This window comes from Bos indicus x Bos taurus, chromosome 26, assembly GCF_003369695.1.
Source record: "Bos indicus x Bos taurus breed Angus x Brahman F1 hybrid chromosome 26, Bos_hybrid_MaternalHap_v2.0, whole genome shotgun sequence".
NCBI lineage: Eukaryota > Metazoa > Chordata > Mammalia > Artiodactyla > Bovidae > Bos > Bos indicus x Bos taurus.
In genome coordinates, this window is record NC_040101.1 from 37,428,509 (window position 1) to 38,005,224 (window position 576,716).

The 576,716-nt window shown below is 39.5% G+C and overlaps 5 protein-coding genes, 1 long non-coding RNA gene and 2 other non-coding genes across 18 annotated transcripts; 3 read left to right on the top strand and 5 right to left on the bottom strand.

Annotated features, from left to right (window-relative positions):
* Positions 1-40,011: 40,011 nt before the first annotated feature.
* Positions 40,012-93,267, bottom strand: MARCH5 (membrane associated ring-CH-type finger 5). Its single transcript, XM_027528972.1, has 6 exons — positions 92,910-93,267; positions 75,491-75,693; positions 48,031-48,161; positions 44,170-44,353; positions 43,881-44,047; positions 40,012-42,895 (listed from the first exon to the last, which is right to left on the bottom strand). The coding sequence occupies exons 1-6, from the start codon at positions 92,942-92,944 to the stop codon at positions 42,779-42,781; spliced, it is 837 nt and encodes a 278-aa protein (XP_027384773.1). The 5' UTR covers positions 92,945-93,267; the 3' UTR covers positions 40,012-42,778.
* Positions 93,268-93,348: 81 nt separating this feature from the next.
* On the top strand, positions 93,349-295,951 carry CPEB3 (cytoplasmic polyadenylation element binding protein 3). 9 transcript variants are annotated; one of them, XM_027528969.1, is made up of 11 exons: positions 93,349-93,509; positions 143,598-144,610; positions 178,613-178,772; positions 185,864-185,920; positions 204,096-204,119; positions 216,541-216,708; positions 218,434-218,523; positions 239,102-239,220; positions 253,090-253,204; positions 262,378-262,559; positions 290,237-295,951. In XM_027528969.1, exons 2-11 carry the CDS (start codon positions 143,609-143,611, stop codon positions 290,462-290,464), a joined length of 2,145 nt encoding a protein of 714 aa, XP_027384770.1. In that variant the 5' UTR covers positions 93,349-93,509; positions 143,598-143,608; the 3' UTR covers positions 290,465-295,951. The 9 variants fall into 9 exon arrangements, with proteins under 9 accessions (XP_027384770.1, XP_027384772.1, XP_027384768.1 ...); XM_027528967.1 differs by lacking the exon at positions 93,349-93,509 and adding an exon at positions 140,657-140,781; XM_027528968.1 differs by lacking the exon at positions 93,349-93,509 and adding an exon at positions 142,682-143,385.
* On the top strand, positions 216,272-216,344 carry TRNAG-CCC. Its single transcript has one exon. It is a non-coding gene; the product is annotated as a tRNA-Gly (tRNA).
* Positions 295,952-329,627: 33,676 nt separating the features above from the next.
* Positions 329,628-417,391, bottom strand: BTAF1 (B-TFIID TATA-box binding protein associated factor 1). The gene is made up of 38 exons (XM_027529333.1): positions 417,081-417,391; positions 403,608-403,731; positions 396,798-396,912; positions 394,937-395,083; positions 386,601-386,764; positions 383,804-383,940; positions 382,112-382,241; positions 381,784-381,852; positions 380,705-380,794; positions 379,704-379,799; positions 379,418-379,594; positions 378,580-378,720; positions 377,641-377,765; positions 375,011-375,131; positions 366,532-366,636; positions 364,807-364,956; positions 364,378-364,517; positions 363,584-363,758; positions 362,063-362,266; positions 356,160-356,586; positions 354,712-354,902; positions 352,712-352,865; positions 352,185-352,294; positions 350,630-350,831; positions 349,366-349,514; positions 345,501-345,653; positions 345,163-345,284; positions 344,905-345,072; positions 343,106-343,183; positions 342,842-342,971; positions 341,562-341,703; positions 341,285-341,415; positions 338,685-338,810; positions 337,129-337,281; positions 334,849-335,060; positions 333,478-333,637; positions 332,551-332,721; positions 329,628-331,165 (listed from the first exon to the last, which is right to left on the bottom strand). The coding sequence occupies exons 1-38, from the start codon at positions 417,092-417,094 to the stop codon at positions 331,022-331,024; spliced, it is 5,547 nt and encodes a 1,848-aa protein (XP_027385134.1). The 5' UTR covers positions 417,095-417,391; the 3' UTR covers positions 329,628-331,021.
* Positions 417,392-431,918: 14,527 nt separating this feature from the next.
* On the top strand, positions 431,919-433,346 carry FGFBP3 (fibroblast growth factor binding protein 3). The gene is made up of 2 exons (XM_027528872.1): positions 431,919-432,126; positions 432,456-433,346. Exon 2 carries the CDS (start codon positions 432,546-432,548, stop codon positions 433,317-433,319), a length of 774 nt encoding a protein of 257 aa, XP_027384673.1. The 5' UTR covers positions 431,919-432,126; positions 432,456-432,545; the 3' UTR covers positions 433,320-433,346.
* A 6,111-nt stretch (positions 433,347-439,457) lies between these two features.
* Positions 439,458-442,017, bottom strand: LOC113884616. Its single transcript, XR_003508933.1, has 2 exons — positions 441,297-442,017; positions 439,458-440,502 (listed from the first exon to the last, which is right to left on the bottom strand). It is a non-coding gene; the product is annotated as an uncharacterized LOC113884616 (long non-coding RNA).
* Positions 442,018-458,515: 16,498 nt separating this feature from the next.
* On the bottom strand, positions 458,516-523,943 carry TNKS2 (tankyrase 2). Of its 3 annotated transcripts, XM_027529486.1 has the most exons (27): positions 523,430-523,943; positions 506,009-506,233; positions 503,192-503,287; positions 501,302-501,338; positions 501,059-501,134; positions 500,592-500,686; positions 499,008-499,074; positions 497,536-497,722; positions 496,385-496,506; positions 493,868-493,959; positions 493,701-493,779; positions 490,664-490,835; positions 488,553-488,632; positions 485,378-485,523; positions 484,519-484,684; positions 483,775-483,994; positions 480,982-481,091; positions 480,110-480,298; positions 477,799-478,051; positions 476,842-476,924; positions 475,346-475,466; positions 471,769-471,866; positions 470,856-470,930; positions 468,597-468,702; positions 464,320-464,506; positions 461,676-461,832; positions 458,516-460,827 (listed from the first exon to the last, which is right to left on the bottom strand). In XM_027529486.1, exons 1-27 carry the CDS (start codon positions 523,626-523,628, stop codon positions 460,765-460,767), a joined length of 3,501 nt encoding a protein of 1,166 aa, XP_027385287.1. In that variant the 5' UTR covers positions 523,629-523,943; the 3' UTR covers positions 458,516-460,764. The 3 variants fall into 3 exon arrangements, with proteins under 3 accessions (XP_027385287.1, XP_027385288.1, XP_027385289.1); XM_027529488.1 differs by lacking the exon at positions 480,110-480,298 and having other exon boundaries at positions 458,986-460,827; XM_027529487.1 differs by lacking the exons at positions 493,701-493,779; positions 493,868-493,959.
* Positions 464,601-464,743, bottom strand: LOC113884736. The gene has a single exon (XR_003509003.1). It is a non-coding gene; the product is annotated as a small nucleolar RNA SNORA79 (small nucleolar RNA).
* Positions 523,944-576,716: the final 52,773 nt, after the last annotated feature.

The window sequence follows — 576,716 nt, forward strand, 5'->3', positions numbered from 1 at the left end:
TCATTATCCTAGCTGAGACTCTATCTTCCATGTAGTATCATACAGAGTACCTTTTTTATTTCAATGGAATAAAACTAGAAATAGAAGAAAAATCGAAAATTCACGAATATGTGGAAATCAAACAACATACACTTAAATAATCGATGGGTCAAGGAAGCAATCACAAGAGAAATGAGAATAGCATGAGAAAAATGGAAATAAAAATACAACGTATCAAAAAGTATGAGATACAGCCAAAGCAGTGCTAGGTGGGAAACTTATAGCTGTAAAGGCATACAATAATAATTCAGAAAGCTTTCAAATCAATCATTTACATTAAATAGTTAGAAAAAGAGAAAACTGAAGCCAAAGGTAATAGGAGAAAAGAAATAAAAAAGATTAGAGAAACAATAAAGAATAGAGAAAATGAGCAATATCTAAATTTGGTTCTTTAAAAAGATCAACAGAATTTGTGAGCATGTGTTAATAATACTCCTCTATTGTGGTTTTAATGTCTGTGGGATCAGTAGTGATGGCCCCTTTTTCATGTGTGATATTAACAATTTGTGTCTTCTCTTTCTTGGTTAGCCTGGCTAGAGGTTTATCAGTTTTACTGATCTTTCAAAAACCATTTTTGGTTTCCTTGATTTTCTCTATTGATTTCCTATATCCAGTTTCGTTGCTCTTTGCCCTCATTTTTATTCTTTCTTCTATTTAGTTTGATTTAGTCTTCTAGTTTACTAAGGTGGAGGTTTAGGTTTTCGATCTTTTCTTTTTTTTTTTTAGATCTTTTTTTTCTAATACATGCCTGCTGCTAAGTCGCTTCAGTCGTGTCCAACTCTGTGCGACCCCATAGACAGCAGCCCACTAGGCTCCTCTGTCCTTGGGATTATCCAGGCAAGAATACTGGAGTGGGTTGCCATTCCTCCTCCAATGCATGAAAGTGAAAACTGAAAGTGAAGTCTCTCAGTCGTGCCCGACTCTTAGCGACCCCATGGACTGCAGCCTACCAGGCTCCTCCGTCCATGGGATTTTCCAGGCAAGAGTACTGGAGTGGGGTGCCATTACCTTCTCAGAATACATGCCTTCAATGCTGTATATTTTCATATTGTTAGTATCGCTTTTACTGGTCCTACCAGTTTTTGTAAGTTGCATTCTCATTTAGTTAAAAATTTTTTAAAATTTCTCTTGAGAAATTTTTTTTTTACTCATGTATCAACTATATTATTTAATTTTCTGCTATTTGGAGGTTTACCAGCTATCCTTCTGTTTTGATTTCTAGTTTAATTCCACTGTGGTGCAGAGTATATTCTATATTTCTGTTGTTTTGAATTTGTTAAAGTCCATGTTCTGCCCCAGAATGTAGTCTATCTTAGTGAATGTTCCATGCGAGCCTGATAAAGATATATACTCTGCATTTGTTGGGATGAAGTAATCTATAGATGTCAACAGATACTATCGATGATGGTGCTCTTCATGTCAGCTACATCTTTACTGATTTTGTGCCTGCTGGATGTGTCCATTTCTTACAGAGGGGTGTTGGAATCATGATGGACGGGTTTATTTCTCCTTGTAATTCTATCCATCTTTGCCTCACAAATTTGACTCTGTTGTTAGGTCCATCCCTATTAAACACTGTTAAGGCTTCTTGGGGAATCAACCCTTTTGTCATTATGTATGTCCCTTCTTTATCCCTGATTATTTTCTTTGCCCGGTTCTGCAGCGGGAAGGCCCGAGCTCACCCTCGGGGATTCGCCTCTGAAAACTCTCCACCGCTTGTGAAGGGGACCTGCAGCCCCATTGTGACGTTGTTTTAGACGACCTGCTGTTACCTGCAGAGGAACAACCAGAAACTGTCCCGAAATGTCTCGAGTAGCTGTCAGCATCCTGGGCCTTCTCCGTGTCCACATCCTACCCCTCAATGGCTCTCGCCTTGGTGCACCATCTCCGGGGTGAAACCCTTCGCTCTTCCTCCGAGCTCCTCGCGTTCTGCAGTTTGGTCACAGAGTCGAAGTTCCCACCCTCAGTGGGCAACTTGTAAGTGAGTTTGTCGTGGTCACAGTCTCTCCTGGTGCTTCAGTGCCTCCCGAGCTCTGCCAGGCTCCGCGATCCGAGTCGGGGGAGCAGGGCCTCCAAGCGTGGCTGCGGGACCCGGGGTGAGGCCGGAGGGCGGTGGGCACTCGGCTGCTCTGCAGCCCCGCCGCTCGCGCCCGTCTGGGCCGTTAAGGATGTTGATTCGTTACCAAACCGCCGTCTGGGAAGCCAGTCATGATTCAAGCATCATCAGAGATCATTCAGGTATCGCAGGAGGAATGGTTCTTCCTTTGGTATCCACCTTACAATTCATTTAATGTTTGGTAGAGAGTAATTTTTTTTTTTTTTTTTAATGTATTCTCTTACCAAAAAGTGAGACTAATTTCTAGTGCTGCTGCTGCTGCTAAGTCGCTTCAGTCGTGTCTGACTGTGCGACCCCATAGACGGCAGCCCACCAGGCTCCGCCGTCCCTGGGATTCTCCAGGCAAGAACACTGGAATGGGTTGCCATTTCCTTCTCCAATGCATGAAAGTGAAAAGTGAAAGTGAAGTCGCTCAGTCGTGTTCAACTCTTCACGACCCCATGGACTGCGACTGCAGCCTACCAGGCTCCTCTGTCCATGGGATTTTCCAGCCAACAGAACTGGAGTGGGGTGCCATTGCCTTCTCTGAATTTCTAGTGATCGAGCTGCAAGTCAAGACTTGTGAGTGGCAACTCGATACAGAGGTCTCATGCGTGTGGGGGACCTCTGCTTAGACTTTGGGGCCCAGCAAATGGGTTTCAATTATGGTCAGATATTTATCAGTTGTTCGATCTTAACCCCAATTGCTTTCCAAAGGATTGTTGAGTTAAGCCTGCAAAGGACAGTTGGGTCTTGGTGAATAACAGTGGATTATCAACTTCATCAGAGGGTCACTCCTATTTAGCTGCTCTTCAAGATGTCATTTCTTTGTTGGAGCAAAGCAACACATTCTTTGGGTCTGGTATGTCTGTTGGAAGTAATTTACCTCCTGAATTTAGTTTACATACATAAATAATACATGTCATTGTAAAAAATTCAAAACATGTAATAATGAGCAGAAAGAAGGTAAAGGTAGCCTGAGAGCTGTACCCTAAATTAACTCCCAGTATTCAGGGATCCTAGTGGGCAAGAGGCTCACACTGTTGGTATATCAATTCTCACTTGTTCCCCTGCTTTCTGCACAGCTTTACCACCTCCAGGGGAGGCTGGGGCCCCCGAGTCCAGAGCTTTGCTGAATGAGCATCTCCAGGGAGTAAACCTCCAGTCTTCAGCCAGTGGCAAGGGGATATAGACTCCAGCCACTCTGTGTTCAGACTTGCCTTGACTCCCCCAGTTTTCCACCCACCTGATCACGACGGGGGCCTGACCAGGGATCGAACCCAGTCCACCTTCACTGGGAGGGCAGAGTCTTAGCCACTGGACCATCAGGGAAGTGCTGATGCTGTTGGTTGCTGCCGTACATCAACATGAATCAGCCGTAGGTATATGTATGTCCCCTCCCCCTTGAGGCTCCGTCCCACTGCAAAATCGCCAGTGGAAATTTGCTCTAGGAGCTCAAATCCAGTGCTCTGTGCTTCCAAACTCATTGCTGTGTCTCCCTGCCACTTTTATTTTTCTTTATGGTTGAACTTTTAATTGAATCTATTTACTCTTATTTCAGTGGGGTTATAAGAGGGAGTAGAGATAAGTCTTTTGTTCATTTTTTGATGATTACTGGGAGCTATCATAAAATTCTCATATACATTTTAGGTACTATTTAAATTTAATCTAGTGTCCTAGAACCTGTTGAGCTGAGTAACTGCTTTGCGTGTGTGTGTGTGTATTGAGAATAAGTGCTAGACAAATGTTTAATTGACCCTAGTTTTGTACTATTATCATAATTAATCACAAATGTAATCTTCTTTGCTCCTTTTCCGTCATATTTTATAAATAGTTGTTTTAAAATCTATTCTTTTGCACATTGGCCTTAAATCTATGTCAAAGTTTCTTCCTTTCCAAGAACAAGTAGAACCTGCCTTGCCTGGAATGTAAAAGGTTTTCAAAATACAATAGGACCTTGACCTTTTTTGTTAAATATGCCTTTGTCCCAGGTACACATATTAAGAAAAATTACACATTAAAAGCTAAGAAAAATTATAAAGAAACTGAAATTTAATAAAGCTTTTGCAGATGAAGGATTATAAAAATCTATGATCCTTTCTCCATTTATTTTCTATTTCTTTCTGTTATGAATTAAAAGTACTCACATAAGTCCATTTATGTTTATAGTCCAAACAGAATTAACAAATGTTAAGTGCCAATTTTATTCAAATATTTGTTTATTCTAGATTCTCTTGGGTGCAAATGACAGAAACTCATCTCAAACTAACTGGCTGAAAGGTAATTTATTTCTTTGAATACCTGGGAGTTTCAAGGATTTATTCAGCTCCAGTTATAACTGGATCAAATGGGGTGTCAAATGATGTTGTCCGGATTCAAGTGTTATATCTATCACAAACATTGTTTTATAAAAATTTTATCAGGCTGTTGACAATAATATTTAAACAAATATCCAAGCAAGTGTTTCATTTGAGGTGGTTCCCTCAGAAGAGTAATTTTTCTCTTGGGTTTTCCTTCTAGTCGTGTGGATTAGAGCCACAGGGTGAAATCAGTCTGGTAATTTTATAATCAGTTCGTTCACTGTTCCCCATCTGATCTACTTTCTCTGTGGACACTTGTGTATTGCAGCCTGCAGTCCCTTGAATGTCTGAGCTTCCCCAGCCTTATCAGCCACAGTGGGGTGGAGAGGTTGCTTCAGCCTGTGGGAGATGAAAATGCCAAACTCTTGCTTTCCGGATAAGACATAAGTCAGCCAATGTCAGTTCTCTGTGAAGACTCCCCCCAAAGCCTCCCCATTCTTCTCAGATTAAAAGTTATTTATAGAGAACTTAAGTTTTCCCCCTCAAAACATTCTCTTATTCCTAGGAGAAACTAAGTGCAGGAGGGGATGCTGGGAGAGGAGGGCCACTTGCTGGGATCTCCCAGTCCCCAGCCCAGTTGGGAACAAAGCGAGGCTTTCTTGGACCCCTCAGAGCAAAAGAGGGAGTGGAGGGAAGGGGAATGCTTGGTCTAGATAAGGGGTGTGATGCCAGCACCAGCCGGCACCCACAGCCTGCACCCTACACCAGCTGCAGGGTTAGCAGGAGGGGTCCACTCTGCCCAGTCTGTCCCCCAGTCCATGAACAGGCAATACTGCCAGGAAGGGATGGCTGGGAGACAGAGAGATGAGGCAGTGATTGGGGGGCTCCCTGTGAGGAACTAGCTGTGACCCAGATCGCGGTGGACCCAGGGACACGAAGGGGAAGAGGGTGGTGGATAGTGGTGCTTTCAGACAAAGGCTCTCCTGGATGGAGATGCTCAGTGTCCCTGTCCACTGGGGACCCCAGGGGGCCCCAAGGTCTCTGCAGCCCTCCACACTCCAGGCCCCAGAGCGGGGTGGGGAAGGCGATGGCACAGACCCGACAAGGGGGACAAACAGCCTTGCACAGCACCTTGTGGAGAAACATCTGCTCTGGGGAAGGAGGAGGGCTCCGGGCTCGGGGTGGAGGAGGCCAGAGCCCCTACCCCTTACCTCTGCAGCCCGAGGCCCAGGGTCAGTGGGTGGGTGGGGGCAGGTTGCACTGGTGGTTTGCTTGAAGGAGAAGTTGAGGGGAGCAAATAGATTAGAAGTGAGCCTGGGAAGGCTGGACAGAGAACTCTCCAACCCAGTCCAAGCCCCTCCCAGGAAACCCCACAATCAGTCTCCATGGTCCCAGTGGAGCAGAGAGGGGAGGCAGCCACTGGCCATCAGCCTCCAATCCACGCACTCCCAGCCTTCCCTTTCCACCTGGGAGCATGCCCCCGCCCTGCCGGCCTGGGCTCCCCGCCAAACCTGAGTGATAGTGATGACTCTGTCGACTGACCAGCTCTGAGTAAACAGCTGTGTGTTCTCACTGGAGTTGTCTGTGTTCATCTTACAGAGCTCTGCACTCGGTGGAAGAGAAGAGGGGATCATGGCAGGAGCAGGGCTCCAAGGAAACACTGGCTGAGGTTTGGTCCAGGCGTGTGAGCGTGGCCTCAGCTCAGAGCAGCCCTTTCTCTGGTCCCCGGGGGTGGATCTGGAAGCAATGCTCCAGGAGGCCATGGAGACGCTTCGACTGTACCAGCAACCACTCCCTTGGAGCAGCGCCTGGCCCGCATAATCTCCTGTATCTGCACTATTTCCTGTGTCCACGTTCTCTCCTGTGCCCGCACTGTCTTCTGTCCCCGCATCATCTCCTCTCTCTCGAAGCAGCTTGTGGTCTCCATCCTCCACCTGCTGTGTACTGGGCACAGCTCACCGTTTTATCACTGCCTCCGCTGCCCACCACGTGGCGGTGGAGTGTCTTCCTCTGTCTTTGCTTTCAGGTTCATTCGCGGTCCTCTGGCAAACCTCAATTTCTTCCCACAGATTTGATCTTGAACTTCCTGGAGAAGCTCCATGGGGAGAGACTGGGGTCTCACCTCACTGCACAAGCCTGGGGTTTGGCACCTGTGAGGCCATCCCTGTGGGCAGAGTTCCCTTTGGACAGACCCAGGGCTCCACTCCAGCTGCTGACCTTGCAGGGAGAGGGGTGAACATGGGGACCAGCTGGGGCTGTGCTGATTTGTACTGGTGGACAGGGTGCTGTTGGCAGGGGACAGGGTGGTCTTCTTCCCCGCAGGCTGTGCTGTGGTCCTCCGCCCTCCAGATCTGCCTTCCTCCTCTGAATGCTCTAAGTAGCAGCTTAGAGGTGAGGATGTGCTGCTTGCAGTTGCTGGGGACCCTATCCCCTCACGCAGTGGGTGGGGAAGGAAGGCTGCTGTTGGTTAGATTGACTGAGGGCTGAGGCTTCAGCGTGATCCGGCAGCCCTCCAGCTCAGATCTCTTATAACCCAGGGGGGATACTGGAACATTGCCTCCTGTTTCTGGCCTATCAGTGAGTCCTGGATCTCCATCTCCAGGTGTAACCATGGATGCCATGAAGTCAGTCTGCCCAGAGTCCTTATAGTCAGAGAGTGGCTCCATGTAGAGCTTTAGTTCCTCATATCCATGACCCACAATAATCCATGGATCCTTCACAATTTGCTCTTATTTCTTAGTGAGAATCAAGAAATTTCTTAAACAGCTTTTCATCCCATAACCATCCATCCAGAAATGAACCTAATGTATTCTGTTCTAGTACCCCTCTGGCAGCTCCTTGAAGTTCTGTCCATCAAAAGGCAGGAATCCATCGCACTGTGGCCAGGATAACTTCCTGTGGTTCTTACTTATGAGAGTTCCAGGGCAGCATGAGGGGGACCACTCCAGAAGGTGTCCAGCTTGTTGTGAAAGGTGAATTTGTTGAAGAAGTTAAAGTCTGATGTTCGTCTTCACATCCAAGAGCAGATTTTCTGCTTGTAAATGTCTGTGGACAGCACCCTCCTGGTGACCAGCCACACGGAGCACACTACTGGTGGACTCTGCCTTCACCCTCTCTGCTTTCCTACTGCCCTGAGCCACGGGTGCTCACACACCTCTCCTCCACTAGCATCCTCTGAGCAAGGCGGGGAGTTTCCTCAGCCTCTGTCACTTGAGAGGTTTCACTTTGTTGGGATGATCCAAGCCCTCATGATTCCTGCTTTGTGGACTGTCTCCGGAGGCTGGAAGAGTTCTGTCCAGTCTCATCAGCAGTCTTCATGGCTGTCGCTTTCCCAGCGGGGACATGCTGGAGCCCAGTCTCCCTTGCCAATGGTCTCGAGGGTCTGGAGGAGACCATGCGAATCCGAGTGTCTCCTCAGCACAGACGGCTCAGAGGCCCCTCAGCATGGAGGACTCACTGCTGCGCTTGGAGTCGAGGTGTCCTAACGCCAGCTCACGTTTGGGAAGAGCTGATGAGAAGCTTGGTCCAAATCAAAGCAGTTCAAAATTCACCCCATGAACTGGTCTTTATGGCGAATCAAAACACGATGCCAGAGAAGGATAAAATGGAACAAAAAGCAAATAGCAAGAAACTAGATTTAAAAAGAAAAACGGAGGGAAAGGAAAAAACGATAAAAGTAAAAATTGAATCTAAAGAAGTGAGAAAATAATATAGGGGGAAAAATAAAACCCCCAAACCAAAATAAACCAAAATGCTAAGGAGGAAACAAGCTGACTTTGGTCAAAGTCCCTGGGGTCACTGAAAAGCAGCTTATTGAGCCAGAAGGACTGATAAACTGGTCCTCACCAGGTGCTTATTTGAAATTCTTAGAATTCTGAAACAATAGCTCCTTATGAGGGCGTAGGAAGAAATAGACCTATCAATAGGTTTGGGGAAAGTCCACAGTGACTTTCTCATTTTTTGATCTCAGGTTGAGAGCTATTACTCTTTTTTTTTTTTTTTAAGTGAGGCCCCCACATGCCTTTTGTTTATATGAGTTACGCTTTTGTTTGTTTATATCTTGTTAGAAATGAAAACCTGTAGGATGTTTCAGTGCCTCTTTGTTTCTAGTTTGAAAAGTTGTAATTTTGGTTTTAAAATTGGTTTTAAAAAGAGCTCATGATGCCTACACTTAAAATATTCAATTTCTTTTTCTTTAAACTCAAAATGATAGCTCTCAAAACAATGCCATAACCTAACTAGCATCACGATGGTGTTTGAAACTGTTCTGTTGCATAATATGGAGTGTATGTGTGTGTGTGTGCTCAGTCGAGTCAGACTCTGTGAGTAAGGTACATTATTAACATCTATTAGGGAAGACAGTTCTTAGACTTTATTTACGGTCTTGCCCAGTTCTTAGATTCCCCCCTCCTATGAGCCGGAGAGCTCCCTGTGATGGTTTCAGCAGCTTTAAACATAGGGGTTGCATCTGTGAGTTGAGAAAGCATGTCTTCTTTTTTTAAGCCCAAAATGCACAGTGTTCTGCGTCCCTCTGATGCAGCATGAAACGGGTAGGGGTGGCTGGGTGTTTTCACTGCTAGTTCAGAGGAGGGAACTGAGACACTCCGGCATGATTTTTGTTTTTAATGTTTATTGACTCTAATACAGATACTGAAAAGTAAATTATACACATTATCAGTGGTGATGATCAATGGTGGCTGCTTACAAATTGAACTCTTCTACTTAGCCTGCATCCAGATCAAGAAACAGGTTGTCATCAGCTCCCCTCCCCTCCCATAAGCTCTTATCCAGTCACTTTCTCCAGTGGTAACCACTACTGCGTCTTCTAACGGCACAGATTAGGTTTGCTTGTTTCTGAACTTACATAACTGGAATCACATAGTGTTAGGCCCTTTGTGCCTGCTTCCTTTGCTCGCTGTTTTGATGAGATTCTTTCGTTTGTTGTTCTCAATACTCTAGACTAGCCCATTGTCCATTTTGCTATCACTGGGCATTTGGATAGTTTCCAGTTTGGGCTGTTAAGAAAGAGTGCTGCTCTGAACATACTTTCCAGCGTCTGGTGAATATTACATGGCTTTCTGTTGGAATGTATACCGGGAAATGGGATGGCTTAAGACGGCTGCCTGTTTTTAGTTTAGGTAGACACCACGTGTGCCAGTTTACATACCCACCAGCAGTGTGAGAGCTCTGTTTCCTCTCTAATACCTAGCATTGCCTGCCTTTGATGGGTATGTGAAAGTGTAGCATTGTGGTTTTAATTTGCATTTCCCTAATGCCTAATAAAATAGAACACCTTTTCCTCTGCTGATTGGCCATAACTTTCTCTGTAAAGTGCCAGCTCAAGTCTTTTGCCAGTTTTTCTATGAAGTTGACTGCACTATCCCTCAGTGTTTTGTGTGTATTCTTACATAATTTGGGTGTGAATTCCCTGTTGAATAGGGCTCTGTATGCATTTCCTCTCCTCCTCATCCATCTCTGAACTCTCTGATGTGACCCCCTACTATTTTACTCATTGATCACCCCTTTACAGCAGTTGGCTTTTTATGCTTTGAACATGCCATACCCGGCACTCTCCCACCTCAGGGCTCCCATTTCTGCTTGGAATGTTCTTTCCTAGAGAACCCCATAAATCTCTTCCCTGTCTCCTTCAAGTCTTTGCTCCACTGTAACCTTAGTGAGGTCTTCCTTGATTTGCTTTTTGGTCTTGCAATACCTCTTACACATCCTGTCTGTTAGCCCTATCCACTTAAAGAACAACCAACCAACCAAAAAAAAACGCAAAAAATCGTACTTTGTACTAACAAAGTGTTCAAATACACACTGAATTAGAACAATATAAAGGTCTTTCTTTGCATATCTTATCATCCAACATCAATAATTAGCAACATTTTATAATTTTATTTTATCCGTAAGTACTTTAGCCTGCATCTTTAATAGATAAGTACCTTTATTTTGGGAAAACATAGTTACTGTGCCATCATCGAATTAACAAAACTAACAGTATATAATAGCAGTCCACATTCAAAATTCACAATTGTTACAGTGAAGTTTGAATCAAATGCACACATACAAATTACATGCATCACTTTAAATCATTCAAAATATTTATTTTACACATTTAGTGCTTATTATCTACCTCTCCCATTGGAATATAAACTCTATAGGAGTGAGATTTTTGTTTGTCCTTTGCTGCATCTTCAACACCTAAAACTGTTATTGGCACATAGTTGGGCTTGGATAAATGTTTGTTGAATGAATGAATGAATGAATGAAGTTGGCAACAAGAATCTAAGGGCCCAAGGAGTTTGTCAGCATAGTCAGATCTGTTTGTTTTCCAGCTCTAAAACTTTAGGCAACTTTCTGGGCTTCAATTTTCTTATCAGTAAAAAAGGACCAAACATCAGCTTTGCAGGGTTGTTGTGAGAATCTGACAAAATATGTGTACAGTGTCTGGCACCTAGCACACACAGGCTATAGCTATTTTTTATTGCAACTCCCTTTTGTTGTTTTTCAGTCTCTGTCTTGTCCACCTCTTTGTGACCCCATGGACTGCAGCATGCCAGGCTTCCCTGTCCTTCACTGTCGCCTGGAGTTTGCTCAAACTCATGCCCATTGAGTCAGTGATGCCATCCAGCCATCTCATCCTCTATCGCCCCTTCTCCTCAAGCCCTCAATCTTTCCAAGCATCAGGGTCTTTTCCAGTCAAGTCAGCTCTTCACATCAGGTGGCCAAAATATTGGAGCTTTAGCTTCAACATCAGTCCTTCCAGTGAATATTCAGAGTTGATTTCCTTTACAATTGACTGGTTTGATCTCCTTGCTGCCCAAGGGACTCTCAAGAGTCTTCTCCAGCACCACAGTTCAAAAGCATCAATTCTTCCGTGCTCAGCCTTTTTTATGGCTCCCGATATGTCACAAATGTAACGTGTGTAGTGAAGATCTTGGCCTTACCCAAACTGGTCTGGCCTTTGTCCCTGGTTCCTGGGAGGAAACATTTAAACCCCTGAAATTTCCCAAGTGATGGGAGTGTCTTTGTTATTCTTGGTGGGCCCCTTAGCTCATACCTGATAGTTTATGCTAATGAGATGACTCAGGCCAAGTGATATCAGTCTGACTTCCAGGGAGTTGGGTGAGGCTGGAATCTAAGTTCAGTCCCATGGACAATAAATCAATGACTCATGCTTATGGGATGAAGCCCCAGTAAAACCTCAGAACACTGAAGCTTGACTGAGTTTCCCTGGTTGACCACACTCCATGCATATTCTGTACATTAATATCAACACCAGGAGTATCAGGCATTCTGAGGACAATAGAAGCTTCGCATTGGGAACCCTCCCATACTCTTATGTCTGTATCTATTCTTCTGGCTAATTTTGATCTTTGTCCTTTCCCAGAAATAAACTGTAACTGTGAGTATAACATCTTTCAGTGAGTTCTGTGATTCCTGGCAGCAATTACTCAACACAAGGGTGGTTTTGGAAACCTGGACTTGCAGTTGGTATCAAGGGAGGTAGGACCCCTGGGTTCTGGCCCAGGCTCAGTAGCTGGATGGCTGTGTGAACTGGCAAGGGACATAAGGAAACTTTTAGAGGTGCTGGCTATGTCTGTTACCTTAATTTTGGTGATGGTTTTGCAGGTATACACATATGTTCAAACTCATTAAATTGTATGCATTACATATGTGCGATTTTTATACATCTCAAATATACCTCAATAATTTTTTTTTTAAGTCAGTAGTTCCTGGTACTGCTGCTGCTGCTGCTAAGTCTCTTCAGTCGTGTCCGACTCTGTGTGACCCCAGAGACGGCAGCCCACCAGGCTCCCCCGTCCCTGGGATTCTCCAGGCAAGAACACTGGAGTGGGTTGCCATTTCCTCCTCCAATGCATGAAAGTGAAAAGTGAAAGTGAAGTCGCTCAGTCGTGCCCGACTCTTCGCGACCCCATGGACTGCAGCCCACCAGGCTCCTCCATCCATGGGATTTTCCAGGCAAGAGTACTGGAGTGGGATGCCATCGCCTTCTCCGAGTTCATGGTACAGGTGGAGTCAATCCTTTTCAGCACAGCAGTATGCTGTGGGCTTTGATTATATTGGCCTGTTGGTTCATAGGAAACCCGTGAAGCCAGTTTCAATTTCTGTAGCGTTTGGGGGACAAGGAAGGCTGCTGGAGAGGATCCTGGAGTTCAGGGAGCAGACACTTAGGAATGAAAGGAAGCCCCACTCTCACTCCAGTCTCTGAGCCTGTGCTCTGGTTCTACATTCTGCCTCTGGAGGTCTGCTAGAGGTAAGTGCTGCTCTGAGGGCCCTAAAAGTAGCTGGTGGCCTAGACTTCTGGAAACTCATTTCCCAAATGCACTTCCTCCCTGTACTTCCTGTCTCTCCCACCCTTCCTGGGTCAAGGAATCACCATTGCCTCAGGGTACATCCCTGACTCAGGCTCAAGAATTGCCAAACTGTTTTCTTGAGAGGGCATTGAGAAGGAGATGAAAGTATCTGGCATTTTAATAGGATCCCTCTGGTGGCTAGCCTGCCAGGGGGAAAAACAGAAGCAGTGACACCAGTCAAGAGGTGAAAAATGTTGGCAGTTTGGACTGGGGCTTGGGTCAGCCGGTGCCAGCAGTGTGGTGAGATGTGGTTGGATTCTGGATGGTATTTAAAAGGTAGAGACAGCAGGATTTGCTGATGGGTTAGATGTGGGGAGTAAAAGAAAAAGTCTTCCCCTAAGCATAACAACCTCCATGTTGTCTCAAATGGCAAAAAAAATTTATAGCTGAGTAATGTTCTATTGAATACACACACTTCATCTTTACGCATTCGTCTATTGCTGGGCACTAAGTTTGCAGTCCGTGGGGTCGCAGAGTCGGACATGGCTGAGCCACTGAACTGAAGTTTTCTTCCATATTGGGTATTGTACATAATGCTGCAACAAGTATTGGGATGTATGTATCTTTTCAAAATAGTGTTTTCATTTTCTTTGGGTAAATATCCAGGAGTGGAATTTTTTAAAAAAAGCAAACAAACTAATAGAACAGAAATAGATTCAGAGATACAGAGAACAAACTGGTGATCGATCACTGGAGGGGAAGGAATGGGGGACAGGAGTGAAACAGGTGAAAGGCATTAAGAGTTACAAACTTAGAGTTATAACATAAATAAGTCACAGGGATATAATGTACAGCACAGGATACTTACTCAATATTTTATAATAACTTTGGTGTTTAATCCATAAAAATATTGAATCACTATGACTCATTGGAAAAGACTCTGATGCTGGGAGGGGTTGGGGGCAGGAGGAGAAGGGGATGACAGAGGATGAGATGGCTGGATGGCATCACTGACCTGATGGACGTGAGTTTGAGTGAAGTCTGGGAGTTGGTGATGGACAGGGAGGCCTAGCGTGCTGCGATTCATGGGGTTGCAAAGAGTCAGACGCGACTGAGCGACTGAACTGAATTGAACTGATGTTGTACCACCTAAAACCAATATAATGTTGTACGTCAACTGTACTTTAGTTAAAAAGAAAGGCTTCAAGGGACTGTGGTTAAGTAGTTAAGATTCCTTGCTTCCACTACAGGAGGTGTGGCTTTGATCCATATTTTGGGAGCTAAGATCCCCGCTGCATGCCGAGAGATGTGGTGAAAAGATAAATAAAATTTAAAAACAGGGACTTCCTTGGCGGCCCAGTGGTTAAGACTCTGCCTTCCAATGCAGGGGGTGAGGGTTCAATCCCTGGGAACTAAGATCCCACATGCTGCAGGGTGCAGCCACAATAAATAAATAAATAAATTTGTTTAAAAAAAAAATTTTTTTTAAAACATATTTTTAAAATAGGCTTCAAGATTTTGGGGCTGAGCAACTGGAAGTGCAGAAATTAACAGAGATTGGGATGAGGGGAGAGGAAGGTAAAGAGCTCAGGATGCTGGATTGAAAACCCAGAAGTCCAAGTTGTGATACCAGTTCTGCTGCACTAATCACAGCTCTTACTGACCACTTGTGTAGATACCAGGCCCCGTTTGAAGCTCTTGACACACATCACCTCATTCCCCTCCCAGCAGCCTGTGAGGTAGATTTCATCACTCCTGTTTTGCAGATGACATGAAGTGGCTCTGAGGGGCTAAGTGATTTGCTGCCCAGGGGCACAGAGTAAAAAACCAGGACTCAAACCTAGCCTAACTCCAGAGCCCGCGCTTGCCAGCAGACACGAAGCTGCCTCCAGAATCCTGCTTCCCCTGGCTGGGCCTGATTCTGTAACTGTCCCTCTCCTTGTCTGACGGGACATTTAGTGCTGACACTCAGTGCCCTGGTTTTGAGATTTAGCTGCAAATGAAAGCCAGGACACAGGAAGTGCCAAGATGACCCACATCCTCAGCTTGAGAACATTGTGATGTATTATGAATGGGTCCTTCCGAAGTACGGTTTGAACACCTAGTTAAATAATAATTCATTCTCTGGTATGAGACATTTTGAATGATAGACTCTAATGGAATAATATTATTACTTGTGAATTGGAACATTCCATTAAATGTGACATAATATTCTTTTCATTGTCCCCAGCTTTCTCCTTCGGGGGAGCAGGAAGTGGTGGGGAAACCTTAGTTTCTATGGAAAGCAGAGTTTCCCAAGCCCCTCACATGAATTTTTTTTTTTTTTTTAATTAAAAGTCAACCCCTTTACTATTTTTTCCTGTATGTATTATGCCTTGCTTATTTACTGACTTCTTTTGTGTTAAACAAATACTGTATCATTCTAATTCTTTTGCTGATTTTTTTTTCTATTGATTTTAAGCTATATTTCTTTGGATTAATTTCTCAATGGTTTCTCTAGGATAGTGGTTCTTGACTAAGGTGATTTCCCACCTCCAGCAATCTGAATAGAATTTATTTAGAGACATTTTTATTTGCCACAAGTGAGAGGAGTATTTTGCTGGGATGAGGCACAGATGCTGCTAAACTCCTACAATGCAAAGGACAGCCCACCACAATTATCTGACCCAAAATGTCAGCAGTGCCAAGATTACAGTTCACATCTTAAAGTATCACAGGTATTCGAGATTAATACTGACTTGATTCAGGTAAAATACATAAACTTTGTTCCAATAAAGCAACATTTCCTTCCCCTCCTTTGTGCTAAGGTCATATTTATATGTTAGGAATCCAACAATACAGTATTAGAATTTTTATGCATTTTTGCATTTCTTGAATAGTTTTGAGATATAGTTTATGTCCCATAAAATCCGCATGTTCAAAGTACACAAGTCAATGGTTTCTATTATGCAATCACATTTTATAAGAAATTAACACAACTGCGAAGTATTCATATTTAAAAGAAAAGTGAAAGTGAAGTTGCTCAGTCGTGTCCAATTCTTTGCGACCCCGTGGACTTTGGCCCACCAGGCTCCTCCGTCCATGGGATTCTCCAGGCAAGAATACTGGAGTGGGTTGCCATTTCCTTCCCCAGGGAATCTTCTCTATTTAATTTGCCTGTATGTTTAACGTTTCCGGGCACTTCATTTAAACTTGTGAATTCAAATTTCTATCCGTGTCATTTTCTGTCCCCTTAACGGACTTTAGTCTTTCTTCCTTTACTGATATTTATTTATTTGGCTGCCTCCTGACTTGGTTGCAAGGCACAGCCTTCACTCCAGCACGTGGGATCTTTCGTGGTGGCGCCTCGGCTCTTTGTTGCGCATGCGGGCTTCGCACTAGTTGTGGCGCGCTTGCTCAGTAATTGTGCCCCACCCCCACCCCCGGGCTTTTGAGAGCGAGGTCTCAGTGCTTGCCTGCGGCTGGCTTAGCTTCCTCGTGGTTACGTTGAATCTTTAGTTCCCCGACTAGGGTTTGAACCTGCCTCCCTTGCACTGGAAGGTGGCTTCTTAACCGTTGGACCACCAGGGAAGTCCCTAATATTTCTTAAAAGGTTGGTCTGCTAGCAACAAGTTCTCTTAGATTTTGTCTATATGGAAACATCTTTTTTTCCTTCATTTTTAAAGGATGATGTTGCTGATTCTATAATTATTTTTTGACTTTTTTTTTTAGTTCTCTATGCCATTTCACTGCCTTTTGGACTTCTTTCTGACCGTGAATTATTAATATATTTTTGTATTGTGGTTCCTCTGTACACAGTAAATTTTCTGTTGCTATTTTCACCGTTTGCTCTTTGTTTGGGCTTTTAGGCATGTGCATAGGCATGATGTGTCTAGGCATGGATTCTTTGTGTCTGTTATTTGAGGTTTGTTGAGCTTTTCATGAAATCTGAAACGTTTTTGGCTATTTTTTCAAATATTTGCAATGTCTCTTTCTCCCCTCTACTTCTGGAACTCTCTTTCCATGTTAGTTGGCTTGCTTGATATCCTTCCACAGGTCTTTGGGGCGCCATTCATTTTTCTTCATTCTTTTTATTTTTCCCTCTTTATTCATCAGATTGGCTAATTTCTACTGAACTATCTGTCCTTCAGGCTGGCTGATTCTGCCTTCTGTCCTTTCAAATCCATTGTTGAGCCTATCCAGTGAAGGAAATTTTTCATTTTGATGGTTTTTCTCTTCTACTTTTCTACTCTAGAATCTCCACTTGTTGTAGTCTAGTTGATATTTTCTCTGAGATTCTTGATTTACTGAATTATTGTCATATTTTCCTTTAGTTCTTTAATGATTTCCATGAGTTATTTGGGCATATTTAAAGTGGTGCTGGAGAAGACTCTTGTGAGTCCCTTGGACTGCAAGGAGAGCCAACCAGTCCATCCTAAAGGAGACCAGTCCTGGGTGTTCATTGGAAGGACTGATGCTGAGGCTGAAACTCCAGTACTTTGGCCACCTCATGCGAAGAGCTGACTCATTGGAAAAGACTCTGATGCTGGGAGGGATTGGGGGCAGGAGGAGAAGGGGACGACAGAGGATGAGATGGCTGGATGGCATCACCGACTCGATGCACATGAGTTTGTGCGAACTCCAGGAGTTGGTGATGGACAGGGAGGCCTGGCGTGCTGCGATTCATGGGGCTGCAAACAGTTGGATACGACTGAGCGACTGAACTGAACTGAAAATACTTGCTTTAAGGGAGCACCCTTTAGAGCTTTCTGAAAGATTGTCTCCTGAGTTATAATCTTCAGGTTGGCTCAAATCAAAATATCCATTTCTTTCTTCCAAACAAAACAAAACAAAAAAACTCCCGAAACAGTTGCTTTGAAACCTTTATCTGCTAAAATCAGTGTCTGGGCTCATTCAGAGTCTGTTTCAATAGAGAGGTTTTTTTCCCTTTGTGTGGACCACGCTTTCCTGTGTCTTTGTGTGTGTCATAGATTTTTGTCGAAAGCTAAAGAAAATTCAGTATTATATATTCTGTAGCACCTAGAGATTCTGATTTCTTTTCCTGAGGGCTTCTTTTAGTTTGTTTGTTTGTTCTTTTTTGGTTTGACTTAACCTGCACAATCTGTCTTCCTCTCAGTGTATAGCAGTTGATGTCTCTGCTCAGTATTTTTATTCTTATTTTTATTTCTAGCCTGACTTCCTAAGGGAAACTCTGTGTCAACATAGCTAAGTAGTCAGCCAATGATTCTGGCAGAGATTGTGTTTAAATAGCTTGGGCCCAAAACATTTGTACCCTTCTCTGATGGCTCTGTGAGTGGGGTAAGGAGGGCATTCAAAGTTCAGGCAGTTCTCAAGTCGTCAGTAAATTGGCCCTGGCTTTTACATTTCCCTGGGCCCTCCTGTGTCTCCCTGAACATGTGTGTAGCTTTCCAGTCAGCCGGAGATATGTGGAGAGCTTATTTAGGCCTTCTATTGCCCCATCTCTTCCAGAGTCTTCCTGTTGAACCTCTGGCTGATCCACTGCTCACCCTACCTGGGACCACAGCCCCAGGCCAGCAAGCCACAGGCTTTGTGTGTTCCTTGATTCCCTGGAGAAGGAAATGGCAACCCACTCCAGTACTCTTGCCTTGAAAATCCCAGGGACGGAGGAGCTTGGTGCAGGCTACTATCCATGGGGTCGAAAAGAGTGGGGCACGACTGAGTGACTTCACTTCACTTTCCTACTGGGTGTGGTGCTTTCTGACAATGCTACCAAGCATGGATGTGTTTTTTTTTTTTTTTTGGCTACTCTGGGTCTTTGTTGTTTTGTGTGGGCTTTCTCTAATTGCAGCGAGTGGGGGCTACTCTGTTAAGGTGCACAGGTTTCTTGTTGCAATGGCTTCTCTCATGGAGCAGCGTGTAGGCTTGTGGCTTCGGTAGTTGCAGCGCTCAGGCTCAGTAGTTGGGGCTAGTGGGCTCAGTAGTTGGGCACGCAGACTTAGCTGCCCCACAGCTTATGGAATCTTCCCTGACCAAGGTCAAACCTGTGTCCTCTGCATTGGCAGGTGGATGCTTATCTACTGTGCCACCAGGGAAGTCCTCAAGCACAGACTTTTCACTCTCCATTCAAGTTTGCTCCTACTTGCAGCCAGCCTGTGGTTTCCCATTCCTGTCCTGCCCTCGTAAACCAACTGCGCCTAACCTACCAAGCTGGGTGTGGAATGGAAGCCGTCCTGGTCAAGGAGGCTGCAGGCTCCTATTGTTCTCACACAAAGTTGCAGCAAATTCCTTAGGAATAAACATCTCTCAGTTTGTTATTTGCATTCGGTTGACCTCCCTCCAGAGCCTTGAAATAGTGTGATTTTGATAATTTTCTGGTTTTTTTTTTTTCCTTGTGTTTTGTGGGAAAATATTTGCCTACCTCTTCATACTGTCATAACTGAAAGTCTCATTTCTGCACATTTTAAAGATTTTAATATCTGTGGTCAAACTTCTGTCCATGAGGCTTCTCTTGCACCATGGGTGCATGCTAAGTTGCTTCAGTCGTGTCCGACTCCTTGCAACCCCATGTACTATAGCCCGCCAGGCTCCTCTGTCCATGGGATTCTCTAAGCAAGAATACTGGAGTGAGTTGCCATGCCCTCCTCCAGGGGATCTTCCTGGCCCAGGGATTGAACCCACATCTCTTGTGTCTCCTACATTGAAAGGCAGGTTCTTTACTACTAGCGCCACCTGAGAAGCCCCACTTGTACCAGTTAGATTCAAAAGCTCAAGGAGACAGACTTGTATCTTTTATTTTGGTCCTAGTTATCCAGACATCGCCTAACACTAAAGAGCGCTCCTTTGCTGGTTTTAGTAATAAAACTCATGCTCCTTAATGGCAGAATTGTTAGGCATTTGGTGTGTTTCAAAGCATGGTACATAAGTAGAAATCAGGAGGTGTGACCTAAAGAGTTTCAAATAATCGTAAATAAGTGAATATCCTTTGTGTCTTTCTTTGCTTCTCTTTCTTGATCGGTTGCTCTTCAGTTTCCATGGGAATATGGGTTTGGGAAGAAAACTGATCAGGTTGGCTTATGCTGTTTAGCTTAGAGAGAAGTGGCAGGTGGAAGACGCGGGGTCTTAAAAATGGCATATCTGGCCCTAGTAAGCTTTGGTGAAATGAATTCAGATTTCACAAAACAAATAGATTTTGGTAGTTTAATGATATTTTAAAGATAAAACACACATTTTTTTTTTTAAATTCTCAAACAGTATAAAAAAGTCTTTCTCTCAACTCTGTCCAATTCCCAATTCCCCACAGTGGTGGCAATCACTATTAGCAGTTGTTAGCATTTTCTTCCGAAGAAGGCAAGGGCACTCCACTCCTGTACTCTTGCCTGGAAAATACCATGGATGGAGGAGCCTGGTAGGCTGCAGTCCATGGGGTTGCTAAGAGTCGGACACAACTAAGCAACTTCACTTTCACTTTTCACGCATTGGAGAAGGAAATGGCAAGCCACTCCAGTGTTCTTGCCTGGAGAATCCCAGGGACAGGGAAGCCTGGTGGGCTGCCGTCCATTGGGTTGCATAGAGTCCGACACGACTGAAGTGACTTAGCAGCAGCAGCAGCAGCAGCAGCAGCAGCATTTTCTTCAAGACGTATTCTATGTAGATTCAAAAGAGAGAGTATGTGAAAGAGAATCAGAGATCCCCTTTTACACAAAAGATAACTTTTTTTGCTCAGTAATATGTTTTGGAGATTATTCCATATCAAGTATTATTGAGCTCTCATTTTATTTTTTTAGGTTTGTTAATTTTGAATTATGAAACAATTTCAGATTTAAAAATAAAACTGTATATAGTACAAGAATTCCTACATAACCTTTCTACAGCTTCCCTGAATGTTAGCATAATCTCTAACTACAAGACAATTATCAAAACCAGGAAATGAGTGTTTTAATACTACTAGTAATCTCCTGACCTTATTCACATATCTCTGATTATCTCACTAATGATCTTTTCCTGGCCCAGGATCAAATCTAGGATACTGTATTTAGTTTCCATGTTCCCTTATATTTTTCTGGTCTTGGAGAGTTTCTCAGTTTTGTTTTCTGGTTTTGTCTTTCATGACCTTAACACCTTTGGAGAGCACTGTCCAATAATTTAGAGAATATTTCTCAGTTGGGGTTTATAAGATGTTTCGTTACGGCTAAATTCAGGTTCTGCATTTAACAAGCTGCCACGAAAGTGATGTGTTCTTGTCTTTGCACCGTATTGAGAGGCATATGATGCTGTATTACATTACCGGTGGTGCTGACTTTGAACAGTTAGTTGAGATGTCTGCCTTATTTCTCCACTGTAAAGTCTGTGTTTTCCCTTTTGCAGTTAATATGTATCTTAGGAGAGCTACTTTGAGACTGTAAACATGCTGTTTTTATCACACATTTGCCCATGATTTTGGCATTCATCAGTGATCCTTGTTTATAACAGTTACTATGTTATTTGCCAAGTGGTGATTTTCTATATTTCAGTCTTCCTTGTACTTTAATTTAATTGAAATTCTACTCTAAGGAAGAGTTTTCCCTTTTCCTATATTTTAAAGCTTATTCAACTATTTATATCATCAAGGGCTTATTCATTTTACTGTGGTCAATAATTCATCATTGTCATTATTTTGATACTCAAACTATAACAGACTGGGCCATTAGGAGCTCTTTCATGTTGCCTCCTGACTGATTCTTTGTTCTAAGTCCCCTAATAATTTTGAATAATAATTAGAATAACTTAAATTTACACTTCGTTCTTTCTAAAGCAATTTAATATTTATTGTCATATGATTTTTATGATGAGGCTTTTTATTATTTCTGCAAAAAAAGGAATTCATTGTTTGCCCAACCAAGCCTCATCAAGGACAGATCTGCATATACCTACCCCCAACCACAGTCCTAGACCAGGGGTGGATATCTTACTCAAACAGCCAACTCAAAGGCCAGCTAATAGCTTGTTACTTATTATATCCTTGCCCTGACAGATATGAAATGATCAACCCAATGTCTTCTCTTGGAGTTGATTTAAGAGATTGGAAAGTCACAGTCAGTTGTTGGGCATGCAAACAGGATAGAAGAGTGGAGGACACAGAGAGAACTTGCAGAAACCATCCAAGAGATACACCCACACTGCCCCTGAGAGAGACAGGCGGAAGTTCCCATGAAGCTCTACGGCACCTCTTGTCCTGGGCTTGGCTTCTGTGTCATCTCTCCCCCTTCCCGCTCAGTATCCGCACAGACACTTTTTACCTGAGTTGCCCTGAGTCAGCTTCGATATTTTGTACCCAGAAGACCATGGGTAGAATAATCCTCATTTCAAAGTGGAAAGCCAGGCTCAAGATGTGAAGCATCTTGCCCTGATTCTTGCAGCTGACTGGCTACAGAACTAGAAACTGAGTCCCTGCCTGCTGCTCCATTCTCAACAGATCTCCGAAACGACTTTCAAGGGAGGTATTTTAGAGGACACTTGTAAAGTTCTGGTTATGTTTCTCTAGCCCAGAATAGAATAAGTAAACAAGAAAGGGATGGTGGCCCACGCTCACCTGAGGAATTTCCCTCAACTAAATCTCAGTATAAATGTCCTTCTCTCCCAAAGGACAACCATGGGTCATATTGATTATCAAAGGTCAAAGAAAGAAATTTTGTTTTAGAGATTTGATAGGTCCAAAATAATTCAATACTGGTGATCTGGCCAGAGAAATGTTTTGACTTTTAGTATTTCCAAAGCTTGTCTCCCTAAATAGGATCAAAGTCAATGGAACCTGGTTCCTGCCAGCCAGTCCTGGAATCTGTCAGGCAGTTCTCCCTTCTTCGGTAATGCAGACATTAACCCACTTCAACATCCACTAATTAAACTTCTTTTCCTGCCCCAGCCGGATAGGAATACTCTCAAAGTCATGTGGAGGGGGTTCAGGCATCTTTGTCATGCTTCCCTACTCCCATATGTACCTCCTACTTGGAAAAATGAGGCTCTGGTCTGAAAACCGCTGGGTGTTCTCCCTTCCTGAAAACCTTTTGACCTTTCAGTGTATTTTGTTATGGCTTTAAAACTCCTGGGAGTGTAAGCATCATACATGTCCCCCACCCCTCAGTGCCATTAGACGGGGCAAAGACTGAGCCCAGTGTGCTGATAGAGGGGTTCCTACTGCCCCAGCTCCTCAGAGGGGACACGCATAGTAAATGTCAGAGAAAAAGCTGAGTGAGATAACTGCGAAAACCATAGAGCATAAACCAGAGATATGAGGGACAGGGTAAAAGTAACAAGGTTTTAGAGATAAGAAGTAAAAACAAAATCTGTGAACACTTTGGCGACACAACCTAGGATGTCTCTACTTGAGGTGTGCTGACCTTGGTCCCCTCTGGTCCCAAGTCCACCCAGGCTTCTGACTCTCCTGTAGCCAAGTGATCTTTAGCTATGGTTGTTTGAGGGTCTATCCTTAGTAACTGATTATTTGGAAACATTGTCCAAATCGGAGTCATTCTTATTCCTGGCAACTTTTCAGCATCTTTTCCTTATTGTCACTCTGGCCCCAGCTTTTCTCTCCCATACTGCCTCTTCTCTCATTTGGTTCAGAATTCATGGGAGAGAATTCTCTGGACAGGATGTTTAAGAGTCACCACCAGAGTTCTAAGAAATGTTAGATTTGGTAACAAGTGACAGGAGCCCAATCAAAACTGGCTTAAGTGATACCAGGAATATATTAGCCCTGAAAAGTCCGGGGGAATTTCAGAATCCAGGACCACTTGATTTAGAGGTTCCAACAAGATGATTTGGACAGTCTCTACCTCTCAGCCCTACCAGCCTTTGAGTTGGCTCCATTATAAGAACCAGGGTGCATTTCTAGAAGACTGGGGAATAAATCTTCATGGAGGGAGGGAAAAAAAGCCATAGGTGCCTGCTGCATAGGCTTAGGAGCAATAAGCGTATGCTAGCAGAGTGATTTCCAAACAGGATAATCTGACTATCAGATTCATCTGATCTCTGGTGTTTTTTTTTGTTTTTTGTTTTTTTTTTAGATGCAGAGACCCACTGAGTTAGAATATCTGGGTGTGGGGTTTATCTACCTTCCCCATTGACAGATTTGTAGCTAGGTTGAGAATTACTGCTGCAACACATAACTGTGCTTCAGGACCAAGGATAGCGGCCCATGTGTCTTTCTGTTACCAGGATCAGCGTGGGCTTGCTCTGCTCTTGCAAGAGACACCTGGGTAGAAAGAGGGGCAGGGCTCCAGAAAGGAGGGGTGGGGGAGTCTCCAAAGAGGCCTCTCCTGTATAAGTGCCTCATCAAGGCAATCCCAGATGAAGGAATGTGAAGCTGCCCTTTTTGCCATTCCAGTGCTTGCATCCTGCTTTTTCTGCCCCAGAGCCTTTGTGCTGGCAAAGCCAAGTGCTTCCTTGGCCTTTGATACCTGCATCCAAGGCCCTACAAAATTTAATCTTTATTATTCCTTTTATATAGCAGTAAATCTATAGCAGTTTCCCGTGAAAGAGGCACCACTGAGAAATAGGAATGCAGCTGCTGTCTGAACATTCCATCTTTGTCCATAAAGGTGTGTAAGAGGGGGAACAAGTTTTCTTTTTAACATTCATTGGCTTTAAAAGATCAATGATGTTACAGATGTCATCAGCTCCAAGAAATCTGTTCTAGAGTGAAAAATCGTGTCCTGCTGCCAACAGGACTGTCTGTCTGTCCACATGTCTCTTGAGGATGGATAGGAGGCAGACTGATGGAGAGCATCCTGAGCTGGAACTCTGGGGATGCCTTTTATGGCTCTCCTAAAGTCCATTCTTCTTCCTTCTCTGAGCAACACCCCGGATTTCCTTTGGAAGAATCACCTCTTCCCCAAGGGAAAGTTGATCAGAGATGAGGTGTTCTTTAGGTGGTCTGCCCACTGCTTCCCAGACGGTAGCATGCACAGATAACAGGGAATCTCTTGAAAAGCAGATCCAGATTTGAGAGGTCCAGAATGAGGCCTGAAATACTGCATTTCTTGCAAGTTCCCAGATGTTGAAGCTGCTGGCCCATGGGCCTATTCTCAAGCATTCAGCTGTCGAATCCATCCAGATGCCAGAACCAGAACCTGAGTATTGAAGAACTTGGACTTGCTTCCTGCCCCTGCCTCATGTTACCTGCAAAATCCTGCCTGTTTCTGGTCCAGGTTCTCCAGCCACCTCTCCCACCCTGATGTTGGATGAGCTCCCAACATCCCTGCCTCCAAATCCTCTTTACTTCTGGCAGCCTTGGTTTCTGAGAGATGCCAACCAGTAACCCATAACAATGTGGTCTTTGAGCCTCAGTTTTCTAAGCTATAGAAGAGGGACACTAATCTCTAGTGGGAAGGTATTCATGATAGTAAAGTGACCAAGATGCAGGCCCCACCCTGAGTGAGATGCTGCTAGTCCCCCAGAGCCCCTGAGCAGAAGCCCCGCCAGACACCCTCAGGGCTCTTCCCTCAGCCAGCCACTGCTTAGGTCCAGTGGCATTTAGGATGCAAGAACAAAGGAAGCTATTAAAACTTTCAGCTAAGAGATTGCTTTTTCTAATTACCAGTTAATGTCATCCCTTCTGGGCCTCAGAAGGCCTGTTTATTCTTATTTAAAATGCAAATTGTTCAGATTGTCTCATGTAACTAGCTTAATGTAAAAGGCTTCACACCCTAAAATACAGTTTAATTAACTGACTTGTCAGGTAGAGTAAGTATCATTAAGTGGTAATGATATAATTTTTCTTAACCACTAATTACTAACTAAATACTGTTTTCTCAATTTACTCTGTTTTTTGCTTTCTTGAGAATGATGATAATTAGAATGATAGTGACTATTTATTAATCTTATTGATGATAAAAATTAAGAACCAATATTTAATGAGTACTTAGGTGTGCCAAGCAATAAGCATTGTATGTGTGAACTCAGTCACTAAATCGTGTCTGACTCTTTGTGACCCCATGGACTGTAGCCCGCCAGGCTCCTCTGACCATGGGATTGTCCAGACAAGAATACTGGAACAGGCCCCTATGATATTACAGAATGTTATAATTCTCACTTTAGAGCTGAGGAAATTGAGGTACAAAGGAGTTTGGTAACTTGCTCAAGATACAGAGTGGTGGAATTGGAACTGGTATCAATCTAGGCAGAATCTATCCTGGTAACCACTGTGAAGTGAAGTGAAGTGAAGTCGCTCAGTCGTGTCCGACTCTTTGTGACCCCATGGACTGTAGCCCACCAGGCTCCTCCGTCCATGGGATTCTCCAGGCAAGAATACTGGAGTGGGTTGCCATTTCCTTCTCCAGGGGATCTTCCCAACCCAGGGATCAAACCCTGGTCTCCCGCATGGCAGGCAGATGCTTTATCCTCTGAGCCACCAGGGATTAATCGGTAACCACTGTACCAGACTTGAGAAATGCTTGCACAAATGTCTAAAAAGGAAACAACCAAAATGGATTGGGTACATAGGACTGGTACATCCAATACCATTGAACACTATGCAAGTATTAAATAGTCAAGACAGAGTTACATGAATAGACATGGGAAAAAGCCCAAGATATATTGTTTGTGAAAGATAGTATGTTACAGGATAGGTTTATTATCTTAAAAATCACATAGATGTCTTAATGTGTGCGTGCTCAGTCTCTCAGTCATGTCCAACTCTTTGTGACCCCATGAACTGTAGCTGTCCTGCCCATGGGACTTGCCATGTAAGAATACTGGAGTAAGTTGCCATTTCTTCCTCCAGGGGATCTTCCTGACCCAGGGACTGAAACTGCATCTCTTGCATTAGCAGGCAGATTCTTTACCACTGTGCCACCCGGGAAGCCTGATGTCTTAATATCTATGTAGAAAAAAAGGAAGATGTATAAAGTATATCTGTAAAGGAAGATATATACCAAACGAATTCTAAAAATTAGAATGTGGAAGGGAGAAAAATTTCACTTTAAATTTTGACATGCATTTTTATCAATTGAAGATTTTTACAGCAAGCACATAATATTTAGGACATTAAGAAAACTGCTCTATAGAAGAAAAAACCCTGTTAACATTTTTATCAAAGGAATGTATTAATTTTATAAGGTGAAAAACACACAAAAATGTACATTTTACAAAAGGATTTTCCCTTGGTAAGGAAATGGAGAAATCCATAGCATCTTGTCATTAGAATCTTAGTTGCAATTTTCCCCTGTAACACAATTCCTTACTCCAAGTATTAGTGTTATTCAGAAGGTGGTACTTCATTTCCTAAAAACCACCCTACAGTTGAGATGAACTGTGCTGGGTGTTTAGGCATTGGCTGCTTTTTCAATTGGAATCTTTCACTGGGGCCTGGACTTCAAAACAAAGAGAAACAAAATCCCCTAAGACTGAGATATGGTTTTTCCTGGTTTACACATAGTTGATGGTACCTGAGGAATGCTCAGCAAAACATAGTTATCAGTCTTAAAGACTTCTCTGAGTTATTTTTTAAAGCGATGATGGAAAGATAAAAAACGGAGAGATGCTAGTTACATGAGGGAAACGGGGTTGAGAATATGCTTTGTTGACCTAAAACAAATGGATCACAGGTTATTATTTCTCCAGCAAAAATGGGTTTATTTGAGATCAGGAAAGAATTGTAATTTGGGGTCAGCAACCGAGTGCAAGTGCCCCCACAACAGCAGAAAGAGAAGCTTTTACAGAGGAGTGAGTAGGAAGACTGTGTAAAGAGACCACGGCCTTTCACTGGCTGAATTGTTGCCGGGAAACAAGAGACGAGTCTTCCTTCTTCCTGTTGAGCCCCACTACCATCCAGACATGAGAGCTCACCATTCTGGTCTCCTTACTCTATTTCGTTTAAGGTTTCTGGTTATTAATTTGTATTTTGTTTTGTTTTGTTTTTTACAGATTCGATTGAAGTGTTTACAAAAAACACATGATATTTAGAAAATTAGGAAAGAATCGGGATAGGGCAGACTTTAACTTCTTATTTTGTCCTTTTATGTTTGACTTTTTGTAAATCATAACATACAATACTGTTATAATACTTTATTTTTATTTAAAAATGATATATTGTTCATGTGGTGTTTCTTGAATGTGTAGTATTGGGGGAATTTTCTTAGACCATTTCTAAGTTGACATTACGAAGTGTTTTCTGATTGAAAAAAATGGAATTTGGCCATTTCTACAATCCTTCACAGTTTTAGACAGTGATTACCTTCCACAGGATGTGTCAGATTTGGGAATTTCCAAAGACAGCCAAACACTGGTGGAGAGAGCAGAATGCGGAAGAATTCCCTCCTGGCACTTCTGTGTTCAGAGCTGAGCAAGCCTATACTAGTGCCTGGTAAATATGGCATGTTAAGGAGCACATTCTCCAAGCGACAGTTTTGGCGGAATTGTAACCACACTTTGAACTGGAGTCCCAGGAAGAGTCAGCTCCCTGAGAGCAGGGCCCCCTGTACTGATGTGTGTGAGTCACCTGGCCTGGAGCTTGTCCTTCACCAAGAATAAAGGGTAAACAGGGACCACGTAGAAAACCCACCCACCGCAGACTCGCAGACAGACTTGACTTGTCATCTTGATGCAACTGTTTTGTAAGTTTGTTGGTCTTGGCTGAGTCACTTCACTCCACTCAGCCCCCATTTCCTGCCCTATAAAATGGGCATAATCATAATTATACTTAGTTCTCAGGACTTTAGATTTAATGAGGTAATGTGTGTAAATTGCTTAGTGGAGTGCCTTACACATGGTTAGCAATCAATAAATGGTAGCTTTAAAATTGTTTTTCTCCGTTAGATTTCCAAGTTTTGTTTTATTAAAAAAAATTTTTTTTTGGCCACGCTGAATAGGTTTCAGGGTCTTAGTTCCATGACCAGAGATTGAGCCTGTATCTCCCCCCACAGTGGAAGCGCAGCAGCCTAACCACTGGACCACTAGGGAATTCCCTAGACTTCTAGTTTAAGGATGAGAATAGAAGACCTTTTGAGCCTTTCCAACTCTTGGAAATCACTCCAGAACCAAACAAAAGCAAACCAATGAGGGATAAAAACAAACTATATCTTGGATGAAATTGTAAATCCCAACTACTCCTGTCAAAAAGCAGATAATGGAGTGGGATACTAACCAAGTAGAGGCAAGGTAAAAACACAAGTCCCCAGAGAAGAGAACTACTGAGACTGGGAGTCATAACACCTCAGAAGGCGGGGTGAAAGCAAGTTAGTTTGAGTGTTGTCAAAGAGCATTTAGACAAAATCACCTCCAACAATCAAGCAAGACTCACTCCTTCACTCCCACAGGATACCAGAGGTGTATTCTTCAGAGAAATTGAACCTGAGAAGTTGAGAAATTAAGAGCAGTAAGCACGGGGAGGGCAGCAGTTGAGAGCTAGCCTGAAAACGAGAGTAGCAGAGGACCGACTGCTGTCACTGGTCAGGGACAGCCCTAGTCCCCCTGCCTGCTCTTACCTGCGGCTTGTCTATTCACCCCTGACAGTAGGTGGCAGGGCTGTTTGGGGAGAACACTGAGTGGCTTGAAAACGCTGCCTGGAATATTAGATTGGGTTATTTGTCTCTGGTGCCTCAGATGGTAAAGAATCCACCTGCAATGCACCTGGGTTCTATCCCTGGGTTGGGAAAATCCCCTGGAGGAGGGCATGGCAACCTACTCCAGTATTCTTGCCTGGAGAATCCTTGTGGACAGAGGTCATCCCCCCAGGAAAAGTTGGCTCTCTATCTTTTCACTACACAGTGAAGCGCACCAATTGACAAGCATTTCTCATCCCTCCAGAGCTCCCAGTCAGCTGTTTAGTGCAGTATTTTTAAATATGAAAGGATAACCAAGGATCACCAGGCTCTCAAAGAAAAGAGCTCAGAGGAAACAAGGCAATGCAAAGAGTAAAAGAAAACATTAAAAAAAATAAAACTACTAATATTCTGAGAAGATATTACATCCACAAGCCAAGGTCAAGGACAGGATGCTATTGCTAGATGGAAAATTTAGAGAATAATTAAGATCTCTTAGAAATTCAAAACAGGATAGTCAGAATGAAAATTGCAACAGAAGGGTTGAAAGTTAAAGTCAAGTAACTCTTGAAAAAGTGTTGGATCATCAAAGGGAGAACATAAGAAAATTAAAGTATTGATTCAGGAAATTAAATATCTGACTAATAGAAATAGCCAAAAAAAAAAAAAAAGGCAAGAAAAGAGATCAAATGAAGGGGAGAAAATTATCAAGAAAACAATTTAAGGAAATTCCCAATAAGCAAAGAGAAGGAATCTTATGATTGAAAGCACCCACTAAGTATTCATCACATGGTCACACAGTTTCAGAATACCAGAGATAAAGAGAAGTTCCTAAAAACATTTAGAGAAAATGCAGGTCATGGTTGAAGGATCAGGATTAAATGGCATTGGCCTTCTCAACGGCAGCATTAGAAGCAAAACACAATGAAGTAATGCTTTAAAATTCTGCAGGAAAATAATTTTTCTTTTTTTTTTTTTACCGTATCTGGATTTATTTTGAATAAGTTTTATGTTTTATCATTTATTCACATGGAGGAAAATCATTTCTGAGCCAGAATTCTTTCAGTCAAGTGTAAGAGCAGAATATATTTTAAAACATAAAAAGTTTTGAAACTTCCATAGTAGTCCAGGGGTTAAGAATTCACCTTCCAACGCAGGAGATGCAAGTTCCATCCCTGGTCAGGGGAGCTAAGATCCCACATGTTGCGGGGCTACTGAACCTGAGCCCCACAGCTACTAAGCCCGCACGCTCTGGAGCCCACATGCCACAGTGAAAGATCCCACGTACCTAAATAAGACCCGATGCAGCCACAAATAAGTAAATATTAAAAAAATAAAACCTACCAAGTTTCAAAAAAACTTTGTGCAAGAGTATGTATTCAGAGAGAGGGAGAGAAAGAAAGACCGAAACAAAAGATAAAAGAAGAAATAAGATCAGAAAAGGAAAAAGGAATCCAGTATCAGGACCACCTCAATGGAGATTTCATGTGAACTAGAGAACAATCCCCCTTTTGTAAGGATAAATTAGGAAAAAAATATCCCCTCTGGGCAGTTGCAGCTGCCAAAATACCCAGCTTGTTAAGCTAAGGGCAGACTAGACTTCTGCTTTGCCCCATCAGTTCAGTCGCTCAGTCGTGTCCGACTTTTCGTGACTCCATGGACTGCATCACGTCAGGCCGCCCCATCAGTTCAGTCGCTCAGTCGTGTCCGACTTTTCGTGACTCCATGGACTGCATCACGTCAGGCCTCCGTGTCCATCCCCAAGTCCCAGAGTTTACCCAAACTCATGTCCGTTGAGTTGGTGATGCCATCCAACCATCTTATCCATCCCCTTCTCTTGCCTTCAGTCTTCCCCAGCATCAAGGTCTTTTCAAATGAGTCAGTTCTTCACATCAGGTGGCCAGAGTATTGGAGTTTCAGCTTAAGCATCAGTCCTTCCAATGAATATTCAGGACTGATCTCCTTTAGGATGGACTGGTTGGATCTCCTTGCAGTCCAAGGGACTCTCGAGAGTCTTCTTCAACACCACAGTTCAAAAGCTTCAATTCTTCGGCGCTCAGCTTTCTTTATAGTCCAACTCTCACATCCATACATGATGACTGGAAAAACCATAGCTTTGACTAGACAGACCCTTGTTGGCAAAGTAATGTCTCTGCTTTTTCACATGCTGTCTGGGATGTTCATAGCTATTCTTCCAAGGAGTAAGCATCTTTCAGTTTCATGGCTGCAGTCACCATCTGCAGTGATTTTGGAGTCCAAGCAAATAAAGTGTGTCACTTTTTCCATTGTTTCCCCATGTATTTGCCATGAAGTGATGGGACTCGATGCCATGATCTTAATTGTCTGAATGTTGAGTGTTAAGCCAAATTTTTCACTATCCTCTTTCACTTTCATGAAGAGGCTCTCTAGTTCTTCGCTTTCTGCTGTAAGGGTGGTGTCATCTGCATATTTGAGGTTATTGATATTTCTCCCAGCAATCTTGATTCCAGCTTGTGCTTCTTCCAGTCCAGCATTTCTCATGATGTATTCTGCATATAAGTTAAATAAGCAGGGTGACAATATACAGCCTTGATGTACTTCTTTCCCGATCTGGAACTGGTTTCTCGATTTGCCCCATCAGCTAGGCACAAACTGAGGCAGCTCTGTCAACAAGGAAGAGAACTGAAGTCCTGTGATTTCGGTCATGACAAACCTAGTCAGCAAGTCCTACAGTTTGGAGCAGGAAGACAAAAGGCTTCAGGAGAAAAGTATCTAGAAAAAAATGGAACTAATATATTAGAATGCAAAATACTATTGATAGTTATGTGGTCGATAGTATTGGATTGGGGAAAATTTTTTAATAAAAACATACAGGGTTAATCAGATTTTTAAAAAAAGAAGCTAATTGTGACCTAGAGGGAAAAATGAAGAGATAATAGGAAAAAAGGTGTGGCTTCAACATTAAGCAGTTTCCTAATACTGTGACATAACTACATGTTGGAGAAATGGGGAGATGGGAAAATAAGTTTGCTGGCCTTTTGAGAGAGCTAATTCCTACACAGTAGAGTGAGAAAGCAATAGATAATGGTGGGGGAAGAAAAGGGTAAAACAAGAAATGACTGTGGAAATGTATTATTTGGAAATATATAGATAGATGCTCGGGGAAGTACCTGAAATTGTTGAGGCTATATCTCAGGGAGTGAAATTTGGAGATTTAGTGTTTACTTTTGGTGTCACTTTGATGAAAATGAAAATGAAATTTAATAGATCTTCATGGGAGTCCCTGGAGGTCCAGTGGTTAGGACTCGGTGCTTTCACTGCCATGGCCCGAGGTTGCTTTCTTGTTGGGGAGCTAACATCCTGCAAGGCTCACAGTGCTGCTAGAGAGGTAGGTAGGGAGATGGATTTTCAGGTATGAAAAAACTGCATATGACTAGAAGGACTTGAAAATTTTAATAAAGAATTATTTGGGTGCACAGGTCTTAATTGCGGTGTTGCTGCATGTGGATCTTTAGTTGCAGCAAGTGAACTCTTATTTGCAGGATTAGGATCTAGTTCCTAAGGATCACACCCACGCCCCCTGCATGGGGAGTGCAGTGTCCATTTAGCCACTGGACCACCAGGAAAGTCCTGGAAATTTTAATTTTTAATCAAAGGACCTAGAATTGTCAGGTCAAATTCAATGCAGTTGTTCTCACCAAGGCTTTAGGCAAATAAGATGTTAATAGAAGTTGGTCCTTGGCAGCAGCACTTCATGCCTTCTACTTTTTGACAGCTCAGTAATTCCTGGAACTGTACAGAAGACTCCTGTGGACCATGGGGTATCTAAATGTCCCCCTCCCCTAGAATTCCGTATCTGTAGAAGCTGCAAAAGAGATGCACTGACCAGGGTCTATTCCTATTTCTTTTATTAACCGTTGAGCCTTGCGGAAGCCCATAAGATCACTGGAGCTCATTATCTACTACTGCATGAAAAATCATCCTAGAGATTTCTCAGAGGAATTGTAAAATTGTTTAAATTGCGTTTGTTGAAAATGATAAACATAGCACTGGTGTGTAATGTATGAAAAGAGAAAAACTTTTATAAATATGAGTCAGCTTCGGCTATTAAGAACTCATTTTGAGGTTGAAGAAAGTGAGTCACTCAGTCATGTCCGACTCTTTGAGACCCCATGGACTGTAGCCCACCAGGCTCCTCTGTCCGTGGGATTTTCCAGGCAAGATTACTAATCGGTAGCCATCCCCTTCTCCAGCGGATCTTCCTGATCCAGGGATTAAAACCTGGTCTCCTAATTTGCAGGCAGATTCTTTACCCTCTGAGCCACCAGGGAGGCTAAGTTGTTTTATTTCTAACCACAATTTAAAAAAGCACTTTTTGGAGCTATAGAGAGTACTTTGGTGAGAAGCTTTGAAAAGAAATAACCATCATTAATACCTCAGAAAAAGAGGGATGTCAAACTGGTTAAAATTTTGCATGAAAGTTTACGGTCTTGATTAATTACTGTAAGAAGAAGAAAAATGAGATGGCTGGATGGCATCACTGACTCGATGGACATGAGTCTGAGTGAACTCCGGGAATTGGTGATGGACAGGGAGGCCTGGCGTGCTGCGATTCATGAGCTCGAAAAGAGTCGGACATGACTGAGCGACTGAACTGAACTGAACTGAAATGGAATTACACAGCCAAACAAATGATGACAAGCAGGTGCTGCTGAAGAACAGGGTACAGCGAAGCCTTCACAGCCTCTTAGAAATCGGGTAGATTAAATGAATGGCTGTATGAACTAGAAGTAAGAGCTTTCTTATACAAATAGACTGCGAGCTCCATGAGGGCAGGACTCCTGTTTTATTTCATCCATTGCTGTTGCATACAGGGTAGTCATACAGCAGTTATCTGGCGGAATAAATGAAATGCACTGTTGGCTATGAATGCTTATCTTTTCTGATTCAGTAATATAACTATAGGCCTTTAATTATATATATAGTAATACATTTCTATGTATATGTGAGGAAATAGAATTATGATTTGAATTATCACTATCCAAATAACTCAAAGTTGGGGTTGCTTGATTATTCAGCCCAAACCCTCAAATTCTTGCCAGTTACTAACACTCTTTTATAGCAGTCTGAGGGCTGAGGTAGCACATTTGGTTGAACCTCAACAACCTTTGTTAAGAACTACATCACAGTGATGAGATACTATTACTGTATACCCACCAGTATGGCTAAAATTAGAGACTATTGACAGATGTCAGAATATGTTTGTCTCTTGTGAGGGATGTCTTAAATGGGAAGAGGGCATTTTCTCAGGAGACAGAAATGTTCTGTATGGAGTTGATGTGGTCATACAGGAGAATACAGTTGATCCTTGAACAACATGGGCTTGAACTTTGTGGGTTGACTTACATGTAGATTTCTTTTCAATAAGTTATGTGTATAAAGGCCCACTGTGTTGTTACCTTTAAAATTGTTTATTTTACTATATAAAATTAAACCCAAAAAACCTCACATAAAATCACTGACATGTGGGAGATGTCACAGTCTTGAAGAATGAACAAATAGAGTAGGCAGAGAGAAGAGAGGAGACCATTTAGGGCACTTACCCTCCATGTTCTCATCTGCTAACTGGGTAGAATAAAGAGTGTAGATAAATAGAAAACAAGTACAACTGGAATCGGCTCACAGGTGAGTCATCTAAACAAAAAACAGTCGAGATTGTCCTCTTCTGCCCTGAAGACTCAAGCACTTGCTCTCCTCTGTCCTTGAAGACCAGTTAACTGAAAAGTTTTCACAAGTAGGCAGATAGTAGAATGCCCATTTCTTAAGTTATGGTGAGAATTACAGTTCTCATGCGGATAAACTAGAATACCTGTGCCCTCATAATCAGCACATTCTCACCTAGTGACTAAGCAGCAGGGAAAGATGAAGGGATCGTTTTATTAATTCACCATGGATGCCATCAAGGCCAGGATAGGACTCCAAAGATGCAGGGAGCATCTCCTTGAGTCTGGTCTCTGTGGGCAACAGAGAGTTGTCTGGTGGACACGGCATTAGGGCAAGAGGAGCTGAATAGCTCCAAAGTGTGTTGGCTTCAGGGTGAGGGACCTTTATGCCTCCTCACCGTAGGGATGTCCTTAACGGCTGAGCCAGGAATACTCGAGGTCCACCCTCTAAGATGGGGTTGGAGGATTCATTTTCAAGTTGGCTCCACTCACATGTCTTCCTCACCCTCCTCTCTCCGTGATACCATCTCAAATTATGTATATATTCATATATATTCTATACATGCGTACTCAGGCGCTTCAGTTGTGTAACTCTTTGCAATCCTATGGACTGTAGCCTGCCAGGCTCCTCTATCCATTGGATTCTCCAGGCAAGAATACTGGAGTCAGTTGCCATGTCCTCCTTCAGGGGATCTTCCTGGCCCAGGGATTGAACCTGCATCTCTTATGTCTCCTGCACTGTCACATGGGTTCTTTACCACTAGACATGGGAAGCCCTGTATGTTGTATATACATAATATATTCATATATATATTATATATATTCAGTGTCTCCATCTATTTGAAGATATTGAATAGGAAATACCTGTTGGAAATTTATGGGTGTAATTTGGGCTGGAGATACAAATTTGGGAATTATTACCATATTGCTATTGGTAGATCACGTGATGGATGGTCAGAAGTCTGGATGAGTTCACTTAGGGAATGTAAATGAAAAAAGTTCAAGACTGAGCCCTGGGGCTCTTCAAATGTTGGAGATAAATTAGATTTAATGAAAGAGACTGGAAATGAGCAGTCAGTGAGGTAGGAAGAGAATCAGGATTGTGGTACCCCAAAGCCAAATGGAAAAAAATTGTTTTTGCAACTTCCCTGACAGTCCAGTGGTTAAGACTCTGTGCTTACATTGCTGGAGGTGTGGGTCTGATCCCTGGTTGGGGGACTAAGATCCCACATGCTGTGAGATGTGGCCAAAAAAAAACCCCCAAAATTGTTTTAAGACTGAAGCTAAGACTGTCAAATACTTCATATAAATTAAATGAAGTGACCATTGGATTGATCACTGGATTTAGCAATGAGATAATTGGTGACCTTGATTAGAGTAGTTTTGGTGAAGTGTGGGATGTCATGGGTAAAAACACAATTGGAGTAGGTTCAAAAGAGAAAAGGCCCAAATGTCTATCAGTGGGAGAATGGATAAGCCATATGTGATTTTATCTGTACAATGGATTACTATTTAGCCATAAAAAGGAATGAAGTACTGAAACATACTATATCTTTTTTTTTAATTGAAGTATAGATGATTTACAATGTTTCAGGTGTATAGCAAAGTGATTCAGTTATACATCCATATATATATATATATTTACAGATTCTTTATAATAGATTATTACAAGATACTGAATATAGTTCCCTGTGCTTACAGTAGGTCCTTATTGTTATCTACCTAGTAATTTATATATTGTGCATCTGTTAATGCCAAATTGCTAATTCATCCTTCCCTGTCTTTCCTCTTTGATAACCATTAGTTTGTTTTCTGGTATATGTTCTGCTGAAACGAGCACAATGATAGCTGTTTGTTTTCTGTGTCTGTGAGCATATTTGTTTTGTAATTAAGTTCATTCGTGTTATTTTATAAGATTCTACATATAAATGGTATGTTTGTCTTTGACAACTTCACTTAGTATGATAACGTCTAGGCTCTACCACATCTTCTTAAACCAGTCATCTGTTTTTGGGCATTTGGATTTTTTCCATGTCATGGCTATTGTAAATAGTGCTGCTATGAACATTGGGGTGCAGTGTTTTTTTGAATTAGTTTTTATCTTTTTTTGGATATTTGCTCAGGAGTGGCATTGCTGGATTATATGGTAGCTCTAGTTTTAGTTTTTTAAGGAACCTCCATACTGTTTTCCACAGTGCCGGTACCAATTTACATTCCCACCAACAGTGTCGGAAGGTTCCCTTTTCTCTGCACCCTCTCCAGCATGTATTATTTGTAGACTTTCTGATGATAGCCATTCTGACCAGTGTGAGGTGATAACCTCATTGTGGTTTTGATTTATGTTTCTCTAATAATTAGCAATGCTGAGCATTTTTTCATCTGCCTGTTGATCATCTGTGTGTTGTCTTTTTTGAAGAAATATCTATTTAGGTCTTCTGTCCATGTTTTATTTGGTTGCTTGTTTTTTGATATTGAGTTGTATGAGCTGTTTGTATACACTGTACTTGTGTCATATGTAATGAGATATTAACCCTCATTATTGTTTTAATTTGGATACTTATTGCGTGTCTGTTAGTTGCTCAGTCATATCCGATTCTTTGCGACCCCACAGACTGTAGCCCACCAGGCTCCTCTGTTCATGGAATTCTCCAGGCAAGAAGACTAGAGTGGGTTGTTGCTATTCCCTTCGCAGGTGATCTTCCCAACCCAGGGATTGAACCCAGGTCTCCTGCATTTCAGGCAGATTTAGTCTGAGCCACCAAGGAAACAATACCATGAATCAAGCTGAATACCTTTTTATATATTTCAATATACTTTATATATATTTTATAATCTGATGATATATTGTGATTATTAAAAAAACTGAGTTTTGTTTATTGATTCAAGATTTTATATGTAAGTGAAATCAGTTCTATATGAGTTTGGGCTTTCAGGTGGTTCAGTGGTAAAGAATCCACCTGTCAATGCAGGAGATGAGGGTTTGATCCCTGGATAGGGAAGAATCCTCTGGAGAAGAAAGTCACAACCCACTCCAGTATTCTTGCTTGGAGAATCCCATGGACAGAGGAGCTTGGTGGGCTACAGTGCATGGGTCAGAGAGTCAGACATGGCTGAGCACAGCAGCCTGTGCGGAAGTCAGGTTGTGACTTTCAGGCCTCACCTGCCCCACCAACCAACTCCAGCCTGCCCTCTGGCAAGCTCCTCCACTGCTCCTGATACAGTTCCCCGCCCTCCCCACCAATGCCTTCTTCAAAGAGGCCTGAGTCTCAGCCGTGCAGGAATGGGGAGGGGTGCTTAGTTACCTTACTGTACATTCTTATTCAGCCTAGAGGCAGTGGCTCTTTTTTTCCCCCCCTGGGGTTTTTATTGCCCTGCCACTTTTAAGTCCTTTTTTCCTCTTTGAGTATTTTGTGACCACCAGGCTCCTCTGTCCATGGGATTTACCAGGCAAGAATACTACAGTAGGTTTCTATTACCTTTTCCAGGGGATCTTCCTGACCCAGGGATCAAACCCTGGTCTCCTGCATTGGCGGCAGATTCTTTACCATCTGAAATACAAGGGAAGCCATTTACTTCCCACTTGTTAACAGACAATTCACCCTGCTCAAATAACTGGTTTGATGTCTACTTCCTGACTGGACCCTGACTGATGTATATTTAAGGACAGTACATCTTCTAAGGTTTCAAAGTGGCTCATAAATGCTGTTAATTGTGGAATAAACAAAACTAAAAACAAACACCTCCCCCTTCCCCAAAATGGATCTCACATTCTTGTGGAGGTGGTATCATAAGACTAAGTAAGATCTGTAGTATAGACTCTTAAAACATCTCAAAGCAGGTTTATTTCTCATTTACCCCAAGATAGTGCCTAGTTCATACAGGTGCTCAACAAACATCCGGTGAAGCAGGATATGTTGTTGACATACAGTAAACTTGGGTAGGCTGTTAGCAGTAAGATAAATCCACATGGGGTTGACCAGAACAGTCAAGCCTCTGCCAGAGTCTTTTACATTCAGCTGCAAACACCTCTCTTCCCCTTGCTCTTTGTTCCAGGAAGGCAATTAAACAAGACATTTCATCACTCCACCATTTCTAATGGGTATGTGGGTGGCAGGTAGCAGAGAAGAGGCAACCTTGAGATCCCAGGGAACCAAAGAAAGGTTATAGGCAAAAAACCCTCTAAATTGGCACAATTGGCAAAGAGATCAAGCCAGTCAATCCTAAAGGAAATCAGTCCTAATATTCATTGGAAGGACTGATGCAGAAGTTGAAGATCCAACACTTTGGCCACCTGATGGGAAAAGCGGACTCACTGGAAAACACCCTGATGCTGGGAAAGATTGAAGGCAGGAGGAGGAGATGGCAGAGGATGAGATAGTTGGATGGCATCACTGACTCAATGAATATGAATCTGAGCAAACTCCAGGAGACAGTGAAGGACAGGGAAGCCTGGCCTGCTGCAGTCCATGGGGTCGCAGAGTCGGACACTACTGAGCGACTGAACAACAAATTGGCATAGATTTAGTTTCTCTGTGTATCAAAGTGTTCTCACTTAATTCTCACAATAACCTGGGAGATAGGTTTTATAATCTTCACCTTATTGATGAGATAATCTGAAAGGTAATTTACCCTACAATTCATTAATTATCAACTAGAATATGCATCCAGGACTGACTCTCTGAAGTTTCTTGGCTAGTCTGTCTCTCAGACGGTGGCAGTGAAGTGATTTAGACACAATTCCTATGGAGGGGAGTATCTGATGTACTCATTCTAGAAGATTCTAGTCTTCATGGCATAACACCACCCACAGATCTCATCTAATCATATATGGTCCAAGTGGCTCTGAGGGTGGGTGAGGGGGGTTTCATTTTAAAAATTAGAGCATACTTGGAATTTAGGCTGGCTTGTTTATAAAATTAAGATAAATTTCTTTATAGTTCTCAAAAAATACAGATTACTTGTATTAAGAGCAAATATCACTAGTATCTCAATTACTATGATTTAAAAAGAATTAAGTAGGTATGGAATAAACAAATTATGTTTTGGAAGTTGTTCAACAGACAAAGTACACCTAGAGAACATAAAAATTCTTTATTTAACCTAATCCAGCCAGTGTTGAGATAGTCTATGTTAAAAACAAGACATTTAAAAAAATTACAGCACAGTTAGCAAGGCAGTGACTAATTAAGTCACTCAGTTTAATTTTATATTCTTCACAGTCATTTGATAATCATGTAATGATGAACAATATTTTCTGCACTTTTGAGATAAGTTAATTTCTGCAAACAAGAGAATTCTACTAGTTGTCACTGAATTTTATAAAAGAGGTTTAAAACATTAACATTTATAGAAATAACACAGTAAAGCAATGTGAAAATAAATTGGAAAACACAAATATACCCACCCATCCCCAAAGTCTAGAGCATTCCTTTAGTCTGTCCCCTGGTGTTTCTCTTACCACCTCATTCCCTCTTCCTAGAGTTCAGCAACTGAGACACTGCTACTCTGCAGGGGCTATTCTGACCTTAGTTAAAGTGCCTCTGTTCCTTTAATTTCTCAGTTAATCCTAGAAACAGTCTCCTGAAATAAAGTATTACTCATATTTCAGAGATGAAGAACACCGTGGCTGAGAGGTAAGTTGCTTGATCCAAGTCATACCTATAATTATTAAAAGCAGAATTAGGATTTCAACCCAGGTCCACCCAACTTTAGTTAGCCTACAATTTTGTTGCTTCAGGGTGGTGTGGGCCACTTTCTGAAGAGGCTGGTACATGGTACTTCTTGAGCTAAGATTTCCAAATTTTCCATCCCGAGGCTGAGGCTCCTCCAGTCCCCAGGCACTTGCAATTCCCCCCAGAGCCCTAGAAACTTCTTCTCCCTACCCCCAAAGGATTAGAGTTGCTCCTCTGGCCTCACAAGCCCTGATGCCAAACAGACCCAAGCAGTTACTCCCCTATTTTGGGCATATAGTATTAAATGGAGAACTATGTGCTTGTATAACTTTAGTAAAGTCTGCTAAAAGCTGTTCTATATAACAAAATTATGCAGGAAATATCCAGTCTTTTCATATCAAAAATTAAAGAAAAGCCAATATATTTTATAATTATAGCTAATAATCTGCTATTTTTTACATTTAATCACAGATTTTTATATTTCCCCTTCAGAACTGTAGCAGGGTTCTTAATAAGGCTGTCATTCAAATATCCCCTTCCTAAGTAAATACAACTTTGAATGTTCAATAGTCATTCACATAAATTTCATGTTATTACTCAAAATTAAGACATTCATACTATAGAAAGGTACCAGTCTTAAATTACTAAATTAGCATACATCATTGCAATCTAACAAAGCTCAATCTATATTTGCTACAATCCTAAAGAAAAGTGGCCACTTAATCGGTAAGGGGGAACATTCATATTGTCATGCATTAGATACTGTGAATTAGAAAATAAATAGGGTTTTTGGAACTATCTTTAAAAAATTTAATATTAATTCCTGAAAATAACTCCAAGATCATTCAGATTGCTGAACATTAAAAGGGCTACTACCGAACAGCTTAAATAACTGCTTTTGAAAAATGAATATAAAACTAGTTATACAGTGATTATTAAGGTGCTAGCCTCCTCAATATGACAAGCAATTTAAATTTAAAAACATTAGTATTTTTTTTTCCTCATAATAATCTCACAAAAACAATGACCTTAATATTTGCTCAAGACTTCTTGTTTTCATAATTATTCCTCACTGGTATAAAAACAAAGAGCTCAAGGCCTCACCTTGGTTTACTCACTGCTGGTTTTCTGTCTGTTGAAATTAGACTGTAAACTACATAAAAGCAGGAACCAAGTCTGTTGTGTTCACCACTGTATCCCACATAGCACTTTGCATAATGCCTGGGCAAGCAGGAGGTGACCAACAAATACCTGAATAACTGAATCGATGAGAGAGGAGAGTAAAATAACTATTGATTTTCTGCAAATCGTTCTCTGTGCTCAAACTACTATAAACTGTCAGTTCTATTTTCTAGAAATATGAATTAAAAAACTTTCTCCAGTGATGGAAGGACCTGATGTCTGTGTCGCTGTGTCAGTTTGTCTGTCTCTCTCTCTCACACACACATACACACGCACGCACACAGTAATTAAGACTGCATGAGTCAAAATTACATCATGAACTATGAGATGTCAACATTATATAAATAAAATTTAATAGTGAAAAAGTGATCTGGAAGCCCTGTGAATTTTTACCCTACACATTTTGGAGGACATCACATGGGTTAAGAAAAACACAACAAAATTGCATTTGTTCAGATAATCATTTGAATGTTTACATACATTTTTGGTTTGTTAATTATTTATAACTAATTTACATTTCCTCATATTAACATATACTTCTGCTTAGCTTGTAATCAAATTATGCCAGTGAGAAAAATCCTCACAGTACCTTCATTGAGTTGCTAATTCTAAGAAAACACTGAACATGAACATGTACAAAAGAGGCATTTGAATAAAACAGCATGTGTATTTTTAAATATTTGCACAGTTTGATCTTTACATTTCTGTCTTGAGGAAAATATGAACAAAACTCAGGTTCACCATGCTAAGATAATGGTTCAGATGACCGCCATGAAAGAAGTACATACAAAACAAGGAAAACAAATCATATCCTTAGGTTCCGTGATTACTGAGAGGGTTTCCCCTGCCCTAAGTGCTTTATTATATTTCTTAAAAATATGAGAGCAGCAGCTTATTACAAGTCTCCATTACTGTGCATCAATGATGGAATCAGAACACAACAGACTCCTAAGAATGGGAGGACTGCAGAACAACAAGAAGTCGCAGTTTTATGCTTCTTCTTGCTCTGGGTAATTTAGGATTTTGCGGTGTGCCTGACGTAAATATTGCTGCTGTTTGAAGTAAACCTTGAATGCTCCTTTAATGGCAACAAAAGCAATTCCACCCTAAAATAAAAAGAAAAATTAGCTTTTTATAATGCAATTTATGTAAAATAAAAATCATTTTACTTATATCACAAACGACATTGTCATTGTTGCTAATTCAGATAGCTGCAAATGAAACAGTACTCTTTTTCTTTTTTTTAATCAGACAGTGAGCTAGGGAGACAGACACTGCAGGTAATATGTCAGTGAAAAAAGTGAGTGTCAGTTGCTCAGATATGTTCGACTCTTTGCGACCCCGTGGACCTCTGTCCATGGAATTCTCCAGACAAGAATACTGGAGTGGGTTGCCATTTTCTTCTCCAGGGGATCTTCCTGACCCAGGGATCAAACCCAGGTCTCTTGCACTGTGGAGATTCTAAAGGCAGATTCTTTACCATCTGAACCACCGGGAAGCCCAACAGGTCAGATATGCCTCTATCATCTCTGAGTAATCTTCCTTCTACTTAGTTCTAATGCTCAGGCATTATATGCAGGCTACCTCCAGAGAGAAGTGGGAATAATAATAATGACATCAAACAACATAAAGGCTTATTTATTACTCTGTGCTAACATTTCAAATGTATGATCTCATTTAACCCTCATAATAATTCTGAGGTAGCTACCACGACTATTTCCATTTTACAAGCACAGAGAAGTCAAGCAATTTTATTTAGGTTTCTCAGCAAGGCAATGTCTCTGATAGGAGTTGAACTGGGCAGTCTGACCCTAGAGCAGAAGCTCTTCACCAGTATCTTTTGGGAGTGATGATTTGTGCCTAACTGAGGAGAGAAATCACCCACAGCATAGTTCCAGAAGACCAGAGCTAATATAGTGGATCCTCTTTTTGTTGCTGTTGGATGACATTGGGGATCAAATAGAGGCTTAAGGCACAGAGCAAAATAGTATAAATATTTATATAGTCCCATTCTTTTTTTTTTTTAAACAAATATATAGTGCATTTTCTTTGTATAGTCACTTGAAAAAAGTAGTATTAAAACCATCTTACCAAGATTGTCCTTTGTAAATTAGAGTTAACACTACTGAACATTAGTTTACCAACTATTGTCGCAATAGTAGGAAAAACAAGGGCTCCACACAAAATTCGGGTGGCAGAGACATGATCTGCTAAAGGATTAGCCTCAGCTGGAATTCGAGGAACAGGACAACCAATCCCTAGAGAAAAAGATGGAGGGTATTAGTGCTAATAAATCAGAAGCTAAAATATCTTTGCATGGTAGGATTCGTCCACAAGATTAATTTGGTATGTTCAGTACCACCATAATTTAGGGCCTTACCTGGGAATATACTGTTCAAAATTTGTAGTTTATTTGAGTATTTGCGCCAGAGTCTAAGCACATAGTCCTCCCAGCGAATCATCTTGCCTAGTATCAGCATGACAGGAATAGTAGGAAGTCCAATTAAAAGGAATAAAGGATCAGCTCTCTCCATAACATCCAGACCTTCTTTATGGCCTACAACCTGAGAAATAGACAGCGTTTGCTCCAATCATTGCCTTGTCTAATGAAGGGTTACATTCTTGAGTGCAATTCATTTTAGAGAAAACTACTAAATTTAGAAACAAAAAGTTAAAAAAAATAAACCAAAGCTGTTTCATATTAAATTGGAATAAAAGATTTAAAACCCACATTGATTACATTTCAATGGAGGGAAGGGGATTTCTGCTTCTTGCTTATGTTCCTCTTGTTTAATTTGGTTAGCTCGGGTTATAATTTTAGGTTCTCATGTATCTTCCCAAGAACGTCTGTTTTCCTGCTCTTCCTACCAGGAGGTAAGCACAGCCAGCCAAGGGGTGGGACTAGTCTTCAGGAGATGGCCTGAAACCTCATTTCTCTTTGGCTTTCTCCCTGCTCATTGGGATTGAGTGTAATTTCTCTGGCTGGCTAAATGCCGGCTCTACATACCAAACTCAAAAATGCAATTCCAAGGTCTAGATTTGAGGGGATGCAATAGGAGGTCCAGTTTTGGCTATAGGTTCCAGTCACTTTTTCTAATCCAGGAACCCAAGGGTGCCTTTGTATCAGGTTGTAAAGCTAAAACAATCCTTTTCCTCTCATCTGGGTCTTGGGGTAATTTCTCAGTTGTTTTAAGATCTGAGAAGGCAAGAAGGACATGATTAATTCTCATCTGTGAATCTCCACACTTGCCGTCCTGGTAGAATTCTTTTTACTTGCTCCAGTCTTGACTTTACATGTCTCTCAACATGGCCATTCTGTTGGTGAGTGTTACTTTTAACTAGAATACGTCCCTGGATTCTCTTTCACGGGTCTCAAATGACCTTCCTTTAGCCAAAAGTCCCAACTGCTCACAAATTAAATATATTTCTCTGAGGGATTATTCTTGGCAGTTATGACAGGGGAGACTATTTCAGAATTTCAGGGTTTGAGGCCGTTCGGATGTCATAGGTTGATATGAGGACAGTATTATGAAGGATTCTATATAGTTTTTCTGTATACACTTGAGGATTAAACTGTGAAGAAAGAACTGTTGATACAGACAATCTATATCTTTATCTGTTTATATCTCTGAGAAAGATAAGGGAAAAGGAAGGAAACGCAAGGAGAGGAGGGAAGAAAGAAGGTAGGGAAGACTAAAAGCCCTACAGACAACATTTACTTGGGAAAACAAACTCATGAAAAAAAGTAAATGGGATCTTTTTTTTTTAAATGAGATGTCCTTTATGTCAGCTATTATAGCAGATTTGTTTTTAAGGTGGACTTCAAGATGTGAAATAAGGAAGCTGACAATGATCAGGGCAAACTGAAATTCTCAGCAACAGATCTGATTCAGGCAGAAATAGTTTATGAAACCACGTGGAGCGGACCAAAATGGGCATTATTAAAGCGTCAGCCCAGACTTTTGTACATGACTGATTTATTTAACCAAGATGTAACACTGAAGAGTAGGGACCAGCCTCTTCCACATGGTCAAAACCCATGGTGTCAGTATCTAATAATCTTCTGTGTCTCCAGGTAGAGCTGCCCTAAAGTGAATTAGTCTGGTTCACAATATTTCATAAACACATATCCCACACATTGAGGGCAAAGTGGATTAGCCCAGACTGTCCTTACCTATAATGCTTGCTCCATGACACCATTTTTTATATCATTTTATTATTTTCAACATTATGATCATTTTATAACTAAATGTGATTTAAATACTTCTGGAGTGTTAGCAAATAAATTCAGAAAACTAAAAAATTCCTTTGTTGGGTTAGGTTTTTTTTTTTAGAATTTAGGTTTTAAAAATATAAAGCAGAGTGTGTATTCAGGTATGGACTATATATAGTAAAGGAAAATTTATTACTCATGGGTATCAGTAAAAATCTTCTAAAGGTGTCTAAGGATGAGGAAATAAAAAAGGAAATAGGGCAAATAGTGAGAAAAGTCCATTTTCCCATGTGTGCTCAAGAGGCATGCTTTGTGCATTAAGTTGAGGCTGACCATTACATGCATACTCACATGCATTCATTCAACTGAATACTGATTATGTGCCAGACACAGAACTCGGTGCTGGGAAATAAAAAGTGAACTAAAGAGACATCTTTTGGAGGTGACAGACAATCAACTCAAACAAGTGTACAAACAAATGTTAAGGAACTAGGATAGTATAACATCTGCAGTGTCATACTACCTGCTATCACAGGTCAGAGTCAAGGGTAATAAATGAAAGCTGAATTAAGCAATGGGGCTGATTTAACTTTGGTCAAAACGAAACCAGCAAACCTTGTGTAGAATCATGTACATTCTGGTTTTATGCCCTAAGATGGAAAAAGAGATTATTTTCAAGACTTAAATTTTGAGGTTAGATTCAGGAATGATAGAATGCCTTTGCTAAGAATTTCTTATCCATATATAAAATCAAGGCCTATGGAATTGTAGGTTTAGAGAAACTGTAGGCTAGTATCCATAGTCAGCTAGGCCTACAGTTAATCAAAGCTTAAAAGCTAAGAGTTTTAATTACGGCTTGATCCTTTAAAGCACCTCCTATAGAACCCTACTTTTAAACAGTAGGATGGAACAGTGATGAACTAAAAGGTCTTCTTAGCATTAAAGATAATTAAATGTAACATAATTAAGAACAGTCAATCCTGTGGGGGTTCTACACTAGAGGCAGATTGGTTGGATTGACAGAATGAAGTTAAAGAAAACAAGAGGCTCCGCTAGCCATCCAGGTATGATGGGGGTGGGGTGGGAGGCATTAAAGACAGTGGAAAGGAAGCCACAGATGTTAAGACATATCAAAATAGAAACTGCTTGGACTTGGTCAGCAAGTCCAAACAGAAAGAGTTAAAAATAAAGGTAATCCTAAGAATGTAGGCTATTTATTGAGTAGATGGAAAAATAACTGTAGGGATCAAAGACATAGGATATTATAACAGGGAATAAATTTAGGCTTCAAACTGAGGAAAAGACAAGTTTGATTTCAATAATACTGAGTGGGAAGTCATAAGAAGTCATTTAAGGAGAAAGGCCATGCTGCTGTTACAGGACTGATTTTATGAAAATATTAAGATGAAAGACATAAATCTGAACACAAAACTCATGGGTCAGATAGGTAGAAATCTTTATGGAAAAGGTATAAAGAGAGAAGAGTCAAGGGTTTGGGACTAAATAAATCTTGATATTTAAGTCTCTAATTTCTATCAACAATGATTGTAGCATTATTTTGTAATAGCAAAAAACCAGAAGTAACTAAATGACTGATTAACAAGAGACTGGTTGTTGAACTGTTGAAATTCTATACAAACAATGCTATTCAGATTTCTCCATACTTTGTGAAAAGATCTGTAAAATTCACTGTTTTTGGAAAAAGAGGGATTCAGCTCTAATGTTTTCTTTTGCGAGGCAAAGAATAGTGTGTGTGGGAGAACATATTTTTTTCTTACATATGCACAAATAAAGTCTGGAAGAAGGTTTGGGTTAGGCAGTGGCTACCTGGGGAGAGGGGAACCTGGGTAAGTGAAGGACAGGAGTAAGAAAACTTTCCCCTAGAGAGCTTTTTATATATTTTCTTATTTTTAAGCCATGAGAATATTATTACTTGGTCAAAATAATAATTTTTAAAACTCCTAACAAAAATCTATTTAATAGATCTTCACATCAAAAGTAACATCATCTGACAGAATAAAAGTGAACCTGCATCACTGTCACCGCTCCGTAAGTCACAGCTGTCCAATAGATGGAGCCAACCATTATTCCTGCTGCAGCAAATGGACAGGCTTTTGAGATCAGTCTATCTGCAAGATCCAAGACGTAAACAACTGGACCTATAATATAAAGAAAACAAAGTTTCAACAAAAGACAGATTTTTAAAAAAGACCTGTTCAGTATCCACAGATACAAAATATTTTTATGAAGTTGAATGCACTGATGCTTTAGAAATAACTTTTATTATAAGTTATAAATGTTATAAATATAATGGGAACCTAGATTTAACAGATTTAGAATTTCTCAGTCATTTGCATGAATAGCTAAGTTTCACTTCCTAAACCCTAGCAAAGAGCCTTTTAAAATTTTTATCTTTAATAGTAAACCTGCTGCTGCTGCTGCTGCGTCGCTTCAGTCGTGTCCGACTCTGTGCGACCCCATAGACGGCAGCCCACCAGGCTCCCCCGTCCCTGGGATTCTCCAGGCAAGAACACTGGAGTGGGTTGCCATTTCCTTCTCCAATGCATGAAAGGGAAAAGTGAAAGTGAAGTCGCTCAGTCGTGTCCGACTCTTAGTGACCCCATGGACTGCAGCCTACCGGGCTCCTCCAATCCATGGGATTTTCCAGGCAAGAGTACTGGAGTGGGGTGCCATTGCCTTCTCCGAATAGGAAACCTAGTAAACCTAAAATGAAAGCCTCAAACACAGCTGTTTTTTATAAAGGAAAATAGTTCTCGTTTCTCTTAATGACACTGAAGACTATAGAATGACATAGCATTTCTACCTGTTCTCCATAAACAGTTCCTGGCCACAGTTAGATTCTATAGCACTTGGTAAGAGTGTCACTTTTTTGACTTCACGTACTATTTCCTTGATAGTGTGTGAAGGTAACCAAGGCTATTTTCCTGTAGTTACACAACTCTATTTTACTTTGATATACAATTTAGTTGAGCGTTATTCTCTAACAAACAACTTGTAATGATCATGCCACTTTTTGTGGCATTCTAACAGCTGGATGTGCCAATTATACTTCTATTATGTGTTTACTAAGTGAACTTTGGTTACTACCTCCTCTGGCAGTTGTCTGGAATAACTACACTTGGAGGAAGTATAATAACTGCCATTAAGCCTGATATAATTTAGCTCCAGAATCTCCTAGAATAGCAGAAAAGCCTCAGAACTGATTTAGAGCAAGGCCTAAAGAACTGAATATCTAAGTTTAACTAAGGTATCATAGAAATATTGACTTAGTAATCATATTTGTTGAATGCTGTCTATGTACAATGTACTTAAGACCTTTTCTCAGAAATGTTTAAGAGCTGTATCTACCCCTGAGGGCTTGCAATCTATAAGAGGACGCTGTATACAAAGCCAATATATTTTTCAGTGTACGAAGAAATCCACATAGCAATATGATGATAAAATCACTACAAGAACAAGTATCCATCTACGGAGCTCTAATTTATAGTTCTTGATTTTTGGAGCCAGTAATATCACTCATCACTGTATACAGAGGGACCATATTGTGAAGAAGAAAGGACACTAGGAGTGATGTCAAAGGGACCTATGATTTAAATTCAGCATATAAACTTACTATTGTCAAAGTCTAACTTACATAACATCTAAAATCATGACAAGTTATCTTTGGGGACCAAAGAGAAAAAAAAGTAAGCCTAGTGCAGTGCATACTGACTCTACATTCTACATGACAGCAGGCACAGTGTGACACATTACACGCATCATTAATCTCATAATGTAGGGTTTAACCCTTAAAACACACAAATTTGCTGGGTTAAGTTTGTAATTCCCTCAGAAGGCGCAATAAAAAAAAATTTTAGTGAGTCTTCAAAGATCCCTGAAATGCTAGTACCAAAAGTTAAAGCCAATGGGTATACATGAAACCTCAAAACTTCAGCTTTCATATTCTCTGATAATTCTTTAATCAGAAAATTGAAACCACAAGGGAACAACTACAGACTCTTTACAGCACATTTCCACCTACCAACATCACAACTACCCTATCTGAAGTCAGTCCCTTCACTCTAGATCCCATCCCCTCACCAACTCAAAGACATGGCTCCAGCAATTCACTCCTTCCCTCCGACAGCATTTCTCCCCTACCCTTTATTGGATTATTGTCATCAAACATGTCATTATTTCTTTTACTTAAAAAAACAAACCACCTCTTTTCTCGATCCTTTCTCCCACTGCTCCATTTATTTGCTCTGTTTACAGCAAAGTTACTCAAAAGACTTTCCAGTTTCCATTTTTTCTCCTTCAATCCTCTCTTGAACTCACTCCATCAAAATTGCTCCTCAAGGTCACTGACAAGTTACACACAGCTAAATCCAGTGGTCTAATCTCAGCCTTCCTCTTATTTGGCCTACCACCACCATCTGACAGATGTTCCCCTTTCCCAATACATGGTTCTTCATATCATCTCCAGGACTTCACCGTCTCTTTGTTTTCTTTCTATTTCACCAGTCACTAATTTTTCAGTCTCCTTTCCTGGTTCCTCTTTTTCTTGGCCTCAGTGAGGCCCATCCTGTGAACTTCTACTTCATCATACTCCGTATTTGATTACTCAGCTCTACTTTTCTTTTTCCCAAAGCATCTATCACTTAACATACTCTAATTTCCTTATTAATTGTTTCCACCTACTAGAATAGGGGCTGAGAAACTGTGACCCATGGGCTGAATCCACCTTGCTGTTTTTGTAAATAATGTTTTATTGCAACATGGTGACATGCAAAGCCTACAATACAGTTAGTTGACTCTTGAACAACACGAGTTTGAACTGCATGGATCCACTAAGATTTTTTTCAACAGCAAATACTACAGTTCTATATAACCCTCTATTGGTTGACTCTGGATTCGGAGGGATATGGAGGAGCTGTGGATAGATGACTATAAGTTTATATGTGGACTTTTGACCACACAGAGGGTTGGCAACCCTTCCCCGTACACTGTTTAAGGGTCAGATGTATTTACTGTTTTTTTTTTTTTTTTTTAACAGAAAAAGTGTTCTGGCTCCTGAACTAGAATACAAGATCCAAAGTGAAGGCAACCTTTTTATTTTGCTTATTGATGAATCCCAAATTCCTATGATTCTCAAAAATTTGCTTAACTTTCTACTGAGGTACTTATTTTAAACTATGATATGAAAATCTCTAGGTCTTCCTTTTCATTATTTTGTATGAAGCCCAAGTGATGAGACTTATTTTCTACACAGTCACAATCAGAATGTATTAGAAGAGAAGGTATTTTATCTGCTTCCAACTGACCTTCTCCCACGCCCTATCTTTTCAAAAAGGGTGCTTGGAAAGATCTACTGATGGAGCAAAGTAATAGGTCATTTAGATGAAAACACAGTTCCTAAAAAGTAATCCATCACTACCAATTTTATCTGTTATGGACATGGACAGTATAGAGATGTCTGAATTCTTTCCTTTAAATATCTCAGAAGGTTTCAACACAATAAGCTTGGTTTTCAATTTTCTTCTGAATCATTAGATATGAATTCTTTCTGTACAAACTAAACAAACAAATCCTCATACTTCCTTCTGGAAATTTTTTACTCATCCCTTGTGTCATATGCAACAGATACGCTGAATTAAATGAAGACACTAGCTGCATTTTATAATTCCTATTTCCAGTTTTTCTGACAAAATTCTGTCTAGGCTTTTGTCTTAAGTTTTTTTTGCCTAAATCTCTCAAGTCTCTTTCAGGCAGACTAGTCCAGGATTAGTTTAGTATTTTAAAGGAGAATAAACGCCTAGTGATAAACATTACCACAGAAATCTAAACTGCCAGGCATTTATTTCTGACAGCTAAAGATTATCTAGAAATATCTTATTTGATGAATAAGAATAATCACCAAAATCCTCCGGATGCAGTCCCTCAATACTACTTTTCCTATTAGGAAGCTTATCATGTGTTACTGTGCCATGACTTCAGGTCATAAAAGGAAAACTGTAACAGTCAATAGATGTTCTCATTGTTAAGATTACAGTGCAAACAGTTGCAGGAAATGAGGAAAGCCAGGACTCTTGTCCTTGAAAACCTCAATTCTAATGGAGAGGAAGAAGTATGACTAAATGTAAATCACAAGTTAAATATGTAAGGGCATAAAAAAGTTTTAGTATTTTAAGAAGGCATTAATGAATTTTTAATACCTCAGTTGGCTTCATCACTTATGTTTCCAACAGTACTGTATTTACCCAAGGAATGGCAATTGGAGAAGCTATATATAAATACAAGTTTTGAAAATTCAACAATTTAATTGTTGAATAAAAGGTCGCTAGGGAAACATGGAATTAAAAGAAAATCTATTGTGAATTCTTTTGTACAATAAAGCTGTAAAGCTTTTGTAAAGAAAATAACTATACCTAATGTTTTGGGTAAGTTCAGATTTTCACATTTCAGATTTGAGTGACATCCAACAGTGAGCTCAGAACTATTGGGGAAACTCTTAAGTCCATGTCTACTGAAAAGAAATAATCAGTTTTATCTGGCAGACACTGCAAAAGTAGATCTTTGTAATTGTTGTGTTGTGATTTAAATTCAAATCTATGTATGCATGGTTATTAAATTTATGAATTAATGACTGAAGGACAGGTAATAGTGTTCAAAATCTCCCAGCACTGTTTACAGTCATACCCAGAATTCCCAGGCCCTTTCTTGGGGAAGAAAGGTATCCTCAAAAACATCTCTGACCAATTCTTGAAAAATGATTTCTAAAAGCTGCCAGAGTGCTAAAGTTCCTAACACAAAACATAATTTAATGCTTCACAAGGTAACCTTTTATAAGCTCCTGAGAAGGGAACAGCTTCCATGAACTCCAAGGTTTCTATTAAGTAGCCAAATTTATAAGAGAGATTGCAGAGAATTAGCTTTGATCCAGATCCAACTCAAATGCCAATGCTAAGCCAAATTATCAACCCCACTCTCAGGTTCAGAAGTATCCAGAATTGCAGATTTTGGAGGCCACCAGGAGTCTTAACAATATAGTTCTAAACTTCTTTCCTTGCACACTATTTCCGGAATTACTGCCCCTGCTTTGATTAAATCTGTGTGAAAATCCAACTTCCCAATGAAAACTAAGCTCACCTGATAGAAGTGGACTGACTGCTCTACCCCGCCCTGGTCATGTTTCATGAAGCTGCCTTTACACACTACCCCACAAGTGCACTTACCCCTTTGCTTGTGCATAGTGTTAGTACTTTATGTTCTTGTTCAATGTTTGTTCAGTTGTCTCAGTATCCTTTATGTCTGTCCATGTCAGCATCATCTTAGACTGAAAACTCCCAGGGGGCAGGGGCCATGTCTGTTTAACTCGTTTTGTACAGTGCCTAGGATAGAACCATGTACAGGTAGGTGCTTAAAAAATGCTCTTTAATGATGACTGGTAGCACTCTCAGGGACTCCCTAAGCTCCAGCTATCTTCAGCACATGGTACTTGGCAGTACATCAGGGCACTTTGGCCTGTTCTACAGGGCATTAGAATGCAATGGCACAGGAGGCTAGCTGCAGCAGTCTGTGGCAAGTATTTGACTCTATCCATTGTTAAGAAACAACTTAATATCACAACCACCAATTCAACTAAGAGTTAAAATACGTGGGAATTTTGATGGAATAGTAAAGAGCTATAACTCTTTCTCTAGTGTTCATCTGTTTCCAACACTAACAGACCAGAGGCTAGGTCTAAGAGCCTCAGACAAGCTTATGTAAGTTTCATCTTTAATTGCTCTGCTTGTAGGGTGAGCTGTTACTATTTTTTTAATGTAAAAACAAACATCCTGCAAACTCAGGCTGTAAGTTACTTTGCCTAATAATAAGAAGTTAGTCATTAGATTGTAAACAGAAGGGTTATGTTTTGGACAATTATTTATTGAACCAAACTAATAATAATTGACCCCAAATCCCTCAAAATAAGCAACACTGAATAAAAGATTCAGAGTCAAAGGAGATGAGTACCATGTCTCAGTGTGTGTGTGTGTATAGGTGTGTGTGAATATATATAGTGTATGACCAAGAAAAGTAACTAAAGACCATCAAAGTAGTTCAAAGTACGTAGTTTGTGCCAAGGGAAAGCTTCAATTTTTCCTCATTAGAATAGAATAGCCCATAGAATATATGAGGGCTATAAAGTCAACTACTAAGTACTTATTAAGCACCTATTGTACACATAGAATTTTACTATGCATTAAAACGTAAACAAAATTTAATACACTAGCCTCTGCCTCCAAGGAGCTACAATCTAGTTAGGGACAAACAATAAATACACATTAAACAACTAGAAAACTTAATAGAAAACTGAAAAATTTAAGACAGTATCATACAAACTATACAGATACATGTCAACAAAATTTTAAGATTATAGAGAGGGTAAGGATACAAAGAGTTTTGTACGAATGTATGTATTTAGTAATCAACAGAAGTGAATCTTGACCTTGAAGTCTTTGATATGAAAAGTCTATGCTAAAAGACCTTCTAACTAGAGATAAAAGATTGTATTCAAAGGGTTTATATATTTTTTAAAAAGCTAGTATGCTATCAAGAGTTAACTGATAGAAAGTTGGCCAGATCTTTGAAAACATGACACAACAGGTAGGAAGCCTCTGGTGAGAGACATGCTAAAATGAATACAATCTTTTAGGAAAACTAAGAATATTTAAAGTCAGAATAAGCCAGAATAGAATCCACAAGATTTTGTATCCAAAGTAAGTATAAAAAAGAGAGAAAGCATCAGTCTTTATCTCTATATTAAAGCAGCTTAACATAAAAGAGAGATGAGTTAAAAATGATAAATATTAAACCTAATTAGAGAAAAAATGTTTGGTCTGCTTTCAGGAGAAACCATGCCTGAAGGATTATTCTTTGAATTTCAAACTTAAAAGTTGAAAAAGTTAAGTCATGATAAAAGAAAGACCACTACCAATTATCATTAATACATAAAAACAGATGGTAATATTAATTATGCACACACTGCATATGTGCCAAGGAACTATTACATATTCTTTTTTCTTCTTTAAACATACATATATTTTAAAAATTATCCATGATGGGAATATAGTTTTATTAATAAGAAAAACTACTTTCTAGAGAATAACAAAAGGTTATCATAAAATTCAGGTAATCATACCCCAAGGAAGGTCAACCTGACATTACTGTTTCATTTTCTTTTCCCCTTTATATGAGAAACTCACAGTAGGCTCCTTAGGAGGCAAAATAACAAGTTGGGTGTGGATTCAGTAGGGTCTACTGTGTGAAGTATGACAAAATGCTATCTCTGGACCTTAATTTCTACATATGTAATGATAATGAAAATAATATCTACTTCAGAGTTTTTCTGAAAAATTAATGCATATAAAACTCAATACAGGACATAATGTTACACTGTAATAATGTCAGGTATTAGTTCTTTCAAAAATGGCATACTAAGTATAACAGAACTCTGGAATAGAGGTATAATCCAAGACAGATGTTTGAGGAAAAATTTATGGAATAAGGCTCTGGTATAAAAATAGACTGTTTCAGGAAAATCTTAGGTAAGAAATAAAGGACAGATCTTTTTTGCCTAAAGGTCTAGGACAAGGAGGAAGAGGGAAATTAATTCATGGAGCCAAGAAATCTGGGAATGGAGAAAGAGAAGACACTAGACTATAATTAGTAATTATGTCAAAAAAATGTTAAGATTCTGTAATTGTGTTTTGGACCTATACTTAGCTACCTGTATTTATACAGAGGGTACATCCAAAAAGGTTTATCCTGTTGGAAGATACTTATTAAAACAAATTTATATTTAAATCTTAGGGAACAAGACTAGAAGTGGTCCAGCAATAAATACAAGAAATCCTTACTTTGAAGGTATACTAGTCATCTGCTTCATAAGAGGGTGTATGAATGAGGGCCAAAGAAGATGTAATGAGACAGCTAACTAAAAAACTTTAAAACTAGAAGGTACTCAAAGACTGAATCATTATGGAGTAGGATTTTGGTTTTTAAATTCTGTCATTTTGATCATCCATACGAGTTTAGATATAAAGCAAAGTAAAAATAAACACTTCTCTAATAGCCAAGTGTAAATATTACCAGAAACTCTTAATTATATTTATATGAAGAAAGTACTTGAATTCTTAAGTCTAAACTGGTTTTCAAGTAATGCAATAAGACAACAATATATTTTATGAGAGCAGTCAGGTGTAAATGGCTTGGATTTATTAATAGAGGGCTGTGTGGTTAGAGGAAACAGTACAGACTATTCTTAGAGAGTAACTGATAGCTTAGAAAAACATTAAAAATGTAAAATTCTCATTAAATTGAAGCCATGAAAAACTTCTTTAAATTTGGGGAAAATATATTTAATGTATATTTAGTACCCTGTTTCAAACAGCATTCTTTTTTGCTTTCCAATGGTTTAGCCACCTCATTCATAAAGAAATGTTAAGTTAAAACTGTGAAATAAAACTTTTCTTATCTAATAGATTATACTGACAAACTAAAACATTAGCCAATCTATTGGCAGAGCTCTAGGTGAACAGGTAGACTCACCCATTGCTGGTCCATGTAAAATGGTACCGTTCCTATTGAGGGGAATTGGGTAATATCCAGCAAAGTCTATGTGCGCTTCACACTCTGACTTAGCAATCCTTTCTCAGTTCATCTTTAATAAGTATTCTCAGCTAACAAACACACAAAAAACGAGAATTACAATATCATTCTTCTGTACCATCTAATGAAATAATAGATCTAGAGGCAGTGAATGAAAAAATTATCAGTCAATGCTAAAACCAGTAGGTGGAAGCTGACAGGGAACACTACTGGATGGATCAGGTGATAACACCTGTGTCCACTGATCAGTCTTATCAAAAAAAAAAAAGACAACTACACATTTTTTCCAGCTTTACTGAGATATTACTGACACATAACATATACAAGTTGAAGGTTTAGAATGCAACAGTTTGATAATATATGTTGAGAAATGATTACTACAATAAGGTTAGTTAAAACCTCAATCCTCTTGCATAATTAACATTTTTGTGGTGGTAACACTTATGATCTACTCTCTTAACCTTCATTTATATAATAAATGTCATATATAATAAATATATGACATATATAATAAATATATAACATATATAATAAATTATGTCACCATACCATACATTGATCCTTAGAACTGATTCAGCTTTTATTTTATTTTTTTTTCTGGGCTAAGTTCTTGGGTAAAATAGTCCAGATGACATTTTAATTTTAGTAACTAAATATGTTAAAAATAAATCAGGTGAGTTATGTATTCATTTAGGTTTCTCTACTGCCTCTTAGTTTTTAAATACTCATCTTAGAAAAATAAACCATTGGTTAGTTCTATTGGCATTTACTTTTGTTAGGTCACTAGCATATTCCGAGAAAGTATTCTCCTTAAAAATTTCAACCACAAATTAAAGTTATTAGCTACTCCAGTGCTTGCTCTAAGCCCTATGTCCAGGTCTCTTCTCAGTTCTAAGCACATAGCTGAAGTTCAATAGATGTTTATAGCTGGTCTAATATTTGTATCTGAGGGACTTCCCTGGCAGTCCAGCAGGGGTTTGATCCCTGGTCAGGGAACTAAGATCCCACATACAGCACAGCACAGCACAAAATAAGTATAATAATAATAATATTTAGATCTGAAAGGCTGACCGTGTGAAAAAGAGGTCATTAATAGGTTAAGAACTTATATATGCCATCTTATCAGTTGTTTCCTGGTTGTTCTGTAGTTGCTATGTTCCTTTCTTCTGCTCTTGCTGCCTTCCTTTGTAAATGAATGGTTTTCTGTATTGGTATGCTTTGATTGTCTTCTTCTTATCTTTTGTGAATCCAGTTTAGGTTTCTACTACATGGTTACCATGAGGCTTACATAAAATATAAATGTTACAGTCTATCTTATGCTGGTAACAGCTTAACTTTGATTGCATACAAAACTCTATCCTTTACTCCCCTTTTATGTTTTTGATGTTACAGTTTATCTTTTTAAATATTGTGTATTTATTTAGGAATTGTCTTTTACACTTTATACCAGGGACGGGGGAGCCTGGTGGGCTGCCGTCTATGGGGTCGCACAGAGTCAGACACGACTGAAGCAACTTAGCATAGCATAGCATAGAGTTAAGTATTTAACACTCTACCATGTTACAATATTAGAGTATTCTGAATTTGACTACATATTTACTTTAGCAATCTGTTGAAAATATATGGTCATATGTTTTCATGTTACTAATTATCATCCTTTCAGCATGAAGACTTCTCTTCAGCATTTCTTGTAAGGAAGGGCTGCTGCTGCTGCTGCTAAATCGCTTCAGTCATGTCCGACTCTGTGTGACCCCAGAGACGGCAGCCCACCAGGCTCCCCCGTCCCTGGGATTCTCCAGACAAGAACACTGGAGTGGGTTGCCATGATTCAGCTTTTAAATGGAAATTTGTACCCCTTGACCGTATCTCCCATTATTTCCCAACCACCAGTCCCAACAATTCTATCTGAATTTGGGTATTTTAGAGTCCACATCTGAGTGAGAACATATAGTATTTTCTTTCTCTGACTTATTTTGCTTAACACAATGACCTTAAGATCCAGCCATGTTGTTGCAAAAGCAGCATTTCCTTTTTTTTCTTAAATGGCTGAATATTCTACTGCATACACACACACACGTTTTCTTCACCATCTGTTGATGGACTTTTAGGCTGCTTCCATATCTTGGCTATTGTGAAGAATGCTGCAGTGAATGTGGGGGTGTAGGTTATCTCTTCCACACAGTGATTTAATTCCTTCAGATACATACTCAGAAGTGGGATTGCTGGATCACATGATAGTTAAAAGAATATATATTTTTTAGTAATCTCCATAGTTTTCCATAGTGGCTGTACCAATTTATATTCCCGCAAACAGTGCACACACTGTCCTTTTCTCCACAACCTTGTTAACATTTGTTGTCTTTTTGTTAAGTCATTCTCACAGGCATGAAGCAACACTCACATTTCATTTCCCTGATGATTAGTAATGCTGAGTATCTTTTCATACATCAGTTGACCATTTGTGTGTCTTATACGGAAAATTTTCAAGATCTTCATCCATTTTTAAATCAGATTGTATGTGGGTTTTGTTTTTGGATGTTGAGTTGTATGGGGGCTTCCCTGATGGCTCAGAGGGTAAAAAATCTGCCTGTAATGTATGAGATGCGGGTTCAATCCCTGGGTTGGGAATGTCCCCTGGAAGGGGAAGTAGCAATCCAATCCAGTATTCTTGCCTGAAAAACCTCATGGACAGAGGAACCTGGTGGACTACAGTCCAAAGGGTTGCAAAGAGTCAGACGTGACTAACCATGCACACATACATACATTGAGTTCTATGAATTTCTTATATATTTTGGATAGTAATCCCCTATCAGATAGATGCTTTAGGATGGTTTACAAATATTTTCTCATTCCATGGTTTATCTTTTTATTTTGCTGTTTCTTTTTGCTGTGGAGAAATCTGTTTGATATAGTCCAATTTGCTTTATTTTTGTTTGTTGCTTATGAAGAAAAAATCCAAAAAATAATTATCCAACAAATAATTATAATGATATAGTGGATATCCAATTATTCAAAAAAAAAAATTGCCAAGACCAATGTCAAGGAAACTTTCTGATGTTTTATTCTTGAACTTTCACACTTTCTGGTCTTAAATTTAAATCTCTAGGAACTTCCCTGGTGGTCCAGAGGTTAAGAATCCATCTTCCAATGCAGGGGACATGGGTTTGATCCCTGGTTGGGGAACTAAGATCCTACAATGCCATGGAGCAAGTAAGTCCACATGCTGCAGTGAAGAGCCAGTGAAGACAAAAAAAGAAATTGAATCTCTAATCCATTTTGAGTTACCATGCTGCTTTACAATAGCTTTGTAATAAAGTTTAAATCAGTAAATATGATGCCACCTGCTCTGTTCTTCTTTCTCAGGACTGCTTTGGCTATTTATGATCTTTTGAATTTCCATACAGTTTTAGGATTAATTTCTCTACTTCTGTGAAAAATGCCCTTGAACCTGAAGGGATTACATTGACAATACAGATGGCTTTGGGTAGTATGGACATTTTAACAGTATTAATTGTTCCAATCCACGAACAAGAGATAGCTTTCCACTCATTTGTGTCTTCTTTATTTTTTGAAATGGAGACTTAAAACAAAAATTTTAAATCATCTTTGGCTGTGCTGGGTCTTCACTGCTGTGTGGGCTTTTCTGCAGCTGCGGCGAGTGGGGCTACTCTCTAGTCGCAGTGCACAGGCTTCTCATTGCAGTGGCTTCTCCTGTGGTGCACGGGCTTCAGCAGCTGCAGCAAGTGGGCTTACTTCTTTCTTTTCAATTCAGATGTCTTTATTTCTTTTTCTTGACTAACTGTTCTGGGTAGGACTTCTAGTATTATGTTAAATAGGAGTGGTGAGCACAGACACCCCTGTCTTGATCCTGATATTAGTGGGTATGTTGCGTATGATATTAGCTGTGGGTTTGTCAAATACAGCTTTTATTATGTTGAGGTACACCCTTCTACTTCCCTGGTGGCTCAGATGGTAAAGCGTCTGCCTACAATGCAGGAGACCCGAGTTCAATCCCTGGGTCGGGAAGATCTCCTGGAGAAGGAAGTGGCAATCCACTCCAGTATTCTTGCCTGGAAAATCCCATGGACAGAGCAGCCTGGCAGGCTACAGTCCATGGGGCTCACAACGAGTCGGACACGACTGAGCGACTTCACTTTCACTTTCCACCCTTGTATACCCAATTTGTTGGGAGTTTTTATCATGAAAGGATGTTGGATTCTGTCAAATACTTTTCTGCATCCACTGAGATACAAAGATTTTATCTTTCATTCTATTAATGTGGTATACCACACTGATTGATATGCAGATACTGAAACATCCTTACACCTCAGGGATAAATCCCACTTGATCATGGTGTACGATCTTTCAAAATGCTGTTGAATTTGGTTTGTTAATATTTTGCTGTGAATTTTTACATCTGTATTGATCAAGGATATTGGCTTGTAGTTTTCTTAAAGTGTCTGTATCTGGCTTTGGTATCAGGGTAATGCTGGCTTCATAAAATGAGTTTGGGAATCCCTCCTCTTTAATTTTAAAGAGTTTGAGAAGGATTGGTACTAATTATTCTGTAAAGAATTCATCAGTGAAACCATCTAGTCCTGGTCTTTTCTTTGTTGGGAGCTTTATAATCTCCTTACTTTTTATTGGTCTGTTCACATTTTTTATTTTTCATGATTCATTTTTTGTACGTTTTGTGGTTCTAGGAATTTATCTTTACTTTTAGTTTATCCAATTTGTTGGCACACAGCTGCTCACAGTACTTTCTTAACACATTATTGACCAGAGATGTATTAATATGTCTTGTTACCTGAAGGTTATTGACCAGAGATGTTTCTATATTTACTTACATAACAAACCGTTGGTCACAGGCATTAGTTTCTGTAAAAATCCCCCGGTTAATAATGTGTTAAGATCCTTTGTATTTTGGAAGTATCAGTTATAAAGTTTCCTCTTTGAAAGACAACTACACATATGTACCTCATGTTGTGATGTAAAAGAAGTACACAGAAACATCTATGAAATATTCTTGGAAAAAAAAAAATCACAGCAACCCCATCAATGAGATCTAACCAGTATATAAGAAATGCAAGGAATAAAGCAATATATTACTGACATATTCTTGGTATGGGTAATAACAAAACCCCCAAATGGGAAATTCTTGATGACAGATGATCTTTTTATTCAATGAAAAAATTATAAGGAAAGGTAAAATACTCAGTTTTACAAGTCACACTATGTCTTGGGTCCATACAAAGCCAGAGTTTACCCTCAAACCCTCAAAAGGGTTATATAAACCCTGAAGAAAGGGTAATAAGCTAGAAAAAAAATCCACAGGACAATAAAATGAGCCAACAAAGAAAACTTTGTCTTATTTTCAAAAGATGGAAAGTACAATGAGGAGGAGAGTTTCTTCTAAGAATTTGTAAACATAGTCAATTAGAATGCTGATTTCAGGTTAGAAATCTGTCTGTGCAATGGGAGAAAACCCAAACTCATATTAAAGTGATCCCATATTAGCAACATCCCTTGGCATCTACCAACAGCAAATGCAAATCAGTCTAGAGTTTGTTCACCTTCAGGATATGCATAGCCTACAAATATACAGTTCCCTCTTAAGAGAAATAAAGCATCATGGGATCAGAGCCAGAAGAAAACAAATCAGGCTACCAAAGGCTAAATAATGGAACTATCAATCTGATCATAAAAAAATAATAAAATAACAAATAATTCTAAAGGAACAAGAAGTGAGAGACTATTAAAAAAATGATCAGGTACATTTAAGAAACAATTAGAACTTATAGTGGGAACCGCACCTCCCCCCGATCAGACACTGCTCAAGAAAGAATCTGAGAAAAGGGTAACTGTTACGAAGAAATTATAATGCTACAACAAAGACCAAAAGATGAAAAACACAGAAGAGACATGAAAAATAAAATGTCTAACAGAACTCTCATCAGAGTTCTAGAATATGAGAACAGAGAGAATGGGGGAGAAGCAATATTTGAAGAGACAAAGCTAAGACTTTTCAAAGACAGTCACTTATAAGGAAAGTAAGACATAAAACTTAATAACAGGTACAGGGGAAAATTTAGCATGAGAGGAAAAACCATTTCAATCCAGATGATGATCAACTAAAGGGGAAAAGAGAAAAAACGAGAAATAGAATGCATTAAATTTGGTAGTAAAAATCCAACTATATGAGTATCACAGTAAGTGTAAAAAAGAATTCAGAAGAGTTGAAAATAAAAGGATGAGAGAAGATAAGCAAATGCAACAACATAAAAAAAAAAAAAAAAAACCTGGCATGAGAGCGGGAAAAACAGTAACTTTTCAGTGAATAAACCTGACAAACACAACCTTACTGAGATGATCAAGGTCAGTATCACAGGTGATAGGTAACATTGATAGTAAGTGCCAGGTAACATGATGAAAATGGTACTTCATCTCTGTGGTCTTGTACCCTAAAACTCATATCATAACCCCAGTAGATGATGGAAAAACATGAGATAGATCCTGACTGGGATATTATATAAAAACATGTAATCAGTATTCCTCAAAACTATCAAGGTCACCAAAAACAAGGAAAGTCTGAGAAACGGTTACAGTCAAGAGGAGCATTAAGGAGACATGATTAAATGTAATGTAATTTCCTGAACAGGATCCTGGAACAGAATACAGACATTAGGGAAAAATTAAGAAAACCTGAATAAAGTATGGGCTTCAGTTAATAATAATAGCAGTACTGGTGCATTAATTAGGTTGGTGCAAAAGTAGCTGCAGTTTTGCACTGTTGAACTTTGCCATTTGATATTAGAATACATTCTTATATAAATGTGGTTATATTATACATCATTTTAATGTGCATATCTCACTTTGTTTTTCTTGCTAATGACTTATTACTTGCTGTGTATGTTTATTTTAGACTATGGAAATAATGTTAGACAAAAAGCAAATTCAAGCGATTTTCTTATTTGAGTTCAAAATGGGTTGTAAACCAGCAGAGACCACTCCCAACATCAACACATTTGGCCCAGGAACTGCTAAAGAATGTACAGTGCAGTGGTGGTTCAAAAAGAGAGATCGAGAGCCTTGAAGATGAAGAGTGTAGTGGCCAGCCATCAGAAGTTGACAATGACCAACTGAGAGCATCACTGAAGCTGAGCCTCTTAAAACTACACGAGAAGTTGCCGAAGAACTCAATGTTGACCACTCTACAGTCATTTGGTATTTGAAGCAAACTGGAAAGGAGAAAAAGCTCAGTAAGTGGGTGCCTCATGAGCTGACTGAAAATTAAAAAAAAAAAATTGTTCTGAAGAGTCATCTTCTCTTATTCTATGCAACAACAACAAGCCTTTTCTCAATTAGGTTGTAACATGTGATGAAAAATGGATTTTACAACAATGATAGCTGGTGACGACCAGCTCAGTGGTTGGACACTACAGAAATAAACGTTTCTTACTGGCAAAAATGTGTTGGCTCCTATTTTGATTAATAAAGATGTGTTTGAATCTAGTTATAATGATTTAAAATTCACAGTTTTAAACCACAATTACATTTGTACCAACCTAATAACAAAATCACTGCAGATGGTCATTGCAGCCATGAAATTAAAAGATGCTTACTCCTTGGAAGGAAAGTTATGACCAATTAGATAGCATATTAAAAAGCAGAGACATTACTTTGCCAACAAAGATCCGTCTAGTCAAGGCTATGGTTTTTCCAGTGGTCATGTATGGATGTGAGAGTTGGACTGTGAAGAAAGCTGAGCGCCGAAGAATTGATGCTTTTGAACTGTGATGTTGGAGAAGACTCTTGAGAGTCCCTTGGACTGCAAGGAGATCCAACCAGTCCATCCTAAAGGAGATCAATCCTGGGTGTTCTTTGGAAGGAATGATGCTAAAGCTGAAACTCCAGTACTTTGGCCACCTCATGTGAACAGCTGACTCATTGGAAAAGACTCTGATGCTGGGAGGGATTGGGGGCAGGAGGAGAAGGGGATGACAGAGGATGAGATGGCTGGATGGCATCACCGACTCTATGGAGATGAGTTTGAGTAGACTCTGGGAGTTGGTGATGGACAGGGAGGCCTGGCGTGCTGTGATTCATGGGGTCACAAAGAGTCGGACTGAGAGACTGAACTGAACAGAATAACAAATGTACCATAATACATAAAGTATTAATAACAGAGGAAAACTACATATGGTATATATGCAAGCTCTCCATACTATCTTTGCAACTTTTCTGTAAATCAAAAATTGTCCTAAAGTAACAACAAATCAATTTTAAAAAAGCTGGTGTAACTATATTTTCATTCTAGAGTTGGCCCTCCATATCCAAGGGTTCTGCATCTGTGTATTCAACCATCTGCACATGGAAAATATCTGGGGCAAAAAATTCCCCAAATCAAAACTCAAATTTGCTGCACAATGGCAACGATTTACTTACCATTTATTTTGTATTAGATATTTTGAGTAATCTAGAGATGATCTAAAGAATATAGTAGAATGTACATCAATTGTATATAAATACTATGCCATTTTTCCCCACTCCAGTGCTCTTGCCTGGAAAATCCATGGGCAGAGGAGCCTGGTAGGCTGCAGTCCATGGGGTCGCTAAGAGTCCGACGTGACTAAGTGACTTCACTTTCACTTTTCACTTTCATGCATTGGTGTAGGAAATGGCACCCACTCCAGTGTTCTTGCCTGGAGAATCCCAGGGACGGGGGAGCCTGGTGGGCTGCCGTCTATGGGGTCGCACAGAGTAGGACACGACTGAAGTGACTTAGCATAGCATAGCATGCAATTTTTTAAAAAGGGACTTGAGCACCCATGGATTTTGGTTTCTGCAGGGGTCCTGGAACCAACCTCCTATGGATACCAAGGGGCAACTATATTATCATATCTATATTATATATAAGACAAAAAAATTCTTATAGACAAAACAGTCCTTAATGATAAAAGGTTGAAATCACCAGGGTATTTTATTTCTAAACCTGAGGGATAGGTAAATGAATGACAGTTTATTAGTCATTATTCCTCATATGTATTTATGATATATTCTTTCTCAGCAAATGAAATTTCATCATTAAAAAAATACCCGAGTGAACATTCTGCTGAGTTTTGATAAATGCTAAGGCAGCAGATATAATTAATTCTGTATATTGATAGCAGCATGTTGGCAAAGGCAATGAAAAAGCAGGCATTCCAATATACTGTTGGGAAGATTAAATAGACATAATCTCGACAAAAGCCAGTTTGATGGTATCTATTAATGTTATAACTGCACATACTCTTTGACTTACAGCTATTCCACTCTAGTAAGTTATTTTACAGAAATATTTGCACATGTAAAATTATTTTACACAGCTGTTTATGACAGCACTTTTTGTCGTAGTAAAAGATTATACAACAAAGTCTGTATGTCCATCGTTAGGAGCCTGGTTATATAATCATACATCTATGTAACAATACTATACAACTACAAAGAGAAAGAAAGCTCTTTATATACTAATATAAAAGCTCTTTAAACACTAATATAAAAGCTCTTAATACACTAATATCTACCATATATTGCTAAGAAAAAAAAAGCAAGCATAGAACATGACGTATAGTATACTAGTCTAAAGCCTGTTGTGCTCCATGTAATCATGTGCTCCATATTCTGTTTGCCTCTCCAAGTTTACTCCTCCTCTTTCTCCACCCTGCTTTGTATATTGGGAAGCTGACCAAACAAACTGCATCCTTTAGGTAACCTTGCCCACTTCCTTCTCATGTGTTCAAACAATGAGTGGAATGGCTAGGAAATCAGAGTGTGGTGAAAGTGTTAAGGCAATTTCCCCACCCTGGCACCTTGGTTGTATGCAGCCTGCCTTTCTCTAAGAGCACAGGTCCTGTTGAGCAGCCAAAGCTCTTGTCAAGTTCTGTTAACAGATCCCCTGCCTTATACCTTCAGACCTAGGAATGTAAATGGTTTTCATAGTTGCCAGTCACTGAATATTTCTCTATCGCTTTTGTTTCTTTAATTCTACCCTAATGTTTATAGATTGTGTGCGTGTGTGTGTGTGTGTGTGTATGTTTAGGGAGGAAGGGGAAAAGAAGGCAGGCATGGGATGGTGAGAGAAAGAGAAAGACAAGGGAGAGAACGAGAAATGAGAAGGAAGGGGAAGAAAGGATAAGAAAGAAAAAGAGAAGCACTTTGGAATGGAACATCAGAGACCTATAACAGCGGTTGCCGCCAAGGAAGGAAATTTACGTGGCATTGTGGTTGGTGGACATGGTAAAAAGACTTTTCATTAAATATCCTACTTTGAATCTTGGTCCATGTAAAGGTATTATCTGGAAGGAAAATACATACTTTGATTCCAATAGCATCAAATCACAGAAAATCTTTGTTTACATATACAAAATGTAATTTATTAACATTATCTCAAATTAATGCAAATTCCCAGTCTGTCTATTGTTATGGTATATGAAACTACTACTTATCCATATAAGGCCTGATAACTGACTCACTGACTCCAAGTAACATAAAATTCAGCAATTTAAAATCCTGGCTCCTTACGTGCCAGAAACCCATGCACTTCCATTAAAAAAATATGCTAAGTCTGTTTCCTTAACTGTAGAATAAGGACAATATCTACTGTGAGAGCTAATACAATCAGCATAGTGCCTGGCAAATAGTCAGGGTCTGTTAGCAAGTGACAGCTACTGATATCACTGTTAATATTATTAAAAGAAAACATTATAAAATAAAATAGTAATAACTATTAATTTTATTTGCTAGATACTCTAGGAAAGTTTTCTCCCAGGAATCATTCCTATCATCCCTAGAGAATATCTTTTCCTTTTAAGCTTTACAGGCCACCTAACATTTGACAACCAGTTTTTGAGGGTATTGTTAGTTATCTTCAACTTTACACAGAAGTTTGAATTAATGCTTAGTTGAGAACAATAAAATACAGAAATAGAAAACAAAGCTGTAATAAAAATTAAATTGAAAGTAATCTAAGAATTTACATAAAAGAGTGGAAGTGGCCACACTGATATCAGTTGAAATCAACTTTAAGACAAAAATTGTTACTAGAAACAAAGGACATTTTATAAGTAAAAGGGAGAGTCCATCAGAAAAACATAACAAATTAGGAATATTTATGCACCTACCAATAGAGTGTAAAATAAAATAAAAATGGACAGAACTGGAGAAACAGACAATTCAACAATAGCTTAGACTTTAATAGCTCACTTTTAATGATGAATAGGTAAAAGATCAACAAGGAAACAGAAGATTTCAAAAATTTATGAGTCAACTAGATGTTTATATCACACTCTACCACAACCACCAACAGAATACACTTCTTCTTAAGTGTACATGGAATATTTGCCAGGATAAAGCTTGCTAGAACATAAAACAAGCCTTAATCATTTAAAAGAACAGATATCAAAGTATGTTCTTTGATCACAATGGAATTAAATTAGAATCAATAAAAGAACGGCATTTGGGAAATTTACAAATATGTTAAAATTAAACCACACACTCCTAAATAATCAGCAGGTCAAAGAAGAAATCCAAATATTGCTTAGAGAAATTTTTAGATGTAAATGACTACATTAAAAACAAGAAAGGTCAAGAGAATGAAAAGATACACTACAGACTGGGATAAAAATATTTGCAAAAGATATTCCTGATAAAGAACTGTTATCCAAAAGATAGAACATTTAGAACTCAACAATAGGGAAAAAATGATCAAAAGACATTACCAATTATGACATCTTAGCAAAGAAGATATGACTGCTAATAAGCATATGAAAAGACATTTAATATCTACATCATTAGGGAACTGCAAATTCAAACAATACGATATAAATGGCTAAAATCCCCAAAATGGAAAACAATAAGTGCCGACAAGGATATAGAGAAACAGGAACTTACTGCTGGTCAGAATGCAAAATGTACAGCCATTCTGAAATACAATTTGGTAGTTTCTCACAAAATTAAAAATACTCTTACCATATGATCCAGCAATTACGCTCCCTGTTATTTACCTAAATAAGCTGAAAATATATGTCCACATAAAAACTTGTACATAGCTGTGTACTACAGCTTTATCTGTAATTGCCAAAACCTGGAAGCAACAAAATGTCCTTCAGTAGGTGAATGGAAAAATAAGCTGTGATATGTCCAGATAGTGGGATATTATTCAGTGCTCACAAGAAATGAATTATCTGACTATAAAGGGAATACAGAAACTAAGGCTACATACCGTATGATTCCAACTACATGACATCCTGAAAAAGGCATATGAAAACAATGAAAAGATCAGTGGTTGTCACGGTTTAGGGAAGAGGATGGATGGGATGAATAATAGATGGATTTTCAGTGCAGTGAAAATACTATGTATTATACTATAATAGTGGACACACATCATTATATATTTGTCCACACCCATAGAGTGTACAATACCAAGAGTGAACCCTAATGTAAACTTTAGACTTTGGGTAGTAATGTGTCAGTATAGGTTTATCAGTTGTAGAAATGTTATCACCCTGGTGAAACACATTAATTAATGCAGGAGGCTAAAACCCATGGACAGAGAAGCCTGGTTACAGTCCATAGCGTCACAAAAGAATTGGGACATGAAGTGACTGAGCACACATGCATGTACGGAGGCAGGGAGTATATGGGGTGTTTTTGTACCTTCCTCTCAATTTTCCTGTGAACTGTTCTAAAATGCAATGTCTGTTTTAAAAAAGATCTCAAACCCTTAATCTATCCTTATACTTTAAGATACTAGAAAAAGAAAATCAAATTAAACCCAAACCAAGTAGAAAGAAATAATAAAGACTAAAGTGGAAATAAATGAAATAGAAAGAGAGGAAAAAAAAAAAAAACAAAACCTGTAAGTTCGTTCTTTGAAAAGATCAACAAAATTAACAAATCTTTAGCTAGACTGACCAAGAAAAACCCTAAAATAAAGTCATGAATGGAAGAGGGGACATTAATATTAACCTTACAGAAATTAAAAAATGAAAAGGTCAGGACCAGATGGATTCACTACCATCTAACATTTAAAGAATTAACACCAATCCTTCACAATCTCCTTCCCAAAAATATGAGAGAAAAGATCACTTCCCAACTCATTTTATGAGACCAGTATCACCTAGTTCTTGAACCACTGAGAAAAAAAAAAAAAATTACAGACCAGTATCTACAGACAGAAAAATTCTCAAAATACTAGCAAACCAAACCCAGCAATATCTAAAATGGATTATACATCAATACCAAGTAGAACTTATCCCGAAAGGCAACACTGGTTAATGCAATATACCATATACCAGTAGCATAAAGGACAAAAACTACATGATCACTTCTACGGAATCAGAAAAGACATCTGACAAAATGTAACACCCTATCATGGTAAAAAACATTCAACAAACTAGAAGGGAAAATCTTCAATTTGATAGAAATTATCTATGAAAAACCCAGAGATAACATACTTCATGGTAAAAGACTGTTTTTGCTCTAAGATCAAAAATAAGATAAAGATGTCCTTACCACTTCCATTTAACACTGTTCTGGAGTTTGCAGCCAGGGCAACCGTGCTGTGCTATGCTTAGCTGCTCAGTCATGTCCCACTCTTTGTGACCGCATGGACTATAGCCTGCCATGCTCCTCTGTCCATGGGGATTCAACAGGCAAGAATACTGGAGTGGGTTGCCATACCCTCCTCCAGGGACTCTTCCCAACCCAGGGATCAAACCCAGGTCTCCTGCATTGTAGGTGGATTCTTTACCGTCTGAGCCACCAGGGAAGCTCAGGGTAGCTAGGCAAGGGAATGAAATAAAAGCAGCTAGATTGGAAAAGATGAAGCAAAACTGTTTCTATTCACAGATGACATGATATTATATATAGGAAATCCTAAGCAATGCACTAAAATACTATTAGAACTATTAAATGAGAACAGCATGGTTACAGGATATGAGATAAAAATACAAAAATCAACTGTATACTACACACTTGCAATAAGCAATCTGAAAATAAAATTAACAACTGCATTGAAAATACCATCAAAAAGAATGATAGAAATAAATTTAACAAAACAAAATTTGGGGAGTAAGGTATAGACTACTAGGTATAAAATAACCTATAAGGATACAACATGGAATACAGCCAATATTTTATAACTATAAATAGAGAATAACCCTTAAAAGTCATGAATCACTATACTGTATATCTGTAACTTATACAATGTAGTGTAGCAACTATACGTCAATCATAAAAAAAAAACCACCAAAATCCTTTACTTAAAAAAAAAAAAAGGAATGAATGAAATACTTACAAATAAATTTAACAAATGAAGAGACCTGTACACCACAAACATATTGTCCCTGGATCCTTTTTGTTTAGCTAAACAAAATAACTATCTGGTCTTAAGCTGCATATAAATATTTTATTATTTTTTGAAATATTTTATTTTTAACAGAAGACAAAATTTTCTCAGCTGGTGTTCTTTTCCTGTTTTAATTCTATGCTTCTTAACTTTAACATGCACATAAACTAATGATTCCATGAAAACACAGATTATTAATTTTAACTAGGGGTGGAGCTAATGTTCTTCATTCTTTTAATTAACTCAGTTAGCTGCAACCAGCCTTAGTTGTGGCACATGGGATCTTTGATAAGGCATGTGAGATCTAGTTCCCTGACCAGGGATTGAACCCCGGCCCCCTGCATTGGGAGCATGGAGTCTTAGCCACTGTATCACCAGGAAATTCACCAGGTTTCTCATCCTTAACAGCTCTCAGATGATTTTAATGTTGCTGGTTCTGAGACCATATTTTGAGTAGTTTTTAAGTGCCTGTAGTTACACACAACTGTCCTAATTCACTAGAAAAAAGTGAATAATGAGAGGAGTGAAAGTCAGATGGACTGTCTCTAAGTTTTCCATAGCCAGGTACCATACATTCCCTATGGACAATTAAGAACCGACATTTGCCACCATCCTTCCATTCTGGTCACCACTAAGTACCAGAAAAGATGCAGACTTTGGCCAGCTAGTCAAATAGACTGCGGCTAAATCCATATGAAAACTCTTTTTTTTAATACCTGCTACACAAAGACCATCTCATAGAATGTTAACCATCAGCTCTTCCTCTCTGCATCTTTTCTCTTGTCTCTTATTCCTTCTTTTGGCCAGTGTCTCCTAAGTGTCTTTGGGGGATGAATGGTGGTCCCTGGCAATCATCTGGTTTACTACAGACAATTTGGTTTAAAAAAAAAGTGATAAAAGCTTTGATCACAAACATTTCATAAATTGAAAAGATTAATTATGACTTTCAAGGAAATTCTTTTAGGTTCTTAACTGTTATGTTCCAAGGGTTACATATGCTTTACAAGGTTAAGAAGAGACTGACTGTTTCAGCTAACAAACTTCGACATCATGAGTTGTTTACACTGGCTAAATATATTACTTTGTTGTTGTTCTTATCAGTGTGTTAAGTCTCTAATTTAAATAATAAATACCTCAAAAGCATTCACTGAAGAGTAGAAGTGACGAAAGCATATTTGACTCGAAATGATAAATAGTATGATCTTACAGAGTGAAAACAGTAGGATCTTAGAGTGGGCTGTGACCAGTGAATTACAAGTTATTAGTCTGTACTAGGGGACCTCCTTCGGAGAAGGCAATGGCACCCCACTCCAGTACTCTTGCCTGGAAAATCTCATGGGCGGAGAAGCCTGGTAGGCTGCAGTCCATGGGGTCGCTAAGAGTCGGACACAACTGAGTGACTTCACTTTCACTTTTCACTTTCATGCATTGGAGAAGGAAATGGCAACCCACTCCAGTGTTCTTGCCTGGAGAATCCCAGGGATGGGGGAGCCTGGTGGGCTGCCATCTCTGGGGTCGCACAGAGTCAGACACGACTGAAGCGACTTAGTAGCAGCAGCAGGGGACCTCCTTACTCCCATCACAGCACAATACATTTTGAAACAGGGTCTAAATCATTATAAAACAGTAATAAGAAGCCACTGAAGTCTTCAAATAATTTTCAACCACTCTAGTAAACCAACTGACACCTGCATTACAAATTTTGTCATTGACAGCAAAGATTAAAAACCGTAAAGGAACTTTACCTTATTTTAACAAAATCAAGTGTAACTACAGTCAGCTGCAAAATTAATGACAAATATGCTCAGAAAGAAAACAATCTACTGGTATATTTCTGTATCAGATGACACTGCTGCTGCTGCTGCTGAGTCGCTTCAGTTGTGTCCGACTCTGCTCGACCCCATAGATGGCAGCCCACCAGGCTCCTCCGTCCCTGGGATTCTCCAGGCAAGAACACTGGAGTGGGTTGCCATTTCCTTCTCCAGTGCATGAAAGTGAAAAGTGACAGTGAAGTTGCTCAGTCATGTCCGACTCAGCGACCCCATGAACTGCAGCCCACCAGGCTCCTCCGTCCATTGGATTTTCCAGGCAAGAGTACTGGAGTGGGTCGCCACTGCCTTCTCCTATCAGAGGACACTACTGGACGTTATATAATAGGTGTCATATTCAGTGAGTAAGAACAGTATCATAGGTGTATGCTCTTAAATATTTTGTTTTATGACTATAAGAAACCACTAGTATTCACAGTATGAACCAACCCTTGGCATATATATATAAACTGTAAATAATGAAATAAAACTTTAATTCTGATTATCAATGAAAATATGCTTTAGAGAAGGGATTTTCTTATAACCAACAATTATCTTTGAACCTTAACTTGAAAACATACACTAGGATCAACATAGCCAAAAGCACTAGTCGTGTGTACCCAGGAACATTATGGCACCTGAAAGTCAATTCATACAAGGCTTCATTCACAGGCAACAGCTGGAGTTTGACACTTAAATTTTCCATTGAGTCTGTTAAAGATTGCATAGAAAATTGTGAATATATATTCAACCGCAGCCCCTGAGCAGATATCCTTGGCATGTTATGTCAGGAAAAAAGAAGTAAGTACAACACTCTGATTTTTTATCTTGTCAGGAGGAAAGATGCTACCAAAAGCTATTCAAATGAAGGATATACATTTCCACCCCATGACACCAATAAGGTCAGTAAAAACTTTCTGTGATTATCTGTGGCTTACTCAAGTGGCAGATCTCTGTGAGACATATAGTATAGTGAATAGCTTGAACCCATCATAGCTGAAATTCTTCAGGATAAAATACAAAGACCAAATCATGATACACACAGCTTAACCATAGTTTGACTTTTCCAACATCTAGCCATGCTCTATCCTTGTTGTAGAATGAACGGGTGTCTTATTATTAGTATACTTAGAAAAATTTATTCAGTTACCACACTAGACCTAAAAAAATGTATTTCCTAGAACTGAAAAACACCAGAAGGACAGATTTACCCAGTGCCACTTTCCAAACTGAAATATTCAACTTCATTGCTGAGTGCCATACATTTGTCAACTCAGACATTGTAGGTAGTTTTCAGTGAGAATTCTTGCAATAATTTTGGTATTCATCCATCTGAATATCCAAAACATCTAGAAGAATCATCCTATACTTGCTGCTGAATCATCCTATACTTGGTTGTTGGAAATATTCAACAATCTATAGTTGAAAAGTGGGATTATCTGATTTAGCAGAACTAATAAGGAGGACAAGAAACTGTAGCTTTGACTTCAGTGAGCCAGGTATCAATGTGGTGAAAGATTGCAGCAGTAACTGCTTTTCATGATGTTTAAAAGACCCATCAATGAGATCCACAAATACTAAATGTCCAAAAAATGGTACTTTCTCTACTACACTATTTTTCTTTCATAGAAAACTATCACTTCTTCCTATGCATTATGTTAGAGAAATACAGACAACTATGGAAATTCTGATTGCCCTTATTATTAATCTTCTCACATTAGAAAAGCACTTCATCATCTGCATTTATATAGCTTCATTAAAAAAAAAAAAAAAGGTCTGATTTCAATATGTATAGCACCTAGAAAAAAATAACATATCTAATAATTTCCAATTTCTCCTTGAAGCATTCCTCCACAAAGTCATTTTTTCCTTCGGACCTTCCGAAAAACCAAACTGCTTTCAAACACTTCTTGATTGTAGTCAAGGATGATATTAAAAATGTTTAATAACATTCTTATTATATGGCACGGCATAACCACCAGAGAATGACACCAGTTCATAATCACATGGCTGTATTGAAACATGCTAACTAAATATCAGTGTTAGTTATAGCTTCCTTTAAACATTCTGCTACACTTATTTCAACTCTAGCCTCATTCTCAAAGACTATTGGTTATTTCTTGCCAGCCAATTCACAGAAAAAGGAAAAGTAGTTTTCACGAAAGACAGCCATATAAATTGGATTCCAAAGATGAATTTAACACTGCATTTTATTAAATATTTAATGTCCTTACTTTTATTCCTTAATATAAAAATTAAGAAGAATAAGTATTAGAACAACTATTGTTTTCTTTCTCCCACACCATTGGTTTCCAGAGAATGAGGCTCCTTAGCTTTTTATTATAGTTGTGTTACTTGATTTTATCTACATAATTAGATATCCAAGTTCTTTATCCGTCAACCAAATGAAAACATTTAATACACAAATGGATAGATTTGGGAATATATTAAGGATAAGGTAAACTGTTAGCAAAACAAATAAATATCTGACATTTAGATATAAAACAGAAATGGAATAGAGAAACTCACAAAAAAGCAAAGAGATGAATTACTTAAAGACAACCCTAGGATCTTAAAGAGTCACATACAATGTAAGAACACGATATATATATATCTGTGTTGGTTTTAGGGATCTTCTTACCCAACTTTGGAAAAACTATTAAGTATTCAGCATTGCACTGAGGACATGCCACTCTGGCTGTACTGTTTCCTCTTTGTTTTTCATCCACCCAGCGCTGTAAACAAGCCTGGTGAACCCATTTTGTAGATCCTCTGCATCTGCACGGTCTCACCCATTCAGCTGTTCTATCATCTTCATCAGTGGCAAAACACACCCAGCAACTTCTGTAAATTAAGAGAGAAAACAATGATATTATCATTAACACTCCAGCCTCCTCTTGACTGCAGCTCCACTTAATGGGATGAACCTACTATGTTATATTATAGAACCTTTAATTCTATATTAAAAGACTGAGGGGAAAAATAACCAACACATTTCCAGTAGAGTAGCTTCTCCTTTTTTCTGTTTTTCCTTGTGGGCTTCCCTGGTGGCTCAGAGGTTAAAGCGTCTGCCTGCAATGCGGGAGACCTGGGTTGGATCCCTGGGTCGGGAAGACTCCCCTGGAGAAGGAAATGGCAACCCACTCCAGTACTCTTGCCTGGAGAATCCCATGGATGGAGGAACCTGGGGGGCTACAGTCCACGGGGTCGCAAAGAGTTGGACACGACTGAGCGACTTCACTCTCTTATGTTCTGCAAAGTCTTGTATTTTCTGAATTTTGTTTTTACATTACTTCCTCAATCTTTCTAGAAAATTTTCACCTTCTCTAATGAGAATGCAGAGACAATCCTCAAGCTGCTTTTATAAGACCTAATAATTCTTGAGGAGTGGTAAGTACAGGAATATGTGAAATTCAGTGTATCTCCCATTTCAACAACATTAATCTCTTAACCTCTTGAACTTGGAGAACAAAAGTATTACACAAATGATTTCACATATGGTCTCATTCAATTTTCACCTGAGAGAAAGAAAAAACCCAGTCATTTCTCTTTCTGGTAAAGTATGACTATAAAAGAGTAAGATGATTAAATTTAAAAGCACAAAGGAAAGAATAGATGAAGACATCAGGATAAATTGTTTTTGGATAGTAAGATGATACATTTGGGCTTACATGTTTCCATTATAGGTATGAGTGGCTTTCCTTTTTTCTGGGAATTAAATTATATTTATTATATTTGAAACCTAGAAGTCTCAAGTCTGGGATGCCTATATTATAAAAAGAATCTTTATTGAGATGGTTAATATTTAAACTTTTTCACATTTTGCTCTTAAGGGTACTTCATGAACTCTAATTTGTTTTTGTGGAATTAGGCTGCAATTCCTTATTTTTTCCTCCCAATTAACACAAGTTTTGACATCTATTTCCATTAGGGCAAATATTACAATTTAACTCAATGACATCATTCACTCCCTTCTACTACCACTGCACAAGAGGAAAACAACTGCTAATTAAAGCTTGTCATCTACTGTGCACTTTTCACTTAATTAGATAAGTTGGCTTCTGTTACAACAACTAGCTTAACTATGCTCAGTGGGAAAGACTTATATAGTCAGGTACTGTAGATAAGTCTCCAGTCTTTGTAGATCAACATGAATTTTAATCACATGCATCAATTAAGACTTCTTAGAATAGGGGGAAAAAACTGAACTGAATACATGTTAACAATATCCAAAATTATGTTTTTACTTAGCTTTCAAAACCAGTCAGATTTCATATGACCTACCTAGGTAAAACTGGAGTGGGGTAGCATTTGTTTGAGCATGCTTGACCCTCTGACTCAACTCAGCCAAGCTGTCTGGGCCCTCGTGCTATCTTATGGTTAAACAGAAATGTCTCCTCCTTCACTTTATTTTTTTAAACTTTATTATGGTAAAATATACACAACATAAAACTGAATACTTTAACCATTTTTAAGACTACAATTCAGTAGCACTAAGTCATTCACACTGCTGTCCAACCATCACTACTACCTGTGGTTTGACTGGGTTTCAACCTAGTTTTTTTCATAAAATTTCAGTTGATAAGTATAGAGCAAATAGGCCAGCTATTTGTGGTATTAGGATATATATTTCCCCATAACCAAGGTAATTTTGTAAATACATTTGTATATCGCTGATGGAATGAAATGTATTATTTTGGTAACAAAATATAGGCAGAAATATCTAGAAACTAGACTTCTAGGTTCTTGTTAAGTTTTTCATATCAACGATGGAACACAAACGTAGCTAAATTAAACTGAATCTTAAATTAAGCCAATTTCCAGTCATCAGGAAAAAACAAAATGTAAAAGTATTAATTAGGTTGAACCAAATGAAACCGCCTATATTTATGTGTTTAACATTTATTTAAATGGAAGTTTCATACATCAATATAATGGGAATATTTGTATAGCTATGCTATGCTACGCTATGCTAAGTCACTTCAGTCGTGTCCGACTCTGTGCAACCCCATAGACGGCAGCCCACCAGGCTCCCCCGTCCCTGGGATTCTCCAGGCAAGAACACTGGAGTGGGTTGCCATTTCCTCCTCAAATGCATGAAAGTGATAAGTGAAAGTGAAGTCGCTCAGTCGTGTCCGACTCTTAGTGACCCCATGGACTGCAGCCTACCAGGCTCCTCTGTCCATGGGATTTTCCAGGCAAGAGTACTGGAGTGGGGTGCCATTGCCTTGTCCGTTGTATAGCTATAATCCCTACAAATTCTGAATAAGCTATAATCCCTACAAATTCTGAATAAGAATAAGCCTATTTCTGTACCACCACCCCCCTCAAGTAATATGAAAAATTTCAAACTTAAAAAAAAAAAATGAAAAACTGGTGAATACCCATATTCCTAACACCCAGATTCTATCATTTTGCTACATATTCTTTCACCAATCTTATTTTTTGATGCATTTCAAAGTTTCAGACATTAGTGCACTTCACCCCTAAACACATTTACAGTTTTACTTTTTAGAAGGTACTCAGGTGACATTTAAAAGAGGCACTTCTGGATTTTTTCTAATTTTACGGCTATGGTAGATAAGATGGTTGAACAATGATTTACAGTGAACTTATTAAGTACATTGTTTAATTCATAGTGATAGTATACAGCTTAAAATTTGGATTTTTAAGCTAATGCTCATTAGAGATTAGCTGAAATTATCCTATAGAGGGGATATTTAAAAAAAGAACCCTTATTGATAATAATACACCCAAAAGGTTTGCTGATTTTCAACATCTACCAACTTACCACACACATTTTCCATTTATTCTAATCGCTTAACATTACATCTGATGATGGTCATCTGAGATCAAACAGTATTGCCCACAATATGTAAATTTATAATACCAGCAAATTACTGCATCTAAAAATTATAATTTAGATGCAAATAAGTATGAAATGAAGACTTATAACTTAATAGTACAAAACAAGCAAGCAGCTGAAAACTAAAGAAAGTGCCAGTAACATACACTGTGCATTCACTGATTCCATGTAGTTTCACTGGTTCCATGAAGCTGCATAAACAAAATAAATCAAAGACTGTACCTATCTGGAAAACTCTGTAATTTAATTTGGGCTACATCTAGTAGATATAAGATACTTAAAGTTCCAGTGAAATTACCACAGGTATATCCTTCCCTATTTTAAGAAGAAGGAAGGATCAATCTGGATAGACCAGAGACGGCTTCAGGAAGGCGTGACAGTAGAAATTTGCAGGGGCAAGTGATTTTATCATAGGGATTCTCAAAACAAAGTTCTCTGAGACAGCAGTTCAGAACCACTAGGAAACCTGCGAATTCTCTGGCTCTACTCCAGACCTAGTAAATGAGAAACTCAAGAGGAAGAGGGCCTAGAAATCTGTGTTTTAACAAACCCTCAAGGTGATGTGATATTAAATAAAGTTTGGGAACCGCTAGTACAGAAAAATGGCAGGTTAAAAAAAAGTAGAGAGACTGCAGAAAGCAAACTGTGTGAAAGGGATAATTACTGGACTTAAGGTAGAAATAATAGATTCTAATGACTACATATTTTTAATATAAATAACAGTACAGAAAATGTTAAGTTCTAAAGAATTTATTAACTGATACACCACCTTAATAGGTTTATGAGTTTAACCTACATGATATGGAAAGAACATTAGTCTGTGAAATAAGGGCCAGGTATGTGGGAAATTAACTTAAAGAGTATAAAAATGGTCACATGGGCAGACAGCCTATAAGACAGTTATTAGTTTTTAGGGGTGGAAATGAAGGGAGGGAACAATGTGGTATAGACATCTTTTCTTCCTTCACTAAAAAAAAAACTTATAATAGTCTGACCAGGAATATCACCTAAGAAGGTTTTATAATTATGGTTTCACTCTTTGCTTCTCTATACCCTACTCCCTCCTTGATGCAATCTATTTCAGCTATTTATTCCCCAATTCCTTTCCTTCTTCCATTTAAGGAGAAAAGAGGTTGCTTGAAAATGATGGGTTTATAGTTCCCTCAAGATCTTAGGAAAGTAGAAATTTGTGGTTTAATGTACAGCATGATTTCTCTTTTTTAGGAGCAAAAAGTATCCCACACTTTTTAAGGAAAATCACTCTTCCCTCCAGCATCAGCCATGTGTGCGGTTTATTTAGGCAGTTAGTCCCACACCCCCAGCTCCAGGAAGAGTAATCCTTAGATTGGTTTAAGGGGAGTATCCCTCATCCTAGATTACAGTGACGAGTTTGGGCCCATAAAGCTGGTTTTATTAGAGTGAACTTCAGAATTTTTGCTGGGAAAGTTGGTACACAGACTTTCTTTTCCACTGGGCTTGAAGGCAGGAAAAATGAGGAGCTAAATGAGAGTGTGAGGCTTTGCTGCCAGGAAAGCCACAACGTGGAGCCTAAAGAACCCAGAGGAAGCTAAAAGATAGAAACTGATGACTTTGTCTGAGACATGGATCAAGCTGTGCTTAAAGCTAAATATACCCTTGTGCTGTTCACTTACATAAACCCATAGGTTTGTTTTTTTTCCCCCTGGTTTAACCTGTTTGGGGCAGATCTTTCAGGCGTAACCCAAACAATCTTGTTATAGAGTGTGAGAAATTGGAAATAAAGAGATAGCCCTGAACAATTATATGATGTGAATTCCTAAACAGCTTTTATAATAACACAAAGGTATTTTTGTCAATGGCTTTATTTCCTACTGACCAGACTTGAGCAGGAAAGACTTAAATAAATCTGATTTCCACTGCCAAGTACTCTTGAGTTGTGCAAATTTTTCTGTTTCTCACACAGAGCAAAAATTCGCTCCTGATTCTGGCTATTAGATCAGGTCATTTCTTAGATAGAAACAGCCAACAAAGATAAAACCAAACACTTTGAAATTAAAAATTCTTACTGACAGCGCTATAATATTTCCACTGCAGGATCAATTTAACTATAATTCTACTTTAAGTTATATTTTAATGTTATAATTTATGGGATGGCAATTTTAATACCCTTAAAAGTAAGAACAACTGCTCTGAGGCACACCTCCTCTCCTCCCTACCCCCCTCCCCCATTATTATCTTAATAAATTTGAGCATTGGATTTTAATGATTAAAAAAAAAGTGAGAACTGGCTATTTGCCATTTCAAAAGAAAAAGCCAAAAACCTTTCAAGTCCACACCCAAGGAGAGGTTGTAATTTCTGACAAAACTCTCATTAAGAGCTTCTCTTTGAGTCATTTCCTACCCTTGTTCTCTTCAATCCTCCATCTCTCAGAAAGCAGCGATCAGTGTGATGTACAAGCATCATCTGAGAACTTGCTAGAAACGCAGATTTTCAGGTCCCACCCCAGACCTGCAGAATCAAAAACTCTGATGGGACCCAACATTACATTTAAAAAATTGTTTTATTTTAAATTTCTTCAAAAATTATTTTTCTTTTTTGATTGTGGTAGAACATATAACATAAAATTTCCATCTTAACTACCTTTAAGTGCACAATTCAGTGGTATTAAACACATTTACAGGTTGTGCTACCATGACCACCACCCATCCCCATATAACTCTTTTCATCTGGTAAAACAAATTCTGTTCTTATTAAACTCCCCAAGCTCCTGACAGTTACCCTTATATTTTCTGTCTTTATAACTGACTAGTCTAAGAACCTCACACAAGTGGAATCATCCAGTATTTGTCTATGTCTTCTAGGTTCATCCACATTGTAGCAGATAATATTGCAGATTATCTTTCCTTTTTGAGGCTGAATACTATCCTATTGTATGTATACATACCACATTAGCTCATCTCAGTCATAGATACTAGGGCTGCTTCCAGGTTTAGTTATTGTGAATAATGCTGTTATGAACCTGGGTGTACAAGCATTTCTTTGTGATCCTGTTTTTAATTTTTTTGGATATATACCCAGAAGTGAAATTGCTAAATCATATAGTATTTCTATTTTTAACTTTTTGAGGAGTCATCAATGTTGTATTTTAACAAATCCTTCATGTGATTGATTGTGAGACCTAAAGTTTGAGAACCTCTGCTTTGGCCATTCTTCCTTTTTCCATATTTCTTCCCTTTGTCAATTTTCTCAACTCACCATAATACAAAAATTAAATCTGATTTTACATTCAATGTAAACACTTCTAAGCTATTTGGTTTTTAATTTAAATAGTAAACAAAATGCTTCAGATCTTTTTTTATTCTAAAGGAAAAAAGCTAGCTAAATTTGGGAAAAAGATTTTGTGAGTTCAGGATATTCTAACTGGTTAAAGAATTTGGGCTTTGGAGCCAGATTGTTTGAGTTCAAATTCCCTACTTACCGCTTATTTTAGGTTTAATGACAATCTCTTTCAGAACTTCTTTAAGTCAGGGGGTTCTTAATCTGGGGTCCACATAAAATTTATGGGGTTAGTAAATTTGGATGGAGAAAAAATTACATTTTTAACATTTTCACTAATCACTGAATGATATTCAATTTTCTTTCAATTATGAATCTAAGTAAATCATAGTAATATTAGCAGTACAGCAATTAGAAATTAGCATAGTGACTAGGAATTTTCATATTATAGCTGTCCAGATCCCCAAATAACATTTAACCCATCATTAATCTGAAATTAATTATCAGAGTCACCAATAATAGATCTTGCATTTGTGTTAAAGCTATTACTAGATCAGATTTTTAATATTTTTCAGGTGTGTTTCTACATAATTGGTTCATTTCTGACCTACCTATTTTGTTTTACTCTTTCAAAACATTCTGAGAAGGAACTCATATGCATAACTAAACTTCCAAAGTAGTTCTCAGGATAAAAAAAGGTTTTATGTTAAAATTCCCTATGGTAGAACCTCCCCTACTCTGTTGGTGGGAATTAAACTGGTGCAGCCACTATGGAAAACAGTATAGAGGGTCTGCAGAAAACTAAAAACAGAGTTGACGTATGATCCAGGAATCCCACTCCTGGGTATGTATCCTGACAAAACCATAATTCAAAAAAGATACATGTACCCTTATGTTCATAAGCAGCACTATTTACGATAGCCAAGACATGGAAATAACCTAAATGTCTACTGACAGATGAATGGATAAAGATGTGGTATGTGCACACATGTACATGGACACACACACACACACACACATCAACAGAATAGTTTCTCACTGGCACATAAATTCACTAGTATGGTTATCTAATGAATACTATTCAGCCATAAAAAATGAAATAATACCATTTGCAGCAACATGGATGGACCGAGATGATCATACTAAGTAAGTCAGAAAGAGAAAGACAGATACCATAATAACATCACTTACGTGTGGAATCTAAAATGACACAAATGAATTTACCTATAAAAAAAGTAGAAACAGACTCACAGACATAGAGAACAGACTTGTGGTTGCCAAGGGGGAGGGATGCATCAGGAGTCTGGGACTAGCAGATGCAAACTGATACATATTCAGAATGGATAAATAGTAAGATCCTACTGTATAGTATGGGGAACTATGTTCAGTACTCTGTGATAAGCCACAGCAGAGAAGAATAAGGAAACTGTATGTCGGTGTGTGGCTCAGTCACTCTGCTGAACATCAGAAATTAACACAACATTGTAAATTAACTATACTTCAATAAAGTAAATTAAAAAAAGATTCTCTATTGTAAAGGATTAAACAAGTGATCTTCAAACAGCTTATTTTTGGCATATATATAAGCACCAAATGAACAGTAGCAATAATGGCACGGACAGACAAGAAAGATGCTACCAACTTTATAACTATGCCTAGATTTTATGGATACATTTTCTTACCTAAATTAGCTCATAAAGTAGTTCTGCCTGGCACCCTGGTATTCAGTGGGAAAGTCCTGGATTCCTAATCATTCTTTAGTTTTTCAGTAGGCCAACACCATTGCATAAGACATTCATTCAAATCCATAATTCACTTTCTTCCATCCTTCTTTTTCTTCCACTAGGTTTTGTATATGCTACTTGCTTGCTGATATCAGCAATTTACACTCACAATTTATAATACTTCCACACCTTTCTGCCAGCCAAGCTGAGGCTCATTGGTTTACAGACTAAAAAGAGGTCTAGGAATTATCACAACTGGTTCAGAGATCAAAGAACAAATCACTATTATACTATGAAGACATGAGAAAGAACTAAAGTAGACAATCTAAAGTCTATTACTTATTCCTTAAAATAAATGTATGGTCTTATTGGTACTGGAAATATCACTGATCTGCATAATATGCCTCTCTTTATTAAAAAGAAAAAAAAGTTAATTCTACATGATTTTAAATTTAAATTCAAACATTTTCCAATTGTAAATCCTTCTTGATAGCAAAACTTATGAACAGTTTGAGAAATACGTATCTAGTTTGTCTTAAATCTAAGTGTATTCAAGATTTCTCCAAGATTAACTTGAATGTACTAAGTATGTTCACTATTTGATGTCAGAAGAAATACATTTAAGGAACTTACAGTCTAGTTAAGGAACAAATATATGCATAGAAGAATTACATAAAAACAACCACACAAAACATTAAGTGTCCAGCTAATACAGAAATGTGATGATGACCATAAGAAACACAGGATGAAATAGCTGAGAATGTTTCATGAAAAGGCAGAACTACAATTGAAATGACAATTAGGGAATGAAAAGAATAAGGCTATCTGAAGTAAGAATAACAGCATAAGTATGCTTAGAGACAGAAATGAGCATATGGCCATGGACCATGAGAAAACCAATGCAGTTGGAGCAGAAGAGTTTTGAAATAAAGCTAGATATTACAAACCAGTTGGGAAAGGATGGATGACAAAGGTAACCTACCTCATAGGGTTCATATGTGACTAAACCAGTTTATATGGTTAATTATTTTAAAAGTATATGGGGAAAAAAGGGGAGCAAACTTTATTTATCAATAGAATCCTTTTTCACTGGCACATAAATTAACTAGTATGGTTATCTAATAAAACAGCTGACAGTAAAGTCTATCTTTGCAGATTTAGACTGCAGGTATTTATCTTGGATTATCAGAAAGATTTGGAAAATCTGCCCTAGAGATTACTTTGATAGAAAATGGAGGGTAGCAGAACAGAAGAGTTCCAGAATACAGGAGTGAGAGCAATGAAACAGGCTTTAAATTGTTATTGTTGTATTATACATGGTGCCTTACCAATGTATTTGCATGAGTGTTTTAAGGAAAGAGAACATGTTCTTAATTTAAAACATGTTTAGTGAACCATGCTCTGGTTAATGCAAGGAATGCCTAAATTTAACAATGGAAAAAAGCTGCAAACTGCAGCTTTGTCTCAGGATTAAAAGTATCACATCCCATGTATTCTTAAACAAAAACTATACCATCAAGGCTAAAAACCCCTTTATATGTCTGTCCACCCAAGTGGAATGGAAGTTAAAAGTATCTGAATTTATCAAAGAGCTACCACAATTATTAATACATTATGAAAGAGGGGAAGAGAAATATACCACAGTGAAAGCAATCATTTATTGAGCATATACTCATGCCATGCTCTTTATCTCTGATCTTCATAAAGTCTGCAAACATAATTATTTCCCCCCTTAAATAAGGAAACAAAAGCCCAGAAAGGTTAAACAGTCTGCCCAAGGCTTCATGGTTAAATACAAAGGTATAAATGCAACCTAGGCCTCAACTCTAAAACATCAGATTTTTATAAATTATATGCCATAAAAAAAAAAAATCAGCTTTTTTCACTGCACCATGCTGCCTTACGGATAGTGTATTCTGAGAAAATTTTCCATTTCTCATTTTTAAGGAAATTATAGTTAGTGCAAGTCATTATGTGTTTCATTTTTGCTAGGGTACTTTTAAGCAGCCATAAGGAGCTTTCACTAGAAATCTAAACCTCTTCCAGTGTACCCTAATGTGCCATATAAATGTTACCACCTCACATCTTATAACTATGGCATATAAGGAGCATGTATGTATATATGGTATGTAAAGAACTGCTACAAGAGTCTGGAGAAGAGTGGGAAATATTTCTGGCTGAAATAGTCAGAAAAGCTTTATAAATGAGGCAGAAACTAAACTGGATCTTGAAGAGTGAGTAGAATTTTGAAAGACAAGATGCTGAAAAGAATACAGGACAGTGTGCATATCAAGCTGGCCTGGGCAAAAGATGTATACTCACGTACTCACTTTTAAACAGAAGCAGAGCTTTAAGAAGGTAGCTAGTGCCAGCAATGTACTCTGTGTCTTAAACATAATAGAGAGCATAGACTATGGAGGGTCTTGAAGGCCAAGTTAAAAAATTTTGAACTTAAGCTTAGTAAGCAATTAAAAAAATACAGGTTTTGAACAAATGAGATATTTTAAAAATGGTGCTTCAGCAAGATTATTCTAAGCACTGATATGTCATACATAGTGAAAAGACAGCGTGATTCAACAGTGTTGCCAATGTATATTCCCCTTCTCAAGAAATGGAAGAGTTTCTGTTCTCAGTGAACTCCCACTTGAATGTGCATGGTGGTAGTGATAAAGGCTCTTAGACACGGGATTGATGCATTAAAAAAATTACAATTCAGAGTGATGTACTATAATGAATTCTATTGAAATAGAGATTCTACAGAAATTTTGGAAGAAGTAACTCACTGCCTGAAGGAGATGTACAGTGCTTCAAAGTGATATTTGAGCTGAATTCTAAAGATGGTTCAGAGTCAGCCAGGTGTCAGAAGGGAGGAAGGACTCTAAAGCAAAAAATAAGATGTACAGCAGGATACATTCAGAGGACAATGAAGTGCAGAAGAGTATGGTTAAAGCAGGTTAGGGCTGGATTGGATTAATAGAGCTAAGTCTCTTCACAAAGTCTTAAAAGTTTAGAATTTATCCTATTGGTAATGTAGAGACTGGCATGTTTTAAAGCATGGGAATGACATGATTATAATTGTGCTCTGGCCAATTCTGGTACCACTCTGTAAGTCAAACTGGAAGAGAAAAACTGGAGTCAGATAAAAAAGAATCTATAGTATTTGATAAGCAGGTGGATTTAGGGGGGGAAAAAAGCAAAAAGCAAAAAAAAGATGTACGTTTAACGGCTGGTGGATTAGAAGAATGGGCCAGAAATTGGGAAGTCAAGCTAAGTAAAAAGCAGGGAAATAGCAGTTGTTTAGTTTTAGATAGGTGAAGACACTAGTAATACTGTGTATACACAAATGGAAATGTCTACTGGGCAGCTGGAAAGCAGACACTAAAATGTGGCAAAGAGGTCAAGAATAAAAACATACATTTGGGAGTCACTCAAAGCTGAAAGTGAGATAGTAAGTGATAAAACTATGTGTACTGTTCGAAGAATAAGTGCTGAGAATTGAACCATACTTAAGTGATTGAAGAGAGTAAGGATAAGGTGACGTGTAAGAGGGGGAAAAAGACAGACAGACAAATAATGTAGTAGACTACAACACACTTTCAAGTTAGGGAGTGGAGGTCACCAGTTTCAGCTTCATTACATACATGTCAAGGACATGAGGACAAAGAAAAAAAGTCATTAGGTTTACTGATTAAGAAATTATTAGTAACATTTAATATACTTTTAGTAGAGCTACGGATAAGAAAGGTGGATGAAAGTCAAATTATAACGAGGTATTAAGAATCTAAATGTTACTAGAGTAGTTCAGTTCAGTTGCTCAGTCATGTCTGACTCTCTGCGACCCAATGGACTGCAGCACGCCAGACCTCCCAACTCCTGGAGTTTACTCAAACTCATGTCCACCGAGTCGGTGATGCCATCCAACCATCTCATCCTCTGTCGTCCCCTTTTCCTCCCACCCTCAATCTTTCCCAGCATCAGGGTCTTTTCACATGAGTCAGTTCCTCGCATCAGGTGGCCAAAGTATTGGAGTTTCAGCTTCAACATGAGTCCTTCCAATGAACATTCAGGACTGATTTCCTTTAGGTTGGACTGGTTGGATCTCCTTGCAGTCCAAGGGACTCTCAAGAGTCTTCTCCAATACCACAGTTCAAAAGCATCAATTCTTCGGTGCTCAGCTTTCTTTATAGTCCAACTCTCACATCCATACATGACTACTGGAAAAACCATAGCTGTGACTAGACGGACCTTCGTTGGTAAAGCAATGTCTCTGCTTTTTAATATGCTGTCTAGGTTGGTCATAACTTTTCTTTCAAGGAGTAAGTGTCTTTTTATTTCATGGCTGCAGTCACCATCTGCAGTGATTTTGGAGCCCCCAAAAATAAAGTCTCTCACTGTTTCCCCATCTATTTGCCACGAAGTGATGGGAACGAATGCCATGATCTTAGTTTTCTGAATGTTGAGCTTTAAGCCCACTTTTTCACTCTCCTCTTTCACTTTCATCAAGAGGCTCTTTAGTTCCTCTTCACTTTCTGCCATAAGGGTGGTGTCATCTGCATATCTGACGTTATTGATATTTCTCCCAGCAATCTTGATTCCAGCTTGTGATTCTTCCAGCCCAGCATTTCTCATGATGTACTCTGCATATATGTTAAATAAGCAGGGTGACAATATACAGCCTTGACGTACTCCTTTTGCTATTTGGAACCAGTCTGTTGTTCTGTGTCCAGTTCTAACTGTTGCTTCCTGACTTGTATACAGGTTTCTTAGGAGGCAGGTCAGGTGATCTGGTATTCCTATCTCTTTCAGAATTTTCCAGTTTATTGTGATCCAGACAGTCAAAGGCTTTGGCATAGTCAATAAAGCAGAAATAGATGTTTTTCTGGAACTCTCTTACTTTTTCGATGATCCATACTACGAGTATCCATACTCATACTACAAGTAGTATGTTAATACAATAGATTCTATACGTACACTCTTTAATTGCTGAATATCACAAAACTCAGTATTTAAAAAAGTAAATTGTAGACTGATATATTTAAATTTTAGAAACAAAAACAGAACTGTGAATTACATATAGTATATATAAAAGCATTAAACAAAGACTGGAAGAACATAAACCCACTTATGATAGTGGACTGGGGATGGGAGAAGATATGGGACTGGGGGATAATGGCCAAAGGGGACTTTATCTGTAATGTTTCTGCTTTTTATATAGAGAGGGAAGCAAATACAACTAATTGCTAATGGTTCTTAACTCCAGGTATTGGTCTGTAAATGTCAAAATGGGATTGTAATATGATTGAGGAAAGATGCCAAAGAGAATGAGAAGCTGCTTTAGTGGAAGCTAGAGACGGTTTATAACTCAGAAGGAATATACAGCTCAGTCCTCTGAAGACATCTACAACCTCTAAAGGGATGTCCATGCGGTTGGTAACATCCTGTGAGAGGGGGTTCTAACTCACTTGCTACTGCAGGAGGCCTCTGGGGAGCGGATTATTCTTCCATTGTTCTTCCCATCTGACTGTTCTGGGGACACTGACTCCGTTCCTTGCCTACTCACCTTGTGCAATTAAGTGATGCAAAACAACCTCAACAAATTCCTAAGTGTTCAACATGAAAGGGGTACACAAAAGTCAAGTTTCCAGAAGCATCTCTCACCAGGCTTTAAACCTGAGGTCCATTCCTGCGGTTTGTTTATAGTATTCTTTGTATTCTCTATAGATTTAATCCTCATTTTGAGAAGTAAAAGAGAAAATGAGAAAGTATAATGGTGACAGAATAGGCATAACAGACTTCTTAAAAAAGTATGGCAACAAAGGGAAGGAAGAGAAAATAAGATTCAGAGAGCCTGATGTAAAGGGTTTGAATTTATGAATGGTTATAATTTCAGGGCAATGATTTGTGACCCCCAGTCATTCATGACATTAGAAAACCACCCCCTTTCCACCACTCTCAATTTAAAAGGTTCAAATGATAAATTTACATAAAACAGCTGCTTACTGTTTATAAAAATGAAAGGCAATCAAAATATATATCTATATATACTCTTTCCAGCTGCAAATATGGCAAGAATAAAAGTTATTAAGATAAACAATTGCTAAACTAGATTTACTTATTCACAAAGGACAAGCAATTGAACTTCAGCTCTTAGTAAGCTGCTATTAATTAAAAAACCGTGACAGACTAAATGTATAAACTGAACATACCATATTTGTAAATATAATCTTTATCTTATTTGACATTTGTGGAACACAAACCTCACTAGAATTAAAGCTCCACACGAGTATTTTTGCTTATGTTCACTACCACCATATACTGAGGGCTTAGAATGGTACTGGGCAAATGGATCAATATTTACCAAATCAATTCAATGAACACAAATTTAATAAACTATTAAAACATACCTAATCTTAACCCAGAAGCGAAACAATATATATTATATACATTTCCTTAATCTTCTCAAGGATAGAACTTGTACTGAAGAAATAAACATAAAGGCAAGTTTCTGAAGTAAATTCTGTCGCTCAAAAATTGCCACCCAAAGACCAAGCTAGGAGGGAGCCAAATTCAAGCAAGATTCTGGGTCCTAACAGGTTGACATATTTTAGTCTCTTGAACTTGTCAGTATTCCTCAAAAGAACCCATCAAGTATCTTTGTGTTCATCTTGCAGGGGGGATAGCCCAGATTAACATGATAGTAAATAGAAAGGAGATGGGCGAGGGGTGTGTGTGTGTAAATTGCTAATTGATTGGTTACATTAGAATTTTTTTTTTAATACTGATTTATTTGGCTGCATTGGGTCTTAGCCCAATGCACATAGGCTTCTCACTAGTTCCAGCACTCAGGCTTTGTTGCCCTGTGGCATGTGGGATCTTAAGTTTCCCCAACAGAGATCAAACATGCATCCCCTGCACTGGAAGGCACACTCCCAGTCACTGCACCGCCAGGGAAATCCCAGTTACACCAGAATCTTAAGTACCTTCTGTGTGCCTAACATACGATAGCATTTTATTGTTGTATAAGGTACTTATACATAGAGACTGTACAAGAACAACAACAAAGTACTTATATTTGTTCTCATTTATACAGTCCTGTAAGGTAGGACATTACAATTTTTTTAAGATGATGTAGAACCTCAGAATTTAAATCCAAAGTCATATAGCCAGTAAGTGGCAAAACGAGAATTTCAAGATTTCTGTCCAAGCTTACCTCACTAAAAGGTACTATCCCTTATGATGAAATAATCACTTAGGGTTTAGGGTTGTGGGAATTCCCTGGTGGTCCAGTGGTTAGGAATCTGCTTCCACCGCAGGAGGCCCAGATTCAATCCCTAGTTGGGGAACTAAGATCCCTCAAGCCATGAGGCATTACCAAAAAAAACCCAAAACCCTTTAAAAGTGATTTTCAACCACAACAAACATCTGAAAAGCTTTTGAAAATACCCATGCTCAGGCCCTATTCTCCAGAAATCTGTGAACTAATTGGTCGTGGGCAGAATCAGGCATCCATCCATATGTTAAAACACTCCTCAGGTGATTCCAACAAGGGGCCAGGTTGCAAAATGATCTTTGAATATCATCTTAAGAGATATGTCAAAAAGGTAGAGAAGATGAGGGAAGCCAGTATTATAGTCACCTGTTTCAGTATATGCAGCCAGAATTTCCAAGTTTCTGTTGAGACAATTGTAAATGTCTTGCTGGCACTCCTTGGGTTTTTTACTTTTATGGAAATCTCCAAAGAGTGTATGAAAGCCAGATCAGCTTTTGGACACAAAAGTCAACTACATAAAAGTGAAAGCAGCAGGCCCTCAGAGGGGGTAAAAATTAATTACAAAATACCCAGCACCAAAATAGGATCTCTGATTGGAATTGGCAGTGACAGAAAATGGTCTCCTCTGGGCATACTTCAGTTGTCCTATGTAATTTGCCAGTATGGTAAATTATTAGACCACTACACAACTGGGGAGAATGACAAAAAAGTTCATGCATTTGTTCATAAAAGTATTTACTGATGACTTACTTTGTACAGGGGGTTGTAGAATTTGAAATAATGACTTCTGCCTTCCAGGAGCTTGTAAACTACTTATTAAAAAAGGGAGTAGTCAATACAACTTGACCCGAATGCTCTCCTAGAACAAGGGCTGGATTAATCACTGGGCCACCCCAACTGAAAAAAGTCAGTACCATGATTTCTATCAACTTAGACGTCTCAAAATTCTAAGCTCCAAAGGAAATGTCTGTCACTCCGGAAGAAGAGGTACTCTTGAGTGATTTGTGTTCTGGGTGTGATCCAAGCATAATTTCATTGGGTATAATTTCATTTAAGGTAGCCTCTTCATTTAACACTTTCCAGTTGGATTTGTTCTCAGTATAGAGCTATACCACACGCTGAACTGGGTGGCGAGTGGTCTACTGAGAGTTGTAGGCAACGAAAACATACATTAGCCAATAGCACCGGCGTTGCCAGGAAGTTATGTCCTTAGTGGAAATTGTGGAGTAAGGGTCTCCAGAAACTCGTGGTAGAACCCAGAGACTAGAATTTCAACAGCAGAGGGCTCTGCAGCCGATTTCACAGAAAGTTTTACCGACCGGAGCCCCCACAGAATGAAACTTTCTCAGGGAACTCAACGCATGGTAAAATACGCGAAATTATATGTCTGTTTGCCATAACCTCTACTCTGGTCTGACCGTTGAAGTCCTTTGCTTATACTCTTGACCTTATAGTTTGGGGTTGGGGATGCGGAGGAAGGAAGTTTGCCTATGAAGCTTTCCAAAAGAATGCTTATTTTTCCTTGGCTTTTGGAAACAGTTAAAATTGGAGGAGGATCATTCCTCAGAAAATTAGTTTGGCTCTTCTTGCCAGTGACATCTCGGACAAACACGTTACAACACAGTTTGGGGGGAGGGGAGGAGGAGAGTGAGAAAAAGAAAACTAATTCTCTGGGTTCATACAAGCCCCTCTCACTTCGCAAAGGCGTCCCGACGAAACCAGACGCCACTCCTTAACTAAGTTTCCCTTTAAGTCTACGCACCCAGGCCGCCCGCTCCGTCCTCCCGCAAGTACGGACTCCAAACTTTCGGCCCCTCGCCCGGCCCCCAGGCCGTAGAACTCCTCCCGGCACGCCGGGCTCCGCTCCGAAGAGCCCCGAGGCCGGGCGCGGCAGGGCCGGAACGAGGATCAGCGGCTCGCGTCCTCCCCAAAGGCTGCCCGTACCTGTCCAGCATCTGCTGTAGGGCTTGGTCCGGCATCTTCGGCGGAGCCGGCGCACTCGCCTCTCCGGTGAGCCCGGTCAGGGCCGGGCCCAGGACAATAGCACTGAGAGGCGGCGGAGTAGGCCTCAGTCCGGCGGCAGCCGCGAACCCGCCACCCAGCCTCCCGGGGCGGCTCCACGAGCCCGGCGGTGGCGGTGCGCGGCCCGCGGGCGTCCGGAGGAGGCGGTGGGGAGCGAGGAGGAGGAGCCTAGGGCGGGGAGACGACGATCGCGGCCGGGGTTCCTGCCCGTCGGCCCGGGGTTCCGGTCCATGGACCGCGGGCGCCGAGTTGCTGCCGGCGGAGGAGCTACCTCTGTGAGGTAAGAGTCACCGCCTCCGTGCGCGCTGGGGTCACGACGCAAGGCGGCCCAGAGCAGCCTGGGAGATGTAGTCCTCGGACCGTCCCCACTAGAGGCTGCACAGCCCGCCCGGACCACCGCCGCAGCGCCCGCAGCCGCCCGGCCGGCGCCCTCCCGTTTCCTTCCTCCAGGGGGAAAAATGTCCTGCGGGCCGCTTTCCAGGAAGCAGCAGGATGTGCCGCTCCACTGTCAGTAGCATCAAGGTCAGCTCTCCCTGCCTGTTTTCTCTCAGCTCTGGTGCTCAGGTGGGACCGAGCCAGGTGAGGGGTGGGATCTAAAGGGCCATTTCTCGTCAGGGTCTCCAGTCCCGGCCACGGCGTCGGGGTGGGCCGTGGCGGGGGTGGGAGTGGCAGAAAGCGTCTTCGGAAGCCTTCAGCGCTGCGGCCAGCCTCTGCGGCGTCTGAGCCCATTTTGGGGAGTTACACAACCCCCGCAAGGGGTCGGATGCTCTAGTGCGTGAGGTTATTCCTGAGGGGTCGGGAGGGCAGGGGCTGCCTGGACCAGATGGTTCCCACCCAAACCAGTGTATGTTTCTCAGGGCGGGGGGAGAGGGGTGGGGTGTGTGTGCGTGTGTGTTGTGGGGAGATTATTCCCTCCCTCTCTAGGAACCTTCTAAAATGTGCCTGGGCTTTCAAGGGCTCGCCGATAGTCTCCAAATGGAACATGGTCGTGAATAAACAGCTCTTGCTTACTCAGCTGTGGGTTGTCAGGGGTGTTTGTTTCTCTGTCTGCTGCTGGTCAGTGTTAACCGTTTCTAGTCGCCTTGACACCTCCAAGCAGGTGGATGTGTGTGGGGAGAGATCAAAAGGAAAAAATCATAAATCGCTCATTGAGTTACTCTCTGACGCTCTAGGGGACAGCTTTGGCGGGAGGAAAAGAACTGTTGGCTAAAAGGAAGGCGTCTTTTGGACGACCTGTGGCGTTCTCTAGTGCTGTGATTGGTAGAACGTTTGGTAGTTTTCCCCTGATTATGCCTAATTTCTGCCGCAAGATGTTTGATTTTTCTTTACATTAAAATGTGTTTTTAAAGCTCTTTTAATTTTTACGCAGAATTTTGCAATCAGCTTTTAATTTCTTGCTTACAGTCTGCTTCCTGAATATATTTGAACTAGAGTGTACATCGCCAGGAAGAAAAATAAAAATAACATGTGACCAGAAGTTATTTGGCCTCTGATTTCTGAAAGATGCTTTTATGAAAGACTTTGGGAATTTACATGACTAATTATAATTAATGCTTTACCCTTTTCTCATTAAATGAGAAGCAGGCCCATGACAGGGGAGGGAAATAGGTAATTTATTAAGGCATTTGAGATTTCAAATTCCTATTTATTACTACTTCTACTAAGTAAATCTTCTTTTACTGTGTGTTTATCTGTTAAAGCAATTGTCAGCCAGAAGGAGATGGATACATACATTCTGCTCAAAAAACAGAATTTTATTCTAGCATATTGATTACATAGGTTAGAGCAGACTCCATTTAATTTTATGACTTACATTAAAAGGAATTTTCATCTCATCTTAGAATTTCTGTTTGAACTTCAAACTGGAAAGTAATGTGGTATAGTTCTATTGCTAGCAAAGTGGTGTGCAGATTATCCTTTTTTAAAAAATTATATTAGCATTTTCATCAAAATTCTGCTTCCTGGCTGTCTCAAAAATCCTTTGAAATAGGAAAAAAAACTTTGTTACTCACTTTAAGACTGATTAGGGAAAAATGAAGCAATTAGCACCTGACCTAGTAATCCCACTCCTTGGTATCTACCCAAGAGGAATAAAGATATATATCTACACCAAGACTTGTATGCCAACATTCATAGCAGCATTATTCCTAGTAGCCAAAAAGTGGAAACAACCCAAGTATCCATCAACTGATGAATGGATAAACCAGTAAATCCGCCTGTACAGTAAATCCGCCTGCAATGTAGGAGACACAGTTTTGATACCTGAGTCCGGACGATCCCCTGGAGAAGGAAATGGCAACCTACTTCATTATTCTTGCCTGGAGAATCCCATGGACAGAGGAACCTGGGGGGAGCTTCAATCTGTAGGGTTGCAAACAGCTGGACGTGACTGAAGTGACTGAGCATGTACACATGCACGCCCAAAATGTTATTAGCTGACAACAAGGAATGAAATTCTAATACGTGTTACAATATGGATAAATCTTGAAAACATGTTAAGTGAAAGGAGCTAGTCACGAAACACCACATATTGTATGATTCCATGTATATTAAATGTTAAGAATAAATTCATTGAGACAAAGTAGATTAGTGGTTGCCAAAAGCTGGAGGGGCTGGAGAGAAATGGAGAGAGATTGCTCAAGGGCATGATGTTTCTTTTGGGGCTGATGAAAATGTTCCAGGGTTAGAGTGGTGATGACTACACAGCTTTGTAAATTATATTGCAAAAATAATATAAAACAAATTTAGATTCTGGTGATGGTGACACAAATCTGTAAATAGACTTTAAAATTTTGATATGAGTTAATTTTATAGTATGTAAATTGTTGTTGTTTGCTTGCTAAGTTATGTCCAACTCTTTTACAATCCCATGGACTATGGCCCACCAGGCTCTTCTGTCCTTGGAATTTTCCAGGCAAGAATACTGGAGTGGGTTGCTATTTCCTACTCCAGGGTATCTTCCCATTGCACGGATCGAACCTCTGTCTCTTGGGTTTTGTGCATCTCCGGCATTGGCAGGCAGATTCTTTACCATTAGCCCCACTGTTTGTCAACTTTATTTTCCTTGGCTTTAGGATTTTTAAATTAGAATAACTGGAATCATAATACTCTGTAACCTGCAATGTGGATTCAACCTGCAGTTTATCAGCAAATTTGGCAATTGACAATTCTCCTCGGAGGACACCTGAATATTTTATATTATTTCTTTGGAATATCTCTAGGATCCCTTGGCAGACAGTTCAAAACAAGTGTCAGGTGAGAACATTAAAGTAATATACTGCTTTAAATTTCCTATAGTTCCATAGTCAGGTATTTCTAAATCCATTACAAAATTATTAATACATTTCATAACTCTTTAGGATAACTCTATTCTGATTTTGAAGAAAAAGTTCTTAATTGCTTAGATTTTGAAGAAAAAGTTCTTAATTGCTTAGATCTCAGTTTGTCCTCCTCCAAATAAAAAGTTGAAATGCACTTAACCTATTTTACATAGAGTTAAAGATTTATGGTAAATGATATTTAACCAAGAGATTAATAGCATGACAACAAAAATATTTTCCTCAGTGTTATATTTTAAAGTAGAAATTAATCTACTGAAAATATTTAAAGATTCTCCCAACCTTGGAGGATTAGGATCGATAATGTAGAGTTATCCTAAAGAGTTATGAAATGTATTAATAATTTTGTAATGGATTTAGAAATACCTGAGTATAGAACTATAGGAAATATAAAGCAGTATATTACTTTAATGTTCTCACCTGACACTTGTTTTGAACTGTCTGCCAAGGGATCCTAGAGATATTCCAAAGAAATAATATAAAATATTCAGGTGTCCTCCGAGGAGAATTGTCAATTGCCAAATTTGCTGATCAACTGCAGGTTGAATCCACATTGCAGGTTACAGAATATTATTCATTAATTTATTTAGCAGACATTTACAGAGTATTTATGATGTGCTTGGGTACTCTAGTCACGAATTAACCAATGACTCCCCTTTAAGAACAAAGGAAAGCTATGACAAACCTAGACAACGTGTTGAAAAGCAGAGACATTACTTTGCTGACAAAGGCCCATATAGTCAAGGCTGTGGTCTTCCAAGTGGTCATATGCAGTTGTGAGAGCTGGACCGTAAAGAAGGCAAAGCACCAAAGAATTGATGCCTTCAAACTGTGGTGCTGGAGAAGACTTCTGAGAGTCCCTTGGACAACAAGGAGACCAAACCAGTCAATATTATGGGAAGTCAACCCTGAATACTCATTGGAAGGACTGACGCTGAGGCTGAGGCTCCAGGATTTTGGCTACCTGATACAAAGAGCCCACTCATTGGGAAAGACCCTGATGCTGGGAAAGATTGAGGGCAGAAGGAAAAGAGGGCATCAGAGGATGAGATGGCTGGATGTCATCACTGATGCAAGGGACATGAATTTGGGCAAACTTCAGGAGATGGTGAGGGACAGGGAGGCCTGGTGTGCTTCAGTCCATAGGGTCACAAAGAGTCGGACACGACTAGATGACTGAACAACCACAGAGAACATACAAACTACCTAATGATACTTATATTTAAAAAAGTAACGAGACCACTTACATGTGAAATACTACATGAGGATACATGGCAGTGTATGATGAAGTGCCAAGTGAGTGGCCTAGAAATACAAAGTGAGGTAGCAGTTTAGAAGACACTGTTGTGGGTTGGTGAGTTAGAGAACTTTGTGAAACAAGGGAAATTTAGGCTCTACCTTGTAGCAAGAGGAGGAATTAGATAGGTAAAGAGGTGGAAAAGGATTTTGGGTTTAGATAAGGATGAAAAGATGTGGAGAGGAATTAACCTCTGTAAATGGCACTGTACATCTCTGTTGAGCAAGAGTGAAAAATATGGTTGGTTGGTTAAGTACAGAATAGTTAAAAGGCCTGCTGCTAAGTCACTTCAGTCATGTCTGACTCTGTGCGACCCCATAGATGGCAGCCCACCAGGCTCCCCAGTCCCTGGGATTCTCCAGGCAAGAACACTGGAGTGGGTTGCCATTTCCTTCTCCAATGCATGAAAGTGAAAAGTGAAAGTGAAGTCGCTCAGTCGTGTCCGACTCTTTGCAACCCCACGGACTGCAGCCCACCAGGCTCCTCCACCCATGGGATTTTCCAGGCGAGAGTACTGGAGTGGGGTGCCATTGCCTTCTCCAGTTAAAAGGCCTTGAAACCATTAATTCTTTTGATAAGTATTTATTGAACAAGCAATATTTATGTGACAGGCACTAATCCAGGTACTGAAGATACTACTGGACAAAGACATAGCAACCCACTCCAGTATTCTTGCCTGATCACCTGGACAGCGGTGCCTGGCGGACTCTAGTCCTTGGGGTCACAAAGAGTAAGACATGACTTAGCAACTAAACAACAACAACTAAGCCAGGCGCTGGAGGTACAATACTGAGAAAAACAAGCACAGTTCCTACCTTTGTAGAGTTTACTCTTTATCGAGGGAAAGAGAGAGAATCATGTAAAGACAGTTTTTAGTTTGCAAATGTAGTACGTGATGTTATTAGAGATAATAGCTAGGATTTTGACCTAAACAGGGTGATCAGAAATTTTTTTCTCAGAAAGTGCCCATCATGCTAAAGCCTGAGGAACAGCAAGAGTTAATCGAACAAAAGGAGGAAGGAAGAGCATCCCAGACCAAGGAACAGCTTGTGCAAATACCCTGAGAAGGAAGAGTCTTGTGATAAAGAATAGAAACGGAAACAAAAAGGGGGCTTGGGGCAAAATGGGACCAGAAAGGTCAGTCAAGTGACAGACTCTGAAGAGCTTTATAAGCCAATTTAAGGAATTTTGCCTTTATCCTAGAAGTCTCTGGGAAGAGGAGTTTAGACGTTCTGTAGGAAATGGAGAGTTAACTTGTAGTGGTTCCCAAACCTGCTGTGAATCAGAGAATTTACCCTGGAAATTCTGGTGCACGTGCCTTGTAGTTGTTCCCCTAAGTGATTACTAGACCAGTGGTGTTTCTGCAGAAATACCGTAGTGGTTGAGAGCCTCAGCTCAAACCTACATTTGAATCTTAGCATTGCCACTCAGGGGCTCAGCAGTTTTGGGTGGGTTACTGAATAAGCCACAGTTTCCTCATCTTCAGGAGAATTACAGAAACTACCTCACTGAGTTACGGGGAGGATTAAATGAGAAAATCCATTTAAATTGTTCAGGACAATGTTGGCACATAGTTAAGAACTCCATTGATATTAGCTTTTAATTATTACTAAAAATTCTCAAGTCAAGGTAACAGTGATTTAGGGGGATTAATTTTGCAGTGGTATGCAGAGTGGGTTGGGAACAAAGGCAAGTTAGGACTGGCCTAGGTTTCAGTAACTTAGCCATGGTCTGTAACTATTTTAGAAGTTTGCTTTAACACAGCTACAAGTTCTTGAAGAGCCTTATATAGGCTAAGTAGTTTTCAAATAGATAATGTTCTTGGGCCTCTTAAAGGACTTGTATAGGGACACCTTGATCTCCAGAATATATTTTACTGAGCATCTATAGGATTTGTTTGAATTGACCTTTTCTTAATTCTGGACAGAGGCTTCACTGGGCACTTAGGACAGTCTAAAACCTGTCTGTCTTCATTTGCTATGCAGAGAATAGAATTTTAACATCTTATATCAACTCTAGTGAAAAAGATATTTACAAAAGGTGATTGATTTTACAAAAAAATCATCATCCATTAATTAGTCTTCTCTTTCTCCTCATAAATACTGTGGAAGAACCATTACTCTTCACTGTCCTTGCTTATACTCCTCTCTCAGGGTCAGGTGTCCCTTGGATAAGTCAGTGGTGTGTCAAGGGTAGGTAAAAATCACAGGATGACACACCACATCTTCCTTCTTGTATCTTGTTCCAGGAGAATCAATTTTATGAGAAAATATATATATAAAGAATTATATTCTTCTGTTAAATAAACAGATGTCATAGAGCAGCAGTTCTGCTAATAGTTGTCTTAGAGAAAGACATGTTACATGATTGAGCTGCAAGGTGAACCAGCCACTCAGTTTTTACCTGAAAGACTATTTCTACCTGAAAGACTAACAATAAACATTTTAAACTTTTGTGCTGTTAAGAAAATGAAAAGATTTTCACTCATTTAAGAATGGCAAAAATTTTTTTGGAAATTATATATCTGAAAAATGACATATCTAGAACATATAAAGATTTCTTGTAACTCAACAATAGAAAGGCAAATAACTCAATTAGAAAATGGACAAAGGATCTGAGTAGATATTTCTTCAAGATATACAAATGACCAGTAAGCACCTGAAGGAGATGCTCACCAATATTGGTCATTAGGGAAATGGAAATCAAAACCACAATGAAATACTACATCACTCTCCCTAGGATGGCTATAATAAAAAAGATGAATAATAAATGATTAGTGGGAAGTGTTGGTGAGAAGTGAGGAAAGAAGCTCTACCACACTGCTGATTGGAAGGTAAAATGGTGTAGCCGTTTTGAAAAACAGTCTGGGACTTCTTCAAAAAGTTAAACATAATGTTTCCATTTAACCTAGCAGTTCTAGCCCCAGGTATATGCCTAAGAGAAATGAAAACCTATATCAACACTAAAAACTTGTACACACATGCTCATAGTAGCATTATTCATCATAGCCACAAAGTGTAGCAACATAAATGCTTATCATTTATGGATAGGGAAAATGTGTCCATACAGTGGAATATTATTCAACAGTAAGGGATGAACTACTGTTACATGCTAAGCATGGACAAACCTAGAAAATACTGTGCTAAGTGAAATAAGCCCGTCCAAAAGAAAACGTATTCTATGATCCCATTTAAACGAAGTGTTCAGATTGGTAAGTCTGTAGAGGCAGAGAGTAGATTAAATGGTTGCTGACAATTGAGGGAGCTGGAGTTTTGAGGAGTGACCATTCTGAAGCAGATCAGCCCTGGGATTTCTTTGGAAGGAATGATGCTAAAGCTGAAACTCCAGTACTTTGGCCACCTCATGTGAAGAGTTGACTCATTGGAAAAGACTCTGATGCTGGGAGGGATTGGGGGCAAGAGGAGAAGGGGACGACAGAGGATGAGATGGCTGGATGGCATCACTGACTCAATGGACGTGAGTCTCAGTGAACTCTGGGAGTTGGTGATGGACATGGAGGCCTGGCGTGCTGCGATTCGTGGGGTCGTAAAGAGTCAGACACGACTGAGCAACTGATCTGATCTGAACTAAAGTGTGCAGGGATGTGCACCTATTTTTGAGGTGATGAAGATATGCTAAAATTGATTGTAATGATGATTGCACAACTCTGAATATATTAAAAGTCACTTAAGTGTACACTTTAAATGGGTGAATTATTTGGTGTTTGACTTGTATTTCCCTAAAGCTGTTGTTTAACATTGGTGTTGTTCAGTAACCAAGTCGTATCTGACTCTTTGTGACCCCATGGGCTGCAGCACGCCAGGCTGCCCTGTCCTTCACTATCTCCCTTGAGGTTGCTCAGATTCATGTCCGTTGAGTCAATGATGTCATCTAACCATCTTATCCTCTGTCACCCCCTTCTCTTGCCCTCAATCTTTCCCAGCATCAGGGTCTTTTCAAATGAGTCAGCTCTTCGCATCAGGTGGCCAAAGTATTGGAGCTTCAGCTTCAACATCAGTCCTTACAATGAATTTTCAGGCTTGATATCCTTTAGGATTGACTGGTTTGATTTCCTTGCAGTCCAGGGGACTCTCAAGAGTCTTCTCCAACACCACGGTTTGAAAGCATTAATTCTTTGGTGCTCAGCCTTCTTTGTGGTCCAACTCTCATATCCGTACATGACTATTGGAAAAACCATAGCTTTAACCATATGGACCTTTGTTGGTAAGGTGATGTCTTTGCTTTTTAATGCACTACCTAGGTTTGTCATAGCTTTTCTTCCAAGAGCAAACATCTTTAATTTTATGGCTTTAATTTCAGTCACCATCTGCAGTGATTTTGGAGCCCAAGAAATAAAATCTGCCACTGTTTCCACTTTTTCCCCATGTATTTGCCATGAAGTGATGGGACCAGATGCCATGATCTTCATTTTTTAAATGTTGAGTTTTAAGCCAGTTTTTTCCCTCTCCTCTTTCACTTTCATCAAGAGGCTCTTCAGTTCCTCTTCACTTTCTGCCATAAGGGTGGTGTCATTTGCATATCTGAGGTTACTGATACTTCTCCTAGCAATCTTGATTCCAGCTTGTGCTCCATCCAGCCTGGCATTTCACGTGATGTGCTTTATACAGAAATTAAATAATCCGGGTGACAATATGCAGACTTGATGTACTCCTTTCCCAATTTGGAAGCAGTCTGTTGTTCCATATTCAGTTGGAACATTGTTGCAATGTTCTAACTGTTGCTTCCTGACCTGCATACAGTTTTCTCAGATCAGATCAGTTGCTCAGTCGTGTCCGACTCTTTGCGACCCCATGAATCGCAGCACGCCAGGCCTCCATGTCCGTCACCAACTCCCGGAGTTCACTGTGACTCACGTCCATCGAGTCAGTGATGCCATCCAGCCATCTCATCCTCTGTCGTCCCCTTCTCCTCCTGCCCCCAATCCCTCCCAGCATCAGAGTCTTTTCCAATGAGTCAACTCTTCGCATGAGGTGGCCAAAGTACTGGAGTTTCAGCTTCAGCATCATTCCTTCCAAAGAAATCCTAGGGCTCATCTCCTTCAGAATGGACTGGTTGGATCTCCTTGCAGTCCAAGGGACTCTCAAGAGTCTTCTCCAACACCACAGTTCAAAAGCATCAATTCTTCGGCGCTCAGCCTTCTTCACAGTCGAACTCTCACATCCATACATGACCACAGGAAAAACCATAGCCTTGACTAGACGAACCTTTGTTGGCAAAGTAATGTCTCTACTTTTGAACATGCTATCTACGTTGGTCATAACTTTCCCTCCAAGGAGTAAGCGTCTTTTAATTTCATGGCTGCAGTCACCATCTGTAGTGATTTTGGAGCCCAGAAAAATAAAGTCAGCCACTGTTTCCACTGTTTCCCCATCTATTTCCCATGAAGTGATGGGACTGGATGCCATGATCTTCATTTTCTGAATGTTGAGCTTGAAGCCAACTTTTTCACTCTCCACTTTCACTTTCATCAAGAGGCTTTTGAGTTCCTCTTCACTTTCTGCCATAAGGGTGGTGTCATCTGCATATCTGAGGTTATTGATATTTCTCCCGGCAATCTTGATTCCAGTTTGTGTTTCTTCCAGTCCAGCATTTCTCATGATGTACTCTGCATATAAGTTAAATAAGCAGGGTGACAATATACAGCCTTGACGTACTCCTTTTCCTATTTGGAACCAGTCTGTTGTTCCATGTCCAGTTCTAACTGTTGCTTCCTGACCTGCATACAGATTTCTCAAGAGGCAGGTCAGGTGGTCTGGTATTTTCATCTCTTTCAGAATTTTCCACAGTTCATTGTGATCCACACAGTCAAAGGCTTTGGCATAGTCAATAAAGCAGAAATAGATGTTTTTCTGGAACTCTCTTGCTTTTTCTATGATCCAGCGGATGTTGGCAATCCTCAGGAGGCAGGTAAAGTGGTCGAATTTAAGAATTTTCCTTAAGAACTTTTAAGAATTTTAAGATTCTTAAAGAATGTCTCTAAGACTTTTCTACATTCTGTTGTGATCCACATAGTCAAAGACTTTAGTGTAGTCAATGAAGCAGAAGTTGATTTTTTTGGAATTCCCTTGCTTTTTCTATGATACAGTGGATGTTGGCAGTTTGATCTCTGGTTCCTCTGCCTTTTCTAAATCCAGCTTGTGCATCTGGAAGTTCTTGGTTCATATACTGCTAAAGCCTAGTTTGAAGCATCTTGAGGATAATCTTGCTGGCATGGGAAATGAGTGCAATTGTGCGGTATTTGAACATTTTTTGGCATTGCCTTTCTTTGGGATTGGAATGAAAACAAACCTTTTGTAGTCCTGTGGCCATGGCTGTTTTCCAGATTTGCTGGCATATTCAGTGCAGCACTTTAACAGCATTATGTTTTAGGATTTGAAATAGTTCACCTGAATTCCATCACCTCCACTAGTTTTGTTCATAGTGATGCTTCCTAAGGCCCACTTAACTTCACAGGGACATGCCCTTTGGTTGCTCCACGTAGCTGGAGGACATGCCTGGCACCTTGTTTGTCTCACTGCTCGTCCTCCGGAGTGTGTAAACCTTCACTGGATGCTGGGTGTTGATCAATGTACCGCCCAGGGGCCTGGACAAAGGCCCTGTTGGAGTTGCTGACAAGGCGGGTCTGGGGAAGGCTGGAGCCAGTCGATGTTGGAGGATGCCCAGGAATGGAGAGCTCCCTGGTCTCACCTGGCTGCCCTGGGCCTGATCCGCCGCCCAGATGAATTATGATGGGCCACATGGCTCAGTGTGCAGCCACCAGGCTGTTTAACATAACAACAGGTGAACACTCTGAAATCCATTGTTAGTTGACTGATTTAATAACTTAGGACCTATCAATAGAACATAATATTATATAGCTGAGCTATTTCTATGTAGGCCATAATGAAAAGTTGGCAGAGATGTAGTATTTAGCAGTTAGGACTTTTTTGTTCCACAGAAATCACCTCTAGCTAATTCAGTCCCCCTTGGGGACATTTGTTAATGTCTGGAGACTTTTTTGATAGTTACACTAAGGATGCTGTTTGCATCCAACAAGTTGAGATCAGGGATTCTGCTGAACATACTGTAAGGTACAGAACAGCCCTTCACAGCAAAGATAATGTAGCTCAAGATGTTAACAGTGCTGAGGGTAAGAAGTGCTGAGCTAACTTAAGCAAAAGGCAATTTATTGGAAGGAATTGGGTGAGCTCACAGGACTGAAAGTAAGGCAGAAGAACCAGGCTGGAAGCAGTCAGTTAGCAGCCACCACAGACCACCTTCTTGCAGGAACATTCCATGCTCTCATATGGGTTCAGCTCCCTCCAACTGTTTGTATTCTGTTCACAGATCAAAATCTGAGGAGGGAACATCTAATCAGTCTTCCTTGCCACTTGGCTAAAGGCAGGCAGTGTACCTTGAGTGGCGGCAATTCCTCAAAAGGAAGTCCATGCATTAGCAAGCACTTATTGAACATACGGTTACGATTTCATGTACTGTCTAGGTGCTGGGAACAGAGGAGAACAAAAGAGACAAAAATGCTCTTATGGAGCTTATGTTCTTAGGATGCTAAATCAGGGAAAAATCTTTAAGTAATAGCTTAAAGAAGGTTGAGTATTTGCCAAACACTAAGGCCAATAAAAAGACACATAGGACTTTTTTTTTTTTAAGTATTACCTCTGGATAGTGAAACTGAATATCAGGAGAGGAACCTACTTTTCATTTTATTCCCTTTGGATGTTTTCATTTTTGCCAGGAGCCTGTATTTTATAGTTAAAATTTTTGAAATTAAATTGAAAAAATACTTGGTGCAGGTGAAGGATGAGTAAAGACTTTAAAAAAGTCATAATATGGGGGGTTCCCTGGTGATCTAGTGGTTAGGATTCTGGGCTTTCACTGTCATGGCCTGGGTTCAGTCCCCAGTCAAGAACTGAGATGCCTCAAGCTCTGTGGTCAGAAAATGTCACAGTATTCTGATGGTTCTGTTTATTATGGAAAAACAGAAAGAAAGAGAAAATCTGACAGGAAAGTGCAGCCTGTTATCACTCAACAAATACTTGTTGAACACATACCTGCTTTAGGTCCTTTTTGGATAAGGTATAGTGTAAGTAAATAAACCATCAAGCAGCAGCCACGTGTGAGCCACTCTGTGAGGTGCTGCATCTAGGAGGGTATTGAAATTTGAAAAAGATCTGAGAGCTGCTCTCGACGAGTGCTTGTTGGCATCTACTTACGGAACACCTAATATGTGGACCCTTTACACACATTATCCCAAATCCTAACAATGACCTTAACAGATAGATGGCTGTGTCTCTTGTATCACACAGAAGAGCGTGAACATTGGGAAGATGAAGTCATAGCAAAGAAATGGCATAGCTGACTTTTGAATCCAGAGACATCTGACTTCACTGGAGAACAGTGTATGAGTATCAGTTCAGTACAGTTCAGTCGCTCAGTTGTGTCCAACTCTTTGCAACACCATGAACCGCAGCACGCCAGGCCTCCCTAACCATCACCAACTCCCGGAGTCCAGCCAAACCCATGTCCATCAAGTCGATGATGCCATCCAACCATCTCATCCTCTGTCATCCCCTTCTCCTCCTGCCCTCAATCTTTCCCAGCATCAGGGTCTTTTCCAATGAGTCAGCTCTTCGCATCAGGTGGCCAAAGTATTGGAGTTTCAGCTTCAACATCAGTCCTTCCAATGAACACCCAGGACTGATCTCCTTTAGGATGGACTGGTTAGATTTCCTTGTAGTCCAAGAGACTCTCAATAGTCTTCTCCAACACCACAGTTCAAATAGCTGACTTTTGAATCCAGAGACTTCTGACTCCACTGGAGAACAGAGTATGAGTATACAAATAGTGAAATAACAAGTAAAGAAGAAAGTGACTGATTGCAAGAGCAATCACAGATCCACCTATGATTAATCTTTGAAAAATTTCACAGATAGGTATCGCAGAAGCTCAGAGAAGGGAAAAGAAGTAGCTGCATGTTGGACTGGTCTGGGCAGGCTTCCTAGTGGAGGAGTAAGAACTGGGTCTTGAAGGAGGAGTATATGGATGTGTAAAAAGGCAGTGTGTGAGTTTTTAGTAAATGCCTGCTTGAGTCTAGAAACATTTCACTTAATCCCCGTGGTTCCATTTGCGAGGTGAGGAAACAGAGGCCTCCTCTTAGCCTCACTCCCCTGCAAGCAATAGGCGATTCATAGGCATTAATTTTTGGCAGTTTGATGGGTGTGAAGTGAAATTTCATTGTTATAGTCAAATGTTTACTTCTATCTTATAGCTTCTGGGTTTTACCTCTTGGGTAAGATGAACTAATGATGGAAGAGAAAGTGTACGTAATATACTAAAAGACCAGGATATGCTCTTTGGGGAGAATAGATATTCAGCATAAGTAGTTTTCTTCTATTAAAGCTTTTGTGAATGTATTATAACTAATTTGATACCCTACAGCTGAAATCTCAACTTGATAAGTCTGAGAAAGTTCACCTATTCGTTTTATTCAGCATCATTTCTTGAGCTCCAACTGTGTACCAGGCACTGTAGAAAATATTGGAGACACAAAGATGTGAATGATATTTGTGTGTTCTTGTCATCAGGTTGTTTACAATTTAATGAAGAGACAGATTGTCATATGTTTACAATACATGGAAATCTGTGAAATCTAGGAGTCCTCCTCCAGTCATCCTTCTCCCTCACCTCATCCCCTACCCTTCAGTCAGTCATCAGGTATACTCCGTTTATCTCCTAAATGCTTCTCGAATCCATTTCTTTGTTTCCATTGTCCTTCCCTTCACCCCAGTCCAGTTGCCGGTCATCTCTTACTTGGACTACTTACTAGTCTTATTATCGGTCTCCCCACCTATGCTTTCATCCCGCTTCAACTGATTTGAAAATTGACCTCTCCAGTTACTTTTTCTTCCTTTGATTCCCGAGCAGAATGACTTGTTTAGAAATGTAGAACTGATCGTGTTACCTGCTTGAAATCCTTCCTTGGCCTGTTTAAATCCTGGAGAGAAGGAGCCAGTAGAAAGCATAAATTTAGCGATTTGGAGAAAAGGGGGGTAATCCATAAATTATGCCTTTTAAGCTTCGTGAGGGCAGGACAGGACCGTACCTGTTTTGTTCACTCTTGTACCCCCAGTTCCTTGCACAGAGCCTGGCCCTTGGCAGGTGTTCAGTAAATATTTAGTGAATTTTTAAAAGGGAGAGACACTTCTAAGGCTAGAATGAATACCGAGATGTTTGGAATCGGAAGTATCAGTACAAACTCTTGATTTTATAGATAGAGATACATAGATAAACACACATAGATGTGTGCATACATACTCTTTTGGCTGTATCTGCTGGTAGGGCCTAAGGCATTTACCTCCCCAAACCAATGAATGTATCTAATGTCTCTAATACAGGCAACAAGGGTTCTTTGAAGAAATTGCTAATTCTAGACTGGTAGGAAAAGTACATCAACCTGGAACATCCACAGTGCCAGAAAGTAGGGATGTGCTCAAAAGATGACGGGGCCATGTCAAAAGGGCCTAGGTGTCAACTTGATGGGGCCCCAGTGGCCAAATCAGGGACATTTTTAATAACCTTATAAATCACGATAATGAATTATAACCTATAAAATAAAATATGAATCGTGAGTCTATGCTGAAAAAATAAATGAATAAATCAGGGGAGAAGGAAAAATTCTTCCTTATAGTGGCATTCCAGCTAATTAAAAGGGTTGATGAAAATAGCAAATCACCACTTGCAAACACTACAGGAATAACAGATACAGGCAAGAATCATTGATGGATGCTAAAATCAATGGGTAAAAATATGTTGATAAACAGGATGTTTGCATAGTCAGAAAGTATCTTCCCAAAGATATTTAAGTAAAAAGGAAAAAACAGTAGCTTTATAGTGGAGAAATCTGGCAGGCAGTACCTTAACCAAGTGATCAAAGTTATCATTACCACCATGGGTCATGTCCACATAACCTTTCTTTTGAAAGGATGCATGTGATTTCTGTGATATTATTGCCAAAAATGCATGATATGAATTTGATCATGAAGAAACATCAGATACACCAAAGTTGAGGATCATTCTACCAAGTAACTGGCTAGTGCTTTTCAAAAGTGTCAAGGTCAGGGCTTTCCTGGCATTCCAGTGGTTAAGACTCCATGCTTCCGCTACAGGGGGCACAGGTTCAATCCCTGGTTGGGAAGCTAGGACCCCATATGCTGTGCCTTGTAGTTAAAAAAAAAGGGTCAGGGTTATGATAGACAAAGACTGAGGAACTGTCCCATATTTAAGGAGACGTGATAACTAAATGCAGTATGTGATTTTCAGTTGGATTCTGAAAAGGGGCATTAGTTGGCTAGCTGGTAAGATATGGATCGGAAATAATAATAATTATTATTATTATTTTTAGACTGCATTAACTTTATTTTTTTAGTTTAAAGCACAGGTTGTTTTCTTGCAAAACCAATTGAAGCTAGTGATAATATATATTATTTCTTGTCATTGGTTTGATGTCTAAAAGATATTTTTCCAAAAGTAAATAAACATAATAGGGGAAGTTTAGGCATTATGCTAAAAGGAAATCCAGTAGTTTATATCAATTAAGCAAAAAATGAATAGTTCTGGAAAAACATACATGAAATTTAAACAATTATTATTGATTAATATCTGACACAGTGACTTAAAAAATTAATTTTAATTGGAGAATAATTACTTTACAATATTGTGACAGTTTTTGGCAGATATCAACATGAATCGGCCACAGGTGTACATATGTCCCATGGCCCCCCATCCTCAACCCCCCTCCCTAGACTGTAAATTCGATAATAGTATCTAATTAACACTGAATCAGTGTTAGTTTTCTGATTTTGATAATTATACTGAGGTAATTTAAGATGTGAGCATTTGGAGAATGTGGGTGAAAAGTGTAGGGAATTTTTTTATGTAACATTTTTGTGATTCTGAAATTATTTTAAAATGAAACATTAAAAGTAAAAGAACACCCTGTTTCTAATGGTTTCATATTGCCCTTGCTTACTTTCTCTTGCTTAACTTTACTTCCCAACACCTTCCTCTGCTTCACAAATGAACCCTGAGCTCTAGCATACTGGCTACTGGCTTTCTTCTTTAGTTCCTTGAACATACCATGCTTCCTCTTCTTCAGATCCTGACGGTAAGAAGCATAGTATTCTCTTTGCATGAAGCATGCTTCTTGTGAACTTTATCCTTTAAGGTTCATCTTATTTACTCTAGAAAACCCATCTCTGACCCCCTAGTTCAGGTCCCAGCATTATGTAGTTTCATAACATCAGTTACTTTTTCATTGCATTTTTATCACAGCTGCCATGAAATTGTTTATCATGGAATTTACTATTTAAAGTCCTTCTCATTCACTAGAAATTCACATTCACGAGAGATGACGGAGTTGTCTTTTTTTGCTCAATGTTATTTTCCTGGTGCCTTACACAGTGGCTATTTTGAGTAATTAATGCAAGTCATGCAATGGAGCATCCCCCCTCCCCCACCCCCAAAAAACACAACTTGGATGAAATTGGGCATAGGAGATGTTTTAAGTTTGAGGAAATGAAGGTGGGGACCAGAATTGTTGGCAGTGACAAAAAAGTAGAGATGGAGGTGTCTTATCATGGAAGGTGCTATAGAACTTGATAAGGGAGGAGCAAGAGTCAAAAATGACTGGTTTAATCATCAACTTATAAAGGTACACAGTTGAAATGACACTTGAGTCACTTTTCCAGCAGTAGTTTTTGACAGTGTGTTCCTAAACACTTGAACATGAAGTCTCTGTATTTAATAAAAATACTTTATGTGGTAAAATATTGTTTTATGTGATAAATACCGATTGGCATGCTAAATAGTGTATTTGGTATACTAAAACTGCTAATAAAAGACTAGTCACTAGTCCAGATTAAGGGTAAACTACACATTGACTGTTAAAGCCATCGTATTTTAAAAAGCATGGAAAGAATTTCACTGATACTTTATTATGTTGGTTCTAAGTTGAAATATATTTGGGACATACTGGATTACATAAAATATACTATTAAAATTTATTTCACCTGTTTCTATTTTGTAAACTTATTTAATGTAGCTAGAAAACTTACAGAATTATATATGTGGCTGCAAAAAAAAAAAAAAAAAAGTACTGTATCACTTCAGTTTAGTCACTCAGTTGTGTCCGACTCTTTGTGACCCCATGAACCGCAGCACGCCAGGCCTCCCTAACTATCACCAACTGCCGGAGTACACCCAAACCCATGTCCATTGAGTCGATGATGCTATCCAACCATCTCATCTTCTGTCGTCCCTTTCTCCTCCTGCCCTCAATCTTTCCCAGCATCAGGGTCTTCTCAATGAGTCAGCTCTTCACATCAGGTGGCCAAAGTATTGGAGTTTCAGCTTTAGCATCAGTCCTTCCAATGAACACCCAGGACTGATCTCCTTTAGGATGGACTGGTTGGATCTCCTTGCAGTCCAAGGAGCTCTCAAGAGTCTTCTCCAACCCCACAGTTCAAAAGCATCAATTCTTCAGCGCTCAGCTTTCTTTATAGTCCAACTCTCACATCCATACATAGTCATGGTAAAATACTATGTGCCTTGATAAATATTAAATGATAGAAATGACCATATGAGAATACTGGAGTGTTCCTTTGCAATAGGTACTGTGGTGTTCCAACCCAGGGCCTCTCTTCATCCCTCAGCTGCTGGGAATTTTAGCTCCTGATGGTGAAAAGCTTTGTTTTTGCTGGGTGTTGCCTTAGGTTGCAGAGAACTGTCTCTCTTTAGGTTATCCTCTCAGAGGCCCACGGCCAGTGACCGGCTGATTTAAGATGCAAAGACCCAGCCTCCTTGCCTCGTTTGAAGACAAGTCTGAGGGACCCGTCCCAGCTACCACAGGTATTGGCTGAGTTACAACCACTTTGCAATCAGTGACTCTCTGACTCTCCTGATCATCCTCATTTCAATGCAGATGTATTTGCCAGTTGCATCCTGCCTCAGTAAATCACTTCCTTGAAAAACTTGGTCTCAGAATCTATCTCCAAGGAACCTAACCTATGACACTATCTAATTAGTCTTCTCCCCCAAATATACACCAAAAGTGCCCAAATTAAATGTACACTTTGAAGAATTTTCAAAAACTCAGCTTCATTTTTATCAGAGAAAGAATAAGAAAATGAGTTTGGATAGAGTGAGAACCACCTACATTTACAGCTTCCTCATGGAGAAGGTAATGGCACCCCACTCCAGTACTCTTCCTGGAAAATCCCATGGACGGAGGAGCCTGGAAGGCTGCAGTCCATGGGGTTGCTAGAAGTCAGACACGACTGAGCGACTTCACTTTCACTTTTCACTTTCATGCATTGGAGAAGGAAATGGCAACCCACTCCAGTGTTCTTGCCTGGAGAATCCCGGGGACGGGGGAGCCTGGTGGGCTGCCGTCTGTGGGGTCACATAGAGTCGGACACGACTGAAGCGACTTAGCAGTAGCAGCATGGTAAAGGGAAGTTGGAAGTTTCTTGGATCTTAGAAGAGCAAATAGTTTTGCTCTTTTGGTTGACTGCAGTGCACTCTGAAATGAGAGGAACATTCTCAGTATGCTTCATTTAAGTGAAACGAGGAAAATAATGAGTATCAGGGACCAGAGGAGAAATGGAATCATTTCACTAGAGGAAATGGTTCAGAGAGAGAGGGGAAATGATGATCTTCCTGAAAGTCAAGTATCTATAAATCAAACATGTCAAAATATTGCTAAAACTTTGAGTAACCAAGATTTTTCTGTTAATCAAGCTCTTTATAGTACTTTTGATTTTAAAGTAAAATTTCAAGAATTCTTCCATGTTTTTGTTTATCCATAATAAATAGAGCTTTCATCGAGAGTGTTTAGTTCCCCTTCTGTTCAGTTCTTTCTGTCTCTTCACATCACCACCTTTGTTCCCTCCTGCCTGAGTGATACAATAGCTGGCCTCCTAATCAACTCTCTCTCTGTTTCTACTCTTAGCCCCACCAGAGTGTTTTTCACACACAATGACGATGGCCTTTTAAAAGTATAAATCAGATTATGCCACTGCCCTGCTTAAACCTCTCCAGAGGATTCCCATCACACTTGGAAAAAACAAATCCAAAATCTTAATTTAGCCTAAAAGGCACTGCACCATATGGCTCCTGAATGCCTCTCAGACCTCATCTTGTACCACTTGCTCCTTGTTTACTTGTTCTCTGGCTACAATAGATTAGATGTTCCTCTAAAGTAGGGGTCAGAAAACTAAGAGGGGCCAAATTTTGTTGGAAGCCTATTTTTATACTGGCAGGGAACTAAGAAGGGGTTTTACATTTTTAAAGGATTGTAAAACAACTTACAACAACAGGAACAAAAACAAAGAAGAATATGTAACATGAGACCTTATGTGACTTGCAAAGCCTAAAATATTTGCTATGTGGCCCGGTTACAGAAAAGGTTTGCCAACTTCTGCTTTAAAGGCTTATTCCTCCTGCATTAAGATCTTCACATTAGCTGGTTTCTTTGTGTCCTCCACTACCAGAGTTCACGTGGCTGAAAGAGAAAGTGTTGCTCAGTTGTGTCCAACTCTTTGTGACCCCATGGACTGTAGCCTGCCAGGCTCTTCTGTCCATGGGATTGTGCAGGCAATACTGGAGTGGGTAGCCATTCTCTTCTCCAGGGGATCTTCCCGACCTAGGGATCGAATCCAGATCTTCCACATGCAGGCAGATTCTTGACTGAGCTACCAAGAAGTCCTTTTAATTCAGGTTTGAACTTAATTCAGGTGTCACCTCACATTTGAGACTTTTCAGTCAGTTCAGTCGCTCAGTTGTGTCTGACTCTTTGCGACCCTATGGGCTGCAGGACGCCAGGCTTCTTTATCCATCACCAACTCCCGGAGCTTGCTCAAACTCATGTCCATCGAGTCAGTGATGCCCTCCAACTATCTCATCCTCTGTCATACCCTTCTCCTCCTGCCTTCAATCTTTCCCAGCATCAGGGTCTTTTCTAATGAGTCAGCTCTTCACATCAGGTGGCTGAAGTATTGGAGTTTCAGCTTTAGCATCAGTCCTTCCAATGAATATTCAGGACTGATTTCCTTTAGGATGGATTGGTTGGATCTCATTGCAGTCCAAGGGACACTCAAGAATATTCTCCAACATCACAGTTCAAAAGCATCAATTCTTCGGCACTCAGCTTTCTTTATGGTCCAACTCTCACATCCATACATGACTACTGGAAAAACCATAGCTTTGACTAGATGGACTTTTGTCAGTAAAGTGATGTCTCTGCTTTTTAATATGCTGTCTAGGTTTGTTGTAGGTTTTCTTCCAAGGAGCAAGCAGTTTTAAATTTCATGGCTGCAGTCACCATCTGCAGTGATTTTGGAGCCCAAGAAAATACACTCTGTTACTGTTTCCATTGTTTCCCCATCTATTTGCCATGAAGTGATGGACTGGATGCCATGATCTCAGTTTTTGAATGTTGAGTTTTAAGACAGCTTTTTCACTCTCCTTTTTCAGGTTCATCAAGAGGCTTTTTAGTTCCTCTTTGCTTTCTGCCAAAAGGGTGGGTCATCTGCGTATCTAAGGTTATTGATATTTCTCTGGGCAATTTTGATTCCAACTTGAGCTTTATCCAGCCTGGCATTTTGCATGATGTATTCTGCATACAAGTTAAATAAGCAGGGTGCTAATATACAGTCTTGACGTACTTTTTTCCCAGTTTGGAACCAAATTCTCCAATTTGAGGCTTTTAATGACTACCTAATATAAATACTGTACCAGTCCCTTAATCACATCACCTGTTTTGTTCTTTAAGCACTTATCTGGTATTTCTTATTAATTTTTATTTTTTCAATAACCATTTCTCCCATGTAGAAATATCTTTTCTCTCTCATATATTACTTTTGAGTATTCTTGACCTTGCATTTTAGATGAAAGAGAGGGGTAGTAAATACTGGGAGCCTATTGCATAGCTGGTGCTTAGAAAATGTGCTGAATGAATGAACTTCCAGATTATTTCTGCATATGAAGTTTAGAGCTTGTGCTTTCTTTTTTGTCCTCTCTGGGAGGACCTACAAGTCAAATTGCAATGAAGAGCCACTTTAGAAAGGGGAGGCCAAACAGTGCCTCTCCCTTAAGAGAACAGATAAACTTCTCTTTTCCTTTTCCTTGCTTTGCCTAGGAGAGCCCATTGATAGAAGAGTGGGAGATTCTCCCCAAAGGGGTGTCTCAAGGACATCTTATTTTAAGAAGAAAAAAAAAGAGGAAAAAAGTTTCTTCTTTCGTTGTTTTAATTTTTGAGAAGAAATTTTTAGAATGGTAACACTAATCAAGGTCACATTCTGTAGGAACCTCTGAGGCCTTTGGGTGAAGGGTTTAGATAGGGCCCCTGCTTGAGAAATGAATTTAACACAAAGAGGAGCCAGGTCTGCGCTCAAAAGAGAAGCTGAGAACAACATGAATAGGGCTTGTTCTAAGTGATGAGGTACATTGCAGGAAGATAAAGGCCCAATAAGCACTGGTCCTGGATTTTTCTGGAGTTTAATTATTTCAGATGATCAGGTCACCTGTTTTGACTTTTGGTTGAAAAAATATGGTCACTAAAACAATCAGATCAGATCAGATCAGATCAGTCGCTCAGTAGTGTCCGACTCTTTGCGACCCCATATATCGCAGCACGCCAGGCCTCCCTGTCCATCACCAACTCCCGGAGTTCACTGAGACTCACGTCCATCGAGTCAGTGATGCCATCCAGCCATCTCATCCTCTGTCGTCCCCTTCTCCTCCTGCCCCCAATCCCTCCCAGCATCAGAGTCTTTTCCAGTGAGTCAACTCTTCGCATGAGGTTGCCAAAGTACTGGAGTTTCAGCTTCAGCATCATTCCTTCCAAAGAAATCCCAGGGCTGATCTCCTTCAGGATGGACTGGTTGGATCTCCTTGCAGACCAAGGGACTCTCAAGAGTCTTCTCCAACAGTTCAAAAGCATCAACTCTTCGGCGCTCAGCCTTCTTCATAGTCCAACTCTCACATCCATACATGACCACAGGAAAAACCATAGCCTTGACTAGACGAACTTTTGTTGGCAAAGTAATGTCTCTGCTTTTGAATATGCTATCTAGGTTGGTCATAACTTTCCTTCCAAGGAGCAAGCGTCTTTTAATTTCATGGCTGCAGTCACCATCTGCAGTGATTTTGGAGCCCAGAAAAATAAAGTCAGCCACTGTTTCCACTGTTTCCCCATCTATTTCCCATGAAGTGGTGGGACTGGATGCCATGATCTTCGTTTTCTGAATGTTGAGCTTGAAGCCAACTTTTTCACTCTCCTCTTTCACTTTCATCAAGAGGCTTTTGAGTTCCTCTTCACTTTCTGCCATAAGGGTGGTGTCATCTGCGTATCTCAGGTTATTGATATTTCTCCCAGCAATCTTGATTCCAGCTTGTGTTTCTTCCAGTCCAGCATTTCTCATGATGTACTCTGCATAGAAGTTAAATAAACAGGGTGACAATATACAGCCTTGACGAACTCCTTTTCCTATTTGGAACCAGTCTGTTGTTCCATGTCCAGTTCTAACTGTTGCTTCCTGACCTGCATACAGATTTCTTAAGAGGCAGATCAGGTGGTCTGATATTCCCATCTCTTTCAGAATTTTCCACAGTTTATTGTGATCCACACAGTCAAAGGCTTTGGCATAGTCAATAAAGCAGAAATAGATGTTTTTCTGGAACTCTCTTGCTTTTTCTATGATCCAGCGGATGTTGGCAATTTGATCTCTGGTTCCTCTGCCTTTTCTAAAACCAGCTTGAACATCAGGAAGTTCACAGTTCACATATTGCTGAAGCCTGGCTTGGAGAATTTTGAGCATTACTTTACTAGCGTGTGAGATGAACAATGGGAGGCAGTAATTGTAAAGAAAATGTGGGCATTGTCCTCTGGGCGTGTCAAGATGTGAGGGATAAGAGCTTAAGATGTGAGGGATAAGCTTAAGCTTTAGAACTTGAGGTCTGGAGTCAAAATAGACCTGAGCTTATTCATCCACTAGGCTTCCCAGTTTTAGTGGTAAATAATCTGCCTGCCAGTGCAGGAGACAGAGGAGATGCGGGTTCGATCCATGGGTTGGGAAGATCTGGAGAAGGAAAAGGCAATCCACTCCAGTATTCTTGCCTGGAGAATCCCATGGACAGAGGAAGCTGGCTGGCTACAGTTTGTGGGGTTGCAAAGAGTCAGACATGACTGAGTGACTAAGCACATCATGTAAATAAGTGATCAGATAGTATAAACATCATCATCACCAGATGGTGAAAAAATTCTCTGAAACTATAGGTGTTGAAACTAATAATAATTTAAAAAATCTGTACTCTCTAGCAGTTTAAGGATATATAACATTGATTTCTGCTTCCATAAGTAGGAACTCAAGATACAGAAAGAGGTAAGGTAAGAAATGTCTGGATAGCAAGATCATTGTTGTTAGAAGCAGCATGGGCTTAACACAACTTGTTTGACTCTCAGTATTAAGTGGAAAGGAGACAAGGAAATCTGTATGTGTGTAGATCTTCCAGATAAACCCATCTGCTTGTCAGTGTTAGCTTTGGATTTCATACATTGACCTCTATTACTTTACAGTTTATTAAAAATGCCCTTGTACTTGCTAATATAATTCTGATTAGTTAGGTTGGGCAGCTGTTATTATCTCTGTTTTATTCTAGAGGAATCAAAGACTGAGAAATTAAGAACATGTGTTTTAGAGTCATATTGCTAGGGTTTTATTCCTGGTTCTTCCACTTCCCAACAGTGTAACCTAGGGTGAGTTACCTGAATTTCCCCAGAGCCTCAGTATCTTTGCCTGTGAAGTGGAAGTAATGAAGTTATATACCTCTTAGGATTGTATGAAGTTAGTCATTATGTAAACAAAGTACAGGCAAATAGTATGTGCTCAGTGAATATTTGTAATTGTTATCTCCCAGGGCCAGGCAGCTAATAAATGGCAATGCTAGTCTCTAAATTTAGATAATTGGATTTCATACTGCATGACTTTTCTACACACCACCTCCCATAATATTAATAACGCTGACTCTCTGCCACTGTGATGATGTATGATGCATAACATTAGGACAGGTGGTCTAATTTGTTTTTCCAAAAGTGGTAGGAGATCCATCTAAAGTGTCCCTTTTGGTACAGTTGGCACACATATCTGTTTCTCGGCTTCCTCAATAACAGGGCAGCTGTGGCTTCAGGACAGAGATACACCAAAAAGCTTGGGACTTTGTTGGAGCAAAGTGCTAAGGATACCAGTCTGCCACATGAAAAGTCAGAGACAGCCTACATTAAACTGAAACAATGGGAGATTTGTAGTATAGTTGCAAATGCATGCTAACTAGTAAGTTGGAAGACTTGAATTCTAATCTTGGATCCACCACTTACAACTGTATCTTGTGACATCTTTGAGCCTGGGTTTCCACTTCTTTATTTATTATTTATTTTTCTAGCTTTATTGAGATATAATTGACACCCACATATTTAACATAGGGATCCCAGTAGTCACCTTTGGTGCTCTCACCTGTTCATACAGTTTCTTTGTGGAAATGAAGAAAAGGGGCCTTTTCCTCTAGGCAGATAAAGGTCTGTCACTGTGAGTCATGAGCCTGGTGAGCAGAGCCTGTGGGAGATTTCAGTCTCCACTAGCCTCCTTGGCCAGCTTTCTGGTGCACTGCAAAAGCAAACACGAGGGCCCTGTTAGTGCTATTTCCCCACAGCAAGTGAGATAATAAGTTGGAGTCTGGGAAAGTCTAATCCCCTCTGTGAATGTAAGGCATTGATATCACACAGTCTCAGATACCAGGATCTAGGGGTGACGCGGGTAGAAGCATTGACCATTGCCCTTCCCTTTGGTTCTGGTGATCCTGGTGACTCATTAACTCGTACAACACCTACTGCATACCTGTAGAGACCATGGCCAAGAGAGATTTTGTCCACGGTTTTCAGGCCTGGACTAGCCTTGTTCTCTAGATCTAAGACTGAAATCAGTTCTTTTGATGATTCATCCTCTTGGGAGCAATTATGTTGTTTTTAGAACACTCTGGAGGGGGACTGGGTCCTGCCCATAGATGGAATCTGCAATCTTTTGGTTAGAATTTATCTTTGGTCTTCAGGCAAAGGTCATTGAATAAAAGCTTTGAGTCAAGGGGAGAAAGGAAAGTTGTTCAGTTGCTCAGTTGTGTGCAACTCTTGGTGACCCCATGGACTGCAGGATGCCAGGCTTCCCTGTCCTTCACTATCTCCCAGAGCTTGCTTGAACTCATGCCCATTGAGTCAATAATGCCATCCAAGCACTCTCATCCTCTTTTTCCCCCTTCTCCTGCCCTCAATCTTTCCTATCATCAGGATCTTTTCCAATAAGTCAGCTCTTCGCATTAGGTGGCCCAAGTATGGGAGGTTCACCTTCAGCTTCAGTCCTTCCAATGAATACTCAGGATTGATTTCATTTAGGATTGACTGGTTTGATCTCACTGCAGTCCAAAGGACTCTCAAGAATCTTCTCCAACATCACAGTTCAAAAGCATCAATTTTTCAACATGCAGCCTTCTTTATAGTTAGTGCAAATCTCACATGACTACTGGAAAAACCATAGCTTTGACTATATGGACCTTTATCAGTAAAGGGATGTCTCTGCGCTTTAATACACTGTCTAAGTTTGTTGTAGCTTTTCTTCCAAGGAGCAAGCATTTTTAGATTTCATGGATGCAGACACCATCTGCAGTGATTTTGGAGCCCAGGAAAATACACTCTGTTACTGTTTTCATTGTTTCCCCATCGGTTTACCATGAAGTGATGGGACTGGATGCCATGATCTCAGTTTTTTGAATATTGAGTTTTAAGACAGCTTTTTCACCCTCCTCTTTCAACTTCATCAAGAGGCTTTTTAGTTCCTCTTTGCTTTCTGCCAAAAGGGTGGAGTCATCTGCGTATCCGAGGTTATTGATATTTCTCCTGGCAGTTTTGATTACAGCTTGAGCTTCATCTAGCCTGGCATTTCACATGATGTACTCTGCATACAAGTTAAATAAACAGGGTGACTATATACAGCTTTGACATACTCTTTTCCCAATTTTGAACCAGTCCATTGTTCCATGTCCGGTTCTAACTGTTGCTTCTTGACCTGCATACAGGTTGCTTAGGAGGCAAGTAACTTCGTCTGGTATTCCCATCTGTTTAAGAATTTTCCACAGTTATTGTGATCCACACAGTCAAAGGTTTTTATCGCACTCAATTAGGCAGGAATAGATGTTTTTCTGGAACTCCCTTGCTTTTTCCATGATCCAGCGGATGTTGGCAATTTGATCTCTGGTTCTTCTACCTTTTCTAAATCCGGCTTCTATGTCTAGAAGTTCTCAGTTCACATACTGGCTTGAAACCTTTTGAGCATTACCTTGTTCACATGTGAAATAAAATGCAATTGTGCGGTAGTTTGAACATTCTTTGGCATTGCCTTTCTTTGGGATTGGAATGAAAACTGACCTTTTCCAATCCTGTGGCCACTGATGAGTTTTCCAGATTTGCTGGCATAATGAGTGCAGCACTTTCACAGCATCATCTTCCAGGATTTGAAATAGCTCAGCTGGAATTCCATCACCTCCACTAGCTTTGTTTGTAGTGATGCTTCCTAAGGCCCACTTGACTTCACATGATAAGATGCTTGACTCTAGATGAGTGATCACACCATCGTGGTTATCTGGGTCATTAAGATCCTTTTTGTAGTTTTTCTGTGTAATCTTGCCAGTTCTTCTTAATATCTTCTGCTTCTGTTAGGTCTATACTGTTTCTGTCCTCTATTGTGCCCATCTCTGCATGAAATGTTCCCTTGGTATCTCTAGCTTTCTTGAGAAAATGTCTAGTCTTTCCCATTCTGTTGTTTTCCTCTATTTCTTTGCGTCGTTCACTTATGAAGGGTTTCTTATCTCTCCTTGCTATTCTTTGGAACTCTGCATTTAGATGGGGTATCCTTCCTGTTTTTCCTTTGCATTTTGCTTCTCTCCTTTTCTCAGTTATTTGTAAGGCCTTCTCAGACAACCATTTTGCCTTTTTGCATTTTTTTTTCCTTGGGGATGGTTTTGATCACTGCCTCCTGTACAATGTTATGAACCTCTGCCCATAGTTCTTCAGGTACTCTGTCCATTAGAGCTAATCCCTTGAATCTATTTGTCACTTCCACTGTATAGTCATAGGGAATTTGATTTAGGTCATATCTGAAAGGCCGAGTGGTTTTCCCTACTTGTTTCAGTTTAAGTCTGAATTTTGCAATGAGTTCATGATCTGACCCACAGTCAGCTCCATGTCTTATTTTTGCTGGACTATCTAGAGCTTCTCCATCTTTGGCTGCAAGAAATGTAATCAGTCTGATTTCAGTATTGTCCATCTGATGATGTCCACTTGTAGATTCATCTCTTGTGTTGTTGGAAGAGGGTCATTGAATAAAACTTTGTGTCAAAGGGAGAAAGGAAATTTGCTGAACCATAATTTACTTTCTCTTCACACCTCTGAAGCCCAAACTATCTGCTTGGCTGTTTATATCAAGTAGGACAAGAGACAAAATGTGGTCCGCTGGAGAAAGGAATGGCAAACCACTTTAGTATTCTTGCCTTGAGAACCCCATGAACAGTATGAAAAGGCAAAAAGATAGGACACTGAAAGATGAACTCCCCAGGTTGGTAGGTGCCCCATATGCTACTGGAGATCAGTGGAGAAATAACTACAGAAAGAATGAAGAGATGGAGCCAAAGTAACAATACCACCAAACTGTGGATGTGACTGGTGATGGAAGTAAGGTCTGATGCTGTAAAGAGCAGTATTGCATAGGAACCTGGAATGTTAGGTCCATGAATCAAGGCAACTTGGAAGTGGTCAAACAGGAGACGGCAAGAGTGAACGTTGACATTTTAGGAATCAGCAAACGAAAATGGACTGGAATGGATGAATTTAACTCAGGTAACCATTATATCCAGAGAAGGCAATGGCACCCCACTCCAGTACTCTTGCCTGGAAAATCCCATGGATGGAGGAGCCTGGTAGGCTGCAGTCCATGGGGTCGCTAAGAGTCGGACACAACTGAGTGACTTCACTTTCACTTTTCACTTTCATGCATTGGAGAAGGAAATGGCAACCCACTCCAGTGTTCTTGCCTGGAGAATCCCGGGGGCAGGGGAGCCTGGTGGGCTGCTGTCTCTGGGGTCGCACGGAGTTGGACACGACTGAAGCAACTTAGCAGCAGCAGCAACCATTATATCTACTACTGTGGGCAAGAATTCTGAAGAAGAAGTGGAGTAGCCATCGTAGTCAACAAAAGAGTCTGAAATGCAGTACTTGGATGCAATCTCAAAAACAACAGAATAATCTCTGATCGTTTCCAAGGCAAACTATTCAGTATCACAGTAATCCAAGTCTATGCCCCGACAAGTGATGCTGAAGAACTGAACAGTTCTATGAAGACCTACAAGACCTTCTAGAACTAACACCCAAAAAAGATGTCCTTTTTATTATAGGGGACTGGAATGCAAAAGTAAGAAGTCAAGAAATACCTGGAGTAACAGGCAAATTTGCCCTTGGAGTACAGAATGAAGCAGGGCAAAGGTTAGTAGAGTTCTGCCAAGAGAACGCACTGGTCATAGCAAACACCCTCTTGCAACAACATGAGAAGACTCTACACATGGACTTCACCAGATGGTCAATACCAAAATCAAACTGATTATATTCTTTGCAGCCAAAGATGGAGAACCTCTGTAAAGTGAGCACAAACAAGACCAGGAGCTGACTGTGGCTCAGATCATGAACTCCTTATTGCCAACTTCAGACAAATTGAAGAAAGTAGGGAAAACCACTAGACTATTCAGGTATGACCTAAATAAAATCCCTTATGATTACATAGTGGAAGTGACAAACAGATTCAAGGGATCAGATCTAACAGACAGAGTGCCTGAAGAACTATGGATGGAGATTCCTGACATTGTACAGGAGGCAGAGATTAAGACCATTTCCAGGAAAAGAAATGCAAAAAGGCAAATTGGTTGTCTGAGGAGGCCTTACAAATAGCTGTGAAAAGAAGTGAAAGGCAAAGGAGAAAAGGAAAGATATACCCATTTGAAAGCAGAGTTCCAAAAATAGTAAGGAGAGATAAGAAAGCCTTCCTCAGCGATTAATGCAAAGAAATAAAGAAAAACAATAGAATGGGAAAGACTAGAGATCATTCAAGAAAATTAGCGATACCAGGGGAACATTTCATGCAGAGATGGGCACAATAAAGGACAGAAATGGTATGGACATAACAGAAGCAGAAGATATTAAGAAGAGGTGGCAAGAATACACAGAAGAACTATACAAAAAAGATCTTCACGACCCAGATAATCACGATGGTGTGATCACTCACCTAGAGCCAGACATTCTGGAATGTGAAGTCAAGTAGGCCTTAGGAAGCCAGATAATCACGACAGTGTGATCACTCACCTAGAACCAGACATCCTGGAAGTCAAGTGGGCCTTAGGAAGCATCACTATGAACAAAGCTAGTGGAGACGATGGAATTCCAGTTCAAATCCTAAAAGATGATGCTGTGAAAGTGCTGCACTCAATATGCCAGCAAATTTGGAAAACTCAGCAGTGGCCGCAGGACTGGAAAAGTTCCGTTTTTACTCCAATCCCAAAGAAAGGCAATGCCAAAGTATGCTCAAACTACTGCAACAATTGTACCCATCTCACACGCTAGCACAGTAATGCTCAAAATTCTCCAAGCAAGCCTTCAACAGTACATGAACCATGAACTTCCAGATGTTGAAGCTGGATTTAGAAAAGGCAGAGCAACCAGAGATCAAATTGCCAACATCCATTGGATTATCAAAAAAGCAAGAGAGTTCCAGAAGAAATCTACTTCTGCTTTACTGACTATGCCAAAGCCTTTATGGTGTGGATCACAACAAACTGTGGAAAATTCTTAAAGAGATGGGAATATAGACTACCTGACTTGCCTCCTGAGAAATATGTATGGAGGTCAGAAAGCAGCAGTTAGAACTGGACATGATACAACAGACTGGTTCCAAGTAGGGAAAGGAGTACGTCAAGGCTGTATATTGTCACCCTGCTTATTTAACTTATATGCAGAGTACATCATGAGAAACTCTGGGCTGGATAAGCACAAGCTGGAATCAAGATTTCTGGGAGAAATGTCAATAACTTCAGATATGCAGGTAACACCACCCTTATGGTAGAAAGCAAAGAGGAACTGAAGAGCCTCTTGATGAAAGTGAAAGGAGAGTGAAAAAGCTGGCTTAAAACTCAACATTCAAAAAATGAAGATCATGGCATCTGGTCCCATCACTTCATGACAAATAGATGGGGAAGCAATGGAAACACTGAGAGACTTTATTTTGGGGGGCTTCAAAATCACTGCAGATGGTGACTGCAGCCATGAAATTAAAAGATGCTTGCTCCTTGGAAGAAAAGTGAAGATCAACCTAGATAGCATATTAAAAAGCAGAGATATTACTTTGCCAACAAAGGTCTGTCTAGTGAAAGCTATGGTTTTTCCAGTAGTCATGTATGGATGTGAGAGATGGACTATAAAGTAAGCTGAGCACAGAAGAATTGATGCTTTTGAACTGTGGTGTTGGAGAAGAGTCTTGAAATCAGTCCTGAATATTCATTGGAAGAACTGATGTTGAAGCTGAAACTCCAATACTTTGGTCACCTGTTGTGAAGAACTAACTCATTTGAAAAGACCCTGCTGCTGGGAAAGATTGAAGGCGGGAGGAGAAGGGGAGGACAGAGGATGAGATGGTTGGATGGCATCACAGACTCAATGGGCATGGGTTTAGGTGGACTCCGGGAGTTAGTGATGGACAGGGAGGCCTGGTGTCCTGCAGTCCACGGGGTCGCCAAGAGTTGGACTCGACTGAGCAACTGGAATGAACTGAATTGAGGACAAGAGACTCTGCTTGTATGAGTCACTAATCAGAAGACAATTTAGAGTCAGACAAACCTGAAATTAAGTCTTAGTTCAAACTAATTTTGTTACCTCGGACAGGTAAATCACCTTTCTAAGTTTCCATTTTCTTGTCTCAAATTAGGGACAATAACAGTACTTCCTGCATAGATTTATTACATGGGTAAATGAACTAATAAGTAGAAAGCATTTGACACACTATGTATGTGCCATAAATGTTACCTCTTATTCCACGGCTCCCTGCAATAGACTGTCTTTGAGGGAGAACAGAGGCATGAGTTCTAGTGCCTTCCCTTAAAAAACTTAAGAGTTCTGGTTGAGGAGTTAACATAATTATACCAGAAAAGGTAAATAGAAACTCACACACATGAAAAACGCACAGCTATAAATGTGTGGTACAGATAAATGCTCTTTTTAGGAACTGGTGTTTGAACTCGGCCCCAGAGAAAGGTAAAATTAGGATAAGTAGAGAGGGTGAGAAGGGTATACCATATGGGACCAGTAGCATCAGTAGGGTTCGGTAGACATATTTACCTGGAGAAGCTGGGATTAGAAGGGGAGAGGTCTAAATACTAAGGTAAATGTTTGCTCTTGCCCAGTAGATAACTACGAGTGATGTGGTGAAACTTGAACATGAAATTGCCTTTTGGCAACCTCCATGAATATTAGGTTTTAGATTTAGTACGGTTGAAGTCTAGAAACATAGGGAACATAGATGAGGTCTGCTCATCTTTTTTTCTCTAATGGAATACACATGCTGTTTCTAAGTCATCTCTGATTCTTGGTGACCCCATGGACTGTAGCCCACCAGGCTCCTCTGTCTATGGGATTTTCCAAGCAAGGATACTGGAGTGGGTTGCCATTTCCTCCTCCAAGGCATCTTGATGACCCAGGGATCGAACCCACGTCTCCTGCTTCTCCTGCATTGGCAGGCGGAGTCTTTACCACTGAGCCATCTGGAAACACACACGTACACATTTACATGTCATTCTTTGAAATGAAATCTCCAACAAACATAGGATGTAAGTACATAACCATGTCTTTACTATTTATCATCACATGAAATTACGATAAAGAAGAATGACAAAGTAGTAAACGTATTAGGATGCTGAAAGAGACTTAATCTTATTTGGTAAATCAAGAGTAGAGACATCTTTCTACATTAGGTTATTATCAGAACAGTAACTATATTGTTCTTTTTTGTATCAGTTCAGTTCAGTTCAGTTGCTCAGTCCTGTGTCGGACTCTTTGAAACCCCATGGACTGCATACACTATTCATACACTGTTTTCATATTAGAAGGTTAATTCTTTAGGAAATACAAACTGCTGAAGCTTAAAAATTTTGCTAATACATGTCAGATGCTTTAATGTTATGCCTTTCATCGAGTCCGGATTTCTTTAGAAATATAGCTTTAAGGAAACAAAAGTTTGGAAAATAATGAAAATTTAGAAACAAATGTCCTACAGCAGGAGAAAGGGTAAATTCTATCCACCAAATTTTAGTATGAAATATCTTCATTAAACATTAAATAGCGTGTCTTTAAACTAGTGTTTTTGAAATGCCTTTAATGACAAGAGAATTTGGCTTCATCTAAAGTTAAGGAAGTACTTTCAGTTTCTAAATTGTTAAGTACAATATATTTTCTCCTTTGATTTATCTCTACATTACAGGCCTAGAGCCTGAATTCCAAAGATGAAAATGGTCCTGATCCTGGAGCTTTTGGAGGAAAGACAGATGTGTAAACAGATAGTACTCAAATATGAAGAATATTATAATAGAGATATGTGTGTGGGATGGAGGTGTATATAAAGAAAGGAATGGGCAGTTTTGCTTACATGATCAGGGTCAGCTCTCTTGGGTGAGTAGGAGCAGGTTATCAAGAGGTACAAAGGTATTTCAGACAGAAGGAATATGTGCATAGGCATTATACTACATGGCACAATCCATCCAGGGACCTGTAGCAGTAGTTTGGTATGGCTGGGAAGAAGAGTAGAAGATTCAGGTTGTATTGTATCCTCTTGGCAAGGGAAAAATAATTAGAGTTTTAGAAAGGGGCATAAAATGGTAAAACTGTGAATGATTACTCAGGCTTTAGTGTGGAGGCCACATTTGAAAGAGTACTTATGAGAGACATTCCCTAGAGAAGAAAATGGCAACCCACTCCAGTATTCTTGCCTAGAAAATTCCACGGACAGAGGAGCCTGGCAGGCTACAGTCTGTGGGGTCACAAAGAGTTGGACAGGACTGAGTGGCTGAGCACAGCAATGAGAGACATTAGGATGTTACTGCCATAGTTTAGGTGAAACAAAGGGCTGCCTGTGAATGCAGAGGGGGGAATGGTAAGCAGAAATTTGAAAGTGAAAGTTGCTCAGTCGTGTCTGACTCTTTGCAACCCCGTGGACTATACAGTCCATGGAATTCTCCAGGCCACAATACTGGAGTGGGTAGCCTTTCCCTCCTCCAAGGGATCTTCCCAACCCAGGGATTGAACCCAAGTCTCCCACATTGCAGGCGGATTCTTTACCAGCTGAGCCACAAGGGAAGCAGAAATTTAGAAGGCAAAATTAACAAGTTTTAGTGACCAATCCCTAATAACTCAGTTGGCAATGCAGGAGACCCTGATTCGATTCCTGGGTTGGGAAGATCCCCTGGAGAAGGGATAGGCTACCCATTCCAGTATTCTTGGGCTTCCCTTGTGGAATCAGTCCTGAATATTCATTGGAAGGACTGATGCTAAAGCTGAAACTCCCATACTTTGGCCACCTCATGCACCTGATGCTGGGAAAGATTGAAGGCAGAAGGAGAAAGAGATGACGGAGGATGAGATGGTTGGATGACATCACTGACTCGATGGACCTGAGTTTGAGCAAGCTCTGGGAGTTGGTGATGGACAGGGAAGCCTGGTGTGCTGCAGTCCATGGGGTCCCAAAGAGTTGGATACGACTGAGTGACTGAACTGAATTGAACTGAATCCAGTCCAGTATTCTTGGACTTCCCTTGTAGCTCAGCTGGTGTAGAATCTACCTGCAATGTGGGAGACCTGGGTTTGATCCCTGGGTTGGAAAGATCCCCTGGAGAAGGGAAGGGCTACCCACTCCAGTATTCTGGCCTGGAGAATTTCATGGACTACACAGTCCATGGGGTCTCAAAGAGTTGGACAGAATTGCAGCCATGAAATTAAAAGATGCTTACTCCTTGGAAGGAAAGTTATGACCAACCTAGATAGCATATTAAAAAGCAGAGACATTACTTTGCCAACAAAGGTCCGTCTAGTCAAGGCTAGATGTTTTTTCAGTGGTTTTTCCAGTGGTCATGTATGGATGTGAGAGTTGGACTATGAAGAAAGCTGAGCACGAAGAATTGATGCTTTTGAACTGTAGTGTTGGAGAAGAAGACTCTTGAGAGCCCCTTGGACTGCAAGGAGATCCAACCAGTCCATTCTAAAGGAGATCGGTCCTGGGTGTTCATTGGAAGGACTGATGCTAAAGCTGAAACTCCAATACTTTGGCCACCTCATGCAAAGAGTTGACTCATTGGAAAAGACCCTGATGCTGGGAGGGATTGGGGGTAGGAGGAGAAGGGGACAACAGAGGATGAGATGGCTGGATGGCATCACCGACTCGATGGACGTGAGTTTGAGTGAACTCCGGGAGTTGGTGATGGACAGGGAGGCCTGGCATGCTGCGATTCATGGGGTCGAAAAGAGTCGGACACGACTGAGTGATTGAACTGAACTGAACTGAGTGACTTTCACTAGTGACCAGTTGGACTTGTCCATCAGTGAGGTGGAAGAAAAAGGACGAAATCATATCCAGATTCTTAACTTGATTGACTACATGGATGGTGGTACCATTTAACAGGATTTAGATAAGAGAAGTGCTATAGGATCCTATACAAGTTGTTGCTTAAATAGTGGTTTGGAGCTTCATAAAAAGATGAAGAAAACCTAGATACTGGTGAGCTCAGTTTTCCAGGTCATGAATGTAACACTTTATTTTGGAGAGAGCAGAATTAGGAGAACTCTCAGGGAAACTGTATTTAGAGGCCAAGAGAACTGAGAATAAACTTCAGAAGTGAAGAACCAGGAGAGCAGTATCTTCAAAGACAATGGAATATTGTATTAGTTTGCTACTTCTCTGTAACAAATTACCACAAGTTTAATCGCTTAAAGAAACTCTGTTCATTTATTAATTTATAGTTCTTTATGACTGGGGTTCTCTGTTTAGGGTGTCAGATTCACTTTCAGGTTCATTCTTCTTGTTGGCTGAATTGCCTTTGCAGGACTAGGGTTCCTATTTTCCTTCTAGCTTGGAATCCTTGGAGGGCCACCTTAGAATTCTGCCTACTACAAGAGTGTTATGAAGGATAAATGGCAAATAAAATAAAAATTGAAAAGTTGTCAGTTGGTCATTGATGAGTAAGATCAATAGCCAGAGCAATTTTTGTAGGATGGTAGGGCAGAAGCTAGATGCAGTAAATTTAGGGAGTCAACTGGAAGTCAAAGGAAGTAAAGCTTGGATTTAGAGGTTTCTTTTTAGTATCTTCTCTGGAATGGAAAGGAGAAGCCTGGACATAATTAACTAATGAAATGGATCTCAAGGAAACAAGATAGAATGAACTCTAGACTACAGATGGAGGGATTAATGTGGACTTGTAGGGGAACTCAGTTTCTTTTGAGGTAGGAGGAAAGCAAGTATGAGTGGGGATTTGGGTAAGTTTGTAAAGAGGGAGGGAGACAGCTGAGAAATTGGGGAAGTTACTGCATAATATCCTCAGTTTTTCCGTAGAGGTTAGAGACAGGGTTAATAAAAAGCAGGTGAAGTTTTGGAATTGCTACTTTGCAGCTAGGTTTTTCATAAAATTGTTGAATGAATGAGTGGACAAACTTAAACCTAATGGACAGAGAGGCAAGAAGCATAAAGAACCCCAGGTGCTCTTCAGAGTGCCCACCAAACCACACCAGAGTCACTTGGCTTCCTTTTGCTCCCTTTCTCTTGTTCCATTCTCAAACTTACTCTGATCTAGAATTGCTTAACAAGTCCTTCCTCAGATGCTCTGGACTTCCTGCATGTAAATTGCCTTAGTCTATAACAATATTAGAAGTTTTCTAGATGACTTAGGGGATATCTTATTTATCATAGTTGACCAGAATGATTTTTCCTTCCTTAGACTGTGAGGCCTTTGAAGTCAAGGGATTTGTGCTTGTGTGTGTGTATGTGTGTGTGTGTGCGCATGTGCCTCTAATACTGGTCTGGTACATAGGAATCCTCCCTCCCTCCACTGGCCCCCCAGTTTATTTCTCTAGCTTCAGTGACCCAGACTTAAGGCTCCCCTTCCTACTTGGCCAGATTTTGCTGTTTTCAATTCTCGCTTAGAGAAGATAGTTAACCTTTGCAAATACATGTATATGTTTTATACATTTAAAGAAAGTAGAACAAAAAATGGGCTTTCCTGGTGGGTCAGAACAGTAAAGAATCTGCCTGCAATGCAGGAGACCCAGGTTCGATCCTCAGTCAGGAAGATCCGCTGGAGAAGGGAATGGTTATCCACTCCAGTATTCTTGCCTAGAGAATCCTATGGACAGAGGAGCCTGATGGGCTACAGTCCATAGGGTTGCAAAGAATGGGACACAATTGAACAACTAACACTTTCACTTTCATAACAGAAAGACAGAATTTTCCAAATTTTTAAAGTAAATACACATGTGTAACAGAATGTATCACCAGTATCCCTGTGGCCCCCTTTTATATCCCCCATAAATCATTATTTTTCTGCAAAAGTTACCAGCACATTATCTTCTGGACCCATAAATTAGTTTTATTAGAACTTTATATAAGCAGAATCATATATATTCTTACATGGCAGACTTCTTTCACTCACATTGCATTCATGCAGTTCATCTAGGTTGTTCTGTAAAGTTGGAGTCTATTCATTATCTTTGCCTTATGATATTCCATTATATGATTCTATCATGATTTACTTATTCAGTCTGCTGTAAATGGATATTTGGGTTGTTTTGGGTTTGGGCTGTTATGAATAATGTTGTTTTGAGCATGTCTTTTGGAGACCATCTGTTGCCATGTTTATTATGTATATATCTAGATGCAGAATTGCTGGGTCATAAGGTGTGTGGAATGGGCAAATTTAATTCAGATGACCATTATATCTACTACTGTGGACAAGAATCCCTTAGAAGAAGTGGAGTAGCCCTCTGAGTCAGCAAATGAGTCTGAAATGTAGCTCTGGGTGGAATCTCAAAAACGACAGAATGATCTTGGTTCGTTTCCAAGGCAAGTCATTTAGTATCACAATAATCTAAGTCTATGTCCCAACCACTAATGCTGAAGAAGCTGAAGTTGAACACTTCTATGAAGACCTACAAGATTTCTAGAACTAACACCAAAGAAGGATGTCCTTTTCATCATAGGAGACTGGAATGCAGAAGTAGGAAGTCAAGAGATACCTGGAGTAACAGGGAAATTTGGCCTTAGAATACAAAAAGGAGCAGGACAAAGGCTAACAGTTTTGCCAAGAGAATGCACTAGTCATACCAAAGCACCCTCTTCCAACAAAAGAGACAATTCTACACATGGACATCACCAGATGGTCAATACCGAAATCAGACTGATTTTATTCTTTGTAGCCAAAGACGGAGAAGCTCTATAGTCAGCAAAAACAAGACAGGGAGCTGACTGTGGCTCAGATCATGAACTCCTTATTGCCAAATTCAGACTGAAATTGAAGAAAATAGGGAAAACCACTCAGCCATTCAGGTATGACCTAAATCAAATCCCTTACGATTACAGAGTGGAAGTGACAAACAGATTCAAGGCATTAGATCTGATAGAGTACCTGAAGGACTATGGAAGGAGGTTCATAACATTGTACAGGAAGTGGTGATCAAAACCATCCCCAAGAAAAAAAATGCAAAAAGGTTGTCTGAGGAGGCCTTACAAATAGCTGAGAAAAGAGTAGCAAAGGCAAAGGAGAAAAGGAAAGATATACCCATCTGAATTCAGTATTCCAAAGAATAGCAAGGAGATAAGAAAGCCTTTTTAAGTGAACAATGAAAAGAAATAGAGGAAAACAACAGAATGGGAAAGACTAGAGATCTCTTCAAGAAAATTAGAGATAACAAGGGAACATTTCATGCAGAGATGGGCACAATAAAGGACAGAAATGGTATGGATGTAACAGAAGCTGAAGATATTAAGAGGTGACAAGAATACACAGAACCATGATGGTGTGATCACTCACCTAGAGCCAGACATCCTGGAGTGTGAAGTCAAGGAGGTTGTAGGAAGCATCACTATGAACAAAGCTAGTGGAGGTGATGGAATTCCAGGTGAGCTATTTCAAATCCTAAAAGTTGGTGCTGTCAAAGTGCTGCATTCAATATGCCGGCAAATTTAGAAGACTCAGCAATGGCCACAGGACTGGAAAAGGTCAGTTTTCATTCCATTCCCTAAGAAGGACAATGCCAAAGAATGTTTAAACTGCCACACAATTACACTTATTTCACATACTAGCAAAGTAATGCTCAAAATCTTTCAAGCTATAAGCACTTCAACAGTATGTGAACCGAGAACTTCTAGATATAGAAGCTGGATTTAGAAAAGGCAGAGAAACCAGAGATCAAATTGCCAACATCCGTTGAATCATAGACTAGCAAGAGAATTCCAGAAAAACATCTATTCCTGCTTCTTTGACTGTGCTAAAGCCTTTGACTGTGTGGATCCCAACAAACTGGAAAATTCTTAAACAGATGGGAATATCAGATGGCCTTACTTGCCACCTGAGAAACCTGTATGCAGGTCAAGAAACAACAGTTAAAACCAGACATGGAACAATGGACTCATTCAAAATTGGGAAAGGAGTACGTCAAGGCTGTATACTGTCACCCTGCTTATTTAACTTGTATACAGAGTACACCATGTAAAACACCAGACTGGAGGAAGCACAAGCTAGAATCAAGATTGCCAGGAGAAATATCAATAACTTCAGGTATGCAGTTGACACCACCCTTATGGCAGAAAGCAAAGAGCAACTAAAGAGCCTCTTGATGAAGGTGAAAGAAGAAAGTGAAAAAACTGGCTTAAATCTCAACTTTCAAAAAACGAAGATCATGGCATCTGGTCCCTTCACTTCATTGCAAATAGATGGGGAAACAATGGAAACAGTAACAGAGTGTATTTTCTTGGGCTCCAAAATCACTGCGAACTGTGACTTCGGCCATGAAATTAAAAGATGCTTACTTCTTGGAAGAAAAGCTATGACAGACCTAGACATTAGGTTAAATTATTAAAAAGCAGAGACATTACTTTGCTGGCAATGGGCTGTATAGTGAAAGCTATGGTTTTTCCAGTAATCATATATGGATGTGAGGAGAACTGGACAATAAAAAAGCTGAAGACTGAAGAATTGATGCTTTCGAACTGTGGTGCTGGAGAAGACTCTTAAGAGTCCCTTAGATTGCAAGGAAACCAAACCAGTCAATCCCAAAAGAAATTAGTACTGAATATTCATTGAAAGGACTGATGCTGAAGCTGAAGCTCCAGTACTTTGGCCACCTGATGGGAAGAGCCGATTCATTGGAAAAGACTCTGATGCTGGGAAAGGTTGAAGGCAGGAAAAGAAGGGACGACAGAGCATGAGGTGGTTGGATGGCATCACTGACTCAATGGACTTGAGTTTGAGCAAGCTCCAGGAGATAGTGGAGGACAGGGAAGCCTGCTGTGCTGCAGTCCATGGGCTTGCAGAGTCAGACATGACTGAGTTGACTGAACAAGAACAAGAAAGTTGTGTGGACATTTGCTTTAATAGATCCTAGTAAGTAGTTTTGCAGTGTAGTTGTAAAGTTAAATTCAATTATACTTCCATCAGCAGTGTTTGAGAATGAGTTGCCTTACATCCTTGCAAATATATGGTGGTTGTGTCTTTTCCAGTTTTTGCCATTTTGGTTGTATTTTGTATTTCTTTGGTGGCAAGTGACGTAGAGCACATTTTCATATGCTTTTTGAACATTTGAGTATCTTTTGTTGAAGTCTCTTGCCCATTTTTCTTTGGGATGTTCACTGTTATTAATTTGTAAGAGTTCTTCATGTATTTGAATTATAATTATTTTGAATATTGCATATATTTCTCCCTTTCTTTGATTTTTCACTCTTGACTTTTGGTAAACAGATGTTCTTAATTAGTTTAGTTTATTAAATTTTTCCTTTATATTTATTGCTTTTGTGACCTGTTGAAGAAATTTTTGCCTACTCTAATGTCATGAAAATATTGTCATATGTACTTTTAAAGACTTTCTTGTTTACCTTTTACATTTAGACCTACAGTCCATCTGGAATTGATTTTTGTGTATGGTGTGGTAAGGATGAAGGTCTCTTTTTTGCCATATGGATATTCAGTTGACTCCAATATCCTTTATTGAAAAGACCATCCTTTCACCACTGCAGTGTTACTGTTTTCAGAAATCTGGTCACCATGTTACAGGAAGGGGGACCCCTTTCAGGGTCTTAGAGTGGGCTCTAGTGTAATACTCGGAAATGAATTGCCTGCGGAAATACGTGTGCTGACAAAGCAAGAGCCTTTATTGGTAAAGGGTGCCTGAGTGGAGAGCAGGAGGATAAGGGAACCCTGGAGAATTTACTCTGCCATGAGGCTTGTAGTCTTATGTTTTATGATTAGTTTCCAGGTTGTCTATGACCAGTCATCTCTGGTCTGTAGTCAGACTCAGGGTCCTTCCTGGCGGCACACTGATCTTTCAGCCAGGATGGGTTCCAGCACAAAGGATTCTGGGATATTGGTTGTCTCCTCACTCTTTTGGCCCCTCCTGAATTCTGGCTAGTTTCTGGAGGCAGGACCATGTTCCTTACTGGGACCTCTTGTTGTGGACATGATCTTCGTTTTCTGAATGTTGAGCTTTAAGCCAACTTTTTCACTCTCCACTTTCACTTTCATCAAGAGGCTTTTGAGTTCCTCTTCACTTTCTGCCATAAGGGTGGTGTCATCTGCATATCTGAGGTTATTGATATTTCTCCCAGCAATCTTGATTCTAGCTTGTGTTTCTTCCAGTCTAGCGTTTCTCATGATGTACTCTGCATATAAGTTAAATAAATAGGGTGACAATACACAGCCTTGACGTACTCCTTTTCCTATTTGGAACCAGTCTGTTGTTCCATGTCCAGTTCTAACTGTTGCTTCCTGACCTGCATACAAATTTCTCAAGAGGCAGGTCAGGTGGTCTGGTATTCCCATCTCTTGAAGAATTTTCCGCAGTTTATTGTGATCCACACAGTCAAAGGCTTTGGCATAGTCAATAAAGCAGAAATCGATGTTTTTCTGGAACTCTCTTGCTTTTTCCATGATCCAGCAGAAGTTGGCAATTTGATCTCTGGTTGCTCTGCCTTTTCTAAAACCAGCTTGAACGTCAGGAAGTTCACGGTTCACATATTGCTGAAGCCTGGCTTGGAGAATTTTGAGCATTACTTTACTAGCATGTGAGATGAGTGCAATTGTGTAGTAGTTTGAGCATTCTTTGGCATTGCCTTTCTTTGGGATTGGAATGAAAACTGACCTCTTCCAGTCCTGTGGCCACTGCTGAGTTTTCCAAATTTGCTGGCATATTGCGTGCAGCACTTTCACAGGATCATCTTTCAGGATTTGGAATAGCTCAACTGGAATTCCATCACCTCCACTAGCTTTGTTCGTAGTGATGCTTTCTAAGGCCCACTTGACTTCACATTCCAGGATGTCTGGCTCTAGGTCAGTGATCACACCATCGTGATTATCTGGGTTGTGAAGATCTTTTTTATATAGTTCTTCTGTGTATTCTTGCCATCTCTTCTTAATATCTTCTGCTTCTGTTAGGTCCATACCATTTCTGTCCTTTATTGAGCCCATCTTTGCATGAAATGTTCCCTTGGTATCTCTGATTTTCTTGAAGAGATCTCTAGTCTTTCCCATTCTGTTGTTTTCCTCTATTTCTTTGCATTGATCGCTGAAGAAGGCTTTCTTATCTCTTCTTGCTATTCTTTGGAACTCTGCATTCAGATGTTTATATCTTTCCTTTTCTCCTTTGCTTTTCACTTCTCTTCTTTTCACAGCTATTTGTAAGGCCTCCTCAGACAGCCATTTTGCTTTTTTGCATTTCTTTTCCATGGGGATGGTCTTGATCCCTGTCTCCTGTACAGTGTCACGAACCTCATTCCATAGTTCATCAGGCACTCTATCTATCAGATCTAGGCCCTTAAATCTATTTCTCACTTCCACAGTATAATCATAAGGGATTTGATTTAGGTCATACCTAAATCTAGTGGTTTTCCCTACTTTCTTCAATTTAAGTCTGAATTTGGCAATAAGGAGTTCATGGTCTGAGCCACAGTCAGCTCCTGGTCTTGTTTTTGCTGACTGTATAGAGCTTCTCCATCTTTGGCTGCAAAGAATATAATCAATCTGATTTTGGTGTTGACCATCTGGTGATGTCCATGTATAGAGTCTTCTCTTGTGTTGTTGGAAGAGGGAAATAGATGGGGAAACAGTGGAAACAGTATCAGACTTTATTTTTCTGGGCTCCAAAATCACTGCAGATGGTGACTGCAGCCATGAAATTAAAAGACGCTTAACTCCTTGGAAGGAAAGTTATGACCAACCTAGATAGCATGTTGAAAAGCAGAGACGTTACTTTGCCAACAAAAGTTCGTCTAGTCAAGGCTATGGTTTTTTCTGTGGTCATGTATGGATGTGAGAGTTCGACTGTGAAGAAGGCTGAGCGCCGAAGAATTGATGCTTTTGAACTGTGGTGTTGGAGAAGACTCTTGAGAGTCCCTTGGTCTGCAAGGAGATCCAGCCAGTCCATTCTGAAGGAGATCAGTCCTGGGTGTTCTTTGGAAGGACTGATGCTAAAGCTGAAACTCCAGTCCTTTGGCCACCTCATGTGAAGAGTTGACTCATTGGAAAAGACTCTGATTCTGGGAGGGATTGGGGGCAGAAGGAGAAGGGGAAGACAGAGGATGAGATGGCTGGATGGCATCACTGACTCGATGGACGTGAGTCTGTGTGAACTCCGGGAGTTGGTGATGGACAGGGAGGCGTGGCATGCTGCGATTCATGGGGTCGCTAAGAGTCGGACACGACTGAGCGACTGATCTGATCTCTGATCTGATATAAATATATGGACTTCCCTGGTGGCTCAGACGGCAAAGCATCTGCCTACAATGTGGGAGACCCACGTTCAATCCCTGGGTCAGGAAGATCTCCTGGAGCAGGGAATAGCAACCCACTCCAGTAGTCTTGCCGCCATCCCCCCCCACCCCAAAAAGCAGCTCTGTTCTTTAGGGCTGTGATTGGATAACCCACTAGGAAATTTGTTTTAGATGAGTGTTCAGTCCTGTTCTATCTATTCATAATAATTGTAGATGGGATCCTCTCACCTGGCCAATTAAAAATACCTACTCTGAGGCTGGCCATAGATTTAAGTTTTCTCTTATGGTCATTTAAACTCAATTGGAGTGATGAGCTAAGTCTCAATAAAAAATTAACTTCTCATCTATTAAAAGGAAAGCTCTTACAATTATGGGGAGGATCTACATGGTTAACACCAGGCTATGGTCATTAAGTTTAAAGGCTCCTCTATGTTGGGAATGGTTAAATCATACTAAAAATGATCAACCTGGTAATTATGAGACAAGGCTGGGTGCTTTATGAACTATTCCTGTTATTACCCTTAGAGATAGTGATTGGCATGGAACTCAGTGGATTTGTGGCACTAATTTATGGTCTTGACATCTACAGGGATGATACGAAGGTGTAGCCTGGGATTCCCATGAATTTAAGGTCATACATGTTAACAAATTACAGGTAACCCCAACCCATCTACCACTGGTATGATCCCAATGGGTCAAAGATCCGTATTCTACTGGTATGACCATTTAGCAGCTTGTGTGTGTGTGTGTGTGTGTGTGTGTGTGTACCTTCAATGGGGTTGGAGGATGTAATTGACCATATTTAAGCCTCGACAACTTTCATAAGCTTTAAATGATAGTAACTGGGCTATTAGCTTATTGAATTCTGAGATCTCTATGATGAGAAAGGCAGTGCTACGCAACTCCAAGACCCTTGACACCTTATAGCATCTCAGGGAGATATCTGTGCTATAATTCAAACTGAATGCTGTATTTTTGTACCTGATAAATCTTTTAATGTAACATTTGAACCACATGAAAAATCAGATTTCTGCTCTAAGTGACTGATTCCCTAGTCTTGATAATCTTTAAAAAAAAAAAACTGGTGTGGGAGGCTCAAGGCTAAAATATTTACTTTTAATTCCACTAATGTTATTAACTATACCATTTGTATTTTGCTTGTTTCGCAAGATTATTATTTCTTGTATTCCAAGTATATGACTGAGCCTTCAATGGAAATAATGACTAGACTTGAAGCAGTTGATCAAATGTATAGTTTGATATATGATCAATGATTGTAATAGTGTCACTCTAGAAGGCAATGGCAACCCACTCAAGTACTCTTGCCTGGAAAATCCCATGGACGGAAGAGCCTGGAAGGCTGCAGCCCATGGGGTTGTGAAGAGTTGGACACGACTGAGCATGTTCACTTTCACTTTTCACTTTCATGCATTGGGGAAAGAAATGGCATCCCACTCCAGTGTTCTTGTCTGGAGAATCCCAGGGACGGGGGAGCCTCGTGGGCTTCCGTGTATGGGGTCGCACAGAGTTGGACACGACTGAACCGACTTAGCAGTAGCAGCAGCAGCTTATAAATATGAGAGTCATTTTCTTTTTAAATTTGAGTGTTCATTTTAGGAATGGAAGAGCAGAGATAGTTCATTTTCAAATACAATAAAATTATGTTAAGTATTAAGTTCAGTCGCTCAGTCGTGTCCGACTCTTTATGACCCCATGAATCGCAGCACGCCACGCCTCCCTGTCCATCACCAACTCCTGGAGTTCATTCAGACTCACGTCCATCGAGTCAGTGATGCCATCCAGCCATCTCATCCTCTGTCGTCCCCTTCTCCTCCTGCCCCCAATCCCTCCCAGCATCAGAGTCTTTTCCAATGAGTCAACTCTTCGCATGAGGTGGCCAAAGTACTGGAGTTTCAACTTTAGGATCATTCCTTCCAAAGAACACCCAGGGCTGATCTCGTCTAGAATGGACTGGTTGGATCTCCTTGCAGTCCAAGAGACTCTCAAGAGTCTTCTCCAACACCACAGTTCAAAGGCATCAATTCTTCGGCGTTCAGCTTTCTTCACAGTCCAACTCTCACATCCATACGTGTTAAGTATAGGCAGTGTTAATTTAATTTTGTCATTTATCAAAGGGTCAGAGACCAAAGTTTAGTTTTTTTCACTGTGTATATTATTAGTAGACCTGTACTTGGGGTCAAGTGAATTGCTAAATGCCCAATTTAAACCATTTTCAAGTACACCTGAATAATAAGATTTTCTACCTTACCAATAAAAATTTGGCATATTAATTTTAAATAATCTTTAAAAATCTATTTCTTAAAACAAGTCTTTATATGACCTTTATGAGCGAACTTTTGTTTTTTTAAATATTCAAGTACTTGAAAATGTAGAAGTTTGGTAGATTAGGGAAGTCTTCAGGAGTAAGATTAACTGAGTTCATCCTTAGACTCGGGAATGAATATTGTAAGTATAACACGTTGGCAGAGGAAAAATTTTCTTTAGAAAGATAGAGGAAGGAAAAAAAATGGGGAATATACAGTAAGTTCATAGTAGGAATAAGAGGACCATTTATTTAGTTCTTTTAAAAAGAGCTTGTAGTAGATTGATTCAAAATGATTTTTTTGTCTTAAATTGTTTTGTTTTTTCCCTTGGAAATAAGTAGAAATAAAGACTACTGACTGCTGCAAATTGGTAGTCTCTGATAATACTACTTTAGTTCTAATTGGTGAAGAGGGGAAATAGAGAATTAAGATAGTTTTAAATGATGTCTGACATTTTTAATTCTTAGTTCAATCAGCACAGTCATGAAGTGACTTTATTCTGAACCCCTTGCATGAATGGCATTGAACCAAACCCCACAAGAGATAATACCTTCTGCCTATGTGAGCAAACTGGTAGTTGAAGTATTGCTCTCAGAAGCTATAGGTAATACCAGTTGATGTTAAGATGTTGTGAGATTCCAGCCTTGGGGTAATAAGGTTAAGATAGGAAAAATGTACATCAGGGGGAAAAAAGTTTTAAAAGAAACTGTAGCTACTTTCTGCCTTGAATAAAGATGTCACTGTCCTATGCAGTGAAACAATAAACATGTCAAATTATTTTTTTAATATTTAACTAAAACACTGTTTTAGTTTTAAAGAGCTGAATTTTATTTGATTGATCATTGTATGAATAATGCAAAGTAAACTTTCATTTTGACAAGTAAAATAAGGAGGTGTATGATTTAGAGCATATCAAGTAGAATCTTGAAATAAGTGATTTGTACCTTCATTGAAAATCAAATAGAAATCTTGGTGGATAGATAATGTCCAAAATTTATGACTGAAACCTATCTTTAACCTGACCTTCAAGAGTTAATATCATATTTCATATTAAGATTCTTTTCATTTTATAATATTACACGTATTTAAGTATGGTCAGATTTTAATTATCTTTCCTTAGTAGTCCACCTCCTCCCTTCTTTATTCTTCCCCACCCCACCTCTTTTGGTGTGGCTGGGTTCCTTCTGCTGGCTACCCAGTCATTACCATTCTAATACCATTTAAGGTAGCTCCTCTGGGTTTATTTATTTGAGTCCTGTAATCCAGTTTCTCTTTTAACCTGGCTTCCTAAATCAGTTGACAAACCGGTTTATTTTTCTCGTAACAACTCGTGATTTAGATTGGTTAGGAAGATAAAATGTAATCCGGCACAACGTCTTTCCCTTGGAATCGGTATTTGAAAGGCTTCCTCCTTTCGTGGCTGAGCGTGCTTAAATCGGGCAGAGTACCTAGTGAAGGACTTCAGCCCCCACAGTTCCCTGTGTGCGCATGCCCTCTTTTCTTACAGTTGTCAAAGTGCTTTTGCCAGAGCGGTCACATAATCAACCTGAAAGAAGAAAATAAATACTGTACACTTTTTAATTTTATCGATCCTTAAACACTGGACCCTCAAAGGTAACTGCTGCTAAGAATTTGTTACTTGAGATTGGGTGATTGCATGTAAAGGAAGATCTATTGTGTGTGTGGTGGGGGGAGGGGAAGGAGGTAGCTATTTCCCGGACTTTGCTGTAAATAAGAAAAAAGAAAAAAAAACTAACAAAAACCCACCCAAACGAATAGACTGTACAAACAGTTACTGACATTGCATGTTAATTTTGTAAATGTTATTTTAATCTATTGCTTATCTTTTGTTGAAAAGGGTCTTATTTATTAAAGATGGGTCTTGACCTTGACAGAGTGAATTTATGCAGAAAGTGAAATTAATGTCTTTAAGAAATGTTAAGAAGAGAAATGAGTGTTCCTAGTATGATAAAAAATTTTAAATTTAATATATTAATATTACTTATAGCCTTAAAATAGTCTGAGTCTAGCTTAGTTTGTGGCTTTTTTTTGCTATAGGACAGCATTAATTTTTCCACTATAAACATATAGTTTAAACTGAAGGCATTAACAGAAAGCATTGATACTAGCATCAGAAAAGCTGAGTGATATTAAAATTACAATCAAATGCATATTTCAGCCATGATGATATGGCTATTGTAAAGACAATTCTAGCCCACTGGGAGAGACTCAAATCCCATATTATAATGGTTTACTGCAGCACTGCTTAAACCAAGTATAAAAATGTCTCTTTCTATGTCCATTTTCTTTGGCAACAATAGAACTTTGTGTTGCTGTGAATCCAAGCTCTCCTTGCCTCTTTGTCATATTTACAGTACTGATCAAAGTCATTATTTTAGACCAAGGAAATTAAGGAACACAAAACCAATCTTAAATAGGTTTTATTGGTAGTAGTTGGCCATTTGTGATGTGTATTATACTGGGTTGGGTTCTTTTGGAGGGGTGGGTTGGGGAGGGAGGAGTTAAGGTGGCTGTGAAGCTTTTCCTTGAGCCCACTATTTTGTCTATGTATGAAACTTTAGAATGAGATATTAATCATTTTGAAGATATTCTTCAATAAAATAGTAGAACTACTTTTAATCCCATTTCTTAGTCTGACATATTTTGTTTAATAGTTAAGAGCAGTAGCAAATCCATTTCCCAACACATTTATTTTACAGCAGTTATTATTGTGAGAATATCCAAAGGCAGAACTTCTGTGTGTATCTGAATGCCATTTTAGGAGTGTCCTGAGAAAGATGCTTCTCCGAGTATCTGAGTTAATTAACTGTATTAAATATATTAATAACTTTGTTGCAAGTATACTGAATCACCATCTAAAAATAATTATGTATTTGGTCATATGCACCTTGAACATTTTAAAATACTTGTTTTCAGGGTCTCAGCACTGTAATATTCATATATTTAAAGCAATTAATGTGTTCTAAAGGACAAACGAACTCAGTGATAACTATGGGTATGGAAATCTCCTGGTTTTGAGCGATTACTATTTTCATCCTTGAATGATTAAACAGGCTGTATGGCAGAGGTGAATATAGCCCTTCTATGCGAAATGGAAAATACCATACACTCCTTATATGGCTAAATGAAGCAGTGATGGCAATGCACTATAATTACAATGTATGAGAATTTGCGACTTTGTACTGTGCTATTTTTAACACGTTAGCTAGCATATGGTAATTCAGGGTCTTCAAACCATAATCTTTCACTGTTAATACTAGTGATAAGAGAATAGGTTCTAAATTTGCCAAAGTCTTGTGACCAAGGCAGCAGCAGGAGGATTCAAAAAATGAAAAATCTGGCAACCCCAATATTATCTTGACTTCATACTTAAATCTGAGGGATTTTTTTTAAAGCCCCACCCCCACCTCATCTCATAGACAGTCCCCCGTCCCCCTCCCTCCTTTCTCTCTCCTTCTTCCTCCCTCCCTCCCTCCGCGTGTCTCTCTCCCTGACCTCAAATCCAACGAGAACATTTCTTCACTCTGCAGAGAAATTCTCAGGCTCCTGTTGAGACCTGAACTACTGAGATGCCAAGAAATCTCTTGTGAGGCAGAATTGGAAACGAGAACATTGGAGAATAAGAAAAAAAAAAAACAACAAAAAACACCCATCTAATCCTTAGAGTAACAAGAAGCAAGGACTTGCAAATGTTGCAGTAGATTTTTACCTCTTTTAAAAGGATGTTGGTTTTTTTTTTTTTTTTTAATGTCTCCTAACAAAATGGAGTAGCTGCAGCTACTGGGAGGCCAGAGAATGGTTGTGCAGATGAGTCCTCCTAACAAATGCCAAGGATTTCCTCCCTCGTGGTTCGCTGCGGCTAAATGAAACAATTATCGAGGCAAAAAGGCAGTTTGCTAATCAAGGGGGATAAGACTACTGTTTCTTTAAAGTGCCCGAGCGGGGAAGGGGGAAGAAAGGGTCGTGTGTGGTGTCTTTTTAACCTTGCTGAAGGACGCAGCTGTATTTATTGACGTATGCAAATAGCTGGGGGAGGGTGGTGCTTGGGAAAAAACAGGAACCAGAATCAGTTTCTCATTGCAGGGTGAACGCTCTGAGTTCCGGTGAAGGGGAAAGAGACGTGGCGAAATTGCTGTCTTTCTGTCTTATAAGCACCTCTCTTACTAATACAGAAAAGGAACCTAGACATCAGAAAGGGTGAAGACGCTCTCACAGTATTTTAAGAGACCTTGCACGAGCTCCCCCACCCCAGCCCGACCTGTTCTTCTAAATGGGAGATTATGGATTTGCATTGCAATTGGCTAGTAGCGGTGGCACTGGATTTTCGCAACTAAAACACCCGCCCGCTCCAGCAAGCAGCATTAACGAACACACTGGCAATAACGCGTTTCTCTTTTTTCCCATTTCAGCTGCGCAAACCATGCAGGATGATTTACTGATGGACAAAAGCAAAACCCAGCCCCAGCCCCAGCAGCAGCGGCAGCAGCAGCAGCAGCCCCAGCCCGAGCCCAGCACCGCCGAAGCCCCGTCCACGCCCCTGTCCTCAGAGACCCCCAAGCCGGAGGACAGCAGCGCAGTGCCGGCCCTCAGCCCCGCCGCGGCTCCGCCGGCCCCTAACGGCCCCGACAAGATGCAGATGGAATCGCCGCTCCTGCCGGGCTTGGGTTTCCACCAGCCCCCTCAGCAGCCGCCGCCACCGCCGCAGGAGCCCGCGGCGCCGGGCGCGTCTCTGTCGCCGTCCTTCGGCAGCACCTGGTCCACGGGCACCACGAACGCGGTAGAGGACAGCTTCTTCCAGGGGATCACCCCAGTCAACGGGACCATGCTCTTCCAGAACTTCCCGCACCACGTCAACCCAGTCTTCGGAGGCACCTTCTCCCCGCAGATCGGCCTGGCGCAGACCCAGCACCACCAGCAGCCGCCGCCGCCCGCGCCGCAGCCAGCGCAACCGGCGCAGCCCCCGCAGGCGCAGCCCTCGCAGCAGCGCCGCTCGCCTGCCAGCCCCAGCCAGGCTCCCTACGCGCAGAGGGGCGCCACGGCGGCGTACGGTCACCAGCCCATCATGACTAGCAAGCCGTCCTCGTCCTCGGCCGCCGCAGCCGTAGCCGCCGCCGCCGCTGCCTCGTCCGCGTCGTCCAGCTGGAACACGCACCAGAGCGTGAACGCCGCCTGGAGCGCGCCGTCCAACCCGTGGGGCGGCCTGCAGGCGGGCAGGGACCCTCGCCGGGCGGTCGGCGTGGGCGTGGGCGTGGGCGTCGGGGTGCCCTCGCCCCTCAACCCCATCTCGCCGCTCAAAAAGCCCTTCTCCAGCAACGTGATCGCGCCGCCCAAGTTCCCCCGCGCGGCCCCGCTCACCTCCAAGTCCTGGATGGAGGATAACGCTTTCCGGACCGATAATGGTAACAATCTGTTGCCATTTCAGGTAATGCTCAGGTGCACCTGTATACGCTTTCTTTCCACTCCGCTCCCTTTCCCCTGTCTTCCCTGCCATTTAATCGGCCATTGATTGTGGTTCTTTAAAAAAGGCAGCGTTTGCCAACTCCCCTGCCGTTTTCCGAAGCCTTTAGTTCACTGAGGGTGTTCTACTACGGGGACAAGGGTGGGGGAAGCGTTGTGACTGCTCGAGGAATCTTATTTATGCACCCTGACGAGACAGAAAGGGGCCTTTTTCTTTTAGCCTATTTTTTCTCTCCGTCGTGCTTGTGCCTCTTCTTTTGACCTTCTTTGACAGGAAAAGCTGCAAGTGTATGGCAAGGTGCCGGCATAGTCCCAGGCTGAGTAGGCTGAGTGAGATTCCTGTCGTTTTCAGTGGCTGCACATTTCACGTTATGCAATCCCGGGCTCAGGGTGTCTCCGGAAAGCCGTCCACTCCCAAACCACCCTGGCCCTACTCTTCAAGGGGTTAACAGCCCTGGAGTGGTGCTATTTCAGACAGTTGCATATGCTCAATTAAACTAATGTGAACACATGTGTTTATGTCTCGCTAAGGTGCTGGCATCATTAATAGCAATCAGCATATTGCCCCTGCCGGGAAAATTAGAGTGTGAGATTCCAATAAACACTGGAACTGTATCAGGAACCAAGATGGAAGAGTGGAAATTCTAGGGGTAACCCTTCCCATGTTATCTAGGACTTAGAAATTGTTTTGTTTTGTTTTTAATCCAGAGGATAGAGACAATAGGACGCGACCTTCAGAGCCATATTGCAATGGAGTCTATTTGCTAGCTAGCACTGAAATATTTAAAGCTGCAGTGTCCTTCAGTTGGGTTATTTAAGAAGACAGTGCAGATCAATTACACTATTTGAAACTGGGCAAAGTGAAAGTCTTGCAACTTTAATGAAAAATGAGCCTTGTGTCTTGGTGTTAAATGCCAGTGAAAAACTCAGGAAGTGCCCCAGACAAAAAGGTTGAATGGAGTGTCCTTATTCTGTACTTGCTTTCTGATCCAGTGCATGGCCACATCAGTTGGCAGTGTGCTGGACATCTTGAGTTGGAAAGGGTGGTGAGGGTGAGGATTCACTGGAGGCCTTTGTTCTCAGGAAAACATTCATCCTTCACTTACAAACTGATTTGTCCATAGGCTTCCAGGCTCGGTTAAAAAAGAAAGAAGGAGCGAGGGCGGCTCTGGGTAAGACCCAGCTTGGATCTTTGGATCCAAGGAAATGAAACAGAAATCCTTTGAGCATTGCTGAAAAATGGCAGAATCGACATTTGACAGAGTTAGTTTAAAGCATCAGGTGCAGTTGGAGCCTTATTTTATTGCTCTTTACATTTCAGATGTGATGTTTGGCGTGGCTCCCATCCGTGAAGGAGGAGGTAGGGATATTAAGAAGCACATGATGCTGTAAGCTAGAGCAAGAATTTTTAACCTCCTCAGTTCAAGGGGGTCTCTGACACCCATAAATTATGTGTATGAGAATTTTTAATGAGACAATCTTACCAGATTTTTACAGGATTGCTTCAGGGATGGAAGAGTCCAATTTCTCTATGTGCTTATTTGTGTGTGTGTGTGTTGGAGGGCTAGACAGGCAGGCTGCTTTTGATAGGAGAGCCCCTCTTTTTCTAACAGTCTCTCTCTTTATTCTGATGCGCTCTACCCAAATCTAGTTTTAGAAGATAACCTAAAATCTAACAGAGAGATTTCGGGCCTGGAAGCTGATAGTGTAGACATTAGCCATCTTTTTCTAAGAGTAGAATCTGAATACAACTAGGTTTTGATTAATTATTTCCAGAAATGGGGACTAGGGAGAGATTAAATCCATAAAATTTCCCCCAAACTGATATTGACAAGTAATGTGTGGATTGCCAGTTGTTTCTCAGCAAAGCATTTACCAGCCATGCTAATAAGAGCCAGATGGACTGGATTGAGTTTGGATTCTTGTTTTTTCATCACTGGTAGTGCTATTGAGTAGGGAAAGATGGCCAAAAGATTTGTAGGAGGAGAGATTTGATTGAAAATTGAGCTTTATAAATTTGGCCTTAGGAAGAATTACATGGGCTTTATGTCTCTTTCTCTCTTTTTAAAAACTATTTAAAATGGAGCCTTTGGGTTTTGAAGCAATATTGGAATCAGAGTAGGAGTAACCTGGCTGTGTTTTGGCTTGAAATAGTATCATATTAGGTTTCTATTGATAAATATATCAAGTTTAAAAAGACAAAAATACCTTGAGTCTTGAGTGAAGAAATTTACATGTTTGTGTATGTATTTGAATCATTTTTCTACAAAAAGAAAATGCCTTAAGTAGTTCTTAATGACTTATTAAAAAATTATTTTGATAAATAGGACTTTTTTCTTTAAATCTAGGAGTTTATTTCATAGAATACCAACTTAATTTGTTTTTATTCCACAGACTGTTTGAGCTAAAAGGGGCTTTCAATAGTGATCTACGTATCTTAATATTAAAAAAAAAAAAATCCATATCTCCTGCCCATTCCCAACAGTGCTGGTTCACTCTTTCGCCAACTAATAAAATAGTTTTTGGAACTTTTCTTCTGTGGTTTATATTGTGAAAGCAGTCACTGTATTTGAATGTGATTTTTCAAACTACACATGCTTTCTATGCCCTTCCCTTAATTCTAACAAAGTTGATTGGTTTCTCTGTGTTAGGGTGGCTCCTTCCTTAGGGATTACTTGTATCTAGAAGCCACCTCGTTTCTGTAAATAAGGAAACTGAGGTCCTGAGAGGTAGCATGGCATAACTAAGGTACTGGTGCTTTGGCTAATTTTGTCGATGTGTGTTCTTAACTTCCCTGCAGCACTAGTCTTGTCAGGTACAATTCATTTTAGCATCAGGCTCTCTTTAGGCTCCATTCAAAGGGACTTTCTTATGGAACTATCTCATGAGGTTCTCTGGCTGGCTCTTAGTGCTGTTCCACACACCATAAGAGCTCAAGAGCAGTGAGTTACCCCGCGTGGAGTATTATACTATGCTTCATTCTCTTATTTATGTAAGAAAGAGAAGCCTAGGTTTGTAAAAGGACTAGAAGCAGAGGTATTTTCTATATGTAATGAATTTGGGCTTAGATAACCGTTGTTGTCCAGAGACATTTAGAAGCAACTTTTGAGAGCACCTGTTCCACTACTCAGCTCATTTTCCAGAAGAGGAAATGAAAGTTCAAATGGCTTCCTCAAGTTCAGGTGGGTAGTTTCTATCAGAAGCAGATTTTGGAGGCAGATTGCTAGGTTCACATCTTAACTCTGCCAGTTCCTAGCCTTGTAATCTTGAGTAAATTGTGTGTACATGTTGATCCTCAAGTTCATCATCTGTAAAATGGGAATAATGATAATTACTTGCTTCATAGGAATTCAGTGAGAAGCTACATATAAAGTGCTTAGCACAATTTTTGGCTCATAGTAAAGTACCTTATAAATGTTGAATTATGATTATTGCTAATCATAATGGTGACCAGAGGCTTTGTATGATCTTATCATAGTGTGGATTACTGCTTTTTCATCCTGTGCAATCTGAAAAACCCCAAACTTCTGTGAAATGTTAGTCTTTTTTTCATCTGTCTGAAGGTACTTTCTGGTTACTGTAACAATGAGGTGATCGCCCACTTACCTATGAGCGAGGCCCTTTGCTAAGCACTTCATATGTAGTTTCTTTTTGGAACTCCTTTAAAGTAGAGGATTATGATTAGCCTCATTATCCTGACAAAGAAATTGAGGGTTAGTGCGTTTACATTATTTCCTCACAGTCACATAGCCAGTAACTGGCAGAGTTGGGATTTGAACCCAGGAGATATGCCTGCAGAGCCTGTGGAGGTGTATAACCTCCAGGACATCAGGTAACCATGCAGGAGACTGAGCGGCATCTGTATTTGACATTATGATATAGTCTGGAAATCATGTTGGTAAAATATTTTTGTATAGTGAGAAGCAGAGGAAGAAAAATACAGTGCCCATCCATATGCTACCATTTAGATTCAACAGTAATCAAAATTTTCCCTATTTACATATTTACTTATTCTGTGTATTTTTGAATTTGTATTTTTGGGAAAAAATTCAAATTATATTCTTCTTTCTCTCCGCATTTTTTATCTTTATCCCACCCATCTTTTTCTATCTCAGGTTGAGAACAACTCTATAGATTTTATATTTTCTGGCATAAATCTACTTAAATGTAATTTAGTGTTAATTGTGCTGGTGGGTTGTCTATAACAGAGAAAGAAATTCCTTACATGAATTCATGGGAATATAAATTATTAAAAAAAAATATGCCTAAGCATAATAAATTTTTAAGAAACATCAATATTTTCAACCTACCTATTCTCCTTTTATTTTTGAAACTATCTTTTCAGGAGGTAAACTGTCTAGTTTATTCTTGCTTTTGAGTAAGGATAGTATGTATGGCCTAGCTTTAAAGCTAGAGACCTTTCTATAGTTGGTTTCTTAACTGCTGCTCTAATGCAAAACCACTTAAAGTCCACCCAATTCCACAAATTGTTTCAGAACTTATTATGGTATGGTTAATATGTATGCCTGAAAAGCTTCAGTATCTATATTCTATGTAAAAGAGGCATTGGTTAGAAAATATTGGAAGGTTTTCTTTACTACTGAAAACATTAATATATAAACTGTATACTTTAAAATTGCATGTAGAAAAGGACTTAGCTTTAAACTCTTCATGACCTTGTAGCAAGTTGATATAAAAATATGCTCTCAGAATTGTAATGAGTTTAGATATCCTCTAAGACATAATTTTCTACTTAAATAGCTTTCTCCACTGGTTGGCCTATTTTGCTGTCTTCCAAGGGCTGCATAAGGGGTAATGCTTATCCACTTGGGAGGGTGTCATTGCTTAGATAGTTTTTGTAGTGTTTTGATCTGCAAGTGTCAAAAGAATGTGCTTACTACAATATGAAAAATTTGATGAAGCCTTGTGGATTTTACTGAGGAAGGGAATGGAGGGGAATATAGAGTAGTGGACAGCCTTTGAAGTTTGGAATGAGGAAAACTCTGGTTGAAGCCCCAGCTCTGTCACTGGTGATTAGAATCAAGTCATTTATCCAATGATTTCTTTTTCCAAAAGTCTGCAAAAATGGAAAGAGAGCCTGTATTTGGGGTTTCTTTTATGAGAGAATGTATACAGGTGTCCAGAAAATTACATACTGGTATGGCAGAGACATTAGTTTGCCAACAAAGGTCTGTCTAGTTAAGGCTATGGTTTTTCCAGTGGTCATGTATGGATGTGAGAGTTGGACTGTGAAGAAAGCTGGGCGCCAAAGAATTGATGCTTTTGAACTGTGGTGTTGGAGAAGACTCTTGAGAGTCCCTTGGACTGCAAGGAGATCCAACCAGTCCATTCTGAAGGAGATCAGCCCTGGGATTTCTTTGGAGGGAATGATGCTAAAGCTGCAGCTCCAGTACTTTGGCCACCTCATGCGAAGAGTTGACTCATTGGAAAAGACTCTGATGCTGGGAGGGATTGAGGGCAGGAGGAGAAGGGGAAGACAGAGGATGAGATGGCTGGATGGCATCACCGACTCGATGGACATGAGTTTGAGTGAACTCCGGGAGTTGGTGATGGACAGGAAGGCCTGGTGTGCTGCGATTCATGGGGTGGCTAAGAGTCTGACACGACTGAGTGACTGAACTGAATTGAACTGATGGCTCTTAAATGGCACTGGTAACTAGAGACATTTCGAGTTTAATAGAAGACATGCTTGTTGATAGCCAGTAGTCCAGGGTTAAATGCTAGTGGGCATCTGGAAGCGGAAAGGGCCTAGAAAGATGTGTCCAGCAGCGACAGAAGAGCAATGAAAGGCTGTGTGTGCGTTATGCTGACTGTCTGTCCTAGAAGCCAGTCATGGTGCTCTGAAGGTGCTCTGACTTATGTCACAAGGATGGTGTGTATTTGTAACTACCTGCTTCTTCTGTGGCTAAGTCACCAATGCAAATGTGAGATTTTGGTTGTTCTGGAGCCCCAAAGGCTCTGATCTGAAGCTCCTTACCACCACTACCCTGAAGACCACGCCAGCCTCTGTAGGGAGCAGGATAGTTATGAGAAAGAGAATTCAGTATAGATACCCGCGTTGGGTCTTGAGAGTTGAGGATTATATTCTAGCTACAGCTTCAAAGGTGCTTTCCTGGAGAGATCACTGTGCTTGCAGTAGTAGCCGGCTTCATAGGGAATTTTCCGCAGTTGGTTCTTGTATCTTGTAGGTGGCTTGTTCTGCAGGCATCTGTTATGCTTCAGTCCTGTTACATTTAGTTTTCATATGCTTCGGTGTTCATTACAAGTGCTAGGCATGTAAACTTCTTAATGTGAAACCATTGTAATGTTTTGACCTAATTTGATGTAGGGAAGTACTAGTGAATTAAAATAATACAATAAATTAGCATATTAGAATCAAGACCACTTTCTTTCTAGAAACACTATTACATAATCCTCAGAAATAATGACTGTATGATATTAAACATTGTTAGCAGTCTTCAGAGTTAGAGTTAGAGAAATGGGCACCAAAGAGCCTTTATCTCATTTGAAGTGATCATAGAATAAATGTACACAGAGGGAAAGAAATGTTGTGTACTGATATTGTTTGGATAAGACTTGTACAGCCAAATATCTTCATTCCTGAGGTGTTCAAACTTATTTCAAAGGCAAGGTCAAGCACAGAAGAAAAAACTTAACTCCCTATCTTTAGGAATTCAGTGCAGTGAATTAAATGGCCAGTGTGACCAACTGAACCAGCATCTAGAAGTTCATGAGCGCCTGACATAGGTGCTCACTAAATGAATGAATAAACATTTAAATACAAGTTGCTATAGTTTTGTCTTTTCTACAATACCACATGTTTAGCATTTTCAAGACAACTTCTCCACTATAGCATTTCTCTACAAGGTGTTCATAGCATATGAAAACATAGGCAAATGTACAGAATGTCATAAAGGATATCTTCACATATTTTCTAGGCTGTGACTCTGTTTGTAGGTTTGGCATGCTAAGAAGTAAGCAAGGGTCTTGCTTTGACGTAAGAAATTTTGGCAACCAATAGAGGGTAACGTTAACTTGTATCCTATGAGCTAAATTTTTCTTTACTTCTTTTCAACTCATTCTTTTGGAGTTAACTGACCCTGTCATGGTGATCATGTTTTATTCTTGTCTTCCCAAATAAAGTTATAAATATTTGAAGTGACCAGAATGAGCGTCAGAATACATATTAAGGTGACAATTCTTTGGTCTAAGAGGTTGACAGAGAAGTAGATTATAGTCAGCCTGTTCATTTAGTCATTCATTTGAAGATTGTGAGGTTGGAAAGCAGAGGTGTAAGGGGCAAAAGACATTCTATCTTAGGTATATGGTAGAGTTTGGGGACTAGCTAAGGATTTAAATACTTCAGAGGAAACATTTTAGTGATCTGACATTCTAACCCCCTAAGTCCAGGAGACCTAGTTCTTAGGTTTCAGATAGCCAGCAGTTAAAAAGGACAAGAAGTGAATGTGCTCAGAAGCACCTCTCTTTTGCAATCTGTTGTGGAAATTTTCCTTTCCTCTTTTGGACTAGAGACATATAAACTAGATATGCAGGGGATTAAAAATAGTGAAGACCAGTAAGGTTTATGAGTAAAGATTGTGGGGAAAGGCGGAGAGACAATTTTTGGATCATGAATCCATTATTTATGTGTTTGCATTTGATTTTATGGGTAAACTATTCAATTCTTTGCCACGTTGTTATTTAAAGTGATTGTAATCAATGGTAGAATCCTGTGTTCAGATAAACAGCCTATGCAGTATTTTTGTTAATCACATATCTATTACAGAATTCCCTGATCAAAGGGATGGGATTTGTATTAAGTTTCTTTTGGCATCTTTGTTCATAGTCATAATCCATGTACTCCAGCTTGTGGGTGTTGTATTATTTTTGATGTTGTCTCCAAACAGATTCAGCTAACAAATACAGGGGACCCTGCGTGTCAAGCACTGGCCTCACCCTTTTCACATAAACTATTTTATTTAATCCTTATACATTCTTGTGAATTAGGGATCATCCTCCTCCTAAGACTCAGACTATCACCGGACTAGTAAGGTGACAGAGGAGGTCTTTTGACTCTATGTCCAGTTCTCATTTTACTACACCTGCTTGTCTGTTACCACTTAACACTCTTTCAGTGTGCCTTTGATATTTCACTCTTTCCCCAGAAATTCCATGATTCCCCTCATCCCTCATTTCCTATAAGCCCTCCTTATTCACTGAAATGAGATGAGGTTTTTGTTTGTTTCCCCACACTAGAATGTAGGTTCCACAAAGACAAGGACCTTTTTCACTGTTGTGTTTTCGGGGTTGTAACGGTACCTGGGATATTTTAGGCACATGGTAAATATTTGTTGAATGATTCACATTTACAAGTGATTGATAAGATATTTATTGGTCATTTGCATGTAGTTGGCAATGTAAGAGCAATTTCATCTTATAAAGATTTAACTGGCTGCTACCCGAGGTCAGGCACTGCGGATTAAAGCTGAGCCGTATCCTGTCCTCACCCAACTCCCTGACAAACGTGAGCTAAAAAATAGGATGGTAAGTTTTATAATGGGGTGATATCACACAGCAAAGAGAATGTGTGGTTGAATCAGAGGAAGGACACATTAAATTGTGGAGAGGGTATAAGGGGTGGGCTGGAAAGGCTGTAGGAAAGTCTTTTGTAGTTAAAAATATTTTCAAATGTTTTCTGATTTTGAGAGTAATACATGTTCATTATAAACTTGAGGGAAAAAGAGTGGCCATCATTCTTTCACCCAGAAACAATTATTCTTAAAGTTTTGGTGCATTTTCTAATAATTCTGTCTTTAATGTATTATATGTATAGTATATTTTATATGGTTGAGATGATTTTATTGTAAATACTTTTATTTCCATATTTTTTAGCGTTTCATACTATTAAATTTATAAACTTTTTTTTATTATTGCATAATAGTCCATCACAGGAATCCCTTGCAGTTTAACAAATTATACTTGTATTTGGAGGATTTCACTTTTCAGTTTTTAACTGTTAAACATAATGGTGTCATGAACACCTTTGGGCATTTAAGATTTTTATATAGAGGTGAGTGGATAGGATTCCATAGACAGACCAGGACATCATGGTTGGCGTTGCAGCAAAGATTTATTTTAAGCAGAGGGAAAAACAGAGTCACAGGAAAACACATGCACACACACACACACACAACATGGTGTATTGAGGAAGCAGAAGATTCAGCATAGTGGTGACACTAGTGGGAGATGAGGTTGGAGATGTAGGTAGGGTCAGATCACAAAGGACATTCCAGCATTTCTGTGCCTTCATCTTTTTTCACTGGGAACACTGAAGGATTTTTAAGCTGAGAAAGCCATCGCAAGGCTTTAATCTGGGCAGTGAAGTGATCAATCTTTGTTTCAGAAAGATTATTCTGGGATATGGATGCAGGAACTATACATAAGCAGGGAAACCAGTTAACATGTAAGGACCTAAAGTGATTTAGAGGAAGCCACAGACTTGAGGAGTGAGTTAGGAGACCAACTGGAGGAGTGATGATTGCTTGGATGTGGGTAATAAAGGAGAAGGAGGCGTTTAGAATGACTGTTCAAGTTTTGGTTAGGCAGCTGGGAAGGATGATTCAGAGGTAAAAAGGCTTAATAGTGGCAGATTAGAATTTTCATGACTCATAAACCCAGGTGGGTTTAGAGTGAAGGAACTTCAGGAGGGAAAGGTATGTGTTGGGAATATTTGAGCAAGTGATTTGACATTTCTTACCACCCATGCTTTTGTGTGACTCTTAATGCATGGGAAGAAGGCCTTATTAAGATAGATTACTTTGTGGACTACTTATTAGAACATGAAATCCTAGAGAAGAAATAACTACTGTTCTAAGTCAAGAGCTTTTTCTGATTCTAGTCTTGATTTTTTTTTTTTTTTTAATGGTACTCTGAGAATTAGAATATGTGTTAGCCAAGTAGTCATCTTGTTTATGGGTTACAGCTAGGCATCACAAAAGCTATAAGGAATTGCTAACCAATCGTAGGGGAGAGTAACAAGAATTAAGAGAAACGGGCCCGGGCATCCTTTATTACTTAAGTTGAATAAACTCACTTGAGAGGTCAGTATATGTTATTAGCCAGACTGAAATATCACTAATAAGGTCTTAGCAAAGTTGAGATTAGATCTTATGGAATTTAGCTCTTCTGTACTAATAAAATGCTTAGTTTTTAAAATGGGCGCAAACATGATGAAATGTTTTGAAGCTTAAGATCCATAGAGCCACAGAGAGATGAGCTCTCTGAGAGGCTGAAGGAGAGATGGGGACAGGGTATAAGATCCCCCAGAATTGTGTGTTTATTCATTTGTATTTCTAGGGAGAGAAGTGGGCTTTAACATCCATTAAATTTCCAAAGGAATGCATAACCTGAAAATGGTTAAGAATCACAGATGTAGAATAAAAGCGATGTCAAGGCACCCAATACACCTTTAAAAGATGAAAACTTAGGCATCTCATAAACTTTATCTTTCTCCCTCATCATAGCTCAAAGGAATTTTCCCTAACTATAATTTGAGAACTTTCTAAATAGAAGCGATCTAACTCCTCTTTTATCTAGCTTTTTCTGGAGCACTCAAATTAACTTTTCATCATAATTTTTGGGCATTTATTTAATTGGTTTATATATATTAAATCACATACTTACAATGACACTAACATTAAAAAGATTAGGGGACAAACTCATCATTTCTAGGTGGACTTGCAAGTAACCTGGTAGGACAGAAGTTTGTGGATTTATTGATCACTGGTGTTGAATATACTATGGGCTCTTTTTTTTTATTGGAAAGGTGGAACTTGTGGGTAAATCTGGAAAGTAAATTAAGCAAAGCTTCAACTATAGTAGATGCTCATGTATTGAATAAATAAATGGACTAGAAGTCTTTTCATCTGTTTTTGTTTTCTGTTTTTCCCTTTTTGCTTTGGACTAGAAATTTTTGATTCAAAAGAGGGCTGTTGATCCATTTCTAGTTCAGTTAGAAATACTGCATGCAGAAATTGCAAATATATGTGACCTCCTTTCCTCAGAGAAATAGTTCCCTTCCCATTTGTGTCTTTGTTGTTGCTTTTCCTGCTTTTATAACCTACTGAAGAGAATAGAGAGTAGACTAGAGGTGGTGGTGGTGGTTTGGTTGCTAAATCGTTGTCCGACTCTTGCAACCCCATGGACTATAGCCCTCCAGGTTCCTCTGTCCTTGGGATTTTTCCAGGCAAGAATACTAAAGTGGGTTGCCATTTCCTTCTCCAGGGCATCTTCCCAACCCAGGAATTGAAACCTGGTCTCCTGCATTGCAGGCAGATTCTTTGCCGACTGAGCTAGAGGAGAGGGTAAAAATTGGAAATTTAGACAGGTAGAGGAGCAGTTGTCCTAAATCTCAATGATAGACCTGCAAGATACCAAGAGATCTTACATTTTTCATGTAGAAACAATGTTGCCTGTATGATACAACATTATATGTTATTGTTTAGCTTTGTAACCAATTAACTACTTAAACCAGAAAGACTGTTTTGTTAGTTTGCTTGTTTGGGGAGGGAGTTGCTGGGTTTTGTTGTTGTTTGTTTTTAATGGGACAGTTTAAATTGAAGCTTTACCAGGCACCTCATTGCCATCATGTTCACTCAGAGTTCAAAAGGTATCTTGAGGGGGGAGAAAAAGCTTAAAAATAGTTGTCTCTTAAGCTGCAAAAACACAGTCGGAATACTTTGAATCATTTTACAATGCTGATGAAACATTATTTTGCAGTGTTTGTCAAATTAAATTTTGTGTTGATTTTAAGCAGAATACAGACAGACTAATGTGCTAATGTTTCAGGCTGTTGCAAAGTGTAAAACTTGGTGAATGGAAAATTTTAAACCCTCCTTTCAAAGGCTTTATAAATTTAGCATTTTAGAGGATTTGGGACTGGGTGGGGAGATTGATTTTATCATTTTGACTTTGAATTCCTCAACATTCCAAAGCCATGAGCTCATCTGAAGGTAGCAAAATTATTTAGTTAACATTTTAGAGTTTACTGCCTACTTCCTGCTTATTTGCCAGAGTAGGTGATTCCATTTGACCTATCAACTTTGATGTGATCTAGCATATAAAATGTTATTCCAGTGCGGCTGTTTTAAAGTTGATGAATCATCCAGGTATAACACAAGATTTTCATTTAAAAATACAGTGGGATATTTGATATTCTAATTCAGGCCTAGATTCTGTTAAATGTGAAATATAGAAGGGGATTTAAAGGATATTATAGTTTCATTTCAAAAATGTAAGGCCTGGAGTGAGGAGAAAAGGAAGAAGAATCTCTTGATGGTGAAGGTATTCCGTCACACTGAGGGTTATAATGGAGTACTGAAGCAGACAAGGGAGTTGAAGTGACACATTCTCTTAGTGGGATATGAATAATAGAGAATGTATTGAATACTGAGACGTCAACGGACATTGAAAGACATTGAAGAAGATTTCAGCGAAGAGGACAAAGCAAGGTAAAAGGATGCTTCAGCTTTTGTTACAATAATTAAATATTCAAAAAGGCAGCCACTTTATCCTATCCAGGAAGTTAAGCAATTGCCCATTTTATATTCCAGTTTTATGCAAGCAAGCCATAGGCAAGTAAGCTGACATCAGGGATTTATATTAAAAAATTTCTTCTAGGGAATGTCAGAAGCAAGTTCAAAACCCAGTTTTTTAATCTCCTGTGGCATGATCATAATATTCATGATGCCTCTAAGACAGTTCGTTTGTTCTAAACCCTCAAAGAAAGATAGACCGTGTGTTCAGCATAATTTGCATTGTGTATATTATTAATGATCTAGTCTAATGACTTCACACAATAGTCAGAATTGTAAAAAGATGGGCTATGTAGAAAAGATATGTTCTGTAGATCTGTATTCTGTAGAAAAAGCTGTAGAAACTGTGCTGTGTAAAATTCTTACTCATATATTTTCTCTTTATTATAAATCTATAGAAATTCACATATATGTGGCAATGCTGTTAATTGGAGTTTGAATTCAGTATTTACAAAGTTCAGACTATGTTCTTGGACTGGTGTTAGGTCCTAAGGATGACTCAAATTATATGAATCCTATCTCTAGGAACTAACATACATGCAATGGAGCTTAATATAAAAAGCAAAGACCAGATAGAGTGATGTGCTAGTTGCCATGAAAGGCCAAGTAGGGGCAAGAATAATTTGGCCTAGAAGTTTTCTTTTTTAAGTGATAGGGAGTTCCTTGGTGGTCCAGTGGCTGAGACTCTGTACTTTCACTGCTGAGGGCTTAAGTTTAACCCCTGATCAGAGAACTAATATCTCCCAAGCTGTGTGGCCAAAAAAGAAAAAAAAAATTTTTTTTTAATTTTAAAAGTGATTGTGTTAGTGTCCCTGTGGCTCCATTTTAAAGGATAAATAGAATTTGATTCAATAGCATGAAAATCCAAACTAAGGAAAGAAAAATGAGCTATCAAAAGGCTTATTGAAAAGACTTTTCTGATGAGAGCTGGAAACTTTTAGGTCTTACTGAGAGATAAGGATGGGTTGGTTGTTCCTTAGGATTATACATAAATAAATAAATATTTTATTTACTAGATTCCACTTGGTTTTAAAAAGCATATAAGAGAACTTAGATTAGAAGTAGAAGAGATAAAGGATGCCTTTCTTTAGGAAAATGGAGCAGAGAATTAGACTAATACTGAAGATGCTTATCATAATGGTGACAATTTTGAATGTCTGGCTGTAGAGAGCAGGTTTGTCCTGCAGACACTGGGGAGGCCTGAAGGACTAATATGAGAGCAGTAGCACAATAAAAATATGTTTTTAGGAAGATAAGGCAGATGGTTTGAAGAAATGTGTGTGCCTGCCACAGTGCAGCCTGGAGGCAGGGAGGCTGGTGAGAAGGCATGAAAATCTTGGGTTTAACGAAATGGCAACCCACTCCAGTGTTCTTGCCTGGAGAATCCCAGGGACAGGGGAGCCTTCTGTGGGGTCGCACAGAGTCGGACACGACTGAAGTGACTTAGCAGCAGCAGCAGCAGGGAGGTTTATCCTATCACCAAATCTCAGGAGATATTTCTGGTCACATCACTTCATGGCAAAGAGAAGGTGAAACAATGGAAACAGTGAAAGGCTTTATTTCTTGGGCTCTAAAATCACTTTAGATGGTGACTGCAGCCTTGAAATTTAAAGACGCTTGCTCCTTGGAAGAAAAACTATGACAAACCTAGACAGTGTATTAAAAAGCAGAGACATTGCTGACCACAAAAGCTATGGTTTTTCCAGTAGTCGTGTATGGATATGAAAGTTGGACCATAAAGAAGGCTGAGCACAAAAGAATTGATGCTTTCAAACTGTGGTGTTGGAGAAGACTCTTGAGAGGCCCTTGGACTGCAAGGAGTTCCAGCCAGTCAGTCCTAAAGGAAATGGGTCCTGAATATTCATTGGAAGGACTGAAGCTGAAGCTGAAGCTCCAATAGTTTGGCTGCCTGATACGAAGATCCGACTCATTGGAAAAGACCCTGATGATGGGAAAGGTTGAAGGCAGGAGAAGGGGACGACAGAAGACAAAATGGTTGGATGGTATCACTGACTTAATGGACATGAGTTTGAGCAAGCTCTGGAAGATGGTGAAGGACAGGGAAGCCTGGCGTACTGCAGTCCATGGGGTCGCAAAGAGTCAGACACAACTGAGCGACTGAACTAAACTGAATTTCTCCCCACTGTTTATTCTGAAATATTAATATATAGAAAAATTCAAATAACACTAATGCATCGTTTCACAAATAATCCAAGGTGAGCTCTATTATGACTACTTCCCAGGCCAAGAATCAGATGAAAACCAGTCCATCAAGGGAGGTATAACTGGGAAATCTTACAAAGGGAAATATGTCAGGAGTGCTGATGGATGGGGTTGAGGAATTGGAGTACAAGATTCTTGTGAGCGGTTATGCTTAAAACAGTATCTACGTTAGGCTTTTCTCCTCTCCTCTTTCTCTTTCCCTTCATGGCTTTACCCCAGCTAAAATGTGGTGACAATGTATTTTCCACAACATTCTCTACAGAGGTCCTGTCCATTAAAAGGATTGAGGAAGAGGATGGCCTTGCCCCCTTCTCTTTGGCACTTGCAGAATTTTGCCACCTTCTGTCTGAATTTTATCATTTGGAGCTTAAGAAATCAAAATTGCTGTTGCCTGTTTTCTTCTTTAACTCCGGACAGGGTTATTTTCACTTCTTGAATTCCTGTTCCCAAATAGGGTGAGTGTTATGTTGCTCAAGGGCTGTTCAAGTAAAGATGAGCCGCAGGCATGGAGTTAAAAGTGAAAATGCAGAACTGATGTAAGGTCAGGTCCTGGCATTGAATGAGGGTGTCTCTTCATGCTATAGTGTTCCCTGTAACACCTTCTGTTGCTCTTCCTTCACAGAATTCACAAAAGGGTCATCTTAGGTGTTCAGCAATTTATGTTGGCTCACTGTAGATTGTAGACTTGAAGGCAGGCTGGAAAACAGGGTCTCTGCTTATAATTTTTTGAGCTTTTTGAACACATCTCTCCTTTTTACATATGTGTGTACACATATAGACACACATCCTGTGGAGACATTTTGAATAGACCATTTAATTATGAAGTGGTATTAATGATCTAAAATAAAAGTAAAAATTTCTCTTTGGTTTTAGAATACTGTTTTCTCAGTGGTCATTCTTAATCATTCTTCATTTGTTAATATGGATTTGATTTGAGTATTCGTTGAGAGTGGGGAAATAAGAAACTTGTTGAAAATGAAAGTAAAACTGCGAGATTGTTGTTCATCGTATTAATAAATCAAGTAAATGTATTTTTGTCATAAATGCATAGTTCCCAAGTTAAGATTTTTATTCTGATGTTCTGTAGTTAGGTTGCCATAAGATTTGGAGGGTATCTGATGTCTGTATTTATTAAGAAAATCTTCTAATTTACTGATGTGGAGAACTCTGAGGAAGTTTCCTCAGAAGAAAATAGTTAACCTTGGGTGGGATGGGTGATTATTTTGCAGTAAGTGGGAATGTGTTGCTTGAGATTAGTATGTGTGCAATGGTGAAAAGTTGAAAATTGAGTCTTATGTATGGTTTTCTGTTTAGTGATTTGAGGGTGTATTTAGCTTTTCATAAATATGGCTTATTTAAGTGGCTATGATTCTGGAGTTTAAATGTCGCCATTGAAGGGAATCAAAATGGCACAATGTAATTCACAACGTAATTCACTCTGTACTGGGCAGACTTGGTGGACGTCAACTAACTTGCCACATTATAATCAGCTCTAAACTGGGGGGTTTACCCTGGCCTTTGGACTTTAAATTGGTGTTTTACTGAGTTCTAAGACTGAGAGGGCTTTCCTGGTGGTTCAGTTGATGAAGTATCCACCTGCAATGCAGGAGACTGGTGTTTGATCCTTGGGTCAGGAAGATCCTCTCGAGAAGGAAATGGCAATCCACTCCAGTACTCTTGCATGGGAAATCTCAGGGCCAGAGGAGCCTGGCAGGCGACAGTCCAGTGGGGTTGCAAAAGAATCAGCCATGGCTTAGTGACTAAGTTACCAAGACTGAAAGAAAAGTAGAGATGGCCACATTTGTTTTGTTTCTTTCTTAAAACTCCACTCTTGTACAAAACAAGAAAATAATAAGGATTCTACAGTCTGAAACTTTAGATGATGTTTCCAGCCTTTTTATAAGACTCAGAAACCTCAATAAAACTGATACAATATAGCTGTTGTCTAATTTAATGTTACATACTCCTTCCTACTCTGTAGCAGGAACTTTAGTGCCCATGTGATCTGCTCTTTCACTTTTCCAGAAAAAGGTAGATTGCTACAAGTGTGGATATCAATTTAGATAATTTAAATCACTAGACAGAACAACCTATATATGAGTACTTTTTTCTGACTGTTCCTGTTACACCTCCTCAGTATGACTTATTGCATTTTACAACTCTTAATTCATTGACTTTGTTAACGCCACATACAGAGACCACCAGGGAAACCAGTTGATCAAACAAAGCCAGATTTCCTAAACTTGCTGAGCCAGCACCATCTTGACAGTCTCATGAGTGTCTTAAAAGTGGGGGAGTTAGTATACATAAGTAAATTTTGGAGGCTGAGGTTAGTTCATTAACCTCAGTTATGCAGATGACACCACCCTTACGGCAGAAAGCAAAGAAGAACTAGAGAGCTTCTTGATGAAAGTGGAAGAGAAGAGTGAAAAAGTTGTCTTAAAACTCAACATTCAGAAAACTTAAGATCGTGGTATCCGGTCCCATCACTTCATGGCAAATAGATGGGGAAACAATGGAAACAGTGAGAGATTTTATTTTTTTATTAAAAAATTAAAAGACACTTGCTCCGTGGAAGAAAAGCTATGACCAACCTAGACAGCATATGAAAAAGCAGAGACATTACTTTGCCAGCAAAGGTCCGTCTAGTCAAGGCTATGGTTTTTCCAGTGGTCATGTATGGATATGAGAGTTGGACTATAAGGAAAACTGAGTGCCGAAGAATTGATGCTTTTTGAACTGTGGTGTTGGAGAAGACTCTTGAGAGTCCCTTGGACTGCAAGGAGATCCAACCAGTCCATCCTAAAGGAAATCAGTCCTGAATATTCATTGGAAGGACTGATGTTGAAGCTGAAACTCCAATACTTTGGCCACCTGATCAAAAGAACTAACTCATTGGAAAAGACCCTGATGCTGGGAAAGATTGAAGGTGAGAGGAGAAGGGGATGACAGAGGAGGAGATGGTTGGATGGCACCGCCGATTCTAAGCTCCAGGAGTTGGTGATGGAAGGGAAGCCTGGCGTGCTGCAGTCCATAGGGTCGCAAAGAGTTGGTCATGACTAAGCGACTGAACTGACTAACTGAGTTTAGTAATAGGGTGGTTTTAGGTCAGAAATTAGCATAGCTTGGGCAAGGATTGGTTACATTTGTAAACTAGTCTAGTTTCCGGAATAGTGATTTTAACTTTGGAATATAGGAATTCAAGCTGAGTTGCCATTAAATCTGTCTGTAGCTGCACTGCCCAAAGAAATGGACTGCAAGGCACATAGGATAATTGTCAGTTTTCTAGTGGCATATTTAAAAAGTAAAAAGAAATAAGTGACGTTAATTTTAGTAATGTATCCAAAATAGCATTTCAACACGTTACCAATATAAGAATTACTAACAATGTATTTTACATCCTTCTTTTCATACTATATTGCAAAATCTAGGATGTGCTTTTCCACCTACAACACATGTCAATTTGTTCTAGCAACATTTCAGTTACTCTATAGACTCATGCGGGTAGGGGCTCCCATATTGGACGTTGCAAATATACAGTCTTAGAACAAATGGGTCTGAGTGAACTGATGATTAAAGCAGTTTTGTTTTAGTTTGTGCTTTATGTCGTATTTGGCACAGTATATATCTGTACTACAAACCATAGTATAGTTTTTTCCCCCCCACAGGGCACCTGATTGTTTTTCTTTCTCTTTTTTATTTTTTAAATTATGAAAACATGATAACACATTTACAGGAGACTTGGAAAATACAGAACAAAACTGCATTTAATTCCACTACATATTAGAATTTTTTTAAGTAGATAAATTAAAAATTTTATATAGTTTTATAACTTGTGATTTCTATTTTATTTCTTACTTTTATGCATAAATCTATGGTTTCCATTAGCATGCCATCATTAAAACAACATATAGAGAAATACAATATATAATTTACAAAGAAAATATAAGAGGTTTTTAATATGCTTGACAGACTGTCTACTAGGCTAAGTCTTTGTTTTCATCAGGTAGACTGTTTCGTCAGATTTTCTAAAGCTAGTATTTTGAGCAACAGTTATTTCCCAGAAATGACTAAATGCATATATTGTACTGACACTGTTTCTGTTAATTTTATGTGGTGCTTTCTTTATAGTTGACAAAGACATTTTACATGCATTCTTGTTGTCACTAAAAATATTCATAGATATTATCTTTGAGCTTTTATGTTTACATTTTGAATGAAATAGTTTTCATATAGGATAGATGAGTTGTCAACAAAATTATTCAAATGAAAAGTAGTTTTGGAAGCACCGTATATCTTGAGGTTTTGTTCATCTCTACGATTTTTCCAAGTGACTAACAGATTGTTCAGTAGTTTAGATATTAGTCAAAGAGTGTGTGTGTGTGAGGGGAGGACTGTATGTGGGTATGTGTGTACATAATATTTTCCCTCCTTTCTTTTGATCTCCAGCAGTTTCCGTCTTCTGTTATTTCAAAATAATTACTGTAGGTTTTTCATGTGCCATATATATAGAGAGAGGGGGCTTCCCAGATGACACTAGCGGTAAAGAACCCACCTGCTAATGCAGGAGACATAAGAGACTCAGATTCAATCCCTGGGTCAGGGAACATCCCCTGGAGGAGGACATGGCAAGCCACTCCAGTATTCTTACCTGGAGGATCCTAAGGACAGAGGAGCCTGGGGGGCTACAGTCCACAGGGTCGCAAAGAGTCGGACACTGCTGAAGTGACAGCACACGGGCATGCATGTAGAGAGAGATGTATGTATATGTATTCAGTTCCACTTGAATGCAATTTATCTGCCACTTGCCTCTTTCGTAATTCCATAGTTTGCAGCCTGTAAATCATGCCTTACTTTTACCTGAGTTCATCATTACTTCATGAAAAAGGAATTAAGGTTCATTCGAAATGCCATACTATGCTATATGACACCTTCACTTCCCTCGGTGATGACAGAGACAAATAATATTCATTTGTTTATTTATTTCACATTTGCTTGGTGCTGCATTCGGTTGCATAGTCTACTAAGTGTTTTGCTGATATCTTCATAGCATCCATGTAAGGTAGGTGTTATTGTTATTCTCATTTTTCATATGAGGAAACTGATTCACAGGGAGGTTAAGTAGCTTGCCATTTCTATTGAAATGTGAGTGCTTTTCGATGTGTTGTGATTTACAGATTTTTACTTTTGCCTATCTACAGAGCAGCAGAGTGTTACCATTCTGGCTGCCATTGGTCATCCCAGTGAAAAGACTGATTTTCTTTCTTTTTGGCCCTGCCACCCACTCCAGTATTCTTGCCTGGAGAATACCACGGACAAAGGAGCCTGGTGGGCTACAGTCCATGGGGTTGCAAAGAGTGGGACACGACTGAGCGACTCACTCACTCACACACACACACACAGGCTTGCGAGATCTTAGTTTCTTGACCAGGGATTGAACCTAGGCCATGGCAGTGAAAGTGCTGAGTCCTAACCACTGAACCCCCAGGGAATTCCCAAGACTGATTATCTTTGTATATGGTTGTATGAATAGTGAGTTTTTTCTGCTTTTTCCTTTTTAGTTCTTCTTGGCTTTTCTTTCTTTTTTCCTTTCTCAACTTGTGCCTTGAAATCCATCTTTTGAGTCTTTGCTTTTGGAATACTGTACATACCTCGTAGTCTCATTGAATGAGGATAATCAAAACAGCCAGTCCACTTGCTTGTTCTTTCTTCTGTCTCCAGAAGCTATATTATATTCTAGTGACATAGAGTTCATGGGAAGAATAATATCTGTATTTATACATAAACATGTATTTGTGGTTGTGTATTTATTTATGTCCACATGTAAATTTTTTTACATTGGTATCTCAGTTTTTAGGCTGTCAAATTCCCACCAGATTTTGGAAATAAAATTAATTTTCGTGAATTGAGTCAGTTTAAGACTCTCCTAATGTCTTCACCTTAAAACAAGGTCCTACTTTAATTACTTTTAAAAAGCAAGGTAAGTGAAAAATTTTCACTTAAAAGTAAACACTTCCCTCAAAGTAGTGTTTGAAACACAAGTTGAAGTAAAACATTAGGGTTTTTTCAGTCATCTAATAGATGTGGGAAAGATTTAAAATTATAGACAGAAAAAAACCACTTTAGAATTATTCGTATTTTTGCTTTCTTTTGTTCCTGTAGGATTCAGCTTAATGAATAAGAAACAATAATATAAAAAGGTACAACTCTTTTTCATACAAATACCGCTCCACACCAGGAATGATAGAAAAATAATGGCTAGATAATAACAGAAATGAAAATTATTAACTAGGAGTGATTACCCACCTAGACACAGAAGAGCACATAGTTTTAAAGCTTACAATTGCCTGGGTTTGACTCCTATCTCAGATACTTTCTGTTTGATGTCTTTTTGCCTCAGTTTCTAATAAAACAAGATAATAGTATTTATCTCCATTGACTCTTTCTCTTATGAGAAAAAAATGAGGTGAAACATGTAAAGTGCTTAAAACAGTACTGGACACATAGCCAGCGTTGATCAGTTCTGCAAGTATTTAATTCCAGGAGTTTTTGTTAGCCCTGTTGCTGGTTTAATAAGACGACAATGTTCTGGGATATGTTGAAATGGTATTGGGCATGCTAAGTAAGTCTCAAAAGAACACCCTAATGAAGTTCAGATGAGCTGAGGTGTGGGAAGATGCTTTCAGGGATGTAAAGTACTCTGTAAATAAAAGGTAACAGGAGGAAATCAGATTACTTGTTGCTTTAGGATGCTAGTGAATAAATATTTGCAGATCTGACTTAACAGATAAAGCTAATACTCTCCTCCAGTTCCCCAAAGTTGAATACCAGAGAAAAGATTTAAGGCCACAAAAAAATAGTCTTTAAAATAAACTTGGACTCTTTTGTGGTAGAATATTATTCTGAAGTTGGGCACATTCACACACAAATTAACCTGATACTGTGCTGGACAAATGGTTTCCTAAGCTGTATCCTTAATGTTAATAGTATTTACAAATGAGTCTTATCTGTTTATAGCCTGTAGCATATATTTCCTTTGAAGAATCTCTTTGAGTCCTTCCAGATTTCTTGAGGAAGTTGGACCCAGGTGTCTGTGCAGGTCTCTGTGCCTCTGGCCTTCTTTTTCTGGAAACATTTTTGATGTCTCTGTCGTTTGTGCTCCCATAATTCCAAGCACACAGCTCTGTCATTGTGCTTACCTCATTATATGGTAATTATCTGTAAGTGAGACACCTGGCTTCTTATGGACAGGCTGTGCCTCACTTAACTTCTTAATCTTTAATGCTTGACATATTAAAGTTTTTAATACACGCATGTGGAATAAATGAAGAAAAACAGCCCTCAGCACACTTGACAAAACCTTGTTAGCACTAACATTTAAAGCTGTTCTTCTAAAAAATGTTCTGTGATGTAGGTATTTTGGAAATTCTGACTGAACTTCCCTTAATCTAAATTATTGCATTTTACTGTATAATCTCTAAAGTACCTTAGAGGAGCATTACAAGAATGATATGGGCTTCATTTTGAACTAAAAAAATTTTTTTAACCTTCCAAATACCAAATATTTTAATAAATATAGATGCTTTGCATTTTGGATACTTTAACAAGTTCACGTTAAATGTGATAACATCTAAATGGAAGATTAGGCTGAGGATTTATAGATGTTCTTTTCTTCCTGGAATTCTTACATAACAAATACTTTTTTGTGTGTGGTTAGCCTTCTCCAAGGATACCTGATTTGTATCGAGAACCGAATTTAATATTTAGTTTCCTCATCTGTAAAATAGAGATTATAATATCTACCTCATAGGAAAATTGTAAAGATTAAATAACCCAAGTGAAGTACTGAGCACAGGGTCTGGCACATATTATCCATTATATGGTAGCTGTGACCTAGTAAATTCTACAAGACTTGTCATGAAAACCAGTATACCCATCCATTTCCCTCTCTCTAGAGGTAGATTGGAAGCTATTTTTGTAAATCAGAATTTTATGTCAGAGCCAGTGATCATAAAGGGGGAGTAAGCCTTTTCAAATTCACAAAGAATACATTTTAAAAATGGTTAAGACAGAGCTTTTACTATACTTATCCTTATATTTGTTGTTACTTAATCTGTTTTTATTATAGGTCTCATCTTGACTCGAATGAGATTGTACAGTAAACTGGAGAAGCAGGGTTTGGGGGGGTTTGTTTTCCCTCCTTCCATTAGAAGAGAGGGGTTTGGAAACAGAAAGCATACTGCGCTTCTCTTCCTCTGGTTCCAGTCCATCAACGTGGGGTGAATTTTCTTGGTACTCACCAGGTTCCCTGCTTAAAAATAAACACACAGCACATTGGTGACATCTCCAGTGGTGGCCGGGGAGTGACAGCAAAAAGCTAGAGTCCATAGCCCTTAATCTACGTGGACGCTGGGCACGGCATCATCTATTGGTTTCTGAGGGGAGAAGAACCCTAAACAGGTGCTAGCCCAAACTGGCAGAGTTGTTGCTTTGTTGTTTTCATTGCCATAGGACTATTTGCATTAAAGCAGCTGTATTTTGCTGACCAGTTTTTAAATACAGGGATCAAAGGATAACAAGGGGCCAGAGCAGAAGCATTCACGTCGCGGCCCCTGTCAGATTCTGGTGAATCTGCGAATTCTGCTGTCACTTCACCTAACCGTTGGAGCCAAACAGTTGAACAGCAGTAGAGCATGTTTTGGTGTTTATGAATGTAGATATATTTTATGGCCTAGTGGTGCTTTTAGGTAGATGCTGGAGCATATCATTCTTAAAAGGTTGTACATGGGATAAGCTGGGTCACTGAAGGTCACGGTACTATCATTATAAGACTGCAATCTCTGGGATTAAAAAAGAAAAAACTGGTCAGAAACAATAGGAGACATGAAAAAGTGCTGTGGTTGAGGGTTTCCGGGGGAACATTAAAGACATCTTTATAAACGGAAATGAAGGGACTTCCCTGCCTGTCCAGTGGTTAAGACTCCACGCTTCCACTGCAGTGGGCATGGGTTTGATTTGATCCCTTGTCGGGGAACTAAGATCCCACATGCCACGAAGTACAGCCAAAAAATGAAGTAGAAATGATACATACTGTGACAATGGATGGCATTAGTTATATGACTGGCAGTAGGGTTGCCTTTTGAATTTCACTACTGTGTGATTTCGATTTAATTACCTGGATCCTTCAGTGGCTCCTGAATGGAACATACTTTGCCTTCTTCAGTCATGGCTCAAGGAGTTGTTAGGACTTAGGCGCTGTGACCAAACTAGGTAATTTTCAGGCAGTATCATAATTCCTATTCAAATCTTAGGAAAGCTTTTTTCTTTTTTTAAATAATAGTTTTATTGAGATACAATTCATAAACCAAGAAATTCATTCACCCATTGAGTATATTTACTAAATTGTGTGTCAGTCATTACTATCTAATTTTAGAACATTTTCATCATGGCCAAAAGAAACCTGTATCCATGAGCAGTCACTCCCGACTTCCCTCCCCACTCTCCTAGCCCTAGGCTATAACCAGTCTACTTTTCTGTCTCTGGATAATTTGCCTGTTTTGGACGTCTTCTATAATTGGAATTATACAACATGTGATTCTTAGTGACTGGCTTCTTTCACTCATCATAGTATTTTTAAGGTTCGCCCATGTTAGAGAACATCAGTGTTTCATTTTTTTGTTGCTGAATAATATTCCACTTGGTGGGTATTTGCATAGTTTCCAGTTTTTGGAAATTGTAAGTAAAGTTGTTTTATAAAGTTTTGTGAGCATTTATGTACAGATTTTTGTATGGACATGTGTTTTTGTTCCCAAATTGTTTTTCCAAAGTGGCAGTAATATTTTGCATTCCCACCGGCAATTTATGAGAGTTGTTGCATGTCCTAGTCAGCATTTGGAATTGTCAGGATGTTTTGTTTGTTTGTTCGGGTTTTAGCCTCTCTAATAGGTATGTGGTTCTTTGTTAGTTTTAAATGAAAATCTTGCAGTATGAAGCCATCGGGAGGATGATTTAAATGTAAAGCAATCATTTACTGAATGCCTGTTATATGCCAGGCCCTCTACTGGGTGGTGAAAATATGGAGAAATAAGTTATCTCTCTGCTCCCATGGAAGTTATAGTTTATAGAGGATAACAGGCATTAGTGTAGATTATCTGGAGTTAAGATGTTGGGGTCGGGAACACCAGTAGAATCCAACAATACCTGGAAATGGTCAGTTTTGTGGATGGATTCTGACATTTATGGTCAGTAACAAGAAAACAATATAGAGAGTGTATGTACCTTTGCATAATATTCTAAGATAGGTTTTGGTTGTGAAGGTCAAGCTCCCCTTATGTTGTCATGTCTAATAATCAGCTACTTGGGATAATATTCTGCCGCCTAACACTTTTGGGACAACATCAGCTAGTCACATATGCACAATAACCAGGAAAAGGGGAACTTTAATTTTCGGAGTTCCTTGGACCCTGCTCTTCTGACCTCTCTAGTTACCGCTTTCCCTTTCTGTGTCCTTTCTAGGTCTGACTTCCTGCCTTTTACCTAGCACACTGCTAAACTGTATACTCACTCCTTTTAAAAGTGCTTATGTACTTAGCTCTGAGCTGTTGACCACAGTCAGAAGTGGTAGCAATAGGCATTTGTGCTTTTTGTCCAGTTGACCCCGTCAGTATTTACCCAGCTAGATCTGGCCTCAAAGTGAATGTCATTTATGGTGAATAACATTCTAAGAGCCATTCTTCCCTGTGTCTGATAAACTGGGCCTCTTACCACATCTTATGGTAAACCAGTGAGGAGAGCCGTGCAGGAAGATTGGGTGGCAGGGAACAGGACGAGATGAGGTGAAACTCCTGGGTTGTCCCGCAAGTTGTCATGCTCATCTCATTTTTGTGCATCTCTCAAGCAGGTCAAACTACCCTTTTTGCTCTTATACAGTAAGGAAAAAATATGATCTGATGAAAAGTTTGAGTGGTTGGAATTAGTCATCCTTATGAAGAAAAGGATGAGAAAGCTTTGATTTCTTTATGTACGGCTGTGTTGCAGGTTCTTGAGAATTTCTTGCATGGAGAATTGAATTGACAATAATGTTAAAGATTATTAAAATTCATAGCAGGTGCTGGGATCAATTATTTTTTTTCTGAAGATAGGAAAGTGAGAGAGATCTCAACTTTGTAAGGACTTCAGGTTGGATAAAAGGTGCATCTGCTTGCTGTTGAGTGACTGAGGAAGAGTCTACAATCACATTTTCAAGAGGGCTACATATATGGTAATCTCATTTGAGATGGTTAAAATTGACTGAAGGACTTGATACCTACTGAAGATGAGATGAAAATCTACATTTGAAAAGTTATTTTTTTTTCTCTTCCCCATAGATTAGTGACATTGATTTTCCTTTATGTGAGAAAGGTTTTAATCTTTGGGCAAATGTTTATCAGGCAGCTTGGTACTATAGTAAAGTTCAGTTTGATATAGGGACCTCATGCTTTTGATACGTTCTGACATATAACAGCAGTATTGGTTTAGAACTATAAATTCCTAGACTTCTACTTTGTGATAAATAGAAATTTTATATTACTACTCACCTAATTGTTTCCTATCCCTGTCTAATATTTGTTATGAAATGTTCTGTTTGTTCTTTCTGGTACTCTTAAGCATATTCTATGCTTGAGATTACTACATGCTGATCTTTAGCATGTATTGCCTCTTGGATTTTTACTCAGGGCTGTCAGATTCCATAGATCCTTATGTTTCATTAGTAGTGGTGTCCTTCATAGAAACCAGGGGTCAGGAAACCATTGTGCCAAAGTAGCCAAGATCCGTCTAGTCAAAGCTGTGGTTTTTCCAGTATGTATGGATGTGAGAGTTGGACCATAAAGAAGGTTGAGAGCAAAGAATTGATGCTTTTGAACTGTGGTGCTGGAGAAGACTCTTGAAAGTCTCTTGGACTGCAGGGAGATCAAACCAGTTCATCCTAAAGGAGATCAGTCCTGAATATTCATTGGAAGCACTGATGCTGAAGCTCCAATACTTTGGCCACCTGATGTGAAGAACTGACTCCTTGGAAAAGCCCCTGATGCTGGGAAAGATTGAAGGCAGGAGGAGAAGGGGACAACAGAGGATGAGATGGTTGGATGGCATCACCGACTCAATGGACATGAGTTTGAGCAAGCCCTGGGAGTTGGTGATGAGCAGGGAAGCCTGGCGTGCTGTAGCCCATGGGGTCGCAAAGAGTTGGGCATGACTGAGCGACTGAACTGAACTGAGACAAAGTATGGAGGAAATGCATTTAAAGGACCAGAACAGAAATTTTGAGAAACTGGGGGATAGGGAAAAGAATCTCAAAATCAGAAATTATTTTATAGACTATACACTGGGATGATCACTTGATTCTTTTAACATGCACACTATGCATTTACCTTGTAGGAGGTATGTGTGTATAGTTGGGGAGGGGAGAGACAAGAACAGATTATTAAAAGGGACCTATCTCAGAAGCCACCTGATGTGAAGAGCCGACTCATTAGAAAAGACCCTGATGCTGGGATAGATTGAAGGCAGGAGGAGAAGGGGATGACAGAAAATGAGATAGTTGGATGGCACCACAACTCAATGGACATGAGTTTGAGCGAGCTCTGGGAGATGGTGAAGGACAGGGAAGCCTGGTATGCTGGAGTCTATGGGATCACAAAGAGTCAGACATGACTGAGTGACTAAAAACATCTCAGAAGCACAATATTGATCAAAGAAAGTAAATAGCAAGATAGCATGCATATTTTCACATTTAACAAAAAATAGAAAAATAATATATGTTTTCTATGTATATATGTGTGTGAATTTTAAAAAGTCTGAAAGAATATATGCCAGATGTATGTAGTGGTCTTAGAGAGTTTAAAAAAGGCAGGAGGATTGGCAGTTTTTGCTTTTTCTGTAATATATTGTGTGTGTGTGTGTGTGTGTGTTTGAGAAGAATATATTCATACTTTTAATTATGTAATTAAATATCCATTTAAGAACAGGTAAAGCATATTCTTTACCCTTAAACAATGTTTACAGGATAGGACAGGGAATTGAGATAGTTTCAAATAATGTAAACTGCTCAGATAATAAAAGCAGTATGGTAGAAATTCAGAAATGGCTAGTTTTGTGGGGTTTGCTTATGAGTTGAATGCCCTTAACCTTGAAATATTTTATCCTATGTATGTTGGAGCCCTATGATAAATAGAAACACCTCCTTCAGGAATTCCTCCTCTTTCTTTGATATCGTTTCACAACCCTATTTATCCTTTGCTAGCCCTTTCAGACACCTGTCCTCCTCTTGATTTTTGATCTTGTCTCTGCCCCATTGCTCCCAGCCAAGCTCCCGTTGTTCACGGGACTCATGGCAATTGATCAGTGTAGAGCATTGGAGCATTACTGGTGTGAACTTGGAAGTCACATATCTGGGTTCACATCCTGATTTCTGACCAGCTTTGTGACTTTGAATAGTTATATAACCATGATTAATTTTATCATGTGGTTCCAGAGCTGCTCTTTTTTTTTTTTTTTCCAAATGCTCTCTTGCCCCTTGCAGCTTTGACTTTGTATCTCTAAGAGAGGAAGTGTCTGGGGATAAGCCAGAAAGGTTTGGAAAGGGTCCTGGATTTCTCCCCCAAGAAAAAGGCAAGTAAATGAAATCGGGCTGGCAGAGGCTTACCTGAGGTTGTCCTGGAGGGTAGATCAAACTTCCTCTTGAATTTAACTAGTTGTCAGTAGAACCAGGGTCATTGACCAAGGGCAGGTGAAGGTTAGGTTGCCTGTGTGGGAGAGTGGGATCAAAGAGTCCTCTCTGTCATTGTGTCAGGATTCGGTGGAGGTGGGTGTTTGTGAAAAAGATTTAAGGTGGAGGGAGTAGGAGGAAGTCAGGGAAGCAGTACAGGGAGTCCTGGTTCTGCCTTGTAACCTTGAGCCAGCTGCTTCTGTCTTCAAGATTTAATTGCTTAATTTATAAAATGGGGTAAAAGCTACCTACCTCACAGAGTTGTGAGGGAATACATTTAGCATTTTTAGAGCAGTGTCAGGCACACATTCAGTACTTGGTAAGTGTATTAACATGAAGTCAAGCGAGGGGAAGAAGGAGAGCAGGCCTGATGAACTGCAGACTGAGGGTGGGCTGCCTCTGTGTACATCTAACTGATAACATCTGTCCTTCTTATCTCTGGAGAAAAGAGTCAGTAATGGGAAACATTATTTATACATGTACTAATACATCCTGATATGTTTGCTTGTTAAAAACAAGCTTTAAAAGGTGTTTTCCCTATTTGTTACTCCCTATACCTGGAAAAAGAACTAATGGGAGAAAAAGACTTTATGTGATTATTTGCCATTTGTCACCTCTGTTAAATGATAAATTGTGGTCTGATTTTCTCTGTGCATAATTTCTGATGAATTTCAATTCAGATTTTTTAGTTTTTCTATCTTTTTTGTTCCTGGTTAATCAGTTAATTCAGCAACGTTTACTACTTATAAAACTAAGAAGAGTGAATCGTATGTAAATATAAATTGATGAGACATAGATAGAATTAATTTTAGTGAGAAAGTAAGTCTCTCAGCACTTACTGACATTTGTTCAATTAAGAAGCCGATGCAAATTGCACTGCGCATTTCACTTGTTTCATCTGTTGAGCACTAATATTCCAATATTAGTACAGATTTCAGTATTAGTACAACAAGGTACAGATGCCTTGTTGTACTTTTCCATCTAGTACTGAAAACAGCCATAAAAAGAGAATTCTTTTCACTGCCATTTTATAAATGTAGATGATCAAGGCTTAGACTTGTTCAGAATGACATGCCAGCAAGTGGCAGAGCCAGAATTTGAAAATCAGATGTCTGATTTCAAAGTCTGTTCTTTCAAAAACTAGGCCACCAACTGCTTCTCTCACCCACAATCAATTAGGAGACTACAAAGCTGACCCTTGTCAAAGTGACCCAGCTTGTTTATTTCTTGCCGCTCTCTCGTCTCTCCCCTCACTTTACTGTCCCATTGTAGTGATCAGATTCATGGGTATAAAGGCTTAACTTGAAGAATCGTCCAGTCTGGTGGCTCTCAAATCTAGCCAGTCATAAGAATCACCAGGACATTAATTTCTTTTTTTAAAAAATTGTTTATTTTTGGTTGCTGTGTCTTCATTGCTGTGCATGGGCTTTCTCTAGCTGTGGCAAGTGGGGGCTGCTCTTTGTCGTGGTGCCTGGGCTTCTCGTTGCGGTGGCTTCTCTTGTGGAGCTCAGATTCTAGGCACACAGGCTTCAGTCGTTGTACACTGAACTCAGTAGTTATGGCCCACAGTCTCTAGAGTGCAAGGTCAGTAGTAGTGGCGCGTGGGCTTAGTTGCTCTGCGGCATGTGGAATATTCAAGGACCAGGGATCAAACCCGTGTCCCCTGCATTGGCAGGTAGATTCTTATCCACTGTACCCACCAGCAAAGTTCCATTCATTTCTTTTTAAATTATAATTAAGTTGCTTTTAGCCAGAGCCCAGGAACCTGCATTTTAACCATTCTACATGTGAGTTTAACAATCTGACAGGTTGGGAACAATTTCAGATACGTGACTCCTTCTCCAAATGTCTGCTGCGGTTTTCCTGACAGGCAGTCATCTAATATCCGATAGTCCCCTGACAGAAACTCACTGCCACCTTGCCAGGAAGGTCATTTCATTGGTAATTAGATGCAATGCTATGCTTCTGTAGAACTTTCGTTTACCATCCCATATAGCTTAGATCAACTTCTTTGGACCTATTTTTATACTTCTTAAGTATTGGTTTGGAGGTCAGATCCAGGTTTGAATCTTCTCTGAACCTTACCTTCCTTGTGTAAAATGAATATGTTATCTACCTTGAAGGATCATATGAAGAATTAAATGAAAAAAAAAAATACACTGTCCTAGCTGGAAAGATTCTAAAATGCCTTCAAACAGCAATTTTTTTTTAATAGTTCCTTCACCTCATCAGCCTTTTTGGAAGTAGTGCCACATCTGCAGGGTTCTAGTTAGAAGTGTGGATACATATAATAGAAGGCTCTTAGACACAATCTGGGATTGTCAGTGCCAGAAATAGTCTGTCCTTTTGACTCCTCCTCCGCATACTTTTTTACTTCTTGCTTTGGACAAAGAATATGATGGTTATTATTTTGGGTACAGATAAACTTGCATTTCTGAAAATTAAGCTTTACTCCATAAATAATTGGAGTTTCCACTGATAACTTGAACCCAAAGCAAAACAAATAATCAGCAGCAAGATTATAAAGGCAAAAGAAGGGACCGTCTTAAATTATATATGGACCAAAATGGAGAACCAAAGAAAGTATTTCATGTCTCTTTCTTATCCATTAGTGCACAACTAACTGCTGAGTGTTAAAAAGGAAAAAAACGGAGTGTAGGCAGAAAAGGGTGGGAGGGCAGCAGTAAAGCAAGAAATGTTGGACTTCCCTGGTGGCTCAGTGGTAAAGAATCAGCTTGTCAATGCAGAAGACACAGGTTTGATCCCTGATTTGGGAAGATCTCCACTAAGATCTACCTGTTGGTGGAGAAACCAAGACCGTACACCACAACTGCTGAGCCTGTACTCTGGAGCTGCAACTGCTGAGCTCACATGCCACAACTATTGGAGCCCGAGTGCTCTAGAGTCCGTCCTTCTCAAGAGAAGCCACTACAATAAGCCCGTGCACTGCAGCTAGAGAGTAGCCCCCACTCTCTGCAACTAGAGAAGAGCCCATGCAGCAGCAAAGACCTGCTGCTACTGCTGCTGCTGCCAAGTCGCTTCAGTCGTGTCCAACTCTGTGCGACTCCATAGATAGCAGCCCACCAGGCTCTGCTGTCCCTGGGATTATTCTCCAGGCAAGAACACTGGAGTGGGTTGCCATTTCCTTCTCCATTGTGTGAAAGTGAAAAGTGAAAGTGAAGTCGCTCAGTCGCGTCTGACTCATAGCGACCCCATGGACTGCAGCCTACCAGGCTCCTCCATCCATGGGGTTTTCTAGGCAAGAGTACTGGAGTGGGGTGCCGTTGCCTTCTCCGAGCAAAGACCTAGCACAGCCAAAAATGAATAAGTAAATAAAATTGTTAAAAAGCAAAGAAATGATGCATGCTAGCTCTTTGACAAATACAAAGTGAGTAAAAAGAATACTTAACTTATTTCATCGTAATCTTCCCAGGTAAGATCCCATTTTGCCAATGAGAATACTAAAGACATCAAGAATAGATGAAGACAAGCCTAATTGCTGGTTAAATGACAGGTCTGGATTTAAGACACGATTTTATAGAATGTGATTTGAAAAAGAACTATACACACACAAATATATGTCTGTTGTTGTTGTTGTTGTTTTTTTTCCCTTGACTGCACCGCATGGCATGGGGGATCGTAGTTTCCTGGCCAGGGATCGAACCCATTTCTCCTGCATTGTAAACACAGAGTCTTAACCACTGAACTGCTAGGGAAGCCCCTGTATGTTCTTTAAGAAATAGATGTGACCTAGTTTTCATTGTACTTTTTACATTCCTTTGTTAAAACACCTGTCATACTCTTAATTTAACTGGTTATGTCTCCCTCTACTAATTACTTGCAAACGGACTAGGTTATAACATTAATCTCTGAATCACCAGGGCCTAGCCCTCAGCTTGGGCATTAAAGGTTTGTAAGAATGGAATTTCTCTCTGTAGCGTCTGAAAATATCTGTGCCCTCTACCTCATATGTGAATTTAAAAAGACATCTGTGCCCTTCTTAATGTGTGAGTTAAAAACAAGTATTGGATTGGAAGGGGTATTATAAATAATCTAGTTCAATCCTCTCAATAAAGGAATTCTCAATAAAGGAAGAAATTTCAGGCACAGACTGGAGCAGTAGATAATGATGTCCAAAAGCCCCTCGTTGATTGTAGTTGTTCTGGCAATTTTGCTTCTGGTTCTCAGTTTAGGGCTCTTCTTGGGTCCTGCGGCCAAACTTATTGCATTCATTCATTCAGTAACCCTCTGGGTTCCCACTTTATGCTCAGTGCTGAGGAAATGCCACCTTCCTTTCCGCCTCCATGGATAGGTATATGGCTATACTTTCCAGAAACCAGAAAGAAACAGCTTCCCAAGATTTTAAGACTTAAGCTGGAAAATGATGACTGTAGCTGAGGTTTTTACCTAGTGTATCCCTTTTTGCTCATCTAGGCAGTCATTTTGTTATTCTGTTGCTCAAAGGGGAGGATAAGTGATCATTTGCAAAGCTGGATAAACTCTTCAGGACCCTGAAAATAATCTCTCATTGCTGTAGTTTGATTTGGTGTGGTTGTTGAGGTTTATGACTGTATTGCTTTTCTTTTAACAAAAGCAAACTAAATCTGTTCTATAGTATTAAGTTAGGCCATGAACCACACTTCCTTTTAGGCTCATACTACTAAAAATAATTTGTAGGTGATGGTCTCCCATGGGCTTAAATGAAACACAGTAGAACAGTTTTTTTCTTCACTTAGTGTGTTGGTTCTCTGTTTTCAAAATGTTGTTGAATCTAACATCATGAAAACACACAACCTTGGGTTAAAGGGTTTTTCATGTAGTGTTTTTCAAAAGGTAGTTTTAGTACTTTGGACACATTTTAATTTGTATAAAGTATATCTAATATATGGAACTTAGTAATAATTATTAAAGATGCCCAATATGATTAATTACATTGAAACTATAGCCTCTTTTTGATTTTTTAGGGAAATGTTTCCATTTGTAGACTGAGCTCTTAGTGTCTTTCTTTAGGGAAAAAAGTCTCTATTCTTTTGAAGAGAACATTCATTTGATAGTAGAGGCAAAGGGTGAAGGGTTGAAGGCAAAGTCGACTCACTCAACTCTTTTTTGAATTTACTTTTTTTAGTTCATTTGAGAGAAAATCTGTCTGAAGTACTGGAGCATATACATTAAAGAATTATTAGGGAAAAGGGTACAATTTAATTAATTATGAAAACATATTAAACTTCATGTTGTCAAGTCATTATTCTTAATGAAAAGAATGACCGTGTTATTAAAACTACCTTGAGTCTTCATTCATGTCGTTAATCCATGGCAAGAAGCAAATGATATGGTTATTAATTTTATGAAGTAATTTTATGTATTATTTTGTTTTTATTTTTAGGACCGGAGTAGGCCCTATGACACTTTTAACTTGCACTCGTTGGAGAACTCCTTAATGGATATGATCAGGACAGATCATGAGCCTCTGAAAGGTAAACACTACCCTCCCAGTGGCCCACCAATGAGTTTCGCTGATATAATGTGGAGGAATCATTTTGCAGGTTAGGAATATTCATATGTCCATTCCTTGCTTGGTGTTTTAAACAAAAATCAGCTTTTTATTAATTGTGTTTTGTTTTTCTTTTTTGTTTTTGTTTGTTTGCTTCTGTAAAGCATTGTGGAATGTATTTAAAGTTGATTTTTTTTTTTTAAACCTGGGTTCAGCTACCTATCATAATCACGGTTGACTGCTTTAATCATAATGTCTGGCAGAAGCATGTGCTGGGTAGCTGAGGTTGTGGTTTATAGCATGAGACCAGAAGCCAAGTTTTCTGGGCTTTGTGTATTTGAAATCCTTGGCCGAATCTGGATTAATTCATTTAAATCCAAGTCTACTACAAGGAAGTATGAGATTTAATCTCCAAAGGCTCTGTCAGAAAACTTTATAGAAAAGGGTTTTATTAATATACAGTCACTTTCCTAGGGTAGGAAGTATCAGTACACAGACTTTAAGAGCAGGTAGTGACACTGCATTCTCTAAGGCTAAACACAGGGAAAATGTTTGGAGTTAAATGTAAGGCATAAAGTCCCAAGGTCAGCAATATTAGGATTTCCTATTTTTAGAGCCCATGTAAATTCAGGAGAGGGGGTGATACTACATGCATGATTATAGATAGTTCTTGTTATGGATTATAGGAATTCTTGGGGGCATTATGATATTTTAAAATAGTAAAATAGAATTTTTCTGTGGAAATAGCCATTGTATTTGGGTTGAGAGCCTAACTATCTGAAAACTGGAAGAGTTAGCCACAGGGACACTCATCTTGTGTGAACCCTTATGTCCTCTAGAGTTGTGAGGAATCTGATCCCCTCTGGTTCTCTGCAGGCTCTTATATAGGATATGACTGACTGGGAACGTGATAGTCATTTCCTCACGCCACACCAAAAATCTATTTCATCATTTTCTTGTCACACTCATGATTTTATGCTGCTTTCCTCAATTTCTAGTGAAAAGAAAGTAGTTAACAGGCTGTGAAGAAAATAAAAGATTTTGACAAAAGCTATATTTTAAGGCCTTCAGAAGTAGGAAAAAAACTGCCTCTCATTTTGTCATTGTTATATTTAGTTACTATTACCACATCTTTCTTCAGTAAAGATTAGGTACATGGTAATTTCACTTAGAAGTGAGAATGGTGTTAAAAACACACACACACACAGACACACAATATTCACAGATTGTTTTGTGTTTTTAGTATCTTCTAAGGCTACATTTGTCGTCCTTCTCTACCAGAACAGCTGTAAGCCCATCCTGTTATTCTAAAGAAGTCAGCCCTTGTTCTTTATGCATGTCTGTCTTATCTTGGTCTGTATTCTTCTAGCAATAAAAGATTATGAAAGGATGTTAGATTATGGTCTATAAAATAATTTTCTAGAGTTTTGTGAATATTGATTAAGCAGGAGCTGTCGTGCTTTGTTGAGAGTAGCACTGCTAAAGTGCATGGAGGGTACCTTACTGTGGGACAGGGTAAATAACTTATTCCACTTGTGGTGGCCGCCCCCCTTTTTTACATTTTTAATTGGAGAGTAATTGCTTTACAATGTTGTGTTGGTTTCTGCCATACATCATTGTGAATCAGTCATAACTATACATACATACAAAGATATATATATACATATATATATCCCCTCTCTCTCAAACCTCCCTCCCCCAGCCCCAACGCTGGGGCCCTTTTTTCTTATCTGTCCAGCTACCTCTGCATAAATTTCTCCAGTACACTTACAAATGTGAGGTTTCATCTGTAAAAGGCTTTTGAATTGTACTTTAAGATACAGTATGACCTAAGAAGTTGAAAGGCATTTAATATGTGCATTTTTACAGTCTCAATATGGTTACAGCTTCACAATTCATACCACTCACAGTGATTTCCTGTGAATGATCTGCTTCCCATGGTCAGTTACGTCTCCATGTTACTGTCCCCTAGTTAGGGTGTTTGAACTGCCTGCTTCCTTTTTCCAACTGGGAGACTTTTCCATTTGGTTATAGCACCATATGTTTGATCCTTATTACTTCTAAAAACATAATTATGATGCCAGCATTTTAAGGGAAAGATTTTCAGTAATTTTTTACTTTAAAAGTGGAGCACAGTATAATAACTAAAAGATAATTTAAAAATAAAAGAAATATTGTGATGGTGTATCTTTTTTCCCCTTGCATAATAAACACTCTATTTATCTGGTCTTTATAATTTATTAATAGACCTTAACTTTGGACTCTTAGGTTGTTTTTAGCTTTTTCTCCATTATAGGTAGGCAATGCTGCCATGGATGAATTCTTGCATGTAGTTTTTTCTTTAAGGTAAATTCATAGAGAGGGTCTCTGGGTCAAAAAATGGCAATATCTAGATGAATCGAGCTTTAAGAGAAAGGTGATAGGCTAGGGTACCTATCATGTGACTTCTGTATGAGTCTGTCCAAAAACACTGCTCCTTATCTATCCTTTTCTTCCTCCTGCCATTAATATCCTCTTTTACTTGAAGACTATTTTGAGGGTCTCTAAATTCAAGTTAGAGAGTCATTGGTTTTTTGTGCGCTTATTTGTTTTGGTGTTTTGCTCTGGATTTCAGTTTTCTTTAGAAAAAAATACATTCTCGCTCATTGTAAGACATTCAAATGGTATGTAAAAAGACAAAAGAAAAGTGAAAAAACACCTGAACCTTACTACCTAGAGATAACAGAGATTATTATTAACATTTTCCCAAACATTTTATATTCTCTCTATAGGGTATGAGGTATTTCAACTCAGCCTTTCTGATTTTACAGCCATTCAAACCTGGGTAATAAAGTAAACCTTTTTATCCCTACAGAATTTACTCCTTCTAGCTAGGCTGCAGCTAAATGTTAAAGGCTTTCAAATGCAAGCTGTCAAAATTGTGTCTTTGCCATAGATGCAAGTAGTGATTACTGAAGGATAAGCATTCTGTCATTATAAAAAACTACCTAAAGGAGAAAGAAAAACAATCCTCCTAGGTTTTATTGGCTTTCCAAAATTTTTTATCTGAATAGTGTAAAAAAAAATATAATTAAGTAGGATATCACATTCCTGCAAAATGGAAGTACTTCATGATGTATATAAAGTAAACATGATGAAAATAAGTGCACAGTGATATTTCATTGTATAAATGTTTTCAATAAGAAATCCTTTTATTCAACTTTTCTCTTGAATTCGAGGGGGAAAAGGATGAGTGAGGCCTTAGTAGGAAGAGTAGTCCTCTGTCCTCTTTTCTAGTGGACATAGGGAATGCTAACTCTTCTCCTGACTATGAGAATTAGAGGGATTTCTGGCATCAGAGAGTTATGATTAGAGGTAAGGGAAAGGTTCATCCCTGTACCCTCTTGAGTTCCTACCAATGAAGAGGCTTTACCTAGCTACTGGGGAAACCCCTCTGAAAACTCAGGGACGTTAGGTTTGATTATTCATACCCTCTCTTGGGATTTTAATTCAAAGAGGACTAAGTGACGTGAGAGAAGAATAATAGGGAAAAACCAACAACCGTGCGCTGGGCAGGGCAGGTGACGTTATGAAGTCCCCTCAGCCTGGCTGTTATAGCACAAGCGGGCACCATGGCAAGAAAACAGGATGGAATCACCTTCCTCTCATCCCACTTAGTCTGCATGTTGTGGCAGAGGAGTAAGCTTGGCTGGCTATTTGGGGGTAGTGCCTGATGAAACATTTAGCATTACACAGCCTTACAGAACATTGACTCCATTTCTGAAATGTTGAGGTCACCTTGTTTTAGAAAAAGTGCACCTTCGTTACGTTTAGTTGATTCAGAAGAGTATACGGTCTCTTTACTTACTTGAATTACTGCTCCAGTTCTGTTTTTGTACTACCTCCCTTTGGTCCATATCAGTCCGTCTTGTATAAAAGTTAGCTGATTGCAGAAACTGTTAGGGCACAGGCTCTAAGTTAGCAAGAAGTGATAGTTTCTGTTCTATACAAAAGGGAAGACAATACATAGAAGTTGAGTGATTTTTTTTTTAAGTAGGTACCTCCCATTAATTTGTCCAGTGATCCTTTTAGTATAGCACTATAATCACCTGAGAGTAAGAAAAAGATTAAGGGTACTTAATCCTGGGTATACCTCTGCAAATTTCTGGCTTTAATTGTTCTAGGGTACAGCCTGAAATGAGAAAATGTAGGCACAAAGGAATTGATAACGTACCAAAAATTATTCACTACTAGTATGCAAAGAAACTAGGATTTGACCTCAGGTTGAACCTCATTTCTTTTGCTTTGTGGTTCTTTGAAACATATTTTTAAGTGTTATAGTACCATACTTTTGTAATTTTCCCTTAAAAGGGATTTGAAGCACCATTTTATTGTGTTCTTACCTAATGCATTATTTTATCTTATAGATACTTTTTCTGAGACACTGTCTCTTCAACTTTATTGGGAAAATTGGTAGGAAATAGAATCCAATAGAATGTGCATTGTCTTATAATGTTTTCTAGAACAGAGCACTCACATTCTGTTACATAAAGGTCTCGAAAGGACTTGACTTTTTAGAACATATGGGAATGATTAGAGAAAGATACAGCAGTTGTTCCCTATCTCATAATGGTATTGCAGAAGTGAAGAGGTGACTTTCATAATCAATTACGAAATAACAAAAATTCCAGATTTTACTTTGGACTTATAGAAGTATAGGTTTAGTTTGACTCTGAAACTTTAAATAACAGTAGAGACAGTTTTTTATAACTAGCATCTTAAATATGAATATGAATTGAGCTTATGAGACTGTGATGTTTACAGTCTGAATAACTGTATTCTCCAACCCTATTCTCTAACCTTGCTCCCTTCCTCTCCCACCCCCATTTATCAGGCCTTATGCAGTGGGGAAAGTGGGACACAGTCTCAGATTTCCACAGCATCATTTAACTCGGTAAAACCAAGTATGCCTTCCAGTTTTCGAAACCTTATATTTTACACTATACTTAAAAGATAGCTAGCTGACAAGAACAATTTAAAAATAGCAAACCATGGACAGGTGACAAAATGTCACGCTGGCAGCACCAGACTGCATTAACAGAAATCACCAGATGTCACACACTTGATTCTATTTTCACAGCTGATTAAACAGCAGTATTTGTTGGACAAAGGGAAGAAAAAAGAAATGGCCTCATCTGAGTTTGGAGTCAGTTTTTCTTTTGCTTTTGATATTTTCTCTCTCCTTCAAAATCCCAAATAGCCATAAAACTTAAGGCATGCAATATATTAAATTTAAAGAATATTATAAAATAAACCTCATTTTAGATAAACCTTTACACGTATATACTCCTAAACTGTCAGACTATAAATCAAAATGCTAACAGAGCTTGTCTTTAGTTGATGATCTTGTTTTTTTTTCACTTTTCTGTATTGTGTGTTTTCTCCAATGAAAATGTATTTTATAATCTGGACATTAATTTTTGAAGAGGTAGAGAAAGTAGCTTAAAGAAGCCATATGCAGTTCACTAGAAAGGATTTGCATATTGTTGGGAAAAAATTATAGATTACATTTAAGTAATTGATTATGATGGATTTGACACTGAACTGGAGTTTCTCATAAAATCTTTAGTGGATGATCTTGATCTAGAGATCATTAAAGTGACCTCGAATTGGCCAACAGTAGTAGGAAGGATACCAGGAAGGGCAAAAATTTTCTTCTTTTCAGCAAGTAGTGATACTTTCATTTACAAAACATTGCCTAAGGCTCTTGTTTTGCTACATCTTTAGAAAGATTGAATTGGAAGTAATCAGTGTAGAGGATGATAATTAGAATCAAACTACAGATTTTCCTTTCAGCTTCATCTTTCCAGGCTGAAAAGTTTTAAGACCTGATGGAAAGAGTATAAAAAGGATCCAACTTCTGGAGGACTACAGAGAGGGGTGCCCCTTAATGTTAGGGAACATAAGGAGTTCCAGAAACATAAAAACTATTTTTTGATGTAGTAGTAATAAACTACCAATTCTTTACCATAAATGATTGTAGCACAAGAAATAGAAGTTGAATGAGCTAAATCTGGGCTTGCTTGGTTTTCTTCATAGCCCTTTATAGTTATGAAAACATTTAGGGAACATCCCTACTTTATGGGAACATACCATTATCTGAATATTCCTAGGTCAGAGATTGAGAGACTGTCTCAAATGCACCCTTTTCTTAAATTCTGATTGGATTTTTTTAGGGCAGATTTTTCAATGACTGGTTGTTTGTTAAGTTTGAATACCTCAGAATATGATAAGTAAATCATATCCACCTCCTTTTCCCCAAATAATTAATACATCTTCCACTCTTAAACCCCTGAGGCTATTAGTTAAAACATTTGATTCAGCCTTGGCATCTTATAGACCAGAGAGTAAATATTTTAGGCCTATGGGCCATATGGTTTCTGTTGCACATTATTCTTTGTTTTTTAAATTTTGTGTTTGTTTTTACAACTCTTTATAAAAATGATTCTTCGCTTGACGGCATACAGCATACAAAAACAAGCATCTGGTCCCTGGTTACTGTAAGGACAAAGGTCTGGACATAAGTATTATGTCCAAGGTCATCTAACTAGTTAGTGATAGGGGCAGCACAGGAACCCTAAATTTTTTGGCCAGTAATTGTTCCCCACTATATGTTACGTAAATTTACATCTTTCTTCTGCTCGCCATTCTGATCATTATGTTGCATTTTGAGCTGCTTTGAAATGTTTGTCTTTGAATTCTCTCTAAGCTTCAAGGTTATTTACTTCTTTGAATTCATTATTTTGCTGCTTGAATTTGAAGGGCAGTGTAAATTGTTTAAATAAAATGTGTAATCCAGGGAGTTGGCATGTTTAAATTGGAATGCGGGAGATGCGTTAAAATTTCCTATTATAATGGAAGCTTCTTTTTTGTTTTGGTTTATTTTATTTGTTGCTATTGAGACTTTGGCTTTGTTTTAAGATTTTTCATGTGTATGTTTTATGACTTGATTTAAAACTGCTGTAACTGCTGTGGCCTTTGATAGCATTGTTTATAGTTTAATCTGTTTTAGTTTTTTGTAATGTTCATATTGTGCAATATATTTGTGATTATATTTAAACATTCTTTTCTTTGTGCTTAAAACAGAATTGTTTTATTTTTTAGGACGCATGGGAATAAATTTCCATCATCCAGGAACAGATAATATTATGGCACTTAACAGTAAGTCTCCATATGAAATATTCTGTAAAATTAGCAATCGACAGCATGTAATTTCCACTTTCTCAGTTGTTCATTACATTTCAGCCTGCCACTGACTGCAGTGAAGACCATTATTTTATACCAGTGGCTTTCAGAGTATGTTCTCAAAGTGTGGTCAGTGGACCACCAACATCAGCATCATTTCGGAACTTAGTAAATATGCAAAATCTCAGTCCCCACTGCAGATCTTCAAAATCAGAAACTTTAAGGATGAGGCCCAGAAATCTGTGTATTACTAAGTTCTGTAGGTGATTCTGATGCAGGCTAAAGTTTGAGAACTGCTACTGTATACAAGGGACTGAAAAATTACAGTCCTGGGAGCCACATCTGGCCCCCTGCCTGTTTTTGTAAATGATTTCATTGAAACAGCCACACCCATTCATTTATGGATTGTCTATGGCTACTAGTGTTCTACAATGGCAGAACCAAGACTACACTAAACTATTGTCTGGCCCTTTACGGAGAACTTTGCTGACCTCTGCTGTGTACTGTTGCAGTGGGGGAAGGAAGGAGGGCAGGACGAAGGTGGGAGATGAAAGGAGAGAGGGACTGGGCTAGACAGTATGAATAAATAGATCAACTTATTGTAACTCAGAATTTTCTCATTGTGGTAGATAGCCACCTGGAATTCAAACTGGCCACCTGGAGTCCCCCATTAGTGGACTTTGCATAGGAATGGTCAGTAGCTTTGCTGCTTAGTGATAGTTTTGTCAGTATAGTTGTTGGGTTGAGCTCTGGAACCTCAGAGCCTCATTAGCCAGAAAGTCGTTGTATTAAATAATACTGCAAGAAATTCCTGGCTGGCATCAACTCTCCTTCCTAGTGCCTGTGGACCTAATAGCTTTGCAGAAGAACAGTCCCTAAATGGAAATTGTCCCTTGTCCAAAGGACAATACAAGCCATTGAATCCCTCAGGATATAAGTTTTCTTTTCCATCAAATGAGTGATATCAGGTTGTCTCCTCTCATCCTCCCTGACATACAAGCTGACTCTCAACACACAAGGAGGACATACTGGATCAATCTACTGTTGTCTACAACATTACCTCTTCTCTTCTTGCTTGAGTAAGGATGGTGAAATGCCATTGGTGTTCCTTAGAGCATATTTAGGTTATCTCTAAAATATAAATTCCATATTTCTCTTGGTTCTGACATGTAGCCTGCCTTCCAAGGAGCACTGCTGAGAACCACTGGCATTATTTGATAAGGCGGTCCTAATTCGTTCCATGCATTTGTTCTAAATAGCTACTATCTCCTCTTTTCAGGGGTCTTGAAAACAATGAAAATTCCAGGCTATCCCCCTCTATTTTTTAATTTCTAGAAGAAAGGTCACTTTACAGTTAGATTCTGCTACCTCTAACTTTTTTCCTAGAAGTAGGTATTTTAGGGTGAGGATTAATAAACATGCTTAGCTTGCTGAACTACAGCAATTTTGTGAACCTTTGTGAGAGCGCTTCAGTTAGAGGATGGGATTTAGAATTGAATGTAAAGGGAAAGAACAGTATGATAGTGTATCTGCTTGAAGGAATACGTGTGTATTTTAGAAAAGACCTAATTTGCCACGGTATAAGTCTTCTTCTGCAAGAGGGAGAGGATATAATTTATGATTTTCTGTGTAAAAAATGAAGCTAAAGGACACTTTTCTTTTTAAAAGGTTTTGATTCTCTTTGATTTGATTCTCTTTAATCTCTGCTTTTAAACAAGAGATTTCATTTCTGTTCTTTCCACTTTGTACATGTTGTTTAAATCCCCCGTTTAGCCTTGAAATTTCCTCATCTCTAAGAGAAGAAGACTGAATTAGGTCATCTTAATGATTGCTTTCAGAATGAAGATTCTGTGATGCTGTAATATTTTTTAAAGTACCAAAAGGGTCATTTTGTCAATATCTGTATCGAATGTTGATGAATTATGCATATTTACAACATTATGGCAGATACCAGAGCACATCCATCTTCAAATGACTATGGGTACTGCCCTGTAGGCTCCTGAGAGTAAACCATAAACAGAAGCAGGGTTTGACGTTTGCATTACTCACTGTCAGTGTGCTTTCAAAGTTGACTTCAACTTGAAATGATCAGAATAAACAAAATATTCTCCTTGGTAGATACTTATGAGGTCTATAGGTTTTGACAGATTTGCTGTGATAAACCTTTTTTTCCCTTGTATAGTTGGACCCAGCCCACCTGGTAACTTGTATATAACATGCACAAACACACCTGTGTATTTTTTGTCTTCCCTTTTATGCCTACAATTTGTCAGCCTGGCAGTTACTGTCCTGTGACTGGTCTGTACTTATTTTCCTTCAGCCTTCATGTAGATGAGGTCACAAATCACATTGAGATGAGGTCACAGATCAGTAAATCTTTATTAATTCAGAATTTGTGATTATTCAAAGAGGCTGGGTTGAAGTTGAACTGTATTTTCAGGCCAGAAGGGACTGGCTAAGAAAATTAAAGAGAGTTTAATCAATGGTTAAACTTTTTAAAAAAGGAAATGTGAGTCAGTGGTAGTGTTTTTTTATTACCCCTTTTTGCTATGCAAAATTGATGCTTCCCAGCTCTGTTCATAATGCTGCCATTTGCTATATCTTCAGAAAATCTCCCATTCTTTTACTTTCCTAATCTTGCTCAAACCCAACACTCTCCTGAAAGTACCATGTTGTCAGGTTTCCTGACTTGAGGAGACAGAGAGAGGTGTCCTGGTGAGCATTTTCATATCTCATTTCCACTCCCCAGCTTTTAATAGGCCAGTGTCCCATTTGGGGGATATTCCTAGTGCATGTTTTCCAGCTATACCTTCCTCTCAGAATCACCACTGCCAATGCCATCTAGAAGCCAGAAAATGGAGCTTGGGAGAAGAGGGTAGCTATAGAAAACAGTAGACCGGTTAGACATTTAGAGTGTGGAAAGACTGGCAATATTTGTGGAATGCCAGAGAGTCTCCTGAGTTTTCCTATTTAAGACCATGAATCGGGACTTCCCTGGTGGTCTGGTGGTTAAGAATCCACCTTATAATGCAGGGGATGCAAGTTCGAACCCTGGTCAGGGAACCAAGATCCCACATGATGCAGGGTAACTGAGCCCATGCCCATGTGACACAACTAGAGAGCCTGTGTGCCACAACCAAGACCCAATGCAGCCAAGAAAATAAATAAATACATATTAAAACAAACAAACAATGAATCTAGTAAGAATTAGCAGACCAACCACTGGGGAGGAAGCATAAGAGACACATCTAAATTTTGGCTGGTCCCCAAAATAATAGTCCTAAACTATCAGAGAAGTAACTACAGAAGCAGAGATGGGAAGATTCTGATCCATCAGTAAGTTCTGCCACTTGTCTGCTATTTCCAAAATGTAGTTAGTTTTGAAACAATATGCCCCTGCCTTTTAAGCTGTTCATGTATTTTTTTCTTAGTTTTTTAATAATTCTCTCTTTTCATCCTCTTTGCCCTTACACCAAAAACACGAGAAGTTTGCATAATGTAGTTTTATTTTTCCTTCTTTAGAAGGAAGGAGACTACTGAAAGTACTTCCAGCTATATATGTAGTAGTTCTATTAGCCATATTTTTTTCTAACACTTAACTGTAGCTTGTGTGTTTTCTTTGGTGTGTTTGTGTGTGTGTGTGTGTGTGTGTGTGTGATTACACCCTAGGTATAGAGTTGAGTTTAGCAGTTATGGATTTATAGGGGATTGATACCTGCCTTGATGCTTTTTCCTGTGTTATGATGATCCTCAGAAAAGGATATTGGTGCCTTCATCATCAGTCAAATGAATCAAAGTTATGTTCAAATTAAGGTTCAAAACCAGAATGCCAGGTGCTGTGATTTACTCTAGGAAAATCACTGCAGATCACTGCCAAGTATATCCACTTTGTTCCTTTTGACTGGTCAGCTCCTCTTCTTTCAGGTAGAGAACCAGCTTGGAAAAACAGTGAAATACCAGAAAGATGCCAGATGAGTACATTAGAAACGGGAAATAGTATGGCTTGGTGGTGGTTTAGTCAGTCAGTCATGTTTGACTCTTGAGACCCAATGGACTGTAGCCTGCCAGGCTCCTCTGTCCATGGCATTCTCCAGGCAAGAATACTGGAATGCATTGCCCCTTCCTTCTCTATAGTATGGCTTAAGGGACAGTATCACTCAGCTTCAAGGAGGTACCTTCCAAGCAGGGTAGGAGGCTTGTGAAACATGGAGATGGAACAATAAATTAGCATAGTCAAGAAAAACATTGTCTAGAATCAGACAGATCTGGTCCCACCTTCTATAAGCTATGTGACTTTGGGGCCACATAGCTTCTTACCTTCTGGCCTCTGGTTTCTTCACCTGTAAAATGGAGATCTTGATCACTAGAGTGGCTGTATATAAATCTTTTAAAGTTTAGCATAGCCGCCTTGTAGGTAATGCTCTGGTGAACTGCTGTTGTGATTGCTTGCATCAGCTTTATGGCTGCCCCTTAGGATTTCCTTTTCTTTGCATGTTAGACTTCCAGAACATATCTTACATTGGTTGTACTTAGATGTTTTCCTAATGGAATTTAAGGCAGCACACCTACAAGTCACTCACAGGCTAGAGTGGCTGTCCTGGGGTGCACTACATCTCTTTTTGTGTGAATCTTTTTTTCTGCATGAAATGCTACCTGCCTCTGTCCCTTGACCGAAACATGCACCTTCCTTGGGGCTTAGAGTTGCTATATCTTTCATGATGTTTGGCACTTTCAAAGGTGCTATACAGTGATATTTGGCATGTAAAATGGGATAGCTATTTTAGACAGCAGTTTGGCAGTTTCTTAAAAAGTTAAACATAACACACCTACCATAGAATGCAGCAGTTCTATCTTAGAATTGACTGATGTCCACAGAAAGGCATGTATGTGAATGTTTAAAGTAGGATTATTCTTAATAGCCAAAATTAAAAATAATGCATATGTCCCTCAACTGGAGAATGGATAAACAAATTGTGGTATATTCACACAGTAGAGTTTTATTTAGCAATAAAGAGGAACAAATTATTGATTCATTCAGCAACATGAATGACTCAGAATAGGCTGAATTTTAAAAACTAGAATAATGTTACATTCTAGAACGTGAACACTAATCTATGGTGAGAGAAAATACAGCAGCTTTAAGAATATTTTGAAGTAATATCATCCCCCTTTTTTCAGAGAACAAAACTGAGGACTTAGATCTTAGAGGAGTCATATAATAGGGATGGCTCCTGGTTGGCAAGTCTATGAATCTCCTACGTTATCTCTTTAGTTAAACCAACAAGAAGACAGTTATGATACTCCGAGTACCTCAGTATTTTTGTGAGATTTAGATGACGTTAGGCACATGTACAAATAAGGTTTTAATATTGCTTCGTTTGGAAAGTAGAGGGCATAGTTTTATTTAGAGTAGAGGGCTTTTTTTTTTAAGACAATAGCTCTGTAATGTAACATAGGTTCAGTTTTATCTAAATTAAAATTTTTCATGCCATTCATTGTTTGATGTTTCTCACCTCGTGACTAGAGTCTGTTCCCGGTTTTAAGAGGTGAATAAGACATTTGAAGTGTCGCTTCCCTTCTGACAGGGAGAAATCATTGTTTGCCATCACTCTTCCTTATCAAACTTTTGAAAACACTGATAAATTGAGGCATCCCATAATAAAACCTTGGATGTTTGAAGAACTAAATTAATATATTTACAAAAAAAACAAAACATTGATCTGCTTGAGAAACTCTGAGGTCATTTATAGCTAATACATTACACAGCTGACGCACCAAGAAACCTGGAGCTTAAGATTATGCTGCCTTCCACTTTGTCCTCGTTAGTAATGCCTTGAAAATATTTTTGAAGACTCTGCCTCTATTTCTACTTGAACTGAGGGCTGCCAGCGCATTTGTTGAATCAGAAGGGCAATGTAAAAGGGTTTTGGTATGAACTTTTTGCCAGGCAGACTCCTCTTCCCCCTCCCTTTCGTTCTCTGTTGGGAGTGATCTCCTTGGGGAGCAGCTCAGCTGAGAGGAAGTGGCAGAGAGGGAGCGGAACACGTGATGCTTTGATGCTAAAGTGGGAATAAAGCCAGGTTTGCTAGAATTTCAGATGGAATTTTCCAAAATTTGAAGAGTACATTGTATTTCTGCTCACCATGAGTGGATCTAAGTAGTGTTGTTTTTTTTTTTTAAGCAGAGTAATAAGATAGTGAAGGAATTATTTTGAGATTCTCAAAGATATTGTCTTTGAGTATTTTGGACTTTTAAAAGACCAGATCCCTGTTTCTATCTGAACAGATTTAGAAATAAAATTAGTATATAATTGTGGAATGAATATATTATAAATGATGACTGATTTAAAAAGCAGACTAGTAATCAGAAGGACATGCAATGATCTATATGTCTTAAGCATTCAGAATTCACACTGTTCTGCATAGATGCTACACATGAACGTGGTAGGGACCTAAGGACGTTGTTGTTTCATTTTGACCTTCTCATTTAACAGATGGGGAAGCTGAGTTCGAGACTGTGTGGTTGTATGCCAGTGCTCCTGCTTTCTCAATTTGCCCCATCTGCTCCTTGTAGGAAGCTGCTGTATAGGCATAGGGGGCTCAACTGGTTGCTCAAGGGGTAGGACAGGGTGGAGGGTGGGGGAGAGGTTCAAGAGAGGATTTATTGAGCATACATTTATTTATGAGGCATCAGGGATATACATATGTCCCTTCTCAAGTTTACTGAGAAGGGACATATGTACACTTATGGCTGATTCATGTTGTGTGGTAGAAGCCAACATGATATTGTAAAGCAATTATCCTCCCAATTTAAAAAAAAAAGACTAGGAATTGGCTAGGGTGACATGATGGAGCTAGAACCATCTGCCTTCAGGTTGAAGATGATAAACTTTGCTTTAAATAATTCATTGTTAAAAGTGGTTATATTGTTTTTATACTAGTTTAACACAAACACACAAATTCAGTGCCTCTGGGAGAATATTACTTGTCACTTCGTTTATGCCCTGAATGCTCAATAAATCCTCTTTTCCCAAAACATAGAGTGATATAGCTGGTCTACATGGCCTGGCATTAAATATTGTAAAGAAGTGAAGTCTGAAATATTCTTGACTTATTTGCTGGATTTTGGAAGAAGTTCTCTCTGTGTGTAAATATGTCTCAAGTATCAGGATTTGGGTGCTCTAAATGAATAAGAAAGATTCAGGAAACTGAAAATTTACCTGCTTTCCCCTGTGGATTTCCCTGTTTGCTTCCTGCACTTGTGTCAGCAGTAGAACGTGGACTTCTCTTTTATAACACTCATCACCCTTGCAGTTAACTATTTAATGTTGGTGTTTCACTTTAATATGTATGCTTTCAAGAGGGCAGAGACTGGCTTCTATTCATAGCTGTTTGTTGGCTTCCAGCTCAGTGCCCAGTCCAAGGAGTAGGTACTAAGTCTGGGAGACTGGAAGAGAGGGAATGATATATCAGCTGTTCAGTCGCTCAGTTGTGTCTGACTCTTTGTGACCCCATGGACTGCAGCATGCCAGGCTTCCCTGTCCTTCGCCCTGTCCTTCACCATCTTCCAGAGCTTACTCAAACTCATGTCCATTGAGTCGGTGATGCCATCTTGTCCTCTGTCATCCCCTTCTCCTCCTGCCTTCAGTCTTTCCCAGCATCAGGGTCTTTTCTAATGAGGCAGCTCTTTGCATCAGGTGGCCAAAGTATTGGAGTTTCAGCTTCAGCATCAGTCCTCCCAGTGAATATTCAGGATTGACTGATTTGATCTCCTTGCAGTCCACGGGACTCTCAAGTGTCTTCTCTAACACCACAATTCAAAGACATCAGTTATTCGGTGCTCAGCTTTCTTTGTGTCCCAACTCTCACATCCATACATGACTACTGGAAAAGCCATAACTAGACGGACCTTTGTAGGTAAAGTAATATCTCTGCTTCTCAATATGCTGTCTAAGTTTGTCATAGCTTTTTTTCCAAGGAGAAAGCATCTTTTAATTTCATGGCTGCAGTCATGATATTGCAGAGAGACTGTGAAAAGCGCAGTATAACAGCCTTAGAGAATATCTAGTCCATCTTAATTTCTTCCTAAAGATTTGCTTTAACGTGGACTTGCCTGGTGGTCCAGTGGTTAAGAATTGCCTTCCAATGCAGGGAACAGGGGTTCAATCCCTGGTCCAGGAAGCTTCCACATACCGCAGGGCAGCTAAGCCTGTGCACCGCAACTGCTGAAGCTCACGTGCACTGTAGCAGGAGAAACCACTGCAATGAGAAGCTTGCACACCACAACTAGAGAAAGCATGCACAGTGAAGACCCCATACAGCCAAAAATAAATAAATAAAAACGTTGCTTAAAAAAAGAAAATATTTTTTTAAAAGATTTAACTGTTCCTTTTGGAAAATGGTACTGACATGTATGGATCTAGCAATTAGCAGTTCATAGCGTGCTTTCACAGACCTCTCTCTGCCTTTCAAATGCTTTAAATGGTTTGCAAGACATAGTCAAAATTTCATGTTTCACTCCAGAATTATTCTCCTATCCAAGCAAAATATGGCTCTGTGATAGAGCAATCTATGCAACTTATTGCAGGTTTTAAGAGAAAATTGGAGACTTCAAAGCATTTTCTAGATTTCAGCACATTTTAGGAATGCCCTGTGATGTTTCCTTCTGCTGTTGGGGCCCATTGATAGAAAACAGAGAATTGTGGTCATTCCTTTCTTCATTGCATCCTTGTTTTAAACAAGGCAGTGTCTTCATTTTCTGGAACTTGCTGGTGTCATGCCACCAGCAAATAGCCATCGATGGCTTAGACACACAGATTGTTCTGCCAACCAGTCCTTTAATCCAAAAAGAGCAATGACTTCTGTCCTTTTGGGTTTTTCCGGAAAGATCACTAAGGTTTCCTTTAGTAGCAATTAACTGAAGAATGCTTTATTGATGGTAGAGAATTAGTGCATTTCTGAAAATGATCACTTTTACTTTCAGAACATAACCTCCCTTGTTAGTGGCAAGAATTTTAACACATTGTCACTTAAGCCTCTGGTATATGTAGATTGTGAGTCTGAGACTTGAACAAAGACTTGGTATGCAGATGATCTGGAGAGAAAATTTATTACCTGAAACTTTGCCTTCTCTTCTTTGTTAGTCTCCATGCCTACACAAACCTTTGTTTTATGACTGAAGTTGTGGTTACTGTTTTCTTGTTGTTTTTCCAGACAAATGTAGTGGAAATAATGCAGTTTGGAAGGACCAGGCAGATCTGGGCTTAAATTCTGGACCCATCACTTATTTGTTTCCTTGGCAAAGTTGCCTGTGTTTTTTTATTTTAAATGGACATGTTAATCCCTTCTTTACTAACAATAAGGATTAAATGTGCAATGTTTGATTACCAAACCTGGAAAGAAATACGCACCTAACAGATGTTAGTCTCTTATCTTCCCTCTTCTACCCATATACCCCCCTCTTTTTCCTTTTGAGTTAGCAGTAATTCTTAATCTTGCCTCTACAATCAAAATGGAACCAAAGGTGGCACCAGGGAGGGGAATGAGCTTTTCTCTGTGGTGCCAGAGTTCTTCCCACATTCTCACGTCTGTTCCTTTCCATGACTTTCTTCCATGAAGGAACCCTCCTGCCCACTTGAGAGGAGCCTTGTTTGTAGGGAGGAGCCAAAGAGGCTGAGTAAGGGGCCTGGGTACAGCAGCAGCTGTTTTTTTCCACCCTCTCCTCCCTCTATAAATTTTCTACATTATCTGGGGATTCAGACGTGTAGGGTTGGCAAGTGTTGGCTATCCTGAACAGTCTAAAAGTTGAGTGAGTAAAAGAGGCTTCATGAGATTTTGGCATAGTGAAGATGCTTTATTGGCAACATATGCCAGATATTTGGGTGCATGCCCTATGCATTTTCAGGCCTGATTTTGACAGACTGGTCTGTGTTAAATATAAAATACTCTGGTATGTGATTAGGAGCCTCAGAATTTTGCTTGATTTTGTGGCTTTGGGGGAGGTCAGTTCGTGTGCCATTTAGCGATGTGCTACTGAAATTAAAAGGAAGGTGGTAGTAGTTACTCCCGTGGAAAGCTCGTAGGCCACAGGTGTGAGGGTGCAGGGGCGTCAACGGATGCCAGCTCATGTGCACGTCCATGCCCTCTAACCAGTGACAGCAGTGACATGCAGAGATTGTTTACCTCCTAGGTTTGTTTCCACAGAAATCTTGTCAGATGATCAAATTTTAAACGACCTTTCTCTGTTTCAGTGAGAAGTTTAAGACATGGACCTAAAAGTTCTGAAGTGATTACTTTGATAGCATATCACTTATTGAGAGGTTTAATTAGTAACCTATTTGGTAAATGTAGTTTAGACATTAATACGAGGTGTGCATGGACACTGAAGGATGGTATAGTGAAGCCTTGAATTGACCATTTTGGACAAGATAGGAAAAATAATAGTGGATAGAAATGGAAAGGGGAGTTAGGAGTTCCCTAGGAAGCAGAGAAGAACAGATGTTAAGATGTGGGTATCTGGATCCTTATGTTAACTGGATAAGTGATTATATTATAATGATACTGTCAGAAGAATAGTTGAATTGGTGTGACTGGAATATATGAGTCTGATGTGTGGAATAGTGGGAATGAGGATCTGAGAGGTGATCAGAGGTCAGATGATGAAGGGCTTTGGTATTTGTTCTCCTGAGAAGCCTGGACAGACAAGTGTTGTCTTACTGGAAAATTAGGTTTATCTGAAGGGGGATGTTAAGGGTGATGTGGGGTATGGAAAATGGTTTCTTATGAAGAATAGCTAACTATAACTTCATTGTAGAAAAGAAAACTAAAAGGAGATGAACTAATGATCCTCAAATAAGGGGCTGGTGACTATGGTTAAGAATAGTTGTGAGGCAAGTATAAGAAAGAACTTTCTAACTAGAAAGAATTGTCCTACCGTGGAGCATAAGTCTTCAGTTTTCAGTCATGTTCTCTGGAACCCCTGCACCTGAGGAGATACTTTAAGGACCACTGTGAGGAGGAATATCTAAGAGTTGGGGCTCTGAATCCCTGTACTGCTTCACCCTGAACAACTGTGTTCAGGGAACAGATGTATTTGTTACAGTTCATTTGTTGGAGGAGAGAGGATTCTGCTAATACATAGAAAAAAGCTTGGGGGAAAAATGACTCGAGACTGAAGTGAGCCTCATTTTTTTTTTTTTAACCTTAGCTCTTCTTCTTCTACATTAATTTTATTTTTGGCTTTGTTGAGTCTTCATTGCTGCTCAGGCTTTCTCTGGTTGTGGCTGAGTGGAGGCTATTGTCTAGTCGTGATGTGGGGGCTTCTCATTGGGGTGATTTCTCTTGTTGTGAAGCACAGGCTCCAGGGCACAGGCTTGGTAGTTGTAGCACATGGGCTTAGCTGCTCCTGGGCATGTGGGATCTTCCTGGATCAGGGATCGAACCTGTGTCTCCTGCATTGGCAGATGGATTCTTTACCACTGAGCCACTAGGGAAGCCCATCAGAATACCTTGATGAAGTTATTCTAGCAGAATCAGGGAGAATATCTTTGTGTTGGTTATAGAAGTAATTCCTGTTTTGTTTGGAAGGTTGCTTAAAGATCTGTAAGTTTCCTATAACATTTTGTAAGCAATGAGACAGAATATTATGGTAGTAATAGTGCAAAGTGCAGTAGCTCAGTCGTGTCCAACTCTTTGCGACCCCATGGACTGTAGCCCACTAGGCTCCTCTGTCCATGGGATTCTCCAGGCAAGAATACAGGAGTGGGTTGCCATTTCCTTCTCCAGGGGATCTTCCCAACCCAGGGATCAAACCCGGGTCTCCTGCATATTAGTAGTGAAAATTTGAGTGAGATGTTTCTTTTTATTAATCTTGGATTATGAGAGGAGCTGGAGGGCTGCAATCCATGGAGTTGCAAAAGAGTTGGACAAGACTTAGCAACTAAACAACAGCATAATACTAAGAGCAAACTCTTGAAGGATGGGAAATTTGTGGAAATCCTAAAAGGAATTTCCGTGTATTTTCAAGGACTGTACAGGTTTGAAATACTGGCTGTTTGATCTTGGTGGTTAGGAATAAAAGCTTTGCAAATGTCCATTGACTGATGTATTACTTTACTAGGGATACTATGACAAAATATCATAGACTAGGGGCTTAAATAGAAGAAATCTGTTTTCTTGCAGTTCTGGAGACTGCTGGTCCAAAATCAAGGTGTTGGCAGGGTGGTTTTTCCTGAGGCCTTTCTCCTTGGCTGGCAGATGGCTGCCTTCCTGCTGTGACCTCACATGGCCTTAACTCTGTGCATGGGTGCCCCTAGTATCTCCTCCTCTTAAAAGGACAGCAGCACTTGTGGATTAGGACTTACCTTTGTGGCCTTATTCAACTAATTCATCTTTCTAAAGACCCTGTCTTCAAATATAGTCACATTGCTAGTTAGGGCTTCAACCCTTGAATTTTAGGGTGAATGGATTTCAGTTCCTAACAACTCATAAATGGATCAGTTGTAGTATTTCCAAACTATGGAATATTGCTCAGCAATAAAGAGAAACAAAACACATGTAATAACATATATAAATCTCAAAAACATTATGCTAAAGAAAGGAAGTCAAACACATTGATTTCCATTTGTATGCAGTTGTATAAAGGGCAGACAAAACTAAGAAAGTAGATTAATGGTTGCCAGGGCCCATGGTTCAGGGGATAAGATCAACAGCCAAAGGGCACAAGGAAATGTTTTAGGGAGATGAATTGTTCTGTATCTTAATTATGATGGTACAAGTTACATGGCTGTATATGATTACCAAAACAGATCAAATTGTAAACTTACAGTGGAGGAGTTTTATTGAATATAAGTAATACTTCAACTTAAAAAAGAAAAAGAATAAATGCTTTAGAGCCAGTGTGAACCTGAATTCCGTCCCAGCCCTGATGTTTATGTAGCTGATAACCTGGACCAGTCATTCTCTTTGGGCCTCAGTTTGCCCATCTGGAAATATACATTATGGTAGTTGCTTTGGGAATTAGAACATAAGCATTTAGCATATAGTGCCTTGATCACAGTAAATTATTAGGTTGTTATATGGTATTTCTTTTCCTTTATGAAATATGTAAGCAACACTAGTATTATACTTGCCAGTTATTAGTGTTATTTTTTGAAAAGATTTTTTTCTGAGAAAAATGGGTAAGAGTTAAAGAGGAAAGGGTAGGAAGAAGGGATTTTGAAACATGCAAATACTTTATGGGAACGTAGCAGATGAAAACGTATCCCATCCCTTCAGGCATCATTTTAGCTGCTAAGTTTATGATAAGTTGATCTTTTCAGTTATAAATTGCCAGATTTGACAGTTACTGAGCTAAAACTCTTACCTGCCATTATAAAGACAAAGATAGAGGCAGTGCATTCATGGGACAAACTCCATCACTCCTGCTCTTTGGGAATTTACAGCCTTAACTAGGAAAAGGGGGATATTTTTGTACTAACTTTAAGATCCTAATCCATCTTAGGTAGATTTTTTTTGCATGACTAGTACTTAGATGGAAGCTGAAAGGGAGAGACCATTAGATGTTCTAATAGAATTTAATTTTGAATTTTGAAATGGTATTAAAAAATAAGTTTACAGGGTGTTCTTAGAAACTGATTTTATTGCAAGTAAAGGAATTAACAGCTTGTCCTATAGTCAACAGTTTTGACAGATATTTCCAAGACAGTAAAATGTTGTGTTAAGATCTTTGTATCTTGTTTGTTTTCCTAAGTATAGCATCTCAGGGACTCTGCTTAAGTTCCTGAAATGGGTACGTGCTACTTTGATCCACAAAAGAAAGAAGCTAGAGCTCTCTTCTACCGCCTCATGCCATGCACAAGTGTTTTTGAACCTCTATAGTTGAATCTGTGTATGATGTTACTTTGCTACAGAAACTTCAGCAAGTTTGGATAAATCCATGTAGATGAAGATTTAGTTTAGATTTTAAAATCAGATCACAGGTTGTCCTTAGAGAATCATGTGTGTGAGCGCAGCCGTTTCAAACCTAGTGTGGCCCAAGTCTTAAGGAGTAACAGCCGGTCCGTTTTATAGCAGAGCCTCCTGTGCCTAACAGAGCACCATGCTATTAACATGAGGGTGCCATTCACAGCATTATGCCATTATGTGAGGGTGCCGTTCACAATGCACTGGTCATTGATCATGGAAACTTGTTTTTAGAGTAACTGGCACATCCCATATCTCATAGTACATGCACCCTTTTATATTTATTGTGATGGATTGCAAAATACGTTTTTTTCAGTTTTGGATTATTCCGGTTTATGCTTTGAAGACTACAAAAATTTAACATTTTGGGCTTTCTACGTTAATCTTTTATCCCAGGGAATTGGTCTAAAATGTATGTACTGTTTTTTTTAATTCAAGTGTAATTATATACCAAACAATGTACAGACCATAAATATATACGTAGCCTGATGTATTGTCACAAACTTAACACAGATTAACCCATGCCTAGATCAGTACCCCAGAACCCCACCTTAGGTTTCCTTCCAGTTAATACCCCTAGCCAAAGGTAACCACTACCTTGACTTCTAGAAACTGAATGTAGCTTTTTAAAATGAGGTCTAAAGTTGTTTAATACATGCTGCTGCTGCTGCTAAGTCGCTTCAGTCATGTCCGACTGTGCGACCCCATAGACGGCAGCCCATCAGGCTCCACCATCCCTGAGATTCTCCAGGCAAGAACACTGGAGTGGGTTGCCATTTCCTTCTCCAGTTTAATACATAATGAACAGTAAAAGAATTTTATCTGTAATGGTGATGATTCTAATAAAGAATTAAAGTTTTTGGAGGAAGTAGATAGGACTTTGAAAATGTATCGTATCTTGTCATATCTGATATAAATTTGCACTTTCATAGACTACATTACTAACATAGAATACTGAACAGTCACATTACTTCCTTTATTTCTATGTGGGATCGTTTTGTGCTGGCTCATGTTAGGTTTATGTGTTCAATACTCTTTCTTGTTTAAAGCTATATTTGTTCTCGGGAAGCACTGCTGCTGTGCTCCCAAATTTCTCTCCTTGGTGTTCTTTTCATTACCTCTCCCTTAGGGAAGAGTTTGACTCTAATTAGTCTATTTGCAAATAGCCCTTATGAGCAAATTTTTAATCACCAACACAAGTGGCCTACATTCAGAAGGCCATCATGACGTGCATTACTCCTTCCTTTGATTGCACATATAGCTAACAAGCCATATTTGCTGAATACTAGCTTGATACAGAGCTTTCTGCCCAGTGCATTAGAGAGTATTAAAAGAAGCATAACATACTGAACTTTTCCTCTGGGAATTTAACAGTATAGTGAGGTGGTTGAAAGTGTAGACTCTGGAGCCAGAGTGCTGAATTCATATTTCAACTCCACCACTTCCTAGCTGTGTGATTTTAGGCAAGATACTTAATTTTGTGTCCCATTTTCCTTGTCTGTAAGAAGAGAGCAAAAGAATACTTAGGTCATAAAGTTGTGGAGTATATTAAATGATATTAAAATACGTTAAGCATTTTGAATTATTTCACACACATAGTAAAAACTCATTAAGTTTTAGCAATTACAATAAAAATTACCACAGATATCATAGGTAAACTGTTGAAATTGGGACCAAGGTAGCAAGTAATTATTCCACAGTGCATGATTAAAGCAAATTGAAGCATCTCAGATCACTGCTTTAAATTGGCTTGATCCAACCAGTCCACCCTAAAGGAAATCAGTCCTGAACATTCATTGGAAGGACTGATGCTGAAGCTGAAACTCCAATACTTTGGCCACCTGATATGAAGAACTGATTCATTTGAAAAGACCCTGATGCTGGGGAAGATTGAAGGTGGGAGGAGAAGGGGCTGACAGAGGATGCGACGGTTGGATGGCATCACCAACTCAATGGACACGAGTTTGAGTAAACTCTGGGAGTTGGTGATGGACAGGGAGGCCTGGCGTGCTGCAGTCTATGGGGTCTCAAAGAGTTGGACACGTCTGAGCAACTGAGCTGAACTGATTCCATGTGCCATCTTTGCCTCCATGTTATCAGAGTCTCCAGACTGATAGGAGCCAATTTACTGTTCATATCAGTAAATGGAAAAAGAGAAGAATCTGTAAAAATCATGAACCGTTTAAAGAAACTTTGTTTAAAACTCCCAAGTATTTGTGAAATACCGATCTATTTTTGCAGTTTCAATGTGCGAAATAAATAAAACCTCTTTCAAGGCAAAACAAAAATAAAAAACTCCCAAGTATGTCTTTTGCAACTCTTCCCTGTCCCCAATTCAGGATGTTCTTCCCCTTCCCCTTGACTGTCTGGTTCTATTCACTTTGTGTTCTCTATTACCTGAACGTTTAGCAGTTAAAGACTTAAGTGAACAGCATTTTCATTTATCTTTCAGGGATGTTAAAGTCTGATGAGTCATTTGTACCTTAGTATCATAATCAAATTCTTTTTCATTGAGTATCTGGCCAGAAATCAGATAGAATGAAAGAATGGGAATGTATTGTTTGGGAGAGAAATGAGTAATTCTGAAATACAAAATGTTTTATTTCCTCTCTAAATAGAGGTTTTATAGTGAGGAGTGCTGGGCAGCATGACATCACTGGGGATGGGAGAAAGGAGAAAGAAATAAGTGGTAGGACGTCAAAACTTATTATCCTCTCTCTGGTTTAAGTGTTGTCCATTAGTGTTAATTTACCCATGTTATTTATTATAAGTGAAGTAGGCTTTGGGAGGAACCGAGCTAGGAAACTACCATTTACTACACATTCTGTGGGAAGACGAATTCCAGGTTCCAAATAATGAAAAGTATAAATGTTCCTAAAAAATTTTTTTAGAATGCATTCCGCTTGTAAGTAAACAGTAAACGCAATGTAAATTCAGAAGAGGTATTTTTCATTGAAAGTTAAAGCGATGACAGAGTTAGGGGGAGAATGTAGAGTTTGAATAATCCTTTTAATCTGGCTAACCCTTTTTAATATTTGTGTCATGGGAAAGTGAAAAGGCCAAAAGTGTGTTGATGAGGGTGAGTACGGTGTCTGAAGAAAAATGGGAACTGGAAGAAGATGAGGTTAGCAACTGGTATTTCAACTTTCTAGCTGAAAAGTCTGAATTCTTTTCCTAGGAGAGAAGTAGTTCTCTTTAGTTCTGCCTTACGCTACAAGTGTAACCCCAAATTATCCTTGGTTTTTTTTTTTTTTTTTTTGGTTTAAAGTTAATATGATAACATTTCATGCCTTTAAAAAATGGATTAAATAGAGTTCTCATTTAAGTTTTACTGAATGTGGGGTTTCAAATTTGAAAAACTTTCCACTTTGAAAGTCATTTTAGATGACAGGATCTCCTGGTAGTATATGTATGATGACAGTCTAGCTCTGTTAAACATTGTAACAATGTACTTTGTGGGCCTTGAGTTTTGAAGGGGAAGATAATCTTTAAAGTACTCTATTCTTAAGTATGGGATGTACCCATGCCTCCTTCCTGCTTTTTCCATTCATTTTCTAGATGAAAAAATATTGTTTCCTACACCTGTAATACTGTATGGAAAGTAAATGAGGAGGCTTAGAGAAAACTTACAGTAACACATTCTGTAAAGCAACAGCTAATTGTGTAAAATTTTTATGCAGTTTTCAGGGCAGACTGTGAAGTGTTTGTGTGTGTGTGTGTGTGTGTGTGTACGTGTGTGTGAAGAAATTTAGAATGACCACCATACACCACAGTTTTTACTTGTTTAGGATGAATGTTTTTTTCTTCAAAGTGATGTCTGGTGGTAGTATATAGTACGAATGAAGATTTAGAAATCAGAAAATAATTTTACAGAACTCTATTTATCTATATCTGATACAGATAATGGGCCACAATATAAATCCTTATAAGATTTGTTAAACTTAAGCATCCATTATATCCTTTCCAGTGGCTTCCACATCCAGTTGAATTTCTCTTTAAGACTGTGATTTAACTTGTGCTTCATAAAGGTTTTTTTTTTTTTTTAATATAATATGTCTGTAGTCAAGTTGAACAGTATCTCCAGATTAATTCCGAGAATACTTAGAAAAGGTTTGTGTGAATGTTTTTTTATTTCTAAATTCAGCATTTTGATACAAATACCCATGGTTTTCTTCTGTGTTTACATGCAGCCAGGAGCTATGGGCGAAGACGAGGTAAAATTTTTTTAATGAGATCTTTTGCTTGCCAAATTGTGAGTAAATATGAGTGTGTGTGTGTGTGTGTGTGTGTGTGTGTGTTTATACTCGTGTGTGTAAAAGAATAATTATGGTGTGGTATGATGTTCTAGCTTAATTATTTTAGTGAAATAATTCTCTTATCTCTTTTGTTATAATTATTTTTCAATGTTAGTTGGTAATTTGTTCTTCTAATCCCAATAAAGACATAGCAAAGACTATTTCTAACTGGAAGTTTGTGTTATATGGTTTATTGTGAATGATCTTAAGGGAATAAAGGCCAAGCATATGTATTTTGTTGTTGTCCTGTCCTCACTGTGTTCTTTTCACAGTACTTAGAAGTTAGGCTTTAGAGGGCAATTCTTGATCTTAGTAGATTGACTGGTGAGTTTTTTCTGTGTCACATCCAGAGACAGATTTACCTTGAAGCTAAATGAAGCTTGAGTTTCAGGTACCCTCACTTTCAGGGGATCCGTTCCAAGTTTTCTACTTTATCTTTGTTTTCTTTTCTTAAAGAGAGGTCCTCTACTTATATAGGCTCTAAGGTCCATAAAACTTGCATTCTCTCCTGTCTACACCCAAGCAAAGTAATATTGCTTTCATTTATGTATTGCTATAATCTTTCTAAAGCATTTCCATATCTGTAATTTGTTAAATAATATTACAAAGTAGGTAGGGTAAGCCTAATATAGTAGAAAGGTATGAAATTCAGGGTCAAAAACTTTGGTTGGAATCACTGCTTTATCACTAATGTTTGGTATCCTCGTCTATAAGTTATGAAGTAATAAAATCAACCTTGTCCAACTTCAAGAATGTTAATTAGTTAGGCATCCCTGGTGGTCTAGTGGTTGGGACTGTGGCTTCTATTGCTGGGGCCCTGGGTTCAATCCCAGGTCAGAAACTAAAAAAAAAATTTTTTTTAAGAATGTTAAGTTAGTGAATTAAAGTATAAAAAATGAAAGAGGAAAACTTATCCATATAAACTAAACTAAAAGCATTCCACAAATGCCGGTTGCTTGGTGCTCATTTGCAAAAGCTGGGAGAGATGAAGTAATTTGCTTTGTGAGCTCAAGTTAAAGTCAGAGCCAAGACCGGAACCTTTGTCTTTTGGGTGCTTGTTGGGTGATGTTTATCATTCATCAAGCTGTCTCTGACTCTGTAGATGAGTCCTGAAGAGAAGATAATAATATTAAATTGATAGTATTTATTCCACAGTAAATATTTGTTGAATAGGTGCATATTAGCAGGACTCCATATGTATTTGAGTTACCACTGAAGCATTCTTTCATGGTGGAATCACATAGTCAGTTTTGTTTTCACATGATGGTGAAGAAAAACATTTGTATAGTTATTTTTTAATTATGACAAGACCATTTAACATTTTTTCCTCTTATAATTTAAAAATTTTAAGTGTAGAAAATAATATTACTATAATTATTATGTAACATATTTTTTTTCTTGGTGCTAGGAAATTGATTGCTCTCAGGGAAAGAATAGAGAAGGACAGCATCTCAGGGGCAGATAACAGAGACTGTTCTCATCTTAGGCACTGGTCAGTCCCCAGATCTTGTCAGTATATTTCCTCTAGTTTCTCAGGCCTTCCCCGTCCCTTTCCATTCTGTTGTTTCATCTTTCTGAAACACCGTTTTGTCTTTCTTACCCTCTTTCTCCATTCAGGAACTCCATCATCTGACTTCTCCTTGTTTCACCAGCCTCATCATCTTCCATTTTTCCTACCTCACCTTCGCCTTGACCAACCCTTGTGCTTTCCCACCGTCTAGCCATTGCAAGTACTGTCCACCCTTCCTCTCATTTACTTAACTGAAATCTATCTTTAGTTCATGCATTCAAGCCTGACTCAAGCCTTACCCCGTCCAGGAAGCCTTTCCCGGCAGCCTTACAGGCCATGTTTTCCTCTGCTTCTGTTGGCTTACTTTCCTTCTGCCTTTTCTGTACGTCCTCATTCTTCAACGGGAGATAAGTTCTTTGAGGACAGTTGTCTCATGTGCCTTACACTGTGACCTACATATAGTTAGCACTTACTGAATGCTTATTGGTGAGGATTGTTTTGAAGTCAGACCCCATGTCTATGCAGACCAGAATCTGACTTTGTATTTTTTAATTTTTATATACTTAAAAATCATAGTATATTAAATACTAGGCATCAAAAATATAAGATCACCTATAGTTTCTGAACTCCTGAGAAAATAATTACTCTTCCTAGTTCCATGTTACCTTCCCCATCTTTATTTGTAAGGTTTGACTTAATCGTTTTCAGAAGCCATGATACCTTTCCATCAAGTGCTAAGCTAAACACTGCCTAGATTGACTTGGTAACTGCTCTGTAGACGTCTGCAGTTTGATAGTTGTAGATGAAGGAGATAATGACAGAAATGTGTGTGTGTGTCTGCGCATACACACACACACACACACACGTGCGTGACAGAGAAAGAGTGTGACAGAGCACTGAAATACTTGAGTGTTGACTTTCTGTAATGAGAAAAGAACAGCCAGTAATTTTTTTATCCCTGCTTTTATTTAGTCTTCTGTTTCCAAAACCGAAAAAGAAGAAACGTCATCTTTTAAAAATGTGGTAACGTAGTCATACAGGATGGGGCAGGTATACCTCATATTTACTCTCATTTTCTGAAATACACTCATCTGGACCAACATTACATGGTATAAATTTGATGATCTGGCCAATTTCCTCACACTTGTTTATTTGTATGATCAAGGATTGTATTAATGCTTGATTTCTTTCCTGTAAACAAAATTTAGGATTTCCCCTAAAAGCATAAAAAGTGAACTTGCTGATGTGTGTTGGCTGTAGCTTATATTCTATGTTTTACATACATGTTGGTAAACATTTTAGGAATAGAGGGCAGAGGGAATTATCTGTGACAGTTTCGAGATCTGTCCGCAAAATTTAGGCCAGTGAAACCTTTCATCTTTTCTGATAAAGCCTGGAAAGGCTTCCTGGAACAGGTAGAATTTCAAGAACTCTTTGGATGATGGAAAAGGAATAGGAAGTGAAGCATTCCAGGTATCTGATTCAACGTAAAAGAAAGCTCTGAGGTGAGACTGGCATGGCCAGATGCTTGGAGCATGTGCCTGTGAGTGTATGCAGTGGGGGCCAGCTGGAGAGGAGAACTTGGCAGTGAGATGATCTGTGCTACCCTGATGAATGGTTTTTGACACAGATACTGTTGGGCTTTAGGAGCAGGGTTTCATGATACAAGTAATGAAGACAGGAGAAAATTTGGACATTGGTTGACAGCTTGGATGGGCCATCAGGTATTGGAGGGTAGACTTTGGCAAATCAAGTGCCTCCAGTAGTACAGTTGAAGCAGTAGCAGTTGGAAAGAACAATTAGGTGTGAAAGAATAGGATCTGAAACTGAATATTGATTGTACCCCATGGACTATAACCCGCCAGGATCCTCTGTCCATGGAATGCTCTAGGCAAGAATACCAGAGTGGGTAGCCATTTCCTTCTCCTGGTGGTCTTCCCGACCCAGGGATCCAACCCAGGTTTCGTGCATTGCAGGTGAATTCTCTACTGTCTGAGCAACTGGGGAAGCCCCAGTTGTATATAAAAAATTTAAATATTCAATTGTATTTCCCATTGATTCCCACTTTTACTTTAGAGATGTGTTCCAGTAGACAAATGTTGATTTCCCTTGTGGAATCAGAATGACAGCAAAGAATCTTAACATTTTTCTTCCATAGTGTTCTGACTTTCACAAGCTTTTATATGTGTTTTCCCATACAGCTGCAGCCCCTGTTAGAAACTAGCCTAATAGCTGCTGTTATATGTGATATTTACCTACACATTTTACAGCACACTTGATTAAAATATATGTTGTGTTTTCATCTCATACGAGTTTTTATGGTCTCTGGGAGACTTTTGTCCATATGCAGAGATGTTGGCTATGCCAGTGCTCTTGATGTTTAACAGAATTTCTTAGTTAAAGAGCAACAAGGAAAATATGAAAGATCTTTTTAAGTAATGTGAATGAGCAAATGGAAAGAATGATTGGAGTTACTTTACTATTGGATTTACTGTGGATTGGTGTTACTATTGTAAAATGTAGTTCTGTGTATACTTAATCTATAAAAATCTATTGAAATTAATGGATGATTTAGTCAATAACAAAGGTTCTAAGAATCCAATAAAACAAACTTGTGTATGAACTTGGTGTTGTCTTTCTGCCAAAAGCCTGACCAAGGGAGGAGAGATCAGCTGTATCAGTGAGACCATGGTACAAACATGATATCCTGCTAATTCAAACCGGGTTGTGCGAGCTTTCTTGTCTAGAGGAATGGATGGTTCCAGAGTGAAACATGGACAGCTGAAGAAATATCTGACTGTTCACAGCTATGGTATCTGAAGTATTACTGCTTATAGTAATAGGAAAATATGAGCACAGGAGATGGTGAGTGGAATAAGATCACTATTTTTTCGCTTTTGCAAAGAAGTTGGTCTGGAAGGAACCTACATTGATTATGAAGGAGGGGTTCTGGGCTGTCTACCTTAATTTTGTTAAATGTTTGTGTGCCCACTGTGGGTCAGATGGTGTGCTAGACCCTAGCAGTCTCTCTTCTGAGTGTTCACTCTAGTGGAGGAGAGAGAGATGATACATTTTTATATTCAAACAAATATTTTTATACGCAAAAGTTTTGTTAAGTACTAGGAAGGAAGAACGGAGAAGGCAATGGCATCCCACTCCAGTACTCTTGCCTGGAAAATCCCATGGGCAGAGGAGCATGGTAGGCTGCAGTCCATGGGGTCACTAGGAGTTGGACACGACTGAGCAACTTCACTTTCACGCATTGGAGAAGGAAATGACAACCCACTCCAGTGTTCTTGCCTGGAGAATCCCAGGGACGGGGAAGCCTGGTGGGCTGCTGTTTATGGGGTCGCTGAGGGTCGGACACGACTGAGCGACTTCACTTTCACTTTTCACTTTCGTGCATTGGAGAAGGAAATGGCAACCCACTCCAGTGTTCTTGCCTGGAGAATCCCAGGGACGGGGGAGCCTGGTGGACCACCGTCTATGGGGTCGCTGAGGGTCGGACACGACTGAGCGACTTCACTTTCACTTTTCACTTTCGTGCATTAGAGAAGGAAATGGCAACCCACTCCAGTGTTCTTGCCTGGAGAATCCCAGGGATGGGGGAGCCTGGTGGGCTGCTGTTTGCAGGGTCTCACAGAGTCGGACACGACTGAAATGACTTAGCAGCAGCAGGAAGGAAGAATGGGAGGATCCTTTAAAGGAGGATGGTTTTCTCTGAAGAGATGTTGTTTAAACTCAGACCCTAAGGATGGAAAGACAAGATGGAAAGTCTGGAAACATTTATTTATCTTTAAATAAATATTTTATTTTGGAAATTTCCACATACACAAAAATAGAATTGTTTAATGAACTATGCATTCATCACTTAGCTTCAATGATTATCAACATTTTTGCCTATCTTATTTCTTATATTCCCCTTCCTTTTTTCCTTTAGAATATTTTAAAGGAAATTCTAGACATCAAAATACAACTGTTTTAAGAGGCTTGAAGTGTAGTACTGATGAATGTTTATAGCATTGATAAACCTTGAAAACATCATGCTAAGTGAAAGAAGGCAATTACAAAAGACCACATATTGGATGGTTCCCTTTTATGAAATGTCCAGAATAAGCAAATCTGTTGAGACAGAAAGTAGACTAGTGGTTGCCTAGGGCTAAGAGGGTTCCAGGAAAATGGGGAGTGACTGCTAATGGGTTAAAAGGATGAATTGTATAATAAGTGAATTATTTTTTAATAAAGTATTAAAAAAGGGTAGTGGTGAAGGGGGAGAGGAGCTTGAGGCAAGAAAGGACTTTGTGTTTTTGAGGAAGTATCAATAAATAGAGCCCAGAATGGCTGAGCTTGGTAGGAGAGAAGCGGGGTGTATTAATATGAGGTTGGAGGAAGAAAGGAAATCTGATCTCAATGGGCTTTAGCTCCTGGTAAGGATTTCGAATTTGATCCAGGTATAAGAGGAAATCTATGGATGTTTTAAAGCAGGGTCAAGTGATCAGATTTATGTTTTTAAAAGAGCACTCTGGCTTTTGTTTGGAGTGGAGTGAGAGGAGAGGTGGGTTGTCTAGTTCAAAATGATGGTAATAGTCTAGGCAAGAGAAGATGGTGTTTTAAGATAGGGTAACGCAGTGGAGTTGGAGAGAAGTGAACAATTGGAAGCTACATTCTGGGGACAGACTCAACCCTCTCTAATGGCGTTAGACCAAGGAATTGAATATGGAGAGCAAATAAGAAGGAAGACTCAAAAATGGTGTTCAGGTTCTAGCTTGAACACTTGAGTGAAGTGTGATGCCACATATCAAAATAATACTGAGCAAGAATAGGCTTCAGGTAGAGGTTGAGTTCATTTATAAATACATTAAGGTTGTGAAGCTTAAGAGATAACCACATAGTAATATCAACTAAGATGTATTTTTATCTATTTGTATTCTAATATTAGGGTTTTACGTAAGATTTTTGTGTAATCAAAGGCATGCTGCTACCCTCAGAGATGGGAAAACCTTTCATCTAGTTCAAATCTTTCATGAAAACAAAACTCAGATAAGTGAAATGTTTTATCCAGGGTCGCAGAGTAAAGCCGAGGCTAAAACTTGACTATCCTGACTTATAGGCAGCTTTTTTTTTTCTTCTGCCTAATAAGCCATATGAAATGCCTCATAAGCCATTTACTAAAACATCCCCAGAGTAATTCATTTCTGAGTTCTTTCCAAAACTAAGAGGAAAAGCTTCAGGTTTGGAGTGGGAATATTGGGTGAAGAGTGCCCTGGAGCTGCTGGATTGACAGCAGAGATGTGGGAGCTCAGAGGGGAGGTCCGAGCAGTTTTGGCAGCACAGCATGGCCAGTGGGCTGCCATTCTGCTTCTTAATTGAAAATAGATATCAGAAAACCAGACCATTGGTGGAAGAGAGAGCCAAATGGCCAAAGTGCAACAATTAAGAAGTATTTCTCCTGCTTTTGCTGACTTATTGAGTATGAATATATTATGTGAAAGTCTGAGATTCTAAAGCAGATTTATATGCTAGGTACATAAGAATATAAGTTTTGGTAAGTAACAGGACTTACTTAAAATGTTTTGCTCGTGGGAAATGCTTTTATTAAAGAAAAGAAACATGTCAGAGAGCTACTAGTGTTAGTGAAGTGGGACCTCTCATGGGACACAATTTGGGTACAGCCTCTTAAGTTTCAGTTTCTGGTAGCACGTGTCCAGAAACTAAAATTATACCAGTCTTCCCAGGGACTGTTTGTCATGAGGGAATGATTTATGTCAACCAGATGAATGCCTGGACAGACTAGAATGCCAGTGTTTCAACTTATCATGGAGATGGATGTAACAGAAATAAAACTTCAGTGGCTGGTTATTTATCTAGTAGTTCAAGTCACCTTTTCATAATAATTAATTAATTAATAGAACAGTCCTTCAGGAGCTTATAATCGGAGCACAGGGAAATAAATTGTTTTCAGGATCTGGAAAGATCAGATGAGCCATTCTGTTCCACAGAGTCATCCCAGCAGTATGATAAAATCCTCCTCTCTCCTTTTGGTTTGCACTGGGAAATGCAACGGATTCTTAATCTACCCTTCTGTCTTTTAAATGCTTCCTGCAGACTGACTGTTTTGTTCTGACAGGACTTGAGGCAGTCATGTTACAGTAAGGTGGACTAGATTATAGATTTTATATTCCATTCCTGAAGATACTTTTCTTAACTTGATTGAACCTGCATGTTTCCCAAGGCTCCGTACACTTCACACAGTGTCTCTCTTAGTTGCTGTTTGCTACAGACAGATCATCTGCTTTTCAGTGGTTCTTAAATTGGAGCATAGGAGTCGCTGGGGAAATTTGTTAAAAGTGCAGATTTTCAAGTTTGACCTCTTTGATTCAGATTAAGTAGATCTGGGGACTGAGTTTATTCTTAGGTCTTACCTACAGTTAGAGAAACATCATATATGTGTGAATTCTTAGCAGTTTCATTTCCAGGGGCAAATTCTTTCCTGAAGTCTATGATACTCTATGTGCGAAGACAGAAATTTACTTTCAAAACCTTGGAAAGTTTCTTAAGTGCCCATAACCAATTTTTAAAACAGGTCAAATTTTTGCAGTTAACTCTTGCTTTTATTTATTTATTTTTGCCAAAATACTCTGGGGAAGCTGTGGTTATGTTGGCTACACAGAAAGAAACTTCTCTTTGTTCCAGCATATCTTGAACATCTGGTGTTTCTCCTAGCTGCTCTGGTTCAAGACTTCCTCATATCCCAGGTGGACAAGTCCCAGATTTCTTCAGAATTGCACCCCATCTGTCCTCTCCCTGGGTGCACATTGTTAATGGAGGTGATGGTAGCTTTGCTGGATTTGGGGTAGAGGGAAGAACATGGTCAGGTTGTGACAGGAGGAAGATGGATTAGATGGGAATATCAGTCTCTAGGGAGTGAGTACATTTTTTTTGTTTTTAAAGAAAAGCTAGTATTAGAATGAAATAGCAAATTTGGAAAATGTGGAAATTTGCTTTTACAATATAGAGTGTAATATGTAATGTTTGAACAATCAGAAGCAAGAGAAGAGATCTCAGTCTTCTGGGAACAGGATCCCAGAAGGATCCTCAAACCCATCTGTTGTGTTCCAACATTTATTTATTTGCACATGGTATTTTCCTTTCTTGTCTGCTGCCTCACTGTTAACACTTATTGAATACCTATTTTGTATGCCCTTATTAGGACGTGAAAATATAATGGTGAACAAGATTAAATTGGTCCTTGTCCTAACAGAGCTTACAGTTTCATGGGGTCGGGGAACGAGATACCAAGTTAAAACCCATATGATACCCTAAGGGTAACTAGGGAAAAAAAATGTTAGGAAAAAGTGCTGTAAATGGATGGGAAAGGGCATCTATTCTAATCTAGAAGGTCAGGAAAGTTCCAGTTGAGTTTCACTGACTTTTTAGCCTAGACCTGAAGAATCAATAGGACTTAATTAGAAAACTGGGGAGTTGAGAGGAGGGTGTTTGTTTTGGGTGGGCGAACACCTTTTCCTTAAGGCCTGAGGCAGGGAAGAATAACAGAACTATCTATGGAGGCCTGTGTCATTGGAGGTTAGTGAACCAGAGGGAGAGGCAGCAACTCTTAATGTAGGAGTTGGGTGGGCGAACACCTTTTCCTTAAGGCCTGAGGCAGGGAAGAATAACAGAAATATCTAAGGAGGCCTGTGTCATTGGAGGTTAGTGAACCAGAGGGAGAGGCAGCAACTCTTAATGTAGGAGGGTTAGGCAGAGGCCTTACAGTTTACAGAGACATTTTTGTACTTTATCCCCAAATTAGGGGGATGTGGCAAAGAGTGTGGTCATGTTCAGATTAATATTGGAAAATAGTAACCTTGGCTATTTTGTAGAGAAAGCATTGTGGAGTACAAGGTAGGAATTAGCAGATTGAGTAAGTTATTATATAGACTCTTGAGACTGTTAGTTCAGGGGAGAGATGATGGCAGTATGGACCAGGGTGTTAGGACTGAAGGTAGAGAGAACTGAATGAAGAATTATTTTGTAGCATGAGGTGGTAGGACTTGGTGAGAGATGGATTAGATGTGGAATATGAAAGAAAGGGATGTCAGGATTGACTCCTAGATTTCATGATTGAATTGAATGCGAATAGTTATTTTCATTGAGATTGTAGGAATGTTAGAGAAGCAGGCTTGGCGGGAAAGATAAGAGCTGTTTTGAAAGTTCTTTCTCTATGGATTCTTATTCTTCATGTTTGAAACTGTAACTCCCACAAGATTCTGCTCAAAATTGCCCTCCTGTGAAATCATTCTGAAGCTCCTTGAACCCCCTGCCCTACCATTTTCCATAGAGCAGTAAATTGTGCCTTGCATCATTTGGTAAAGTCTTCTCTTAGTATTTCTGCCTCTATTTGATAATTGGGCTTCCCAGGTGGCTCAGTGGTAAAGAATCGGCCTGCCAATGCAGGAAACTTGGGTTCGTTCCTTGGGTCAGGAAGATCTCCTGGAGGAGGAAATGGCAACTCACTCCAGTATTTTTGCCTGGGAAATCCCATGGACAGAGGACCTGTCCATGGGGTCCAAGGAATTGGATACGACTGAGTACGTATGCATGGTCGCATTTGATAATTTATGTGCTTGCCTTTCTCTCTCCCCAGACTTGATTTCTTGGGCAGGGACTACCAAATAGCTCTTATTTGTGTGATGTTCTCCAAATGTGGATAAACAATTCTACAAGTGTTTTCTACTGAGTTACATAGTATGTTAAGATTTCCTTTATCTTAAATTCAGGTAATACTAGATTAAGTTATTTTACTACAGAACTTTCCCCAATCTTTGTATTCTAATATGGCTTGTGAATCTCTGGGAAGGGCATAATGTGTGTAGTATTTTCCAATATTATTTAGTTCTCCCAACCTCTCCCCCACCAGACTTTGTTTTCTGAGCATCTCATGTTACTGTTGTTGAGTGTAGGAGTTGGTGATAGGAACAAAGGTGGGAAATGCTGGTTTGGATGTACGCTTGTCACAGCAGAGACATAGTTCACTGAGTGTGGACTACATGAAAAGCAAACCCGCCAGCCATGGGCGAACATCTCTGGGTGTCTTTGGGAAGCTTGTTTTGCCTATAGTTGTTGCAGATCTAGTTCTTTTACTCCCACTGAACAAAACAGACATCAGGGGATGAGAATTTACTGTCTCTTGTTTGCCCTTGCCAGGCTAAAAAAGCTAGGTGACATGAAGTGACAAATTGTGTTCTGTTTCTTTGTAGCTTAGCTGGGAAGAGTGGAACAAAAAATTCTTTGGTCCTTTTATTTATTAACTCTCAACATCAAAACAGTGCCTTTCTTATACCACCTGGGTTGTTCATAAAATAAACAGACTTATATTAGTAACTTTTTTTTATAAAAGAAATAAATTTTTAGTATTTTTCTAAGACTATTTATATTCTGTTTTAGAGAGTTGGCTATGGTGATGCAGAACCTAGGTCTCAGGGAAATATAGAGTGGAGAGACTAAATGAGAAAGACAGTGTCCTTTTTTTGAAAAGTGTATGAATTTATTTTAGAGGGGAGTTTTTCTCATTTTCAAAAGTTAGAAAGTTCAAGATAATTCATTTTTAGAGTAGAACCTAATGGAAAGTTTTACCAGGAACTCACTGACTCAAACTGGAAAAAATACATATATTTTTTAAACTTAAATTTTATTTTGTAATGCCAGATGGCACTATTGTGTTGTATTTATTAACAAATTTTAACTTCTGGCATCTTCCTAATCGCATGTGGAGAGGGTAGGGGCCTTTGCTTCTCAGACTATAGAATTAACAATGGAAATCATTTTTTTGAATGATATAAAATACAGCTTAGTCACAACCACATCTACATCTGTATATCCACATCTTAATTTATATGTTTTCATTCACTTGTCCCATCTTTTATTATTGTAGATGTTCATTTCCAAATGGGAGTAACTTGAAATGGCGGGGACAAATTGATCATTTTTAGTCCTGCTCTCAGCTTCTGTCATCAGTTTACTATCCCCCCGCCTATCAGGGCCAGTCTTTAGAACTGAGCCTCTGAGGTTACCATAAAGAGCAATCAAAATCTGTGAATAAAGATTTATCTTATTCTTCCCTTTAAGAAATGCCTGGGTAAAGGGAAAGTGATTGCTGAATACTCTTAGCAGCAGAGATAGGGGCTGTATGAGTAAAATGTAGTGATATTTTTTAGCAGCAAAAAACAGCTGCGGTTTTTTATGCTTCTTGCTTAGTATCCATCCGGTCACTTCTGTGCTGTACATACCTTTACACAAAAAATGATGCTGTACATGGAACTCTGGTCAATGCTGTGTAGCAGCCTAGATGGGAGGGGGGTAGGGTGTGGGCGAGAATGGATACACATATATGTATGGCTGAATCCCTTGGTTGTTCACCCGAAACTATCACTACATTGTTAAGCGGCCGTACCTCAATACAAAATAAAAAAGTTTTTTTTTTTTTAAATTGATGCTATAAACTTGTCTAGACATGGTAATCTGCAGTTGCTTATTCTATTGAAAAAAATCAGTGTTTGGGACTTCCCTGGTGGTCCAGTGGCTAAGACTCTGCACTCCCAATGCAGGGGGCCTGGGTTCGATCCCTGGTTAGGGAACTAGATTCCACATGCTGCAACTAAAGATCAAAGAACCTGCATGCCCAGCACAGCCAGATAAATAAATACTTAAAAAAAAAAACCACAGTTTAGGATGTATTTTTTGGAATGCTTCATTCTGTGCTTTGGCTCCTAATAAAACACGTGTTGTCTAGGAAACTACTTTTAACCATAGAAACTCCCGCATTTGTTTCAGGTCGATCTTCTCTCTTTCCCTTTGAAGATGCCTTCCTGGACGACAGTCACGGCGATCAGTCTTTGTCATCTGGCTTAAGTTCTCCCACTCGCTGTCAGAACGGGGAGCGAGTAGAGCGCTACTCTAGAAAGGTGTTTGTTGGAGGCCTTCCTCCTGATATCGATGAAGGTACCATGCACTCACTAATGGCTTAATGAAGGCCAGAGTTATTACTCGTGTGATCTGACCCTACCTCTCCTCTCGAAGACAGCTTTAGGACTTTCATGTCTTAGTGTCAGGAGATGAGGATGCTCAGTAGATGGAAAAGAAAGAGATTGTGCACCTCTGGTCTGCTCTTCAGACATGGCAGTCTCCAAACAGCTTCTCATTTCCTTGTTATTAATTTTGGGTCACATTTTTAAATGATAATGAGAGCTAATATTTACGAAACTCTTCCAGTAAGCCCATTGTGTGCTAAGTGCTTTATATTATCTCGTTTAAACTCCACAGCTCTCCTCTAAGTCATCTCCTGCCAACTCCATTTTGTAGATGAGGAAACTAAGGATCAGAGAGAAATAGTTATGTAACTAGTGGTGCGGTTGGAATCAAAATCCATCTGATTCCAGAACTTTGTTCCTATGCATCACACCATACCATTTCATATTTTAATGTAGATACCTGTTAATGAAATAACCCCTCTTGCCTTTGAAAGAATTGAGGCTAATGAGAATATTTCTTAATAATATGTTTGAGATACTAGCAATCCAAAAGTGAGTTTCACTAGTGCCTAAAGCTGGTCAACACATAGGTTGTCAGTAAATATTTGTTGAATAGAAGAATGAAATAGAATTGTGACAGAGTTAACTCAAGGGAAGAAAGCAACTCTAGTTCTAGTAGCCTTTGGATCTGCTTTAAAAATATTGTTAAAACAAATTGTTTTGCCAGTGTTATTCAAGCTATAACATTTCTCTTAATTTATCATGATTTTCTTTTTTTCATAATGAGAGAAATGGTTTTACTTTAGGCTTACTGCTTTGAAGTTACACACAGCTGAGGGCTCATTTTTCTCTAAACTATTCTTTGACTAGTGTTAATCTCATCTATAGAGATACCTGTTAATGAAAAACCCCTTGGATTTTTCTTTAAGACAAAGTTTTTGTCATGGCTGTTGTTTAGTCCCTCAGTCGTGTCTGACTCATTGCGACCCCATGGACTGCAGCACACCAGGCTTCCCTGTCCTGAGAGAGTGGCAGCTTAAAACTGATTAGGACCTCTGTTACAACCTTCTGCTTTGAATCAAAAGTCAGAAGGTAAAGATAAGTCTGTTAAGCTATAACTTTTGAAATGTTTTCTTTATAGGATGTGTGGTAGATAAGTGTAAGAGAAAGAGGCCATTGGCTTTTAGTTTTTTCTTACCCTTAAGTCACTTATTGTCCCTGCTCCTCACCAAAAGAATAGTATCTATTTCTAAAAGAATCTTATATCAATAATAATAATCTGAGATTAATAATCTCAGATTACTTCACATAAGTAGAAATGTATTTTAAATATTTTGTGTATTTTGCCTTTTTTTTCTAAAAACAGAGAACATTCCTATCTTTACAGTCCCCTTTTTGTTTGACAGAGTAGTCACCTTTGCTAATGTCAGATTTTTTTTTCTTCCAGATTCTTTATATCAGGCTTAGTGAAAGTGAAGGGAAGTGAATTATAGTTTGAAACACGTTCTGCATGGTTGATAGTAGATAACCAAATGTACCCCCAACAGTGGTATTTCACTTAATAAATTTGACTTCTGTAAAGAATGCTTTAGAAAACAGCTCTCAAAAAACATTTTCAAATAAAAAGATATGTTTGATGCTATTCTGTCTGCAGTATGTTTTTCTCTTCTGCTAACATTCCTTCTCTGTTTTGTAGATGAGATCACTGCCAGCTTTCGCAGGTTTGGACCTCTTGTGGTAGACTGGCCTCACAAAGCTGAAAGCAAGTCGTATTTTCCTCCTAAAGGTAATGCGCTTAAAATGTCTGCACTGTTCGCCGGTTGGAGAACTAGCGTGATAGTTCAATAAAATGCATCATTTTAACTCTGGAAATAGCTTTTGACTTTTCCCCCCAATAAGAAATCATTTTAATGTTGATTGTCTTGGAGACTGTTCCCCCAGGAGCGTACTGATTGTTTCAGGGCATCTACTTTTATTGACAATGAGATCCTGTGAGTCTGCTGTGAAGGAGCCTTGGCTAACTTTTCATTAATTGGAAGAAAAGATCTAGGGTTTTGAGGATTATCAACAATGGAGAAGATTATTTTGAATAAAATTTTATTTGTAGCCCTAGCCCTGTAGTTTTATAGATCTTATAAAACCCCAAACTTGGAACAGCTAGTGACAGAAGACTGACATTATGTCAAATTACCTTTATCCATGACTGTGTCTTAAGTGACTTAGCCTGGTGATGGGTGGAGGGCAAAGTAGCATGACCTTGCTTCCCTTTCCATGACCTTGCTTTCCTTACTTTTGGTAGGCTTTTTTGATGGTTTATGAGGGCATGAAAAATATATCACTTTAGTTTATCGTTTTGTGGAATCTAGGTAACTTTTCTGATGGTATTAATTCTGGGTATGTTCCAACATTTTTATACTGAAGAGTGTTTTGAGCTACAGAGAAAGTTTTCTTCTTGTGTTATGGTCTGCATGTTTCAAGGATGTCCTTCATCTCTAAGGAATTGGGCTTTGATGTGTGTTATTGTGTAACAGTACTCACCGCAAGAAGATGGAGTCTAAATACCTGTCCTTCCTGTGCCTTGTACAGGAATTGAATTATAGCTTAGCCTAGAAATGGCAGGAGGCTTCCTTTTATCTCTGCTTTATTAGATTTGTCACCTGTACTTCTCCCCACTGTATTTCTATGAAAATAATTTATTCACTAAATATAAGGTTATTTGCTTTTAACTTTCTTCTGTTAATCCTCTCCAGTAATTTTTTAAAATTAAAAATAAGTTTTATATTAGTCTAAAAAGATAAAAATCATCATGCTGATTATTTCAGTGAAGGAATGTATTCACTTTGTGGTGCATATATTGACACTAAAGAAATATTTAAAACATGTTTTTAACAATGCTTAATGGTTCGTTGAGTCAGAATCCTGGTATTTCAGTGAATGAATGAGTTCATCTCACTGCGCTGCATGTAATACACTCTGTAAAGTCACATGTATGAAAAGATGTTCCTGAGAGTACTAGTTGCACATGTGAATGAAGGCAGCTGTCATTTTAGGGAAAGAATGTCTCCACCATGCTGTAGTGCGTGTGATACACTCTATAAAATGACATGTATAAAAGATACCTTCCCTCTGCCTCCCTGAGACTGAGTATGTATTTATTCTTAAAATTAAATTTCAAACACATCTTATAAACAACCAACACTATTGTGCTTTAGACATGTGTAAGAGATATTTTTACGAGTGCTAGTTGAAAAAAAATCATTCTGAGAAGGTTATAAAAATGATTCTGGGATAAAAGGTGCAGAATGATCATTGTGAAAAATAAAAATGAAAATAAGCACATCTATGATCATGTCCAAATAAAATTAACCCAAATATACCTCTGTCAGAGATGATCATTTTATTAAATGTATACATTTTATTAAATATCTTTCTTATATCTCTTTATGAATACATACATTTATATGAAATTTAAAATTTTACATAATTGGGATCACAGTATATATGCTAATATTTAATAACCTTCATTTCCCCCCAGCAATGTCAACATCTTTCTATAAGAAATTTACATTATCCTTAATGATAGTCAGTCCTATTGAAAGAGGAGAGTGAAAAAGTTGGCTTAAAGCTCAACATTCAGAAAACTAAGATCATGGCTTCTGGTCCCAGCACTTCATGGGAAATAGATGGGCAAACAGTGGAAACAGTGTCAGACTTTATTTTTCTGGGCTCCAAAATCACTGCAGATGGTGAATGCAGCCATGAAATTGAAAGACGCTTACTCATTGGAAGGAAAGTTAAGACCAACCTAGATAGCATATTGAAAAGCAGAGACATTACTTTGCCAACAAAGGTCCGTCTAGTCAAGGCTATGGTTTTTCCAGTGGTCATGTGTGGATGTGAGAGTTGGACTGTGAAGAAAGCTGAGTGCCGAAGAATTGATGCTTTTGAACTGTGGTGTTGGAGAAGACTCTTGAGAGTCCCTTGGACTGCAAGGAGATCCAACCAGTCCCTTCTAGAGGAGATCAGTCCTGGGTGTTCATTGGAAGATCAGATCAGTCGCTCAGTCGTGTCCGACTGCTAAAGCTGAAATTCTAATACTTTGGCCACCTCATGCGAAGAGTTGACTCATTGGAAAAGACTCTGATGCTGGGAGGGATTGGGGGCAGGAGGAGAAGGGGACGACAGAGGATGAGATGGCTGATGGCATCACCAGCTCGACGGACATGAGTTTGAGCAAGCTCCGGGAGTTGGTGATGGACAGGGAGGCCTGGCGTGCTGCGATTCATGGGGTCACAAAGAGTCGGACACGACTGAGTGACTGAACTGAACTAAATTGAGGACATTTAAGTTGCTTTCAGTTGTTTTTTCTCATGGATGCTGCTTCAGTGAATATCCTTGTGGCTTTATTTTTTTGCTTTTTTCTAATGACATCTTAGGGTGAATTTGCAAAAGTGAGGTACATGTTTATACATACTGCCAAGCTTCACTTAACAAATCATACACATTTATATTCCACTGCTGCTGCTGCCGAGTCACTTCAGTCGTGTCCGACTCTGTGCGACCCCATAGACGGCAGCCCACCAGGCTCTCCCATCCCTGGGATTCTCCAGGCAAGAACACTGGAGTGGGTTGCCATTTCCTTCTCTAATGCATGAAAGTGAAAAGTGAAAGTGAAGTCGCTCAGTCATGTCCAATTTTTAGCAACCTCATGGACTGGTAGTACCTAATTTGTGAAAATTTGTTCTGTTGACAGTCTGAAGATATGGCTCTTTCAATGTTTGCCAATCTGAATGGTTAAAATAGCATCGTTTCTGGCATTTTGAATTTATTATTTTACTTTATTTCATTGACATTTCATTTCTGTCTGGGATTGATAATGGAGTAAGGAACAAGAAAAGATCCACCTTTGTTTTTCCAGGTAGTATGCCTGCTGTCCCAGCTGTCATTTATTGACAGTTCCTTTTTTTCCTTATTGATTTGAATCATTAGAATTCAGTATTGGTTGAAAGGTCATCTCTCTTGTTTCTCTACACTGAATTTCAAAGACTTATTTTTTAAAAAGGTAAAGGATTTCATTAGTAATTTTGTTTACATGTTACAATGATAGTTTTTTTGATATATTGGATTAAAATATATTAAAATTAACTTCACCTGTTTCTAATTTTTAGCTTTGTAAATGTAGATATTGGAAAATTTTAAATTACATGTGTGACTCATATTTATTGAGCAGCACACCTGTAGAACATGAGTCAACAAACTCTCTTTGTTTCGCCTGTGAGCTCAGGATGGTTTTTATGTTTTTAAGTGTTGTAAAAACACATACACAGAGAAGAATAGGTAATAGAGACTCTATGTGGCCCTCAAATCTCTTTGCAGAAAGTTTATTGACTTCTGTAGCCCAGAGAATTGTTTACCTTCTGAGACATCCAGTGACAAAGGAGGCATTTATTTCAGAGGAAGTCTATGTAGACATAACTGAGTATTAAATTTTGTTCTTCTGTTGGAGATGATCACTGTAAAAGTAACAGTGAAAATAAGCATATATATGGTCATACAGTCTTTACCCATTGGTCAGTCGTGTCCAATAAAGTAAAACAGAGTAAGTCATTGTTGTGACATGTTTTTGGGTACATCAAGGACTATCAGTTCCCTTCAAGTCTTCTCTTCTCTTTTCCAAACTAAATATTTTCACATCTCTACTCATATTTTATGCATAATGGACCACCATTATTCTTGTCTGCCTTTTTGGTACATGTGTCATCTCCGCAACATCCCGCTTAAATTTGTCTCTGAGAGTTAAAGAGAAAACATTTGGGTTGGTATGAGCAGTATAGAGCTCAGCAGCTCTGTGAACTCTCCATGGTTTGGGTGCCCTTCCTGTTTAACAGCACAATAACATAGAATTGTAGGACATTAGAGAGGTTGCCCTTATTTCACGACTGAGGTTAAGTGTTGAGATGGACTAGTGAGAGCCAGGCCAAGCAGAGGATCTGGATCCCCTGGCTTTGGTCCTCAGGCTTGCATCCTCAGAGAGCAGCTTGCCTCTCTGGTGATTTTGGGGTCAAGGAGGAGAAATAATTATTAAACTTTTGGCTCCTGTTGTGTTTTGCTCTCAGCCAAAGTCTGAAGGTTGACCTATTTTGGAAGGACCTAAAGAAATTTGGTGTTAGTCCAAGGTTGAAGTAACTTTGAGATTCCATGCCCATTGCTTTGAACACTGGGGACACCTAAGTAGTTTATTCCAAACTGTTTTGTGCCTTGTTAATAATGCCCCCTCGTGCTGTTTCTGCTTTTCTTTGAATTCCTCGGGTTTTGATTCAGGTCAGTGCTTTTTTGGTAATACTCCTCTTGTCAGTTATACTTTTCTTAGGTCCCTGCAGCTTGGCCATTAGGCACAGTTTCTTTGGCTTTATGCTTTAGGCTTATGTGTACATAAGAGGAAAATAAGAACCATACACTATGAAGTCCTTCTGTTTTTTTCTTAGAACATGTGTGCCTAGTGAAATAAACAGAATCATTCGTGTATCCAGCAGGTATGCCTGTACAGATTTGGAGTACAGTTTGTCAAACCATGGCCATTTCATTGAACTATGGAGAGCTTAATATCTATGTAAAGAATCAGCGACCACATACGTCAGCTGTTCTCTTAAGTGTTGTTGGGCCAGCAGAGTGAGAGGGGATGGAGACTGGGGTTCTCAATAGCACAAAGCCACTGAGGCATTTGATCACCTCTTTGAGGATATGCAGAACCCTTTGGAACACTTTGTGTGTGGGCCACAAGCAGGTCATTGCTTGGTGTTCTCCAGAGCACCTCTGAGAACATGGAAGGAAGAAAGCATGGAAGGCATTATTGTGTCTTCATGATGTGTTCTCAGACCTTCTGAACTTTAGAGTCCTCTGGGGGAAATCATAAAATAACACAGTTACAAACTACAATAGTTCTCTGAAGGAAAAATGGAGAATGCAGTGACTTTTAAAAAGAGGACTTCAGTTTAGACTGAGGATATAGAGTTTCTTTGAGAAAACAGGGATTAGGTAGAACTGATTATTGAGGAGTTAGCTAGAAAGTGTAGGGAAGCTATTTTCAACCAGAGGAATACCATGTGGGAAATAGTGAGAAAAGGGCTTTATTTCCTTTGAAGAAATGAAGGAAGTGTGGTTGGAATGTTGTGATGAAGGAGAAAATGATGCAGAAGAAAGCCTTGGAAAGAAATACAGTTTTTTTCCCTTCCCTCAATTGTTCTAGTCTCCCAGAGAGAGTAGATATAAAGGCATTTCTGTGGTGTTTGGGGTAAAGACAGAATGGAGTTGGGTCAAATAGAAATATCAATTTAACATACTTCCAGATAGTTACTGATAAAACTAAAGCAAAGTCTTGCTTTGTGTTTTCTGCATTTGGCTCTTGATGATGAAAAGAGATTCAGCTAATCAGAATATTGAGGAATTTTCCTGACATTGCATCCTCATGCTTTTTAGTTCTGAAATAGCAGAGTTGAAATTGTGAGTGCTGGAAAGAGAGGTTCTCCCAAATGTTAGCACATGAACCAATCCCTGCATTCATACAAAATGCTAATCAACATCACTATGTAGGTAGCTTGGTTGCTAAGGTAATTCGAAGATAGTTACTACAAGTGGATGGTGAGAGAACAGAATAAGTGCGATAGAGGGCCTGCGTCCCGGTGCAGATGATCAGGTAACATTGAGATTATCAATCCATCTAATATTTGTTGCCCGTCTGTCTGTGGAAGAGTCTATACTCTCCGGCCTTGTGGGGCATCTAGAGAAGAAACCATTCTTGTTTTTGAGAAGACTGCAGTTTTTCAGAGGAGACGTGAGAACACAGATGTGAAACATTAAGTAATGGTAAAGACCATGAATTTGGGAACTAGACTTGCTGGGCTACCCCACCTCTTAGTTGTATGACCTTAAGCATGATGTTCAGCCTTTCTATTCCTTAGTTGCACCACCTGTAAAAGAGAGGTAATATGAGTACCTACTTCATAAAGTTGTGATGAGGACTAAAATGGATGAATCCATGTGTAGTACTTAAAATCATCCTGGCATACAGTAGGTTTATGAGTGATGTTATTTTTATTAAAGAAAATACAGATCAACTTATGGTTAATGACAAATGAGTAAAAGAAAATCCTAGGCATCCAGAGGAGGAATAGATTATCATGGGCTGGGGACTTCCCTGGTGCTGCAGGGATTAAGACTTCACACTTCCATGGCAGGGGCACAGGTGGGCTGTGCAAGAACTGAGTCTTAAAAGCTAGACAGGGATAAAAGAGGTAAGATAATGATAATTATTCTGGGGGCTAGAATAATGATAATTAGGATGGCAAATGTTTATTAAGGACTTGTTGTCAGCTAGGCAGTGAGTGGGTTACTATTTTCTGTGCTTAATCTTATTTTAAACTCCACAAGATAGGCGCCCTTATTAGCCCCATGTTAAAGAGTAAGAAATCAGAAGAGTGTAATTTGTTCACCATCACGTGTTAAATGATAGGCCCACTGAACGGGAGAATTGGCACTGTTGAATGTAGGACAGTCAACAGAGAGAAAACCAGTTTGGTGTGGTGTTGATCTGATTAAAAACATGCAGAGTTTGGTATGTCCTCACATCTTATCTGAAAGGAAATTCCTCACGGGCACTTGACATTGTGGCTGGGGAGTTTGGGAAGAGTCTGAAGCTGCAGGTACACATCTCTTGAGAGTCAAGTTTATAGAGAGGAGGGAGAAGAAAGTGAAAAGCCATGAGTAAGTTCTGTCAGGAACCAGAAAGAAAGAGGCCATGGCAATAGAGATGAAGTGGAGTGAAGGACTGGCGTTGTGTCTGTGACCATGGCAGCTAAAGGAAAGAAGCTTCGAGCAACAACAGTCAGCACCAGCAGATACGCTAGGGTTACTGAGCAGTCCTTCATGGAGTAGAGATGCGTGTGGCTCTCTTGTCAAGTACAGGATCATAGTAATTTCTGTTGTTATCCTAATTCAAGGCCTTAGTATTGTAATGAAGTAGAAAGCAATCTGTTTTGCAGTGAATAAGTGTTATTCTATAAGGAAAAAGAATAATTCTGCCTCCCTAGCAGAGCCACTGTCATCGTTTTTGTTTCCATCCAGTCTTTATTCATATATATCTTTTTTGTGGGAGTATAATAATAGCAGAGTTACGGTTTTTTATTCTCCTTCCTCCCATGTTTCTGCTTAATTTTCTTATTTTTTAAGTGGCTGCCTCACCTATTATTACACCATAATTTACTTGCTTGTTGGTCATGTAGGCTATTATAAATAATGCTTCTGTTAATATATCCTTTCGTATGATTCTTCTTTAGGATAAATTTGCAGCAGAAGCTTAACCAGAGTTGAAAGAAATGAAAGTCCTAATGACTCCGGATTTGATATCACATGGCTTCCCAAACCAATTTTCTTTATGAAGTTTATGCTAATTTGGACATCTGCAGCACATTTTTTTGCTTAGTTTTAAGTCAGATGAATGGTACATTGCAGTTGTGGACTTACCTTTTTGCCTATGTGTTTGGAATGTAATGGACCCCTACAGAAGCCAGAAAGCACATTGATCTGACTCTTGTACTTGAAGTTTAAACCTTTTCCTCTTGGGTCCTCTTCGTCTGTTGAATCTTGGGTATTTTTTGACATCATCTCCAGTCATTTTCTGCCTTACCTTCTCTGGCCACACTGACTCCTTTGCTCTTCCTTGAAGTACACAAAGTCTTCTCAGGGTCTTAGTCTTTTGTCTGAAACTTCCTTTTGTCTGAAACCGTCTTGACCCAGATTTCTAAATGGATTGCTCCTCTCTTCCCATAGACAGACTCTGCTGAAATGTCACCTTCACAGAGAGATCTTTCCTGACTTGCGTATCTCAAATAGCAGCCCCTCTCTTCTCTTGCTGTCTAGTCCTCACTCTCATTTTATTTTTATTTTCCACCCTCACTATTTATTTTTCCTTGTGATAAGGTATACTTATCACAACCTGAAAAAAAAATTGTAGGTGTTTTTTTGTTTTCCACCTTGGAGTGTAAATTTGATAAGACCAGGGATTTTGTTCTCTGCTCTATACTCAGTACCTTACACACCTGCGTCAGTGGCTAGCCCTCAGATATTTGCTCAATGAGTGGATTTTATCTTTGCGAATGATGAGTTCATTACTTGTGCAGAGAGAAGCAGAGTCCATCAGATGTTAGAGCTGCCCTAAAGAGCATCTCATTCTAATCCAGCCTTTATTTTAAGCTGGGACTCAAAGACGTGATGTGTCTTTTGCTAAGAGCACACAGCTCTTATTAGATAGACTTGAACCTGGCTGACCAGTAGTATATACTATTTCACCTGGTGAATTATCAAAAAAAGTAGTTTTTGTTTTGCTAGGGTGTGTAATTTGTGGGAAGGGTAAATAGACCTAAAGTATATAGTCTGATAACTTATGCTATTATTTGGAAGGCTGGATTTTATATAAAACTTAGCAACTTAAGCTATATGATCCATGGTCACGCTTTCATAGCTATTTAAAACTGAAAGTGATCCTTGGCTTTTTCCTGAGTTCTTCTCTTCTGTTGGTCACACTTAACTAGCTGAGGATATTTCCAAAGAGCTGGTTTAGGTGAAGGCTATAGGTCTGAGCTGCCCTTTAGCTGTAGCTTAACCAGAAGATCCTGCCTCTTGGGTGATGCCACGCTGTTTCTGCACGTGAGTGCATTGCTCTGTAGGCAAGGTCTTTGACTGCAAGGATCAGAGAGTTCATTTGTGCTCCTTCAAATTAAGGTTATGGTTATGAGGAACAAGGAAAGCCCCAAAATAGGAGCCATGATACAACCAGGTGTCATGGAGACTGTGCTCGGGGGTGGCAGGCTGCAGGGATTTGAACAGTAGGCACTATTAATTCTTCCTTGTAATGTTCCGCATCATCATGAGTCAGCTCTTCTCTGCATATGTGCTCCTTTCTGTGCTTCCAGGGGGCAAATTGATTTCATATTTCTAGTTGGAGTCCGGAGAGAGGGAATCTGATCAGTTCAGTTCATCTTTTAACCCTTTGCTGTGACATAGGCCATCCTAATGGTAATGACCTTAGAATCCTTGCTGCTGCTGCTGCTGTTGCTTCAGTCATGTCCGACTCTCTGTGACCCCATAGACGGCAGCCCAGCAGGCTCCCCCATCCCTGGGATTCTCCAGGCAAGAACACTGGAGTGGGCTGCCATTTCCTTCTCCAATGCATGAAAGTGAAAAGTCAAAGTGAAGTCACTCAGTCGTATCCGACTCTTCGCGACCCCATGGACTGCAGCCCACCAGGCTCCTCTGTCCATGGGATTTTCCATGCAAGAATACTGGAGTGGGTTGCCATTGCCTTCTCCGTAGAATCCTTGAGTGCTTAATAAAAAATAAAACAAAGCAAATGGCATAGTTCTGCTTCCTTGAGCATGGTGCTGTGCATGTGGGAAGATTAGGTTGGGCATAGCAAACTTTTGTGACAGTATATGTGTTTCTCATAACCTCCCTCATCACCTCTTGGGAGAATAGCCCACATCCAAAGTTGCTATTACTGGAGCGACAGAAAAAGTCTGCCTACCCTCAGCCTCTGCCCCTGGTTCTGTACCAAGCAGCTGCTCCCCATGCTGCCAACAGTCTCACCTCCTGTGGTGGGGCTGAGGCCAGGGAGAGGAGTTGGCATCTTCTGGGCAGTGAGCACAGCTGCACTACCCCTGCTGGCAGAGACCTCTGGGGCAAAGGCAAGGCCAGCAGCCAGCTGCAGATGTTGGACAGGCAGTTGGCCACATGGCTCTGAAACTGTGTTGAGACGTCGGTGGTGCTGGCATCCTCAGCCCACACGAAAGCCAGCGTCGGCCCCAGCAGTTCAGGTGCACAACCAGGTAGACGGAACAGTGACAGTCATGCATGTTTATGCAAGAGTGACCCATGGGCCTTGCTCTCTGACTCTTGCCCACTTTGGATAAAGTATGTACTTCTAAGCGGCATTTCTGCTGATTGTGTATTTTCTCCACACTGGTCAAGCCGACTTAACTGCTAGTCCTTGTGACCAAGGTCATGCAGTCGTGGAAGTTTACACAATACCAACATAGTTTGTGAACCTGGCATAAACCCGGCCACGTAGGATTCACATTGACTTTGAGCTGACTAGGTAAGCAGCTGCTGTTTAAGGAATAGGAAAGAGAGCTCTTCTTGAAAAGGGCAAAATAGGTCATTGTGAAGCTGCAGTGGGCTGGACTCACAGCATCTCATTCCTTTTTCCTTCAGTTTGTCTAAATCTGGCTTTTGAAAGGAAAGTTTTCAAACTTCACATTTTTTTTCCTTGTAGCGTAACTTGGATGGAAATAATTCAGTGTTGTTTTAGGCCCAGATTCCAAGTTTTTCCACCTTCTGAGTTACATAAACTGATCAAGTTGGGAACCTAATGGAGTTTTAGCCTGTACTTAACCTTTTGCAGTTTGTAAGCTTTTGAGTAATACTTGGCCTTTTTTTTTTTTTTTTTTTTTAGCATAGTTCCTGGCTTATAAAACTCATAGTCTTTGATGAATTATGAACCCTTTTTTAATATTTAATTGATAGAATTTTCATTCTCAGGATTAATTTTCTTATAAAAAATATGGAAATTGCAGAGCAGCAGGAGTGGGCTTTTTGTTCTGTTTTGCCCTGTTTTGACAGATGGAGCAGTTATATTGTTGCTTTTAACAGCCTAGCACACCCTCAGTTTAAACTGTTCCATTAAATACCTCTTTCTTTTGCATTGTATTACAGATGTAAGAGTTAGTGTTTGATTTTAAAACATTAATAATTTGAGAGACTGTATAGAAAGAAACAGGCAGTAGGAATGTACAGACCATGGAACAAAGCCAAGTAGCCACCTGACTAACAGAGACACCGTGCCCTCTGTCTTAGCAGGACCTGTTGTGCTATCCCCAGGCAGAGGTGCTGGGAAGAGGCAATGTTTTTTAAATTTGGAGAAGCCAGAGTTAAGTCCGATGAGAACTTTGTTTTGGAGACAGTGAAATGTAGGAACCCAAATGCCAGGTGCAAATTTGGTAGGCTGAGGCAGAGAGAATGTTTTAGAAGAGGGTGTGGCTTGGCGCAGGACTTGCTGACAGGAGTTGGGGTAGGGCTAAGACCGTCAGCCAGCGAGCCCAAGAGAGGATGTGTCATTTGAAAGAGTTCAGAATGGGAAGCTGACTGGGAGGATCTCGGGAAACATCTTGAAAGCTGAGAGCACAGACTTGGGTTGTCTTCCAAAATAGAACGGATAGACTTCATCTTGAGAAAGGGAAGCCGTGACACCAAGAAAACCTCTTGGCAGCAGCGTTAAGAACTCATCAGAGCAGTGTTAAAGTGCACGGAGGAGAAATTAGATTGTCAAAGTTCAGGCAGGGTACAAGCAGGGTCGGACTAGAGCTGCATCTGCAGGGAAGTGTCTCCTGGGTTACAGTGGAGAATTTGCCAATTGTCTAATGAGACAGAACAACAAGCAGTGCAGCAGGAACTAGATATTTGTGGACTCAGTCGTGGGCACCAGCAGTTACCAGCTAGATGACCTTGAGCAAGTTATTTAATCCCTGAACCTCAGTTTACTCATCTGAATTAATACTATTTATTACTATTAAAAGGATTATATGAGACAGTGTACATATGCATCAGTTTCATAGAGGTTAAATAATATTAGTGTCCTTCCCCCAGTTGAAAATATGTTGCTCAGTAAAAATAAAACTGCCCAACTAGTTTGACCAGTTCCTTCCCACACCCCTAGTCTGATCTCAGTTTTCTTGGTCAGGTGCTTGTTGGAACTGACTGTGACTAGAACTGACAGATTTGGCAGACTTCACAAGGACCTCTTTATATAGGGAATGTGTGGTTATGTAAACACAACAGACTTTAAGCCCGAATGCCCCAGGTCACTGCCCTGGACTGCAGGACTTTACTAAGAACACAGGAAGCAGACTGCCAGTTCTGAGGTGGTTCACTACCCATCAGACTTTTCTTGTCGTCTCTCCCCTTCCTCCACACCTCCTGCCAAGCAGCAAGCCCACCAAGCAACGGTTACTAGTGTAATAGAAAACACAAAACAGGCTTGAACCAAAATGTTTTCCCCTCAGCTCTATGTAGCAAAGATAGCCAAAGAACTATGTTTGGTTCCAAATCTCAGGGAAGTGTTTAGGAATCCATGGGCAGTACCTGCTGAGCCATCTCTGCATCTTAATTAGGCTAAATCCTTCCCTTGGAATGTCCTCCTCCAGTTTTTCATGGAAGACTTGTCTCCTATGCTACCACCGACAGAAAGTCTTCCCTGGTTTCTTCCTCCATGTCTTCTTCACTGAAAGATCTGTCTTCCTTCTATGAAGTCCAACTTTTTAAAATACATTTTAAAAAATACTTCTAAGAACCCTGAATGCATTGTTCCTAGGTTAGAGTTTTCTTGATACTTATTCTTCATGATCTTCATGTACTGGTTTATAAATTTCTGGAGTACAAGGATTTGCTCATGCTAGAATTCCCCTGCATTGCCTAGGGTGCATAGTGAGTGTTCAGTACATCTTGGAGATCAGATGTTCTCATGCAAGATGGGGATGAATAAGGAATCCACTTCAGAGATCTACCATGCTCTCCAGGCAGCAGGCAGGGATGATGAACTGCTTCATCCTTTCTCACCTGCCACCCCCAATCACATACTCTTAACTAATAAACTCTATTCCCTGGTTTCCAAAGAAGTCAATCCTTTGACCCTTCCAAGTCTTGGCCTGTGCTGTTTCCTGAACTTGGACTGCCCTGCCTTCCTAGAAAAGCAATTATCGTCCAGCCCGGATATGCCCTTTACAGTATGGCTTTCCTGATGTTTGGGCCTCTCTGCTATATTTGTTTCTCCTCAGTGTCTTCTTCGATATAACCCCAATCTTAACAATTTTCTTGTGTTCCTTAGTCACTTATTTACAGGTTGAGTTTCTCCAGGGCAGGATTTCTTTCTTGGCTTATTTATCTTCATAGCTTTAGTGCCTAGTGTCCTACCTTGAAACTTCCTAAACATTTTTGGTTCTGTTGAATTGAATCCAAAGGCAAAGACTCCTGAAGCAAACCAAATAGGTCCTCTGACCTGAAAGCCAAGGTCAGGGAGAATGTTTGGAGCAGACTCCCTGTGCCAGAAAATGTCTGAACTCACACAGCTCTGGCTGGAGAGGTGTCCTTCAGGTCTCTCTAGGAAGGTCACAGGAAATCAGGGAGCCTGGGTTCTGTGCAGGGTGTGAGCTCTCTCTCTGTCCAGACCTTGGATCCTTCCTTCTGGTACTGATTTCCTCTCACCAGAAACTGGCCCGCCCTGATCGGTCACCATTTTCTGAATGCAGCTGCAGCTCAGGGCACAGCTGTGCAAGTTGGAATTGTTTTCAAACCATTGTAGTTGATAACTTAAACATATAAATCACTAAGAACGTTAGTTGATTTTAAGAAATATTAGGTCTTTCAAAAGATCACACACTTCTTTAGAGATTGAGAGAGTATATTACCCTCTTTGCCAGAAGGACCTTGTGGTTCTAGTTTTTTTCCACAAATTTTTATTTTGAAAAATTTAAAAGCCTACAAAAAGTATAAGAGTACAGTGAATGCCTATATAGCCTTCCTCTAGATTCACAAGTTGTTAGCATTTTGCTTCATTTGCTTTTTCTTTTTTCATGTCAGTATGTGTAAGTGTATGTATGTGAAAGTGTTAGTTGCTCAGTTGTGTCCAAGTTTGCAATCCCGTGGGCTATAGCCTGCCAGGCTCCTCTGTCCATAGAATTCTCCAGTCAAGAATACTAGAGTGGGTTGCCGTTCCCATTTCCAGGGGATCTTCCTGACCCAGGGATCAAACCTGGGTCTCCTGCATTGCAGGCAGATTCTTTACTGGCTGAGCCACCAGGGAAGCCTGTGTATGTATATCCACCTATATTTATTTGTTTGTTTTTGGCTTCTCTGGGTCTTCCCTGCTGTGTGGGCTTTGTCTGGTTGCGGAGATCTGAGGCTGCTCTCCAGGTGCCATGTGCGGGCTTCTCGTTGCAGTGGCTTTACGGAGCACGGGCTTTAGGGTGCAAAGGCTTCAGTAGTTGTGGCTTCTGGGCTCTAGAGCACAGGCTCAGTAGTTGTGGCTCATGGGCTTAGTTGTTCCACAACATGTGGAATCTTTCTGGATCAGGGATCAAACCCATGTCTCCTGCACTGGCCAGCAGATTCTTTACCACTGAGCCACCAGGAAAGCCCCTGTGTTTTTTGATGAATCGTTTGAGAGTAAATTGTAGACATTAAGACTGTCACCTCTAAATACTTCCCCATATCTTCTGAGAGCAAGAGGTATCCAGATTGTTTTAGTCATGTCCTTTAGAGTTTTTTCTTTTTTTAAAAAAATCCAAGATCCGGTCAAAGTGTTGCCATACATTTAGTTGTCATATCTCTTTAGTCTTCTATAATTTAGACAGTTTCCTAGGCCTTTTGTCTTTTGTGTCTTTTGGTGGGCTTATGTTGGATGCTCTGTGGACTATCACTTAATTTGAATGATCGGTTATTTCCTTATAATGAGATGCAGGGGAAACATTGTTAGCGGTGACATGCTGCACCAAGGACATAATACGAGAGGCACATTAAGGTCAGTCGGCCCTGTTGTTGGTGACGCTCAGTGTGATCATTTGGTTATGGTGTTGTTGGCCAGGTTCTTCCTTTGTGAAAGAACCTTTTTGTCCCTTTGCAAATACTAATTAATCTTTGATGTGATACCTTAAGATTGCATGAGTAACTTGTATCTCCTCCCAAACTTACCCAATGGTTTTAACATCCACTGAAGATTCTTGCGTAAGTTGATGATTACTGTGAGGATGATGTTCATTTTATTAAAATCTCATTTATTGAGATCTGCTGTTTAACTCCCTCAAGAGCCTTCATTCTGTTACCTAAAAATACATTGAAAACTGATAAGTCTTTACTAAATATGAAAATTTGATTGACCTAAATAAAACTAAACTTCTTCTGATTATTTTGAAATTCATTGTTTTAACTCTTCTTAATAGAGTTTTTTTTTTTTTTTTAGCTGAGATTGTTTGGTTTTATAAGCTCTTCTTAATATAGTTTTTGTGCGCTCTAGGATGGATGTATCTGCATAGACCTTAAATTGTAGGACTAAAGCACAGGTGGCCATTTCCTGCCACTAAACCACTGTCGAATGATCACTGTCACAAAAGTGACAAATAATAAATAGGCAAGTACTTGTTTGCTAATGGTATTAAAATATTTATGTCATCATTTTTAGGTGAGACAATACAAGTTAATGGGTAAAGAATGAGGCCACTGGAAGCTGACCTAAGTTTCAATCCCAAATTTAATCTCTAGGTTTTAATCTGAGGTATCCCGTAACCTCTCAGAGCTTCAGTTTTCCTCATCTGTAAAATGGTAATAATAACAACAACTGTATTTACTTCAGAATTACTGTGAGGTAAAGTGTTTATTTTTAGCAAAGCAGATCCTGTATTGTAAGCACTTAATAACTGGTGTTTGTGGTGGTAAAGTTGGTGGTGACTGTTACTTGTGCTAGGGATCAAATATAAAAAAATGTAACATGAAAAATTATGTATTCAGGAACTTAGGAAGCTTTGTTTTTGAAAGGTAGCCAAGGACATTTTGGGGATTGTGGTAATGTGTTCTCAGGTGTTAAGGGGGAAATTTTTTTAAATTTATCCTTCAAAAGCCTGGCCAAACAAAATGGAATTATCCTCTTAAGTCCCTGCCCTCATGCCATACCTGTTTCCCCAGAGAAGCGCGTTGGTCAGTTCAGGCTTGTCCCCAAATCCCTCACAGTCCTCCTCTTCCTCCCCAGCCTCTTTGGCCCTAGTGGGAAAGCAAGCCATTTCCTGCCACCCGTTCTGCCCATAACCCAGGGTGGGGATGGTGACCATGCCAGGAGTTCCTACTGCTTCCTCAGAGCCCAGATTTCCACCCACAGACTGGCTCTGAGTTGAGGGCCTCCCATAGCTCATCACACTTCATAGGTACTTGGGTAAGAAGGTCACCATTTCTGAAACTTGAATTTTATAATCCTATAATCTCTTGGCTGGCTCAGATGGCACAGGAAGATGGAGGGAGTTATAATTTTGAGGCCAAGTTTTTTTTTTCTTAACACCTTTCAAACCAAACTAACAGAAGAACCTGCCATCATTGTGACAGTTTCAGGAGTTTGATTTTTAGGTATAATAGGCTTTTATTTAAAGACTGTATTAAAATCAACAAATAGTACCATATTGGATCATTCTGTCTCCTGATAAGACTGGCTAATAATATACGAAAGCAAATATTCAGTTACCTTATTGTTTGTTTACGGTAATATTCAAGCTGTTATTCAAAAACCTTTAAGGTTTTCCTTTAGTATTTAGATTACTTCCCTTTATTCACCAAATGCTTACAAATGCAAAGAAGAGAGTATATCTCATTCATTTGAACTCTGATTTTTATAATGAGACCGTATGCAGGACTCAGTTTAATTTTACATATCACAGGGACTTACTTCCCTGGTGGTCCAGTGGCTAGGACTCCCTGCTCCCAATGTAGGGGGACCGGGTTCAATCCCTGATTAGGGAACTAGATCCCACAGGCCATAGCTAAGACCTGGAACAGCCAAAATAAATAAATATTTAGAACAGTTTACATAACAAAAATAACTGAAGATGCAATAAAAGAAAAATTGACACTTGCACAATATCCTAGTTTTCAAAGCACCTTACATATGTCATCTACAGAGATGACTCTGTAAGATAATCAGGACAAATAACTAGTTTCTTCATTTTACAGATAAAAGAGACAAGATTCCTAAACTTTCGCATTCTAGTCCATGATTTCACCACTTAACTGGGTATTGGAACAGTCACCATCAAACAAGTCACTTAATCACTCTTCAGGTTTCCTTTCTTTCTTTCCGGTTGCTCTGGGTCTTCGTTGCTGTGGGGGGGCTACTCTTCATTAGGGCGCAGAGGCTTCTCATTGCAGTGGCCTCTCTTGCTGTGGAGCACAGTATGTGGTGGGACTCAGGCTCCAGTAGTTACCTTTCAAGGGCTCTAGAGTATGGGCTTAGTCTTTGTGGCACAGGGGCTTAGCTGCTCAGCAGCATGTGGAATCGTCCCAGACCAAGGATCAAACCTGTGTCCTCTGCATTGGCAGGCAGATTCTTATCCACTGTACCACCAGAGAAGTCCCTCTTCAAGTTTCTTTAACTGTAAAACAGAATTTAAAGTAGTGCTTGCCTCACAGAGTGTTGTGAAGATGAAACAAGTTAATACACATAAGGCACTTAGAAACAGCACCTGGTGCATAGCAGATGCTCAATAAATGTTAGCTACTATTATTACTACACAGCTAGTAAGTGTGAGGACTAGGACCCCAGTCTAGGCGTGCTGACTCCCTAATCCAGAGCTCTGTCTCCAGTACCATGTGGAATTTGCCTTTCAGTAAATCATTGATTTAATTTCCATCTCATGTTGACCTTATCATTCTTGAAGGCATCTTTTTCTGCTTTGTTTGCTTTGACCTCAAATTTCTGAAGATCAAAAGGGGAATGTGTTTGAAGTTTTCTTCCTTCCTGGTTTTTTTTTTAATCCCCTGACTTCTGTTGTCACCTGGGTTTGGTTGACCTTGAGATATCAGAAAGTGTTGTAGTAGGTGAATGTCTCATAAAGTTGTTTTCATGGGTTTGTTGGGGTTTCTCTGAATTTTACTTTGGTTGAAAGGCCTGGGGTAGGAGGCAGGGTTGGCTGCACTTGAGTTACACCCCTTCTCTGTGGTGCTAAGAGAATGTCTGAGAGTAGCATTACTGAGAATAGCAGCTTCAGGGAGTAGAGATCATTTGTTGTAAAAGAGCCATTCTGAAGAAATCGGTAAAGTATTATGGCATATTCTCTGGGAAAGGAAAAGAAGTTGTAGATCTTTTTCTTGGTAATAACATTTGTAGCAGGTTTTTACTTGTGATTCCCAGTTGTTTTTACTCTGTCCACCACCAGTGTTGACATTTATGGCTGTGAAACAGGCCTGAGTGAAAAATCTGTGCACTCTTGTGGTGGCTACTCAGCTGCTATGGGGTGATACCCTCCCTTTCCTCTGATGCCCAAGTTGAACCCAGTGTGGGATGTGATGCAGAAGATTGTAGGAGGCAGGCAGCAATGTACAGGAAAGGTGCAGCCAGCTCCATGGCCCTGCAGAGGCAAGGAGCTAGCTCAGCTAGTGCACTGAGCTGTCCATCCCTAGGCCTTTTTGATGTACCTGATGCATTTACTGTGCGCAGACAGGGTCCTCTCCAAAAACAGGATGTTCAGTATGCCTCTCAGGATCTTTATGGAAGATTTGCACCAAGATTTAACTTGGTGAGGCAGGAGATTTGAGAAGACGTGCCGAGACCTCCTCTCTGTGATCTTTGCATTTTTTAACCCACTGACCTTTAATACTGTCCTTGGCAAGTTTAATTAATGTTCTCACATGAAATGAAAACACTGAACTTTTAATAGATTCCCTGGGGCTTGGTAATCATTTAATATTATTTCCAAAAGAGAGAGGGTATGAAGAAATGATGTATTATCCTTTCTGGTTTTTCAGTTAAGTTCTATTGTTCTTGCCTGGCCACCTGCTGAATTCTTTAGCCCATCCAGCCTGGAAGCGAAGCCCAGGAAACAACTCTGGGTCCTGCCATGCCGGCAGTCTCATTCTTGTGGCTCCATACCCATTCCTGTGGGCTTGGTGCTTTCCCTTGCATCCTGTCGTCTGCCTGTTGTGTTGGCCACTCCTGGTGTGCTGCCTCATGGTTGATCTTTCTCCTGTTGTGTTTCCTTGGATGCTCTGTATCGTAGATGAGGAGTTGGAGGAGAAGATAAAGAGCACCCATTATTCATTGTCCACGGCCGCTGTCATCACATGCTGCTCAGGACTCCAGAGAGCTTTGCGTCTAGGCCAGGCGATGAGCCTCTCTGATGTGTGAGAAGCTTCTGAGTGTGGTTGTTCTTATCCTTCTTCACCACTTACATCTTTCCGGCCCTCAGAGTGCCAGGGGAGGGCCTTATTTCTGATGATTTCCTTTGAGGTCACTAGCAGGACGGGGAGTAGAGGTGACAGCTGAGAGACTTAGCAAAGCTAAAGGGATTGTAGAGAGGTCAGACAGTTGAACTCAAGCTTAGATTAACTCACGATGGACCTTTGCTTAGCTGCCAGTGAGGCAGCGTGTGCCCAGAGCTCGCCCCTTCAACACCTGTTGTCCTCTTGGACGTCTTTGCTGATTCTCTCAAGTCAGCTTCCTTGCTTGTCTGGGCTCCCACAGTACTTTATATTTCCATTTATCTCCCTCAGCTTTGTAGCAAGTAGTTAATTGTTTTAAAGTCTGTTTCTTCTACCGTGTAAGTCTCCAGACAGCTAGAACTTAGTCTGTTTCTCTCACTATTCCTCATAATCCGTAGATTGTGTGTCATTTGTAACAGTTGCTCAGTAAATCTTACTGAATGGGACAAAGCTCAGCATGTCCATGGACATCCTGCAGCTCATGTCCGTGTTTGCAGATCATGTACTCAGCTGTGAGGCAGGAGAATATCCTTGAAGAAACAGAGCATCACCATCAGACATGACATATAAAGACAACACTAGCCTATTGTTGAGCTTCTTTTGTTTTTTTTGACAACTTTGGTTGAGATATAATTCTCAGTTCACCCATTTAAAACGTACGGTTCAGTGGTTTCCAGTATGTTAACAGAGTTATGCAGTCACCAGCATAATCAATTTTAGCAGATTTTCATCATTCCCAGAAGAAACACAGTATCTATTCCCTCCACTCCCCCAGCCCTGGATGGTAGACCACTAATCTCTTTTCGTCTCTATAGATTTGCCTGTACTGGGCATTCCATAAAATATATAGTATTTTGTGCTTGGCTCCTTTCAGTTAGCATAGTGTCTTCAGCACACATCCAGGTTGAAGCACGTGTCAAGCCTAGAGCTTTATGGAAATTGGAGGCCGGGTGATGCTTGTTTCAAGAGCGGCTGTGGCTCAGGCCAGTGGTGAACCTCTTGTTGTTGAGTCACTAAGTTGTGTCCAACCCTCGTTAAAGTTGACCAAACTATATAATGAAAACTCCATAGATGTGACTTGAACTTGCTTCCCTGAGTCATTTTAGAAATCAAGGTAAAATTTATGAGTATCTAATAGAGTGCCTGGCACATGAGGGTCTCGGGAACTATTTCTTCCCTGTGTCCCACTTCAGGTTCTTAGGTTTTAGTAAGAACTTACCAAAGTGAAACAATAGATGAGTTTTTAGTGGTACTTGGAGTTTAATTTACTAATTCCTCCCCCACCCTTTTGTTTTTGTCTCCCCAAGGCTATGCCTTTCTGCTGTTCCAGGAAGAGAGCTCGGTACAAGCTTTGATAGACGCCTGCCTAGAGGAAGATGGGAAACTGTACCTGTGTGTGTCAAGCCCCACCATCAAGGATAAACCAGTAAGTAACTTGCAGCCAGCTGTTGCTTTTCCAGAGCATGTATGCAATCAGAATAGCTGGTCACCTTCCCCTTGTCATGAGAATACTGGGAGCTAGGATCCTCTTACCCAGGGTGACCTCGCTATGCTGTAGTGCTGGACTGCTGCTGACGGGGAACTAATAACAAATTTCTCAGTTTTTGGTTTTATACCTTTGAGACTACATGTAAACAAATGTGCCCTTGTCTTTCACTTTACAGTTCTTTTAAGCTAATTCCTATTGAGAAACTCTGAATTGAGGTAAATAATGCCCTTAGTGGTTTTGGCAGCTGGTTTCTGTCATTATTTCAGATCGAGGGCAGGAGTGATTTATTTATTTTTTAAAAATAAAAGATCAAAATCTTCGATGTTTATGTGCCTTTGAATGCAAAGCTTTGTGCTGGGTGGTACCCACAGCTGGCTAAATAGAGCCTTCTGGGCCAGGGGCTTACACTCTAGAGTGGATAGCTTCAAACAGAGAAGGGGAGGGGAAAGATGGAGAACATGGACCCAAAGCCGTAAATAATGCACACTTCTACAGAATTTGTGATTGAGTCTGTGGTTTCTGAGCCAAAGAGTGTGAGTGAATAAGTCACTGGGTGAGAAAGGAAGACTACTTCCTTTCTCCTGACAGAGGGGATATCAGTGGAAAAGAGGCAAGACTGTTCAGGGCAGAATAAAAAACTTGAATAATACAGCAGAAGTAGACTCCAGGAGGTGAGGAGGGATAGGGAGGTCTGGCGTGCTGCAGTCCACTGGGTCGCAAAGAGTCGGTCACGACTTGGTGACTAAACAACAATACAGTGATCCCTGAGGCGGTTGGGAGAGGGGTGAGACTTGTGTGTCAAGGCCTGATGCTCGGAGTGGGAAATAGAGTAAAAACAGTAGCGTGGACTAAGGGGCAAGGCACACGTTTACCACGGGCCCTGCAGCATCCCCTGTAAGGCTTAACCAGAGGTGTGGGCTTGGTTAACAGCAAGGTTTACTCTCAGAAACATGTAGGGGAAGGAGTTGTGGTTGGATGTAAAGCTCCCAGTTTGAGTCTTGATTCTAGCATTTAAATATCTGCTTGACTGCATAAAGTCACCTAATCCTTGCTGTGACTTGGTTTCCTCACTGATAAAATGAGAAGACCAAGAGTTCCTCTCTGGGATGTTGAGAGGCTCAGATAAGAGGAAAAAGTATGTAAAAGCCTCTGATGAGGTTGGGTACTTGCCCAAACAGTGCTGCTAGTGCTACATGGTGCTAGAGGACTGGGGAGAGCGAGATCAGAGCTTATCTACTGACAACATCTTTTGAAAAAAACAGTGACTCTAGAACAGGGTTTATAATTGTTTGCAGAAGAATGATGCCAGGACTGGCCATCTGTAAGTGGGAGAAGGCAGCATGTAAAGCCAAAGAGCGAGTTACTAAGGAAAGGGAACCCTGGGTCATGTCACAATGATTGATGCAGAAGAAGAGGCAAGGATTTTAGCAAGTTTGAAAGTACCTCTGTAATTTTCAATTTCTAGGGCCATTATCCAGTTTCTATAACAGCAGTAAACAACATTGGATAGGGTAGCTGTTCAGGTAGCTATACAGAAAAACAGTAGAAAATAGTAGGTTGGGAAAAAGAGTAGGGAGCCTTTGTTAACTTTGGTCTTAATTTAAACAGCATGGAGAGGCTGTGTTGAGGGAGACATGGAGACTGACTGGAATGGGAGTGTGTTTCTTCTGAGATAATAATAAGAAAGCTGCAGTAACTTGTAAACCTATTTGGAGTAATATGAAATTAGACAGACTGAGCGCAATTTGGCAGGGTCAGATGTCAGGGGGAAATGGTCACCCTTCAGAGAGTCTGCCACTGACACATCAGCGGAAGAGGTGTGAGGGTGAGCTCGGCAGTGTTAAGGTGGGGTTGATTGTACACTGTACACGGGGATTTGAGATGTGTTTGTATCTATCAAATGACAGAGAGGTAGAGGTACATATTGAGAGAGTTACACCCATAGGAGGTGAAGAAACTGATGGATTGAGGGGAGGAGCCTGGAGATGAGCAGAAGGAGCTTATGTACCGTAGCAGGGCCGTGTCCCTGGCTGTGCAGGAGGAGACGGATCGTGTGCTTGACCAGGGAAAGCTCACACCAGGACTGGATGTCCCTGTGAGAGGGGATGAGCAGAGGTGGTATGGAGGCAGCACTATTACTGTTGAATATTTTCATGCCAAACGTGCATATTACCCTTGGTATGAAGGACTTTTGAAATTAAATAGTGTAATTATCTGTTTTGGAAATGTTTATAGGGAAACTAACTTCCATTGTTTGTGTCTCTACGAATTTCTGCCTTATTGCAGTTTCCGTTTTCTGAGCTCAAATGAAGCAGTTTTATTGGAGCTTGGTGAGTTCTGAACAGTGGCCGCTGATCACGTATTTCTTTGACCCAGGCATACTCAGAATTTCCAGCATAAGCAATTTAAATAAAACTTAGCATGGGAAACATGGAAGTCCCCAAATGCCTGTAATTCTAATGAACTGGATCCCATTTTGGGTTCCGGCTCTTTGGCTCCATTTTTGAAACCTTCTCTTTCTTGGCTTTAGCTCCGCATCTTCCACTCCCAGCCTTATTTGGCCACACTTCCCCCCATTTCCACCCCCCTCCCCCTGCCCAGATTTCAGTACATTCCACCTCATCTTGGATGCTCCCACAGAAAGTGAGAGCTGGGTTGAACCTTTGGGAGTAAATGAGGACCTGGGCAATAGCTTGAGGTAAGGTCAGCTTCTAGAGGTCACTCACCAGACCAGAGCTGTGACTCTCTCCTGCTTTTCCTACTTTTTAGCTTGGCCGCCTTTCAGGTTCTTAGTGCCCTCATTCTGTTGTTTAGTTCTCTCCAGTCCTCCCTGAATTTCTCCTTAGAAATATACACCGTGTTCCAGAGTGATCTCACAGATTTTCTATCCTTGCCCTCTCCCTTCTCCACAAATCAGCCTCCCGCTTCCTTTGTGTGGATTCGGTTAATCAAATGGTTTTCCTAATACAGTGCCTGATAAAAAGCTTTCCCCTTACTTACCCTTTCTAAGATTGTGTTTGTTTTTTAACTCAAATGAATCTATAATTAGTGGATTTCAGGTAGTTCTATTTCTGGTCAGTGATTACCTTTCATTAAATGACTCCACTCAGACTACTCTATATTTAGGTCTGATCCTGAAAGATGGCAAAAGAAACTGTATTTATGTCCTGATAATTGACTGCTCAGTCTTTTTTTTTTTTTATAGTTTTTTTGGAGTATAGTTGATTTACAATGTTGTATTAGTATCAGGAGTATGGCAAAGTGAATCGGTTTACATATACATATATTCACTCTTCTCGGATTCTTTGCCCATGTAGTCCATTACAGAGTATTGAGTAGAGGATCCCTCAGTCTTAAAGAATGAAAGACAAATTGGCAAGAGCAGGAGTAATTGCACAGTCTCTAGATTTGTGTTTGTTCTTCCCCTCCTCTGGCAAGAGCAGTTCCATAGCTCACATGTCCCAGGCATCCCTGAGGACAGCTGTGTCCTTGTCTGTGCTTCCAGTGAAGCAGGCAGACACTGTGACAGTGGTCCCTCTTGTTACGGGGACTCTACTTTTTGAATGTATAAATAGGCTGAACCTGAAGGTTCAAGACAGCCGACTGATAGAAGAAGAAACCTAGGAGGGTCTAACAGATGGAGGGGCTGAAAACAGTAACCCTGAAAAGGAGGTGAGGAGGAAGACGTCATGGTTCTTAACTTATGGAGCACTTTGGCCAGAGATATGGGATAGCAAACACCAAAGGAGTGTCAGAGAAGTTTCTTAATTCTTCCTCCTTAAAATTTATAGCACAATCACAATTTATAAATTTCCTAAAACATGACGGATCGACATTGCTATATATTTTTAAAACTGTCTTACCAAACTGATGTGTGCTTATATAAGGTCAGTTCTTCAGGGTATTGTTCAGGCCATCCACTTAAAACCAGAAAGACAAAAATTGAAAAACAAATGGTGGAGAAAGGAAACTGGAAATAGAAACTGGTTTATTTCTTTAAGTTTTAATTCTACCTAATCTATTGTTCCAGTGTCTCCTACTCGCATTTATATATCAGAGGAATCTCTAGAATTTTTTAGTCACTTTTTTAAGTTACAAAAACAACCAGGATTATTTTGCCTAGGATTTAAGACTTTTCTAGTCTGACTTCAAATTTTTTTCCAACCTTAACTTTTTCTGCTTTCCTCCTGAACCCCATATTCCAATTAACTAAAGTATTTCTGCCCCCATTTCAATTTCTAATTCCTACCCTTATTTTCAGACTCCTCTCAAATGTCATCTCTTTTATGAAGCCTTCTCTGATCACTGCACCATCCTATAGTGAATCATACCTTCTATTATAGCTATCTCCAGCCCACATATAACTTTAAAAAATGCTGTGCCCTCCTTCTTCCCTTCAAACCATATTTGAGTGCCTACTAGGGACAAGGCCTTAGTGTTGGTTACTGTGAATCAGAATACTTTGAATCAGACATAAAAACAAGTGTTCAAAAGCTTAATAGTATAATGAGTAGATTAAAAAAAAATGTGTAAATACACAAATTTATGGAGCCTGGTGCATAAAAGGTTCTCAGATATTTGTCAAATTAATAAAAATAATGACTATGATGAAGATAAAATGTAGATTAATTATTTTGAACAATTCATATGTACCATGAGTGATGAAAGAAAGCTTCTTGGATGAAGTGTCACTTAAATGGGGCTTTAAAGGATGAAGGGAGTTTGGAGATTGACCAGAAGTGTGGAGATGTCGGGGAATAGACATTTTGGAGAAACTTAACAGTACGAACACAGAAATGAGAAATTGTGTGGTATGAATGCAGAACACTTCAGATGGAACACCAATGTATGAAGGGAATAGAGGGAAATTTAATTGGGAAATCTTGATTGATGGCCTCAGTCCTTGGGTTTTGGTATATTTGCTCAAACTCTTTCATTCCCCACCTACTACTTCCTAAGACAATAATTTTATCGTGACTCAATCAAATCTGGTTTTGTGTACTATCTCAACCTTGGAAATCTTCAGCACTCTGATCTTGATTTATTTATTTGTTCCTTGGGTCCTCAGGGTAAATTCCTGATTTGGGCACCTCCCATCATAAGAATTTCTCCAAAGAAAGAATTCCTCCTCTAAACTGACAGAAGTACTTCCTATTCATAAGTCCTTTTTTTTTTTTTTTTTCCTCCCTGAATCTCTGAATTTGCAAAGGGGTCCAGAGTTTCGTAGTTAGTGCTTAAGTCTTTGGAAGTTGTTATTCCTTTCTAGAAAAGCCTAAAAGATGCTGCAGTTCCAGTGTACAAGATGGTAACCAGGGAATGAAATAGCCAACCCCATCCCCTAAAGGACTGTATTCAGTGTTTTCCAAAGTGTGTTCTGAAGAACACTTGTCTCATCACACACTGATCTCTTGAAAGGATCACTGACAGAAGAAGGTTTGCTCTTAATAATAACAGGTGTTGCTTACTGGGCACTTTTGTAGATTTTATATCCACTTTCTCCTTTAATTAAAGATTCCATAGCCAAGAACATTTGGGAAACATTGATATATTAAAGTTCTAAGGAGTTTTTCAATAAATAAATGTGTGTAAGATTGTTTAACCCAGCATAATATATACCTCTCTGGGGATTATACTTGTGAAGATTCTGGTGGAATTAGTATTCCGTGAAGCTCGCTCAAAGACTAGGCTTCGTCCCAGGAAAAACTTAGGTAACTTGAGCTTTTATGTGTACATTCCTCTCAAGAGTTTTAGTGAACAGCATGCCAGGGACAACATCCTTGCCCTAGCACCATGGAGCCGAAAATACACATTTATGTAGACGTTGGACAAAATTGTCTGGCTGCAGAGTACGAGTGCCTGAGGCTATGAACCTAGAAGTTCAAATAGCTGACTGTAGTGCCAGCTTCATTGTTAAATCATTTTCGAGCTTTTCTAACTGCTAGTTCTGTTAGCTTTAAGAAGAGTCCATGGGTCATTTCTTAATGCATTGAGAACAGGCCATATGAGATTGGAAAGGAGAGAGATTAATCGCTCACAAATGAAAATGTATTTTGACTTTTGAAGGAAACTCTTGCGAAGCAGAGCTGGTGGCCAGTGGCCTGGAGGACAGGGAGCCTTGCAGGCACACGACATCATTGCAGCAGAAAGAGAGACTTGGGGTCAGAGAAACCTGTTTCAGTCCTGAGTTGGTTTCACACTGACAGGTTTCTTTGTCTTTAAAGTAGGGATAATTTTATAGCATAACAGTTATGGTGAGTTTCAATGTGACGGTGTGTGTAAAATGCCTAGCACAGTGGGGCAGTGTATGCTCAAAAGTGCTAGTTTCTCCTTTCTTTCAAAAGGAAATCATCTGTTATGCTTATACTTTCTAAGTGATGTGTGAACATCAGAAGTGGTGACAAGCACTAGGTAATTCTGATCACTGAGTGGGTCCCCTGGTGGCATCAGAAATTTTCACAAATTAGGCCCAAGCCCTGGGGCACCCACTGGTGAGCGGACGTACAATAATTCCATGTCTCTGGAAGGTAGCTTTTGGTGGAGTGAGGAGAGTGATTAGGCAGCTATAGAGGGACAGCTGCTGGACAGGTTCTTACAGCACCACTGTCTGCCCCTTGGGAAAACCTTCATTAATTCACCATTATACTGAAGAGCTCAGAGCACTCACTAAGGCTTGGCTACTGTGCTGAGCAGTCGGGACCCACACAGAGAAGTGGTCTCAGCCTTAGAGGCACCTGGAGTCCAATGGAGAGAAGTAGCCATGTAACAGTAAGTGGAGTAAGGAGTCAAGGTGCTATGATGGAAGTATTATAGACAGTAGTTGGGCAGGGGAGCCAAACAGCAAAATGATCAGGAGTCCCTGGGGGCTTCCCTGGTGGCTCAGATGGTAAAGAATCTGCCTGCAATGCAGGAGACCCGGGGTCAGTCCCTACGTTGGGAAGATCTCCTGGAGAAGGGCATGGCAACCCAGTCCAGTATTCTTGCCTGGAGAACTCCATGGACAGAGGAGCCTGGAGAGCTATAGTCCATGGGGGTCTCAAAGAGTCGGACTCAACTGAGTGACTAACACACATGTAGGTGTTCCTGAGGGAGTCTGCAAAACCTGTAGCAGGAAGGTGTTTCCTTGAATCTTATGAATGTTAAGTCCAGATATTAATCATATCATCTAATTGATAATGGCTATATTATATCAAGTATAGAGCAAGAAGGTGTACATTACCATTTTGGGGGCACAGTTTATGCATGCTCTATTTTTGTACTGGGTGCCCTTATGAAACAGTATGCTGCTAAGTCACTGCAGTCGTGTCCGACTCTGCGCGACCCCATAGATGGCAGCCCACCAGGCTCCCCTGTCCCTGGGATTCTCCAGGCAAGAACACTGGAGTGGGTTGCCATTTCCTTCTCCAATGCATGCAAGTGAAAAGTGAAAGTGAAGTCACTCAGTTGTGTCCGACTCTTAGCTATACAAAGGGCAATTGAATTGTTCAGCAGTAACTGCAGGTCCCAGTGGAGCCTGTGGTTTCTGTGCATCAGGCTGTGCAGCTTGGCAAAGATGGCAGCAGTTTCCGTCTTGTACCTGCACTATTTCCTGACACTGCTGGTGGGCCTTGGAGCATCGTAGGAGAGTGTAAGAGAATTTCCCGGGATTACTTTTGGGTTCCTGTCTAGGAAGAATCCTGGCTATTTTGCTGAGGTTCTCCAGGGCTGGCAACCTGTTGGTGTCTGAGGAATAATCTTCATTTGCTTTGAGTTCCAGTGGAGTTCTGCCTGGTGGCCCCAGACCTGCCCAGAGTACGGGAGTCATATCAAGGCCAATGATTCTGAGCAGCTATTAAGTCCTTTCTGGCCACTTAACTGTGAAGATACAGGGAGGGCATTTCCTTTTTCTCTCCATTGGGTAGAGGACAGTATTTGAGAATAATAGGTAGCACCGAAACTCCTCAAAGGTGGCTGAGCTGTTTGTTAGGGCATTATGTGGTAAAAATTAGGTTGAGATAAGATACCAAATACGAAAATACTTTGAAGAGTCTTAACCACAATTATTGCCGTTATGACTCTTTAGTTTTATAGTGGTCATAATAATAAAACAACCCCTTGCACCGTGGATGAGATAAAGATGCCTCACAAACCACAGACTAGCTTATCTGTGATACTATGGGGCACTCCAGTCATTCTGTGAGGTCTGTGATGCTTAAAATAGAACTGCTGACAGCTGGGGTGGGTTTGGGTTCATTACCACTACAGCTGAGCTGTTGCAGCTGTATGACCACAGACCTAGGTTTAGCTGACTCATCCTGGCTGTCAGGAGAGCTGGGATGCTGCTTACTGGGGAGAGCAGTCCTGATGGTTCTGCGCTGTTGTTTTTCTGATTCATGTCGATTAAAAGGATTGTAGGATTAGGGAGAGAAAAATGGAGACATTTTCCTGAAGAGCTTGAGTAGGAGTTTGAAGGGTATTGAAAAGAGGAAAAAGGAAATGGGGCCGGGTTGGGGGGATGCTGAAATATAAGCTTTATGTGTAATTTGTGGGAGAGAATAAATGGCCTGAAAGAGGGGTTTGGTCAGGTAATTTCCTAAACTGACCACCAGGTTGCACTGTTGACTCTGAACAGTTTGGTTGCACTTTGGAGCTGCCTTGAGTCCCGCAAATGAAAAGGAAGGCACCACACAGTAGAACCGTTCAAGTGGTAGGTATTTGTAACCTAAGGAGAGGACCAGAGCAGGTATAGGATGAGATTTGCAAAGTGAGCTCAAGATAGCATTATTTATTGGTAGTGTGTGCTTAGTCACACAGTTGTGTCTGACTTTTTGCGACCTCCATGGACCATAGCCCACCAAGGTCATGTCTAAATTCTAAATAGTGGTCTGAACTGAGAGAGTTCCAGAGCTATAGGGAGACTTGGTCATGAACTTGAAGCCCTAAGACCTGTGTTTAAAACTGTTCTTGCTAAAACTGTTCTTATCCTGTTATTAAAGATACTATAGAAATGCATTTTTTGTTTAACTTAGAGGCTTTTGCAAATTTTCAATGACATTTTCTTTTTAGGAAATATTGTTATAGCATCCTATCAAAATAAATGACCTGTATGATATTTCTTAAGTTTTTCCCCCTAGGACTTAGCCTAATCTTATCCCTATTAATGACTCTGTTTTAAATAAAATGAAATTTAAGTTATTAGGTTGGTACAAACATAATTGTGCCTGCGGACTGTGAATTTTAAATCACTATAACTAGGTTTAAGCACATCTTTATTAATCAAAACAGGAACCATTACAGTCAAAACATTTTTGCCAATGAGAAATACATTTGCTTATTCCCATAGAATAAAAATCCATGCTTCGGGATTCACTGAACTCTTGGAAAGCATTTTCTGCCTCCTGCTGGTTGTAGAGGTGTTTTCCCTGCAAAAAGTTGCCAAGTTGTTTGAAGAAAGTGGTAGTTGATTGGGAAGAGGTCAGGTGAATATAGTGGATGAGGCAAAACTTTGTAGCCCGATTCGTTCAACTTCTGAAGTGTTGGCTGTGTGATGTGCATTCAGGCATTGGGCCCTCTGTATTGACCAGTGCTGGCTGCAGGCATTGCACTTTTCAGTCCATCTCATCAACTGCTGAGCATACTTTTCAGATGTAATGGTTTTGCCAGGATTCAGAAAGCTGTAGTGGATCAGACTGGCAACAAACCACCAAACAGTGACCATGACCTTTTTAGGGTTCAAGTTTGGCTTTGGGGAGCGCTTTGGAGCTTCTTCTCAGGCCAGCCACTGATCTGGTTGTCACCACCTGTCATATAAAATCCACTTTTCATCACACATTACAATTCAATCAAGAAATGGTTCATTGTTGTTGCATAGAATAGAAGAAGATGACACTTCAAAAACGACAATTTTTTTGATTTCCAGTCAGCTCATGAGGTACCCACTAATAGAGCCTTTTCACTTTTCTAATTTGCTTCAAATACTGAATGACCATAAAATGGTTAACTTTAAGTTTTTCGGCAACTTCTCATATAATTGTAAGAGGATCAGCTTTGATGATTGCTCTCAGTTGGTCATTGTTAACTTCCGATGGCCAGCCACTATGCTCCTCATCTTCAAGGCTCTCATCTCCTTTGCAAAATTTCTTGAATCACCACTACACTGTATGTTCGTTAGCAGTTCCTGAGACAAATGCATTGTTCATTTTGCAAGTTGTCTCCACTGCTTTATGACCCATTTTGAACTCAGTACTAACTGTTGCTGTTACGTATTCAGTTGTTTTAGATTTCTTGAAAGCTGTTGAAGTCACTTTATGGTATAAATTCATATATTTATGCTATCAATCTTTATGTTTGGTTTTTGCCTTTATCCTTAAAAAGATTTTGCCTTTGGAGATAAATAGTTATACAAAGCCAATTATTAAATCAGAAGATAAAAATTTAGAAGACTAATAATTCAGCTAGAAGGTTTATGGTCCTTACCAGAACTTCCATCAGAATACATGCTTAAAAAAGAAACGGAAACTAAGGGAAAACCATTTTTGTATTAATATTTTCTCTCATAAGTGCTTATGGAACAAAATATTCCTTTGTGAATTGTGTGGTAACTAAACCTTTCTAACCAGAGATCACAGGCTGGAGCCCACAGAAATGATCTGGCCTGCAGTTAATTTTGTCTAGCCTGTACAAGTGACTTTCACATTTGAATGAATTCCAAACATTGAGAAATCTTGGAGTTTCACATAAAAATCTGAATGTCTAGCTATTTTTGAGAAATGGGAAAGTCTGACAATACATTCGCAAATGATAAATACTAGCTGAGAGAAGTGTCTGCTTCCTTTAAAAGGAGTGGTTTAACACTGCTATATTTAAAATAGATAACCAACAAGGGCCTACTATATATATAGCACAGGGAACTCAGCTCAATATTCTATAACAACCTAAATGGGAAGAGAATTTGAAAAAGAACAGATCCCCGCATATATGTGTAACTGAATCACTTTGCTGTACACCTGAAACTAATACAACATTGTTCATCAACTCTAATAGAAAACAAAATAAAAGGACTGATTTACTCTATAGCGTCACTGCCTGCCTACTAACTGTTGTCCTGGTAACCTGACATGTTTGTGCTACCTGTCTGGCCCTACAGAGGTTCTGTGTTGTGTAACCCTGTGAGGTTGTGGCGTGGCCAAAGGGCTCGTGGGTGCTGTCTGCCAGATAGCCTCTTCCTGGAGTCACCTTTGTAACCAAATGTGATCAGGTTTCTTCAGGAAGTGGTATTGGAACCGTGTCAGTTTCATTTAAAGTAATCTTCACCATTCTGGTGACAGCCTTATCTTTTCCTTAGGTTGTTAAGGCTTTTACTGCCCAGCGTATATAGCCTGTTTGACAACATAGTAGAAGAATTGTTATACAAAGACATACACACACACACACAGAGTAATCACTGTGGATGTAAAAGTTGTTTTGGCAGCGGAAATTTGTGTTGAATTAAGATAGAGGTCTAATTTCAACATTTCTCAAAAACAATTATTAAAGAAATAAAGATAGTAAAAAGTTATTTTATTTATACTGTATTCCTTTCTACAAAATATTTGAGTCAGCTTACAAAGTATGGGACTAAAAGAGTAGAGAAACCTATGTGTTTGTGTGTTTGTGTGTGTGTATGTGTGTCTTGGGACCAGAGAATGTATTCAAAGAGTAAGTCAGAAAGATAGAACGTGAATATTAGACCCTGAGGTCTGAGAATAAACCTTAGAAGATGGAGAACATTCCTGAGTAAGAATGGTCTTATATTTCAGAAAGAAACTAAAGTGTGAATGAAACTTCTCAGTGCAAACAGTACCACAGTATTTCTTGCTTAGCACGTAGAGTGTGCTGATGTTGGCCTGTGTTGACATTTCTCTGAATTTGCAGTGGCGTGAGCTTTGAGGAGCTGTTTTGTGATGGCAGCTGGGAAATGTGGGTTTTGTGAATACAGTTAATCATTACTGTCTCCCTAGTCTTCTTCCTGTATTTTTCCCAAGAATAGGGTAAGGGAATGGGTTGTGTGTGATGTAATGAAGGGGTGGGGAGGGTGTTAGAGGGAAGAAGAGGCAGCAGTCAAGCCTCTCAGCAGGTGGATTTGAGATCTTCTGCAGAATTCTTTGAAGCAGCAGCAACCTCCAGCTATTGTGTGAGGCGTCATTTTCTGTACTTCTGGTTAAATGAAACCAGAACACTATGGATATTACACATGAATTGTTTTTATTTGTGAGCCATATGATTGAACTTAATTATCATAAAGTAAATAGAATTACCAGATCCTGAAGCTACCTTAACTACTTTATTAGGGATGAGACTAGAAGAAAAAAGGGCTCCGTACAGAAAAAGATTTGCCCTGTCTTTTGTGCGTTGACATTAGAATCCTTTTTCTTGGTGTCAGGAGACTGTGTTTTTAGTTAAACATTAATAATGAGCCCTCATGAAGGCATTTGAAAGTTACGTTTTATTGTATTGGTGAATCTGTCTTTGTGGTAACTATCAAGGGATTGATAATTTAGACAAACAGACCAAATTTTACAAGGAAAGAACTAGATTTTCTTTTCCCCCCATGTGGAGATTTTATGGCTTCCAGTAACTGGTGAAGGCAACTGTGTCATAAAAGCTCCAAAAGTTGTGTGGGGGGTACATTTTGTAACAGTCGTAACGAATGTGTAGCCTGTTTCTAATGAGCAGTGCCAGTCTTGGAGTTGATTCAAGGTGTTTTGAAAGTGTCATTGGCAGATTTATCTTTGAAATAGAAGAACTACTGAATATATAAGGCAAGCCACATAAAAAATTGTCATATATATTTCCTTGCATTAAAGTGTTGATGGTTGAGCAATGGGAAAAGTGAAACATTGTGTTGATACTAAGGAAGTTAAAATTCAGCTGTTTTGTTTCCTATCCTAATCAATGAGGCGAAAGGAGAGGCATGTTCCTTAAAAACCAGTGCTTGTTTCTTCGCTTTGACAACGGGCCTGCTCGAGCGTGTGGCCAGGTGGTTTTCGGGCCTTGCTGAAACTGGCCTTTCTGTATGAGAGGGTTTTTTGGTGGTGGTTTTGTTTTAAGCTATTCTCTGATAGTTCAGTTATGAATTGAAAGGAATATGTTTTAAGCTTATGATTCTGGTGAAGTATTTTATACGATAAGGATAACATAGTATAAACTATGGCAGGGAGTCAGAGTCCCAGTGAAGAGATATTACCAAATAGAAAGAAATATGTCATAGAGATTTCTTTTCTTACTCTTCGAAAATTTACTTGAATTTCTAGACTTACTTTTATTTTACTGGACTTATTTAGGAAAATCAGATCAACCAAAAGTAGATAACTCTGTGACCTTCAGTATTTGATATTGCTGGTAATTGTGTGCTAACTTGATAAGTGTTAAACTGTGTTAAATCATATTGCTGAAAGATAAATGTTTTCATTTTAGGGGGTGATAATTTAAAAGCCAGACATATAGATAATTTTTAGAAAATATTCTAAAAGTTCCTGTTCCCTCTTTAGGTGAGCTCTTAAAAAGCTAAGTGCTATAATGTGACAGGTTATGAACAGTTTAACGTGTTAAAATGGATCTTATTCAAAACCCAGACTCTTATCTATTAAAGACTACCCTTTTTTAAAACCACAGGTGGTTTCTGAAGGTTTCACAGCATATGTCTAGAGATTACATTAACTAATAACTGGATTTTGTTTGGGTTGTGTATGTTGTACAATGCACAAATCAGTGGGTTTATCTTTAGTCACCTTATTCTCATTTGGGGTTAATGGAAATGAAGTAAGGACCAAGTAAACGACTTTTTTTCAGGTGCAAATTCGACCATGGAACCTAAGTGACAGTGACTTTGTAATGGATGGTTCACAGCCTTTGGACCCCAGAAAAACTATCTTTGTTGGGGGAGTTCCACGACCCCTTCGAGCTGGTGAGTGGAAATAGTAACACCACAACAACAAAACCAACAACAGCAATCCCCAATGTGTTTAGTCTTCAGTGTTTTCTAGGCTTCTGGTCAGCTATACACAATCTCCAAAAAGAAGGCCGTCATATCAGTTCCACTGAGCTGACCCTTAAATGTTTTCTGCCAAGATGTTGTATTTTCTTATGCCGCAAGAGTGAATTTCATTAAACTGTTATTTCAGAGGGTTGGGTTCTAATTAGTGATTCCCTGTTCAACCAATTATTTAAAAACTAATAACAGTGCATTTGGCAGTGTGCATTGTGAGCCAGTTAGTATTGTTATGTATAACAGAAAAAGAACCCCGTCAGAAATCTGTCCAGTGCAGCTGTGTGCACTTAATGACAGGGCGAACCCCTGCGAGAAACTGTGTCACTGAAGATCAGACTGAACTCTTCCCAAGCAAAACGGATTCCTGGTTTTCTCTTACATACTTTGAAAAGTGAGTTATGTATTTGAGCATCTTTAATTTGACTTCATGAAAGCGCCCCTATTTTTTGTTTTTTAAGTTCCTTTCCAATGATTAAATAACTGTGCCTGCTGGAATTGGGCAGTGTCTTAATTGACTGGGGCACCAAAGACAAATCTAATCACTTGTTAGATCAGTATGATTGCCTGTGGAATATAGTAAAATTATTTGTGAGAACAAAGTTTATAAAGTGCTTTAAAATAGCTGAGTTTATTTTTTTAAACTAAGATGAAAAAATAAGCTAGCCATTGCCACTGTAGTAGCAAAGGGCAGGGTTATCTCCTGTTAGTGTAAACAAGTGGACTCAAGTATTCTGCTTAAAAAGTAAAAGAGAAAGCAGAGATCATTAAAGCAAGCTGAGAAACAGCTTTGTGACTTTCATGACTTCTTAATTCTGAATGTTCCTCAACTTTCCTAATGCATTTATTCAAATCTCAACTCCAAGCTACTGCTAAAAGTTTAGGTCTCTATAAAGATGTATTCATAATTCCATTTTGAAAGACCTTAAAATAAATTAATTATGACTGGAGTTTATAATTTTATGGTATTTCAGAAAGTCAGGTGTCTTGGGTCTTTTTCTCATCCTAGTGGCAAACTTGCCCAAAGAAAGAAAGCAGAGCAGCAGAGATGCTTCCCCCTTCATCTGCCATCAGAGAATAAAGTCTAAGCAGGGCCAACTCATACGTGAACAGCATTATGAGATGAGGGCCAATGCAACCCTTTGTTTCTAAAGAGCTTGTGCTTTAAAAAAAAAAAAAAAAAGTGTGAGTAGGGGCGCTGTGTAATATTCCTGGCTTCTTCTAACTGGTGATATGTTTAGGAGTGGAGAGGGAGAAAAATCCCCTTTCATAGTCTTTAAACTGCAAATATATTCTTAAAAAAAAAAAAGGATATTCCTTGCTAGTATTCTCGCTGTTCTTTTTTGCAACTAAAGACAAACGCAAAGTTTTAATATCTTAGCTCTTTCCCTTTTTTCTTAGATGGGAATCTGCAAAAAAAGTTTTCTGAAAGAAAAATTCCTGCAGTTGTAAAAATAACAAAACTGACTTTAATCTCATGTCTGTTTTAAGTCACAGACACAATAGTTTATAACTAAATTGCCTTTTTAAACATTGTTCATCCTTTATTCTTTCTGTTTAAATTATTTGAAAGGGTAGATATGGACCTCTATTTGTGATAATCTGTTTTTCACTGTTGTGTGATCACACTAACAGCACAAGACAGGAAACCCAAGATGCTGAATTGTATTTTTTTTTTTAACATTCTGTGTCTGTAAAATGATACATGTTCTCGGGTTAAACAGGAATTATATTTAGTTATCTAGTCAGAAACTGGACTTTGTGTTCCCTGCCTAGATAATGCATGTTTTATAAATTTCAAAGTTTGGTTTTTTTAAGTAAACTAATTTGTTTTGGTTTAAAATTTTGTTTTTGCCATTGTTGGTTATTAATCTGTAGTCACTTAGTCTAATGAAGGTTCCCCCATGCCAGCACCTCCTATAAATGTAGCTAGTTTCTAGAAGGCTAAACAATCTACTTTAGCATCCTGGAATTTTACTCTATCCAAGACTTCCAGATTGGAGGCCAAGTAGTCTGGATGAAAAGAGTTAACATCTTTAGCTTTTATCCCTGTGCATAGAATTGAATTTCTTTGGAATACACTGAACTTTGTGGACTGGTGTGTGTCTTGGAATAGAAGACTGTTTTTAAAAGAAATCAGTTTGACTTTGCTAGACAATTGTAAATTGAATACAGTGCAGTTCACTTGAACAGTAAACATGTATTGAGCACGCAGTGTGTTACTGGCACTGAGAAAGTGCACGTCATGCCACTCTTGCTGAACAGGTCATCGCCTGTCAAGTCAAAGGTTTCAGAATGGACTAATAGAGCACCAACCCAATTAATTGAATACTAAATTATTTTCCTTAGCATAATATTCTCAATTTTTGGTTTTTAAATATTTCAGGGCATTTTTTTCCCCAGGAGTATTGTGGTTTGAATTCTGGAAGGTCTTAGAACTATTCTAGGCACTATATAGAAGATGATCTTAAACTAGGTGTTAGTGCTGGTGCTCAACAAGTGAGGTTTTGTGTGTCCAGATTGATTTTCACCTTATCCTGGGCCAGAAATGGTCCTTTAGCACATTACAGTATTATCCTTTTGGATCTCATAAGGTTTTTTGTCTTTGATATTTTCCCATTGTAAGACAGGGACCATTATCACTAATAAATGATAATATAGTCCTTTATCACTAAGTAGAAATGCACAAACACTTCTGAAGATACAAGGCAACCTGTTTTAAGTGGATTGTCTTGACTGAGTTTAGGTTGTTCCTTCTGATCTTTTGACAAGCATGACTTTTAAAAATTCAGGTTGGAAAAAAAGTCAGGGGCCTAGAAAAATTAGCCTGAAAGTGGGAAAATATATCAATGGAAAATCTCGATGAGTTTACCCAAAGTTGGATTGCCTGATTGTTGCCTTTTCTAGGTCAAGTAATTTCTACTGTCTCTTGTCTCTCCCTTCCATCACTCCTGTCAGTGACAGTGGCAGGCCAAGGATGGTTTGCCTGAAGTCTCCTGCTGATTCTAGATCTTGCTTTCCTTCCATTTCCTATCTCTCTCCACCTCCACACTAGGAAAGGCTGTGGGTAGACTCGCCATGCCACCGTGTGGCTAAAGTGTACATATTCTTCAGAGAGTCAGTACGAGGAAAGAGGTGGTCCATCTCTCTTGTCTGTTTCTCCTCCTGCTACCACCTGGACATGCAAGAGCATATTGCCACTCTTCATTCACATGTTGTAAGCAACATGTCTCAGTGCAGAAATCTCCCTGTTGCATATCCCTATGGCATGAGAACCTTTCCTGACAGCATGTCTTTGCTCTGATAGCAAGTAAGTGCCAGGCTTGGGAGTTTTGAGGAGAGACCACCAGGGGAGAGTGGGAAAGGAAGGATCTGGTCCCTGTACTCTCCCCTGGTTTGTAACCATAAGTATCTTCTGACTTGAGCTTCTGGGCCTAGACATCTCATTTGGGGGCTGCCTCAGTAATCCAGCTTTGGGAGCCATGCATTTCCAACTTTGATCAGGCTTTAAAAACCCTCGGTCTTCCTTTCTAGTTAGAGGCTGTTCCTCCACTTTATGACTTCCTCCTGACAGTTTATCTGACCAGGTCCTGCAGAAAAGATCAGTCTTGAGTTCCTGGAGCCTGCCAATTGCCTGTCATCTTTGGATCTCTCACCTTCTTAACTATTGTTCTGATGAGTCTCTCTTGTCTTTTTCTCCCTAATATTCTGCTATGGATCCTGATATTTTCTTCTCATTCTGCCCTGCCTCCCCCTACCCCAACTGTTGTGAGGATGGCTTTTCTATGGAAATTCTAGAGGAAAACATTTTTTTGAGGTAAATATTCACTAATGTATGGCATACATCTGGAGAACATGATGAATTTTTCTAAGAGCATTTATTCCACACATTCTGTGCAAACATTCTGGTAGGGCACACATATTAGGAATCACATCCTGATTTGTGATTTAGGAAGGAGGAGTATTATAACCATATCCTCTTTGTTCAGTGAAGTGGTAGCAGACAGAAATCATCTTATGTCAAATTGGTCAGCACTCGAAGCTTTTTCTTTCACCCAGTCCCAAGTTCAGAATGAGTTGTCTCAGATAAACTCCAGAATTGGCATACTGACTTAATTCACTGCACTGCCCTTAAGATTAAGGATTTTCTAATGTTGATTGGTGTTTGTGAGCTCCCTCCTTTAGGAAAGCACACCCTCACCCGCAGCTGATGTCAAAGGTTGCCATATCAGTGGCAGTTTGAATAACATTAACTTAAAGCTTAAGTAAGACTGGGATGAACTGGTGTTTATGGAGCAGAAACCAGGCCAAGTTAATGTTAAGCAAAGATTTGTGAGTTAAGCAAATGTTAAAGAAAAACAACCCCTGGACAAAACAAAACATTTGAACGCTGCTCTGTGCCCAACAGTATGCCCAGAGTTCTCATATATGTTTAATCCTCATGAAAACCTTGTGAGGTTGTAAGTGGTAGACTTTTCATCATAGAAATAAGGAAACAGAGTTCAAAGGGGGTGATTAGTCAAGACCACAACAATTAAAAAAGCTAAGGCTCAAACTCAGATCTCCAGACTTCAAGTCTGGGACTCTCTACACAGAAGGAAGCTGCTTTATCAGGCTGAGATATGAGATTCTGTCTCCATAACAGTAATAACAGTCAGCCTGGTACCAGCTCGATTTAATCAACTTAAATACTCTTATCGCTAAGACTTAGTTGGTTGTTCATACCATTTATTTGAAAATATTCATAACTTCCCAATATCTCATACAGAGTGGAAGCTTATGAGCATTTCCTCTACTGAAGATACGTGAACGGCTTTGGTGATCCAACTCGGCAATTGTAAACTCAGAAAGTTCACCTTCGAGTTGAATTTTCCTTTCTTTCAGAAGTACAAGCCTCTTTGTCACCCTGAGGTGCCATATGCCTCTTTCCTGTCTGCTTTGTTATTTCCAAAGAGGAGAAATGGAACTTCTGGATTCATGATTTAAAATCTGAAAAGATGAATGTGTTAGTATTTCCCTCAGGAACCCTCATTCCTGCTCTGTCCCATTTGGCTCTCATAGTATCTTGGACTTCTACATTGCCTTAGGCTAACTTTGAAATCTAATTAAACCTTAGGAACAGGACCCTGGGGTCAGGCAGGATGGGAGAGTCATCATGATTTTCTTTCTGTTGAGCTGATCCCTTTCAGATCTTTATGAAGAATTGGGAGCAAAACAAGTTGGGGTTCAGATTCACCTCCAGGGCATGGTCACCACAACCCAGAGGAATTCACAGACATACTATACGCTACATACAACTGCAGTATTTTTGTTTCCCTCTCTAGTCTGGGACACAAGAGCCAGTGTGTAGGTTAGACTTATAGTAGTATACTGTTCTCATGGAACAGTTGTTTATGAGCTGACTTGAGTTATCATAAGAGCATAGAACATCTTAACCAAAGTACAGAATGCCCTTGGATATGGCTACCAGAACTCGTAATTTCCCACCCCTGTGGTGACCAGACAGACCCTGTTAACACTGGATGGGAAAGAAAAAAGAGAAGTGGTTTAAAGATATCTGACTTCCTCACAGACTCTGTCTATGCCTGCTGTCACCTCTGTCTGTCTGAATTTCAACCTCTGGGACCCTCATCTTCCTCATGTTAAATGTTAAGAACGTGCTCCTGGGAGATAACGCTGTCCTTGTTATCTACAGAGGATGGTTTCACATGAGGATTCACTGTCGTACATTTAGTAGGTGGTTTGACTACATTTTCCAGATAAGACATATCCTTGATCAAAGACTCACATTTCAAGAGCAGGATGGAGTTCATAATGTACAGGTAGATCCGTGAAGGTTTTAGTTGACTTTTACCAGATCCTTACTGCTTTTCTTCTGTTTTTCTCTCTTCCTCCCGAGTAGTTAAAATGGTAGCCCTCTTGCTGGCTCAGCTTCCTCCTCATTCAGAGGAAGGGAATTTATATGGAACTTTCCTACATTAACTGATAATGCTCACTGTAAAGAAATCTTTAAAACCTAGCCTCTCCGAGTAGTTGTATATTATGACATCTGTAGGTGAATTTGTATCTTCCATATAAAAAGTATTTTCAGATTAGAATTTTGTAGGACTTTAGGAAAGCTTGCTTTGTGTTCGTTAGTTACCTATGTAGTAGATGAATTAAATTACTCTTTTTTTTTAATGTTTTTTACCAACTGGTTACTTTTCTCAGTAATTAGAAATGCTGTTTAGTACTTAAGTGACATCCCTCTGTCCTTTGAGCCCAGCATTAGTTTAGGCAGCAGGAAGTACACTTTTAATGAGGACTTGCTGACTGAGTAAGGACCAAATACAAACAGCAGTTGTTGAGTTATTATTTACTTTTCTTCAAGGATCATCAGACTATTGAGGTTTTTGTAGCTAAAATATAGGTTAAGGTAGAGAAATGAGTAGTCTTCATATTCTTCCCCCCAAAAAACTTTCTGTAGTCACCTTGGATTCTTTCTTCTAGCTTCTCAATAAATTGTCCTTCACTTGAGTAAGACTTCGTTGGCTCAAATGCCTGCAGGCTCTTGGGTGGCCAAGAAAATGACTGCACATAAGCTTCTAAGTGGAAATTATTAATTTATATAATTTTCATAAAAGCGTAAGTGAGTGAAGGTTTCTTTTTCCTGTCAGAACTGCTTAACTGCCAGTAGCATCAGCCATGACTGAATCTTTGGGCCGAGAAGATGATTTTCCAACAGCCAGATTCACAAAGTGCTTGTGGAAGGTGCTGTCTCTGGCATCAGCGGATCCCTAAATTTCCTTTGGAGACCAAGATGCCGTAGAACCTCTGGTTACAGTAGTTCTTGTCTTCAGCTGGAGGTTCAAGCTCTCTTTCTAAATTAGACACTTTCTTGAGTCCTTCCTAAGGGTAGGAGACAAGCTCATTCAGTCCTTTGCCAACATTCGTCTCCTGGCCATTCACCAGGCTGAGGGAATGTTCACTGTCTTATTCTATTCCAGAAGAAGCCATGTCTTTGGGAAATTAGTGTTTAATTTCCAGGCCCCAAGGTTACCTATTTTACTAAGCCAACTTGACTAATAAAGGAAATTCATTAACGACTAAGGTGAATAAATTCAGCTTTCGATTTCTTCTTCTCTGTGACTGGAATAACATTAGCTATGTGAGGAAGTCCTTAAGCTATCATAAGTTGTTGAGACAAAGTAAGGACCCACTAAATTCTGATATTCAGGGTACATATGTGATTCTTGGGCTTCCCAGATGGCTCAGTGGTAAAAAAAAAGTATCTGCCTACCAAGCCGGAGACTCGGGTTCAATCCCTGGGTTGGAAAGATCCCCTGGAAAAGGAAATAGCAACCTACTCCAGTATTCTTTATTCTTGCCTGGGAAATCCCATGGAAAGAGGAGGCTGGTGGGCTGCAGTCTATGGGGTCACCAAAGAGTCAGACAGGACTTAACAACTAAACAGGGACATGATTCTTACTGCACTGTTTGAATGAATGTGATTTCTGGATCCTGCCCCAAGACCGAAGTCAGGGTCCACTTGGGCTCTAACCAGCAATGTTTCTTTGACTGATATGACTCAGTAATTCTGATCATAATGGGATCATTGGGGTAGCTTTCTGCTCTTCTGTCTTTAAAAGCACTTACTCTCTGGCTTAATTACTGCTAGCTTATTTACTCATCTTCTGAAAATTACCTGTTGGTTGTTAAGTCATTCTTCCTATTAGAAACAGAAGCTTAGAAATCCACTACCAGTATTAAGCAGTCCGGTTTGAAGAAGTCAGATAGAAAGACAGCCTTTCTTTCACAGCAACATAACTTTGTTGCTGCCTCAGCAGCTGCCCATTATAGAAACCAGTAGTACATGGCTTTCCTTCTGTTCATAGAAATCTGGTGGCGTTCTTGCATCATTAAGCCCTTCAGCCCTTGAACCTGCTGCAGAGCTCTCCGGCCACTCCAGCCTGTGCAGCTCTCCTTCTCCCCAGATACTGATTCCTGTGTAGCTCAGCTGTCTGGGGGCCTTTGCACACTGGCTGTGGCCCAGGTCTTCATCTGTCTTCCCTGTCTGCTCCTTTCCAAATACCATGTGTAGGTATTTGAGGAAGTGGGTTCTTGGGTCATTCCCTAGGAGTAGGGCTAAGTCTTTTGGACTTAAAACCATGTGAGTGGCCTGAAAGGAGTGGTCATACCTGGAGGAGGTGCCATCCAGTATCAAGTAAACAGTTAACTTCAGGCAGTTTGGATCCAGGTAAGTAACTGCTGTATGTCTCTCCGTGGTACCTTTTGATGAGGACAGTTGTAGAATATCAGACCTTTGGAATGTCCAATTTCCAAATGCCTTCTGTCCAGGTGTTTTGCAGATATACCAAAGAGCTCTAGTGAAGAGTGCAGACCAGACCTCTGGATTTATAGCAGGGTACAGGATGGGTGTGCTTTTACTGCCTTTGTAGCAGCTTAGTGTTTCCTGGTAATTATAAGCACTCAATAAATGTTTATTGCTGCTATTATCATTTTTAGCATTGTTATTTAGAATTTAGTGTGAGAAGTTAGTGTGGAGATTCCTCAGTTGAAATAAACTCCAAATCTTTTATTTTTTAAAAAGTTGTGGAGAGTTATTTCTCGGCTATAAACATATTGCCTCTAGAATTAATTCTTTCTATAGCTTAATCTTAATTTAGTAGTGTGACTTTAGTAATTACTTTCAGCCCTGGGGGTCAGTAAGTAGACTGTTTCTCATTAACTTGTTAGGGCACCTGAGATGCTTTGCCTGCCCAGGGTCCACTCTAGTGGACTAAGCAGTTAGAAATTAGAAAGGAGGGTTGCTGATAGATCATTTCTTTTATACTGTTGCTGAAGTTCTCATTATGTAAATTTGTGTGTGTGTGTAAATTCTTTCTTTCTTTCTTTTTTCATTTTGTTTTCAAATATCCTATGAGGAGCTCCCCTTCTTGAGTTCTAAGACTGGTGTGGACACTCTTCATGATACTTAACATGGGTTTTCTATTTCTTAGTTACACTGCATGATTCTTCCATATAGTCCTTCCTTCTCCTGGACAAGAGACCCTTCTAAACATTTATACCAAATGGTGTTTATTTTCTTGCAGTTGAACTGGCAATGATCATGGACCGTTTATATGGTGGTGTCTGCTATGCTGGCATTGATACAGACCCCGAGCTGAAGTACCCCAAAGGTGCCGGCCGTGTGGCATTCTCCAATCAGCAGAGTTACATCGCAGCCATCAGCGCTCGCTTTGTGCAGCTCCAACACAATGACATTGACAAACGGGTAAGCAACTGCTTGGGGTATCATTGCTATGGGAAAGAAATGAAAGCTATTCCATGGGCCCCTGGGGAGAAAATCACCTTATGTGGCATTGGTCCATGAGTCCATCTAGGCTGCCTGAAAAAGAGACTACCCTTGGTATTTAAGGCGTTAATGAACTTTCTGTTTCCTCCATCCCTGGGGCGATGTCACACTTATGAAAGTAATGCTGCACAATTTAGTGAAGCAAACCAGTGCTCTTTAAAAGATGGTGCCAGGACTTCCCTGCTGGTCCAGTGGCTAAGGCACTCCAGTGCAGGGGCCCTAGGTTCCACCCCTGGTCAGGGAACTAGATCCCACATACCACAACTGAAGATCCCGTGTGCTGCAAGAAGTCCTGGCGCAGCCAAATAAATAAATATTTTGGAAAAAAAGATGATGCCAACAGCACAGTAACAATGATTGAGAGCCTGTTTGACCCACGTGGTCCTCTTAAAGAACTCGAACTAACATTTAATGTTAACATTCAGGAGTATACATAAAATTTTGAAGTTCCCATTTCTCTTAAACTTGCAAGATCATATGTGATAGCAATTGCTGGAGCTATTGATAGCAGTAGCTGCTTGCTGTCCCCTCTAGTCCCCTCTACAACTCTCTGTCTTTCTCCTGCTCATAGCAAATAGACATATCCATTATCTGTCTCCTTGCTCATTGACGTTGCCTGCCTGGCCAGTCGAGGCACTCAGATTTGCTGTCATCCAAACAGGAGACAGTAGAGCTGGAGAGCATTGGTGTGCTCAGTTGGGTTTGGGGACAGACGCAGGTTTAAATCTTTAAACCCCAGTTCTGCCACTATTTGGAAGCTTAGGGGACTAGAAGGAGTTAGGAGCTAATCTGAGACCTGATTGATAGAGTAATGGAGCAAGGGGGAAAACATCAAGCCTTAAACACCTCCATATGCAATTGTTCAATGGCTGTTAATGCTTCCAGTCAAGGCTGTTTTGGGGGCATACACTGGACAGGAATAAATAAAGTAGTAAATGTGTTTTCTTACCAGGTGTCAACTCCTCTCTGTGGTTGACTAACTGGTTTTGTGTAGCAGACCTAAGTGTGTTAGGAGGTGGAAGTTTCAATGGGTGATGGATTTTTTTAAAGTCAATAAGATAACATTTTCTTTAAGACATAGATCAAATTACAAAAGCCAGTGCTTAAAATAAACAGTCTATTTGCTACGTCTCTGGGATCCTTAAAAGTAAGTAGTGGTGGTTTGTTTTTTAATTAAAATGAATAATTGTTTTACAAAACTGTGAAACACTCTAAATCAGTGGAAAGTCAGGGGTGATAAAGATTCAACTCCATTCCTACTTTTGAAGCGCCCACAACACCCCTTTGGTAGCAGTAATTCCCCTACAGACTGTGAGCTCCGCAAAGCTGGGCATGGTGTCCGTCTCATTCTCTGCTTCCCCACCGCTTGATGTCTAGATACTGTTGTTGTTTAGTCACTCAGTCGTGTCTGACTTTTTGCGACCCGTGGACTGTATCCCACCAGGCTCCTCTGTCCATGGGATTTCCCAGGCAAGAATACTGGAGTGGTTTACCTTTAACTTCTCCAGATGTAGATACAGTAGGTGCTTGGTAAACCTTTGTTGGATTAACAAATGGTGCTCTGTGGAGGGTTCTGTTAACTTCGGCTGCTAGTGGACTTGCTTGTGCCTCTGTGTTTGTGAATCTGGAACCCCAGGTTGCATTACATTTAGACTGCTGTTGCAGTCAGTGGTGAATCCCAGGCAATAAACTTAACCTGAAAAGCGCTTGTGTTCTCATCTGTATCCAAGTAGCTTTCTTTTTGTTCCCCTCTGAAGCTAGGAGGTGTGAGACTGCTCAGGAGGTAGGTCCTAAAGATGATAGAAGAAGATTCCACTTTTCCTTTGCCCCCACCCTAACAACCTCCTGTCTTACTCCTTCGTTAGAAGGAAGTGCATTTACTCCAGGGTTTATGGTATTCTTTGAACTCCTTTAAGAATCTGGAAAGTTCAGGCAGTATTTGTTTTATTGCCTACCTCTGCTCTCACCTCTGCTATACTCATGCCCTCAGCATTGATTCCCGCAAAACTTAGACCTAGGTAAGGAAGAAAGAAGTGATGTTTCTTTTGTTAGCATAATCACAGGCCATGTTATAGAAAAGTGTTTGGCTCATCAAGCTTCTCAGGAACACCATTGACTGTTTCTGCTCTTTGCATTTGGGTTACCTATACCCTCCATACCTTAGGATGGTCCTTGATAAACATTTAGGGTAGCAGCCAGTTGTAATAGAAGGAGTATGGAGTTTGGAGCTAGAACAGATCCTAGTACATTTAAACCTCTGCTGCACCAATCACCAGACCTCTGGTGACCCCAAACAAGTTACTTAATGCCAAGAGCCTTGGGTCCTCATCTGTAACCCCTGGGGAAAGTCTGAAGATTAAATGGGATTTGAAGATTGAACATCCAGAGTCATATGGCAGTTAAAATGTTTACCTGGCACTTGCTGATTTAACAGTATTCATCTTGCTGGAAGTGTACTTACACTGATGTTGTTAATATTAAATGGCTTGAATTTTATCATTGCTCTGCTGAAGATGCAGTGAAAAGTTACACTGGTTAGTGAAAAGAACCCTGGGCAGAGTCAGATGGTTGGGTCTAGATGTGGTCCTCTTCCCAGGAGGCTGTGTGATTTTGAGCAGGTCACTCAAAGTCTGAGTTTCAGAATAAGGACAATAATAGTAATAGCTTTGTGTACCCCACTAGATTGTTGAGAAGCCCAGAAGAGGTACTGAAAAAGAAAGCAGTACATAGTGTGACTCACTGGGCAGGTGTATAGTGGGACTGTTGTGATGCCACATGGTGTCAAAAGGGATCTGTTGGTTCCTTCAGTGGCCTGGAATGAGAATCATTTGAGTGGGAAAACTGAAAATTACTGCAACTGATGGATTCCCTTCTCTCCCTGTCTCCCAGCTCCATCTTCATGCTCTTTGTTCGCGCTGACCAAGGTGCAGACCATATTCTTTACTATGAGAGATGGAGGCCAGCTTCTGTCTTGAGTGGGGCTCCTTTTCACTGGTTTTCTGTGAATATTGTACTCCCTTCCCCCAAACATTACTCTTTCTTCTCGTTTTCTTCTTGCTTTGAACATAGCCAGCAATACCTTTGAGCTTCCCTGGTGGCTCAGACAGTAAAGAATCTGCCTGCAGGAGACTCAGGTTAGATCTCTTGGTCAGGAAGATCCCCTGGAGAAAGAAATAGCAACCCACTCTAGAATTCTTGCCTGGAGAACTCCATGGACAGAAAGCCTGGTGGGCTGCAGTCCATGGGGTCGCAAACAGTTGGACACACTGAGTAACTAACACTTTCATTTTCAGCAATACCTTATTTTGTTGCCTATGGTACTCTGAGTCTCTGTTAACTGCACCCTTTGCTGTAGAAGCTTTTTTAGGTTGATTTCACTTTTATGTTTATGTGTCTTCTAAAGGTTGATTTGAGCTTTCCAGAGAGTTCCTATTTTATAAATAAGCAACATTAGTATTTCCTTGCCTGAGAATATAAAATATGCCAATATGCAACAGTTATAGAAACCGTCACTCCTGTAACTTCTGACACTCTCATCTCTACTGTCATCTTACTCATCCATGTCACCATCTTTAGGCAAGTTCAGTTCAGTTCAGTCACTCAGTCGTGTCTCACTCTTTGCGACCCCATGAACCGCAGCACGCCAGGCCTCCCTGTCCATCACCAAACCCATGTCCATTGAGTCGGTGATGCCATCCAACCATCTCATCCTTTGTTGTCCCCTTCTCCTCCTGCCCTCAATCTTTCCCAGCATCAGGGTCTTTTCCAGTGAATCTGCTTTTCATATCAGGTGGCCAAAGTATTGGAGTTTCAGCTTCAACATCAGTCCTTCCAGTGGACACCCAAGACTGATCTCCTTTAGGATGGACTGGTTGGATCTCCTCACAGTCCAAGGGACTCTCAAGAGTTTTCTCCAACACCACAGGTCAAAAGCATCAATTCTTCTTTGCTCAGCTTTCTTTATAGTCCAACTCTCACATCCATACCTGACCACTGGAAAAACCATAGCCTTGACTAGACGGACCTTTGTTAACAAAGTAATGTCTCTGCTTTTCAATATGCTGTCTAGGTTGGTCATAATTTTTCTTCCAAGGAGTAAGCGTCTTTTAATTTCATGGCTGCAGTCACCATCTGCAGTGATTTTAGAGCCCCCAAAAATAAAGTCTGTCACTGTTTCCACTGTTTCCCCATCTATTTGCCATGAAGTGATGGGACCAGATGCCATGCTCTTCGTTTTCTGAATGTTGAGCTTTAAGCCAACTTTTTACCCTCCTCTTTCACTTTCAACAAGAGGCTCTTTAGTTCCTCTTCACTTTCTGCCATAAGGGTGGTGTCATCTGAATTTCTGAGGTTACTGGTATTTCTCCCAGCAATCTTGATTCCAGCTTGTGATTCATCCAGCCCAGCATTTCTCATATAATGTACTCTGCATATAAGTTAAATAAACATGGTGACAATATACAGCCTTGATGTAATCCTTTTCCTATTTGGAACCAGTCTGTTGTTCCATGTCCAGTTCTAACTGTTGCTTCCTGACCTGCATACAGATTTCTCAAGAGGCAGGTCAGGTGGTCTTGTATTCCCATCTCTTGAAGAATTTTCCACAGTTTATTGTGATCCACACAGTCAAAGGCTTTGGCATAGTCAATAAAGCAGAAATAGATGTTTTTCTGAAACTCTCTTGCTTTTTCGATGATCCAGTGGATGTTGGCAGTTTGATCTCTGGTTCCTCTTCCTTTTCTAAAACCAGCGTGAACATCTGGAAGTTCATGGTTCACGTATTGCTGAAGCCTGGCTTGGAGAATTTTGAGCATCAGTTTACTAGCATGTGAGATGAGTGCAATTGTGCAGTAGTTTGAGCGTTCTTTGGCATTGCCTTTCTTTGGGATTGGAATGAAAACTGACCTTTTCCAGTCCTGTGGTCACTGCTGAGTTTTCCAAATTTGCTGACATATTGAGTGCAGCACTTTCACAGCATCATCTTTCAGGATTTGAAATAGCACAACTGGAATTCTATCACCTCCACTAACTTTGTTTGTAGTGATGCTTCCTAAGGCCAATGTGACTTTACATCAGGATATCTGGCTCTAGGTGAGTGTGAGTGATCGCACCATCGTGATTTTTTGGGTTGTGAAGATCTTTTTTGTACAGGTCTTCTGTGTATTCTTGCCACCTCTTCTTAATATCTTCTGTTTCTGTTAGGTCCCTACCATTTCTGTCCTTTATTGAGCCCTTCTTTGCATGAAATGTTCCCTTAGTGTTTCTAATTTTCTTGAAGAGATCTCTAGTCTTTCCCATTCTATTGTCTTCCTCTATTTCTTTGAATTGATCGCTGAGGAAGGCTTTCTCATCTGCTTGCTATTCTTTGGAACTCTGCATTCAGATGCTTATATCTTTCCTTTTCTCCTTTGCTTTTGGCTTCTCTTCTTTTCACAGCTATTTATAAGGCCTCCTCACACAGCCATTTTGCTTTTTTGCATTTCTTTTCTTGGGGATGGTCTTGATTCCTGTCTCCTGTACAATGTCATGAACCTCCATCCATAGTTCATCAGGCACTCTGTCTATCAGATCTAGTCCCTTAAATCTGTTTCTCACTTCCATTGTATAGTCATAAGGGATTTGATTTAGGTCATACCTGAATGGTCTAGTGGTTTCCCCCACTTTCTTCAATTTAAGTCTGAATTTGGCAATAAGGAGTTCATGATCTGAGCCACAGTCAGCTCCTGGTCTTGTTTTTGCTGACTGTATAGAGCTTCTCCATCTTTGGCTGCAAGGGATATAATCAATCTGATTTTGGTGTTGACCATCTGGTGAAGTCCATGTGTAGAGTCTTCGCTTGTGTTGTTGGAAGCGGGTGTTTGCTATGACCAGTGCATTCTCTTGGCAGAACTCTGTTAACCTTTGTCCTTTTTCGTTCTGTACTCCAAGGCCAAATTTGCCTGTTACCCCAGGTGTTTCTTGACTTCATACTTTTGCATTCCAGTCCCCTATAACGAAAAGGACATCCTTTTGGGGTGTTCATTCTAAAAGGTCTTGTAGGTCTTCATAGAACCATTCAACTTCAGCTTCTTCAGCATTACTGGTTGGGACATAGACTTGGATTACCATGATATTGAATGGTTTGCCTTGGAAATGAACAGAGATCATTCTGTCGTTTTTGAGATTGCATCCAAGTACTGCATTTTGTACTGTTTTGTTGACCATGATGGCTACTCCATTTCTTCTAAGGGATTTCTGCCCACAGTAGTAGATATAATGGTCATCTGAGTTAAATTCACCCATTCCAATCCATCTTAGTTCGCTGATTCCTAAAACGTCGATGTTCACTCTTGCCATCTCTTGTTTGACCGCTTCCAAGTTACCTTGATTCATGGACCTGACATTCCAGGTTCCATTGCAATATTGCTCTTTACAGCATCAGACCTTGCTTCTATCACCAGTCACATCCACAACTGGGTGTTGTTTTTGCTTTGGCTCCATCCCTTCATTCTTTCTCGAGTTATTTCTCCACTCATCTCCAGTAGCATATGGGGCACCTGCCGACCTGGGGAGTTCATCTTTCAGTGTCTTATCTTTTTGCCTTTTCATACTGTTCATGGGGTTCTCAAGGCAAGAATACTGAAGTGGTTTGCCATTCCCTTCTCCAGTGGACCACATTCTATCAGACCTGTCCACCATGACCCGTCCATCTTGGGTGGCCCCACACAGCATGGATTAGTTTCATTGAGTTAGACAAGACTGTGGTCCGTGTGATCAGATTGGCTAGTTGTCTGTGACTGTGGTTTCAGTCTGTCTTCCCTCTGATGCACTCTCTCAGTGCCTACTGTCTAACTTGGGTTTCTCTTACCTTGGATGTGGGGTATCTCTTCACCTTTTAGGCAAAAGGTGGTTTTTTTAATTTTTAAGGTAAGACTTTTAAATTTAAAAGGTAAGACTTTGTACCTTTTTGAAGTATAATTCATATACCATACAAATCCAGCACCACAGTTCAAAGGGATCATTAGAGGCAGGGAATCCTACTTATTAACCTGTGCTCTTCAAAGTCACGGTAACAAGGTAGGCTGGGCTGTTGGCAAATTTCTGCCCCCTGCTATGTATTAATTAAGGTCCCCCAAGAATATGTCACCTGTTGTAGTGGGCTGATAAATCTACACATCGGCAAGCTTTATGCCACATTTGCACAGCAGTGAGAAGACTCCAGAGGTGGAAGAAACTCTAAATGGTGGTTCTTTACAGCAGGGTTCCCCACCATCCAGGCCATGGACCAGTACCTCCTGTCATATCAGCAGTGGCATTAAATTAGAAACAAAGTGCACAATAAATGTAATGTATTTGAATCATCTGAAAAGCATCTCCCTCACCTCAGTCCATGGAACAATTAACTTCTACAAAACGGGTCCCCGATGCCAAAAGAGATGGCGACCACTGTCTTACAGATCAGGACTGCTGCCATGATCTTGACTCTGCCACTGTGCCCAGAGGTCTGAATGGGAGTACTTTGCACATGGGTGACACTCAGTAAGCGTGTAGAATAAATTAGGATGATATGTGAGGGAGCAGGGACTGGGAGTAACCCTGGAAGGCTGTCAGTGATACTGGCGTGAGTCACTGGCATCTCTCACCTGGACATCTACAATTGGTTCCTCATTGGTCTCCCCAGTTCAACTTTAGCCCATCTCCAATTCATTCTTTGCATTAAAAACTAAAGCACTTTGGGCTTCCCCGGTGGCTCAGTGGTAAAGAATCTGCCTGCCAGTGCAGGAGATGTGGGTTTGATCCCTGGTCTGGGAAGATCCCACATGCTGCAGAGCAACTAAGCCCATGATCCACAACTACTGCGCTTGTGCTCCAGAGCCCGGGAACTGCAGGCACTGAGCCTGCACGCTGCGGCTCCTGACGCCTGCTCACCCTAGAGCCCATGCTCTGTGATGAGAGAGGCCACTGCAGTGAGAAGCCCGTGCCCTACTAGACAGTAGCCCTGCTCAGCACAACTAGAGAAAAGTCCATGTGGCAACAAAGACCCAGCACGGCCAGAAATAAACAAAAAATGAAAAAAAAAAAATCTAAAGCAGTCTTTAAAAAATCATGATTTAAATCACATCTTTCCCTCCCTTAAACCTTTTGATTATGTTCTACTGCCCTTAGGTTCGAGGTCAAAGTCAATTAACACTGCCTACATGACCTTCCGTGTACTACATACTGCCTCTGCTTCAGCTCCCGTTTCCTCATCTGGGTCTTTTTCTCGTGTTTTACAGGGTGATTATGGATAGTTACCTCTCTCTGCCTAAAACCCACTTTTCCTTATTTGTGACAATTTTAGGAATCCTTTCTTCAGTGGTGTTTACAGCTTTCCCATAGATCATTGTCATAATCCCATCTGTTATTCCTTTGTGGCATTCAGTACCTCTATAATGAAGCAATCCTAAAGGAAATCAAATCTGAATATTCATTGGAAGGACTGATGCTGAAGCTGAAGCTCCAATATGTCAGCCATCTGATGTGAAGAGCCAACTCATTGGAAAAAAAAAACCCTGATGCTGGGAAAGATTGAAAGCAAAAGAAGAATGGGATGGCAGAGGATACGATGATAAGATAGCATCACTGACTCAATGGACATGAATTTGAGTAAACTCTGGGAGACAGTAGAGGACAGAGGAGCCTGGCTAGCTACAGTCTATGGGGTTGCAAAGAGTCAGACACGACTTAACAACTGAACATCAAAAAGGAAGCAATGCTTTGTTTAATGTCCATCTATGCGTGGCAACCCACTCCAGTATTCTTGCCTGGAGAATCCCATGGACGGAGGAGCTTGGTGGGCTACAGTCCACAGGTCGCAAAGGGTCAGACACGACTGAGCGACTTCACTCAGTCGCTTCCAGACCGTACAATCAGTGAGGGCAATGATTGTGTCTCTTGTATTAACTCCTGGACACTCAATAAGTGACACACAGTGGACCCACATTAATTAATTATATTTGAATGAATGAATGCTGATGACTTGAGAGCTTCCTTTGGCCTGTCCAGCTGTCCACCAGAGGGCACTCTGCACAGCTTTCTTTTTTTACTTAGTTAAATGCATTCACTTGAATTAATAAAGATGTTTAGGTTTTGCTGTTTGCATATCAAAAAGTATTCTTTAACACTTATAGTCCATTAAAGCTGGACTTTAACTTGGGCATGACCTCATCTAACCGGTTTATTTACAGCAGAAGAGAGCCTAGGAGAGGCTTGGAGACAGACTCTCAAGACACCTGTCATTAATTGACATGAGAGCTGCCTCTGTTCATGGAACTCCCTTCCCAAACCTTGCTGTTCATCCAGGGTCTACTGTTTCTTTAACCCCACTTATTTCTTTTCACACAAACCAGGGTAGGAACTCCTGAATTGTATTATAGGTGCTTTAGTTTTATATGTGTTTCCATAGTTCATGTAACTTTTCAGCTGAACATACACTGCACAGAGCCGGACACATCTGGAGTCTGCTCTCAGGGTTTGCCAGTATGTCTATAAGTTATTTTGAACATTAACAAAAGGAGTTTGAAATTTTGTGTTGCAGTTGTCCTGCTTTTATTTTTTGTGTTGTCTTCATGTAAACCTTTTTTCAAGTCAGTATGAGCCAATGCAGTTCCACTGGACTGTAACATTTAGTGAAACTGGCATTTTCACTGTCATAATGACCCTTGTTATTGATCATTATTATAAATGAGACAAATGCAATTCATGCTTCAGTTTTTACTTCAAAGGAGATGTTAATAATAGCTTGAAAAAAGTCCTTTAAGGCTTATATTTATGCATACTTTATGGCTAAATGTTTACCAGTTATCAGCCAATTGGTTATCTGTCCCTATGGCAACAATATCAAGGTAGTATGATACCCAGCACAGGGTTCTCAGCCTTTCTTCGCCTTGGCATACACTCTTATGGGTAACAGAGGCTCCCTAAAGCTAATGGGGGGTATTTATGTATCTAAGGGGGAAGGTACACCTCACACCCACTCGTGTTCTCACCACCCACAGAACCATGCTATAGTGAAAAAGTGTCCCGGCTTGGAAATTGGGAGATCTGTTTATACTCCTGTCTCTTCTCCCAGTCACAGTGTGACCTTGGGCAAGGTACTTAACATTTGAGAGGCTTTATTTTAATGATTTTACTGTCCCAGGATAGTAAGAACATCTAGCCTAAAATCTTCGGTTTATTACACAGATAAACAGTGAAGGTGAAGAAGTGCTCTGGAAAGTTACGAGGCTGTAGAGATGTTGATTTATATTGTTGCTGAACCTGGCCTGTTTGAACAGAGCTTTTATCTCCTAAGCATATGTCCAAGGCTAACAGTTAATTCTTTTTTTCCTTTAAAGTTCCTGCTCAGTTCCACTAAGAATCTTTAATATAAGGATAATGAAATAGTTGAAGTTGACACTAAAAAAAAAAAATTTAACAAAGGTGACAATCTACAGACAGACTGGTTAGATGTTAGTCAAGACAAGCATGTAGACACTCAAGTTTCATTTAAAGATGTAAATACCTGGATGCATTTTCTATTTAAAGGATTGAAGGTTTTTCCTCTTTTTAGTCTAGAAAGAGGTATTTCTATCAGCATCTTTTCTCTGGTAATACAAAGATTTTGAGCCTGAAATTGTGTAATGTTAGGATTAAATTTTCCTTACGTTCTTTTGAACAGTGTTTCTGTGAAAACCTAGGACAGTTTAAAGTGTTTAAGTACAACAAGGGCAAAAGAGGGCACCTGTAGCCATTCTGTCTGTTTTAATGGTATTTTTAGAAGTGATGCCAAATGAGCACTTAAGATTTGAAAGCTCTGCTAAATCCAGTTTTCTTTGTAACTCAAGTCTAGGTCACTTACATATGAAAGATTCTGCAGTGTGAAAAATGAGACCGTTAGAAAATGGGCAGTCTTTTTACATGGCCATTTTTCTGCCCTTTGTCTATTCTCCATGGTCCTGAGAAATTTGTAAGGATAGAATCATTTGAGTCTCCCTTAATCTAACAAAAACATATGGTTTGATTTATGTGAACTATTTCTTTATAAAAATCTCAGGGATTCCACCTCAGCTGTTGTTTAGTACCACTTGATCACGTTGTTGCCTCAGAATTTCAAAGCCAAAATGTTTATAACTTAAAATACATCATGCAGTTGACATTGAGTATCATTTACCAACTCGATCTGTAGAGCCTTTTTACTAGTAGAAAGGATACTAGACTAGAACCAGCTAATCTGAAGTTTAGTCTTAACTATACTTACTTACTGTATACCTTGAAGGAAGGACGTGCGTGTATGTGTGTTAAAGTGGTTTTGAAGGCTGTAAAGCACTCTGTCAATATACAGTCACACTGATAACACATTAATTTACATGAAATCATAAATGACTAGTATTTGAGCTCTTCTGGAAGATCATTAGACATCTGGTTGGAATTTCACATGATAAAAAGAGTTAAATATTTCAGGCAAGGTAAGGGTAAAGTTGGTTAGTTATTTGAGTTTTTGAAAGAGGAGGAGGAATTCTCACTAGGAAGGTCTTCCCTGCCCAGGAATCTATCCCTAAAATTAGTTCTTAAAATCATCATTTTGTACATTGTTCATAAAACATGAATCCATTGTATTTTTAATATTTATTTTACCCAAAGAAATCCTTTTCTGAGTCAAATGGGTTTGGAAATGCTTTCTTAAAGGATGTTAACTAGGCCGGTTTACTCTGGGACTTCTTGGAGTCTTTTATATACTAATCTTCATAGTGAACACACCCAAGAAGGAAACAATATGCAGTTTTTCACAAATGTTTTGATCATACAACTCTTCTAAAATGTATCATCTTTTGGGAATAATGTTCTAGGGAACCCAGTTGAGTAATTACAGTATTTTCAGCTTCTTTTCTTTCATGCTCAAATTCAAAAGTTTAATAAACAGTTGATTGTTTTTCCTTGGCTCTTTTTCCAAGTTTGTTCCTCACACATATAGCTTCTTTCCTTGTTTTCTTATTGTGGTGACAGAACACATGAGATCTGCCCTCTTAACAAATCTCTACACATGTGGCACAGTACTGTTAACTGTAAGCCCAGTATTTTACTGAACAGATCCCTAGAGCATTTTCATCTTGTATAACTGAAACTTTATATGCTTTGAACTGCAACTCCCCAGTTCCCCTTGCCCCCAGTCTCTGGCAGCCACCTTTCCACTTTCTGCTTTCTGTGAGTTTGACTACTTAGGTAACTCATATAAATGAGTATTTGGAATCATTCAGTATTTGTTCTTTTGTGACTGGCTTATTTCACTTAGCATGTTGGCCTTCAAGTTCACCATGTTGTCACATGTGAAAGGAGTTCCTTCCTTGTTAATTCTGAATAATATACCACTTTATGTATATACTACATTTTCTTTGTCCATTCGTCTGTAAGTAGACATTTCAGTTGCTCCCACACTTTGGCTGTTGTTATTAATGCCGCAGTGAATATAATATGCAAATATCTCTTCACGATCCTGTTTTCAGTTCTCTTAACTACCCAGAAATGGGATTGCTGGATGGATATCTTTGATCTACAAAGGTTGGGGTTGGGCAGGCAAACAGCAGCTGCATATTCAAGGATGCTGGGGAGGGCACTGACAGTGTGATCAATATTCCCTTTAGTATTTCTAGTTTTTCATCTTTTGATTATTTGAGATTATCTATTGTATCTTTCTTATATGTAGTCCCTATACAAAAAGGGAAAATAGTTTTGAAGTCAGTATCCCATGAGAGTTGGACCACAGAGAAGGCTGAGTGCCAAAAAGTTGATGCTTTCAAACCGTGGTGCTGGAGAAGACTCTTGAGAGTCCCTTGGATAAGCAAGGAGATCAAACAAATCAATACTAAAGGAAATCAACCCTGAATATTCATTAGAAGGACTACTGCTGAAGCTGAGGCTCCAGTGCTTTGGCCACCTGACACGAAGAGCCAACTCACTGGAAAAGACCCTGATGCTGGGGAAGATTGAGAGCAGGAGGAAAAAGGGTTGACAGAGGATGAGATGGTTGGATGGCATCACCAATTCAATGGACTTGAGTTTGCGCAAACTCCAGGAGGTAGTGAAGGACAGGAAGCCTGGCATGCTGCAGTCCATGGGGTCACAAAGAGTCGGACACCGCTGAGTGACTTAACAGCAACAATACCGTTGGGAAATAATGTTCTTTGCCTCTATTTTAGTTTAGTGGAGAGGACCTGGGAATCTGACTTTGTTAGCTAATCTGGAGCTTTCTGATACTTTTATTTAAGGAACATTGTGATAGTTAAGCCACAGCACAGGAATATTCACTTTCAGTAGCTTATTTTCCAAATAGCCAATTTTTTATTTAATCAGATGTTATCCACTGCACCTTTCTTTGCAAGTACTTCAAGTTCTTCACATATTTAATCATTTTTTCTCTCTTCACCTAAAAACACATTGGGCCTAATTTTAGCTAAAGACTGTCAAAGGCTTTGTATTTTTAGCCTTCATGAAGATTAATCTGACCCAGTAACCACACTAACACAGTGCTGATAATACTACGCCTTGTCCCTGGCCACAGCTGGGATAGGTGAGATGACTCAACACCAAAGAAGTGAAGGCTCTGACAACCTGTTCCCAAACTATGTCAGCTTCTAACCATAGTCTGGAACTCCCACAACCCAGCCTTTAATTTTCTGCTGTTACTGGTTCTTGCCTTGATCTGGCTTTAAAGTCTCCCAGCAGTAGCTGTAGCTATGTTTGATTTGACCCTTTGAAAGGAAGCAATACCCAGGAGTGAGTTCAAACATTGTCTGAAATAATACCACATGGGCTTATTTTGAAGCACTAGGAGTCTCAGAACCTTTGACTAGAAAGTTTTTTAAATAGAGTTTGGGTCATCTAAAGAAAGAGAGAGAAATAATTCCTCTTCTCTGAACTGCGTGGGACATTTTTGTCTTGTCTCTCCTTCTGTGGTCTCAACCCCTCATCTCTTCTGTCCTTCACACTCTTTTTGTGTCTTCTACCATGGAATTGTGATCATTTTTAATATAACTGTTTAGAGTGATTAAATGTTCTTCTTTCCTTCCCATATTTGAGTATAGAGGTTATTCATGAGATTATTAATGGAAAAAAGACAGCCACCATTTTTTAAAGTATTTACCTCACTAAGACATTCAAGTTGTTTGACCCCATAAGACAGGGGTATCAGTCAGTCAGCAGTTTCTTGATGAGTGCTTCTTCTTATTTGGAAGAGCTGACCCAAACCTCTAATATAGTAGGGGAAACTGATGCCTGCAAGGTTATGATATAGCCAGTTAATGGATAGAGCCAGAGGGCTCTGCACTTCTACATCCTGTAGGGTTGAGGGGGTGGTGATGCCATGGCAGTCATGCATTTCACAGATCTTTAATGATTTTCTTACCCTTTGTTCGCCACACTGGGAGATTTATATTGGGCTGATTTATATTCTCGCCTCCAGCCCCACTCCCAAGCAGCATGGAAGGAAACCAGAGTAGAGAGTGAATCTATGGATTGTGTAGGATTTTGTCAGCTGGACCTTCTTTGTTTCATGGAAAAAGTTACCTTAAGGCCAAACAGAATGCTCACAGATCTCTGTGTGCTCTGTAGACATACACAGCATAGGTGTCAGCATTCGCACACGTAAGTATGCCTAGTGGTGGGACGCGTACAAAGATATTTTAAAACTTTTCGTCCCCTAGCACTTAAAAATATGAAAAATGGTCAGTCCCATCCTTTGAAAAGGGAAAGAGAAGATAAAATCTAACCCATTTCTGCTATGTTTTCCTTCAGTTCAGTTCAGTTGCTCAGTTGTGTCTGACTCTTCGCGACCCCATGAATTGCAGCACGCCAGGATTTTGGAGCCCCCCAAAATAAAGTCTGACACTGTTTCCACTGTTTCCCCATCTATTTGCCATGAAGTGATGGGACCAGATGCCATGATCTTCGTTTTCTGAATGTTGAGCTTTAAGCCAACTTTTTCACTCTCCTCTTTCACTTTCAACAAGAGGCGTTTTAGTTCCTCTTCACTTTCTGCCATAAGGGTGGTGTCATCTGCATATCTGAGGTTATTGATATTTCTCCCAACAATCTTGATTCCAGCTTGTGCTTCTTCCAGCCCAGCATTTCTCACGATGTACTCTGCATAGAAGTTAAATAAGCAGAGTGACAATATACAGCCTTGACGTATATTGCTATTTGGAACCAGTCTGTTGTTCCATGTCCAGTTCTAACTGTTGCTTCCTGACCTGCATACAGGTTTCTCAAGAGGCAGGTCAGGTGGTCTGGTATTCCCATCTCATTTTCCTTAATCTACCCCATATTTCTACTGAAATTACTAACTGTGAATCTGCTTTATCTGGAAGGTTGTGGGTAAGTTTGTTGCTAAGGAAAAGCTATTTTCATGTTGCTGCTTTAATTTCCTAGGCATCTGTCGTCTACTTTCAGAACAGCAGGATTCCAGTTCATAGTCAGTTAAAAAACTAAAAATTTATCTTTAAACATTCTCAGTATTGCCTGCCAGTGGAGGAGTTTCTTTAGCAACTCTTAAGACACTGTGTGTAGTGGGGAGGATGGTAATGAGGTTACTGTGGATGTATTCTGTGACACATGCCAAGAAGATTAAGAGCACATTATGTTTAAAGCATTGGTTGTTGCTATTGTTACGTCACTAAGTGGTATCTGACTCCTTTGTGAACCCATGGACTATATCCTGCCAGACTTCTCTGTATACCAAATAAAATGGTCTTTCCAGGAAGCATGGTGCTCCAGATGATAAGAAATGGCCTACCTGACTTCTGGGCAGGCCTTCCAAGACAGTTATCCCGATTAAATTATACCTTATTCCTCTTCACTTGGCCTCTCTCTCCAGTTTGTCCACTCTGACTCCATTATCTGAAATCACTGCTGCTCCTTCTCTACTAGACACCTGAAAACAAGCCTTACCTTCCTTGGGATGGCTGAGTATCTGACAGACTTAATTTGTTTTTTCCCGTCACCAAAGGGCAGACTGCAGCAGGGTCCATCCTGTAACTGTTCTTAACATAACCTTTAACACATAATTCAAGCTGAGCCTGACCTTGGCTAATGCCTTCTTTCTCATTTCTGCAGCCTTTCAGGTCCAAGGAGAGAGAACTCTGGACCTGTTACTAGTTTATGGTCTCCCTGGGTATCACCTCTTTGCTACCAAGAGCTATTAGTCGTTGCTTTATTTACTTTGGGAGGTCATTTTGTTGACTGATATCAAGACTACAGACTGAAATATTTTCCCTAGTTTGTTAGAAGCACAGCAGCATTAGCATTGAGATCAGTTTATTATTAAAGTATGGCTTCCTCCCATCTATATCACCCTGCATATATTATTCCCCTTGTCCATCTTCCTATAGCCATTTATCCAGCATCCCACATCAGTGTTCCTTGTCCTTAATAGTTACCCCTCATCAATAAGTTGCACATGTTCTTCAGCATCCTTGGGCATGCTCATCTCCATTAGGTGTGTGTATGAACTCGAGCATTTCTCTCTGCTGGAAGTTTTCATTTCCTGGTCCTATAAACCTTTTTGAACAAGAAGATCAGCTTGGTGATTTGATTGGCTCTGTGTCAGGCTCTAGTATTTGAACTTTAATGGTAGTGTAGATCAGTAATATGATTCCAATATGATTCCAGCAGGTGGGTGTCTCCAAAATGCCCTAGCTTAATGATACCTTAATGGTGATTTAGGTGGTTAACAGAGAAACCTGTTTTTATCTTACTTAAAGTTTAATTTAAATTTTATTTTATTTTGGAGGATAGTTGATTTACAGTGTTGGAGAAGGAAATGGCAAATCCACTACAGTATTCTTGCCTGGAAAATCCCATGGACAGAGGAGGCTGGCAGGCTACAGTCCATGGCGTTGCACAGAGTCAGACATGACTGAGCATGCACACACACGCACACACATTGCTGATGTACAGTGCTGAGTTAGTTTCAGGTGTACAGCAAAGTGATTCAGTTATATATACATCTGTTCTTTTTCTGTTTTTCTTTTAATAGTTACGTGTTGTTTATTGGCGAAAAATAGAATTTAGATAGTCAAGTAAAACATCAAGTAATAGTACAGACGGTGTTTGGATATGGCAAACACTGCAGATGGTTGGGAATGCCTTTAAGAAGCTCTCAAATAGACCATAAACTGTTTTGAGGGAGAACTATGTCTTATTCTCCATTATATTTCAGTGTTTAATACGGTGGCATACAAGGAATAGGTGGTGACTTAGTCGCTAAGTTGTGTCCAATTCTTACGACCTCATGGACTGTAGTCCACCAGGCTCCTCTGTCCACAGGATTTCCCAGGCAAGAATACTAGAGTGGGTTGCCATTTCCTTCTCCAGGGGATCTTGACCCAGGGATTGAATCTGGGTCTCCTGCACTTGCAGGCAGATTCTTTACCAACTGAGCTACCAGGGAAGCCAAAATAGCCTAGGTGCTTCATAAATATTCATCAAATAAATTAATCCATTTGGGTGAAAATAATTACTCTTCTTTAACTTAAGGACCACCTAACTATCAATGTCCTTCATGCAGCTACTTCTCTTTGTTGATACATATTGTCGGAGATACCATGTGACTGGTACCCTTTGAGAGGTATGGTGGTCCAAAAGTCACATCCTTTACTTTTCAGTCAGAGTCTTATTTAATGTACTAGTCTCAGAGAATATGATTATCTAGCTTTTAATCCAGTTTAAAAATTATTTGAAGTTGCAAAATTATAAAGGGTCTTTGAAAGGTATTATTAACAGTGGTAGCAGGCAGACACATTTTGAAGGAGGTGACAGAAAAACTGTCCACTGCATTGTCTTACCTGCAAGACACCTTTTACCGTACTGTAAAGGACGTTGGTAGTACCCTTTGCTTGAGAGGGGAAAGAATAGATAGTACATTTTAGGAAGATTTCTGGCAAAAAATATCAAAATTCAAGATGTCTAGCACCGAAAAGGAAAAATGTCTGCTTCATAGAAAAGTAACTTATGAGAAATCTGTTATTCCTTAAAGAAGTTGATTAAATAAGGCATCAGTATGTGCCTGTGCCTGGTGCCTCTGGACTGATAGGGCTTTCTGACACATCTTTGAGTATTGTGTTTACTGGATCCCTCAAACCCCCATGTGGTGAAGAATACTGGTGCCAAGCTCAGCTGGAAGCCTGAATACACAGAAAGGTGCAGTTCAGTTCAGTTCAGTTGCTCAGTCATGTCTGACTCTTTGCGACCCCATGGAGTGCAGCACACCAGGCTTCCCTCTCCATCACCAACTCTAGGAGTTGATCCCATGGATCGCAGCCTTGTCTAACTCAATGAAACTACGAGCCATGCTGTGTAGGGCCACCCAAGATGGACAAGTCATGGTGGAGAGCTCTGACAAAATGTGGTCCACTGGAGAAGGGAATGGCAAACCACTTGAGTATTCTTACCTCGAGAGCCCCGTGAACAGTATGAAAAGGCAAAAAGATAGGACACTGAAAGATGAACTCCCCAGGTCAGCAGGTGCCCAATAATGCTACGGAAGGTGCAGTTTATTCATACTGCATTTTCAAGTATCAGCCCGAATGTATTACTTGACCTAATGTTTGTTTAGTGTTCTTCAGTTTACAGTAGGTGTTTGTATCCATCATTCCACTAGGTCCTAATATTCCCCTGCTGTTGAAATCCCTCCAAATGAAGCACTGCTGCTGCTGCTGCTAAGTCACTTCAGTCGTGTCCGACTCTGTGCGACCCCACAGACGGCAGCCCACCAGGCTCCACCGTCCCTGGGATTCTCCAGGCAAGAACACTGGAGTGGGTTGCCATTTCCTTCTCCAATGCATGAAAATGAAAAGTGAAAGTGAAGCCGCTCAGTCGTGTCCAACTCCTAGCAACCCCATGGACTGCAGCCCACCAGGCTCCTCCATCCATGGGATCTTCCAGGCAGGAGTGCTGGAGTGGGGTGCCATCGCCCTCTCCCAACTGAAGCACTAATGCAGTCTTTTTGTAACTGTGCGATAGTCCATGGGGTAGATGTGCCACATTGTATTTAACCATTTCCCTATGAAATGGAGAGCTTCCCTGGTGGCTCAGTGGTAAAGAATCTGCCTACAATGCAGGAGATGCAGGTTCTATCCCTGGATCAGGAAGATCTTCCCTGGAGAAGGAAATGGCAAGCTACTCCAGTATTCTTGCCTGGAAAATCCTGTAGACAGAGGACCCTGATGGGCTACAGTCCATGGGGTTGCAAAAGAGTTGGACCCAACTTAGCGACTAAACTACCACCTATTCCTTGCATGCCACTGTATTAAGAATTGAAATAGTCTCCTAGGTATAAAAGCCCCTCTGTGTCCCCTGTTTCTTGTTTGTAGAAAGAGGCTTTAGTCTCCTAGGCCTTCCCTGAGTTCCATGGAGCAGACTCAAGCAGTTACTAATTAGAGGAGTGAGGGAATGCAGTCAAGAAAGAGAAAGCAGTCAAGAAAGTACAGTTCAGTGATAAAACAGGGTCCTAGTTCCTCCTCAAGGGAAAGCACAACAATATGATGCATCTTCGAGTTGTTCAGCAAGAACTAAGACCTCCCCCACCCTGGCCCCGGCCCCCAGGTGGAGGATGGTGACTACATGCTGACCACAAGCTGGTTGGAGCCAAGTTGATAATTAAGACTCCTGAAACACCACCTTGTTACCTCACTACCGACCAACCAGAAAAAGGTCATGCCCCCTGCAGCCCTCACCTCAAATGTTACCTTTTAAAGCCCTTCCTTTAAAGCCATCAGAGAGTTCTGGTCTTTTCAGCATGAGCTTCCCATTCTCCTTGTTGGGCCCTGCAACAAACGCTTTACGTTCCTTCACCACAGCCTGGTGTCAGTGAATTGGCTTTGCTGTATGGTGGGCAGGCAGACCCAAGTTTGGTTCCATAACACTAGAATTTCTGAATGCTGAAGATAAAAAGAAAACATTGTATATTTCCATGTGAAAGAGCTAGTTACTATCTCCTACAAACAGAAGAAAAAAGAAAACTGGCATCAGAGTTTTCATATGCAGCACTGGGAGCTTGAACATCAAGGAATACTATCAATCAGTCTGAGATAAAAGGATAAGACCCCCAAATCCTTTATCTAGTCAAGATATCATTTCTTTGTCAGGAGACTTGTAAGTTTTTAAAATTTGGAAATCCAATAAAGGAAAGGACTGTAACCTTGGGGGAAAAAAAGAAGACTTAGAAGAACATTAGCAGCTTTATGCTATTCTAGGAAAAAAGGGAGAAAATAGTCACAGTTTGAACAAAAATTGTAAATTATTTGTAATGAAACAAACCATAAAGATAGGATCCACATAAAGAAATACTTAAATGTAGAAAATTGATGATACTCTTATAAAAAAGATTAGAAACCTAGACGCTTCAGAAGGAAATAAATATATTAGACTATGTAAAAATAAAATACATTTAAATGGCAAAGATGCCTTGAAAAAAGTCAACAGGCAAATTACGGATCTGGAAAAAAAATTAACAGATTATTATTTATACCATACAAAGAACTCTAATAAATTGGCAAGAAAAAGACATACAACATAGTGGTATACTGGATAAAAGATAATTCACATTAAGATTTCATAGGCAATCCGCCGAAAAAGATGTTCAGGTTTCTTTGTAGTCAGGAAGAAGAAAATTAATGTCATTTTATTCTCATCTGGAGACCATTTAAAAGAGGTGATAACTACTTATCATTTGCTGATAGAAATGTGAATTGCTACAACCCTTTAAAGAGGCAAACTAGCAAATTCTTCAAAATGTTTCAAATTCTTCAAAATACTCATTTTGAAGAGTATTCGGTACTCTTTGACCCAATAATCCTACTGCTGGTTGCCATTAATGACATAATCCCAATGCTTAGAAGTAAAACCACAGATATGAGAACATATCAAAGGTATGTTTATTGCAGAATTGCCAATAGAAGCAAAAATCTAAAAAAACAAAGTAACCATACACATATGGGTATTACACAGCCGGACTTGGATCCCCTCACCCATGGCAAAGTAAAGCCAATTCATTGATGCTGGCTTATAGTGAAGTGTTTATTGCAGGACCAGTAAAGGAGAATGGTCAGTTCATGCTCCAAAGACCTGAACTCCCTATGGCTTTCAGGGAAGGGCTTTCTTTGAAAGGCAGCATTTGGGGTGAGGGTTGCAGGGGACATGACTTTCTCCTGGTTGGTTGGTGATGAGGTAACAGGGTGGTGTCTCAAGAATCTTAATCATTAACCTTCTAGTTCCAACCAGTCTGGGGTCTGTATGCTTATGGTCAGCATGTAGTCACCACCTTCCTCCTGGCTGAGGGTCTTAGTTCCTGCAGAATAGCTCAAAGATACGTGTCAAATTGTCATGAATTTCTCTTAAGGAGGAACTGGGACTCTTACTTCTTGACTGGTTTTTCTTTGTTTCTGTATTTCCTCACTCCCCTAATTAGTAACTGCTTGAATCTGTTCTTTGGAGCTTTGGGAAGGAGACTAAAGCCTTTTTCTACAAACAAGAAACAAGGAACACAGAGAGGCTTTTTCACCAAGAGAGCCCCAGACCATCCTGCTCCATTGCAGTCCCCCCCCCTCCTTTTTTTTTTTTTGATTCTCCTCCATCCTGAGAGGAACAGGGGTTAGGATAGGAAAGAATATAAAGTTAAAAAATATATATATAAAGTTTTAGATAGAGAGGATAATCATAACTGGACAGGGAGAGTAGGTTTTAGGGGAACTTGGTTTCAATATCTGGGATACACCTCGGGGTGTGTATTTTCCAGACTGGAACTGGTGGAGTTTTTGATATGCAATTCCAGGACTCTAGTCATCTAATTACATTTCCTCACTTTTTCCCCCTTCTTGTTATGTAGGTTTATTTATGTAGGTTTTGTTATTAGGTTCTCCTGGATCTATTCTCAAATTTTTCTTTTTTTTTTTCCCTCATCTTCAAATTATTTTTTTCCCAGAACTTTGAAGTATTTATACCCCCTTGATCTTCTAGCCCACTAAAGTGAATCTCAACAATGTTATCCTCTCTTCAGTTCATCTGATAGTCAAAAAGTCACAGTTTTGATGTATTTATTTATAATGCCTTAATAATTTTTATTTTTAATGTCTTATTAATAGACATTTAATAATATTTTATATAATATTTTTTACAATAATTTTTACAATACAATTTTTACAATAATATTTTATATAAATAAAATAACCTTTATTTATAATGTCTTAATAATAAAAGAGTGTTGTTCCATCACAGTCATGTCTGACTCTTTGAGACCCCATGAACTGCAGCACACCAGGCTTCTTTGTCCTTTGAGAATAGTGTAGTGAACCCCATCATAGAGTTAGAACAGTTATCAACATACAAGGTTCCTGTCATTCAGTTTGAATCATTATCGACTTGTGACCAGTCTTGTTTCATCTACACCTCTGCCCACTTTCCCACCTTCACTCTAGATTATTTTGAAGCAGATCCCAGAGATCATATAATTTTTCATACTGAAATAATTCAGTATGTAACTCTAAAAAGTTCTGTAAAAAACAAAACTAGAGTACAAGGTTTCCTTTGGGTGGTGAAAGTGTTTTGGAACCATACAAAGGTGGTGGTTACACAACATTGTGAATGTATTGAATGCCCCTAGACTGTTCACTTTGAAATGGTTAATTCTTTATGACTTTAACCTCAATTTAAAAAAAATTAAGCTCTTAAAAATAACTGAAGGACAAAAGCCCCATATAACCACAATGTCACTTATACACCTGAACAAAAGTAACATTAATGTATACATATGAAAAACTGGAAAGTGCCCTCACTTAAGTATTCTCCTTACGTACTCGTCATGTGTGTATATATTACAAAGGGCTGTCGTCCCATTCACCTCAGGCAGCTTTTTTTTTTTTTTTGCTGAGTGTGAATTCTCTTTGTTCAGACCTCCTCTCTCTTACTGCTGGATCCTCTTTCTGGGCTTTTGGGGGCTCAGATCTGGTTGCTGGAGCACCCTGAGTGCAGGTGTCTACCTGGTGATAGAAACAGCAGCCCTCAGCTCTTGGACTGCAGGTGGAGAAGCTGACTACTTCCAATTCCTGGCACGCCTTGCCTATGAGTAGGCCTCCCACCTCGGACAGAGGGCACTCAGTCCATCCCTTCGCTCCTTCTTGGCCTCCAAGTGCAGGGAGCTCAGTCCAGCTCATATATACTCTAATGAGCCTGCAGCTCCCTTCCCCCCAGGAGCCCGCTGTCTCTGCAGACCACATGCTTCCACAGATCTGCCACCATCCTGTCTTGCTCCAGGACTCTGTCCTCAAGGTGCTTGAAGATAAGGAAAGATGCTGACCAAGGCAGGACTATAGATAGGAAATGCCAGAGGAGCAAAATGGAGTATTAAGTTCAAAGGAGGAAGGAGGAGTTCCCTGTGGGACAGAAATAGCTAAGGAAGGTCAGCCTATAGTTAATTTTCAACAAGGTTGCTGCGACCATTCAATGGGTAAAGAATAGTCTCTTCAACAAATGGTCCTGGGGCACCTGAATGTCCACATGCTAAAGAATGAAGTTGGGCCCTGGTCTCATACTGTATACAAAATTAATTCAAAATCGATTAACCTAAATATGGGAGCTAAAACCATTAAATTCTTAGAAGAAAACATAGGGGCAGATCTTCCTGACCTTGGATTTGGCAATGGATTCTTAGCTATGACATCAGCAGACGAATGGATAAGAAAGCTGTGGTGCATATACACAATGGAGTATTACTCAGCCATTAAAAAGAATACATTTGAATCAGTTCTAATGAGGTGGTTGACACTGGAGCCGATTATACAGAGTGAAGTAAGCCAGAAAGAAAAACACCAATACAGTATACTAACGCATATATATGAAATTTAGAAAGATGGTAACGATAACCCTGTATGCGAGACAGCAAAAGAGACACAGATGTATAGAACAGTCTTTTGGACTCTGTGGCGGGGGGGTGGGTATGATTTGGGAGAATGGCATTGAAACATGTATAATATCATATAAGAAATGAATCGCCAGTCCAGGTTTGATGCAGGATACAGGATGCTTGGGGCTGGTGCACTGGGATGACCCAGAGGGATGGTATGGGGAGAGAGGTGGGAGGGGGGTTCAGGATTGGGAACACGTGTACACCCATGGCAGATTCATGTTGATGTATGGCAAAACCAGTACAATATTGTAAAGTAATTAGCCTGTAATTAAATAAATTTTAAAAAGGGGCGGGGGGACCTATCCTGTAAAGATTAATTCTAAAAAAAAAAAAAAGAAGAACAGCAAAAGAAAAAAAAATTGGATGTCAAAATTAAACTTTTTAGTTTAATTAAAGAATGTTTTCAAAAAAGTGAAGTACAACCTACAAAATAGAAGAAAATATTTGCAAACCATATATCTGATAGGGCCTTCCCTACTGGTCCAGTGGTTGAGAATCTGCCTTCCAATGAGGGGACACAGGTTTGATCCCTGATCAGGGAACTAAGATCCCACATGCTTTGGGGTGACGAGGCCCACATGCCGCAGCCACTGAGCCATGTGCTCTAGAGCCTGAGCACTACAACTGGAGAAGCCTGTGCGCCACGGTGAAGACCCAGCACAGCCCCCTTCCCCCACAATCATGTTTGATAAAAGTCCAGTATCTAGCACTTATAAAGAAACTCTTTCAGCTCAACAATCCAATTTTTAAAACAGGCAAAGGGCTTGAATAGACCTTTCTTCAAATGTGTAAAATGCCAACAACAATATGAAAAGATGCTCAGCATCATTATTCAGTAGGGAAATGCAAATCAAAACCACAGTGAGACACCTCTTCACACCTCTTTTGTGATAACTTTAATCACAAAGATGAAAAACAGCAAGTGTTGGTTGAGTATACAGGAAAATTGAAACCCTCGTACATTGTTGGTGGGAATGTAAAATGGTACAGCTGCTGTGGAAAACAATTTAGCAGTTGCTCAAAAAGCTAATCATAGAGCTGCCATACGCCCCAGCAGATCAACTCCTAAGTACATACTGAAAACAATTGAAAACAAGTATTCAAATAAACATATATATACATATGTTCATAGCAGCATCATTCAAGATAGCCAAAAGGTAGAAGCAACCCAAATGTCCTTCGATGAATGAATGCATAAACAAAACATTATGTATATATCTACATACACATATATCCACACACAGTGGAATATTATTCAGTCATAAAAAGGAATGAAATATTGCTGCATGCTACAACATGGATAAACCCCAAAACATTATGATAAGTTAAAGAAGCCAGACACAAAATGTCACAGTTTTGTGATTCCATTTTTATAAAATATCCAAAATAGGTAAGTTGGCAGAGACAGAAAGCAGAGAGGTTGTCACCAGGGGCTGGGGAGGGAGAGAAGGTTGGGGTAACTGCTTAGTGGGCTATAGGCTTCCTTTCCGGGTGATGAAATGTTTGGGGACTAAGTAGAGGTGGTGGTTGTCCAACGTTGTGAATGTAATCAAAGCCAGTGCGTCGTTCACTCTAAGATTGTTAATTTAATGTTAAGAAAGAAAGAGAAAGGAAAGACTGGACTTCATTGGGTATGTGAAATTGTTGGGTGGGTTGAGCACTTAACCGGGAAAGAAAGCATGGATAAAATAGAGAGCAGGTTGCGTTGGAGTTGGGAACTAGTTGGGAGGGAGACTGGGGCAGATCACGAAGGCTCTGGCTTACCCTGGAGTCGCAGGGGACGGGGAGCAGCTGTTACACGGAGGCAGCTGGGCTACTCTTGAAGGCAGGGGAGAAGCTGAAGGGCTTTTGACTAGATGAGGGACACCGAGAAGGCAGATGATTCAAATGCTCACGTGGGCACAGGAGAGTTGAACCAGGGAAGGCCTGGAGCTTGGTGGCCAGTGCCCAGGTCATTGGCATTGGGCACATCAGATGCCTGTTGCGGGTGGGACTGGAGCGGAAGCAGGAGTGACAGTGATGCTTACCTAGGGCTTATGCCGTGCCAGGCACTGTTCTGTGTGCTTGATGTGGTTCAGCTCACTTGCTCCTCACAGGAGCTCTTCTCCTCCAGGGTACAGATGAGGAAACAGAGGCCCAGAGTGCCTGAGTGGCCTGCACAGCTAGTAATGTGGCCTAGATCTGAACCAGACAGATGACCTCAGAGCCACGACAGTTTTAATTATGATGGAGAGATGAATGTGAGATTTTTTTTTTGAAGCCCACTCATTAAGCTGTCAGGTTGACGAGGGGAAGAGAAGGGAACTGGAGCCAGAGTGAATCCCCCTGGGTAACCACAGGGCTGGGACAGGTCATCTCCAGTGGGCCTTCAAGCAAAAGTCTCTGGCTGGCTGAGGACCGATGACTTGAGCTCATGGTTAGAGACAGAACTCCAAAGGAGGCTGGTGGAGGGGCGTTTAGAAGAGAAGGACCAGGAACATAAGAATCCAGTCCCAGCAGCCCTCACGTCCCCGCTCATCCCACCCTGTCCCCTGCAGCCTCGGGGTACCCTGCCCCAGACCCTGCTGGAACCTCCTGGCTGTGTTCCTGGTCAAGGCAGCTTGACCCGTCAGGCAGTTGGCTCATATCAGAAAAAACATGGGTCCCCGTCTCCACAGCCCCAGTGGCCACGGAGCTTGCTTGCTCGCTCTTGCCCAGAATGGCTCTGAGGTTGGTGTGAGAAAGAGCCTGATCACACAGAGACTTACCTCCTTCCTACTGATTTCTAACATTCACCATGAAAACACGAATGGCATTCTCTGTCTGAGGTTCTAGGAAGAGAACATGGGGGAAAACTGGGGTGACTTTTGTCCCTCCTCTCTTCTGGTTTTTATATAATATAGCATTGCTTCATTTAGAATAAAATGCCCCCTGCAGGACTGTGCTGAAAAGTCCTCTATTGAAGCTTCCAGTCTTGGAGGGAGATTAAGGCAATAAAATCTAAAACTAAAACAGCCTCAGTCATTATAGTAGTTTCTTAATATCCCCCTTGTCCTCCTTTCCCTCTGGTCCATTGTAAACAGTACTGAGAGAGGTTAGTGTTTTGAAAGCTTGTGTTTAAAATGTCAAAGCCCAGAGCCCTGTTGGTCACCCTTTAGCCGGGCTTGCCGGCCTTGAGGGGGACTTCCCCTCCACCCAGCTCCTGCCATTTGCCTGCTATTGGGCTTTGTCCTCTCTGGTTCCTCTCCCTGAAACACTGTTGCCTGTCACACATTGCCAGGTGCTGCCGGCCTTCAGGATTCAGCTCATGTGCTTTTCCACACACTTCCTCTCAATCCTCACCAGCACTCTGATGCAGACCCTGTAATGCCCATACAGATACACAGATATGTGTGTGTCTGTGTATCACTGTTAAACCTACTTTACAGACCCACGGATGGAGCCAACAGGAGCACGGAGAGGGGTTAAGAATTTACCTGTCATCACACAACTAGCACATCAAGGAGCAGATCCCAAAGCGCATACACTCAGCCACTGCTGATAACCAGCTGAGTTCAACACTGAGCCTGACTGAGACATATTAAGCTACGTTATAAGCTCTCGAGGGGAAGAAATGTGAGGAAGCTTTTCTAAAATCTTTTTTCCTGTCTTTCCTCTTTGGGTCCAGGTGGAAGTGAAGCCATATGTGCTGGATGATCAGATGTGTGATGAGTGCCAGGGCACACGCTGTGGTGGGAAGTTTGCCCCGTTCTTCTGTGCCAACGTCACCTGTCTGCAGTATTACTGCGAATACTGCTGGGCGAGCATACATTCCCGTGCCGGGCGGGAATTCCACAAACCGCTGGTGAAGGAGGGAGGCGACCGCCCTCGCCACGTTCCGTTCCGCTGGAGCTGAGCCCAGGGCAGACCCAGCCACAAGTACTGGAGTAGATAACAAGGAGGGAAAAGAGAGGGCACTGCCTCAGGGCTTACAGTGTTCTGGAAATCTGTGCATTTGTTCTCGATTTTTAAAGAAGAAATGGGTCTTTTTATTCTTATTTACAGTCACATTACTGAACTCAGTGTCCAGTATAACGCAGAATTGCAGAGTGTAACGGTACTGATTTGCACTTTGACTCTCACCTTTGTCTGCTTGGTACCTTGATTCCTTACACCTGATTTGTCACTTGTAGACTGCCATTCTCATCAGCGGCCATCAGGTTGATGTCTGTGGTTTTTTGTTTGTCTGTTGTTGTTGTGTTGTTGTTGTTGTTGTTCTGATCGTTTTTGAACTGGAGCATGCACTTATTTTCAGAAACTTAGAGAATCGCCCCTAGGAGAAGACTTACCAAAGGTAATACTCGTGAGTAGGTGGCAGATGTAGCAAAAACTTCACAACAATTCAGCAATCATTAGTTGGGGTCATTTAGAGTAAGGATAACCCTTAATGAAAATAAGCCTTTAGTTGCTCTCTGTTTTGACATGTAAGGATACCTCATAAGCTGAATCTTTATTTTTCCTTCATGTTTGATTTTTGTTTTGCTGAGGATTTTGGTTAGATCTTTTAGTGTTATGTAAATTTATGCTGCAATAGCTTTTGCTGCTATTAAAATGGTATTATTAATACCATAATACTCTATTCAGGCTAAGGTATCAATTACAAAAAACCCAACAACACACTTTTGTGATTTAGGGATAGAATCAGCTGCCGAAAGGAGATCAGAATAGACTTGAGAAAGCTTCAAAGGAAGGTCACTATTTCTGACTGCATGTTTACTTAATCAGGTTGCTGCATGCAATAAATTTTATATCCGATGTCTAGTATAAAACCTTCCCACAATGCACAAATTAAGACTCTATATAAGCTATAAAATACTGATTTTTAAAGAAAAAATTTTTTTCATTCAAGGAAATGGTAATTGACTGGAGGAAGGCATGCCTCAATAAATGGAATGCTTCTGAAATTAGGAAGAGCCCATAACAGAATGACCTATATTACAACCAATATAAAACCTAGGTGTAGGATATTCTTAAAGCAAATTTGTGGATGGTAGATGAAGTACTTTGCGGTGCTCTGTTATATATTGTGCAATTTATTTTATATAGTAAAGTGATTATGTCTAACTGTGATCAAACTTTAACTGTTTAAAGCCTCTGTGTCAGACATTAACGAACTTGACAGTTCATAACTGGTATATTATTAACTAACACATGAGCTCTTAGTTACAATCTCCTAGTGCTTGCACCATTTTACATAGCTTCAGACCTTGTCCAGAAAACCAAAGAGCTCATCTTAGCTTACAAACACTAGGAATATATACAGTATATAGAGATAAGTTGTCAGTTGACAAACTAGGCACATTTTAAGAAAGTTGTGTGATCGTGATGCTAAAGAAATGTCTGGACAAACTAAGATGGCCTGAGCAGGGTTGGTTGTCTGGGTGAGAAATTAACTACTTAATTCCCTGGATTTATCCTGTAAAGCTTGAATAGAATTCAGACCTGCTAGTAGTACCATGGACATTTTTTTAGCATTCACTCTTGGGCTGCAGATAGTAATATATGAACACATAATGATTATGAGACTGTGTAAGTCTTTTTTTAAACCTTCTTCCTATGTTTTGGAATTCTGGGGACAATCGGACTGGATGTGACACTGCAGAATAGATGTAAGTCGCTGTTTATCTGCTGTGATGTCCTTGTACTGTCTCAAGTTAACAGCGCTTTGTTCTGTTTTGTTTCTTCAGTGTTTAGTTGCAATTACCAGCTCTCAAACTATAGTTTGTTTTCAAAAAGAAAAAAAAACGAAATAGTTTTTTACTGGATTTAAATGCTGATTAGAATTCTCCCCCTTTGAGGTTACCTCTGGGCTTTTTGGTAATACTTGCTTTTCCCAGCCCAGCTGTGGTTTTCGTTTGTTTTTTTCTATGTTTGTGGTTTTTTTCGTCTGTACAAGAAATTTTGTTATGCACTACTACTTTTTGTATTCTAGACAGTTTTCAAAAGTTGGCTGAAGATTTTTTTGTTTGTTTGTTTTTAAGGAAAAAGGCATGCTTTCTGACTGACATGATCTTTTGCAATACCTCAATTTTGAAATATAGGAAAGAAAATGATATTTTCTAAGTAAGTTTATTCAGAAAAAATATATATTAATTTAATTCTGCAAGAAAAATGATTTAACAGATGGGTAACTTTATTTTTTTCATGCTTATTTGTGTTTTTGAAAATGAAGAAGTTAGAGCTTTATAACTATAATATTAAAGATCATATCTAACCTACAGAAATCTACCTAATTATGTGAAAGAAGCAAAACTTTTTGAAGAAGCACCCCTCTTTCATGTACTAAAGTAACACTGAGATTTAAAAAAAAATGCTGGAAGATTGTACAGCATAAAGCTGACGTGAAGGCGAAAAAACATTGTCATGAAGAATAGGTTACAAAAAATAAACTCCATTTGGTGCTGAAAGTTGTGAATAGGTGGTGGAAACTACTTTCCCTTAATTTGTATATTTATAATCAAGCGTTGATTGTGCACGACTGACCAGGATTGTGAAAGAGTTCTTCTGTTTGTATTTTTTTAAAGAGAACTTTTTTTAGTTTATTAAATTATAACATGTTCCCTTTTGTTTTGTAAATAAATGTGCCCCCAAGTTGTTAATGTTATATTAAAAGAGAGGGTCCTTCGAAAAAAATTATTTTTTAAAAACACAGAGGTGTTCTGACCTGCAACTTAATGGGAAGCCCCCGGGTATCACAGGTCCTGCTGTGGCCTTTCCTTGATGTGACACTTGAACTAGTCGATTTTTTGAAGGCTATAACCTAACCTCGACTATTTGTTGTTATGTGCAATACTGTTTGTACTGTTTGTATAAAAAATAGAAAAAAAAAAGAAAAGAAAAAAGGCATAAATCTTTATTGCAGATTTATTTTCATTGCAAACTTTAGACATTGTGATTCACTGAAATCATTTTTCTACTGTCAAATATGTACCTTTTCTTCATGCTGGTATTTTTTCAATAGTAATGTAGCCTTTGTACTGAGACAAATTTTCATTGTTATTTTTAGAAAGATTTTTTGCTAAGAAAAAAATTAAACATATTTACATATTTTTCATTTTATTTCGTATTTTCTTTAAGGAGTGCTTTCTCAATCATTAATAGAGTTGTTTCTGGGAGGGACTTTCATATCTGGTCAATGTCATAATATTATTTTGTATTTTTACTTGGAATAAATTAATTTTATGATGCTAATTCTTTAAAAGTTTATTTTTTTCATTTTCAGTTATTTTTGAAGCTAAAACCTTTGTAATATTGTTACTAAAGTGTCTAGTTTTTTGAAATGCAAAGCTTTATGTATTAACTTGCTGATGTGGTTTACAATAGTGTGACAACGATGAAAATGGTTGGTTATGTAAAGTGATTGGAAAATGTAATGGATAATTGGGTAATAAAATGACAGAATGAGCAGAACATGTGAGATTTTGACAAGCCTTTTCCTTTATTACAGTGGTTTAGTGTAAGACTAGGGATGTCACAGTACAGTTCTCTGGGGATGTCACAGTGGATTTATACAACACCAGGTGCAGCCAGATCTGTGGCCCTGATGATGAAGTCACCCGTTACTGAGATACCACCAGGTTGAGAACCTGGCCAGGTCAACAGAGTGGTTCATTGCTTTCCCCCCTCTAACTCTTCATTCTGTCGTGTGTGTGAGAGAGAGAGAAAGAATCTGCCGCTGACCGCTGTCCACGTATGAGACAGCACCGTTCACCAGGCCACATCTTTGCCTTGTGTTCACAGTGGTGACGTCTGAGAGTGAGAGGAAGTCTCTGAGAGGACCAGCCCTCTGGGTGGCTAGACTTGGATCTCAGTGTCTTGCGCAAGTGGCCTCCCGAGCACATGGGTGGCCTGGCGAGGCGCACACTCGGAGGTCACCACTGTACACGGACAGCCTCAGGCTTCGTCCTTCTCCACTCCCCACCCCCCACCCCAGCCCTGCCTGCTCCCTGTTAATGGAGGCCCCTGTTTGTCCCTTATTGTGGCAACACATCCGGCCACTCTGAGCATGATCTGTCTGCCCTCCTGCTTCTTTTCCAGCACCCAAACTCACCTTGAAGCTGTGCTGTTAAGGCAGCGTGTCATTGTCATGGCACCTAAAATTAAACAAAAATCATACAACTGCAAAACTGGTGTTGCGTAAACAGAACATCCTATGACTTGCTCTAGACAGAGGGTGTGCTTCTCCCAGTCCTTGATGGCTTCCTCCAGGGCCCTTGTCAAGGAAGCATGGTTATCAATGACTCAGAGAAACACATGTCCAGAGTTGGCTCTTGGGTATGCTCTATGTATTCAGTTTTGTAAATAATATATAGATTAGATCAAGTTGTGATGTAAAATTTTAACAAATTGGATACTACTGGTTGGAATTTTACATTAACTACAAATAAGTGATTAGGAACAGAAGAAAAGAAATTGGAAAAATTTGCTTAGTGCTATAAAGATTATGCTTAGATTTCTGCCTATATCTTGTGTTTTATAGCTTGTTAGTGAGGCATGGGCTAATGCAGAATGTACTGCATTTATGCAATTAGCAAATAACTGCTAGTTTTCATTTTTATCTATTATATTAGCAACAAAATGGCATTTAACTGGGTAAAGCTCCTACCTAAATATTTGAGTATTGTGACATCTCTACTTGCAAGGTTTGAGTGAAAGATTAGTCACAGATTAGTGAAAAACAGTTATCTTTTTGTTAAAACTGGCTTATTTGTATGAATTGTTGCTTTTTCACCAGTTTGTATGGTATGTCATCTAACATTTTCTGTTTTTTTTTTTTTAATAAGAACCAAACTTCTCTATCTCAGCTGCAATAGTGTTCCATTTTACCACAGAGTATTTTATAATTAATGCTGTTGACTTTATACCCCAAAAAGGGTCAAGAAATGGATATGTAATTTGGGGGTGTTTCGATTTGTATGACAATGAAGTTAATCACAACAAGTAGAAAACCTGGGTGCTAATACAGGACAACTGCTCTTTTTCTTTTTTGGATATAGTTCTGTTGGGGTATAAAGTATTAGGTATTTGTATTTTTGCTGTCAAAATAATGGACATAAATTTTAGAGTGTTCACAGCTAAGATCTCTGTATTTGTTTTTCAACTAACAACTAATTTTAAATGTATTGTATCTTTTATTACCTGTTCTCTTAGATTGTTTTTGCTAGTAACCCTTACTCAGCTTCCGCCTTTGGGGCTTGGACTGATAATTGCTTGTGTGGAACTGCAGTACTGTGACTAACCATGGAGCTCAATGCAGCTATTGCTTACAAATGCTTAAACTTTGTAGTTTGGACTTCTTTTTTTTTCTGTAATAACAACTTATTAAATCTAGTTGTATGAAGTACTGACACTTGTCATCCTTTGCACTTGCTAAGGAGTAGCTTGGAGTATATGGATTGCGTCTGGGGACATCTGCACACTCCAGTTTGCTTGATGAGCTTTTTTAGGGGGAGGGGGGACAAAGTCCTTTACAGCAGGTTCAATATAGCAACATTCACCTTTTTAATGACGTGAACAACACTCGTTTAAAAAAAAAAAGTGTATTTGAAACAGGAAGGTGTTTGTTGACACAAGTGAGTGTGTATGCAAGATTTTAAGGTGCAAGTGGGCTTTCATGCCAGCGCTTGCCACGGGAAACCAATTTTCAAAATCAAAACCAAGAACGTCAATGAAAACGTAAGTACGCCCCCTTCTGTTTTAATTTTTACGCTAGGCTCTCAGGGATCCTCTCGGAAAATGGGTCTTTTTACAATCCTGTAGTGACTTTGGACATGCCAGAAGCTCTCTTGTAGGCACTAACTTCGATCCTTGTAAAAAACGGACCCCGAGTGCCCGCACGAAAGAATCCCCGGGCGCTTTTATAACATTCGGGTGCCAGCGTCCCAACCCCGAGCCGTTCAACGGTGAGGTGTGGGATGTGGCGCAGGTGGTTTCCGTCCCAAGAGCCTCGGGCGCCCGAGGGGGCGGGGCCGGCGCCAAGCAGCGCCCCGCCTCTCGGGGTGTCCCGGCTCCGCCCTCCAGCCGCTTGGCTTCGCAGGGGAGCTGGCCGGGCGGCGCGGGGCTGCCAGGCTCCCTGTCGGGCCTCCCAGGCCCGCCTCGCGCCCCTTCCCGCTGCTGGTCCCCAGAACCGGCTCCAGGCTGCCCTTCCCCGGTGGCCCCCGCGCGTGGCGGCGTCCCGCAGGTAAGCTAACCCGCGACTCATGCTCGCTCCCACCCGCCGCCCCCCGGGCTTCGGGCTTCGGGCGCTGTGGCTTCAGCAACCGCCCCCTGAGCGGCAGGCTGCGTCCCGAGGCCTGAAGCTCGTGCGGGAGGCCCCGGGTTCAGCGCAGCCGCGTCTGCGGACTCCATCGACCATTTGGAGCTCTGTGACTGTACCTTGTGCAGCCCCTTCTAAAAGGGGGAGAGAATTACTGTTCCAGGTCCCTTTCACGCTTCGTTTTCCAAAAATATATTATGCCCTAAACAACAAATGGAATCCTATTTTCAGACTGTTAGTCTGATTTGGGCCCCATCTCCTGGCATAACGATTCTGGGATCCTGGCTCGGAGGCGGCGTAGGTAAATGAACGGTGCTGAGATGACGATCAGCTGGCTATTTCCAGGAGAAGCCGGGAGGCCTGGCGTTACTGGGGCGTGTGGTTGGAAGCGCTAACTAAGCCCTTGTCGAGGGGACAGACCCTGCCTGCTGAGAATGCTGGGGTTATGTCTAAAGTACCTGCTTTACCGAAAGAAAAAACCTTACACGCAAGCGCTGATGGACACAGCTTAAAAATTGTACCAGACCCACGGCACGTGGGGTCACTTGGACACTTAAATTGGAAGACAATATATTTTTAACCAGAGCAGGTGTACTAAATAGGTTCATGATTACTCATGAGATGAGGGGAGTCCGAATTGAGGAGTCCTGTTCTTCAAAGGACTGTTGGGAAGGAAAACTGTTGGCTCTAATTTAGGCTCAGTGATTAGAAGCCTGTGAGTTAACTGGCAAAAGACAGATTAACAGGAGAAAAAGCCAAGTTTGTTCATATGCACATAAATCCAGCAAAGAAGTGGTCCCTCCAAATTAGAGGAAGATGTTTATAATGTAATTTAATAGGGGAAAGGAAGGGGGAGAAAAGGAATTCTATGGGAAGATCAAATGGTTTCTTTTTTAAATCAGCTTTCCAATGCAATTGTTTCTTAATTTGAAAATTAAAAAGACTATAGTTGATTTACATTATTAGTTTCAGTGTACAATATAGAGATTCAGTATTTTTATAGATTTAGGGAAGACGGGTTTTTAGGGGAATAAATGGAAGCTAAAAAAGTTTGTGAAATGTTTGTTTATGCAGGTGCAAGCGTTTTCTGTGTTCTTTGGTGAGTGCAACTCCCCAGGAGAGAGCACTGATTGATTACAGCCTCACAGAATCTTCTGCCTTGAGTCAGATAAGGGAAGCTTTGAAAATGCTTCTTTTGCGTCTGTTGAATTTCAGATGTCTTAAGTTTAAAATAATCTTCGCATCAACTCTGGGAGTCCAAGGGGTCCTCACAAATAAATGGCTGGAATGACTCACTAGGACAGGTAGCTGAGTTACCTGTGTCCTGTCCCATTACAAAGTATTGTGAAGGGAACAGAATTCCAAGTCTGGGCATTGTTTGTGTTTAGATAAAGACAAACGTGTAACTGTACCTGTGTAGCTATGTGTACCTTCACCTTGGTGTTTAATTCTGGCCCACGTTACCATGGCGTTTTCTTTGCTGATTCTGGTGGAATCTTTGGTTAAGATGGTTTTGAGCTGAACTGCTAATGCTAAGTATAAGGGAAACATTCCAGCTTGTCATCTTCACCGGAGGCCTGACTCGTGGTCAAGGTCTGGTCCCTAAGGCAGGAAGTTATCTTGTGCATCTGGTCTCTCCTTTCAAAAGGGCCCTTCTGCTCAATTTCCCTACTCTACATTACGAGCAAAAAACCCACAGTTCCAACACATACCCACAAGAAGGACTAACATTTAAAAGACCGAAACTATTAAGTATCAAGAAGAATCTAATTGAGTTCTGATAGAGAGGTATAAAGTGGTACAACCATATTAGAAAACTGTTTACAAGGGTTGAATGTGACTGTCTTCTCACTCATGGGCACAAGCCCAACAGAGATGTATAGCATGTTCCCAAGACACTATGAGAAAGGCAGAGTTATTCCTACAGCCCCCGTCTGGAGGCTCTCCACATGACCTGCACGTTAGAATGGATACAAATGGAACACTGTATAACAGCATAAGAATGAAAATCTACAAATCTAGGCCACAGACTCAGTGTTGATCTAAATCAACCAGACGAGGAGTCCATAACCTATGACTCCCATGTATATAAACGGGGAAGGAATAACTGAAACGGGGCATGGAGTTGGCTGTGGGGTTGTGGTAACTCTTGATCTGGGTGTTGCATACAGGGTGTGTGCAGTTCATGAAAATTCACTGAGCCATACACTGAGATCTGTGTACTTTTCTGTGTTTCAGTGGAGCATTAAAACAAAAAGGGGGGGCTCTGTGAAAGGTAAAAGCTGATGCTTGGCACAGATGCAGTTCTTTCCAGGCACCCTTCGTACCCCCTGGACCGGATTTCTCTTCTGGCTGTCGCTGCTACCAGGAGCCCATCCATACTGGCCTGCGTTCCCAGTCACCCAAACCTCAACCTCCCTGCTCCCCATCTTCCTCCCTCCCATCTCTAGGCTCCCTTCCACTCTTCCTTAAGCTTACCAACACCCAGGAGGATTTGTTTTGATTTAGTCAGTTAGGAAAGAGAGGTGGAAGAGAGAAATGGAGTTTAAAAACCTCCATCCACTCACTAGTCTCTGCAGTTGATGGTTGAGCCTCAAACATTGAAAGTCATTTAATCTCACACGTACATATGCTGACTGACTTACATGCAGTCTTGTTTAACATGCAAGATCTGTTGACCCCAATTCCACATTTATATAGCCTGATTGACATTTTTTAATATTTATTTATTTTTTGGGGGGGTCTTAGTTGCAGGGCACAGGCTTAGTTGCCTTGCAGTGTGTGGGAACCCAGTTCCCCCACCAGGATCAAACCCATGTCCCCTGCATTGGAAGGCAGATTCTTAATCATTCGACCACCAGCAAGTCCCTTGATTGACTTTTTAACATTATACTTTCTTTTATTTTTAGATACATGTAGATTCAGATACTGTTGTAAGAAATAAGAGATCCCATGTATTCTTTACCCAGTTTTCCCGTACCATCTTGCAAAACTGTATTAAATGTTATGCCCAAAACACTGACATTGATACAGACAAAATGAAAAGCATTTCCATCACCAGAAGAACACCCACTATTGTCCCTCTCCCATCCTCCTAAATCCATGGCGATGACTTATCTGTTCTCTGTAACTTTCTCATTTCAAGAATGGAATATAGGGAATTCCCCGGTGGTCCAGTGGTTAAGACTCCATGCTTCCACTTCAGGGCAGCACAGGTTTGATCCCTGGTCAGGGAATTAAGATCCCGCATGCAGCGTGCTGCTCAGCCAGGAAAAAAAAAAAAGAATGGAAACATACAGTGTGTAACCTTTGGGACTGGCTTTTTTCAATCATAATTCTCTAGAGATTCATCTTGGTTGTTTTATTTATCAGTAGTTTGTTCCTTTTGATTCAGTTCAGTCACGTCCAAATCTTTGCAGCCCCATGGACTGCAGCACGCCAGGCCTCCCTGTAACCAACTCCCAGAGCTTACTCAAGCTCATGCCCATTGAGTCCAACCACCTCATCCTCTGTTGTCCCCTTCTCCTCCTGCCTTCAGTCTTTCCCAGCATCAGGGTCTTTTCAAATGAGTCACCTCTTCGCATCAGGTGGCCAAAGTATTGGAGTTTCAGCCTCAATATCAGTCCTTCCAATGAATATTCAGGACTGATTTCCTTTAGGATAGACTGGTTGGATCTCCTTGCAAAGTCCAAGGGACTCTCAAGAGTTTTCTCCAACACCACAGTTCAAAAGCATCAATTCTTCGGCGCTCAGCCTTCATGGCATGGATACACCATGGTTCGTTTAACCACTTGTTCGAAGGACATCTGGATTGATTCTAGCTTCAGACTGTGAGAGATAAAGCTTCTGTAAACATTCACATACAGGTTTTTGTGTGGACATGTCTTCATTTTCTCTGGGGTAAATGCCCAGGAGTGCAGTCACAGGATCGTATGGTGTTTTCATGTTTACTTTTGGAGAAACTATCAAAATGTTTTCTAGAGTCCAGTGTACCTTTTTACACATTAATCGAAACGTGTGATGATCCAGTTTCTCTGTACCCAGGATTTGGTTTTGTCGCTGCCTTTCCGCTTAGCCATTCTGATGTGTGTGCAGTCGCAGCCCATCATCGTTTTGGTTTGCGTTTCCCTAGCGGCTAATGATGTTGACCATTTTTCCATGCGCACATTGTCATCTCTGTGTCCTCTTCAGTGAAACGTCTCTGTTGTTGCCCATTTTCTAATTGGTTTGGGGCTTTTTATCATGTGGGTTTTTTTATCATTTTTTATTCACTTTACTTGATCAAGTGTAGTACAGAGCTCCCATACACCCCTTTCAGTCCTCTCCCCTCAGGTTGCCGCTATTAATACTTTGCCCCTGTTAATACCTTCGAGTGGTACCTTTGTTTCGGTTGATCAGCCAATATTGATAAATTATTAACTAAAGTCCACAGTTTGTTAGGATTTATTCTCTTTTTAATTTACTTTTATTGATGGATAGTTGAACTAGTTTTGTTAATTACTTCTATACAGCAAAGTGACCCAGTCATACATCTTCTTTTCCATTATGCTTTGTCATAGAATACTGAAAATACTATGCAGTAGGACCTTGTTTATCATTCTATGTGTGTGTGTGTGTGTGTGTATAGGGTTTACTTTTATGTTGTACGTGTCTGTGGATTTTGACACATGCATGATGTCAGGCATCCAGCATTATCGTATCATGTGGAGTGATTTCACGGCCCTGAAATTTCCGCGAGCTTCGCCTGCCCCCCTGCAGCCACTCTTCTATTTACTCTCTGTATAGTTTCAGCCTTTTGCGAAATGTCAGTGTAGTTGGAATCATACAGTATGTAGCCTTTTCAGACTGGCTTCTTTCACTTAGTAATATGCATTTCAGTTTTCTCCAAGCCTTTTCATGGCTTCAGAGTTCATTTCTTTTTAGTGCTAAATAATATTCCATTGTCTGGATTCTTTCACCTGCTGAAGGACATCTTGGTTGCTTCCCGTTTTGGCAGTTACAAATAGAGCTGCTATAAATGTGTAGGTTTTTGTATGGACGTGAGTTTTCAACTAATTTGGGTAAACACCTGTGAGCACAGTTGCTGGCTGGATCGTATGATAAACATATGCTTAGCTTTGTAAGAGACTGCCAGGCTGTCTTCCAAGGTGACTGCACCATTTTGCACCCCCACCAGAAATGACTTCCTGTTGCCCTACATCCTTCTCAGCATTTGATTCCATCAGTGTTTTGGCTTTTAGCTCTTTTAAAAGGTGTGTAGTGGCATCTCATTGCTTTAATTCATAGTTCTCTGGTGATATATGAGGTTGCTTGTTGTGTGCTTATTTGCCATCTGTATTATCATTGATTTGAAGTCTGTTGAGTTCTTTAGCTTATTTTTTACATCATTTTCTTATTGTTGAGTTTTTAGAATTCTTTGTGTATATTAGTTACAGGTCCTTTGTATGTTTTGGAGATAAAGTTCAACTTATCAATTTTGTCTTTCATGAACCATGCTTTTCATGTTGTATCTAAAAATTCCCAAACCCATAAGTCATCTATGGTATTTTCTGGAAGTTCTATACATTTGTTTTTAACATTTATGTCTGTGATCTACTTGAAGTTAATTTTTGTGAAAGGTGTAAGGTTTGTGTCTAAATTCACTTCTTTGCATGTGGATGTCCAGATGTTCCAGCACCATTTGTTGAAAAAAACCACCTTTTATCCATTAAATTGCCTTTGCTGCTTTGTAAAAGATCGGTTGGCTGCGTTTATGAGGGTCTATTTTGGGGCTCTGTATTTTGTTTCATCAGCTTCCCAGGTGGCTCATTTGTAAAGAATCCACCTGCAAGGCAGGAGATGTGGGTTCAATCCCTGGATTGGGAAGATTCCCGGAGTAGGAGATGGCAACCCACTCCAGTAGTCTTGCCTGGGAAATCCCATGGCGGGCTACGTCCGTGGCGTACCAAAGAACTGGACGTTCTGCTCCATTGTTCTATTTTTTTTTGGCCGGCACTACACCATCTTGATTACCGTAGTACTGTATTAAAGTCAGGTGGTGTCAGTCTCACAACTTGGTTCCTTTTCAGTGTTGTGTTGGATATTGTAGATTCTTTCCTTTTATATACAAACTGTAGAATCAGTTTATCAGGATCCACAGAATAACTTTCTGGCATTTGGGTTGGGACTGCATTGAATCTGTAGATCAGCTCGGGAAGAACTGATGTCTTTAATAGTTGAGTCTTCTTATGGATAAATATGAAATAGCTCTCCATTTTTTACTTTTCCTTTCTTTTTTTAGAATATGTAGTTTTCCTCATATAAATCTGGCACATATAGTTTAGATTTATGCCTAAGCATTTCATTTCAGGGTGGTAAGGTTGGTGTATAGAAAAGCAGTGAACTTTTTATTTTTTAGCCTTATATCCTGAAACCTTGTTACATAATCTCTCACAAATTCCAGGGTTTTTTGTTTGGTCAATTCTTTGAGGTTTTCTGCATAGACGACCCTGTGTTAAATGCAAGGACAGTTTGATGTCTTCCTTCCCATTATTTCCTTTTCTTTTCATATTGTTTTAGCTAGGACTTCCAATATAATAGTGAACAGGAATGGTGAGAAAAAGACATCTTTACCTTGTTTCCAGTCTTAGGGGGGAAGCATCTAGATTATTAGCCTTAAGTATGATGTAAGCTGTAGGTTTTTCATAACTGTTCTTTATCGAGATGAGAAAGTTCCTCTCTATTGCTGATTTTTGTATTGAATAGGTGTTGGGTTTTGCCAAATGTCTTTCCTAAATCTATTGAGAGGATGATACAGTTTTTCTTGATTTTTAAGTAGTGAACCAGCCTTTTATACTTGGAATAAGTCCCACTTGGCCATGGTGAACATAATTTTGTTTGTACATAATTGGATTTGATTTGCTAATATTTTGTTGGAGATTTTACATCTGTGTTCATGAAAGATACTGGTCTACAGTTTTGCTTTCTCGTAATGCCTTTATTTGATTTTATGTTAGAGTAGTGCTCTCCTCATAGAATGAGTTGGGATATGTTTCTTATGCTTCTGATTTCTGAAAGACATTGTGGAGAATTGATGTCATTCCTTCCTTCAGTGTTTGGTCGAATTCATTAGGGAAACCACCCGAGTCTGGTGCTTTCTATTTTAGGAAGATATTAACAGTTGATTCAGTTTCTTTAATAGATGTAGGTCTATTCAGATTATCTGTTTTTCCTTGTGTGAGTTTTGGTAGATTGTACCTTTCAAAGAATTGGTCTGTTTCATGTAAATTATCAAATTTATGGGCATAGAGATAGAGTTGTTCACAATCCTTTCTTAACCTTTTAATGTTCATAGACTCAGTGCTGGTGGGCTCTCCTTCACTTGTGATATTAGTCATCAATGCCTTCTCTCTTTTTTTTTGCTTTTGGTTAGCCTAGCTGGGTAGAAGTTTATCAATTTTATTGATCTTTTCAAAGAACCAACATTTTTGGTTTCATTGTCTCTATCCTGTTTTCTATGTCATTGATTTTTTGCTCTCATTTTTAATTTATTTAAAAACTGTTATTGATGTATGGTTGATTTACAATGTTGTGTTAATTCTTCTGTAATGCAAAAATGACTCAGCTATGTAAGTATGTGCACACACACACACGTATATGTATTCTTTCTCTTACGGTTTGTCACAAGCTATTGAATGTGGTTTCCTGTGCCATTCTGTAGGACCGTGTTGTTTTCCATCCTATAGATAACAGTTAGGCTCTGCTCATCTCAAACTCTCCTTCTTCCCCTCCCCTCCCTGTCCCGCTGCCCCCGGCCTTGGCAACCACACATCTGTTCTCTGTGAGTCTGTTTTGCAGATATGTTGACTTGTATCGTATTTTAGATTCTACATATAAGTGATATCATTTGGTTTTTGTCTTTCTCTTTTTAACTCCCTTCACTCAGTATGATGATCTCTAGGTCCATTCATGTTGCTGCAAATAGAATTATTGCATTCTTTTGATGCAGAGTCATATTCCATTTTTACATATACCACATCTTCTTTATCCATTCATCTGTCAATGGACATTTAGGTTTCCATGTCATGGCTATTGTAAATAGTGCTGCTATAAACATAGGAGTAGATGTGTCTTTTCACATGTAGTTTTTTCTGGGTATATGCCCAGGAAAGGGATTCTTGGGTCATATGGCAACTCTAGTTTTTTGAGGAACCTCCACATTGGCTGCACCAATTAACATTCTGGAGATCCAACCAGTCCATTCTAACGGAGATCAGCCCTGGGTGTTCTTTGGAAGGAATGATGCTAAAGCTGAAACTCCAGTACTTTGGCCACCTCATGCGAAGAGTTGACTCTTGGAAAGGACTCTGATGCTGGGAGGGATTGGGGGCAGGAGGAGAAGGGGACGACAGAGGATGAGATGGCTGGATGGCATCACTGACTTAATGGACGTGAGTTTGAGTGAACTCCAGGAGTTGGTGATGGACAGGGAGGCCTGGAGTGCTGCGATTCATGGGGTGGCAAAGAGTCGGACACGACTGAGCAACTGAACTGAACTGGACCACAATGTAAGAGGCTTCCCTTTTCTTCACATCCTCTCCAGCATTTGTTATTTGTAGACTTTTCAATGATGGCCCTTCTCACTGATGTGAAGCTGTGTCTCATTGCATTTCTCTAATTATTAGTGATGTCGAGCATCTTTTCATATGCTTTTTGGCCATCTGTGTTTCTTTGGAAAAATGTCTATTTGGGTCTTCTGCTCATTTTCCAATTGGGTTATTTGTTGTTGTTATTGAGTTGTATGAACTATTTGTATATTTTGGATATTAAGCCCTTGTCAGTAACATCGTTTGCAAATAATTTCTTCCATTCAGTAGGTTTTCTTTTCATAGAAAAGATGGTTTTTATATTTTCCTTTGCTGTGCAAAAGCTTGTAAGTTTGATTAGGTTCCACTTGCTTATTTTTGTTTTTATTTCTCTTGCTTTGGGAGACAGACCTAAGAAAACATTCGTACAATTTACGTCAGATAACTTTTTGCCTGTGTTTTCTTCTAGGAGTTTTTATGGTGCCATGTCTTATGTTTAAGTCTTTAGGCCATTTTGAGTCTATTCCTGTGTATGATGAGACTTCATTGATTTTCGTGCAGCTATCCAACTTTCCCAACACCACTTACTGAAGACACTTTGTTTTCTCCATTGTATATTCTTGCCTCCTTTGCTGAAGATAAATTGACTGTGGGCATGTGGGCTCTCTGTTTACTTCTGGGCACTCTGTTCTGTTCCATAGATTTGTAGGTCTGTTTTTGTGCTATTACCACGCTGTTTTGATTACCATAGCTTTGTATTGGGTTTGTGCAAACATAATTGTGGTTGTGGACCGTGAATTTTAAATCACTATAACTAGGCTCAAGCACATCTTTGTTGATAAAAATAGGAACCATTACAGTCAACACATTTTTGCCAAAAGAAATAAGTTTGTTTATTCCTGTAGCATAAAAATCCGTGCTTCAGGATTCACCGAACTCTTCAAAAGCATTTTCTGCCTCCTGCTGGCTGTGGAGGGGTTTTCCCTGCAAAAAGTTGTCAAGGTGCTTGAAGAAGTGATGGTTGGATGGCAAGAGGTCAAGTGAATATGATGGACGAGGCAATATTTTGTAGCCCAGTTCGTTCAGCTTTTGAAGCATTGGTTATGTGACGTGCAGTTGGGCGTTGTCGTGGAGAAGAATTGGTCCTTTCTGTTGACCAGTGCTCGCTGCAGGCACTGCCATTTTTGGTGCATCTCATCAATTTGCTGAGCACACTTCTCAGATGTAATGGTTTTGCCAGGATTCAGAAAGCTGTAGTGAATCAGAGAGGCAGCAACCACCAAACAGTGACCATGAACTTTTTTTGGTGCAGCTTTGACTGTGGGAAGTGCATTGGAGCTTCTTCTCGTTTCCAAACACTGAGCTGGTCATCTCTGGTTGTCATTGTATAAAATCTGTTTTTCATCAACGTCACAATCCAGTTGAGAAGTGGTTCGTTGTTGTTGCATAGAATAAGAATGTGTGTGTGTGTTAGTCTCTTAGTCATTTTCAGCTCTTTGCAACCCCATGGACGGTAGCCTGCCAGGCTCCTCTGTCCATGGAATTCTCCAGGCAAGGATCCTGGAGTGGGTTGCCATTTCCCACTCCAAAATAAGATAAGCACTTCAAAGTGACAGTTTTTAAATTCCCAGTCAGCTAAGGAGGCACCCACTTATCAGTCTTTTTCACCTTTACAGTTTGCTTCAAATGCCAAGCACTGTAGAATGGCTGGTGTTGAGTTCTTCAGCAGCTTGTCATGTAGTTGTAAGAGGCTCAGCCTCAATGATGGCTCCCAGTTGGTCGTTGTCAGCCTCTGATGGCTGGCCTCTGTACTCCTTATCTTCAAAGCTCTCGTCTCTTTTGCAGAACTTCTTGAACCACCACTGGACTGTACGTTCATTAGCAGTTCCTAGGCCAGATGCATGGTTGATGTTACAAGTTGTTTTTGCTGCTTTATGACCCATTCTGAACTCAAATAAGAAAATCACTTGTATTATCTTTTTGTCTAACATCATTTCCATAATCTAAAGTACATATAAAATAAATAGCAAGTAATAAGTCATTAGCAAAAAAACAAAATGAAAAATAGGCATTAAAATGATGTATAACACAACCACATGTAAGAGTGGATTCCAGTATCACATGACAAAGTTCAACAATGCAAAACCGCAGTTACTTTTGCACCAGTCTAATAGTGTTGTCTGAAGTCTGGGAGGGTTCTGCCTCCTGCTTTGTGCTTTTCCCTCAGGGTTGCTCTGGCATTTCTGGGTCTTTTAGGTTGTGGTTGTTCAATCGCCAAGTCGTGTCTAACTCTTCACGACCCCGTGGCCTGCAGCACACCAGGCCTTCTGGTCCCTCACCATCTCCCAGAGTTCGCCCTAGTTCATATCCATTGAATTGGTGATGCCATCCAACCGTCTCATCCTCTGTCGCCCTCTTCTCCTCCTGCCTTCAGTCTTTCCCGGCATCAGGGTCTTTTCTAATGAATCAGCTGTTTGCATCGGAGTTGGAGCTTCAGCTCCAAGTATTGGAACTTCAGCTTCAGCATCAGTCCTTCCAATGAATATTCAGGGTTGATTTCCTTTAGGATTGACTGGTTTGATCTTGATTTCCAAGGGACTCTGAAGAGTCTTCTCCAGCACTAAAATTTGAAAGCATTGGTTCTTTGGTGCTCAGCCTTCTTGTCCAACTCTCACATCTGTGCATAACTGCTGGAAAGACAATAGCTTTGACTATACGGACCTTTATTGGCAAAGCGATATCTTTGCTTTTTAACACGCTGTCTAGGTTTGTCATAGCTTTCCTGCCAAGAAGCAGTCATCTGCTAGTTTCATGGCTGCAGTCAACATCCACAGCGATTTAGAGCCCAAGAAGTGGAACTCTGTCACTGCTTCCACCTGTTCCCCTTCAGTTTGCCATGAAGTGATGTTACCGGATGCCCAGATCTTAGTTTTTTGGTATTAAGTTTTAAGCCAGCTTTTTCACTTTCCTCCTTCACCCTCATCAAAAGGCTTTTTAGTTCCTCTTTGCTTTCTGCCATTAAAGTGGTATCATATGCATATCTGAGGTTGCAGATATTTTTCCTGGCAGTCTTAATTCCAGCTTGTAACTCATCCAGCCTGGCATTTCGCATCATGTGCTCTGCACATAAGTTAAATAAGCAGAGCGACAATAAACAGCTTTATTGTACTCCTTTTTCAATCTTGAAACAGTCAATTGTCCCATACAGGGTTCTAACTGTTATATCTTGACTCACATTCAGGCTTCTCAGGAGACAGGTAAGATGGTCTGGTAGTTCCACCTCTTTATAAATTTTCCATAGTTCTTTATTATCCACACAGGCAAAAGCTTTAGCGTAATCACTGAAACAGAGGTAGATGTTTTTCTAGAATTCCCTTGCTTTCTGACGGGAATGATTCTGCAAATGTTGGCAACTTGATCTCTGCTTCTTCTGCCTTTTCTAAACCCAGCTTGGACATCTGGATGTTCTCAGTTCACGTAATGCTGAAGCCTAGCTTGGAAGATTTTGAGCATGACCTTACTAACGTGGGATATGAGTGCAGTTGTCTGGTGGTTTGAACATTATTTAATCATTCTTTTGGGGAATTGGGATGAGGATTGACCTTTTCCAGTCCTGTGGCCACAGGGTGGGTTTTCCAAATTTGCTGACATATTGAGTGCAGCACTTTAATAGCATCATCTTTTAGAATTTTAAATAGTTCTGCTGGAATTCCATTGCCTCCACTAACTTTATTGGCAGCAGTACTTCCTAAGACCCACTCCACACTCCAGACTATCTGGCTGTAGGTGAGAGACCACACCGTCATAGCTGTTCGCGTCATTAAGACCTTCACTGTACAGCTCTTCTGTGTGTTCTTCCCATTTCTTCTTGATCTCTTCTGCGTCTATTAGGTCTTTACTGTTTTTGTCCTTTATTGCGCCCATCTTTGGAGGGAATGTTCCTTTGTTATTTCTGGTCTTCTTGAAGAGATCTGTAGCCTTACAATTTCTGTTGTTTTCCTCTATTTCTTTGCATTGTTCATTGAAGAAGGCCTTCTTGTCTCTCCCTGTTATCCTCTGGAACTCTGCATTTAGTTGGGCACACCTTTCCCTGTTGCTTTTTGCTTCTCTTCTTTCCTCAGTTATTTTTAAAGCCCCTCAGACGACCACATTGCCTTCTTGCATTTCTTTTTCCATGGGGTGGTTTTGTTCACGGCCTCCTGTACAGTATTATGCACCTCTAGCTATAGTTCTTCAGGCACTCTGTCTGCTAGGTCTAATCCCTTGAATCTATTCATCACCTCTGCTATATATTCATAGGGGATTTGATTTAAGTCATAACCAAAGGGCCTAGTGGTTTTCCCTGCTTTCTTGAGTTTACGCCTGAATTTGGCTATGAGGAGCTAATGATCTGAGTCACAGTCAGCTCCAGGTCTTGTTTTTGGTGACTGTATACAGCTTCTCCATCCTTGGCTTCAAAGGATGTAATCAATCTGATTTTGGTATTGACCATTTGGTGATGTCCATGTATAAAGTCATCTCTTGTGTTGTTGAGAAAGGGTGTTTGTTATGACCAATGCGTTCTCTTGGCAGAATTCTGTTCGCCTTTGCCCTGCTTCATTTAGTACTCCATGGCCAAACTTGCCTGTTACTCCAGGTATCTCTTGACTTCCTACTTTTGCATTCTAGTCCATCTTTATTTGGTGTTAGTTCTAGAAGGTCTTGTAGGTCTTCGTAGAACTGTTCAGCTTCTTCAGCATTACTGGTTGGGGCATAGACTTGGATTACTGTGATATTGAATGGTTTGCCTTGGAAACAAATCGAGATCATACTGTCGTTTTTGATACTGCACCCAAGTACTGCATTTTGGACTCTCTTGCTGACTATGAGGGTTACTCCATTTCTTCTAAGGGATTCTTGCCCACAGTAGTAGATACAATGGTCATCCAAATTAAATTCACCCATTCCTGTCCTTTTTAGTTCACTGATTCCTAAGATGTCGATGTTTCTCTTGCCATCTCCTGCTTGACCACATCCAGTTTACCTGGATTCATGGACCTAACATTCCAGGTTCCTATGCAATTCTGTTGTTACAGCGTTGGATTTTATTTTTGTCACCAAACAATCCACAACTGGGCGTCGTTTTCGCTTTGGCCCAGCCTCTTCCTTCTTTCTGGAGCTCTTCCCCAGTAGCATATTGGGCACCTTCTGACCTGGGGGCTCATCTTTTGGGTCATATCTTTTTGCCCTTTTCCACAGTTCATGGGGTTCTCACAGCTATTATACTGGAGTGTTTTGCCATTCCCACCTCCAGTGGATCACACTTGGTCAGAACTCTCCACTTTGACCCTTCCACTTGGGTGGCCCAACACAGCATGGCTCATAGCTTCATTGAATTACTCAAGCCATTTTGCCACGACGAGGCAGTGATCCATGAAGGGGTGGGTATTTTATGGCTCCAAGTAAATTTTAAAATTATTTGTTCTAATTCTGTGAAAAATGACATCAGTAATTTGATAGGGATTGGATCAAATCTGTTGATTGCTTTGGGTAGTATTAGCATTTTAACAGTGTTCTTCCAATCCAAGAGCATGGTATGTCTTTCGATTTCTTTGAATCATGTTTAACATCCCTTATTAATATTTTATAGTTCTCAGCATAGAAGTCTTTCACCTCCTCGGTGAGGTTTATTCCTGAGTGGTTTTTCTGAATGCAGTTTTAAAAGAGGTTATTTACATTCTCTTTCTGATATTTTATTGTTAGTGTAAAAAAATGTAACCAATTTCTGACTGTTAATCTTGTATCCTGCCAGCTTGTTGAATTTATCAGGGTTTTTCTGTATATAGTATCATGTTGTCTGCATATAATGACAGTTTTACCTCTTCCCTACCAATTTGTGTGCCTTTTATTTATTTTTTGTCTACTTGCCGAGGCTAAGACTTCCAATACTATGTTGAAGACAGTGGACATCCTTGTCTTGTTCCAGATTTTACCATTGAGTATTCAATTGGCTGTGGGTTTGTCATAAATAGTTTTTATTATATTGAGATGTGTTCCCTCTATACCTACGTTGTTTGTTTTTTATCAGGAACGGATGCTGAGTTTTATCAAGTGCTTTTCTTTGGGATGATCTTGCGGCTTTCTCCTTCCTTTTGTTTATGTGGAGTATCACACTGAACCATCCTTGTGACCCAGGGATGAATCCAGCTGGTCGTGGCGTGTATCCATTTTTATGTGTTGTTGGATTTGGCTTCCTTTTATTTCGTTGAGAATTTTTGCATCTATATTCATCAAAGATACTGGCCTGCAATTTTATTTTTTGTGTCTTTATCTGGCTTTGGTATCAGCATGATGGTGACTTCATTTTTCCTTCTGCCTGCATTAGGTTTATTTACTTTTCTTTCTCTAGTTTACTAAAGTGAAAGCTTAAGTTTTGATTTTAGATCTTTTGTCATTTGTAATATAAAATATTATAAGATGATAATTTGTATTTTCATTTAGTTCAAAATATTAATTTGATTTCTCTTGAGATATTTTCCTTTGCCCCATGTGTTATTTATAAATATGTTGTGTAATCTCCAAATATTTTTTGAATTTTCCAACTATCTTTCTTCTGTTGCTTACAAGTTTAATTCCATTGTGATCTGAGAGCATGCTTTGTATGATATTTGTTCCTTTAAGTTTGTTGAAGTGTGTGTTATGGCCCAGAATATGGCCTGTCTTGGTCAATAATCCACATCAGTTTGAGAAATACATATATTCTGCTGCTGTTTTTGTTCAGTCGCTCTGCTGCTGCTGCTGCTAAGTCACTTCAGTCGTGTCCAATTCCGTGCGACCCCATAGATGGCAGCCCACCAGGCTTCCCGTCCCTGGGATTCTCCAGGCAAGAACACTGGAGTGGGTTGCCATTTCCTTCTCCAATGCATGAAAGTGAAAAGTGAAAGTGAAGTCGCTCAGTCATGTCCGACTCTAGCGACCCCATGGACTGCAGCCTACCAGGCTCCTCCATCCATGGGATTTTCCAGGCAAGAGTACTGGAGTGGGGTGCCACTGCCTTCTCCGGTTCAGTCGCTCAGTCGTGTCCAACTCTTTGCAGCCCCATGGACTGTAGCACACCAGGCTTCCCTGTCCGTCACCAACTCCAGAGTTTGCTCAAACTCATGTCCATTGAGTCAGTGATGCCATCCAGCCATCTCATCCTCTATTGTCCCCTTCTCCTCCTGCCTTCAATCTTTCCCAGCATCAGGGTCTCTTCCAATGAATCAGTTCTTCGCATCAGGTAGCCAAAGTATTGGAGCTTCAGCTTCAGCATCAGTCCTTCCAGTGCATATTCAAGGTTGATTTCCTTTTGGATAGACTGGTTGGATCTCCTCACAGTCCAAGGGACTTGCAAGAGTTTTCTCTACCATCACAGTTCAAAGGCATCAATTCTTCGGTGCTCAGCCTTTTTTTGTTGTCTAGCTCTCACATCTGTACATGACTACTGGAAAAACCATAGCTTTGACTAAATGGACCTATGTCGGCAAAGTAATGTCTCTGCTTTTCAACACAGTTTCTAGGTTTGTCATAGCTTTTCTTCCAAGGAGTAAATGTCTTTTAATTTCGTGGCTGCACAAAAAGTGCAGTCTACACTTGAAAGTCACTGTCTGCAGTGATTTTGGAGCCCAAGAAAATAAAATCTGTCACTTTTTCCACTTGTTCCCTGTCTGTTTGCCATGAGGTGCTGGGACTAGATGCCATGATCTTCGTTTTTTGAATGTTGAGTTTTAAGCCAACTTTTTCACTCTCCTCTTTTACCTTCATCAAGAGGCTCTTTAATTCCTCTTTACTTTCTGCCATTAGGGTGGTGTCATCTGCATATCTGAGTATATTGATATTTCTCCAGGCAGTCTTGATTCCAGCTGTGCTTCATCCAGCCTGGCATTTTGCATGATGTGCTCTGCATGTAAGTTAAATAAGCAGGGTGGCAATATACAACCTTGACGGACTCCTTTCCCGATTTGAAACCATTCTGTTGTTCCATGTCTGGTTCTCACTGTTGCTTTTCTCAGGAGGCAGGTAAGGTGGTCTGGAATTCCTATCTCTTAAAGAATTTTCCACAGTTTGTTGTGATCTACACAAAGAGTTAAGCATAGTTGATGAAGCAGAAATAGATGTTTTCCTGGAATTCTGTTGCTTTTTCTATGATCCAAAAGATGTTGGCCATTCGATCTCTGGTTCTGCTCCCTTTTCTGAATCCAGCTTGTACATCTGGAAGTTCTCAGTTCACAAGCCATTGAAGCCTAGCTTGAAAGATTTTGAGCATTACTTTGCTAATGTAGAGATGAGTGCAATTGTGCGGTAGTTTGAGCATTCTTTGGCATCGCCTTTCTTTGGGATTGGAATGAAAACTGACCTTTTCCAGTCCTGTGGCCACTGCTGAGTTTTCCAAATTTGCTGGCATGTTGAGTGCAGCACTTTCACAGCATCATCTTTCAGGATTTGAAATAGCTCAGCTGGAATTGCATCACCTCCACTAGCTTTGTTCGTAGTGATGCTTCCTAAGGCCCACTTGACTTCACATTCCAGGATGTCTGGCTCTGGGTGAGTGATCACACCATTGTGGTTACCCGGGTCATTAAGATCTTTTTTCTGTAGTTCTTCTGTGTATTGTTGCCACCTCTTCTTAGTATCTTCTGCCTCTGTTAGGTCCAGTTCTACTACATCCTTACTGAGTTTTTGCCTGCGGGATCTTTCAGTTGTTGATGGAGATGTGGTAACACCTCCAACTGTAACAGTGGGTTTGTCTGTTTCTCCTTTCAGTTCTGTCAGTTTTTGTCTCAAGCGTTTGGCTGGTCTGTCGTTAGAGCTATGTCCTAAGCACAGTTATATCTTCTTGGAGACTTGGTTCATTTATCATTTATGTAACGCCCCTTTCTGTTGTGGATAATTTTCCTTATTCTGAAGGTTGTTGTGTCTAAAATTAATGTAACTACGACAGCTTTCTTTTTTATTGTTTGTTTGTTTTTGGTTGTGCTGACACTTCGTTGCTGCATGCAGGCTTTCTGTGGCTGCAGTGAGCAAGGGCTGTTCTTGGCTGCGGAGGCCAGGCTTCCCATGGCTGGTGGCTTCTCTTGTCGCGGAGCTCTGTCTCTGGGACATGCGGACTCAGCAGCCGTGGTGCATGGGGCTTAGTTGCTTCATAGGGTGTGGGATCTTCCTGGACCAAGGATTGAACGCATGTCCGCTGCATTCGTGGGCAGATTCCTATCCACTGGACCGCCAGGGAAGTCCCATATTACAGCTTTCCTTTGATTTGTGTTAGCATGATGTATCTTTCTTCATCTCTACTTTAAAAAATTTCTTACTGTGGTTAAAAAAAAAAATAACACATAACACAGCACTGCCCCCTGACCCATTTGTAAGTGTTCGAGTAGTATTAAGTGTGTTCATTGTTGTGCAGTGGATCCTGAAACCTCTTTCTTCCTGTAAATCTGTACCTATGTACACATTAAGCAACAACTCCCCACTTTCTTCCTCCCCAGCCCCTGACAGCCACCATTCTGCTCTCTGTTTCTATGATGTTAACCATTCTAGATGCTTCATTTACGTGGACTCATAGTTTTTTTTTTTTTTTTTTTAATGACTGGCTTGTTTCACTTAGCATAGAATCCTTCATCCATATTGTAGCATATGTCAAAATATCCTTTTTTTTTAGGCTGGGTAATAGTCCATTGTTTGTCGGTACCAGAGTTGATCCCTTCATCCATCTATTGACGCATACTTGGGTTGCTTCTCCCTCTTGGCTGTCATGCATAATGTTGCTATCAGAATGGGTGTGCAACTGTCTCTTTAAGATTCTGCTTTTAGTTTTACTGGATACTCAGAAGTGTTTTTGCTAGATCAAGTAGTAATTATATTTTTCATTTTTTGATAACTCACTATACTGTTTTCAGTGGTGGCTGCACCATCTTACACTCCCACCACCAGAGTTCACACAGTTTCCAGTTTCTTCACATTATTGTTAATACTTGTTGTTTCCTGCTGTGTGTTGTTTTTATAATAACTGCCCTAATGAGTGTGAGGTGATTCCATCCTTTTACTTCTTTCTAATCTATATCTTTACATTTAAAGTGGGTCTCATGTAGATAGTATATAATTGGACTCATTTCTCTCTCTACCTTTTAATTGGTAGATTTAGGAAATTTACACTTAGCGATTTTGGATGTAGTTGAATCAGTATCAATCATATTTATAGCTGTTTATTATACATTGCTCTCATTTTTGACTTCTTTTAAAATTTCCTCTTTTTCTGCCTTCTATGCATTTATCGAGTAAATCATAAGATTCCATTTTCTCTTATTTCTTAGAACTTCAATTGTAGTTCTTTTATAATTTTTTTAATTACTAGTGGCCCTAGGATTTGCAGCTTGCATTTATACTAATCTAAGTCCACTTTCAGATAACACTGTTCTGTGCTTCATGCAACCCCATGGACTGTAGCCTGCTGGACTCCTCTGTCCATGGAATTCTCCAGGCCAGAATACTGGAGTGGGTGGCCGTCCCCTTCTCCAGGGGATCTTCCCAACCCAGGAATTGACCCAGGTCTCCTGCATTCAGGCAGATTATGTACCATCTGAGCCACAAGGGAAGCCTCATGGGTAGTGAGTGCAGTTACCTTATAATAGTGCATTTCCAGTTCCTCCTCCTCGTCCCTTATAGCATGGCTTTCATTCATTCCACTTGTACATAAGCTATAATCATCAAATACGTTGTTGCTATTATTTTGAATAGTTACTACTAGATTAAGAATTTTGAAACTAAAAGATTTTATTTTACTTTCCTTCCTCATGTTCTTCCTTTGTATATGTAGACCTGAGTTTCTGACCCTTATCATTTCCCGTCTCTCTGAAAATTTCTTTTAATACTCCATGCAAGCAAGGCAGGTTGGCTGGTGACAAATTCCCTCAGTTTTTGTTTGTCTGAGAAACTCCTTATTGCTCCATTTTTGAAGGATAATTTTGCTTGATACAAACTTGTAAGTTGGTGGGTTTTTTCCTTTTACCATTTTAAATATTTTACTGCACTCTGTACTTGCTTGCATGGTTTGTGAAGACAAGTTCAATGTAATTTTTATTATTGTTTCTCCATAGGGAAGGTCTTTTTGGCTTCTGGCTTCTTTCAAAAACTTTTGTCTTTGATTGTCCACACTTTAAATATGATATGCCTGGGTGTAGATTCGGGGTAAGGGAAACTATCATCTTTGATTGTCCACACTTTAGATATGGTATGCCTGGGTGTAGATTCGGGGTGAGGGGGTGTTTCTTCTGCTTGATTGTCCACGCTTTAGATATGATATGCCTGGGTGTAGATTCGGGGTGAGGGGGTGTTTTCTTCTGCTTGGCTGTCCACACTTTAGATATGGTATGCCTGGGTGTAGATTCGGGGTGAGGGGGTGTTTTCTTCTGCTTGGCTGTCCACACTTTAGATATGGTATGCCTGGGTGTAGATTCGGGGTGAGGGGGTGTTTTCTTCTGCTTGATTGTCCACGCTTTAGATATGATATGCCTGGGTGTAGATTCGGGGTGAGGGGGTGTTTCTTCTGCTTGGCTGTCCACACTTTAGATATGGTATGCCTGGGTGTAGATTTGGGGTGAGGGGGTGTTTCTTCTGCTTGGTGTTTGCTGAGCTTCCTGGATCTGTGGTTTGCTTTGTGAGGCTAATATTGGAAAATTCTCAATCATTATTAGTTAAAATATTTCTTTTACTCCTTCCTCTGTCTCTCATTCTGCTATTCCATTACACGTGTTACACCATAATTGTTTCTTAATTCTTGAATAGTGTGTCGTTTTCATTTTTTTTTTCCTCTTTGCATTTCAGTTTGGGAAGTTTTTATTAACATATCTTCAAATTCACTGACTCAGTGTCAACTCCACTGTGAGCCCACCAAAGGTACTTTTCATTTCTGTTACAGTGTTTTTGACTTCTAGCATTTTCTTTTTAAAAACATTTTTATTGCAGTGTAGTTGCTTTACAATGTTGTGTGAATCCGCTGTACAGCAAAGTGACTATTTATATATGTACATACGTGTGTGTGGGGGTGTATGCACACTCTTTCTCGTGTTCTTTTGCAGGACGGTTCATCACAGAATATAAATACAGCTCTCTATGCTGTGCTGTAGGACCTTGGTGTTTATCATTCTATATATGTAGTTGGCATCTGCTAATCCACTCCATCCCTCTCCTTCCCTTCCTCCCCCTCAGCAACCACACTTCTGTTCTCCATGTCTGTGAGTCTGTTTTATAGACAAGCTCATTTCTGTTTTTTAATCCACACGAGTGCTGTCTTACCGGTATTTGACTGTGCGTGACCTCGCTCAGAGTGCTCATCCCGAGGTCCTTCTGCGCTGCCACAGATGGCATTACTGCGTCCTCTTTTATGACTGAACAGTGTCCACTGTCTCGATGTACCACATTTTCTTCATCCATCACTTGTCAATGGACATTCGTCCAAATAATATAGGTTGTTTCCGTGTCTTGGTGTTGAAAGCAGTATTGCTATGAACATTTGTTGGCGTTGCTCAGTCGCTAAGTCACGTCTGACTCTACGACCCCATGCACTTTAGCAGGCTCGGCTCCTCTGTTCGCCACCATCTCCTGGAGTTTGCTCAGGTCCATGTCCACTGAGCTGGTGATGCTGGATATTGTTTCCAATTTGGCCCAGCCACTTCATTCTTTCTGGAGCTTTAATTGCCCTCCACTCTTCCCCAGAGCATATTGGACACTTTCCAACCTGGGGGGCTCATCTTCTGACGTCATAGCTTTGTGCTGTTTCACGCTGTCCGTGGGGTTCTCCAGGTAAGAACACTGCGATGGATTGCCATTTCCTTCTCCAGTGGACCACGCTTTGTCAGAGCTCTTCAGTGTGACCCATCTGTCTTGGGTGGCCCTGCCAGGCATGGCTCATAGCTTCACTGAGTTGGCAAGCCCCTTCACCACCACAAGGCTGTGATCCATGAAGGGGGCTGTTAACATAGGGGTGCGTTATCTTTTCAATGATAGTTTTGTCTTAGTATATGCCCAGGAATGGCATTGCTGGGTCATAGAGCAACTCCTGTTTTCTGAGGAAAGCTCCTTGCTGTTTTCCATAGTGGCTACACCAATTTGCATTTGGCTCAGCAGGTAAAGAATCCACCAGCAGTGCAGGCAACAGGAGATGTGGGTCAATCCCTGGGTCAGCTAGATCCCCTGGAGTAGGAAATGGCAACAACCCACTCCAGGATTCTTGCCTGAAAAATCCTATGGACAGAGGAGCCTGAGGGGCTGTACAGTCCAGAGGTTTGCAGAGTTGGGACACAGATGAGTGACTAAACGGTATAAGAGGGTTCTCTTTTTCTCCACACCCTGTCCAGCGTTTTTGTAGACTATTTTTTTAGTTCTTTTTTCAAAAAAGTATTATTTTATTCATTTATTTATTTTTGATGGTGCTGGGTCTTTGTTGCTGTGCTCGGGCTTTCTCTGGTTCTGGCGAGCGGGCCCACTCTCTAGTTTCGGTGCCCAGGCCTCTCCCTATGGTGGTTTCTCCTGTTGCCAAGCACGGGCTTTAAGGTGCGTGGGCTTTAGCAGTCGCGGCGCACGGGCTCAGTGCCCGGAGGCAGGCGTTGTCTTCCCAGACCAGGGATCAAACCCATGCTCGCTGCATTAGCAGGTGGATCCTTAACCACTGGACCACCAGAGAACTCCACCCGTTTTTCAGTTGGTTTTGTGTGTGTGTGTGTTGTTACTGAGTTATATGAGCTGTTTGTGTATTTTGAAAATTGAACCCTGTTGGTCACATCATTTAAATATTTTCTCCCAGGGAAGTAGATGAACAGGCTTTTAGCATAAGGTTTCCGTCTGTCTGGCTGTTGGGTGCCCTTCCATGTTTGCTGTAGTGTCAGTGGCTTCAGTTTCCTCTAGTATCCTGGTCTTTGTCCCCCCTCTTTCCTTTGGGTTATCTTTTCATTTTGTTTATGGTTTTCTTTGCTGTGCAAAGGCTTGTAAGTTTGACTAGGTTCTATTTGTTTATTTTTGCGTTTATTTCTATTGCTTTGGGAAACTGACCTAAGGAAGCATTGGTACAATTTATGTTAGAGAGTGTTTTGCCTATGTTCTCTTATAAGGGTTTTATGGTGTCAGGTCTTACGTGTAAGTCTTTAAGCCATTTTGAGTTTAGTTTTGTGTATGGCATGGGGGCGTGTTCTAATTTCATTGGTTTGCATGCAGCTGTCCAACTTTCCCAACAGATTGCTGAAAATATTGTCTTTTCTCCAAGGTATGTTCTTGCCTCCTTTGCTGAAAAGACTGTCTTTTCTCTGTTGTGTATTTTTGCCTCCTTTGTTGAAGATTAATGGACTGCAGGTGTGTGGGCTGTCTGTTTCTGAGCTCTCTGTTCTGTTCCATGATCTGTATGTCTGTTCTTGTGCCAGTGCCACGCTGGTTTGATTACTGTAGCTTTGTAGTATTTTCTGAAGTCTGGGAGGGTTATGCCTCCTGCTTTGCTCTTTTTCCTCAGGATTGTTTTGGCAATTCTGGATCTTTCATGTTCCACATAAATTTTAGGATTATTTATTCTAGTTCTGTGGAAAATGTTATGGATAATTTGATAGGAATCTCATTAAATATATAATTGCTTTGGGTACTATGGCCATTGGGCTTCCCTGGTCGCTCAGATGGCAAAGAATCTGCCTGCAATGCAGGAGACCTGAGTTTGATCCCTGGGTTGGGAAGATCCCTGGAAAAAGGAATGGCAACCCACTCCAGTATTCTTGCCTAGGAAATCTCATTGACAGAGGAGCTTGGCCAGCTACAGTCTGTGAGGTTGCAAAGAGTCGGACATGACTGAGCAGCTAAGCAGCAGCAGTGTGGCCATTAAATTTATAATATGATAATTCCAAAGTCTGATAATGATGCTTGCTTTGTCTCCAAATTGTGTCATTTCTTATCTGTAATTTTTTGTTGAAAGCTGCACATGACATATTGGGAAATAGGTAAATAAGCCTTTACTGTCAGATTTTATCTATTTGAGTGGAAACAGTGGCTGATTTTATTTTGGGGAGGGGCTCCAAAATCACTGCAGATGATGACTGCAGCCATGAAATTAAAAGATGCTTACTCCTTGGAAGGAAAGTTATGACCAACCTAGACAGCATATTAAAAAGTAGAGACATTACTTTGTTAACAAAGGTCTGTCTAATCAAGGCTATGGTTTTTCCAGTAGTCATGTATGGAGGGAGAGTTGGACTATAAAGAAAGCTGAGCACCAAAGATTTGATGCTCTTGAACTGTGGTGTTGGAGAAGACTCTTGAGAGTCCCTTGGACTGCAAGGAGATCCAACCGGTCCATTCTGAAGGAGATCAGCCCTGGGATTTCTTTGGAAGGAATGATGCTAAAGCTGAAACTCCAGTACTTTGGCCACCTCATGCAAAGAGTTGACTCATTGGAAAAGACTCTGATGCTGGGAGGGATTAGGGGCAGGAGGAGAAGGGGACAACAGAGGATGAGATGGCTGGATGGCATCACTGACTCGATGGACGTGAGTCTGAGTGAACTCCGGGAGGTGGTGATGGACAGGGAGGCCTGGCGTGCTGCGATTCATGGGGTTGCAGAGTCAGACACGACTGAGTGACTGAACTGAACTGGGCTCTGTTTAGTGTTTGTTGTAGGTGTTGGTGGCTTCAGTTTCCACTAGGGTTCTTGTTTTTGTCTCTCCTCTTTCCTTTGGGTTTCCCTAGAAACTATCTTTTAAAAAAGTTTTTGGACTTCCCTGCAGTCCTGTGGTTAAAAATCCATGCTTCCACTGCAGGAGGCATGAGTGTGACCCCTGGTCTGGGAACTAAGATCCCATATGCCATGTGGTATGGCCAAAGAAACCCAAAAACAATTTTTTGAGATAAAATTCATATATAGTTAACCCATTTTAAGTGTGCAATTCAGTTATTTTTTATATATTCACAGATACAGCAACCATCACCACAGTCAATATTACAGCATTTTCCTCACAGAGAAATCCGACCCATTCCCTATGGCCCACCTGATAGCACTCTCCCAGCCTTAGCAGTCACTAGTCTTCTTCCTCCCCTGTACAGCTCCCCTTTCTGGAAGTCTCGCATGAATGGAATCGTGTACTGTGTGGTCCTCTGTGACTGAGCTCTTGCACTGAGGAAAATGTTTTCAGGGTTCATCCATAGTGTCACACATATCAGTACTTTATTCACTTTTATGGCCAAAAATACCATTTGTCAAATGTATCCATTTGTCAGTTAATGGGCATTTGTGTGGTTTGCACCCTTTGTCTATTATAAATAAAGCTGCTATAAACATTTGTGTACAAGTTTTTGTGTGAACATCTTTCATTACACTCAGGTATATAACTCGGAATGGGATTGGTTTACCTTTTTAAAAAACAGCCAAACTGTTTTCCAAAGTGGCCATACACTTTGCTCTGCATCTTCATCAACAGTTCGTATTGTCCGGCTTTAAAATTGTGACTTCTTCTCGTAGGGGTGTACTTGGAGTGGATATACCACCACACACTGTTGGAAAAGACCTTCAACATCTTTCATGCGCTTATTTATCTTCAGTGCGTCTAATTAGGTGATGTGCCTGTTCAGATCTTTTGCTTGTTTTTAAATTGGGTTGCTTACTGAGTTTTAGAAGTTCTTTATGTGTTCTTGATATGCTCAAGCTATAAGCCTGATATCAGTTATGTGATTTGGAAGTATTTTCTCTCATGCTGTGACTCTTCATTCTTTCTAGTGTCTTTCAAATCGTGGAAGTTCTTAATTTTTTCCAAAGCACAACTTTTAAAAAAAGATTGTTTTTGGCTGCACTGGGTCTTTGTCGTGGCGAGCAAGGGCTACTCTTCATCGTAGAGTGGGCTTCTCCTTGCGGTGGCTTCTCCTGGTGTAGGACACAGGCGGCTCCGGGCCACGTTGCCCTCAGCAGCTGCAGCTCTCGGGCTCTAGAACCTGCTCTCGGTGGTGGTGGTGGTACGTGGCTTAGTTGCTGCATGGCACCTGGATCTTCCCGCACCAGGTTCAAACCTTGGTCCCCTGCGTTGGCAGCAGACTCCCGACCACTGGACCACTAGGGAGGTTTGACTTAGTTTTTCTTCCATGGATCATGCTTTTGGTATCATTTCTAAGAACGCATCACCCAACGCAACATCACAGAGTTTTTCTCTGATGTTTTCTGTTTCTGCAGGAGTTAATCAGCTTTAGGTTTGTTATGTTTGTCCATGATTAACTTTGAATTAAATTTTGCACAAGACGTAAGGTATGTTTGGAGTTGTGAGGATTTTTTTTTAGCATGTGGACACAATTTTTGAAAAGATTGTCTTCTCCATTGAATTGCTTTAGCACCTTTGTAGAAAATCAATTGGTAATTTATTATATAGAATTTTAGTGTCATTTTTTGTAGGCAATCAATTCTGTTCCAGTAATTTGTCTTTATGCCAGTACGACACTCTATTGATTACATTTACAGTAAGCTTTAAAATCTGGCAGTTTAAGTCTTCCGGCTGTTTCCTTTTTCATAGTTGTTTTTTATCCTTGTGGCTCTTTTGCATTTCTAAGCTTTATTTTGGCTGTGCTGGGTCTGTTACCGCACGCAGGCTTCTCTCGCTGTGGGGCCGCTCTCTGGGTGCAGCGCCTGGGCTTCTCGCTGCAGGGGCTTCTCTTGTGGAGCCCGGGCTCTGGGGCACACAGGCTTCAGGGGCTTCTCTTGTGGAGCCCGGGCTCTGGGGCACAGAGGCTTCAGTACTGGTGGCTCGTGGCCTTAGTTGCTCCACGCCATGTGGGATCTTCCCAGACCAGGGATGGAACCCATGTGTCTCCTGCATTAGCAGGCGAATTCCTGACCACTGAGCCTCCAGGGACACCCTCCTTTGCCTTTCTATATAAATTTTAGAGTCTGTTTTATTTCTACAAAATGTTCTCCTGGAATTTTGATTGGAATTGCTTTGTGCCTATAGACCTATATGGAGATAACTGCAATCTTAACAGTTTTGAATCCATGAATGTAATGTATATCTCTATTTTTTAAGAACTTCTTTATTTCTTTCATGAGCATTTTGTAGTTTTCAGCACACAAACCTTTTAAATATTTTCTAAGGCTTGTTTTATGGACTTCAGTGCTATCATATAAATGTTTAAAATTTTCAATTTCCAGTTTTTTATTGCCAAACGTATAGAAATACATTTTAATTTCTGTATGTTGACTTTGTATCCTGAGAACTTCCTGAACTCAATTCTAGTAGCTTTTCTTATAGATTGTTTGGAATTTTCTACATAGACAATCATTGTAAATCAGAAGTTGTGTATCTTATTTTCTGATGTGTGTGCTTTCTTTTTTTTATTGCCATATTACACAAGGAAGGGCCTCAAACATACTTTTGATCGGTCTTTATGCCAATACTACACTCTCTTCAATAGGAGTGGAGAAAGTAAACACTGTGTATGTGATTTTCATTTTTTAAAAACGTGCTGGGACTTGCATTATGACTCAGCGTATGGTCAGTTTTGGTGAGTGTTACACATAAGCTTCCAAAGAATGTATTCTGCAGCTACGTCAGCTGTCATGCTTGTTAACTGTATTATTCAAATTACGTATACACTGCTGCCGATTTTGGGAGTGGGAGGGTCTGCTTATTCTACTGAAGGAGGTGTGTTAAGACCTCTAATATTCCTTGTCCATTTCCTTTGAAGTAGTTGTCTATTTGTCCTTTATGGATTTTGAGGTGTATATCAATTTGGAGTTGTTCTAACTTCCTGGTTAACTGAAATCACTTTATCATTATGAGATACCCCTCTTTACTCCAAATAATAGTTTCTGCCTCGAGGTCTACTTCTGAGGTTAATGTGACTGTGTGAGCTGTTGGCTTATGTATCCTCTCCTTCCTCACTGGTTTTTAAGCTTCTCCCATTGTGTTTGGTACAGAGTTCAGTTCAGTCACTCAGCTGTGTTCAACTCTTTGCAACCCCATGGACTGCAGCACGCCAGGCCTCCCTGTCCATCACCAACTCCGGGAGCTTACTCAAACTCACGTCCATTCAGTCAGTGATGCCATCCAACCATCTCATCCTGTATTGTCCCCTTCTCCTCTCACCTTCAATCTTTCCCAGCATCAGGGTCTTTTCAAATGAGTTGGTTCTTCGTATCAGGTGGCCGAAGTATTGGAGTTTCAGCTTCAACATCAGTCCTTCCAGTGAATATTCAGGACTGATATCCTTTAGGATTGACTAGTTGGATCTCCTTGCTGTCCAAGGGACTCTCAAGAGTCTTCTCCAACACCACAGTTCAAAAGCATCAATTCTTCAGTGCTCAGCTTTCTTTACAGTCCAACTCTCACATCCATACATGACCACTGGAAAAACCATAGCCTTGACTAGAGGGACCTTTGTTGGCAAAGTAATATCTCTGCTTTTTAATATGCTGTCTAGGTTGGTCATAACTCTTCTTCCAAGCAGCAAGCATCTTTCAATTTCATGGCTGCAGTCACCATCTGCAGGGATTTTGGAGCCCAAGAAAATAAAGTGTGTCACTTTTTCCATTGTTTCCCCATCTATTTGCCATAAAGTGATGGGACCGGATGCCCTGATCTTAGTTTTCTGAGTGTTGAGTTTTATGCCACCTTTTTCACTCTCCTCTTTCACTTTCATCAAGAGGCTCTTTAGTTCTTCTTCACTTTCTGCCATAAGGGTGGTGTCATCTGCATATTTGAGGTTACTGGTATTTCTTCCAGCAATCATGATTCCAGTTTGTGCTTCACCCAGCCCAGCATTTTGCATGATGTACTCTGCATATAAATTAAATAAGCAGGGTGACGGTAAACAGCCTTGACGTACTCCTTTCCCGATTCGGAACCCATGTGTTGTTCCAAGTCCAGTTCTAATTGTTGCTTCTTGACCTGTATACAGATTTCTCAGGAGGCAGGAAGGTGATCTGATATTCCTATCTCTTGAAGAATTTCTCACAGTTTGTGGTGATCCACACAGTCAGAGGCTTTGGCATAGTCAGTAAAGCAGAAGTAGAATTTTTTTTATGGAACTGTCTTGCTTTTGCGATGATCCAACAGATGTTGGCAATTTGATCTCTGGTTCCTCTGCCTTTTCTGAATCCAGCTTGAACATCTGGAAGTTCACAGTTCACTTACTGTTGAAGCCTGGCTTGAAGAATTTTGAGCAGTACTTTGCTAGAGTGTGAGATGAGTGCAATTGTGCGGTAGTTTGAACATTCTTTGGCATTGCCTTTGGGATTGGAATGAAAACTGACCTTTTCCAGTCCTGTGGCCACTGCTGAGTTTTCCAAATTTGCTGCCATATTGAGTGCAACACTTTCACAGCATCATCTTTCAGAATTTGAAATAGCTCAACTGGAATTCCATCACCTCCACTAGCTTTTGTTCATAGTGATGCTTCCCACTTGACTTCGCATTCCAGGATGTCTGGCTTTAGGCGAGTGATTACACTGTCATGGTTATCTGGGTCATGAAGATCTTTATTGTATCATTCTTCTGTGTATTCTTGCCACCTCTTCTTAGTATCTTCTACTTCTGTTAGGTCCATGCCATTTCTGTCCTTTATTGTGCCCATCTTTGCATGAAATGTTCCCTTGGTATCTCTAATTTTCTTGAAGAGATCTCTAGTCTTTCCCATTCTATTGTTTTCCTCTTTCTTTGTGTTGATCAGTTAGGAAGGCTTTCTTATCTCTGTTATTCTTTGGAACTCTGCGTTCAAATGGGTATATCTTTCCTTTTACCTTTCACAAAAGGAACTGTGTTGCCAAATGGGAATATCTTTTCCTTTGCCTTTCGCTTCTCATATTTTCTCAGCTATTTGTAAGGCTCCCTCAGATAACCATTTTGCCTTTTTGCATTTCTTTTTCTTGGGGATGGTGTTGATCCCTGCTTCCTGTAAAATGTCACAAACCTTCGTCCATAGTTCTTCTGGCCCTCTATTAGATCTAATCCCTTGAATCTGTTAAGTCACTTCCACTTTATAATCCTAAGGGATCTGATTTAGGTCATACCTGTATGGTCTAGTGGTTTTCCCTATTTTCTTCAATTTAAGTCTGAATTTTGCAATAAGGAGTTCATGATCTGAGTCACAGCCAGCTCCCGGCCTTGTTTTGGCTGACCATATAGTTTCTCCATCTTTGACTGCAAAGAATATAATCAGTCTGATTTTGGTATTGACCATCTGGTGACGTCCATGTGTAGAGTCTTCTCCTGTGTTGTTGGAAGAGGGTGTTTGCTGTGACCAGTGTGTTCTCTCGGCAGAACTCTATTAGTCTTTGCCCTGCTACATTTTGTGTTCCAAGGCCAAATTTACCTGTCACTCCAGGTATCTGTTGATACCTACTTTTGCATTCCAGTCCCCTATAATGAAAAGGACATCTTTTTTGTGTGTTAGTTCTAGGTCTTTTAGGTCTTCACAGAACTGTTCAGCTTCTTCAGCATGCCTGGTTGGAGCACAGACTTGGATTACTGTGATATTGTTGAACGGTTTGTCTTGGGAACGAACAAACATCATTCTGTCGTTTTTGTGATTGCATCCAAGTACTGCATTTTGGACTCTCTTGTTGATTATGAGGGCTACTCCATTTCCTCTAAGGGATTCCTGCCCACAGTAGTAGATATAATGGTCCTCTGAGTTAAATTGACCTATTCCAGTCCATTTTAGTTCACTGATTCCTAAAATGTGATGTTCACTCTCCTGTTTGATGTCATCTCCTCTTTGACCACTTACAATTTACCTTGACTCATGGACCTAACATTCCAGGTTCCTATGCAGTATTGTTCTTTACAGCATTGGACTTTACTTCCATCACCAGAGTAGGACATAATCAATGTGTTGTTCATATGAATGTCACTCAGTTTTTTATTTTTCAAATGTGAAATAACAATATATGTGATTTATTTGTATGTATCAAATAAGTGTTTCATTTTTGCCTGTTTTTAGTATTTATAGACTTGACTATACATATTATTTTTGCATTCAACCTCAAGTTTTTGAGACTTATCCATGGTATACTCATTGATTTTTCCCTGCTGTATAGTACTTCACTATATAAATAATACTGCAGGAGATCTCATTCGGTCCCACACATCTTACAAATACTGCCTTCCCCAAATTTATATTTCCAGGTTGACCTTTCCTTTAAGTCACTGTCTCTACTTTTGATATAAGGATCTCAATTTAACAACCAAAAGATAATTCTTGATTTCCTACTCTCCCCTTTCCCAATCTGTTCCTTTTTCAGTGTTCCGTATCTCCTCATGACACCATTTACCCAGCTCTGCAAGAACCAAAATGGAGATGGAGACACATTTGGTTTTATTTTTTTTCCACCCAGATCTGTTTTGTATTATTATTATTTGCAGTAACATCAAACCATCCATTTACAAGTTTTCTGGTCTGCAGTCAGCTGGAGACTCAGGTCTGATACCTGGTGTCGGGAGGAAATGGCAACCCATTCCAGTATTCTTGCCTGGGAAATCCCATGGACAGAGGGGTCTGTCCATCTACAGTTTATGGAGTCACAAAAGAGTAAGACATAACTTTGCGACTGAATGACAACAGCAGCAATCGGTAGCATATACACGTCAATCCCAGTCTCCCGGTGCTCCCCTCCCCTTTCCTCCTTGGTATCTGTATATTCATTCTCTTCATCTCTATTTCTGCTTTGCAACTAAGATCATCTGTACCATTTTCCTAGACTCCACATATATGTTAATATACAGCATCTGTTTTTCTGACTTCACCGTGCATGACACTCTCTAGGTCCGTCCATGTCTCTACTAATGAGCCAGTTTTGTCCCTTTTTTATGGCTGATATACCATTATATAAATGCACCACATCTTCTTTATCCTTTCCTCTGTTTACAGACATTTAGGTTGCTACCATGTCCTGGCTATTGTAGATATTGTTGCAGTGAACACTGGCGTACCTGTGTCTTGTTGAATTCTAGTTTTCTCTGTGTATATGCCCAGTAATAGGATTGCTGGTTCATATGGTAGTTCTATTTTTAATTTTTTAAGGAACCTCCATACTGTTTTCCGTCAATTTACACTCCCACTAAGAAGGTTCCCTTCTGTCCTTACCCTCTCCAGCATTGTTTGTAGATTTTTTGATGACTATTTAAACTAGTATGAGGTGATACCTCATTGAAGTTTTGATTTGCATTTCTCTAAAAATTAGCAGTGTAGAGCATCTTTTCATGTTTGTCGGCCATCAGTATGTCATCTTTGGAAAAATGTCAACTCAGGTCTTCCACCCATTTTTTTTTTTTTTTTTCCTATATTGAGCTACATGAATTGCTTGTATATTTTAGAGATTAATCATTTGTCAGTTGCTTTGTTTGCAAATATTTTCTCCCATTCTAAGGGTTTTCTTTTTGTCTTATAGTTTCCTTTGCTGTGCAAAAGCTTTTAAGTGTAATTAGGTCCTATTTATTTTTGTTTTCATTTTCATTATGCTTAAGTGGGTCAAAAAAGATCTTGCTGTGATTTGTATTACAGTGTTCTGCCTATGGTTCCTTTAAGAGTTTTATAGTGTCTGGCCTTACATTCAGGTCTTTAATCCATTCAGAGTTTATTTCTGCCTGTGGTATTAGGGAATGTTCTAATACCATTCTTCATGTAGCTGTCGTTTTCCCAGCCACTGACCAGCAGGTAAGTCCTAAGAGGCAGTTTTTGATGTCTGACACTGACTTGCTGGATGGCAAATATCTTCTGTTAATTGGCACAACTCAGGTTTTTGCTTCACAGCCTCACACTGTCTACTCTGGCGCTTAACACACGCTCCTACGGTCAGTGTGGATGCCGCCGGCAAGTGTTCTGGGAAATGGGGGGTCTGTCTGTAATCAGGACGTGTAAGAGTGTGCTGAGATTGAGTATCTGGAACAGTGCTTTTTATTTTTCTGTAGTTTCTATTATGTTCTTATAGTCGCCCCACTTTTGCCTCTAAGTGGTCATATATTCCCAAACAGCTTACTGTGTGCTATACAGAATGGATGTTCTATGTACAGTCAGGAATTTCCTTTTGGTCTTCTATTGAGTTTGACATAAATTCTCAATAATGAAAAAAATAACCTTTAGAAAGAAAAAAGATGTTTTTCTTTTTTTTTTAGGATGTATCTAAATTAATCTTTTGCTTTTTCTAGTGATCACTTCCTACAAATAACACACAGTTACACATATTTTACAGTTAAATCTTTTTTTATTCTCTTGTGGAATGCTATGTTTAATGTTACAGTATGGTTGTCAAAGCTACTGAAATGTGACACATGTCCATGTCTAAATGCTGCAGAACAGTATAACTTTAAACAAAGTTATTTTACAGCTGAGGTCTGATGGTTTTTAAACCGATGCCTATGTGTATGGCCAGCCACAAACCTGGGGGATGTCTATTTCCTGTACATGTATATACAAATATATCCATACATATTTATATGCACACAGGCATGTATTAATTTATGTGTGAAATTTATAAAATTATATATATACACATACATGCATATCTATATACATATACCCACCCTTGCTATTGAGCTCACTTTTCTAACACTAATCAGCTTCATGCCCAATTATTGCTGCCCAGTATAACTACATGATTTTAGTGCCAATACCAAGCACCTTTTCAGATGCAGGACAGGTATGCCTGTGCATATAGATATGTGTATTTATGTATGTTTGTGTATATAAAGGAATCATTTCTCCCTTTTATGCTTCAGTCATGCATTACTACAATAAACAGTCTTTTCACCATAGATTTTGAAATTCTAAACAGTGTAAAATCTACTTCTGGAAAACTGTATATGTTCATAGTTACAAAAAATATATTATATATATGATTGAAACCTATTGAGTACATATGTTCTCTGAATCTGGCTATATCCTAGCCCTTAGATAAATTAAAAAACACCCTCTTAACAGGATGTTATGATAGGCTTAAATAGAACATTACTTGTATTTAGAATAGTTGATAATATTTTAAAAGTTGACAAAATGATGTTAAAGATTTGAAAAACACTATGCCTCTGCATTAAATATATAAACGTTTCCAGCAAGGGCCTGGTTCAATTCATTCTAAGATTCTCATGTTCCAAGCGTAACCAATAATTGTAGTCTTTATCCTTAAAATTATGGCTCATTAAGGCTTTTATACCAAAAAAAAAGCCCTAGTTTTAATCATTTATAAAAAACAAGTTCTATTTAAAAGAAAAAATGTACATGAACACTAAAGTACTCGTGGATATTATCCTGTACAAAGTGTGACTATGTAAAGATAGGAGGCTCGTTCCCTGTAAGAACACCCATGGCGGCACATGTAAACCTGGTTTGGTTCCTCTGCTCTGCGCTATTCAGCGTGTAAAATTTAAACCATTTTTCACATTAACATTTAAATTTAATACAGTGCAAATGTTTGAGAATAACTTGTTCCCCCCAGTGAAACAAGGACCAGCGTTATGCTGAATATTCTTCAGATCTATTTACAAATTGAGCTAAAAGTTCACCATAAACTTTGAAATTTGCTGAATATCAGCAGATATGTTACTGAACTAGCAGCAACTGCATTTAAAATATTTGATAGTTATTTGAGAGAATGCATAAAATTTTCCAGGCTGTACTCTGAATCATATTGCTCTTGATCCCAAAGATCACTCAGATTTTCAAGAATTGATCTCATACTTGTTTTTCCAGAAGTAGAGGTGTCAGCTTTTTCTGCTTTGCCATCCTTTAATTGGAAGAAAGATAAAATGGAAAATTTCAAAAATTTTATTTTTCTTTAAAATACCACACTTATTTCTAACACAGCACTTTTTCAACAGAGTTGAAAACAAACACTTCCAACTATGGGGAAGCTAATGATCTCGTAAGATAGCCTATTCTATTTTCCACTGCCCTAATAATTTACCATTTTATGCTTTTTATTTGAGAAGAATTTTAAGAACACTGCAAAGAACTCATTGTTAACTGTGTCACTTTGGGCTCTATCATTCTTCCTCCCTGTATATATATTACAAAATTAGATATACATTAGCCTTTCCCCAAACCAATTCAGAGTAAGTTGTAGATATTATTTATGTCCCTTTACCCCAAGAACAAGGACACTCTTTTATATAACCAGAGTACAGAGCACAATAATCAAGATCTCATATATTCAGATTTTGCTAGTAAGATGGTTTATGGCAACAGCTCTTGCTTCCCTGGAAGACCCCTTGAGCCCAGTTCTGCTCGCTGAAAGAAGTCACCCATAAGAATATTCTAATGAAATAAAAATACATTTGAAGCAATCCATGTTTCTTTGAGCCTTTTTTCTAGGTTACACAGATCTTGTTCTCTCTACCTTATCTTACATGACACGCTTAAGGAACCTTTCTCCATTCTGGCCACCTTTTGGGGACTAATTTGTTACTGTTGCAAATGCCACACCCAGACATAATATTCTAAATGTGGCTTAACATACAGAGGGAAACGACTTTCTCTAAAATTTGGACCTGATAACCCTGTTATGATAGCTGGCTTAATTGCATTATATAAAGCCATCTCTTACCATAATTTATACTGAGTATACAGTTGATTTTCTGAACCTACACAGGACTTTAAATCAACCCTATTCGTTTTACATTATTAAACCGACAGTATTTCCAGCTGGTGTATTCTTTGCTAATGATTATTTTCTATTAGTTCTGTCATCCACAGTAGCAAAAATACCTATTATCTTCATACCTTTGTGGTAATATAGGCATTGTTATCCTGCCAAGACTGAAGATGCTCAAAGAAGTTAATTTGCTTCGAGTCACCAGTTAGTTAATAGGAGGCAGGGCAAGGAATGGAGAGTCAGGTCTAGCTGACTTGAGATAGTTCCTACCTGCTAAAGGACAGCTAAGGAAAGAAAACCCAGGGAGCACACTAGAGCCATCAATCAGAAAGTCAAAACTTCAAACATCCCCTAGTATCTGAGAGTTTTATCTGGACATCAAAAATGCCCTCAAAGGGTTATCTAGTTGATACTAAAGTGAACACCTTTGCTGCCCTTTTTAATACTTTTACCAAGTACTGCCAGGAAGTCTGAACACATATATTATAAATTATAAAAATTGTATAAAAGTTCTTTACCTTATCAAGAGTAAACAGATCAAGGAGTTGATCTGTCCCCATACTCTGCAAACTAGAATTCTCTTGGCTAATAACAGTATTTGCTATGTTCATCTTGAATTTCTGCAAACCCATTATTTTCTCTTCCAGTGTTCCTCTGGTTATCAATCGGTACACATTAACCACACGTTTCTGAATGAGAAAAAGAAGTTAAGCAACTGTAGTGTTCTTGCCTGGAGAATCCCAGGGACGGGGGAGCCTGGTGGGCTGCCGTCTGTGGGGTCGCATAGAGTCGGACATGACTGAAGCGACTTAGCAACAGCAGCACAAATAAATGGATAAGCTTTGAGATTCACCAAATCAGAGGGATTTGTATGCTTGTTTTAGGTACTTGGGGGAAGGCAATGGCACCCCACTCCAGTACTCTTGCCTGGCAAATCCCATGGACAGAGGAGCCTGGTAGGCTGCAGTCCATGGGGTCCCTAGGAGTCAGACACGACTGAGCAACTTCACTTTCACTTTTCACTTTCATGCATTGGAGAAGGAAATGGCAACCCACTCCAGTGTTCTTGCCTGGAGAATCCCAGGGACGGGGGAGCCTGGTGAGCTGCTGTCTATGGGGTCGCACAGAGTCAGAGATGACTGAAGTGACTTAGCAGTTTAGGTACTTGACTACTACTGAATTAGGATTGCAGGTTTTTTAAAAATCTGTGCCCAAGACCTTAAAATGTTTGCAATCACAGAATATTAGGAATGGCTAGTATCCCAGGTTTTCTTGGCCCAAGCGCCTCATTTAATGTGTGAGAAAGTTGTGCAACAAAATCAAGTGACTTACCTAATGTCACAACACTTATTAACATAAAAATAGGAACTCAAACCAAGACTTCGTCTTTTGGGGGAAGTATCATCCCCAGTGTGCAGTTAACACCAGTGAGTGCTGACTTTTACCTGCCCAATGCGGTGGGCCCGGTCCATGGCTTGTAGATCACGCATGGGATTCCAGTCATGCTCCACAAATACCACCGTATCAGCGCCTGTTAAGTTAAGCCCCAGGCCACCAACATGAGTTGTAAGTAAAAGAACATCTATGGATGGATCATTGTTAAACCTAAAAACATAGATATTAAAAAATAAAATTAGTACATTGCTTCCTAAAGTTCCAATAATAGACACTTAAAAGTTTAATAAATATTAAAAGCACAAATAAGAACACTGCTTTATAAATCCATGATACAGCCATGTCTGTGACCACTAGAGACTACCTTCTTTTAAATATACATAACATCTTCAGTAGTAGAAAAAAGGTATTCTATAACATGTTAGAAATTTCATACCTAGCAATTAAGTCCAATTGCAAAATGTACTCGAGTAATTTTCAAAAATGGAACACTAAGACAAAACCCAAGTATGAACCTTTAACATATGGAGACAGAATAGTGTGGGAAAAGGTCAGATCAGTCAGGGAAGGCAGAAGATGGTTGGCAGAAGAAGGGTGGTAAGGGTTGCTAAAATCATACTAGTCCTAGAAGATACTGACAACATCTAGTAAGCTTCTAGGAAAAAGAAAAACTAACATTATTACCAAGCTATTATTTATTACTGACTGAGACAAACACCGGGCTTTACTTTATATGCTTTATATTATTTGTTACAGTAACTCTATAAGGATATTACTATTTGAAAGAGACCCAGGCTGTGTGGATAATAAACATTAGTGCCCAGGAGAACACTGCTTTGATGGTGGAGTTTGGTTTTAAGTCCCTTCCTAGGTCTCTGTTTTGTGCCTTAAGATCTCTTAGGAATGTCTGTTAAAAATGCTTTGAAGTCAGCAGCCTGCATGACAGATCCTAGGAGCCTGCATTTTAAAAAGTGAACCACGGAGATTTCTAAAGCAGACCACATACAAGAAACACTGCACTCAGAGACTGCTTCCAAGCCCGGCCAGCTTCTGTCTTGTTCTCAGTGCAGATGGAGAGATGAGGATAAAGGTCATAGTGAAGCCACCTGTTTGCCACCTCTTACCCCAACCACCAAATACAGATGAAGGAGAAATAGTTACCTCTCTGTTTTGATGCCTTAAACTTCTTTCATGCCCATAAGGATGCTTTCCTAATAGAGTTCTTTCCCCCTAGCTAAACAAACTACTCAATTACATTTCTGCACTTCTGTATTTTAAAAAGGTAAAGATTTAGTTGGGTTGAATTATATAATAAAACACATTTTCAGATATTTAGTCAAAGTAGCTCGTGGGCAAACTTCTATGTAAGTAATAGTAATAGACTGACTATAACTTATTTATGAGTTTCAGAAGACACTTACCGTGAAACAATGGAGTGCCTCTGACCAGGAGGTATGCTACCATCCAATCTCAAGTAGGTGACAGAGGGTAAATGAGGTTTGAGAAGATCATGCTCCACTATATCCAGCATGCTTTTAAGTTGACAGAAGATCAGTATCCTGTGCTGGGCTACTACAGACTCTGTGCCACTCTCAGAAGTACTGCCATTTCCCAAACCACAGTCCAACAGCAACTTGAAGAAAGAATCACTTGTTATATACAGGTGTCCCATAAAAGTAGGCAATCAATCTCACTGAAATAAATGCTTCTCTTTGTGGTGAGAAAAGGTTAACTTACCTGTGACCTGAAAAACAGGTTAGCATTCTGGGCTATCGTTGTATAATATTTTCTACTCTAGCCTATGTGAAATCAACACTCTTCATCCATTAATTATTCTCAATAAAACTTAAGCCAGAAAAGCTATAAAACCTAAAACAATAACTGAAGTCCAGATTTTAAAACAGATTTTTCTTTAAGGGTAGATAAACTAAAAGCTGAGTTTTGCAATAAGGAGCTCACAGTCTGTGATATGATGTACTTACTACAAGTGATATGAGCAAAATGGCAGAGTAAGCAGTTTCTAGAAAAATACATTCAAATGGTCCACAAGACCATACATTATAATCAGTGATAATCACAGTGACAAAAAGAGAAATCTTGAAAACACCAAGGGAAAAGTGACTCCCACCACCCCTGCACTGCATGATTTGTGGGATCTTAAGTTTCCTGGTCAGGGATCAAACCCAGGCCCTGGCAGTGAAAGTGCCGAGTCCTAACCACTGGACCACCAGGGAATGCCCAGGAGTGACTTCATGTGAAAGGGATTCTCAATGAGATTAACACCTGTTTTCTCATCAGAAGCCATGGAGGTCATCATTATCAAGAAAGTGAAAAGAATCTATGGAATTGGAGAAAGTATTTGCAAATTATATATCTGATAAAGGCTTAACATCTAGAATATAAACTCCTAAAACTCAACCAAAAGAAACAGTCCAATGAAAAAAATAGTTGAAAGACTTCAACAGGTATTTCTCCAAAGAAGATATGTCTTAATAAGCACATGAAAAAAAAAACCGTTATTAGGGAAAACTAATCAAATCAACAATGTGACACCATCTCCTACCTACAGCGATGGTTAAATTAGAAAAAGGAAAATCTTGGGGAGGATATAGAGGAGTCAGAACCCTGGCACATGGCTTGCAATGTAAACATTACAGCCACTGTGGAAAGGTTTGGTAGTTCCTTCAAAAGTTAACCACGGAATAACTATGTAATCCAGCAGTTTCACTCTCATATCTATACCTAAAAGAACTCAAACAGATACTTGTAATGTTCACTGCAGCATTATTCACAATAGCCAGAGGTGGAAGCAACCCAAGTGTCCATCCACACACGACTGGAGAAACGAAACGTGGCTTGCTGCGCTGTGCTTAGTGTGTCTGACTCTGTGAGCCCATGGGCCCTGGCCTCCAGGCTCTTCTGTCCAGGGGGTTCTCTAGGCAAGAGGACTGGACTGGGTTGCTATGGCCCTCCTCCAGGGGACCGTCGTGAACCAGAGATGGCACCCTGGTCTCCTGCACTGCAGGTGGATTCTTGACCATCTGAGCCACCAGGGAGGCCCAGAACGTGGTGGTGGTGGTTGTAACAGCAACAATAGAGGAATATTACTTGGCCATAAAAATGAAGTGCTGATGTATGCTGTGACATGAAGGAAACCTGGAAATAAGTAAAACTAGCTAACCACCAAAGAAAAACATGTGATCCCATGAAATATTTAGAACAGATATATTCATACAGACAAAGTAGATGAGAGGTTCCCAGGGTTATAGAAAGGAAAGTGGGAAGTAACTCCTGAATGGGTAGTTTCAGGCCTTCCCTGGCAGCCGGATGGTTAAGACTTCTCACTCCCTATGCAGGGGGCACGGGTTCAATCTAAGATCCTGTGTGCTGCATGGTGCAGCCAAAAATAAATAAACATAGGTACAGAGTTTCTATCTGGATGATGGGAAAATTCTGGAATAGTGGTGATGGGTACATAACACTGAATGTAATTAATGCCACAGAATTCTACATTTCAAAAACAGTTAAAGTGGCATTTGTTATACTTTACCACAATTTTTAAAAAAGCTGTATCAAAAATTTAACAAACCGAATTTTTGAAAATGGTAAACGCATCAGTAATCTTTTAGAAAAGCAAGTTTACCTACTGTTACTGATCAGGAATGTACAACACACATCTAACACTTAAAAGACGTACTTACTTGTTTCAAAGCTGAGAGTTTAGGGGCATGCTGAATATCATGGAGAGAAGAATTCTGAGCTGCAAGTTTTTCAGTAGTATTCTTGAACTCCGGATGCTGAGGTGTTAAGACTAATGCTGGATGGTTGCACAGTTTACGTAAGTACTGTAATGCCTTTAAGAGAGGAAAAAGTATATACAAGTCTCCTTCACGTGACACAAATATTTGTATCTTGGTGTCTTTTCCTGTGCTACTGCATCTGTCTAGAATGCCTTTCTTACGACTCCTATTCATTCTTGAAGAACCAGTTCAAATATCTTATCTGTGATGTCTTCATCTGTACTTCTTGTGCAATTTGTGTTTACTTCTGTGAGAGAATTTATAACATATAAATTGTACAGTGATGTCTGTCTACCCCACTAGACCAATGACCTTCTCATGACAGAAAGTCTTATTAGCTCCTATAGCTAACCCTTTTGAACTGAAAGTGCCTTATAATGTTGCTAGATGATTCTAGAATTAGACATCATTTCCTAAAGGAAGGTTCGTCAAACATTAGTGGGTATGAAAACTTCATACGACCCTTTTAAATCTGCAGAATCTCTCCCCTCTACACAGTATTTTGAGTCAACAGGTCTGGTGGTGGGAAAGGGAAGGTGGAACTGTGTAGTTGTGTTTGAGAATCAGGTCTTGTTTCCTCTGACTCAGCCATACCCTTGTCTTTTGTCATTTACTTGGCCTGTGATTTGGGTCTCACTTTTGGCACACAGATTTGCATCAGTAAGCTCCACTGCTGGGCACTATGATGAAACTGGGAGAGGTATGAGCTTTCAAAATCGCCTTTTCCCGTTTCTATCTTTAAATATGCTGTAGTATTTAAATATGCTGTAGTATTTTAATATCTTCATATCTTGGTGACAAGGCGGGGTTGGGAGATATTCTACAGTGGAATATTTCAAAAGGGAAAAAAAAAATGAGTTGACGCTTTCTCTTTTTTCTCATTCATCATCTGTCTCCGGACTTCTGTACTGTATGTAATATCTCTGCCTGGAATCATTTCCTCCCACCAATCTACATGCCTCAACCTTCATTCAGATCTTTGCTCAAATGTCACCTCCTCAGTACATCCCTGATCACCCTGTTGAAAAACTACAACCTACCCTGACTCCTATACTGTATAAGCCGATAGTTGATTTTCTTTTACATGATACATGTTTTTTATTATATTTTTCACGCCTAGGGTCTTGTTCACTGCTTTAATTAACCCCTGAGGTTAGAAAAATTACTGCCTTGTGGTAGGTATTCAAATATTTTTTGAATAGGAAACAAAAATTCTCTATTTTAAAACTCTTCATGTAATAACTGTAATATTGCAGTTTTCACTTTAATTTTAATATTAAATTGCCTATTACTAATTACAAACATGAAAATTAATTAATTTGGCTTTTTTACCTATTTTCAAGAATGTATACACAAAATTGAAAAAATTAGATAAACCCATATTTCAATGTTTCATATAAACATTGCTGTACTGAAGAGCATTCTTTAACATTTAAAAAGTGGGCTATAATATGTACCTGGAATACATGACCTGTAGCTTTAAGCTTTGGTTTTTCGGTTTCTTCAGAAAGTGCAGCTGAAGAAACTGTTTCATCAACATCGCACTTGGCACGAGACTTAGCAAAATCCTCATAGAGCTGAACCTGTAAATTCCCCCACAAAAACAGTAAGCATATTTTTTTCAATTGTTCAAAACATGACTAGAAAAGGCCAGTAGCAATGTAAATCAGCCCTCATCAAAGAAAATGAATTACGCAACCTACTTGAATATAGATGATCCACTGCAGCGTGGTAGATTCCTTTTAAATTACATTTAGAAAACAAGTTTAACACATTGTTCAGCTGCTAAAATATTTTTTAAAAAAGTCAAATAATCCTAAATTCAATTTTTCCACTCTATTTATAAGTTACTGATAAAAGAGAACCTGAACCCTTACAAATAAATGAGGAAATTTTCCTTGAGTGATGTTACATGGTCAAGACCCTAACAGGTATGTTTCAAAAGACCAAGTTTTAAAAAAGACACTAACCGCAGAACCCACACCAAGTTTAAAGTACTTCCTTATGAGTCAGGGTTCCTGCCTTGTATATGTTAAAACAATGAGAAAGGGAAGAAATCTACAGTGCTGAAGAACAGAAGTCAGAGAATAAAAACCTGTAGGTGCAAACAAACCCAGATGTCACTTCCCTCTGCAGCTCCCTTCCTCCAAACTACTTAAATGTGTTTTATGCTGATGTTATAATACCACTATAATATCTCAGGTTTTTTCATATGGCACCTTTTCTTTATCATACTTAAAGTCATCTCATTACCTCTAAAATTTTTCTTTCAAGAAATATTAATCCAATTTTTACAAACAAGGGATGGAGGCCAAGAAATGATGTAGTTGATATCATGGAGCTCTTGGCATTTAAATTAGTGTTTTGTCCACAAAACTGAAGTTGGAGAGAGAAATACTAAAAGGTTAACTGTCTATATACTGGAGGGGAAAGAAGCTATTTTGCAGATACGTCTGTGTATCTTTTATTCATTTGAACCATACTAAATCATAGAAAGTGAAGTGAAGTCGCTCAGTCGTGTCCGACTCTTTGTGACCCCATGGACCGTAGCCTACTACGCTCCTCCGTCCGTGGGATTTTCCAGGCTAGAGTACTGGAGTGGGTTGCCATTTCCTTCTCCAGAAGGAAAGTGAAGAGGAACTAAAAAGCCTCTTGATGAAAGTGAAAGAGGAGAGTGAAAAAGTTGGCTTAAAGCTCAACATTCAGAAAACTAAGATCATGGCATCTGGTCCCATCACTTCATGGCAAATAGATGGGGAAACAGTGGCTGACTTTTTTTGGTGGGGGCTCCAAAATCACTGCAGATGGTGACTGCAGCCATGAAATTAAAAGACGCTTACTCCTTGGAAGGAAAGTTATGACCAACCTAGATAGCATATTAAAAAGCAGAGATATTAGTTAACAAAGGTCCATCTAGTCAAGGCTATGGTTTTTCCAGTGGTCATGTATGGAGGTGAGAGTTGGACTGTGAAGAAAGCTGAGCGCCAAATAATTGATGCTTTTGAACTGTGGTGTTGGAGAAGACTCTTGAGAGTCCCTTGGACTGCAAGGAGATCCAACCAGTCCATTCTAAAGATCAGTCCTGGGTGTTCACTGGAAGGACTGATGCTAAAGCTGAAACTCCAATACTTTGGCCTCCTCATGTGAAGAGTTGACTCATTGGAAAAGACGCTGATGCTGGGAGGGATTGGGGGCAGGAGGAGAAGGGGACAACAGAGGATGATGGCTGGATGGCATCATTGACTTGATGGACGTGAGTCTGAGTGAACTCCGGGAGATGGTGATGGACAGGGAAGCCTGGCGTGCTGCGATTCATGGGGTCGCAAAGAGTTGGACGCGACTGAGCGACTGAACTGAACTGAAATCATCTGATACTGAAACAGACTGATGCTTACTAACCTAGAACACAACGTAAACATTCAAAGAGAAGATTCTGTTTATAGGCCATATTTTACTAAGACAAGAGATAGCTTCCCCTTACAAAAATACCACACACACACAAATACTACACAAGGAAAGGCATACCATAAATGCCTTTGACAATGGTCTCTATGTACAAAGTTAGAACTGGGCAGATGCCAATACTTCTCTTGAAAATTTACTGGCAATACTTTAGAAGAGATGAGGTCCCACTTCCCAACTCAGCCCTGATGTATACACCTATAACGCTGCTGTAAGGAAAAGACATCACAGGCAGACTTCTGGCCCTAAAACACTGGCTTGCTTCTTTATCACTTGCTTACTTCTTACTGTATCATTTTAACGTTCCAACTTTTTCAATTAACTTGAGACGTATAACAAAGCAATTATGACAGTAGACTTTGTATTAATGCTGTGTTGAAAATGCACAAACCCAAATGTGTACTTGTATACCCAAACAGATTCATTTAGGTTTTACATCTGTTTGAAACAGAATATTCCTGAAGTCTAAGGAAGTAGAAGCTAGATTAGAGCAATAAAACCAAAGGCTACATCCCTTTACTCACAACTTTTGTGACTTATTCAAAGCATTCTAGTAATAAACAGCATCAACAACCACAATTGCCAGATTCCTAACCTGGAGAGGACTGAGAGTGCAATAATAGTCTTGAATAATTTTGGGTGGCAGATCCTGTAAAACATCTTCTTTCATTCTTCTCAAAAGAAATGGCAGGACCTGGCGGTGCAGTGCATCCATTGCAAGAACACCTGTTAGTAGTTATTAACAGAATTAGTTTTATTCTATTTATTATTCTTATTAATTTCTCTAATAATAAAATTAAATGACTTCCCCCAAATTAGATATAAATTAGATTCACTTGCATAGAATATACAATGGTATCTCCTTTTCCTACCTGCTTCTTGTTCTCGACTGGAGCTTCGAGCATCCCTACTTGCTAATATAGGTTTACCATACCGAGCAGCAAACTGGCGTTCAGTCCCCAAAAATCCTGGCATGAGGAAATCAAATAATGACCACAGCTCCAAAACGTTGTTCTGAATATAAGAAAGGAACACCAGTTATCTTGTGTGCTAGGATTATTTCCTTAAACTTAAAAATGGAACAATAATGAAAGCCCACTGTAATGACATAGATGAGAGAGATTATCACTATATTTCTGGATATGAGTCTATATTTTACTGTGTAAAATTTGGAGAAAATACTCTATCCTATTTACAGGAACTTTCAAGTCTTTTCCACCACAATAAGCCTTGGTCCACAGTATTTAAATCTTTTTGGTCGGTTCTATCAAGTAGTAAATAGAGCAGAAAGATGAATACGTTTCTGGTTTTTTTGAGACTAAGCTTAACAGCAAGATTTAAGAAATCTGGCCATCACCATCATTTATTCAAAGCAGGAAAACCTAGAAGAGTTTGGTTATAGGTCATGTCTACCCAGTATTTATGGGTCATGAGAAAAGGTAAAGGTTTTTTCCAATTCTACTTGGGAGTTTCACAAAACAAAAACCAAAAAAAAATAACACCCCCCACACTTTTCCATTTTGGATGCTTTCCCAGTATGTGTGGATCCTAAGGTACCGTCCTATCTGTTTACCCCTTCCAGAAGCCCTTCTCACCCTGCTTAAGCTCTGGCTCACCGTGGTGGGTTGCCTTCCTGCAGTGAAACCCTTCTAACTGCACTTGGGCTTTGCCTCCTGACTCATGGGCTGCTGCTACTAAGTCGCTTCAGTCGTGTCCGACTCTGTGCAACCCCATAGATGGCAGCCCACCAGGCTCTGCCGTCCCTGGGATTCTCCAGGCAAGAACACTGGAGTGGGCTGCCATTTCCTTCTCCAATGCATGAAAGTGAAAAGTGAAAGTGAAGTCGCTCAGTCGTGTCTGACTCTTTGCGACCCCATGGACTGCAGCCTTCCAGGCTCCTCCGTCCATGGGATTTTCCAGGCAAGAGTACTGGAGTGGGGTGCCATCGCCTTCTCCGGACTCATGGGCTACTACAGCCTAAAATCACATTTTAAATATGAGATTTAAAACCGGGTTTGCTCAGATACTGCTACATACCAAATGAACCATTATAAAAGCAAGATAATTACTGGAAATTATTCCAAAAACTAAAAAAAAAACCTCTTCTTTAATTCACTGTCAAATGCCAAGTAAAGAAAAGGTAAATAATTACCTGGATTGGTGTTCCAGAAAGAATAATCCTGTAATTAGCAGTCAGTTGTTTTACTGCTTTTGACAATTTTGTTTTTCCGTTTTTGATGACATGGCCTTCATCAAGAATACAGTAGTTAAACTTAATATTTCTAAGGAAAAATAAACAAAAAATGTTAGCATCTTTTACTACATGTCAGGAACAATATGAAGAGTCTTTGAGGCAGAAAGATACAATTCTCTCTGAATTTGACACTGTTTTCCTTTAAAAAACTTTAACTCTTACCTAAAGAAATCTATGTCATTTCTCACAACATCATAGGAAGCCACTACGAGATTGTGCCTTTTGACCTGGTGCTGTAACCTGCATTTAAAAATAAGCAAGGTTAGAAAATGGGAACCTGCAGAGTTTGTAATACGCTTGCAAAGTGGAAAGCACAGATGCCATTGTAGAAAGTGATTTCAATCTGCCTACCAAACCCAATATTCCTTTCTGCTTACTCTACATCCATGACCCTGCTACCTGAAGGCCATTCTCCTTACAACTTGGTCGTGTGGCCCTAACTCAGCTGACTGAAAAGAGGTGAGTACCCGACTCACGATGTGAAGGTCATTTTATTTGCCAAAACCTCTTCCTTGGAGGCACTATTCCTTCAGCATTCCATGTTGTGCCGGGGGCTGAGCACGAGCCATCAGTCACATGTCCCCATAATCACCAAAGAGGTGAAGCATTTTAATCAGATCAAGCCATTCACAATATTTTATTCCCCAATCATGGAGGCTGGCTTGGGGACATGACGCAATCAAGGCCGGCCAGTCTCAGAGACTATCTCTGTTCATTACAGTTGCCAAGCTAGGAGAATGTAGGCCTAAGACTGCCCATGACCTTTTATCTATACCAATAGTAGACAAAAGTCCAGTAGAGACCAACAGAACAAGCTATGCATGGGGAAGAACAGTAATTTAGATGTACCTGAAGCAAGAATTCACCCCAAGATGCTCAGTTTAATTAATGAATTTCCTGTTTGCTTAAGCTAGTCTCAGTTGAATTTCTACCACTTATAAATGGATGAATTCCTTTACAGTAAATTCTTTAAGAGTACAAGCTCTTGAGCTGCCTGTGTTCAAATCTTCATTTAATTACAGCTAGTGAGCTTCTATTTAATTAGCTGAGTGATCTTCTTCCCAGGCCCCATGTCTTAAAACTCCTTATCTGCAAGTTGGGAACAATAATAGTACCCATACCTCATAAGGTAATTAAGAGAATACATGGTATTACATAAATGTAAATAAAACTGCTTAGAATATCTAATGCCTGACCAGTAAGTGCTCAGTATATGTTAGCTATTAATTCACAGAAGGGCAGCAAATCTACGGACTAATCAGTAATCTGTGACTATCCAAGCTTTAAAAGACAAACTGGAAGTAATGATACACCACTCTTCAACACCTGTATTTAGGAACAGAGATGTATTAATAGAACTATAGTGTTCTATGGGATCAGGGCAGCTAGAGCAAGCCACTGTGCACCAAAAGCACTTTTGGGGAGAGGGAAGAAGGAAGAGGTAGCTCTTAGGGAAAGTGCATAAAAAATGAAGAAATAACAGAAGCTCCTAGGAGATGCTATGATCACAAGACTTTAGGAAAGGCACCAAGAACGGTTTTGGTTCTTGATAGTTTCCTAGCTCCAAAACCTTAGAGCCTAACTGATTGTTGACAGTGGTTAATGTCCTTACACTGTGTATTTATTTTATGATTTATTTGGCTATGCCATGTTTTAGCTGTGGTTTTTAATTACAGCACATGGGATCTAGTTCACCAACCAGAGACTGAACCCAGGCCCCCTGCACTGGGAGCACAGAGTTTTAGCTACTGGACCATCAGGGAAGTCCCGAAACTCCTTAAATTTTGATGAGTCTCACTGATTCTATTTTTAATACGTTCATTTACCTTTCTTAAATAAGTTAAAGTAAGTTTCTATGTCTGATGGCCAAAAAAACTAACTAGAATTCATTTTTAATAAATTTTATTCTTCCAAATTACTTAAAGCAAAGATTAAACATTTTCTGGTTGTACAGTTCTTACCTTATTCTTTCAGTAGGAGGTCCAGTGTAATGCAGTGGATTGAGATATTCTCTGGAGCAAAATTTACCTACTTCATCCACCCAATGACCTGTTAATGTTGGTGGACAAACCACCAAGGAAGGAAGTGGCATACATTCTGCCAATTTTGATCTTGCATATTCCTGGGCCCTTTACAACAGCAAAACACAATGAATTAACCAGCTTGTTTATACTGCTCAGCGTCTGAAAGCCTTGTGTTAACATAACATTTAAAATCACCTGTGACAGTGATCTCCTGCTAGAATACAGATGGACTGTAAAGTCTTCCCTAAACCCATGTCATCACACAGAATTCCATGAAGCTTATACTTATTAAGAAATGCTAACCAGTTCACACCATCCTGAAACGTTGGGAGAAAGAGAAAAATGGTAAATGTGAACAGATCATAAAAATATTTTTCTGTAAAGAACATGTTTACAAAGACCAAAGGCAGGGAGAAATAAATGGATACAAGACACCAAACACAAGAATTTTAATTATTAAATCAATCTTTAAATTCTTCAAGGTATATTTAAAAGGAATAATCAGAATTTGTAAGATAAGTATAAAACTTTACCTGTTGATATTTTCTGAGTTCAGCATTGATTGGTACTGGAATCTTGTAATTTTCTAACTTTTTCCCATCTAACAATTGCTCCAAAAAGTGTCTTTCCTTGGCTTTCAATTGGATTAATTCTTCTGACATATTTGGAGGGTCCGGAATGCCTGCCTAAAATTATTTTTTAAGTGTATTAAAATGATTCGCTACACGCACACACACACGCACACACATATATATGCAAAGAAAAACCAATTCAAAAATAGTATCATTTTAGTGACTGGAAGACAAATATTTAAGACTTCGGTATTAAAAGCACTATATGATGAGATTATTAAATAAGCACATCTAAGCTATTTTAAGAACACAGCTACAACTTATTTTTCCCATACCATGTGTTACTTGATAATGGCAAAATTGTATTGTTTAAGTGGAATGCTGTTACTATAGAGCCTCTTTAGTGTTGATGGTTGCCCAGGGTATTGGTTCTAAAAATGTGGTCTGCAGACCGCTCAGGATTTCTAAGACCTTTTCACAGGGTTACTGACTGCAGCTATTTCATAACAAAGGATAAGACATTGTTTGCTTTTTCCACTGTGTTGACTTTTGCTCTGATGCACAAAAGTAATGGTGGGCAAGACTGCTTTTGCCTCAGAAAGAATCAAGGCGGTGACACCAAGTATGTGAGCAGTCACTATTACTTGCTGCCACGCACCAGCCTTTTTTTAACACAAGCTGGTTTCACTTAAGAATGTCACTGAAGCAGTAAAAATAATTTTATTAAACCTCAACCTTTGAATGGCACATCTTTTTTTAACATTCTGTGCAACAAAATATGAAGTATTCCATAAAGCATTTCTGCTGTATACCATGCATACTGAAATACAAAATATTTAGGAAAAGCACTTGTAAGATTTCTTAAAATTGTGAGTTGACCTAGCTGTTTTTTACAGAACGAGTTTACTTGAATGGACTGACAAACTATGGTTATTCTGACTTGAGTATCTGGCAGATTATTTTCTTTAAAAAATTTGGTCACTTCAAGGAAAATGAGTGGCACAACTTGTTGTCAGTGATAAAATGCAAGCTGTCAAAAGCAACTTAGCACTGCAGGTGCTTCCCAATATTTAAAAATTTTCTGTTGGTGATACTAATGAGTCTTTTTTGTTACTATATGCTGATATGAATCAACCTTTAAAAGACTTACATAACTCAGTGAGCCAGTGTTCTCCAGATGACCAAAGCGTGTATCTGTAAAAGGTCTATTCAAAAGTCTAATGGATTTATTCTTTAAATGAATTAATAAATCTTTTTCCACTTTTCACTTTTAATTTCTACTACAGAAAATATAAACAAAAATTCTTTGGGGTCTTTAATATTTAAGAGTGTAAAGAGGTACAGAGACCAAAAAGTTTGAGAACTACTGCCCTATGATTAAGAAATTAGTTCCCCAACCAGGGATCGAACCTGTCCCCTCTGCAGTGAAAGCTCGCACCACCAGGGAATTCCCTCAAAAGGGTTTAGAATTAACAACTTAATCAAGATAGAAACTAACATTTTAACACATTCAATATCCTAATGATAACTATCAAAACAAGGCCTTTCTGCACAGTGCTTTACATGGAAGTAACAAATCTTCAGACATTTATCCTCATGGACCTTTTAATAAATAACAACCAGATATAAGGCTGTACTTCCCGGGCGGCACTATAGGTAAAGAACCTGCCTGCCAGTGCAGGAGAAATGAGAGATGCCAAGTTTGATCCCGGGTTGGGAAGATCCCCTGGAATAAGAAATGGCAACCCACTCCAGTATTCTTGCCTGGAGAATCCCATGGACAGGGAAGCCTGGCGGGCTACAGTCCATAGGACCACAAAGAGTTGGACATGACTAAAGTGACTCAGCATAAGGCCATACAATGAGGTACATTTCCTAACAATGATTAGGATTCATAAATATTGTACAGTGCCAGGAACTCTTCCATTGATATCTTCCTCCCTCCAATTCCTATAAAAGCAGCAAGAGTTACTAACAGTGCAAGGAATAAAAGCTTCTATCCAACCCACTGCTTGATAGTCCCAGAATCCTTGAAAGAAAAGTACATGATTCTTCTTATGAAAATATAACAGTGAATCAAGATAAAGTGGAATAGCAATTAACCTGCATGACATTCTTGTTTCTACTGCTGTGTCTTCAAATTCACAGCATCTAATCTGTCATTAATCCTATCCAATGTGTTTTTACTTGTAATTGTATCTTTCAACTCAAGAAGTTCAATGTGGGTTGTTCTTATTTCTTCCATTTCACTCTTTATTACACTCATGCTTGCCCTCTACCTTCTTGAACATATGGAGCATATTTTAATGACCTTGTATACTAATTCTATTATCTGGGTCATTTCAGGGTCTGCTTCTATTGACTGACTTTTCTCCTGGGTAACTTCTTTTTTCTTCCTCTGGCCACACCACATGGCTAGTGGGATCTCAGTTTCCCACCTAGGGATTGAACCCTGGTCATGGCACTGAAAGCCTAGAATCCTAACCACTAGGCCACTAGGGAATTCCTTCTGGTTAATTTTTTGATGTGTGCTAAATATCCTAAGTTTTATGCTGTTAGGTGCTGAACTCTTGGGGGTTAAATATTTTAGTTTTTTTAATTTTTTCTGGGATGTAGTTAAATATCTGAAACCAATCCAATCCTTTAAGGCTTGCTTTTTTTAGGCTTTGCTAATGTGGGTTCAAATCTTCTTGCAAGGGTTAATTTGGCCCCATTACTCAGGCAGTGTACTTCTGAAGACTGTACTCAGTACCCTATGGTAAGTCCTTTGACTCAGCTTTTTTTTTTTTTTAAACCAGATATAGTCAAACTCTTCCCCCTGCCGAGAGACTGTTCCAAAGTATTATGCTCATACTTTTCTAGTAGAAATATAAAATGGTACAGTTTTCTGGGAAAACAATTTGATAGTTTCTTAAGAAGTTAAACATCATATGACCCAGTAATTCCATTCCTAAATGTGTGCTCAAAAGAAAGAAAAGCAGGGACTTCCCTGGTGGTCCACTGGTTAAGAATCTGCACTTCCACTGAAGGGGGCACGGGTTTGATCCCTGGTCAGGGAACTAAGATCCCATGTGCCTCACAGAGAAATCAAAAAGAGAAGGGGGAAAAAAAAAGCTTACACCCAAATACTTTATAAGTGCATGCTCACAGCAGCATTACTCATAATAGCCAAATGTCCATCAACTGATGAATGGATAAACAAAATGTGGTATTCTAGTGTATTATCTGGCCTAAAAAGGAACTACTGGGCACATACTACAGAATGGGCGAAATGCATATATACTTATTTCCTGAATTACAAAAATCCCATAAAAATATATTAAGTGGCTAAGTGACAGGGTCCTGGCTTTTCTCTTGCTTCAAGCCACTTCTATTTGCTCCATTGGCCACATATATTATTTCTGTCCCATAAGTATACTCCAGAATTGTTCAACTTCAGCCTTGCATTCTGCTTTCTCCATAATCTAACAAGCATATCGTTTGCTTTTTACACTTTCAGTTACCATCTCTCAAATTTACCTTTCATGTAAACTCCAGAACAGTATCTTAGATATTACTGGGATACTCAGGAACACAAATTTCTAGAACAGCATCTAGAAATCTAGCATCACCTAAAGAATTATTCTTTTATGAACCATAGTTTTATTTAAAACAGTGTTAAAGAAAATTACCTATTAAAACATAAAAGTCTTAACACTTATAATGTAAACATATTCAACATCTTTTAAAAAACTTGTTCTTTAAAATGTGTTCTTTAAAAGGTGTTACAATTATCATGAAGTTATTGAAAACATTAAGTTCATAAACCAAGTTATCATCAACTTACCTCAAGTGGCATGAGTCTAATTAGTGTTGCAAAGCACTGTGTAGCCATGAATCTTACGCTGTCCGTCTGATCACTCATCCTTCCCAACACAGGCACAACTAAGAGTACAATGTATGGAACGATTCCAACATCCAGTTGTTCCATGACACCTGAGGAAGTTACTAAGGAAATTTCTAACTGGTTCCAGGGTAGCTGTTTTCATAAACAAACCGATATACCAAGACTGGGACTTCTAAGACAGTTCCTCATTGCTTCCCTGTATTATGAGGGACTGACTATCCCTCAAGGTCTGATTCAATTATAACAGCATTTATACAGGGTTACTCTTTTGTAAAAACTATGTAACTTTCTCAAGATTAAGAAGATGATTTTTTTCATCTGAGGAATGCTGGAGGAAATCTTTACTAAGATTTTTTTCCATAGAGGAATTCCTACAAGTTTCTAGAACTCACATATCAAAATAAATTGATTTACATTGCAAGCAAGGGAGCACAACTAAGTGTCAAAAATTAATTCCAATTTCCCCACCAGGATCCTAACAACCCTGAGCTGGAGACAGCAGGTCCAAAGAGTTCAATCCCATAATCTTTAGCATTTCTTTAGCTAGAGTTTTTACTGGTTTGCTCTCTATCCATCTTTCTTGCTCTTAGACCAAAATATCTTTTAGGTATTTTGAGTTAAACAATGTTCATGGATGTCATACCCTTGGTAAAAAGCTTGTCTGTATATTTCTAGTTAATTAATCATTTTGCCAGACAATCAATGAACAAAGCAAACATAGTAAATTTATAAGCATCTGATTAATACTGGGTTGGCCAAAAAAAGTAGCATAGCATCATATAGAAAAAGCCAAATGCACTTTTTTAGCAAACCTCATATTTAAAAACATACTGACTATAAATTTTTTGCTTATAAAAAGATCTCAAAATTAACAGTAATTCTTCAATTTTTTGTGTGAATATTATAATAAAATGTAAATACAGGTATAATGTAATGCAATAAAAATAACACTTCAAAATAAAATGTAAAAAAGTAGTTTTCTTTTTTGGAACAAGGCAGGTTGTGTGCACATTTGTTTTTGGTGCTGGGTTTTTTTTGGCTTGTTCTCCTCCCACCCCCCAATCCTGACACGGCTTGCTCAGCAGTGAAAGTGTGGAGTCCTAACCACTGGACTGCCCTGTATATATCTGAATAAATTTTATTTTAGTCACTCTTAAATAAAGCAAATATAATTTGAGTAGTTTGTCAAAGTGAAAAAGGATACAGGCAAGAGCTTCAATTGCACCCTCCTGTTTGATATTGTCATCAATTGCTCCCAGCCATGGAAGAACCTTCTCCAAAAATATATTCATTGTTTCCATGGTAGCTATTTTGCTCATGACGCCCACACAACGAGCAGCCATGTGCCTCACTGCAGTGCTGGGGTACTGAAGGCACATGTAAAGATGAGGCAAATGCAGTACCAACTAAAAACAAAAAGACAAGTCAGAAGACTCAATAGGGAATCTCATGTTTAAACTATAATGGCCCTTACTCAGAGGTTCTCAATATTCCAAGCAATGCTAAATCCAAGAATTATCTCCAGTTACCTTAAAACATTGTCAGAACATACTCAATAAAAATTTAATCTAAATCTACATTATTATAATGCTTTTAAAAAGAAGAGATGGATGCAGAACTTCTCCCCTATTGAATATTCTCTTAAGCATCAGGGAACACTCAATACTTTCCAAAATTCGCAGGGAACACATCAAAGGCATTTGCACGATTCTCCTACTGAGGCTGGGAAAATGACACTGCACATCATCAGCCCCCTCCAAGTCTAGCTTAGGTTTAAGTACATACTTTGTATTCCCTGGGTTGGGTGATCCTGATTTTGCTCTAGGCACCATACTCTGGTAGTTATTTTCCACTTTAACTTCCTGGCTTTCCATATGCAATATAATCACAAGAGCACGACATATCCCATTATTAAATGTCTGATGCACAGAAGCCAGGATTAATGTTGATGAGAGTCAGGTACTTGCTCAACAAACTAGCCTTACAGTTCAACTGAATGCATCCTGTTTGATCACGGAGGGTGAGCACTTACAGATGAATTCTGTCCTTCTTTACTAAATTCCCAAAATTTAACAAGTAAAAGAATATGCTTTGTTACTATATAAACAGAAGAATTTCCCTCTACTCTCTCCTATATGAATAGAGAATTGACGCTAGCACCCTTTATGATGTTATAAATTGCAAAGCTTCCTATTACAGTTACATGGAAAGAATAATATCAATACTTTATTCAGTGGAAAAACCAGATAATTAATTCTCTGGTCTATGTTCCTCCTCCCTCTATTCTAATTTTTTGGTGACAGAGATTTTAATAGTTAAAAAATAAACCCATGTTCTATCTTTGCCACTGACTAGTTTCATCTCAGAGAGGTAAGTTCCTCCTACCATTACATTTATCTAGGGAAGAGATTTTATCACCTGGATTCTTCTGTTCCTGAACTATATTATTAAGATGGTACAGATGAACAGGGATGCAGCTTTCTTTTGTGTTTGCAGCTGGCTTCAGGTCATCAGAGCCCTGTTCCTACTGCCCTGTATTCTAAGCTCTCAGAGTGGGTTTTCTTTCATGCACCCAGCTCTGCCTCAAAGCCTGGAAGAGTTAAGTTGTCAGGAAAAGAAGGAATCTCGTTATAGCATCTAAAAGAAAATGAAATCATAAGGGATGACATCGTAGTTGCACTTTTCATTCAAGCTTAAGTCTTTCTAATAAGACTACTCAATTTATTAGGAAAAAAACTACACTTGCATTAGTTAGTTACCAGGGGATGAAGCTCAGAATCCATCGACACTGCTGCTGTTTCAAAAACTTGCAGAGAATTCACCAGTTCTTGGGCAGGGCCATCTCCCTTTTCCAAGAGGGACTTTCCATCTATTAAGATACATTGATTTAAGTGCGTATTACCTTACAAATAGTTTTTCAAAATCCAGAGCTTACAAAAAGTCTTAGCACCCCCCAGCTACTGTGGGAGAATCTCTTTTGCTTTATAATGTAAAATGAAATACAACACCCTTAATTTAACTGCTGAGGTGCTACTCCTAAAGAACTAAAGAAGCTTAATATAATGATCCATTTCAAATCTCTTTCTAAATACATAACAGGAAAAGTAAAAAGCAAGAAAAGTATACAAAATGACATGAAAATCAATGTTTTTACCAACCTTCTATTTAAAAACTTACCAGCTGGCCTGGGATAAACAGGCACAGGCACTGTTATTTTATAAAGACATATGTAATAGATGTACACTGAAATCTGTTTAAATCTCAACTCGGAAAAATATGTACACACCAAAATTATGTATGTCGATTGTATTCCTCAGTGGGCCAACCATCGCATCCCAGAGATGTGGCAACTTCACTGCCATTTCACCACCAAAATGCTTCACTATAGTTGTCAAGGCAAACTCAGCTCCTCTCCGTTGTACCAAGTAAGGCTTCTGGGCCTAAAAATTAAATGTTAGGTGAAAACAAGATTTCAGAAAAAAGTATAATGCTTTCAAAATGTTATTAAGAGAATTTAAAAATCGGTGTTAAGAATTCAGTGTTACCAATTACTGGACATGTTATAACTATAAAACACATCTCAATAAATTTACATAGGCATAAAATCCTGAGCTAGATTTTTACATCCAAAATAAAATACTTTTCGGGGGCTGGAGAAAAGAAATAGAAGAATACGTGCTGTTTCTAGAGATAGTCCTAAGTGACATGTTTTTTTCTTCTTCTATCTGAAAGAAACTTACCATGACCTGCCCTTATTTATATTTGCTTAAGGGATAGCATGGCTTCCCTGATAGCTCAGTTGGTGAAGAATCTGCCTGCAATGCAGGAGACGCTGGTTTGATTCCTGGGTCAGGAAGATTCCGTGCAGAAGGGATATGCTGCCCACTCCAGTATTCTTGGGCTTCCCCTGTGACTCAGCTGGTATAGAATCTCCCTGCAATGCGGGAGACCTGGATTTGATCCCTGGGTTGGGAAGATCCCCTGAAGAAGGGAAAGACTACGCACTTCAGTATTCTGGCCTGGAGAATTCCATGTATTGTATAGTCCATGAGGAGGTTGCAAAGACTTGACTGAGTGAATTTCACTTTCAAGGGATAGAATATAAGCATCTGTTTAATAAGATTAATATAACCTCATACTTAGCAGTAATTTCATTAATAATTAAATACAAAAAAAGTCCCCCCAGAAAGATACAATTGTATTTTTAAGTGAAGGAACTATGCAAATCATCAAAGTATACATTTTTTATTAAAATTAACATGAGAATAATATAGTTAGTGAAAAAGTCTTCATTCACAGACTATTTTAAAAGGAATATAGACAATAAGATTTTGGTTTAAAAAAACAAAATAGGCCTATACTTTACAGAAATATATTAAGCACATGTCTTTTAGCACTGATAGTGTATTGCTCAACTCAGGAAAGTTCCTATGTCTTGCAACCAGTAGAGCTACCTAGAGAATTCCATTGTTAAAAATGTGACTGTAAGATTTTTTCAAAACCAGTTAAAAAACATTTTTCTTTTTTTTCAGCCACACAGCAGTGTGAGATCTCAGTTCCCTGACCAAGGATCAAACCTGCACTGGAAGCATGCAGTCTTAACCACGGGACCGCCAGGAAGTGCCACCAGGGAAGTCCCACCAAGCTTTTTTTAAATTGTCTTTAAAAACTATACTGTAGAACAAGTAGATCAATGAAATAGAATAGAAAGCCCAAGGAGATCCTCACATATAGGAAAGCAGGATATATAACAGAGGAGCATTCATCACCAACTAGGGACGAAAACATTCAGTGGTGGGATAAATGGTTGTTCCTATGGGCAAATAAATTTAGATCCCTACCTCACATCACACAATTAATAAAATTCAAGTTGACTAAAAGGTAACAAGTTATTTGACATTATAAACGTATCCTCTGAATATCAACAGTAATTCCCTAACACTGATAAGACTGAGAAAAGTTAGCTTTCACTATTACTTAACATCTCCATAGTCACTGTTACAGGAGTGAATTAGTTCATATTTATGAATGACTTATACACCCACTATGGAGAGGGTTTCTTGCTAGGAAGATAATCAGGAAACTAAATTGGTAAAAATAAGAAGCTTGAGAAATTTGAAGTTTGTAGTTTTTCTGAACTCTGTTGCTGGAGTACTCCAAAAAGTTATTAGCCCCAGTTCATTCACTTAAAAATATAATTCTAGAAGCTGATATGACAATTTAGCTCTCAATCTGTAAGAAATTTTGTTTTAAAATCAGAGTATTCAAAGAAGAAAAACTATTTACCTCATCAAGTTCAACAAGGAGGTTTCCACTACCTCCTGCAGGAAGATCTGCTATTTGAGCTTTGACGGCTTTGGGGGTAGGACCTCGCCTACTTGTGATAGCAAAAGCAGCTTTCTGATGCCGATAGAGTGTAATTATACCCCGGTGCTTGGTGACAGTATGATGCATTCCATCTTTTTCAGAGTTGGATCCTATTAAGGAAAAAAGTCAAATAATCCTTAAACCATAATACATGTGACCAAATGTTTCCTGCTCCAAAAGATACAACACATTTTAAAATTGTCTTTTAAGCCTCAATTTTTATAGGCCAATGATATTTTCTCTAGACAATGAAATGATCACAAAAATCAGTAATTTGCAACATTAAGTTAAACATTTTGATATCTGCATAGGACCATATTTAATACAACCAAGGTTGCAGAATCCTCTTGACAACCAGAAATATCTAATGCAAGGCTGACTGTACCTCCTTCTGTTAAAAGTACATTAATTCTTTAAAAATGAGTTCATTTCCAGGCATAAAAAAACACATTAAAAAATACTGCAAGTAACTTCTCTTTAAAAAAAAAAGTCTATGCTGCTGCTAAGTCACTTGAGTCTTGTCCAACTCTGTGCGACCCCATAGACGGCAGCCCACCAGGCTCCCCCGTCCCTGGGATTCTCCAGGCAAAAATACTGGAGTGGACTGCCACTTCCTTCTCCAATGCATGAAAGTGAAAAGTGAAAGTGAAGTCGCTCAAGTCATTTCTGACTCTTAGCCACCCCATGGACTGCAGCCTACCAGGCTCCTCTGTCCATAGGATTTTCTAGGCAAGAGTACTGGAGTGGGGTGCCAATGCCTTCTCCGAGTAACCATGAATTCAGAAATACCAACCAATGCAAAATATTGTTGCCTCAACTAGCCCTCAGGGAGGGGGATGGGAGGAAATTAGGACTAAGGCACGTGACAAAACATTGGTCCTTGAGACTAGACTACAAAGAGCAGTTACTACTTTACATATAAATTTTCTGGAGGAAAACAGAAAAGCTGTTTAAACACTATTTGATAACAGAGTCCACTTATCTCATAAGACATGTACTACATTAGAGAAAACAATTTTATAAAAAGAACTTTCAATCACCATTGGATGCAGTTAGTTTTCAAGCCCTGTTAACAGTAAACCCTATAATGATGATCTTGAAAGAGAAGTTAAGGGTTAATACCTGTCTTATAGGATTTAGTCATCTTAAATGTGAGAACTTAAAGTCCTCAAAGATATCAGGTCTTTTATAAAAAACTTATGAGTTAAGAGGGCTGTGATTTTATTAGCAATAAGTGCAAATTCTCTCAAAATGGTAAAAATCTCCAACATAAACTGGATTTTGCTTAAATTATACCTGTAGATAACTGTAAACAAACTTAAATGGTTAATTCTTTCTGTACCCCAAATACAGGTTTAGATATATACCTTTAGAATTTTCCTGGCCACTTTGTGTTGGTACTGGACATGTGACAGAAGGAGTTAGATACGGGTCCACACAAAGTGAGCTACAGAGATTTTTAATAATTTTTGAATTGGGACAGGGAGTCCTTGTTGTGCACTGCTGAAGTAGTTTGGCCATCCATTGAGCTGCGTAGTTCTGCACTAGCGTATTCTCTTCTTTTTTAATTGTCTCCATTAATGGTTTTATAATAGGATTTAACTTCTCCGGCAGTTGCTGCAAGCTCACAACTGCACATGCAGCAAAAGTATGCACTCTCAACTGCAACACTTGCCACTCCTGGTTGGTCTCTGTAACTGTCATTTGGACCTGCTGTCGTTTACTATCTAACTGCTGTAATACTTGAGGATTTAAATTGAAGGATGATGTGACTTCATTAAAAACAGTAGTGACCTATTAAAGAGAGAAATCAAGAATCATTAATGACATCAACCCCAAGTAGCCTCTAAATTCTTAAAGGGAAGACAGCAGCTTTCTGTTTCAATTGTAAATTCTACAATAACTAGTACATTTTAGTATTCAGTAAACTAAATGTCTGAAACCTTCCAAGTAAACTTTATTTTAATCTGACTTAACATTGTATTATACTTTTTTAAGAAAGACACAATCTCTTCAGAGACTTCTTATATTTAGTAAGTTTGAGTGAAAAATCAACACATAATACCCACATAGTACTTTGGTGAAATAACGCTGTGAGCAAATATAAATCAATTCTTTGAGAATGGTATAACAGTTAATTCTTTAATTACCAAGAACTGCTTGAAGCTATGACTGTGGCATCAGACTACTTTACAAGCTCCATTAAAAGACTGTTCATTGTATCTTTTTAAAACAACTTAATGAGATGTAACTCACATAGAGTACACTCAAAGTGTACAGTTCAATGGTTTTTACTATATTCAGAATTGTACAATCATCACAATTTTAGAACATCTTCATCATCTCCAAAATGAAACTCAATACCTATTAGTAGTAACACCTCATTTCCTCCATCCTATGTAACCACTTATCTACATTCTATCTTCACAGATTTGCCTATTCTGGACATTTTCATATAAACTAATGTATAATCTGTTATGACCAGATTCTTTCATTTAGCATCTTTAAAGGTTCACTGATGTTTTAGCATGTATAATTACTTCATTCCTTTTTTTGGCTAAATAATATTATACTACATGGATATACCATATTGCATTCTTCCATTCATTAGCTGATGAATGGTTGGGTTGGTTCCACCTTAGTTAATATTACAAATAATGTTGCTAAGAACATTTATGTAAAAAATTTTGTGTGCACTTGTTTTTTAAATTACCATTTAAAGATAGTATGATGGCTTGCTGCTGCTGCTGCTAAGTCGCTTCAGTCGTGTCTTACTCTGTGCCACCCCATAGACGGCAGCCCACCAGGCTCTGCCGTCCCTGGGATTCTCCAGGCAAGAACACTGGAGTGGGTTGCCATTTCCTTCTCCAGTGCATGAAAGTGAAAAGTGAAAGGGAAGTCGCTCAGTCGTGTCCGACTCTTAGCGACCCCAGGACTACAGTCTACCAGGCTCCTCCATCCATGGGATTTTCCAGGCAAGAGTACTGGAGTGGGGTGCCACTGCCTTCTCCGAGTATGATGGCTTACATAACAAAAATAGTCTTCTTGTTTGATAAATAACTGGAATCATAAAAAGGCTCTATAAATAGACCCAATCTGATCAACGTTGGTCAGAAAAGTCTGTAACATTAAAGAACCTATCTTTTTAAAAATGGATAACCCAATTTTTCAGACTTAGAAATGATCAACTTTCTTATGGGCAAGACTGATAATGCCAGACTTTTATTATGAGAAGCACAACAGACACACAGATAAGATCTTCTTTTATCACTAAAACTATGAAAAACTTTAAGATCTTTTATCACTATAAAATATGAAAGACTTTAAATTGAGCTTTATCTGCTTGATCGTGTCTGTTCTCTACAAAGAAACATGATCATTATACCACTTCTAGCTTATATTCTCCACTTTGCTTTGTCTGTTTTATGTGTTCAAGCTCTGCATAAGATTATTTGAAACAGGGTTTCACTACTAAAAGTTTAAAACACTGTCCTAAATACACTATGCTTCTGTCAATTTTCAATGATTATAGGCAGCTTAGGTAAAGCTTTCCAATTTCCATTTATTCATTCAGTCAACGAATATTTAATGAGTAATACTAAAACATGAGTAAAACCAATGTCTTTATACACTCAAAAAAATGTGGAGACTAATGTGGGAGACACACAGGTAAACAAAGAATACAGCATGAAACTAAGGTAAGTGCAAGTTGCTGTGGGAGCCCAAGGGCAGCTTACCTCTTCTCAGATGACAAAAGCAATGAAAGCTTGTTAGAGGCAGTAACACTTATGCTAGGTTTTTAAACAATAGTTAAGTCTGGAGTTATGAGGACATCTTGGAAAAAAGAGCTGAGGTAGTGAGTGGAAGTCGAGGCACTGTTCAAGGAACTGATAGCAGTCATCATGGCTTAAGCACAGGGCTTAGATGAAAGAACGTCAAGAAATGAACTTGGGATGAGCATACAGGGTTGAGGGTAGGGAATTTCTGGCAAAGGGAAGAGGAGTTCAAACATGGAAGAGAGAATAAGTGAAGCAAAGAAAGTGAACATGGGTGGTGTACTTTTGCAAGAGCAAAACTAACTAGGCTTAAGTGGAGGAAGTTTGAGAAATAATGAGAAAAGAGATGGGGAGTTTAGAGGTGGTGTTGAAAGAAAGGAAAAAACCAAAATCAAGGAAAAAGAAAATAATGTTTTTAAGTAGGGGAGAGATGTGTTCAGAATGGCACTAAGAACTTCACTCGTCTGGCACAGCAGGCAGGGTGAAATGAACCAGAGACTGCCTGGAGCCTGAGAGATGAGTCAGGACCTAGTCATAAAATACTAAGGCCTTTGACTGGGTTGCAGTGATGGAAACAGAGAAAGAACAAACACATGAAACTTTCTGAAAGGAAATGTTAACAAGATTTGAGACTGTGGATAAAAAGGGCTATTTTCTGTTAAAAAATAAATTCCAGTTTTGGTGGTGTTAAGTTTGAAATGACAGTGAGATATCCAAACAAAAATGCCTAACTGAAGAACATAAAAGATCAAGAGAAGACAGTACAGCCCATGGATAAGAACTAAATTATGCGAACAGTGAGAGACAAAGCCTGTATCTGGCAGGTAAGAGAAAAACAGGAATGCAAAGAAAGATACAAAGAACAACTCTTAGCCAGGGCCAAGATTAATCTTTTAAAACTGTTCTTCCCTCAAATATGCTCTTCTGGAGACTCTGATATCCTAGGTTAAAACCACTGGACTAAGGAAGTTGATGAAACAGAACAGTAGTTCCACTAGGGACTAAGAGATCTGAATAAGAAAAGCTTTAAAAGGCCATGTAATAGCTGTAAAAAAAATCTTGTCAGAAACACTAAAAAGGGACCCCAGACCTTAAAGAAAATTTGAGATTTTATTCTAAGAAAGCAAAACATGGGGAAGGGGAGGCAAAAAGGAGAAATTATATAAAAACAATAAAGAAGACTGGAGCAATTTTAGCTTTTTCTCACAGGTGAAAGAAACCAAAAACAATTTCAACTATATTGTGTGTGTGTTTTTTTTTTTAAATAAGAAAGGGGGATAAGAAATGAAATATGCTCCTTCACAGGATTAACTCAAGTAAAGTAGCTGAACTTCTGATTCTATAACTCAGGAAGAACTCTTTCACACTACCTAACCTCAAAGACTTACTAAATACAAAGATACAGCAATGCAAACACTGCTGCTGGCATACAGAGAGACAAACAGAATGAACAAATAGAGCCCAGATACAGAACCACACATCCATTTCAAATAATTTTTGACAAAGGAAACAAAACAATACAATGGAAAAAGGAAAATCTTTTCAATAAATGACAATGAAAAAATTAGGTATCTATATGAAACAATGCAGTCTCTATTTAGCACTATACATAAACGTAAATATGGATGATTAAACATTAAAACTACAATGCTTTAGAAGAAAATGTGTGTGAATACCTTCGTCACTTGGAAACAAGAAAAGGTACCTTAGATCACAGAACACAATAACCATAAAAGAAAACAACTGATAAATGAGACTTCATCAAACTTAAAAATACCTGCTCATTCAAAGACAAAGCAAGCCTCATATTGGGAGAAAATGTTCTGAAAGCATCTATATGATAAGGATTGGTATCCAAAATATATAAAAAAAACTCCCAACTCAATAATAAAAAGAGAACCTAATTAAAAATAGACAAGAGCTGAAAACACATTTTGGAAAGGAAGATCAACAAATGGTGAATAAGACACAAAAAAGTTTTATACTTATTAGTCATCAAGGAAATGCCAAGTTAAAACCACAATGCCACTGTCACACAACCACCAGAAAGGCAAAAATTACAAGGAGTGACCACCACCAACTGTTGGTGATGATGTGGAGCAACCAAAACTCTCATATATTGCTGATTAGAAGGTAAAATGATACAGCCACTTTTGGGAAACTGCAATTGTTTATAAAACTAAATAAACATCTCAGCCTATGACCCAGCAATGCCACTATGTATTTATCCAAGAGAGATGAAAACATGTCTAAAAAACTTATACAAAAATGTTTACAGCAGCTCTGTTCACAACAGCTGAAAACTTGGAGCAGCCCAAGTGTTCATCAGGAGAAGGGCTTACACTTACTGTGGCATGTTTATACAATGCAAGAAAACTCAGCAATACAAAAGAATGAACTACTGATACATGTAACATCACAGATGATTTTAAAAAATATCATGCTGAAAAAGATCCTTACATTGAACAGCACAGAGTGTATGGTTCCATTTATATGAAATTCAAGAACAGGCAAAAGTAATCTATGATGCATGAGAAACCAGAACTAGGGTTCTCTGAGGGCAGGAGATTGACTGGGAAGTGGGTATGGCACTGGCTGTATCTTGACAGAGGTTTGGGTTTCAAAGGTATACATTTCTGTTAAAATTCATCATATATTCCATTGAAGATTTGTACAATTCATAGAATATAAGTTTTACCTCAAAGAAAGAGCAAATAACCGTAAAAACTAAATTTTAGTTAAATGACACAAGAAAGAGCAAAAAAAGGGAAAACCCTGAATTTTAGTTGAGGTGTACTGATAGCTCTCTGCGACTTATTTAGAAATACATCAAAAATATGGATTAATGGTTGCATATTGCAATTAATACATATATGATAAAGCAAATTTAGTAAGGTGTTAACTGGAATCTAGTTGGTAGGTGTATGAATATTAATTGTATAATTCTCTTATGTTTGAATGTTTTCACTGTAAGTTAGGAAGGGGGAGGAGAAATACTCAGAAACATTTTTTCCCCCATACTCTGCCAGTCTTAGGCAAAACTGAGAAATGACAAAAGGCAACAGCTTTTGCTAATAAAGGTGTATTGGTTTGTCAAAGCTGAGATTTTTTTTTTTAAAAATCCTTTCCCCATTCTCTTGTTTGAAGAAAAGTCAATACAATGAAATAACCTTTCCAAAGGGAATTTAATTCCATTAAAATTTCCACCTAATTACTCTTACTTTATTCTGAATATATGATAGGCTGCTGCTAAGTCGCTTCAGTCATGTCCGACTCTGTGCAACCCCATAGACGGCAGCCCACCAGGCTCCGCCGTCCCTGGGATTCTCCAGGCAAGAACACTGGAGTGGGTTGCCATTTCCTTCTCCAATATGATAGGCTACCAAGCCACAAATAGATTCAACAAATTAAGTGTTTTTGTGGTAAACATGACATTGACAAATTTCTTATCTTATTTCATGCTCTAAAATTAAGAAAGTCACTTCTTTACTCACCAGGTCATTAGCTTGATCAATTGTAAAAACGTTGTTGTTTACTCTATTACCAACTTCAATATGTGCATCAGCTAATGATGAAATAAGCTGTTTACACTCATTTTGCATTCGTGTAAATGGAATGGCAATTTCATCATAATACAAATGTTCTGAAAGGGTATCAAGCAAACGTGGCTGCACAGCTAGGGTAACAGCTCTACACTCCTAAAATGTAACAGACAACAAATATTCAGGGCCAATACGTAAATGTAATTCTAGAAATGCATAATCTTCACTTGCAAACTACCAAGTCTAAATTTCTATTGTTTTTGAATCTATATTCTGTTATCTCCCAGAACATAGTTAGTTTCACAGAGAAAAGGTAACACACCCAAACTACTCTAAAATTTTAATATGAATGACTACAGAACATGCACATGGAACTATTACAATTCCATTAAATTTTCCACCTAATTACTCTTACTTTATTCTGAATTTATTCCAAGACAGATTTAAAAATATACAACTGTAAAAAGAAATCAGTCAGAAAAGAACACTTAGCATGCACTAAAAAATGTTATTTAAAAACTCATTAGATTTCTTAACAATTGAACCCATAGTTTCACATGCCATACTGTAGAAATGGATATATAATTTAAAAGCTACTCACCTGCCCCCAAATTTAACTAACCCTTCCCACTCTCTCTGGTTGTTGCCTGCCCCAACCAGAGGGGGAATGACCTCAGTGGTGAGCCATGAGGGATTCTGTGGGATCTGGGTGATCAGCCTGGGCTTCACAGAGTAAGTCCAGAGAAGCTCTGTGAGGGTCCAGAAACCGAACTGTCAACACTTGCTGCTGAGTCTGAGAGGCACAAAAACACAGCATCACTGCCTCTCCAGCACACCACGTCCTGCCTAAAAACAGATGAGCCTTGCTTCTTTCCAGAGGCAAAGCTGGGGTTTCAGCTGCAATAGAGCATGGCTCAATTACTTTTAGACACAGCTTTGACAAACTGTTAAGAGGCAGTAACAAGCAACTCTCACAGCAAGTGCAGACAGTTAAATTTCCAGAATTCCAGTCAATGGAATAAACAAAGCCAGCAGGAAGTTTCTTTGATTTACAGAAGCAAGTCTTACACAAAATCAATACATCTTACTAGAAGTTAAAAATTAAAGGGGCTGCAAGGGAATGGTTTATTTGGAAATACAAAGATTTGGGTTTAAATGTGCTGATTTTATTCTTCCTGTGACCAAAAATCTGCCCTTGCTACTACTCATACAAATGGACTTCTAGCTCTCAAAGCCTCTTACGTTTTGTAGTTCTCAGGTACAAAATGGGGGGTTCTAAGAAAAAAGGCTAGGGTTAAAGGCAAATGAGAGAGAAACAATGTTTCAGTATAACTTGGAATACTTTTCTATAAATGTTCAATTTTTTAACAGAAAATTTTCACTTTTCTGTTTGTAAAATACAATGAAAATCATCCTAATAGCTAATGGAACCTAGTTTAGGTTGTCTTCATTTATTTGGGGGCAAAATCTTACCTTCTGTAAAGCAGCCCATTCACAGATTACCAAAGCTACACTAATTCTCTGTAAGGCAGATTTGGAGTTCAAATGGAAGAGTAGTAACTGGCCAAGGGATTCTGCTGGTTTAATTTCTTGGGTTACCACATTTACACTTGGATCACAAATACAGCAACAAAGGGCTCCTAACAGCCTAAGAGGGAGAAAAAAAGAAGTTACTATAAAAATTACTTTATAAAATTATAAAATTACTTTATATAATTATAAAATTACTTTATAAAAAAGTTTCCCCTACTGAAGCTATAACTTTTCCCAGGGAAGACTTAACTCCTATCTTATCTTCATAAAAAAAAAATACAAATCCTTGGAGAAGGAAGTGGCAAACCACTCCAAGTATTTTTGCCCGGGAAATCCCATGGACAGAGGAGCCTGGAGGGCAACAGCTCATGGGGTCACAAAGAGTCGAACATGACTTAGCAACTAAAACAACAAAACAAACAAAGGAGATTTTCAGACCTGAAAACACAGTTATGTGGCCTAGCTGTTCAAATTTTGTTGTGGACTGTGCAACTGTTCGGCTGCCTTCCCAAACAAATTTTAGTATCTGCCATTTAAGATGACTTCACCTAAGCTTAAATATTAAAGTATATGTGCACCAAAAATTACAAATCTTAGTTTTAAAACTTCAAAAGAATGAAAAATGTTTTCTTACTTTTTAATTTTTTTCTTACTCTAGTATGATGGAGGAAGGACTGACAGACACATGGGAGGAATCTTTTGGTTAAATGACTTTTGGATTTATGTATACTCACTTGGCGGCCATCATTCTGGCCCGCATAACAACAAAGTCCCTGGTGGTGGGGTCTTCCATGACAGTGTCTGCACCTGCAATGTACTCCTGAAGCACTTTACTCTGGCTTTGGCCCTGGCGCACCTTACCACCTGTTTTTTCCTAAGTGAATAAGGGAGGAAAATAATAATTAAAGATTTACCATTAAAATTTAACAGACAACATAAAAAATAATCTCATTTGTTATAATTCCACTAGAATACAGTTCTTTCACAAAACTTTAATGGATAAAAATTACTATGCATTTTGTCAAGGTGCCAATAAAATAATTTTTCCTTCTGTTACAATAATAATATCACACTTACAATAAAGCAATACAGATTTCTTAACAGTTACTGTATTAAAAATTATAAGTTGAACATACAAATACATTATGTTCCTCTACACTTACTTTGGCTCTAGCTTTTACTTCCAGCAACATATTTAAATCAATAGGTAAATGAGAAGGCTGCATCATTAAGCAAAGCCATGCAGCCATCCATGGACAAGCAGCCGCTACCACATACTGAACTGAAGCCTTGCTCAACAATTCCATCCAAACCTGCAGAATGAGAAGGGAACAAGAAAATGAAATTTTTCTAGCAAGGCCTAATAAAACCTAATACTTTTAGTGATACTGAATTGAAAAAAAAAAAGTAGGAAATAGCACAAAAATTAATTTTAAAATTCAACATATAGGCTTACTTTGAAATACTGTTTTAGGGTAGATAAGTTTGTATACTAAAAAAAAGTAATACAAAAGAAAGTTTTTTAAAAAAGAATACAAAGTGTTTTCCTCAGTATTTTATGAAAATCATTTTTTAAAATACCCATAAAAAAGTTATCAAAATTTCAGTAAATATCTGGAATCCTTTCTTTGTATCATAAAGCTCTACTGCATTCCTATATTCAATACATGCTTCAATATAAAACAGCTCCTGCTAAATTTAGAGAATACCCTTAGTATATGCTAGAGTAATATCCTAGTAATATCCAATATATTGGAGTAATGAAAGTTACTCAATTGTGTCCAACTCTTTGTGACCCCATGGACTTTACAGTCCATGGAATTCTCCAGGCTAAAATACTGGAGCGGGTAGCCTTTCCCTTCTCCAGGGGATCTTCCCAACCCAGGGACAGACTCAGGTCTCCCACATTGCAGGCGAATTCTTTACCAGCTGAGCCACAAAGGAAGCCCAAGAATACTGGAGTGGGTAGCCTATCCGTTCTTCAGGAGATTTTCCCGACCCAGGAATCAAACCGGGGTCTGCTGCATTGCAGGTGGATTCTTTACCAACTGAGCTATGAGGGAAGCCATATCAGAGTAATATACTAGAGTAATACCCTAGTATAAATTAAAAACAATGTGAATCCTGATTCATGATCTTACTCAATAAAGCACTTAAAAAAAATAATTTTATTTATTTATTTATTTATGGTCGTGCTGGGTCCTTGGTGCTGCAGGGGCTTCTCACTGCAGTGGCTTCTCTTGTTGCAGAGCAGGGCTCTAGAGCACTCAGGCACTTTTCTTGATGCCTAACATTAAATGGGCTAGGGCCAGCATGTAGAAACACCACCAATGTTAACCCACAGCTGTTAACAATGAGCCACTTCAAAGGCCAGTGATTCAAGACTACGTTAACAGATATTAAAGGTACAACAGTGCCATTTCCTCCCATAAATGTTATTAAACATATCAAGTGGCTATTCTTTATAGGTTCCAACACATACGACCAATATTCCTAAATAAAAGGAAAAAGTACAAGTCTAAATTATGACAACAGACTCTATATATTACCAATAAATCTCAAAAGATACTCTTTAGGACAGATAAACATCCTGATAGAAAGCAAAATAAATGATGGAAAAAAGTTGTCTTTTCTTCATTTTTTATTTTCTGTATTGAGGCTATGAAGAAAGTGCTTAAAACACCTGCCTAATGTGTCACACAACTAACCAGGACTTAACCATTATAATCCATAAAAAGTCTATTTCCTTGATCTCCAGACTATTAAAATGTCTTGGATGATTTCTAACTTCTTAAATCCCTGATCAATAACTGTACAGAATTATGAAAAAAAATTTTTACATCTACCAAGGTACTGGGAAAAGGAGTACAGATATATTTACCACATACCTTGTGAATGAGGTCCAGAATTTCCTGGCTGCTTTCTAAAACACAAAACTGAAATATGTGTCGAAGCATATCAGGAAGGATAGGTGTAAGCCAAGATGAAGAGTTCTAAAAAAAAGAAAAATCAAAATTATAACATAATTCTGCAGCATTAGCTTATTTTAAAAGTTTTAAGTCAAATAACAGAAGTACTACCATGAAAAGACTGTTATGAATTCATCAAAAACGTTCAACTGGTGATAAATTTTGACAAGATTCTGAGCAAAAACACCGTATTATTCCAGTGATTTGGAGAAATTAAATGGCATACAGTCTCTAGGAACCTGGAGAAAGTCTGATTAACAACAATGAATTTTGCTTCTAATAAACTGAAATCATCCTGTATACGGGAGCAAGCTCTAACCAGTTACATCTCTTTGGTTTCATTGTGTATCACTGCTCTGTCAGGGAAATTTGATAAATGATCACACTAGAGTTGTGCTAGATAATCAGCTTAAGTTGTATGTGCTCATCATTAATGCAAGGAAAGAACTGTGAGATAATATCCAATCTAGAAAACTCAACTTTGAGTTCACTACAAAATTAAAGCCAAAGTTCCTAATTTATTTTGGGTTAAGGACCCTCTGAAAATCAGGGAAAGACTATGCACAATCTTCTCTTAGAAAAATACATTTATATACATACTTATGTATAATATTTTGCTTTCCGCTTCAGGGATTTCCTTAAGCTCAGGTTTAAACCTCAATCTAAGGAATTTCTCAACAAATCAAAAGCCCATCCAAATCAAGCAATCAAATGGTGCTTAACTAAATCCACTGTGTGCTCAGAACTGTAGAAAAGGAATCTCATGTTGTCTACTGTACAAATTACAAGCTCACTGAATAAGAACTAAAAATTTTATTAACTAGTTCACAGTACTTAACATCACATACTTCCACAATTTTTAAAAAATAAAAACTATGTTGTCTGGAAGAAAGCTGAGCACAGAAGAATTGATGCTTTTGAACTGTGGTGTTGGAGAGGACTCTTGAGAGTCCCTTGGACTGCAAGGAGATCCAACCAGTCCATCCTAAAGGAGATCAGTCCTGGGTCTGGAAGGACTGATATTGAAGCTGAAACTCCAATACTTTGGCCACCTGATACAAAGAGCTGACTCATCTGAAAAGACCCTGATGCTGGAAAAGATTGAGGGCAGGAGGAGAAGGGGATGACAGAGGATGAGATGGTTGGATGGCATCACTGACTCAATGGACATGAGTTTGGGTAAACTCTGGGAGTTGGTGATGGACAGGGAGGCCTGGCGTGCTGCAGTTCACAGGGTTGCAAACAGTCGGACACGACTAAGCAACTGAACTGAACTGTCTGGAAGAGACTGAAGAGACATTTGGAAAATGTTTAACTGAATTTCCAGAAAGTGAGAAGGTCTAGGGATAATGCCTAACTCAGAAAGCTACCTATAGTTCTCTTGCCAGTAGGAAACTAATAACCCTGGTCTTCTTTTTTTCACCTTTCTCAAAATGGCTTGAAAGAAATTTAAAACAGACTGCAAAATCATCAGCTGGGGGGAGCCTGCTCAGGGACAGGGGATGCCTTAAAGAACTACTTTTCATTGAAAGGGAAAGGGACGTTGGAAAGAAGAAAAGTTCTCCTTTCCTCAGCAGAGAACAGGCACAATTAGGAAAGCTGTAATAGCACTAAGCAAATAATTTAATGTTACTCTCCAATAATTTCTTCTCATTTCCCCCTACCATATTTACCAGTTCTCTTAATCCACCCCTAACCTCATCACTGGAAATCAAAACAGTTGCTTGTAGATCCCAAAGCCATACCTATAGATGAAGATTCCCCCCCCCATATTAATAAATAGTGAATGTAATATAAATTGTAGTAGTCTTCTCAGGCTATAAACTTTGTTACTGTAGTAAATTCTACTTTATAATTATTTAAAAAAACCAAAGGAATAAATGAATGAAAGAACACAGGGTGTTTTTATGGTAGAGAAACTATTCTGTAAGATATAATAATGGAAAGATCATCACACATCTGTGAAAATCAGTAAAATGAACACGTAACATCAAGAGTGAAGCCAAGGGAACTCCCTGCAGGTCCAGTGGTTAGGACAGTGCTTTCACTGCCAAGGGCCGGGATTCAATTCCTGGTCAGGAAACTAAGATCCTATAAGCTATTGGCACAGCCCAGAAAAATAAAGTGAAGCCTAATATAACTACGGATTGGTTGATAATGACATATCAACGTTCGTTCACTAACTGTAACATTCTGGTGTGTGATGTTGATGGTGGCAGCAGCTATGTAGGGGAGGGCAGGAGGTATACAGATGGGCATTCTGTATTTTCTGTTTAATTTTGCTTTATAAAGTCAAGTCAATAAATAAAGAGGAAAATAAAATTTAAAAAATAAAGAGAAACCAAAAGCCCAACCAAACAAAAAATCCAACCCAGAATATGCAGGTCACTATCATCACAGGAACGAGTATTTTTAAAAATGCAGATTTCTCCAGCAATACAACATAAAGTCTGCCTAGCAGAAAATACAAGTTACAAAATAAAGCTGAGAAAACAGCTGAGGCTATTCTATCTGAACAATTGTGCAAGCATCTCCTTTTAGTTATTGTTACAAAAAGTTACATGCTTCAGCTCACTGTTAGTATTTTCTCCAAAAATCATTAAGTACAATTTGGCCAATCCAGAAACACCCTGCCTCTTGCAAATCTGAAAGTTGGTTTACCTGTTTTCATAAATTTTGTGCCTGTCTTCCAGGAGACACTGACTTAGGCAGGTAATCTAATGTTGCTTTTTATTTACAGGTTTATTAAACTGAATTGGTTAGGAGTGGGGTACAGTGAGGGGTACAATACTTTAAATTGCTTACAAATTAACCACGTTGGGATTTTCCATCCCAGAATTTTAAAAAATAGTCAGTGGACTTCTAGTATGCTACTAACTAGGAGTCTACTAGTCACAAATTTCCCTTCTAATCTTAGGCAGTCTGGAAAGTTTTGATGACTTCAGTAGTAGTCTGCTGCAGCTGCTGCTGCTAAGTCGCTTCAGTCGTGTCCGACTCTGTGCAACCCCACAGACGGCAGCCCACTAGTCTCCTCTGTCCCTGGGATTCTCCAGGCAAGAACACTGAAGTGGGTTGCCACTTCCTTCTCCAATGCATGAAACTAAAAGTCAAGTCGCTCAGTCATGCCTGACTTTTAGCAACCCCATGGCCTGCAGCCTACCAGGCTCCTCTGTCCATGGGATTTTCCAGGCAAGAATACTGGGGTGGGGTGCCATTGCCTTCTCCTCAGTAGTAGTCTAGCAGAGTATAATCCATATTACAGAAAAATTCTTACCACAGACTGTTTACTTTACCAGGTTTAAATTAACTATAAGCTATACTACAACTCAAGTTATAAGTGAATTCACATTTTAAGAGGGCTTTAAAAAATATTTTGGTTTATGTTAAATAATTGACACAGTATTAGCACTTTATGTCATTTTTATAATGAGAGTCAGATGGAGTGGTGGGCATCTGTGGGAATACTCAGGGAAATGCCTGATACTTATTTAGTGTAAAGAGAATGGGGCAGTCTCTGTACAGCTCCTTTATTCAGACTGGTGTTCCTGCCTTCACTCTGCCTTTGTGGAACTCAGAATAAGGAACACTGATGACAAGCAAAAATAAGACCGTTGGACATGTCACTATATTTACAAAATCAAGGTGAAACTTTTGGCCATCTACATCCCCTTGTGCTCAGTCCTTCAGCCAGACCAGTTTCCTTTCCCTTCCTCTTTAGTGCCATCATGCTCACTCCTGTATATGTTCTTCCTCTGACTGTTACCCTGCTCTTCACCTGGTAAATTCCATTCATCTTTCAGGTCTCAGTTTCAACTGTACTTTCAGAAAGACACTTCCTTGACCTTTACTCACCTCACTAGTAGGGATCCAGCAGCACCACCTTCTTCCCCTACCAGACCCTTCCCTCATTATGTAATGATGGCTTTATAAAATGGCCACTATGTAATTATAAGGGCCTATCTAGTTGTCTTCTTCTGTCTTGCTTACCTTCCTGTTTTAAGCTCTACAGAAGGAAACAGAAATTTTCTCTTACCAATCAGTATCTAGAAAATTGTAGGCACATAGTAGGCACTAAAATAACTGTTGAAGAATTCTACCTTGATTATGAGAATAATCAAAGTCACAAGGAATAGTTGGTAATATGGAAAATTTCCCACAATTGTAGGATTGCAATAAATCCCTAACTGGAAAAATTGGCATCTTAAAGTGGGATAAGATCTTGCCAGCACCGTTTTGCTATGCCCCCTCTTTTATCTTCCCACAAGCACACCCATAAAGTGTGTAGATGTGGGCGGCGGGGGGGAGCAGCAATCTGATTATCATGTACCATGAATACCTGATTCATGTCAGTAGGTATCATCATTTCTATCTCCATATCAAATGATATGGGGTTGCAGGGAAGAAAACCTGGAAAGAAGCTACATCAAAGTTATGAATCATACTGAGTTCTCAGCTCCTCTACTAATTTTGTCTGAAATCCTATTTTGGCCCACTGCCAAAAAACAAAATCCAATTCTATAATTAGACAACTTGTAACGCCTTGTTTTATTTGTCCAACCAATATTTATTGAAAGTTAGATAAATATTTAAACTTTGCTCTCTTTTCATACCTTTATAAAATCTGACCAATACCTAATTATGCTAATGTTCTCAAATGCCAAAGTCTCAGTCAGCTCTGTTTTTTTGGTCTTTATTCCCTTCTCTAAATATGCATACAGTAAATTTTCTTACATCCTGGACTAAATATGCCCCCAAATTCCAACTCAATCTCATGTATATCTTCATGCTAAATTTATAAGCATCATGCTAATGCTTGCCTTTTAAATAAAAATCAATACTTTTATGTACTAAAATTTTCAATGACTCAGAAGGTGACTCTGATGCAAAGAGAATGGAAAAGCTTACCCAGTCAACAAAATATGGCTAAACTAGAGGTTAATGTCCAGAATATATTTTCCTAGTTGAAAGAAAGAGAAGTTGCTCAGTCACGTCCGACTCTTTGCGACCCCGTAGACTGTAGCCCACCAGGCTCCTCTGTCCATGGGATTCTCCAGGCAAGAATACTGGAGTGGGTTGCCATTTCCTTCTCCAGGGGATCTTCCCAACCCAGGGATCAAACCCGGGTCTCCCGCATGGCAGGCAGATGCTTTATCCTCTGAGCCACCAGGGAAGGGTTCCTAAGTTGAGTTCTGACTAAAACCACTATTAAATATAGTGGTTATGAACAAGAATTAATCTAGACATTCCAGTGAAGTAATTTACAGATAAACATATACATTCATATATAAACTTGCATGAATAAATACAGTCTATAGAAAGTAAAATCAAGTAATGCTCTACATGGGAAGAGAACCTAAAAAAATGAATATATACGTATGATTCATTTTGCTGCACAGCAGAAGCTCACACATGATAAACTAAACTCCAATAAAAACTTTTTTAAAAAAGGAAAAACAAATGATAAATTACTTCACTTTGTCAAGCTCTTAGTTCAGCCCCCCCCAAAAAAAGTTACATCCTGATTTTAAGTCATTGCTGCTGCTGCTGCTGCTGCTAAGTCGTTTCAGTCATGTCCAACTCTATGCGACCCCATGGACTGCAGCCTACCAGGCTCCTCCATCCATGGGATTTTCCGGGCAACAGTACTGGAGTGGGGTGCCATTGCCTTCTCCTTTTAAGTCATTACCAAATAAAATTAATTTGGTTTGCCTAAGAGTTCTTATTTCATACTCCCTGAGAAGCCAGACTTGCTAATACTTTCACATGTTAACATCAGAGATAAAGGCACAGGGATTAAACAATTTATCTTCAAAGTATGTCATAAAAGAGCCTAATACAAATGAGATTTCAGGAATTTCCTGGCAGTCCAGTGGTTAGGACTTCATGCTTCAACTGCCCAGGGCCCAGATTCCATCCCTGGTCAAGGAATTAGGATCCTCCAAGCCATGTGGTGCAGGCAAATAATTTTTTTAAAAAAGAGAATTTATAAATAACTTATTAACTGTGGTTCTATACAAAAACATTTTAGAGACAAGCATATATGCATACGTACTTATGGTGGGATAAGTTGTAAGATTCAGGCTATCTTCCTTATAAAGTCTTACAGTTTTGCAAAACAAAACAAAATTACTAAAGATAAGCATATGAAAAGATGTTCAACATCATATATCATTAGAGAACTTCAAGTTTAAACTATAGTGAGATACCACTACACACTTATAGAAAGGCTAAAATCAACAACACTGACAACATCAATTGCTGGGGGGAGGATATACGGCAACAGAAACTCCTAATTCATTGATGGTGGAAATGTAAATTGGTACAGACATTTTTGGAAGACGTTTTCTTATAAAATTAAATATATTCTTAGCATATGATCCAGCAATTGTGCGCTTTAGTATTTACCCAAGTGCACTGAAAACTATGCCCATACCAAAACCGACACACAAATGTTTAAAACTTCATTCAAACTGATAAAAACAGAAAGAAATGAAAATATCCTTTAACAGGTGAATATATGAACTGTGTCACATCCATACAATGCAATATTATAAAGTGATAAAAAGAAATTAACTATCAAGTTATAAAAAAGACATAGAGAAACCTTAATTTTGTAATGCTAAATGAAACAGAAGCCACTATTAAAAGGCAATATACTACATATGTGTGTGGCTCAGTCGTGTCCAACTCTTTGCCACCCCATGGACTGCAGCCTGCCAGGCTCCCCTGTCCACGGAATTCTCCAGGCAAGAATACTGGAATGGGTAGCCATTTCCTTCTCCAGGGGATCTTTCCAACCCAGGGATCAAACCCAAGTTTCCTGCATTGCAGGCAGATTCTTTATCTGAGCCACCAGGGAAGCCCACATACTACGTAACTCTAACTATGTGGTATTCTGGAAAAGGGAAAAGTATGAGAACAATAAAAGAGTAGTGGTTGCTAACGCTGTGAAGGGAGGAAAAGTGGAAATGCACAGGTGCAGCACAGGCATTTTTTAGCGCAGTGAAACTATTCCTTATGATATTCTCATGGTGAACACATACCACTGTACATATGTCAACCCATAGAATCTACACTATAAATAGTAATCCCTAGTGTAAACTGTGGGCTTTAGTTAATAATGTATCAATACTGGTTCATCAACTGCAACAAATGCACTACACTAATGCATGTTAGCTAAAGGGGAAACTGTGCATATGGGTAGGGGCATATAGGAACTATGGACTTTCTGCTCAGCTTTTCTGTAAACCTAAAATTGCTCCTAAAAGTAAAGTGTATTAAAAAAACAAAACAACAATATGAAGGGAAGAAATGTGATCATTTTAACAGGTCTATCTAAAGTGAATTTAAAAATATTTACATCAAAAACACTTAGGCCAAACTCACAAAACCGAAAAAAAAAATAATAATAATAATGTGAAAACTCAGAACCCATGCCTGATCAACTAAGCATTATATTAATAAAATGGACATGATAGTTTTTTCTTAGAAGATTCTGATCAGACAAAAATGATAATGCAAAAGGAAATTTACAAATGTTGATTCATGGTAGTGCAACACAATACCATGCTATAAATTAAAGTAGGTCTACATGGAATATTCCTAATTCACATAGGAATGCATGGTTGATGAACACAAAAGAGACATTTATCCACAGTATTAATATATAGTCTAAAAGAAAATTAACCATTGTTTTTTAAAGACCACTGGCTCAAACTGCAGCACCTGTAAGTAACAGCATAAGAAATGGATTCCTTATGATGTTTCCCTAAATTCTAGTATTTTGTTTGACCTTTAGGTCTATTTTTAAAACAGGAATGTGAAGCCTTTTACAGACAGGGCAAGGATTACTCAGCTCATAACAGATTTCTATTTACACAGTGATATTACCTGAAGGTTCTCTGTAGGCATTTCAATGTGTTACTCCTTGGAAATAAAATGCTCTTAAGACTGAGTATTCCTTAAAAGGAAGTAAGTGCCTAGCAATTGTATTATCAGTCTTTTCAAGTCACACTGCAGAGCTTCACAGGTAGCTTTCTAACCTGGGATGGTTTTTGCCAACCATCCAACTGTCAACCATACAGAGCAGGCAAAGAATGAATAACATGATCTTTGATAGGAAGGGATGATTTAATCTTTGGTTCAACAAAAACTTACTGAGAGCCACCTTTGTGTTAAGCAATATTCCATGGGCTGGGAATACAATCTAGAACAGTATTAAAATATTTCTGCCCTTGTGATGATTATATTTTTATGTATCTACATAGTCACCATACCAGTTTTACTAGCCCTAGCATTCTCCTGATATTTATGTGAAGCAAGGGTAACCTGGTGGTCAGATTGATCTTACAAAATTAATCTCTAAAAATTTCAAGATTACTGTAGTATTACTTCTTACCTGGTCTTGTGTTGATAATAAAGTGAACAGAGTCTCCAAGGCCGCTCTTCGAACTGATGATATAGTGTGATGCAAAAAAGGCCAGACACGTGGAACTAAAACTGTGAGTGACTGCTGAATACTAATGAAGAAGACACAGGTCAATCTTACTCATCCTTAGCTGAAATTCTGTTGATACATCATCTAAATATCATTTCCTTATGGACCTAGCAACTTTTTTGATGAATAAATTCTAAAAAGACAATACAATTTTCCTATGAACACTTGCTTAACACCCTCATACGAAACTGTTATTGTACCACCAGAATAGAACAAATGCAGAAACATTAACATGAGGTTATTCTGTGGCACTAATACCATAAATCACCTCTATCAAATTAGAACTTTTCAATATAACTGCATTTATTCTCAGTCTGTTCTCACTCAGGAAAATGGGACATGTATCTTAGTTGATAGTCCGCTTACACACAAATCAGGATTGTTAATCCTTAATCCTTTCCTACTATTAACTCCAACGGGTAACCAATAGGTGCACAGAATTTATATACCCCTTTGAGGCCATCTCTATCATATATCAAAAGAAGCAAGAGATGGTAATGGTAGTAGCTTTGGAATTTGTTATCCTAAACTAGCATTACTAAATTTTATGGCAAACTCAAATTATCTTCCTTCTCACAGATTAGATTTTAAATGTGAAAGCAAGCAAAGGCACGAGTTGGCTAACAACCTGGACCATAGGATTCCTGTCACATCCATGAGTCATTTATAAAAGTCACCTCAAATTAGCAAATTATTTACGAGTAGCATTTGAAATATATACCTCGATAGAAAAACACATGAGGAAAAAAGAATATGTCAGTGTAATTATCTGTTCTTTTGGCTCCTCTAAGGAGGTCCATCTTTTAATGATATTTTCATTACTTGCAGATTTAAATGAACGTCGCCTTTTACATTTATTTACACATCTAGTAAATTTACTTATAAAATTACAACTTAAACACATGCACACACAGACATAAAATAGACTCAAATATGAAAAAGCATTATAGCAGGTCTTGTTAATAGTGTAACTCTTCATGCTCCAAATACATGCTGCATTTCTTCTTACATAAGCTGGAAAGTATCTGCCAAATATCACAACATATGAAGCAAATTTTCTAAGGCAATTTTGAAAAAAAAAAAAAAAAAGATCGAAAACTACATTATTTCACACTGAATTAACAGAATTTTCACTACATTCTTTGATTTTGCTTTTACATTATCTAGCTTTTCCAACACTGTCCACTTGATTATATACATACATTTTTTAAGTCCAAAGCCTTTTTTATTTTTTAGGGCAAGTGCAAACAAACCAAGGCTCACAGTTCAAGTTCACTCTACATGAGTTTTTAAATAAAGTTTTATAGAATTACAGGTACGTTCATTCCTTTATGTATCATCTACAAGCGCTTTTGTGCTACACAGACAGAGTTGAGTAGCTTTGACAGAGATCATATGGCCACAAAGCCAAAGCCTCACTATCTGGACAGAAAAAGTTTGCCAACCCCTAATAATAATTAAGAATTCTTGCATTTTGCAGCTTGAGAAGGGCTTTCACACAGATTAACTCATTTAACCCTTATACCAATGAAAGTGTCTGAAAATTAGGAAACACCATATATGCACTACCATTTCAATTTTTCTCTTCACTTTATAGGCACTTATTTTGCTATTCCAATTTTGGGTTGTCCCACTAGCCTAAATTTAACGTTGAAGGACGACCGCAGGTCAGTATTACCTGAAACATTCTCTCCCTTCCTGATAAGTGATTACTGAAATCAAGAAAATATTTATTTGTGAAACATGAAAAACATGTGTGATGTTTTTCACACATCAATGATTTTCATTGGAAACAGATTTACTCACAGGACCAGAAATCATTTATAATCATAATTACATAAACATTCATTGAATACACTTACTAGCCTAAGAAGAGTAATTAACTTTTTCATCTAATTTTTTTTTCTGTATCTCCAAAGATATTAATATTTAGGAGCCAGTCTAAAAGGCAGGGAATACATTAATTAGCTAAGCTTCATTTCAGATATCAAGACAGTAAAATAAATGACACTAAATTTTTGGTTTATGTCTTTGCTTTACCCATTCTCTGCTTTTGAACATTGTATTACATTATTATGTATTCCCTTCCTGTTAAGTGATTATTGAAATCAAAATATTTCTTTGTGAACATCACGAAGAAAATGCTTACAGAGTAGCAAAATTTGGAAATGTAAAACTGATGTTCACTGATAATTCTATTAACCACAGTCACAAAGGCTACAAAATTCTATAGTCTAGAGCTAGGGGTGAAAATAAAATGGATAACTGTTTATCTAAAGTTAACTATGATAGGATTAACAAGTTGAATGATTATATAATGGAATTAACCCAAGAATATAGCCTCTCTAAGTTTCTGCCCCCAAAGAGCTGGTGGCTAGAGAATGAAGAAGAAAAGTCCTCCTGAAAATAACTGTCTTTGGCATCCCCTACTTACAGTGCTGTTCTAAAAGATTCTAGACGATCATATGTTTAATTATCTGGAACTGTATGTAAACACTTTCTACTTTATTCCATTGAATAGAAATAATTACCTGCATTGTTGAACCTGAGGATAAGTTAACAAGGATGACAGAAGAGTCATAATACTATTTGTTGAAGCTGTTAGATCATCTAGTTCCAGAAGAGCATCCCATAATGTATTTATAATGAAAGGTACCTATAAGATTGGTTATCAAAAAAGTTATTAATTTTGCAAGAAATATTCACCAGCCATGCCAAACTGTGTTTCAGGAGTCACTATTGATTCAATAACATATACAACCCCAATGACCTTGGATAATCCCAGTTCTGAGTAAAGTTAAGGAGGAAACATTATTCGTCTTCAACAATTCTCTACCCTTCTTTTTAATGCCACTCAGCTTTACTTTGGCATTTACCTTTCTAGCGAGGTTCATAATGGATGGAGAATTCAAGAAATAAGATATCCCAACTGTATTTTCCATAAAAAAGAATCATAAACTTTGAAAACAATACAGCTTACACATATATGTCAGGACCCTCTGAGCAATTTTAATATAGTTAAAACGTTCTTAATCATCATGAAAAGACAAATTTATTTTCTGAGCTTTCGAAGTACTCTCAAATACACATGTTCTGGTTTTAACAATAGAGGGAAATCAGATGGACCTTAAAAGAGGCATTTCAAAAATGAAAACATAATAAAAAATCAAAAGTCAAAATCAAAACAAGCAAAAATCTCATTTGCCTAAAAACCAGGAATGAAATGAACAAGGAATGGTTGCTTTCTTTTTAAGGAAGTTCTCCACATATTCTGTACATGAAAGGGAATAAAAAGACACAATTCATTCTTCCCAAGAATATATATATCAAGATCTTATGCACCAGAGGGCTGACATAAGAAAAATGGAGATGTAAAAAAAAAAAAAAAAAAACCAACCTCAATGTTTTTTCTAACACGCTACACAACAAATGTAAAAGGCTCTATAGGAAAAAAATGCAAAAATATTTACTTTTTGTGTCTGAAGATACACAAGGCTTTCTACCACAGGTACTAATGATGCTGCAGCAACAGCTCTGACATCATCATCAAGATCCTGGAGTCCTTCAATTATTCTAGTTAAAACTTTAGGCAATAAAGTATTAATTACATCCTGTAAAAGAGTACACCAAAACAGATTAATTTCTATAGTGCAAGTGATGTGCTTAAAAAATCTTTTATTAAATTAACATACAAAAGTATAAATTCCAATATTTATTTTAAAAGAACCATGTAAACAGAAATGAAAACAGTGTCATTAGACGCCTATGTAATTAATCTCATTTGAAAAAGAACATAATAGTATTAATACTTCGCTATTCAATGTGACTTGAAACATCAGAACGTGTTTTCAAGGCAGGAACATGAATTCCCACTGTGAATACACATACATATATACTCCTATGCTAGAACCTGAACTTCTATCTCAATCACTGACAACCAAAGGGAATATGAGAAAAGAAAAAAGAAAATCATCTCTTCCTGCTTCTCATTACTCCAACCTACCCTCTTTTCAATTGCCCCAACAGTCAGCACCCAAAGGTTACTCCTGTGATCATACACTAGAAATCTCACTGAGAATTGGGCTTGCTATGAAACAGAAACAGGTTTCCAAGCATAATTCTCTTTTAATTCATACTTAAATTGTTAGTAGCATCACCTGTCTCTATGATACTACCTCAAGGAGGCAAATCTTGAAGGACTGGCTTATCTGTAACACTAAGAATCTAGAGCCAGTTCATTTAATTAATGAGAATAAACTAAGAGGGGGAAAACTCTCCCATACATGCTTCAAAAACTGAAGTGTTTACCTGACGAACTGCCAAAGCATACTTTATTCCTAGCAGACCACCATGTCTAACTTCCCACTGTTCTTGTGTAAGTAATTTAAGCAGCACATCCACAGTCTTATGAACTCCTGTTTCATTCATGTGTTTTAACACCACACCTAACGTTTGAGCACAAGTTTCACGAACCGGTGCCACAACCTAAAAATGAGAAAGCAAGAAAATTCACATTTGCAAAAAAAATATATACATATATATATATTTTAAGAATCTGAAATCTGATTGGGTAAAGCCTCCCTTAGATACTTACTTCATCAGAAACAAAGTCTCCAAATCTGTCTAAAGCGAACACACAAAGGAGTCTAATAACCAAGTCTTCCAACCACTCTTGATGCTGTTGAATCATCTGTTAAAATTATCATTTTAATAACACATTAAAACATATTAGGTCCAAAAATCAAAACTAAACTATTACAGCAAACTAAAACAAAACACTGGGACAGATTATTTTAGCTGTAGGAACAATAACCAAACTATGGAACAGTCCCAGTTACTACCTTCAATATTAACCACATCTTCTTTGATGATTATTTATTTGGATATACTGTACCAAAATCTATAAAATTCATGAATTCTATTATTTTACTTGCACTCCCAGAGAAATTGAGAAACCACTTAAGGTTGTTGTAATATCAACTACATCTATTCAGTTCGGTTCAGTCGCTCAGTTGTGTCCGACTGTTTGCGACCACATAGACTGCAGCACGCCAGGCTTCCCAGTCCATCACCAACTCCCAGAGCTTGCTCAAACTCATGTCCATCAAGTCCAAGATGCCATCCAACCATCTCATCCTCTGTCGTCCCCTTCTCCTCCAGCCCTCAATCTTTCCCAGCATCAGGGTCTTGTCCTATGAGTCAGTTCTTCACATCAGGTGGCCAAAGTATCTATTATCTAGCCTATTACTACTGCCTCCATGTTACACCAGTCACACTGCTTATTGACCTTTAAACTATACTCTCATTCATCTCACTCTACATTCTATTACACCCTGCTCAAATATGAGTGCTTCTACATACTTTTCCACTCTGTATTTCTGAACATATCTTTCCCCTGAACTCATTCTTTCTCTATCTATAATATAAATAAACCTCTTCCTAATTTTTTAACCTTTTTCCTTATGTTCACCCCTCCATATTTCTTACTATTTACCTCTCATTTCTACTTCATGGCACATCCTCTGCTACTTTCCTGAGAAAGAGGAGATCTACTGAAATCTGATGATAATTTTGATTTACTACACTTACACTTACCTCTTCTAAAGTGCTATCTCCCATTTTACCACCACTTTTCCCATGAGCTTTAAGGATTTCCCTAAGTCCAGTGCCTGCACCATGTCGAACCTAAAAAGAACCAAGAAGCAAATATCGGAGGTTAAATGCTTAAGAAACAGTGTTTAACTTTTCTTCAATATGAAAAAGGGATACTAGATTTTTAAGAAATTGGAACAAACTGAGTGGGACTTCACAAGAATGTGTTTTTCTTCTACTATCCAAGAAGAGTTACATATATTTATCTCACAAGTTTGATTATATGGATTTTATTTTTTTTAAAGGCAAAAAATAGCTATGCTGAGTTCTGAGATACTAATCTGCTTGGCTGTCATTCCTCTACTCTCTACTTGCATTCAGCATTATCTACAGCAAAGGAGAGAAAAGAAGCATCATATAATGTTCTTTATAGTCCAAACACCAATATTTTAGAAATAAATACATCAAAACTAAGGTTCAAAGCCACCAGTGTTAAACATCAAAGGAAGCCAATTTAAATAAAATGTCTCATGACTAACACTTTATTGTAGCCCTGAAGCTTCTGCAATGTCACCTGGGAGGGGAAACACGCCACCGACACTGCCCCCATTACTAAAGGCCCCATTCGAGTTAAAACGTGAACAGTTTCGAACAGAAGTACATCTCGGAGCAGAAAGCTAAAGGCAAACCTAAAGCTAAAAGGTATTCCAAAACAGTGTTGTAAAATTACTCAGAGACCAACCAAAGAATCTTTTGAGACTACCAACCCTCAATTTCAACCAGAAGAACTTCACTTTCATCTCTTCTACATACTGAGAGCTGTTCAAGATCTTTTTTGAAGAAATATTTCTGAGGCTAAGCTACCACTTGCAAACTACTGGTCTTAATCAAAACTGTCCACTTCCAAAGGAAGTTTTTTACTTAGAGAGATATGCAACTCTTTATGAAGTGCCCTGACAAGTGGTTCTGAGAGGGACATAGGGGAAAAATAAGGACTCTGACAAGACAGATTATGATTGATATGGTTTCTATCATTAGCAAAGAAAACAGAGTTGAGAGAAATTGTAATGAAGAAATCCTACCTCCCAGGAGGGATTAAAAAGGTCATTGCAAAGTTCTTCACAAAAGCTTTCCAAAGGCCATTCATTTGTCTGAATAAGAAAAACCAAATAAATATTACTTTAAAAGATCTATTTTATGCCAATAATTTAAGTGTATTTATTTGTAGGACTAACAATAATAGTCAGGCTTTTAAATAATCAAAAAATTTTACTAACAAAAAGTACTTTGATTTTTAATAACAAAATTTCTCAATTAACAGATTATTATATTATATACCATCTACTAATACATTAGTATGAAAAAATTATAAATGATTTCAAAGGATGCTTCAGGGTATTTCAGTAGTACCTCTTCAATTAAGGGAGAGCTGTCTGGAATATTATCAATCAGAACTTTGGAATCAACTGCAGACTGATTAATAACAACATTTGATGTCTTTCGTCTCTTTTCTTCTGGTTCCCCATCTGTGCTATCATTGCTTAAAAAAAAAAAAAAAAAAGGTCACCATTTATTTAAAAGAAGTGAATACAGAACACTGTGGACCACAATGAATGTAAGAAAGTAGACTGTGTTTACCCACAGAGCTCTTTCCTACAACAGGATTTGGTAAATAACCCTGGATTATTACCTACTATTTGGCTTAGCCCTCAGCCAAAAAACATATGATGTAATATGGTGACAGTTCTCACCTTACAAAAGTAGCAGTCTTAACTTGTAGCCCTCAGGCCATCTCTCTGAATTCACTCTCTAATACTCTTACTTCTGTCTACTCATCCCAGCCATACAACCTTTCTGTTTCTTGAATATTACATGATTCAGGTATTTATACTTGTTCCCTTTACCTGGAATGCACTCCCCTTGGAAGATCTTCAATCCTCATTCAGAGCTCGTAATTATTATGGAAAAAAAAAATCTGCATATATGGATCTTCCTGGGGAAGTTGTCCTAGTCTCTAGTAACAGTAAATACGCTCTCTGACAATTGAGCAAAACAATCCAAACGGTACTCCACAGCTAAAGGCAATGTCATCAAAATGTTTTTGGAAATCAAGCAGACCAAGATTTAAGTTAACCAACATCACTGTTTTAAATAAGCAAAAAAATGGATCATTATTAGAGAAATGTAAATCAAAACTACAATGAGGTATTGCCTCATACCAGTCAGAATGGCCATCATCAAAAAAGTCTACAAACAATAAATTTTGGAGATGATATGGAGAAAAGGGAACCTCCTTGCACTGTTGGTGGGAATGTAAGTTGATACACCCACTAAGGAGAACAGTATGGAGATTCCTTAAAAAATTAGGAATAAACTACCATATGGCCCAGCAATCTCACTGCTGGGCAAATACTCTGAGAAAATGACAGTTCAAAAATACACATGTACTCCAATGTTCACTGCAGTACTATTTACAAAAGCCAGAACATGGAAGCAACCTAGATGTCTACTGACAGATGAATATGAAGTTGTTGCATATGTATATGCACACATAAAGTGGAATATTACTCAGCCATAAAGAGAGACAGATCTGAGTCAGTTGTAGTAAGGTGGATGAACCTAGAGCCTATTATACAGAGTGAAATAAGTCAAAGAAAAACAAGTATCATATACTAATGCACATATATGGAATCTAAAAAATCATACTGATAAACTTACCTGCAGAGAAGGAATGGAGATACAGATGTAGAGAACAGATTTATGGACACAGCAGGGGAAGGGGAGCATGAAACAAACTGAGGAAGTAGCACTGACATATTTACACTACCATACGTAAAACAGCCAGTGGGAAGCTGCTATATAACATGCGGAGCCTAGCCTGGCACTCTGTGACGACCTAGAGGGGTGGGATGGGGGTGAGGTGGGAGGTAGGCTCAAAAGAGAGGGGACACACACACACACAGTTATGACTGATTCACACTGTTGTATGGCAGAAAACAACACAATATTGTAAAGCAATTATCCTCCAATTTAAAAAACTTTAATTAAATAAAATGGTATAACTAAAATACATACATAAATGAGCAAAAAAAGGATTACTACCTCTTCTCATTCGTTTCTACTGCATCCCTGGATCTCTGTTTTGCAAATAATTTGGCCATTCTTTTAGCTTTGTTCTTTTGTCTATTGCTCATTCCTGTTCGAAACTCTGAGTCAATCAGTTCAGCGGCCTGGAGAGTCTAAAAGAATAAAAGAATGTGCAGTTTGAACTTTTGAAGTTAAAATATATACCCACAGTCTCAGCCTCAGAAGAGGACTAAAGTCTATAAGTTTCACTATAAACAAACTGATTACATTCTTCTTTGACAGATTTATGCTATTCTGCTGTTATAGCTGTACCATAATTTCACTCTCTTCTTCCTTCTTCCCTATTCTTCCAGTTGCCAGGAAAAGCTCATGTGTTTCTTAACTTTATGTCATAGATGTGGCAAAAATGTATGATCCTGACTCCAGTGAGGACTCTGAAGAGGTGAAACTTTAAAAAAACATAATATAATCTAAAAGTTGTAAGCATGTTAGTCGCTGAAGTCACTCAGTCATGCCCGACTCTTTGCAACCCCATGGACTGTAGCCCACCAGGTTCCTCTATCCGTGAGATTTTCCAGGCAAGGATACTGGAGTGGTTTGCCATTCCCTTCTCCAAGGGATCTTCCCGACCCAGGATTGAACCCGGGTCTCTCAGACTGCAGGCAGATTCTTTACCAACTGAGCTACCAGGGAAGCCGTAATGTAAGCATTAAGAATGTCAATTTTTTAAAAAATTATAATCATCTTCTACTAAAAAAATAAAAGTAATTATAGCCATAAGTAACTGGCTTCCCAGATGGCTCAGCAGGTAGGATTCTGCAGCAATGCAGGAGACACAGGAGACCCGGGTTCAATCCCTGGGTTGGGAAGATCCCCTGGAGTAGGAAATGGCAACCCACTCCACTATTCTTGCCTGGAAAAGTATATGGACAGAGGAGTCTGGCAGGCTACAGTCCAAGGAGTCACAAAGGGTCGGATACAACTAAGAATGAAGACCTGATAAGTAACTGGTCTTTCCCTCTTAACCACTCACTGCATACCACTTTTGCTCCTTCTTCCATTCATAGGAGACATTATTAAGGCTGTGAATAAAATGCTTTAATACAAGCCTAAAAATCCTTCTGCCCTTAACTGATTTAAGATTCAACTGAAATGTACATTACCACAACCAGTCAGGGTCACTGGTGTGGGTGCCCTGCTATAGACTTGGTCCAGGGACCACTAGCATATATACAAGGCAACAGAGCAGTGATGAGCACTATAATACAACAGTAAACCTCAGCAGCTCTTCCCAAAGGTCCCTGACATCTAAAGCCAACCAAATTTGGATTCTGCCAAATTTGCTGCTGCCATCTCCTTTCCAATTATTCTGTCTATAGCCTATTTTCTCTAATACACCTATTAATTTCCGTACACAATATCCAATTACCACACTGTGATCACGTTTGTTTTCATTTATTTTATTCTGTTGCTTTTTATTTATATCTTATGCTTCAGTTCATACTCCATCTTTCTGTTCTTTCATGTTTGTTATTATATTTTCTGCCTCTTTATACTCTTCCCTCCAGAATCTACTCTTTTTTCCTTGTCTACAAAAGTCCCATTATCATCACACACTCCTCAATGCTAAAAAACTTACTTACAAATTCTAATGATTTAGAGGACAACTAGAATAATGGCAAATAGAACCATTCTCTACTCAAGCAAAAGGAAAGGCCAAGGGAATGAGAAGACATGGGTCTCATGTAAAGCAGGCCAAGAAGAGCACTAAATCCCCTGAAAGGTACTATTTCACGTGTATGTACATTCTTCTGAGGAGAGAGAGCCAGAGCTTTTACTGGAGCTTATGAAGATTTTAATGCATAAAAAAAGAAGCACACAGGCATCCACTGGGAATTGGAAAAACAGAAACAGGAAAAATACAGAGCAAAATTATGGTACAGCCATATAAACAGAAAGAAGTTATCAAAAACCAAGGTGATCAGTCTGTATATATGGACGGGTATGGATGCATGCTCAGTCATGTCTGACTCTTTATGACCCCATGGACTGCAGTCTGCCAGGCTCCTCTGTCCGTGGAATTTTCTAGGTAAGAATTCTAGAGTGGGTTACCATCTCCTGCTCCAGGGGATCTTCCTGATGCAGGGATCAAACCCATGTGTCCTGTGTCTCCTGCACTGGCAGATGGATTCTTTCCCACTGTGTCTCACCGTGGAAGCCCACACACACAGGCAGACATGGCTTAACAAGGACTTGTGCGTACACAGAAAATTTCAGGAAAAAAGGACAAATAATTTCTAAAGGGTTGCTGTGAGATACAGGGAAATGTGTGCCCATCATTTATCACAAAGACGCTTACTTCATATCGTAGGTCCTTTTGCACTGTTTCAAAATTTTCATCCTGTTTGCTCTTTCTCAAAAGAACCAGCTCTAAAGATTTCCAGTATCAGCATATCTAACTATAATAGCCCTTACTATCTCCTACCCTCTGAAATATTTTTTTTTCTTCATTGAAGAATAAAGAAAGAGCAACTGGCGCAACTATGATTTCTCAACACCAGTGTCTCCTGAGAGGCCCACCGCGGCTTTTATCTACTAGCCTAGCATCTATGAGGCAGGCAAAGGCTGCCTTCTACCTCTTCAGAATCTAGCACTAAAAAGTCAACTTATGGAGATAGTAAATTACGGTGACACTAAGCAACAATGAGCAGAAATAAGGAGCGCTTTTTTTTTTAATTGCAATTGCATATCAAAATAAAAGCAAATCGCCTGTATTATTACTTGCAGTCAGACAACCAAAGGTTTTACCTACAGGTTGTTTGTTTACAAGGGCTGCTGAAGTTGGGGTATAATCCAAATCTTCATCATTAAAGAGCTCTTCAGTGCTCATTCCAATCGCTTCTCCCATATTAAGGCCAAGTTTTTTCTGTAACAGCTTTCGTTGGCGTGCTATCCTCTCCTTAGGATCCACTTCACCTTTAAACAAAAAAGAAATGTATTTTTTTCATATCAGTTAAGACACTTTCTATACATGAAGATCAAACTCGATTAAATTAAAAAAGTTTTTTAAACTATTAGAACACCTCTCTTGATAATAAAACAAACCACACCACTCACAATCTCTGAACATGTCATAAACTTTATTATCTAATAGAGTAAATATTTTACTGAATCTCGGAAAATAGCATTCTAGCTAACAAAAACACTCTAGGAGTAATATCACTCACTGATGTTACCCCACTGCCCTAACTGTCAATTATCAAGTATATATAAAATAAGATATATTCCTATGAAGATAAACCAATCTTATTCTTTTATAGCTACCCTTTGTACATTCTCCGAAATATCTAGCCAGGCTTTAAAAAAAAAATCTAGACTCTATTTGACAGAAAAGATCTCAACAAATACATGTTTATTCCAAGTGTGGCCTTTATAGTCCTCTGTTTATTTAGTTATCTATTTGATACCCCAAATAAAAGACAAAGGCATAAAAGTAGATTTTGAATGTTCCAAGTAAAATCCCTCAATATTTCAATAGAAAATAGATCAAAAGATATCATTTTAAAAATAAAAATTTGGGCTTAAAATATTTAAGCTGCAAGATATGGTTCTATCATTAGTTTCCAATAACAGCTGACTAAGTTCTTTTGGACTCCAAAGATAACAAATTCTAGCTAAAAAAAAGTAAACAACTACCCGAAGGCACTGGAAAGAGAACAAAAGCAGGCATATACTTGGAGGAGTCATCAGTGCCCGGAAGAAAGCACGGCATTAAGTGACTTTCCCATTTTTGAACCTTTTTAGCCTAAAGGTAGACCCAGTCTACGGTATATTGGGCAGTCATATCCTACATTTAAAAGTTGTGCAAAAACCCAGTATGTCTGGCTTGAAAAACTAGAGGAAAGAGAGTCAGGAACAGCATAACTATTGGAAAATAGAGAAAAAACCCAGAAAGAATAGAACCAGACAGAAAGCCAAATCTCTGGATGATCTCTGAAATATGCACGGACAGCACAGACTCCAAATAGTTCAAATAAAGCTAAAAATTGAATTGAGATTTGAATTGTTGCCCACCACAAATGAGATCGAGTTTGCAATTTGAGTTTCATCAAATTAAATACCTATTAAAACAAGCAAGCAAAAACAACCAAACAAATCAAAACACTCTGAAGAATATAACAGAATCTAGCCTGCAGTATAAACATTTACAATATGAGAAATACAATCCAAAATAACTGACATACAAAGAATCAAGAAAATGTAACCCATCCCAAAAGAAAGCCAGTTAATGGAGATAAATTCTTAAATCACCTAGATGTTGGAACTGGAAGACAAAATTTTTAAGCAACTAATATAACAATATTCAATGTAAAGGAAGATACTGTCACAATAATGAGAAGATAGGATACCTCATTACAGAAACAGAAACTATTTTAAAAAACAGAATCATATACTTGAAAAGGGTGACTTATATGTGCAAAACATGCCAGTTTTTTTTTAAAGTGAGTCTGGAACTAAACAATACTTGAAAATTTTAAGTCAACAAATGTGCTTAACAACTTAATTGAGATAACAGGACAAAGTGTAAGTGAATTCAAAGGTAAAGCTATACAAAGTCCCTCATCTAAAGAACAGGGAAGGGGAAGAAGATTTGAATAAACAAACGACTTAAATATAAAAATAACAAAATAATTCTAATAACATCAAAAGCAAAACTTAAGAATTTATATTTTTAAAACTACAAAATATTAGTTTAAGAAATTAAAGATCTCAATAAACAGAAGAACATTCTATGTTAATGGATCAGAATACCTAACAGTAAGACAGTAGTACTTCTCAAATTGATATACAGATTCAAAACAATTTCTATCAAAATATCAGCTGGTTTTTCACAGACACTGACACACTGATCTTAAAATTCATACAGAAATGCAAGAGACCAAGAATATCCAAAATAATCCTGAAAAACAACAACAAAGTTGGAGGGTCATACTTCCTGATTTTAAAAATTACTTCTAGAAAGCAACAGTGATCAAGACAATGAAATACTGACCCAGACATCAATCAAATAGAATTGAGAGTTCAGAAATAAGACTATATGTCTGCAGACAAGGGTGCAAAAACAATTCAATGGAGAAAAAAAGAATCTTTTCAACAAATGGTCTTGAGACAACAGAATAGCCACATATAAAAAAATGATATTGGGGACTTCCTTGGTGGTACGGTGTTTAAGAATCCACCTGCCAATGAAGGGGATACCAATTCGATCCCTGGCCCAGGAAGATTCCACATGCCACAGGGCAACTAAAGCTCACAAGCCAAAACTACTAAGCCCACGTGATACAACTACTCAAGTCCATGCACTTGGAGCCTGTGCTCTGCAACAAGTGACGCCACCACAGTGCCAAGCCTGTGCTCCACAAGCAGAGCAGCCCCCACTCATCTAGAGAAAACCTCTGCCCAACAAGGAAGACCCAGTGCAACCAAAGAAATAATTAACAACCAAAAAAAAAAAAAAAAACCCTCAAAAAGAAAAAAAAACTGTTAAGACTCTTAACCCCACAACATACAAAAATAAGCTCAAAATAGATCAAATACCTAACAGTAAGAGTTAAACTATGAAACTCTTAGAGAAAACAAAGGGATAAATATGACCTCAGATTTGGCAAAATCTTCTATCGTATGATATCAAAAAGCTTGAGAAACAAAAGGAAAAAGATAAACAGGATTTCATTAAAATTAAAAACTTTATGCTTTGAAGGTCAGGAAAGTGAAAAGATAATGCATAGAATGGGAGGAAATATATGTCAATCATTTATTAGATAAGAGGTTTATACACAGAATATATAAAGAACTCTTATATCTCATTAATAAAAGAACAGATATTCCACTTAAAAATGGGCGAACAACATGAATAGACAACTCTCCAAAGAAAAATATATAGAAATGGTCAATAAACACATGAATATATGTTCAACATCATTAGTCATCAGAAAAATGCAAATCAAAAGGATAATGAGGTATCACTTTATAGTCACTGGTATAGATATAGTCAAAATCAGTGAATAATAAGCAAACATTGGCAAGGATTGTGGAGAAACTGGAACATTTGTATCCTGTTAAAGGAATGTGAAATGGTGAAACCAGTCTGGAGAACAGTCTGGCAGTTTCTCAAATAGTAAAACAGTTACCACAAGACCCAGGAAGTCCATTCTTAGGAATCTACATCAGTTCAGTTCAGTCACTCAGTCAAGTCCGACTCTTTGCAACCCCACAGACTGTAGCACGCCAGGCTTCCCTGTCCATCATCACCTCCCAGAGCTTGCTCAAACTCATGTCCATCAAGTTGGTGATGCCATTCAACCATCTCATCCTGTCGTCCCCTTCTCCTCCTGCCTTCAATCTTTCCCAGCAACAGTCTTTTCTAATGAATCAATTCTTCGCATCAGGTGGCCAAAGTATTGGAGCTTCAGCTTCAGCATCAGTCCTTCCAATGAACATTCAGGACTGATTTCCTTTAGGATGGACTGGTTGGATCTCCTTGCAGTCTAAGGGGCTCTCAAGAGTCTTCTCTAACACCACAGTTCAAAAGCATCAATTCTTCTACACTCAGCTTTCTTTGTAGTCCAACTCTCACATTCATACATGACTACTGGAAAAACCATAGCCTTGACTAGACAGACCTTTGTTGACAAAGTAATGTCTCTGTTTTTTAATATGCTGTCTAGGTTGGTCATAACTTTCCTTCCAAGGAGTAAGCATCTTTTAATTTCATGGCTACAGTCACCATCTGCAATGATTTTGGAGCCCAAGAAAATAAAGTCTTTCACTGTTTGCATTGCTTCCCCATCAATTTGTCATGAAGTGATGGGATTGGATGCCATGATCTTATTTTTTTTTGAACACTGAGTTTTAAGCCAGCTTTTTCACTCTCCTCTTTCACTTTCATCAAGAGGCTCCTTAGTTCCTCTTCGCTTTCTGCCATAAAGGTGGTGTCATCTGCATATCTGAGGTTATTGATATTTCTCCCAGCAATCTTGATTTCAGCTTGTGCTTCATCCAGTCCAGCATTTCACATGATGTACTCTGCATACAAGTTAAATAAGCAGGTGACGATATATAGAACTGACATACTCCTTTCCCAGTTTTACAATCCATTGTTCCATGTCCGGTTCTAACTGTTGTTTCTTGACCTATATACATATTTCTCAGGAGGCAGATAAGGTGGTCTGGTATTCCCATCTCTTTAAGAATTTTCCAAGTTTGTTGTGATCTGCACAGTCAAAGGACCATGATATCTACTAGTGTGGTAAGTATCCCTTAGAAGAAATGGAGTAGCCCTCATAGTCAACAAAAGGTATCTACATAGAAGAAATGAAAACATACATGTACAAAAATCTGTACATGAACATTTATTGCAGCATTACATAAAAGCCAAAAAGGTAGGAACAACCCAAATGTCTTCAAACAATGAATGAATACACAAAATGTTATATTCATACAATGGAATGTTATTCAGCCAGAAAATGAAATAATTTCATACCTATTAGTATGGCTGCTACCAAAAAATCAAAATAACAATAGCTGATAAAGTTATGTGGAGAAACTGAAAACCTCATAGACTGTTGGTGAGAATACAAAATGAAATAGGCACTATGGAGAACAATATGGCAGTTCTAAAAAAAAAAAAAAAAGATCAAAAATAGAATTACCATATGATCTTATAATTTCACTTCTGGGCATAGACCCAAAAGAACTGGAAGCAGGAATATCAATAGATATTTGCATGTCTGTGTTCACAGCAGCATTATTCACAATAACCAAAAGGTAGAAGCAACCCAAGTGCCTAATGACAGATGAATCGATAAACAAAACATGGTGTAAACATACACCGGAATTATTATTCAGCCTTATTAAAAAGGAAGGAAATTCTGACACATACAATACAGATAAACACAAAAGGAGATTCAGTTCAGTTTAGTCGCGCAGTCATGTCCGACTTTTTGTGACCCCATGAACCGCAGTAGACCAGGCCTCCCTGTCCATCACCAACTCCCGGAGTTCGCCCAAACTCATGTTCATTGTGTCAGTGATGCCATCCAACCATCTCATCCTCTGTTGTTCCCTTCTCCTCCTGCCCTCAATCTTTCCCAGCATCAAGGTCTTTTCCAATGCGTCAGCTCTCCACATCAGGTAGCCAAAGTATTGGAGCTTCAGCTTCAACATCATTCCCTCCAAAGAACACCCAGGACTGATCTCCTTCAGAATGGACTGGCTGGATCTCCTCGCAGTCCAAGGGACTCTCAAGAGTCTTTTCCAACACCACAGTTCAAAAGCATCAATTCTTCGGTGCTCAGCTTTCTTTATAGTCCAACTCTCACATCCATACATGACCACTGGAAAAACCATTGCCTTAACTAGACGAACCTTTGTGGACAAAGTAATGTCTCTGCTTTTGAATACGCTGTCTAGGTTGGTCATAACTTTCCTTCCAAGGAGCAAGCGTCTTTTAATTTCAGGGCTGCAATCACCATCTGCAGTGATTTTGGAGCCCAGAAAAATAAAGTCAGCCACTGTTTCCCCATCTATTTGCCATGAAGTGATGGGACTGGATGCCATGATCTTAGTTTTCTGAATGTTGAGCTTTAAGCCAACTTTTTCATTTTATTCTTTCACTTTCATCAAGAGGCTCTTTAGTTCCTCTTCACTTTCTGCCATAAGGGTGGTGTCATCTGCACATCTGAGGTTTATTGATATTTCTCCCGGCAATCTTGATTCCAGCTTGTGCTTCCTACAGCCCAGCATTTCTCATGATGTACTCTGCATATAAGTTAAATAAGCAGGGTAACAATATACAGCCTTGACGTACTCCTTTTCCTATTTGGAACCAGTCTGTTGTTCCATTATGTTAAGTGGAAGGAGATTATGTTAAGTAAAGAAAGTCAGTCACAAAAGGATAAATACCATAGATTTCACTCAGATGAAGTACCCCGAGTAGTCAAATTCAAAAGACGAAAGTGAAACAGTGATTGCCGGTGTGGGGCAGGGGGTTTGAGGGGAGAAAGGGATGGGAATTATTGTTTAATGGGTATAAGGTTTCATTCTGCAAGATGAAAAGAGTTCTGGAGATTGGCTGCACAACAATATGAATGTACTTAATACTACTGAGCTATACACTTAAAAATGATTAAGATGGTAAATTTTATGTTATCTATATTTGATCAAAATTAAAAAACGGATATACCCTATAACAGTAATAAATACTATTTAGGAAAAAAAAATCTAAACAGTACTAACATGTACACTATAATATACATAAATGTTGGAAAAATTCTGCTAAGTAAAAAGAAGTCAGACACAAAAGACTACATACGATCCCATTTATATGAAATGCCCATAATAGGCAAATCTATAGATAAAGGAAGTAAATTAATGGTTCCTTAGGGATGGGAAGAAAAAGGAAGGGTGTAGGGGAATAGGAGTGTGATAAAGGATATGGAGTTTCTTCCTGAGGCAGTGACAATGTTCTAAAATTACACGAAACTGTAAATATATTAAAACTCAGTGAATTGTACACTTTTAAAATGGGTGATTTATGTGGTATGGGAATTATACCTCTCTATAGCTATAGTAAAAAAAAAAATTAAGGCTGCTCTCCTCAGAGGGAAAAACACTAGGCATCCAACATGAAACTTCTGGATCATAAATTCAGTACACTCACAAAGAGCTCCAAATCAGTCCTCTCATTTCAGGGAAAGTTTACTGCAGAAAATAATCAACACAACTGCAAAGGAAACAGACTGGCACCTATGCTAACCATGTACGTGTAATTTATAAATACATAGAGATCAACACAGATGAACAGACATTTCAAGAAAACCTAATTAGAGGGTTTTAATGAGCACTTTTTGTCACGCTATGACTTATCAGCATTAAAAACTGAGTTACAGGGGGAAAAAACTGAATTCTAAGAAAATCGGGGTTCCCAATCCTGCTTACATATCAGTCATCTGTGGGGTTTTTTCATTTAATATACGATTTCCCAGAACTCTCCACAGATGTATTAAATCAGCATCTTTAAGACACGTCCCAAGCACACTTTCTTTTTTAGTGACAAAAGTCACACTGACTTTTTTCCCTAGATAAGGCCCAATAATCTCTCATGATGTTTATGGGAACACTACTAAGACTGGTAAACTAATTAGTAAACTTAGAGATAACTTTTTTCAAATTGTAAAGTTTTTGAAGACTTCTACTTCCCTTATTTAAAAAAAACTATGCTTTTCTGGAACTTAAGCAAATTCTCCTCTTTATTATACTCTCCATAAATAACTACACTAGATTTTTCAATAGAAAGCATATTAGGCAAGAAGAAATGAATATCTGACTTTTTTTTTTAAGATGAACAAACTGAAGATCATTTCATTAACCTAGCTAGATAGATATCCTTTGACTAATGATTAGCAACAAAACAAAACACTGTTCTGTTTTGGTTTAAGTCAAAAAAGCAATTTATTTACTTACAGAAATCCATTAAAAACATCAAGGTTTTTTCCACTCAAGGCATCAATCTTGAATGGCCAAAACATTTATTTTATATCCAGATGGATTCTGTAAGTTTAAAGATAATGGGACAATTACCTAAGACTTATTTTTCATTTTTGCTTTGGTCATTAGCATCAGTAGATCCAATTACTTAAATATTTAAAACATGATAAAAAGAACTGTCATAGTCTCTAAATTTCAAGAATTCTGAAAACATTACCACAATTTGTGCTAATCCTGGATTTTAAAATCTATTCAACTAAAGCTCTCAGGTACCACTTTACAATTTCTATACTGAAATACTAAAATATTAATATGTATGCTGACATACTAATATCTATTAATGATGCATATATATATATGTGTGTGTGTGTATATATATAGCACATATTCAGTTAAGGGATGAAAAATATTCCTATTTGTTTTAGACAAAGTGCTCCTGGTCACCTTCCCTATGCCCCACATCTCAAACTGCAAACTTCCATGAATTTACATTTCATGGCATCTGTTAGGTTTTGTATGACTGTAACATAGCACACCAATAACAAAGTGATTTGAATACATACACATTTCAGATTTTTTTTCTACAGGACTATTACATACCTGATTTTTCATCTTGTACTTCAAATTCTGCACCAGCAGATCCCAAAAGTGATGCCCCATGTTGTAACAATCTACATATATCAAATCTGTCAAAATTCAATCGATCTGTAGTAGATGAGTCTTCCATAGCACTTTCTGAAGTAGTTTCTAGATGAGGTTTAAAAACATTCAATTTGATTATACAGCCAAAGTGCAGAATGAAAGAAAATAGCATTACTTTAGGTGAGTGGGTAGTATTTTAAGAAAAGTAAAATGTGGAGGAAGTAGAAAAGCTATTGTGGATTTATTTATGATCAGTTCTTATTTATGAAAAAACTATTTAGCAGATGGCTCCTTTTCTACAAACTACCAGAATGTTAGTGGGTATGTAACTTTTTGACTATACAAGCACAATATTACATGAAGAAATGTATCCCCATGTTGAAATATGTATATTAAAAATCATCTGTTAAACAGTTGAAAGATAAAGGTAATTTATCACAGTGATAAATTGAAAGATAAACATATTCATATAAATTTTCATAAATAACACTAATGAGCATCATCACTCCCTATACCTAGGAATATCTAAGACATAAAAACTACTCAATCAATAGGACTCATTTCTCATAATATAAGCAAATTACAATCTCCTGGCAAACTGCTAAAATCAAATATCGTATCTGGGACCTAAAACTATTTATAAAATGTTCTGTATTCCTCCCAAAAAGGTTATGCCGTTGTAAAATTTTATGTATACTATAAACTGTTCACTGACAATAGTTTGTTTAGCTGGTCACTTGCGTATAAGTCTTCACAAACTAAAGTATAATTGCTAAACTGAAAGGGAACTGCTATGAATTTCTTAATGTTTTCTAATGATGACAATATATTTGATACTAATGATACTATATATTTTAATGCTAGTGTAACTAATTTAAAGCTTTTTTGCAGGGTGGAATTCTCTGGCAATCCAGTGGTTAAGACTCCATGTAGTCAATGCAATGGGCTTGGGTTCAATTCCTAGTGGGGGAACTAAGATTTCATTAACAAGGTTGTGCTGAACGGAAAAAAAAAAAAAAGTTTTTCTGAAAAGAATTTAAGTCCTAGTATCTCTGTATACCAAAATAAGCAGGGGTAATAAGTCGGAAAGAAAATGGCTCTTTTCTAAAACAATTTATAACTTCTTCTGGTTATGTATTTCTTTCGATGAGAGAAGACAGACTAACACAATCCCTCAAAATAATAGGTGGAGCAAATTAAAGTAAAAATTTTAGACGAGTTACAACAGGATAAAACTCGTATTACTAAAAGTGACTTGAAAATGAAATGCAGTTACACCATATTAAATTCTCACTTAAAATGTGTAACCTTATAAATTTGTAAAAGCATACATTCAAGTGTCATATATAACAGGCAGTCAGAAAACAAGTAATTTCCACTAAAAGACATCTAAAAGGCATAAGAGGACTAAAGATTGACCTTTCCAAATAGCCACACATAATTGTGCTTATTAAATTTAGTAAACAACTACCCTATTCTCACAGCAACAAGAAAAATTTGACTGTTTTAAATATAAAATATTTATACTTAATTGATTTCATTTTTTAGGGCATAAATTCTTGAGGAACATAATAATCTCTGCAAATCAACCATATTGTAGAATTAATAATTTAAAATTATTCATTAAAAATTCTCATAAAATTATATGAGAAGAGATTGTCTAGTACAATTTTTAAAACATGGTGAAAAAGCACCTTGTTCAATTTTATTTCCTGACAAGACTGCACCTAAAAGTATGAAAATTCAGCCTTTAAAAGTGGAATTACTAAAACAAAATGTATAGTTTTTACTACAAACTACTTTTTCCTCTTAAAAGCACCTTGTTTGGTTCTTGGCACGGGATTCCATTCAGGTACATTTTTCACTATAGCTTCAACAGCTTGTCCTGCTGCAATCCGAGTATCCCAATTTGTACTCCTTAAATATATCAAGACCTTAAAAAATTGTAAAATAAAAGTTACACACCAAAAAAATATTGTTTGTTCAAATAGTCAAAAGAGAGGAACATAAATATACTTATTAATTTCTAATTTAGCAGCTCTCAAATTTATACAAAACACTTTGCAATTATTAAAATCATTTATAAGATTTTCTATCAGTCACAAGAAATATCACTACACTTTAAAGAAAGGAAACAGGGAGGGGACGTCCCTTGTGATCCAGTGGTTAAGAATCCGCCTTCCAATGTAGCGGGATGCAGGTTCAATCCCTGGTTGGGGAACTAAGATCCCACATGCCATGGGGCGACTAAACCCTCGAGCCGCAACTACTGAGTCCCTGTGCCACAACGAGAGAAGCCCGAGCATCACAACCAAAGATCCCAAATGCCACAACTAAGACTGGACACAGCCAAAAATACAATTAACTTTTTTTAAAAAAAGAAACAGGAAACTTAATAAATAAAAGAATGCTTAAGTGAATTTAAAAAATGTTTTTAGCATACTAAAAAGCAAAGTACATATTAGTCATTAAATCCCTTTACTTAATGCCAAGAGTTATAAAACCATTAGAAAAGATAAGTAAGTACAGCAAGAGAGCAAGATATAAGACCAATATGTTGTACAAAAATCCACTGTATTTTTTTACACTTTCCACAATCTGAAAATGAAATTAAGAAAATGATATCATTTATAATAGTATCAAAAAGTATAAAATACTTAAGAATAAATTTAACCAAAAAAGTGCAAGACTTGTATACTGCAAACTAAAAAAAAAAAAAAATTCAAAATATTATTGAAAGAAATTAAAGAAGACCCAAATAAACAACACCTCATATTCAAGGATTAGAAGACTTAATATTATTAGCATAGTAATACCCTCTAAACTGAATATGGATTCAACACAATTTTTATCAAAATCCCAGCTTTTTTTTTTTTTTTTTTGCAGAAATAGACAAATTGATCTTAAAATTTATATGTAAATTTAAGGTGCCCAGAATCACCAAAACAATCTTGAAAAAGAATAATAAAGTTGGCAGATTCATAGTTTTTTATTTCAAAGCTTACTACAAAGCAACAATAATCAAGACAGTGTGGTAACAGCAGGACAGATGCACAGATCAATGGAAAAGAATTTAGTTCAAAAATAACACTATGTGTCTATGGTCAACCAATTTTCAACAACAGTGTCAAGATAATTCAATGGGGAAAAAAGGATCTTTTCAATAAATGGTGCTACAGCAACAAAATAATGACTTAAAATCCCTACTTCATGGTTTCTCTGGTGGCTCAACAGTAAAGAATCTGCTTGCCAATGCATGAGACACAGGTTTGATCCCTGATCCAGGAAGATCCCACATGCCTCAGAGCAACCAAGCCTGTGTGCCACAACTGTTGAGTCTGTGCTCTAGAGCCAGGGAGCACAAATACTGAGCCCACATGCCACATACTACTGAAGCCTGAGCACCTAGGGTCTGTACTTCACAAGAGAAGCCACCGCAATGGGAAGCCTGTGCACTGCAATAAAGAGTAACCTCTAATCACTGCAACCAGAAAAAAGCCCATGCAGCAATGAAGACCCCAACACAGCCAAAAATAAATAAAATCATTTTTAAAAAAATAAAATAAAATCTGGACACAAAAACTTCACACTGGACACAAAAACTAACTCAAAATACACCAAGCACCTAAAAATAAGAACTAAAACTATAAAACTGTTAGAAGAAAACATGGGGATAAACCTCTGTAACCTTGGATAAGGCAAAGGTTTCTTAGATATGATCTCAAGAGCACACAAGTCATGTGTTTAAAAAAGATAAAGTCAACTTCATTGTAACTAATAACTTTTGTGCTTCAAAGGATACCATTAAGAAAGTGAAGACAACCTCAAGACTAGCAGAATGAATTTGCAAACCCCATATCTGATAAGGGGCTTGTATCTAAAATGTATAAAGAATCTTCTATCTCATCAATAAAAGAACAAATATCCCACTTAAAAATGGTCAAAGGATCTGAATAGACAGATCCTCAAAGAAGATACAGAAATGGTCAATAAACAAATGAAAAGACATTCAACATTAGTCATATGAAAATGCAAATCAAAACTATAGTATCACTTCATACACACTGGTATGAATATAAAGTCAGTTAATAGTTATGTGCTGGAGACTTCCCTGGTAGTACAGTGGTTAATAATTTGCCTGCCAGGGGGACACAAGTTCGATCCCTGCTGGTCCAGGCTGACTCCCCACGCCATGGAGCAACTCAGCTTGTGTGCCACGACTACTGAGCCTGCGTTCTAGGGCCTGCGAGCTGCAACTACTGAAGCCTTCGCACTCTGGAGCCCGTGCTCTGCACCGAGAGAAGCCACTACAATGAGAAGCCCGCACACCACAACCAGAGAGTGGTCCTGCCTGCTGCAATTAGAGAAAGCCCACATGCAGCAACAGAGACCCAGCACAGCCAAAAATACACAAACAAAATTTTAAAAAAAAAGTGCTAACAAACATATGAAGAAATCAGACCTCTCATACATGCTGTTGGGAATGTAATATGGTGTACCATGCCTTCCAGTTTGGAAGGCAGTCTGGCGGTTCCTCATAAAGTTAAACACAGTTACCATATGACCCAGCAATTCTACTCTCTAGTATACACCCATGTATGAAAACATACATCCACACAAAAACTTGCACACAAATTTTCATAGCAGCATTATTTAAAACAGGGCAAAAAGTAGAAACAACTAAAATGTCCATCAACTGATAAAGAAATAAATAAAATGTGGTATATCCAACATTATCCATACCCATACAAAGAACGGTATTTGGCAACAAAAAAGAATGAAAAACGAAACATGCAAAAACATGAAAGAAGGCTTCCCAGGTGGTGCTAGTGGTAAAGAACTTGCCTGCTAATGCAAGAGACATAAAGAGACATGGGTTTTGATCCCTGGATTGGGTAGATCCCCTGGAGGAAGGCATGGCAACTCACTCCAGCATTCTTGCCTGGAGAACCCCAGGGACAGTAGCCTGGCAGGCTACAGTCCACTGGGTTGCAAAGAGCTGCACACGACTGAAGTGACTTAGCACACACAATATGACAGAACCTTGAAAATAACATTTAAGTGAAAAAACAATCACAAAATACCACATATTTAATATAAAATGTTCAAAACAGGCAAGTCTATAAACAGAGTAGATTAGTGGTTGCCTAGGACTGAGTATGGGGAGAAGGCAATGGCACCCCACTCCAGTACTCTTGCCTGGCAAATCCCATGGACGGAGGAGCCTGGTAGGCTGCAGTCCATGGGGTCCCTAAGAGTCAGACACGACTGAGTGACTTCACTTTCACTTTCCACTTTCATGCATTGGAGAAGGAAATGGCAACCCACTCCCGTGTTCTTGCCTGGAGAATCCCATGGACAGAGAAGCCTGGTAGGCTGCAGTCCGTGGGGTCGCACAGAGTCGGACACAACTGAAGCGACTTGGCGGCGGCAGGACTGAGTATGGAAGGGAGAGTGATAGTGAGTGATGGGTAATAGGCATGAGGTTTCTTTTGAGGGAGGCAAAAATGTTTCAGGGCTTCCCCAATGGCTCAGTGGTTAAGAACCTGCCTGTAAAGCAGGAGCCACGGGTTTAGCCCCTGGGTAGGGAAGATCCCCTGGAGGAGGGTATGGTAACCCACTCCAGTATTCTTGCCTGGAGAATCCAAGGGAAAGAGCACCCTGGTGGGCTACAGTCCATAGGGTTGCCAAGAGTAGGACATGACTGAAGTGACTTAGCACACAAAAACGTTTTAAAATTAGATCGTGGTGATAGTTGCATGTATCTGTGGATATACTAAAAATCACTGAATTGCACCCTTTATCTGGATGAATTACAAGGTATATAAAATCTATTCAATAAAGCTATTTTTCACAAAAAGAAAACCGAAGGCAACAGGAAAACACTGAGGGCAGAGAGGGGATAGGAGATGAGAAAAGTGCTAAAAAAAAAAAAACTTTTCCTCTTTTAGAATTATCTGATGGCAGTCATATGGTGGGGTCTGAGTTAAGGACAGAACTCACTTGGAAGGCTGGAAACTTTTTCTCAGTTCAGCAGAGGTTAGTCTTATTCATTGTTTCCAGTCTCAGTTCATTCAGTCCTCCATCTCTTCCCTTGGGATGAGAAGAAATGGGTGCCTCTCTATCCCCACATCTAACACATGAGTATAGTACTGTCAAATGTGCATCTTTCTTCAATCTGAGAACATGGAACCTGTAGGTGTCAAATCACTCTCTCTGCATCTACGTCTTGGTTAGAAAGTTCTGATAGTATCTAAGTGAGGAGTGTGCTGGACAGAGAGTTGCTGTTCACCCCCATAAAGAAACAATAGAGGGCAGATTTGTGTAGGATGACAAGGGCTTAGAATTCCTACTCACAGGAATCAGTTCAGTTCAGTTCAGTCACTCAGTCGTGTCCGACTCTTTGCGACCCCATGAATCACAGCACGCCAGGCCTCCCTGTCCATCACCAACTCCCGGAGTTCACTCAGACTCATGTCCATCGAGTCAGTGATGCCATCCAGCCATCTCATCCTCTGTCGTCCCCTTCTCCTCCCGCCCCCAATCCCTCCCAGCATCAGAGTCTTTTCCAATGAGTCAACTCTTCGCATGAGGTGGCCAAAGTACTGGAGTTTCAGCTTTAGCATCATTCCCTCCAAAGAAATCCCAGGGCTGATCTCCTTCAGAATGCACTGGTTGGATCTTCTTGCAGTCCAAGGCACTCTCAAGAGTCTTCTCCAACACCACACTTCAAAAGCATCAATTCTTCGGCGCTCAGCCTTCTTCACAGTCCAACTCTCACATCCATACATGACCACAGGAAAAACCATAGCCTTGACTAGAGGGACCTTTGTTGGCAAAGGTCTTCTTTTGAATATGCTATCTAGGTTGGTCATAACTTTCCTTCCAAGGAGCAAGCGTCTTTTAATTTCATGGCTGCAATTACCATCTGCAGTGATTTTGGAGCCCAAAAAAATAAAGTCTGACACTGTTTCCCCATCTATTTCCCATGAAGTGATGGGACCAGATGCCATGATCTTCGTTTTCTGAATCTTGAGCTTTAAGCCAACTTTTTCACTCTCCACTTTCACTTTCATCTAGAGGCTTTTGAGTTCCTCTTCACTTTCTGCCGTAAGGGTGGTGTCATCTGCATATCTGAAGTTATTGATATTTCTCCCAGCAATCTTGATTCCAGCTTGTGTTTCTTCCAGTCCAGCGTTTCTCATGATGTACTCTGCATAGAAGTTAAATAAGCAGAGTGACAATACACAGCCTTGACGTACTCCTTTTCCTATTTGGAACCAGTCTGTTGTTCCATGTCCAGTTCTAACTGTTGCTTCCTGACCTGCATACAGGTTTCTCAAGAGGCAGGTCAGGTGGTCTGGTATTCCCATCTCTTTCAGAATTCTCCACAGTTTATTCTGATCCACACAGTCAAAGGCTTTGGCATAGTCAATAAAGCAGAAATAGATGCTTTTCTGGAACTCTCTTGCTTTTTCCATGATCCAGCGGATGTTGGCAATTTGATCTCTGGTTCCTCTGCCTTTTCTAAAACCAGCTTGAACATCAGGAAGTTCACGGTTCACATATTGCTGAAGCCTGGCTTGGAGAATTTTGAGCATTACTTTACTAGCGTGTGAGATGAGTGCAATTATGCGGTAGTTTGAGCATTCTTTGGCATTGCCTTTCTTTGGGACTGGAATGAAAACTGACCTTTTCCAGTCCCTGATTCATAGGAATCAGGGAGGGACAAATCAGAACTAGAGAAGGAGATAAAGACTGGTGGGAACAGAGGTATCTTGGGTCTTCCAGTATTTGGGTTATCATATTGCTTCCCATCCCATCTGCTATCCACTGCCCCCACTCCCACTAAACACACATACCAAGCACTCCTGTTTTTATTTTGCATGCCAGAGAATTAAATACATGGAATTTGCTGCTTACTATCCCTGAGTTGGGAAGATCCCCTGGAGTAGGAAATGGTAACCTGCTCCAGTATTCTTGCCTGGAAAATTCCACAGACAGAGGAGCCTAGTGGGCTGCAGTCCATGGGGTCACAAAGAGTCGGATATGACTGAGCAGAGCACATCATACAGTCACACTTCTACAAGCCCACAGGAATCAGTAAAAATAAAGCAACTGCTTAGGGAAAGAACATGGGCTAGGATTGTGAAAACACTTATCCACCCAAGGAGAAAGCCTCCACTTTCAAAGAGCTAATAACTAAGAATGTAATGACAAGTAGCTTCTCATGTATTTCTACCATTACCCATGAGTACTCATCCATTTGAAGACTGTCAAGTGATGTAATTATTAGCTGCTAAGAACAAGTTAGACCACTAACAAACTAGATTAACAACTTAGTTCATTACCACATTGGATCAGATTCAAATTTGTACCACAGGCCAAAGGTTCTTTATTGTCAAATCCCTTTGACAATAAAACTTGACATAAAAAACAAAGTACTTTAAACCTTATGACAAAAAAATAGTAAAAAATTTTTAAATATTTGGGAAAATACTGGACTTATTTAATGAATTTGAAGACCACAAACTGTCACTAATAAGACAACTTCCTTCTCTTTTATGTTTTTACCCATGGATAAATTTCTACAACTGTATTATACTAAAAGAGAAAAAAGAGTGCTTACTTTAGATAATAGATTATTCAGTTCATGGGGATGAAGCTTCACCACTTCTCCAAGTTGCTGTGCAGCAGCTTTTCTTGTAACTGGAGTAGTGCCAGTATCCAGCAAGATAAAAAGACGGTCAAGCCTAAAATAATAAAAATGTAATGATTATTCTGAAATGTTTCCTCATATATGTTTGAGTCAATAAATGTACATATTCAACATCTATGAAGAAAGAGCTATGGCAGAGCTGTAGGAGATAAACTAATCTACTCCTAAGGAACTTGCTATGGAGGTGGAGTGAGTGGGTAAGGCAAGTACACAAATAATTAGATTATAGGGTATAATATAGGAATTGTACATGCATATACATGTCCAATAAGCACATGTCAGAAAAGGAGAAAGTGCTCTGAGAAGATGGAATGGAAGCAATAAATACTATATCCCCAACTGTATAATACTAAAAGGGCTTTCTAAAAGAAATGGTGTATGAGTTGGACCTTAATGGTAGCAAAAAAAACTCAATACTGGTGAAAGTGAGGCAGTAAAAGGGAAAAAGGGGAGAAACATCTGGAAGAGGGAATAAGAAACAGCAGTAAGACAAAGGAGGCTATATTTAGAGAAGTGAGTAACACAGTCTGGTTGTAATTCGGGGTACACTTAAGAGAATAGTAGAAGATGTAGCTACAAAAGCAGCTAGACAGACCTATTGTGGAGACCCTTGAATTATAGCTCAGCCATGAAAGACTCCGATCAGGAAAGACATGGGGGCTTCCCTGGTGACTCAGTGGTAAAGAACCTGCTTGCCAATGCAGGAGACAGGGGTTCCATCCCTGATCTGGCAAGACCCCACATGCTGAGGAGAAACGAAGCCCATGAGCCACGACTACTGAGCCTGTGCTTTGGCGCCAGGGAGTTGCAACTGCTGAGTCCACACGCTCCAACTACTGAAGCCCTTGTGCCCTACGGCCCTGGTTCCACAGCAAAAGAAATCACCATAACGAGAAGCCCACGCGCCGCAGCAAGAAGCCTGCACACCACAACTAGAGAGGAGCCCCTGCTCACTCATCCAGAGAAAAGCCCACTCAGAAAGGAAGACCCATCACAGCCAAAAACAAAGAAAATTATTTTTCAAAAAAGAAAGTCATGGGACTGGAGCTATGCTTCAGGAAGGTTAGTCTTGCAGCAGGGTGAAGCATGAAGTAAAAAGAAAACTTTTATGAGAACTTTTAGACCTGAACTACAATCATGGTTACAAGACTAGAAAGAAGTTGGGGAAAATGCTGCAGAATTACCATGGTAATGTCAAGGAAATGAAAAGATTCTAAGACTCTGATCTTAGAAATGAAGATGTCATTAAAGAAATGGGAAGAACTAGTGGAGAAAATGTTTCTGAGGAAAGATGACAAGTTTATTAATGGCCGGGTCAGGAAAGCTAGGGGAAAGCAAAAAGAACAGTTGGAATAGAGATCTGATGTTCAAAAGAAAGTTAAGATGAAAGGTATACAGATAAATGAGTCATTTGTATAGACGTGACAGAATGGCAAGAAGATCTCTGAGGAAACAGTTTGTAAAAGACAAACACCATTATAGGTCAGAGCCACAGCACCACGATTCAAATCCCAGCTCTGACATTTATCCAATAGATACGTTGCAATAAAATCACAATGTCTTACACCTGGAATAAGTGGGGGGAAATGGAAAACTGTGTCACTTTGTTTCTGGGATACAGGAAAATCCTAAGATTTAAAACAGAGAAAGAAACCAGTAATTACTACCAGCTGTCCATGTGTCATATAGGTCTAGCCCTTCCACCACAGTATTAATCAGGTTCAATGAAGCAAATGGATACCACAGGTAAAGAAAGGAAGGCAGTCTCATATACAGAATAAATGGGTATTCATACAAGATGAAGGATGAAAAGGGGCAAGGTTATATTGTGCCCCAATCCTATATGAGGGGAGATTTCGAGAACAAACCTTTAAATCTCATCTAATGAGGAAGAGAAAGCAAGCAAGGTCCCAAAGTTAAGCATGAATATTAATAAACTGCAAAGAGGCTCATCTTTTACCTCTGGGATTATTTTTCTTTTACAAAGAGCTAAAAAATTAGAAAGCAAAGCTCTAAAATCCCTTTATAACAAAATATAGGGGTCACATGAAATAAGCAGGGTCTTTTCTTCTTTTGGAGGGGGTTGTTGCTGTTTAGTCATTGAGTCCGACTCTTCTAACCCTATGAACCCAGTACAACTGCTGGGTTCCTCTGTCCATGCAATTTTCCAGAAAGAATTCTGGAGTGGTCTTTTCCTTCTCCAGGGGATCTTCCCAACGCAGGTATTGAACTCACATCTTTTCCTGCATTGGCAGGCAGATTCTCTACCAATGAGCCACTTGGGAAGCTCTCTGGAGGGGGCAGTATTTATCAAACTAGCCAGTCACTAATAAACACAAAATCATTGTAACTAGTAAAAAAATATATATAAAGATACACACACACACACACATATATATACACAACTGGGCTTCCCTTGTGGCTCAGCTGGTAAAGAATCCGCCTGCAATGCAGAAGACCCGAGTTCGATCCCTGGGTTGGGAAGATCCCCTGGAGAAGGGAAAGGCACTCCAATATTTTGGCCTGGAGAATTCCATGGAGTGTACAGTCCATGAGGTCACAAAGAGTCAGACATGACTGAGCAACTTTCACATACATGCAACCAAAATAGGTCTTTTTCAGTCAAGAAGGCTAAGGGTACCATGAAAACTTTTCAACTGACTCAAAATAAAACACTAAGAGGCAAGGTTCAGATTTTACAGTTAAGGGTATTACGGAGGCCATATTGTAAACAAAATATGAGGTAATTAAAGCCAGTGACATAAAGAAAAAAAGTAATACAACACAATTTTTGCTTCCTATATACTGAATGGCACACAGAGTGATTATAAAGAAATTAATTCCGAAAAAAACACTGCATAGACACACCCCACTTTCTGACGTAATATTTCTCCTTATCCATCCAAGGCTGCCTAAATACTTGCCTTCACCCATTTACTCTTCAGGCTTTGCAACAGGATTTGGTGAAGGATGACTCAGAAATAATGAGACAGAAGGGAGGAAAAAATCTTCTGACAGTGGTTTTCATAAAATTCTAACACTAAGTCAGATCCCAAATCCTTTTCCCATAAAACTACCTCCTTCATACATCCCATACATAACTCTAGAATGCTCTTTGATGTATTTTCATCTTTATAACTGATTGTGATGTTAAAGCTACTGAAACTGTCTCTGAAACTTCACAACAAATATATGCCTATTGCCAGGACTGATTTTGAATGCCTCTGCTCAATGAAAAGAAATGTTCAAAAAGAAAATTTAATATCTATGAACAATTTTCTATCAAGGCAAATAAATATTCATTTTAAATCTATATTCTATGCCAAGCAAAATTATCAAAAATTAAATGTTTTATTATAAAAATTATGTCTTAAGTCATATTTATGCAACAACGGACTTATATCTGTATACGATGCATGTATTCTTTATAATAATATAAACTGTATGTGTACAGTTTACATAAATCCAGGACCTTCCTACAGGAAAAGTTGCAAAATGGTAGAACTAGACTGGAAGTTAGGAGATCTTTAAAAGTATTACTTTTGTCACTGTTAGAAGGCTTAGAGAAGAAACCCACTTAACTTCACTTAACCTCTTATTTTACAGAGTAAAACTAGATTTAGTCATATTTCATAGCCTCACATCACTGCAACTGTTTATAGTTTTTTTCCCCCTTATATACCATGTTTGTCTTATCTTTGATTGCAAAGTTCCTTAGACTGCACCTCTGGATAGATTTCAACTACTGGATCAGCCAAAAAGTTCATTTGAGTTTTTCTGTATCATCTTACAGAAAAACCGAAACTTTTTAACCAGCCCAATACTTCATAACTCCTTTTCAGTGATGGAGTTCCTGCTTTTGTGATGAAAAGCAAAAGCTGGCTGCAAAATGAATACTCTAAGGAACTGACAATACTGACCTGTTTGTAAGTCTATGTATAAATAGTTAAACTGAGTTTTCCAAGTCCCCCCCACAATCATTTCCACTTTCCTCAAGTCCCAATTGCCATTACCTATTCCTTAAAAATGAATGGACTGAGTAGATCCCGAGGTTATTAGAATACAAACTATCTCATCTCACTTATTACCTTTAAGGGTCTTTATACTCATCCTTTCAATTTCAGATGAAGAGACAGTCCTTGTTTTTCTTCAAGACTTGCATAATGTCTCACCATTTTCTTGATACCATCTCCTTCTACCCTCATTCAATTATCCTTTCTCGAATATCTTACATCACTGCCTTATTAATCTACTCCCTTCTGTCTTCAAATATACAGAGGTCCGTCTTTAATAAGATAAACCGCTTGACCTCCATCTTCTAGAACACTCTTTCTGCTGCCAAACATCTTGAAGAAGTGTTTAAAATCACTTCTTTTATCTTCTCACCACATACATTTTAATCCCTATAAATCAAGTTTCTATCCTTCTCTGCTACTGAAATAGCACACCTGAAGGTCACCAAGGAACTTCTAAGCTCTAAAACCAATGGCTTTGTTTTTTGTAAATCCAATTTTCATGATTCTTCTGTGACATCTGATTTCAGTACTACCCCATTCATAAAATACTTTCCTTCCTAAGTTTTCAAAACATTCTATTACCCTGTTCTTTTCTGACCTCTTAATTCTTTCCATGGTTTCCCTATTCTTAACACTCTTAATAAGAACATTCTCCCAAATTCAATCCCTGGCTGTCCATCTCTCATCAGTTTCTCCTATAGGAAACTGTAATTTGTTTAAACTATAACACAGTACAAATAATCCCCAAATCTAGCCCATGTGGGAGCTCAAGTGCAAACTTTCAACTGCCTGATGAGCAAAACTCCATACTAATGAGATCTCAATGCTAAGTTTACTTCCTAGAACACCCTGTGATCAAATTATTACCTTATTCTAAAACTTTCAATGGCTCACCCTTACCTACCAGGTAGTAATCAAAAACAAGAAAGTATCTCCCAAACAAAGGCCATTTTGGTTTCCACAATTTTGTCTACTGTTTCTTCTACTTGGAATGTCTTCTCTTGGTCCAATTCTTCAGCTCACTCCCACCCATTCAGACTCAGTTCAAGTTCTTTACTTTCTTGACACCATCTCATGGACTACTACACAATTACATCCTCTTCTAAAATCCACAGGGATTCTCATTTTGGTATTTATTATGCATTTTTGTGTCTTTACATTAATTTGTCACATGTTGTCTTATGCTTATTAGGCTTCACCTTCTTCAATGATTCTTTTTGTCCCCCACAATATTGCGCAAAGTGTCTCTGCACAGAATTCAAATATTTGTTGAGTACCTGGTATTTACTGTAATTAAAATTATAGATAAAGAAAAATCCAAGTTTCTTGGGGACAGGTTGAAGCACCATTTTTAAACAGAGAGTACTATATATTTTTTTGCTTCCTTTGAGAAATATCCTTAATCTGTCATAGCTATACTACACAAAAACAAGTTATAAAAATAACAGAAGTGATGCTAAAGCAATGTTTCAGTAAGTAAAAACATGAGTACAGCAGTACTTTAGCAATCTGAACATCAGGCAGTTATGGCTGCTGCAAAGAGCAAGCTGAAAACGACTGGGCAGTAGGCACTGTATTCCTTCAATAATTTCTACCCTTCCTAAACCTTCCTTGAGTCCTCTGCGGACATACTCCTGCCCAAAGACCTTCTACTCCTCTAACTTAATGCTGAATTTGCCTCACAACCCCACAGTTCCTTCTGCCTCTCCTTTCTTCAAAGCCTTATACCCCAATACCATGTCATGTCACCTCCGCTCCCTCACCAGTCAACTGCCCTGAGGGCAGATCAGCTCATCCTCGCATCCAATTCCAGACCTGTCTATTCTCACCTCTCCCACCTTGTGATAGTCAGATTTGACTCCCTGAATAGAAGAATGGGGACACAAGAATGCTTCTTTGGTGCTCTTGACTCAAAGCCCCTTTTGGACTTTTTCATTCTTCTCTCCAGGATAACAGATTAGATGCCACACAAAAGGAACAACAAAGGGATAAGCAGACCGGGATCTCACAAGAGGGCAATGTGACCTATTACACCAGGATAGCAAACTATGAGGCAAGCAGGGTAAGCACGGGTCAGGACACAAAGGAAAAGACTGGTTTAATGAACAGGTAGGGGAGAGGGAAAGGGTATGAGACAGAGCCAGTATTATGCTGGAGGGCAGACAGGACCCTTGATGAAGGAGAGGTCTGAAGGAAGCCAGGTGATCAAAAGAAAAAGAAAGTTAAAAGAAGGGCTGACTGAAGGAACACAGTACTTACCACAATACTTCTTTTGGCTAAAGCTTATGTAGCGTAACAGCTAACAGTAAAAAATGCTACTCTTCATTCTTCAAAGGATAGACAAATGGAGGAAAAAGAGGTAATAGATGTCAAGCTGAACAGAAGATACCAGAGACTGTAGAAGAATAAATTAAATAAAACATGGTGCAATTACATTTGACAGTATCCACTGATGACATTAAAAAACAACAATCATGGCATCTGGTCCCATCATTTCATGGCAAATAGATGGGGAAACAATGGAAACAGTGACACATTTATTTTCTTGGGCTCCAAAATCACTGCAGATGGCAACTGCAGCCATGAAATTAAAAGACGCTTGCTCCTTGGAAGAAAATCTATGACAAACCTAGACAGTGTATTAAAAAGCAGAGACATCATTTTGAAACAAAAGTCTGTATAGTCAAAGCTATGGTTTTTCCAGTAGTTATGTATGGATGTGAGAGTTAGACCCTAAAGAAGGTTGAGCATCAAAGAATTGATAATTCTGAATTGTAGTGTTGGAGAAGACTCTTGAGAGTCCCTTGGACTGCAAGATCAAACCAGTCAATCCTAAAGGAAATCAGTCCTGAATATTCATTGGAAGGACTGATGTTGAAGCTGAAGCTCCAATACTTTGGCCACCTGATGCAAAGAGCCAACTCATTAGAAAACACCCTGATGCTGAGAAAGATTGAAGGCAGGAAGAGAAGGGGACTAAAGAGGACACGATGGTTGGATGGCATCACCGACGTAATGGACATAAGTTTGAGCAAGCTCAGGGAGATGGTGAAGGACAGGGAAGCCTGGCGTGGTGCAGTCCATGGGGTCACAAAGAATCGGACAAGACTGTGCAACTGAACAACAACAATTGGTTATGAATCTATTGATGATGATAATCTGGCCCATTTTCAATTGGATTTTAATTCAGAGAAATAACTATAAAAGACATGATCCATGTTTATTTTATAAACCTGTGATTTCAGAAAACTGCTCTAAAGACTGCCTAGAGGGAAGAGGGAATGAGAAGATAGGTGTGTGGGATTAAGAGACACAAACTACTATGTATAAAACAAATAAGCAACAAGGATGCACTGTACTGCACAGGGAAAGACAGCCATTATTTTATTGTAACTTTAAATGATATATATAAAATATTGAATTGCTATGTTATATCCTTGAAACTAATACAATATTGAAAATTAATTATGCTGCTGCTGCTAAGTCACTTCAGTCGTGTCCGACTCTGTGTGACCCCATAGACGGCAGCCCATCAGGCTCCACCGTCCCTGGGATTCTCCAGGCAAGAACACTGGAGTGGGTTGCCATTTCCTTCTCTAACACATGAAAGTGAAAAGTGAAAGTGAAGTTGCTCAGTCGTGTCCAACTCCTAGCGACCCCATGGACTGCAGTCCAAGAGGCTCCTCCGTCCATGGGATTTTCCTGGAGTGGGGTGCCATTGCCTTCTCCGAAAATTAATTATACTTCAAATTAAAACACAAAATGTGGTTTAAAAAAACTGGCTGTTAGGAAAGTACATGGAGTTTGTAGAGGTTATGCTGGCAACTATAATTTAACTTCTCTTCAGCTGTTTGTATTATCATAATTCAAAAAGAATATAAAAAGAAATAATATGCACGCTGAACTATAAAAATGTCCTAGACTACTACTTCAACACCAATAAACAAATATATATTGCATTTCCGCTATTTGAGGATGGAAAAAGAAAGTGTTTAAAATATAACATTTGCAATCTATTTCCAATCTCAGTATTCTCTGAATACATTTAATCACTCTAAAAAAATTATGGAAGGTCAACTGAGACAATACGTCAGAGATGGCTTTGTAATTATAACTAAAAGGGAATGTTCAGTCAAGTTTGTCCAATTTGTCATGCATTTTTTACATTTACTATGTGAGGCTTTTCTTTTCTGTGTTACTTAGGGAATAAGAACATAAATATCTGGTATCAACACTATGCTTAGTCTTACATAACATCATTAAGCAAGGAAGTTATGATCAAAAGAAATGTCTTTTAAGAAATTGCCTAGACTGATGTTTTAAAATGTATGCCTTCAAGTTCCTACTGTGGGTTACTTGAAACTATGTTAATGCTAGAAGAAAGTAGATTAATTTGAAGTGCCACAAAGAACACTGGGAACAGATATGAAGATGTGAAACAACACCAAAGCCAGATGCCAGGGCAGGTGTGTGTCATTTACATTCCCCCGCCCACCCACCCCCAGAACAGGAACTCCATGAGAATGGGAAATCCATTTTTATTCTCTGCTGTATCTCCAGCACCTGGAACACAGAAAGCACTCTGTAAATACTTATTAAATAAGTGCTGAAAAGGACAGCCAAGGTGCATTATTTCCTTCAGGACACTTTTTTTCCCCTAACCTCTGCCTCTTGTATGACTTTATCTTAAACATAAAAATCTAGATTTTTCAGGGGGAAAAAAATGTTTAGTGGATTAAAACTTCATTTGAAAGTGCACATTTTAAAATGGTTAAAATGGTGAATTATTAGGTGGATACTACTTTGAGAAACAGACTAAAGAAACAGGGAGGAATTTAACCAAAGGGATTAAAATGGATACACTTATATAATGCCTCCTCTACCTTTCCTAGCTTTTGGTCCCCATTTTTAAAGTACAAAATATTCAATATATTACAATTTACAACAGTGTCTTCTGTCAATCTTATAATGGATAGAAATTAGTAATAATGGAGGAATAGGCCTAACAAACAAACAACACCTGTGCTCTCCCACAGGTAAGATCATATTAGCGTTTTCTCTGTCAAGAGCAAGGACCCCCCACATCAAGAAACTTCCCTTTACTGTGCAGAATAGGTCACTGAAACAATGTTTCTCTGAAGCATCAGCAGTGTTGACAAAGAATTAACACAACAGAGCAAAGTTCTGCTCACATGTAGCAATTTGTTTCTTCCATAAGAGGGTATGTTCAGAATCTTTTCTGAACACAGCATCATTTTTAAACTCCAAAGATGTGCGTCACAGACTTAAGGTATGGCTTCTACAACAGTCAAGTCATAACTTTTAGACATGACCTTTATAGCAGAGATCAGTCTAAATTATATTTTTACATTCTCTGTATATGATCAAGGAAAAACTAAATTCATAATAGCTAATCGATGCATAACAACAACCAACTGTGGTATAAACAGGCAAAGTTATCAAAAATAATCTTTTAAAAAATTAAGCTGTGGAACCCAACATTGTTACATATTCACCCACCACCTTCTGTAATGAACATAACTTTTAACAATCCCTCTAACATTACCTTTACTGTTGGTGGCTCAACTTCAATTAGTGACAGATGATACAGGGAGAGAGGTTTACAGAACAACACAGTATTCAAATATTTAATAACTATGATTTAAATTGCTTGCAAACAACACTGAAAGCCTGTAATATATACTAATTTGTTGGTTTTTTTTTTTTTTTTTTTGCTGAGATTGATGTTATGAGAGCAAGTCAAGTAGCTAGTGAGTGAGTTTGGCTGACTTTCCAGCATTCACTTATTAAGGGCAACATTGTTCTTTCACATGTGTATACTCTTTTACTAGAGGTCTAAAAGAGTCATACATTTTCAGTAGTAGTTCACTGCATTTTATGGGAGAACTTCAAATGCTATCATTGTATTTGCAATTTTAGAGTCACAAAGATTTGTAGGGTTTTTTGAGGGGTGGGGTAGGTGTTTGTGGCAAGATTTAACTCACCCATAGGGGATCAAGAGTTGACCATACATTTTACCATTTGCTACATTCTTATAATTCAAAGTACTACATTAAAACTAAGCCTTTATAAAGGCTAAGTGTGGGACTTCCCTGGTGGTCCAGCAGTTATGAATCTGACTGCCAATACTGAGGACACGAGTTCCATCTTGGGTCTGAGAAGATTCCAGATGCCTTGGAGCCATCTAAGCACGTGGGCCGCAACAAGAGAAGCCACTGCAATAAGAAGCCTAGACACCACAACTAGAGAAAGGCTGCTTGCAGCAACGAAGATCCAATGCAGCCGAAAATAAAATGAATAATAATTTTTAAAAAACTAAGTGGAGTCTAAAAATTTTGATTACAGAAAATGCAGTTACATTATATCCAATTTGCATTATAAAAGACCATGCTATCACAGAATTGTACTAGACTATAAATTTATAAAACTAGTTGTGACGATATTCATTGTTTTTTAAATTATACTTCTGGTCAATATTCAAAACTATAATGAAAGTTTTTCTCTCTTAGGGAAACCTGTAAAACTCAGAAGCGCTTCCTGAAAAACACCAGAAATACTCTACAAAAGTTACAGAAAAATCATGACAGGAATTAAACAAGAAAACAATCACCCATTTTTAAAAAAGTGTATTGAGCACCTATGAGAAAAGGCACTCTCCTGGGGAAAGAAGGAGTAAAGACATTCACTTCTCTCACAGAGCTGATGTTAACTCAAGCAAGAAAGTGAACAATTAAACAATCACAAAGTATGATAAATATGACTGGCAAGACAATATCTCACCAGCTGAGATGAAGTAATACCAGAGAAGGCTTCCCAAACAAAGTGACACATGTATAGGCTTAGGGTTTAGATCTAAAAACTAAGGTTGGGTAGGAGGAGAATGTAGGAATTAATGTTCCAGAGATTAAGGTAGGAATTAATGTTTTATAGACTAGGAGGTGAAAAAGAACAAAGATTCAGAATGAAGAGGGGGAGAGAGAGAGACTCAACAACTTGACAAGATGAAGCTTAAAATGGTAAAGCAGGAACCAGATCACAAATGATCTGGTAAGATGTGTTTGTTACAAAATTTGTCCTTTATCTTAAGGCAACAGAAAACTAAATGGTTTTAAACAGGAAAAAAAAAAAAAGGCTACATTAAAATTAACATTAGCAAAGAAGCAAAGAATAAATTAGAAAGAGATACCAATGGAGGCAGGAAGAGCAGAATGGCTGCTGTGGCAGGTGTCTTGGATTAGAGATGATGATGGTGGTATGGAGTAGGACTGTGATAAATGGCGTGGGAAGAAAAGATTGGCCAGAGAAAGATTAGAAATGTAGAACCGACAAGATTGGATCTGGGGACTGGCTAGACTGGGGGAAAGGAAGGGAGGGCAAAGTCAAATATTATTCCTGGATCTTTGGATCTGGATTTCTGAACTTAACATTTCCCTCCTATTGGAAATATTTAAAGGTTATAAAAACAATACCATTTCTTTTCAGTCACACACTGATACAAACAGTGCAAAAAATATTTTAGATTTGATTCTCACAAATGATTTTTATCTTTTCAACCATTTTCAACCTGTTCTACAATAAAATATTAAAATGAGTCTGTATGTATGTGTATGTGGTTATTCATGTCAGACTCTTTGCGACCCATGGACTATAGTCCGCCAGGCACCTCGTATCCATAGGGATTCTGCAGGCAAGAATACTGGAATGCATTGCCATGCTCTCTTCCAGGGGATCTTCTCAACTCAGAGATCAAACCCAGGTCTCCTGCATTGTAAGCAGATTCTTTACTGTCTGAGCCATGAGGGACACGCAAATGAGTCTGTATTTCACACCAAGAAGAGAAAGGAAATTTAGTTCATAAACATGTGTGCTCAGTGCATGGCGAAGGTCAGTTTAAAATTAAAGTCTGTTATTCAAAGTGAATCCTCATATGAAAAAGTCAAGGACTGGTAGTATCCCCAAATCAGAAAGTGTCTCAAAACTGTTTTCCATGAACCTACTGTATTATCAAAATAAGCCCAGGACTAGCTCTTTTATAAAACTATGACAAGTTTTCTTTTTAAAGTAGAATTTAACAGAATTTTGGCAAGCTAAATTAAAAAAGATCTACGGAAAAAAAGAGCACCACCCTTTGAAATCCAATGTCAAGTACAAAAAGCAGCTGCTTTGAAAACTCATTCATTCAGAAATGTAGGTGCCCTAAACTTCTGTAAATAGATTTGCATTAGTCAAGCAAATTAGGTGCTCTTTAAACTTTCATTTTTTTATTTTATACATCACAAAATAAGAATTTCCTCACACTGAATGGAATCAAGTAATCTATGAAATAAAAATTAGATGCCCCCTATTACAGGTACCTCACAACCCCTCACACTCAACTGTATTGGGTTTCTCCCACACACTTTCTCATCAGTTATCTAGGGAATCTATGAGGTATGGGTTATCCTTTTGCTTGCAAAATAGGAATCTGTTCAATTAACTCTGAAAAATGAACAAAAACTATGTTTTCTGAACTGTCATCATTTTTCCCTTTCAGTCTATATGGTAGAAGGACCCATTTCTCATGAAAACTAACAAACTTGGTGAACCCTTCTGTCTTCTATCAGAGGGTCTACCCTCTATTTACACATATCAATGTCCACTAACGTCAAGGCTCTGACAAAATGTACTCCCCACCCCAGTCTCTCATATTGGAGAAAAAGACTTTCCTGCTACCCATACAAAGAAATGTCTTGCTGGTCTCCCTATAGTCTCCTATACTTTCCTAACGAGGGGCCATCACTTTAAAATAATTTAAGATTCGTGATACATCTTTCACGCCTTGGTTAAAGAAGATGATACTAATACAATAATTTGCTAAAGATTACAAAGCTGACGACTGAATGTGTACTGCCAAACAAAACGAAAAATTATAATGTAAGAAAGCAGCACTCAGGAAAAAACATATCCCTAAAGCCGTAAACACAAATTTTAACATAATTAGAAGGTCACTTAGATAACTGTAACTCAAAGTCTCCCCGACTTCGTCAGTTACTACCAAGTTTTCCCGTGAAATGGAGGTTAGGGATCGGCCTTAGAATACTAAGAAAGCGAAAAGATTCTCCTAGCACTGAAAGAGGGAAGAGAAACCAGAGAAGAGAAACATGGTGAGGAAAGAGAAAAACTAGCTCTAACGTGCCAAACGGTCTATTCAGCAAGAAAAAGACATTCCTCCACGGGTTACTTACGTGGAGTAACCCGAGTCCAAAGCCCCGCTGACTGAGGGGCGAACTGCGGAGTCTAGGCAGGAAGGCGCCCGAGCCCAGTGACAATGGGAACCTCCTGTTAGCTCTGGAGGAATTAGACCCACCTGGAGACCGCCATGGCCGGACGCCGGCGGTTCGGAGCTCCCCGCGAGCGACGAGCCGCGCAGCCGAGGCGCTAGTTTCCAGAGAGCGGAGCGGCGCAGGCCCAGGCCGCGGAACAGAGGGGAGCGGCCGGTGCGGCGCGGAACGTCCCGGCGCGGGCCCTCGGGCATCTGCCCTGCCGCCTACCCGAGCTCTTCCCCGCCGCGGCCCGGAAGCAGGGGGTCTCAGACAGCGGCGGAGGCGGCAGTGCTCCGACCCGCACGACTTCAAACCGGGTGCCCCCAGCCCCGCTCTTTGCTGACGCAGGCGTCGGCACGCCGGACTGAGCGTCAGCGCGCCGGAAGTGACGTCAGCTCACCGCGAGGTGCTCCGCTCTGCTGTTGAGCCGAAGGAGTACGAGCTGCTGCGGCCTGGTGGCACGAGCTGCCAAAAGGCTGTTTGTGCTCTTCCGGGGGGGGGGTCGTTAAGTCTTCAAGGACTTCATTTTTATAGAAAGAAAAAAGTCGATCTAGCCGAGACTCTCAAAGTTCAAAACCTTTACTTCTAATTCTTCATCGCCCCGATTCTCACCTCACCAGACTGCTCGTAGAGAAAACAGAATCCACAGGTCCATAAGATGCTCTAGTCCAGATGGCGATCCCAGTGGGAGGGTGAAATCCACAAAGGTGTGCAACGGCAGTGAAGACACGGCTCAAATGTTTGCCATGTAACCGCCGTATGTTCTGCATAGGTATTAGAGGGAAGAACTGCCAACCATTTTGCAAAGTTTGGTATCTTAATTGTTTAGGTTGTTGGTGACATCACTTTCTCAACCGTGTTTGAGAACTGTCGGCAGTTTGTGTCTTTTTTGCTGTGTAGCTGTTCAGTCTCTTGTTAGGTTTTCAAACGTTCTCTGTCACCTAGTGCATGCCTTTTCACCTTAAACTTGATTTTTATGATAGTAGTCAAAGTAGTATTTCTCCAGCTTCTTCAGTTGACCCCATCTTAAAGGCCTCCAGCAGATGAATCTTCAAGAAACACTGCTTTCATCGAGTCACTCCTTTGCTTATAAAACTTGTCCATTGGCTTGTCATTACCTGAAGAAGCTTTGCCTCAGCCCCTGAGTCTTTTTCATCCATAAAATAAAGACTAATGAGAAGTACTATAGAAATAAAATGAGGTCATGCGGCTAGAAGAGCTTCCAAGAGTTTATAAAGTGTAAAGGGAAAGAAATTTAAAAACCTATGTGCTATACATTTGGCATGCATTATCTCATATAATTTGTAGGCTAATCCTGTAAAGTAAGTTTTAATCTTCATTTTATAGGTTAGAAAACTAAGCTCAGGAAGGTTAAGAAATTTGCCCAAGAGCCAAGCTACTAGTAATATATACTGTTCATTCTAAAACAAATACTAATTTGGCCCCTGTTCTATGCCAAACACTGTTAGGCACTATTTATACTATTAGGCAAAAACTGATGTTTAAATGCCTTTATATTTCACCAGCTCCTCCCACCTGCCTTCTCAGTTCATGTACCACCACTGAAACTAACCAGCAGGTACATTTACTGATCATACACTACATTAATTTATTCAGCCAAAATTAAGTACCTACCACATGCTAAAGTCTATTATAGAGATTAGGATTTCACAAGAAACCAAAACAGATAAGGTGCCCACTGTAGTTGAACTTACATTCTAATGGAAGGAAAGAGAGTAAACAAGTAAATGAGAAAATATCATGTTTATATGCTATGAAAAACAGAATGATAGGATAGAGAGCATGATTAGAGACTCCAAACTGGGTAATTAGGGAAAAACCAAGGAGGAGCTTAATCTGAGGCCTGACTAACAGGAGGGAGTCTTCCAGGTAGGGGATACATCTCAGGTAAAAACCTAAAAGAAGCTGGCTATCTTGGAGAACAAGATGGGAGAGTTAGAAAGGCGCCATTGTAAGGAATTTGGATTTTCGTCTAGCAGTAGTGAAGTAGGAGGTAGAAAGGCCCAGGTTAGACATTTACAACTGGCCTCCTGTTTGCATCTCATGGGGTATGAAGAAGTGGGTTTCAGACTGGATACTTAAAACTAGCCTCTTCTTTACATTTCCTGAGACAAGATAGAGGGGCTCTAGTTGAGGAATTTACAATCAGCCTCTTCTTTGCCCTCCAAAATGGAAGTAACAACAGAAACAGGGTAAATAACCAGTCTTTCTCTCTTGTAAATACCTTAAGGTAATAGTCGTGGCAATTAAAGTGAAGTGAAGTAGCTCAGTCGTGTCCTACTCTTTGCGACCCCATGGACTGTAGCACACCAGGCTCCTCCCTCCATGGGATTCTCCAGGCAAGAGTACTGGAGTGGGTTGCCATTTTCTTCTCCAGGGGATCTTCCCGACCCAGGGGGTCGAACCCAGGTCTCCCACATTCCAGGCAGACGCTTTAACCTCTGAGCCAAGTCGTGGCAATAGTCAAGGTAATAATCATGGCAAGGACAGTTCAGTTCAGTTGCTCAGTTGTGTCCAACTCTGTGACCTCATGGACTGCAGCAAGCCAGGCTTCCGTGTCCATCAACACCTCCCGGAGCTTGCTCAAACTTATGTCCATCGAGTTGGTGATGCCATCCAACCATATCATCCTCTGTTGTCCCCTTCTCCTCCTGCCTTCAATCTTTCCCAGCATCAGGGTCTTTTCCAAGGAGTCAGTTCTTCACATCAAGTGGCCAAAGTACTGGAATTTTAGCTTCAGCAACAGTCCTTCCAATGAACATTCAGAACTGATTTCCTTTAGGATTGACTGGTTTGATCTTGCAGTCCAAGGGACTCTCAAGAGTCTTCTCCAACACCACAGTTCAAAAGCCTCAATTCTTTGGTGCTCGGCTTTCTTTACAGTCCAACTCTCACATCCATACATGACTATTGGAAAAACCGTAGCTTTGACTATATGGACCTTTGTCAGCAAAGTAACATCTCTGCTTTTTAGTATGCTGTCTAGGTTAGTCATAACTTTCTTCGAAGGAGCAAGCGTCTTTTAATTTCATGGATCAGTCACCATCTGCAGTGATTTTGAAGTCCAAGAAAATAAAGTCTGTCACTGTTTCCATTGTTTCCCCATTTGCCATGAAGTGATGGGACCGGATGCCATGATCTTAGTTTTTTGAATGTTGTTTTAAGCCAGCTTTTTCACTCTCCTCTTTCACTTTCATCAAGAGGCTCTTTAGTTCTTTGCTTTCTGCCCTAAGGGTTGTGTCATCTGCATATCTGAGGTTATTGATATTTCTGGCAATCTTGATTCCAGCTTGTGCTTCATTCAGCCCATGGCAAGGACAAAAGGACAAAACAAGGACAAAACCCTGTTTGAGTAAAGGATTAAGGGATCTCCATTCCCCCATTTTGGGGACAAGGGAGACACTACATATGTGCAGAAAGGCTCACTGGGGTCAAAAGTCAGGGGATAATTCCAGGCCATAATGAGTCTTGCTCCTCCCAGAAGCCTGCACTTTGAGGACCATCTTGGCTGAGGGGTGCATGCACACCTCAGGGGAAGGTCCTGAGACAGATTAACCCATAGGGTGTGGGGGAACAAAGCAAGATGATTGGCCTGAAGGAAGACAAAGACCTGGAAAACTGTCCCCTAAAGGATTTAAACTTCCCAAAGGCACGAATCTGAGTTTGCCCATACTTTTCTTTTCAAATAAACTTTTTACTTACTCTTTATCTTCTGCCTTCTTGCCTGAATTCATTCTTTACTAGGCAGGCAAGGACTAGGGGCTCTAGCCCTAACTGCTGGCCCCTGTGGTACAGTGGTTAGGACTCCCAGTCTGGGAAACTAAGATCTTGCTTCCAGCTACTGCTCGCTCAAGCTGCCAATTACTGCTGCATGCATTTGAAATCAATGGGAAGTCACAGGAGGGTTTTAAGCATGGGAGTAAAATGATCTGATACGCATTAAAAAAAACCCTTACTCTTTAATATCCAAGAGGTAATTAGATACGATATGTAGTTCTAAACGTGTTACAGACTGGTAAGGCATAGTGTAATAAATATACTGAAGTCAGAATAGCTTGTTTTTAAATCCTTCCTCACCGCATTTAATAGTTGTGTGTCCAGGGAAGTTGTATAACCTTTCTAAGCTTCAACTGCTTCTTCTGGAAAATGGGGACAATAATAGCACCTTATAGGGTTGTTCAGTTCAGTCACTCAGTCGTGTCTAATTCTTTGCGACCCCATGGACAGCAGCACGCCAGGCCTCCCTGTCCATTACCAACTCCCGGAGTTCACTCAAACTCATGTTCATTGAGTCAGTGATGCCATCCAACCATCTCATCCTCTGTCCCCTTCTCCTCCTGTCTTCAGTTTTTCCCAACATCAGGGTCTTTTCAAATGAGTCAGTTCTTCACATCAGGTGGCCAAAGTATTGGAGTTTCAGCTTCAATATCAGTCCTTCCAGACCCAGGACTGATCTCCTTTAGGATGGACTGGTTGGATCTCCTTGCAGTCCAAGGGACTCTCAAGAGTCTTCTCCAACACCACAGTTCAAAAGCATCAATCCTTCAGAGCTCAGATTTCTTTATGGTCCAACTCTCACATCCATGCATGACTACTTGAAAAACCATAGCCTTGACTAGAGGGACCTTTGTTGGCAAAGCAATGTCTCTGCTTTTTAATATTCTGTCTAGGTTGGTCATAACTTTCCTTCCAAGGAGTAAGCGTCTTTTAATTTCATGGATGCAGTCTGCAGTGACAATGTTTCCATTGTTTCCCCATCTATTTGCCATGAAGTGATGGGACTGGATGCCATGATCTTCGTTTTCTGAATGTTGAGCTTTAAGCCAACTTTTTCACTCTCCTCTTTCACGCCCATCAAAAGGCTCTTTACTTCTTCTTCACTTTCTGCCATAAGGGTGGTGTCATCTGCCAATATCTGAGGTTATTGGCCAAGGTTTAAAGGAAATAATGAATATAAAGCATTTAGTTCAGTTCAGTTCAGTCGCTCAGTTGTGTCCGACTCTTTGCAACCCTATGAATCGCAGCACGCCAGGCCTCCCTGTCCATCACCATCTCCCGGAGTTCACAAGTGACTATAACTTTAAGCACTCAAAAATGTTATTAACTCCATTGAGTAAATTTTTTGTTAACTATGCAACCTTAAGCAAATGACTTAAATTCTATGTCTCAATTTCCTCAGCTGTGAAATGGGGATAAAAGTAGTACTAGTACACAACCTTTGGGGTTTGGTGGCTCAGTGGTAAAGAATCCGTGTTCCAAGGCAGGAGTTGCAGGTTCGATCCCTGGGTCGGGAAGATCCCCTAGAAAAGGAAATGGCAACCCACTCCATTATCTTGCCTGGGAAACCCATGGACAGAGGAGCCTGGTGGCCTACAATCCACAGGGTTGCAAAAAAACATGACTTAGCAGCAACTAAACAACAACAACACAACCTTTATCTGAGACCTTTGTTAAATGGTTTTCTGAATTTAGAATGTTTTAGATTTTGAAAAGTAATCCAATGCATATACCTTGTCACACCCCAAAAGCTTCTAGGGCCACACCCAATAGTCAAGTACATTTACAGTTCTGCAGCAAAATGTATGAATAGCCATACTAAGAGGACTAAAGAAGAGACTCTATATAGCTGCATGGCAGGGACTTTCCTGGTGGGCCAGTGGGTAAGACCCTGTGCTTCCAATGCAGAGGGCATGGGTTCCATGGGGAACTAAAATCTCACATCTCACATGCCATAAGGAACAGCCAAAACGGATATAAATAGAAAATATCTTTAAAAAACAACAACATAAATAAATAAATAGCTGCATGGAAGTTTAGGTCAGGTTTTGCTCCCAAATGAATTTTTTAAAAGTATCATATTCATGCGTTTTTCAATTCCAGAATTGTAAATAATGGATCATGAACCTGTACTTTATAAAGTAGTTGTAAGGATCAAATGAGTTGATATGTGATATGCTTAAAAAAATACTAAGTGGTAAATAAATTTTAGCTATTGTTTTTTTTTTTTATCACCAGAAAGGTGGCTTTGAAGATCAATGGCAAAAGAACTATTAAATAAAGAATGTTGGACCATTGGCTCTCCATGTGGAGGGGAAAATCAAATCCCTACTTCATTATCATATCCCCAAATAAATCTTAGATGGATTAAGGTTCTGAAATTGAAAGCACAACTTGGAAACTATTAGGAGGCTATGTTGAATATTTTTACCTCAGGGTAGAAAAGGATTTCTTAATGCACAAAAAATACTTAACAATCAGGAAAAAAAAAAACAAAACCCATAAACTTGAACTGACTAAACTGTAAAACTTGTATATTGCAAAAGAAAAGTATCCAAGGGAAGGGGGAGGAAGACTGGCTTTCCTTGAATCTCTTTTAAGATCAGGGAAAAACTTTCCCAGAAGCTGACTGCAAACATGAACAAAGTATACAGAATTGTGTCACACCTAAAACTAAACCAACCTCCGGCAACGGGGACGGAATTATCGTTAGACCATCCAGGAGATGAGAGTGGAGTCAGCTTCCCCTGAGATAACAGCTCTATTGGAAAGATGAGCTGGAAAGATGGCTCCTTTGCTACCAGGTGTCATACATCCAAAGAGAAGAGGGAAACGGAGGGGTGCTTGTTTCAAGAAAGCAGAAAGCTTCCACCAATTCTTAATAGAATTATATCTCATGACCAGAACTGTCTTATATGGCCACCATGACTTCAGGGAATTCTAGTAAGATAGTGGAATGATACTTCCATAAACTTTATACTTCCCATATGATCAAAGAGACTTTGATATGAATATTAGAGTATAAAGTGTCCAGTTGTATTATTTAGACTATTATGTCAAAGTCATTAGATTTACAATTACATTGTTGTCTCATGCTAAAAACAAAAATATATTTTAAATAGATTAATAGGTTAAATTTTCAAAATAAAAATTTAATATATAAAACACATAAATACTAAATTTTATGCATAAAATAGCAAATGAAAGGTGATATGGATGAGAACTATGCCTTTCTGTAGTCAAGTGAGAGAAGAGCAATTGTGAATGGAGGTGGAAAGTGACAACCTGCACAGCACCCAACCACAGGCCTAGACCCAGGACTGCTCGAAATAAACATATGGAGGAAAGCACACATATGGAGGTTGAAGATCTTGAAATTGAGTTTTAAAAATATCAACTTAGATGGGGAACACATGTATACCTGTGGCGGATTCATTTTGATATTTGGCAAAACTAATACAATTATGTAAAGTTTAAAAATAAAATAAAATTTAAAAAAAATAAAAATAAAAATATCAACTTAGGCCTAAAGACTTCTTGAAAAGTTTTTGGTATTCTCAGGAGTACACACACTGCAGTTTAAAGATCACCACTCTAGGGAACACTCCTGTCCACAAGATCTTGTTTACTGCAGCATTATTTATTCAGAAAACCTGTGTTCTAAATCACTTCAATCGTGTCCAGCTCTTTGCAATCCTATGGACTGTAGCCCGTCAGGCTCCTCTGTCCATGGGATTCTCCAGGCAAGTATACTGGTTGCCATACCCTCCTCCAGGGGATCTTCCCAACTTAGGGATCGAACCCTCATCTCTTCTGTCTCCTGCACTGGCGCGAGCGCCACCTGCGAAGCCCATACTTGGCAGAGTGGTATCCAAATCATTTGGAAAGCTAATGTGCTTTGAACGTCTCATTAATTATCACCAGGCAATTGTTTTGACTTTTGAGGGACACATATGCTGCTTCCAAGAGTCTCCTCTGCTTCTTTTCTTTCTTCATCCTCCTAATACAGTCTGTACATCTTGTCAAGAAAGATTTACAGTAAGCAGAGTCTGTTGCATAAAACTGTATTGATAATAATATCCATGGAAATGACCTAAATGTCCATCAGCAGAGTGATGGCTAAATTGCATGGGATATAGTTGTATGACTGGATACCAAGAACAGCAATTAGATAACCAGATCTGCATATACCAATATGGACAAAGCTTAAAACCATAAGCTGAATTTTAAAAAGCATGCTGCAGAACATTTACACTATCATATGATTTCTATAAATTCTAAAAACTATATTTACAAAGCTACACTGTATTTTCAAATTATGAATTATTTCCAACATACAGAAAAACACAGCAAATAAATCCCCATATGTACACACTGCTCAAGTTGAACAAATGTTAATATTTTACCATATTTGCGTCAAATAAATTTTCAAGAAACTAAAGGTGTGACTGAGGTCTTTTATGCCCTTTCTAATCACATTCCCCTCCCTACCTTCCCAGAAATGACTGTTACTGTCAAGTTTGTGTGCGTACTTTCTGCCCATGTTTTTGTAATTTTGCCACATATATGTATACCCATTAACAATAAAAGTATAATTTATAAGCTTGCTTTCATTAATTAACATTGTTTCCAAGATTGATTGCATCATGTAAAAACCCATAGCTTATTCATTTCTCCACTGATTGACATTTAGGTTTTTCCAATTTTTCATTATTATAAATGAAGACACAATGACTGTACTTGACATTAGTTTTACATACATGCATAGACAAGTATAAAATTTTTACAAGTGGATTGTAAGAATACACTCCAAACTTATGATAAGATGCTGATTACCCCTGGGTGGAAGTAGGGTGGGGAGCAAAATGAAATTTGTGACGGGTAATGGAAATGTAAGAATTACATGACCTTTGTTTCCTTTAAAAAATCATGTAACACAAATCTGAAAAGATACTAATATACATTAGTTTTAACTATAGGAATGATAGTTTTAATGGTAATTTCAAAATAGTTTCATTTTCTATTTCTATTTTTTCCAACATTTATCATGGAATTTTTTTAAAAATACAGAAAAGTTGAAGAAAATTATGCAGTCAACACTCATATAACTGCCACCTAGATTCTACAATTCTACTATATTTGCTTTCTCATATAACTCTAATACTCATTTCTGTCTATTCATATCATCCATATTAATTTTTTACATGTTTGAAAATAAGTTGCAAAATATTTCACCCCTAAACGCTTCAGCATGGATATAAACAATTTGGGTTTAATAATTGTTTAGAAGCTTGGGGTTGTTCTTTGGTAAATTTTTCATACAATGAAATATACAAATCTTAAATGTAACCCAAGCCTCTATCAAGATATAGTGTATTGCAAAAACCCCTAGAAGTTTTTTTTTTTAATCCCTTCCTGGTCAATACAAGCCTCACTCATGCCCTAGAGGCAGCCCTGTTCTGATCTTTTTCCACCATTGATTAGTTTTGCTTGTTCTTGAAATTTATATAGATGCAGAACTTAAAATAGATATGGTGGCTCAGCCGGTAAAGAATGTGCCTGCAATTTGGGAAACATGGGTTCGATCCCTGGGTTGGGAAGATCCCCTGGAGAAGGCAAAGGCTACCCACTCCAGTATCCTGACCTGGAGAATTCCATGGACTGTGCAGTCCATGGTGTCACAAAGAGTCAGACACGACTGAGCAACTTTCACTTTTAATGTGGGCTCTTTTGTGTTTGGCTTCATTTGCTCAACATTATAGTTTTGAGATTAATCTGCTTAAAAATACCTTTTGTGTATCAAAGGATACTATGAACAGAGTAGAAATGCAAGCCACAAAATGGGAGAAAATATTTGCATAGTGTATCTATAAGAGGTTAATATCTAGAATATATAAGGAACTTCTACAACTCAATAACAACAAAAAACAATCTGATTGAGAAACAAAGGATTTGAATAGACATTTCTACAAAGAAGATACACACAGATGGCCAAGAAGCACATGGAAAGATGCTCAACATCACAATCATCAGAGAAATGTAAATTAAAATTACTTCACTCCCAGCAGAGTGGCTATTATAAAACACACATGCAAACACACACAAGATAACAAACAAAAAAAGTAAATAACAAGTATTGGAAAAGATTTTGGAGAAATTGGGACCTTTGTGCCCTGTTGGTTGGAATGTAAAATGGTGCAGCCACTATAGGAAACAGTTCAGAGTTTCCTAAAAAAAAAAGCAAAAAAAACCTATGATCCAGGAATTTCACTTCTGGGTAGATGACCAAAAGAACTGAAAGCAGAAATTCAAACAAATATTTGTACACACATATTCATAGGAGCATTATTCACAATAGCGAAAAGGTGGAAACAACCGAAGTGTCCATCAGCTGATGAATGCATGAGTAAAATGTGGATTATACATATGATGGAATATTATTCAGCCTTAAAAAGGAAGGAAATCTTAACACACGCTACTATGTCCATGAAACCTGAAGAAGTCAGACTAAGTGAAATACACTAGTCACAAAAGGACAAATGCCTCTGAGCCACAACTAGAGAAGCCCGCACGCCACAATGAAGACCCAGCAGAGCCAAAATAAAAACAAAACCCAACAAACTAAAGGACAAATGCTGTATGATTCCACTTGCAAGAAGTACCTAGAGCAGTGAATTCACGGAGACGGAAAGGAGAATGAAGGTTGAAGGGGGAGGAGGAAGGGAGGAATGAAGAGTCAGCATTTAATGGGTACAGAATTTCAGTTTTGGAAGAAGAAAAAAGTCCTGGAGCTGGATGGTGGTGATGGTTGCACAACAGTGTGAATGTACCTAATGTCACTGAATTGTACACTTAAAATGGTTTAAATTGTTAAATTTTGTGTTTTGTGTATTTAATGACAATTTACAAGAAATTACCCCTTTCTAACATGGCAGAGCACATCTATGTGCCCGCTCTGTTCTTCAGGCAATGTTTCTGACAGGAAGAGTGGTCTCAGATATCTAACTCCCTTAATAATTAGGACTTTTCAGTAACAAACTTTTCATTGTAATTAGTGAAAAATGTCACAAGATGTCACTCTTTAGCTGAAAAATTATTCCTATTTGCTTCAGTAGTCAGTAACTATAAGTAATGCCAGCTGCTGCTGCTGCTGCTGCAAAGTCGCTTCACTCGTGTCCGACTCTGTGCGACCCCATAGACGGCAGCCCACCAGGCTCCCCCGTCCCTGGGATTCTCCAGGCAAGAACACTGGAGTGGGTTGCCATTTCCTTCTCCAATGCATGAAGGTGAAAAGTGAAAGTGATAAAAGCCTGTATATAGTACTTTGCTTATACAAATAAGGTTTTCTGGGAAAGAGAATCCATTTTACAGCTGTGAAATGGATTAATAAGCTACTCTGTTTATAAAATCTATATTAATATTTCTTAATTTCATTGATACTAAATGTTTTTCAGTTTAAATTGAATTGGTGTAATCAAGACCTAACTAACTTTGCAAGTGATAGTAGTAAATGCAAAGGTGAAATGTAAATATCTTTAATCATTTATAAAGTTAAGTGGCTTCTGGCTTTAACACTAAATGATGTGTGACATTGGGTAAGTCCTTTAACCTCTCTCATTTCACCAGAGTGGTAGAAATGTCCTTCCTTAGGTCAACATACACTCCTAGATGTTTACTTTGTGCAAAAACATATATAAACACATTCTAATAATAAAATATTCTGATTTTTATAGTAGTAGCTGACTGTGGCTCAGATGTACTCCTTATTACCAAATTCAGACTGAAATTGAAGAAAGTAGGGAAAACCACTAGATCATTCAGGTATGACCTAAATCAAATCCCTTATGATTATACAGTGGAAGTGAGATATAGATTTAAGGGCCTAGATCTGATAGATAGAGTGCCTGATGAACTATGGAATGAGGTTTGTGACATTGTACAGGAGACAGGGATCAAGACCATCCCCATGGAAAAGAAATGCAAAAAAGCAAAATGGCTGTCTGGGGAGATCTTACAAATAGCTGTGAAAAGAAGAGAAGCCAAAAGCAAAGGAGAAAAGGCAAGACATAAGCATCTGAATGCAGAGTTCCAAAGAATAGCAAGGAGAGATAAGAAAGCCTTCCTCAGTGATCAATGCAAAGAAATAGAGGAAAACAACAGAAAGAGAAAGACTAGAGATCTCCTCAAGAAAATTAGAGATACCAAGGGAACATTTCATGCAAAGATGGGCTCGATAAAGGATGGAAATGGTATGGACCTAACAGAAGCAGAAGATATTATGAAGAGGTGGCAAGAATACACAGAAGAACTGTACAAAAAAGAGCTTCACGACCCAGATAAGCACCATGGTGTGATCAGTCACCTAGAGCCAGACATCCTGGAAAGTGAAGTCAAGTGGGCCTTAGAAAGCATCACTACGAACAAAGCTAGTGGAGGTGATGGAATTCCAGTTGAGCTCCTTCAAATCCTGAAACACGATGCTGTGAAAGTGCTGCACTCAACATGCCAGCAAATTTGGAAAACTCAGCAGTGGCCACAGGACTGGAAAAGGTCAGTTTTCACTCCAATCCCAAAGAAAGGCAATGCCAAAGAATGCTCAAGCTACCGCACAATCACACTCATCTCACATGCTAGTAAAGTAATGCTCAAAATTCTCCAAGCCAGGCTTCAGCAATACATGAACCGTGAACTTCCTGATGTTCAAGCTGGTTTTAGAAAAGGCAGAGGAACCAGAGATCAAATTGCCAACATCTGCTGGATCATCGAAAAAGCAAGAGAGTTCCAGAAAAACATCTATTTCTGCTTTATTGACTATGCCAAAGCCTTTGACTGTGTGGATCACAATAAACTGTGGAACATTCTTCAAGAGATGGGAATACCAGACCACCTGACCTGCCTCTTGAGAAATCTGTATGCAGGTCAGGAAGCAACAGAACTGGACATGGAACAACAGACTGGTTCCAAACAGGAAAAGGAGTACGTCAAGGCTGTATATTGTCACCCTGTTTATTTAACTTCTATGCAGAGTACATCATGAGAAACGCTGGACTGGAAGAAGCACAGGCTGGAATCAAGATAGCTGGGAGAAATATCAATAACCTCAGATATGCAGATGACACCACCCTTATGGCAGAAAGTGAAGAGGAACTAAAAAGCCTCTTGATGAAAGTGCAAGAGGAGAGTGAAAAAGTTGGCTTAAAGCTCAACATTCAGAAAACTAAGATCATGGCATCCGGTCCCATCACTTCATGGGAAATAGATGGGGAAACAGTGTCAGACTTTATTGTTTTGGGTTCCAAAATCACTGCAGATGGTGACTGCAGCCATGAAATTAAAAGATATTTACTCCTTGGAAGGAAAGTTATGACCAACCTAGATAGCATATTCAAAAGAAGACCTTTGCCAACAAAGGTCCCTCTAGTCAAGGCTATGGTTTTTCCAGTGGTCATGTATGGATGTGAGAGTTGGACTGTGAAGAAGGCTGAGCGCCGAAGAATTGATGCTTTTGAACTGTGGTGTTGGAGAAGACTCTTGAGAGTCCCTTGGATTGCAAGGAGATCCAACCAGGCCATTCTGAAGGAGATCAGCCCTGGGATTTCTTTGGAGGGAATGATGCTAAAGCTGAAACTCCAGTACTTTGGCCACCTCATTCGAAGGGTTGACTCATTGGAAAGACTCTGATGCTGGGAGGGATTGGGGGCAGGAAGAGAAGGGGACGACAGAGGATGAGATGGCTGGATGGCATCACTGACTCGATGGACGTGAGTCTGAGTGAACTCCGGGAGTTGGTGATGGACAGGGAGGCCTGGTGTGCTGCGATTCATGGGGTAACAAAGAGTCGGACACGACTGAGCGACTGAACTGAACTGAACTGAAACTTCTAATTTCTGTAAGAAGTTAAGTTTGATTTATAATACCTAAAAATAATCAAAAGATCAATGCTCACTCCTGGGTGAAATGCTGGACAATGTAAGTCAATAAACTAGGATATTACATTTTTATCAGTAGTAACAGTTTTTAGGATTAATATTATTAGGATGAGAAAAATATTCGAAATCGTGGGTGAAAATAAAGAACTCAGAATGATATAAAAATCAGAGTGTAAACAGTGCCGAGGTTAGGCTGTTTACAGTTGTTTTTGCTTCATTTTATTTAACTCTTAAAACTCAGATCTTTCTGTTTTACCTTTCATTTCCAAATGATATTTTCCATATTTATGTAAAAGGAGAGGGGGTATAGTAGGTAAAGTGTACGGGTTGCTTTTTGTGGTCATAAAAATGTTGCAAAGTTAACTGTAGTGATCGTTGCACCTGTGAATATATTAAAAACCATTGAATTTTACACTTTAAATGGGTGAACTGTATAAAAGGGCTTCCCTGGTAGCTCAGACAGTAAAGAATCTGCCTGCAGTTTGGGAGACCTGGGTTTGATCTCTGGGTTGGGAAGATCTCCTGGAGGAGGGCATGGCAACCCTCTCTAGTATTCTTGCCTGGAGAATCCCCATGGACAGAGAAGCCTGGCAGTCTGTAGGTGGCAAAAAGTCGGACACGACTGAGCAACTAAGCACAGCAAAATGGTAAATAAAGTTGTTATTAAATGATGAAGGAAGCACTATTCAAACATTTTTTTCTATTACTGCAAATATAGTTATGAACGCCTATTTTTAAAAGAGTACTGAGAACAACTGAGTTGGAGGGACCGATAAATTGGAAGTATGGGATTAACCGATGCACACTACTGTATATAAAATAGATATACAACAAGGGTTTACTGTAGATCACAGGGAACTATATTCAATCTCTTGTAATAAAGTATAATGGAAAAGAGTTTTTACAAGGAATATTGCTATATATGTATAACTGAGTTACTTTGCTGTACACCTGAAACTTACACAGTATTGTAAATCAACAATAATTCAATTAAAATAAATAACAGATCAAGTAAGAAAAAATACGTAAGAGGAAAGAAAAGAATGACGTTAAAATTCGGGTGATTAAACCCTGGAATCAAAAAAGATTTCTATTTCATGATATATCATCACTTACATCATACGTGTGTGTGTGTGTGTCTGTGTGTGTCTGTCTGTGTGTGTCTGTGTGTGTGGCGCGGTGATGGGAAATTTCCCGGTGAAAGAGAAGTTGGGGAGGGGCGTAGTGGGGGCGTAGTGGGGGAGGCCCCTTCTGTTCCATTGATAACACGTTCATTCACTGGGAGTCGGCTTAAAACAGACTAATCCTTCACGCAGTAATTCGCTTTACCTTAATAAGGCCCTGCCACCTCTCCCAGAATTCGGTAAGTTCAAAGTGCAGGAAAAGTGCATTTTTCCAAAGAATAATTTGAAACGATTTTGTATATAATTACTGGAGGGTGGGAATGGGTGAAGGTGGTAATTACCAGGCGTCGCTTTGCTATAGTATTTGCACTGGGGAGATGATCTCAATGCGCAAATAGTTTCAAAAAGATTGTTTAGCTAGTAATTGGTTTTTTCTCAGGAAAACTTTTCAGAAGGGCCCTTTCGCAAGCTGCTGCTGCCCCCTGGAAACCAGCGCCCAGGGAGTCTGGGGAGGCGGGTTGGCAGATGCCTGTACTCTGTCAGTAGCCGTCTCTGCCTCTGTCCCCAGGACCAAAGGATGCTGCTCTCCTGGCCCCGCTACCGCTGAAGCGCCCAGGGGGCCCCTGGAGAGCCGACCTGAGCGCAGAAACCGCAAGCCATGAGTCCTCTTAAGCGGCGAGCGTCGCTCTCACTTCTGCTGCTGCTGGGCGGCTGCCTCCTCGCGGCCGCCGGGAGAAAGCAGGGGGCGGCCGGCGTCGCGGCCGAGTCGGCTTCGGGCTCCGCAGGCGGCTCCTCCGGCCGCTTTGTCAGCCCCGAGCGACACACGTGCAGCTGGCAGCTCCTGCCGCCCGCCCCAGGGCCCGAAGCCGGCAGCGAGCTGGCGCTGCGCTGCCAAGACCCGGACGGGGCGCGCCACCGATGCGTCTACCGCGGAGAGCCCGGGCGCTGCGCTGTCTACGCCGCCCGCCGCTCGCACTACTGGATGCAGGTGCTGAGCGGGCTACGCAGGAAGCGGCGGCCCTGCCACGACCCGGCGCCGCTCAAGGCCCGCCTGTGCGCCGGGAAGAAGGGCCGTGGCGCGGAGCTGCGCCTGGTGCCCCAGGCACTCCCGATCGTCAGCCCCAAGGCGGCGGCGAGCTTAACCCGGGACCCCAAGCCCCGGGCCAGGAGCCGGGGGCAGCCCCGAGAGCCCGCGCTCGGCCGCGTGACAGGGGCCCCGCCTCCCCCGAGCGCGCCGCCCAAAGGGAAGCCCTCTGAGCAGAAGCCCAAAGCGGGCAAGAGGAAGGCGGCCTGGGACCCAGACGAGGAGCGACCACTGGGGACCGGGCCTGATCCCGATGGGCTGGACGAGAACGCGAAGCTCACGGACACCTACTGTGCTGAGAAGTGGCACTCCCTCTGCAACTTCTTTGTCAATTTCTGGAATGGCTGAGGATGCGGGCCTGGGGAAGCCTGGGGAAGAGGGGTGGGGGCCGGGGGAGGGGGGTCTATGCCCAGCCAGGGAGGGAAAACTAAGGGCATCCTAGGCCAGGAGATGCAGGAGAGTGGGGGAAGAGTCCCCGTTCTAGAAGGGGACTGGGGGGTAGAGTGGGGGTGGGGGGCTTGGGATGGGAGTGTAAAGGGTATGGACAGTCCCTGAGACAGCAGAGAAGTTAAAAATTATTGAGTCGAGCCTGATTAAGAGCAGAAGAAACAGTGGAAACAGACGTAAGTAGGCATACCTTAAATATGCAAAAACTGTAGACTGGGGAGAAAGATGGGTACAGAGAGAGGCTGAAAAAAGGAAGTGGGGAAAAGTGACTAAAATGATGTGACTCCTGTGGGAAGCAGGATACAAAGTACACTATTTAACACGTTTATACTACAATTGATAACCTGAGCCAGACTGATATTCAGTGTCTTCTCATCTACTCATCTACTTGACAAGATTACTTTTTTTCTCTTTAGGAATTAGAATGAACTTGGGTGCTGTCTCCAGTCATAGATGAACCCTATAGGGATCAAAGCCAATGGGAGCTCAAAATTAACTCCAGTGAAAAGATTTTCCAGATGATTTGCCTCTGAATTCTTTTAGAAGTATTGCTTTTAAACAGAGTGATGCCTGGTATTCTGAAACTTCCCCATTAACCTTCCAAAATCAGAAGTGAATTATAGAAGTTGGTTTTAAAAAACAATTTTGTTTGATCGTGTTTTTAAAAACAGCTAAAATGTAAGCACACATCTCAGAATGGAAGTCATATCTCTGTTTCATGTAATTGTTAACATATTACATTTTAAATAAGATGTAATAATAGACTTTGCACACATTAGGTGCTCAATAAAAATTGTATGGCTAGATTTAAAGAACTGGCAGGACAATGGAAATTTTGATTGCATTTGATCTAGTTCTGACTAAACCTTGAAGTTGTAAGTTCCTAAAAATATCTCGAATTGCTGGGGGAAGACAAGAAGTAAGAAGTCTGCATAAGGGAAAAATCACAAACTGGCAAACCTGAGCCCTATCATTCCTGTTTGCCCTGCATGTAGTTATAGCATTTTTCTGCTCTTCCTCCCTTCCTCCCAATTGGGATTTATTGCCAGCATTGAAAATTAATTTCATATAAAAAGCCAGATGTTTGAATTCTTGTGTAAAATTAGATCTGACAACATTCGACACACCTTTCTACATGGCAACATGATGCTGAAGTTGGCTGCCCTCTTTAGATTATTTTCCTTAAGATTTATTTCATTACTTTGGGCTGTGGTGGATCTTCCTTGCTGCCCACAAGCTTTCTCTAGTTGTGTCTAGCAGGGGCTACTTTTCATTGTGGTTCAAGGGCTTCTTACTGTAGTTGCTTCTCTTGTTGCAGAGCAGGGGCTCTAGGGTGCAGGAGTGTGGGCTTCAGTAGTTGCTGCAAGTGGGCTCAATAGTTTTGGCTCCCAGGCTCTAGAACAAGGGCTCAGTAGTTGTGGCGCCTGGGCTTAGCTGCTCTGCAGCATGTGGGATCTTTCCAGACCAGCAATCAAACCCGGTGTCCCTTGCATTGCAAGGTGGATTCTTAACCACTGGACCACCAGGGAAGCCCTTAGATACATTTTCCTGAGTTTTTCCACTGCTCCTGCACATCTTATCAGTGGACTTTATTCATTCATATTATAGGGCTCAACCTGAGACTTTTGAGCCACCACCAGATAGAAGGGTTTTTGGCTGACCTGTTCTTCTCACCTCCTACCCTTTAAAACAATCGTAAATCCAACAATCTGACAGATACTGAATATCTCCTGAACTTCTCCCTCCTTGAACAGCCCCTAGAAAACTAGGGGCTGTAAACTTTTACCTGTTCTGTACATTCTTCACACAGTTGGCAAAACATTGAGATTGATGAGATGTCTTTCAATGACAGCCACTTGAAAGGAGATGAGAATGTTTCTGCTTTTGGAGGCTTGGGGACCACAGCTGCCCTCCCAGCTCCATGGCTCTCTTACAACTTCAAAGAGCAGTTCTCCTTACTTCCTGCCGGACGCTTATGGACTTCAGAGCTTTGATGAACTTACCCCAAGTTTGTCCCTCTTGTGACCTCTGACTCACCACATTCAAACTCTTCCCCATTTCAATTGTTAAAACAGGCTCCAAAGCTCTCCTTTCCCTTTTGTAAAGCAAGACGGCTGCTTCAGCCATATTAAAATTATTCAGTGGTCATTATATACAGACAACAGCAGAACTAAAATAATGTAAAGTGCCACTAATAATGACTAGCCAAGGCAAAATACCTTGGGCTTCCCTGGTGGCTCAGACAGTAAAGAATCTGCCTGCAGTGCAGGAGACTTGGGTTCGACCTCTGGGTTGGGAAGACCCCCTGGAGAAGGAAATGGCAACCCACTCCAGTATTCTTGCCTGGAGAATCCCATGAACAGAGTAGCCTGGGGGGGTTGCAAAGAGTTGGGACACGATTAAGTGACTAGCACACACACATAAGGTAAAATACCTAAGAATAAACTCAATGAAAAAATATGCAAGAGCTACATGTAGAACACAGAAATACACTTGAGGGCAGAACAGAAAGACCTGAGTAAATTAAAACATATATGGATTGTGATTATGACTATTATTAAAGAAGGCTTAATATTAAAAAATGTAAACTAATCTACACATTTAAACATGATAACAACAAAATGCCAAAAGGATTTTGTGGTGTGAGAACTGGGTAGACTGATTCTAAAGTTCCAAAGGAAAATCAAAATGAATTTGGGGACTAGACAGGTGCAGGGTTGTATGTTTCAGAGAGGAAGAGAAGAAAAGAATGCTTTCATTAAGGGCACAACTTGAAATGGCTAAATACAGAATCTCCCGAAGGACTGTCAGTAGCACAGTGCAAAACAATGTAAATGACGTGAGGGCACTGTTTCTAGGTAACCACAGGGACTCTTCTCCATAAAAGGCCAGAAACTACGGACCAGCACTTCAGTTGACAGTTGCCGCCTTTGAGCTGGGTGGTCATGTGATCCTGGCCGCACTGAGTACCCTAAACCTTTGATCCGCCTGTTCTTTTGTTCCCACACGTAATGATCACAATGAGGATGATTCTTCTCCACAGGGAGACAGGGAGAGGGCCCTTATGCATTGATTTTAAGATGTAGGTAGAGAGGTTGAAGGGAAGAAGACTAGTGTGGGATCCCCAGAAGGGTGAGAGGTCAGTTTACATTTAATCAAGTGTCAGTACTCCTTGGGAATGTCAAAGGATTAAATATTTCCCAGCATTTAGAGGCAGCTCTTTACCTTCTCTCTCTTCTCCCTTCTGATTATTGCTCAAGGCTTGGGAGGGCTCTCAATTATATTTAAAAAGGCAAAGCAAAAGAACACACAACAGAACACACACACACACACACACACATATACACACACACAGAGGATTGGAGTACTTTGAAAACTTATTGCTGGCAGTGTGCCCCAGAGGAGGAAGCTGGTTAGGACAGTCACATCTTTTATTCCTGAGCTCACACCAACAGTCTCCACCATGTGGGTAGGCAACCAGCTTCTTAGATGGCTCTGGATATTCCTGCAAAGCCCTATTAAAATCCACAACATAAACCCTCAGTAAAATCTGGAGGGTGAAATCACTTTGAGTAACTGTGAATGGCTGGCACCTACACCGTTATAAAAACTTCGAGTGAGTCACTAAGAATGAAGGAGGACCTCAGTGCAAGATGACAGCATGCTTGCCTGAAAGCAGGTTGGCTGGCTTAGGAAGGCTGGGGGTGGACCGAAGTTGGGAGAGCTGAAGTTATTTGCAGGAGGGATAATTAGCCTCATAGGACCAGATGGTAGCATGTAAGAAGGCAGGGGCTGGAAGTGGCCAGCAGGGGCATTGGACTGCAGCCTCAAAATCTGGCTGTTTAATGGTAAATTTGTTCAAAATAGTAGAGGAGGCCTTCTCTTTTAATTGCCATGAAGTTTCATTTGCCATTGAAATAATAACTATAGTTTAACGTCAATGATCTTCTTGAATTTTGAAAATAACTTAGACATAACCATTTAGACAGGCTGCTGCTGCTGCTAAGTTGCTTCAGTCATGTCCAACTCTGTGCAACCCCGTAGATGGCAGCCCACCAGGCTCCTCCGTCCCTGGGATTCTGGAGTGGGTTGCCATTTCCAGGACTGGTGTGTTATTTTGGTAATGAATGCCTGTTCACAAAATTCTGTATCAATAGCATAAAAGTTTCTTTGTTTATCATTCTATTGTTTTATCTCAAAGTTTGCCCTTAGATCCTAGTTGAAATTCATAGTCTTTCCTGGTCCTTGCTAAATACTGAAAGTGAGAGCTCAGTTCTAAGAGAAGGGTTAATGAGTTTGTGAACTTGCGTTGGTGGCCAGTTCCCAAGTCTGAACCCTGCATGTGTTGGGGAACAACGGTTGCCTATTAACCTCCCAGGTGAACAGCTGGTGGGGATCAAAGGCACCCTGCACTGTGTGGTTTTGCTCAAACCAAGTTCCCACTTAACCCCTAGGAAAAGAGCCCTGCTAGGTCCCCAGGGAGCGGTGCTGCTAAGTCGCTTCAGTCGTGTCCGACTCTGTGCGACCACATAGACGGCAGCTCACCAGGCTCCCCCGTCCCTGGGATTCTCCAGGCAAGAACACTGGAGTGGGTTGCCATTTCCTTCTCCAACACATGAAAGTGAAAAGTGAAAGTGAAGTCGCTTAGTCATGTCTGACTCTTAGCGGCCCCATGGACTGCAGCCTACCAGGCTCCTCCGTCCATGGGATTTCCCAGGCAAGAGTACTGGAGTGGGGTGCCATTCGCCAGGGAGCGGTAGGCTGTGCTAAACCCAGAAGCACATCTGAAGGAAGGTCTGTCCCATTAGAGTTTCTTTGGAAATGTGCCAGGGGAGGCTACGGGGGTAAGGAATTGGTTCTCAGAGCTGTGAAAACAGGGATGGGAATACGAGGATTATTTAGGCAGAGACGTCACACCAAGTAGCATTTCTCTCTTTAGATCCTCCTCCAACAGTTGCAGAGTCTGGAGCAGGAGTTCCAGTGGAGGGAAGTCCACTTACTGTATACTGAATAGTAAATAATCATGACACAAGCTACTAAATAGTCTATCCTCCTGTCTCAACTATACCTTTGAACAAAAAATTTCAATATATACATATGAAAACTATAATTTTTATATGATTGACAGTTGGTAAATATCAAAGAAAATGATTTCACATATATGTGGGACTTCCTGGTGGTCCAGTGGTTAAGACTCTGTGCTTCCACTGCAGGGACACAGGTTCGATTCCTGATCAAGGAACTAAGATTTCCACATGCCGAATAGCAGGGCTAAAACAAAACAAAACAAAAAGGTACTTCCTTGCTGGTCCAGTGTTTAAGACCCTGTGCTTCCAATGCAAGGGGTGCAGGTTCAATCCCTGGTTGGGGAACTAAGATCCTACATGCCATGCCAAGAAAATATTTTTGAAAAAATTAAGTTTAAAAAATGTAATGCAAGGAACATTTTCATGCTGGAAAGATGTAATTGTCATTTTCAAGGATCCTTACTCCCCCCCGCCCCCAAAAGTTCCAGAGGGCTCCTCTTTTTCATCTAGTTTGCTGACTTCATGGATGCAATTTTCTTTATCATGTAATAGTCCAAAATAGCATTTGAGGTTTTGATTTGTGATTTAAAAGGGATAATTCTTCTAAAATTTTAATTGGTTTGATTAGTCATTACTTCTGCACTTAGTAGTTAAATATTCATTAAAGAATTTATATATATTTTTTCACATTCTGTATGGTCTTAACCTACAGTTTAGGGTTTAAACAAATAAACAGATCACTCTGAAAATGTTCTATTTCCTTTTTTCCTTCAGTTTTTTTCCTGCTGTGAGTTCCATTTGGATATTTTCTCTCACAATCTTGACTAGTAATTCATTCTCAGTGATGTAAGGATTAAAAAATAAAGTGTAGTATGGATAAACAACAAGCACCTACCGTAGAGCATAAGGGACTATGGTCAAGATCCACAGTGCACTGTTAGGCACAGTGCACAAATGTCAACTCCAGAAATATGCCAGGGAGGTTGAAAATAATAACAACTGTATAACATAATTACTGTAAAAGGAAAAAGCAAACGCAAAACATGAAACTTTACTGGATTTTGGATTTTTAAAAAATTTAGTTAAAAGGTATTTTGTGAACAATTTAGAAATGTTAAATATGGCCTCTATTTTAAGTGGCATTATTGAAGCAGAGTTAATTATCTTAGGTGTGATAACAGTATTGTGGTTATGAAGAAAAACGTCCTTATGCCAATTCCTTCATGTGAATTATTTCAGGGCAAAATGTTAGATCTGAAATTGTAAGTAAGTCAGGAGAGAGAAACCTCTATGCAGATATATGATAAAGCTAATGGCAAAACGCTAACAAATGGTGAACGCAGATGAAGGGTAGAGAAACGTTCATTTGTCTTATATTACATTTTCAACTTTTCTAACCCTAACCCTAATCTAGCCCCATGATTATCTTAAAATGTTTTCTAAATTATTTGAATTGCAGTGAGAAAATGTGGTCCTGAGAAATATATCTATGGTGATTAAATGATGACAGTGGGGGAAAAAAGAAGGCAACACTAAAAGAGCCACGAGTATATCTAGAGGAAAATAAATTTGGCAAACCAAAGTACCACGCATGGTCCTTGGGAGCGAGGGATGCTCCACACCCCGGGTGACATATTGTGCGCGCCTGGGAATGCTCCACCGCGGGCGCGCACAGGGTTAACTGCAGGCCGAGGGGCCCGTGCATCCTACGCCCGCCCACATTCCGCCACTGAATGGAGGCGATGGTCTGATTCCGGTGGGGTGATGTCGCGGCTCCGCATACAACCTTCCCACTGGCCAGGCCCCCAGCCCCTCCCGGGGCCGACCCTGCGCTCCGCAGTCACGTTATCTTCACCACCATTCACGAGGCCCGACGGGGGTTACAAAGCAGGACATTAAGAAGTCTGAGGACGTCGTCGCAGAATCTAGAAATGCTGGGCTACAGACATGAAGACAATTACCGGGGTTCTGAAGGCCCCCGTCGTCGACCAGCCTAGTAATCTAACTCCTTCCGTGATGTGACAGCGGGTCCTGTGTTTGCAGATCTGTTCCTTTGTCTGAATTTTGGAAAGAAAGAGTGTTACAATTTGAGAAATGTGTGTGTGTGCGCCCTTTCATTAAGTCCCTATGAACCAAACAAAAGGGACCTTTCTCGATTTGCCCTTGTCTAACTTTATAGAGCACATCTCATAAACTTAAAAAATAACAGAACCGGTTTTTAAGTCTAGAGAGACCTAAATGAAAATAAAATATTATGTTCATATATCGTGCTCCACCAAATCTATTATTCTTTTTGTAATAACTATTTTTGATACCTTCAGCTGGTTATATTTCCTAAAAAATTTTATAAAATATATAAAACATAAAATAACGTGAATGCTTCATTTTTATCACCTATCCAACCACCATTAAGACTAGAGGAAGTATGATTAAGTGGGCAATACAGTGACATTTATTATCACTAGAGGAAGTAAACTGGCATGTACAGAATGAGTAAAAGGAAATGTCCAAACAGAAAATTAATTCACTCCTTCAACTAGTACTTAGGGAACCCATAATGCCCCAGGCTCTGGCGATTCAAGAGTGCATGGGACACCCTTGCCCTTCAGAATCTCCCAGTATTCCTGAGGAAGAGCCCTGAATGAGGGGGCCAGAATTATGAAAGAGTTAAGTACCAGGTGCTGCAGGAGCCCATGGGAGGAACATACAACTGGGTCAGGCTCATGGATGTGTGTGGAGGTGACAGAAAGGGGGAATCAGTGAAGGCTCCCTGGAGGAAGAAATACTGGGCTGAAATCTGAAGAATGAAGTAGGGCCTGTGGTTCCCTAACTTTGTGGACAATAGACTCACCTGGGGAGGGACTTCCCTGGTGGTCCAGAGGCTGACTTCAGGCTCCCAACACCGGGCCAGGTTCCATGCCTAGTCAGGAAATTGGAGTTCACATGCTGCAACCAAGTATCTCACATGCCTCAACTAAGACCCAGGGCAGCCCCCCGCACCCCCCGCCCAAGTAAAAAAAAAAAAAGTCATCTGGGGAGCTTCATAAAATCCCTATTGCCAAGGTCACACTCCTATTACATCAGAATGTCTAGGGATGAGAACCTGGCAACAGTGTTTTTAACAAGTATTTTAAAAGCCAGGTAACCCCAACGTACAGCAAAGTTGTGGGAGTTACTAAGACACATGGAGGGAAGTTGACATTTTTCAGTTTCCTGAAGGAAAACATTTGCCCAGCAGGCATGTAGTAGTAGTTAGTCATTGTTCTTACTTCCAGATTCTCCTCTATACCGCCTGCCTCTAGTACACATTTCAGGAAATGTTTATTGAAATTGGAGAAAAAGCCAATCAAAATCTGGATGTATAAGAAAATCAGGCACTCCAAAAGAATGCCAGCTGTCATTCCTTAGGGTCTGAAACTTACAATGGTAGGTCCTCCCCTAAAGACAAGGTAAAATGCAACATTCTGACAACTGGGGGGGAAATGTGTAACTGTCACTTCATAGGCAATGGCAACCCACGCCAGTACTCATGCCTGGAAAATCCCATGGACGAAGAGCCTGGCAGGCTACAGTCCATGGTGTCACAATGAATCAGACACAACTGAGTGACTTCAGGCAACAGCTGGGCTTCCCTGGTAGCTCAGAATCCACATGCAATGCAGGAGACCTAGGTTTGATCCCTGGGTAAGGAAGATCTCCTAGAGAAAAACATGGCAACCCACTCCAGTATTCTTGTCTGGAGAATCCCATGGACAGAGGAGCCTGGTGGCCTACAATCAGTGGGGCTGCAGAGAGTCAGACCCGACTGAGCAACGAACACTTTGACTTCAGACAAGTTACAGGATTACTGTTTCTATCTTGAAAATGACTGTCCCCTTTTTACTAAAAAAAGCACCACGTCTGCTGTTATGGGTACATTAATCATGAACTGTCAAGAAAAACCTGAGGAGGCCGCCACGGGAAAGAATATTCCTCCAAGTGAGTGGAGGTAAACCATGCGGAGCAGAAGCTAGGGCTCTTCCACCCAGGGGCCACTTTCTCTGCCCGCTGCTCTAGGAGCAGGACTTGCCCATCAAGCTCTCCTAGCTAAGCATTCTCTGAGATGCTATTCTACCTGGGCATGAAATACCCTCTTGGAATTTACCTCTTGTTATATAAATGACTCGCAAACGAACAGAGATCAAACCAGTCAATTCTAAAGGAAATCAGTCCTGAATATTCATTGGAAGGACTGATGCTGAAACTGAAATGCCAATATTTTGGCCACCTGATGTGAAGAACTGACTCATTGTAAAAGACCGTGATGCTGGGAAAGACTGAAGGTGGGAGGAGAAGGGGATGACAGAGGATGAGATGGTTGGATGGCATCACTGACTCGATGGGCTGAGTTTGAGTAAGCTCTGGGAGTTGGTGACAAACAGGGAAGCCTGGTGTGCTACAGTCCATGGGGTCGAAAACAGTCAGACATGACTGAGCGACTGAACTGACTGACTGATATAAGTGGCAGTTCTATGCCTGCATGCTGTGCCTGTGTGCTCAGTTGCATGGGACTCTTTTGAGACTCCACTGCACTGTAGCCTGTCAGGCTACTCTGTCCATGGGATTTCCCAGGCAAGAATACTGGAGTGGGTAGCCATTCCCTTCTCCAGGGGATCTTTCCAACCCAGGGATCTGACCCAGGGATCGAACCTGGATCTCTTGCATTAGCAGGTGGAATCTTTACTACTGAGCCAGCTGGGGAGCCCAGGGCACTTAAAAGGGAGGGGGAAAGAAAGCCTCTTGTAATCCAGACTGAGGCAGGCGGCGTTTTCAGTAGATCAGTTACCACAGAATATGAACTTTTTTTTTTTTCCCCGAGGGGCTGGGTCAACCTAGATAGCATATTGAAAAGCAGAGACACTACTTTGCCAACAAAGGTCCATCTAGTCAAGGCTATGGTTTTTCCAGTGGTTATGTATGGATGTGAGAGTTGGACTGTGAAGAAAGTTGAGCACCGAAGAATTGATGCTTTTGAACTGTGGTGTTGGAAAAGACTCTTGAGCGTCCCTTGGACTGCAAGGAGATCCAACCAGTCCATTCTGAAGATCAGCCCTGGGACTTCTTTGGAAGGAATGATGCTAAAGCTGAAACTCCAGTACTTTGGCCACCTCATGCAAAGACCTGACTCATTGGAAAAAAGACTCTGATGCTGGGAGGGATTAGGGGCAGGAGGAGAAGGGGACAGAGGATGAGATGGCTGGATGGCATCACTGACTCGATGGATTGAGTCTGAGTGAACTCTGGGAGTTGGTGATGGACAGGGAGGCCTGGCGTGCTGCAATTCATGGGGTCGCTAAGAGTCGGACATGACTGAGTGACTGAAATGAACTGAATTGAAGGGCTGGGTGCTATTCCAGTCCCCACCCCTCCCCCCTCCAAGTACTGGTTGCAACTGTGTCCCCATGGGATTAACAATCCCTGTGACCTAGATTCAAGTCACAAAGGTGCTCCTCAATCAGGGCTGGGAATGGTCTGGAGAGAGCACTCTTTTCATTAGTTGTCCCATACGTGATGCAATAAAGAGACCAAGTCTCTGAAACCAATCAATCAGCATAAATCTGTGCAGAGTGGAAGCTGACCTGGAATGAAGCCAGCTCCAGGCAAAGCCCATGGACAGGGAAGGAGAAGGAATGGAGGAAAACAAGTGTGGATTTTGCAGCAGGCTTCCCAAGGGTAGCTGGGAGCTGTTGCTAAGCCCTGAAAATCAATCAGGCTCTTCCAAAGATCTTTTTTCTCTTGAGCACAGTGAGGGAACGCCTCCTCCCGTTTATATGCAGTCTATAATCTGCCAAGTGTTTTCATTGACATGACCTCATCTGAGCCTCACAGCCACCCTGTGAGGTTGGCAGGGCACACATGATCTTCCGCCCCCCTCTTCCTACTGCCCACAATTAAGATTGTGAGAAACTAAGGCTTAGGGTGAGTGCCCTGTAGGGAACAGCTGCCCCTGAACCTGTCTGACTTACAGTGCTCTTTCTACTCACTGTATTCAGTACCATTAGTATTGGGTAGCAGGCTCACCATCAGTAGCTCTTTTTAAACCACCCTCAGATCTCATGAAAAATACGGATTTTTAGACCTCACCTGGATCTTCCCAAAATCACCATCTGGGGCAGCACTGGGAAGACTATTTTTAACCTGCAGATTGCCCTGGTGATTCTGCTAAGAATCACTTTTGGTAGCTTGTCACACAGACAAGACCCAGGAGGGTTTCACTTTGGTTTGCAGTTCCTGTGAGCTCTTGAGTCTAGTCCTTAGCCTTGCACCACAAATTAAACAGTTCATGGTTTAAAATGAACGAACCTATAAAAATTACTCTTTGACTTCCCCCTCCTTTATCCCAGCATGGCCATTATGTTTTTGGTTCTGGGCCAGAACAACTTTTTTAAAGAAGGCAGCCCTTGGGCCTACCTGCATCCTTTCAAACAGTGATTTGCATAAAATCCAAGGCAGCATCTCTTTCCTCTAGCATCCTAGTCTTCAGAACTGTCCCACGCTATTTATCCCCCTTTCTCCTACCTACCGCCCTTACTCAATTCTCATCAATCTTCCCTGGGCCTTCCCCCGACTGCTGGAGCCACCAGAACTCTGATTTACAGCACAATTCTGTGATTGAAATTATAGGAAAACATAAGCACAGCTCTATACATGGGTGTCTATCTCAACAGTTCCCTAGGCTTGGCCAGCTTTTCTCAATTGCAAACTCTTAACTGGCCCCACACCCCACTTCCCTCATACAGATGACATCCCAAGTCCTTCAAGGGATAAATAATTGCCTTTCACACTGAATCAGTCTTCTCAAACTCAAGGTTGGCTGAGCCAGCCCCTAATCCTTGTTAAAACCCCCAGATACCCTGGTCACCTATCACGTGCCATCTTCGCCTGCTTCCTCCAGGTTATCTCCAAACTTGGCTCAAATTGTCCCTCTAGTCAAAGCTATGGTTTTCCCATAGTCATGTACGGATGTGAGTGTTGGACCATAAAGAAAGCTGAATGCCGAAGAACTGATGCTTTTGAACTGTGGTGTTGAGAACTCTTGAGAGTCCCTTGGACTGCAAGATAAATGATCCTAAAGGAATCAGTGAATCCTAAACGAAATCAGTCCTGAATATTCATTGGAGGGACTGATGCTAAAATTGAAACTCCAACACTTTGGCCACCTGATGCGAAGAACTGACATTGGAAAAGACCCTGATGCTGGCTAAGATTGAAGGCAGGAGGAGGGGCCAACAGAGGATGAGATGGTTGGATGGCACCATGGACTTGATGGACGTGAGTCTGAGCAAGCTCCAGGAGATGGTCATGGACAGGGAGGCCTGTTGTGCTGCAGTCCATGGAGTCACAAAGAGTCAGACACGACTGAGTGACTGAACTGTACTGGGTCTCAGAACCTTCAGCATCCCCCAGAAAATCCACTCAGGCCTTGAATCAATGAACTCCCGGGAATACCACTACACTCACCTCAAACATATGTCCATGCCACTGGGCAGGATGCTGGAAGACAGTCATGAATAACACTGACGTGGTTCCTGTCTATATGGAGTTGGTAGCCAATTTGGAAAGGCAGTTGAACAAGGGATCAAACATCGTGGCTGTCAACTCTGGATGCACATTAGATCAGGGCTTATTCATGAGATGGGATGAAATATCTTGGTGGCAGTCCTGGGGAATTAAGTATTCTCCAAGCTTCTTAACTCACAGGGTTATTCTCATAGCATTTCCTGCCTTCCATCCACTCCTTAGAGGACTCCTGTGGAATTTCAACTACACAGATAACCTTCTACCACCCACTCCTTGTCTCTATGACTGGGGCCTGAATGGGTATGTGGTGCTGTGATGATGACCGTAGTCAGTGGGTCTCACAGTGCGGAGTATCACTCCCCGCACACTCTCACCAGTGGGCAGCTCTGAAGACTTCAGAAGGCAAATGAAGAACTGTGAATGAGGATTTTCCTTTGAACTTTATTTGGGGGAGTGGGGGCTAATGCTTTTATTATCTGTATTGGGGTCTAATCAGATCAAAAGAAAAAAACACATGGGAACTAGCGTCAGAACAATGAAATACATACAGCTGACAAATATTTAACTCCCTTTCCTCATCTAGAAAATGAGATCATTATAGATAAAACCTCAAGGTCTGCTATGAAAATTAATGGTTATTTCAGTAAAAAGCCTGTTATGTAATACCACACAATAAGTGGCATTTATTATTTCTTTTAATCTCTGAAAAGGCTGGAAAATGCTGTTTTATGATTCACAGATCTACAAATAAATCTCCAGAGAGGTTGTACCAATGCACACTCCCATCTGCAGTCCACAAGAATACCTATTTTTAGCTCCTCCACCACAGAGCATCATTCTTAAAAAGTTGACAATTTGATAGAAAAAACTGATATAAATTTATTTTAACTTTCATTCATTTTATTAACTCTTTCATTTTATTAATCCTAGTGAACTTTTTCCCATCATATTTCTATTTTGTCTATATCTAATTTTTACATATAAAATTAAACATTTTAAACGTAATCGTGTCTTTTGATTTACAACTTTTGCTTTTATACTTGTCTTGAGATTATATATTCACCTTTATCACCTTTTAGTTCTATTTCTAAAAAGTATTTTTTAGATCCACATGGAATTTATTCTAGACTATGATGCAAAATATCTAACTTTATTTTTCCTTAGATAGTTAATTTCTTCTACTAGGAAGATATAATTCATTCTATATAATTCATTCTTTCCCTATTGATTGGAAATACCATTTTCATCCTTTGGATAACTTTAACCATCTCTTCTTATAATAACAGCACATATTTGAATTATCATAGCCTTGTAGTATATTTTAGTATCAGGTAGTGTGAATTCCCGGGGGAAAATCTTGATACCACATCTTGTTTGTGTGTAACACACTTGTTTGTGCACACTGTCGCCTCAAGGAAAACATATTACTTTGGGTAATGCAACCTAAGTTGAGATACTTTATATGATGAAACAAGATGCAGCCATTAGAACGCTTTTCCAAGAGGAGTTATACTTTGACTATAACATTAAAAGATTCAGGTTAAATAATATGATCTGACTTTATTAAAACAACAAATTACCTATCTATATGCATAGAGAACAGATTGTAAATAAACACACTAAAATGTTAGTGGCAAGCTGTTTATAAGTAATAGGATGTATGTTTATAAGTAATAGCACATGTGTGCCTGTGATGGATTCATTTTGATGTTTGGTGAAACTAATACAATTGTGTAAAGTTTAAAAATTATCAGGATGGGGAACACATGTATACCTGTGGCGGATTCATTTTGATATTTGGCAAAACTAATACAATTATGTAAAGTTTAAAAATAAAATAAAATTTAAAAAAAATTAAAATTAAAAAAAAATAATAGGATGACAATTTTCAGCTGTATCTTAGCTGTATCTTTCAGCCTTTCCCAAACTTTCTACAGTGAATGTGCTTTACTGCTACAAGCAAAACAATTAGTAATTAAAATTACTGAAATGTTTTAAGGTCCACGCCCAGTACTGGTCAGGAAGGTTGGAGTCGTCAATCCCCCTCACCCCAACCCCCAGACGATACTGGCTCTTTCTCTCCAGAGGGAGTCATGGATGAGTATCCAGCCCTGAAAGAGCTCAACCTCTTGATCAGAGAGATGCTGCCATTACAACACATTCAATGCCAAATAGCATCTAGAATCTCCCCTTGTATTGCCAGCTCGGAGAGGGCTGTGGGTCTCACCTCCTACTCCTCTCAGAACCCCTCCCCGGAGGGCCGGGCGGACACAGAGATGGTGCCCTGCATGAGGGAGGTAAGCAAATGCGGGCATGTCTCTGACCTTCTAATCCTATCAGGAATGCTCACAGCTCATAAATCTACTTGGGGGCAAAGCTGAGCTGCCAGATGCCATCAAGCAAAACGCCTTCTGAGGTTGGCAGTTGGAGTAAAACAGCCCGGACAGTGCCTCAATAAAGTCCAATAAAGAGCTTTGTATGTGGCGGACTGGAAAGCAGCGTCTCATGTTTGACACAAAGGAACAAAACTGTGGGAAATACGCACTTCTGATGATCTGGACTGGTGGTCTCCCCTATGCCCCGCCTGCCCACTGAGCCATGATCCTCGTTCATTCACTATTCTTTGCACACAGATGGATCTATCTTGTTCCCAAACAACTGCCTGCAGAGACTCCTGTCAGATTATTTAATCCCTGTCAGTAAACACAAACTAATTTCGCTACCAGGGAATCTGCTAGCCTTTTTATATTGAAATCTACTAAACATCACGGAGGTCGTTTCTGTCTAGATTCATTCTCCCTTTATTTAGTGGTCAGAACAGAAACATTCTCCTCTTTCTGGGACAGAACATTGCCCCAGAAGAGATCCCCGTATTTTCTCTTAACAAAGGTAGGGAAGAAACTAATAAATCACTTTCAACCTCCAGATTACAGCTTCATCTAGAATCCATCTGTTCCTCCAACTGGTCAGTTCACAGTTGGGACGGACTTGAAATTCTCAATAAAAACATCCTTTCCAGTATCTGTTTCAAGACGGGAGGCAATGAGGGAAGCAGTTAGAATTTCAATTTCCTTCTAGGTTCAAGCCTCTTTGAAGGCATGCTAGCAGTTTTCTGCCTTCAGAGACATAAAGCTCCTCTGACAGATTCTGCACATCAACTAGGGTGAGGAGGAGAGCTGGTTCCAGGAGAGGCACACAGCAGTTAATTCCACTGAAACTTACAAAGTACCAGCAAAGACCTACCCACTCTGCATCTCCACACGGTAGAGGCAACCAGTGATATTTCCAGAACCTAGATGAGAAACTCCTGTCTCCCCCAGGCTGATTTACTGGCTGCCAAGAGCACAGCATCTTTGGAGGGTTGCAGAAAACAGGCGAAAGGAAATCGGAAAAAACTTACCCGCCATGGTTTTGGGCAAGTTTAACTCTGGAGCTCCAGTTCCCTTCATGTGGGATTATCTGGTTTATGATACAGACATTTAACACATGGTTAATTGTGGTTACTGATAGAACTGATGGTGAGTTGATAACTGTGATTTTTGGTATTATTATGGGTGGTAAATTTAAAAAATGGTAACTATCATTACTGGTGTTGTCAGTAATAGATTTGATAAATAACTTGTTATTGTTGCTGCTGCTAATGCCACTAGCCATTTCTTCATATAATGGTGCGTGCTAAGCCACTTCAGTCGGGTCTGACTCTGGCCCTATAGACTAGTATGCCAGGCTCCTCTGTCCATGGGATTCTCCAGGCAAGAATACTGGAGCAGATTGCCATGGCCGCCTCCAGGAGATCTTGACTGAGGGAGTGAACCTGCATTGGCAAGTGCGTTCTTTACCACTAGTGCCACCTGGGAAGCCCCTCATTTAATGGTGAGTAGGCTTGAGAAGGGAATGGCAATTTACTCTGCTGCTGCTGCTAAGTCGTTTCAGTCGTGTCTGACTCTGTGCAAGCCCATAGACAGCAGCCCACCAGGCTCCCCCGTCCCTGGGATTTTCCAGGCAAGAACACTGGAGTGGGGTGCCATTTCCTTCTCCAATGCATGAAAGTGAAAAGTGAAAATGAAGTCGCTCAGTCGTGTCCAACTCTTTGTGACCCCATGGACTGTAGCCTACCAGGCTCCAATGTCCATGGGATTTTCCAGGCAAGAGTACTGGAGTGGGCTGCCATTTCTTTCTCCAGGCAACTCACTCTAGTATTCTTTTTTTTTTTAAATAAAGTCTTTACTGAATTTGTTACAACATTGGGTTTTTTTTTTTTTAATGTTTGATTTTTTTGGCCCCAAGGCGTGTGGGATCTTAGCTCCACCATCAGGGATCAAAACCTCAACCGCTCACTGCACTTAAGGCAAAACCGTAACCACTGAACCGCCTGGGATGTTCCCACTCCAGTATTCTTGCCTGGAGAATTCCATGGACAGAGGAGCCTGGCAGCCTACAGTCCATAAGGTCACATAAGAGTCAGACATGACTGAGCAACTAATGCACACACAATACAGACTTAACGAGTGAAGATCATATGAGCCAATTCACTCACTTAACAACTGTTTATTGAGCACATCTATGTGCCAGGGACTGTTTGAGGCACTGGTGCTGCATTGATGGAATCCACCCTTGTGAAGTTTACCTTTCAGTGTGGGGAGACCAGGAATAAATGTTAATTACATCATCTAGAATGTCAGTTTAATAGGGAAAACTAGAGCAGGGCAAGGAGGATGTGGAGTGAGTTGGAGAAGGGGGAGTATGCAATGGCATTTCAAATAAGATGGTTCTGGAGCAACTTCCTGAGAAGGTGACATCTGAACAACCAGGAAATGGGGGAAATGAATCATGGAGAATGCTGGGGGAGAGCATTTGAGCTGCCGAACAGTCCCTGCCAAGGATCTGAGGGTGGGGACACCCACGCCAAGAAGGCTGGAGTGGCCAGGAATAGAGTGGGAACAGCAGCACGGGTGCAGCCGCAGGTCGCAGAGGGTCAAGCTGGGCATTTTAAGGACTTCAGCTTTTTACTCTGTGCAATGGGGAGGCCCTGCAGTTCTGTGACACAGCTGACTTATGCTTCAACAGGATCTCTGTGGCTCCCGAACTGGAAGACAGAGAGATGTGGGGGTGGGGTTAGGGAGAGGCTGCTAGCGGACAAGGGTGAAAAGCAGGGAGGCCAACTGACTTGAAGTAGGCAGTGAGGGGAAGAGGACTGACAACTAGAAGAATGGAAAGGACTTTCATGATGAAGACTGATGGCAGAGCAGGTTTGAGGAATTTTTTGAATTAATCTTTATTGGAGTATAGCTGCTTTACATTGTTGTGTTAGTTTCTGCTGTACAGCAAAGTGAATCAGTTACATGTATGCATATAGCCCCTCTTAGGTCACTACAGAACACAGAGTTCCCTGTAGTGTATGTACAGTAGGTTCTCATTAGTTGTCTATTTTATACATAGTAGAGGGCACCCCACTCCAGGACTCTTGCCTGGAAAATCCCATGGACGGAGGAGCCTGGAAGGCTGCAGTCCATGGAGTCGCGAAGAGTCGGACACAACTGAGCGATTTCTCTTTCACTTTTCACTTTCATGCATTGGAGAAGGAAATGGCAACCCACTCCAGTGTTCTTGCCTGGAGAATCCCAGGGACGGGGGAGCCTGGTGGGCTGCCATCTATGGCGTCACACAAGAGTTGGACACGACTGAAGTGACTTAGCAGCAGCAGTGTATGTATGTCAATCCCAATCCCCCAATTCATCCCCATGTCTTGGGGGGATTTCCTAGTTCTGTTTTGGTCACATTTTTGCAGACTTATACAGATTATAAAAAAAAAAAAAAAAACCCACTTAGATATTATTTAACTCAAATCTCATCTTTAAACAAATTTTTAAATGAGGGCACAAAGTACAAAATTCTAAAATACAAGATGCAAAGTTCACTCTCATTCTACCCCTAAATCTCCTGCCACCCAGATCTCTTCCTCAGCACAAATATGCTTTTGTGTTAATATTTCTTCTCTATATTTTACATCAGTAACTTATTATCCACGTACTTCTGAACCTTTTCTTTTTTCCACTCCATAATCTATCTTGATCAGTACATGTAGGTCTGGCTCATTCTCTTCATGATTCCAGACATTCTAGTATATGGATGTAATTTAACCAGTCCCCTACTGATGGAGAGATGAGCTTTTCATAACTTTGTCTTCCCAAGTAATGCTGCAATGTATCTCCTTATCACAGGTCCTGTTACTCAAAGGGTATACCCATTTAAAATTTGGACAAGTATTGCTCCAGTTTCCTTCTAGATGTTGTTTCTCAATGAAGCAAGAGACATTCTCCACCACCAGTGGAACTCTACTAGTTGCTCTCAGCATCCTTCTGTACCCACGGCTAACTAGCTGCTGGCCCCAATCCCAAGTGCTCTTTTTCTCACAGGCTCTGGTTCCTCCACAACTTCCCCAAATCCAGCAACTAAAGGACTAACACCAGGCAGAAGCAGTTTTCAGTCTGTTGACTGGCCAGTGCCTCAGTGTTAAATACTTTGAATATTCCTCCCTGTTTACTAGTAGGAGGTGAAAATTGGTATTGCAGTATATAGTTAAGCTGTATCTCTCTTTTGTAAATGCTGTTTTAATTTTCTTTATACTGCTCATTTCCTATTAGGTTGTTGGTGTTGATTCCTGATTTTCAAACATTTAATGTAAATTCCCTGTATGTTGTAAACATTTCTTACATTCTGCCATTTATCTTTTAACTTTGTTTGCAGACAAAACTTGTGAAGTTGGACTTAATCTCTCTCTTCAGAACTTCTGGATTTTGTTATAACTGAAAGGCATTACTATACCAACACTGTCCTATGTTTTTCTTCTTGTAATTTTGTAGTTTCATTTTTCTATCATTATATACTTGACTCAACTGAAGTATTTTGATGTAAGAAACAAGGGTCCAACTTATTTTGTCCAGATGGGTGCCAAGACAATTATCTTTGCCACAGTTTCACAATATCCTACCTTTACCATATACTGTAGGTTTCAGACCATTTCTGGATTCTGTATTTCATTTCAGTGATTAGTTTATGTGCCAGTAATACTGTTTTAGTAAGTTTTAAAATATTTTTAATAAGTGATACGGCTAGCAGCCTTTCAGAAATCTTCTCAGCAACTTTTTATAAGACTCCTTGTACATTTCCCTTCCCACAGTAGCTTTAGAATCAGTGTGCAGTTTCCCACCCTTTCCCTCGAAAGGGTTGTTATTTTTTAAATTAATTTTGGAGTCTAGTTGATTTACAATGTTGTGTTAGTTTCTGCTGTACAGCAAAGTTATCAGTTATACATATATGTGAAGTGAAAGTCAAAGTGACTTAGTTGTGTCCGACTCTTTGCAACCCCATGGACTGTAAACCATGGAATTCTCCAGGCCAGAATACTCGAGTGGGTACCTTTTCCCTTCTCCAGGGGATCTTCTCAACCCAGGGATCAAACCCAGGTCTCCTGCACTGCAGGCGGATTCTTTATCAGCTGAGCCACACAAAGGAAGCCCAAGAATATTGGAGTTGGTATCCATTCTTTTTTTGATTCCATTTCCATATAGGTCATTACAGGGTACTGAGTAGAGGTCCCTGTGTTATACAGCAGGTTCTTATCATTAATAGTTATCTATTTTATATATAGTAATGTGTGTACGTAAATCCAATATGTTATTGACATTGATGTTGCTCAGTCGTGTCCAACTCTTTGCGACCCCATGGACTGTAGCCTACCAGGCTCCTCTGTCCATGGGATTTTCCAGGCAAGAATACTGGAGTGGGTTGCCATTTCCTTCTCCAAATCTTCCCAACCCAGGGATAGAACCTGGGTCTCCCGCATTGTAGGCAGACGCTTTACCGTCTGAGCCACCAGGGAAGTCATAATATGTTATTAGGTCATGGCAAATGTATATACTTATTTAAGGAGAACCAAAATCATTATAATACTAAACTTTTCTGTCCAGGAATGGCATATTCTATTTGTGCCAGTCTTATTTTATTCCTGCATAACATTATTTTTGGAGAAGGCGATGGCACCCCACTCCAGTACTCTTGCCTGGAAAATCCCATGGACGGAGGAGCCTGGTGGGCTGCAGTCCATGGGGTCGCCAAGAGTCGGACACGACTCAGCTACTTCCCTTTCATGAGTGACTTTTTACTTTCATGCTTTGGAGAAGGAAATGGCAACCCACTCCAGTGTTCTTGCCTGGAGAATCCCAGGGACGGCGGAGCCTGGTGGGCTGCCGTCTATGGGGTCGCACAGAGTCGGACACGACTGAAATGACTTAGCAGCAGCAACATCATTTTCTTTTTGTTTCCTCTTTATATACCCAGAACTAGACTCCTTCATTTTACTGGTAATGTCAAATTGTTTTTCAAAGCACTCAGACCCACAGCAGTAAGATATCCACATCCTCTAATACTTGCATTGTCAAATTTTTAATTTTTGTCAATTTCAGCAGGTGTAAAATGGTATTACGTTACCTAATTTGAATTTCCCTGATTACCAATACGTCTAAGCGTTTTTTTGACTGCTCAGTAGCCACTAGGGTCGCCCATTTTGAGAAATGCCTGTTTTTAACTCACTTTTTCTGTAGTTTAATATATTCTGGGTATGAATCCTTTGCCCTTTAAATGTACTGCAAATATTTTCTCCCACTTTGTGACCTGCCTCTTTACAGAAATCGTTTGATAACAAGGATGTTCTTAATTTTAATACTGTCACACTTACAATCTTTTCTTTTAGGATGACATCTTCTTTGAAGCTCAGTTAAAAGCTCTTTGTTACCCCAATCAGGAAGTCTTCTATATTTTCTTAACATTTAAAACACTTTGATTTTCGTATCAAGCCCTATATAAAATCCATCTGGAACTGATTTTGTGTATGCATCTAGATACATATTTTTTTTTCCCATATGCATAACCAGTTGTTTCATAACAATTTACTGAACAGTTCCTTCTTCCCACATGATCTGTAACGCTACCTCTGGTGTATATAAAAATCTCATTTATTCTCTGTTCAGTTGGTTAGATGAGTATGTCCCTGTACCATTATTATTAATTACTACAGCCTTAATGCTATTCTTGACCTCTGGTCCTCCTTTTTTTTTTTTTTTTTTTTTTTACTCTTCAGGAAGGTCCTGCTCATTCTTAGCCCTTTACAGATTATTTCTTACTCATTCTAGATTCTTTCATACGTTTTGGGAGAGAAAAAAGTATGTCACTTAAGGTCCCCATTTTTGTTGGAGTGTTCTTTTACCTTTCCTCCCCAACCTTTCCAGTTCTATTTCTACTTTAAGTGATTATAGTCCTGCTAGAAAACTCATAAAGAATAAAAGAATATACAGTAAAAACTGTCTTTAAACAAACTCTGTCCCCTGGCACCCAGGTGTCCTCCCAATAGTTTGTGTGTACCCTGTAGGCATTTTACGCATAAAGCAGCTAATGTATATTGTGCTTTTTCCTAGTTTATACAAATGAGAGTAACAAATCAAACACAGTTGCCAACTTCTTGCTTCTTCATTTATTATATCTTGAAGATTGTTCCGTATCAGTTAATAAAGTTCTTCTCGTTTTACACAAGTGTAATTTCAGTCTGTTTACCAATTTCTTTGTTCACCAGGCTTCTTGCAGTCCATTCCTTCCTTTCTGGATTCAACTGCCTTTTTTCCTTAACAACCCTGAGCTCTTACAGCAAAATCTGAAAATGTGTTTTTCAGCCTCTCTTTTGAATGCTAACTTATCTCTGTATAGAACTCAAGGCTATCACCCATTCTTTTCATCATTTATAACTTATTTTGTTTCCTTCTGGTCCATACTGCTGCCATTGAGAAAGCCTGCTACCAGTGCAATTATTCCTTTGCAGGTAAGGTCTTTTTAGTTGCTTAGATTTTTCTCGTCTTTTGCAATTGTATTATATGTCTAGAAGCATACTTGTTTTTATTCACCACTAAATATTTGTTATGTCTTTTCATTTGAAGATCTATATCTCTTTTATAAATTCTGGGGAAAAAAAAAAAAAAACAAACCCTCAAACCTCTTCCCTCCCCTATTCTTTATGTTGGATCTTCTCATCCTGTTCTCCGGGCTTCTTAGCTTTTTCCTATTTCCCATCCCTTCCTCTGTTAGAACTGGGTACCTTCTTGATTTATCTTCTAGTTTACCAGTTCTCTCTTCACATATGCCCAATCTGTGGTTTAATCTGTCCACCAAGCTCTTACTTTCACTAACTGCACATTTTTTAGTTCCAAAAGACTTAGTTTTTCAAACCTACTCTGCCTTTTTCAGTGTCATCTTTCCTAATGGTTTTTATATTTTCCTCTCCCAGTCAATCATTTTAAATATTCTTATTCCATAGTTATCCTATATTAAGTTTTGGGGGTGCTAAACCTCTAAGGTTGTTATCTGCTGATTTGTACTCAGTATAGACTGTTCTGGACTTCTGATCATCTGAGCGGAGTTTGTTTCTTCTGTACTGTAGCAATATGATGCAGTTAAGATTGTGGGTATGCATTCTTTCCCCAACCAGGCTGCTGTACTGTCTGTGTGCTTTTATGAGTCATTTTCTAACTAAGATCTTCAGCCACCTAGTGACATACATACCTCACATTTTGAGCTTCTTAAGGTTTCATCTGAACAAAGATGAAAAAAAAGGTTTTCATCTGAACCAGTGGCCAATCAACTTTGCTTGTTTTAAAATTCTATGTTCTGTAGCCCCATGACAAGTGAAAAAACCCAACCAGTGGTCCCGGGAATTCAAGGAAATAATAATATAATTACAATAACCAGCTTTTGCCAGTCACAGTACTTACTAGCACATACAGAAAATCATTTAGTTTCCTCAACAAACCTATAAGTACTGTAATTTGTTCAAGGTTGTACAGTCAGTATGGACTAGGCTAAAATTCAAGTCCACATTCATCTGACTCTAGAGCCCAATCACTTAATAACTCTTTTCACTCAAGTAAAACTTGTTTGAGGAACTATTATGTGTCAGCATGTGCTAAGTGATGGGTCTAAGTGGTAAACCAAACAGATTATTTTTCTTCTAATTTTCAAATTATCTGTGAGGGACTAGAGTTTCTGTTTTCCTCTTAATTTCCAATTTGTTGCAGACCAAAATCTTAGGTAAAGAAATTTAAGGGACTTCCCTGATGGTCCAGTGGTTAAGACTCTGTGCTCCCAATGCAGGAGGCGTGGGTTCATTTCCTGGTTAGGGAACTAAGATCTTATATGCTGCATGGTGTGGCCTTTAAGAAAAAAAAAGAAATTTAAAACATTGCATCAATGTCAAACTGCCATCAAAGTTTCCTCTCAATTTGTGTTTTCATCTCTCCATGGGCTGGAAACAAACAGGCTGCAGGCCAGCCCCAACTACAGGTCACTTTCACACAGCACTGCTCTACAGTGTACTGGCAGACCATCTGGAGGGCTTTGTGCAGACTTTTGTGATGGTGATGACAACAATTGTGGATGGGTAACAAAGTGGAGAAGACACTTCTGACAATGATGGCTTGCATGTGGACAGCAAGAACCTTCTAAGAAGCTCTAATTAAGATTTTAGGTCACAGTCTTCCTCAGCTAGTAAAGCATGAGGAGGTGGAGGTGGGTACAGGTTCAGTAGGCTAACTTTATACAAATCTGACAGTTCTCCTGGTGAAGAATGTATACCACCACTTGCTTCCTGTTACTCTACTCCTCTAATAGGACAGGACAGTAGGAAAAGGGCGAGTCAGGAATACTCATCATAAAAGCTCAGGGAAATTTATTGCAAATTTTCTTTCCTCATCAACGTGCAAAGAAAAGGATCGCACATGCTTAGGAACTAGCACGCGGACACGTTAACATTATCCCAACTCAAGCAGTAAGAAAGCTGCTGAAAAGTATTTCAAAGCTAAATGACTTATGAGTTATTTGCACCACTGTTCTCTTATTATAGAAAGCAGGGAACTGATCATACACACAGACATTCAGCATACTGAAATCTAAAATAAATATATCTTATTATAATTTTTCTTTTAAGAGTAATAAATACCCCTAACTTTAAGGTTTGTAAACTCATAAATTTTCCATGCCTCTTTATAAGTTAAGACAGATTTCCTGGGGTATTCCCTGGTGGTCCAGGGGTCAGGACTCTGCTCTCTTACTGCTGAGGGCCTGGGTTCAATCCCTGGTTGGAGAATTAAAATCCTGCAAGCTGTACAGCATGGCAAAAAAAAAAAAAAAAAATACAGATTTTCCAGGCAAGAGCTTGAAGGTTTGCCAAAACTTATGTTGGGTGGACTAAATGTCTAAAAGCATATGACAGCTACTTTCATCTTAAAGCATCTGAGGAGGTATGGTCACAGCGTTCAGTATTTCAAATTTTAAACTGCAGTGTCTATCACTAGTAGACTCAAAACTACATTATTTTCCTGCAATTGTGGTTTATTGTAATCTTGATTCATTTTTTTCAAAGACCATTCAATACATTTATACTATTCCAGTAATTACCATGCTACCAAGAAAAACAAGTGAACAGTTTATTAAGAATTAAATGAGGGTATGGAATGTGATACAGTACAAGACACTCAAGATGGATACAATAGTACTACTCACACAAAAAGTTAAATCTCTTTAAAAAAATCAGAAGACAAAAGAAAAAGCAATTCCATCATCATAAAGTATTTCATGCAAAAACATCAAAGAAATCCCCAGTCCCCCCCCCCACCCCTAAGCTCCTAACAAAAAGCTATCTGAAATATGCCATGCTAACATATTAACCACAATATAATCATTCATAGAAAAGCAACACACTAATTAAGAAATGAATTAGATGAAACAACACAGGCTGCAAAATCGTAAACTCATAGACCACGATGATTTTACATGATAAGCAATTCCAGATTCACTCATAGGGCGAGCAATACGAGCTAAATGTTGAGAGAGAAGGTATGTAAATATAAACTCCACTAACTCATCTCATTATCTTCTAATTATAAAACCTGGAAGCTTCCAGAACCTGAAAAATTATATAAAATTTGGCATACTCCATTTGTATTCCAAGAAACGACTTTAGGATCGTATTTGCAATTATTAGAGAGCTGTATAAAAAGCACTTTATGGTCAGGAATTGACCTCTTAAATAATGATCACAATTTACATCAATAGAAACAACTCCAGATATGCATTTACTGTGAATAACTCTTACTCAAGATAAGAAACATGATTTTCTAGCACTTTATGTACAAATTACTGCAAAGGCCCAGTTAATTTAGAGACTGAATAAAATGTAAAATAAATGTGAATTGGTACAGAGAGATTCTGAATAGGAACAGCCTCATTAACAGAGGTTTAAGTGGGTAGCAATCTTGCCTTGACTTCCAAGAGAACGAGAGTCAACAGATTGCCAAGCTGTAACTCATGTCTCTGTACCAAGATGCGTTAATATATTTCATGGAAAAGTAGTTTTACCTTAAAAAGTAGGAATGGCATTTTATGGGATGGTATTCCCCTCCACAGCTGCCAAACAAGCCTGGTCACCAGGCGATGCACAGAGTATATTTCCAAGTGGGTGTAACATGTCACAGTGAGGCGACCCAGAAGCGGAAGCACCCATCTCATGGCACCTGCCTATTCAGCAGGCCAGGAGAGAACTGGGACACCCACGTGTCATGGTTTTGGGTTGAGCTTACCTATGGTGTATAAACTGGTTATACACGAAACAGTAAGGCCAAAGAAAAAGAACAGGAGAAAAACTACCCACTCCCATCTGCTATTTTTTTCCCTTTAAATTTAAGGTAATTTGAACAGATTTGAAAAATTTCAGGATTACCCTTCCCACATCTGAAATTCAACCTCCTATTTACATTCCATGAAAACAACACTATAATTGTTCTCTAAAAAACAGAAGCTCTTGCTCTAATTTTCACAAAATAACAAGAAAAATTTTCCATGTGAAACCCAGAGTGTGAGGCTTGTAAAGAAGTGTCTGTAATAATCAGGACCGTGATAGTTAAGAGCTCTTTGGAATGTGTGTTATACATACAAAGTTATCACAAATTAAACTCCCAGAGTATTTATGAAACAAGTTCTTAAATGGGAGAGATTATTGATGAGAGATAAATGCTTCCATCAGCAAATTAAATCTGAGGGATCAATCTTTCCCAAGTGACAAGGTGTCTGCTAATAATTCAACACAGCCTCTGGAATCAAACGTCAAAGATCACTCAATCATGATGATTCAAGATGAAGTACAGATGAGCAGTACATATGAAAAAAATCTGTAAACCGCTGCCATTCTAAAACAGTAGATTTATATTACAAAGCAATGTAAATAAATATTGGGCTAGTACAAAAGCTCTTATTTACAGTTTTACAAATGAAACTGTATTCAGTGTAAATGCTGTGTTTTGAAGAACACAGTACTGTATTAGTAAAATGAGTTCTGTTGAGGGGAATTACAGTTTCTGTTAGAATCAATGTATAATGTATAAAAGATTCAAGTTAACTCTGTTTATAATTTAGTACAGACAAACCCAGTTTAACCTGGAATGGCATCTGTTAAAGTGCTGAAAAACAGGAAATATTTAGAAAACACTGTACATTATTAAAGCTTTATCAAGTCAGAATGTTAAAACCCTTTCACATTTTTAACCTTTTGCCACAGGGTTGTGGACAAGATGATTTTTCTCAGCAAAGGAGTAAAACTTACGAGGCCACCAGCTGCTTAGATGGTTTTAGGTTCGGTGGTGCTAGTTTCCTGAAACAACTATTTACCCATCAACCATACCTTCAGGCCTTACAATCTGGTAAGTAATTAAATACTCAGGATAAGCCTGGAAGAGAAAGATTAATTCAAAAATTGGTAAATAAATTTTTTGAATGGAGACTTATTCTAAGGATTCCTTATCTTTAGGGAAGAAGCTCTAAATTAGTGTCGCAGATCAGAATCAAAGGGCCTCTTCTCAAAACAGCTTTACTTGACTGCAATCCCTTCGATTTTCAATCAGCAGGTCTAGGATGACTACTGAGCATGTGTTTGTCTTTAGGAATTGAGGTTATCCTGATACATATCCGCAGTACATAATGTTGCTCTAGAGATGCTTCTGACTGCATCTATGCCACTAAGAGCAAGCTGGAATTACACATTTCTTTGCTACAGAGAGGTTAACTATTAAAATAAATATAGGATTCTAATTAATTATATTTTACAGAAGCTTAAAAAAAATTCAGAATAGCTGGCAAAATCTGAATAAGGTCTGTAGGTTAGATTTACTACACCAATGATATTTTCCTGATTTTAACAATTTTAAGACAATGTCCTTAATATTTAGGTGTAATTAGGAAATACACCCTGAAGTATTTCAGTGTAAAGGAAGATGCTTATATCTTACTTCCAAGCAGCTCAAGGGGGGGGCGGGGGGGAGGATATACACATATAGTAGGGAGAACATGATAAAGGAGAGAGAATGCTAAAGTATTAACATTTTGAATATCTGGGTAAAGGGTCTAAGGGAATTCTCTTTACTATTATTGCAACTTTAAGTCTGAAATAATTTACAAATAGAAGTTAAAAAGAAATCCAGTTTGTAAGGCACTCTACCTTGTTAATTTAAAAGATTAGAAAAAGGTTAAAGTACAGCTCTAAAGTATTGCTGAAAATGAACAAATAAAACGGAATTACCTGCTCGCCTCTGTAGATAACATACTCAGCTAATGCTAGGCCATTTACACTAGGTCGGCCAGTGACTGAGTGATGGCCTGGAGGAGAATGCGCCATTTTCATTGCACTGAACTGCAGGAAAGACTTTCCCAAGGTTACACGGCAGAAGAGCAGCTGCCTGTAACACGCGAAACGGAAAAGATTTCCCTGAGACAAGGCCATACAGGGCAGTTTTATTTATGTGCACTATATAAGCTTTGAATGCATTTATACATAAACACAATTGTTTTCACCATTTTACCCTTTAAAGAGTTTTTAAAGAATATCTTCTACTGCTCTCACTAATGAAATAATTTGTCACTTTAATCCTCAGTGTAACTATAAAATACTATCTTAGAGAGATTATAATAATCTTTAAGTGATACTGACTCTGCCATCCTGCTTGTATCCCAGCAAAAGCACAAATCATAGCCCAAGTGAAGAGGAGGAGGAGGTTTTAAGGGACTTCCATGAAGTGTCTTACAAAGTTGAACATTTATCCAGATAAGCCCTATTGATTCCACTTTCAAAATGTATCTTTCCTCTAAATTCTACTGTCACTATTAAGGCCAAATTGCCCAAATTTCACTCGGACTATACCAATGGCCTCTGAGCTACCTTTTCTGTTTTTATTCTAATAAATTATTTTCCATCTAAGCTACTGGTGATTTAGGGAAAAAACGAACAGCAAAAACCATAAATCAGATGACACTACTTTTCTACTTAAAACCTTTTAGAGACTGTTCACTGTGCCTAAAAGAAAACCCACATTTCTTATAATGATCCCAAATTCTCCAACTTTGTGTTCATTACACCTAGACACATTAGTTTTTCTTCCTGCAGGCCAAACTTTCTTGCCCCAAGGCCATCAGACACACTGCTTCTTTAACCATCTAGAATGATATGTTCTACCACTCTTCAACAGGCTAATAGTCATTTTTCAAGTTTAGCTGAAATGCTTCTTCTTCAAATATGTCTTTCCTCACCAGAAGTTTAGGTTGTATTACTTTCTCACTCCCCAAGGGCATATGATCGGCCTTCCTTAGGTCCAACGAACTTTTTGTTATTTCACTGCTTCTCTCTCTAATCTACTTTTCTTTCTACAGGAGAAAAGGAGATTTGGTGGCCTGATGATTCTGTCTTCAAAGAAGATAGGCTATATTTTTTATTCTAAATATGCTCTTTGCAAATTTTCTTAGCATTTCTAATAGATTTTCTATTATAGTCACAATCAATCCATGATAATTCAGCATACAGAAATCTTAATTAATAAATTTACTTCCAGACATACAAGCATTGTACTTCAAAGACAACTGAGAAGAGGTACTAGAACACTGCTTATTATTAATAGTCAGAACTATTTAGCCTCCAGATGATATATGACAAGTAAAGATAGCAGTGTTCAATTTACAGACTCTCAAGAAATTACAAGCCTCCTAGCCATTCCAACCTATGATCTAAAATAGAAGCGGGTGGGAGGTCATACCCAGGAGGTCTGGCTTTAGACACCTACATGAGTCTAAGTTTAGAGGGAAAACAGTAAGAACAAAACATAAACAGACAGTCTTTGTCTCCCTTTAGGACTTCAGGCCTTCACTTTGGCAGCCCTTCAAAATCAGCTGGGAAGCTTTTAAAAATCCCATGCCCAGACCAGACCCCCAAGTGAGAATCTCTTGAGGGTAGGACACAGTCATTAGTAGCTTTTAAAGCCCCTCAGGTAATTCCACTGTGCTGCCAAAGCTGAGAACTACTGCTCTAGGGTTTTTAGATCTGTGATCAGAAGCTTCAGCATCCCCTAGGAACTCGGTAGAAATGCAAGTTCTACTGCCCTAGCCCCAGACCTACTAAATCAATAATTCAAGAGGCGTGGCATAGGAGTTTGTGTTTTAATAAGCCCTCTAGGTGATTCTGAACTTGCTAATGTTTGATAGCTACTGTTCTAGGTCTTTATAAGCAGTGCTATAACCACAGAATAAATTTCAGTAATTAATCTTACTTGATTTTTCAAATGGTGAAGATTATTTACCTACAAGGATTTTATCAACTAGGGCCAAGTCATTTGAATGATTTTAAAAACTAAGCTCCACTAGGGTAACTAAAAGTAGGAAAAAAAGAAGTACAAAGTAATTCTTTGATAATGTGCTTTCTAAAAGGACTGACATGCTGATATGCTTTATTATAATTTTTTTCTGAGTAGTAGTATCACAAATTGACAATTAAAATCATACCACAGTGGAGGAGAGATTCTCTCATCCATTACCATGAAATGATTAGGTGCAGCAAATAATGCCATTTTATTAATAGCATTTGAATAGATTTTTAAACAGTCCACAATAAAACTCTTTCGTGCCCAGCAATATTTTCTACTCCATATTCTGAAAGCACTGTGTGTTCCAATGATTGAATGATGTGAACAGATCAAATGCTTGTAACTGTGCTTGGCTCTTACAGACCATTTAAAAAACATCAGCTACTATTAGAATCAGTGAGAGGACCAAAGCAACCTGAACTGTGCCTCACTTGGATTCCTAGAGTGGTCCAAGATAATGTCTTACCTGAAAATTTCAATATGGAACCAGTTCTTATCTGATTCTTATCAAAATAAATGAGAAAAGTGATCTCTTACCTGTGGCAGATGTAACAAGATCTGTCTTTATGTACTGGACATCCAGTACCTCCTCCAATTCCATATACATACTGATTGCTTTTGGAAGAGTTTTCAGCAAAATAGATCCCAGCTCCAAACATGCCACCTATGTAGGCATGCCTTTCATCAAAGCCTTTATGGATAATTGCATTCACAAAGGGAGACCCTACAAATACATATAAATAGGTAACATTTTTAAATCACAAGTAAAGGAATAAAAGCTAAAGCGTCTTAGAAGTTAAATTCTTTCTTTTTTCTTCAATTGTTTGATTCCACAAAAATCAGAAGGCACTACAGCCAACCCATTCCCATGGTGCCCTGTGTGAAAACAAGTCAGCTTAGATATATGATGGACTAAAATCCCACTACTTAAGGCTCCAAGCAGTGAGAGGAACAGACATGAGAAGAAGTTAAATTCTGAATTAACATACATATATCACCACCATGATAAGCAAAACCGAAACACAACTGTCAGCTGGCTCGCTACTTTAGAATAGTTATTTTAGAAGAATTGCTAATGTGAATGAATGTTTCTAACAGGGTGGTGGTTCGGATGCCAAAGTGAGGACACATACAGATTCAACTAGGAAAAACGTACAGATCACCAGAAAGAAACATCAATGCTAGAGTTATCAAATTCCCGGCTCCAAATTCACACCAACCCAGAATCAAGAGTCTCATAATTGACCTCCTATGGCCAGGCTGAACACAACTAGGTCATGCAATGACACCCACATTCGTGTACTTTTCCTAGATACCCTAAGCGGCTAAAGTGACCTTTTCAAGTTCATGCTTTTCTTCATATTTCTCTCCTATTCTTCCGCTTCTCTGCCTTTATCACTTGCTAGTACCAGATTCCATATGCAAATGTGGTGTGTTCCTTAATTCCCTACATACTGACTTCTTTCTCCTCCTTCCTTGCATGCATGCCAAAAAGGAGCTCAGCCAAAGACCAGGAGGTACTAAGCATGGAGATCAGGCCAGGGAGGGCAGTGAGGCTGGGGCTTGGGAAAAGCCAATATGACACAGCTAACTGATTCATCAAGATTAGTGTCCCTTTTCATAAAGGGACAAGGGAAATACACTGAATTCTGCTTTACAGAAATACTAAAGAACAGAATAACTCACTTGAATTAACTTGGAAAAACCATTTCTATTATAAAATAGAAAAAGTCATACATTACAACCCTTAAGTCAATACATAAATAAATATCATGTTCTGTGCCAAGATTTTATCATGACAATTTTTAGGGTGTTGAAATGAGAAGTACCATTTAGATATTATATACTAATTCAGTCTGCTATAGCCATTCTTCCAGGGGATTGTGAAATTTAAATACTGTATTTTATAGAACTTTACCAAGTCTCTAAAAATTTTTTGCAATCAAAGCCAATTAAGGAACAGATTGGAACTATCATGGGTAATGTGCTTAAAGACTTGATAAACACTACACTAATATCTATATTCATCTTTTCTATAAACTTGAAAGATCAACCACCACCACCTGCCGTGTTGCAACATAAATAGGAAATTTCAAAAATGACAAGTAACGGTGCTCAGTAAAACTTCTCAGAAAACTCCACAGGTTCAATGACAATTATCTTTTTGCACCCTGGACACTTAGAAGCACAGTCACAAGAGGATGTACGTATTCTTCTGAGGCAATTTTCAGATCCTCCTTTAATTCAATCAACCAGTTAAAAGTAACACACATCAATTTTCCAGAGTAACCCTAACACACAAAATCAATTACATACATACATACATACATACATCAGTTTAGTTCAGCCGCTCAGTTGTGTCCGACTCTTTGCGACCCCATGAACTGCAGCACGCTGGGCATCCCTGTCCATCACCAACTCCTAGAGTCCACCCAAACACATGTCCATTGAGTCGGTGATGCCATCCAACCATCTTATCCTCTGTTGTCCCCTTCTCCTCCTGCCCTCAATCTTTCCCAGCATCAGTGTCTTTTCAAGTAAGTCAGTTCTTCGCATCAGATAGCTAAAGTATTGGAGTTTCAGCTTCAACATCAGTCCTTCCAATGAACACCCAGGACTGATCACCTTTAGGATGGACTGGTTGGATCTCCTTGCAGTCCAAGGGACTCTCAAGAGTCTCCTCCAACACCACAGTTCAAAAACATCAATTCTTCGGTGCTTGGCTTTCTTTATAGTCCATGTATGGGCACATCCATACATGACCACTGGAAAAACCACAGCCTTGACTAGACGGACCTTTGTTGGCAAAGTAATGTCTCTGCTTTTTAATATGCTGTCTAGGTTGGTCGTAACTTTCCTTCCAAGGAGTAAGCGTCTTTTAATTTCATGGCTGCAGTCACCATCTGCAGTGATTTTGGAGCCCAGAAAAATGAAGTCTGGCACTGTTTCCACTGTTTCCCCATCTATTTCCCATGAAGTGATGGGACTGGATGCCATGATTTTTGTTTTCTGAATGTTGAGCTTTAAGCCAACTTTTTCACTGTCCTCTTTCACTTTCATCAAGAGGCTCTTTAGTTCTTCACTTTCTGCCGTAAGGGTGGTGTTATCTGCATATCTGAGGTTATTGATATTTCTCCCAGCAATCTTGATTCCAGCTTGTCCTTCTTCCTCCAGCCCAGCATTTCTCGTGATGTACTCTGCATAGAAGTTAAATAAGCAAGGTGACAATATACAGCCTGACGTACTCCTTTTCCTATTTGGAACCAGTCTGTTGTTCCATATCCAGTTCTAACTGTTGCTTCTTGATCTGCATATAGGTTTCTCAAGAGGCAGGTCAGGTGGTCTGGTATTCCCATCTCTTTCAGAATTTTCCACAGTTTATTGTGATCCACATAGTCAAAGGCTTTGGCATAGTCAATAAAGCAGAAATAGATGTTTTTCTGGAACTCTCTGGCTTTTTCCATGATCCAGCAGATATTGGCAATTTGATCTCTGGTTCCTCTGCCTTTTCTAAAACCAGCTTGAACATCAGGAAGTTGATGGTTCACGTATTGCTGAAGCCTGGCTTGGAGAATTTTAGGGATCACTTTACTAGCGTGTGAGATGAGTGCAACTGTGAGGTAGTTTGAGCATTCTTTGGCATTGCCTTTCTTTGGGACTGGAATGAAAACTGAACTCTTCCAGTGCTGTGGCCACTGATGAGTTTTCCAAATTAGCTGGCATATTGAGTGCAGTCTTTCACAGCATCATCTTTCAGGATTTGAAATAGCTCAACTGGAATTCCATCACCTCCACTAGCTTTGTTTGTAGTGATGCTTCCTAAGGCCCACTTGACTTCACATTCCAGGATGTCTGGCTCTAGGTGAGTGATCACACCATCGTGATTATCTGGGTCGCGAAGATCTTTTTTGTACAGTTCTTCTGTGTATTCTTGCCACCTCTTCTTAATATCTGCTGCTTCTGTTAGGTCCCTACCATTTCTATCCTTTATTGAGCCCATCTTTGTATGAAATACAGTCAGCAAAAACAAGACCAGTAGCTGACTGTGGCTCAGATCATGAACTTCTTATTGCAAATTCAGACTGAAATTTAAGTGGAGAAAACTACTAGACCATTCAGATATAACCTAAATCAAATCCCTTATGACTATACAGTGGAAGGGAGAAATACATTTAAGGGACTAGATCTGATAGACAGAGTGCCTGATGAACTACGGACGGAGGTTCGTGACATTATACAGGAGACAAGGAAGGAAGACCATCCCCAAGAAAAAAAAATGCAAAAAAGCAAAATGGCTGTCTGAGGAGGGCTTACAAACAGCTGTGAAAAGAAGAGAAGTGAAAAGCAAAGGAGAAAAGGAAAGATATATCCATTTGAATGCAGAGTCCCAAAGAATAGCAAGGAGAGATAAGAAAGCCTTCCTCAGTGATCAATGCAAAGAAATAGAGGAAAACAACAGAATGGGAAAGACTAGAGAGCTCTTCAAGAAAATTAGAGATACCAAGGGAACATTTCATGCAAAGATGGGCTCAATAAAGGACATACTTATATACATATATATATAAAGAGAAAATATGAATAGTCAGTATTATCATTTCTATACTTTTTCTATTATGGTAATCTTATTTATAAACTATATCCATTCAAAACATACAAATCAAAAGTTTGAAGACACAAATATAAATGCAAAGATTTACAGAAATAATGTTTGTTTTTTAGAAAATGATATGAGAAATATACAGATTCATTATTATTTCAAACCTGACAAAAAATGTGGAGGAGGATGATGGCAGGTAGGGGGAGAGGAATCTTACCATGAAATAGCATTCTTTCATTTGCATGGTTGTGGTTTTCTTCAGAAACTTCTTTTCTCCTATGAGTGTATCTTTCCCATAGTTTCTTGTTACAAACTTTCTGAATCTATAAAAAGAAAGCAGCAAAATAAAAATCTCTGGATCACAATAATTACTTACCTACTTGTTAATCTTAACCAAAAATGGGCCACATAGGACCAGAAGAGAGGTAAAACTTTTCTCTGAAATATAAATTACGTATTATTTTTAGTCAACTAAAAAGCTTTGTCACAACCATAAAGATGAAAATATATGTACATTTTAGAAGTCAAAAACTACAGATGAGAAAAAGTTACATATGGCTACATGTAAAGGTCAAGAGTACTATTAATTGGTTAAAATACTTCTATTCTCACTTTAGAATTATTACTAAAACATGTCCAAATCAGACATACTGAGTTCTGTATGGAAGTGTAAGAAATAAAATAGTGTAAGAAAATAGTGTAAGAAAGAAAATACTGTCTTTCCCCCAACTGCTTTTTCTGGCTCAAAGTACCATCTGTTTTTAATTAAAATATTTGATATAGCCACACCAAACAATCACACCCCCCACACACACACGCCCCCTCTAATATTTCCTCTATTCTTCCCTATCCCTCCAATTCCTAAAACTTTTGTTTGGAGAAAAGTTTTAAGATGGATGCTGGTTTCGCTAGGAGTATTTCTAAGTCAAAACTCACAATCCTAGTGCTGCTTTTCAGCTGTACTGAGGGGTGCTACAGCCCCCTGCTGGTCCAGAACACATCTGGGAGCTGATGGTTTTAGTCTAGGTTCAAATTAACTCAAAATACCATCAAAGACATAATCAAAGCACACAGACTGGCATAAACAGAGCTCATTCATGTTTTTTAAAAAAGGGAACAAAAACAAAAGTTTTATCGGTGAAAACACTTGTATTAGATATTGTACTAAAACATCTTTCTAGAGAAAGAGAACAGCATACCTCCCAAAGTCAGTAACTCTAGAAATCAAACCCATATTCTGTTCCTTGCCCTCACCGTTAACAAACCTTGGCGTATTTTGTTACTGGTTGCACACAAAATGCCCTTGACTAAAATCTACCTATAATAGGAATAATTATTTGTTACAGTAATTATTATTATACACGTGTTTATGAAAAGAAAACTCAAGATGTCACTCAGGTCTTATCATGATACGAACTAATGAAATACAGCTCCTGAAATAACCCTTGCACCTGAATAATGTGTCATCTTCTTTCTAAATAGTAAGAACATAACGATCTTGATGAATAACTCTAAAATATGAGATCTATTGGTATACTCAGAATAGTGTATTATTGTGAGACAGTAATACGACACAACTGAAAGATTTCATACTATTCACCTTTCAGTTTAAAATTTAGGTATCAGAGATACTTGCCACATTATAACTCTAAATCTTATAATGATTAAGAATAGTTAACAGAAAATCATTATGCATCTCGAGTATACAGTTTGGTTGCCATACAGCTTTTAAAAACACCAAGCAAATTAGCAAAGCTGAAAAGGCCCTGAGAAGAGTACCTGATGTTAGTAAGAGTCAGTGCTCTCTTTAAGGTATTTTTTTAAATGACTATTTCTGGAAAGATGAAAGGCACAGAGGAAGTACTACTAAAATGACCAAAAGACGGTGTTATGTGTGAGGACTCACAGAAACCCGGAACAGACACAATTAGGACAAACCAGAAACAAACCAACCATGGTGTAACTGTAAAGATGGGAGTCCTTCCATGAGCCACAACAAAAAGTACTGGAAGAAAGTCAGCAAGAGTACCTTAATAGTAGTGTCCATATTTAAAATCCTAAGCCTACAGGACTTATCATCCAAGAATGAGAAGTCATAAAGCTTACTAACAATGGAATGCTTATTCTAATCCATAATAGATTCCTTAATTTGTATTTGCTGAATGTCAACCGTTAAGATAATCCTGTATCTTGCCATTTAAACTTATTTAAGTTTAAAGATTAAACTTAAATACTCTTTAAGTTTAGAGATTATTTAAAGCATAATCTCTAGACTTAAATATGTTAACAGGCTGAACTAGTAGTCAGTACAGAGACTGAGGACCTTAATTGCCAAGGACACATTCCTTCCCAAAATACCCCTGCCACGGGAAGGACTTACTGGGCCGCACACATGACGTTCTTTTGAGAGTTAATCATGGTTTCAGGCTTCTGAAAACTATGGTCACAGTGAACTTTATTTTCACTGACTTATTACCTTGAGAATATTGTATCTATTGAAGATCCCACCTGCGTGACCTCCATCTCTGTGCTCTCGGACTGTACTCTGCATCTGATGGAAACACATTTCAAAAATATGTGCATTAGCTTGTAATTCTTTTCTGATTTAGGGAACACAGTTCTTGACTCATGTGACTCTTACGACAAATTAGGTTTTTAATATTTTTGTTGTTTAAGGAATGAGTTCTATAAGTTTGCAAGAACTACTTTCAAGAGACAGTGCATAGTTGATACAATCAATCCAAAAATACCTATAGGTGAAAATTATATAATGCAAACTACTGGACAAAAGGCAACAAGCAAATGCACAGGTGAGCCAAACATACAAAGCCAACCAGCTGGCACACTAACAAACAAAACCAAACCAACGATTTATCTGTTCCCATTCATTTTGCTCTCATAAAGCACAATTTATATTTCACTGAGAGTTGGAGTTTCCTGAGATTTACTAAGCCTCACTCAACTTTGTATCTCTGTGCTCAGCTCACACATACACAGTATGGTGTTCTTCAAAGCGCCGGGCGCCATTTTAAGACTTTGGTGGATACAAGAGTTTTATGGCAAGAAAGTTAGAAAAACATTTCCTAGATAAGTAGCATCCACATGTTCTGGGTCTTGTCTAAGATACAGGGCTTTGCAATTGCCTTCATGAAGGAAGGGAATATTAGCAACCTCTCCAACAGAACTCTGTATATTAATTGCAATGCTGAACCAAATTATTAGAATTAAAGCTTACTGAGATAGTGTATTTTAAATGCTGATTTTGTAAGTTTTCAGGTGGTAGAGTGAGGGACAATTAAAAACTCCTGCTACATACATGTTCAAATAGATCTGGGAACTTCTGGGAAATTCAGCTGCTGACCTGACATTTATATGGTGTATGAACATACCTCTTCCTCTACAGACTGAAACTCTTTATCTTCAGCAGACAGATCAATGAGAATTGTTCCACTTCCAGAGGTGTTCAGAGTTAAGTATGGGTTAAGACCTATCAAATGAAATTTGAAGGTTAAAAAAAAAAAAACTTGCCAGAATCCTCCTCCCTGCCCCCAGTCCACAATAAACATCAACCCAATACAACCACCCAATTTATCTGATGCTTATTACTAGTTCTTACAAGTTTTTTATTTGGGGACAGTTTAGATTTATAGGAAAGCTGAGAGCACCGGGAATTCCTGTGTGCCCTCACTCCACTCTCTAAAGTCACCATCAGCAACATTAATGTTCCCATTTTATAAAGTCACAGCACACATCAAAATTAAGTAAATTACAGACTTTATTTGGATTTTACCAGTTGTTCCCCACTAATGTCCTTTTAGTTTTCCAGGATCCAAACCAGAAAATTACACTGCACTTAGATGACTATTTTTTTGACCTTAAAAGTCATAAGGGTTTTGTAAGAATAGTTCTGAAAATCTTTCTCTTCTTTATCTCCTATGTGTCATATGTTTTCTTCTTCAAATCATTTCCTTTACTAACTAAGCAGCACTTTCAGCATTTGGTCCCTTTATTTTTTGTAAAACTGAGAAGAACCTAGCATGGCCACAGGTAATTTTAAATTATCCAAGAATGAGAAGTCATAAAGCTTACAAACGGTGGAATGCTTATTCTAACCCATAATAGATTCACTTCAGCAATGAATTTATCCTATTTTCTGACTGTCAACAGTTTAGATCATATATACTTTCATATTTTTACTCTCACAAAAGCTTTTAAAATGGAATCTTACACAGGATTTTCTAATTTCTTTGTGGTATCTATTAACACAACTCTCCTGTAATCTCTCCAAGATCTCCAGAGCTCCACTGTTTTCTCAGGTAGGACTCAAGTCGTTTTTTGTTGTTGCTCAGTCACTAGGTCATGTCCGACTCTTTGCATGACCCATGGACTGCAGCATGCCAGGCTTCCCCGTCCTTCACTATCTCCCTCTCCTGGAATTTGCTCAAACTCGTGTACACTGAGTCAGTGATGCCATCCAACCATCTCATCCTCTGTCATCCCCTTCTCCTCTTGCCTTCCATCGTTCCCAGCATCAGGGTCTTTTCTAGTGAGTCAGCTCTTCGCATCAGGTGGCCAAAGTATTGGAGCTTCAGCTTCAGCACCACTCCTTCCAAGGAATATTCAGGGTTGACTTCCTTTAGGATTGACAGGTTTGATCTCCTTGCTGTCCAAGGGACACTCAAGAGTCTTCTCCAGCACCACAGTTTGAAAGCATCAATTCTTTGGCACTCAGCCTTCTTCACAGTCCAACTTTCACATTCATATATGACTACTGGAAAAACCATAGCTTTGACTATATGCACCTTTGTTGGCAAAGTGATGTCTCTGCTTTTTAATACACTGTCTAGGTTCGTCATAGCTATTCTTCCAAAGAGCAAGCATCTTTTACTTTCACGATTACAGTCACTGTCCGTAGTGATTTTGGAGCCCAAGAAAATGAAATCTGACACTGTTTCCACATTTTCCCCATCTATTTGCCATAAAGGGATAGGAATGGATGCCATGATCTTCATTTTTTGAATGCTGAGTTTTAAGCCAGCTTTTTCGCTCTTCTCTTTCACCTTCATCAAGAGGCACTTTGGTTCTTCTTCACCTTCTGCCATTAAAGTAGTATCATCTGCATATCTGAGGTTGCTGACATTTCTCCCAGCAATCTTGATTCCAGTTTGTGATTCATCTAGCCTGGCATTTCACATGATGTACTCTGCATATAAGTCCTCTGCTGCTGAGTTAATGCATGGCAGTTTCCCTCTGGAGACTAAGAGCACTGTTCTGGTCTGAATAACAGAGCTATCACAAACATGCCAAACCCTAATAACAATGTATAGGTATGGCTGCATTATAATATCTACGGGAAGTATGACAACTATACAGAGGAGGACATTTTACAGAAAAAACACTTAACAGAATAAAGTCTGTGACAGACACTGGACTAAGGCATCTTTGAACGTCCCAAGAAGATACTCATAAGTGCTGAAAGATCAGAACATGTAATCTGTTGACTTGATGCACTGAATAATAGCTAAGGCTGTTAAGTCAGCAAGGTAAGAGACAGTCAGAAGTTTGCCACTGGTTCTAATTTGCAAACTGGGTATAATGCCAGTATTATACAGACTCCTAGCTGCAAATGAAGATAAGGCAGGTGGTAACTTTATGCAGAAAAGTGACCCTGATGTGCTAGACCAGACACAGTCATTCTGTGCTGCTGTGGTGTTTCTCCTCCACGTAGGAATCAATGTTCCTACTCAATGCAGCTGGATGTCATCAGAACGAGCAGAGGGCCAAAGGCGGCAGGGAGGGACGCACCTCTGCCACTTGGAAGCAGTGTATCTGCTTCTATCACTGTTTCCTGAGCCTGTAAACAGTCTTAACTGCCTCCCTACCAGGTTCACAGTGTTTTCTAGTAGAGGCACAATGGCAGTCCAAAACTGAGGGTTCCAGTTCCTCTTCATACTAACATTCCAAAAAGCCTCGAGTCTGCCCTCTTCTTTATCTTATAAAATTCTGTCTTCTATACTAGCAATATTTAAGACTATCTCACATTTTAAACGCTTTGCCCTAGTTCCTATCAGGCAAATAAAGTGCATCTACCTTTAATCAATCCCAATCCAGAATTTCAGTTTAAAGCATTCCTTAGCTTGAATCACAGAACTTTCAAAGTTCTCTTTTTGTTCCTCAAGAGATAGACCGTATCCTGGATAGCATACATTCTTTCCTCAAAATTCCCTCAGTTTTACTAATGGAGGTTTGTCTTTAACCCCAGTTGTACAGCCAGGTCTTCAATTATAGGAGGCTTCTAATCTCAGGGTACATCACTCCCTCAGTTGAACAAGAAACTTAAAATGTGGTTCCGACAACTAAAATAACTCATCTTTTATACCAAGACCTGATATACAGGAAGTGTGAACATTTGCAGAACAAATGCAATTTGCATTTTCCTTATGTATCAACATTCAAGAGAAATAAAATATTATTCAACTTTGTTTTACTACGTTTCCTTAGTTGCAACATTATTGTTTCCTTGTACTTTTAGAGTAAGTGTTTAAAATGTAACTATTTACAGCAAAGGAGATTTACAACATTATTTTATGGGCAGGCCTGAACACCTAGCCATTACCTGTTATGTTACCATATGAGATATCTAACTTTCAGATCTTTTAGAACCATATAATTTTTGAGCTACAATAACTTCAGAAATGAGTGAATGGAAATAACAGAAAAAACTTCAGAGCTAAAATAACACCCATATTTCTGAATGGCCCAGACACTTCACTTAGGTTCACAGAGTTAAAGGTAGCAGTTCAGGAAGCCTAACAGTGGCAGATTTAAGATTTAACTCCAGGTTTCCTGAATCCTCATTAGTATTCTTCTTATCAAGTGGACTATTACAGATTTTAAAATTATCCTTGAGGGCTGCCTTTATGCAAGCTGTTAAACTGACGATAGCAATGACTTAAAATGAAATACCTTGTTGTCCAGAGATAAGTCTCTCAACTCCTTTAATTAGTTTGTGTCTATGTCCGTAAGCATTGATTCCGATCTCTTTCAACTCCTTGTGTCCCATCTCAACTAATACATCCAACGTGATCTTACAAAAGAGAATGAAACTGTTTAGAAGACTTGTTTGGAAGACATTCATATATTGGTGTTCTCACAATGTTATTAGACTTATATTTCTGAACACAACATAGAAATGAAAGCATACCAGCTATTAAACTAAAACTGAAAAGTTGCAGTTAATTAAACAAAAGTTGAATCAAGAACTAACCAAAAACATCATTATTTTCATTTAGTATTTGAACCTGAGTAGAATTAAACTGCAAAACAAAAATACATTTTCAAATTAACCACATTTAGGTGCACCATTTTATCTCTTCCACTATCACTTTATATCCAACTATTAATACAATGTCTTAATGTCATGTTCCTACAGATTCTGCACTATGTTAACTGGTAACTGTAGCATCGTTGTTTAAACTAACCCTTTTGACCCTGAATATATGATTCCCATTTTGTGAAACTGAAGGCATTCTTTAAAATCCTGTATTATTTGCAAACCTTTCATGAAGCTTTCTTTGAATAGTCTGGCTTGTAATAACTTTCTTAGAATTTCTATGCCAAAAACTTAATTCTTCATATGTTCTTGCTATGCTCCGTAACTAGATTAAAATTCCTTAGAGGTACAAGTTTACAAAAATTACATTTTCTGAACTCAGAAAATCAGTAAATGTATTCTGACAGAAAATTTAAATTAGGACTATTCAAGAAAAGCCCAGATACATAGTTTGTGGAGAAGGAAATGGCACCCGACTCCACTACTTTTGCCTGGAAAATCCCATGGATGGAGCCTAGTGGGCTACAGTCCATGGGGTCGAAAAGAGTCAGACATGACTGAGCGACTTTACTTTCACTTTTCACTTTCACGCACTGGAGAAGGAAATGGCAACCCACTCCAGTGTTCTTGCCTGGAGACTCCCAGGGACGGGGGAGCCTGGTGGGCTGCCGTCTATGGGGTCGCACAGAGTCGGACGCGACTTAGCAGCAGCAGCAGCATAGTTTGTGTGTCTATATAGCTTCCCAAAGTGGTTAGCAACGTGTCAGGCTTAGAGTGAGTAGTGACTGATGTAACAGAACTGAAAAAATTGAGGTCAAGGATAACTTATCTTTAAGAAATGCATAAGCTAGATTTATTCAAGAAAGCTATTTTGTTACCACACAAGAAACAATTTTTATGTGCTAATAAACTAAACATGACTTAGTGAGTAAACAACAAGAGCAACAAACTGAATGGGAAAAAAACAAGCCAAATTAGAAGAGGGATTGATTTCCAGTCCTTACAAAAAACACACATCCAAATTTTCAGTCCTCAATATGTTGAATGGTTCAGGGCATTTCAAAAGTTTCTATTTTTCCCTTGAGGTTCCCCAAAACAGCAAACCAACTGAAACAACTCATGTACTTACCTGTTCTCGCTCAAATATATCCATTAGGTGTTCAAGCCCAAGATTTCTTACAAATTGAGTTATGCTAAAATCTATTCCTGGAACTGGAAAAAAAAAAAAAAAACACAGAATTTCACATCGGAATAATGTGTATCAACATTACAACAGCAAAGTTTTGTGATATTATATGTACAAAGAATATAAAGATGAAACAAAATGTAACAGCCATCACAATATAATATTAAACTTAACATCAAAATTACAAAGAGGACTTCCATGGCGGTCCAGTGGTTAAGACTCTGCACTCCCAATGCAGGGGCCACAGGTTCAATCCCTAGTCAGAGAACTAAGAGCCCATATATGTGCTGCCATACCAAAAAAAAAAGTGAAAAAAGGTATAAAATTTCATCATTAAAAGAAAGGCCTAACCAAGGAGGCACTCACATGTTACAAACAAATCTTTTCTTTTTTAAAAATTTATTTTTAATTGTATCTTTAAAATAAGTTTCCATACAGCTTAAACTAATATAATATGTCAATTATACCTGAATGCAAAAACGAAGTTTCCCTATCTTAGGGTAAAGAGACTGTAGGTATATGTGTCTTTTTATTTTCTTTTTTGGCAGCACCATGTGGCTAGTGGGATCTTAGTTACCCAATTAGGGACTGAAACAAGGCCCATGGCAGTGAAACTGTCAAGTCCTAATCACTGGACTACCACAGAATTCCTTTCCTTTAAAAAAAAAAAAACTCAAAATTATAATACACTGGAAGAGATAAATAAAGGCATACTATTCAACCAAAAGGATTTCTATAGCTTTCAAAAAGGTTGTTTACATCTAAAGAGTAGGTTAACATTAGAACCTCATCAAGTCTGAATGTAGAGGGAGAAAGTTTCATTAGAATTCAATAATATTAAAAATAACTTTTTAGCAATCCAATATCAGTTATTTTGGCTGATATTGGCTGATATCTCACCTTCCTTTTTCTCCAAACTGGAAGCACCCTCTGTTCCACTTGAACTGACTACTGAAGATAGCTCAGAAAAACTGCCAGACAAATTGTCAAGACTGCTGGCTGCAGAAAGGCTTGATGGGCTGGATGGACCTGAAGACAGAGCATCTGTGGTGGCTGCTGGGCTTCTCATGCCATTGAGCACTTGCGGTTTATAACACGAAGGCAGAGCTGAAGGGGGCATGGCTGCTGTCAGGAGGGCACTGACATCATCTGCCTGGAGTAGATGTCAGATGGAGATGAAATCCGCAGTAAGCAGGTGTAAAACTCTACTATACCCAACAGAATGCATTAAAAAAAGAGACAAAGCCCTAGCAGATTCGCACTAGAATTGCTTATATAAAGATGATTATTTTAAAAAGTGAAGCAAGTAAGTGATATTCAGCTAAACTGTTATTAAATGTAAAACAGAATATAGAACATATACTCTGCAGCATACAAAATAGAAGTTTAAGATGTGGCAAAGCAAGAAAAAAAAATCCTAAGACATCATGATTGAAAAGTACTGAAATTAATTTTAGAAATATAAACTTTAAAAAGTAATATCTGAAAACTTTTAAAGGCATTCTGAAGTAATTCGATCTATGTAGAACTTTAGCAAACAGAATGATGGTTGATTTTTTGGGGAAAAATTTCAGCAACATATTTGTTTCTCAAAATCGAACATTTGGAAGGGTAGGGAACAAGGATATAATTTTAATCAAATATGCCAGAATGGAAAAAAATCCCCAAATTTACTGGTATATTAATTTAATTAGTAACAAATACTATTCTTTCGGTGGCTCAGTGGTAAAGAATCCGCCTGGCAAGCAGGAGACGTGGGTTCAATCCCTGGGTTGGGAATATCCCCTGGAGAAGGAAATGGAACCCACTCTAGTATTCTTGCTTGGGAAATCCCATAGACAGAGGAGCCTGGTGGGCTATAGGCCATAGGGTCCCAAAAGAGTCAGACATGACTTAGCAATTAAACAACAACTATTCTTTTACAATGCTCAATTAAGACACCAAGTAATTAACATTCAGCAAGAAGTAATCAGGACTTATTTTCATGGCTTGTCATTTATACTGCCTTTTCAATCCTCATCTTCTTTTCCTGAATCTGAGGACTCCCATGACACTCATAGTTGGTATGTAACATTTAAAAATAATAATAGCACAATTTATTGGATGCCTCTTATGTACCTGAGAGCATGAGGTATATCCCCTCATTTAATTCTCACATTAACCAAATACATTTTACCTCCATTTACAGATTAGGTAACTGAGGCTTTGAGGTTAAGCAACCTGCAAAACCATACAACTGTTAAGTGGTAGAGCTAAAATTCTAAGGCAGGTCTGTTTGACTCTAAAGCCCAAGCATGTTCTCTAGGGCACCCTGTTTCAATGTCACTTAATTGTATCTAGTGTACTAACACATGGGTGGACTGAATTAAAAAAAGTTCACTTCTAAGTTAGCTTGGAACTGGAAGGACATTTCCCTTAAGAAATAATCTTTCAAATACAGTTGAGCTGTCAGCCTGCTTAGAAAATTCTATCCAACCAGCTGAACTAAATTTCAGTTTCTCAATGTAACTTGCAACCGTGGAATCTCTCGGTAGAAAGCAATCTGCAAGACAGACTCTCCTTCTCCATCTCAAGAAGAATTTCCTCTCCCTTCCCTCTACTGCTCTGGGTCAGTGTCCTCAGGGGCAGAGGCAAGAGAGGCACCTGAGTCACAGTGGCCGCGGCAGAGGCTGGAGGCCACGGTGGAGACACACGTAGGAATTTTCTCAGGAGAGGAAACGGAAAAAGGACTTGCCACAGAAAACTGGAGGAACAAACTTGTTTCATGAACGGTTTTGGCCGGGTATGCAATAAAACCTTTGAGATGAGACAGTGTTTGGAGGGAAGAAAATGTCTATAAACCAGGCTCTGCAGCTGCATGCTGGAGGCAACGCTCCCGGCTGGGTGGTTCATAAAGACCCCCGGGCCCATACTATCTTGTGCCCCTTGAACGCTGTTCGTGAAGTGCCCTGCCTGCTTGTTTCCCAACTACTGTAAGCAGTATACCTTATACTTCTTTTTCCCATTTCTAAAAGTACTCAGCTTACAAAAACTGATAATTCTACTATTTACTTATTATATTTTAATACCAAAGAGAGCCAAAATTTAAACCAAGCCGAACGCCAGATTTTGCCACATTCACCAAGAAAACATTATATATATATATATATGCCAAGGGAATTTTCAAAACGTCAGGAAAGCACTGAGATTTTTCAAAAATCCCATCACTTACTGAAACTAAATCTAAAGGTGTTTGTCCTTCCTGATTTTTAAGAGTTGGATCAGCTCCATGGGCCAATAATAACGCACAAAGCTGTGTTCGTCCCTTCTGGGCTGCCTCGTGCAAAGGTGTGAAAGCCCATTTGTCCGTAGCATTGACACACGCATTATATTTTATTAGCAAAGCTGCTACATCTACATGCTGTAGAAGAAAATAAACCTGTTATAGTCTGAATTATTACTTTATTATATTGTAGTTCTTAAAAAGACACTAGCTATACTCTAGAAATGAAAAACTGTGTTTTTTCTCCATCAATATTTATGGGCTACTGATTAGAAATTACAGTAGTAGACATTTGTATAACTTGAGAAAATATCCAGAAAATAGATAATACTACACAGAAAGAAACTAAACTAATGGAACTTTAACAATATCTCATTTAGGTATTATAACTGCTAAACATCAATTTATAAACCTGCAGCCTTCCTTAATTAATCAACTGAAGATGGTCAATACTGATGATTAATATTCAAGGCTATTAAATATAAGTCAGAAACAATGCATCTGATCTCAACAGATTTGTATGACCCCAGTGGATTTTCTGGGTACCAACAAATAAACAAAATCACTAACATCTCACTAAAAATAAGAGATGTGTGCTGAGGAAGGTAAAATAACGGAAGACAAAACGTCCATGTCAGACAGCAAGCTCCCCGTAAGCTACAACAGCCTGAAAATGGAAACTTAGAGGTTATTTACTCTTTAGCGCTCATATTTACTTCTCTGTAAAATGAGAAAGTCAAACTAAGTTTCCTTTGCATTGTAACACTGATTTTCACTGAGAAAACTGCCAGCATTTTAAAAGCTAACATGAAAGAACTTACGCCGTAAGATGCTGCATTGTGTAAAGGGATAAGTCCTCCTTTGTCCTGAGCATTCACATCAGCTCCATGCTGTAGGAGATATTCCGCAACTTCTAAATTATTATAACCAGCTAATTCAGGAAAGAAGTAAAATTACTTTTACTTGTTAATATAAAAATAGCTACATATATGTATATATATATTTCTAAAAGATAGGATTTTTAAAATAAGAGATTTGATAGAAATCTGAAATTCTCCAATGGAATCTATTAAAGATTTAGCTTATGAAAAAAATTGCCCACTGGCCTCAAGTTGGAAATTTTCAGTGATGAAATTCATTTCTTTTTGAGATTCTAAAGTTATACTGGCTGATTTACTTAAATAGCTCCTTTTAAAACCTTCTTACCAAAGTCCCTGCCTTCATGGTTATTATATATACAACTTCCTCAACTCAGGTAAATGGTCTCAAGGCTGCAAGCAAAAGGCATCCAATCATACAAAAGCGAAGTTAGGAACAGAAGTGGCTGGCAGAGCAGAAGACAACATATCAGTGGGTCTCAGGGTCCCATTTCCTCAGAAGATCACAAAGACATGCTTTTTGCCAGAGAGAATGTAAGTGTACACATCTCTACGGGCAGCAGAATCTACTGCTGCTAAAGCCATGAAGTAGTAAAACTGAGTATTTTATAAATGTACTATAATCCCCCAGCTGTCATCTTGGGAACCGACAGCTTTCTTAGTATGTGTTCTTGGTAAAAAAAAAAAAAAAAAAGATATATTGATATACTGTATCTGACACATAATCATAGTTTGAAAGCAAATCTGGAATTTAACTTTGCCAACATAAAATCAGCTGTCACTTGAAACTTTAAAATAGTTCAAAATATATAATTCATTCACTTTTACTGCAGTTTTCAGCCTTTTGCTGAGACATCGAAAGCAAAAAAAAAAAAAAATTTCAGTAAGATCAAGAAAAACAAAACTACCGTAAGCTAAATACACCAAATCCAAAAGTCCTTCCATGTCTCAAAGCATAATACTACGTAAGTGAGAAACGTTCTGTGTGTACAATGTATTTGTCACTTACAAAGATAACACAGACTTACAAAGTAATAGTGTTCTAGATAAGCTACCATTCAAAGCCTAATGTAAATAGTTATGCACAGCACAATCCAAATCTGAGATCAGGCCACATTTTGTCTTACACAGACTACTAACTCCTGATTGCCAGAGGAAGAAAAGTCTCACCTCACTTTGTTAGCATTTGTGGTTTATCACTTCCAAAATGCTCTAAAAGACACAGAGATGGAGTAATTCTTTCCCTTGGCCTGTGGGGTCCCAACTCACACGGGGTCATAATTTAAAGGTCTAAACCACAAACACTAAAATGATCTCTTATGGGACTTAGCTGGTGGAAATGGCTGGGACTCTGTGCTTCCATTGCAGGGGGCCTGGGTTTGATACCTGGTTGGGAAACTAAGATCCTGCATGCCACGCCAGGCATGGCCAAAAAATAAACAGAAACTCCCTAGGAACATAGTTGCTCACAATGTGAGACTGAAAGGAACTGAGGGAAGAGCACTTCCCACACTACACAAAGTGGCAGAAACACCTGCATTCCTTTTTTCTCTTTTTAAACCATGTATATTTATATTAATCTGTATGGGTCAAACATGCCTATGATGCAACTCCACTAAAAGACTAGTAGCTCAGTAATTTTAATGACCCATTCCCTAGCAACTTTTTCTTCTTTTTTTAAAGGTATATGAATTTTTATTTAAAAATTATTATTATTTTTTGGCCACGAGGCTTGTTGGGATCTTAGTTCTCTGATCCGGGACGGAACCCATGCCCCTGCAGTGGAAGCACAGAGTCTTAACCTCTAGACTGCCAGGGAAGTCCTGCTAGCACCTTCAATGCAGCTCAGAAAGCTGTACTGAAATCACAGTGCTGCACTTCATGCAGTGAAGACAAAGACAGACTGTGCCAGTTTCATGAGTGAAAACTCAGAACAAAAGTTAGATACTCAACTATAGCCCCCAAATTTCATATGGTGAAGCCCTAATCATTAGTACCTTAGAATGTGACTGTACTTGAAGATAAGGCCTTTTAAGAGGTAATTCAGTTAAAACAAGGCCGTGAGGGTCAGCCCTAATTCAACATGACTGCTGTCCTTATAAGAGCAGAAGTTAGGACATAGAGACACCAGGGATGCACATATACACAGAAAAGGCCACGTGAGGACTCAGAGAGAAGGTGGCCATCTCCAAGCCAAGGACTGGGGCCTCAGTAAAAACCAATCCTGCCAACATTTCCAAAGCTGAGAAAATATATGTCTGTTGTTTAAGCCACCTAGTCTGTGGTAATTTGTTAAGGCAGGCCTTACAAACTAATACAAAAAATAACAAGAATTTTATGTCACTTTTGGAAGTGTAAAGACTTTTTTCTGCTTCTGTTTAACAACTATCATTAGAAGAATTGAAAATTTTAACTTTCCATCAGGAAGGCTGACTCAGGCATATTTTTAAAGCTTCTATAGCGAAAACACATTCACCAAAGATGATTCAAACAACATGATAACCTGGAATAAAGGTTCTAAAGCACATGGAGACTGGCAAAGCCGCTTCCAATTATTCTTACTGAATGTAAATTGCTATACTAAAGAGAGCATGGCCCTGTACAAACACTCTAGTGTATACGGTATTAGAAGACACCTGATTCGAATCTTTCAAATTTACTTACAGGAAATATTTTACTCAGGTAAAATGAATCTTAGATGTGCCAGCCTAAATCTGTGACACTTCGTTCACCTACCTGCTAAATGTAAGGGTGTTGAATGCCGGCCTTGGGTATCACGGCAGTTTACATTATCTGGTGAAGACAGCTTCTTTACTCTGGCCAAACAGCCCTTCTTGGCAGCATCCAATAAAGCTGCATCTCCCCGAAGCAGATCCTGAATATCTGTATCTCCTTCTTTCACCAGATCCAAAGGGGTGTTTCCATCTCTGTTTTTCTTTGTGGGGTCTGCACCATGCTGGGCATGTGAAAAACAGAAAGGGAAGATTTAGCTTAAGTTTGCCTTTGGATAACAAAAAAATAGTCAATCTATTTTATACAGACACTTAAAGGTTAACATGACTATTAACAATGTTAATACACAAAAAATTACAATAAAAAAGACACTTAAATATTACTGAGCTTTAATAATGCAAGAATATAACCAAAATTTTAAACTACATTCAAAACAAAGTAGTATTTCATTAAAAATTACCTTTCACATATGCTATTTTGTTTTCACAAACATTTCAACGTTTGTATAAGGTATAAATTTAACTGCAGTCTTGTTTTTACTGTAAAATACCTACAGATACCAACGTACTATCAATTTCATTAGTGCTAAATAAACCTGGCTTATAGTGTTCATGACATTTATTCTGAAGTCTAGGTACACAATTAGAGTTTTGCTTCCTATCCCTTTACTATTAAAGTTTGGAGCTACAAGTAATATAATAAACATATTCTACATTATATACCCTGTTCATAAATACTTCAATATACCTGAAGCAGAAGTTTGCAAATTTCATATTTTCCTTTGGCTGCAGCTTCATGTAAAGGTGTAAATTTCCATAAGTCAGCTACATTAACTACTGCTCCATGCTTAACAAGAAGCTCTGCAACTTCATAATGTCCATAAGAACATGCATTGTGCAAAGGTACAAGGCCTCTGAAATGAAAAGTTAAATAAAAAACACAACACAAAGATATATTTTAATTTAAATAACTACACAGAGATGATAAAGTTATTGACTTATACAAGAAATTCTACTGATTTTAATTTATAGAACATAAATTTATTGTAAGCAGAAATGGAATTACTTTGACAGGGGCAGAGAGGAAATTTTTAAAATATTTAAAATTGCAGAGACCATAACAAGCATCTATTTTGCAATATCTAGGGTTAAGAATTATATATTTTTATTTATTTTAATTTTTTTTCCTCTTTTGGCCACATATCAGTTTATGGGATTTTAGTTCCCTGACCAGGGACTGAGTTGAACCTGGGGCCATGGCAGTGAGAACCACTGAACCAACAGGGGATTCCCAAGAAGTATTTTTTTTTTTTTAATTAATATAAACTGGAAGAAATCAAGTATCCTCAATGCAAACTATTTACTACATTAAAAATCAGTATCACACTACTGTTGCAATCTCTTTGGCTATTATAAAATAACAAGGCATTAAGCAACTAAGTCTTCATAAAAATACTTGGTAAAAATCATAAAATCTTAACTGAAATTAAGAAGTATATTTAAGCCAATGTTGGAGAACAGACTTCTCTGAAAATAAAAGAACCCCCGTCTCATAAAAATGTTTTCAGATTTTCCTAAGAAGGTCAGATAAAGGCACTGGTACTTGCCCTTTGTCTTTCGCATGCACGTCAGCTCCGTGTTGCAGCAGATATTCCACCACAGACACCCGATTATAGCCAGCTGCAAAATGGAGCGGTGTAGACTGACGTCCTTCAATGTCTCTGCAGTTGACACTCTGAACAGTACACAATTTCTGTAGGATGCAAGACACATGATGCTGTATATTCTGACTTCTTGTTTTCATTCATCTAGTAGAAATTTCAAATGCCTGATTTATTTTGTCTCATCAAATTTCTCAGACACTCTCTATTTATTCTTAATTCATTTTGTCCTTTATTGGCAATCCCTCTGGTCCTCTTATCTGTAATCATCTTCTTTTGTGAAAGCTAGTGGGTAAATTTTATTATTACGATTACTACTATTTACATAAAGGTAATGTAAGTACCAGTTAGCAACAGTAATTTCCATTTGGTGGCAAATATATATACAGATACACGGGATCACAGAAGCATTGGCATCACCTGGGAACTTGTTAAAAACTCAGATTCTCAGACGCTCCAACCTACTGAATCAGAATCTGTATTCTGACATGATCTCCAGGTGATCTGTAAGCACATTAAAAGTCTGAGGAGTACTGTTCTAGAACAGTGGTTCTCAAGTTTTCATGTGCATTGGGTCCAGTCTCCAGATGTCTGGGACTGGGCCTGAGAAGTTGCATTTCTAACAAGCTCCATATGACGCTGATGCTGACTGTCAAGGCATTACACCTAGAGAATTATACTGTACTATACGGAATGAATGAATGGACAGAATGCTATTGGTTATGCACCATCCTTGGGAGAATTAAGAAGTCACTCTCAAGTTCTTACGTTTTTTTGGTTGTTGTTGTTTAGATGAGGAAGCTTGACTCAGAGAGGCTGTAACACTCAAAATACTCAAGGGTATTTTGCATGAAAAGTATGAATATTTGAGGAAAGAAAGCAGCACAGATAATAAATCATGGTGTTTAAAAAAAGTCAAAAGAATATTTTAGAATAAAAGAATATTAGTAAAAATCCTTTCTCTTTTTTACTAGCCTATCCTAAAAGCAGAGATAAGCTAAGCCTAATAAACCAAAGGAGCCAGGGATCAGTGGATTTACCTCAACGGGTTTAATAGCAGGTCTGGTAACGCTATTCAGTGGCTTTCCACACGAGAGCCTGTTAGATACACACATTCAGCGTTCTACCACTGATAAAGGGTGTTTTGTGGGTCTGAAGTCGGCTCTAGGGAGTAAGTATTTTCAACACGTGTAAAGTGCTGCTGCTAGATTCAATCGTTACCACTGGCCACTCTAACTCCCTAGCTCTCAAGTTTAATTTTGTCCATTCAGAGAAGTTTTCTAATAGTAGGTGTCTAAGTATCTAGCCTGACAGCTCACCAGTAAACAAACACAAGCAAGCACATAATCAAGTGTTCACTGGGAAACATGCAAGTGGTATTGCAGGGACAGAAAAGCTGACGGAGATAAATTTCCAGTGAGTGACTTTAAAAGTAGAGGTAAGGGAAGACAGCCTAATGCCTATCACAGGGAGAGAAGAAGGTCCTCCTCAATTAAATGGCATTATTTCATTCTCTAAGTGCAATTCCTGCACCCAGTCTTATCCTCACTTCATCTGTTTCTTCCTATAGTTTTCTTTTATCTTTATGAAAACAAAGTCTGGTTTTTAATAGTAGGTGTACTGAACATAGTTTTATGCTCTTTAATATATGTAAATGGATGAGCATTACAATTTTTTATCACCACCTCCACCCAACACACATAAAAATCAGCTACCTGACTTTAACTCCACCTGCCCATCTAACACAACTTATCATTTCCTCCAAGAACAAACAGCTCACTACCCTTGAGTGTTTTGTTTTTCTGTAAGTCATTCATTAGCCAGTAAGAGAAACAAGTCAAATAATAAAACTGCATAATAGCATTTTTCTTTCAAAACAATGAAATCTGAAGTTACCTGGAGATGACTGTACTATCTACACAAATAAAGCGGGGGAAAAGAGCACATGGCCTTTTAAAAATCAACTTTCAGAAATCTCTTGATTTAAAAGCACAGTGAATAAATATCCTCAGAGCTCAAGTTCTGATGAGACCATCATTCACATTGTTTTATTCTCGAGAAATCTAAAATTTACTTTGTGGGGTAGGTCTGTTCAGGATTAAGAACACCCTAGAGAAATACAGTGAAACTGCTTCAAATGGAGACTTCTGCCATGAATCAAATCAGTAATTTTAGCTTTTAATAAAACTTATTACCTATCAATGCTCCCTCAAATAGGACCAAGCATTTTTTTGAAAGTCTGTTGTGGGAGGAGGACACAACAGGGCTTCTTCCCTCCTACTAGCTTTGGAAATTGAAATTAACATTGTTTTACTAAAGAATTATTTAATCATGAAACATGCTGAGTTAATTTTAATTTATATTAGTTGACTTGAAAAACAGTCTTGCTCTTTCAAAATTTCAATCTTCTGGATTATATACCTGGATATACTAATATAGTTTCTGTAGGAACAGGAATATCTGGTATAGGCAGTAAGACATTACATATGATTATATATCACATAAATACGTATGTATTACAGTAAAAGCAAAATTTGAGGAAAGGTTATTCTATGGAAGAACATTATAGGAGATGGGCCACAGAAGGGCTCAGGATGGCTCTTCTGAAAAAGAAAAAAACATTTCAATCCAGATAAATTGAGGATTATTGGGAGACAGTGGCTCTGAAAAGTGGTGACACTGTGTTATGACTATATTTAAACACTGGGTCCTCACAGAGGTAGAGGAGGCAAAGAAATCAGAATAAACATACAGACAGAGGGATACACTGTTTAGTTTTCTTCCCTTCCTGTTTTATGTATCATATGTAAACAAGAAGAGACAATAATTCATATAGTTCATTCTTTTAAAGGGACAAATGAATAGGTTCTTTAAACAAAATGCATTCCCATAAACACGTCATTATCTAAATTTATAACTGTGATATATTTACCGAGATATGTGTGATACTAGTTTCTTTCATTACTCAATGATCCTTATTTGCAGAGCAGAACTAATTAGCATTATTTACCTTTTAAAACAATGCACATATAAATAACTAGATTTTTTTAACAGTACAGATTCATTAAACACTGTCAAAATAAAAACCCAATGTTAAAAAAACCATAAGATCATGTCTTACTTTTACGGTTTCTACATCTCCAGCCTTTGCAGCTTCCAGCAACTGTCTGTCTGCCTCTGAATTACCTAATGGGATACCCTCTAAAAAGAAAAAAAAAAAAAAGGAAGAAAGAGAATGAAAGAGTGATTAACTTCTATTTGGAAGATGGGACCAAGTTTTAAGGGAGGCATCTTATCTCAGAGTTCCTTTTACAGTTTGATGGCAATTATGTAGGAAATCTCCATAGTAGTACGGGAAAAGCAGTATAAACTTTTTTGAAACATCACATATGTGAGATGTATATAGATATGAATAATAACTATAAAATGAGATTTAAGCAATATAACGGAATATAAAATAGATAACAAAAGATTACTCTATAATGAAGTCAGTGACTGGTGGTAAAGTATTAAATAAGGAGAGCAACAGCTAGACATCTACCCATGGTTCTGCCGTTGACTAGCTATCTGAATTGGAACAAGTCACTTGAACTTTCTGGGCCTCAGATTGTTCCAGTTCTAAAAAGACAGACGTTGGATTAGAAACAAGTGAAGTTATTTTCAGGTCTGAAACTCTATGTTTTATAGCTCATTTTAAATCTCATAAGAAAGGAAGAAAACATATACCTTGTATCTCAGAACAAATAAACTTCAGATGGGTTAAACCTTAAAAATATTTTAAAAAATAGGTGTATATTTATTTTGAAATAGAAAAGCATCCTAAAGCAGTACATCAAAGGCAGAACCAAAAAAATATCTGATTTGGAAAAATATCTGTCAGACAACAACATAGCACTAACAAAATTATAGGCAAAGAAAAAATTGGAAAAAATATTGCAGCATACACCTTAGAAATGCAAATTAAAATGATATACTGGGCTTTTCTTTCATCCATTAGTGGACAAAGAGCAAATGAAGGAGTTACACTGTCAATATTTCTATAATTTGCATTTTAAAAAGCACCTATTATTTCTGTAATACAAACATACACACACACACTCACCCAAGGAAATTATAAAGAATCGTAATATCTGGGGCTGACAAGGAAAACTGGTCCTGTCATACACTATTAATAGGAATGTAAAATGGTACATAACAGCCTTTCTAGGAGATGATTTAACAATTATGTTAACCTTGACTCAGAAATTCCACTTAAAGAAACTCATTGGAAAAGTAATGTATAGCATTAGCATAAAATTAGGAAGACTGTCAATGTCCATCACTAGGTAACTGAACAGAACTAATGCTATTACCCTCAACTCTGACACTGAAACAAATGCATGGTAAATGGGAAAGTAAAGGCAATTTTGAGAGCAGTCTTGTAGTTCAGAATTTTAGAAGTTCCCAGGAGATCTTATTAATCTGCCTTCGTCTATTCAAACAGTGTTTTTCTCAAAATGTGGCTTCTAAACCACAGGCTTAAGGATCATCAAGGGGGACTATTAAAGGTACAAAACGCCTGGTCTGTTACATTTCTTCTCATTTGAGCTTTGAGGTGTCAGACGTTCTATTAATTTCTAGTAAAATACAGAGATGTAGGCAAAGACACTTTGAAATTATGGGACCAGATTTCTTTTATTTATCTTTAATTGGAAGGGACCAGATTTCTAGGCTGAAATGTTTAACCTATGCCAAATGTGTAGATATTGAATATAAATTGATTTGATTTTTAAATGCAATGAATATCAGTGTATTCAAACATAAGTCAAATAGTTGGTTACCTTGTACAGATTCTATATGCCTTATATCTTCATATATCTAGAAAAGAGTGAAGAGGCAGGACTGGTCTCTAGAGCATTATTTATAGCTCTGGTTGCTCTACTGGAGATATCTACCCTTTTCAGTTTTCCTCTCTTTAAAAAGAAATGGCAACTATTACATCTCACTCTTAAAACCTTTCTAGATAAAAGCTTAAGAGCCAGCTATTTACTCAGCAAAGATCAGTAGCAAACACTACTGGGAAAAACTTATTAAAGACTTAACAACATGCGGGCATTGACTACAATGAGCTGATCAAGAAGAAGTAACAGCCAATAATTTTGAAAATTTATCTTTTTACTACCAACTCCTACTTGATACATGAAAAAATTTATAAGTTAATTGAAAAAATCATTTCATCGAAGTATTCAATACCTTGAAGAAGTTGCTGCACATTTTCATTTCCCATCTGTAAGGCAGTAAAGCCCTGAAGGGATATAATGTTAGGATCACATCCATAGCTCAGAAGTAAGCGGCAGGTTTGCAGATGACCACAATGTGCAGCTCTGTGCAAAGAAGTCTGACCAAGATTATCCAGAGCATTAACCTTAACAATCAGAAAAAATGGAAATTAGCCAGTGGTATAAAATTTAAAATGCTCTAATTATGGGTTCAGGTTCAACACTTGTTATTAACTTAAAAATGCTCAAGTATTCTCTTATGAAGACTATTATCCAGTGGCAAATAAACTATTTTCTCTCAAATTTAGAGTACAAATTCACCAATTCATGAAGGCCGACATCAGGAGACCCAATTTTGGATTAAAAGTTTAAGGTGTTGAATAATAGTTGTGTTTAGAATTAAAGCACTCATAGATTCATTGCATTTATAGACACCGCCTAAGGTCTAATGCATGTATTTTTAAGGATCACTGAGGTGCAGAAATGTAGAGACTAACCCCAAGATAACAGATAACAAAGTCAGACACTAAATCAGCATTAAAATACTTATTTCTATTGGCTTAATCTTCTATCTTATCATTTAAAATACAATCTGTACAAAGACACTACAGTATATTCACACAATGGAATATTCTCAGCAATAAAAAGAATTATTGTTACTGCTGAATCGCCAAAACATTAACCTGAGTGAAAAAAAGTTTGACACAAAAGAGTCAATGAATACTGTACGATCTCATGGACATGAAGGTCCAAAGTGGCAAATCAATCTACTGTGGAAAAAATCAAAATGGTTGTTGCCTCTAGGCAAGGAGACTGCCTTGGATGGGATACTGTCTCTGCCATGTGGTTATGTTCTCTATCTTCAAGAGTTTTGGTTACACATGTCTTTGCATTAGGCAAAATTCAGTAAATGTACATTTAAGAGCTGTGTATTTCATTGTACGTAAATTCCACATCCAAACAAAAACTACAAACAAATACTGACCTCTAGTTGATGCCTACTAAAAGAAATTAGGGAGGTGTGTATAGTAACTTGCAAATTACTTTGAAGTGTGTCAAAAAATGTAAGATACTGATAAGAGGGAAAAATTGCTGGATATGTAAGGAAACAGTATGGTGAACAGCTAGTGGTAGAATTCATATGGCGAGTATATAGTTACACTCTGTAAAACTCTCTCAACTTGGCTGTATTTTTGAAAAATTTCATAGTAATAATTAAAAAAATCTTCGGTAAGACCCCTTCTATCTCATTCCCAACCCACCAACTCCCTCCCCTGCCACCCTGGAAAATAATTCTTCAAAACGTAACTGAAAAATAAAATTCCTCAGTAATTATGTGACCACTAGTGTGTTTTAAGACATTATCCAATTCACATTCATGGAACTGGAGAACATCTGAACAGGATTATATAGTAAGATTTTCTCAATAATTCTAAAAGTAACCAACAAAAAGCTAGTCTCCATGCTTACAGAATCAGAAAAATCAACTTAAAATGCTCAGAGCAACTAATCTATTTATTCATGAACTCACATTCACTGAAACCGTGAACTATATCCACTTGAAAACTTTATTTGGGTGCCATTCTGTGTCAATATTAGGGGACCAACTTGTCTTAGTTTGGCTGGGATATTTCTGGTTTTAGCACTTAAAGTCCTGTGTTCCCAGAAATCCCTCAGTTTGGGGATTAGGATGGTTGGTCACCCTAGCCAAGATTGTTTCACTGAGTTATACAACTCAAATTCAATATGCATCCAGATAGTCTTCAAGTAACACACCACATGTAAGAAAAGAAGCGATCAACAAAAAGTTATAGAACAGACAGACAAATGAGATATGCCAAGCAGTCAAGCAGAAATAAACTTTATTTTTTTAATACTTTACAATAGGAAAGATTGAAATTATACATTATCAAGAATTCCCCCAAATAAGAGAGAAATTATTAGGACACTGAGAAGCAACATTAAAAAAAACTGCAGAATTTGAAGTGGTTCCTTGAGTGGAAATCCAAGAAAGGACAGCTTAGAAAATCGTTCTGCCAAGTTCACTTAGAGAAGAGCCAGCTCGTCTATTATATAATGTATTTCTACCAAGAGTTTGTTTGAAGAAGACAAGGATCTGTGGCTAAGAAAACTGTGAAAACCGTTGAATTAAATGACTGTTATCTCTTCCAATCTGGGATGCTATGTGTATTGTTTATTGAGAATTTTTTTTTAAGTTCCTGGGTAAGAAATGATGACTTTTAGCCTTGATGAAAACCTAACTATTCCATGAATACAATGCTTTATCTTCTTTAAGTCTACTTGACTTTTTTGGCGGTACAGCTGATATATATTATCTAAGCTTACGGTGCCCAACACAGTGACATCAGCTTGACTTTAAACTTAAGTATACTGTTTCTACAAACAGAAAAACCATATTCTCCTAAAAAATGTATAACTCTTATAAACAAAACATTTCTCTCCTGAATGCTCTGGAGTGAATGACTTTTGTGATTCATTTAAAAAAAAAACGCTTTTTGTCCAAGTGCCAACTATGGAACAGCAGCTTCACAATCTGAAGAGCTATCTTTTTAGTCAACTTATTTAAGTAACTTATTTCCTTCTGTTCCATGTTCTCTGGCAGAAATAACAGAGGGTAAGAGACACTGTGGCTGGGGTAAATAATAGGAATTATCATGTAAGCAAGGAACAGAAGACACCATAAGAGAATTCCAGAATAAATATGTCTGGCTAGGGATACTCTTAAGAGTGTACTGTTAGAAAAAGAATAACTTGACCAGTGAGGTGTGGTTAACAGGAAGGGTGAAGGAAGGATATACAGGAATAATGTTTCTTTGAGTAAATCCACAGCTTTTCTAGCAAAAAGATACTGAAAAAAGTATCTGCAGAACTATTTTGAGGGAAAAACTAATACTTAGGAGAGAGTAAATAGTTTAGGAAATCAGGCATTTTATCTACAAAATCAGAAACAACTCACTGGATTACCAAAAATTACCAAAAATGAAGTATACCTTTGCTTCATGTTTCACCACTACTTCAACAACATCGTTATGAGCTTTCTCAGAAGCCACGTGCAGAGGAGTCAAGAATCTTAAAGAGAAAAAGTCAGCCGGACAATGAATGTATTTTCCAGAAAACAAAAGAGTCAATAATTTTTAATTATTAAAAGCAAACTTACTCTTTAGTCTTTTCATTGATGTTGGCTCCTTTTCTTAGCAACAGTTCACATATTTGCTTTCTTTTGGGATATGGAGATGCAGCAGCACAATGCTAGATAATTTAAATTGAAGCATTAATCAAGGACTATACAACTGATTTTTAAGAATATTCGTGTATCCAACCAAAAATAATCAAGATGTTAGTTATTTCATGTCTTTGTTTCACTTTTGACTTAACTTTGCTCTTCAAAGACTTTCTATTGGCTAGAATGTGCAATGATTACCAAATTCTGACAGGGCCTGAAAATCCTATTTACCAGGTGATATGTTACTAAATATTTTGATCAAGCTTTATAGTTGCCCTCCATCTCTGCAAAAGCTACCACTGCTGTGATGAAAACCTTAAACTGTGATCAACAGTCCTTTCAAAACTGTTCCCAAAGAGCATGATGTTTATGTTATTTTTTAAAGGTTAATAAAACACTCCAAACGTCGGGATTTCTTTAATAAAGAAATAGCACAGCGTTAGTCAGCTCTGGATTCTGCTTGGTAAAAACACTGATGGAATCGCTGACAAACTAGGTGGTATTTCTTTCTTTCTTTCTCAATGAGTTGCTCTAGCAGAATAAGGACCTTGGATTACCTGTTTGGTAAAACTGGTGGTGGAAATTGATACAGTCTGAGCTGGAGGCTTCAGGATATATGTCTATGATGCATCAAGGAGGAAGAGAGACAGGAGGTAGGGATTTGCCAGTCATAAACCCAGTAAAACTCTCATGGTCATGTCCCAGATCTTTATCACCCCAACATCCAGGATTATACTCATACACAACAGGTGTTCAATAAATGTCAGTGAGTGAATGACTTAATCAATGTATGAATGTTAAAACTGAAACCTGAGAATTCATGGAATAAAACTTCTGGATAACTGTCACGGTAACTTGCACATACATCTAAACACAGTATACATGAATGCGTCTGATTTTAACTTGTTGCTAATTATAAAGCTTATCTGATCTTCATGGCTTTGCTTCAGATTCATTCTGATACTGTTGCTGTCACCAAACTCATTCCCTTGCCCTTAATAACATCATTTCCAATTGGTGAATACAGCTGTTTTGGTGTGTTTTGAATCATCATCCCGGGACATCTATCAGGATGGCACAGAGAATGGAAAATAGTTTATATTCAAGAATTCTTGAGCTCATCCATTTCAAATCACACCCTTTCTCTTCAGCCTCATCCTTTTACCGGCAGGGCCTGGGACCTCGAAACTCAGAAGACACTGCCTCTGCAATACAACGTCTACCAACAATTAATTCCTTGCATTCTAAGGCTAATCACAAAAATGAGCAGTTTAATAGTAGAAAGCTTAAGGGGAAACAAAATGTAGAATTAATTCTTCAGACTGGAAAATTTCCCATGTCAGTTTTTCCAAATTTCCCTGTACCATCTTGATGCTGTTATGATTTAAATTTTGCACTGGCATTTCTTATCAGTCTGCAACTACACTATTTTAACATGGATTTTTTTTTTTTTTTTTTGGTAAAGTAGCAAAAAGGCCTAAAATGCTTTATAGATAGGTTCCTACATAAACTTCGTGCCCTATATCATGGCATAAGGATGAACATTAGCCATAAAACGTAAGGAAGCTACAATTAAATCTTCCCCAAAGACATTAATTTACTTATTGTCATCTTCCCTCATTGAAAGTACATTCTGCGACTCACAAAGCTTTGCTCCTTTTAAATTTCTACTTCTAAAGTAGCCTCTGATTACCACATTCTCCTTCTGATCTTCTAACACTTATCTTTAGTCACTTCCATTTTTTTCTTACTGCTTTTCCATACACTGCCCAGTTCTCATCTACATTGTTACAGAACCACAGAGCTGACATTACCTCCATTAGGGAAACTGCCTCTACTCACAGATACTTTATTCACAAGTATAAAGGGGACATATACAGACTTAGATCTGATTTTGAAAAAAAAAAAAAATACAATAACAAAAGGAAAACCAGGTGGTTTTTATCTTGATGGCAAGATTAACTTTTCAATCATAAACACTTATGCTTTTTATAATAAAAAAAAAGCAAATGAGATATAATTATAATAGAAAAGTCACATATAATATATGCCAGTATGTGATAAAATTTTTGTCTAGAAGGATGCACAAAGGAACAACTGTATTGCCTTTTGAGGGGATGTGTTAGTTGCTCAGTCGTGTCCAACTCTTTGCGACCCCATGGACTGTGGCCCACCAGGCTCCTCTGTCCATGGAATTCTCAAGGCAAGAATACTGGAGTGGGTTGCCATTGAGGGGATGAGGTTGTCTGTTTTTCTGTATTGTTTGAAATATTTTCTTTATATATCCAGAGGCACTAATTCTTAAAAAGCACAGATTTTTTAGAACAATACTATTATTAAAAGTAGGACATTATGTCAGTTATCCAGTATCATCAAAAGAAGCAGGGTATTATGATTAACTTAGAATGTTTTTGGCTATTTCATTTTAAAGACTTAAATCTGAAATATTACCAATGCTGTTTCATGTGTTTGAGGATGCTTAAAATTCACCATTTCCAGAGAGAGATGTTTTTTGATTCGTGTAACATCAGCTTCCCGTGCAGCCTGAAGCAAGGAGTGGCCTTTAAATTCATCTAGATGAAGAAGAAGCATTTAAATTGGCATAAGAATGATCAAATTTATGAAACTTACCTTGTAAAAGAGACATAGTATTTTTCTTGAACTTATTTTCAAAACTATCTACCAAAGTTGCCAGACTGAAGCCCGAAAGATAGTCTCCAAATATAACCCTTGGAAAGGGAGATAGTGGTACTCTAGCGCCCCTTGGTTATGACTCAATTCATTCCCATGAGTATACAAGATGGCCAATTCAAAGTCTATTTTGGTCTGGTATACGGATTATTGCAATATATTCCCAGAGCAGAGCTGTGAGAATGTCCCAAAAGAATAGAATTTTTCTCAGTAAAGAAATAAAAGAAAAGGAGACCACAGTCCCCATATTAACATTATGGCAATAGCAGATGGTTATGCTCACACACTGGGGATTAGACAAGCTGGATATTTCTAAGAGCCACTTAGAAATGAGGCATTTTCTCAAGATTCCTCTCTTTTATTCATCACTCTTGTGAAACTACCCATTCTCCTTTATTATTCCAGAGTAATTCCAGTTTAACACAAGTTTCCTATTCATGTATAGTAATATATACCTGAATTAGGTGGCTATTTCTCACCACTATCTCTACTTCAGTTATAGACAGAAAAGCACAGAACTGTCCAGATACCAAAGAATATTAGATGGCACATTCTGGGGACTATGTTTACAAGACAGAAATCCTACAAGTAACACCTAAAAACTTCATGACAGATAACTAGAAAGTCACATCAAAGATAGGAACAAAACTCAAATTCTTTCTTTCCAAAAGCCTACCATCTGTAACACAAAAAGCATTTGCCTTGAAAAAAGCAAATACAAATATACTTCCTTTCATAGCATCTTAAGAGTAAGTGATTAAATATGCTAGGAAGAACAACGATACATACCCATGGCTAAGGAAAATAGCCTATGATTTAAAAATTCCTCCTCCCCGAAAAAACCCAAGAAATAAAAAGTTTGAGGTTACTGGTGTAAGAGTTTAGCTGAACATTCATCATTTTATACTTACATGCTAACCTTTCTTTTAACTGTGGTGTGGGAGCCAAGTCTATAGCACTTTTATTGTGACAGTTCAGCAGTGTTGGATCTGCGCCGTAACTCAGGAGAAGAGAACACACTTCAACCCTGTTCTTGGAAGCAGCCTCATGGAGAGGAGTGAACTGCCACAAGTCCATTGCATTTACGCAGGCACCATGCTGGTGGTGGGGCAGGTAAAGCATATATTTAGTGCTCAACTTTTAAGAGAACTTAGAATATTAGTACTGTGTAATTTACATCATGCCAGCTTAAAAAGGTTATGTCCCCAAAGGTTACTTTTCAAACCAGTTACTTCAAAAAGAGAATACATTTCTCTCTCATAGAAAAAGAGTCACTAGTTGCTAAGCCTACCCACAAGTGCCTATTTAATTCTTTTATTGTTAAAAAAGTTACAAATGATACTTCAGATTTAATAAGAACTATTTTTTCCTTTTCTGAGATATACTTTATATATGGCAAAATACATAGTTCTTAAGTATATAGTTTGATGAGTTTTGACAAATGTATATATCCATGAGACCATCAGGCTTCTCTGGGGGCTCAGCTGGTAAAGAATCCACATGCAATGTGGGAGACCTGCAATCTATCTGATGCTTCATTCTTATCCACAATAACATTGCAAATATTCTGTTGAGTTCAATTCAGTTTTACAATAAGCAAAAGCATTAGTATTAAATGTATAATAATATTATGGTCACGTTTATAAAGGCTTATGGACCACTCAGAGTATCTAATTACTATAATTGTTTCTGTGGGAAAATGTATTTAGTGGTAGCACATGCCCAAGAGGAAACATAGAGGTGTTGGAAACAAAGGTCCTTCCCATGACAGCTGCTGACAGAATGAGGCAAAGTTTCAAAGGCAGAATGGGTGCAGAAAGAAGACTAAAGAATGTGGTCAAATACATATGTAGAGATTAGGGGACAAAAAAAATGGGTATGAGTAACATCCTTGAATCCACTCTCAAAAAGAGTATGTAGCCTCTATTCTCATCCAACAGTGAGCAAAACAAGAAGCTTTTTGCCAGTTCCAGGAACCTGTCCGTCAAACAATAGCCGCCCATCGTTCTGCCCAGTATACTGGAAGAAATGAAGTTTACCAAGTAAGCCTGTTTCAACACACCTAGGCAGGCCCTACAAATCTAACTAGTGGTTGTAAAAATACATGGTTCACTAAATATTGCTTTCTGATATTTTCAAGAACTTTGAACTGCACTTTTAGCTACAAATTAAAAGAACCACTTAGTCTGACATTCACAAAACAGGAAAGCTATTTTATATAAAGACTTGCAGTGTTTTAAAAGTCTCAAAGCAGTCAAATGACCTATCAATAATCCACATTTTATAATGATTATAAATACTTCTTCTATATCTACCAAGCACTAAAAACACAAAGAAAAACATATACAAATACACACTGTAAGAAAAGTATGTAAGAACTAACCTTGACCAGAAGTTCAGTTACTTCATAATGACCATAGGAACAGGCGTTGTGCAGGGGTACCAGATCACTACAATAAGACAAGGGGAAAACCCTGCGTTATTACAGATTCCCTATGCTTTAGCTTATGTACTTAAATTTAAATAGCAAATGGCTTATGTCACCTTCTGGGCTTCCCTTGTGGCTCAGCTGGTAAAGAATCTGCCTGCAATGCGGGAGACCTGGGTTCAATCCCTGGGCTGGGAAGATTCCCTGGAGAAGGGAAAGGCCACCGACACCAGAATTCTGGCTTACAGAATTCCAAGGACTATATGTATAGTCCATGGGGTCGCAAAGAGTAGGACATGACCGAGGGACTTTCACTGACTTCTGTATCTTTTCCAAACTCAGAACTCAAACACTTGGTCTTCTTTGAAACTTTTTCTTTTAAAGATTCTGTAAGGTAAACTGCTATATTCCTTAACGTAAACCCAATTCCTTCATGATGGCAATAGAGGAAGAATTTTCTGAACAGGAAGGTACAATAGAACCTTAAAATCCTGACGTATCTTTAAGTTGCTCCACCTTGGGAATCACTCACTAATCACCACAGACATCACCATGATGTCCTTTGTTAAGAGATGACCACTCATGGCTAAGTCTTTCTGATTCTATCAGAACTCTCCGTCAAGTCTCACAGCTTTCCTCACCATTTTGATTATATGATTTCTTACCTGAGCCCTACTAGCTACCACCACCTGAGTTTCCATCATCATCTCATAAAACCAAGACTTCTAAAGTGAACTCAATGGTTTCCCCCACAAACAAATTTCTTGGATTTCAGTATGTGTACCACTGGGTCTCATGCATTGGGCTTCAGAATATTGAAATGTAATAGTCTCATTTATTCTATCTCATCACATCCAGATATTCAACAAATCTTACGCATTCTTACACTGTAACATCTCCTGCATCTCTGCCTTCTTTTCATTTCCATTTCCCCCACCACCACTACTGCAGATCTCACTACACCTGAACCCCTACAATGCTCACTACGCCTGAACCCCTACAATGCTCACTCTCATGTTCTTTTTGCCTCTAGTCTCCTTCTTCCATCTATTCAACACATTGCTGCCAGAGTGCATTTCTCAAAACTCTTTTAGAAGAATCATTCCCCTTGCTTAAGATCCTTCAATTCTCTTGCACAGAGTGATGTTTCCTAAACTCTCTGTTTTCTTGAACTGAGTCCAGGTGAAGGATCACCTTCCAGGGAAAGATTTTTCAACCACTGCACCCAGCACTGAGCATTCTCTCCTAAAATCTCCTATAAGTACTAGCCCTTTCTATTTATCACCTCACACTTACTAGAGAACTTACGTTGTTAGGTGTCTTTTCGTGCCTCCTAAAACATAGTATAAGTCCTATGGGTGGTGGCCTTAATGGTTTATAATTTCTTGTTCTCTCAGAGCAATCTGCATATTATAAAAGCTCAATAAATGTTTTATGCTGTTTAGTAAAAAATATGACTCTTACAAGATTATGACACAGATTATCATGAAGACAGAAACATTTAAAAAATTCTCATTTTTGTTCAAATGCTTGATTTACCCTTTATCTTTAGCATGAACATCAGCTCCATGTTGCAACAACAGCTGTACAATCTTTACTCTGTTGTAACCTGCTGCCAAATGCAATGGAGTTGACTGAAATATTAAACAGACAAATCAGTGAAATTCAATAGCTAAAAATATACATATATAAAGATAAAAATCCAAATATAAAACCAGAAATTGAGAAAAAACTTTATAACTTACTTTATAACTTATTACTATCTAAATGACAGTAATAATTTGGTTTTATAAAAATCCAACATATATACCAAAGCACAGTATACAAGTTTGTAAGTTCACTATTGCCAACAGGAAGCTAACTAAACATTTATTATAAACGAAGTTTTACTAAGATTAAGAATTAACAGAAATTATTGCTTAAAAGGAGAATTTTCAGCAAATGTTTTAAGTTAAAAGACAAACATAATTTCAAGTTATACAAAACTTAGTTGCAAAAGGAAGTACCTTTCTGCCATCACTTGCATGACAGTTGACATTTAATGGTGTAAGCAGAGCCATCATTTTTTCCTCATTGCCACTCCTAGCACACAAAAAAAATGTATTAGCAATTTGTTTTCTTCATCAAATCCTATTTGGAGACATGTATGTGACCATTAAAAATTCATTCTCTTTTGGAGTTTGCTTATTGTAAAATAAAATGATTAAAATCATATGGTAAAATATTTATGGTACATATTTATAACACACCTGGCACTTTCCAAGAGTTCATCCTTCTTATATTCACCTGTGAATCAGAAGAAGAGCAGAAATTTTTAAAAAATTAATTACAAAACTAGTATCAGTTTTATGCATAAAGATGCTCACTGACCTATGTTTAAAGTAAAAAAATTTGGAAATAAATTCAAGTAAATGGAAAATGGTTAATCAACTGGTTAATCAACAGAATACACTGTAGTTTAAAATATTTATATGAAGAACATGGAATACCTTTGCTATGAAAGTGAAGAAAAAAGATTCAATGTTATATAATGAAACATGACTACAACTATATGAAAACAATATACACAGTAAGAGCAAAGCCAAGAAGGAAATAAATCAAAATTTTAGCAAAGTGTGTCTTAGGGGATTGGCTGTGGGTGAAAGTTTCATTTTCTTTTTACCTCTCAAATTTCCTAAAACCAGTATTATTTAACAGACAAAATGCCTCCACAACTTCATTCAAAATCAAAACAAAATCCATATAAAAATGTAACAGTATCACAGAAATTTATAAATAAAATTAAAATCAGGACTAAATATAAACTCTTTATGCCTATAGCTTTTATATTTACCAATGAAAACAAGCAAAAACTTTAAAATTGATATAATTTAAATTAACATAATAGTGTTTACTAATTCACTTAAACAAAACCCAAACTGGTGTCCACAATATGAATTGTATACTGATTGCTGTGCAAGGCTTTTTTGGTGCCCCAAGATTAAAAAAAAAAAAGGCAAACAGGGAATAGCATGGAACAGGGAAGGAAGAAATAAACTTTGAATTGTCAGTTACAGTAATAGCTCACTTTTCTAGGACTTTTTGGGGGGACTAGTCTAAATTTTCTCAGTAATACCAAAAGAAATATCACAAAGCCCAAGCTCAAAAGCTTACAGCAGAGCCCCTCGGGCTCTTGACTATTAGACATAATTTTAATGGTGATCACACAGTAAATAAGAGTCCGAAAAATAATATAGTAGAGAGCTGCTTCAGAAGAAATCTCTGTTAAGGGAGAAATGTGTGAAAGTGAAGTCGTTCAGTCGTGTCCGACTCTTTGCGACCCCATGGACTATAGCCTACCAGGCTCCTCTGTCCATGGGATTTTCCACGCAATAGTCCTGGAGTGGATTGCCATTTCCTTCTCCAGGGGATCTTCCCAACCCAGGGATTGAACCCGGGTCTCCCGCATTGTAGACAGATGCTTTACCGTCTGAGCCCAAGGTGAAAGTGTTAGTCCCTTAGTCCTGTCCAACTCTTTACGACCCCATGGACTGTAGCCCATCAGGCTCCTCTGTCCATGGAATTCTTCAGGCAAGAATACTGGGGTGGGTTGCTATTTCCTTCTCCAGATCTTCCTGACCTAGGAATTGAACCTGGGTCTCTGGCATTGCAGGCAGATTCTTTACCATCTGAGCCACCAGGAAAGCTCATATTACTACTCAAAAAAAGCCTGACAGTCTAAAATAAACCTAAACCAGGGGACGACAGTCTTATATATCTTAACAGGTCCCCAGGACATCAATATGTTCCAGCAGAATACAATAATTGCCATTCTTCAAGGTTTTGAAATTGGTGAGCCCAGAATCTTGTTTGAAAACGCAAGAGAATGATTAGTAACACATGATTATCTACTACCTCTGGCCCCAGTAAAGGTAGGAATCACAAAATTTAAAAGCTAATTAAGAAAAAAAAAGCTTTATTTTTCTTAGACAAGAATCAAATGTCAACTATTCAGTCAGATATAGAAAAGAATAGCAACTAAACTGACACTATTGTAATAATCTAATTGAGATCATTAACTGCAAGAAACTGAATGTCTATCTAGGAAGCTCATGTGTTATACTGTTCCCAGAATACCCAAAGAGAGCTTGCAGACTTACCAGTCAGCACTGCTTTGGCAGATGGGTCTGCTAAATCCAATGCTGTCCGTCCATCTGTATTTCGAATGGTTGGCTCAGCTCCATGCTGTAAGAGCACTGCAAAACAGAAACACTATCTTTCAAAATGGTAATTCTGACAATATCATTTTAGTAAATCATTTTCTCAATGGTTCCTGGTTCCTACCAGGGAAGCCCTAAGACGTCTCAAAGTTATTTTAAGACTTTATATATCCTGATAGTAGAAAAATGCTGTATTTTAAAGATAAAACTATATAAAATATTCCATTATTTCATGTATTGCTATGCTAAGTCACTTCAGTCGTGTCCGACTCTGTGTGACCCCATAGACGGCAGCCCACCAGGCTTCCCCGTCCCTGGGATTCTCCAGGCAAGAACACTGGAGTGGGTTGCCATTTCCTTCTCCAATGCATGAAAGTGAAAAGAGAAAGTGAAGTCGCTCAGTTGTGTCCGACTCTTAGTGACCCCATGGACTGCAGCCCACCAGGCTCCTCCGTCCATGGGATTTTCCAGGCAGGAGTACTGGAGTGGGATGCCAGTGCCTTCTCCGATTTCATGTATTAAGACACATTAAATATCTGTCTGCTGAGTTTAATGTCAGATTCTCCTCTGTTAAACAAATGACCAAGGACAGATAAAGAATTAAAAGGCAAGTTTACTTGAAAGCTTGTTTTCTGTATTCTCACACCAAATGAACACTGCCCAAGTCAGAAAGATTGCTCATAATAACAAAAATGAAATTTCTAAAGCTATGAATAGCCCAAGAATAGGGATTTGTGGAATTTGAGAAAGAAGAAAGGAAGAAAAGGAGAGAGAAAGGAAGGAAGAGAGGAAGGGAGGGAGGATAAGAGAAAACTACTCTGAGGGTTAATGAATCCCCAATCAAAACTTTCCACATAATAACTCAAAACATGTTAAAAAGAGAAGAGCTGTGCTACACTCTGTACATGTTATTTGATTATATAAAGATACTCCAGCACACTCTATAAAAAAAAGCTGGGGAAAGACAGGCGAATACATGCAGAAAGGGAAGCTCAGCTCCTGTGCATTCCACTGTACTATCTCTAACAGTAATGTCCAACAGAAAAAAAACGTGAGCCACATATGTAATTTAAAATTTTTTAGCATCCAGATTATAAAAACAAAAGGAGGATAATTTTAACATGTCTTATTTAAGCCAATATACCCCAAATATTGCTATTTCAATATGTACATTAATACTGCAGTCCATACAAAATTGAGGTAACTTTGTATTCCTTTTATTCATACAAAGTCTTTGAAATCTGGTATGTATTTTCCCCTTTTAGTACATCTCAATTTGACCTAGCCACATTACAAGATTTCAACTACCACACTGGACGTGTGTATGTGTGTGCTAAGTCACCCAATCATGTCTGACTCTTCACGACCTTATGGACTATAGCCCTCCACGCGCCTCTGTTCACGGGATTCTCCAGGCAGGAATACTGGAGTGTGTTGCCACGCCCTCCTCCAGGGGATCTTTGCGACCCAGGGATCAAACCTGCATCTCTTATGTCTTCTGCACCCGCAAGCAGGTTCTTTTCCCCTAGTGCCACCTGGGAAGCCCAGACTAGACAGTGCAGATACATAACTGTATTTGAAAAACTCTATATTATTAAAACTAAGTATTAATTGGCCTGAAACTCACATAACAGAAAAGGATTCTGAGCAGAGGACAGATAACACAAAAGATAAAAGCAAACAAAAAAACATAACACATAGAAAAGGAGAACTGGACAGACGTTACTAGGTAATCTTTTTCTTATCTTTATAAATTACCTAACCTAATTCAAACTAAGTTCATGACTTGCGTATAAAGTGATTTGAGGTTGGGTTGGAGGGGACAGAGAACAAAATAGGTTCCCTAGACCTTTCCTAGTGCACAGAACTGGCTTTCTGTCTGTCTCAAGGATTTAAAATGTCCCTGTTTTGCATCAGGACATAGAAGGTAGCAGAGTCTGAAATTTCTGACTCTTTAGGCTCAGAAAAGTCAATACTGGGTTAATGACTATTCTGAAATAAGCAGCCTTCTCACATGTAACTTTCTGTCAGTGATTAACCTGTTAGGCAAATCCTATTTCATTAAAGTATCCTACATGACAGACAATTTTTTCTCCAAACACTTCTTTACTTACGCTGCCATTTCTACTCTCCTACAACCATCCTAGTTCATGCCTTCATCATTCTTCATTTGCATCATTCTACAGCTTCCTAACTAGTCTTCCTAACGTCATGCTTTCCACTCAGCCCTCTACCAAATCACTTTCTAAATATACTGCTCTCATCACATTGTCCCCTCCTTAAGTTATCAATGATTCCACACTATTCACACAATAATATAAAGCTCCTTCATCTGGAATTCAAAGCTCCTTAGAAAGTAGTCAATACCCTTCCCTTTTGAACCTTTCTCCCCAGTACTTCCGAGGAAGACTGATAAAGGAGTGACTCAACTCTAGCCCACGCACTGCACTATTATCCTCTAACACTCTCTGTTCACTTCCACCATGCTGTCATCTGGTTCTTTGTGGGTATCAGTCTCAAGAGAATCCACATTTCCAAAGAAGAGAAATTCTGTACTACTCCATCATCTAAAAATTTTAAGCACAGTACCACATTCAAAAAGATACTCAGTAAACAATGACTAGGTTCATCATTAAATGTTCTTAAATATTTAAATTCAGTCTGGCAAAATTTGATCACGTTAACAAATAAACTCAATTTAGATTCAGAATAGTTACAAACTATTTCTGAAAAATTCTGGAATGTAAACAGTCTTACCAATGCAGACATCAATCTTTCCTTTAATTGCAGCTTCATGGAGAGGAGTATAATTCCAATTATCACGAGCATTTGGGTCTGCACCATGTCGCAAAAGGAGGTTGACCACTTCAGCATGACCAAAAGAGCAGGCATTATGAAGAGGGATAAGCCCCCCATCATCACGAGCTTGGACGTTCGCGCCATTCTGAAGCAAATATTCAACTACATCTTTCCGACCAAAACCTAGAAGAAAATAAATTATCCACATTTAAGTTCTCCAAAGAAAATATATCAAGATAGAAGCAATAAATACACATCATACTAAAGTGTTTTTGGATGCAAAACATTAACAGATACAAAAATTCATTGATGAAATACATCACTAACTAATCTTAATGAGAAAGCCAAAGGTAGTACTCAAAGGAAGTACAAAGGTAGTATGCATTAGGCAGTACTATTACTAACTTCAGAGGAAGGTTATGTAATTAATGACTGAAAGCCTGAAGTTCAAATGTTTACCACTCTACAGTAGCATCCCTAACTGCAAATAACGAGTTCTGCATATTTTATATGCATACATTTTCAAGTATTCAGAGTATATACTAACCAACTCTTGCTAGACTCCCTTTCCCACATCCCATCTCATAAAACGTTTCTACTGAATTGGGGGACCATGAGAAAGCAACAGAAAGTTTGTACTGCAGACAAAGAGAGGCGATACCTGGCAAAAGTGTGACATGAGGTATCTTCGAAGCAGCGCCTAGTCTGCCACTTGCGCAACACAAGCAACTCTGCCTATAAGAGGCCTCCTTTAAAAACCCACGCGACTTCCCCCCGGAACAAACAAACCCAAAGAAGTCTGACAGCTCATTTATATTGGTTTACAGGTTTAGTACCAATGAGTTTCAATCTCTTACATACAATAGCACCTAAAATCTTTTTACAATTAATTGTTAAAGGACAAGGACTTCAGATATATGTTAAAGCAGATGGGAAGAATATATGAGTATTGGGGGAGAGAGAGAGAAGACCGTTTCACTCATCTGAAATTTTACCAGAATATTCTTACAACCATCAAGACTATAAGACCAAAATGGAGTTGAAAGAGAAAGCAAAAACATATAATCTTTCCAAGGGGTACATCTGGGACTGGCCTGGCTGTAGCTGAGGGAAGAGTTAGATGACTGTAGAGATAAACTGTTTTGTTTATCTAAATTTTGCTAAGCTCTATGTCAGAGACATGGGTATCTTTGATTCCCCCTATTCTCAATCTCTGATTCTTCCTATCCTCAGTTCAGTCGCTCAGATGTGTCTGACTCTTTGCAATCCCATGAACCGCAGCACGCCAGGACCTCCCTGTCCATCACCAACTCCCAGAGTCCACCCAAACCCATGTCCATAGAGTCGGTGATGCCATCCAACCATCTCATCCTCTGTCGTCCCCTTCTCCTGCCCTCAATCTTTCCCAGCATTAGAGTCTTTTCCAATGAGTCAGCTCTCCGCATCAGGTGGCCAAAGTATTGGAGTTTCAGCTTCAACATCAGTCCTTCCAATGAATACTCAGGACTGATCTCCTATCCTCAAAGAGCTTACGATTTACGATGTGGAAAAACAGTTAGAACTAATAATTTCAGTATATTGTAACTCATAAAAGAGGTATATATAAAATGCTACTAGAGCTCAAAGAAGAGACTATCTAAATTAGTGGAAAGCAGAGAACAGGAAGGACAACCCCAGAGAAGAGTCCAGTGATGACACCTGAGCTGAAGGCTTACATTAAAAATGAAGAGATCACTAGGAGAATGAAGAGAGAAGAAAGGTGAGAAGGAAAGAGAGGTTAGGAGAAAAGGGGGAGTGGGAAGAAGCTAAACATGGAAAGAGCATGGCAATTCAAGCAGAAGAAACAAAATGTACACAAGTGTGAAAGAGCAAATCACTCACAGTAGCTAGCACACAGAATGCCCAAGCAGGCAGAAGTCAAAAAAGGAAGAGTCTTTTAAGCCACACTAAGGTGGTATCTGGATTTTGTCCCACAGACTATAGTGTTTCTCAAGCTGCTTTCAGGCAATAGATTTAAAGGAAATCTTTTTTTGCCTAGGAAAAAAACTGAGACATAATTAACATATAGGGTTTTATTAGTTTCAGGTGTATAACATAATGATATGATCTGTATATACTGCATGCATGCATGCATACTAAGTCGCTTCAGTCATGTCCAACTCTGTGCAACCCCATGGACAGCAGCCCACCAGGCTCCTCTGTCCATGGAATTCTCCAGGCAAGAGTACTGCAGTGGGTTGCCATTTCCTTCTTTATGTACATACTGTAAAATGAACACAACAGATCTAGTTAACATTACCACCACATATAGGTCTTTTTCCTTGTGATGAGATCTACTCTCTTAGCAACTTTCAAATGTCTAATGCAGTATTACTGACTGCAGTCTTCATGCTGTGTATTGCACCCCAGGCCTTAACTTCACATAGCTTAACATCTGAGAGTCTACCCGTGCTATTGCAAATGGCAAGACACCATTTTTCCCAGCTGAATTATATTCCACCGTGTATATATACCGCAGTTTCTTTATCCATTCATACCTTGACAGGCACTTAGGTTTTGTCCCCATGTCTCAGCTTTTGTAACTAATGTTGCAACGGCACTATTTACAATAGCCAAGACATGGAAGCAACTTAAATGTCCATGGACAGAGGAATGGATAAGACAAATATCAGTATCACGTCTATCTAAAACATGGTATGACAGCGGAAGACAGAGGAGTCTGGAGTGCTACACAGTTCACTGGGGTTGCAAGAATTGGACACAATTTAGCGATAGAACAACAACAAAAATATGATACACATGAACTTATTTACAAGACAGAAACAGACTCACAAAGAAAACAATGTATGGTTACCAAAAGGGAACTGAGGGATCAGTAAATTAGGAGCTTGGGGTTAGCAGATACAAACTAATATTTATAAAATAAATAATTATCAGGGACCTATTATATAGCACAGGGACTATATTCAATGTCTTGTAATAAATTATAATGGAAAAACAATATGAAAAAGAATTTATACACATACACACAAAACCGAATCACTGTGCAGTACACCAGAAACTAGCACAACACTATAAATTAACTATACTTCAATTTTAAAAAATAGGAAGAAAAGAAAAAATGCTGCAGTGAATATGGAGGTGCATAAGCCTTTCTGAGTTAACACTTCTAATGAAATCTTATATAAAATCCCAGTATGCGTCTTGTTTGTTGCAAAAATACCCAATGCCTGGTACACAGCTGGCACTCACAGAGTTGCAAATTAACTGAATTCAATTTAAAGTACTATTCAGAAGAATCTGCCTTCTTCTCCTTTACAAAGACCCAAGCGAAATTATTCCTCTACTTCAGAGGCATCTCAAAGAAATAGTATGAAAAACACCGCTGTAAAATATGAATGGTCACTGAAGACAAGCAAATTGCCTAATAAACATATTTTAAAACCTTGTTTTGCATCTGCCTTTTAAAAAAGCTAATAATATCCTACAAATCAACTCCGATAGCTACACATTTTACTGATTGCAAGTATCAAAATTAAACTAGTTTTAGGGCATCACCGGAGAAGGCAATGGCACCCCACTCCAGCACTCTTGCCTGGAAAATCCCATGGATGGAGGAGCCTGGTGGGCTGCAGTCCATGGGGTTGCTAAGAGTTGGACACGACTGAGCGACTTCACTTTCACTTTTCACTTTCATGCATTGGAGAAGGAAATGGCAACCCACTCCAGTGTTTTTGCCTGGAGAATCCCAGGGACGGGGGAGCCACGTGGGCTGCCGTCCATGGGGTCGCACAGAGTTGGACACGACTGAAGCGACTTAGCAACAGCAGCAGCAGGGCATCACCAATGCAATGGACATGACCTTGGGCAAACTGGGAGATGGTGAGGGACAGGAAAGCCTGGCGTGCTGCAGTCCATGGGGTCGCAAAGACCATGACTGGGCAACTGAACAAAAAAAAAACAATCAATTTTAAAACTAGTTCCTTTCTCATGAATCTTCTTCCAGGTCTGCTGACATATTGAATGCAACACCTTGACGGCATCATCCTTTAGGGTTTTGAAGAGTTCTGCTGGAATTCCGTCGCATCCATTAGCTTTATTAACAGCAGTGCTTCTTAAGGCCCACTCGACTGCACTGTCCAGAATGTCTTGCTCTGGGTGGCTGACCACACCATCGTAGTATCTGGTTCATTTAAATCTTTTTTGTGCAGTTCTTCCACGTATTCTTTCCATCTCTTCAGCATCTACTAGGTCTCTACCGTTTCTATCCTTTATTTTGCCCATCTCTGGGTAAAACGTTCCTTGGTATCTCCCATTTTCCTGACGAGCTCTCTGGTCTTTCTTCTTCTGTTGTTTTCTTTTAGTTGTATACACTGTTCACTGAAGAAGGCCTTCTCGTCTCTCCATGCTGTTCTTTGGAAATCTGCGTTTAGTTGGATATACCTTTCTCTTTCTCCCTTGTTTTTTCCTCTTCTCTTCAGCTATCTGTAAGGCCTCCTCAGATAGCCACTTTGCCTTTTTGCTTATCTTTTTCTTTGGGATGGTTTTGCTTGCTGCCTCCTGTACAGCATTATGGACCTCCATCCATAGTTCTTCAGCCACACTACTTACAAGTTCTAATCCCTTCAATCTATTCATTACCTCCACTGCTGGAAGACCCAGCAGTGGCCACAGGATTGGAAAAGGTCAATCCTCATCCTAATTCCCGAAAAAGGGCAGTACCAAAGAATGCACTCACCATCAGACAATTGCACTCATCTCCCATGTTAGCAAGGTCATGCTTAAACTCTTGCATGCTAGGCTTCAGCATTATGCAAACCAAGAACTTCCAGATATCCACGCTGGGTTTAGAAAAGGAAGAGGAACCAGAGATCAAATTGCCAACATTCACTAGATCACAGAGAAAGCTAGGCAATTTCCAGACCAACATCTACCTCTATTTCATCGACTGCGCCAAAGCCTTTGACTGTGTGGATTGTAATCAACTGTGAAAAGCTCTTAAAGAGATAGGAATACCAGACCATCTCACCTGTCTCCTGAGAAACCTGTATGTGAGTCAAGAAGCAACAGTTAGAACCCTATATGGAACATGACTGGTTCAAAATCGAAAAAGGAGTATGACAGAGCTATCTGCTGTCACTCTGTTTGTTTAATCGATATGCTGAACACATCATGTGAAATGCCAGGCTGGATGAGTTACAAGCTGCAATCAAGATAGGTGGGAGAAACATCAACAACATCAGATATGTGGATGATACCACTCTAATGGCAGAAAGCGAAGAGGAACTAAAAAGCCTCTTGATGAGGGTGAAGGAGGAGAGTGAAAGAGTCGGCTTAAAATTAAATATTAAAAGAACTAAGATCATGGCATCTGGTCCCATTACTTCATGGCAAATAGAGGGGGGAAGAGGTGGAAGCAGTGACAGATTTCCTTATCTTGAGCTCTAAAATCACTGTGGATAGTGACTGCAGCCATGAAATCAGAAGACGTTTGCCTCTTGGCAGGAAAGCTATGACAAACCTAGACAGTGTGCTGAAAAGCAGAGACGTTACTCTGCCAACAAAGGGCTGGACAGTCAAGGCTATGGTCTTCCCAGTGGTCACATATGGTTATGGGAGTTGAATAGTAAGGAAGGCAGAGTGCCAAATAATTGATCCTTCCAACTTTGGTGCTGGAGAAGACTACTCAGAGTCCCTTGGAGAGCAAGGAGATAAAACCAACCTTAAGGGAAATCAACCCTGAATACTCGCTGGAAGGACTGATGTTAAACCTGAAACTCCAGTATTTTGGTCATCTGATGGGAACAGCTGACTCATTGGAAAAGTCCCTGATGCTGGGAAAGATTGAGGGCGGAAAGATAAGAGGGCATCAGAGGATGAGATGGCTGGCTGGATGGCATCACCGATGCAATGGACATGAGCTTGGGCAAATTTCTGGCGATGCTGAGGGACAGGGAGGCCTGGTGTTGCAAAGTATTGGACATGGCTGGGTGACTGAACAATAACAATCAAAATTAAACTAGTTTCTTTCTCATGAATAGTTGGTTGTTTCTAATCTTTTCCTACTACATACAATGTTGCCAGGAGTAACTAAAGAGAAGAGAAAACTGACAGTATCTTGCAACTTCTTTAATTTGGGGAAAGAAGATGACAATCCAATATCCAAAATATAAAGGAAAACAGGATGTTTCCTAAGATAAGATTATTTGGTTTTGGAAATGCTTAAATACTTTTGGACATCTGTTTGAGGAACAAATGTCCAATAAGTAGAAGGTTCTGTGTATTTCTAACTAAATTTAGTATCAACTAACAACTGACACTTTGAAGTCTTGACCGTAAAGACGGTGTTCAAAGCCAGGCAAGGAAATGAAGCTGACTAGAGGGCGCTAGTTTTCTGTTCTGTTGAAAGAAGTATGTTTCTTAGCAAAGATCAATCCCTTCTCATCTTACACTTTCTCACCTTCTCAAGTCCCTTCTCACCTTCTCAGGGTATTCCCATCCACATCGATCTCTCCCTCTCCACCAGATCATTCCCAACAGTATGTAAACATGTTCTTCATGTTCCTTTTTATTAAAAATATTCTCCTTGAATTCACACGTCCATTTCTCTGCTCCCTGAATATTCAAACCTCTAGGAAAGTGAAAGTAAAGTCGCTCAGTTGTATCCAACTCTTGGGACACCATGGACTGTAGCCTACCAGGCTCCTCCATCCGTGGGATTTTCCAGGCAAGAGTACTGGAGTGAGTTGCCATTTCCTTCTCCAGGGGATCTTCCCGACCCAAGGATCGAACCCAGGTCTCCCGCATTGTAGGCAGATGCTTTACCATCTGAACCACCAGGGAAACCCTACAGACTGTCCCCAATTCTCTATTTCACATTTACTCCTCTTCCAAATGCAGTCTGGCTTCTTCTTTATGACTGCTTTCATCGAGGCCACCTACAACCTCCATGTTGCCAAACCCAAAGGACACATGTCTGTTCTCATTTGACTAGATCTCTCAGCAACATTTGGCAACTGACTTGACAAATGACTAATCCCTCTCTTGTGAAAAGTATCTCTGAGTTTCCATGACATCACACCTTTCTGGTTTTCTTGCCTCATCTGTTCATTTAACAAACGATCAGGGAGGGATTGCCCTGGTAGTCCAGTGGTTAAGACTTCACTTTCCAATGCAGGGGGTGCAAGTTTGATCCCTGGTTGGGGAGCTTAGCTCCCACAAGCCTTGAAGCCAAACAAAAACAAAATGAAAAACAAAAACAATATTGGGACAAATTCAATCAAGACTTAAACAAAAAAAGAAACCAAATGATCAGGGAATCAACCATGTGATGACATTTTTCGGGGTGCCTCTGACTTACTAGTGTACTGCTGCTGCTGCTAAGTCGCTTCAGTCGTGTCCAATTCTGTGCGACCCCATAGACAGCAGCCCACCAGGCTCCCCCATCCCTGGGATTCTCCAGGCAAGAACACCGGAGTGGGTTGCCATTTCCTTCTCCAATGCATGAAAGTGAAAAGTGAAAGTGAAGTCGCTCAGTTGTGTCTGACTCTTAGCGACCCCATGGACTGCAGCCCACCAGGCTCCTCTGTCCTTGGGATTTTCCAGGAAAGAGTACTGGAGTGGGGTGCCATTGCCTTCTCCGTACTAGTGCACAGAACAGACCAAATATCTGCCTTTGAGGAACTTCCATGGAGGTGGTGGAGATGAACAATAAATGCACAAAGTAAGTATGTTAGAATGTAATTAGAAAAAGAGGAGAATAAGAAGTGATCAGGCATTCCCTTGTGGCTCAGTGGTACAGAATTAGACTGTCAGTGCAGAAGACACAAGTCAATCCCTGATCCAGAAGGTCCCACATGCTGTGGAGCAACTAAGCCCATGTGCCACAACCATTGAGCCTGTGCTCTAGAGCACAGAAGCTGCAACTACTGGAGCCCAAGGGCCCTGGAGCCCGTGCTCTGCAAACAGTCACCGCAATAAGAAGCCTGAAAAAAAAAAGAAGCCTGAGTATCACAACTAGAGAAAGGCCCGAGCAGCAACAAAGATCCAGCAAAAAAAAAAAAGGGGGGGGGGGTCAGAGTGTGTATATGGAGGGGGTCATCAAGTAGAACAGTGAGGTCACCACAAGCCTTGCTGAGATGGTGACATCTGACCCAAGACTTGAAGGAGAGAGAACTAGCCCTACTGACCGACAGTCAGAAGGCTAGAATAAATGGAGCTGAATGACAAAGGGGTAGCAGAATAGGAGGTGAGGTTAGAAGTAACGAGGACCAGCCACAGAGGCTTGAGGATTACAGAATTCACTGTAAGAATTCTGGCTTTTTTACTGTGAGGAAGAAGGGAGTGTCATCATAGGATTCTGAGTTGGTAAATTACATGACATGATGTATCTGCAAAGTACCTTCTGGCTGTTGGGTTGAGACAAGATTTAAGGGGGTTCAGGTTAGAAACCAATGAAAGATCATGGTAGTTTGGACATAATGTGGTGGCACCTGTCAGAGTATTAAGTGGCAGATTCTGGGCACTCTGAAGGTAAAGCCACCATAGTTTGCTCTCAGATTGGATGTGGGGTGAGGGTAAGGGTGAGAGGGTGAGGAGGTTAAGAGAAGGTAGGGGCAAGGGAGGAGTCACGGCTGACTCCAAGGTTTTTGGACTAAGGAATGGAGGAGTGGGGTTAGCATCAACTGAGACAGGAATGTGGCAGCAGATGAGAAATGTCAAGTTTCGGACATGTCCTACCTCCTTGGGGGCTTCTTGCTTATTCCACCTGATTTTTAAATGCTGGGGTTCCTCAAGACTCAGTTCTCTTCCCTCTTTTCCCCTCATCTTCTCCTATGGCTTTAAATACCACCTAGATACATGAAGGCAATGGCACCCCACTCCAGTACTCTTGCCTGGAAAATCCCATGGCTAGAGGGCCTGGTGGGCTGTAGTCATGGGGTCGCCAAGAGTCGGACACGACAGAGCGACTTCACTTTCACTTTAGATACATGACCTGCAAACTGAAATCTCCAGTCTAGATTTTTCACCTAAATTCCAGACTGTTTACTAGACATATCTCCACCTGGGTATTTCAAAGGCATCTCAAACTCAACACGTTCCCTAACTTCTTTTCATTCCACTGACACTGCCCAACCACCACCCACCCACCCCCGCCCCCGGCCACTGTCTCCAGCCTGAACCACTGCAAAAGTCTCCTTAATTGGGCCTCAAATTTTCACGTCCCCAGCGATCTTTTAAAAACAATCCTCATATCATACCCCCATTTAAAGTAATTCATTGGCTTCTCACTGACACTCTTAGAATAAAATTCAATCATGCTACCATGGCCTACAAGGCTGCTGCCTGAATTGGCCATTACCTACTTCTCTAACCTCATTTCAAACCACTTTTCCCTTTCTGAACCATAATTCCCTTTCTTTCAGTTCATCAAGTGTGCCAGCCTTACTTTAGTACATACTGCCTGTCTGCTTGGCCTCCTCCTCCCTTGTTCTTTGCATTTCTATTCACTGTCTAATGTCTCCACCTTAAAGAGGCCATCCCTGATCTTTCTATCTAAAGTGGTCCATTCTGCACAGTCATACTATCAATTCAGTTGGTTTCCCCCTCTCCTCCATTAGAACTCAAGCTCCAGAAAATACACAGGGGTTTTCGTCTTTGCTATTCACAGCAGTATCCTCTGGTACTTATTAAAACATATAATTACTGTTCAGTACCAATCTCCTGAACTCCATAACAGGAGGGTCAACGTTTATCTTAATCCATCCCTACTTCCCCAGTGTCCTGCACACTGCCTGGCACACAGCAACAAAAAAATTGTTTATATTTGCTGAAAAAATACATCATGGTACGAGGAAAGGAGACGGAGAAGTAAACTTAGAAAGACTAGCACTGCAAAAGCCAAGAGGGAAAGTTTCCAGGAAGAAAGGTCTCTGACCCAAATATTCCTTATCACAGCCTGGGCACTGCTGATCACACTGTCCTCCCAAGTGAGCCGCCCCCAGCTGCCCCAATCTGCTGAAATCTGCTATTTTGGCCACGCAGCATCCACCTGGAAGAAAAGCTTTTATTAAAGACTTCAGTTGGAGAGTAAGAGAAAAAGAATCAGAATAAAGAAAAGTTAGTAAAGGTATCTCTTTCTGTGCAAAGTTACTTGGTGTACTCAAGGACCTTGAGAAGGATCACTATTTCTTCAGTGGTAATGTTGTCTGAAGTAGTCAAAATGGTGACTCACAGAGTAACTTCCCAAAAAAGGGGTGTGAAGTGGGCACAGAAATAGCTATAGCAGAACATCTAGTTGTTTTATGTGATAGTGTCAGGAAGCTATCTGTTACAAAGGATTAGTGATCAAGCTGAACAAAGGTCAAGACTAGCCTTTTGTTAAAATACCACTGAGAAAAGAAGACGGTTGTTTCTAACCAGAGTTAACGAGAGAATCAATACTGATGTGTTTGATTAAATACCGAAATTGAAGTTTTAGCTAGGGAGGAGATATGAGGAGAAAGGGTTAAGGTGATTTTATCTACATAATTACCAACAGTCCAAGACACGGATGAGGACTTTCACCTCAACAACTGTATCAACATGACTTCCTAGCCATTAAGAGGTCTGAAACCCATTTGGAGACTGAGAGAGATCAGCATGTTTTCCAATCACAGTGTAAGGACTACAATATGTATATAGAGGTCATGCTGCTATTCTGAGAATAGATAAAGAGTCCGAGATTTAGAGTGTTGGAAGTCACTTCTTGACATGAAAGGAATTATTTAGAAGGGGTCAGTAGGGAGCTATTTCAAATTTTAAAATCTACTTTTGGAACTTTGGTGAAATCTCTGGATTTAAGTGGCTTCCCAAACTCTAAGAGCTAATCCCTGACACAATCCCCATTCTTACAGTCTCAAGAATAATTCAAAGCATTTCTGTTATGTACTCATTTTTTGAAGAAAAAACAGTTTTGCGAAGTATGTTCTGATCATGCTCTCACTGGCCAGGTAAAGCATGAATACGCGTATCCTTAGAGTCGATACCCAGCTCCATTATCCTAAGGATCTCTTTACAAAGGAATCAGAAGCCTACAGTCAGTGGTTCTGGCTGCTCAGGATACACTGTGATTTTATTTTACAATTATGTAATAGCACTCATCTTCAAACATGAAAATCCTGATGAAATCATACACTGAGTTTGAATACACTATAGAGCCCCGACAGTGAAACCAAACAGGCTTACTTGGAAACTAAATTTGCTGATCAATAAAATGGCCAGCAAGATGTCCTGTTCATTTCTGTTCACTGGACAAGGCCAGTACTGGTTATATAGGAGGACTTGATAAACATTTATTTAGTGTATAGCTGATACTTTGGCTGGAACAGTAAGCAAACAACCTCCACAGAAAATACGAAGTTAATGATTTGTGACAACTAAGAAAGTAGTCTATTCAATTTCCCTTTTGTTTCATTACCATCCAGATGCCATCAGTTTCTGCAGTCCAGGAACTGTCTTGCCAACCATGACTACTGTTAACAGTATCATATTTTCCTGCTATACTGGAAACATGCTTTCATCTGAATGGTTTCCAAAAAGTTGTGAAGCACTGGAAGTTGCTACAGAGAAACCAACTTAGACTCTTAGGAAGTTTCACTGAGAGCCCCCATCTCCCCCTTTTTACAGCCTGAAGATAGAAGGAGCCACTGATGATGCAGCTGGTCCAATATGCAATGACAGTATGTGTTGCCAACCCAAGGCGTCACACAGAGCTTTGTCAGAAGGAAACATTAAAAAACAGAAAGTATCAACAAATGCCATGAAAGAGAGAAGGCTCCTGAGATCCAGAAGATGGGAATGTTTAATCAAGCAGCCTTCAGCTTGACTTACACAGCCAGGACTCTTGTCAGATTTTTTAAAGGCTATCATTTTATACTTCTCACTTACTATTATTAGATTGGTTCAAATTAATTGCAGTTTTACACTGTTGATTTTTGCCATTTGATAGTGGAATATATTCTTAAATAAATGTGGTTATGTTATACCTTGTTTTAATGCACATTTCTTCTTTTATGTTTTTTTGCTAATGACTTACTACTTGCTGGTTATTTTATACTTACTTTAGACTATAGCAATGATGTTAGACAAAAAAATAATTTGAGTAATTTTTTTATTCAAGTTCAACACGGGTTTGGGTCATAAAGCAGTGGGGACAACTCAAAACATCAACAATGCCTTCGGCCCAAGAACTACAGTGCAGTGGTGGTTCAAGAAGTTTTGCTAAGGAGACCAGGGCCTTGAAGATGAGGAGCGCAGTGGCCAGCCATCAGAAGTTGACAACGACCAAGTAAGAGCAATCATCGAAGCTGATCCTTTTACAACTACACAAGAAGCTGCCAAACAACTCAACGTCAATCACTCTACGGTTGTTTGGTATTTGAAGCAAATCAGAAAGATGAAAAAAAAAAGTGGGTGCCTCATGAGCTGACTGCAAATAAAAAAGAAAAAAACAACCCATCATTGTGAGGAGTTTTCTTCTCTTATTCTACTCAAAAACAAAGAACCATTTCTCAATCAGACTGAAAAAGTGGGATTTTATATAAAAACCAGAAATGACCAGCTCAGTGACTGGACTGAGCAGCAGCTCCAAAGCACTTCCCAAAGCCAAACTTGTACCCCCCAAAAGAGTCATGGTCACTGTGTCATGGTCTGCTGCCCATCTAATCCACTACAGCTTTCTGAAACCATTACATCTGGGAAGTATGCTCAACACATCAATGAGATGCACCAAAAACTGCAATGCCTGCAGCCGGCACTGGTCAACAGAAAGGGTGCAATTCTTCTCCATGACAGCATCCGACCGCACCTCACACAACCAACGCTTCAAAAGTTGAATGAATTGGGCTACAAAGTTTTGCCTCATCCGGATTACCACTTCTTCAAGCATCTCAACAACTTTTTGCAGGGAAAACACTTCCAATCAGTAGGAAGCAGAAAATGCTTTCCAAAAGCTCATCAAAACCCTAAGTATGGATTTTTACACTACAGGAATAAACTTATTTCTCATTGGCAAAAATGTGTTGATTGTAATGGTTCCTATTTTTATTAATAGACATGTGTTTGAGCCTAGTTATGATGATTTAAATTTCATGGCCCAAAACCACAATTACTTTTGTACCCACCCAATAACTTAACTTTACTAAGATCCAGAAAGAAGTACTTCCTGCATGTATTTGTTGAGAATGAGGAATATACAGGAGAAGGCTTTGTCTAGTTCAACTTGGGACAAATAGTCTGGTCAGAGTAGGAGAAACTTTGGAAAGGATCCCATGGCCTCTGGGGTGATGAAAGTCTGACAATCTGAATGCAGAAATATTGAAACAAGCACTCCAAACTGGTTGCTACTGAAGTCTACTGCCTATCTCTAAATCCACCAACAGCTGAGGAAAAAGATGTAACTCAAGTCTTGATAATATACTATAACAGATCTGGTAGTAAAAAAAAAAAAAATTCTGAAGTCTTAAATAGACTGGTCTTTGATACAGGGGTTTTCTACTGATACAGGATTTAATTATCCTCCACAGCAAAAAACAATCCTGAAAACAGTCTATAATTCTAGCCCTACATAAGAAATGGGGGTACTTTTTGTGGATCTCCCATAATTATGATGTTGGCCTACAGCCAAAAGAGGGAAATGCTTTTGAAACTTTAATGGAGGGCTTCCATAGCACCACTTTGGGAAAGGGTATCAGTGATAATCACAAAAGCTATTACATCTTTGGCAGCTGAAAGTAAAAGGGTCAGTTGCTCAGTGTGTCTGACTCTCTACAACCCCGTGGACTGTAGCCTGCCAGGCTCCTCTGTCCACGGAATTTTCCAGGCAAGAATACTGGAGTGGGTGGCCGTTCCCTTCTCCAGAGGATCTTCCCGCCCCAGGGATCGAACCTGGGTCTCCTGCATTGCAGGCGGATTCTTTACCATCTGAGCCACCAAGGAAGCCCCTGGGCAGCTACGTTATTAACATCTTCAATTGGAGAAATCATTTCACTTTCTTATACAAGTCAGATTCTGACCTACCAGTCCAACTGCCTTCCCTATACAGAAATCCTTTCCACACCTCTCAAAGGTGCCAATTCAACCACTGTAAGGAGACTCCCAGCCAATCCCACAGTTGAGTAGACTGTTAAAGGCAGTCTGACTCCGCATAACCTTTCACCTACTAGCCCCTAGCTTTGACTGCAAAGGCCACACAAGTCATACACTCTCACTTTGTGTACTTGACTTCTTCCACATATGTGGATGGCAACATTGTTTAGCCTTAGTCTTCTTTTCCCTCTAGAATAAGTAGGTTTCCTATAAGTTGATTGTATAATAAATTCCAGGTGCTCTAGTTCACACTTGGTGTGGGAGAGTGGGAAACCTTATATGCAATTCATATACATACTTTATACATAATGGAAGGTAGCAACTGAAGTACATGGCTGAGTAGCATAAATACAGAAAAGTAACATACTAAGTACAAAACAAAAGTTACTTTGTTTAACTAGAACTCTAACAATGCAAGTTATTTTTCAACTTGTCTTCTCCAACTACAACTATATACACACATATATATCATCTCTTTCTACCATCTTTATACCTAAATTCTTTGAACTGAATGCTATTTTACATTTTTTTCCCATTGAACAATTCTCTGCACATCTTAAAGAATATTTAAGATTCTCAAGCCAGAGAATTCTGTTCTCCTGTTCTAAGATTCCTGAGAATGCTGTGTATTTCTTTCTTTGGCTATGATGGACAAAAAGATAACCTTCTCCCAAAGATTCTGGCCCTCTTCATTTTTTCAGAAGCAAGTTCAGAGAAGCAATATCCTTTACTGAAACCTGCTTGTTTTCTAGGGGATTATACTGTCAAGAATTTTGGATGTTACTGCTTTTAGCAAAATTAGAGCTGCAGCTTTCCTACCACCAACTTGCCTCTACAAGTTTTGTAATGTGTCACAAAAAACTCATTCACAACCTTTGTGTGTGTGTTGGGGGGAGGGGATAGGTAAGGGGCTGGTGGCAGGGGGATTGAAGAGGAAACTTCTGACTAGCAGTGACTTCTTGAAGCATACTTAAGAAATGGAAACTAGTCTGATAATAGAAAAGTTACTGTTTATCTGATTATTTTTTCCATTTGACACAAGAACTTAACTCCTTTAGGGCTAGCAATTATTCTTTAAATGAACTAAATATTTTAGATGAAAAGACAGACCAAATTCTCTAAAGTGTTCTATAGTGATTCATTTTCCTTTGCACCGATCTCTCATTCCTGTTCTTTGGAAATGAAACAAAAAGACAAAATCATACCTACCCATCTCCCATAAAATGTCCAAGTTTTAATTGGCTTAAAAAAAAAAAAGGTTCCCCTACAGCTTACCCTGTAATGCACAAAAACAGGACACTGCTCGGTCAGGCAGTTACATAATCCCACCTCCACTGAACTTCCAATGACATGCTGACGTGCATGTTAACATAACTGATAACTCACTACTACAGAGAGTTCATAAAATATATTCTCCACATATTAAGAAAAAATGCAGCTGGATGCATTTATTTAAAAATTTGAGTAAGAAGGTTCTCTCTCATTAATCTTAAGTAATAATTCAGATTGAAATTTACAGAGTTAAAGTTTTTTATACACCTGGGTTTAAATGCAGCGCTTTAAAACTCTGATTTAATATAGACCATTAGTAATTTTTATTACTTTCTTTTATACCTCAAATTCTTAATCTTATAACCTGTACCTGATAATTTGGGTAAATTGTGAAGCATAACTGGTTCCTAAAATAAGTTTTCCATTTCAGTGTGAACAAACCACAAAGTTTTCCACTTCAGTTTGGTAAAAAGTGCTTTGATCTTGGGACAGAGCTCAGGGTGGGATGGTTGGGAGGAAAAAGGTCAATAGGAAGCTAATTCATAACCTTAAGTCTCTAAATATTACTATTTTCAGATATGAACTCATTAATACAACAAATTCTTGAAAGGTAGCAACTAAGATCTTCTTTGGTTATTTTTATCCCACAGATCAAGCAAACAGAATCTGAGTAACACTACCCTTTGGATTATGTATCAGTAGGTTATGACAGTTTCCCAAATCAGTTGCTTAAATGTTGACTACATGGACAAGCAGGACAATTCAAGTTAAGAGACAGTGGTGATCATCAAAATTTTAGGCAAAACTAGCTAAACGTGAGATTAGACTTTAGTATTCTTCTCTTCCCCTTCCACTGCCCACAGGCTGTTTCTAGTTCTCCCACCAATGGTCCTCCAAACCTTTTCCCTTAAAAAGTTCCTCAATGGGAACCCAACAAATTTGTAATTGATGGAGAAAGCATACTTTCCAGTAATATTTACATTCTAAATCAGGTACAGGTTAAGACAAACACATTTCCCACTGAAAGCGTAAAAGCAATGCTTGTGAACAAGAAAATCTTTCTTACGTTTCTCGGCTCATCATTACACAGTGCAATCACAATCCTTCTTCCAAGAGAAAAGTATAAATGCTTCATAGAAATAAGCTGTGTCCCATCTCTAGTTTTTATATTCTTCAATTAAATTTAATACACCTATCAAAAATGAACCTAGTAAACACATATAAAAATATGTGTATGTGTGTAATTCAAACGATCTAAATCTCAGGATGAGGCGAGATTACTTCCAATTTAAAATCTAGACCCAAGCTAGAGTCCCCGCACCATCTTTGTGGCATTATACTACTGTCCATCCCAACTTGTGTCTGGCAGAGACTACCCGCACGCATCCCGCACCCAGCTTAAGTCAGACCTCAGTTCTTCCAAACTTGACTATTTCCAGTTCGTCTCCAGAAACTTGCCTATGACTGCTACCCAGGTAAACCCATTAATGCTAATGTGTCAATGGACCATATAAGCTGATCCTCCTAAATTACATCCCTGCATTTGACAAAAGCCTCAAGAACGTAACACAAAGGATTTTTAAGAGTTATAGTGGAAAGTGCAAGAAAGATAGGTTTGGGAGATAACTGGCCTTTAAAAATCACAAGGTCTACTTCGTCCCCTACTCTTTCTAGCCTGTAGAGGCCTTTTAGGGTAGTAAGACCGGAAGTGGGTACAGGTATTGTCGAAACAAAACAAAGCAAAAAAAAAACCCCACAACTTCCAGTGACTGTGGCACATTCACCCCCTAAAACCTAGGGGACTCCTCACCTCCCATTCGACGACATCAAGAGAAGCGGGACCGAAGTCCCAGGGGGAAAGGCCGGGGGGGGGGGGGGGGGGGGGGCGGGGGAAGGAGCACTGTATCTGGATTCGGGCCTGCGAACCCGGGTGCGCAGGTGGGGTCTGGGGCGAGGCAAGGAGGCGCTGGCCTCGCTTACCTGCGGCGAAGTGGAGCGGGGTGGACTTCCTGCCCGCTGTGTCGCGGCTGTTCACCTTCTCGGGCGTCACCAGCCTCTTAACTCGCTCAACGTCCCCGTTGCGGCAAGCCTCGAACAGCTCACGGGCGGCCGGCTCCACGGCCTCGGCAGCAGCGCCCGCGCAGGCCGCGCCCCCGCCGGCGCAGCGGCGGCCCGACATTATTCTGGCCGCCGCCGCAGCCAGCAGCAGCGCCAGCAACGGCAGCAGGAGCCCCGGCCCCGCGAGCAGGAGGGCGAGGCCCCCCGGAGGAGACGCGCTCAGGGCCCGGGCCGCTCGGCTCCCTGCTGTCACCGGGCACGGCGCAGTCCCATGGCCGCGCCACCTCGCATCCCTCGATCGGCCTCGCGACCCCCGACTGCCCCGCCAAGGCGGAGGCACCGAGAACCCGCCGTTCGAGCTCAGAAGCGACGCGGCGGCGGAAGCTAGCAAGGCCCCTCCCGCCAGCTCCGCTGAGCCCTGGGAGCGCACGTGACGTCGCTCTGCGCGTGCGCAGTGGTGGTAGGCAGGCCGGACAGGTTTTGGCCAGCAGGCCGCGCGGAGGGGTTTGTGGGAAATGTGAGGCGACAGCCTCTGGCTGCGGGTGGAGTAGGGGCTTCGTCCCACCGCCATCTTTGTGGTGGGTTCTGCTGAAGTTGAATGTTCTGCTTAATGTCTTTATAAAAAAATGGATTCTTAATCTGAATTTCCTTATTGCACAGAAAAGAACCTTTGAAAGTTTCCCCCCAATTTTGGATGTTATTTTGGACTTCTTACTGTGGACATTTTCCATGTTTTCAGCTTCCACAACCCCTTTGTCCTGGGGGTTTCTCCCTGCCACTGTCTCTTTCCTTCCCCGCAAGTGCCGTTTTGTTTTTTGTGAGCCACTTCTCAGAAATGAATGAGTTGCCCCAAGATAATGTGAAGAAAATTAGGAAAGCATTGGAAGTTTGTTTCAATTCTAAATTAATGATTGAGAGGTATGGCTTACATGAATTACTCTTTCCATAGTTAATAGTTTACGACTAAAGGACCCATCCTGAGTCTATATTATGCTGACTTGGCCGAAGTGTGGATATACTGGGTATACACATCGCTGACAAAGTTTAATGAATTGTGATTTCTTTTCTTTTTTGCCGTGAAAGCAAGAAAAGCACATAATTAACTCTCACGCCTAAGGTAGTGATACAGCTGTTCATGATCATTCCCTACCCTATGCCCTGGTCTTAAGAAACTTTAAAACTATGGTTACATACATGTGGAAAAGACCCTGAAGCTGGGAAAAATTGAAGCAAAAGGATAAGGTGGCGGCAGAAGATGTGATGGTTAGATAGCATCACCAACTCAGTGGACATGAGGTTGAGCAAACTCCAGGAAATAGTGGAGGACAGAGGAGCCTGTCATGCTGGAGTCCTGGGGTTGCAAAGAGTTGGACAGGCCTTAGCAACTGAACAACAAATGGTTACCTAAACGGGTACATGTGACCCTTGGCATGCAGACAAGCATCTTCCCCACCCCCCCTCTCCCCTGTGTTGTCTTAACTTCTTAACCTGGTTTGTTTTTTTTTTTTTTTGGCAAATTCAGTGTTTGTTTGGGAACATCAACTCACTATTGTGTTAAAAGGTAGAGGTTTTACATGGATGGGGGCATTTTTATAAATGTGTAAATTACATAATTATATATGCACACGATAAGTATAGATTTGAATTATGTTGCATAATGATAAGTATCTGTGAATCCACCTGAAGAACTGGTACACCACCAATGGTATTGAATCTATCGTTTTTCTTCCATCTTTCATCTACTTACCAACTGTATTCCCTAATTTTCTTATTCTCTAGCTATTAAATTGTAGTTATTAATCCCTTACCGTGTGGGTATTCCTCAGCAGCACATTGTTCACCTTTACTTGTTCTTGAGCTTTCTAAAAGTATCAGTCTATGAGGTCTTTTTTCACTTGTGATGCTTGTAAGTCTCATGCAGTCGTTATTGTTTTCTAGAGTTGTCTTGTGAGTATACCACAGACTTAGAAGTCCACTGGTCATTTGATTTGTTTCCAAGTTTTGTTGTAAAGTACTGCTACAAACATTTGTATACATTCTCCTGGTACATATGTGCAAGTATTTAAAATGAGAAGTGTTTGAACTTTTTGACCACTATTCATAGCATAAGAAAGGTGATTGCTGTATTCAACCAGTAAACATGCTCACATATATAAAACAAAAGTTTCACGAAATAATGAAGTGATATTTACCTCTTCAGTGTTTACAAAAATGCTAGTTATGACTTCCAGTTAACTGATCACAGAACACACAAATGAGTGGTAACAAAAGGTTTGAAAAATATTGCAGGAGTAGGAATGGACTACCCATGAGAGCAGTCACTCAGTCATAGGCAGCAAATGCTCACTTTACAAAATAAAGCCAAATTGTTTCCCAAAGAGATTGTTTATAATGTACATGGCTACCAGGAGAGTGTAGGAGTTTTTAAAATCTCTGTCTTCATTAACCCTTGGTATTGTAGGACTGGGCTTTACTAAGCTCAGTTGGTAAAGAATCCACCTGCAATACCGGAGACCCTGGTTCAATTCCTGGATCAAGAAGATCCACTGGAGAAGGGATAGACTACCCACCTTAGTATTCTTAGGCTTCGCTTGTGGCTCAGCTAGTAAGAATCCAACTGCAATGCGGGAGACCTGGGTTTGATCCCTGGTTTGGGAAGATCCCCTGGAGAAGGGAAAGGCTACCCACTCCAGTATTCTGGCCTGGAGAATTCTATGGATTGTAAAGTCCATGGGATCACAAAGAGTTGGACATGACTGAGCAACTTTCACTTTCATTGTCTGATTAATTTTTCCATATAGTGAGTGTAAGTGGTATCGCAAAGAAATGTTAGTCGTCATTTTTTAAAAATACAGAATTTCTAAATTTCTGTTCAGTTCAGTTCAGTCAGTCATGTCCGACTCTTCGCGACCCCATGAATCGCAGCACGCCAGGCCTCCCTGTCGATCACCAGCTCCCAGAGTTCACTCAGACTCACATCCATCGAGTCAGTGAAGCCATCCAGCCATCTTATCCTCTGTCGTCCCCTTCTCCTCCTGCCCCCAATCCCTCCCAGCATCAGAGTCTTTTCCAATGAGTCAACTCTTCACATGAGGTGGCCAAAGTACTGGAGTTTCAGCTTTAGCATCATTCCTTCCAAAGAACACCGATGGCTGATGTCCTTCAGAATGGACTGGTTGGATCTCCTTGCAGTCCAAGGGACTCTCAAGAGTCTTCTCCAACACCACAGTTCAATCCTTCAGCGCTCAGCTTTCTTCACAGTCCAACTCTCACATCCATACATGACCACTGGAAAAACCATAGCCTTGACTAGACGGACCTTTGTTGGTAAAGTAATGTCTCTGCTTTTCAATATGCTATCTTGGTTGGTCATAACTTTTCTTCCAAGGAGTAAGTGTCTTTTAATTTCATGGCTGCAGTCACCATCTGCAGTGATTTTGGAGCCCCAAAACATAAAGTCAGCCACTGTTTCCACTGTTTCCCCATCTATTTGCCATGAAGTGATGGGACCACATGACATGATCTTCGTTTTCTGAATGTTGAGCTTTAAGCCAACTTTTTCACTCTCCTCTTTCACTTTCATCAAGAGGCTCTTTAGTTCTTCTTCACTTTCTGCCATAGTTCAGTTCAGTCGCTCAGTCGTATCCGAATCTTTGCAAACCCATGAATTGCAGCATGCCAGGCCTCCCTGTCCATCACCAACTCCCGGAGTTCACCCAAACTCATGTCCATTGAGTCTGTGATGCTATCCAAACATCTCATGCTCTGTCGTCCCCTTCTCCTCCTGCCTTCAGTCTTTCCCAGCATCAGGGTCTTTTCCAATGAGTCAACTCTTCACATGAGATGCCAAAGTATTGGAGTTTCATCTTCAGCATCAGTCCTTCCAATGAACACCCAGGACTGGTCTCCTTTAGGATGGACTGGTTGGATCTCCTTACAGTCCAAGGGACTCTTAAGAGTCTTCTCCAACACCACAGTTCAAAAGCATCAATTAAAAAAAAAAATTTTTTTTTCAAAAAAAAAAAAAAAAGCATCAATTCTTTGGCACTCAGCTTTCTTTATGGTCCAATTCTCATATCTGTACATGACCACTGGAAAAACCATAGCCTTGACTAGATGGACCTTTGCTGGCAAAGTAATGTCTCTGCTTTTTAATATGCTATCTAGGTTGGTCATAACTTTCCTTCCAAGGAGTAAGCGTCTTTTAATTTCATGGCTGCAGTCACCATCTGCGGTGACTTTGGAGCTCAAAAAAATAAAGTTTGACACCGTTTCCACTGTTTCCCCATCTATTTCCCATGAAGTGATGGGACCAGATGCCATGATCTTAGTTTTCTGAATGTTGGGCTTTAAGCCAACTTTTTCACTCTCCTCTTTCACTTGCATCAAGAGGCTTTTTAGTTCCTCTTCACTTTCTGCCATAAGGGTGGTGTCATCTGCATATCTGAGGTTATTGATATTTCTCCCGGCAATCGTGATTCCAGCTTGTGCTTCTTCCAGCCCAGCATTTCTCATGATGTACTCTGCATATATGTTAAATAAGCAAGGTGACAATATACAGCCTTGACGTACTCCTTTTCCTTTTTGGAACCAGTCTGTTGTTTCATGTCCAGTTCTGAGTGTTGCTTCCTAACCTGCATACAGGTTTCTCAAGAGGCAGCTCAGGTGTTCTGGTATTCCCATCTCTTGAAGAATGTTCCACAGTTTATTGTGATCCACACAGTCAAAGGCTTTGGCATAGTCAGTAGAGCAGAAATATATGTTTTTCTGAAACTCCTGCTTTTTCGATGATCCTGCAGATGTTGGCAATTAGATCCCTGGTTCCTCTGCCTTTTCTAAAACTAGCTTGAACATCTGGAAGTTCAAGGTTCATGTATTGCTGAAGCCTGGCTTGGAGAATTTTGAGCATTAGTTAACTAGCATGTGAGAAGAGTGCAATTGTGTGGTAGTTTGAACATTCTTTGGCATTGCCTTTCTTAGGGATTGGAATGAAAACTGACCTTTTCCAGTCCTGTAGCCACTGCTGAGTTTTTCAAATTTGCTGGCATATTGAGTGCAGCATTTCACAGCATTATCTTTTAGGATTTGAAATAGCTCAACTGGAATTCAATCACCTCCACTAGCTTTGTTTGTAGTGATGCTTCCTAAGGCCCACTTGACTTCACATTCCAGGATGTCTGGCTCTAGGTGAGTGATCACACCTTTGTGATTTCACCATGCAGCAGATAATGATGATTATTATGAAACAAACCCAAAAAGCAAAAACCAAAATAAGTGTTAGTGAGGATGTGAAGAATTGGAACACTTGTGCACTGCTGGTGTGTCTGTAAAATGGTGTAACTGCTAAGGAAAACAGTATGACATTTCCTCAAAAATTTTTAAATTGAATTACAATGTGATCCAGGAATTCTACTTCTGGGCCTATGCACAGAAGAACTGACAGCAGGGTCTTGAACAGATATTTACACACCTATGTTCATAGTAGCAATATTCACAATAGCCAAGAGGAGGAAGCAACCGAAATGTCCATGAACAGATGCATGGATAAACAAAATGTGGTATTTATGTACAAGAGAATACAATTCAGCTTTAAAAAAAGGAAACCTGTTATATGCTATGACAGGGATGAACTTTGAGGACATTATGCTAAGTGAAATAAGCCAGTCACAAAAAGACAAAGACTATATGATTTCACTTATACAAGGTATAGTAGTTTGTTAGGGGTGCCATAATAAAATACCACAGAGTGGGTAGCCTAAACCTCAGAAATTTATTTTCTACCCTTTTTGAGGCTGGAAGAATTTTTAAGTGCATCTTAGAAAAAAGCCTAGATAGCCTTGAAGAGATGGTTGGTAGAAAAAGAAGTAAAACATAATTCTGATGAATATCCAAAAGGAAGAGAACCCTATAGAGAAAGCTTCTCTTCTCTTAGGACATACAAATATCACTAATAGAATGTTATTAGAAACATGAATAATAGAATAGTTCTGGTGAGGTCCCGGACATAAATGAGGAATGTGTTATTGAACACTATAGGAAAGGTAATCCTTATACTAAAGCAACAACAAACTTGGCTGAATTATGTCCTGCTATTGAGTGAAAATAATTTATAAGAGATGAACCTGGGGCTACTCCGGTGGCTTAGTGGTGAAAAGTCTGCCTGTCAATGCAGGAGACATGGGTTCAGTCCCTGGTCTGAGAGGATCCTACCTGCCGTGGGGTGACTAAGCTGGTGCACCACAACAACTGAGCCTACACTCTAGAGTACAGGAGCTGCAACTGCTGGAGCTTGCCCTAGAGCCTGTGCTCCGCAACAAGAGAAGTCACAGCAATGAGAAGTCTGCACACTGCAAGTAGATGGTAGCCCCCACTTGCAACTAGAGGAAAAACCCTTGCAGCAACAAAGACCCAGCACAGCCAAAAAAGAATAAATAAATAAAAGTTTTTAAAAAAATAAAACATTTTTTTAAAAAGAGGTGAACAGGAGTAGATTTCCAAGCAACACGTAGAAGGTGGAGACTGGTTTTGCCTTTTCACTTACAGTAAAATAAGAGAGGGGCTTCCCGGGTGGCTCAGCAGGTAAAGAATCCTGCAATGCAGGAGACACAAGTTCGATCCCTGGGTTGGGAAGATCCCCTGGAGGAGGGCGTGGCAACCCACTTCACTATTCTTGCCTGGAGAATCCCATGGATAGAAGAGCCTGGTGGGCTAAAGTCCATAGGGTCACAAAGAGTCAGACACAACTGAAATGACTTAGCATGCACACACGCAAAATAAAAGAAGATGTAAACTTGAGAAATAAAAGGTTAAGGAAAACAGAACCTGAAAATGATGAATTGGAAAATTCTTAGTCTACCCAGATAGCATACTCTGGAATAGGGCCAAGGGTGTGAGTGGACCACACTTTGCTATAGCAATCAGGTGTCTGTGACTTATGGATCTTATCAACCATTTCAGCAGCAACCAGCAATAGAGACAAGGTTATCCAGGAACCCTTGTGTCTGATGGATTCTCTTGACACTCATGGAAGACTGACAAGGTTTTGGAGAATTTTGCACCAACAGAAACACTGCCAGCCTGAAGGGGACAGAGACAGGATGAATGAAGAATGCCTCTGAAAGCAGAGCTGTGAATGCAGAGGCCAGAGAGGGTGGGGCTGCTACCTAAGAGGGCTGAGAGTACAGAACATCAAGCCACAAAGGATTATTCTTAAGCCTTGAAACCTAATACAATTTGTCTTTCTGGGCTGTGAACTGTTTTAGAAAGGTAATCTGTGTACTCCTAATGTATTTTTTCCCCCTAGTTTAGGAATGGGAATTTCTACCCCATGACTGTTGCATCATTGTATTTTGAAAGCAGACAGTTTGTTTTCTAGTTTCACGGGTCTGTGGACAGAAAAGGATTTTGTCCTGTGATGGACCATACCCAGAGTGTCACCCATATCTGATTTAGATGACAAGATTTGGAATCATTATGAGTTGACAATATTTTGGATTTAGATTTAATGTTGCAATGAGTTAAGACTTTGGGTTGGGTGAATGTATTTTGTACACGGGATGGATGTAAGTTCAGGGGGAACCACGTGACAGACTGTCCTGATCTTGTCCCCTCTAAACTCATGTCCAGTTTCAACCTCAGAATGTGACCTAATTTGGAAATAGGGTCTTTGCTAATGTGATTAAGTTGAGGTCATATTGGATTAGGATAGGCCCTAAATAAAATCACTTAAGTCCTTACAAGAAAAGATGAGGACACGCAGACACAGACCTCCTTCATGGCTGTGGTTGAAGAGGCAGTCGAGGAGTAAACTTTTCTTGGGGACTATGTAGTTTTCTCAGCCTGCTTGCAGCTATGTAAACTCGAAGACTGTAAGGTTGAAGACTAGAAGAGTCAATGCTTTTTTGCTGTTGCTTTTTTGGTTGCTAAGTGTCTGGCTCTTTTGTGATCCCAGGCAAGAATACTGGAGTGGGTTGCCATTTCCTTCTCCAGGGGATCTTCCTGACCCAGGAATTGAACCCATGTCTCCTGCTTTGTAAGCAGATTCTTAGCCACTGAGCCATCTGGGAAGCTCCTTCAATGTATTTTTAGTAGATTCTATTTTTAACTCTGTTTTTGGTTCTAGACAAATAATTCCTTCCAAAACATTATAGGTTTCTGGTCAATTTGCTTCTAGTCAATTCCTTGGGCCTATAACCAGAGCTAATTCTTTCACAGATGTAATTCTCAATCTTAATTTAATTTTTGCTTCCTTGATGCCATGCCTCTTTCTCTTAATATAATTACAGCTACATTAAGGCCATAAGGCTTGAGAAGGAGAGCCACCATCTTAATTTATTCTCTGCTACCTGGCCAAGTCTTACCTTGGTTCCATAAGAGTTTCCTCAATCCTATTTCCTTCTGTCTAGCTTTTGTAACCCTCCTAGGCCCCATATTCTGGGTTCTTTTTATTCATTTTTATTTCTGCTTGAAATCAGCTAATTTTTACCTGAGATCATTTTGTTTTCTAATAACTCGCTAAGTATAATCAGTAAGAACTGTAGCATTCAGTTAACCTTTTGTTTTCCCAATGCCTTCTCCTAAGCTATGGACCTCATAGATTTGTCTTTCAAGTTATCTCAGACAGTAGTTTACCAAATATTTTGCTATTGCTTATGCGTATGTGTGTTAGTTGCTCAGTTGTGTCCTACTCTTTACATCCCTGTGGACTGTAACCCACCAGGCTCCCCTGTCCATGGAATTATCCAAGCCAAAATACTGGAGTGGGTAGCCATTCCTTTCTCCAGGGGATCTTCCCGACCTAGGGTTTGAACCCAGGTCTCCTGCATTGCAGGTAGATTCTTTACCATCTGAGCCACCAGGGATCCCACCATTGCATGAATGGGATATCCACTCCCCCCAAATCATAGTATTTTCCTCACTACCTCTCCATATTTAAGCCAATGCCATACAATTTAGATTTTCTTTTACAACACCCAACTTCCAGGTTCTAATTTCTGTATTCATCAATGATACAAAACAACCAAAATTGCGGTGGCTTAATAGAAATTTATTTCTTACACACATAAATTCTATGTGATTAGGCTGTATGGTGGAGAAAGGAATGGCAATCCACTCCAGTATTCTTGCCTGGAGAATTCCATGGACGGAGAAGCCTTGGTGGGCTATTGTTCATGGGGTTGCAAAAAGTCGGACACAACTGAGTGACTAATACACACAGGCTGTGTGGAGGGAAGGTCTTTTTCCCCCACATGGTCATTCAGGGATCCAGGGTAATAGGAATTAGAAATTCTGACTTTACATTGAGTTTCTTCTAAGGTTGCCCTTAGCTAGTTTGAATTGAGATGTGCCATAAACCTAAAATACATCTGCATAAATGTATTTCATTAATATTACATGTTAAAATGAAAATATTTTGATATATTTGGTTAAAAAACATTTATCATTAAAATTAATTTACCCAGTTTCTATTTTACTTTTAAAATGTGGTTACTAGAAAATTTAAAACAACAGACTTACCACTTTATATTGATCAGAATGACAGAAGTAGGAAGTTCGATGTGGGATGATATGGAGAAACCAGAAACCAGAATCCTCTTGCACTGCTGATATCATATGGGACTTGTTCAGTTTTTATTGGGGCACAGTCATGCCCACTCATTTATGGCTTGTCTATGGTTGCTTTTGTGCGTGCGTGCGTGCTAACTTGCTTCCTTCGTGTCTGACTCATTGCGACCCTATGGACTGCAGCCTGCCAGGCTCCTCTGTCCATGCGATTCTCTTACTATAACAGAATTGAGTAGTTGTAACAGTCCGATTCCCAAAACCTAAAATATTGAGTAGCTGGGTTTTTACAGGAAAAGCTTGCTGACCACTGGTCTAGTTGGTAAAACCTTGTTGTTGTTGACATTACAAATATCTTCTGCAAATGGGATCCCTGCGTGTTTAACTTTTCTATGGTTTTCTTATTTTAAAAAATCTTTTATTTTAATGTAGTCAGATCCTTTCATTTTTACCTTAAGATTTGTGCTTTTCGGGCCTTTTTAAGCAAGTTTTTCCACTCTCAACGATCATAGAGATATACTCCTTCATTCTCTTTGCATTTCACACTTAGGCCTTTGATCAATATCCAATTTACCTTTTAAAACATTGATGTGAAATTATTATCAAAATTAATAGGATAAACTATTTTCCCAACAGCATGTATTAAATAATCCATTTCCCCCACTGTATTGTGGTATTACCTAGAATTCCGATTTCATTCCATAATCTTATGCAAGTTCTACGTTTCTGTTGCCTCTTCTGTAAAATGATGATAATAATAGCACTTACCTCATGAGGTGACTGGGGTAAGGAAGTAATTGTGTTGTTACAACTAAAGCACTTAGAACAGTACCTGGTAAATGAAAAGTCTATAGTTAAGTATTGGTTATTACTATTTGTGTTAGCTGTTTCTGTGATATGTGTATCTGTGTGTGTGTGTTTCATGGCAGGTGGCAGATATACAAGAGAAGCCGAGCCATGAAACTCATGTAAAGCCTCTGCTCATGTCACATTCACTCACATTCCATTGACCAAAGCAAGTCCTCTGGCCAAATCAGTGAAAGAAAGTGAAAGTGTTAGTCACTCAGTTATGTCTGACTCTTTGTGACCCCATGGACTGTAGCCTGCCAGGTTCCTCTGCGGGATTTCCCAGGCAAGAATACTGGAGTGGGTGGTTATTTCCTCCTCCAGGGGATCTTCGTGACCCAGGGATTGAACCCACATCTCCTGCAGCTCCTGCATTGTCAGGCAGAGTCTTTACCACTGAGCCATCTGGGAAGCCCCAGTGAAACTATAAGTAAGTAAGTAAGTGTTAGTTGCTCAGTCGTGTCTGACTCTTTGCGACGACCCCATGGACTGCAGCCACCAGGCTCCTCTGTCCAAGAGATTTTCCAGGCAAGGATACTGGATTGGGTTGCCATTTCCTTCTCCAGGGCATCTTTCCAACCCAGGGATCAAACCCAGGTCTCCTGCACTGCAGGCAGATTCTTTGCTGACTGAGCTACAAGGGTAGTCCAGTGAAACTATGACAGGGGCCAAAATGAAAGGAAGAATTGTGACAATATTGTCTTCCATATATTCTTGTTATTATTATTTTCAAAATTCCCATATATCCATGGTCTGTTTTTTAATTTCAGTTCTCTTTCAATGGTCTATTCATTGCAAAAGAAGCAGCTGTTATTATTGTAACTGTGTAATATACTTTAATATCTTGTAGGTTAACTTTCCTCCTCTTTTCTTTTATAAAACTGATTTTTCTATATGTGGAATTAATTTTTCTACATATATACTGGGGCTTCTCAGGTGGCGCTAGTGATAAAGAACCCACTTGCCAATGCAAGAGACTCAGGAGATGTGGGTTCAATCCTTGGGTTGGGAAGATCCCATGGAGGAGGGCATGGCAACCCACTCCAGTATTCATGCCTGGAGAATGCCATGGACAGAGGAAGCTGGCGGGCTATGAAAATGTTTGTTTCCTCAAAAATTCTGGAATTCTAATTAAAATAGCTTTTAGTGATTAATGACTGGGGGAAACACTGGCATTTATGATGTGAATTAAGATGAAAGATTGATGTATACTCATTAGATCATCAGATAATATTAGGAGCAGTTGGAAATACTAGAAAACTGTTTATGGTGGAATGGTACAATGCTGCTGTTCTAGAGAGCAGACTGTCAATATTCAATAAAGTTAAATATGTGGATATGCTATGATGTAGCAGTTCCTTTCAGGAGTTTTTACCTAATGCACAAATAGACATGCTCAAGATGTTCTCTGCAGTTGCTTATGGTAGCCAAGAGCTGGAGACAATTTACATGTCCTTCATAAAGGAATAGATAAGGAAAATATATAAGCATATGATTGAATATGATGTGATGACCAGAAGAAATGAACTGAATTTTCATAGAGCAATATGGATAGACCTCATAAACAAGATTGTACAAAAACTGAAAAAGAATGCAGTTGATAGCATAGTTTCATGTTTGTAATTTAAGAAATACACAAAATAATACCACATATGTTCAAGGATGATACATGCATGAAAAGTAGACCATAAGGCCATACATTATGTTAATACATAAGGGACAGAGCTTATGATGTAGAAAGAAAATAGAATTGGAGACTTGGGACAGAAATAAGGGAAAAAGAGAATAAATAAAAATGTTAATTAGGCTTAACTTAGATGGATAATGATAACTTGCCATGAAAGTAATATTAATTCAATTCTATATCCTTAAGGTAAAAAAAGAAACCTCTGTTAATAGTTTACTAAGGTATAACACTTTTGAAAGTATTCTATTTTTGTTTTATAAATATTTTAGTTTATTTATACCACTATGAATAAAATTAACATTTTTTTTAACACTGATTGAGTACCAACTGTATAATTCATTTATTTTCCATTTCCATGAAAAACTTGCCAAATTCTCTTTTTGCTTCAATCTTGAATAAAGTTTGCTTTCAATGTCCTTTATTAATTACATGTTTGTTTTTTATTTTGTATATTTATTTTTCTTACTTGTTTCTTGAGAAAATAGTCCAATGGAAGTTTCTATTAATTAATTTAAATTCACATTTTTCCAAAGGACACACTAATTACTATATAGTTAATATTTAGAGACCATCATATACCTGATTTAAAAAAGAGAGAGAGAAACACTCTCTTGTTGAGCAATCCAACTTTCTAAAGCATAATAAGTAGTTTCACTGAAGGGGAAGCTCTTAAACTCTGTGGTTAGAGCTTCTACTTTTAGCATGATAGAGTAACTTTGGCAGAAAGCGTGCATTCTTTCTTTTTACAGCACAATTTTACTGTAATTTATTTCATAGAATTTCTATTGATAGAATTGATTGCTCTTTTTTGTTCAACTTCATTTCTCTTACATTTCATTTTTTAAAAATTAATTTTAATTGAAGGACAATTACTTTACAATATTGTGATGGTTTTTGCCATACATCGAAAAATGCATTCTTTTAGAACAACTAGAGAGAAGTTGGATAAAATAGTAACAACAAATAAAATCTCTTTATGGGTATTGGGAAAGCTGCTAAGCGAACTTAGAACTTGAGAGGTCAAGATTCTGGAGAGGGAAAAACCATGGAGAGTTGAACTGACATTGTGCAGATGTGTTTTTCCAAGGGATATTTCACAATTCTGGTCTCAGGGAATGTGGCTGAATGTGCAATAAAAGTCTTGAGCAAAGAACAGCTGCTGCAAGGCTGAGAAACCAACCATCTGAGCATTTGGTAATACTGTGCATCTAAAGAAACAAGTTAGAGCTGGAAGGGGCAGAAAACTGAATCCAACTGGTCAGGGTTTGTTTTTTTTTTAAAGCATTTTGTTGAATTCTGAAGCTGTGAAGTATAGGAGGCTAAGAAGCTGGGCAGAAGGTTTCCAAAAAGCAGAGTGCAGTTTCTGACTGCCCTAGGCTACTCAGCAGTCAAGGATTAGAGTTCGAGGGAGCTCTGATGGATGGTTATGTTTCCCCCAGTCCTGTGGAAGTTCTGTAATCAAATTCTGCCAACCTTCCAAGTCAGATTCCCTGGGGATTCCCAGTCGCTTTGCCGGATCCCCGGATTGAGAAGTCTGATGTGGGGCCTAGAACCTTACCATCAGTGTGAGAACTTCTTTGGTATAATTGTTCTCCAATTTGTGAGTCACTTACTTGGCAGCTCTATGGTAGGTCTACTGGCCCTAGGTAGGGCTAATGGCAGCTTCCTCCAAGAGGTCTTATGCCACACGCTGTGCCTCCCAGGACCGCTGCTGCCAACGCCCCTGTCCCAGCAGCAGGCCACTACTGACCCATGCCTCTGCAGGAGACTCTCAAACACTCACGCAGGTCTGGCTCAGTCTCTTGTGGGGTCACTGCTCCTTTCCCCTGGGTCCTGTTGTGCCCATGGTTTTGTTTGTGCTCTCCAAAGGTCTCTGGTGAGTTTGGGGTTTGATTTTAACCTGATTGCGGCTCCCTTACCATCTCGTTGTAACTTTTTTGTCCCTGGACCTGGGATATCTTTTTTTGGTGGGTTCCAACATCTTCCTGTTGATGATTGTTCAGCAATCATTGTGATTTTAGTGTTCTCACAGGAGAAGATGAGGGCACATTCTTGATATATATTTCACATGCTAGCAAGGTAATGCTCAAAATCCTTCAAGCTAGGTTTCACCAGTATGTGAACCAAAAACTTCCAGATGTACAAGATGGATTTAGAAAAAACAGAGGAACCAGAGATCAAATTGCCAGCATCACTGGATCATAGAAAAAGCTAGGGAATTTCAGAATAACATGTCCTTCTACTTCACTGACTATGCTAAATCATTTGACTCTGTGGATCATGACAAAATGTGGAAAATTCTTAAAGAGATGGGAATACCAGACCACCTGACCTGCCTCCTGAGAAAACTGTATGCAGGTCAAGAAGCAACAGTTAAAACCAGACATGGAACAACAGACTGGTCCAAAACTGGAAAAGGAGTACCTCGAGGCTGTATATTGTCACCCTGCTTGCTTTACTTATATGCAGAGTACATCATGTGAAATGCTGGGCTGGATGAATCACAAGCTAGAGTCAAGATTCCCAGGAGAAATATCAGCAACCTCAGATATGCAGATGATACCACTTTAACAGCAGGAAGCAAAGAGGAACTAAAGAGCCTCTTGATGGAGGTGAAAGAGGAGAGTAAAAAAAGCTGGCTTAAAACTCAACATTCAAAAAATGGAGATCATGGCTTTCGGTCTCATCACTTCATGGCAAACAGATGGGGAAAAAATGGAAACAGTGGCAGATTTTAGTTTCTTGGGCTCCAGAATCAATGTGGACAGTCACTGCATCCATGAAATTAAAAGACATTCCTTGGAAGAAAAGCTATGACAAACCTAGAAAGCATATTAAAAGCAGAGACATCACTTTGCTGACAAAGGTCCATATGGTCGAAGCTATGGTTTTTCCAGTAGTCATGTACACATGTGAGAGCTGGACCATAAAGAAGGCTGGGCACTGAAGAATTGATGCTTTCAAATTGTGGTGCTGGAGAAGACTCTTGAGAGTCCCTTGGACAGCAAGGAGATGAAACCAGTCAATGAAATTAATGGAAATTTGGCTTGGAATTCAATGCTGAATGGAAATGGAAGGACTGATATCGAAGCTGAAGCTCCAATACTTTGGCCACCTGATGCCAAGAACCAACTCACTGGAAAAGACACTGATGCTGGGCCTCAGTTTGAGGGCAGGAGGAAAAGGGGGAGACAGAGGATGAGATGGTTGGATGGCATCAGCGACTCAACGGACATGAATTTGAGCAAGATCCAGAAGATGGTGAAGGACAGGGAAGCCTGGTGTGCTGCAGTCTGTGGGGTCACAGAGTAGGACAGGAATGAGCGACTGAACAACAACAGCAGCCTGTGCCCTAAGGTGGGAGTGATGAAGGAAGAGCTTTAGTAAAACTGCAGCATCACCTGGTGCTAGTGGTAAAGAACCCGCCTGCCAATGCAGCAGACATAAGATACGTGGGTTCAATCCCTGGGTTGGGAAGATCCCCTGGAGGAGGGCATGGCAACCCACTTCAGCCTGGAGAATCCCATGGACAGAGGAGCCTGGCAGGCTACAGTCCATAGGGTCACAAAGAGTCAGACATGACTGAAGTGAATTAACCCGGTAACGTGAGTGGATTAAGGTGATCAGTCCTAACTCAGCCTGCCTAGCAGAGGAAATTGTGAACTCTCTAGAGAGGTCCTCATCATCCAGAATTTTTGCAACTTTTCAACACAATGTCTGACCATCAACCAAGAGTACTAGGCATGCCAAGAAATAGGACACAATAACCAAAAACATAAGGGGAAAATCAGACAGGATCAGACAGGTGATTCAGAATTATAGATACTGGTAAAAAAATTTAATATAATATTGATAAATATAGTCATAAAAAATAGAAAAAAAGAAGGAAGAACTAGATTAAGAAAAGGACAGGAAATTTCTCTGGTGGTCCAGGAGCTAAAACTCCATGCTTCCAAGGCAGGGGCTGGGTTCAATCCCTGGTCAGGGAACTAGATCCCACATGCTGTAACTAAAGGCCTTGCTCTGGTGCAGCCAAATAAATTAAAAAGATTTTTTTAAAAAGAGAGAAGGATAATTTCACCAGTAATAAATAGGACATAGTTCAGTAAGTCAGTTCAGTCGCTTAGTGGTGTCCGACTCTTTGCGACTCCATGAGTTGCAGCATGCCAGGCTTCCCTGTCCATCACTAACTCCCGGAGTTCACTCAAACTCACGCCCATCGAGTCAGTGATGCCATCCAGCCATCTCATCCTCTGTCATCCCCTTCTCCTCCTGCCCCCAATCCCTCCCAGCATCAGAGTCTTTTCCAATGAGTCAACCCTTCGAATGAGGTGGCCAAAGTACTGGAGTTTCAGCTTTAGCATCATTCCTTCCAAAGAAATCCCAGGACTGATCTCCTTCAGAATGGACTGGCTGGATCTCCTTGCAGTCCAAGGGACTCTCAAGAGTCTTCTCCAACACCACAGTTCAAAAGCATCAATTCTTCGGTGCTCAGCCTTCTTCACAGTCCAACTCTCACATCCATACATGACCACAGGAAAAACCATATCCTTGACTAGACAGACCTTTGTTGGCAAAGTAATGTCTCTGCTTTTCAATATGCTATCTAGGTTGGTCATAACTTTTCTTCCAAGGAGTAAGTGTCTTTTAATTTCACTGCTGCAGTCACCATCTGCAGTGATTTTGGAGCCCACAAAAATAAAGTCTGACACTGTTTCCACTGTTTCCCCATCTGTTTGCCATGAAGTGATGGAACTTATGCAGAGTACATCATGAGAAACGCTGGACTGGAAGAAGCACAAGCTGGAATCAAGATTGCCAGGAGAAATATCAATAACCTCAGATATGCAGATGACACTACCCTTATGGCAGAAAGTGAAAAGGAACTAAAATGTCTTTTGATGAAAGTGGAGAGTGAAAAAGTTGGCTTAAAGCTCAACATTCAGAAAATGAAGATCGTGGCATCTGGTCCCATCACTTCATGGGAAATAGATGGGGAAACAGTGGAAACAGTGTCAGACTTTATTTTTGGGGGCTGCAAAATCACTGCAGATGGTGACTGCAGCCATGAAATTAAAAGACGCTTACTCCTTGGAAGGAAAGTTATAACCAACCTAGATAGCATATTCAAAAGCAGAGACATTACTTTGCCAACAAGGGTCCGTCTAGTCAAGGCTATGGTTTTTCCAGTGGTCATGTATGGATGTGAGGGTTGGACTGTGAAGAAAACTTAGTGCCCAAAGAATTGCTGCTTTTGAACTATGGTGTTGGAGAAGACTCTTGAGAGTCCCTTGGACTGCAAGGAGATCCAACCAGTCCATTCTGAAGGAGATCAGCCCTAGGTGTTCTTTGGAAGGAATGATGCTAAAGCTGAAACTCCAGTACTTTGGCCACCTCATTCGAAGAGTTGACTCATTGGAAAAGACTCTGATGCTGGGAGGGATTGGGGGCAGGAGGAGAAGGGGATGACAGAGGATGAGATGGCTGGATGGCATCACTGACTCGATGGATGTGAGTCTGAGTGAACTCCGGGAGTTGGTGATGGACAGGGAGGCCTGGTGTGCTGTGATTCATGGGGTCGCAAAGAGTCGGACACGCCTGAGCGACTGAACTGAATTGAACTGAACTGATGGGACTGTATGCCATGATCTTAGTTTTCTGAATGTTGAGTTTTAAGCCAACTTTTTCACTCTCCTCTTTCACTTTCATCAAGAGGCTTTTTAGTTCTTCACTTTCTGCCATAAGGGTGGTGTCATCTGCATATCTGAGGTTATTGATATTTCTCCCAGCAATCTTGATTCCAGCTTGTGCTTCCTCCAGCCCAGCGTTTCTCATGATGTACTCTGCATATAAGTTAAATAAGCAGGGTGACAGTATACAGCCTTGATGTCCTCCTTTTCCTATTTGGAACCAGTCTGTTGTTCCATGTCCAGTTCTAACTGTTGCTTCCTGACCTGCATACAGGTTTCTCAAGAGGCAGCTCAGGTGATCTGGTATTCCTATCTCTTGAAGAATGTTCCACAGTTTCTTGTGATCCACATATTCAAAGGCTTTGGCATAGTCAATAAAGCAGAAATAGATGTTTTTCTGGAACTCTCTTGCTTTTTCGATGATCCAGCAGATGTTGGCAATTTGATCTCTGGTTTCTCTGCCTTTTCTAAAACCAGCTTGAACATCTGGAAGTTCACGGTTCACGTACTGCTGAACATATAGGACATAGTACATAGGTCTAAAACATATATAACTATAGTTCCATCAGACTAAGGAAAAAAGCAAATGCTCCAAGATGGAAAAGAAAATGCAAGAAAAAAGTGAAAGGCAGTGAAAAAGCTAAGCATATGGATAAATGAATGGATTATGAGTGTATAAAACAATAGCAATGTTCTTTAGAATTGAAAATGTGTGGAATTAAATCCATGATAACAATAATACAACAGACAGGAAATGGTAAATTGAGTTAAAGTGTTCTAAAGTCTTAGCATTGTCAGGGAAATAATAAAAGTAATAATTAATTTTAGGCTGTGTTGTGGGCTAAATTGTGTTTCTCCAAAAAGACATGTTGAAATGCTCACCCCAGATACTCAGAATGTGATCTTATTTGGAAATAGGGTCATTGGAGAACTATGAGTGAATTAGAAATAAGGTATACCAGAGTTGGTAGAATCCTAGTCTAATGTAGTATCCTTGTAAGAAAACAGCCATGTGAAGACCCAGAGCCATGAGAAGAATGTCATATGAAGATGTAGGTAAAGATTGGAATGATATATCTACAAATCAAGGAATGCCAAGGATTGCTGGCTATCACCAGAATCTAGAGGAGAGGCGTGGAATGGTTCTCCCTCAGAGCCTTCAGAAAGAATCAACCCTTCTGGCACCTTCATTTTTAGACTTCTAGACTCCAGAATGATGACAGAATACATTTTTGTTGTTTTAAGCCATCCAGGTTGTAGTACTTTATTATGGCAGCCCTAGGAACCTAGTGCGTACTGTAATAAATTACAATATTTAGGCTAACCACTGAAAGAATAGCTTAAAAGTATAAATAACTAATCGATGGAAAATATAGTATTATTTAATAATAAAAATAATATAGCATTGCTTGACTAAACCGAAAGAAAATAAGAAATGAAAGATAAAAACCACCTGGGTGCTATGTAAAACAGCAAAACAAACCTACGAAAGTAGAAGAGTACATAAAGATAAGAGCAGAAATAATTAAATATATAACTAATGCACAATAGAGAAAACCAAACGAGCAAAAAGTTAGATCTTTTGAATCAAGCTTGGAATTTCAGCAACTCTGAACTCTGGTGTTTCTTAAGATGAGGAGAGCATAGAACTAAGTTGGGAGACAACGTCAAGAGATATATGGGGTATGTTAGATGTGATAAGTTGGAGAAGGCAATGGCACCCCACTCCAGTACTCTTGCCTGGAAAATCCCATGGATGGAGGAGCATGGTAGGCTGTAGTCCATGGGGTCACTAGGAGTCGGACATGACTGAGCGACTTCACTTTCACTTTTCACTTTCATGCACTGGAGAAGGAAATGGCAACCCACTCCAGTGTTCTTGCCTGGAGAATCCCAGGGACGGTGGAGCCTGGTGGGCTGCCGTCTATGTGGTCACACAGAGTTGGACATGACTGAAGCGACTTAGCGGCGGCAGCAGCAGCAGATGTGATAAGTTATAGAAGACATCATTATATTATGTATTAATTATTGAGTACATTTAACTACATTAAATATAAATGAACTAAAGGTTCCAGTGAAAAGATTGTCATATTGAATAGGAAGCAAAATCCAATTATATGCTGCTTAAAAACACAGAAAATGTGAAATTAAAAGAATTAAAAATAATTAATGAAAAGAAAACTGATGTAGCTATATCAATATCAGACAAGAACACATTACAGCCAGAAACTTTACTAGGAATAAAGAGAAACAGTTAATAATTTTAAAGAGGTGAATCCTTCAGGAAAATACAATTTTAGTTTATGTCAGACTTTATTTTTTTGGGCTCCAGAATCACTGCAGATGGTGACTGCAGCCATGAAATTAAAAGACACTTACTCCTTGGAAGAAAAGTTATGACCAACCTAGATAGCATATTGAAAAGCAGAGACATTACTTTGCCAACAAAGGTCCATCTAGTCAAGGCTATGATTTTTCCAGTGGTCATGTATGGATGTGAGAGTTGGACTGTGAAGAAAGCTGAGCGCCAAAGAATTGATGCTTTTGAACTGTGGTGTTGGAGAAGACTGTTGAGAGTCCCTTGGACTGCAAGGAGATCCAACCAGTCCATTCTAAAGGAGATCAGCCCTGGGTGTTCTTTGGAAGGAAGGATGCTAAAGCTGAAACTCCAGTACTTTGGCCACCTCATGAGAAGAGCTGACTCATCGGAAAAGACTCTGATGCTGGGAGGGATTGTGGGCAGGAGGAGAAGGGGATGACAGAGGATGAGATGGCTGGATGGCATCACTGACTCGATGGACCTGAGTCTCAGTGAACTCCGGGAGTTGGTGATGGACAGGGAGGCCTGGTGTGCTGAGATTCATGGGGTAGCAAAGAGTTGGACACTACTGAGCGACTGAACTGAACTGAAGTGATACTCAGTAAGATGGCTTCAAAGTATCTGAAGCAAAAATTTGACAGAACTAAAATGCAAAACAGCAAAATCCATAGTCACAGTGAAATACCTTAACAGGGATCTCTCAATATTGGTTAGAACAAGCAGACACAATATCAGTAAGTATATAATGTGATTAACTAAACAACTAACATTCATAGAACATTACACATGACAACATAACACACATTCATTTCAAATGCATTTGGAACATTTATCAAAACTGACCATATGCTGGATTATAAAGCATACCTTATAAAAATTTCAAAGGTTTGAAATAAAACAGAGTGTTTTCTTTGACCATAGTGAATTCAATTAGAAATAAGAAACTGTTAACTACAGAAACCCCTACTTTAAGAAATTAAACAATATAATTCTAAATAAATCATGGATCAAATAAAAATCATAATGGAAAGTAGTATTTTGAATTGACTGATAATGAAAATATTACATGTTACTACCCATGGCTACTACTAAACTGTGTTTATAGGGAAATATATAATTTTAAATAATCAGAAAAGGAAGATTGAAAACGAACAATCTAAATATTTATCTTGAAAAATTGGGAAAAAACAGCAAAACAAACCTACTAAAGTAGAAGAGTACATAAAGATAAGAGCAGAAATAATTAAATTTATAACTAATGCACAGTAGAGAAAACCAACAGAGCAAAAAGTTAGATCTTTTGAATCAAGCTTGGAATTTCAGCAACTCTGTGAATTCTGGTGTTTCTTAAGATGGGGAGAGCACAGAACTAAGTTGGGAGATGACGTCAAGAGATATATCGGGTATGTTAGATGTGATATAGGTATCTGATATCTCTGGAGAGATACCAAGTGTGCAGTTGTTTGTAAGAGACCAGGGCTCCAGAGAGAGGTAGGACTGCAGATACAGATTCGTGAGTCAGCAGCGCATGATGGACTGAAACCACTTACCGAGAAAGCACACAGATGAAGGGATGAGAGATCAGCAGCCCCAGGCAGCCTTGAAGAGGTAAAAAACACCAAGTGAGATTGGAGAGAAATAGATAAGGAATTAGGGAAAAAAGGTTATTTTGAGAAATACCTGCTATGTCAAAAATGAATAAGATGAGAACAGGGACATGACCATGGGGTGTGACAATATAGAGTTTATATGAGATGCTAACAAGTATTGTCCTGAATTGGAGAAAGCATGGGCCACTGGTAATCCTAGAAGTAAAAGTTATTTTATCATAAATTAATCGCATTAAAAAATAGTTGGATCTTTGAAAAGACTAGTAAATTTGACAGACTTCTTTCAAGATAAGTCAAGGAAAAAAAGAGAGAAAACACAAAATTTAAATATCAGGAATAAAATACATTCCTACAGATCTTATAAACATTAAAAATATATAAGATGATGTATACAACACACGTTGTATAGTCTCACATCTAAACAAGTTGATTCAATAATTTAAAACCTTCCAATAAAGAAGTCTTCAGGCCCACATGGCCTTATGGGTGAATTCTCCCAAATATTTAACAAAGAAATATTATTTTATACAACTCTTCCAGGGAAGAGAAAAAGATGGAACACTTCTAAGTTACTTTAAATAGAAAAAAAAAAAAAAGTAAACTGAGTTGACCTTAACTGAAAAATACAAATCAGGGCTTCCTTGGTATTCCAGGGGTTGGGAATGCGCCTGCCAATGCCAGGCACGCAAGTTAGATCCCTGATCCAGGAAGATTCCACATGCCGTGGGGCAGCTAAGCCCATGGGCCACAACTAATGAGCCCATGCTCTGCAACAAGAAAAGTCACCTCAATGAGAAACCCCTGCACTGCAACGAAGAGTAGCCCCTGCTTGCCACAACTGGAGAAACCCTGTGTGCAGCAACGAAGATAAAGATAAATAAGTGCAGCCAAAACTAAATAATAAAATATGAATAAACAGAATTACAAATCATTATTCAAAGAAATTTAAAATGACCAAATGACTAGAAGTCAATACCATGTTCATGAATTGGAAGACTCAATTTATAAAAATGTTGTATCAATCAGGGATCAATCGGAAAAGCAGAATCACTAAGATGATGAATAAATACACACATTATATATACACACATGTGTATCTATGTTTATGTGTATATATGTGAGATTTGTTGTAGAAATTTGACCTTGCATGATGTGGAAGCTGAGTAAAGAGTCTCTGTAAAGCGGTTGTCTTTGTGTCTCATGCTGGACCATGAAATCTCTATGGGAGAAGGGAGAATGTCTATAAGTGGGTAGAACAAGGACAAGCTGGAACCCACGAGGACACGTGTGAGCTCAGCTCTTTCTGCTTCTAACCTCGATGATGTGGGTGCCCCATAGGAGATACTGGTGCCCACTGCCAAGGAGTCAGAGAAGCTGAAAGAGGATTCAGAGGAAGTTAGAATAATCACAGGCTGAACGGCTGTTTCCACCCCAACAAAGTGAGCCAAGAGATAAGTGGTATTGTACATGAGCTCTAACAATGCCCGCTCTGGAATTTTGAACATGAAAAATATGACTGCTTCACTTCTGCCCTCCAAGTCTCAGGCTAAAAAAAAAGTCTCCTGTGGCTCTCTCCCACCAAAAAGCAAAGCAATCAGGGAAGGGAATTCTGGGAGATATAGTTTTTTTTCTTTAAGAACTTTTTTAAATTGGAGCAGTTGATTTACAATGTTGTGTTAGTTTCACATGTACAGCAAAGTGAATCAATTATATATATATATACACACACACATATATATGTGTATATGTGTATATATATACACACATATATCCACTCTCTTTAGATTCTTTTCCCAGATATGCCATTACAGTGAAAGTGAAAGTCACTCAGTCACGTCTGACTCTTTTCGACCCTATGGACTATACAGTCCATGGAATTCTCCAGGCCAGAATACTGGAGTGGGTAGCCTTTCCCTTCTCCAGGGGATCTTCCCAACCCAGGGATCAAACCCAGGTCTCTCACATTGCAGGCAGATTCTTTACCAGCTGAGTCACAAGAGAAGCCCAAGAATACTGGAGTGGGTAGCCTATCCCTTCTCCAGCGGATCTTTCCAACCCAGGAATCAAACCAGGGTCTCCTGCATTGCAGGCGGATTCTTTATCAACTGAATTTTCAGGGAAGCCCTATGCCGTTACAGAGTTACATGTAAAAGAATGAAACCAGAATACTCCCCAACACCACACCCAAAACAAACTCACAATGGACCAAAGACCCAAGTGTAAGGCTGGATACCACAACACTCCTAGAGGAAAACATAGGCAGAATACTCTGACATAAATTGCAGCAAGATTTACTTTTTACTTTATTTTGTATTGGGGGTATAGCTGATTAACAAACAATGTTGTGACAGTTTCAGGTGAATAGTAAAGGGATTCAACCTTACGTATATCCATGGGAGATGTAGTTTTTGTTTACAAATACATTGACATATTCAGTTCAGTTCGGTTCAGTTGCTCAGTCATGTCCGACTCTTTGCAACCCAGTGAACTGCAGCACGCCAGGCCTCCCTGTCCATCACCAACTCCCGGAGTCCATCCACCCAAACCCATATCCACTGAGTCGGTGATGCCATCCAACCATCTCATCCTCTGTCGTCCCCTTCTCCTTCTGCCCTCAATCTTTCCCAGCATCAGGGTCTTTTCCAATGAGTCAGCTCTTCAGATCAGGTGGCCAAAGTATTGGAGTTTCAGCTTCAACATCAGTCCTTCCAATGAACACTATCTCCTTTAGGATGGACTGGTTGGATCTCCTTGCAGTCCAAGGGACTCTCAAGAGTCTTCTCCAACACCACAGTTCAAAAGCAGCAATTCTTCGGTGCTCAGCTTACTTTATAGTCCAACTCTCACATCCATACATGACCACTGGAAAAACCATAGCCTTGACTAGACGGATATTTGTGGACAAAGTAATATCTCTGTTTTTTAATATGCTATCTAGGTTGGTCATAACTTTCCTTCCAAGGAGTGAGTGTCTTTTAATTTCATGGCTGCAATCACCATCTGCAGTGATTTTGGAGCCCTGAAAAATAAAGTCTGACACTGTTTCCACAGTTTCTCCATCTATTTGCCATGAAGTGAAGGGAGCAGATGCCATGATCTTAGTTTTCTGAATGTTGAGCTTTAAGCCAACTTTTTCACTCTCCTCTTTCACTCTCATCAAGAGGCTCTTTAGTTCTTCTTTACTTTCTGCCATAAGGGTGGTGTCATCTACATATCTGAGGTTATTGATATTTCTCCTGGCAATCTTGATTCCAGCTTGTGCTTCCTCCAGCCCAGCATTTCTCATGAGATGAGTGCAGTTGTGCGGTAGTTTGAGCATTTTTTGGCATTGCCTTTCTTTGGGATTGAAATGAAAACTGACCTTTTCCAGTCCTGTGGCCACTGCTGAGTTTTATATATACACAATGGGATATTACTCAGCCATTATAGAGAATGAAATAACGCCATCTGCAGCAACATGGATGGACCTAGAGATCGTCATACTGAGTGAAAGAAGACATACAGAGAAGGAGAAATATCATTTAGCATCACTAATATGTAGAATCTAAAAAGAAATGATACAAATGAACTTACTTACAAAACAGAAAGAGACTCACAGAATTAGAGTATGAGCTTATGGTTGCCTGGGAGAAGGATGGGGGAAAGGGATAAGTTAGGGAGTTTGGGACAGACATGTACACACTGCGATAGTTAAAATGGGTAACCAACAAGGACCTACTGTATAGGACATGGAACTCTGTTCAATGTTATGTGGTAGCCTGGATGGAAGGATACTTTGGGGGAGAATGGATATATGTATATGTATGGCTGAATTCCTTTGCTGTTAACCTGAAACTATCACAATATTGTTAATTAGCTATACTCCAATATAAAATAAAAGTTAAAAAAAAATAAAGCCACCAAAGATATCAATTTTCTCCCAAACTGACTTATTGATTTAATCCAATTCCAAAAACAATTCCAGTAGCTGTTTTTATTCTCTCTGTATAAATTGACAAGTTGATTCTAAAATTTATCTGCAAATGTAAAAAACCAAGAGCAGTCAATAGAACCTTGAAGAAGAAAAACAAGGCTTGGGGACTTACACTACCAGTTATCAAGACTTGTTTTATTGTTACAATAATGAAGATAATGGGCCCAAGGAGAGAAAAATAGAAAGATGAAAGAGGATAGAAAGTCCAGAAATAAACATACACACATATATACCTAATGTATATATTATATATACATACATATTTACAGGTACACACACATACACACACACACACATAGAGAGAGAGAGTCAAAGAATTGATGCTTTTGAATTGTGTGCTGAGAAGACTCTTGAGAGTCCCTTGGACTGCAAGGAAATCAAACCAGTCAATTCTGAAGGCTATCAATCCTGAATATTCATTGGAAGGACTGATGCTGAAGCTGAAGCTCCAATACTTTGGCCACCTGATGTGAAGAGCTGAGTCACTGGAAAAGACCCCGGTGCTGGAAAAGACTAAGGGCAGGAAGACAAAGGGATGACAGAGGCTGGGGGGGTTAAGATAGCCTCACTGACTCAATTAATGTGAATTTGAGCCAACTCTGGGAGATACTGAACGACAGGGGAGCCTGTTATGCTGCAGTCCATGGGGTTGCAGAGAGTTGGACATGACTTAGCGACTGAACAGTAACAATGACAAAGATATATATAGTTTGTTTGTGACAAAGACAAAATTATTGTACAGATGAAATGATGGTAATTTTAATAAATGGTATGGGGACAACTTGATATCCATGTGAAAAACTGAGTTTTTGTCCCTTCGTGACACCATACACAAAAAGCAACTGCAGGTAGATTGTATCTAAATGTAAATAGTTAAATAATAAATCTCCAAGAAGAAATCATAGAATAATATATTCATGAATTTGGAATAGGCAAAGAATTTTAAAACCAGGACTCCAAGAATGTGTTAACCATAAAGAAAAAAAAATAACAAATTGGATTTTGTTCATCAATGATTATTGAGACAGTAAAAAGTTAAACCCCAGAATGGGAAGAGATGATTACAATATATTTGTATCTGACCACTGATTCGACAAGCCTCAGATGTATAAAGAACTCATGCAAATTAATTTTTAAAATGACAATAGGGCTACCCTGTTGGCTCAGTGATGAAGAGTCCACTTGCCAGTGTGGGAGACACGGGTTTAACTACAGATGGTGACTGCAGCTATGAAATTAAAAGACGCTTGCTCCTTGGAAGAAAAGTTATGACCAACCTAGATAGCATATTCAAAAGCAGAGACATTACTTTGCCAACAAAGGTCCGTCTAGTCAAGGCTATGGTTTTTCCTGTGGTCATGTATGGCTGTGAAAGTTTGACTGTGAAGAAAGCTGAGTGCCGAAGAATTGATGCTTTTGAACTGTGGTGTTGGAGAAGACTCTTGAGAGTCCCTTGGACTGCAAGGAGATCCAACCAGTCCATCCTAAAGGAGATCAGTCCTGGGATTTCTTTGGAGGGAATGATGCTAAAGCTGAAACTCCAGTACTTTGGCCACCTCATGCGAAGGGTTGACTCACTGGAAAAGACTCTGATGCTGGGAGGGATTGGGGGCAGGAGGAGAAGGGGATGACAGAGGATGAGATGGCTGGAAGGCATCACTGACTTGATGGACGTGAGTCTGAGTGAACTCCGGGAGTTGGTGATGGACAGGGAGGCCCGGTGTGCTGCGATTCATGGGGTCGCAAAGAGTCGGACACGACTGAGCGACTGAACTGAACTGAACTGATTCAACAAGCCTCAGATGTATAAAGAACTCATGCAAATTAATTTTTAAAACAACAATAGGGCTTCCTTGTTGGCTCAGTGATGAAAAGTCCACCTGCCAGTGTGGGAGACACGGGTTTAGCCCCTGATCCGGGAGGATCCCACGTGCTGCAGAGCAACTATGCCCACTTGCCACAACTGTTGAGCCTATGCTCTAGAGCCTGAACATCACGACTACTGAGCCCAAGTGCTGCAACTTACTGAGGCCCCTGTGCCTACAGCCTGGGCTTTGGTAGCTAGAGAAGTAACCGCAACGAGAAGCCCGTGCACTACGTCCAGAGAGTAGTCTCCGTTTTCCGCAGCTAGAGAAAAGCCCATGCAGCAACGAAGACCCAGCACAGCCAAAAATAAATAAAATAAAATGATATATAAAACTATAGAGAAATGAAAAAAAGAAAAAAAGATTGGAACATTCTTAACCCATAAGCATATAAATAGTTTCATTAGGAAATGCAGTTTAAAATCACAATGAGATATCACCCATCAGAATGGCTACAATATAAGAGGACTAACTACCAATGCTGGGGAGGAACTAGAACATGGAAGCACTTATATCTTGCTGGTGAGAGTGTAGATTAGCACAACCATTTTAGTAAACTGGCCTTGTCTTTCAAAGCTGAACATATGCAAATCCCATGACATATGCAAATCTCACTTCTAGGTAGATACTTACCCCAAGAAATGCATTGTCATTCAAGAACTGAATAGAAGCTCTATTCATAATAGTTTCAAACAGAAAAACATACATATCCATTGATAATAGAATGAATAAAAAGTTGTGATATACAGCAGTGGAAACAACATGGATGAGACCCATAAACACAGTGGGAAGCAAAAGAATTGAGAAGACTCATGTAAGCTTTAAAAACAGGCATGAGTCGTATATAGCATTGGAAGTCAGAGTTATGGTCACCATTGTGGGCAGGTGACCAGCAGGGAGAATGAATGGCTTCTGGGTGGCTGTAGTGTTCCATTTCTTGATCTAGGGGCTGATAACTTGGGTATAACCAAACAAATAGCAAATAAAATCTAAAAAGATAAAATCTACAATTAAACAAAAACATTTATATTCATTTCACTTTGTGAAAATTTATCAACTATATCCTTGATAGCTCAGTTGGTAAAGAATCTGCCTGTAATGTAGGAGATCCTGTTCAATTCCTGGGTCAGGAAAATCCACTGGAGAAGGGATAGGCTACCCACTCTAGTATTCTTGGGCGTCCCTTGTGGCTCAGCTGGTAAAGAATCAGCCTGCAGTGAGGGAGATCTGGGTTCAATCCTTGGGTTGGGAAGATCCCCTGGAGATCCATTATAGTCCATGGGGTCACAGAGAGTCAGACACTTTCACTTTCATCGAATAGACACAACTTGTGCACTTCTTTTTAGTTATAGTTCAGTAAGAAGTTTACAAGGTACACAACTGTTATGCTAATCAAATAACAAATCAAATAATAATCAATAGCAAAGCATGTGACAGGGAACAAACAATCTCATTGATGATCAGAGTAGAAATTTGAGCATATGATAAATTTTGCACAATTGATTATGTTTTAACTTAAAAGTATCTTTATTGAACAGGGTGGAGGTGGGAAATGTAAAACAAATGTCAACTATAAATGGCAATAGCCAATCTTTTCTCCCAAATACCAAACACTTAATTTCTATAATCAACAAGTATTTTTTGATCAGAGAATACGAACAACATTACAAAGAGAAAACATTTATATATGTCTCTCAGTCTTTATTCTGGGTAAAATCCCTTATTTCCTTAAGAAAATTTTCAGCTGTTGTTTAAGTCTACAAACTTGCAATGAATAGTAAACAAGTTCTGGAAATCTGTGCATTAGCATAGTCTAGTAAATATAGATACAATATTGTATTATAATCATCGAACTTGCTAAGAGACTGGAACTTAACTGATCCAACCAATAAAAAGAAATGATAATTACATGATGTGATAGAAGTGCTAAATTATTGCTACAATGGCAATTGTATTACAATGTATCAATATAACAAATTAACCTGTACACCTTAAATTTGGGATTCTCTGGTAGGCTTCCCTGATAGCTCAGTTGGTAAAGAATCTCCCTGCAATGCAGGAGACCCTGATTTGATTCCTGGGTCGTGAAGGTCCCCTGGAGAAAGGAAAGCCTACCCACTCCAGTATTCTTGGGCTTCTCTTGTGGCTCATCTGATAAAGAATCCACCTGGAATGCAGGAGACCCCAGTTCGATTCCTGGGTTGGAAAGATCCCCTGGAGGAGGAAATGGCAACCCACTCCAGTATTCTTGCCTAGAAAATCCTGTGGACAAAGAAGAATGGTGGGCTACAGTCCATAGAATCACAAAGAGTCAGACACAACTGAGGGACTTCACTTTCACCTAAAATTTACACAGTATCTTAGGTTCAATTAGAAAAAAGAAAAAAATTTCAACTAGCAACAAACAAAATTTCTGTATTTTTTAAAAAGCATATCATGTTTTTAACATTTATTGACTTTTTCCAAAGTGGGGGCTAAAAAAATGGAATCATTGAAGCTTTGTATTATTAAGTCTACTAAATGGCTACGTATATAGTTCTCTGTAAAAGGCAGGCTATAAAATTTGCAAATTGCTACAAGTGTGTATGGCTCTTACAGTTCTTGGTAAAGACAGCCACCTAGTGGAAATAGCTTTACTCATTTTTTAAAGACTGAAATAGTGTTCACTATGAACCTTGGCCACTGCCCCTGACATCCGGCCCAGGGTAGCTCCTCTCGGTCATGCTCGTGTGCCGTCGCAGCCGCTGCACTCGTGCTAGACAGCATATTAAAAAGCAGAGACATGACTTTGCCAACAAAGGTCCGTCTAGTCAAGGCTATGATTTTTCCAGTGGTCATGTATGGATGTGAGAGAAAACTGAGCGCCGAAGAATTGATGCTTTTGAACTGTGGTGTTGGAGAAGACTCTTGAGAGTCCCTTGGACTGCAAGGAGATCTAACCAGTCCATCCTAAAGGAGATCAGTCCTCGGTGTTCATTGGAAGGACTGATGCTGAAGGTGAAACTCCAATACTTTGGCCACCTGATGCAGAGAGCTGACTCATTGGAAAAGACCCTGATGCTGGGAAAGATTGAGGGCAGGAGGAGAAGGGGATGACAGAGGATGAGATGGTTGGTTGCATCATTGACTCGATGGACGTGGGTTTGGGTGAACTCCCGGAGTTGGTGATGGACAGGGAGTCCTGGCCTGCTGCGGTTCATGGGGTCACAGAGTCGGACACGACTGAGCAACAGAACTGAACTGAATGAATCTTGGGTCTGATAAAGAATCTGCCTGCAATTCAGGAGACCTGGGTTCAATCCCTGTGTTGGTTGGGAAGATTCTCTGGAGAAGGGAAAGGCTACCCACTCCAGTATTCTGACATGGAGAATTCCGTGGACTGTATAATCCATGGTGTTGCAAAGGGTCAGACACGACGGAGTGACTTTCACTTTGACTTTCTGGAGAAGGAAATGGCAACCCACTCAAGTATTCTTGCCTGGGAAATCCCATGGACAGAGGAGACTGGCAGGCTATATAGCCCATGGGGTCAAAAAAGAGTTGGACATGACTTAGTGACACTAACATGAACCTTTAGCCCAACTGCAAAATGTGATGCTGGTTTGAGGCTTAAAAACAAATATTAAAAAGTATTCAGATGCTTCCTGATCTTACGTCCACTTCCTATGTGAGCTGGGGGAGAGAAGGCAAGTTGTGGGGTAGGGAGAGAAACTGATCCTTTGTATATGGTCCAGGGAATAGAGTGCCATTAGAATAGAAAGCCATAAGACCCAAATATACATTGCTTTGAGCTGCACTGAATGCTCTTTCAAGGAACAGGAAGAAGACACTTTTTCAGGATGGCAGGAAGTTTCACAATGATAGCTAAAAAATGAGCACCTAGTGGTGATGTCAGTAGTTCAGTTAGCTAGTAGTCATCAACCCAGTGAGAGTTCCAGGATGAGTGAGTATTCTTGTAGGCTAATGACTTAAAAAACAAAAGCATTGTGCTATACTAGATTTGGGGCTTCCCTGGTGGCTCAGATGGTAAAGAATCTGCCTGCAGTGCAGGAGACCTGGGTTTGATCCCTGGGTGGGGAAGATCCCTTGGAGAAAGGAGTGGCAACCCACTCCAGTATTCTTGCCTGGAGAATTCCATGGACAGAGGAGCCTGGTGGACTACAGTCCATGGGGTCACAGAGAGTTGGACACAATTGAGTGACTAACACACACACACACACACACACACACACACACACACACATACACACATACCAGATTCACCCCAAAGGCTTCAGTTCTGAGAAGGAATGGTGTATGGTAGAGTGTGAATTAGGGGTGAGAAGACCTGAGTTTAGTCTACTTCTGTGTAAAGTTGACATGACTCTTCTCATTTGACTTATCTAAATTACGTTTCTTGTTTATAAAAGTAGGTTAGTATAGTAATAATACCCACTCCCATAAAAATCATCAAATTTAGCCTTAAAAACCTATTAGCATTTAAAATAAGGCATATTGAAATTATTGATAATAATCTCTGATTGGCTTGATCATGGATGACTGGAATTATAGGTTGTTATATGCACATATTCTCTTTTTTTACTCTTTATTTTCTTCTAAATTAGAAGATGCTAATTTATAATTATAAGTCATCAGAAGTGGGAACAAATGTTTGCTGACTTTGTCAGATAATTTCGAATATGGGGGTTGAACAGAGATCCAAAAATGTAGGAGAGACTTTTCTCAGAACAGCACATTTGGTTCTTTTCTCAGTCAGATGCTAACGTTTCAAATGTTTCAAACACTTGGATGTCTAATAACACACTCTTTTACTGTATGAGGCTCTAAGAAATATTTCTTGATAATCTGTTGCAACATCTGGTTATAGTTTTAAAATATACCCCCAATAGACCATAGATTTCTTTCTTTGAGGAGAAAAAAGAATCAAGGATTGGCAGAATGAAAATCTTGACTTTGAATCATTTTCACTACAATTCAGATTTCTTATGAAATCTTAGTACCGTAACTTCAGCATTATAAACAACACCTTAAAATGAAAGTTTCTGGCAAGTTAATATACTAGGCATGTTTCTGAGACATGAAGCTTAAGGAAGCCATCTGAAACCTTAAAAAATGTAGTTCACTAGCTTTATCAGAATCTAGACCAACATTTTATTCTCAGTCTTCATTTTATATTCTCAGTCTTCATTTTAAACACTTGTGTGATCAATTGGCAAACTTTAGCATGAAAAAAGTTTTATTCTTTAAAATATCTCTTCTCATTGCAAACCTGAAGTAGCATTCATTAGCTGCCCTTGTTCCTTGGCACAATTGCCACTATTTTCTTCAACACTGAGTGAAGACCCCCAGGTATATGTAGATTTCCTGTTGTGCTGTGGATCTGAGTTTAGACGCTGCTTCTTTTATTTGCATAGCAACACATCCCTTGCTCTAATGTAGCTGGTACTCCATCATTAATAAATCCAGCATACATTTTCCATTTCATATCACAGATGCACAAAATAGTTGCTAAGCATAGTTTCTTCCCTTGCAGCATGCATTTTCTATGTTAAATGCATAAAGGCATCATGTGCATCTCTACATATAAAGTTAAGAGGTGATTCATAATTTCAGTGGTTTTGAGCAAATGCAGAGTGAAGCTATCTTCTAAACTGGATATGTGATACTAATTGCCTTCCATAGCTGTATTCCAGATATGCAGAATTCAAGTGTTATTTGATAAATAATTTTTTCTAAATGCTTTCTAAAAGTATCAATTTTATTGATATGGCTCTTAGTACAAACATTGTACTAATACTATAACATAAGTTTTTACTATGAGAAATGAAATTTTGAATGTTTCTTTAATTTTGCCCTCCTTTTTTTGCCTCTAGCAACCAAACTCCTCAATTTAAAGCTGGGAAGCGTTATTTGGTACATACTTAGCTTACTAAAGAGATTGTGGTATTTTAATTGAAAAGACCCTGATGTTTCCATGGCAGGAATGATTTGACAAGTTTTCAAAACATGTAATGTTCTGGAGACTAAGACAATAATTCTAATAAAATGTGCAAAGGATAAGAACATGAGTTGTCTAACTTACAGTGTAGGAAACTCTAGCAAGCAAATGAAGAAATGCTTTGTTATTTAGTCACTAAGTCGTTTCTGACTCTTTGTGACCATTTGGGCTGTAGCATGCCAGGCTTCCCTGTCCTTCACTAACTCCTGGAGTTTTCTCAAATTCATGTCTGTTGAGTCAGTGATGCTCTCTAACCATCTCATCCTCTGCTGCCCCCTTCTTCTCCAGCCCTCAATCTTTCCCAGCATCAGGGTCTTTTCCAATGAGTCAGCTCTTCAAATCAGGTGGCCAAAGTATTGGATCTTCAGTTTCAGCATCAGTCCTTCCAATGAATATTCAGGATTGATTTCCTTTAGGATTGACTGGTTTGATTTCCTTGCAGTCCAAGGGACTTTCAAGCATCTTCTCCAGCACCACAATTCAAAAGCATAGGTTCTTTGGCGTTCTTTAGGGTTCAACTCTCATGACTTTGAGGAGAACATGACTACTGGAAAAACCATAACTTTGACATCACTGTGCTGACAAAGTGATGTCTCTGCTTTTTAATACACTGTCTAGGTTTGTCATAGTTTTCAAGGAGCAAGTGTTTTTTAATTTCATGTCTGCAGTCACCATCAGCAGTGACTTTGGAGCCTAAGAAAATAATATCTGTCATTGCTTCTACTTTCCTCCTTCCTATTTTCCATATAATGCATGTATAAGAAGTACTTAACTGCATCAATAATCAGAGAAATTAAAACAGTGAAATATCAGTTTCCATTTATTAGAAAGCTATATCAGGCCAAGCTTGGAGTTACAGGAACTCTCAGGTACTGCTAGAACCAGTATACAGGTGTAATCCACCAGTACTTGATAAAATTAAAAGTTATGCATCTTAGTGTATAGCAGTTCTGTTCCTGGGCATGCATGCTGAGGAAATCCCACATAGGTAAATGTGGGAACTCATATAAAAATTTTAATTTCAGCATTATTTGTACTGGTAGGTGTACATTAACGGTCCATTCCTAAACTGGTCAACCACTTCCTAACACCATACACAGAAATAAACTCAAAATGGATTAAAGATCTAAATGTAAGACCAGAAACTATAAAACTCCTAGAGAAAAACATAGGCAAAACACTTTGACATAAATCACAGCAGGATCCTCTATGACCCACCTCCCAGAGTAATGGAAATAAAAGCAAAAATAAACAAATGGGACCTAGTTAAACTTAAAAGCTTCTATACAACAAAAGAAACTATAAGCAAGGTGAAAAGACATCCTTCAGAATGGGAGAAAATAATAGCAAACAAAGCAACTGACAAAGAATTAATCTCAAAAATATACAAGTAGCTCCTGCAGCTCAATTCCAGAAAAATAAAAGACCCAATTAAAAAGTGGGCCAAAGAACTAAACAGACATTTCTCCAAAGAAGACATACAGATGGCTAACAGACACAAGAAAAGATGCTCAACATCACTCATTATCAGAGAAATGCAAATCAAAACCATAATGAGGTACCATTTCACGCCAGTCAGAATGGCTGCTATCAAAAAGTCTACAAACAATGAATGCTGGAGAGGGTGTGGAGAAAAGGGAACCCTCTTACACTGTTGGTGGGAATGCAGACTAGTACAGCCACTATGGAGAACAGTGTGGAGATTCCCTAAAAAACTGGAAATAAAGCTGCCATACGACCTAGCAATCCCACTGCTAGGCATACACACGGAGGAAACCAGAATTGAAAGAGACACGTGTACCCCAATGTTCATCGCAGCACTGTTTACAATAGCCAGGACATGGAAGCAACCTAGATGTTCATCAGCAGATGAATGGATAAGAAAGCTGTGGTACATATACACAATGGAATATTACTCAGCTATTAAAAAGAATGCATTTGAATCAGTCCTAATCAGGTGGATGAAACTGGAGCCTATTATAGAGAGTGAAGTAAGTCAGAAAGAAAAACACCAATACAGTATATTAATGCATATTATGGAACTTAGAAAGATGGTAATGAGACCTGTATGTGAGACAGCAAAAGAGACACAGATGTAAAGAACAGTCTTTTGGACTCTCTGGGAGAAAGCGAGAGTGGGATGATTTGAGAGAATAGCATTGAAACATGTATATTATCATATGTGAAATAGATCACCAGTCCAGGTTCAATGCATGAGACAAGGTGCTCAGGGCTGGTGCTCTGGGATGACCCTGAGGGATGGGATGGGGAGGGAGGTAGGAGGGGGGTTCAGGAAGGGGGAACACATGTACACCCATGGCTGATTCATGTCAATGTATGGCAAAAACCACTACAATATTATAAAGTAATTAGCCTCCAATTAAAATATATAAATTAATTTTAAAAAAAGATAGAAAATTTAAGAAAATGCTATCATAAAAAACAAGCCCATTCCTGGGAAAGTGGCTGGGTATGTGGTTCCACATCAGAGAAACAAGGTAATAAGCAGAAATAGCTAAGCACATTTATACCTGCTAGTGTAGAGGAACTTAAAAAGCACAGTGTAGAGTAAAAAAATAAAAGAAATGGAAAGATGTAGCAAAATGCTATTTAGATAAATCAAAATTATCTTTATACAAAGATAATGGAATGGAATTATCACTTACACAAAATGATATATTTTGTAAGTGCACTTAAGAACCAAAAAGATACTCTTTCAACTCATTGGCATGGTTGCCTCTGGGGGGATAAAGGAGAAAGGCATGAGGAAAGGGGGTTAAAGGAAATAAATAAAATAAGGGCAAGGCCTTGAACAGACCAGTGATGATAATGTACCACAAAGCAAAGAATAGAATTAACTCAACCCTGTACACCTGGGGCATCCATTCCACCCTCCCACCTCCTCAAAAAAAAAAAAAAAAAAAAAAGACTTATGATTAAAAAAAAGGTCTGCACCCTTTCATTATGTCTTAGCTTTGCATGTATATCTCATGTCTTCAGATAGAGTTGTTCCAAGTAAGTTTGCGCAGACCCGACAGAAAATCTTGCTTTTGAATTTGTCTTTGAAGAGGAATTGTGAAGGGCTAATAGTTAATAGATTTTATGCCTTTCCCAAACCACAATAAGAAGAAATAAGAAAAAACTCCTCCAAGCCAAAACCAAAAGAAAATGAAACATTAGATATATAATACTATTTATAGAAATAAAATTACTTTCACACAAAACAATATATTTTGCAACAGCACTTACAAACAGAAAGATACTCATTCGATCATTGCTGGAGGGGAGGGGAAGGGGTGCTGCCATATATCCCTGTGCTGGGCTGTGCTTAGTCACTCAGTTGTGTCCAACTCTTTGTGACCACATGGACTGTAGACTGCCAGGCTCTTCTGTCCACGGGGATTTTTCAGGCAAAAACACTGGAGTGGGTTGCCATGCCCTCCTCCAGGGAATATTTCCAACCCAGCGATCAAACCCAGGTCTCCTGCATTGCAGGCAGATTCCTTACCATCTGAGCCACCAGGGAAGGCCAAGAATACTGGAGTAGGCAGCCTATCCCTTCCCCAGGGGATCTTCCCCACCCAGAAATTGAACCAGGGTCTCCTGCATTGCAGGCAGATTCTTTGCCAGCTGAGCTACCAGGGAAGCCCCCCATACATCCCTATTGGCTCACAATAGTAAGAATGTCTAGAGATGGGGAGAGGGTCAAAGGAAAGTCACTAGATTCTAGGCGCTGAAATAGATATTTCATATAGATTCTCTCATTTAATTCTTATACCAGCTCTGTGGAATAGGTTATTATCTCTGTTTTACAAAAAATGAAAACTGAGACCCAGAAAAGCAGTCAAAGTGTCACATAACTCTTGAGTGGTAGAATTGGGACTCAGATCTTGATTAATTCTGAGAAAACACTTAATCAAAATCATGGGCATGCTTGAATCTGTTTGGCTTAATCCTCACACTAGACAACCACAGCTTAAATAATATAGATACTGGTGAAAGCTATTTATTGTTGCTGTAGCTTGATATATTATATTATATCCTCCTGAGATCCTAAGGAAAAATCAAGCCTAGCGGAGAAGGCAATGGCACCCCACTCCAGTACTCTTGCCTGGAAAATCCCATGGACGGAGGAGCCTGGTAGGTGGCAGTCCATGGGGTCGCACAGAGTCGGACACGACTGAGCGACTTCACTTTCACTTTTCACTTTCATGCATTTGGGAAGGAAATGGCAACCCACTCCAGTGTTCTTGCCTGGAGAATCCCAGGGACGGGGAAGCCTGGTGGGCTGCTGTCTATGGAGTCGCACAGAGTCGGACACGACTGAAGTGAGTTAGCAGCAGGATCTCAAGAGTAACTTAACTTGTAATTAGAAGCATTTAGTTTTTCAACTCTCCCAGCTTTGTGGTATTTTTTCATGGCCTTTTAAAACAAATTTGTTATTCTTTAACTGTGTTAAAAATAGAAAATCCAATGATTTCTACATATCATTGCTGCAGTCAAGTTGAGAGCTTACTGTCTAGCTAGTTACTCACTAGGTAGCTGCTAAGTCACTTCACTCGGGTCTGACTCTGTGCAACTCCATAGACGGCAGCCCACCAGGCTCCCCCGTCCCTGGGATTCTCCAGGCAAGAACACTGGAGTGGGTTGCCATTTCCTTCTCCAATGCATGAAAGTGAAAGGTGAAAGTGAAGTCATTCAGTCGTGTCCGACTATTAGCGACCCCATGGACTGCCGCCTACCAGGCTCCTCTGTCCATGGGATTCCCCAGGCAAGAGTACTGGAGTGGGGTGCCACTGCCTTCTCCGCTCACTAGGTAGAGCATATGATAATCTGAAATTTGACAATGGAATTGATTGAAATTTGGGCTCTGATTACCTATTAAACTCATGTCATTGAATTCAGCAGATAAAAGTTTATAGTCAGATCAGATCAGATCAGTCGCTCAGTCGTGTCTGACTTTTTGCGGCCCCATGGACTGCCACCATGCAGCACGCCAGGCCTCCCTGTCCATCACCAACTCTCGGAGTTCACTCAGACTCAAGTCCATTGAGTCAGTGATGCCATCCAGCTATCTCATCCTCTGTCGTCCCCTTCTCCTCTTGCCCCCAATCCCTCCCAGCATCAGAGTCTTTTCCAATGAATCAACTCTTTGCATGAGGTAGCCAAAGTACTGGAGTTTCAGCTTTAGCATCATTCCTTCCAAAGAAATCCCAGGACTGATCTCCTTCAGAATGGACTGGTTGGATCTCCTTGCAGTCCAAGGGACTCTCAAGAGTCTTCTCCAACACCACACTTCAAAAGCATTAATTCTTCGGCGCTCAGCCTTCTTCACAGTCCAACTCTCACATCCATACATGACCACTGGAAAAACCATAGCCTTGACTAGATGGACCTTTGTTGGCAAAGTAATGTCTCTGCTTTTGAATATGCTATCTAGGTTGGTCATAACTTTCCTTCCAAGGAGTAAGCGTCTTTTAATTTCATGGCTGCAGTCACCATCTGCAGTGATTTTGGAGCCCAGAAAAATAAAGTCTGACACTATTTCCACTGTTTCCCCATCTATTTCCCATGAAGTGATGGGACCGGATGCCATGATCTTCGTTTTCTGAATGTTGAGCTTTAAGCCAACTTTTTCACTCTCCACTTTCACTTTCATCAAGAGGCTTTTTAGTTCCTCTTCACTTTCTGCCATAAGGGTGGTGTCATCTGCATATCTGAGGTTATTGATATTTCTCCCAGCAATCTTGATTCCAGCTTGTGTTTCTTCCAGTCCAGCGTTTCTCATGATGTGCTCTGCATATAAGTTAAATAAACAGGGTGACAATATACAGCCTTGACGAACTCCTTTTCCTATTTGGAACCAGTCTGTTGTTCCATGTCCAGTTCTAACCGTTGCTTCCTGACCTGCATACAGATTTCTCAAGAGGCAGATCAGCTGGTCTGGTATTCCCATCTCTTTCAGAATTTTCCACAGTTTCTTGTGATCCACACAGTCAAAGGCTTTGGCATAGTCAATAAAGCAGAAATAGATGTTTTTCTGGAACTCTCTTGCTTTTTCCATGATCCAGCGGATGTTGGCAATTTGATCTCTGGTTCCTCTGCCTTTTCTAAAACCAGCTTGAACATCAGGAAGTTCATGGTTCACATATTGCTGAAGCCTGGCTTGGAGAATTTTGAGCATTATTTTACTAGCGTGTGAGATGAGTGCGAATGTGCGGTAGTTTGAGCATTCTTTGGCATTGCCTTTCTTTGGGATTGGAATGAAAACTGACCTTTTCCAGTCCTGTGGCCACTGCTGAATTTTCCAAATTTGCTGGCATATTGAGTGCAACACTTTCACAGCATCATCTTTCAGGATTTGGAATAGCTCAACTGGAATTCCATCACCTCCATTAGCTTTGTTCGTAGTGATGCTTTCTAAGGCCCACTTGACTTCACATTCCAGGATGTCTGGCTCTAGGTCAGTGATCACACTATCGTGATTATCTGGATTGTGAAGATCTTTTTTGTACAGTTCTTCTGTGTATTCTTGCCATTTCTTCTTAATATCTTCTGCTTCTGTTAGGTCCATACCATTTCTGTCCTTTATCGAGCCCATCTTTGCATGAAATGTTCTTTTGGTATCTCTGATTTTCTTGAAAAGATCCCTAGTCTTTCCCATTCTGTTGTTTTCCTCTATTTCTTTGCATTGATCGCTGAAGAAGGCTTTCTTATCTCTTCTTACTATTCTTTGGAACTCTGAATTCAGATGTTTATATCTTTCCTTTTCTCCTTTGCTTTTGGCTTCTCTTCTTTTCACAGCTATTTGTAAGGCCTCCCCAGACAGCCATTTTGCTTTTTTGCATTTCTTTTCCATGGGGATGGTCTTGATCCCTGTCTCCTGTACAATGTCACGAACCCTCATTCCATAGTTCATCCAGCACTCTATCTATCAGATCTAGGCCCTTAAATCTATTTCTCATTTCCACTGTATAATCATAAGGGATTTGATTTAGGTCATACCTGAATGGTCTAGTGGTTTTCCCTACTTTCTTCAATTTTAGTCTGAATTTGGCAATAAGGAGTTCATGGTCTGAGCCACAGTCAGCTCCTGGTCTTGTTTTTGCTGACTGTATAGAGCTTCTCCATCTTTGGCTGCAAAGAATATAGTCAATCTGATTTCGGTGTTGACTATCTGGTGATGTCCATGTATAGAGTCTTCTCTTGTGTTGTTGGAAGAGGGTGTTTGTTATGACCAGTGCATTCTCTTGGCAAAACTCTATTAGTCTTTGCCCTGCTTCATTCCGTATTCCAAGGCCAAATTTGCTTGTTACTCCAGGTGTTTCTTGACTTCCTACTTTTGCATTCCAGTCCCCTATAATGAAAAGGACATCTTTTTTGGGTGTTAGTTCTAAAAGGTCTTGTAGGTCTTCATAGAACCGTTCAACTTCAGCTTCTTCAGTGTTACCGGTTGGGGCATAGACTTGGATTACTGTGATATTGAATGGTTTGCCTTGGAGACGAACAGAGATCATTCTGTCATTTTTGAGATCGCATCCAAGTACTGCATTTTGGACTCTTTTGTTGACCATCATGGCCACTCCATTTCTTCTGAGGGATTCCTGCCCACAGTAGTAGATATAATGGTCATCTGAGTTAAATTCTCCCATTCTAGTCCATTTCAGTTCGCTGATTCCTAGAATGTCGACATTCACTCTTGCCATCTCTTGTTTGACCACTTCCAATTTGCATTGATTCATGGACCTGACATTCCAGGTTCCTATGCAATATTGCTCTTTACAGCATCGGACCTTTCTTCTACCACCAAAGTTTATAGTAGTTCATATTTATTATTATATCATAACGTGATATTTAAAGACTACGAGTATGCTTCCAAACTTCCAAAACAGAAGTTTCCTGAGAAAAAAAATTTACATTTCTCCTTAAAACACTTTATGAAATGAAATAAAAGTTGCTCAGTTGTGTCCAACTCTTTATGACTCTATGGACTGTAGCCCACCAGGCTCCTCTGTCCATGGGATTCTCCAGGCAAGAACACTGGAGTGGGTTGCCATTCCCTTCTCCAGGGGATGTTCCTGACCCAGGGATTGAACCTGGGTCCCCTGCATTGCAGGCAGAATCTTTACCATCTGAGCTACCAAAGAACCCAAAACACTTTATAGTGAATACGAAATACATCTATACTCTGACGATTTATAAAGAAATAAATGATCTGTTGAGTCAAATTTTATTCATATCCAGTTGTAATATACTGACCTTAAAAATCTCAAGTATAGATTACTCACAATTCAGTTTTTATTTTAAAATTTCTGTTGTTCAGGAGGAGGACAGGAAAAAGGAGCCAGAGAGCAGAAAAAGGGAAATGGGAAACGCAGTAATGACTGGTGACCAAAAAAAGTTGTTTTTGTTTTGTTTTGTTTTAAACTGAGAAGGGAAAGTAAACAGGCCAAAAGAAAAGTAAAAATCTGAATGACTTGCCATTGTTAAGGGGACGGAATGGTGTATGAATTTGGTTTTCTTGGCTACAAAAAATATTTTAAAAAATGAAGTGTGTTGGTGGATGTGTGGGTACAAACTGAGAAACAATTACAAGTTTGACTTTTTGTTTTGGAAGCTTATTTCCAAGGCTACAAGCCCATCCTGGAAGAGCTTATTTGTATGTTCCTTGCCAAAGACATCGGCTAATGACTACAATAAAGAAATAGTGTCCACATTTGGAGGAGAAGATGGTCTTCCTTTTACATCTTAGACTGACACCATTTTAAAATTAGGGTGCCAAAATTCCTACTCCCTTCCCTTTGGTATTTTTGGAGGTGGCTGGCCTTGATTTCCAGACAGAGAGGGAGCAGGATAGCTCACTAATGCTGACGTGCAGGGAGACGCAGGTTGGCTGCCCAATTCTGTCACTAAAACAGGTAATAAGACTGTCATAGGCAGCAAGGAGGTAGGCATGGATGGCAATCAATTTTGGTATGGCATAGATGCAATTGGTTTCTGGTCAATATTCTGATTTAAAACATGCATTTTTGATTTGGTGATTGGGGTAGAAGTGGTGCTGGGTGAAGGAGGAGGAGTGGGCCTGGGGGGCTCTTCCTTTGCCTGTTAGGCCAGACTTTGCAAGGTTAAAATTGGTAGAGTCCTACGGAACTTCCCAAAGGAGAGTCTTCGTTTATTGATGCTAATTATAGTATCTTGCTTTCTAAATTAGCCCAGGATTTATCTTTGACCCAGTAGATTGTTGGTAACTCTTGAAACATAAAGCATTTGTGTTCAAACACTCATCTGCACCTCGGTTATGTAAACTGGTAGGTCAAAGGTGTGTACTTTTTTCATTCAAACAAGTGTTCATTGCACTCTCACTGTTCTAGCTTTGATGTGGGAGACTTAAAAAAAGTGTAATGCATTCTAAGGATTTACCTGTGAGCAGTGAACTCTGAGTATAATAAGAGAGGTAAGCTACAACTTAAGTAGAACAGTTTACAATACAAACAAATACATACGTATTTAGGAGAAAACTTGGATCTACAGATTTTAAAAATTAATTCAAAAAAGACTCCATTGTAGTCTGGAAAGGTTACTTGGAGAAGGTTAGATTTTGACTTGCGGAAGGGATGGAGACAGATTTAGAGAGGAGGAGAGAAAATGCATTCTAAATGGTCAAGGCCTGATTTAACCTTTATAAGAAAATTTATGATGCATGTATATCATATACAATTTAAAAACAATTCTAAAACTGTAAGCACAAAACATGCATGCATGATGAAATTAAACAGTTTATTCCATTTTTCTGGTTGCAAAATTCTGGACAAATTCATTATGGTTGATTTTCTCTCTCCTTTGCTTTGCTAGTGTTTTAAAGACTCACTTGCTTTGTCTATTACATTATCCACCAATTTGGAATGGGGAGATCATGGCGTAGATGTAATAAAGAATAAGAGAAGAGTAAGGAGAGTTTGTTCTTATCTATTTGTTTTTGAGTGGGAAGATTTAAATTAAGAAAGAGAAGGACATAAATTCAATTTATTGTGATTGAATTTTAAAATCATTGAATGCTGCTGCTGCTACTGCTGCTAAGTCACTTCAGTCATGTCTGACTCTGTACGACCCCATAGATGGCAGCCCACGAGGCTCCCCCATCCTTGAGATTCTCCAGGCAAGAATACTGGAGTGGGTTGCCATTTCCTTCTCCAACGCATGAAAGTGAAAAGTGAAAGTGAAGTCGCTCAGTCGTGTCTGACTCTTAGCGACCCCATGGACTGCAGCCTACCAGGCTCCTCCATCCATGGGATTTTCCAGGCAAGCGTACTGGAGTGGGGTGCCATCGCCTTCTCTGCATTGAATGCTAACTAATATTATTTGATAGGTTATGAGAAGTCATTAAAGGTTTTACTGTGTGATGGCGTGAAATCACACCACAGATTTATGAAAGCAGTGACTTAGTTAATGATCTTTAAGTATTAGTGGAAGGTTCAAATAAAGACAGATTGGAGGAAGTTGAGACTAGGTAATGAGTGGGGAAGATCTGAAAATACATATGTATATTTGCTTCTTTATCCTTCCTGTAATTCACTCCACTTCCAGGATTATTTCACCCATGTTAGCTGAGTTTATTGTTCCCTTTCCTCTCTCCCTCTTTCCTTCTGTTTTCTTATCCAGACTGTTCTATGTAAAAGAAAAACATATTTGTCCTCACAAACTCATTCATAAAATAATGGAAAGAATTAGATTTCATTTGGTTGTTAATAAAGGAAAACCTAACTAACAATAACCTAAATTGTAAGAACATCTGTGGTTTCCTTAGTAAGAGCACTGGACACAGGCAGTTACAGGCTTATGCACTGGCTCAGTGATGTCACCAGGACCGAGGTTTTCCTGTCTTTCCATTGTATTATTCTCATTGAGTTTCCTTTTAGTCTTCATGCCTCTCACTTCATTGTCACAAGGTAGCTGCCACAGCTCTGAGCATTATATCTTCAGACCCATATTCTAAGAAGGAAGGAAGAGACAGGTACAAATATTAGTTGCTTGTAAGACTCAGACTTTTTATTTAAGATGGGAAATATTTTAGTTAATTTTCCCCTCCCTTGAAAAAAAACCAGATGACATGTGTACCATGTAACAGTTTATGCCAAAGTGGAATAGAGTTAGCATGACTGGTTTAGGAAAATTGTGATTCATTGTTGGGGACTGGGATAGATCAACAACTCTATAGTTGAAAAAAAAAAAAATCAGGGTTTTATTGTTATGGAAATGAGGTATGAGGGTTAAGTGATGGATGGACAACAAACCGTGTGTGTCATAATTATTAACTTAGAAAAAGTAGAAGATATGGTAAAGAATGGTAATAGAGGATAACTCAAATTTGGGCAGAGGTCTATGGGAAATTTATTAATTTTACAAATACAATGACTGAGTTCCTACAACATGTCAGACACATTTTTAGATGCTGAAGATAGTTGTAAATAGAATAGTGTGTGTAAGTGTTGGAAAGACAATAAAGAAACCAATTCATATCAATGATGAAGTCGGGTTGTAATATGTGCAATGCAGTAAGAAGTATGGGCAGTCTGATTGGATGATGATTGAGTAAAAACCCTAATCAATGAAGGAAAGATATATCTGACAGAAGAGTGTTCCAGGAAGGACTTCCCTGGTGGTTCAGTGGTTGGGAATCTGCCTGCCATTTTGGGGAATGCAGGTTCAACCTCTGAGAGGATTCCACATGCTGCAGGGCAGTTGTGTGTCACAACTCCTGAGCCACGACTACTGAATGTGTGCTCTAGAGCCCACAAATTGCAACTCCTGAGCCCATGCACCCTAGAACCTGTGCTCTGCAACAAGAGAAGCTACCGCAACGAGAAGCCCTTGCGCAGTAACGAGAGCAGTCCCCACTCGCTGCAACTAGAGAAAGCTGCAGCCACAAAGACCCAGAGCAGCCAAAAAAAAAAAAAATAGACTGTTCCTGGGAAAGAGAACACCAAATAGGAAGGCCCTAATGAGGAACATGCTTGACATGTTTGAGTAACAGCAAGGAGGCCAGCAAAGTGAGCATGTAGGAGAGTGGTAGACGTGGATATTGATGAGATAACTAGGAGTCAGACCATACAAGGCCTTGTAGATTATGGTAAGGAGTTTGTATTTTATTCTATTTAAAGATGTTGGAAGGCTTTGAGCAAACGAGTAGTATGATGAGGTTTGCATTTTTAAAAACGTAACTTCAGAGATGTTCTTCGGAAAATAGATTGTAGGGGGCAAGGATGGAGGCAGAGACTATAGCAGTGGCTCAGGCAATAGACCATGCTGACTTAGATGAGGAGAGCAGTGGTGGAGGTGGCGACAAATAGATTTGGAATATAGTATGGAAGTGGAGCAAGCCAAATTTGCTAATAGATCAAACATGGGATGTGGAAGAGAGGAGTCAGACTCCCAGTTTTTGATGTAAGCAATTGGGAGAATGGAGAAGGCTTCTTCAGCCAAAACTGTTTTTTTAGAAGCTGAGAAAGTAATTATTTAGTGTTCCTAGCTTCTATACTGAAGGAAACCGGGAAGAAAAAGTAGAGATGAATGCCAAATGAGCCAACCTGGGATGCCTGCAACATTGTTATTATTAAAAAATGGGGCATGCCATACCATTGCTGATTGAGTTTGTATTGGCATGTTCCAGGCACCCCTTCTCATTTTCTCTCTGTTCTCAGGCACATCTTTACTTGGTCAGTGCCTATTAAGGCCTCCCTCATTTTCATTTTGTGATTTAAGCCCTGTGTCTACTTTGAGGTTGCTGAGTATGCTTTATCCAAGCAATTGATTTCTGGATACTTTCAAGGCTGTTCTTCTGAAAAAGCCAATCGACTATGTAGAAAATTAGGCACTCTTGTCTTACATAACCATTGATTTTTTTTTTAACCTGAAATTTTGTTGACACAGATGGCACTGACACTGTCCTTGAAGCTATTTTAGAGAAACTGGTTTTTTTATTTCTCCTCCGTTGGTAAGAGATAGAGTAAAATCTGTAGTATTTTCAGTGGCAAAGTGTGATTCTGGGGCAAGTAGTAGGTCATTTTAGAATTTTGTCTTCCTTAAGTGTTTTCCACATTGAAAAGGATTAGTTTAAGAAGGTAGGAACAGATATCCTCTCACCTTCCTAGGGAGTGGGAACAATTTGAGCAGGTTCTTAATTCATTCTCTAACATTGACTGCAGCCATGAAATTAAAAGACGCTTACTGCTTGGAAGGAAAGTTATGACCAACCTAGATAGCATATTCAAAAGCAGAGACATTACTTTGCCAACAAAGGTCTGTCTAGTCAAGGCTATGGTTTTTTCTGTGGTCATGTATGGATGTGAGAGTTGGACTGTGAAGAAGGCTGAGTGCCCAAAGAATTGATGCTTTTGAACTGTGGTGTTGGAGAAGACTCTTGAGAGTCCCTTGGACTGCAAGGAGATCCAACCAGTCCATTCTGAAGGAGATCAGTCCTGGGATTTCCTTGGAGGGAATGATGCTGAAGCTGAAACTCCAGTACTTTGGCCACCTCATGCCAAGAGTTGACTCATTGGAAAAGACTCTGATGCTGGGAGGGATTGGGGGCAGGAGGAGAAGGGGACGACAGAGGATGAGATGGCTGGATGGCATCACTGACTCGATGGACGTGAGTTTGGGTGAACTCCGGGAGTTGGTGATGGACAGGGAGGCCTGGCGTGCTGCGATTCATGGGGTCGCAGAGAGTCAGACACGACTGAGTGACTGAACTGAACTGAACTGAACATTAACTGGCCCTAATCATGTGAGCTGGATCATTTGGCTAAGTGAGGAAAGCAGTGTTCCACTTAGAGGGATTAACATGCGTGAAGGCTCAGGAGTGACATGGAGCATTGGCTCATTTAATAACCCAAACAAAAGACTTCCTTGGTGGTCCAGTGGTTAAGAATCCACCTGCCAATGCAGCAGATATGGGTTCAATCCCTGGTCTGGGAAGATTCCACCTGCCACAGGGCAACTGGGCCCGTGCATCACAACTAGGGAGCCTGTACTTAGAGCACGCATGCCACAACTACTGAAGCCCATGATCCCTGGAGCCCATTTTCTGTAACAAGAGAAGCAACTGCAATGAGAATCTTACACAATGCAACGAGAGAGGAGCTCCTACTCCCTCCCCCAACCCTCATCACAACTACAGAAAGCCTGCACCCAGCAACGAAGACCCAGCACAGCCAAAAATAATAAATAAATAAAATAAATAAATGAAAGTAAAGAAAAAGAATCCAAAAGAAGTTCAGTGAGGCTGTTTTTCAGTGTGATTATAGGTATAGTACTTGGTGGTGAACAGGGAAGCCTGTGTTGAAATCTATTGGTGTGGTGGAGCAGAGAGGGTGGTTGAGAAGGGAGTTATAGACGCGAGGCTTGAGCCCATGATTCGTGTATTCATTAATCCAGTTGTTGGAAAAAACCCAAGATCATGTGCCAGGTGCTGGCAGAGTGCTGAATATAGAAAAGTGATGAGCCAAACAAGTATTCCCTGGCACCTATTCTCATGCAGGTTAAGATCTGGTTTAGTGGGAAAACATACTAGAAATAATCATATAAATAGATTCATAACAAACCAAGGTAAACTAGACAAAGGCAAAGTACGAGATGGTACACTGCTGCTGCCGCCGCTGCTAAGTCACTTCAGTCGTGTCCGACTCTGTGCGACCCCATAGACGGCAGCCCACCAGGCTCCCCCAACCCTGGGATTCTCCAGGCAAGAACACTGGAGTGGGTTGCCATTTCCTTCTCCAATGTATGAAAGTGAAAAGTGAAAGTGAAGACGCTCAGTCATGTCCAACTCTTCGCAGCCCCATGGACTGCAGCCCACCAGGCTCCTCCATCCATGGGATTTTCCAGGCAAGAGTACTGGAGTGGGTTGCCATTGCCTTCTCCAGATGGTATACTAGAGAGACCTAATTTATTTTTTTATTTTTAAAAACTTATTAATAAAGCTTTTCATTTTGTTTTGGAGTACAGCCAATTAGCAACCTTGTGACAGTTTCAGGTGGACAGCAAAGGGACTCAGCCGTACATATACAAGCGTTCATTCTCCTCCCAATTCCCCTCCCATCCAGGATGCCACATAAAACAGAGCTCCTTGTGCTAAACAGAAGGTCCTTGTTGGTTATACATTTTAAATATCACAGAGTGTACATGTTGATCCCAAACTCCCTATCTTTTCCCCCATCCCCCCACCCCCCTAGCAACCATAAGTTCATTTAGAGAGATCTAATTGAGGTTGAGGGAGATGGTGGTCGGTGAAAGCCTCTTTGAAGGAATGACATTTAAGCCGAGACCCTGAAGGATAAGGAAGAGATAGACTGGCAAAGAGCCAGTTCAGTAGAGAGAAAAACACAAGTGAATTTCCTGAAGTGGGAAGTTTTGATACATTTGAGGACTTGAAAGAACAGAGTGGGTAGAGGAGAAAAAGACATTGAAAAGGGTATAAGATTAAGCCTAAAATGTACAAGAAGCCAGGTTGTGTAAAATCATTGTGGGGACTTTTGATTTTTACACTGATTTTAAAGGAAGCCACTGAAGAGTTTGGATTATATATTTCAAGAATATTTTTTCCTGGCCTTTGTATGATGAATAGATTGGGAGGGGCAAGAGTCAAAGTGAGATCAGTCGAAAGTTACATAAGTAGTCAAGAAGGTAAACAGAGGTGGCATGGATGGGGCCCAATACTCAGCAGAAGAAGATGGGTTTAAGATATATTTTGGAGGCAGAATCAGCAAGAGGTGATGGAGTTAGATTTGGGGAGTAAGGAAGAGGGAAATAACAATCATAACTTGCAAGTTTCTGGTTGGAGTTACTGGTTTAAAGGAGGTGTCATTTACTGAGAGGTAGAGAACAAGCTTGGATGGAGGAGGTTTAGAAAGAATGAGTTTTGTTTTGGACATTAGTAGCTGTGAGAGACTCATGAGATATCCAAGGGGCGATATGAGTCTTGAGGTCAGGATAGAAACTTGCTTTGGAGATAAAAATCTGGGGTTTGATAGCAGAGAGTTGAAATTGGAATAAACGATAATGGGTGCGATCATCCATTATAAGTGAAAAGACCTCCAAAGAGAGGCCTGGAATAACTCCACACTCTTTAGTAAGGAGGAAGAGAAGGGAAGGCTATCCAAGAGGAGACCTAGATAGAGCAAGCAGGGAAGTAAGAAACTAAGGAGGTGAAGTTTCATGGAATCGGAAGAGAAGGGTGTTTCAACATGGAGGATATGGTCAATTGAGAGGCTGAATATGATCAGGATTGATAGGGATCTATGGAATTTGGCATCCTGAGTATGAAAAACTTTATTAGAGTGGGTCAGTAAAGCGGGAAGATGGAAGGAGATTGAAAAGTGAATGGAAGACACTGAAGTTGATCCAGTTGGTAGACATGATCTCAAATGAAATTATTGTCTTTAAAAGTAGGAAAGCAAGGGCTTACCTGGTAGCTCAGTGGTAAAGAACCCACCTGCCAATGCAGGAGACACGAGTTCCATCCCTGGTCTGAGAAGATCCCACATGCTGCAGAGCCACTAAACCCATGCATCACAGCTACTGAGCCTGTGCTCCAGAGCCTGGAAGCCACAGCTACTGAACCTGCATGCCACAACTACTGAAGCCCATGAGCCCTAGAGCCCATGCTCCAGAACAAGAGCCGCCTGTGCAGAGTAAGAAGTGCACAGAAGCCTGTGCACTGCAGTAAGCCTGTGCACAGCACTAGAGAGTAGCCCCCTGTTCTCTGCAACTAGGGAGCCCACACAGCAATGAAGACCCAGCACAGCCCAGATAAATTAATAAATATTTTTTTTTAAAGTAGGAAAGCAAGGTTACCAGGGCAGTTATTGGGATTTCTGGGCCATGTGAGATTGCTGGTGACTAATTTAAAGGGAGATGAGTCCGTGCAATTGTGTGATATTCCCAGCTACACCAGCTGCTTGGGAGCAGGCCTAGGGATTAGGGGTGGGGGATCTTGGCTGGGGTTTTGCCGGATGAGATGTTTGCCTGCACAGGTGAGTGGAGAGGGCAAGAGTTGGTGGAGATGTGGGGGTTTAGGATAATGGGGTGGGAAGGAATGAGAATTCTAAGCCAAAGAAACAGACATAGGGTAGAGAAGGTGTTGCAACAGGTGAGGCTTGAAAGCTTTGAATGGAGGTATGAAAATTGTCACCTTCTCTTTTGTAGACTTTCTTTTCATGCCCTTTTCGCACTCACCATTGTCCTTTAAATATTAATAATATGAATCTTTTGCTTGTCTTTTGTACATAGTTCTGTTTTTGTATACATTTTCATTTAGTTTTATTTGTGGTCAGTAGAAATTACATTTTTAAATGTTAAATTAATTCATCTTTTTCAGACTCTCCCCTCCCAAGCTCCCTGTGGAAATTATAAAGTCCTTTCCTTCAGAGATTGTGTAAATTTTAATTTCTATTTCCATTTCTTGAAGTTTTATTTTTTAACACGCAGTTTTTATATAGTCTGTGTATAGCGAAGGTCTAAATGAAGCTTTTGAATAAAAAGAAAAGCAATGGCACTATTTTTGACTAATTCCTTCCTACATTCTTTATTATCTATTGAATTTATATTCATAGAAATATATGTGTATACATGTGTGTATTTCTAAGTTATCTGTCCTGACACATTTCGGTAAATAGACATTCTGATATTTTTTTGCATGTCTCTACCTATGTCTCAGTCTAAATTTATACCTGCGTGCACACACACATATGGAGATTTAAACAGGTTCATACTGTAGGGCTGTGTATCAGTCAGAGCTCTGCTAGGAAACCACACTCAAGTGGGTTATTAAAGGGACCTAAACAGAGGGAGCTTTTACAGAGGTGCTGGGCCAGGGTTAGAGGAACCAGCAGGTACAATGCCTCTGTTGCTGGCTGCTGCTAAGTCGCTTCAGTCGTGTCCAACTCTGTGTGACCCCATGACGGCAGCCCACCAGGTTCCCCCGTCCCTGGGATTGTCCCTGTCCAGGCAAGAACACTGGAGTGGGTTGCCATTTCCTTCTCCAATGCATGAAAGTGAGAAGTGAAAGTGAAGTCGCTCTGTCGTGTCTGACTCTTAGCGACCCCATGGACTGCAGCCTACCAGGCTCCTCTGTCCGTGGGATTTTCCAGGCAAGAGTACTGGAGTGGGGTGCCATCTCAGGAAAACTTTTCTACCCTAGGCCTCTGGGGCTTGAGTCTGAGGAGGGAGCTGTTCCTGGAACCTGCTGGGAGCTGTACTGTGAGAGAAGGATCATCTGACAGGTACTGTGGCCTCAGGAACAGAAACAGCATGGCAAACCACGGCCCAAATGTGGAAAATAAACATTCCAGTCTCTCTCTTGCTTCCTGTCTCTTGCTGATGCCTCCCATTGGTTAAATGCAACGCAAAGTCTCGTTTGCAAATATTTACTATTATTATGCTTTGATACTATCTTTCTTTGATTATTTGACAGGTGGAAATATCTTTACCTTATTATTTTAATATGCATTTCTCAGGTTAATAGAAATGTTGTATTTGTTCTTTGTCTGTTCATCATTTGTATTTCTTAAAGATGCACTGTTTGAAATCGACTCATAGAGATGGCAGACAAATTTATGGTTATCAAAATGGAAAGAGGGAAAGGGATAAATTAGGAGTGTTAGGGATTAACAGATACAAATTACTATATATAAAATAGATAATCAACAGAGACCTACTGTATAGCACAGGGACCTCTACTCAATATTCTGTAATAAGCTGTATGGGAAAAGAAATTGGCAAAGGATGGACATATGTACATGTATAACTAAGTCACTTTGCTGTACAACTAAAACTAACACAACATTGTAAATCAAATATCCCTCAATTATAAAAAAATGCGCTTTGTGATTTTGCATGTTTTCCTAGTGAAACATATTATTTGTTTAGGATTCTATTATATTTGAGTAACACTTTTTTCTGTCTTATTAAATTTTTCCTCACACTTTGTCTTTTCTTTGTGTGTGTGTGTGTGTTTCTGTTAGAAATCCATTTAAAGGGCTTTTTTTTGGTGGTACCAGTTTTCATATTTCATGTACCAGTTTTCATATTTCATGTTTTGACTTCTTTTGATTTGTGTTTAGAGTATCATTTAATTTGATTTGAGATGCTACAGTCATCATATTTGGGTCTTTTTCTGGGTTTTAAATTCTGTTTCACTGATCTATGATTCCCAAATTTCAGCCCAACATTTACATTATTGTGGCTTCTTAAGCACATTTTGTTGGCTTGTTGGACAGGTTTCCTTTCACCAATATTCCTTCTATATTGTTCTGTTTTTTTTCTTCTTGTATGCTTATTCTTGCAGATGAAATTTTGAATCACGTCAAATTGGAAGGAAATTCTGTTGGTGATTTTATTTTCATTGTGTTGCTTTGGATTAATTTCTACAGAATTGACATCTTACCACAGAAACACAACACATCTTGCAGTTTTGCAGGTCTCCTTTATGCCCCTCAGTAAATACTTGTTTTCTTTATATTAGACCTGTATGTTTATTTTAAATATATGCTGAAATATTTTACAATATATGAAAACCATTATTTTGGTATGTTTTGCAACAAACCACCAACTTATTGGAATTTCTTCCACTAGTGTTTCATTTGAGAAGGCAATGGCACCCCA

Coding starts and splice junctions, on each gene's coding strand:
- BTAF1 (XM_027529333.1), bottom strand. Junction 382,242..383,803: donor GTAGAAACGAATGAGAAGAG/GTAGTAATCCTT, acceptor TTTTTTTTTAAG/CAATGATAGCACAGATGGGG. Junction 379,800..380,704: donor GAGATAGCACTTTAGAAGAG/GTAAGTGTAAGT, acceptor TAATTTTAACAG/ATGATTCAACAGCATCAAGA.
- MARCH5 (XM_027528972.1), bottom strand. CDS start 92,944: ATGCCGGACCAAGCCCTACAGCAGATGCTGGACAG. Junction 75,694..92,909: donor CTACAGCAGATGCTGGACAG/GTACGGGCAGCC, acceptor CTTAATTTACAG/AAGTTGCTGGGTGTGTTTTG. Junction 42,896..43,880: donor ATTTACAAAGGACAATCTTG/GTAAGATGGTTT, acceptor TTTTTATTTTAG/GGTGGAATTGCTTTTGTTGC.
- TNKS2 (XM_027529486.1), bottom strand. CDS start 523,628: ATGTCGGGCCGCCGCTGCGCCGGCGGGGGCGCGGCCTGCGCGGGCGCT. Junction 501,339..503,191: donor TGCCAAAGCAGTGCTGACTG/GTAAGTCTGCAA, acceptor TCTGATTCACAG/GTGAATATAAGAAGGATGAA. Junction 490,836..493,700: donor TGGTGAAACATGAAGCAAAG/GTATACTTCATT, acceptor CTGATTGTTAAG/GTTAATGCTCTGGATAATCT.
- FGFBP3 (XM_027528872.1), top strand. CDS start 432,546: ATGAGTCCTCTTAAGCGGCGAGCGTCGCTCTCACTTCTGCTGCTGCTG.
- CPEB3 (XM_027528963.1), top strand. CDS start 143,459: ATGGGAGATTATGGATTTGCATTGCAATTGGCTAGTAGCGGTGGCACT. Junction 204,120..216,540: donor GAGCTATGGGCGAAGACGAG/GTAAAATTTTTT, acceptor CATTTGTTTCAG/GTCGATCTTCTCTCTTTCCC. Junction 253,205..262,377: donor TCCACGACCCCTTCGAGCTG/GTGAGTGGAAAT, acceptor ATTTTCTTGCAG/TTGAACTGGCAATGATCATG.